The sequence below is a fragment of the Calypte anna genome, chromosome 12 (genome assembly GCF_003957555.1).
Source record: "Calypte anna isolate BGI_N300 chromosome 12, bCalAnn1_v1.p, whole genome shotgun sequence".
NCBI lineage: Eukaryota > Metazoa > Chordata > Aves > Apodiformes > Trochilidae > Calypte > Calypte anna.
In genome coordinates, this window is record NC_044258.1 from 8,344,793 (window position 1) to 8,875,713 (window position 530,921).

Here is a 530,921-nt window from a genome sequence, read left to right on the forward strand (position 1 = left end):
ATGTCAGACTCTTGTCTGTGATGTGGCACAACTAGCTTTTGTATGATGTAAGTGCAACAGCACGGAGTTTAACATACAATGCAATTGTCTGGGAGAAGTTAATTCAGTTCCCCACTGCAAGACATATTGCATGACAACCAAGTCCTGAAAAGTGCTCTAGTCCACCTAAAACAGATCTTGAAAGGGCTTCTCACAAGACAGGATGCACTAGGCAGAAATTTCCAGAAGTAAATGGAAAACCTTTAAACAAACACAAATATTAACCAAACTAGATGCAGAATTACTAGTTTGGGTTGGGCTTCCTCAGAGTAATGAAGCAATTCCCTTAGAATTGCCTCTATATGTTCAGAGACTACACTTAAGGCAGATTAGCCATGTTGTCATCTTATGTCAGTACCAGTCTTTGCTTGGGAAAATGAATTAAGACCACACCAAAATTACTCCAGTGAAGAGTTCTCAACAGCACTTGTAACCTCAGGGATACCGTTAAAACAGCAAAAGGAACCAACAAAATACAGACTGGTTTACCAATTCTGGTTTACTGCAGAGCAGGAACATGGTTTATGAATGCAAAACACACCAAGGAAACACTTTGCTCAGTTCCCAGTGTGGTGGTGCAGTTCCTCAGGAAAAGAAAGTTCTTCTTCATCCTTCCCAACACGGAGCTTAGGAAAATATCACATCTGACATGAGTCATCTTCTCATTCAGACATGAATTCAATTTATCCTTGCTGAAAGGATGATCTAACCCCTACCTTCTCCAGACTTTCTCAACAGGAAATCCAGGCACAGGGGTAGAGAAAAGATCAGTGACAGAGGTGAAAAGAGGAAGGAAAAACATACACAAACATACAGAAAAGTGATAATTCTGAAGCTTTCCTTTAGGAAACCATGTGCCACTGCACAGCAACAAAAAATAACCCAGGGGTTCCCTCTCTTCTCTGGCTCCCTGTGAGAAGCCACTTTAAAGCTTTTAGAACATTTGCAGAGTTTGAGAGAAATGGTTTTTGTTTAACTTCAGCTACTTCAAAAATGCCTAGGGCCTGAAGAAACAAATTTTTGGATTGCCCTGAAAGAACAGGCAGAACTTTGAAGTTTGGGGAATTTTTTTCAGATGAAATGTTAAATTAATAAACATCAACATGACAAATCGGTCTGAGTAGTGTGAAAAAAATTAACAATCACTAAAAAATTCATATTGGATTAATTAATTGTGGCATTTTGTTACTTATTCTAATACACTGATGGGTCTGGTACTTCAAGTCATGTAAACCACACTGAGTAATGTGTTTTATTCCTAACCAAGCACATTTGATATTACTGCCCATTCACCCCCCAAAATAAAAGGCATTATCACCCCCACTGAATAAAGTTCAGTTTGGGTAATGATGAGATCATGAATAAATTGTTTACTTATAGATCATTTACATTTAAGAAATGCACACAGAAATTCAAAGCATCTGGAATCTAAATTACTTCTTTGTCCACAGCTTCTTTATAACAGAAGTTTCATCAGTGCCACTGAATTTACCCTGCACTTTCTCATTAATTGAGTTGCTTGACTAAAGTGTCCCACGTGACTCATTTATTCTTCACTGTATTGCAAGGAATGGTTGGATAAGGAAACCTTGACTCCATGGGAAGTCATGGGTCAGTCGGCTGCAAGCCCCACACAGACTATTAATTACAGCTCCGTGGTTGCAGAACCATCTGCTAACACTGTGCAAACAGGAACAGTATCATGCCAGTATTGCCACATCCACATTTTTATATTCTCGCCTCAATTTTCCTCTCTCCATTTTCAGAAGAAAAAACATGATTCATTCTTAATAGGTGCCCTATTAAGTACTTAAAAAGCAATAATGCAAACCAGCCTTCCTCTACAAACACTGGCAAACAACAGTTTACTCACCACAGTAGTTCCTTACCATCCCAGTGAAGTATGGGGGGAAACTACTCACTACAATCAATACACTTTCCTGTAGATTTCAGTGACATTTTTTTTCAGGAATCTGAGGACTGTAACGCTTCAAGAAATGTACCTACCAAGGACCACTAGAACAAGTTTGCTTCTCACAAGTTAGCTGATTCGTAAAAAAAACCAAAATAACAACAAAAATTTTTTTAAAACTCAAGCAAGCAAAAATAAATTAATAGATAAATTAAAAAACAAACAAACAAACAAACAAAAACCCCCCTTCAGATTCCAGACAGTTCTCATTCATGTCAGCCAAGCTAATTGTACCGTGATATTCCTGTTGTGGTATGGCACTGAAATGGGAGAGTTCCTACTGACTTTATCCCCAGGGGATCCTACACCAGAATCACCTGGTGAAGCCAGGAAGAAGACAGTCCCACAGAGAGACTCAGTGGGCACTGACTGACAGGATGCTTTGAGTAACACCACAAGCTCCTGACCCAGAACATCAGCGCCCTGAGGAGGATTCCAGCAAACATCTGTTACCATTAAAGATTGCTGGTTGAGATCTACACCCAGAGAGGGCCAGGACTGAGGGACTGCATAGTTCCTCTCTGAGGCTTAAACAGCACACAGATTTGAATGCTAGCAGAGCAACCTTTAAGGGAAGCAGCTTCAGAATGGGGAATGAGAAGCCATTCATTTAGAGGTTTCTCTAATGCTTCTCCATTTAGTATTTGCACATTTAATATTTACACATGCAAGTCTAACAAAAATTATGTTATGAGGAACAGCTTCTGTATTTCTCATATTAAACAAATGACCAAAAATACATGGTATATATAGCAGGAGTTTGTAGCCAGGATCCTATATTACTTCTTAGAGCACTTAGATAAGATCTCGTGTCTATAAAAAGCCTCTCTGTTTGCTATTTACACAGGTGTCCTGGAGCATTATATAATCATGTAGCCGATCAACATAGCCTTATGATCTCAAAGGATAATAAAAGTATATCAAGATCATGACATAGAGGTAAAGAGTTGGCTACCATTTGACAATAATCTTTTATTCCTTCCAGTTTCCCAGAGCGTAGATGTCTTCAGTTCTTCATGAGAACAAGGTGAACAAGAAAAGACATCTTTGGTAGCCTTGTTCACCAAGATCGTTTAAATGTAAAGTCAAGCTGGCTCCTCACATAAAGGCTTAAATAGTGCCACTCTTATTCATGTCACATAATTTCACTAAACTTGGCAACAGATCTCTTACAGTAAGGTCCACAAGCCAGGGGTCTTACCTCTCCTTCCAAGAGTCAAGCTTTAAAATGGTAACTTAAAGGATTCAAAACATATGCCACCAAGGAGGACAATAAGACATGAAAGATGACAGAATATGTGCAAGACATAGATGTTGCCACGTATTCTGTAACCACAGAGAGGATCAGAAACTACATTACAAATTAAAGCAGATTCTATGATAAAAATGCCCTCCAAAAAAGGCATATATCATCCCTTAAGAAAGGTGATGTATCATCCACAAAATCCCCCACAGTGACTAATCTATCATTTCAGTCAGCCAAATCTGAAGACAGTTTGAATCTTAATAAGGTAACAGCAAAATCCCCTAGAATGTAAGAACAAGGGACATATTCAGTTCCTGTTACATCTGGCTTCATTAGAGCTTATTCTGCTTTTAATCTGCTATAATAAAGACCTTACGTTTGAGTAAAGATCTTAGAATTCAATGTGTTTGTGTAGAAATATATATTCCATGCAAACAACATGGCTAAAGTCCGCACTGGTACATCAGACCTTGTACTTACTGTGAATGAATTATGTCCTCCGTTCATGAAGTTCTCCTGTCATTCTTTTCCAAAGCATCTGTTCCCCAGGATCTGTACATACTCTCTTATTACAGGAGACATCAGGATGAAGAAACTTCCACCTCATATTCCCTAGGCTGTGTACAGCTTCTGCTTACACCAAGGTGTTGCATCCCCTCCCACAGTTTTTATCATCTGTTTACATTCACAAATATATTAGAAGGCTGCAGGGGGAAAAAAAAAATTATATATATACATATCAAAAATTATTCTATTAATGCAATACAAATCATGATACTTCTAAAAAAGTTTAGAAAAAATAATCTTACCACCTGTTTTCAGGTACAAGCATGTTGTCAAGCATACTGAGAATTGCCAGAGGTCGTAACTCAAAAGCATTCCATATAATACATATAACTACCACGGAATTGCTCCCAGACTGCTATCATTGGCATTTGCCTAGTTGTACATCTATAAATCAAATGCCATTGTGGCTTAAAATGGGCATACTATCTCTGACAGAAGTAACCATTTGCCTGTTAGAGAACTATAGCAACACTAACTCTTTTTTAAAAAGTATCTGTTTGACACATTTTGCACTGTTCATTTTCTTTATAGTGGATTTTTGGAGCTGTTTCTTTGGTTATGGTTTTATTTCTAGTTCATTAAGTCCTCAAACTTGATCTGTTTCCAAGCTCTTTACCCATAGCTATACTATGCTAGATGAAAGTATCATCAAGGGAATACTTCAGTCCAGAAAGCATAAATGCAGAAATACATAGACATTCAGTTTTATGTAAATGTCAATCAACACCAGTAAAAACTGCTAACAAAGTCAACGTACTTGCCCACCATAACTTGGTCTTCTCCCCATTTTCTCGGGATGTCTTCTAGTTCATGTCTTGCTGAGTAACAATTTCCTTTTTTCATGCTTTGATTCCTATCACCCAAAGGAAAGCACAAAACCACAGCTGAACAGTATTTTACAGCAGTAATGACCTCAATCTCCCTCGCCCAAGTAGTGGCCAGTTCAAGTTTGCTCAGGGATTACCCTTTACCCTCCAAGGTTGCTGATTTACCACACAATGAGATACTTGAGAAGTCTTAAAACTATTTGCCTACCAAGCATTAGCTCTTCTGAAATTAATAGTCACAGAGAGTAAATCCAAGCCCATACTTGAGAGAGGCTGTGTAAAGAGGCCATTCTCTAGGGAAAATAACAAGAAAACCTACCAGAAGATGGGCTTGCTTCCCTGATAGAAAGAAGAAGCAGGAAGCAGGAGGCAACTGAAAAATAACTGGGAAGCTGCAGCTGCTGTGCCAGTTCCTGTCAGGGAAGAACCAGGAGGACACGTCCCCTTCCTGAATATCTTCCTTGCAATGTAACCATTCACTGGGGACCTGGGAGTCACCAGAGGAACTGCACCGAGATTATCAGCTTGTATTGCAGGGACTGTTTCCTTTGCTCAGGGTGTGCGGTCCTGAAAAGCACTTTAAAAGAAAATTCTTTTTAAAAATGTAGTTTTGGAATGGGCTGCTATATAAAACCAAACCAAAACCAAAAAAAAAAAAAAAAAGAAAAAGAAAACCAAAACCAAAAAAAAGACCCAGGGAGCAGCACTATGAACTCTACACTACAGTTTGCATTTTTAAAATTCCTGGCAACGGATCTGGAATAAATTAGCAATGGGTCAGGCTGGTTCAGAAAGTGTTTGAATAACTGCCCATGGAGTGTCCAGGGGTTCTCCGTCAGCTGAGTATTTTGACTGCTGGTGTTCGATTATCATTTGAGAAAGCAGGACTGCTGGGAAAGACAACACAACGTAAACCAACACTGGCTATAAAAGCACAGAGTGTACCAACATTCACACTGCACAGCCTGGGTTTCAGAGACCTTACCAAAACCAACTGCTCATCAGGCCCTCAGTGACGCTCCAACCCAGCAGTGTTTGGTACAGACAAAGGTAAGGGGTCTTCAAGAAATCACAAGAGCCTCAAAATGTCTAAGTTTATCTCTACAATAGAAACAGTAATTGACAAATCATTATTTTACATTTACAAAATACGTGACGAGGAACATACCATGCGCATTCTAGACTTTCTGTCTGCACTGGAAATCAACTGGGAAATTAGGAGGTATGGCGTAGAAACATCACTACAAATATACTGTATTACTGCTTTTGCAGCTGCAGTCTCAGAATTTGCTTCACAATAATTCAGTTACCCATGTTTAAATAACCAGCCAGTAGAAGAAAGGCTGATATATTTCATATGCATTCTCTTTGAGCAGGGGGGCCTTCACGTCTGGTCGAAAAATGTCAGGCTCATATGACACCACCAAAGTCAGGAGAGATGCCTAACCATAACTAAAAGCAGAATTTGGCCAACACAATTGGAAAATACCAGCAATGTATATACAAATGCACACACGCAACCTCACATAAGTGTGGAGCATGAGACAGATAGGATTTTTTTAATCACACCTTTTTATAGAACAAAATTTCATGTAAAAAATCTCTCCCTGCACTTCCACATGGTTCATTTATCCCACTGCAACATTAACAGATATATCAGAACCTGTAGTAGGGGAGAAAGTTCTTTTTTCCTCTTTTTTTTTTTTTTTTTCTCCCCAATTGAGGATGAGAAATAGTCTGAAGAGCAAAAGAACAGATCTGGCCTCCTTCCAAAGTGACTACAAGCAATTTGAAGACTACCACATTCAACAAGTACATGCATAAGCTATACATTAATATATTTATCTCTTTTTCAAGAAAGCCTTATTTTTCTCCTTTGTTTTCATAGTTTCCTCTTTCTCCAGAATCCAGAAGAAAAAAACCAAGTGTGTTTCCTGATTCAGCAACACAACCCTTTTACAATTAATATCCCAATGGTTTAGATAGTATTTCTTAAGAATCCTTACCCAAAGCAAACCAGACTTTCTCTCAGCTTCAGTACCAATTTGCAGAAGTTTTCTATCGGCTTCCGAAGTTCATTCTATCAAACACTTCCTTAGGAAAGGAAGGGGTTTAGCTTGTTTTCTGCATGCAGTGCCTGACTCAAAGCCACCATTCACTTCTTCAAGTTTCCCTGGTCCTGGTATGCTCCCTGCAAACACCTGGGGCTTCGATATTTTGCAAAAGCAGCGTGAAAATTGGTATTGGCAAAGCCATAACCAAACACTAAAGTTTGAAGAGATTACTAAAAATATAAGATTCTGACCCAAAGCATTTTTAACAAAATTAAACAGATAAACTTTGTTGCAAATTAAAAACAATTCTCTTGTATCTGAGCCCATAATGACTATTTTGAATATAGATATTTACTGCTGCCAATAAAGAAAATTTTTGTTAACTTTTCTGTTATTGGGAAGAGCTTGAATACAATCCAGTCCAAAAAAATGCTGACTTTCCTAAATAGGGGCTGTGTTTTTGCAATAAAGAATACTGGTCAATATACAAGTGAAGGAAAACTGAACCAGATGTCAGTAACAGGACCACAGAACATTGCATTTGCCCAGAATCGCTATTTTAAACACACGATGTTGGTCTACTGGTTTGTGGGATAATACATTCTTGGCAGCCAGAAGGAGTTTCGATATGTTAGAAGGTTATCCTTCAGAAGAAAAAAAAAAAAAAAGAAAGAAAAGAAAAGAAGCAGAAGAGAGCTAGAGAGAGGCCACTAATTCATCAAGCTCTCAATAGCAGAAAAAAATTGTGACTCACTCAGGAAATCAGTTCAAAGAAAAGCCAGTCCCAAAACAGAAGGCTGGGTTTTCACATTAATTTTCATTACTTTACTTCTCTACTACTAACACTTCACTGTACTTTGTCTTTTTTTTTTTTTTTTTTTAAGGATTCTTCCCTCCACACACACCCAATTTCTGGGCAAGAAGTCGAAGGAGCTTCCACCTCAAAGCCCACGTGCGCTCAGAGTGTGGGGTGGGGGCACCACACCAGTGCCTGCACTCACACCCCAAGCAGCACAAAACCCAGTCCAGAACACTTTCCACACTGGAAACCTTTACTCACACGAGGATTCTGTTGCCATCAATGGGATTACTGGAGAAAACTGTTAAGAGGATCAGGCCCTGCTGTCCCAGAGTGACTACAAGCAGCCTTGGAAGCTGTATGTACACAAATACCATTAACCCAGGTCCACATCCATCATCAGTTAAGTACTTACCCATCTCTAAAATGTCTTCTATTTCACAGTGCCAGGGACTTGAGATGGGGTTTGGGTTTTTTTTCCTTTCTATTTAAGAAATAGTAACATCTGTATGCCTTCTTAATATAGAAAGAAAACTTCAAGATGTACTTTGTATGTTTGGCAAACAATCACTTCCCTGCTTTTACCACGTAGTAAATTTAAAAATCAACTCTGTTCATTGTTTTAACAAACCCTTCTCTGAAAGATAATTAAAACCACTTCCCAATATACAACCAAAGTTTTATTTTTATAGTCTATCTTCCATTATGGCATAATCCTCTTTTTTTTTTAAACCAGTGAAATATACAAATCACACAAGACAGAAATATGTACATTAAATGTACAGAACAGAGGAAAGGACATAGAAGATTTACATATCTGAATGACAAGTAAAATATTTTACATTAAATACTGTTCTAATAGCTAGGATCATGAGATTCAGTTCTGCTCAGACAAGTCACTAAAAAGGAACAAGAGGTGATTTAGCAAATGAAAAAAAAAATTATCATGGTTTTTGCACAATAAAAACCAAAGTGACATACTCAATGAATTAGTGCTTTATTTATTTATCTTACTTTAAAGAGATTCTTTGCAAACATCTGAAGATGAGGGGTAAATATGTCCTTGTACAATAAATTAAGAGCAATAAAGCGCCATTTAAAAAGCTGATAAATGATCAAGATGAACTTAATGATACAGCTTAAAGGCTTGTGAAAAATTAAGGCTTTAGTACAACTAGGATAAAGTGAAAGATTTTCCTCACTTGGTATTTGCAAAACCATTTTCTTCACCTCATTGGATGGGACTGAGTTGGAAAGAGGCATCTGAACCAATAATGAAATCCTGTGTAGATGCACAGCATTGTGGGGGAACACAGTGTTCAACAAATAGCAGTATCCATTTCAAAAACTGAAAAGCAAGGGCTAAATGCAGCACATTTTAGAGTTGGAAGGTGTCTCCTTTCAGTAATAATTAATAATGCCCTTAACGAGAGAGTGGAATAGAAAAGATCTCCAGACAGGTATCAATTCAAGTGCAGGGTGCTTGCCTCTAACAACCTCCCAAGGAAGTCCTGAAGCTGTGTAGAGGCTTACTTCTTTGTAATTATCCTTAAAACTTTTGAATTATAAAAGCTTTAAAAAACAATTTAAAAAGCCCAAACAAACAAAACAAAAAAAAATTAAAAACCAACCAAACAAAAAACCCAAACAAAACACCAGAAAGTTAAAAATCAATCTAAAAACCTGAAGAGATCTGAAAAAGAAACTGGGGGATGAACTGCCCTTGTAATTTAGAACTTTTAATATTTCTTATATCATTAAAATATAAACATACAAAAAGCTCTGAAATACCAGACACCAGCAGACCACAGTTCTCCCATATATATGTAACTGCTCAAGTATATTCTGAACAGTTGTAGTGTATATCTGCAATATATTATCTAAAGCATGTGTATTAAAGACATAGGATGATAAATTTGGTATTGCTGCAACATTTCATTGAACTATAATAGCCAGTTAATGTTATTAAAATATGAAACTATTGTCTCCTTCAGTGAAAATGTTCCCAAAATCTGTGAAAAAAAAATAAAATCAATCATTCCAAGAGTGGATATCTAATGATTTATTTTCTCACATAAAATTAGAGGACTTATTTGTCAAGCTGTGTTTTGAAAGACAGCCAGTGATTACACCATTTTTAAGGCATTTTCAAATTTGGGGAATTGTATTTTTCAGGCTGGGAGGCTGAAGCTGTTTGGAAGCAGGCAGCTCCCCTCAGCACCCCAGGCAATCTGCACCTCGGCCGCTCTCCAGGCTGGGGAGCAGGGAAGTGCTGCTCTGGGAGGGGACACTCCAATGTCACAGTCAGCTTGAAAGGCCGAATTCTGCCTTGAAGTATATACTTATAATTCATCAAGGCAGGGTTTTTCTTTTCTTTGGTCTCATTAGGTTCTGAAAGCAGACATGGTGACTCAGAAATAGCATGGTTGAAGCCTTTAAGGTCCTTTGCTCTTTACCCTCCGATGATATCACGTACTGGAACGGGCACATTCAGATATGCCACTGACACTGCACTTCATGGTGAATATAGCACCCCTTATTTACAGAGCCCTACATGTACTCAACAGCTTTAGATATCCTATTCTGATAACTTAAAGTGTCTGAAACTAAAAGTCATGGACAGGTCTGTGTGTTCCTCACATCCATAAGGGTTGTTCTAACATCCCAAGCACATTACATGGTTGCTCTGCCTACTGCACATGTATTATGTCCCATGGGACTAAATTAGGATATGTTGGATTTTACCCTCGAACTATTCTATTGTTTTCAAGAAAACTCAACTTTTTTCTTTTTACTTTGTAAAATAAATATTTTCAGGTTCTCCCCCATTATTGCCAAAAATATAAGCTGCACACAGTTCTGGGATGGACATAGAGAGGGTGTCCAGGCACTTCTCTTTACAACCTTTATATTTCTTTTCTTTTTTTTTTTTTTTTTTTTCCCCTCCTTTTCCTTTCCCCTGCTCCTCCCCCCCACCCCCTTTTTTTTTTTTTTTCTTTTTGAAGACATCAACTCATTGGACTCTATAAATAAAAAGTGGAGATAGTCCTGTGGAAAGGGAGAGGGGGCCCGCACCACTTTTCTGGCAGGCGGCCGCAGTTCCTCCCCACCTAATCCGTCCACTATTTGCAGACAAACTGGTCCACGATCTCTGTGCACAACTTGCATTTCACGTAGCAGCACCAGTGGAACTTGCAGTGGCAGCGCTCCCGCTGCACCGTCTTGAACTGGTCATACCCCCTCCCGCAGCACATGAGTTCACAGCCGTCCATGCCCTCCGAGGTCTTATTGCAAAGGCGGCCCTGGGTGCCCAGTGAGCCAGTGCTCTCGTTGCGCACGCAGTAGTCGGGGCTGGGGTCGATGTAGACCAGGTCGTGGATGGTGGGTGGGTTGAAGCGGCTGTTCACCTGCACCAGCTTGCCCCTGCTGTTGAGTTTCATGGCGGCAGCGCTATCGTATTTCTCCTTCAGGGCATCGCCTACCTTGCGGAAATCGGCGAGCTGCAGCCAACAGGTCTTCAGGCTACAGGAACCGGAGACGCCGTGGCACTTACAGGCCACGTCAGCCAGGTTGTACACGGTCTGGAGAAGCCAGGGAGAGAAAGCAAAAAAAGGATGATGAAAGATTATCAGGGCTGGGAAAGCGTTTCCTCCCCTCAGTTCCTGCCCTCTGTCACATTCCCACTCACCCCTCCATAATTTTTGCCTTAGCACCCTGTTCCCCCCCTGCAATATGCTGGGAAGGAAGAACAAGCGAGCAGACACATGTGCACCCCCGGGACACCCATTATCTGAAGGAGGAGGGGAGCAGAGCCTCACCCCACCACAGAGACAGCCGCGACGGCTCACACACAGCCCAGACAGAAGCATCAGTCAGGCTGCATTCAAATTTGAGGAATTTGTTCTCACGCCAGCAAAGGATTTTGCTGTTTCATTGAGAAATGTAAAACATCCCTTTATTTTCTATCTGAGTTACTCTCTCTATTGATCTGTGCTTAAGGCTGCAATTAGTGAAAGAGTTAAGATTCCTCTTGCTCCTGGCTCAGCTGCAGCCGATTGTCTGCTCTTGGCTCTGTCTCCTTCTCCTATCCTAAATCCTGCTCTGCAAGAGAGACTTCGTCCAAGAAGAAACCCCCAAACACCTATGGGTGGGAGACAGAGCTACATAGCAATATCCTCTTTACAAAGCTTTGGCAGGGAAATATCAGTCATTTGCCCTGTACAAATAGAAATAAGAGTCACTGTTGACACTGCCCCAAAAATCCTGGGGTCTGACACATTAGATGATACTGTAGACAACTTCCACCTAGCAGTTACAGAAAGTCTTAACGCTGCCAAATGGCACTGCAAAGATGAGGCTGAGGAAGGAAAAAACTGCTCGAATCTCCATAAGCAACTGTGAAAATGTCATTTTTCTTCTTTCTAATAGTAAATTGGCCTGTCCATTGCTTTCAGACACCCTCCTCTCACATTTAAATACTATTAATTTTCAATTATCGTTCAACCTTCTTCACCTTAGAACACAAGTGTAAAGTCTCCAGCCGACTATTTCTGGCACTTCAAGCTCTAGGAAAATAATGATCTTGGCTCTTCATATTCAGACTATTAAAAAAAGAAAAGTTTACACCCATTCATTTAAGGCATTTTCAAGATGAAAGAAACCATAAAGACGTATTTAACCACAGACCATGTTTGCTAATAATACGGGGAAGCTTTTCACATCCTCTTAAAGTAGGGAAAAGAAGAGTCAGAACAATCCAGCAGCACAATTCAAGCCGGGGATGCCCACCACGGCCCTCTGCCCTTCAAAGCACACTGTCTTGGTTGGAAATACAAACTAACAAAATCCAGTCCTACAGAAAAACCCAGAGCAAGCTGGGTACTTTCAAAAAAACAGCACGGGGGTGACGCAACACACTCCAGTCCCAAGTGGGGAAGGTAACAGAGCTGCCAGGAAACCAGCAGCAACACAAAAGCATATGCTCTTCAAACACCTATTGCCCTGTATTTCCCGCTTTCTTGGTTTTGTGTGTTGAAACAGAGGGAAGCCCTGGTGGCCAGTCAAGCCCTGTGAAGGCATCTCTTTCCTCAGAAGGAGGGACAGGGGCAGAGAGAAGGACATGTTGTTTCACAGCCACTTACTCTTCTCCCAGCCTCATTGTTGTGCAGGTTCATCATGATGCGGGCGCTCTCGTAGGAGCCTCTCTGATAAACTCTCTCCCGCTCCCGGGCATCAACAAACTCCTTGGCAAAGCGGTATCCATACTCGATGTTGTCCCCGCAGCCACCCCAAAGCCAGTCCCGGGGTAAGTCCTTGGGCCGTGCTGCTCGGCTGCAGCCACAAGAGGAGAGCTCGCCCTCCCGGCAGGCACGGCTCATGGCGTTGACCACCCCAGCCGCACTCACCGCGTAGGTGAACGCCGTCTCCCGGCTGCCTGCACGGAAAGATGAGTGGGGTTAGGGGAGAGTCCTCACCTGCCTGCCCCTGCCCACCATCAAGCAGGGTGTGGGGCAAAGGCTTGCCAGGAGACACTAAAATTAATTTGCTTACTAAAAGGTAGCACAACTCTGAACCGTGCTTCTTAAAATGTCTTCACCCCAAAAAGCAAACCAACCAAATAACACACAAGAAAACCAATTCTGTTAAGAGCATGCAAGGTGTTACTGAAGAGCAGGAGATGCTTCTCATTCGTGCTGGTGAAAGCTTGGAGGAGAGAGTAGGGAGGAGGTGACTTAGGGTTGAAGCATGATGCCAGCGAGGCTGAAGCAACTGTGCCTGCATGTGAGGGGCAGAAAGGGAAACAGAATCCTTGTCTTTCAGAAAAAAAAAAAAAAAAAAAAAAAAAAAAAGAAAAATAAAAAAAAAGATTGTAAATACAACTTTTTAAAGTCTGGTTCTTAAATTACTACTTCTCAAACATGATTTATGGACTTCACCCACTTGTTCCAATTTATTTAAAGTTATAGCATTTCACAAAGCCTCCTGGTATCAAAAGAAATGTGCAACAGAATTACACGCAACTTTTCACCCTATGCATAAGCCAGGCACAGGAGGCTATTTAAAACTAACAACAACCTGTGCTGTTTAGCATCCACCACTCCAGCTCACGCGAATATTGCAAGTGAGTCCGTGGACAATCTTCTTTACAAATTAAAGGAAAGAAAAAAAACCTGGCACAGGGAGACCTTGAAGGTTTTCTCCTGCATATGGTGTCCTTAAATGGAGACTGAAAACCTCAAGTTTCAAAATTTTTGAAGAAGAAACTCCAGTACCCACAACACAAAATACCATCTGCCTGACAGAATCTTATCCTACCTTTATTTAGATTCTGACTTCCCCTATTGGTTTTCCAAGGATGCTACAAGTTCTAACTACAGCTGGGAAAGCTTTCAAACAAAGAAACAAACAAAATTCCCACAAAACTTGCACCAGAGTGCCTACTTAAGTTCGTTTGTTATCTTAACAGACAGCATCCCACTGGGTCTTTTCCAAGAAAGAATCCTAGAGTTACTGAGAATAGACTATTTCTTTTACTATTATTTCCAGTTTATATGAGTCTGACTTTATTCCTAATCTTTATTCCAACCAATAAGTTAAGTTAGGAAAAGCCCTGGAAATTCGTATAATTAGGGTTTCAAGAGGTTGCGTTTTGGACATGTCATATGTATCCAGGCAGCAACATTTTTGAGGCAGAAACTCTCTGTACAAGACCTACCATAGCAGGTCAAATCTAATAGGAGCTTTTGAGCACTTTTGGAACATAAATAATTTGCAGCCTGGTCCATATTTAACATCAAGGTGACACCATGTTCAGAGTAACTTTGTTAGTATACCAGCTATAACCCACTGGATTAATTTTAGGAATGGATGCTGATTTTCAATAGGAAAATGAAGAAGTCATATGTTAAGAAAGATCAGATTTAAGGAAGACGAGAAGCACTTTGCTCCCTTACTTACAGCACTCTATTCTCACAGACACCTGCTCATGGAATTACTTACATGAATTATGGACATGAAGGGTTACAGGAGTAGCCTTTTCAGTTAAAAAAGATTTGGCTTTATCTGGTGACTTACACCTTGCATTTATTGCAAACTATAGCAGGGGGAACTTCACAGAGATTTTAATGTTCCCATTTGTTCCGTGACACATATTTTTGGATTAATTCTTTAAGCAAAATTTCCACTAGATTGAGAGGAAAGAAACATGGTCTGCTTCAGACCACAGGACTCGCCTCTTCCGTTACATTTTATTCTTTTTTTTTGGTTTAGTTAGCTCATGCTTTCACATGGTTAACTATGTCATTTATTGCAGGATTTAAACTCATAAAGATGACTTTTTTTTGACTGGTTTTCATTCTTGTCCAGAAGTATATTTTAAAGAACTTACTCTAAGTGGGAAAGGAAAGGCTGAGGTACAGAAAGGAGAGCTGCCCCCCAGGTTCCTTCCCTGTTGAACATTTAGACAAATAATAAAATAGCATCAGCTGCTGAAGCTGATTTCAAGCCCTTGCAGGTTGCAAGCCAACACTGCCTCAAGTCATCTGCCCCCAGGAACCCATTAAGAGTGATGGTTCCATATGGATGAGTTACTCTGATTTTTTTTTTTTTAAAGTCTTTAGGCACAACTGTGCTTTCCTTCACTGTCAAACATATCTGTCTTTTCCCACAGTCCAGCCTTTCCCTCTATTGTAGCCATGGCAAGGAAACACACATTCCAAACACGTTTGAGTCCCCTCTCGCCCATACATATAAAATATAGAAATGGAACTGTTCAATATACATACACTGTAGGAAGCCACCCACATAGTAAGGAGCTGAGCTTTATACTCGATATGAAAAAGTTTTCAAGAACAGAACAATTTTTTTTATACCTGACCATAAGACACAAAATGTCCTTTGTCTTGTATTTTAAAAGCATTCACCAGCAGGCATGAATAAACTGGATCTCAACTATACTGAGCTGTTGGGGGAGGATCCAGTAATTTTATTTTATGTTAGCACTTTTTGCTTTGGAAAGCCAAGCCCAGGAAGCCCTGGGCTGGCCACAAAGCCAGGAGATGGCAAAAGGCAGTGGAGGCGTAAGGACCATGGCCTGACCCAGCAACCAGCAGCAATGAATAACAGCAGAGAACAAAAGCCCTAAAATTTTGCAGTTCAATAAGCCACAGAGCAAGTTTCCAAACCCAATGCTAGGTTTATTTGTACAGCTTTAGCTAACTTTGCAGGATAAATCCTGGAAGAAAGAGTGTCCATTTATACACTGGGGTAATTGCTGTGCTGCCAGTCAGCGCGTGGCCTGGGCGCTCCTCTCTGCCCGTCCCTGGATACTTCAGATGACAAAATCCTCCCAAACTAGGAGCACTCAGACCCCGACAGCCATCTTCAAATGTTGGTGAGAGTAAGGAGTACCCAACAGTCCCTGACAAACCAGAGAGCTGAAGTCAAATTGAACCAGGTTCTAAAAGGACCCATCATTCCTTCCACTAAAGGAACTGGTCATTCCCGAAGGTCAGCATGGAATAATAACACAACTGCTACCCAAAGCGCCTTTCTCCCTCTCAGTGAACACACTCTTTAGACTCTTTTACTCTTGAATATGGCTATTAACCTTGCTTCCATTCGCAATTAGAATAAGTGGCTTAATTACATGATGAATTGCTATGTAGACATCAGCTAATACAGTCATATCCAGCAGAAGGGTGTGGCAGAGTTATTTGACTTGAAAGAAACCACCTTTAAATAGATCTGTCATACTTGGGGAGGGCAGAGCCGTCTATTCCAGAGAGAGATACTGCAGTTCAGGGGCCAAATTTTGTGTGTTTCTTCACACCAGCAGTCCTCCTGAGCTAATTTTCACTTGCTTAGGTAATAAATAAGGGTTGGAGGCCCAAATTTTAAAGATTAGTTTTCTGACATTTGTTAGACAGACTAATAATAAACAGAAACATGTACAGAAGAAGTTTTCTTTTATGTTCCATGTGCTTTTAGACTTTTACTCAGGTAGGGTAAAGAAAACCAAACTCTATAGAGGCCAATACTGTTTTTGCAAAAAGCCTAAGGAAGGTTGTTTATCTACAATCAGCTGTTCCAATTGGGCACTTTAATGCAATAGATTTTTTATGTTTGTCTGAGAATCTTATAATAAAAACTTCCTTTATAAAGAATTGATACCAAATGTGAATTAGTGTGCCTTAACTAGAGTTAGCCCATTTACAGATAAACTTAGCTTGAGTCTAATTTTAAATTTTGGGTTGTTTGTTTTTTGTTTGTTTTTTTTTAAAGCAGGGATTCAAGAACTCTTACATAGAAGCTTTACTTTACATCACTAACTAAAAAACACTGCTGAATTTTTTACTGTTCACTGCATAAAAAGATCGCAAATGTCACCCTGAAAAACAAGTTTTCCAGTTGCTTGCACAGATTCAGCAATCTGACCTGGGAAATCCAGGGACCCAGTTAGTTCAGCAGCACTGTGTTTAAAATATGAAAAGGTCCTTAAACAACAGGAAAAATAAGCAGGCAGCACATTTCAAAGCACATAGGGAAAAGGTTGGGTGCCCACCCAGCTGTGGCAGATGTTAAACACGAATCTGTCTCTCTTACCAGTGATGCAATTACATCAAATGCAAGTTATAAGGTCAATCACACATTTTGTCCTGATAGAACTGATTTAATAAAATTTATCCTGCTAACCCACTTTTTATCATAAATCTACCTTTCTCAAAAAGAGAAAATAAGTTACCAAATCTGGAAATAAACGAGAAGGAATCGCTTATAAACACAACTAGACAGAGCAGCAATTTTCAGTTAATCTCCAGATCAAGAGCAATTTATTATGCAGCCGCTAGCTTTGGAACTAGACATGGACATCTTGAATTTTACGAGACACTGTTGGTTTTAGTTCTCTTAGGTCGCCTTCATTTTGTCTAAAAGGGAGATTTCAGGGCTGCACTTTCCTTTTTCCTCTGTTCCCATATGCAAATACATATATATTTTTATTTTGTTTTCCAAGACACATGGCTGGACAGTTGTGGGAAATCACCTCCAGCTAAAAATAATTCATCTCCTTTGCCAACTTTTAAAAACACTTGATTGCATACAGTACTCAGTAAGAACCTGGCAACAGTTTCAAGTGCAGAACAGTATGTGCCATACATATCCTTAGACAAGAGTTTAATCGTAAAGATGTTGCTTCCTACCTATCTGCATGACTCTGCCAAAAACAGAGTTGTTGTCCACAGTGCTGCAGTTCCATCTTCTATGTCTGAACTGATACTGGCACTCCTTAATGCCCGTCTTTGCACCCTCTCCAATGAACTGCATATGGTCCTGATACAATTGGCAAAGTTTCTTCTGTCCTTGGGAAAGCCCTGCTAGCTGGCTACATAGTGGCTGGGCTCCTATTATATACACCTCTGACATCTGAACAGGGTTCATGGGGTTCATTGGGTTCATCCCTAAAGACCTGCATAAAGAAAGATTCAAATTAATGAAGAAAAGATGCAATTAAGAAAAAAAAAAAAAAAAAAAAGAAAAAAAGAAAAAAAAAAAAAAAAAAAAAACAAAAAAGAAAAGTCTGTAAGTTCCAAACAGAACTCTATCTTACACGAGTAATCACAGTTGCTTTGCTAACCAGTGAGGAAAAAAAAAAACACAACACATTTAAATATGAAACTGGTTTTAAAGACAGCACTGAACATTATTAGTTACCATCCATCAGGTTATCACCATACAATAGGGAATGAAGTAAGACACAGACTTGGAGGGCTTGCATCTAGGCAGTCCTTTAACAACTTAAATGGACATAGTAAAAATAACTGAAGCTCCAAACAACTGCAAGGCCAGAAAAATAATGAAAGCAAAACTAGAAAAAAGTCCCCCAAGCCCCTATTTGTTTTAACACACATTTAAATTTAAGTCTGGACTTTTCAACCAGTTCTACCACAAAGAAAAAGGGAAACCCTGAACAACCCAGAAGTTAGCAATTTGCTATAGACTACTTCTAACTTCTTCCAAACACAAAAACATCAAGGCAAGTATATTCATTGTAAACAAAATCAACTTTGTTCTCTTAATTTTTAAAGTGGTCTTCACATGATACATTTCAATTAAAAAATGGCCAGTAATCTGAAGATCACTTGAAACAGAAAAGCAGCACCTATTTCAAGAACTCCTAACATCGTACACCATACAGAAACAGATAATTTGCCAAAGCAGAAACTTAAATGTACTTCTTTGTAACAAAATATATTTATAAACATTTGAGTTACAGAAAAGTTTAAACTTCAAGAAAAGTTTTTACTTGTAAATCAGCCTTCCCTCTTATATATTAAAAATTTCTAAGGGAGTTAAAATGACTGTTAAAAGAGGCAATTCTGGTAGTTTAAAGATGACTAAATCCAGAGAATCGAATTTACAATATTCTAAAAACTGATTTTTAAAACATGGGATGTTGCACTTATTTGAGAGACCCGTTCATTGTACTGCACAACGCATTACAACTAAACCATTACTCCCCTGCTGTCTCGTTCATGCGGTACTCCCTCAGAAACAAAGTACATAAGAAGTACAGAAACATTCAATCAAACAAACCTTGACACCCCCTTTTAAAATCAAGTCGATACAAAATGCTTACCACCACGAGCTGGCTTCTATTACAACCTGGGTAAAAGAGGAGAAAATGGCCAGAGCCACTATGAGGTACTGAGAAGCCATTGTACTGCCAACTGTCCCCAAAGCACCTCCTTGGATTAATACTGCAGTGGATTTCTAGAGGGGGGAGAAAAAGGATCAGATTGTTTATTGCTTCTCAGACCATTTTCGAGCATTCAAGTTTAAACAACGGAAGTACCCGGGCCCCTTTTAACTTGACTCTGACTTGCCTGCCCTTCTCCCCGCCGAGGCTTTGGTGCCAGACGCAGACACGTCGCGGCCACCGCTCCACCGGGCAGAACCCACCCACGCACCCCCCACCCCACCCCCCGCCCGAACACCGCCTTCCCGGGGCGGCCGCAGCACCCACCCGCGCCCGCCAGGCCCGTCTGACCCGGCCCCGACGGGACCAGACCGGACCGCTGCTCCGGACACGGGAGACCCCATCCCGGCATCCCGCCCGGCCACCCCCGCTGCCCCGGGGCTACAGGAGACCCGCGGGCCCCGGGATGGGCATTACCCCATCGCTCCCCACTCCGGAGCCAGCATGGTGGACACAAAATGCTCCCGGTTGCCCAAAGGCAGCTGCAGGTTTGCACAGCGAGCCCGAGCGAGAAGGGGGGAGGCCGGTGCCACGAAGGGGGTCGGTGGCGTTGGGAGGGAGGGGGGGAGAGGGAAAGGGGTTCGGCGGCTCCCACCCGCGGACGACGAAGCCGGTCCTCGCCTCCCTTCTTGGCCGGCCGGGGAAGATGCTCCCCGCTGCCCCCTACACCATCTCCCGCAGCCTTCGTGCCGTGCTGCCGCCCGCTGTCCGCGATCGCCGAGGCAGCCCCGAACTCCGCGCCGGCAACGAGGTGACAGCCCCGACGGCAGCCCTCGGGCCTTGCCGGGTCGGTACTGGCCCGAAGAAGTACCAGGAGTGACAAGGAAAGGTTGGCTCTCTGTCTCGACCCAGCCCCTGAAACAACCAGGCTGACGTCTTGGAAGTCAAACGCTCCCCCCCGACAGGTCCCGCGATCACCGTCTGCGTCCTCACACGGGACTCTTTAACTCGCTAACCAGTGCCATTCACGGTTTTTTATTTCCCCTCCCCTCGGAAGGAAAAAAAAAAAAAAAAAAAAAAAAAAGAAGAAGAAGAAAAAAAAGGACATTTCGACACTTGGGGGCTCCCTATTCATTCTCAAAAAGCCCTTAATGCTGAATTGAAGGTGCTCTTAATTCTAATTTATTTCTGTTTGTGAAGGTTCGGGGGGAAAGGACGGATCGCAGAGAGACGGCGGGAAGTCGGGCTGACACGAAACCTGCCCGGGGACCGCAGAAGAGGGGATGGGTGTGCGGAGGGACGAGCCGCTCCCCGCCAGGGCTGCAGCCTCCCCTCACCGACTCCTGCGGGGTAAATACCCTCTGCCCGCGGGGAGGCTGTTCCTCACTGCTGGGGGTGGGTGAATGGGGGCCGGGCTCCCGCAGCAGTTCATCTCTTTTAAATGGGATAAATCCCGGGAAAGATCCGAAAGCCGTGGGCATATCAAACAAGGGACGAGGCGAAGCAGGGTGTGTGCAAAGAGCTCGCTGCAACAACCAAAAGCCATTGTTGGGGTTATGGGGTTTTTTGTTGCTGTTTTTTGGGGGTTTATCTGCTAGTTCTTAAATTAACAACAGCAATATTATTACTAAACTGTCACGGAACTGCCCGAGCTCTGAAAAGCTTGGAGACGCCGGTGCCCAAGCGGGACCCCAAGAGATGTGCAGCTGCTCGTCGCGGCAGCCAGCCCGCTGCACGCCGACCTTCCCCGATGGAGCAGGCGGCCCGGGGCCACCCCGGGCGCGGGGGGGGGGGGAGGCCCTGGCCGGGGCACCGCGGGCAGGGGGCAACGAGCCGATGCAAGAGCCGTACGGTGTGGCGAAAGCCCTTCTGCCTCGTCCACAGGCCCCAGCAAGCCTGGAGCTCCGGAGCGGCCCCGAGGCGCTCCCCCGACCCGCTCCCGACAGGGGGCGGCCTCGGTCGCCGCAGCGCCGGGAGGCGAAGGGAACGGGCGGCTGCTGCCTCTCCGACGGCACCTCCTGGTCCTCATCATCGCTGCTATCGCCCTCCTCATCCTCCTGACACGACGCTGCGTGGCGAGGCGGGAGGAGACACCTGCGCCCAGGGGCGCAGGCGGGGGCCCGGCCCCTCCATCCCGTCCCTTCTGCACGCAGCAGTTGAAAAGCTGCCATCAAAAACAAAACAAAGGGGAAAAAAAAAAGGAAAAAAGAAAAAAGAGAAAAAAAAAAAAAGAAATAAAAAGAAAACGAGACTCGCCGGCAGCATCAGGAGCGTAAGGCACCATTTTCAACATTGTACGGCTGCGGAGATTGGTTTTTGGTATTTAATGCACCCCATGCGGAGCGCGCGCTCTTTGCTGAGATGAAAAGGGAGTCTTTTACAGATCCTGCAGCCGCGGGATCGCCTCTGATCCTGTTTTACACGGGGTGTCTGGAAAGCGTGCGAAGGCATCTGGTTTTCTGGGAGCACTACCTGCGGGAAGGCGGCATCCAGAGCCCCGGCTCCGGGGGGCTGTAAACCGCGGCGGCCTCCGCGGGAGGCGCAGTGGCTCCGCGGGGAACCCCCCAGCCGCCCCCTGCTCCCCGCTGTGGCTTCACATCCATTTGGACGGACGAGACCAGGTTTCACGTTTGCAAAGAAAGGCTCTCACTGGGTCCCCAGCCCAGCTCCCTCCTACTGTTGGGATGGAGGAGTAGGGGGGGGGGAGCTTTCAGGGGGGTTTCAGGAGCACCTCCGTCCTTCCCTCCGCGCCCGCTCAGGCCAGGGAACAGCCTCGCTGCTCGGCCCAACTGAACTCTCTGTGACCCTCCGAGAGCAACCGATTTAGCATACAATTGACAATTAAAAACAAACAAACAACAAAAAACCGACAGCCTTTCCAACATGGAGTCCTCGCCGCGTCAAGGGGACCCCGAGGAGCCGCGCTCCTCCGCTCTGACCCAGGCGGGACCCTCTGCGGATGCAGAGTGATAATCTCCAGAAACTTAGAATAAAATTAAAAAGGAGGGGCGGGGGGGTGTGGGGGGGCTGACTCCGGGTCCTCCGCTGGCCCCCAGCCAGCTCTCCTTAAAGGTACAGGCCACCATTAGTGCCGACGTAGAGCTCCACCATAGCGATCCTGCTCGGGAAAGTTTGGGAAGTTTGGAAAGATGTCTTTAAACTCGCGTTCAGAGCGGCTGCCAGAAAGATGCACTGGGGACGCGGCGGGCAGAGCGAGCCCAGCAAGTGTCCCCGCGGCGGGCTGCCCCTCTTCGGGGGAGGGGGGGGGGGAATTTAAAAAGAGAAGGAGAAAGAGAAAATAAAGGCTCTTTTTCCAAGCGGGGAGCAGCGCTCTCCGCGGTGAGTTAGAGCGGAGAGGTGGGAGCGCACGGCAGCAGCCCGCGGAAGAAAGGACCGCCCCGCAGCCGGGACCCGCACAAGCGCCGGGCCGCGCCCCGCCAAGGTGCTGCCCCCACTGCGCGCCCGCGGTGGCATCACCCCGCGGCGCAGAGCCCCTCGCGCCCCGCGCCGACTCACCTCCATTGCCGCGGGTTCAGCGAGCGAGAGCAGCCAAGTAATCCAAGCAGAGCAGAAGGGGAAAGGGCGAGGCGAAAGTAAAATCCTGGATCGCAGGAGCCGGGCGGTATCCTCCCAAGCAGCGGACGGCGGCGGCTGCCGGGGGAGCGCGGGGGCCCGCGGAGCTGGCGGGGGGCGGCGGGCGAGCAGCCGCTCTGTCCGGCGCGGGCTGAGTGTGTCCGACTGCGGAGCGGGGCACCAGTGCAGCCTTCTTTCCAAGGTCCATCAGCAATCGCAGTAATTAGGGCTTTCCACCACCAGAAGAAGAAGGAGGAAAAAAAAAAGCCAAAAAAAAAAAAAAAAAAAAAAAAAAAAAAAGCCAACCCAACACACGCACACAGCGCCCGTGGGCGTGATTGTGCGGAAGCAAATAAAAATCTTCACAAGCGGCAGCGAAAGCGCCGCGGGCGACGATCCGTCCCACCAGCCCAGGTGGTGCCGCCGCGGGGCTCCCCGCGCTCCCACCCGGCCCCCGGCAGCGCTCAGGCCGCCGGCGCGGCCCCTCCGCGGCTCGGCGCGGACCGGGCAAGGGGGACAAGTGGAGCCGAGCGGTCGCAGGGCACCCCCCTTCCCGCCCCCCTACACTTGCTTAAAGGCTGGGCGGTGCGGAGCCGGGCGTCCGCGGTTGCAGAGCCATTCTGGGGCTGGCTCCCTCCATTTTACACAGGGAAGAAAAAAGCCAAAAAACCAAAACCAAACAAAAAACTCAAAAAACCAACCCAACAGAAGTAGTTTCTGAACAACCGGGGAAGGGGTAGGGAGGGGGCCTTGTGAGCGCGTGTGTCTGTCTTACGGGGCGACTGATCCTGCAAGGCGAGTAGGGTCAGGGGGAGGGGATAAGTCCGGGATTTCAGGAGCTGCGGTTCCCCCAGTCCATCGCTGCCAAAAGCACTCAGCGCCGGGGCGCAAGTTACGCGCGAGAGGGCAAGCCGGAGCAGACGGCGTCGCGCTGCAACCGACCCTTCCTCCTTGGGGCTCAGCCCCTCCGCCTGCTGAAGCCGGCTCGGCTCGACTCCCCCCGCGTCTCTCACTCGCTCCTCTTCACTTCGCAGCTTAAAACTGTTTAAAAAAAAAAAAAAAAAAAAAAAAAAAGAGAGAAGGAAAAAAAAGGAAAAAAAAAAAGAAAAGGAAAAAAAAAAAGTTGGAGAGCCAACGGCAGCTGAAAAACTTTCTCCGCAGCGCATGCGCCCGGAACCAACCTATTGGAGAGTGGGCTGGATTTTAAAGCTGTACTGCAGCGAGAGTGCAGTCCCAGGACGGGCGGGGGGTTCTGGGGCTTCGCTGCGTGCCCGCCCGAATTCTCCCACCCGCCCGCTCCAGGTAGACCCTTCCTGGTGAAGGCGTGAGACCCGCAAGCAGAAACTCTTCCCGCAAAGCGGTGTCCCCCGCGCCCATATCGTCCGGGGGATGGGTTGGGGGGCGAGCCAGAATGCGCGGTTCGCCCTGTACCCCCAGCCCCGCCGGCTGGTTATACTGGGGGCGAGGGGGGGGGGACACGACACACAATAATCTGCAGGGCGCCGACCCCGCGGGGGCTCCCCCTAGCATACATGCATGTGCGCGCAATGTGCAGCGCACATGGCTGAGCCGGAGGGGGCTGCACCAGCATTCCTGATGAGTGGCTCATTTGACAAGTCTTGTTTATCGCATGCTCCGAGACACGAGAGGCGGCCGCCCGCGCTGCTTGCCAAGAGCTGGGGGACGGAGCGGGCTCGATTGGTTCGGGTTCCTCCTTCAGCGTCTTTTTTCCGCTGTAAATTTGGCAAGTTGTTGACAAAACTGTTTGAGTTAAATCATGTAAGACCCAATGAGAGCTACAGGCGAGCAGGGCTTCGCGGACCCTTTGTACTTCAGAGTGCTTTCCCCGCTCTGTAATACCAAGCCAAAGGTTTTTTTACTGAGCTTCTGATATCTCGCAAGTACCCGAGTGCAGGAAATGGGAGCATTCCCCCAGCCGTGCCATAACTCCGCATTATTTCCCCTGTATTCGCCTGCGACTGCGGGTACACGAGGGGGGGGGTAGGGGGAAAGAGGGGAATAAAGTGAAGGGGGCATATTATCAAAGCAGCCCTGGGAAATCCAAACAGGCTGTGACAGCAGCTCCGCTATCAATAAATGCACTCACTGCTTCAAAGCCATTCCAGTGCAAATAAAATCCCTTCAGGAGCCCAGTGGGGGGAAAGACACATCTCGGCCGGTCTGAGCCCCGCTGCCGCCGCGCACACGCCTGGGGGACCGGGAGCTCTCCCGCCCCGAAGGGCGCTGCCCGACAGGTAAGGGCTGCGCACCCCCGGCATCAGCGCCTGCCGCGCACTCCCGCCCCGCCACTGACCACGCAAATTCCCCTCCTCGGGGCCCCGATCGCTTCGCTCTTCCCTCTGCCCAGACATCCCCCCGGGCCGCCCCCTCTGTCGCTCTGCCCGGGAGGCCGCTTCCCCGCCGAGCCTGGGCCACCCGCCGCCCCCCCTGGGGTGAGACGCGCCGGAGGGGCCGCCGAGAAGGGGGTACCAGGCTCTGGGAGCCGAGGAGGGGGCAGCTCGGGCTGCGGGTGCTGCCAAACGGAGGGGTGGAAAAGGAAAAGCAGTGTAGTGCCCTCTTGGCCCCGGGGAGGGCAGGGACCCCCCCGTACCCCCGCCGGCACCTGCCTGCCCGGGCGGGGCCCGAGGCCGCAACATAGTTCCCGTCTGATTTATTTAGTCCCTCATATCCGAGGAGCCTTTTTTTCCATTCGGTATCGTATCCTCACAGCCCGGGCTGCGGTTCATTCCTCAGGACGGCTGGTGAGGAATTTATAAATTAGGTGTAGCACCGGGTCCAGGGAGGGGGGTAGGAATAAAGGGGGCTGTTCGTTCCTTTTAGGAAGACCAACCTTAGTTTTATGCCTAGTAAATAATATTTTATTGCCTTTGGTTTACTGTGGCATTTCAATTATCCCCTTTAGGAGTCTGCAAACTGCGTGGGTTAAAGGTCATTTCTCAAATCACTAGAATTAGTAAAGAATAGCAGAAAACTGTAAAAAGGGGAGGAGCCGTGCAGTAAAACAAGAAAGATCGCCTGAAATAAACTAATAAAGAGCCCCAAGCTGTTTACCTCTCGCATTTGTATTCCCGAATGATGTTTATCATCATGTAATTGCATAATGTCATCAGGCACAGGAAAACGCCAAGCCCGGACGGTCAGCGCAGGCAGCCGGGGCTGTCAGCAGCAGCTTGGCAATCGGTGAAGCCAACACCAGATCATTTTCGTTGCCATGATTCCTACTCATTCCTAGTCATATATATGTATGTATGTATTTATATATATATATATATATAGCAAGCAAACAAAACAAAAAACAACAAACAAACAAACAAAACGATCAAAAAACCAAACCAAACAAACGATCAAACAAAAAAATGAACAGGGAATTTTTAAATCACACGCAACTTTTCAAGCTATGGCACATAGAAGTGGAAATAAAGGGCAGAAATCCAAACATCCTGCAAGGCTTTAAGAATTTTAATTTCTCCTCGCTATTCAAAACAGCTGGGTGAAACTAGAGGGGGCAGGAGGGAGAAATATTGACAATGTCACAGGCATTTGTGCTGCCCAAGCTTTTGTTTTCTAGGCTTGCTGGCAATGGATCTCTTAAGTCAATCGGATAGTTGATCCCGTATGCTTTACTGCCAACACCCATGTGTTTTCTGGAGAAAAAAAAAGAATGCTCAGAGTAATATAATAGGAAGTGCCAAAATATTGTTGAACGTCAGAATAGAAGAATCCAAAAAAACAACACTACAGGACTGGAGAGGTGAAGGTCTGCTATAGCACTGCAATTCTTTGTAGGTTAGTAATAGATGATCTCTTGTCTACTGGATGTGTTTCTGCCGTTTTTCTGCAGACTGAGGTATTTTAATAAAAGAGTAGTCACATCAAAACATCACATTTTAATGTGTAGTGCTGTGTGATTTATATCTTTACAGCTTGCTAATGGCAAATATGTAGTTAGAGACTGATAGGCATAGTTTTCCATCATGAAGAACATGTTTGGGAAGCAGAACTTTCAAGAGAAGAGAGTATTTTCCTAAATGTCTTTTTAGTTCCTCATGGCATTTTAATGTATAACAGAGGAATTACTAAACCTATATGAAGGCACAGACCATCTGCAGCTGCTTTGGCAGTACTTTGCATAGTGTATCTGCATATGTGCTTTTTTAAGTCAGGGTCATACATAGTACCATAGTCACCTTCTGACAGAGAAAATATGTCATGTTATTTTGAATGTGCCCTCTGCCCATCAGCACTTCTACTCCAGGAATTACTTCCTATTTTTCAGCTCCAAGGAGCTCAGATATAACTGCCTTGAAATCCTGCCTGCATTTTTCTAAGGCTGTTTTCTTTCCTAAAACATACTGTTGCCTTCCTCTACAAACCACTCCATCATCCAAAAGATGGCTAAACTACAAAAGAAATGACAGGGATTATGATTTTATACCAACTATTGCAATAATTGTTATTTTTCTATATCCCTAGCCACTAGAGGCAAGAAATAGCATGGGAAACTCTCTTTTTAAATAATCATATATCTCTAGCATGTCTGACCGCTGAAGAAACTTTGACAAGTATAGAGACTAGAAGACTAAGACAAAAGTATGGATGTCTGTCACATCAGTTCCTCCCCCAAATCCCAAATTCATGATCTTGAAAGAAGCCAGGATATTTTAGAGTAGCATTAGAGTGAAAGAAATAGAGTCTAGATTAGCATTTATCTTTACCAGGTGAAGATGCAAATAAGAGGCAGCAGGCAGCAAAGAAAAGTTTACAGGGTAAACTTTTGAAAAGTGTCACAGATTCTAGTAAATATACCAATCTGCAAACCTGCAAAGTCTGTAGAAAAAAAAATATATACCATTTTACATTTGAATTGATAAATATAACAGTTTGTTATTACTAGTAATTAACACCATGACAAATAGCCCCCTCAAAAACTCAGCAGTTGTCTACATTATCCGCTTGAGAAAGACAGTTGTGGACTCATTTTTCATTTTTAATGTGCAAAACACACGTGGGTCCCTTTCATTCCCCACTACTGAGGCCTACTAAACCTTGCTGCCACTGCAGAAATCACAGCCCAGGTACAACACGTGTTTGTTCCGGGGCATGCAGGAAAATAAAGTTATGAGAAAATTCTTTACAAAAGTGAGAAATAACTCTAAAGGGTATTGAACCAGGATGGCAACCAGTTGCCACATCTGTTGGAGCATGGGGCTTGATTGCTGTGAGCTCAAGCCAGGTGCAAAATGGTCAAAAATTCCCTCTTACAGGAGCAGGGATGTCTGTGTTCTGGTGCCCTGCAGTGATGGTTATTTCACTGTTCTGGGAGGCTGGTGTCACAGAGCTGAGCCCAGCCCTGGCTCTGGCACATTGGGCTCAGTGAGCTGAAGGTGCAGGTGCTGAGGCAAATGCAAGTGTCTCAAGGAGGTATTCAAAGAGGACATAACTCCCCCACAGCCAATAGGATCTGGAAAAGCTGCCTAAACCTCTGTTTTCTATAGTAACAGAGACTGTGAAAAAGGAGCTTCTGGTATTTTTTAGCTTTATCTCTGGAATAGCAAGTTTGTTGTGGGTAATTATCAAAGGGACAACTATGCCTCCAGAAGCATTTGCTGTTTTCTCCTCTGATCTGCCACTTTCTGGGACAGGTGTTCCTCTCTTCCTACCCAGTGCCTTTGCCTCCAAGCTGTGGGGTTTTATCTCGGTGATACCTCTCCAGTCCCCATCTCCGCATCCCCCTGCTGCCACCATATGTCATTGGAATGTTTCAAGTAGTGAGTCTGGTTTACTTAAAGAATAGTGCTTTTAGAGGAATAATACTTTGCTTTGTTTCCATTAGGACCTTAAAAAAAACGTTTATGGGAAGAAAAATAAACAATCCCACCACCACTCCTTAACAACAGAGTACTTTCCCTCTCCTAATGCTACCAGTTCCTTCTTTTACCGAAGCCAAAGGCACCTCCCATAAACTCTGGAGGGCTCTTATATGTTTCTTCTGAGTGGCCTGAACATAACTCTCTCCAATATACACACAGAAAAGCACACAGAGAGTTCATTTTCCAGAGATGACCATGCAGGGAGCTTGTCAAACCAACTGCAGACAGGACAGTCTCCTGGTTCCTCCTTGGAGAGCTGCAGAATAGCTGAGTCACAGAAAGCCACAGCTGCAGAAAAGGTCTGCACAGGAGATAGTGTAGAAGTGGCAGCACAAGGCTCTTTTCCACAGCCCACCTGTATCAATGACCTGTAACAGCCCTTTACAAGCCCCATCCTCACACCCAGGTCTCAGCCTTCTGGCTGTGCTTCAGGTTCCCAGCTGCAGCTGCAAAGAGAGGGCAGAAGCAGCCCAGCATCAGCTGCAGAGGTGGGGGACTGCACTGAGATAATCTCTGCTCATTGACTACCGCTGCTCTCAGTTTTACACTGCTACACCCCAGGAGAGGTGGTTTGGGGCTGTGCATGCAGCACTGGCTGGTACATCCCCACACGTGTTTCAGCATCCTCCTTAGAGCATACAAGACAGTACTGCTGCCTTAGGAAACTTAATCCCATTTTCTGCCTGGCATATTTCCGTGGTGGTGGTGTGGTTGCTGTGCCCTACTCATGATATGACTCACTACTAATTAGGACTCTCATGAGATTTTACTGATGACCATGAATGAGAAGGAAGGGAAAAGAGGAAAGGGCACCACAGACTTCCCGTGAGCATGGACCAGTCTGACACCCACTCACCCACTCCTGATATGGCCACAACCATGAATGGTTGCCTGGGGCCACGTCCACTCCCAAATAGCTCTACTTACCTTACTCTGAGAAGATTAGGAGATTAGGTTCAAGTTTATAACTGTAGCAATATTAGATCCTCAAAATCTGCATAGCTCAAGGAGGAATGTAGGTGGATGCTGGCTGAAGCTCTCACCTGAAATACCACTAAGCATTTCTTTAAAGTATGTACACACACATATCATCAGTAAGGGATGTTTAAGAGTGAGAGGAGGGAGCTTGGTTACCCTTTATATGACACTTATCTTAAAGACGACTTAGCTAATTCATCATTTCCTTAGGACTAGAGATATGTCATAAGAGCTAAGCCAATGTATATTTGTCCATGCCTGCTTAAAGCCAATATAATTCTGAACATAGTTATCTATCTATGCACCATGAGCAACACATCTGATAAATTTAACCCTATCTGTCAAGTTCCACAAGAGCCTGTGAATTGACCTTGATTCTTACCACTTTATTTAGAATACAGCATTGGTTTACAAATCATTTTACAAAGATATCTATGATTTAGATTAACTTTGAACTCTTCATTTTAAGTATTTGATTAGGCAAACCTTGTGACTCATTGCCCTAATCTTATTTTTTTTTTTTTTATGGAACACTGAAGACACTATTTTAGCTCTATATTATTTTCTTCAGTTTAAATGAAAATTGTGAAAACATATGAAAATGCCACTGACAGTGCAAATGTTTTCCCAGAGTGAATAGTACATCAATAGTACAGCCCTGTGATCAAGCTGAGCAGAAGGTATTAAGATGCTACACAAAATAGGTTTAATGGCTACATGTGTAGACCTGGCATGTGCAACAAGTGCCTCAGGTGCTAAAATCACTGTCCCAGCCTTGAAAGGTTGGAAATTCATGGACCTCTTCTCCTTCTCTGCTGTTGTTCAGAGCCTGTAGATGGTCACTTTCTGAGGAGTGATGTGGGAAAAAAAATAAAATTGCTTATAGTATAATCTTGAAAGAAAGAAGAGACCATTCTGGTGGAAAGTGTGTTGTGCTTCCAGGCAGGATCTGGCAATGAAGTGAGTGAGGGCTTCTGCAGCGAGGCCTCTGCTGAGCTCCAGCCTACCTGAATTCTGGCACTGAAGTCCATACCCTGTGTAGGTGACTCCTTGTGTCCTGATTCTTCCTTCCCAGACAGAGAAAAAACATCTGAGCAGCTCACTGTGCTATTGCAGCTGACAGTCCCATTCTGATGGGAGATGATCTTCTCTTCATAATAATACAAAGCACTGTAAACTTTTTTTGTTAAGTAGCTGTATTTTTGCTTCTGGGAGAGCATGACAGGTACTCATTACTGCCTAGTGTGCTGCTTTGAGCAGCTATGGTAATTGCCTGGCCCTGCCTCGTTGGCATCTGTCCTGGTCACAGCATTTCTTCCACCCAAACAGTCAGCAATAACCTGTAATTCAAAGCACAGTGGTGGCTCCATGATATCACTTTTAACAAAGCAGCCAAGCAAAGGAACAGCTACAGAACTCGCCACTTAATTGCTTGATAATAGTCATTGCACATCACTTTATCTAATTGTCTTTATTACGGGTTGCCAATTTAGCAACTTTTCTTTATTTAATCAGCTGTTTTGCTAATATTTTCCTAAAACACTTCCTTGCAGAGCCTCTGAGCTTACAGGGTAACTAACCTACCCAGCACAGAGATGGATGTGCTGCTCTGCTATTGGTTTGCAATAAGCTCCATAGGAAAACAAAATCTCATTCATTTATGTAAGGTTTTCTGCAGAACATTTATTGCATTTTCATGACCAATTACATGTATTTCTATGTAATGATGGACATGCCAGAGGCTAACCCCTTACCTGCTTTTTGAGCAGAAGTGCATTTCCATGAAGTTCCATCATCCATCCTGTGACATTTTTGTGCTTTTCTGACCATATTATAAAGTTATTGTGAGGCCTGCATTATCATAAGTAGGATATCATGAGGATACTCTCTATTTCTATAGAAGCTGGAAATGCTATTTCTTCACTATCCTGCAATACTAGCTGAACTTGTGTTCCTCTGGAAAATACTCCCAAGCTTTTCAGTATTTTTCTTGTAAGTCTCCTCTTTTTCAAAAAGGTGCCTTAGTTGTAAGTCCCAGCTTGGCTCTGTAAAAAAAGGAGTTTAGAATATGCCTTATAAAAGTCACTTCAATAGCTAAATGTGTATCATAGAGGGCTTTTTGCAGCCAAGTAGGCAGGGTGCCCCCCTTCAAAATGCTGGACTTTATACTTGCCTTTTCCATTGGATTAATATTGACAGTCCTGTCCCTGAGACTGGAATACTTTTGGGGAGAGCATTTCTTGTCTGAAATACAATTTGAGTAGTATTTTATTATACTGTGACCCTGTGAGTATACAATCAGGAGGGACTCCTAGGGTTTATTTCAGCTGATTATAGAACACACAGCAGAATACAGCCAGTGACCTCTGTAAATGATCACATATTTGACTTTTGGATAAGAAGTCATCCAGTCATAAATGATTTATCTGAAAGATTCTATCTGATCTGAGACTGAGCTTCACTCAGCTGTGTTAAAAAAGCATGTAGCAATATATAGTCACATACTGTAGTACTTTAGAAAATATATTTACATTTTGAATTCTTTACATATATATGGACTGGATTTTGAAAGCTAATTCAAAGTGAAATCACATTTTTTAACATATTTTTTTTAAAGCCCTTTCTAAAAAATCTGGTACTCATTTTAAGATGATATCCTGTATTTAATATGAATTGTTAATATTGTCTGTGTAGCATAATTACAAAACTTTACTAAGATGTGGCACTCAAAAAGAAGTGTCCTTTTAATCTTCATTCCTGCGGTGCAAGTACAATGTGCATGACATCAAAACTATCTCTTCAATTGCCATTTTGTTTATAACATGGTTTAAGGAAGTGACTTCAAAATGTTTTGAATATGCAAAGAGGAATACATTTAGCTAAATAAAAACATCTTATTTTTTAATTTCATTCATTAATTTCATTTTATTTCATTCGCCTGGTGTCTGCCCTTTTTGAAAGTACTAGGCTATCACACATCAAGGCTCCATTCCTTTCACATGAACTACTCAATTCAAATATCTCATTTAATCATTTTTAGGCTGCAGCTTAATGTCTGTGTTGCTAAGTAATCTAAACTCTTCTCAGAACTTGCTATGGTGTCAAGGTCCCACACATTAGTTGGAGAAAATACCTCTTCAGTGCAATTTCTTGTTAATCACTCGGAGTTTAACAAATGTGCATTTATCACAATTTGTATTAGGAATTTGAAAAGTAAGAGAGAAAAATAATCACTGAGCAAAAGCGACCATGCAAGTAAACTCTGAAAAAAATTATTTTCCAACCTATTTTAATATTTACTGATTAGCCCAATTCTTTGGGACACTAATGATGGCAACCTAATGTATATTAGAAAAAAAATATAAGCTTTTATTTATTTTAGTCTCTATCATTTAAGATGCTGATTATATTCATAGGAAGGAGAGAATTTTCATATTACACAGGGCTGGACACACAGGTAACCCAAGTCTGAAGCATGTGTTTAATTTCCAACAGTCTTACCTTAGGTGCCTCCTGCCTTGTGCAAAATCTTCTGTGCACCCACAGAGAAGAAGCAGCTGAAGAATCAGAGGAGTCCTTCAAAAAGAAGTTTTCAAAGCCTGCATGTGGGAATTAAAAGCCAAAAAATGCACAAAGCACTGCAGAGAGTAAAAAAAAATCATCCCTGCACTCCCCTATGGCTGCAATGGAGAAGAGCAAACAGAATAGCAGAAAAGCATAAACATTCTAACCAAAATCATTCCCTGCAATGTATGTAGAGAACAGATGTGGACAAGGATTGCTATGAAAAGGTTTCAGTATGACTATAAGCCCATTACCCCTAAAGCATTTATAATTGATTTCAGGATTTAAGTCCTGTAAAAATTTGCTCACGTGAGCAGTTATATTTTTCTCTAAGCTATCTGGCCAATTATAGCCAAAAATGTCAAGCACTGGCATCCCTTACTTGAGAAGGACTGAGAGTAATTCATTCTGACCTACTAGTAGCATAACTCATGGAAAAAGGGTGCTATTCCTGCTCTATAATTTTAAATTCTTAATCCATTTCAAAGACACTAATGAATATGATAACAGGTACAGTCAGATGAGTAAACAGCTCTCTGCATTTTTAATTAATTTAATTAATAATACCTACAGAATACTCAAGTCTGAAGACGAGGCTTCCACTGAAATATTCATGTACTTGTAAACAAGGAAAAAAATCCTTATCATCTGAGCTGGACAGGTCTTTTCCTGTAGTTTTCAGACCTTGATATTTTATTGACCAAACTCCTTGCTTTAGACTTGAGCTCATGTTCTCTGAGGAAGTACAAGTGGTAATTATGCAAGTCTTTCCTTCCCTGTCATAGGCAACATTCACAAGGAGAATTTACAACCTTCAGCTTTCAGATATGGAGAGTGGTTGTTTAACTTCAGTGAGAATAACTCTGACTGGGTGAATGGCTCAGAATTGGAACAAATCCTCAAGAAACTGGCTGCCTGGGCAGCCCTGGGAGTGAGTTAGGATGTTTTGGGTTTTTTTGCCTCTTCTTTTTTCTGTAGTATCCCCAACAGAAAGATTGGTCAGAATTTGTTTTAGAAAACAGATTTTTTAAATATAATGTGTTTTACCTTCAGGCAATAGCAAATCTATCTATAGCAATAGCCAACTAACCTATGGACTGAATGATACTTATGTATTCATAACAGTTACTATGGGATAAGTGACCAGAATGTAGAGACACTACAATGAGTGACTGTGTTAAGAATTGGTAGGAGCAGAGTGCTGACCTAGAAACACAGTCAGGACAACCATAAACCAAATACATTGTAAATGAACTTCAGTAATGAAAACTAAGATGTATTTCATTATCACAAAGCATTCAAAAAGCCAGGCAGTTTGTTCATATGAATTCCATTTAGCTCAAATTCTGATACATGGAGGAAATGGTTTGGCCCCACGCTCCTTTAAACATAAGCATTTGCTCCATAAAGAATCAAATGGGGCACATTCAGAAACTTACTTTTAATCAATAATCTTTCAGGTCACTTCAGTAAAGTTTGGATTGGTCCCTTAATGCACCCCCTTGTCATGACTGACAGCAATCCTGCCTTCACAGGTTTGGTTGATCTGAGGCTAGAGAAGGTACAGAGGGCAGGAGAGTTACACACAGGGAACATGGTTGGTCCATTATGATCACATTTCTGTGACCCTCAGTGGATTGTAATAAGGATCTTTTTATTAAAACAAAACAAAACAAAGTAAAACTGTAAGAGCTCCAGGGCAGATCTCTGTTCTCTTTTGGCCTGTGTTAACCTCTAACCAAAATCTGGCCGTTTAAAAAAAAAAAATGTACTTCAGCTGTTTTTCTTTATTTTTGGAAGTTTAAAATGAAATATAAAGCCCATAATAAAATACATATGAGAACACAAATCAATAGACTTGAGAAATATGTTAAGAACTACCCAAGAATATAGGTCTTCATTAACACAGGTTTTCTCCTCATGAAATTCAGAAAATGCTCTTAGTTGCTTGAACGTGTGTTGTTGTTCATGGTATTTTTTGTTTCTATGGTAACCAGAGTGGTAATTACAGCAATATTAGACAACAGTAATCAAGAAAAAAGAATCCAAAAACTTATTGCAAAAGAAGACAACTAAGAGCCAAAACAGAGGTGTTTAGATGATGGTGTAATTTGCTATAATAACTGTTTAGCTGCATATTTGGCAAGCCCTGGATAACTCACTTATGAGTAATGCATTTGTCCAAATTACATTCAAATAAAAACTAGTTACCATGTTACTTATCATGCATTCTGCACAGATATTTCCTCTCTATCGATTTTCCCACGCCAAGAAGACTTCTCACTGAACTCAGGTTAACAGTGGATTGATGCTTATTTCTCTTGTGCAGCCTCTCAAAAGCTGGTTAGGCAATGTGGAGCCACACATCATCAGTCCTTCACTATCTGGAGCTATCTGACTTCCTTGTGCAGCCTCCCACCCTCCTCTCTGCTGCCTGCTCCATCTGGAGGGAGCTGGCTGCTCTCCTCCAGCCCCAGCTCCCGGAGTGCAAGGCAGCCTGCAGCTGCCAGAACATCTGCTGTCTCCTGGCCTCATTGGGGAGAGGACCAAAAGCAGGGCCGGTTTCAAGTTGGACAGTCGCCTCCATTGGAAACTAGAGAAGTTCAAAGTTCTGGGATTTGTCTTGAGACTTGTAGTTATGTGGGAATATATGGGATAAATATCTGTAACACGAAGTCAAGCGCACATTTCAAAGGGACACGTACCTTGTTTTGGGGATCCGCTGGCATTTTGCCCGCTCTTCCCCCGCATTTGTGGTGATCTGGTTTTAGGATAGGTTCATTCTGAAGAAAGAGTAATTTTGAAGAGCAAGGAGTGGAACAAATGTAAAAGTAAACAAAATCAGTCCTTGTTTCTGCCCCCATCAAGTGTGGGCTTCTCAACCGGGCTGCTGCTGCACCAGTGCCATACCAAATCTGTAGGTTACTACAGTGTTGTGGGCTGAATGCAGGAGTTGCCTCTTCTTTGAAAAGGTGAATTTGAAAAAGAGGTGTCTTGTCTGAAAAGTTAGGAGCATGAAATAAAGTTACTCTGATCTCACAGGAGGAAAATCTGTACAGCAGACCCATATCAGCTGTCCTTTTCATGTGTGGGTCAAATCATACCCTGGCGACATGCAGAGCTCTCACTGACTTCATAATGGGAACTGTATTACTTATTTAGGGCTGACTTGGCTTTATTTAGAATGATTTAATAGATTCATTATTAAAAGTTTCATGTTTTGGAGAAGCAATATCAGCAGGTGAAATACAGCCACGGGGTTCTTTGACCCTCCAGTTTGTACTTTGACAGGTTTCTGCAGAGGGCAGGACACAGTGTTGGGTAATTAGTGTGGCTCTTCCAGAATCAAATCCTGGACCCGGAGCCCAGTGTGAACAACCAGGAGATTCAGTAGGTGTTCTGCAATTGATTTGATCCAAGTCATGCTGTTTGGGGCTCTCTGAGTGTGTCTGAACTGACATGTTGGCTTGAAACACAAGCCAACACATGGCTTCATCCCCCAAATGTCCCCCCATTGCTTATACTTGTGCTTGCCCAAACCTCAAGCTACTTTGACTTAAGTCCGGAGTGAAAAAACAGGCTCTCTTGGAAGAAACCTCAAGCTCAGAAGAGGCTGGCTCTTATTCAGGCTCTTTTCTATAGAGCTGGAGAAGCTCTTGACTGTCTGAACTCAAACTTCAACATGAAGGGCTATGTTCCTGGAGCCAGAGCTGCCCCCTGGGGAGCTCCCTCATCCCGAGGCACCTGTCAGACACAGACACACTGATCCCACCCCTTCCCCTGTGGACCTCACAGCCCCTTTCTACGAAGGCAAGAGGGGATTCCACAATTAAAAGAATCTTACAAAAAAAGGGGCTCAAGAGCCTTTTGTAGTTTCCCCAAATCCACTGCCATCCTCCTCTATGTCCTTAGTACAGGGCACTGGCACGTGCTGTCCCCTTCACTGCTCAGGGAGGCAGGAGCTGTGATTCATGCTGAAAATAGAATTAAAAATGTGTTTCCTATGGAGTGGGCTGGAGAATCCCCTAACATGGGTACTGCCTGAATACAGAACAAGATCATACTGAAAAATTGTGCAGGTCTAGGCAGAAGATAGAAGTGACTACTACTCAATTTATAGTACTGCAACCCAAAGCTAAGTAGGCGTAAGTGGAATACACAAAAAATACATATTTAGCTATAGTTAAAAGTGAAACAATATCCTATGTTAGTGCATAGTACTCTTTTACCAAGAGAACTAATTTATAGGCAAAGAAACAGAGCTTAAAACTAAGAGACTGTGTGTTTTTAAATAACCCAAGTAAAATGCATACTTACTTACCTTTATTCTCCTGCTGTGTGTGCCCTGAGCTGGTCCAGGGAGTTCTATGAGGTAAGAAATTCCTGCTCAACAAAAGTTCCTTTTCTAAAAAAAGTGAACATAATGGAAACGGCGAACCACTTACCAGGCAGCTGAAAAAGGAGCTGACTGTGCAGAGAATTTCACACCTTATGGCTTTTGGTCAGTAAAGTACATAAACAAAATGTAATTTTCTATGCAATTACACAGGGTCACACAAGAATATTATGTTTTAGAAACCCACTCCAAAGCATATCGCTCTCAAAGAGCCCAATCCAGAAAATGGTTCCCCACTTTACTAAAGTTGCTTGTAAGCATTTCTGAGAGTGGGGCCTAGGAGACATTTTCTTTTTTATGCTTTCTTAAACAGTTTATGTGATAGTAACAACAGGAAGATAAATTACTTTGAATGGTAGCAATTAGAGAAATAAGGAGTGTGATAGATTTACCATGTGGAAAACATCTCTCACACATTTTTTTTACAGTCATTAAACCCACTTTTAATGACACAATGCTGATTTCAGAAAGAAACAAAGTTTATTTGATGAATATAAACAAGCTGATCAACACTAAATACTTCCCATACACATGATAACAATGTTATGAACTCTAAATACCTTGGTACTTTACACTTCTACTAGACATTAAATTACAATGACTGTCTAATACATGCCCACTGGTAATTTCTAGGAATTCCTTAGTTTCATATCAATGTCCTTAACCACATATCAATATCACAATCCAGAACATGCCACTCACTTGAAAAAATTATTACAAGAAGCACTACCAAATGAGGATCTAAGGTAAATAGGGAATACGGACCCATTGCTGCAGAACATCACATTCAAACATCACCCTACACACACACACAGAAAACATTGCAGATATAGTTTGTGGTCAACATATCTGAGGTCTTTTCATAAACACTGCTTAAAAAGTAAATTGAAACCCACTTTCAAATGAAAGTTAATGTGCAGGTACGTGCATACTGGATACACAAAATTCATTAAATACAAAATTCATACTGTACATTTAAATGAAAGAATGTGCAGTACAAGACTGATCTCACATTAAAATAATAATAATAACAATAACAATAACAACAATAATAATAATAATAATAATCCTAAATGTTAACAAAAAGTTGGTTTGCTTCTTTACACTTACAGGGGGGAAAAAACCTACCAGACATTGCTCAAATAAAATACTTCCCAACATCACAGTGTTTATTGTAAACCCCGAGATTCTTTTTTAGTATATGAAAAGATTTTCTCCAAATATCATAGAGTATCACATGAAATTAAAAGAAAAAAAAATAATAATCAAAGAAAAAAAACAATGTTAGACAAAATTTTCCTCTTTGGGGGCTAACTTGTAGACCCTGATAAAAGTTTAGATCAACACTCTTACCAACATGAGTGGAGCAAAATGCCCCTAAAATAATACCTGTGACAAAATTGGCACATACATATAAATACCTACCTATACAGCTTTGTATCTGTGACCCTATTTCCCCCCCCTAGTTTATTTCCTACTTCAAGTATTCAGTTGCAGAGTTAAGGTAAAGACCTGATTGTAAGAGACACAGACGATTGTCCCCTACTGTGACAACAACTGTGTCACAAGAAACTACTTTTGTTGTCTGAGTTTCCAAGTGCAACATTTGTCATATGTGCTAAATAGACTCCCCAAAGCTTTGCTGTTTCATAAACAAATATCTAAAACACCACTGATAGTTAAAGGACAAACTTTTTAAACATGAATGAAATTGGGATTTCCTATGCTATACTAATTCTATACATTTTACTCTATTTACTGAAGACAGTAGCATCCAGAAGGACTCCTGCTTGAATAAGTTGGTCTTTGATTGCACCAAGAATTACAGTAAAAATAAAGAAAACATCATCTCTAGACACTAATTTTAAAGGGGTTACTACGTATGGCTCATGTAGGATGTTTAGGGTTAATGGCAGCACAGGTTTGAAAAATATTTTTTTTTAATTCAGTGCAGGGCTTTAGGAGTATCCATTTAGATTTTTTTTTTTTTTTTTTTTTTTTTTACAGCAGCAAAGAAAAACTACTAAGGATAAGGCCACCCATGCTTAAATTTATTGTTTGTCCTTTAAAAATACACATATTCTATTCCCACTCCCATCAGTATGGAAGCATTTCTTCCACAGACAAAAAGATGCCTCAATAAAACAGCCAAACATTTGCACATGTTTGCCAGACCGAATGAAAGTGTTCATGGAATTGTAAGGAACCTCTCCTTGAGAAGTGGTAGAGATCTGAGTGTGAGTTATATTCTCTCACCAAGTGTAATGACTTCATAGTTTTAGCTTTTCTTGCATGTGCTTCAAATTTATTTTGCAGATACATTTTGTTGGTACAAAAAGCCTTTAAGTGCTGTTTGTTCATTCGTATTTTCTTTTAACATCTAAGATTCATTGGGATCCGTGTAGGACACAGCTTTTCAATGTAGAAAACAATAACAAACAGTTCCTCATTTACAGGAGACCTAGTGCATATGCTGTATTCACAGTAATCTTATCTTTATTTGTTTTTATTTTTTTAAGACAGTCCCAGTTTTTAATTGTTGAAAATCTGTATGTGTTCGGATGGTAAAAGGTTGATAGATCCTTGTGTATATGTCCATATATACATTGTATTTATATATACCTCAAGCTTTTACCATCCAGGAATGGGTACATTTTCTATATAATCTTATAGTTATGTTCAAATTAGATGTCCTATTCATTGTCAGAGACACACACCATAATTTCATAAAGCTGATCTTTGTCATCAATTATTAGTACCAAAAATTGATTTCATTTCCAACCTGGCCCAGAGCTTAATACCAGTTATACTATCAATGTTTTTTTGTTTCTGTTTTGTGCTTTGAAAATTATTTTATCAGCAGATTTAAGAAAACAGAGGAGGGCAAAGGCTTAGGTTTTATTGTTTGGAAAAGCCCACATCTAGCTGGGGGTAAGATTAATTCCAACACCCTTATATAGCATTTTACTAATACCTCTTTGATAATCTAGTGCAATAGAAGTGATACTTTAGAATAGACTAGGTAAAATCAGCAAATGCAGATACTGCATCTAAGACAATCTGAATTATTTCTTAAAATCAATATAAATTTACCAAAAATTAGTTAAATAACCTGTTTAACTGAACTTCATTAAACAATAGTATTCTGAACTGATGGCTTCTTAGTGAAAATAGAATAACTTACAAGACCCACTGCAGACAGAAATGAAGCTCTTAAAATTTCTGCTAGGCTCCTTCATTGTTTTTCCAAAGTATCTAATTTCATAGTAGACTAGAAGAAATAATGGAGAAAATGCCAATAAATGCAGCATTTCATTAGATGTCGACCTTTGCATTCATTTTCTGCATCTGTGATCTTCTCAGGATATCATGGACATGTTTGGAGATCCAATGCAATAGATTATCATCCTTACCTTCCAGGGCTACATTGTTTTCTTCCTCTTTCACTAGTTCCTCTGACAACTGGAAAAAGGAAACAAAATAATCCAATTAGTAACATGATTGAAGCATTAAAAACTTCCTAGTTCTCATCTAATCAATCTTCTCATAGGCATCAATGGATAAATTGCTTTTCTAGGGACTAAGGATTAAGTAAGGATTTGAATTTGATTTGGAGCCACTTATGTTCATAGAGTGGCAATTGGTTTTACAGCTGATTTGTATGACAAGATTTCCTCTAAATGGGAAAGATTGTAAATTCCAAAGATATGAAATTCTGTTGTGCTTCTGATTGTGGAAATGGTGAGCTTTCTGATCTTATCTATAAGCACAGTCGCCTTGAGGTGGAAATGCTGTTAATAAAACTAAATACGTTTATTTAGAAACCAAAGGAATTCTCCATTTATTTCCACTCAGTTCCATAGCAGGTGAGATTCTGAAGTACCTCTAGTAACTCCTCAAAACTAAAGGTATGGAGAGCATCTTTTTATAGTTATATATTAAGCACTTAAAGTCCACTTTACTTTACAGAACAGTGGAGAAAGGCTTGATGGATACAAAACTTCAGATTGATAAAAGTTCAAATATACAATAACCTGTTATGTTTTTCAGCCATGCAGTCACTAATTAATGACTGTTGCTCTTCATGGCTTGGCTGGCACCATTAAAATCCAGAGAATGACACATGGGAATGGGTATAAGCCTGAGCCAGTAGTGGAGGGGAGGGCATCCTTCCTTCTCTCTTCAGGCTTTGGAGGAGGCTCTGTGTCTGATTGTGAGTGAAGAAAGGGTGAGGCCTGAATGATTTTTATTGTTACAAGTTATGCTGTGAGCAAATGGCATGGTATTCTTGAACAGAGAGCAGTGAATTAATTTCATATACATTATCTGTATATCAGATGGGGGGGAGGAATTAAATGCTTCCTTTATGGGGCAGTTGCTCATTTTTCCACTGACTTTGTTTCTGGAAAAGTGGTAATGTGTTATGTATGGGATTCTCCATTACTGCCCTTGCATTTATATAATCTTAAAAGTTTCATAAACATCCAATTTTTTGAAAAAGAAATTGCCATAGAATGGTTACACTGGTGTATACAGCTGAAAAGTTGTTGTTTTGTAAATTGATCTAGCTGGTCAAAATGCCTCTCCAAATTCTAGGATATATCTAGTATTTATCAGAGCAATTAGTCTGTGAGTAAAGTGAAACACTTTACAGAATAAACATGCAAATGATTTTAAATCCCTATTTTTATGCCTTTATGGCAAGTACATACAATATAATACAAACTTAGATGAATACTTCCACTATTCCAATGGGAAGCTGGTACAATTCTTCTGGTTAAAACACTTAGGGACTAATCCAAAGCCCACTGAAAAGTGGAAAGGTTCCCACTGATTTTAACAGGTTTTGGATCTGGCCTTTGAATGGAGAAAAAATTACTTCTGCAGAGCTGGAAAGCCAGGGAGTTCCTAAAGCAGATCATGTTACTAGTTCTGGCACATAAAATCTTTGCAAACTTTTTATGAAAACTGTAAGTCAGAGCATGCATTACGTTTCATGAACTGTGCATAGCTCCCATTCTTTAGTGTGCCAACTATTCCTTAATCATCATTCGAAGAGATACATGGGCCTAGGAAGCACCCAGACAAATTAACAAGGAGAGGTGTTCCAGAAACCATAGAACAAAAACGTCTATTCTTTTTTAACACATTCACTAAAACATAATCACAGCAAATCTTCAATATACTTCTTATTTTACAAGCTGAAATTCCTTTACAATTGACACTCATTTATGCTCCAAAAATTAGAGCCCAGTATAAAGTGTCCAATCTGAGGAACAGCAAAAACTTACCAGATGCAATCACTGTCAAGCTTACTCCCCAAATTTGCATTGGGGCTTTAATACAGAATGAAACCCCTGACCAAATCTCACCCACTTAATCAACCCACCCATTCATCAGGAAACCATAGATATGTTGGAATCATAACAAAAACTTGTTCGCCACAGGTAGGAAATGCAAAGTATTTTTCCAGTAAGTAAAAAAATAAATATCTATATAAAAGGATATTGCTGTCAAATACCAGCTGAGGTCGGGTAAATTTAATTCACATTTGTTTCTTCAGTGCTGTAGTAGGTATAGGTCATTGAACCTCTAAACCAGAAATAAAACTGGGTAACACAGATTGGGCCTGAGCTTCAGCAGCACTCCAGCTGAAGTGAATGTCTTGTGAGTTTTGCACTCTGACAATCCATTAGATACCACTCAATGAAAACAGCAGAAGGATGTGAAGATATAAAAGTGTAGTAGCCCACAAACATTTCTTCAGATTGTTTTTCCTTTGGATAAAGACACCTGCCTGATTACTACTTTTAGCTCCAATCCTTTCCTCTCAGCAGTGATTTGCAGAAACAAGCTGGAGAGGGTGGGTAAACACAAAGGGGTTAAAGGGGAAACTGTTTAATAACAGTAGTAAAATGCAGGCTATTTTTGACATCTGGGTTAATGTCCATTATGCTCCATATGCTTTCCAAATGTTTGCAACAAGCACCCAGATACAAAAACAGATACCCATTCACATAGGCTTAAATTGCCCTCTCCTAACCTGTTACACATGGTACCTACATAAAAGGCCAACAACTGATACGGTAATTAGTGAGGCAGAAAGAGAGGGAATAGCCACTTTATTGCGAGGAATTGGTATCTGGCTGAATGCTAGAAGAGAAGGATATCATTAATGAGAACCCGTCAGGGCTATTTCTGCTCCTTAATCTACGACAAGGCATCTGCATTATAATGCGACATCTTTTAAAAAGCTGTCAGGATGAATTCCTCAATTTCCTTCTCTAGACTCATTCATCACTACTGCAATCAGAGTACAAAAAAAAAAAAAAAAAAAAAAAAATTAATTTTCTGGAAAAAAGTAACTAGACTGAAAAGTAGTATTTATAAAACAGGGCTATAACTCATCAAGTCTTTGTCAAGTGACCTTCTGGATCTCATCTGTGCCTCTTGCAACAATCAGATCGAAATGACATGAAGAAAAAAAAAATGCAATCTTAATTTTTACTTTTGTCTGTGCAAAACAATGAGAAGAATGACTCAATTAACTAAGGACAAAGTCCTGGCATGGTATTATTCTGAATTCAGTCCCTGCCACTAGCCTATTGTGTGACTAAGGAAAGTCACATAATTTTTCTGTGCCCAGCTTGCTCTTTGCTGTAGCAGGGATAACATCAAGCTCCTCACAGGAACAACCTTAATGTTTGCAATGTGCCTTAACAGTCTTGGATGGGTGCTGTGTTATTATTTTTCAATTCCTGCATTTGATTAAAACTGAAATAACATAGTAAAAATTAAAATAATATGCTAAGTTACAAGTAAAGAGCAAGCACACAGTTCATGGGGCTACTTGTAGCCCTCAGTACTAACATGTATTACAGCCTAGGTGATTCCCAAGGTCTGCAGTGACATGTACCATGCGGGCAGAACTTAGCAACTGCAGAATCCCCCCAGATGTTTGATTCTGCCAAAAATCTGTTTGTGGCTTCTGTGTGAGCCCAGAGCTCAGACTAGTGGGAGCACTGTGGGCTGCTTTTCCTCTGCCCCTGAAGTGGAGTTGCAAATATGATCACAGTCCAGATATTTGCAACTCAGCACAAGAAACAATATTAGGTAGCACAGATCTGCTGGAGTGCTCGCCACTATATAGTTCCCTTAAAACAGGATATGAAAATGGCATGACATGTACTATTTTAACTTCTGTCATTACAGTCCCAACAATAAATCTGTTTTTGCTACTTCCTCCTGGCCTAACTTTCATGGAAAGAATGAAAACCCACCTCTTGCTTTCTAAAGAATACAGTAACCTGTTAAAGCCTGTTATATCAATGTGAAAATCTCTAGTGAGGAGGGGAAAGAAGAGAAATAATTAAGACATGAAGTTCTATCCAACCTACACAGAAAACTTTCAATGCCAAGATGCTAAAGACACCTAAGACACTTGTTGAACTGAGTGAAAAGGTAAAATCTAGTTTAAATTTATAGCATTCCTTCAGTGTCCCTCTAGGAGTTTGGCTTTTTGCCAGTGTTCCTTGTTAAAAATTTGTTAAACGTGTTTGGCATTAATGCAAACACAAAGTGCTCATTTGTTACAAATTCTATTGGAATGCATTCATTTAAGGCAATGAAGTAGTTACCAGAAAAGAAAAAATGTTCATTAAGTACATTTTAAAAATACAATGATGTATGCGGTGCATAACTATGGCGCCCCAGTGGCTATATAAATATCTGACAGAATAACCACAAGTTGTGTTTGGTTTGAAATTGGAATCTTTTAAACATAACTGATAGAACAAAAACTGGTTTTGTTTGTTGTCAAAACTGATGTTAGTCTTTTTTTTGTTTGTTTGTTTAGAACTAGTTAAAATAACCAAGATTTTAGCATACAATTTCTTAGGTCTCAAATCAATAAAGCCCACAGGTTCAAGTAATGCTAAAGGAAGTTTCTTGATTCAAACCGTAAGTGCAGCACTGCACATTATCTAGAGAACACTGAACACAGAAAGCAAACACCCTGCTTGGAGGAGAACAAATTTTAGTCATTCTTAAAAACTCCACTTAAGGAAATGTTACCTGGGAGATCTGCAACTGTCTGACAACAGTCAGGTAGAGCAAGACAAAAGCCTCCTGCTCTCCTCTTAATCCTTACAGAAAATAAATAGCTGAAAACTAGTTTACAAAATCCTAATAATAAATCTTCTTTTTGTAATAATGTGAAATAACCCTGATAATGATAACCCTTCATTTTGGTTAAGCAATTCTGAGGTATATTTCTTCCAGGCTAGAAAATGTATCTTTTTAGATACATTGTAAAAGTAGAACATTTTTTCTTCTAGCTTTTCCTATGGTTTATAATTACAGTGAAGCTTAAGAATGGTAAATATATGAGTAAAATATATTTTAAAAGAAAAACCCAGAAATGATGTGATTTAATTAAATATTGAAACATTTTTTAAAAATCAGTATTAAAAAGTTATTTATAAAGCCAAAATGAACTTTGTTCCAGTTCTGGCAAAGAAATTATTTATTCCATTTGTTGCTATTTATGTTTTAAATTCATTATACAGTAAACTTCAGAAGGATCTGCAGCTGGTAGTAGAATTGCTGCATGAGTGTGATGAACTTTTTATATTGGTACAGCACCATAACTGTTAATCTGAGTTAGGAAAAAAAGCACATACCATTGGGATGAATAAAATCAAATAGATTCAAGCCTTCTAGAGAGTAAGTGTCCTTGAAAACTACTGTACAATTATATGATAAAATTAGATTAAGTTTATGACCCTTGAGACTATTAGGACAAGGATGCCTTCTCCACTGGGAATGTATATAAATCAAAATTAGACTAATAGTACATGAATTGAAAGACAGCCTTTTTTTTTTTTAAGGAAACTTTTTCTTTTCAGAAAATAATTTCAGTCCAAATCAAAGCTCTTCAGAAATATGAGAAAACTCAGCACACATTGTTCAATCTCTCACTTTCACACTGAATTAAAAAGAGGGTTATGGGAAATGCTAAGGATGGCTTCAGACAGGCACTCTTTGGTGGGCTGAGCTGACATATTCAAGATGATGGAAGAATTTCCATCAACCAGAGAACCTGAGAGCAGCTCACAGAGGCAGCAGTGACTCAGCAGCACCAGGCATGGGGCTCTTTGTCAAGACATTTATGACTTCCTTAAGATGCAGCATGTGAGACCTCTATGGATTCTTTATTTGTTGGGGGTTTTTTTTGTGTTGTTTGTTTTTTTCAGTTAAATCAAACAGAAGCAACAAGTTAAGAAGAGTTCTTGGGTAAAGTGGCTCAAACAAGAGTTCCCAATGTGATCCTAAAAGCGTCAATAGCAGAGATTACTTAATGAAATTTGAAGGAGCCTTTTTTCATCCTTGCTGATGTGGAATGCCATTTACTCTCATGCGAGGGACTAATTAGGGGCCTTTTTTGAAGATCAAGGTTTTGCGATCTCTGCTTCTTAATAACATGGTTTGCCTGTCTGCCACCTGGGACAAGGCAAGGCTCTCTCTAACTCCTGAACAGCAGGCACTGCCTTAGGCCATTGCAAGTGCAGGCAGGAAACTGATCCTGCCTTTGCACTCCTTTAACCCATTCACTGCCTGCCCTCCCAAGCCCACTCGAAGTCCTGAATAGGCAGTGACCAACCCAGTGGGAAAGCATTCATTTAATATGATAAAAAAATCGTGTCACTGGAAAACTGGTATTAAGGGCAAAATTATTGCATTATTTGATGATGATGATGGCATCAGAAGCCACGCTGTTCTTACAGACTGGACTCAACACACGTGGCAGTGCCTGCTGCAAATCCACACACGGCTTGCTGTGCTACAAGCAGACAGACAGCTCGTGTTTCTGGGGGCTGGGAAAAGAAGTGGTTAAATAAAAGCTGTGTCAAGCCCCCAGTCTAATAAGTCATCTTATTAGGAAGTTGTGATGCCCTGTTTGCCCTAGCCTGTGGCTTGTCTGCTCCACTGAAAGGTCTCCTGCTGGGACCTTTGTGGCATTATATGAGGTAGAGAAGGCTTCTGCTATATATGAGCCTTGGTTTTGAGCAGCCAAAACAGCAGGAGAACCAAGCTGCAAAGAATTAAACATGTAACAACTTTGTAAAAGCACAGACAGTGATTGAGGTTGGCCCTTTTGCTGTTGACACGTTCTGGCCCCTGTAGGTTGTGGTCACTAAGCCCATTAGAGCTGCAGTGTGGCAACAGCTAGTTCAGCAAGTTCAATGTGTTTCTGTTTTATTTCTAACTACTGGACGTAAGCTGGCAGTGATAGGAGAGCAGAATATGGCACCAGAAATATGTCATAAACACAGTCATCATTGTCAGGGATGTGAAATTACTTTTCAAACTATTTATTTTTGGCATATGGAGGTTGGGTGTATTTTTGCATTTTGTTAACTGAAATTTAATTGCAACTTACTGTACATTTCATTTAATTTGAAAAAAAAAAAAAGAAACCTCAAGATGCTGTTTTCTCTTAAGAGAGAAACTTCTCACTGAAGAATCTTTGTTTCTAGAAAGTCATTGCAAAATGAAAACAGAAAACATAAACCCACTAAAATCTCAGTTGGGATAGGTTTCTCTTATGAGCATCCACTTATTTAAATCAACACTTACCTTTTTTTTTTTTCTTCTTTTTTTTTAAGATAAAACAAATAATTACTTCAGATTTTTAAAACCGGATAGCGAAATGGACAAAAAAAGATTAATGATTACTGAAAGGAGATACTGCTGATATAACTGAGGTGGAGGTTTCAATTATAAACCCAAATATGAGATACAGATCAGAAGACTCCTCCTTCCTGTCTCCCCGAGGACTACACTTTTTTCAGAGAGCATTGCAAGGTTTCTATTACATGTGCATGAGGACCCTTGTGGTCCCAGAGCTCTGAAGTTTCTCTTTCCCTTTCAAAACTGTATTTGTAGCCTCATGTTTTGCAAATCCCTGCAGATTCCTCACTGCCTGCAGTTACCAGTCTGTAGAGACAGAGCAAAGGATGAGGTGTCTGAACACTTGTGTAGCTGCAGCATTTGTCTCCCTCTCAAGCCTGTTACGTGTTGCCACTGCCCTCATTGCCAAATGAGCTACAGTTTACGTAGGAGGGAGAATGATCAGGACAGGTCACAGCTAAAGGAGGGAAGGGATTGGCAATCTTACGTTCTTTCTGTCCACAGGCATTTCCCTGGTGCCCTCCCTTGTTTCTTCATAAGTGAGGTAATAGTTTTCGCTCTGGTGTTGTCACCCTTTGGGAGCACCCAGCTCCCAGCTGCTGGCAGCACTGCCGAGGGCTCAGAGAGCTCTGACTTGCTGATCCCCAGAAATGACTGCTCCTTGTGGAGGGAAAAAAAAAATGTCAAAGGCAAAGCACGATCCTTCTCTGGCCACCAGTGATGAAGAAGTTTTTCTTCCTAGTGCTTAGGTGCTTGCCTGAGCAGAGCAAGGTCATAGCTGTGGATTTTCTCTGGATGAGGGGAATTTCTAAAATTTGTAGGACTTATTTTTCATCTTTTTTAGATTTGCTGATAGTTTGGGACAAGAAGGGAATTCCTAAAATTTCATACATACTTGTCTGGTTGTAGGGACTATGACTTGGTTTTCAGCTCATGCATCCTACCAGAGTTAGTCAATATTTAATAGCTAAAATTGGCTGGCTGTTGTGCTTGGATAACTCTAGTTACTGTGGCTGTCACCACAGTCTGTTGTGAGAAGCATACTGGTTACTACATGTTGTACCAGAGTAAATACTAATAAATTTGGTGGTTGGTGAGGAAGTTTAATCCAAAAGCACTTCAGCCAATGAGCAGGCATACAAGGACTGTACTTCTTTTGAAGTACCCGAAGGCTGGATGGAGCAGGGAGGAAGAGAGGTTGTGAGGGATGAGTGCAGGTTTGAGGTACTTCATGTATGGGCCTATTTCTTCCCTCAGGAAAAGGCTGGATTCTTGGCCAGAGAGGAAGGATAAGACTTCTTGGAAGTGCTGGGCATAACATGGTGTCCTTAGGGCAGATGACTCCAGCAAACTGGCAGAAGTTTGCTGGGATTATCTTTTTCTTAACCAAATAATAATAAGAAAACTAATAAAAATGCATCTAATGGCTTGTGTCTTCTTTTCCAATCACCTTAGTTTCTAGAGTTGAGAATGAAATAATAAGCTTCAGTGTATTGCTCTGTGGATCTGAATATTTGTACAACAGCTGTATATGTTCCTATCTCTACTTCATAATTTAGGTAAACTCTTAACATGCCATTTCATGAGTTAGTTCTGTACTCCTCAAAGTTATCCAGTTAGTTATATTTAAATACTAATTGTGCTGTGGAGGGCATTGTGAGGTACTAATATAAAAGAAATCAATATGCCAAAGGACAATTTTGTTATATACCAAAAGCCTGTTTTACAGTACATGAGAGATACTTCCACCTTCTTCACTTCAAATGATCCTCATATTTTTGTTTGTTTGTTTTAAACCATTCATGATATGAACCCACTTAAAAATGTTACTTGTGATATTTACATTTGCATCTTTTCATGTCAAGAAGAAAGAGATACAACTAAGGAAAGTAGCAGTAGGTTTGGTCTATTTGAAGTAAGACCAATTCTGGATTCACTTAAAACTTGAACTGCTCAAGCATTACAATGACTGTGTGTGGCAGTGTGAACATGACCATACATGCTTGACAGCTACTTATTTTTTAAATACCCATCCAAACAACACGCAGCATTTTGAAATCTAACTTGTGTGGTCTAATTATGCAATAATTTCTATACTTTAGGCCCCAATATTATGAGCTTCTCCACAATTATGGGTCCGCCTACGCATTTCTCAGTGCATGATAGGGAAGACTTAGGGACCAGTTCTGGTAAGCATATTTGTTTTAATTTTAGTCTAAGTGAGACTTAAATGTGCACCTAACGTTAAGACAACACTTAAGATTCTATCCTGAAAAGGAACTTACAGGCTGTCCTTTTACTAAGGGCATGCATATAGTATGCAGTGCAGATCAAAGACCTACTTATCAGCATATCAATAATAATGATTTTTGCATCATAAAAAAAAATTGCAAATAAAATAGCAAGAAACTACTTATCTAAGTGAAATCTTGCTCCCCATAATCTTCAAACACCTTATTTTTAAACATTTATGAACTCAAGAGTATGCATGTATGTAAGAGTTACCCAGATCAGAGGCTTAGATTGCATGATTTCCAAAGAAGACACTCAGGCCTTCCATGCAAGTGTCAAATCACAGGTAAGCATATAAACTATATATATGAGCTTTGTTATGAAATAACATTACAAAATTTTCCACTTGATGCATTTATAAAAAATTGATGCATTGCAACTACACCGTGTTTAGCGATACCAGACAAGTAAATTTATGAGCAAAAATAATCACTACAATCCATCATTAATCACAACTTGCTAAATAGTATTTTTTTCTAGAGAACACCTATTTCCCTGTGCCCATTTTCTTTCCCCTTTCAGTCCAGCTGAAGGAGTAGCAACACAACTGGTACTTAAAAAAATCTTTTCCACTAAGCAACTCAATTACAAGAAAGAAAAGAGAGTTTCAGGACTACTTTCCAGAAATACTGTTCTTACTGGACTCTCTAATTCAAGAAGAGAAAACCAAATTTGACCACACATCCTAATTTTTCAGGCATTATATTCTAACTATAATTTTAAAGCCCATTTAATTCTAATCTTCTGGAATTATTTTGGAATTCTGGAATTATTATATCCTCAGATTTGCATTTCTTGCCTTATTTTCTGATATCTCTCTGATATAATATGGGTCACCACTGCTGCATACACCTCTACATTCACATTTATAGACATTATATGGATTTGAGGCAAAGTGGCCTCTCCTATATAAAGACATGGAAAATTCAGCAAAAAAGCACAGCTGGACCATGATTTCATATTTGGATTCAGCCTACTGTATTATGAGGGCTGGAATATAAGATGTGAGGATTAGGTCAAAGAACATGGTTTCACTGCATTTTTAAAATGAGAAAATACTTGCTTTTACAAACATTTCCATAGATTAAATCAAAAAAACTTTTAATTAATTTTTCTAAGCTACTTTTGCTTGTGGACAAACCATGTGTAGTGTATGCCCTAGCTAATTTATCAAATGTTTGATAATCAAAAACAATTGATGAAGCCAGGAATAGCTTTTAACAGAGCCCATCAACTACCAATCCTGTGAAAACCAACAAAACCCCAATAATTTTTCTCATGCAAGCTATGAGATCACAAGCATAGGACATAAAAAAGGAGGAGGAGGATCATCCGTGTAATACAAACCATTCACAAGCCATTTAGCACTGTTCCAATTTTATTTATACTTGTGGTGTCTGCAGTTGGCACAGCCAGCCTGGGCAACACTTACAGGACATTTGAGTAAGTACTGCTTGTATTATATCTAGAATCCACTGCCTGCTCTTTTCACTAAATGTTCATATTGCAGGAAAATTTATCAATAATTCCATATTCACACCCTTCAGACATGTTTCATATTTCTACGTCTTTTCCAAACTGAAGAATTATAGTATAGAATTCTAGAATAATATCCACTCTTAATGTAGAAACAATTTTAAATCTGTCATCCCCATCATCCTTTTTTCTAGCTTCTCCTGGACTCTCTATTCTCTCTCAAGGGCTTACCAGAAATGTGTAAAATAGCAAAGATCTGGGTAAACCTTGACCATGGGCAGGGGTTAAAAGTAGCTTTAGGAATTCTTGCCTAAGTATTTATAATATTATTTGCCTTTTTGATTACTGCTGCAAATAAAGCTAAGTTTTTGGAGGATTATGCACAAAAATTCCAACTCCATCCTGAAGAGTAACAACTAATTTATACCCTGACATTTGGTATGCAGTGTTAGGGTTGCTTTTCTCCCATATGCTTCATTTGACATTTATCTAATGGAAAATTCATCTGCCCTTTTACTGCCCAGTACCTCAAGGCACTGCAACCTAGATTTTGACTTTTCAGAATCCCTCCAATCCTGCAGAGGAACAAAATAGATTTCAAACCCGTTTCATGGGAAATTCCCATTATATATATCTGGTTTCTCAAAAGAATGAGCTGAAACCTGCAGGACAGCTGGGATTGAGGAAAGGCAACAGATACATTTCTATTCTGTGCATAATTCAACAAAGTGCCAATCCATGCTTGTGGAATCCTTTTCTGTGCTGGTGTTGCTGGCTGACACACTGTCAGCATTTTTCAGGATTATGCCATTATCAGCCTGTACAGGGACCCTTTAAAACAGCTGAAATAAAAGGGCTCTCTCTGCATATTTATGCCATCCTGCTCTGAGCACTTCCTGTTGGCCCCAGTAAATCTCTGCTAAATTTCAATCGACTCTCGTGGTGTTCCAGCTGTTAGATAAACTTCCAAGGATATTTTTGTGACAGGTACAAACCTAGACAGGAAATCTCAAGAAGAAATTCTAAATTAATTATAGGTCAACATTCAAGCCAGCAAGAAGGAGCAATTGTCATAAATTTTTGAAAGCTAGAATCCAATTTTAGTTGTAAGTGCAAAAAAGTTCACTGACTCCTTTGTGAGTCAGTGCCAATAAAATAATGTATTTCACATTCTGTAACAGTTTGCTTTGGCTAAACACAGAAAGGAAGAAGCTTAGTGAACTGTATATTTAAATCACATAAAAAGACTACAGTCACAAACCAGCAACAAATTGTAGATTTGCAACTTATAACTCAGTATTGCCTAATCACATCTCACCTTTTCAAAAGCATATAAAATGCAAATTAGTTTTGTGCCAAATGAAAACATCTTCTCTACCTGAAAAGCTGATAAAGATGCCAACAAAATCTTTTTGCAATGCCACACCAAACCTATCCCAGCTCTCTTCCCCTGGGCACATACACACACTGTGTGTTTTGTTTGCTTTATGAATGCTACTAAAATTGAGTAAGCAAGGGGTTGAGAGGGCAAAGAGTGTTGAAATAGTACTGGCCCACAGAGGCTTGCCCATGTTTCTCTGATTTTAGCATTGCTACAGATTTCTTGACAGCTTTTGCAATTCCTCTGTGACTTCCCTTGCAGAAACTCTGAGGGCAGCATCCAGAACACAGAGGCCTTCTGAGGGCTCTGCAGCCACTGGGCAGGTGGCAGAGATTCCTTAGCCTGTTTCCCCAAAATTCAAAACATTTTCCTGGGAATGCTGTGGAGTGCTCCTGCCCAGCAGAGCTTCTCCAGCAGCAGTGGGCTGTGTCCTCCCTGGCCCATCAGCTGGGCACAGCTGGGAGCAGAGCTCTGATCCAGCCCCAGCTGAGAGCAGCTGACAAAGCTGGGCACTGCCTGTAGAGTCAGGTACCCCAACCACAGCCTTGTGCTCTAACCTGGTAGGGGGCCCTTTCCTGACCTGTCTGCCTGAAAACAAAAGGGAGAGTTTGGAGCTGCCTGTTTCCTCAGTACATGGAAAAATTGATCACAATGGCAGGGAGAGAGGGAGTTGGAGAATATACATTAAGCTCTGCAGGCTGCACTTCTCAGTGCAGCTTTGGGGCATCCGTGGGAGATGCTCGTGGTCCTCATTCTGGCACCAGCTCTGTAACAAACCCTGACAAACAGCAGAGCAGTGCACTGCATAAACCCACTGATAGAGACCTCAGGATGCTGCCTACCTATACAGAGCAAGTGGTGAGAAATTTTACAGGTCACAGCCATTACTCCCACCCATGGCAGAGCTTTGCACCATCAGCCACTGTCTCCATAGCCCAGCAGACATTTCTCATGAAAGAACAGCCCAAGCAAGGAGATGCAGCCACTTTCCTACTGGAGAGGCAAGACAAAGGGAGAAAGCGAGAGACTCTGCTGTACAACAAGAATTTGTAAGGCTCAGAGGGAGAGAAAGAGTGTTCAGACTATTGAAGGAGAGGCTAGAAAGCAGTCATCTTGCACAAGAGGCATGAGGCCATGGCTGAATATCTTGTTCATAAACAATATCCTTTTATAAAATGCAGGTAACATTCCTCCTGCTTTGCTGAGTGCTTTCTCTTCACAGATGAAAGACACTTAAAAGACCCATCCAAAGCCCACAGTAGACAAGTCTTTCAAATTATTTCAGTGGAGCTATGTCAAAAGAGTCCCAGGAAGCAAACAGACCCATCTGCAGGCAAAATTTGGCCCACAGCATAAATACAAATACATCAGAAACCCAGAAAGGCATCAGCAAGAACATACGCACTTAACTGACCAGCTCGATTCTGTGTCTCTGGAATACTGTGGATAAATAACTATTTATGTTACCCCGGGAGAAAAGGAATGTATGATATGGCTATGAAACCACCTGGACTTTTATACATAAAAAGTGTTTTCACTACTTATGGAAAGCCAGACATGTAAATTACACTACCTTTAGCAGGAAAAAAATATGTGCCAAAGACCATGCCTAGGAGCAGAACTCAGGAAGAATGGGGGTATGGTTATGCCAGTTTTGCAGTGTTTTCTTTTACAAGCCTGTTTTACTGCTGAGGTGGGGGAGACCAGTGTTATTGCTTCCTTAGAAAGCTGTTCTCACAGGATTTGACTATTGGTCATGAAAATCTTATAGGGTCAGACAATCCTGTGAAATTTTAATAAATTGAGGGTTTACAGATGTTCCCAAGACTTTTGTTATGTCCATTTCTAAAATGGAAAGTAAGCCCCTTACAAATGTGAAGCCCCTTGGAAATTAGAATTAAACAGATGCAAATCTGGAGGTCTGAATTCAATTCCCTTAAACTTTTACAAAAAAATGTTTATCAAGTTATTGATCCACTTTCATGATTTTCATAGGGACAGATGAAGCTTGCATTATCAGCAAAACTATATCTGCTAAATTAGCATGGAAATAAATAGGCTTAGCCTGCTTTCGTGGTGCTGAAAACTGATCAGTTTGCAAGAACCACACAGCCACAGCACCCTATGCCATTAGGGGTCCCCTCAAGGCTGATAGTTAGCATTAGAACATTAGCAATCTCTGTATTTATCAAAATGTGGACACTAGAGTGGCTTGAAGTAGTTTCACTTCCTCTTAAATGATAATAAATTGGCAGTGTGAGTGTTGACTGCCTGAAATGCAACTTCATTACTTCAGAGGTTAATGGAGCAACCTCTCTCTGTTGATCTTCCTGTCACCATTGGCTACAAAAGACTCTCTGACACAGTGCAGTTTTCAGGAGAGGCACAAGTATAACAGAGATTAACCACATCAAAAAGAATACAGTCCTGCTCCACTATATTCTGCAAAGCTGGTGTGCAGTAAATCACAACGGCCAGCAGTGTGATCTGGCTTGTCTGAAATAAAGTTAGCATAAAAGGAGGTGATGATACTGTATTACTGAAACAAATAACTTTCCAACTTAAGAAAAGGAAAAAAAAGGTTTCTTTTCCTTAAAAAGAAAAAAAAAAAAAAAGGAAAAAAGAAAAAAGAAAAAAGAAAAGGAAAAAGAGAAAAAAAGAAAAAAGAAGAAAAAAGAAAAAAAAAGAGAGAGAAGAGAGGTAAAAGAGAAAAATAAAATGAGAGCAGTGAGGAGATAGGAGTTAGTAAGACACCAGAAATATGGGAATACTTCAATTATGATGTAAAGTATTAGGAGCTACTGAACTTGAGCTATTTTGCACTAATTCCATAGAATCCCTCTTGTATTTCATACAGAAAGCTACACACTGATTCAGCCAAACTTCTGTTCTTTTGAAGGGTGAATTCATGCTTTTGCAGGAGATGAAGACTGACAGGAAAAGAGTAGGAGGTGGCCACTGAGGTTCAAAGATTACATTTTATTCTGTCCTGAAACGCTTGGAAGGTGTGATAACTTCCTATCATTCTAACTCCTGTTGATTACTAACACCACAACAATATATCCCTTATGATTCTGAACAGAGAACATTGCCCAAGGAATCAGAACATTCTGTACATCCTATATACACATATAAGTGGAAGTCACTTACAAGAGGGAATTCACAACAAATACCAGTTAGTTTTCTTTTAGAGAATACGTGGATAAAATATAATTTCTCATTAGAAATGTTTAATTTTGTTCAATCTTTCTGGTTTTTTCCAAGCCAATAAAGAGATGAACACATAACTCAAAGTGCCAGACGCAGGATTACACCACTCTAAATGCCTGCACATATGAAGTAATTCTGTGTGTAGTTGTGCAAACAATTCAGGTGTGTTTCAGGTCACTTGTATCCACTTTCCACTTCCCACCCCTGTTAGTAGTTGGGATGGTGTTTAGCAAGTCTGACAACATGTCTACAGCAAATATATCAAATTCCCTTGTTGAACTCTTATCTTTTGGAAGTTTCAATTAGGAGTTAATTCTTTTGAGCACGAAACACATCAACCTGAATGAAAGCATCCACTTCCTACACTCCGTGTCAGGTACCTGGACTTCTCATTAGAAGGCAACATTGATAATAAGGGTCTGATGATAGCATAAGGGAGGAGGAAGCTACTGGAAATTATAGGAGATAAAGAGGATCAGGATTTCTTGCTGGAGAAGCAAAGCTGGGGTGAAATTCCAGGAAGAAACTCCTCTGATTGCCAGAGCAACTGTCACCTTCCCAGCCTGTGATCTAAGTGTTGTGAACAACAGGACAGGAATTCAGTGTTGAGCTCAATTGTGTTAGTGGCTCCTTTTGAGACCTTGGGCAAGTTGCTTAATCTCTCCATATCAAGATTTTCTCAACTGTAAAACTAAAAAAAGAAGCTGCTAAAGCTGGAGAAGTCCCTTACAACCTACAGATCCAAGTGGGATGTAAATGCTAAGCTTTCTCCTGTACTACTGCAACATTTTCTATTATTTTATGTTCAAAAATGTATAGAGTGTTATCTGAATTCAGGTTGATCAGGCTTACCTTGAACCATAGCTTACCTTTCCCAGGAGTGAACAGTAGTTCTGGATGATAAAATTGAAAAAAAAAAAAAAAAAAGCTTTACTTTCAAAAAGTATTCAGTTTTTCTCTAACTTAGGATCCAAAAGTTCTAGAACTGTGCTTTGCAATAGCTGTTACACTGAAGTAGAAAGATAATGCTTTGGTGAAAGATATAAGAAAATATTGGAAGACTAAACATAGGTAGTTCAATGGTATACTGACCTCAGGAGTGTCAGTGAGTCGGAAATGTCTTTTTCACAAATACATTAAACTCAGAACTGATAATTAAGGTGACAGTGCTTCAGGTTCTAAAAGATACTGCTTATAACATTTCAAAAAGCCATTGCCCCACTGGAAAAAATTGAGAAATTGTAAATTGTACATAAATATGAACATGGGAAGTATAAGACAACATTTAGACATGGAAAAACTCTGTGCACATGAAGTATCAGAATGCAACAAATGTCAACAAAAGTTATATCACTGCAGACAGAATCAGCCACATCTCGCTTTGTAGACTTTCCTTTAAAGAAGGAATTTTATGGGTAAGTGGGTGAGAGCTTTAGCTGCCACTTGTAGCTTCACAAAGTTGTCCTTCCTTGTCTCAGAATGGTTCATTTTTTGCTCCAGTCAGAAATGAACTACAGAGCAGCTGATCTATGGGTTAAGAAAACATTGTTGAATATCACAGAGAATTTCATTCCAGCTTTTCAGCTTCATCTAGAGAAATAATTATTTTTTTTCCATATCTCTAAATGACTAGCTCTGCTGAACTGTTGCTGCTGCAGTGCCAAAGTAATATAGAGCATTCAGAATCACATAATTCCATCCTGCACCATCATGAATTCTAATGTGGATACATCTATGTGAAGGCACTTCACTTGAACAATCCAGAGGGAAAAAAAATAAGTCTACTGTGTACTGCAGAATCTGTCCAGTAACAGCCTCACCAAAGACATGTGACTGCAGGGAATCACCTGGGACAAAGGTAAATTACAGAAGATAAGATATTCTTATGGGAAATCCTAATACAACTGAAGCATTACCATCCTCTTACTGATACCAGGCATCAGATTTTACTCATGCTGATGTGCATATGTGCAGACCCCTTACCACCCAATACTGTAGCACAACCGCAGACTTTTCTCTAAGTATGAGAGTGAGCAGTTCCCATTCTCAGCCTAGCACTGGAATTAAAGCAACATTGTGATTTACAAAAGTAATTGAGCATAGACAGTTTACAAAATAGCTGTTACCTGTATTTTAAGGACAAGCATGGTTCTCAGAAAAGTCTATACTAGGGAAATTAATCCCAAATATTTTTTAAAAATTGACAGTAAGGAAGTATTCTTGATTTTTAAAGCCAAATCTGACTTTGCATCTTGAACTTCTTCATTTTACAAAAAAACCCTTTTTTTCTTAATTAGAACTTTTAAAAATGAAGGGCAGAAATCTTTGAGGGAACCCTGTACCAATGTATTTTTCAATGAGATGCAGACATTAGAAGGATTTTCTTTGTAAAAAGGCAACACTTTTTTGATCTTTATCTCAATTTGCATGGTAGAAGTATTCAAAGGACTGAAGTATTACTGTCATTAGTAAGTAAAAGAGATATCAAGTGTACTTAACTCAAAGCTTATCCAAGAGAAATGAAAGAAAACAAAGACCTTACAAGTATAAGATAGCTCCTTTTTCTGCTGGCTGAAATCTTTCATATGGTATATATTGCTGGCAGAACAGAATTTTTCTATTCACCTTTTTCCCTATTGAAAAGTAATGTTCTCTTTATCTAACCTTTTCTAAACCACCATTGAAAATTTTATTTTCTGATTCAAACAAAACATTGTTTTCCTTTCTGCCTCATATGGCTAATAATAAAGACTTGAGATAAATCTCCCTACAGCTGCTTTCAGTTCATTTTAAGTCAATGAAACCTATATAATCCTGTAATACAGTCAATTGTTTCTTTTCTGCTAGGCCTGAAGGGCTGCAAGCTTAGAAATGGAAGAATTACTGTTTTGCTTTTAAGCACCTATTAATATTTTGCCCCTCCAGCAGTTCTTTTTTTTCCCCCCTTTGAAGCCTTTTCCCCACTAAATTAATGTTTAACAATTAAATCAAGCTGAAGGAGATCTTAAAAGATCTAGACAATTACTGATTGGGTAGAAGAACAGGCCTTTAATTTAAATGGGAAACATCTCTGAAGTGGTGGTATGAGACCCCACAACTAATTACATAATTTTCTGCATCTGAGAAAACATGAGCTGAGAGAATGCAAATAGAGCCACACATGTAATATTAGGAAAAAAAGCTGGAACTTTAACATCTACCTATTATCTTTGAAAATAAAGCAACTTGTAGAAAAACAAGCTTTGTGCTACTAGATAGAGAGTGAAAATAGAACTTCACGAAGAAAGAAGAAAATCCAAGGGATGGCATATCTTTTTCAGGCAAATATTACCAATACACCTAGAATGGCAATACTAATTCTCTATGTAAACATCACCAGCAGGCCTAAGAGCCCTTTGGAAATTGTATATTCTTTGTAGACATAATACACTTTTGTGTACTCGTAGGATACAAGTGTTCTGAGTTTCCTGCTTTCTTCTATAGTAATGTGTATGTTAGCTTAAAAATATATCCACAGCTGAGTAGTAAGGTATGATAATGGAGATTTTCTGCTGGGCTTGATTAAATAAAGGTTGCACTGAACTCAAAAGCTGGTTTGTGGCCACCTCCTTTGCCAGATCCTCTGAGCACCCAGTCAGAGGGTGCCCCCTTGATTCAGACAGTTTCTAGGTACTGAGCCCTGCTCTGCTCCATAGCCTCATGTGTCTCTCCAGAACTCACAAATAGCTTCATGTGTGTTAAGATCTCAAACTCTGTTCTTTCTCCCTCCTACCCAAAGAAAATTTAATCTTCTCCCTGCAGAGTATCTAGTACAGATCCTCTGACTAGCCTTGCTTCTTAAAAAAGGCCAGATAGAACTATGACCAGGTGGTGTTGGGACCTAATGTGCATTACTAGTACTTTATTAATGGAGTCAGTGACTTTATCCTACTTCCAATATAGATGCAGAAGCAGCTAAGGTCACCTACTAGAATGGCCAAGAAAATGATGGATCATACCAGCAGAAACCAAATAGATCCATAGAGTGAAACTTCCAAAACTGGACCTATGCTTTTTAAGTTTGTCCCTCACACAATATTAGGGACAGCTGTTCAATGAACTAGACACCTAATTTCCTGATAGGTCCTCAAAGGAAACTGACTCCCACTGATTCCAAATATATGAGAAAACAGCAGTTTTAGGAGAGATCCTTTAAGTTGCTTCCACTTATATAGCTGAACTCTCAGGGAACCTTTACATTTTTGTTTGGTGTTTCAGTGTTCACCAAACTATAACTGTTTTTCAAACGTATTAGGAGTTGCACATTGTTCTCCTGTGAGATTAGGAGTACTTCATATTTCAAGACAAGCCACAGGTAAATTAATTAAAAGCAAAAAAAAATCCCAACAGATTTTCACAACTGATATACTTGCTTAATATTTTAGATGGGGATTTCTGTAATTGAATAGTTTTACTCATCCCTAGATAGAATCAAAACAATCTGAGGAAAAAGTGTTACTCAGTTTTATGAGTCATCAAATCATTTTGAAATACCAAGCGCGTTTTAGCTCACCATCTGTTATATAACCTCAATGCAAAGTAAAAACTATTATGTCTTTGGCTAGAAATCTGAATTCCATTTTCAGAAAAAGGTTGAGATGACAAACAGACTACTATGAAGAACACATCCAGCGAACCAAAACCACTCTAGCACTTCCAGGAATTAAGCCTCTCATTCCTATAATAACAAAAACATCACTGACATAAAAAGGTCATGTCCCTTCCTGCTTTTGATATTTTTTTTAATATAAATTCTTTATTATCTTTCTATAATTCATTTTAAATGTTTCATTTCACCAAGCCAATTGCATTAACAACACATTTCCCCATACAGACTGTCCTGATTCATGAATGCATGCATGGCTGAGGCATATCCTCTAAAAGAGTTATCCTCAGCCAAAGGCCTTCTTTTTGTTCACAGAAAGAACAACTAGGTAATGATATTTCTGTAATGTACATAATATGTTAAAAATCATCAAAACTAGGAATCCCTTGCATTTTATGTAATCCCCACCCCAGGACATTCTATAGCAGCATTTCAGTTATGCCCCTGGAAGGAACTGACTGTCTCAAAGAAATGTATCTACACTGAGGACCAACATAAGCACCAGCCCCTGCAGACAGCCAAGCACAGGTTTGTTCCACTCTGTCTGTGCTAGAAAACTGTATGTGAGCAGCTGACAACCTCTGGGGCTGTGACTGAGGAGATGCAGCCAGGCAAATGAGATGGGAGCTCGGGGGCTTCCACCACTCTTGGCATCATTTGGGTGCAGAATGTCTTGGTGGAGCTCTTAAATGACAAATCTGAGGTGTGGCTGTAAGTGAGCAAGTCCCTGCTGAACAACCCGCAGTGACTCCAGCACAGACTTACCTGCTGCCACCTTTTTTCCTCTCTGAGTCATTTGAGTGCTGCCAGAAGCAGCTGTCCTGCACATCCATTAAGATGGTAGAGCTCAGCCCAACCCTGAGGTCTCCAACACCTTCTGAAGTTGCCCTAAGCAACCAGGTAGCTCAAGAGCTGCTCCCTCACCTCAGCCCTGCACTCTGGCCAGGGTGCAGAGCGAGGCCTTTCACAGACCTGCAGGAGGCTGCACCCCTGGTGACCCATTAAGGGGTGCACAGGGTGGGTGCCAGTAGGACAGGCAGTGGCAAACTTATGCTGTACCCAAAAGCCTGATCCTGCTCTACCTCCAGACTAGGCATCAGCTCCTGTTACCAGCAGGCTGCAAACCATGTCCTCAATCTTTCCCCTCCATCTCACACGCAGAGTAAAGCTGATGAGGACACTGTCCTCCGACATGTTCTGTTTCAGAGAAACTAAAGAACAAGCAAAGATGTTGCTAATACTTCAAGAATGTGCTGAGCTGGGCAGCAAGTTTGCTAAGGACTGCCTGAGAAGGCAGAACCACCCTCCTGGGGCAATCTGAAGGGAGCACAGTATTAAACATTGTTTTTAAAAGCCATGAAGATAGGGTGGGTCAAGAAGACAGATGAGGCAAATAGTAGGAGAGAGATGAACAAAAGCACAGGCTTTGGGCCAAAGAATAAGCTTTCCTTACTGTATAATGGCAAAGGTGAAGGGGAGTTGACTGGCAGCAAGAAACAGGCTTCAAGTTTCTGAAGAGGGACTGTGTCCCTCTCTAAAATCTCTGTTCCTAACACAGGAAGAAAATGATGCAAGGACATACAGATGTTTCTGTCTTTTGGATTCAGCGTATTTCTTGTAGTGTCAAAAGTTCAAAGTGAAAATTTCCATCTCAGTCTGAAGAAGAACAGTGCAAAGATTTGAGCTTCGGGAAGGCGTGAGGAACTTTCTGGAAATCCTGCATGAACACAGCCTAAACAACAGAGAGCAGGTCTAAAAAAATTAGAGGAGCGTGTCTTGAGAAGGCACCCTGAGCCAAAAGCAATCCTTGGTTCTGCTCAAAGTCAGGAAGATTGAAAGAGCACAGCTCCAGCATTGAGGGACTTAAAGACAGTACTTGGGGAGCATCCAGCCAGGGGAGCCTATCCAGACCCATGACACCTAGTAACAAATAAATAGCAAACAAAGAGATACCGGTGACAACAATCAGCTTTAGAAGTTAACAGGAGAAGCCTGGAACGTGTAAAACGTATTTGTGTTGCTAGGCAAAAGCAGTGAAACTAATTCTAGAGTAAAGCTGTGTCAAGGAGAGTTTTGCACAAAGGGATTCAAAGACCACAAAACAAGGAAGATGAATTGTCATTTAAATTTTCAGATTTGGATCCTTCCCATAAGCATGACAATGAAAAATTTATAATACAGATTAATCTACATTGCAGTAAGACGAAAGAGGCCAAATATTATGTTCTCAACAAACAGTAGCTAACAGGCATGGGAAGGTTTAAATTGTCACCATTCAGAGCAGTGATGATGATAGAAAAGTGACACAGGAAACTTGGGGACTGTTTTTAATCACCCTTGCATAGCTGTTAAAGGCACAATAAAATGGCAACAGGACATTATAAATAGAGCATGTAAAAGAACCTTCTGTGAAAGGGAGAACTGTTACAGACTCCCTTACTAGACAGATTGGCTTAAGCATTCACTCTGTCACCTTCCCAAGTTGCTCAAATGGTCTGTCCCATCTGAAAGATAACTGAGCATGTTCTGTATGGTTTGGCCCATCTCTAGTTTAGTATAAACCAAGTGATTTGTCAGATGCTTAGTTTTAAAAGCAGATCAAACAACAACCCAAATGTTAAAACTTTTCCAGTTTCACAGAAAAGATGCCAACTTTGTTTTTTTAGAAATAAATCTGTTTGTAGAAAAGAAACCTTTCTTTCTACAAAGATGCTGGGAGAGGATGGAGCTTCCTGGCAACTTCCAATTGTGTCCAAACTGAATTTTGCACATCTGTCCACAAATCACTCCACAAACAGCACTGCTCAACACTGTCCTTTGGCCTTATTTTGAAAGATCTTAATACCAATAATTCCTACTTAAATCAGTCTGAACACAGAACTAGAGAAAGGAATATGAACATTTATATCACTTACGAGGAATAAATAAGGATCAGTCAATTTAGTTTTGAAATATAGCATGCAACAAATTGAATTCTAGATGATATTCACAATTTACAGCAACAGTTTCAGCAAAGAGCCTGCAAGCTTAAAAAAAATAAGACAACATGGGTTTTGAATAACTTAGCCTGAATTCCTATTTCACTGAAAGTTGTGAAGTATAATATTGAGCATAAAATGAACTATCATTTAGAGTGAGCACTGAAAAAATAGAGATTTGTTTTCAGCAATTTTTCTTTTTGCTATTACATCACAGATGTGCACACATTTGCTTTACCATGAGTTTTGTGCATTTAAGGCCACAATTAGAAATAAAGAGTACGGGGTTTCCTTTAATGACTCCTCAGTAATACTTACCCTGTGTAATCATACAACAACTTACAGCATGAATCCCATAAAAAGGAATATTGGTGCTCATTTAAATTTCTTATTCATTCTTCCTCTCTCCAAATGTGTACTGCATTCAGCTAATCCCACTTGTCATTCTCAGAAATGTTTAAAATAATGAAAACAAATTCCTTAAAAAGAAAGATGATTTCCCTTAAGGCTAGGCATAACTGAAATATTCCAATGAAATAATATCTGTAGTGCTCAAAGACAAAGGACCGTTCACAAGACCTACAGCTTTGGACAGTCTTATACATATTCTTCTCCCAAAATAGGGAGAATATCAATGATTAAGAACAGTGAATGGTTTTAGGGGGTTACCCAACAGAAGAAAAAAATAATAAATTGAATGACAATGACCACACTTGAGAGAGAAATTAACCAGTAAATAAATACAGAAGTATGATTAGATTTAGGCATGCACCTAATACATGTTTAGAATTCTTCACTCATACCTGACTGCATTATTGCACAGATACCCTTTCCTTTCCCCTTTCCCCTCTGGAAATTTAATTAATGATATTGATGAGAGATGCTCACCAGGCACAATGAGACATGCAAAGGATGTACAGGAGGAATATTCTGAACACTCTTTGTAGTAAATCATCCCAGTTTTTGTAAGCAAATGAGTGTAAAGAAGTTCACATCCAAGTCAACCTCATTGCACTCCTTCAAACAGATCTCCCACGGTAGGCAACTATGGGCAGAGCAGACCAAACCTTCAATACACATCATCTCCTAAGGTGAAAAAGGACCAGGCAGCAGTAAATTTTACTACTACTAGTTTTAGGTTTTAGGTTTATCATTTTTGTTCTAATACAAACTGCCATTCTTATTGCTTAGAGTAGATGCAAACATACTTTAAAATATCCCTGCTTCCATAGCTTTTCCATTTTACTCCATTCAATTGTTTTTAAAGGAAAACTGCTTGAAAGTCTTTTCCCTCAAAAAATATCTCCTTATATAAAGATTGTCTCTGAAATAATTAAGATTGCTCAATGGTAACCTAGAAAAGGATTGCACAACTCTGAAAAATAACCCTCTAGATCTAAGGGCATGGTAAATGACAGGATGTCAAAAGCAAAAGGAGGGAGACACCTGCAAATTAATTCTGTCATCTGCTCACTACTCACCCACTCACATCACATGGGGCTGAAGAATGAGGGACCTCATCTCATTGGGGTGGTGAAAAGATCAAAGAACAAAGCAGCAGCTGATCATAACAGTTGTAATAAAAAATTGGAAGGGATAAGCACAAGGAAAATTGAAAAACTAAGTTTAAATACAGACATGGAGAGAGGCCAAGATAGAGGAGAGATAAAACACCCTGGGCAATTAAAGAGAGAAGACTGCATCAGAAGAAAGACAGGGTTTAACCCAGTGTGTTAAACAAAGGCAGACTGCAGACTTTGTACCTGAGGGCCCCTCTGTGCTGAAGCACGTCGAGGGAACTGATGGATGTCACTGCTGTTTTGAACCAGCTGAGAAACTTCCCTGGTTCTGGAAGAGGAAGAAGGCAGGTACAGGCATGAGTGATATCCACCATCCTTGCTGAACTCCTCGGGAAAGCTGCCAAAAAGTGAATGCAGTTCAGGACTAATTAAAATATGAGCAAACTACGATCACTGAGCAAATCCTTCTATCCTCCCTCTGCATGCGACTGGAGGGAGGAATACTGAAGTGCAGAAGCACCAATCACCCCTGAGGATGGCTTTGTGATCCTGGAGGGAAAAACACAAGGCTGCTGCTGCATTACAGGCACAAACATCAAAAAATGGAGCAGCCTACAAGGGATTTTTCCATATATCATGCAGGCTTTTTTTCTATAGGAGTTAGCAGCTCCTAATGTCAAGATACAGATTCCTGACTTGAAAAGTCTTCAAAATTCACCCAACACCAGGTCTTTAGGCAAATGTTTGTGTGGAGAAGGGCTATGTATGTGGGAATCTACCTTTCTTTAAAAGTATTCATCTCTTTATCAAGGCACTTTTGCCTTCCCTTCTTGGGAGCAGACCCAAGTATGAGTGTAAGATGATAGTGTTATTGTTCAAGCAGTTACATGGTTTTAATAAGTAGCTGCTTAAATGGTCCGGCAATTCCACACATAAATATTTGACCCTAGGGCTACAGCCATTTATGGACCTTCCAATTAATGGAAAGTGCTCTTTTTTCTTTTGCATTACACTTGGACTGTTCCTTTCATTGGTTATTCCATATCCTTTCCCACTGTTGCCCTATAGAGCTTCGGGTGATGTGGTCTAAAGCTTGAGGTTCTATGCAATGTGTACATTTGCCTCTAGTTAAAAGTCAAAAGCCTGGCCTTTTGAATATGTGTCAATAACTACAGTAAATACTTATGAGAGGGAAAATGGAAATTCCCACCTAATTCAAGCCATGACAGAAATATATTTGCACTGTCAAGTGATACAGAAACTGTACCAACAGCCTGATCACATTAACATTTTAATTACAAAGTCCCAGACAATTATGAACAAAGTCTTTGGATGTTTCTTCATTAAGTCCAACTTGAGACACACATTCCAGTACTTAAAACCTCTTAGTGTTTATGGCAGGGAATTCATTAAAGTGTTTTCAAAATATAAATTCTGTATCTTCATATAACGTTTGCAAAATCTGTTCTAAATGTGTGTTTCTCAGTGCTGGCAATATTACAATATAATTGGAAAAGAATGCCAAAATTAATCTCTGTCCAATTAGTAGCAATCTTTTCAACTATCTGGACTAGCTAAAAATAACTGCTTGGATGAGGAAAGATAGCTTTGAGATAAAAATAGCAGAAACAAAGAATATTTAAAACAAAACAAAACAAAATACAAAAACCCCACAAAACTCCAAAAACCCAAACCCAAGCCCAAATAATTCTTAAGAATTTGTGCAGAGCTTTAATATTTATAATCTTCTATCCCAAGCAGAGCTCCAAAACACAACGAGCACGTGAAACTGATAACAAAGAAAAGACGCCAAGAATGTACAAAATAGAAAGTATTTCTGCATTCCTTCAGTGAACGTGGAAGTCCTCCCTCTGAAGCAATTTATCTTGGCTGATGAGGGATAAGTGGGTGTGCACAAGAAAAAACTTGTCAGACAAAGACATGTTTGTTTGGTTTTTATTTATCTTAAAGTCAAAAGCACAATACATTACAGTGCTAATGTGGGCTTTTCCAGATCTGCACTCCTCAGTGGGATGAGAGACAAGAAGCATTTATTCCAATAGGAGGATAAATCTGTAACTACCTATGGTTATCATAAATATGTATAACATGTAGCCTTTGAAATGGCTGGGCAAGAATACTGAAAAACATTCTAAGTAGATAAGACATATTAAGACTGAAAATGGCAGCAGAAAGTGGTGGAGCAGTGTGTTCCACCTCCTACAGTAGCCTAATGGCCCACTCATTGCTAGAATTTTAGACTATAGCCCTCACTCCCAGCAATGACATTCTACCCCAAAGAAATGTAGTCCTTAAATTAACATAAATCATTTGGAATACAATCCAGCTAAAAATTGAGGCCTTACTGGAAGACAAATTTCCTTATTTTCTGTTTTTAATTTCAGTCTTGTATAAACAGAAAATCTGTTTTTGAAGGCTCACTAGAACCCAAAATTAAAGGCTTCAGGATCCTGACAGCAAAGCATGCTTCTTAGAGAGTAATATTGACTGATAGGAAGATGGAATAGGTGAGCTATAATATCTATATTTCTTTTAATTGCTATTGTTCATGGCTCCAAGTGGACAACAATTAACCTCGAAAGCTGCATTCCTAGCAAGATTAAACAGAGTACAATGAACTTGCTGTTTAGAACCAGACTAAAGAGATCTCTGGAAGACACAGTCAATGCTTTACTTCAAAGATAGGTATGAAAATTTATTCTGACAAAACACAACAACTTGTGAAAAGTGAGGAGAAAAAAAGGTCTTGCATCTTTACTAATCAACATTTTTCAAAATCAAAGTCCAGAAATTCAACCACCAGGAATTCTTCATCTAATGGTTAGGTTTTAATGCATTAAATCTGTTGTTTTATAATATTTTTTACTGTAGCTTGTTTTAAAATGCAATGGGCGTAGAACTAATGCAGTGGGCACAGATTCTTCATTCTGTTTTAAACAGTCACAATTTCAAAGGGGAACTTTTGAAATGCTGAATGTTGCTACATCACTCTGGGGTAAGTTCTGCCTTGCATAGTCCTTTGAGTGAATAACAACAAGCATAAAAATGGTATAATGTTAATCTTTTCCCTTGATTAAACTTGATAAATTCTACTTGCATTTATAATTTTATTAATCTCTTGGGATTACTAGTTGTGGGCTAAGCAAGTCAAACTCTGATGCAATCATTGGATGAAAATAAAGGGCTAAGAGATTAGTAGGGAAAATGAGTGTTCAGTACCTCACGGGATGAAGGTCCACCAAGAGTATAGTAAGCATTGGGTTTTTTTGTCCAAATCATAACAGTTACATAATGTTTACTGTTACCCACCCATAGACCAGAAACACATCATGCAGATGGTATTCCTAAATTGAATTTCTCTAATTCTCAGAACAGCCTACAGTGATTTTATTTATTTATAAAAAAAGATACTGAAGAAAGACAAAATCCACTGGACTTGCACAATTCCTGGTCAAGACCTAGGCTCTGCTTTAGGTTGTAAGAATTTTTGACGCTCTACCTCATTTTGGAGTATGCCATATCATAGCAACTCCTGAATTTTAATCATGTTATTATCAGTCCTGGATAGAATTCCATTGTGGTCTTTTTAAAAGAAATCATAAAGAAGGAAAATAGAAAGACCTAGAACTCTGTGGTAATAAATGGCACTTGATAATTTGCCCATGACTTACTTGCCATGGGAAGAACTTGTAGATAGAGTCAGGGTTTGCACATTTCAGCAGCAAGATGCAGGGAGAAGCTTCTGCCTGAATAAGATACTGCAAGGAACGTATCATTTCCTCCTCCATCTCAGTAGTTTTGGAAGAAACAGCAATACTATACTTATCCTTCCTATAATCCCTTTCTTAATCCACTCATCTATCTCTATCTCACATATTTGTTACTCAAATTTACTCAAAGATTCCAGCTACCTAAGATTCATCTAAGAAACATTTCCATTTTCAGAGATAGGTTAACAGCAGAACATTCCATGTGAAATGCTTATTCTCTCATGAAAAAAACATCTCACATTTATATTTTAAGCAGACAGTGACTAGATGGTATAAAATAAATGTAATTAAGAAGCCAAGCCCAGCAACAATGAGGTCAGAATGAAAACTTGAACAGTCTGCTGTGCAGCAAGTTATAATTTTCTAGGGGTTTTAGTCCTAAAGAAGAGAAATCCTGGAAAATGATATCTTTTCACAAGATTTATATAAAATGCAAAACGTTCATAAATATGGTTTTAAGCTCCTTAAAATATAATGCTGTAAATCTTATTACAGACTTCAGATGCAATTGTTCTGCTGTTTGTCTCATAGCGCTGTGCCTCTTAACTTTATATGGTTACAAAGGGGATAAATTTTGCTTTAGTCCTTTGTTTTCTTTTGCTAATAAAGACCAGACTTGGCTTTTTTCATTTTCTTTCAAGTACTTCTGTTTCTTATAGTGTGAGCTCATATAGATGTAATGTAGAAAATCAGTATAAAAATCTAGATGACTCAGGTAAAGTCCAAAAATTGGAACAACTTAGAATAATCAGAAGCTTTTGAGGTCATCCATTCCTCTTTTATTCCCTCTTGTATTTCTTTTCCTCTGTATTTTCTTTTTATTTCCAACTAATAAAACTCCTTGCCCTCCTTTTACGTTCATAAACTTTCATATTCCTCTCAGAATCCATTTTTCCCTTTCCAAAGTATCACCAGCAACTGAGAATACCCGGGAATACTCACTTATCAGTCCATCTTCTTCAAAGGTCATCATGCCAACAAGCTGTACATTTCTAGAAAAGACCATCTGACCACCCTGCCAGCTGAAGGGACTCAAAGCTGTGTTTCTACAGAGCTTTGCTTATATGAACGTGTAGGTGTATGCCAGATTTTCCACACAGCATATCTAGATTGGATCCAATAGTAGTGATTCATTTTAAATACAGCATTGATGCTTAGTAGGGCTCAGAATACAGCTTTATAAGTAATAATGAAAAAAAAAATATTTTGGAAAGTCAAATGGGGTAAAAATGGCATGACATTAAAAAAATCCAGAAACAATAATTCGTGTTGGGATCCCCAAAACAACAGCATCATGAATGAAAAGACAAAAGCAGGTGAAGCATCATTGCCAACAGTGAGAAAAAATAGTCTCATAATTCCTCCTTACAAATGAATGAAATAAACTAAAAACAAATTTTGGTATTCCCTTCTGCTGCAGAAGCCAAAGATCTGCATAAAAAATGTAGGAGCTTTATAGTTTACCTTGACAATATTTCTTTCCATTCACTAATTCTAATTTTATTTAAAAGAAATATTTTTTAAAATAAAATTTTTCATGAAAACAGCTCCTTTCATTGTATTCTTCAGAAGACACAGGGCCCTCTGACCTGCAATTTCCTGGACTACAGTTTACCTACTGTAGACATAATAGCTCTGACTTTACTGGTAAAAATATTCCTAAACTTGGTAGGAGATAAATTCCTAGAATGTAGGTACCAGAAATACCAGAAAGCTTGCTTATAGATTTTTTTTGTTATTTTTTTTACCTATTTTATACAGTTGTCTAAGGCAGAAGGAATAAAGTTCAGGCACTGCTATGCTGTTCAAGTAGACATTCATACAATCTTTCTGACTTCATCTTTCCTTCCCCTCTAAATATACAATAGTCTAACCAGCATACAAATACACTTGTATATGTGCTTGGTACTAATAAGTTTAAAGTAGGAAATGATGGTGATGTGATAGCAAATGAATGTTGGCAAAATGTCAAATGTCCAGTGTGAAATTTTATGAGCATGCACATTCCAACCTAACGTGGACACAAGCCATCCACTGTAGTTCATTTTGGCAGAAATATTGCAAAACTGTAATTTTAGCATATATTACAATTCACTTACGGATGCTTAAAAACACATTCATCAACCTCTCAAGAAAGGTTAAAGAAACACGTGGGTATATTGTATACAAAAGGAACTGGTGTACCAGAAAAGACTGGTTGAAAACTGAGACACAGAGAGATACATCAAAGCTATTGCATAGGGTTCCTTATGCTGACTGGGCAAAGTAAATAGAAGTCTAACAGAAGGGAAAATATCAGCGAGCATGGATAGCCTGATTTTAGTGGAACTATAGCAATTTAATACAAGTGATGATCAGACCACTCATTTGTAAAAACAATTAAAATCTTTCTCACCAAATCTCACACCTGTGCACCCGTGACTGGATTATAGAATGACACTCAAATATGCCTCTAAAATATTTTATAAATACCCTAAAGTCTACTGTGTATAATATAGGCACAATATGGGAGAGACTCCCATCATAGCAGCAGGGAAGCAAGTGTATTGCAGTGTTGAAAATTGTGTTAAATCATTTCAGCTGGTAGGTTTTGAAAATCAGACATCTTTACAATACATGATTTCATACTCCTAAACATGTAGTCATTGAGAATTAGAACTTTTCTGGGTTTATTTAAATATTTGTTATTACCTTCATTCTTTTTTACCCAATCAAGTTCACTAATGGATATACATCTGAGAATAATCCTGTGGTAAGAATTATATCTTCAAGTCCCAGAAAGCACATTCATTTTTTAGTTAGCAAAAAAGGCCTGGTACCTGCAAGAATTGTCCTCATGGGATCTTCACCTCTGTACACTGTTTCAGCACTAATTGTTATAACGTTTGTAAAAAAGGGGAATGTAGTTGAGGCTTTCAGAGTCTCTGCCATAAATTACACACCCACTAACTCTCAGTCAAAACTATCCTTTTAGAAAACATATGACATCCATCAAAGCTGTACCTCTTCCAGACTTATTAGCACTAAATGATAAAAGACATTAACTATGGAGATAATTTTAATGAGCTTGCACAGAGGTCTGTGGAGGTCCATTAGCAGACAGACTCCATCTTGTATTCCTTGGGCTCCTGTCTTACCAAAACAGACATCTTCTGCAGTGTGATTCTTTCTTTGCTTTTTGACAAGTTGCAAGTAAGCAAGTAAACTAAAAACCAAAGAGAATTCTGCTGAATACCAGCTAAAGCCTTAATTATGGCTTCACAAGTCTCTCAAAAAAAACTCCAATTAATCTGTCCCAGATGGCAACTGGTACTGTTGCTTTCACAACAGAACTCATCATACACGCAGAAAGCATACGGTATCTGCTGCTACTGACAGCTTAATACCAAGAAAATCAAATAGCAAACCAAAACATGCTTCACTGAGCTTTGTGTGCCCAATACACAAATGCCAATGTGCTTCCCAGGAGCAGGAACCTTCATCTCACAAGAAATGGCAAAAGCAAAGAACCTTAAGACTTGCTGAGACTGCAGAAGCCACAAGAAGTTAATGACACATTCCACTGGATCATATACCCACAAAATCCCTATCATAATCATTTGCTTGTCCATAGGGTTAGCTTCAGGCAGAAGTTAATGGAGAAGACCTCTATACATGGAGCAGAAATGTTAAAGTAACACTGATTGCCAAAGCTGCCCTGGGAACACTGCCCAAGACACTTAAGAACCACCTCAATGACTTTTTCATTAATCTCCAGAGTTTCCAAAAGTCTAGACTTAATCAGTATCAGACAAATTTATGGTGAGAACCAAAGTTCATGAGATAATGGGGGTGGGGAAGGAGGATGCTGGGGGAAAGAGAGAGGATGAGAAGAGTGAGAGATAGTAAGTCTAGACTTTAATTTGAATATATCTTCTTTTTCATGACAACATCTTAGCTTCTAAGCATCTGGTTGATCTTGAGCTCAGGAGGAAATGAAACCAGTTCATAGACAACGGCATCAGTTAATTTTATTATGATACTAACTAATAAAACCAACAATCTTTGATTTTTCCAATTAGACTGTAAAATGACCAGGGATTCATCATGATGCACATATAGCTAATTCCTAACTCAAAAAAAGGATATCAATTCAAAGATGCAAAGAGACAAAGGGTGTAAGACACGGTCATACAGAAATTAATATGATGATAAAGAGTTCTATTACATGAATCCTTCAGTCAAAGCTTTACACTTGGGACTAGAAGTAAGGCAGGTGGCAGTCCAGTAGGGACTAAAAGTAAGATAACACTCCTCCTTAAAGCTCATTCCATTTTTCAGTCCTTAATTCATCGCTGTGCTGAACTTCAGTTGTACTGTACATGTTGGCAATTAATGCTTAAGAAATTTGTTCATCTCACCTGATGAACAGGCTGACCAGAATGAGCTTCCAAACCTGTCTGATTAAACAAGGGGGAAAGGCAGACCTGAAAACATTAAAGGGCCTAAAAATCCTCTCTGATTGTCATTAACTATCTTCATCTGGAAAAGACATCACAGAGTATAATGTGATAAAACTAAACGGTTAAGATGTTTGCAGAACAAGAATACTTGTTACGCTAAAGACAGGAAATAATGAACTCAGAATAAAGTTTAAAAAGGGCAAAATAAAGCCTAGGCATGTGGAAATTCTCCTCTTTGAGGATATTCTTCTACCAATTACTCTTCAAAGGTACTGCATTAATGTTTTTGGCAAAAGATTACAATTAAATCAGATTAATAGTTTCCAACGTTGTTACATTTAATGTGCTCAAAAATGTTATTTTGCTCATATTATGAATCTGTCATCCTTGTATTTTATTTTGGCAATTCATATAGATACTGATTTCAATTATGTGAAGAATTTAAAAACATCTCAGCCTATTACCCTAGTTTATGACATTACAAATAAGTACTTGGCTTTCATGATTGCTTTTTTGTTTTCCAAGAATATCACACAGGGAGAAAAATCAAAGGGAGAAGTTCCTACTTCTTTCTGCTCTTCTCTCTTACTTCTCTCTTCTTTCCTAAGGGCACCTATTTCCTTTTTTTTTTTTTCTTTTTTTTTTTATGACTAAGCACTGTCTTGAACTATACAGTCTCTTCTAATTTCATTCTGGTTTCACAGCCTTGCTGTGCTTCTGCTATTAGCACAGTCAGTAATGATGCAATATGACACAGCATTTCCTGCTAAATCTCAATGTTGGGCCACAAAGGAGAACACTTGTAGAGCAGTGAGTGCAAGATGGAGAGCTGGAGATGCAAGATGAAGTTGGGCCAGTTGTCAGTGGGATTCATATGTTTAACTTCCCACACGTGTCCTCAAAAATTTAGCCCTGTGTTTCAAAAACAGTGCTGTAATACTTTACTCCCAAATTTTATTACTAGCAATAAGCCATTTTATTTTTTCTGGACACAGAGATTCCTTTTTCTCAGAAAATGTACTTAATCAGGTGATAAAGACAGCCTTGAAAAGATCTGGGAGATGAAACAGACATCAAAGTCACGATCCGCCTGAATGCACTTAAGTAACATGAGCAGGGGCTGAAACCTCCTGTCTTGGGCATTCATTGAAACCTTAGACTCTGGATTCCTCTTTTTCTCACACCTTTCCTTATTCTCCCCATACCATTTCTGTAACTTGGCCCATGCTTGCCATGTGCTGTTCTACATAGGAAACCTCACCTTTGCAGGAGGCAGTAATTCAGCTTTTTTTCTGACCAGTATTTTTGGATTTCTGTGTTTATCCCCAAAAGCATTACCATGCTCCATGGAAGTGGCACCAACTGAGGGGTCTTGTAAGCACTTTTGGGTCACAGAAAGCAATCTAAAGAAGAAGAAGATGATGAATATTTGTTAAAAAAACATTATGTTTTTTTAAAAATAGAAAAGTGACATAGGAGGGACTTGTGTGCAAGAATCTCAGACAAGAGGAAGGTTTGCCATTCTGTGTTTTCAGATAGAGTTATTGTTTAAAAACCTCTGTCAGAAGAGCTGGAGGAAAACATCTTTTGTGTAAGGATGCCAAGTAAGGGACAGGCTGGGCTGGGACACAGCAGCCTCTGGCAATAGGTGTTGATACCTGAATATTAGGTCCCTTAGAGTTTAGCTCAGGAACATGTATCCATTCCAGATTAAAAAGACTTCAAATGAAATAACAGTCTTAAATAAGTTTTGGTTTTGGTTGGTTTTTTTTATTTTTGTTGGGTTGGTGTTTTTTGTGGGTTTGCTTTGTTTTGCTTTTGTTTTTGAAGGAAAGGAAAGGAAGGGAAGGGAATGGAAAGGAAGAAGATAGGTGTACTATGTCAGCTTCTGCAAGAAAGGAAACATACACAACCTCTCTGCTGTGTAGCAGTGTATTCAACTAGGAAAACAAGATGGATTTAAGTGGGAACAACGTAAGTGTTCTACTCAAACACCACCATAAATCTGACTCAAGTACTTTGTTCAGAATTAGGGTAAGAAGCCATTACTGTAATTCTCCTACTCTCTTTTCCCATCACACTTCAGCACTGAAGCTGCATCACTCATTCCTGTGCTTTGAAGTGCATCCTCAGCCAAAGAGATTCACTTCCTACCACACACCCTCCAGTAATTTGATGCCATTCACCTTCTTAGCTACAACAGGATTTTTTTGGAGTGCTTTTTCCAGGCAGCTGAATGATCACATGTATTACTAGCACCAGCAAAGAACATTTTTCAGAGTACCAGGAATATGAAAGGAGATCATGTTTGTGCAGCAGAGTGTGTAAACTTGCTGCCTGCAGTGATGGAGCATTCCAGTCTGCATGTGGAGAATGCAGTAACTACCAGGCAGCCTTTCATGGTGAGATACAAACGTACCAGTAATGGCAGCAGTTAAGAAAATGACAACACAGAGTGCCTTTTATAGCATGGCTACTTCATTGAAGACGACAAAGCACACCAGCATGAAAAAAAAATAAATATATATATATATATATATATAGCACATACTACTAACAATTCCTGTATAAAATATAGCAGTATAATTAAAAAAAAAAGTATTCTAGTTACAAATAGCTGTAGACATTTCAACACTAAGATCTTCCAGTAATATCACTGCTAATTTAGAAGAAGAGATTATTGGGTGAAATGTTCTTAAACCATATCTTCAGTGCCAACTGCTACTCTTCATCCTTTTTGCTATGTAATCTTTTGGACATTTCTATCATTCCTTGGTTTTATCTAAAGCAGAGGAGCCATACACAACCCCTGTTTAATGACAGTGGCACCTGTGTGCTTAATATTAATCTGGAATGACCAGAAGCCAGAGCTGTGAGTCACATTTAGCTCTCAGGATGTGTTTTTTGTAATAGGTGCACACATTTCAAACATAAAAACCTACTTGGATTCTCAGGACACTCAAGAACTTTTTGGTTCTGTCCTATTATACACAGGAGAAGGAAGAAGGGGGGGGGGGAAGTGTGTAGAAACCAGTTTTCTGAAGAGCAGCCTCTCTTCTGCCAGTATAATTTCAAAATACCAGTTGAATTGCAAGCACTATTTCTGTTCCTTGCACCTCTAAGTGGACTTGACTGTGGATACAAAACCAAAAGTACCTGTTTATTCTCTCAGGGAAAAGACTATTTAGAATAAGTGCATGCTTACAATTATAGCAATGCTTAGAAAGCTCAGTTGTGAAAGGTTGATTTTTTTGTTGTTGTTTGGTTGGGGCTTTTTGTTTGAATTTTGTTTTGGTTTTTGTTTGTCTATATAAGTTGTAGTGTAATCTAATAACTTGTATTGAAAGCGTATGATTTCTGCATTTACAGAAGATCAGAATTTTAGGGGTTGGAAGGGACCTCTGGAGATCATCTACTCCAATCCCCAAATGTGATTCACATGATTTCATATGAAACCTTCTCTGTTTGCAAAATCTCATAAATATAACCAAGACAGATCAAGTTTCACAGAGAAAATTAGCCCAAGAGAAAAAAGAATTCCCTTCTACTACCACCTTGTTATCCCCATACATTCACAAGAGAAAAACTGGGGAAATGTCAGTTGTACAGAGAAGGAAATTAGACCCAAATTTGAGACTTCATGCTAGGTGTAGGCTATGTATTTAGAATCAGAGCTTTGCATGTCCTGGTATTTGCCAATAAAAAATGTCTCAATGTAAATTCATAGAAATTGGGAAACACACTGTGTTTTGCCTATATTTTTGTTTATCCTCCTCATTCTGATTTCATATGGGGAAGAATAAAGATTACCTGTCAAAATAAAATGCTGTAAGAATGAAACATACTGCATGTACTGTGGGAAAGTATTTGGTTTACCTACAGATGCAGCAGCTGGTGTGCACTACTGAAAAAGGGCTTAATTTAATCACCAGGAAAAATAAAAGAGTTTCTGGCATATTTCAAGCAAACACATATTGAATTTTTCCCATACTTAGTATTCAGTATTTAGCTTAATATTCATAAGTCTCTACTGAAAATTATCATTTCCTATACGAGGAAAGGTTAATTTTAAACTTTCCCATTCAATGTAACATAGTACTATACAGCAAGGAAATCAAGATGTATTTTAAATCCAGCTTCAAGTATCTGCATATTCCACGTTACACTGCAATGCTTAATTTAATATCTGTACAGCACTGATAAACATTTTAAGCAATAGAATATGTAGCCTACAGAACAAAGCCACAGTATTCAGAAGGTGGTATAATAGGTTTGAAGGATGACCGTACACTTGAGAGGAGGCAGAAAAAACAAAACCAAAGAAATCTTTACCACAGTTGCCAGAAAATAATGCAGTCACTATGTGAGCACACCCTCTGGCACTCTATTCTGTCAGGACAGGAGAGAAGTCTACAGTACTGTCATGGTCCACGGACTACAAATGTTCCCAATGTAGCTTTGTATTCAAAGCTCTTGACAAAAAAGGTCAACAGCTGTGGTTCACTGGAAGTCTGGGGGCAATAATTCTGAGTTTTAATGACATAAATGACAATAGTTTTTCAACAAGACAAAGAACAGAGAGAGATGAGTTGGAATAAAAAGTAAAATATTCTGAATTCCCTCAAGTGCTTGAAATAATTTTTCAAAATGAAAGGAATTAATTACCACCTGCAGCAGTTATATTCATCTAATGCAACAAAATTTCATTTGGCCTGACTTAATCACCTCAAACCTGTTATTGGTCTTGTATTTCAGCAGTGAAGGGAGGGTGTGAATGTTATTATTAAAAGATTGAATCCTGAATTTGCAAACAAAATTCCTCAGGGACCAAGGGAAATAAGATCATTAATCTACTTGTGCATACATTTAAAATTCTGTAGCTAAAAGCTGGCACTGATAGCAAAAAAATTCTACAGCTACTGCACATGACAGTGCAAACTGCATACAGCACTTCCAGGAGTGGTGCAAAAAGCAGTGTCTAGGGAAGACAAAATGTTTTCTAGATGATATTAACATTACCATTTATGATGAGCCAAAAAACGTCCTTCAGCAGGTTCAACTAAACAGCTTGTGAAAATTTAGCATAAAAATATTTACTACATCCAGATGTTAAGAACTTAAATAACAAAAAAACCAACCAAACCCAAAATCCTTCTAATCTTTCCTTCTACGCTTATTCTACTGTTTTTCTACCATTTCATGATGTGCTTGTGATTTTTCACAGGACCTCAAAAGATTCAGCTCAACTAGGGAAGCAATGGAATAACTTTCTGCTCTCTTGTTCTCCATTATCTCCTTTATCCTCCAGAACATTTCTTCCACCACTAACCATGCGTGTTGCCTGCATGATCCTTTTCTCCTTCAGTGACTACCAACAGCCTGAGCACCAAAGTTTTGCCTCCAGTGTGATCCTTAAGAGCTAAATTTTGTAGTCCTTATGCACATTGTCCTCTTCCTGTCCTCACAGTCATAACAAAGCCAATAAGAACAGAGGGGCTGCTCATGAAGTCAGTTCCACACATACTTGTCTTATGGAGGTGAATAATCCTGCTGATTTCAAAAGAATGACAAATGTGCATGAAGTCCAACATAAGGGTAACTGATTGCAGGCTCATGGCCTGGATGCTGATCCCAGGATTTGGCTACAGCAGCACAACCTTGTGCAGCTTGTGCTGATAAGTCTTATTTTAATATTAGCAAAGGGGATATGGCACAGAACGTGTCTGCTAAAAGGTTTAAAATACATGTGTATTTTATTTAAGTAACATTGAATTTCTGGGCAACTTCCCTGAATTCCTTTAGTATGCAGAACAATTAGAATCAGCTTTGGCATTCTTGTGTAATGACACAGCAGAGAATTAAATGACAAACCATATGTATATGATATGTATGTAAATTAATACAAACATGCACTAAAATTAAAGAGAAAATGGAAAGATATATGCTGTTTTGGGCACACAGCATACAACATTGTGGCAGAAAACCTGTCAGTGAATTAATCCTCACTTGATTTCTATATCAGACAAACACATATTTAATTCTTTTCAGAAACATTTATCAAAAGAAAGTGTCCATTGGCTCACCAAATCTGACCATTTATTTCAACAAAAATGTTCCTAATTATCGCCATGTAAAGATAAATTTCAAAAACTCTAAGACACTGAAGTCCAAACTAGTGACGTATACTGAATCCTGAAAAAAAAAACCCAAAACAAAAAAACCCAAACCAGATCTCTCTCACATCTGTGTGCCCAGCCACTTTTCTACAAGGGTTTGAAAGCCACAGACACACACACACACAGGCACTTATATATGCAACTGGGGGGCAGCGCTTAGATACAAGATCTTAGTCATGGTGTTACCCATAAATAACTCTTCACTTCCAGAACATCACAAGTATTTTAACACCCATAGCAAGATGTCAGGCTGCTTACAAAGCAATGTCTCAGAAGTACAGGCAAACCAGATGATTTACTTCCCATCATTTCACCGGGGTTGTTTTCCTGACATTCACGTGGGATACTTGACCTGGGGGCTGGTGTGATCCCAGCAAGAACAGCGTGCCCCACAGACCTGCTCTGCTCACAGGCATTCCCAGCAGGGGAAACGGAACTTGTATTTTCCTGCTTCTGCTTCATGGGCAGAAGGCAGCTGCAGCAACTGTCCTGCTTTTCCTGAAAGCAACAGCCTGAAAAAATCTTAGACTTGCAGTGATGCTGATAATAGAAAGAGAGACAGAAGTGCCACTCACAGCTGAACAAGTGCCCATGGCAGTGACAAGTCCTGCTGGAAGAAGTGGCTGAAGTGGGACAGCTCTGAGCAGGGCACTGCCTTGGCTCCCAGAGACCCGGGGCCAGGAGCAGGAGCTCTGCATTCCTACTCCCCTGGAGGCTGTCATTTGCAAGTCACATTAGAGTTCCTGAAACTGGCATGATGCCATCTTTGGTAAGGGTGAATGTTTTTGGAAATAAGAATGAAACTATTATATTTGCACTCACATATCTTAGTTGTGGGTTATATTTTAAAATAAATAATCAATAAAAGGTTTGCTTTCATGCAAAGTGAATTTCAAAACACACCAGTAGTTCTGTATGGAACTACTATTTAGAAAGTTAACCTGCAGTCAGTGAACCACTATCTGGAAGAAGAAAAGAGCTCAGCAGATTGTCATAACATTTTCCAAAATACTTCAGACCCAAATTTCCACAGACTTTCTGAACCATGATCGTAGCATTTATGCATGCATGATGACTTAATACAGATCTCCATCTAGCCCAAGGCATTTATTTTCTTAATTCGTTACATATCATTACAAGAAGAAAGTTAAAGTAGTTTTTAATGACCACCAATGAAGATTTGTTAAAAATGGATCACATGACAGCAGGGAACGTGAATAAGGTGAGAATCAAAGTGATTCTCTCTCAAAAGGCAATACCCAAAAAAACCTCTCCAAAAGCAACACTGATTTACCATTCAAGAAGAGAAAAATGCTACAGTGAGTCTGCCTCTATGTATCCCTTTGACTTATACATCAATAAAGAAAAGAAAAAAATGTTATTGACCATAATCTAAACACCTGCTAAAAGAAAGTTATGTTAACATTTCTAGAGCAAATTACTGCAGTTGTTACTACATCACAAGTAATTTCCAGTCATCTTTACAACAGGAAAAACTCACAGCAAAAGAACAGTCAGATATTAACATTAGTTGAACCCATTAGAAAAAGCAGTTATCCTTAGTGTGAAGAACTCATCATCACTATGGACAGCCCTAAATAAGTGGAAAGTATTTCCACTGGCTTTCAGTAAGCAGTAACTCAGCTAATTACAAATTAATTTTGTGTTTGCTCTTTGCACACTTTTTTTCCCCATGAAGTGGTCCAAGCTCACATTTGCTACTGCAGTTCCCAATGGGTCTCAAAATCAGAACGGACTTCTGGAATTTACAATTCTCTGCCAGGAAGCTGGACAGCTTCCAGGACACATGACATGAACTTGATCCTCTGATCTATAGGCAAGAACAGTTCAATATTTCTAAAGGAAAGTGCTTTTGGAGTGTTCAGCAGGAACTGAAACCTGCATATACTGCATAAAAACCTTTCTGCCCCCACAACACCCTTACAAATTTCCAAATCTAAAATGTAACAAAATAGCACATGTAGGAAAGAGAATGAGAAAACAGCATGAAGGCAATGTCTAGATAGGCCAAATCCACTCATTCTCAGTTGTACAGAGACTGGGAAAAAGATCTGATATCTGAAAATTATCTGAAATGCACATAACTTTTAATGCGGGACCTGGTTCTTCCTTCAGAGATTTTTAAATTCATTCAAATGATAACTGAATTGAAGAATTAAAAGAAAAGACAGCCCATTCCTATGCAAGTCATATTACTAATTCAGTGTTTTTTCCCTCAGTGATTTAAGAAGTCATATACACAGTGTATATACACAGGTTTTTTTCCAGAAATAAGTTTCTATACTTGTGTATGTGCTTCAAGTCTGTGGATTTGTGATGATAAAAGTAACAGTGGTCACAGATTTTTCTGTAATGCTGCTCAGTTTACAGAAAAAACTAGGGAAAAATAGCAATTTTTCTGGTTGAAAATATTTTTTAACAAACTTCTAAACAAAAATAGAGTCCTTTTTTACTTTCACTAGAATGACAAGTGGCTTTTAAGCATGGAGCTTGATTCAACAGGATGTGCTAGATAAACATGATTACTAAAGAAAAAAAGGGCACGAATGGCAGATCTCTTGCTCACAGACATGGCACTGCAGATTTACCATTTTAATCATGGTATCCAAGAACGTCTATGCAGCTGTTTTTGTTATTAGCTTTGTATCTTGTGGTAGTACAAGTTAAAAGCTTTCAAATGAATGTCATTTAACTATCTGTTTGCTAACTGTTCAGCAGCTTGGATTTACATGGCACAGCAGAGCTATTGCTGCATTTGACAGCATGCTTATTAGAAGTTATACATGACTGAGCTTTGATATTTATGCTATGCACTTTTACCCAGAAAGAAAGAATGCAAACCATGTACCAGTGAATTTCCTGTATTCTATGATGGAGATATTCTTTTAACAGTTTGTTTCATAATATGTAAATAATATTAATCATTACTAATCGATTTATGTTGAACTAAGAAATTACCTTGAACTAAGAAATATCTTCAAGAAACTTAAGGTTTGCCATTAGGTGTTTCCAGATCTTTTGCTTCCAAACTTAGCATACAGCACAGAAATACAGAATACAAATTGAAAACAGATAACAAGTGCTTTTCTTGTGAATGATGAAGAAGTAGGGAAGGAATTAGATGGCTCTGTGATTGGCATTGCTTCGGTGCTTCAGTAACTCATTCCTTCTTTAGTACAACTTTAAAGCTGCCAGTTTGACTTGATTATATATGATGGTTTTAACTATTTCTAAGTCATGTTGTGAATGGGTTTAATAATTAACTAAGGGTAACTAAGTAATTTGTCAGCCTCGGCCAACTTCAGTCTGTATTTTTTTCTTAATGAAAGAAAAAAAAAATTACTATACTCTGTATTACTCCCAAATCTTAAAATACATGTAGGATAAATATAAACTTAACATTAGATACAAATTTAAAGCGTGGCTATTCTGTGTCAACTACATTTACAAATATTCAGTATAAATTATACATGAAGATTTTCGTTGCAGGTAGGGTCTTATTGACTGATGAAACAGTCACTCTGAAGAGCCCTGTAAAATTTATTAATATACTATTAAAACATATGTAATCCCTGGATCCTTGCTACAGGCTCATGTAAAACCTTACATAAAATGGAGGATAAAACCATACAGTAGACCCTCATTTGAGTATCATTAGAATTCTTTTTTTTTATTATTTTATTAGCTACTTCTATTTAAGACATGCAAGTTCGAAGGCTTAGAGATGATGGACAAAACAGTTCTGTGAATAAATACCAATTTCTGATAATTTTGTTAAAAATGACACAATATAAAACAATTATTGAAAAAGAAGAAACTTTTCTGTTCTTACAAACTGGTAGACCTAAAGCACATGTAAACCTTTAGTGCATGTAAGTTCTACTAGCAATATGAGCAGTCAACTTACCATTCTGTCAGCCTTCTCCAGTTCTTCAAAAACTGAAATGATTAGAAGTATAACAGTGGTATACAGAAAATGGGTCCATGACTTTGTGGTTAAAGAATCTGAGTGTCCTGGGCTGCTTGGCTCTTCATATACATGTATGTAATATCATTCCCTGATACATCTTTTCATGTTACTTAGACAATATTATCAAATGAAAATTGAAGCCACCATTTAAACATTGATTTTATAGATAGGTCATGAGAACTAAGCCCTTGTGTAGAAGATGCAAACCTTCACTGATCAGAGAAATTGGGGTGGTGTACATTATAGAAAATGGACTCCTTGAGGTCTGCACAGGAATAAAGGACAAGAGGAGGTGCTGAAGTTCTGCCTTGCATAAATAAGAGAAAGCATGCACAGAAACAGAGAGATAATTTTTTAAAAAGGTAAATACAATCAACACCAGCTAGGAAAAAAAATGAAATTAAATTCCAGGAAATAGGAATATCCTACATAAATCAATATAGGGACAGCTTTGGATTAGGCTTCTAGAAACCATGATTCAATGAATCAACAGCTGTCACCTCAGCAGCAGACATGACAGCTATTTCCTGTCTGGTGCTGTCCATTATAGAAATAAATTTATTAGATTAAACAATCCTTGTGAAAAATGCTGCTAAATAAAAATTCTAGGGACATATTTTTTCCCCTGTATTTATTATTTTTATTTAAAAAATACCCAGAGGGTGTAAACAGGATTGGAACCTAGAAACAAGTTTAGACAGCTTTTTGCAAAGTGTTGTCTAAGCTTGCTTTAAAGGCATGAACACAGAAAATGAACATGTGTGAATATATACACACACACATACAAATACATATCCGTGTCACACATACTAACATACAGATCTTATTTACAGATTCCAACTGACTCTTTTACACTATCAGGATTATAAATAAAGATATGCATATAGTATATAAGGACCTCCTGGTCCATGAGTGAGTTTTCATAAAAAAGCAACCTAGCACACAATCATCAGATCTGCTATTTCTGTAAGCAAGCACACTGCACTTTCAGGAATAGATGCCATGCACATTCTAGCATTGTTAATTTCCACCCCCACTCACCCTTCTCCTTCATTTTACAAATTCATTGTATACAAAGAGAACAGCCACAAGTTGCACTTATTTGTTAATTATGTGATCAGTATTTTGAACTTGAGATAAATTAGAAAACTCTTTTTTTTAACAGTTTCTCATCTTTAACTTACTTTACTTACAGTAAATAACTGACCAAGTCTATGGGATAAAGTAGGATTTTTCCCCTACATTTCATATTAGAAGATGTGGGTTTACACAAGCTCTGTTAACAAGACAAGTAAGACTGCTCTTCAGCTCTGCCCAGAATGACAGAATACTGTGTTATGCTATGGCTGTCAAATTCAAAGATATTCTTAGCCTAGACATACAACTTGGTCTGTAGATCACTTTGCATCTTGTGACAATTTGCTTATCTATGCAATCTGAACAGGAGGGGAGGCAGAAAGATAAATCTATAATAAATCTTAGTTCCATGTTGAGACCTCTCTTAGGTCTTCCTCAGTAATCATCTCTTTAATTGGCATTTTTCTAATATCAGGAAGCGAGCCCTAAGGTTTAAGTGTCTGATGCTGCATCAAAGGGCCACTGATAAAGGCACAGCCCTATTCCAGTAGGACAGCGTGGGCTGTCAATCAAATTATTTCTTGTTTTAAAAACAAAGATGGAGTAATGAAGAACTTACAATATCAGAGATAAAAAAACTTCAGAAAAGAAGAGAAACAGAAAAGGTGTTACAGGATGTTTCTGAAAATATAAATGTTCCCTATCTAAGTGGATGTGGCACAATAAATGTTCCCTATCTAAGTGGATGTGGCACAATAAATGTTCCCTATCTAAGTGGATGTGGCACAATAAATGTTCCCTATCTAAGTGGATGTGGCACAATAAATGTTCCCTATCTAAGTGGATGTAGCACAATCAGAATAGGAAGACAGAAGAATAAAAGAGAATGGTACCACTGGAAAAATATCGGACCCAAATGACTATGAAACATGTTGATGAAAGCAAAGAACAGAACAGCACAAAAACATTTTTCTCCATCTCTCTGTAATTTTCACGTGTATTTTATAAGTAAAGGGCACATATTTAAGAAATTCCCCTGTGCAATCTATGAGGCTAGGATTATAATAGTCACACCACACATGTGGCATTCTTAACTGGCCTGCCGCAAGGGAGCAGATCTGGAGCCAGAATGCATAAATGCAGAAGATACCAAGGAGATTCAAAGCTAGATGTAATGTCATGTATGACATACCAGAAATGTATTCAAGAGGCCAGCTTTACTAGTCAGGCCCTGGAAGCTTTTCATTTCAATGGAGCTGAGGAGAACATGAATGTATAGTGGTGTATAGCTGACAAGAATGATTTGGGTGACATGCCAGCTATTATTCTTCCATAGATTTCTGGACAGAAAATTCCCAGATATTAAGAAATACCTGCACACAGTATTTTTCTGTTTTGAGGTGTATACTGTAAGGTTTTCAGAGATGCAATACTCCTCAGACTTCCATGAGCTTTCTGTAGGGTTTTTGTTTTGGGGTTTCTTGGTTCTACAAGGGCTAGGAAAATAAATGTAAAACACCTTAAGATCTGTTTCCTCCTTTCTGTATCTGGTTCTTCTCAACGTTTTTTTTCTAGTCCTGTAATATTTGTGTTGTGCTGCTTTTTCATCCTGAAGAATCAAATCTACTGAAAGAACTTACTTGCTAACATTCTCGATCATTACTTTTAAAAAGACCTACAGAATTCAAAACAATATGCTTCCACTAAGTACTAATGCATTTATTTATGCATTCCTTCATTCCTTTCAAGCAAAATCTGATTTGGCCCTACATCTGTATGCCTCTTACAGATAAACAGCATTATTATTATTTTTTTAAAAAGTTTTTGTTTAGGCATAAGCCAAATGCAGCTTAATAAATGTGATGACAGTTCTTATTTACACACAGTTAAATCAAAGCTGTATTTGCTCTATACAATTTTAAGAGCGTTCTGACATTATAAGTTAAATTGATGCTGTTTAGGTGAGATGAGAAACAGTCAGCTTTTTTCACTCTATTTTATGGTGAATGACATTAACTTACTGGTTTTGGTTGCTGTACTCTTGGTATTTAAGAAAAACATTCTTAGATATTTTTACTAAAAATGTGTTTACCTATCACATTTTCATTCACCAGTAAAATGGCAGTGATTATAAGGTCATGATGTAGTCAACAGAACTGTTTGTCCAAATCTACAGTTCTGTTTAATAGGGAAAGAGAGAACAAGGGCAGTAAGGATTGTTATCTAGAACTGGGTATATTAAACTAAAAGGTTTTTTAATACTATCTCAGGCTTGGATTGATTTTACATTGAAGTGATTCTGTTCCACATCAAAGATGTCTGTTAAAGAGAAAAAAAGTGACTCCTTTCTAAAAAAAAACCCCAAAACACAATAAAACAAAAAAACCCACTAAAATAACCAAAAGCCACCTCTGTCTGAACAAATAACTTTCAATTTAGGAGCAGGTGATGGTAAGTTATCTCCCAAGGGCAGAGTATTCAGACTTACATGGAACTAAACAGCTCTGTTATGATGAAAGCCGGACATTCCTCAGTGCTGGGATCTAATGAAAACATCAACGCTTCACTAAGTTTCCAAACTGACAATTTAACAGTTTTACAAGAACCATTTAACATTTATCATTGCTTTCTGCAAGTTATATTTAGATAAGGGAAACAGTTACATAAAGCAAACAACTCTTGCGTATATTAAAAAAAATTAAGTGCACAAACTTCTTAAGATTTACATTTAAGGATGCTGCCTCCTTGCAATAAACTGTCAGCAATAATGGGTTCCCATAAATAGGAAATGGTATTAGAAAAAGAGGAACAGATTATTATAATCTCTGATGACAGAAACTACACACTTTCTTTTTCTCTGAATATGCTCAGTGCAAAGTCCATCAGGTTTGAGCACTTACACAAACCAAGGAACAGGAAACAGTAAGGTCAAAACAGAGCACTGAAAAGCACTGTAACACAACTGTTACAAAACTTCTGTGCCACTGGAGAGCAGTAGGAAAAGCTGAAGAGGCAGAAGATAGATGACACAACCTGGAAAAGTGGAAGAAGAGAGTTTGAAGAGCCTGAGGAAAGAAGGGGGAAAAGGATGGATGTAGGCTTAAAAATTAATTAAATTAAACTGAAAACCTGGAAGTAATACTGCAGCTGGAAAAGGCTGTAGAGGGAAAGGAGAGCACAGCAGAAATACCACATAAGAGAATAAAAAGCCACTGAAGGCTACAAGGGAATAGACATTGAAATGCTGGATGAAAAATGGTAAAAGAACAAATGGGCAAAATAAGGATAAAGTGATTTCTTGGATTATGAAGCCAAAGCTGAATATAAGGCATACCCATACAAGTGCTGAGATATTAATAACTGCAATATTGTAATATTTTTCATTTAGATAATTTCTGTTAATGACATGAGGCAAATTGACTGGAGTGGTTGGTGGAGCTCTAGGTGCTCAGGAAGACAGATAGGGGACAAAACTGGGGAGATACCACAGTTCAGGACTTTTGAGATACCAAGACTGTAGAAATTATGAAAGGAACAACAAAAATATATTTTTGTTTTTCCCATAATGCCTAGAACAGAAAACTTCTATGTATTACAAATACAGCTTAACAATCTTGCAGGTACTAAACAACATGAAAAACATTTAAAACAGATCGAAACCAATTTTGGAATACATGCTAACTTTTAAATATGCCTTTAACTGACTATCCAAAGCACTGTTGTAATAGAAATTGAACATGTCTGTTTTTGCCAAACACCCCTACTAGAAGTGAAGCTTGCCTTCACTGAAACACATTTAAATATTTGTGTTCAAACAATGAATTCATTTACTTGTTCTAACATTCTTTATTTTAGATTCAGTATCCATAAGAAAAACAAATTTGCACAGAGGTTTATCACTATACCATTTCATTAGCACTCAGAAAACTGAAACTGTTGGAAATGAGCAACTGTGCCTTATGCAACAAAAGCCTATTTATGAACTATGACTCTATACACAATATGCCTTGAGGATTGTTCCTGTTCTAATAAAATACTTTTGCAAATTTGTTGGCCAGAAACTGATAAAATATTTACCTGCAGCAGTTAGGCAAAGGAACAGTACTGTCAGGTAAAATATATTTTCATATATACTTTGGATGTTTCATTCACTCAGTAGCCAGCTTCCAAAGGTTCCACAAAAAAAAAAAAAAAAAAATTAAATCACATAGCTTAAATATTTGTCCGCAAATAACACTGGTTAAATAACCCTGCAACATCTGGTTTCCTTTTCTGCTTGCTATTTGAGTGCTTTTTCTGAGCATAATTAATCCTTCTAAAATGGGAATAAAGCAAGTTATTGTCTTTTGGGAACTAATGAAGTATGTTACAACTGCAGACAAAGGGACTGTGCTTCATTCTGCACAGCAGAGTTAAGATGCCCACGAAGAGACCAAAAGCATATGTTCATATGAAAATGGTGCTTGCAGCTCAGAGGTCTAGATTAACTTAACAAATTTAGCAAAAGGAAGTACTTAGTGTAACCCTGTAGCTGCAGTGGAAAATTTCAGGAGGAGAACAGTTCAGAGACATGGGAAATAAAAACTCAGGGAGACATGACAGGACATTTTCCTTCTGTCTCGATTTTCCATGTTGAGGGCTCTGTGCCAGAAGAGGATGAATCTGTAGCCCAGTACAGATAACCAGTGGGGAGGAAAAAACTGTGTGAATGATGCTTTTCTGGGGGCTGTGGTAACATACACAATCATTTGCATTTTCATCACAGTACTGATCTAACATCAAACAAAAGTTTTGTTCTCCCTGTATCTGTCAGTGTGCACTGGAGTTCAAAGTCACACTCTGAAGTCAGATTTCTGAATTTAGGATTAATTATTGTAGCACTTCAACCTGAAGAGCTTGAACAGGTAGCTCTACCAAGCCATTTAAGAAAAGCTACATCAAAAAATTTCTCATTATGTATAAATGGAGAGGGCAAAGCTAACATATCAAGTTTTTCTTTTCTAAATCAATCAATAAAGCTTTTGCCACCGATTTCCACAAACACAGTTTTAACATTAAAAAGTCAACAGTGACAACTAAATCTTGTTGAAAATACAGTTCTACCCTGCTCTTCCCCTCAAGTATGGAGATGACACCACTTCATGTTCTCTCAGATCTTTTTTTAATTGATAGAAAGACAAAATAGAAATGAGAAGTAATTCCAAACTTTGCCAAAGCATTCTTTTCCACTGGGCCAGTTCAGGCACTTGGTCCACAAAGATTGATTAAAATAAAGACTGAATTTTTGTCTTCCCTTTGAAATGAATCCTGCAACCTTATCACATTCAACAAATGAGATTCATATTGATCAGTTAATTACATCTCTGTAATGCATAGTAAAATAATGAACTACTTTCCATTTCTGTTTCAAGGTCTGGTCTGATCTTGCCTGGAAACACAAAGTACTGTATTTGTAATGGCCTTTGTTTATTAAAAGACACAACTTATAATCAAAGCTTATTTTATGTTTCAACTATCTATTACCATATATACAACCATAAAAGGATCCAGACTTTACTGAAGGGACTTGTCTGCCCCATCAGCTACCTACACGAAGCTACAGTTTGAACCACAGACTCCAAACCATAACAAAAGGATTGATGTTTTCAAGAAAGCCTCAGCAGAACTTTGTCTCAGGATGTAACCTTCAGTGTCCCTCAGCTTTTCAGACTGCACAATAGATAAGGAAGAACGAGGAATATACACAGGAGAATCACACACTCTTACCATCGGAAAGCAGAAATGACCACTGTCCATTATCAGATTACTAAAACTTTATTTTTACAACTCTCTTAATGGTATCTGAAGAATAGGATTTAATCCTGTTGCATACATGCACATGTATTGAACATCATTACTTATGTGGATCAAATTAAAAAAATTTGCATCACCAGTTTTGACTGGCAATAAAGCAAAAATAATTAAGTACTGTAGGTATGCCACCTTTCCTCTGCTGAAGGAAATCATGCTGGAGAAAATGCCACTTGAGTATTTCTCAATATACCTTTTTTTTCTACATCAATTTGTTAGGGAACTCTTTCAGATTATCCTTGCTTTTGTTTGGTGTTTGTTTTTAAGCAGAGTCATAAATGTATTTCCACTTCATGCTATTCCCAGCTAGGAATAAAATGACGGTACTTCCAAGAAAGAAAATTACCAGGGAATCTGTTCTGCATTTGTAGGCAAAAGTGAGGCACTCTGAATGGAGAAGAATTAAATTAGCCCCAGATACAGGAGCTGAATACTAGCCATGTGTTTTTGAAGTGACTGTCTGCAAGCCCTTTCCTTTAGATACTTTATAGTCTGAAATTTATACATATAAATATAACAATATAGGTCTAATCTGACAAAAAGTTTTCTGCCCTATAGTAAGCACCAGTCCATCCAATTTTTAGGTAAAACACCTTTTTTTTTTTTTTTTTTTTTTTCATTTTCTCTTTCAAAGGGACCAGTGATCTTTGAATAAAATATTTTTACCTACCCCCTCTGCCACCAGTTTAGAATGAAAGCATATTCCATGTTTAAGATTCTATATTTACTTAGTTTAAATATTTATGGGTGAGATGTATATACAATATTGAATAAAACAGAAACCAGATTCATTCCTTAATGAGTGAGAAAGAATAGTCTTCATATGCAGCAAAAAGTAGTGTTAAAAATTGTCACTACTTCTTTAAAGTCAGCAACCACAAGAAATGGTAAGTCTTCTCAACTACTGTACAGAATATCAAAACCAAAAGAAAGTGTTATTAGTTTTTCTTCTCTATTATCATATTTTTATGACAAAGGTTAGAACGTTCAAAAACGTGTTTAAATTTATTCAGCTGTTCTCCTAGTTTCATGTTTCACTGGGCTGCTACACTGCATTATGTTCCCATATGAGTGGATTAAAGCTACCTAACAGGCTGGGTACGTTATTAGTCCAACATCTGAATATTTCTTCAGAACTTTCTTCACTGAGTATTGACAAGCTGCAAAAGGCATATTTAAATATGGTGGGGTTTTTTAAAAACAGGATATTGATGGTGTTGTCAGATCAACACTTCTAAAGACTGCTTTTCCTCCGAAGACACTGATAAACTAAAAATGGTGTTAAATCTAGTTGTATGGGGACTGGACAGCTCAAGGGAGAGGTAATGGGATACAGAGACTTTAACCTTTAGGTCATCAATTCAAATTCAGCTCAAGCTGATCATGAACAGCATTCCCACATGATGAATGTTTGTTAGCCTGTGTAAAGAATTAGACACAATAAATATTGGTGGACACATTACCAAGGTAACTGATCCCTTTTGGTAATCTCAGAAGAATACCTACACACTGACAGGGCACAAAACAATCTTGATTTCTGTAGCTTCATGGAATCCATCACTGACTGCAAATTCCAAAACAACATCCCAACCACAATCAAATTACTTATGACAGATTTTTGATTTTTTTTTTTTTCCCCCAATAGGTGCATATTTCAACTAGCAGTATCCTCAACTGTGATCACGAGTGAGTTCACCTTGTCATAATAAAGTGCAAGGTGCAAAAACTGAGATAGAAAATTATGTTGGAAAATGTCATTAAACTAATTGCTGTTCTAACCTAAATACTACTGGTAGGCAGATTTGGTAGAATTGTTAAAAGTGTGGTTATAGGAAAAACAGAATAAGCTGAGATAGCTGACAGGAATAACCAGAGGCATGGAAAAGACAGCTCTATATGGAGTCTGATATTGAGATTTAGTTTAGAGTCCAGATTAATAAATGTTGCCTGGTATGAATACATGAAATAATGATTATTACAGACATTTCTTCAGAGCCTGGGAGTTATGAATAAAGCCAGGCACAAAGGTTCTTTTCTAGCCTGTAAGAATTCTGGAGATTTCAGAAAGGTCTTGTTACTATTAGGACAAATCCTTTCACAATTTCCACAAAAGCAGAGATACCCAACCTATTACAGACAATAGTCCAGTGGTAATGACAGTTGCCTTGGATGCAGTAGACATTCAACTGGGTTTAAGTCTATTCAATTGGATTCAGAAAAGGAAATTGAACCAAAGTTGCATGTCTTAAGGGATAATGCCCTAACGATTAGACTCTGGGTATTGTAATGCAGATTTTTCTCAAGGTTTCTTGTCGAGTAGTTCCATTTTCAATAAATTAGTTATTTGTTGTTTGAAATCAAAGCTTCCTAAAGAAAGTTTCATTAAACTATCCTTGATATGAGAGAGCTTTTGGGTTTGATAAAGCAACAATTTCTATCAAAAACTGTTAACTTGAAAAATGCTGTGGTAGCTTCTGTATTTCCAACAGCAAATGCAAATAAGTTTCAGACATTTGTGAACAGTCTGGTTTTTTTTTGTAGGACTACTAAAGACAGGACAGTGAGACCAGGCCATGCAAACTTTTGCTATTCAAGATATCAAGTTATTTAAGACTGAGGAATCATTGCTACTAATCATCCACCATCAAACCTCCCATCTAAATTTAAAATAACAAAATACATAATAAAACAAAAACATTTCTCATTTGAAAATGACCAGAGGAAAACACAGCAGCATTCATATGATGTGTTTTTTGCTGGGCAACAAAGCAGTTGACAATTTTTATTATCTGGAAGTATAAGGCCTTTAATCTGAGCTTTAAACAAAATAAGTCATGATCACTGTGATTTCTTTTTACTCTTCCCATCTGTAATCTTGAAAATACACTGTTCTCTAATAAAATATTAAGATTTAGAAATGAAATGCAGACATATGGTTAAAATCATATGAAAATTGTCTTATGTTTGACTATTACCTGACTCAAACAAGACACTTATTGCCCACAATTTTAATTATTATAACTGCTTTATGTAGGGGTTCCCAAAGCATACTGAGGCAAACAAACTAGAATCAGGTAATATAGTTTATCCAAAGCTAAACAAAAATTCTTCATTCTTGAAGACCTCTGCTTACCTTCACATTTTACCAATCTATCAAGTTACAGTTTTAAAAATTTCTCATTTCTGTAGAAATGTTTGTTTTCTCCACTCTCCTACTTAATTTTCCAATTCCATTTTTCTTTCAGTGCCCTCTATCCTTGTCTGTCATTATAGTGTTATTATAGTGTATTTTTAATGATCTATCCTAAATTTGTAACACTGGTATCTGGGCACCCACTGGTTTCCCCGTGTTACATCCTACCACCCACTTCTCTGGAGCAATTATGTCAACACTGCTAAGCACCTCCCTACCCTGGTCAGTCCCCATGTACATAAAATCATGAACATAATGTAAACTTCCAAACTTTATCAATTCATCTTCTGTTCACCATGAGAGACAGTGTCAAATCATGGAAACAGTGGCCTTTCTAAAGACCAATTATGAGACAGTGAAAGTCCTGTGTGGGGAAACATAAGTTCTGCAAACTGAACTTCAGGTAAATGTCCTCGGTCAATGACCAGGATAAGGACTGCACCTTCCTACTCACACCGAGTGCTATCCTGCTTTATGAGAAGCTCCACTACAATTAAAATAGATACTAGCAAGACAGAAAAAGACTTGTCTTCAAAACCAACAGCCTCTCATGAACGTAACTTTCTGGTCCCACCATGACCACTCCCAATTTACCTTATTACAAAGCAGCAATAGTTTACAATGTAATGTGATACATCTACTGCAAGAAAATAAATGTCTGATGAATCACATTATTCCTACAGTGTTCTAAACAGGTAGAAACAATAATAAAAGAACTAAAATAATAAATAGTAATAAATTGGTTTATAAAATAATAAAAGATGTTCTGATTTTATCCTGTCTATAGCTCTTCAGACTAAAAATAATTCACAGATGCTATTTTCAAAATTACCATTTCTATTTAAAAAAAAATCAGACTCATCCTAGTTGATCTTAGATATTGACTTACCTGAATAATTCCATGGAGGCAGATAGATGCATTTGAATTAATAAGGACCTGAACTGTAGAACTTAATAAAAACATATATATTGAGGAGAAAAAAATAGCCTGGGACACAGCCCTACACAGAGATCTCAGGAACTTGATCCAACAGGAGTTATAAAGCCAGCCCAAATAAATACCAACTAGGTGGGTTCCCTGGCAAAATCTTCAGGTGCTATTTATTTCTGAAATGGTACATGAGCAATGGACATTCCTAGCCTACCACTGATTCCAGAAGTAAAATCCCCAGGTCCAGTTCCTTCTTCAGTCTAGGACTCAAGGCAAAGTCTTTTAGCAGAATGGTTTATTCAATAGGCTACAGCCTGCATTAAATGCTGGGATAAGGCTAGGGATATATTAAAGCTCTCCTTTTGAAGCTGTATCATTCTACAGAAAATAATTCAAGATTCAATGGGCCAGAGAAAGAACACAAGAGGGAGCAAGAGTCTGTAGCCTACTGATTTGGGCACTCAGCTGAGAAAACCAGTTCTGGGTTCCTGGTCTTAACTCCATAGAAGGTTCATGCAATTTTCTAACAGCCTTTCCATAATTTAAGTTCTAGATTGAACCTGGCTATGTTTTCCTTCTTGATCAAGTTTATAAAAAAACATATTGTGTAACTGCATTTATTTTGAATTTCACAAACATCAACATGTCTTTCACATGCCTTTAATGCTAAATTGTAAAGAGAGAACATCAATAAAATGGAAATGTCCCAAAACTCTAAAGCTAATTTCATATTAATTTTTCTTTATATGTATTTAAATACAAGAACTTAGTTGAGAGCAGGTTAACAATACAACTAAAATGCAAAGAAAAAACACAGGATGTGGTAAGATTTTTTAAGAAGTTATAACAACAGTAATAGACATCTCTTATCTTAATCCTGCTGTTTCAGTTTCTGATTCTCAGTAGTATTTTCATTTGCTGTTTCTCATTCCTAGCACAACAGAGCAATGTCATGCATGCGACTGTTTAAATGCAAGCAAGTTTACCCTTCCACTTGGGAAATTCCCACTCCAAAAATTTCATGGACATATTTCTGGTTTTGCTAAACATTCTTTTTATAATAGCTTCATTTTGAGCCTAAGCCTATACAACAGGGTCCCTTTAAATAGTATTCCATGCCTTGAAACATATTACAAAAACTGTTATATCAAGGCAAGTTATGCAACAGCTCTCTATGGTTTTAGCATATTTACTCTGTCACGCCATATGTGAGACTGCAGCCTCCAAACAAAACCTTTACACACTGAAGTCATTATCTCTGTGAAGTCTGCAACTGGCATTTAAAACTTATTGATGGCCTGGGTATTGGTGGCTCAGTAGGCAGCACTCTTGCCGGAGGCCCAGAAGGTCAGAGGTTCACATTCTGCTCAAAAAACAAGTTGGACATTTTCCAGGACTGTGTGTGGGCTGTGCTAAACTCCAAAAGGGGCAGTCCTTAGGACAGTGAGTGAAACCTTGTCTGCTTTGTTGATATCAACATCCTCTGGAAATTGGAGGAAGAAGAGTAGGAAGCAAGTTTAACTTCCCTGAAGCCAGTGAATGAAAATGAGGATACTTGTCAGGGACCTGGCAAGTTGGGTGTGCTAAATTTGGAATGGTACAACTACAGTAAACTGAACAGTTTTAAACAAGCCATTTTGGTCTTTGTAATGAGGGTGTGTTCAAGAGACAGGTACTGACAGCCAGGCTTGCTCAGTATTAGCTAACTTCCATAATGGTGGAATCATTCTGGGTTATGTTTCACCCCATGGAACTAAGAAAAATGCAGAAAATGTAGTTTTGGTAAGTAAGGATTCTAAGCAAAGCTGGTTGAACACTGATAAAACTTCAGAGCTTACTATACAAGTACTGAAAAAAATCTTCAACTAAATATCCAAGTTAATACTACCAACACATATGGAGAAGAATATAAATGGAGATTGAACCTGCTCTGGTGTTACACTTTGATACTTGAATATCCCAGATGACTCCCTCCTCCTCTTCTTTATGGACAGGTAAAGATGGATCTCTTGAAGGAACTGGGGATCACACTCTAGGCAAAGGTTGGACAGGTGATCAATGTACAGCAGGAGATTTTGCCGTGGCTATGTGCCTCCAACAGTGACTGGATCATCTGGTTTAGAAAAACAATTCAAAATTGTAATATTTTCTGAATAACTTCTTTAGGGGAAAAGAGCAAAAGGAAAACCAAATTATTTTTACAACATGGAATGTATCACAGAACTTATCATTATATACAGCATTAAAAAAATTCATTTATTTCTTATTTAATACTTCATGAACTATTTAATTCCTTAGAGTCAGCCTTTAGAGGACTATATCCCATTTCAATTGGCAAAATGTGATCAACAGTTAGTGATGAGATACAATTTCTTTTTTTGGTATCCAAGAAAACCATACAAAGAATCAAGGCCATGCCTGGCCCATTATTTAAACAGGTTTTGTAGCAAGCCACTATATATTAGCTAAATGGAATTCTACTCTGTAGTGGACTTCAAGGAGGTATTTACAGAGGCTAAAGTTTGCTAATGAAGATTCATCTCCCAGCACTTCCTCCACTGTGAATAGACTGAAAGAGCATTTTCTAAAGGACCATTCAGAGCACCTAAAGTGAGACTGTTTCTTCTAGTATTTAGGAACATCATCTATTATCTCCTTATCTTGTACATAGTGGGTTTTTTTACCATCACAGAAAAACAAATAATGCCTTCCTTCCCAGAAATATCCATTAGTATAATGGACCTTTAGATTCAAGTTTGCTGAAATCAACCTGTATTTACATATTTAATGTGTAAGCAAGGAGTTTCTTCAGCAAAACAAGTTAATGAGGGCATTATTTCCAGTTTAGAAACAGAGGAACTCATAGCATAATCCCAGTGCACATTTGCAAAGAATTATGAGTTCATTTTGTCACTAAAAAATGAAAAGAAGTTATTTGAAGGAACGAAGGATGTCCTCTTAACCTGTGACAACAAATTTGTTTGTTTTTTTCTCTTCTGAGTAAGAAAGCAATTAGGTTTTTTTCCAATAAAAATATCCTTGTTCATATATAAACACTCCGGGTAATCATGTAATTACCTTACCCAATCAGATTAAATTGCTGTCAGTTGAGTTCCCACTGTTGATTAACTTTCGTGTACTCTAAACCTAAATGAAGTCTTTGGTAAAGTCATTTAGTCATTTACAAAGGTGTCTCTATGATTCCAAAAAGTATAACAGCAACATATTATTTGCTATAATCCTCACATGTCCAAGGTCATGGATAGATCACAGTGGACCCCTTTTTAAAAACCCAAAGAAATACAGAATTAAACTGAGTTGCTTATTTTTGTGTTTCTTGCCATGACTTCTAAATGTAATAGTAACCTTTGACCTCCACACATTAAACACCATAATTATGCAATTAAAACTAATTATGCAATTTAACTTACATATTTTTGTCCTACAACAGGCAGGTCAATTACCTCACTCATTGACCTTGGAAGCTTTCACAGTTTAAACAAAACAATGAGGCTTTCAATTAATTTTAAAGTACAGAGATGAAGCAGTAGAAACAAAAGTCTTCAAGCTAACACTGAAGGGATGGATCACCAAAAAATCTCTTTATTTTGTATTACATAAAGTAAATCCCTTGCTAAAAACCTCAAAACATCTTTCTTTCTTATATGTTTCTAGCATTAGGAATGTTATCACATTTGTGAACAAACCATATACAAATTACATGCCAAGGCTTTTAATACTTCTCTTTGTCCCACTTGTTTTCTCCAGTATGGTTTACTTTGCTTCCTCCTAGATTTCTCTACCTCTCTCCCTGTTCCACCTTCACTTTATGTCTTTTTCTTTCCCCTTTTTTCCTCATAACCTTTTCTGTTCCATTGCTACCTGCATGACATGATAGAGAATTAAATATTATGAAACTGCTCTAGCCACTGTCTTTTCTACTTCCCACTTGCATCCCTTACCCCATTCATGGGATGGTGTTTGTCATCAGATCCTGGCTTCTGATGATGATAATCCCAGCACACTGAGGAACTTTGGATGTCAGAAAGCTACAGATAACAGAAATGTTCTAAATGCTCTAAAAAAACTCCAAATTTTTCAGTGTGGAGAATGTGGTACAAGTGACAGACACTTCATGAAATAAGTGAAATATGTTTCACCTGAATAATGTCTATATTCTCTTCAGACACTTAGGTAATGTACACATACTACACTGAATGCTATAAAATTGTGCAGAAGAGACATGCAAGATTACACGGTGTGCAAGGAATGTCTTTCTTTCCACAGAGAAGAACTATCATCATAATTCAAGCACATTTTTATTTTCCAGTAAATAAATCCCATTCACTAAAGAACAATTCTTAAAGCAAGTACAAGCCTAGGAGCTTGAAATTAAGAAGGATCACATTCTGCTATCCTGTTCCTTCATTTGCAGTCTTAGTCACAATAAGTCCCACCTAAGTTAAAAGGCTTAGCTGTGAAGTGACAACTTATATACTGGTATACCAGTCACTATAGAAACTGTTTTCTCTAAACCTTGTTCTATGTGGGGATCAGGAAATTGCTGCTGGTTAACTGCATTCACACATCTATGCTAACTTCTTGAAAGTAAGACAAAAACATCTACAGCACAATTTGTGTTTTGGTGTCATTTCTAACATCACTTTTTGAGTTTTTTTGGTTCTCTGCTTTAATTAATCCTGACTTGCACAAGCAGTTCAAGAAGATACCAGTAAACCTTTGACATAACAGAAACAGTAAGCACTGAACTCTGAAAGAGGAGTTGCAACAGGAATGAAATAATTTAAGATGGATGCAGGCCTTATTGCAACATGAAACCTCTAGTTGGATCTGATTTCTGTAAAGTAAACCAATATATTGAAATAGTGCCCCAAACTTCTGGACAGTCGTTAGAAGGGAAATAATAGTGTGCATGTGTACAAGTCCTATCCAAGGGAATGAAGGAGCTTATTCCTTATACTCTGATTTACCAAAAAGGTTCCTTCTGTTTTGAACAGAACATTAACATTCTAATTCAGCCCATAGAGCATCCCGACCAGAGCAGCAAAAGAATGTGTGAAGGAGTCCAAATATGGTGTTATTCAAACAGAACGGATTAGAGGAACTGGGACAGAATCCTACAAGTGGCTAAATAGCAGCAGGAGTTCAGCCTCACAAACAGCAGGATGCTGTTCTTTCCAGACATGAGTGACATAATACAGGCAAAACAATCAAGATTGTAGCTGATAAATGTATGCATTAGGAAAAGGCTTTGCTGTGGAACTTTTGTACTCCACAAACTTTTAGGTAAATTCTGGAGACCTAATTTAGACTGGAGAACATTTTGTTTTACAGGAACATGCCATGCTAATCATGTCACACGGAATCCTTTATAACGTCAAGATAATAATTTTTAAGGGACCAAATGCAGAAAACACAAAGGTATTTGCTTAACAATTTAGTGAATGGATAAACCCAAAAGCTTTTATAGTTTGACACAGCTTCAATTCTGTCCTAAGCAATTCTAGTTTACATATATTTAATAAATGTATTTTAAAATATAAATATATATTTATTATAAATATTATTTTATTTTTAAATATACATAAAAATTTTAGCTCCAAATATCTAGGATATCTATAATTAATAAGTAACAAAAGCTATTTAAGCTTATTAATTATTCAGAAATTCCATATTATAGTGGTAGTATAAAAGAAGCTTTAAGATTACCTTATTTGTAAAGAGACATACTGAGATAACAAAATCAGATGCACATAATTAAAAAAAGGATCACTAGATCACTTTTATTTCAAAATTTGCTGGAATTTTATAAAATCACACCTCCATGATAAGTATCTATCCTTCACTGATACTGTGTTAAGAATACTATTTAAAAGTATTCAATGACTTTTCATCTTATGCTATGTGTAACCAGCAAAAAATTTACTCAATTGTTTTTTAGCTAGAAAAGTGCAAAACATTATGTGTAAAATATTCCTCTCTTCCCAGTATTCTTCCCTGTCCTCCACAAAACATTTGTGTACTAAATACAATAAATTACAGTTCTTAGGTGGCAAACAGATCTCAGTTTGGAATAGAGGTCATACTTATCCTGACTCTTAGAATACTGAGAGACAAGAATTTCTGAGTGCTGGGGTAACAGGAGGCCTGGCAGAGACCTAAAGAACATTGGAGCACACCACAGCTCCGTCCACCACAGAACCTTTTCTCCTGTGGAGGCTCCAGGTCTAGCCTTCCAGCTTAAGCAAACTTCACAGTTTTTTGCATTGCAAACAGTCTCTCAGCATTTAATAGCCTCTGATGGATTTTATTTTTACCCTACTCCTCCTTTTAAGGAGGCAGGCCAACCAGAAGCACAAGGGCACAGAGTTCCCCTGCCACAGCTTGGGCAACCACGTAAGAACACCATGAGATTTGTGAAAGAAGACTCTATTTCTTGAGCCTTTTCCTCAGCACATAACCAGAAATTCAGCCATTACCTGATAACAAAACAGACACTTCACATGGCATGGCCAAGGGAGGGAACATCAAAGATGATGTCTTCATTGTGATTATTATATAGATTTATATAATATAAATGATTTTTATTATCATATTATATATGATTTTTATTATCATATAGATTTATGGTCATTTCTTCTGGTGAAAGACCAGATGATAGATCAGGTGAAGTTTTTGCTAGCTGGCTTCAGTCTGTGGATCTTTTCAGCAGCTGGCCATCTGTGACATTACTGTGTATGATTTCTGGAGATCTTTCATACACCTATATGGCCAGGAACTTGCAATGACAGAGACAGCCATAGGATTCAGCAGGTCTGGCTCTAGTACCCTGCTCAGCTGAATAACAACTGCACGCTGCTGGCTTTCTATTACCTGCAGCATTGTGCAGTTACTGAAAGATGCAGTCATCTTGTTCTCATCACCACAGGGAGTGTGACTTATTTACATGTAGGGATGTATTGCACATTTATAGCATGTTTGGTACAGAGCAGAGCAGTTCTGTAAAAGCTGATTAAGACATTATGCTTAAAATTGGACGCTTTGTGAATATCTGTGTTTTGGCCTTTCCCCAAATGTCTTTCCCCCACAAAGTGAGAGAGGACAGCTGGAGTACACTAACTTTCCGTACACAAGAGACAGTTGTGGGTTTTGTTTTTTTTTTTTCCTTTTGAAGGTATTACTTGCATGTTATTGCATTTACATAAAAGGCCTTTATCCTTTCCCATATATAGTAACTTGTTCCCCGTTACGTGAATGTTTCACAGCCATTTCCCCCAGATACAAACTAGAATTATCCTCACTGTCATTCAAGATTTTTTTCCCCATTACAAAGAACTGATGCAAATCTATTTTTGTTTGGTCTGTTTTATGCTGACAGCAATTAATCCTAAAGCCTAGAGCATAAAGACATATGAGTATCACATATGTTTTTAATCTACAAGCAAGTTATCCCATTATTTTAGGTAAACTTTATGATCACAACCATTCTTACCTACTACGATACAATAGGTTATTTTCATCTTAATGGCTTAAGACTCATATATACTGCTATAGGGAATACACTCTTGTTCATTCCTCATGTTTTACCTCCTGATCTTGAAATAATAATATAATCAATGAGCACATTTTGTTTATACTTGTAAATGAAAATACACTAAAAGCATGCTGGGAAATAATATTCCGTGCCTTAGGACTCCAACAAGCACTCTTTATAAATAGAGCTTGTGTAAATCACAGACAAAGTTGACAAATTTCATGGATTAGTCATGGTGAAAAGATCAGATTTCATAGTTTAAAATAGATTAATATGAAAATCATATTAGAATCCCGATTATCAAAATTCTGCATGTTGCTGAAAAATGAAATTTAAAATAATGATAGTTCCAGAGTCTATTCCTTTATTTACACCCACACCAAGTCACATACAGGGCATAATATCTTCCTCATCAATCAACTGCCTTATAAAACCTTTGAAATCTATATTTAGCTATATTGGGCAAGACACTAGAACCAGAACATCAGGACTTAGAGAAAGCATAGTACATTCAAACTATTTCAATGCATTTTTCCATTAAATTAGTCTAGCACAAAAATATTTTATGAACTTATAGAAAAACTTTAACTAAAGGAAGAAACAGACTTTGAAATGAAAGCTGCCATTTTCACAATTATTTCTGGTTTGTGCATTTAATATAAAACTAGGAAAGTAATCTCCTAAGTAAGTTCCATTTTAACAGAATATCTCAGTATTCTGGTGAACACATAAAAATTACACCACTGAAAAGCAAGACTCGGAGTTAAGAGAAACTCAGTTTTCATGTAAAACTTCATGGCTTTTAAGTCTTTCATGATGATGTAATTTAAAGTGAGGCCTTATGTAAAAGAGAGGTTACATATAACCATGTGATTCAAAGAGACTTGTTGACTACATAACTATTTGGCTTGATGCCTACATCTCATCTACTTAGTTGTATAGACCACTTGTCATCTTTGTGTATGAAGACAGCCAATTTGTCAGACATTTGCTTTAATTCTTTTTCTTTGTCTTCTTTACAATATCCTTCATACACATCCTGATCATCAATATCATATATCTGACTGGAGGATGGAAATTCATTTGTGTCTCCATCTTATTTCCTTTGCATGCAATCCTCCTGGGTCTTATAGGATGTACTTAATAAGAACCACATTATTCTGCTAAAGGAAGTCCTTGAGCAGACTTTGAGAAGCAGTATGGCAAATTAGTTTCAGAATGTGGAAGGTCAGGTTGGATATAAAAAGCTGAAGTTATCTGCAGTCTTTTCTGCAGTTCAGAAAGTAAGAAAAAAGCCTAACTTGCAAGAAAGGATTTGTTTGATGTTTTTCCTTTAGAAAGCTAGGCTAATTTATCCACAAATAGGCTGAATATTAGTTGAAACAAATTAAAATTACCCTTTACTTAAATTCACATTGTTAATATATGAGCAATCACTCTTCTTTTCCAAGTGAATTTCAATGCTTTTGTTTCTGCAGACTTAGAAAATAATTTGCAACAAATTCTATACCATTCAAATGTTTAAATTTAAAGGTGTGTTTGAACATAAATAGACTCTTAGTCGTGTGGACATGCCAGGTTTATAGCTGCCCTTGCAGCCTTAATTCTGCCCTCTGTCTATAAATTATGCTTATTTCTAATTAATGGTCACACATTTTTCAGTCTAGGAGCTCAGTATCATTCTGTTCACAGGCTACAGGTTTCTTACAGAGTAAAGTTGCCTTTCAATACTACCACAAGTTTTTAAAATGCTGCCTTTGCTAAGCACCTCCCTGAAACAATATTGCTTATATTACTACATTAATACTTGCTTCCTGGGCTTCTCTGTGCTGCTCCTCACTGTGTCTGTATATATCTAGAACACTAAGCAACTGCTTTCTTTGTTGTCTTTGTGATAGGGAAAGAGCACTATTATCTGCAAGGGGGAAAAGGTGCACAGACACTGGGCACAGTTTCAAAAGTCTTTCTGTGTTGCAGATGACTTAGTGACTTGCTCTTCAGCTTTTATGGTCCTTTAGATTTTTGAAACAGTTGCATAGACTGTTAATATAACATGTTATATTAGATACATCTCTATTAAATAAAAATGCATTTTGTAGGTGGGGGAAAAAAAAAAAAAAAAAAAAAAAAAAAAAGCCTAGAGCTGTTAGAAATGGCCTAAAACTTAGACCCACTCCTGATGCTTCAGTGCTGGTTCTGCTCCTGATGACCAGGTAGTTTTACTGCCATAACAGCAGTGATTTCATTGCTCTGAGGAACTGTGAATGCTTTACACATCTGAACTGGGTCATGACTTTAATAAATAGAAGTTCACACAACACCTACATTTTAGTCTATACAGTTGTTAGCCTGTAAGAAGTCTGTAGCAGGAGGACGGACAGGGCTCAGCTGAGCAATGAGATTACTGTTTTCTTCACTCACTGTCACTGTCCCATTCAACGCACAAATCAAGAACGTATTAAGTATAATAGACAGCAAGCACAGAAAAATTCATCACTTAATCTCTGAACAAAATCTGACTGCTTTCTCTAGAGTGGCCATACACACTACAAAATAGTGAAAACAGGGCTTTTGATTCTTTAAAAATACCATCTTGATTTTCCTCCCTATTTTGAAATGGATCTGATGCAAATATTGGCTGGACTGACAAGGAGCTATTTTATTGATTTCACAGTAAGTGACATATGGTCAGGTTAAAACCTGAAAGCTACTCTTTGTTTTTACCACCTGGTTTTCAATCACATAGACCTCAATGGATTTCTCATTATTTATTCTAACATCAGAAAATTAGAATCAGCTCCAAAATTTAGCTAAACAAATTTCTTCATAGAAGCAATGAATTCATCATTAAGACCAAATAATAATCTCAGTCAAGTCTATCAAAACCCTTCCATTTTCTTGTCAAGTGCATGTTAAAACAGAAATACTATGAAAATGGTATTTCCCTCCATGTAGTAATGAGCTTAATGTGATTTTTTTCTGTATTTCATTCTCCTCAGTAATTAAAAATTATTATAACCAATTCTGTAATTTTACCATTTGGGGTGCAATAACTGCAAAAAACCACGATTTTCTATTGACACTGAAATGAGAAAAAACCCCACAGTATTTCCTTTATAATTATATATTAAAAAAATACAGATTTTTGAACATGTTTGGTCAAAACTTTTGCACAATAACCTCTCCTCCACCTTTTCATATGCTGAAAGACATAAGTAATCCATGTTTGTTAAGTGTTTTAATGACCCTAGATAAAATTACAGAAATGTAAAGCAAGTATAATTGTTGTTATTATGATGAAAATGTCTAGTTCTACTCACTCTGTTGCCTTAAGTAACACAGTGGGCAGCCTGTTATTACTAAAGGAATAAACTTTTTCATCAAACACGCTTTATAAAAATATTTCCCTGGAAATGTAACCCAGCATGTAGCAAGACTACTATAATTTTCCATCAGCTATGTGTACATGCAGCATAGGTACTGTAGTTAGATAATTTTACTTGAGCTTTTTGGCAATAGTTACTCTAAAGGAAACTTACATTAACCTAAAATTTAGAGTCTGCTATCCCCAGGCCAGCTTCATTGGAATTTTTAATATGGCACTGTCTATTCAACAGTTGTGTGTAAAATGCCAATAAACTGCCCAGAAGAGAGCTGAAGGGCTAATTGCCTTTTAACTCCACTGTGATGATAAAGTCGTGTAGAAAGAAAGGAAAAACTCCCACTGCTTTAACAAGTTTATCTGACTGCCACTTTAACATTCTCTGTCTGCATTCACCAATAAAAGGATAAAAGCATTCAAAATCCTATACTCTCAATAACCAAGTAAGTCCAGATTCAAAACGTCTGCTCTGCTGGAATCAGCCCATTAGGTCAACGAGCTTTTTGCATGGTACTTGGTTTCAACTATACAGTATAGAGCAAGAAAATTTTCCTTCTGATGTAAAAGATTATAAATCCTTAGGAAACTGGAGTGAGGGAAGAGAAGGAAGGATAGTAGTTTGAAATAATAAAAACCAGAAACTGCTTCTCACAGATGAAGCAGATGAAGGGTGAAATAGCGTCCACTCAGTGGTGAGATCCCCATTGACTTTAACAGGGTAAGGATTTAATCTGTAAAATGAAATAAAATACAGGAAAATACAGGATCATCTAATTTTAAATGTTAGATAACTATATAATTTCAATTTCCAATTACTGTTTCATCAACACCAATTTATATTTTTCTCTTTTTTGCTTCCCCCTTCAAAAATCCAGTTTTATAAATATATTTTTTTCAACTGATTGTGAATGAGATTTTCTAGTTCCCTCTAGTTTTCTGCACTTTTTTTTCACAACATTATTTCTTATTAACCCATAATTAAAAGTAGGAATCAAATAATATGTAATGGAAGCCAGTATTTATAGACAAAGGCATATTTTCCTTTGCCAGTTCAGAGATACCATTCTTGTCTTTCTTGTTTACACAAAATGAGATGTCTGTTAAAAGACCTTTCACAGAATGATTGAAAGGGAGAAGCTAGTGGTCACTACATTTCTTGCTAGACCTTTCCCTTTGACCAGAGAAGGAACATAACCAGCTCTGATACTGAACTGACCTGTTCCTCTTAACACAGCAATAAAGCCAGTGTGATTACTTGTTTTCTGTAAAAAATCTTTTCCACATTTTTCTTGTTGTAACCTGGAAGAAGTACAAAATCTGAAATCCAAAGATACTGCTAACACCACAAGTTCCTCAAATACTCACAGAAGCTAATCTTATATCATATTGCATTAAAATTTAAAAGCAGAATTTAAAACTAAAAATCAAATGAGCCTTAAAACAGACTTATATGCATCTGAGCCGAGGAATTAATATACTTATTTCCATATGCATTAATGTACTTATTTCCATGCAGTTCTGTGTTTCCCTTTACCATCAGTTTATAATTTGTTCCAGATTTTGTTATTTCTTTCACATTTGAAGGCACATTGTTCCATATATGGGTGATGAAAGGCTGAACTGGATGGAAGTACAGTGAGATGTTATAGAGAGAATTCAAACAAAAATGAAGTTAACTTTTCAATGTATAAACTAGTGACAAAACTGAAAAAAAAAATATATATATAGTGCTCAGGGAGACCCAAAATGTCCATGTTCACAGAACCAAATAAAACAGCTTTGCAATACTTCCAAATTTAAAATGCCAGTACGGAAGGGAAGTAATGAATTTAACCATAACAATACACTAATTTTAGGTTGTCATGAAGTTCAGGGGTATTCTTAAAGTTTAGATCTTTGTTACTAGATTAGAAGGCAGAGTAAACTGAAAGATCAAGCTAATCTAGGATAAACTTCTTTTCCACAGTTCAAAGGCATTGGCCTTTCCTCAGCTTCAATTGCAGGCTTCTTTGAAGATGCACCCTAAAGTTCATTAAAGAAATGTCACTAACTTGAACTGATTTCAGCATTAAAAAGATAATGCAAGAGCTTCATTGCCAGAAAGAGCCTGGCAGACAGACTTTGAAGTATTTTAGATGGAATTAGATATTTCTTTCCTTCCATTAGAATTCTGCTTGATTTAAATGGATTGTAAAGTTTCAAACGTTAAGGAAACTTTAAAAATTAAGTGAAAAAAACCTTGAAAATACACATTGTAAGAAATACATTTTAAAAATCATTACATAATTCTTTTTACAGAATCCAAACTCAGCACCACTGATTTTTTCCCACACATTAAATGTTCTTAACACTATTTCCACGTGGTAGTGCACACAGTGAACTGGCAGATATTGCTTAAGCAGGACCTAATCTGTACATGGAGCTTTGCAAAAAAATTGAATGCCAAGAACACCAGCAGTCTTTAACAATGAAAGATTTAGACAGACTGACATAGCCTCATCTTAATAATAAGTATTCCACAAGACTTTGTCAATAGTAATTTGAAGAGCAAATCACTAAGATTTTCTCAGCCTCTGCTGAAATCAAGACAGACTCATTTGTTCAATATAAGCCCAGAGTTATACTTGGTCCTTAAGAGAAACACTTGTTTTTTATACTAGGCTGAATGCTTATCTCCTTATTCAGGAAAAAAAAATAGTAATTGCTGGTATGACAGACTTAGGAAGGGGATTTTTATTAATAATGCAGCTAAAGGGAAGGCTCTGCCTAGAGAACAGGACTGCAAACATTCAAGATTTGTTATGAAATAGCTTGCCTGAAAAGTAACTGGTAATTATGAAATTAATTTTTTATTACAAAATGCTGCATTGAAGACATGAAAAAAATCACTACCCAGAAAGTTCCCCAAATCAAAGGTAATCATATCAGCATCTGTTTTCAGAATAAGGAGGCAATCCCTAAGTTTCTAGCAACAGACGCCATAGCTCATGGTTACTCTAGACCACTGCACCAGTCTCACAAAATGGTATTATTGAACTTTATTTTATTTCATGTTTTCTCTAAGTACTGACTTACTGACCAGGTTCTGTCAAATAAAAACCCCATCATGGATTCTGACAGCTATTATTTTGTAAACACTCTTGATTCATGGAACTTACTTTCTTGGACAATAAATTCTACATATTGAGGTGAACTTAATACTTGCAATACCTCAAACAATTGCTTACAGGTCTAGTCAAATATTCTGGCCGTACTCTGCTTCACCTTTAAGTTATTCTACATTGAACGTTTATGAGAAAATCCTACACAGAGAACTGTCATATGTGCCAAGGTTCATTTGAAACACATCACCCCTGGCTTTTTGATGTATCCTTTGTTACTCTCTTTTTTCATAAAAGCAAACAGCTGTTTCTTTAAGTCTATTTATTTTATGTACTTTGCTTTTCTGAGTTCAAGATTTTATCTTGTAGATTAAAAAAAAGAAAAAGAAAAAAGACCAAACTACCTGTCAATCTTGACATCTTTAGGCCTTGTAGTAAAAGCAGTCAGTCTATGCAGCTCACTCAAGGAAACCATTTTATTAGAATTATGGAATTGATTTCAAAATAACTTAAAATATTACAAGATGACTTGTACAAGTATACATACTGAAGATAAAACGCTGAAAGTAAATCTCTTGCTGTAGATTCAGCCTCTTGTGATGAAAATGAAAATATTTTACTGATAAAAAAGATGTTGAGAAACTGATCCATCTTTCTATCACCTAGTTTAATGTTAACCACATAATGGCATTAAAGCTTAGACACACACCAATGTTTCTTTTTAGATTTACACAAAGACTTTCTAGAAGTTTGTCTACCTTCAATACAACCCACTTAATGTGTACTACATATGCAGAAAAAAACTTCTGTAACAGCTTAAAAAAATCACACCAGCAAGATACAAAACGTTCAAAAATTGAAATTATCATTCAAATTGAAATTTGCACCTTATTAGATATTAGTTATGATACAGTCATTAATTCTGCATGTTATGATTTTCCCCAGGACTCCTGCCTCAATCAGTACATGGAATGGATGTCAAACACTCGCCCATGACCAACTAGCCAACATTTTTGATATATCTTATCTTCAAGTTTGCTTAGTTGAATGTTATTCAAACACTACTGTCAAAACAAAACTATTAATTTCATTAAGGCTGTTCAAGAACATTATTTATTATGACATTACTGCATTAATTTACTTGCATATCAGCATCCACTAGTCAGTCAACTTACAGTTATTCCCATGTCTCTAGATAACTACAACTCTCTTCTATTACCACCATCTAGAATTTTTCTCAGCCATTTCCAGTTCCCCATCCAACTTCCTTATTCAATCACTTCTCTTTGCATACTCTGACCCCCACCACGTCCTTCAGTCCCCATCTCACAATCCCCTCCCTCAGAGTTAAGCAGTCCTAATTTTCTCCTGGTACCCTGGACAGCCAACCTTTCTTCTCACCTTGTTGCACAGCTACATCAGCTCTGCCTTACCCCTGCAGCTAATTCACACTTTCTTTTCTAGTGAAATATATTCCCAAATTCTTTTTCCCCTTACATCAAGGTTCTTCATCAGTCTCAGCCATCTCTGGATCTCATTCTCCCACCTCAAATCAACTTGTTGAGAAATATCCCAGCTATGGATTGGCAGGTGAGACAGAAGATCAGGACAATCTCTCAGCTTCAGATCTGGACCTGGCACAACAGACACCATCTCAAGCTGAAAATAAGGGAAATCTTCCTGAGCCCAAAAGGTGATCATGAGGATGGAATCCTAGTTACTAAAACCTAATGATGTCATATGGAGAGGGATTCTTCTAAGAACCAATAAATTAAAAAAAAATTAACAAGTATTTACTTGGACAACAAAAAGTACATACATTAAATTAATACCATCCAACTGCTAAAACTCAGGACACCACTTTGAAGCAATGGGAGCAGTGAACTTTTCCAAAGGAGTCTCCACTTGAATTGTTTATAAGTTTGTTGGGGTTTTTCACTGATATCCTCTATCATGGGAACAGCTAAGCCTTTTCAACTAAGCACATGCAACCACTTGTGCAGAGTACAAACTCTTGAGACATATACCTCATATTGCAAATGTCCCAAAGAACCTGAAAGGACACTAGGCAGGTTTGTAAACTGGGAATAAAATAAAACAAGATTTTTTGCTGTCAGAACCAGAAAGTTAATTTTGCTGTAATTATAAACCAAAACCATACAGAAAAAAAATTCTTGATAATTATTTGTTTAAACAGCTGAAAAAATGTATATTGTATAATGATATTTACATATTTCTATTGATAAATATTCACTTATTGACATAAATATTCATATTTATTCCTTCTTGCCAAGGAAGAAGAAACAAAAGTCCAATGTGACAGGAGTAAAGAATTGTTGTATAACTATTCAATAGAAGGAAAAAAGTATAAATAACACTTTTAAGCTACAGTATTACCAGAGGGACTATTGCTACTTAGAGCCAATTAAATATGTTTAAAGTTCTCTCAAAAAATAGAGAATAATTTTTTGCTTTTCAAATTTTGTAAAATATTACTGTTCCAAATGAAGTTGGGTACAATTTCTCACAATCTAGGTCAGTGCAAATAGATAAATACAAAAATATAATAATTGCTACACAAAATACACTATTTTGTGAAGGGGCTGCTTGAACAACACACGTTTCAGCAGCTAAGGCAAAACTCACTTTTATGGTTTGACTTGGTTGACTTTCAACTGACATTGATGGGCTGTAGATTCCACCTTCAAATCTAGCTGGATGAATACCAGTTTTCATAGGTGTGATATCCCTGTCAGCACTGCTACCACAGTAAAATAATAGACCAGTGACATCACACTGAAATTGTAAGATTTTTTTTTTTTTTTTTTGAGTCCACGGACTTCCACATGTTTAATACTACAGTGTCCATAGGGGCCCTTAATGTATTTCCTTTTAATGTTTTTTTTTCTTCTGTTAGCTGGATTATTAAGTGTATTAGCAGCATTGCCTATTCTGCATATAGGGAATACCTGCTAATACCAGTAATAACTTGTCTAATTGTAGAAAAAGCTAAAAGGAAACTATCCACTACCCTGTATGCCATAAATACCTCGAGCTTTTAGGCACATAAAAGTGAGACCTTGCAATCCCTGGTTAGTACCAAAGAGATCTCTGTCAGAGTATTTTGGCCTCTTCTACATGCCTACCACCATTAAATTTCATTTAAATTAATCCTCTTTAAAATTCAAATAATTGTCACCCACTATTACTTATTTTATTGAATGTGTATGCTTACTGTAAAAGGAAAAAAGACAGCTAAGTAGAAGAAATAACAGAAATCATATCCATTTGAAATACATTTTAAACTTAAAAAAAATATAGTTATAAAATTAAAATATAAGATTTTAAAATCAGGTGCATTTGCTGAGAGAAAAAAACCAGTTGTCTTCACAATGTGTTGCATTCAGCAGGTGTACTGCCTTATTTTTTAAGGCAATTACCATTCATAAGAATACAAACATTGGGGTCTTGGGAATGACTGTTCTTTTGCTAAGACACTGAATATTTTATTCTATGGCAATTCTATGAAATTCAGCCTCATTAAATGAATATCTCACATAAAATTCAAAACGTGTTTCCCACAGATGATGGTGTATGGAGGATAACTTCGTTAGCATACTGTGTTTCTCTTAACTTTTAGCCTATTAATTTCTACATCAGAATTGCACTTTTGAACAACTAGCATACACTTAATATATTGGCTTTTTGTTGGGTTTTTTTTAACTGTGAATGAAGAGAAATGATAAAAGGTAAAGAGACCAACCCACATTCATTTACACTGTAAGATCAACACAGTCTGACACGTGAACTAAGTCCTGGATCTACTGTTCCACTGAAATTCTATATTAATTAAATATTTGAAAGGTGCAATTTTATTTCTACAAAGATTACTTTTAACTAACAACTTCAAGAACCCCTCAGCTGTTCATAGTAAGTTATGTTCAGAATTATAAAGAACACTCTCTTTTCCTCTTAGAACATGACAAACTATATACATCTGAAAACAGTTTATTTGTTAAAATTTAGTCAACTCGTTTCTGGGGTTTTTTGTACCACAAACAGATGCAGAAATGTATAACATTCAGTGTAGACATGTCTAAAAATGAAAGGCAACAGACTGTAAGCCAGAGTCAAATTCTTTCTCAGCATTAATTCCACCCTTCTTTCTTCCACCATGCATTCTTGCCCCTTCTACAACAGTCCTTGAAGCTCAGCAGCTTGAAATCATATGTCTGTCAGTTAAGCTGCTAGGTATGTGGAAACAATTTAGGAGACCCATAAAATCAAACAAGATCAGACTGAATTATCTGCTGCTGATCTGCACAGATACATTACTCCTAGTCACTAAGCCTGCCTCTTTAGGTCCTGAAAAAATTCAAGGGGCAACGAACCATGATATGCAACTTCACTGAAACCTAGTTAAGGACATTACCAGACAGAAAAAGTATTTTCGATCCCCCTGGTTGTCACCTTGGAAAACAGAGTGATGATCACCTCTTTAGCACTAGTAGAGACCAAGTGAAGTATTACAGCATGAAAGCTCTCATGACACAGAGAGAGCCCCTTCAGAGACAGAAATTATGCCACACAGCTTTTAGAGAGGCCTACCTGAAGAAAACAAGGCTGCACTTCAATCACTTTGCACTGTCATGCCTGTGCAGATACCTTCTCCTACATGCCAAGTATCTCTGATCAGATCAAATGTGGTTGTTGGGCTTTCACTGTTCCTTCTACTTGTGGAAGACAGCACATCAGATGCTGCTTTATTTACCTCCCACAACAGAGTTGCAAACTGAGCAACTGTTTTCTTCTCACTCCTCTGCTTTTTCTCATCTGCCACACACAGAGTCTGTTTTCCTCTTGGGCTTCTACCTTCAAAGGCAAATAAGGGACTGCAACAATTGTTTATACGATAATGGTCCTAATCTTTTCAGATCACCTGCAAATGCTAAATGAAATTAGAATTAGCCATAATTGTAGAATTAGTCATAACTCCCTTATATTTTCTATTAATATAATATAAAAAGCTATGTAAAAAATAAATGTTGGGAATGCATTTGTGCATGAGCTTTCAGAGGAAAGTCTTGATCTCAGAAGGCAGCGGTGTGCAGGTGGTGAGCAAGTTAAATCTTCCTTAATTTATAATGACATTGCTAGCACTCATCCAGATGGATCCTTTGGTTTGTATAGCTTCCTTTATGCCATGAGAAAACAACTGGTAAAAAGCTGAAGTCCTTCCATGACATTGTGCATAATGTATCTTCAAGTGATTCCTTGAACAAATTCTGAATTCTTTGTTTAGCTGGAACAGTGCTTCTTAAACAAAGGTTTCAGAATTAGAGAATCCACCACATTTTTTTAATGTTTAATTGTCTTCCCTGATACATATATCCCTCTCATCTGACCTATGAATATTTTTGGTGTGCAATACATGCTATATTTAGTTCCATCACAAGTTTCCAGTCACCCTAAGTGGCTATTTGCAATTTTCAGTCCCTGAACGTCATGACAGTGGCTTCTGAGCACTTCATCCCCTGCTTTCCTCTTCAGACATGAAGGGTAGTTTTTTCTGCTATATAATCTTTACTCATCATACTCCTTCTGCATGTCTCTTAGTTATAATTTCCACTTTTCATGTTTCTGCTCTCACTTGGTAAAATATCACTGGAAAAAGCTTGATATCTGTGAAGTTTCTTTTGTTACAATTTTTTTCTTTTCCTCCATTCTTAATAGGTTTACTTTGTTAAAGTCATTCTACTAGCCATGATGCATACCAAATAAATATATCAGGGGTTTTTTCTGTTTCTCAAGTTTTCCTTCTAGCATATTGTCACTGTCTTTGTTCTGAATGGTCTTGACAACTTGTTTTTGGCTTCTCACATATCATCATATGATTTATCTGACAAAATGGAAATACCAAAAGTAAAGATAGAAACAAAATTTATTTTTAAAAAATGTATCCATATGTAGATGTGGGACAAAAGACTTACTCCCTAGTTATATATTGCTTATGATCTGAATTCCAACAGTGTATGGGTTAAAGCCACTTAGTTTTGAATCAGATTCCTAAATATGAATCTTGCAAACCATCATCTCATAATATTGAAATATCCACTCCTGATACTCCATCCTAGCTTCTTTATGGACTCACTGTAATTACCAACATTTGAAAAATATTTAGGCTCTAATAAAATAAAGCTTGTTTATTGTAGTTCCAGCAGATATATCAACCCTGTCCTCAAAGACTCTAAAACCTTTGGCTATGAGAACAAGAATCTTTCAAGCCTTTGATTTCCTGAATACTTATCTGCTCTGAATACATCAAGGAAAACAAGCAAATAAATAACTAAATAAGCCAACTTTGAACTGCTATTACTAAGGCATTTAAGTGGCAAACAAAAATACTTCACTAAGCTTGTTATGATAGGGATCCAAACACCATATATACAGCACCGTTTCATGTGCTTAAAACGTGGAAAATGAGATCTAATGCACACAACAGCATTATGGAATTTAATTCTCTAAAAATATGTGACACCTCTTATAAATCAATATATTCACACCATATCTATAGCTTCATCTTCATTTTTTGTTTGTTTGTTTTTGTTTTTTAGCATTAGCTTGCAATAATTTTTCTCTTGAAGTATAAAGTGAAAAGAAAAGCAACAACCACAGATTGGTTTACAAAACAAATGATCAGGTAAGATCTGTGGAACACTTCCAGGCACTAATCTTCTCAATCACTTGCACTCCTGCCATGCTTCGTTAACTCCCCATATTCTCAGAGCCATTATCATCAATAATGATGTTATGAGGCAGGCAAAGTAAAAGACTGAACCAAAAAAAATCTTTTCCACTCCTAAATTCTGAAACCTTTTCCCACATCAAATACTTCGTGGGAGACATCACTAGAGGTGGCAGAAAATTATCCAGGACTCAGTAACATTCTCAGTAACACAAACTACACAGTAATAGCTCTGCTGAACCTAGACTGTATGTAGTTGCAGTGCATGCAACCAACAAAGCCAAAGAATGCAAGTTGAGTTGTGGATCTCAACTGAGTCCAATCTCTTGTTATGCTGCCCTCGCTGAGAGGAATTATTTACTGCTATTTGTATAAATTACAGCTGTGACTATAGTATTCCTCTGACATTTCAAAAATTAGTACTCCTGCTAAGCTTTATTAGATACAGACTGTCTTATCTTCTGTTAAGAGCAAACATTTAATGAACCTAAAAACTACACATCTCATTATGAACAAGAAAAGCAAAGAAACTATCTTTCAGAGGTGCTCCTTAAGAACACAAATATAGCAATATTTTGATGCATGATGTATTCCTGAAGACTTAAAGACTGTAATTTAGAAATCTAATTAGGTTTAATGTGTTGATAAAAGATACTCATTACACATTTGGTACTAACTTTATCAGAGACGCAGGGCCAAAACTGACAGGCTTAAAGTATAAAAATAGCAACCACTACATAGAGAAACAACTGTAATGCAGATCTTCAGGCATGTCAGCACTAAGTTTTCTAAAGGGTTCAAGTGCTTCCTATGAAAACCTGCCACACAAGTCTACAGAAGGAGCTTGGCAACATATTACCAAAGCTAACATTGTTTTACATTTTAGATGGTGTGCATAGGAAAACTTAGGTACAATCTCCAAAATATGCAAAAACCCCACTGTGTATATTGAAAAAAAAGAGAGATGCTTCAGTAACTGGTGTTTGACTCCCCATACATGATAGAGGAGCAGCAAAAGAACTGACATGAAGGAGAAATTAAAGCACAACTAGAGAAACTCTGAAACTGCAACCTGGACAGCTGCTTGGCCTGAATGCTTCCAAAACCAGGAGAGAACATCACATAAGCATCACACTTCTACTTTATTTCTTTTATTAGAACACAGATAAATGGATCTACAACATACAGTTCACCATCACTTTTCTCTGTTTCTGTAACAAGTGCACTGGGCCTTAAACACTGACAAGTTCATTGTTGCACTTACAGCTTGGTTACTCAGAGCATCTTGCCCTTAGTGGAGATGGAAGAGACACTGATATAAGAAGAAATTAGATCACCCACTAAAGGTTTTAGTAAGAGACTTGAATAGAACAAGAGCAGATGTATGTACTGCTGTGAAAACTTACATGCCCATCTGAGCAACTTTCTTCATATAAAATTATTTTTATTTCAAACAGAATATATTTTATTACAAATTCTTTACCTAGTTTAAATGATGCATTTATTCAATCCTTGTTTTAATTAAAAAGAATAAAGTTACTTAGAACTGAAATTGCTCAGCATTCATTTAAAATTATGCAGTTTGTTTTTGCCTTTCCTTTGTACAAACGCAAATATAAGCTTCCCCAAACACATGCCAATAAACATATCTGCCAAGACTCATGTGCTAAACACAAAATTCATTCTTTTGGCCTTGTCTCATTCTTTCCCGCTGCAAGACCTCATGCATTTACAGCATAGTGCTGCTTCCTCTCTCCAAATCCAGAACCTAATATGCCACATGCAACTGAGAGGCAAATCAACCATGTGTACCCAGTGTGACTTAATGGCAGTGGGGAAGTGACAAGGGCAAGTCATGCAGCTGAAAAAGTGTGCTACAAGGCCTGCATGGGCTGGGCAGTCTCTGTCATGTGAGCAAACACCCATCTCCATCACTTACACAGCTCACACTTTGGGATTCCAATAAACTGAAAAGGCTGGAGTGCATAAGGAGGGATTGACATGTGGAAAATCAAATATAGAAGGGAAATACGTCTTTTATGATGCACAAAACCTGTTGGTGTGGTCAACAGATGGAATGTAGCCAGATGCTCATTACAGCAATGCTATTGACATTTCTACAATTAAGGTAAGACTCACTGTTTCCACTGTAAACTCCTGTTTGCAAGACTTTATAAATTGGCCGTAAAACCTCACTTCAGGCAGAACCTTAGCACACAAGGTCTCAGCATTCAAGTATGTTTCACATATATTAAAAAAATGGTGTGCCTTTCAGATTACATGGTAGCTCAAAACAGGTTTCCCATTCTTATTCTGGTATTCTCTGTACTCCTTGCACTCAGAAAAACCTTTGTGTCTACTGAGCAGAATGATGGAATTTTCCATTCTAATTACAATTTTCCATGGTTGGTAGCAGTTGCCTTTTTTATTTTACTATTGCATTAATAAGCTAAGTTGTTAACTCTGGAAAACTGGTTATCATCTTTTGAAACAGTATTTTGAATTCACAACACCTCTTATATATTGATTTAATGTAATCAAAATACAGATTCATATAATAAAGCACCTTGGTTGAAAAGGATGCATTATAGTTTCCAGCCTATTTTCCTCACATAAACACACCCCCAATGTAAAACAAATTCAGCCAGCTACTACAGTATGTTATCCTTTGTCCCTGAAGTCAGAGGGAAAAAATTCCTTGGATTTCAACAGGAGCAGACCCAAGCTTTCAGAATACAGGGGTGCATAACACTATAATTGCTTCTTATTTATAGAGTGCTGACAGTAGGCTCAGTGCTGTACAAACAAAAGAAGACATGGTCCCTGCCCCTTGTGGCTTACAATCTGAAAACACAACAATCGAGGCACATAAAACATCAAGTGGTGATACAGTCCACAGTGGAACAGTGACATGTTTGTTTTCTCATAAATAAATCACTCACTGTGGACAGAGAGAAAAGGGGTAGATAGTTGTCTTCAATTTGATTTTTAAGAGAAGATCGAAAAGAATTCATATTCCAAGCACCCACTCTTCCACATTCCCCATCAAATATGACTATGACCAAAAAAAGAAATATATGTAAGAACTTAGTAGACAATTATTGCTACAGAAAAAAAAGTTTACATTCCCTTTAGGAGGAGCTGAAATACTACTTATGTCTGTATTCCTCAGCCAGTGAAAAACACACATCATCCTACTTCTCCATAGAATGTAACTGTGTCTCTATTAGATACACAACACTGTGTAAATAACCACAGTTAGGACGGAGATTGTTGAAGTTACATGAGGCAGGACAGGATACAGCATTTTTAGTAGACCCTCTGTGCTTCTCAAACTTGGATTGAAGTATACAAAACCAATGCACCTTCTTCTTAAAGACCAAATGCAGCTGAGTTTTCCAAAGCTGAGGAATGGCATTGGTCTAACTGCTCCAAGACAAGGTACATCTCAGCAGCCCTCCAGGAAAAAGAGAGCATTTAATTCTATTCCCTTCCAGGCACTTTACTGGTTATTTCCCCAGCAGACACCAAGTCAGACAAATCCTTGTACATCAGAGCAAATCCTTGTTTTAGTAGCAGTAGACTTATACTTAATTTAATCACCTTGGCTACAAAGCAAGTGTTAAAGTAAGGCCAGACACTCTTTTCTCCTAATTCCATCTTCTGGTAGCAACAGTTACACAATGTGCCCTGTATGTCCTTTTGCTGCTAAATTAAGTTAGGAAAAATGGTGAAAACAGGAAGACAGTTTGGCACATCCAACACTTAATCCTAACTAAAGCACTAACATTAATGCTTTTGAAGCCCTCCTCATTTGTGCATATGACAAAATCCAGCCAAAACTTTGTAAGAGTGAGATCCTGCAGCCAGTAGGCTCCACAGTGCAAGTGTCTGAGACTACAGCTTTGCATTCTTCACATAAACTTCTTGTGACCTATGGCTTCATGGCTGGATAGTTTTTAAATTAATACAGCCTTGATTATTTATCACAGTGAGTCAGTGATGAGTTTTTTTAAAAAACTATTCCTTAAATAAACATTTACACTGTTAACTTAATAGACTGTAATGTCTTCACAGAATTATAGGGTGGCAGTTTTTTGGTTTTTTTAAAGTGACAGATCAAGACTGGAAGGCCTAAAATTTGACCTGTCCTGATGGTGATTCTTTTTACTTATTTATTTTTCTAACCAGCCTGCAAGTGGTAAAATTAAATTAATGAAAGACAACTGACATTAATACCAAAATAATAAAATTGGTGTAGAGGGCATATGAAATAATATGTAAGAATTAACAATAATATAGTAACATGAAATACTGTGCAAGCTTATTTGTTTACTGCAATGTCCAAGTAATTTCCAAAACAAAGTTATCCAGTCAAGAGAATGTTCTGAAAGCAGAAAGTATAATTCCTTCCCTGGAGGTATCAGGAAGAACACTCCTGCTGTCCACACGGAAGAGAAACTCACCTGTACTGCATGGATACCCACAACCTATCTCAACAGCATCCTGGTAGAAGGAAGAGCTTCTTTCTAGTTTTGACATACACCAGTCTTGACTCTAAGGGTCAGCTTCTAGGACTAAGACATTTTAGTTAGGTACTATTGACAGCCTACTTGAGTTTGGGTCAGCACAACACAGATGCAGAAATTATTATGGCTCCCTGTGTCTGAAGGAAGAATGCTCTAAGAAAACCCAAGTGTCAAGGTATCTGCAGATCTGTTTGGTGTTCTGGCAGTAACTAAACAAATAAATGGACTGCAATATTTTTACCGTAAGCTTTTACCATAATTGTGCAGAGGTTGGAACTGAAAACATTTGAGGTCAGATAATGCCTACACATAAGGAAGCTCTCAGGGGTGAATATAGATTAAGTATGGTACTGTGGAAGGAACACGTGCAGGTGTGCAAAATGGGGCTTGTAAAATGAGCACACTGTAACTGAAGAGAGAGATATTGGTGGAGGGGAGGAAATGTTCCTGTCTATGGCAGGGGGACAATGACAAGGAGAATTTTGAAGGTCCCTTCCAACCCAAACCATTCCATGATTCTATGATAAAGGAACCTGTGACAGACCAACTGAAATCTGCAGTTCTTCTAATGCATCCAATATTGGAATACTGTATCAAATTAACTTCAGTGCAATTACAGTAGGGTTGAATAGCAGATTTGAGAAGAGACAGTGGAAAATGCAGGGAATAAGGAAGAGGCACTTAATTTTTACCATCCAATGTAGAAGTAGAATTACTTGAAGTAGAATTCGTGCTGACAGCACCTTGCAACTAAACACATGAAAGAAAATGCAAGTGAACACCCTCTCTTTGCCCACATTCTAACACGTGATCCTAAGAGTGTTTCCTCCTCTTTTCCTCAATATTATGATTAAAACCACTTATGCTACTTAAGATATCTTTGCACTGTTGCTACATTCAGAGGCCATGAGGAGTGTTATTTACACACTAAGTGAAGGTGAAATTAGATGCATCTAGAAGCATAAACTGGTATAAGGAATTTCTTAAGGGTAAAAAAAAACAGATTTAAGTCAATCCAGATAAGACTCAGTGCAGACCTAACTACAACCATTCAGAAAGAGGTATTTGCGAGATTGGTATAGAGTGATTTTTATCCTGAAAATATTCCTGAATCCTTAAATAGCCTGAAGGCAACAGTGAACAGGCAGCAAAAGAAGAACTGGAAAGTATGTGGTGTGATACAAGATACAGGACATGCTTTGGGCACTGTGAGTGCATTTGACATGGTTGTGCACACACTGCAGCCCACAGTATTCCTTACAATAAATACTCATGTGATCAATCCTCAGCTTTTCTTGCTGGCAGCTGACACCAGCCTAACAGAACCTGACTTCTCATTCTGCTGGCACCAGTGTACTATGGATAAATCCCACTGCTTCTGCTGATCTTTTCTATTTTGATTTCTTCCTTCCCCCCCAAAAAATTTAGTCTCTCTCTCATTATTCATATATGCAATATACATGTATTATCTGAATACAGTCATTGGGTAAAGAATGATTAATAACCAATTAATAACCAAACAATGCCTAATTCAAACCATTAAAAAAAGCCTTCCACTTTTGTCCCTCATCTTGTAAGAATACACAGAATGTTTACAGTTGCAAAATCAATGCCTGCAAACTTGCCAAATACCATGATTTGAGTGTTTGGCTCACTCTTTTGCACTCTAAGCAAAGCAAATTAAATATAATTTTCAATACTATTTATAAGCTTTTAAAATCTGACTAAATTTTATTTGTCATATTAGGGGAGATACATTCAAAATAAGGGAAATTTGTGAAAAATGCATTTTAGTTCTATAGAAGAGCTATAAAATAGAGTGTCAATTGGAATCATCTCAGAAGCCTTTTTCTCTTCTTTTTAGGGGATTGTCATGGCAAGCCAGAGTTTGCTGTAACTCTACTGTTTTTATTGAGCACTGAAGGAACAATACTTTAAAGTGTAGGCCACCTTTTGGAATATAAATTACATCAGAAGAATCGCTGTCATTTATTTATATATTTTTTGTCTGTTTAAGTTTTAAATTTTTTTTTCTACAATTGGTATGGCCTGTTATGTAGAACTAAATATATTTCCATCAACTTTGACTTTCCTCATTTCGTCGTTCAGTATTCCCTGAAAAGGCTGTGAAATTAAGGATTGTCTAGTTGTGAAAAAAATCAGCTTCTCCATTTTCTATGCATTTCGAATAATACCAATCCAATTTAATAAATTAAATATAAAATATTTCATGTATTTCTAGGCAAAGACATTTGTTGCTAGGGGTTAATCTGCGACGGAGCAAAATACTTTATTAATGCCAAATGAAAAACAATGGAGTTAACTACCTGCAACAGGATACAAAACTCCTATTTGCTCCTTGCTGAGGTTGGCTCAGTCACAGGGAAAGGAGGAATCTTATCTTTTCTTTGATAAAAAGCTAATGCAGATATCCTTCTGATATCCAGGAAATATCTTTTCTAATGAATAGTCACTTTGTTACAGAAGTTCAACTTCTGGTTAGAAATAATTTTTCAAGTGCTATATATAAGAAATGACAACTGAAATCTATCCAAAGAAAGAATAGTCTGTATGATTTATAGCCTGCAATGATGGGAAAACTCCAATTTCGTTATGCTGAATCAGTAAAGATATTACAGGGTGAATTTCTATTTGACCTTTAAAGAACTGGAATGTAGGTAAAATGCAAAGTCCTCATGTAAGTGAAGTGTTCATAGGAAAGGAAAAAAAACACATATTGGCTGAACAAATATTACAAATATTACTCCTTGGATTATTGATTTTGTTTGTTTTAGCAGTATATTCCTAAAAAAACCCAAATATGCAGCAGCTATGAGTATTGCAATTGACACCAAGGGATCACTTTACAATTGCCTTCAATTTTGCCTCTCTCCTGGTAGAAGGGACCATCCTGCCTTGGGATGTCCCTTCCCACCCTGCTCCTTCCACTTCCCTGTCCCAGCCATGCAGTCCTCATTGTTGGCCTTTTTTAGCATCACTTTATTACCATTTGCCTGGTGAGCCAGATAAGCTCACTGATTCAACAAAGCAATCATTATTATTTTGTTTTGGTAAGGGTTAGTGTTCAGCCAGCTCTGCAAGCTGAGCATGGTTATTAATAAAGGCAAAAAGACCACGCAGCCTGGAGTCAAGGAAAGGGCAGGAGCATCTTTTTTTGAGCAGCACTAACATACAGAGATCAGCCTTTGTGCACAATATAAAAAAACCTGTTGGATATTTTTCACTCTCCATATACACTGTTCTATTTCTGCTCTTTCAATGCATCATTGCTGTCTTCTGAGACCGAGTTTTTTAGTTGTTTTTATCATATGGCTAGAAAATAATAAAGTAAGATTAGTTAGAATGCCTTGCTCTTATACAAAATATCTTAAACATTGAGCAGTTTTGCAAGCTTATTTGATTTATGAAGCTAGGAAAATGGACAAGCCAGGCTATTGATAAAGGAAGTAAAACTTCTTCTCCTTTAGGCAACAAATTCATGTTAATACTTACTGCCAAATTACTACAATTAAATAGCCTTGTAGCTGGCTAACTTAAATTAGTTACTCCCATATGGATTCCTACAAGACAATTGAAAGTACTGTACAGTTGGCCAGTACAGTGTTATTAATAATCTAAAGGAAGAAAAAAAGGCAAGGAAGACAAGATTCAGGGCTTCCAAATACAGAGAAGAGGTCCATCCACAGGGCTCCACTGACTGCTCTAAAAAATTCATATACCAAATAGTATTGGCACCTATACCAGGAAGGTATATGCTTTGTTCCTTTCACAGCAGTTCAATCTCCTACAGAAAAAGGGTATTTAATGATCTCCAGACATGCGGGTAAGCTTGATTGTCAACTTCTCTGTTCCTGCCTACTGCTGAATTAAAGTCTCCTTGATACAAGTCCCAAGTCCTCCTGCTGAGAGGGATCATTTACAGAGAACTTGTGAAGCAAGCAAAGACCTTTTGTTTCTATCTGGTAGTTTATCACAATTTCTACAACATCCTTGTCTGATCATTGCTTGCATGAAAGCAGACAGACAGGTACATAAATTATTCTTACTTCTGCACTACCTGTTTTATGTTTCTGCATATTTCACTGATCATATACCCTGAGGACTTGGTGAAAAAAAAAAAACCAAACCTAAACAAAACCAAAAACAATAGCCTGAGCAACCTGCCCTAGCTTCAAAGTTAGCACTTCTTCAAGCAAGAATGTCCTCTTAAGTAAAAATCTATTCCTGATACAGCATAATAGGAAATTTAAATAAAATATTAATTTCTCATCTTATGTAATAATTTGATTTAAGCCTGAAACCTTTCAGGATGTGGCCCAGTGTTTTAGTAGTACTGAGCATCCTGACAGGTTTGGCTCAGAAAATATTTATTCACTTTTTTCCATCAGTAAACATGCTTTTAAAAATTATCTGAGCTGACACTTGCTTGTGAAGTGCCCCAGACATGAGGATGGTTTATATACAACTGCCTGTTCTCCGAGAACATAAACCAGCAGTATTTTTTTCACTATTATTTTTCAATATTTTCAATATTTTTGTGTACACATGAACTATTCAAGTACATTATGTACAGATTTCCCCTAGAGCAGGTTACTATACATATGTATGCATTAGATTTTTCCATTAGGTTGAGCTACTAATTTCCTGCAGTACCACCTGAACCATCCCTTTTGAAAATTGTTACTCTCATGTAATATAATCCCAGCTAAAATTCACATGCAAGATGTAATCTCAACAAGCCACTTGGAATAATCTCTAAAATAAGTCAGAGCCTTCATTCTTCCAGGGGAATGAATCACTGTGATAAAAATGTCTCAGATGGATGTTTAATCTCTTCACATGAGAACCTGTCAGTCGAATACTCACTTAAACTGTAAGATTAAACCATCTTCATCATCTGTAATCAGAAGGAAGACTGATTCATTCAATTTCTCAAACTTCTTTTAGACTCCCAATTAAAAACCTTCTTTTATATTTTAATATGTTTGCATGGAAACTCCAGCAACAAAATACATTTTAAAAAGTAAAAAATCTAATTTTGTCCACAAATTCCTGTTTAATTGTGTCATCTAGAAAGGGTATCTATCCACTCTTTAAGTGGGTGGATAGACACTTCAAGCCACACCTCATTTTGAGCAAAATCAACAGTTAAACAGAAGTAGCAGTGTGACTGGAAAGGAGAAAATTGAAACTCTCTAAGTGAGACTGAATACCCAAGTCTGATATGAAACCAGATATGAAGCTAGAGTTCTAAAGACAATCCATAAATTATGATGACCAGTAACATGAGAGCAAGCAACACAAATTTTTTTGTCAGAAGCAGTGTTATCATAGTGATTTCACAATAGATAAAGCAATTCATTGGAATAAAAAGAAGCTGGCTTGAATTCTCCATAGGTAAGACCATGATAGCAGTAACCAGGATGTCTCCCTCAGCTCACGCCTCTTTGATGCTTACTCATGTGTCCTTTAGAGCAGTGTGCAACCTCAGTGTCATTATACCAACACTTATCCTATATAAGCAGCTGCTCTTGACTGGCTAGGAAATGGTAAAGCTGTCTCCTTATCTCTGATTCTTGTAGCCACCACAATGCAAGCACTGTGTCCTCCAGAATGGACTGCTGTAACCTGGAAGGAATTTGGAAATAGTACACTGATTTCCTGTCTCAGACTGAGCTGCTTTAAGCATGGAGATCCATCCTCCCAGACACTATGCCTAAATCTAGCTCAAAATGCTAATCCCAGCTTCAGCTCTGGGCCAAAAGCAAGTAACAGTGCAAGAGCCTGCAGCAGTGCTAAGCTACAGCTGAAAGTTTCACCACCACCACCAGAAGCAGCACAGGTTTTCACTGTACTAAGTGTCCCAGGACAACTTGTTTCTGCAGTGTCATAAATTTTCATCTCCATAATTTATGAAATCCTGCATTAAATTCTGAATAATTCTGTCACTTTTTTTCTTTATATCTTGCAAGAAAGTTATCTAAATCCATGCCATACATCAAGAACAAAAATTAGTACAACAGAACTGATGAACAGTCAAGCATTATCTGCACTACAGAATCACAACTTGTGAGTATTGATATTGAAAATTACAGAAATTCCTGTTCCAATAAAAAGCGAGAAATTGTTAACATGCTGAAAAGAAAGAACTGCTATTACTCATTTCCTTGAGGGTGAACTTTCTGTGGTCATTATTCCAGACAGAATGGCAAAAACATACAGTAAGGTATGGAGCATCCCCTTGCTCCAAGAAACATCCTGAGCTCTGTTTCAAAAATATTGATCTGAGCAGAACAGTTCAGTTACCAATTGCAAAGGCCACCTGGAAAATGGGGGTTCACGTAATACTTAAAGAGGTGTTACTTAAGCCATAAGAAAAGGGAGTAGTTCACAGTCTGCACAGTCAGTGCTGCTCTATGAATTCCTAAAAGTATAAAATACAACAGGATGCTATTTCTAACCTTTAAAATCAACAGTGTCTCACTTTCCTCAAAGGATCCCTGTAATACCTTATCCATGATACATAAGGTTTCGTGTATTCTGACTCACATCTGCTTCCAAGTCTTTTATCAGTCAGTCCTCTGTGCTATGCACTTTGTTAAATCATCAAAAATCCCTGATTTGTATTTCAAAGGAAGCACTCTAGTGGTTAAAAGTTATGCTAAAAGATGAATGCCATAGATGATCCTACTCACTTGAACATATGCCTTTTTGATTCCATTGACTTTTAGCTTCATAGTTTAAGACACAAATATTTCTGGCTGGGGAAAAAGCAAGTAAGGAGAAAGTAAACAAAAGGAAATTCTCAGTGCTACAGAGAATCTTCTTTTTAAAAAGCACCATTAGTATTTACAGCACAAAAATTAAAAGCCAGAGACCAACTTAGGTGTCAGTCTTTGAATCCACAGTAGGGCACAGTGATTAATAAGGTTCAATCCAAACAGGCAGTCGATGAGCTGCACTCATAAATCAGGTGGGCATTTTGTGAGTTATTTACAGAAATCGAGACAGACAACATTCCATGAACTGAAGTCTCCCCAGAAAAGGCTACCCAGCTACAAACACAACCAGGACTTGAAAATAAGCCTTTTAAATATTTGCATCACACCAAGGAACAAAGCAGGAACAGAGATCTAAGCTGGGTAAGAGAATCAAAGTTCAAACACACAAAATTTCAAAATGGAATTTCAACTCTAAGTTCTAGGAGTGGCTCTCTTTTGAAGAACATAAATGAAGTAAATATTTTTTAAAAGAGGATCTGAATGTTAGCAATCAATAACTATGTAAACTGTTTTTAGACTAAAATATACAAACAAAGGTTTTCAATAATATCAATTATGATCATTATGTAATGCAATTAAAAATTTGGGAAAAAGAAGATTTGTCATTGAAGAACATTCAAGCTAGAGATTTTTTGTTTTGTTTAAATAAAAAATGGAGGTTGGGGAAGGAGGGGGCATTTGTCCTATCTTATTCCCCTCCAGTAAATAAATAAATAAGATTTTTGTGTTCGTGGCAAGTTGCCAAAGTTTAAATTGGTCTCCTTGAGAGGCTGATAGAGTTGTTTTAGTCACTACCACTTTGTTTGAAAAACTGAATGAAAACCAGGGAAGCTAAAAATGTCTTGGTTTACATTCACTAATATGCAAGAAAAAAGAAAGAGTGATAACGGATACAGTGACTATAGCTAAACTAAAATACTTCAGAATTTGTCTGCTAACTGACGTTTTATTAAAACTTTGAAGGACTTTAAATAAAGCATGATTTCTTTATGAGCACTAAATTTACTTTAAATTCTTCACTTTCCTAGAACAATCTCACTGCATTTCACCAGGCTCTTCTCAAGATTTTCCCACTAAGGGGACTTTAATTCACTCCCTCTTTTCAATTCTTGTAGAGCCTCTGCATACTATAAGGTTATTTAAAGGCAATACAGTCTGAGACCCTGAAAGGAACAAAAGGAAGAACCTAGATGAGACCACTTTCTTCAGATTCATGAGTTGCTGCAATGGCAGTCACTCGTTTAGCAGCTTGCAAGTCCTTACAATCTGCATGTTCTTTTAAAGTGTTACAATGAGTACATTCTCCAAAAAAGTGCTCTAATATTCTCTTTGTTAAGAACATTAGCATCTTCAGAGAAGAGAAGCTTCTTCTGTAACTAAAATGTTATAAGTAGCAGCAATATTACAATTATTGCACTTGTTGCCATGAGTCATTGTATCTACATCATGCAAAACACCACAAGAGTTCTATTCCATATGGCATTGGCAGAGATAGGAGGAAAAGAGAAAAGGAATTTTCTGTTTATCAGTATTTTCTGGAAGGTGAACTTTTCAGTTTAGTTTTCTGTGCAGTATTTTCTTCCTATTGTGTGGTTAATCAGTACCTTCACACAGGCAGACCCACGTATATTTTCTGCAAACTCTCAGCATTAGTATTTGTTTCATAAGAGTAGTACCAGCAGTTGAACACAGTCCTCTTATGTTTGAGTAAACTTTGGGTGGAACTCTAATTGAATTCACTCCTATTTGTCATTATGAAAGATTTTCTAAATACATTATTTAATATCCATTTGGATCAAAGCCCATGAAGAAGTCCCTATTTAAATTCCTGTTTCTTGAATCATTTCTAATGCCTAAAATGAGCATGCTTTTAAGAAGACAAATTTGCATTCAGTATTATGTAACAGATAAAGTTTATACAAATACTGTTCTCTGAGAAAAGCCTCATGTAAGATATGGTTTGATTTGGGTTGTTATCATCTTGAGAAGAAATGTGCCATGTTTAAAGCTTTAGTCCAGAAAATAATTTATCCCAGACTACAAAAAATGTATAAATTTATGATTCCAAGGGCTAAAAATATCTCTGGGGTAGTGGTCAAAGGTATCTATACATCCACCAAGAGGCAACAGACACTCCACAGTCAACAAAGATTTAGAAAAAGCTTCTACAAATGTGAGAAAATGCTGATTTGAGTGTATTGTAAGCTTAAAACACCAAAGTCATATACTAATAATTTTAAATGCAATAGAAAGATTAGAAATAGAGAAAAGGAGAAAAAATTAACCCTACTGAAAATAAGTTTTATTTTAACTTCTTAAAGTTACGAAGAAGCTGGGAGATTAGTTTCTCATCTCATATATTGTTTGGAAATATAACTTACCAGACCCATTTATTCCAAATGCAATTGAAATGGCATCCAGTGGATTTAAGCAGACACTAGAGCTACTACTCCATTTTTCAAGAATGCCATTCATCACTGTACATAAACAAAAATCAAATGAGGTCAGATGAAACCAAATCTGAGCATTTCTTTAGTCCTACTTAAATTCATAGACTTAAAGAATGTCAGGTTGGAAGGGGCTTCAAGGATCATCTGGTCCAACCTTTCTCCAATACTCTAGTTTATGTGAGATGTTTCAGCACCCTGTCAAGCTGAGACTTAAAACTTGCCAAAGTGGCTGAATATTCCACTTCCCCTGGGAGACCATTCTGATTTCTGACTGTCCTCAAAGTCAAAAATTTTCCTATTGTGTTCAATCGGAATCTTTCCAGGAGCAACTTGTGTCCATTACCCATTGTCTTATTTATATAAGCATTTTTCCTTATAAATGAAGTTATTCATGTAAGTTATTCCTTGTAAAAAGGGAGCCTCCATCTTGTTTGTAGCTGCCCTTTAAGTACTGGAACGCTGCCCTCAGCCTTTTCTCAAGGCTGAACAAACTCAGTTTCTTCAGCCTCTCCCCATATGGCCAATACTCAAGTCCCTCTCCAGCATGTGCATATCTTTTTGTAGAGCAAATTCTGAAATTCTTCCATATCTGCCAGAGCCCTTGGGATCATTTCACCAACAGATTATTTGCCCACTGGACTTCACAGTATTTAAAAAAGAAGGGATAAAATGTTTCATGTAAATTTTCATGTTGCTCATCCTCATAACTGCTTTGTATCAATAAGGCTAAATTTTAATTGTGCAGAATACAGAAGCAGAGTTGCTGTAAGTAATTGTTAATTACAAGTGCCACAAAGTATAAAATGGTGTGTGACCTATTTGGCAGCAACTGTGAAAACCAAACCAAAGTATTTGAGAATTAATCTGCTGCTGAATGTGGCCTTACAAGTGCAGCTTTGGAAACAAAGATAAAAGAAACTACTGCTGTCCAACCACAAATCGCTTCAGATGAAAAAAAAACCCAACAACAAACAAAAAACAAAAACAAACACAAAAACAAACCAAGCAAAAAAACCCTCTAAACACTGATAAGTCATCAAACAGGCAAAGCATAATCATAAGTAGTGACAAGAAAAGATATCCTTCTGAACTACTACCAAAGGTCAGCAATGTCCTCTTATTCTGTGCCTTGTAGTTTACAATTATACAAGTGCATTTTGTCTCAAATGGCAGAGATATAAGGAGGAAAATTTCTTTAGGTAGATTTACACATATCTTGTACAATTATAATTTAACTCAAGTACAAAGCTCAATCTCAGCATTACTTATTACTAGCCATATTACAAAGGCTAGCACATTGGGAGGTAAAGCTGCTTTAGAAGTGATGCTTATCTGACTTCAACACATCTTTCTTCATGTTTCAATCAAAGAACAGCTGGCGTCATCCTACTGAGAAAAAAGTGATAGCAGAACACATAGCAAGCCTTTAAAACTGCTAACAGGAGCTTTATTGTGGAAATAACTCATCTGCAGTTCAACTTCACATACAGGAAAGCTTGTAAACTGAGGTGAAAGGATTGATTTAGCAGTAACATTCTTTGAAAGCCTGGTGCTCCCCTTCCAGGAGGACAGCTGTGAGCCAAAACAATGTCTTGTTTTACAGGTGATGCACAGTGATCTCCTCTAGATAACCACAGAGATGGTCTTTCAATGGCCAGGCTGTCATAACGATCACAAATTACTAAATACAACATTGCCCTATGAAAAACCTTGAAAAGTGTGGTGTGTCTTAACGTTGACAAAAATGTTTACAAAAGTGATTTTAAAAAATAATTTCAGCTACCTTTAAACTGCTATTGGGTGCATGGGTTTTGTTTTGGTTGCTTTGGATATTTTTTGTTGTTGTTGTTGTTTTTATTACAACAACTTTGTTGTTAGATTTTTTGTAACATAAGTTAAAATTCATTTTATCGTGCAATGAATTATTTGGAGGAACATGAGCAAAAGATTTAAAACACAGAGCTTCCAAGTAAAATAATGTTCTAAATCAAATGCAGTAATGAAAAGGCTCAACTACAGGACAGTACATTAAGACACTGCATCCATGAGACACAGAAGAGAACTTCCTGGACCTTCTGTAGCTTTAGAGCAGATGAGAAAAGAGTAAAAGTTATGTAAACATCAACTGATCTAATTCTATTCAGTTATCACATGAATGATATCTATGTACTTTTAAAAAACATACTAATTTATTCACTTGAATACATACACAATATAAAAGTCTTCAAAATTTACATAAATTTACAACTAAGAAATTAACTAATTTTAGGAGGATGAGTACCTTTCTTCTCTAAAAGGAGGACAGGGAAAATCAAAAGTGAAAATCCTTCTAGGATTTCACATCATTCCTATTGCTTCCAGGAAATAGTTGCTAATATCTAAAATCTCTAAAGATTTAAACAACAAACCACAAGGACCAACCTAGTGATCTTTAACCTAAAATAACTTTTACTGTATATTGACCTCACTCAGACAGTTGTTTCTTTGCCCTGATCAATAAAACAGGCTATTAAGTAACCTTCATAATGTAACTTTGTTAAAACACATGAAATTCCCAGGAAGAAATGTGTGTGAAGAATACTTCAGACCTTCACGTGCTTACTTTGCCAGTTGCTAACCACTTTGGTTAAGTAAAACTTCCTGCCAAATATCAACAATTAGATCCTTTGGGAAGGAAAACTGGCATGCTCTACCTCTTCAGGTTGGCTTCTTACCACACAGCAAATACACCAGCACACGTGTCCTGCTTAAACTGTAGGTGAACAGCAAACTGAGGCATTACTCAGGAAATGGCCCTTTGTAACTCTTCTTTCTTTCCCTGACTCATAGAGGATGCTACTGGACACCCTACTCTCACAAAATAAATGCCAAATGGATTTACATTCATGTGGGTTCAGTTCAGGTATGAGTGACTGGAATGAGTGACTCTGAAAGCTCTCAGTCACTCTATGTAAATAGAGACAAATAAAAAACTTTGGCACAACTACTCAATCCCCTGACCCTGGCAGGAAATTCAAGGAAATTGGCCAATGGGCTTTAGATTTAAACTCTGTTGAACATGTCATTATGACAGAAGAGCACATTAAAATAATACTTTTACAAACAAAAAGCCATTTCATTTATTTATTTCAGTCCCAAACTCTTACATATTTATGTTTCAATGCATGTCAAAATTTCAAGAATTCAGAAGCTGAATCAGTTAGGAACTCATTAATCTGAAGAAGACAATAGAGTTACTTTAAAGCCTTGCAGTGTGCTTGCAAACGCAAAAATAAACCAACAAAATGTAGGATGTATGAGAAGGCAGTTAATGATTTTTCTTTGATGCTGTTTTAAATAGGAGTAGCAAATCAAAATATGCCCTTATGGAAAAGGGAAATTATGCCTGAAGCCATCTTGGCATTTTTATAATATTGTTTTAAATAAGCAAATTGACCAGTTGACTGATTTCCAATTATGACTCTGTAATCATCTTGTTTTCTTTGGGATTTTTTTCAGTGCCCATACAGTGATTTTTTGAGTGTGAGATAACCTAATAGATTCCTACCTGGAAACTCAATAGGCAGCACTGTCCTAACCACAAAACCAAAATAGCTGAGCTTGTACTTTTAAGGCTTTTGTGCAACAGGCCTTCTTTTTACTAAGTGGTAAACCCTTGGGAAAGCACAACCAACCTGATCTGGAATCTGGTAGATCTGACTCCTGCCCTGACATAAAGAAAGCTGAAATCTGGTGAATCCAACCCTCTCACATTTTTTTAGTGCTGGGCATTCTTTGATGGTGTACTGGCATTTTGGTCATATTCCTTACCATGAAATGACCCTTACACCACAGTAATGCAAACAGTGTTCAATTCTAAGAAAATTGGAAGAAAAAACACATTTACTGGATTTCAAATGACAAAAAAAAAACAGTTATCAAAAAGGTATATTATTTCTTGGTACCACTAAGCATGTGATTAATGGATTTGTTATCAATAATATTTTGTAAAATAAGATTATAAAGAAAGTAAATGCAGCTGGGTCCTGCATTTCAGTCACAACAATCCCATGCAATGCTACAGGTCTGTGGAAGGGTGGCTAGAAATATGGCTGGCAGAAAAGGACTGGGGAATGCAGGTTGACACAGGACTAAATATTAGCCAGCAGTGTACCTAGGTGGCCAAGAAGGCCAAGAGCATCCTGGCCTGCATCTGGAATAGTGTGGCAAGCAGGAGAAAGGAAGTGACCATGCCCAGGTACTCAGCACTGTTTAGGCAGCACCACAAGTATTGGGTACAGTTTTAGGCTTCTCGCTACAAGGACACTGAAATGGTGATGTGCTGAGAAAAGTAAACAAGATGGTGAAGGGTCTAGAGAAAAGTCCTTCAAGGACAGGCTGAGGGAACTGGGATTGTTTAGCTTGGAGGAGGCTGAGGGGAGACCTTGCTGCTCTGTACAACTACCTGAAAGGAGATTGTAATGAGCTGCGTGCTGGCATCTTCTGCCAAGTAATGATAGAACTAGAGGAAATAGCCTGAAGTTGTGCCAGGGAAGGGTTAGACTAGATATGGGGAAGAAATTTGTTACTGAAGGGGCAGTCGGAGACTGAAAGGGGCTGCCCAGGGAGGTGGCAGAGTCACCATTCCTAGAGTTAATGAAAAAAAGGGTAGATGTGGCACTTCTGGACATGCTTCATTAGACGTGGTGGTTTTCTCTGGTTTGAAGGTTAGACTTGGTGATCTCAGAGGTCTTTTCAAACCCTAACAATTCTGTGATAAATATTAAAATGTTTATAAAATGTACAGCTTCTGTGCTGTGGCCACCTCAGAGCAGCATCTTACAATACTAATGTTTTAACACTTTCTTTTGTTCTGAAAATTTGGACTGTTCTTCAGCTATTGATTACATAAACTATGTCTTCTGTAATAGACTCAACCAGGCAGAGATGTAAGTACATAGTGAAGAATTTTAAGTCTTGAAGGATGTTATTTAAAGACCCAAATTGTTAAACTAATCTTTTTAACACCGAAGTAATATCTCTGTACACTTGGGAGTGGGTTTTCTTTAATCTGCCCACTTGACATCTGATATACCTACATCATCCGTTTTGTCTCCACTCTCATCTGCAGATGACTGAAGATAATGTAACTCACTGGGCCAATTATGACTCTTTCTTTCTAGTGAAATAGTTTTGGTTTTGCTTTGTTATAGTAACATGACTAATAGACATAGTCTAACTCATTGGCAAGACCCCATCAGAAGAACCTTCTGTGGCCTCGCAAGATGATGTGTAAACTACATCTCCATCCATACTAAATTCCAGTCAGTTTATTTTGTGTTAAAATTAACATTCAGTGACTCATCTAGAGAAGCAAATATAATTTACATGTGTTATTTATCACCTTCAGCAATGAATAAAACAATTGTATTCTATTCTGGAAGCCGGTAGCAAATTTCCTAAGGGGGCTTTAACATTCTTGCCAAAACAAACTCCATCCCACCATGGTGCTAAAGCCAGCCAGGTCCTTCTGCTTCTTTCTACTGCCACCTGCATGAAAACATTCACACTGATCAGCAAGTCTGTCTCCTCAATCACATACAACATTCATGGGATCTGAAGTATCTTGCTGTCAACCTGCTGTCTCAGAAAGCCCATTCCCAGTTTCCCAGCCACCCTCTTCCTTCTACTCTCTTGTCACCAACCTGAAACTTTGTTCCCTCATTGACAGAGTAAATGCCTCAAAGCAGAAGCAAAAGACATCACATTATTTGGCCACCATTATTACCTTTTAATCCAAGCACAATGATATACAGTTATTTGATTGATAGATATTTGGAAAAACCAGAAGCAAAAAAAACCATATTTCCCCCCACCTCATCATATTCCATCTCTGTTACTGGGGCTAGCTGCATCTTGGCTGGATAATCATCATTCAAGGATTGCTACCTTACACAGTGTTGTCACAAGCATTGAACCAATTAGTAATTTGACAGAAACCACACCACACAGCTATTCATGCAGTTAGTTATCACTGTTTTAAAAGAAGTAACATCACCTACTACCAGAAGCTACATCTCACCATGTTAGTCAGGTTTGCTCATGTGATTAAATTAGGCAGAAAAATACCACTGAAGGGTATGAAAAAATGAAAAGAATAAAAATGAAATAATTTTTCAAAGGCAGGCTTAATACCATATCTTAATAATTATTTGTACACATCCCACATACAAAAGCACTGCCTTCAATAAGACACTTGGAAACCAAACCTGCCTTTTGCATGATCCATTTCCTCTAAATTATTTAATTTTTTTTTTCTATTTTAATCCACTATTTCAAAACAGCAGCTGGGCAAAATATGCTTTTAATATAGGCCAGTGATTTATTCATTGCTTGCAACAGTAAATGGCAATAAAAATGTGCATCCAACAACTTCAAGCAGAATTGTTGCAAAGACATTCTGAAAGGCAAACACTTGCAAAAGACAATTAGTTGGCTAAGAAAGAAGGCAGGCAGTAACATGCATTTTGAATGACATGTCTGAATTTCAACAGCAGCTTCCAGGAAACATTTAGATTTGAAAAATCCTACTTTGACCTTTTTTTCCTCAGTTTGCTTTGCTGGCAGATAGGATACATGACAAATGAACCTAATTTAAGTGGGCTAAACGCCAGACTGCTGTTAAAAAAGAGCACCTGATTGTACATTAGGTGAGAGGTCAGTGACACTGAACACCAGCAGGTGTAATAACAACCACAGGCTTTCTGTAAAGGAAATGCAAACAAGAATTCACCCCGAGGACATTCAGGATAGTGCCTATCTGCCTAGTGACTGCCAAGTGACTGGCAGTCTGGACTGCACACGAGGATACTTGGTGATGCTCACAAACCACAGAAGTAGTCACTGAAGAAGGAAGTAGCTTTTCTGCTACTAAAAAAAAATCCCAAAATGCACAAAAAGAATCATTCTGCATCTCAGCACTTGTTTTTTCCTTGCCTTTATTCATTTGTCATCATTTTAAAACTCCAGTGTTGGAACTACCTGATCATTAATCTTTGAAACATTTGCCAAGAGAATATTGGATTCTTGAAAACACTGCACACTCTACCCTCCATTTGTGGGAAGAATGCAGTAAAACAAGAAGGAAATAACATTTTAAAACAGTGCTATTCCATCTTATTAAGTAACATTAGTTGGTCAAACACCTCTCCATCAGATTTGATGGTTTTATATTCCAACTACTGCTTTTTCATCTAAGGAAAAGTTACTGCTTGATAAACAATATTTTTCTTAAACAGAACTTGCTAAAATTGCATTTTAATATTAGTACCAAAGCAATCTGCAGCAACCACAGTGCAGCCCTGTAACAGGCAAGTACAAAGACAGTATCAGTACAGCTTTTCTAGATTGGGCATGTGCATGTGCACACACTTTCTAGAACACCAGATGCACACTCTATTTCTGGAATGTTGGCACCTCTTTTGGTAAAGATCTACTTATGTCACATTGGTTTAAAATCTGGCAATGTGTCTTGTCTGTTTCAAAAACTCACTCAAGACAGTAAGAATGTAGAGTTCTTGGGTAACTGGAGAAACACTTCATCCAGTTAATTACTGTTAGCAGGATCCTAGCAAAAACCATATTTGATATATGTATACATATGTTTGATCACACATAATAAAATTATGAAAACCCCAGTCTGCTTAGTAATCATTTCATTTACTTTCCATATTCTGAAATACACTGTTCTGACTGGTGATACATGGCAGATCCTGCTTGGTAAGAGAGATGGCTTGATTATTTTTCATATAAAATATTTGTGCTACAAAGAGTTTTGTATAAAAATTTTCTTAAGACTATGTTCTATCAGGCAACTGAAGTGCAGCTACTTATTAAAAAGAGTCACTGAAGAGGTTTTCTTATGCTGATAGCAAAATATAGCAAAGATGGTTTAGATTTAGATTTCAGTCATTACATATGATTTGTACTGGAAAGCAATTAATACTCATAAAAAGGAGATCATACTCTCCATTTTTAAAGCTCTTGTTTGAAACATTGTCCTCAAAAAAGTCACTGAAACAACAGAGCTTACTGACATTAGTGTATTACTGCTCTGTAAATTCTTCAAGCCAGGGGAGGGTTCACGTGCTATGTCCTTCCTCTTCAACAAACATGCATTTGGCAGGAAATTAACAAAATTAGATGAAACCAGGAGAAAACAAAGACTTCTAAACCCAGCATTATACTTCTAGAAACAAAGCAAAACACCTCTGTCATTACTTGTGAAGTAATAATAGTTTGTGGCTTACAGATCTTCCAGGTGAAGTCTGTTTCTGGACAGCTTTTACACACACAACCGTGCACAACCACACCCTACACTCGTGTTTCACCATGCTCAAACTTTATAGTGCAGTTGGCTATCAACAAATTTCCCTAAATACAGAAAGCACAGACAACTGAAAAATATGCAACAATTTACTAGTGGAGACGGATTGTTTGCTGAAAAGAAAAAAGCAGTCTCATAAAGGTGCTTAGTACTTCTCCCTTTAGAGAAGTCCATATTTTAAGACAATTTAGTAGCAGCTTAGGTGTAACTTCATGAATCTGAATGCACAAACACAGCTTATGAAATATTTCTGACACCAGTTTACTAAGTGAAGTTTTCTTTGTGGGTGCCAAGCAGATAGTTTTGTCCAACCAACCCATTTAGAGGAGAATGTACTTATGTGTTAATCACCTGCTGGGTGGTGGTGGGGAATCTATCCTTTGATCAAAGGGTGACATACTGGTTTTACTTTACATCCTGTCTCTCTAGCTCTCAACTGGCCCATAGCTGGAGGGATTCATTTCAGAATTTTTCTTTATTCCCAGTATACTGTTACTTGCTGCATACCACCACCCAAGACAGCAGGGCTAAAACCAAACACTCTTTGTGGTACACCCATCTGACAGACTTCAAAATGGAAACAATATTTAAGTTAAACTTGTAAGATCAGGTTTGCTGAAATCCTCTAACACATGCAGCTTTTGAACACTTCAGCATCAGATCAAAGTTTACCAGACAGAGTCAAGGAGAGAATTTAGGAAAGAGAGTACATTACTAAAAGTAGCTGAGAGTTCTCATTTTGTTTTGGTACTAAGAGCAGTAAAAATATAGCTAGAGAGCTCATGTTCTTTGTAGATTACCTTTTTTTCTGTAACTAAGGCAGGGTTTTCAGCATGTCTTAAAATACATGCTTAGAATCTACAGTACTTTTAAGAAGTAAAGATATTTTTCTCCTGATTTTTATACTGAAGGGCCATCTCCAGATAAAAATGTCCCAAACTTTCTTCAAGCAATAAGACTATTTGTGGAGGATTCACATGGAACAAGTAAAGGAGACGTAACAACCCCCCCCTCAAAAAAAAAAATTAGACCCCTGAGAAGGAGCCATTCTCCCTCCTGCAATTAATTGCACTGGTTTTTTGGTTGACACGTTCAATTCTAAAACTATTACTACTACAAGAGACTTTTTCAGCATTTATCATTTTTCTTTAAGTTAATGGCAATTCATGTTCCAAATATTTATCCACGTATTAATTACATACTGGAAACACAGTACAAGTCTCAAGGTAACACTGGAACGCTGCAATTGTAAAATTTTTCATTTGAATTATAAAATAGTTAACAGTTTCTTACCAAAATTACTGCCACTGAATTTAGAAATTAAGTGAGTTTACATATTAAGGAAAAGATCTAGAAGACGGATGATTGCAATTGTGTAAAAGACGGGAGGAAAACTGAATCTGGTTTGGTAAAGGAATCTGGAAAAAACCAGCAGAGATTTCATGCAGTTTTAGAGGTTTTTAAAAGGATGACCTATCATTCATAAATATTTTACAAATGAGTGCTGCAGCATCTATGTAAATTTCTCAAAGATTTGGTCACCCTTGTACAGAGTATGGGTGAGGGTAAAGTAAATAGGGTGGATAAGGAGTTAGATTTTCATTAAATCTAACCACAGATTTAAATAATAACAGCACAGAGTTAGAGATGAAAATTCAGAGAGCTGATAAGAAATTCTTTCAGTAGCGTTACATTGAAGTCTGACATTGGATCAGGACCTATCATGAAAACAATTTGCAAAAGGAATAAAGTTTTTCACCTCCATCCTTTCCTCCCTCTCCCCCCAATTAATGCAGGTAGGACACTCAGCTACATTAAAAAAATGGAAGGACAACCTTGGGAGCATTTCCTCCCAAAAGCCTTAAACACGATTCAATCAGAATATTAGGATCTGTTATTATTTACACAGGTATAAATTCCCATAGAGGTATAGAACCAATGTACAGCCTCTAACTGCTGTAATCAGAATCATGTTAGCTAACAGAATTCCTAAATCAATAAAAACTTGCCCAATGTTTACTTTTGACCCTATTCTTTTGACCCATATTCTTAGACCTAAGATGAATCCTCATGAAAAGTTCATATGCAGGAGGCAGGTCAAAACACAACACAGGTATAAAACACTACACAAAGAATGTGACTGCACTGTGTTGCTTTGATGGCTCCAACAAAAACAGATTTAGGCCTCAGCCACATTGGGAAGCAGTCGTTCAACAGCTCCCATATAACTTACATTTGAAATGTGTCACCAAATGACTTTCAAGGTCCTAGAACTGTGTGACAAAATTCATCACATTGTTAACATACTAAATCCAGAAAAGACTTACTGCAAGATTTTTCCAAAGTGGTTTTTGCTTATGGTGGTGGGTTTTGTTGCTGCTCTTTTTAAGAACAATTTTTTTTCTAGAATTTATCACAGATTTAGTATACAAAATTGTAGATCCTACATAAAATAGAAAATATTTTATGTTTATTACTCATCTCCATGCTTGCATCTGGTAAAATATGTCATCTGCCAAATGAGCAAAGAGGTTCTGATTCTGATTAGTTAAACAAGAAAAGTGCATCAGTTAATTAAAATCATTTTAATAACCTGATTACCTAAATTGGTGCAAGAACATTTGAAGAGAGAGTAATTTATAGGGGTCTTTTTGGTTTTAACTTATGGATATAACTCTCTTCCAGATTGAGCTTTTCCACTTGAAGATGTTACCAACACTAGCTGCTCTGCTTGAAACACCAGCTGGATGTTACAACACAGTTACAGTCAGAAATGTCAGGATGTTCTCTAACCCACCCCAGGCAACGATGAACAGGCTTGCCTGATGAATGGATATTCATCACTGTTTTAGCCACTCTGGCTCACTCTTATTGAACTTGATATGGGATTGATGGGAGTGATTTCCTCTGTTGAGAGATCTGGGAGGGTAACTAACAGACAAATAGTAATAAACAGGGTGGGTGGTAATATTATCATCAACTGGCCCAGCACTTCGTATAATGCTCTGCCCATTGCCTAAGGCTGTGGACAGCTCTCCTCATTTACAATCAGATATGCTGTTGAAAGACATTCCAGCTGTTTGTCCCTCGCCCTTCTTAGACAAAAGCTTTTTGAGTGAGTAGCTTGCTCAGTGTTGTCAAGAGATATGGTTTAAAATAAAACTAGTACATGAACCAAGAGATACAGTTTAAAATAAAACCAGTACATGAACCATTTAGCTAGCTTGCCTAGCTAAAAACAATCCCATCCTTCCCAAAGCCTTTTCTTTGCCAGAAAAAGGCAGTGGCTCTGTAGCCATACACCTGCTGAAACAGCCAGATGCCTTCTCTTCTTAACGTCTTTGTTCAACACGTAGCTGGGCTCAGTCTGAGGCTCTGGCCACCACACCCAAAAACAGTGCTTCTATCATTGCATGTGTGTGATCTGAAAGTCTGCATTAGAAACCACTGCCAGAATAAGATGAAACATAAGAGACAGGACAGGGATGTGTCTCAAAATTGGCTCCAGGCCTTGTGGCTGGTAGGACTTGATATCTAAGATAGCAGTCACGCCCTATCAAAGCATTTCTTTGAGGAAATCAAGAGACAACAATGACAACTGGTATTTCATTTATGTTAAGCAGGTCAGCAGAGGGAGGTGGGCTTTTTGGTTTTGGTTTGTTTTTTTTAAAGCAGTATTATAGCATTGCAAATACCTGAGAATAATTATTAAAAATAAACACTAGATAAATTTTTATTAGGTATTATTTTCTGTATTCTGCTGAACATTTCTTGTAATTTTTACAAAATTCCCAGAGCAATTTTATAAATTTCATGTTTATTCAAAACTAACTGGGTTTTTTTTTCATATTTAACATTCTGTGGTAAAATCTTACATTCCAAACTTTAGGTCATACCACCTTTAATCAAGTCTTTAAGTCAGGCAGTACTTGTGCTTCCAAACAAAGAGCAATGCTGTGCTGTGCTGCTCTTCACATACTCTAATAGTCACAAAAAAACTGCTTGAAACTGTTTTCAAGACAAGTATAGTAATTTTGCATGTTCACAGCAATATTTCCAGAAGTGCAATCCAACACAATATAATTCAGAATTGCACTGGTCTCTTCAAAGCAGATTTTGCTACTTTTTTTAAGATGTCAGCTTAGCTTCAGATATTAAACTATATCTAGATTATGAGATTAATTCTTTCAGTGTGAAGTCAGTGATTATCTGCTTCTCTTTCCAGCACCTATAACAATTCAAAACAAAGTTGAAGGGGGCAAATATATGCTGCCTTTTCTCATTTTCTGCAGTGTTAAATATTGCTCTAGTTTGTTATTTACTTTTACTATGGAAGATTATAAAAGAGCATGACTGATGATTGTAAATGTTGTCTTTATGCTGACATCAAAAGCTTTGAAGTTCAGGTCATCAGCTACATTTTCAGCTTGTTTGCACACCTTCTGCACTTGTAGTGAAGAAGCTGAGACCAAAGTTCATGCAGAATGGCCTGAATCACACAGCTAGAACCACAAGTGACAGACAAAACTATTGTATTTATACAATAAAGTTCTATAGCTAGACATGAGGGTGATTGGTGTCTCATAAATACCAAGGATAGGATAAGATAAGATAAATGCCTGTTAAAGGGACATCTAAGTTGTACACATCTCTTTGAGAATACGTAGATGCACAGATTTTTTTCTACTAAGACTGTGAACAAACCAAAAGACTGAAACTGCTCTGATTGAAAACTTAAAAGCACTGAAATAAATAAGAATCTCACTGACTTGAATGGGCCCAGGTTTCCAACTTCTGACTTTAATGTATTTGACCAAAGGAGCATTGTAACAGAAAGTTAAGAATTTTTTTTCAGGAGAACAATGATCTTCCATTGCATAAGAAACAGAAAAAGTTTCACACTTTTCAAGCAATCAATATATTTCCAGTGCATAACCAATAATAATAATAATAAAAAAATACATACAGCTGAACAAATTTCTATGTCCTGTTAACAAAAACCCTGTCTTCAACACTGGGCAGTTACTATCCCAAAATATTAGCAGTTGTAATAGTATCTTTAAGACAAAAAAGAAAGTTAAGTTTTTAACTAATATAAAATTTCTCAATTAAAATAAAAACTATAAACACCTTGCATTATGAATAAAAGAATTTTAACAGGAATGAAGACTAGTCACAAATCTGGCCCCAGTTTGCCAAACATTTCTAGGGAGGTTCCTCCTTTTGTTTAGTAAAAACCAAGTTGCAGTAAAGCAACAGTCATGTCTAAAAATTCACAAATCCAAAATGCCCTGGGGCTCAGTCCATGTAGCAACATCCATTTAGCTAATTAAGCATAGAGCTTGTATTCATACACTCTAGGAGAGAATTAAAATGAACACTGCAAACAGTCATGCTCCTTATTTTTCCATTGCTTTGCATGCTACTGAGACTCATTTCAAAGTTAACATGTTTTTTCCAAAACAGGCTAAACAGAATAACCAAACACACACACACACAGATTATTTACAAAACTATTGACTCAAAATAATGAAAGCAAAAAGAACAATAGCTAATATTTAATGTCTTTAAGCATGTCCGTATATAGCAACATGACCAAATTTTCTTCTTCTCTACTGCTATTAATAAGGACAATTTGAAAGAAAAATGTACACCACATCTGAACAAAGACAAAGCTGGGTACCACATTTGTTTTAAAACAGCCTCCTCATCCCTGAAAACACATTCAAAGAAACATCTAATAGTTAGAAGGGAACTGTGAATTTTGGTCTGAGCAATAATTGAGAAGTTTTATTCCTTTGCCCATTCCACAGACAATTTCTGCTTTAATGCATTGTTTTGAAGAATGACACTGATGACATAGGATGCCTCCACAGTGACTACTTAGGCAAAACTTCTAAATAGCAGACTTTATGTTCAGCTCCTAAATCAAAATTTAGCAGAGTTGATTTACAATATTAATTTCAAAAACAGTAGACATCATCTGGGGGGAGCACAAACCTCAGACCCTCTTTATTTTAGGTGTGCAAGTAATCAAGTTCTAAGGATACAACAGACAATAAACTTGTCCAAACCTTCCTAACCATCTTTTAAAATACCTGATTTACTTCACAAGCGACAAAGAATAAAGCCTATATTACTGTACCAACAAAATACTCTACAAACAGGTTTTTTGTTGTTTTCTGTTACAGACACACATGGACATCTGGTGGCAAAGTCCTAACTGTTTTTCCACTGCCTGGTGCACTTCAGTGGCAGGAATTGAAAAGGAGAAAATGAGGACATATTCTGTGTGCACACCTCAGCTGTGCTACGAATCGTATTTTCTGAGAGCCACATGGCTTCGGTCACCCATGACAGACTGCTATAAAGCTTAATTCTTGAAACTTATCATCACCTCTTGATTTTCACATTTGCTTTTCCCTTTGTAAGGGTGAGGAGAGGGGAAGAGATCCTGTTTCTAACAAGCCCCAACCAGTGCAGTTACACGTGCCACCAAATTTGAGATATCCCTGAACACCTCATCTGTTCCATAATCAGTAACGAGCTCTACATAACCTTACAGCACATTCTTGTCCTGCCACTCAACATTTCTACCATCATTTCATGCCACTCTTCTGTAGTATATGAGTACTGAAGTGGTAAATTTAAAAGGACTTCAGTGATTCTTAAATTAATACTTCTAAAAAGTAATGAGAGAACCAGCCTGCACTATCCTTATTTAGGTAGATTATTACTTCATGGCCTCAGAAAAATTTTTGATTGCCTAATGCCTAAGCAATATTAGTAAGTCTATATAATCAGGATAAAATTAGACTTGAAAAAAAAAATAAGTTCAGAAGCTAAACATTTTGGAATCTCAGGTGCTTTTTGTTTTGCAGGAAAAAATACCTTCTAAAGAGAAATAAACTCCATTTCAAAAGCATATAATCTATTTTTACAATTCTGTAACCAAAAAAAAAATAAATTAAAGATTCCCCTAGGCTCTTGATAGTCAGTTTTCAAAACTGTTGTAGACTTTGAATACAAGTTTTATAAACCAAAACAAATGTGTCTTTGAGACTGTAAATGGAGGTTACCATGCTTTGGTTGATAAACAAAGTTGTGCTGCAACAGAACTGCTGCACCCATAGTTCACATAATTTAAACTGTATGACTAAAAATGATGGCAAATATATGAACCATAAAAAAGTAAAATGAAGGACTTTTTTGCTAGAAATCTACATTCTTGCAGTTCAAATACTTTTAAAATTAAATAATTGCTAAAATTATAAATTCTCTCCAACATAAAACACATCCCTCAAGTTCATTCTCATTGCCTCTATGTTTTCTTATGTTCATGATTAGCTTGTGAAAGAAGTCTGCAGTAAAGGCAGAAAACCTTCAGAACAAGATATCTACCCAATTTAGTTGTATTGTCTGTGTTTTACCATACACTCAGCTGAGAGATTTGATTTCCCTCTGCCATACTGCATGTGATGAGAATCAGGAGAAAATGGGAGAGAGGTGGAATGGTGAAAACATGTATGACCCCATGAATTAAGGGCTGGCTTAATATTCCTTACACTATGATGAGTGAAATCAGCTCCTTCCTACATAGAGATGAAATCTCCATCTCCTTTCTATTCCATTTATTTAGTCTCCAGATCTATTTCAACAGGTTATCAGTTCGACCACTTATCCACTCTAGTACTATCATTCAAAAAATGTTAACCTGTCTAATCTTACAGCCATGGAGATAACATGACTGAACTGGAGTTTTAGCACCTTGCCTTGGTGAGAAGAGTGTCCAGACTCTTCTTACATGCACTGCCAAAACCACAGGAGAGAGCTCCTGGCAGTGAGGAGTTTATGCCTAGAACTTCAAAACTCTGCACAGAAATGTTCTTATTGTAATCATGTGGGTATGCTGCTCATGTTTACGATGCCACTTTTAAAGAGTAATGAAACACTCAAGACAGTTCATTTCACTTTTATTCCTAACCATTGAAGCTGTTAAAGTCAGTCAACATTGAGCCATATTCATCCAAGACAAATCTCACAGATGTTATTTAAAGAACGATAGAAAGTATTAAAATGTTCCAAAACTAAATCACAGGCACTATTCCTTTCAATTCACAACTAGAGCATTGTAAAAGGATTCTAAAAGCAATATCACACAGCAAGTTATATCAGAAGCTATTATAATGTCCAGAATTTTTACAAAGCAAGTAAGTGTGGGAAAACGTATTTTACAAAGACCATGTATACAAGATTCAACTCTATCAACCTTTTGATTGTCAGTAGAAACAGGAAATAACACCATTACCACAGATCTTCATTTCCTTAACAGATCCAGGGCTTTAGTCTATGTGGCAGAAAGTACTATAGAGTTATCCTACAGTCAAGTAATTTTTAAGTCCTGCACTGCTCAAATATCAGAGAATAGAAATAAAATGGAAAGAAGTTTATTCCATAACCTTAGAAATATTCTCAAGAATACTTCTAAGAACACAGTTTCCTCTGATTTAATAAAAAAGCTAAGGACCTCAGTTCTACCTGAGCCAGCCCTACTGCTGAGCTAGGTGAGTGGAGATAGCCAAATCGAGTTATTTCTCAAGTTTGTGCAAAATAGGGAAGTTCATCTATTACTTTTTCTAAGTATGTTTGTAAATATTTATTTTGCAACATATACTTACAGGTCTCAACAGTGAGAATGAAACCTTATGGTAGCTATTCCCACGGCTATTCTACCTGCAAGTACAAGTCTACTTATGAGTTCAGTCTGGAGGAGAGGCTATGCCTGCCACCAGGTATTTGTTATGTTACATTTGCAGTGCTCCCCCTCTCAAAAGAAACAGCAAATAAATTATTGTCAAGGGTCTGGTATATAATGATATCAGCTAAATTAGGCTGGCATTTGAACAGAAGAGTCAGAGAGTAATGTCTGGTTTTAAATTGGAAAATAAACAAAGATCTGCTCTCCATACCCAAAACAGAAGAATGATGCTGACGAACAGCTGAAAACTACATTACTTTTAAATAACATCATAAACTGCTACTAAAATATCATGCAGCTGCTTTTAACAGAACTTGCTAATCAGTTAAAACACAACACTGAAAACCTATATACCATTTGTACATTCATATGTGAAAAAGAATAATTCCAAATTATTTTTCAAGTCTGATTATATTCAGGGACGAGGAAAATGTAGCTAAAAGATTTTAGCATGAGATTCACATCCTTACCTGCTGTTACCATGTGCACATTATGTGTCATTAAACACGGAGTTTATCTATACATCCCAACTGTACAGGCATGACATTTAAAATCAAATCAGAAAGCATGAAACCAAAAAAGGTTCATAACTATCCTCTGATGTACCAAGGTTGCTTTCTTTTAAATGTTAACAGTATTACAGCACCCACTATTTTACATGTGTGTAATCTTTGAGCTTCTCTGTGACAGAAAAGTTCAACAGCTTAATGTTTTAAATAACAAAATACAAATTCACTATTAAGAAGTGCTAATTTTGCATCTCGTAACTATTCTAAAAAGCAAGCATACACAAACGAAAATTATATTGGATATTTTACTCCTGTTAGACAGAACGACTGACTTGTTACATGGCTTAAAACACAGCTTGAAAAAAAAAATCATACAGTCTTCAACTTGGGATGACAGGGGCCAAATTGATACGAAATATCAATTAATAACACATTAATCTTTACTTATGTGAGTAGATTTTGCTACCCTAAGCACTGTAGTAAGTAGAATTGTTCCAGTAAGAAGCAGTGACATAAGTAACAGTTTCTGTACGTGAGCCACCCTGGCCTGATGCTCTTAGCAATGCTGAGACTACAGTGACCATGATCTACAAACCACCTACAGATTCAGGGGCAAGCACCAAAAAAGGTGGATATGCACTGAGCAATAACTGACACACAGTGACAATAGAGTATTTAGCCATAATTAAAAAAGACTTAAACAAAGTAAGCTGCATTTGGTGCTCTTAAATATCATAACCAAATTATTGTATGGATGGTAGCATGGCATGGTAGTCTCATTTTTCCATGCATATTAGAACTTCTAATCTAGTAAAATTGCATGCTTAATCTAAGGGAAAATTAAGTCCCAAACTTTGATACTCATTCTGCTAAGGTTTCTTCAAGGGATTTTCAAAATTAGTTAGCAGATTAATACTAGTTTAAAGAAACCCTTATCTACTGAAAAGAGGATACAAATACACTCCTTTTGAAGTTTTTTACCTTCCTATTCCTTTAGCCATAATAGGATATGAAAAAACTTTAAACCATTAGCCCATTAAACTGACAGCCATGGTTTTGCATTGTTCATTGCATATTATAAACCATTTTTAGAGGGTTCACAAACATACTTGTCAACAAGCACATAGCTCCATGAAGCTAAAAATAAAACAACAAAAAAGAGGCTGCAGCTTGAAAGAGATAGAAAAGAGAGTTTCTCACCTCTCAAAACAAAACTGGAACTTTGGTTTCTAGGAACGGTTATGCCCATATACCCTCCTCATCATCCTGTGTGCCAGACATCAGGAGATGCACAGAGACGATGTCAGCATTGGAATGAAAAAAGAAAAGTTTAGTTACTTTGGTGCATATAAAATACAATCTTCTTGACATGATTATTTTTTTTTAAATGTCAGCCAGCGAAAACAACTGAACAAGTTTGTGTTACATATACAAGAATCTGCATCTATAGCAACCAAAAAAATCAAAACCAGTGACGTTAACTTTTTTCCCACCCAGTTAAATCAGTGCGTAGGAAGTAGATTATAAGATTAAATATTAAAAGATCACCCATTTTTTCACTGTACACAGTTCAAAACAACACTGATAGAAGAAACAGATCAAACCTCATAAGTAAGCAAACTAATGACAATAATCAAATCGTCTTACATTCTGTCAGGTTAAAGGATACAAAAATGCTGCAGAATAAAAAAACTATCATTAAATGAAGTGAATTTTTCTAACGTTATCAAGTTAAATCTATCTTTTAAACAATCATTAAACACTGCACATTGTCAAATACTATTAGATTCTTTTTGTCCATTTTTAATCATTAGGATTACTAATTGATTCAGTTTTAATGATTGAAAACACTAATGGCAAATACAAAAAAACCCATAACAATTTCATGAATTTTTAAACGGGATTATTTTACTGTAGATATGCTGAAAGCAGAAGGTATTTCTTCACATTTATTGGAAACATGAAGTTTAAAAAAACAAAATAAAAACCAGTGACTTAATCAGGAGAGTGAAATGTTTTTTCCTGTATACAAAAGATTACACTACCAAACCTTACATTTTTTGTAGACTCTTTGTTTTGCACACATAGATTTGTATAACCCTATCTATATATAATTCCATCATACCAAATTCTGACGTGATACTCAGCTTTGAGAACACAGAGGCACACAACACAATGTTTTTCATTTAAGTCAGCACTTTGAAACCAAATAAAATCTTTTAATTTAGGTATTATTAGAATCCCTAGCACCCATTACTTTTTCACAAACACTTTAAAATTACATTCTCTAGTTTCAAAACTTTGAAAGTCATGTGATGCAACATGTTGCTGGCAATTAATTAAATCTAAAAATTAAAAAAAAAAAAAAGAGTAATTAATTATTATTGAAATGGACAGGAATTTTAGCCTGAAAATATACACTGTCAGAATCACTACTGTTCTAGTCCGTTCCTTGAATAAAAAAGAGCTCCCAGATGTCAACTGTTATTAAAAACCAGATGTTAAGATAGATGTCTTGCATGCTGCTGAAGTAAGTAAAGAAATCTGACAGTCCACTATAAACTTAGCTATCATTTAACACAGAAGAAATGTGGCTAAATTTTTTACAGTTAACTTGGAACACGTCTTCACTATGAGGTCTGCATAACAACACTACAAAGACACAGTAATGCTTGAATATTATTTTTGAAACAAAGCAACATACCCTGTAAGCCCTACAACGAGCTGGGTTCACATCACTGAAAATACAAGTCCTTCCCCCTGAATTCCATAGGAGCTACTTTTATTCAGAACTGCTAACTCTCAATGAATTGACTTTGAAGTTGACAACTGTTTTGCCAAAGTAAAGGTTGAGGAAAGACTGAAGGGCTACTTTTCCACTGAGTAGTTTGATCCTATTTCACCAACAGAATTCGTTAGGTTAATCTTTGGTGATACCTTTAAAAACACCAAAAAATCAACAAAATGGGCAACTCATCACATTTCTAAATGACTCCTAACTACATACAGATGTTTTGCCATTTATTGTATTGTAGTTCTTCATACAGGCAGATGCTCATTTTTACTCCAGTTATTTGTATGATCTCTTTTTGGCAGAACTATAGAAGAGCTGAAGAATCAAATATCATCAAGTATTTCTAAATAGTATTATCAGAAATTACAGACTATATAGTTTGACACTGATCCTGATATACAATAAGCAATGAATTAAAAGCAAGAGCTCAGTTAACGTCAATCAACATCACTTTATTTAGTACTGGTTCTGTCAAAATAACTTTCTATCTTTTTCAATTACATAGAGTCTCTTTTTGATAAGGTAAGTGCTTTGAAATAATATGCCAAGATTTCTGTTAGGCATTTGATTTCATGCCACAAGACAGAGTGTCAGCAAAATTAGCTTTCTAAAGAATGAACGTTGCTGGAGAGGGAAGGGAACATGCAGATAACTTTTTCTCATTCCAAACTTGTTTCGTATTCCCATGATTTGAAAAAAATTGTTTGAAAAAGTGAATGGATTTGGGATCAGCAAAATAAATGTTACTGGCCACATACTCATATGACTGAAATCATGTATACAGTGCCATCACTTGAAAACATAGAGGAGAATCTTAGCAGACAAAGGACTGCACCTGAAATGGATGACACTAGGCAGAGCTTTACAGATGATGGTGAAAGTGAACATGTGATACATTGTTGAATTTACCAGGAGTAATACAGGCATAGAAATAAAAATCAAAATGTTTGCTCCATCTTTGCAGAATTACACATCTGGCCCTCCTGTCATTCTCTTGTCAATATCTGAACAAGTAACCAGATCAGGGAACACATATATACAACTAACATATACAGAAAGGGTGGCAGCTCTTTTCTCTAGCAGAAAAAACCTGGACAGAAATATATAGGAATTAACTACACTGCAAATATGGTACATAGTTTTCAATACCTCATCAGTTCCAGATGACTTCAATATATCAAGACCTAGACACTTCCTAAAGATATGTCTGATTGTGTTCAAAATAATCACAGATTTAATGAAGAAATTGAGTGGTCAGGTCCAGAGTATCATCTTAGTGCACTTCACCTTCAACGTCTACAATTAATAGAATTCTTTTCCTGCCTTTTTCCCTCACATCTGTTTTAGTGAGAATGTCTGTGCCACAATTTCTAGCTGTACACAGAGAGTTTATAATGCATTTTCCAATTTTAGTGCCTAACAAGATCATTAAATAATTAAACACAGTGATCTGTCTGACAGACAACTGAACAGAAAATTACAAACCCTCACTGGATTTTCAGTATTTAGTACTAAGAGCAACCTCAAAACCAGTCTCAATACACTGTCTCGTTTTAAAACCTTGTATCCATACAGTATTTAGACTTGATTTATACCTACCCCAGATATCTACTCATTTCTCATTTTCATACTTCCAAACACAAATTATTTATAGAATTAATTATAAATAGACTTGCACTAACCTAAGCACAGCTCACCCACTCTTAGCATCTTTATCAAAAAAGCTCAACATTTCATAATTATGTGTTTTCTTACCTAATATGTTCTCTTCTTAGTTAATTGTGTCATAAATTGATACTAGGTAATGAATTGACCTAAAAATGCATGGTACTTGATAGTTGTAGACAAAAGTAAAATTCCTTCAGATATTTAAGAATGTCAACCCTCTTTTTCCTTCATAAAATATGATTAAACCAAAGAACCACAATTTCATGACACATGCTGTCACATTTCAATTTAACAGGAGTCAGAATATATGGATGCAATATCTAAAAGGAATAGAGAAACAACTAATTGATCACTTACTATTCCCATTATGCAGACAAGGTTGTTTTCATGCCTTTATTACCTCCTTTCAGTGCATTGGATCAAAGTTAGGAGATATGACTTAACTCTCCTTGTTATTCTGCTGCCTGTAGTATTTTGAGGAGTGCATATTTGATGGTACAAACCCTAACAGTGTTATAGGCTTTACAGATTTTTCTGTACAGACAGCAACAACTCAAAAGCATTGGGTAAAAAGCACATAAGAATCAGGATTGTATTTATCACTGGTTATGTGAATAAACTATTCTAACAAGGAGCTAAAGTACCTCAATGCAAACAGGTAACTGTAAAAGAATACAGAATTCTTTATTGATGGTCTGAGACAAATGGACCTCATAACCTTTTTCACATTCTTCACACACTGTGAAGCAGAACAAAAGCTGCAGTTACTCCTTATCATTTATTAATATTGGATTAGAAGCTTCCCGAAGTATGCTTACTCCTTCATATCAATGTGTATCCTACAGAGTCATTAATCTACAGGGCTTTCAAACAATAAACTATAATCAAGTAATTTTTGATTAATGTTTGTGTACATTAACTGCTTTTTAAACTTGGATCTTTCATCGGTTTATAGGGTCAAGAATAGCCATTCAATGACAAAAACTGCAAAACAAAATCTCAAAGACAAGCAAAGGGAAAAAAAAATCTGGAAGTAACATTTGAATTGATAAATCAGTATTCATGCCTAATCGTTAAAAATAATTCTAAATTTAAAATATCTAAGATATTGAATGCATTCTAATTTTAGGAGTGACATCCCTGTTTCTGATTTGGACAGATTTAGGCACAGTACAGTGGTATAAACACAAGTATTATGAAAACCTTTGTACATGGCCTATTTATAGATTATTAATTCATTGATTTTATCTCATTCTTTTCTCAGTAAATTCTTTTTTTCTATGCTGCTACTTATCATATTTGCTTAAAAAATTAAAAATAAATATCTGGTTTTACTGCAATTCAGTTTTCAGATCTAATTATCATAATGCCTAATGTTAAAACCTCAAAACTCGCTTCAAAGTAGCTTAAAAAGTAGTGCATGAAAAACACTTCACACAGATAGAGAAAGGTTGTGTAAAGACATCTTCTGGTTTATTACTCAAGTGGATCTTAATACCAATTCTACAGGCACATTTGTCAGCCATCAGTTCTTTAAGGTTCATCAGTTTCAGCAGTAAATTTGAGGCAGTGGCCTCCAGATAAAAGGGGCTACATTACACAGCAGGTTAGAAACAAAGGAAAACTTTAATCATGGTCTACGTGATTAAGTACATCTAAAAAAAAATTAATAATCAGAATTTGTTCTATTTGTATTCTCATTATAGTATACTCTTTGTTACTGGTGAAGATGAAATAACTGGAAGAGGTTATATTTAGCAGTGTGCTGCAACAGCAACAGATCTGTAGCTGGTCCTGAGAATCTTCATCCATACTATACACCTCTGCTGGAAGGGTATTCTGGATTAATTTTGCTATGTCCCCAAGACTGAATTCCCTTTAGCAATTTCACATTGCTGGGGGGCCTTGTGGAATGCATCTTTCAATTAATCAAAAAAGAATTCAGTGTGCCCACTTCAGCACCACTTCTGGATATGAACCATAGTGATTTTAAGTGGGAATGATAGGGAGATTTGACTCAAATCTGCAGTCTTGATCAGAACGAAAACCCTAATGTAGAAGCACTAGAAGAGTGCAAAATTCTGCATTATTATGAGTCCTGCTGGTGTATAAAATGTGGTTACCTGAAGTGAAGACTATTGTGAAACTGACTCAAAAAACTGACAGCAAGTACTTCCACAAAGCTGAAGTACAGCATGCATCCTCGCAGCTTTGTGGCACCCCAGTATTTTTATAAAAAGCACTCTTCAAATAAAAATAAAAAAATAAAAAATCCTAATCTCCTTTTAGACAAAAGCTTTGCAACACAGGCTACATTAAAACCTTGATGAGTTAAGCTTTTCTGGCTCTCTTCCCACATGAGAAGACCCTTCCTGACAAGGCTCATCACATTTCCCTTTCATGTGCCGGCATGCTAAGAATTAATGTCTTAACTTGGGTTAAATAAATCTAGTGATAACCTGCTCATCTCTTGAGCTAACTTTCTGATGACTGATTTATGCTACTCTCCTTATTATCTATGGCTACTAATGGGTCATTAAACATGTAACTACTGGCTCCGGCCTGTGAAACTGTCCTACTTACAGCAAACAATTACATTAACAAATATTAATTTATCCTTGTGACACAAAAATCTACTTGTAAAGTAATAACATTTCTTTCAAATCAAGTACTTAGCCTAAAATCAGACTTTTTCAGAGCTTAGACTTTTATCTGCTACTTCTTTTTTTAGGAGCAAGCATAGCTGAGGACTTTCCTCATGAACTCCCCATACCCAGAACAATGGACTGCATAGGAGTTTTGTGCATGAATGATTCGAAGAACTGAGCCTATATCTGTAAAGGGGAAAGATTAACAGTGAATTCCCTTATGGCTTTGCTGTGTAGAGTTTTAGAAGGTCTTAATTTTATGTTTCATTTGTATATTCAAGAAGTTGAATAAATCTTTAAAAATTGTTTCAGCAATATGGATTTATGTCATAGGTCTGCTTTCAAACCTATCCATAACAGAAGGGGTCACAAGTAACTATACATCATCCAATTATGAAAATGACCATAAACCCCATCTCACCATTTGTTTTATTGCTATATAGTTGGGTTAAAGTCAAACATAAATACGAGTGATGGGGGTAAGCAGAAAGTTCAAGGTTCTTTCTGACCACTTACTTTACGACAGCCGACTAGCATTAACATGAATAAGATGTTTCACCAGATATACTCATGCATTCTGAAGCTTTATCACTAGATGAAGCGGAAACCCAATGCTTCTTACAAGAAGTGGGCCGTGAAATCAGATTTGCAATGCAAAAATTTATGGTCCCCTTTGTAGTGAAAGCCTGTGACATGTTATCTCACTTAAGCAACCAGCGCCAGATATGTAACTTTTGTTATCAAGTTACTGTCTCCCAGAAATGCATTTTTGGCTCTTTCAGTTGGTCTAAAGACCTATTTTAGACTATGATGGTGGCAGCTAATTTTTCTAGTAAGAAATACAAGATAAATGTAAACCTCCTATATAAGCGTTGTATATTCTAACACACACATTCAGGGGAAGTGAGGGGGAGAGGCTTCTATAGTTAAACATGATCTCAAAAAATTCTTCCATATGTGGAAAAGACTGCAAAGCTAACATATAAATATAGATATATATAAATATACACATTGAGCAGTATGTATACATTTTATATCACATTCATTAAACCTCAAAACATAAAATAAATTAATTTCTGTAAGCAAAAGAGAGGTATAACTTTCCAATACATGAAATCTATCTCTTGGAGGTATCATAGACAACAAAACCCATTCTCTGCTGTATAACTCCTAGTAGACCTCAGGTTTACCTGGTCTCTTACTCAAATTACAAATTTAATATAACTAAAACTTATGTGAAAAATTATCTGGCTACAGTATAATTACAATTAAAGAGGTAGCAACAAAAAAAATTTAATAAATAAACAAACTTCTGTTGGCTCTTACTTAAATGAGAAACCTTGAGTAGATCATAATATTTCTAACCTTAGAACAGTAGCATACCAAGAATTGGTGTTTAACCCTGAATGATAAAAATCAAATTTAGTAGACTCTTCCAAATTTCAAGGCTTTTTTTTTTCCCATCCTAGCAACAAAGTAATATACAATTAAATTTAGGTTTGAAACCAGTCACATTATCCTCAAAATCTGAGAAGGAAGGCTGAGATGGGATCTTAATGCCTATAAATATCTGAGGGGTGGGTATCAGGAGGAGAGGGTCAATCCCTTTTTGGTGGTGCCCAGTAATAGGACAATGAATAATTTGGTATAAGCTAAAATAGAGGAAGTTCCACCTCAACGTGAGGAGAAACTTGTTTTACTGTGAGGGTGACAGAAATGGAGCACTGCAGCAGGTTGCCCAGAGAGGTTGTGAAGTCTCCTCTGGAGACTTTCAAAACCTGCCTGGATGCATTCCTGGGTGACCTGCCCTGGGTGACCATGTTTTGCCAAGAGTGTTGGACTAGATGATCTCTATAGGCCCCTCCTAACATTCTATGAGTCTATGAGTCTATGCTTAGAAGTATCACCATCTGGTACCATGTTTATAGTAAGCAATATAGCTATAAATGTATACAATTTAATCCAGAAATTGACTTTTAAATTCTGTTCATGATACAAATAAGATTTTATTGCATTCAGTTCAACGAGTCTCAACAACGCGTGATATGAATCACAAATTCTTTGTTCCATTGGAAGAATATGAGGAACAAAGATGAAAAATCAGAAGAAATACTTAAAATGTGACAGCATTTATATGACTAATTTGCACTGCACTCCTGAGATCTCAAAACACTAATTAATTCAGCACAATACTAGTTATTTACAGTGGATATGCCTGGGATTGTTTATATTGAACGCACCAAAAAGCAAGCCTTGCCCTACCCAAATTCCTAAATTAAATAAATCCATGTGACTCCAATGAGCTTAGTGCAGGCTCAGCACTGCACTAATGCAATTGCGTGCTGCCTTGCAGCTTGAGGCACCAGCAGAACAAGTTCACATACATTTATTGAACAGACAAGAGCAAGCTCACACCTGCCCAAATACAATGTGTAAACACACTGGATAAAGAAACACACAAAAATATTATACAAAATCTGACTGGGAGGGAGCCAATAATTCCAATTTGCTACATTAAGCAGCTATATCATACCACTTCCTTTATACACTAAAATGTCACTGGTGCTTTGGGTTTTTATTTTTGTTTCTTCTCTCCTCTACAACAAAAAGACAGTTTTAATGTTGCAGCAAATTCCCATATACAATATTTATTTCAATTTTCCAGATACTAAACTTCTACTCAGATTGAACTTTCAACTTGTTGACCATATGAAGAATTTTATGCTTTTTTTATATAACCACAGTTATATGAATAAGCTAAAATAATCTGGTTTGGTTTATGTTTGTACTCCTTTTAAGTTGTGTTGTGTTGTTTGGTTTTTGGGGTTTTTTGTTAAAGCCAAATCCCAGTTTCAATATTCCTGAGGCCTATTCAGGAGTTTGAAGTTGGCAATTTTCCTGTATGGGCACAGAATATAAGGCATTGTGCTAAGGCTGCCAAAATACACAAAGTGGCACTCACCCCTCTCAGCACCACACTGAGAGCTATCAGGCAGTTTTTGACAGAAAGCAATCAGCTGGTTTTCTGACTGGAGAGCAGCAGTAGGGAAAGCTTCAGAGATACACAGCGCCCCATCACTGGGCTAATAAGGAAGGAGTTTTCCTTTAGATGAGTGCATAGTTCAGAAACCTAGAACTACCTTTGAGACCTCTTTTTTCAGATTTCAGAGTAATGGAAAACTTGAAGGTGAACTTGTAAAAAAATTACTTCTAGACACCACCCTGTAGAACATCAAAAATGTTTTAAATAGGAAAAAAATCTCTGCATAGCCAGACTAGATTAAAAGATCTAAAAGGAGATGCTACATGCTTCTGACACCAGATGCCATTCTGTCCTCAATTACAGCATCTAATCATTCTTAAGAATACAATCTCTCATCATAAAACAAAATTAAAATATATTTGTAGCCTTGGTGACCATGGGGTAAAGCATTCAACTTTGACTCAACTAGAGCTGGGTAATTCAGGAAAATTAGGAGATGAGAAACAAACCTCCAGTACTATGGGAGGTAAGATGATTTGATAGTTCTTATAATCAACAGGATTGTAAATAACTAAGAAAAAATTTTGGATGCTATACCTTCTGTCTTCCACTGCATGGATGCAGACTCAAGTTCTTCCATATGATCTCTCAAATAGCAAAATTTCCTGTTAAGAATGCCATCAAACTAACTTAAGTATATTCTAGACACATACACATCAGAACTTCTTTTTAAAAAAGTCCCAATTTTACATAGATACACTGTTTTCAATTTAAACAATCAGGTACAGTTTTTATATTTTGTAGACCATAAGGAGTAACTTGAATTTAGGATCTTTTAACCAACCACATAGCAAAGATATCATGACCTTCCAAAAGAAAGTTTGGGTGACAGCAAAATAAAAACAAACATTTGTTGTATGGAGACCATCCTGGAGTTAGAGATCTGTCATATGTGACAATAAATTAAGGACTATTTCAGAGACAGCAAGGAATATAAAATGCCCACAGAAATTACTTGTGAATATGGGTGATCAGAGCCTGGAACTCAGAACAGGATGCAAATACTGAGGGGCAGAAAGGTTTCTGAGAGATATTTCAATTTGATCAGACTTGTGGTTAGGAAGAAAAAACTCTCTGTTGGTTATCAACTTAGAGATCTGTTAGGACACTATAAGGGCAAGAAAAAAAAAATTCAAAAGGACTGCAGTACAGCAGGACATTTGCACCATGAATACAAATGTGGTGATTCCTACCAACTTTCTAAAGCAAGAGCAATCTGCTTCAAGACTACACAGTCACATGTGTAACACAAACAGGTATTCCTCAAAGTATTTTCAATACACGGAAGAAAACTGAAGGATGCTGAAAGCAGCCAAGGCCAAAAGAAAAGCTTTTAAGGAAAACCAGAAGTTGTAAGTATAAATAAGAGGTGATAAATAAGAGAGGAAGGGAGCTGGACAGTCTGCACTATGGGACAAAACAGCTTCTAAATTGGAAAGTTCAAATTTATTTAGTTATGTGTTCTTTTTATTCCTGTTAGATCTTGGATGCAATGATCCTGATTAGATTACTGTAATACATTCTACAAGGAGCTACATGTTACAAGTCCTTAGAAACTGAAGCTCGTACAGAATGCTTATTAAGCTCATTTTCATGCTAGGAGTATTACTCCTGCTCTCCAGGATACACACTTACTGCCAAAATGTTTCCAGGTGGGATTTAAGAAAGATTGCCAACTCCCAAGCCAAAATTGAAAAGGCTAAATTTTTAGTGTGAAGCTGCAGAATTATCTTTTTTCCCAAGTTTTTTAATGACTAGTAAAAGAAGTTATTATTGCAAAGTTATTGACATAGCAGAACTCAGTCCCCAGAAATGTATTTATACCAAATAAAAATCAGATGCACCAAGATAACTTGAGAACACATCATAACTTGCTGTAATGTAACCATGTGCATGGGCAGAAGAGAGATAGATTTTTCCTACTGCTTGTGAAGCTTTCTTACATCTTCCCAAGGGTTTAAGTCCAGATATACAAAGGCCAAAAAGGTTGCCAACTGATGACTCTCCCTAAACAGACAGGGATAAATCCAAGAAGTAGCTGGAAACTTGGCTTTGCTCCCTAGCAGCATCCTGAAGACGTAAGCCATGTCCATTATGTCTGAAAAAAGGCGCCCAACTTGTTTCTTTCAGAATAAGTCAGAGAACTTTTCCTTTACTACATCTAGAAACATGCTGCCACATGCTGCCCATACCATGTTATGATACCGAGGAACATCCATAACAAAAACATGATCATTAAAACAAAATGTCAATACCTGAACCAAACAGCACCACATTAACAGTATGCATATTTCAAGAAAGATGTGTTTGGGTTTTTTAAGAAGCTGGACACCATTCTCTTTAAAGTAGGTGCAATAGTAGCACAAATACAATGTTTTACATCAGTAAGTCAGAAATATCTTCTTCCATACAAATATGAACTCCAGTGCCCATACACATACTTTACATCCATGTATAAAATAGATATATTTCTCTCCATAAAAGTAGCATATAAATTAGAAAGTCCAGTATTATCCATAGAAATAAGAAATTGTATATTTAACTTTCTCTGTTTCTCCAGAACTAGTGAAAGCTTTCAAGAAGTCTCCCTAGCATTCACTAAATGAAATGACATTTATATTACAATATGCATCACTGTCTTAATCTCCTTACAAAATTAAAAATGCCCTTTAATGATTTGCAAGTCTATTATTTTCTCAGTTTATTCTGTGGTTTCAAACCATAGCAGTATGCTGGATTATGGTCATCAAAGATAACTAGAATTTTTTGGGTAATACAGGATTCAATGGGACATACAGGTTTTTATGGCACATGGGAATCACACTGCTGTACAAAATGCTGTACAGAATGGTAAATAACAAAAAGTAAAGAAAATAACAGAAAAAGAAGATAACAGAAGTAAAGAACAAAATAAAATCCACAACCGATAAACATAAGCTAATGACTTAGAGCAATGACTACTTCACTGATGATTATTATTGACTGCACTGTTCTCAAAAACTATTTCAGCAATGATTTTGCTACAGGTCTCTTATTTGCTGGCTTTACAAGTACACATATGCTGAGCTAATCCATTTTTCACAGTGTGGAAATTTAGAAATGGCAGAATTTCAGTACAACACCCACACCAAGCCCAATGCACCAACTCAAGATGAAATAAAGCTATTACCATGTGTACCAGATGTTCATCTAACCAGTTCTTTAAAATTTCCAAGAATGGAGATTCCATTACATCTATATGAAAGAGTGCCCACATTTTCTTTCCACTAGCATATTCATTAGACTCATAGTGAAAAAGTTTCATTTTTTAATAACTAATCTATTTATTCTTGGTAGAAATTAAATTTACCACACTTACTCTTTCTCCAGTGGGCACTGATGAAAGATCATCATCTTCCTTACAACATTTTTATCTGTCAGAAAACTTATGTCTCCCCTGTACTTTCTAGACTAAATAAACCCAATTCTTTAAGCCTTCCTCATAGGTCATGTTCTCTGAAACTCCTGTGATTCTTGTTACTCTGCTTTTGTCCCTTTCTAATTTGCCTATCTTTCTTAGAGCATGGTGAAGTCTCACCAGTGTTGGAAAACAACAGAATAATTGCTTCCTGTTTCTCTTCCAGTACTACATCCATCCCAGAATTAGATCCAATTTCATTTCACTGGTATTCCATCTTTGTCATATATTATTTGCAATCCTGATCCCTTTTTCTTGCCTCATCAATACACGTGACTTCTTCCTTGCAAGCAGACTTGGCTTTACTGAATTTCAGATTCCTTATTCTAGACTTTCTCTCCAGCTTATTGAGACTGAAGTAGTTTGTTGAGCAGCTTCTTTCAGATTCATTCCTTATTAAATAATATTGTTTTTTATATTTCACTATAGAAATATTTCCTAAGAAAACACTCCATAGAAGCAGATAAAGGACAGACCTCTTTAGAACCCTGCTGTGAACATCCCTCCTGCCTGATGAGTACAAGTAAATACAGTAAAATAGTCAGAATTTTATGTGCTCTATTTAAATCATGCATCCATTTCCTTAATTCACGTAATTTTTTTAAGCTCTTGAATATGCTTTGAAGCAGATTTTCATTATGCTTCTTATCCATTCTCTTCCCTAAATAACCTGGTTTTGTGCATTGATCAGCATTGTCTTCACTAAATGTTAGCTCTCTTACACTGTCTTGTCCCCTAATCATACAATCATAGATCCTATGAATGATTGAACCTAGAATCACAGATTCTGTCATAGGGAAATAAAATATGACATCAGACGAGTGTCAAAATGTTAAAATTGTTTCAGGAATGGAAATAAATTGCAGAACTATTAGTTTAAGTTGAAAGAACGCATAACTTGCTTATTATTTCTTTGGAATATTGATTTAATCTTGAAATATAAAAAAGAGGAAAATTAAAAAACTGAAGGTGAAAAAAAGAAGTGACTAACCTGATCCGGAGAGGGTCTGTGGTTGGAGTGTTGTGGCCTCCCAGGAGATCGATGATGGTGGTGGTGGTGATGGTGGTGGTAGTGGTGATGGTCATCATCGTAGTTATCTGCCATCAGTTTCATCCTGTTCTGTGTCTAAGATGCAAAGTGAGAAATTTCTTTTACATGCTGGAATATATTATTTTAACAGTGGTTTAGGATGATGTCAGGTGTCTTCTGTTTCAGTTACTTTTCAAGAGTAGAATTATACACAGAAGTCAGAAAATTATATGATAAAGGATGTTGTGTTTGAAGGCAACAAAGCCACTCCATTTTTCTATAGTTACTGTTTCAGAACAGCTTACTGTTTTTTTCCAATCTGTTTTTATGTTTTGCTAATTAGCTTGTAAACTCTTACTGACAGGCATAAGTATACTTCAAATATTTACAGTAGCTACTTAGGCATGTCAACAACAATCACAAAAAGCTATGCTAAAAGCTCTGTTTGACTTAATATTTTAATTCTACACCAGAATCACTCTGCTAAATAATAAGTTAAAAGAATTTAGAAACTAACTGATACAGACAGAGGAACCTAGAAGAATAAGTGATCATGGGACCTAACACATTACTGAATGAAAGGAAATTTTAGATACAGATCTTTAAGAAAAGATCAACAATTCAGTTACTACCACGTGCAGATAAAATCTGTCACCGTGAGATAACAAGATACATGGATGCTCTTATCACTATTACAGTTATTCCATACCATCAAATAAATAAACTGGAGTAATTCAACCCTTGCTCATAATACCAAGAATATCTTAATACCAATTGCCCTCTACCAGTGGATACAGTACTTACTTTTATGTTGGTGATGGCCTCAGGAAAATTTCTTAACCTGTAATCAAGTTTCACTTTTTTTGCACTAACAAAACCCAGAAGAAAATTCTTTCAACTCTCAAAGAGCTTTTCCAAAAATTAACAGAATCAACAAGAGTCACATAGAATTAATATCATGCAGATGGTGGAAGGAAAGATAGCATTCTAAACACACTTTCCTTTATCCATGTTCCGAGGTAGATTCATTGTAACTCCAGTGCGGATGCTGTCTAACCACATCACCCAGGGACTTTGCTCAAATGAGTATGTTCTAAAGGACCAACTTAAACAGATGAATTTAAATGCAAGTCATTTGTTTGACTCTGTTCCTATATTAACAGGTGATTTGGGTTATAAACAGGCTTCTAATTCAAACTCCCCATGAGATAGGTACTGTCCCATAGCTAGTACATGGTAAATTTACTTCCAGGCCCTATTGTAAATTGATTTTCCTACGAGATCAATACTATATCAAAATCTCTATCAAGAAAACTGAACTGATAAGTACACTTTAATAGAAAATTTAAAGCCTCAAAGAGTGTTCCTCAGTGTTAATGTTTTTTGCTATAGTAGAAAAGAAATTGGAAATAAAAGCAAACTAAATATTCTTGCTACACAACACTTAAGTATAACAAAATCTCATGTGAGGAAAGCTATGACCTACAAGGATCACAGGAAATCCTGATGTGTCCTTTTAACTTTTTTTTTTTTAAATCTCAAAATGGTTCTCAAGCACTTCCTATGATGTCCATTAGGAGGATCATAGAAAACTATTTTCCAGGAGACAACTTGCATTCAGTTCAAGTAAAAACAATCAACCAAACCAAACCCTTAAGTTATCCACTATAATAAGACAGAGGAACAACAACAGATAGGATGTGCACATGCTTTAGCATGCCTCACTGTACCACTAGAAGAGCATTTTTTCACTTTGTGACAGTATAAAAGTCAACAGGTCTGCAGGTCAAGTTGTTGATTCATTTGAACAGAAATTGCACTGGCATTATATGCTATTATTTCATATTTTTAACACCATTTTCTGCACAGCTGAAACGATTTCATTTTCTCCCTCCTGGATAAGATGGAAGCATACAGGTGTATAAATTTCAACTATGAACTTTTACTGGTTTTGCCTGAAGATCAACTCAACCTGAATCATCATCGTTAGTCTTTTTGTCTTCAAAGAGGAAGGCCTTTTGAACAAAAGAGTGGACAAGATGAAGAATTAATAGACAAATAATAACCTGTAAACACTGTAATATCCTGCCTCTTTGGGGAAACTCCTAACATTTTACTAGTTTATTTTTTCATCAATGAACAGCCTTAAATTTCCTACCTTTCAACTGTATTCCATAAAAGAATGCAAAAGTTAAACAAGATGATATATGCAATCCTAAAAGTGTTACACCCCTGTAACGAGGTGTTGGGGATTAGACATGTCATGGGGTAAGAACTGTAAATGAATGATGTCATTTTTCTAATTTGGTGCTGCAATATAAATAAACCACTTCTAATGTTTCTTCCTTTTGGATGCCAGATTGCAGTAAAATGTGCACAAAGAAATGTTAATGCTGTAGTGGGCTTCCTTTAGTGTTCTAGTAACAAAGTACATAAGAAATGTGAAACAAGATTTCTTTTAAACTCAAGTGATCATCAAACCATGCGTGCTCTTATATGACTTGTGATTGTCACTAGCTTCTTAAAATGATGCTAAACATTTTGAAAAATATTATTTTTGGTTTTATTTGTAAGCTCTTCACAATGATAACTAACATGCTTCTGAGGTTCTGTTTGCCTTTTCTTTAGCTAGTCTGAGTCTTGACTGTCTGAGTGTTATACTTCCACACTGAACTGTATTTTCCAGGAATGCTTAGCTTTGTCTAAAGAAGTAGAAAACCTGGTATGATTTCAGACTTTTATAAGCAGGACTTTTGAAGAGGATGAGCAGGAGGATTTCTGCAGAAGGGACAAAAGTAAAGCCATCCAGAGGAATAATACCATCCTTTTCAGGTCCTTCTAAACAAAAATCTCTGACGTTATTTCTGTTTACTTCCCTTGCTATCTTTTGATCTTTACTAGGCTTTGAAATGTCAGGTATATTTTCATTGGAGTAAGCAATTAGTTAACCACACTGGAACTAATTCAGGATCCCAGGGTTTCACACTGCTACACTTCCATACAAACACACAAACATACAGAAAGGTCTATACAATTTAGGATGCCAGTTTAGCAGACACACAGCAAATCCCTGTGTTCTGGGTCCCATATCAACACATTAGACACTGCTTCTGTACTGACTGCAAGGGAAAACTATCACCTACTGACTTGCCAATGCCATCATTTCCTGCAACATCTTTAGCATACCTGAAAATTTCCTGTTCAAAAGCATTCAAGACCTTTTCTTATATTAGCTTTGAAAGCACAATATATTATCCAATTACTTTTCTGGATGATTGGGAAATTTGGTCTTGAAATGTACAATTCGTGAAAATTAGAGTAATGTTTTTACATGCACTGAAGCTGTGCTAGATCTGATTTCCATCATCATTTACTCTTCACAAGTTATTTCCTATCTGAAGTACTTGGATTATATAGTTTGAAATATTTTCACATTTTCCAATCAATACTACTATTATTGACACAGCATGCCTGAGCACAGGGTATCTCAAAATTTACATACCACAGCCCTGACAACAAAATTATCATACCAAGAGTTCTTCTTGAAATTGCCTGGCAAATATCAGGCCCACATCCAAAAAGGAGACATTTTAAATTAGGATTTACGTTAGGAAAGAAACAAGTATTAATTTGTAAAATGTTACTATTAATTAATGCATCTCCTATGGAACATGTATAGCCTGGTTAGTTTTAGGTTAAACTGTTTCCTCAGATTTTTTTGCTTTAAATTATTGGCTACAGTCAATAAATACTGCGTCCATTATGTAATAAAGGAATGGAAGAGGAATCAAAAGCAGATTAAATCTTCATGCACAGGTATATTAACCCTTAGGGATTGAAACAGTTGTCTTTGATCATTCAATATCACTATTTGCTAAGCTGTTAAGGTCATGAATGGTATGTGTTATTGAATTTTTAAACCACTTAACAAAGAATTTATGATCTAGCACTGTAAGAAAACTGTCAGATATTTCTTGTCTTCCTAAAATTCTGCTGAGTTTAACTAAGGATCTACTGAAGTGAAATGAAAGTCTTTGATTGACTGGTAACAGACTAAATAGCTTAACAGCAATCTGTAACTGTAAAACTATAATATTAAAACTGTCTTTTAAAAAATATTTTAGCAAGGTGGCAGTCAGGAACTATGCTTTGATCTGTCATCTGGATCACGTTATCAACAAAACTCTCATGAATGAGGTTCAAATGAGGAAAAAGAGTATGATTTGTCACTCTGGGACATAAGCATAACAACATTCAATAGCTATTACTTTCCTTTGGATTTTCTTAGTCTCTGTCCTCTAAATGAAATTTGAAACAATTCTAGAATTTGCACATTCAAGAGAGTAGGATTTTTTTCCCTTATGTAATATGGGAGGGAGACAGATATAAGGCCTATAAGCAGTCCTGGAGATACCCTGTGGTCTAATTACTAAAGCATGGATTTTAAAACCTAGAGACCTGCATTCCAGCTTTGATTCTACAATGGCCTCTTGTCTTTAATGACGTAGAACCTCTATTTCTTGCAATACCACTACTTGAAAATAAGTATGCTAACATTTCCACAAAGTTGCTTTTTATTTTTGTCTAGCAGATGTTTAGTACCAGTCTTCCTAATATATTATTTGAGCTTTTCTTTCCTATGTCTACAATTATAGAAAACACAAATGAAGTCTTTTATAAACTTTGAGATCCAGAAGGTGAGGATCTAAACAAGTGTGTGCTTAAGATCATATAGTTCACCAAGTTTATCCAGAGGCTGCATAATCTTAATGGAATTAAGCTGGATTTAATGAAATCATGTGCAACTGCAGTTGATTTCCATTATGAATCCAGTGCTTCAGGACTGAATTCCATTACCTGAAGGTTAACAGTGCTTGCTCACTAAGGCAGCTCTGTACTTTCTCAAAATAAAATCAGGTTTCATGTCATGACATTATTCTTACACATTCTTTGTAATCTGTTATCATCTGAAAACAAGAATTTGTCATCATTTCCACTGCTGCACAACACAAAAGTTGCTAACTGACATTGAATGCAATTTATAGCTGATTTGTTACTTGGTAAATTACAGCTAATTAAATATTACTGTATTTGGCCATAAAAGTCCTTAAAGTTCACCAAATTACATTTATCACTTGCAGTCTGTTAAAGGATTATAACAGTTTGCATGAAATGAAAACCTCACAATAATGGCATATTTTGCTTCATTTAAAAATTACAAAATATACAATAAATATATACAGAATATATATATATTTTGTATACAAAATTACAAAATATTTAAAATATACAAAATCTATATAATGTAGCCTGTCCCACTTGTATGGCAGAGACAGAAAGTCTTGAAAGTAGCCACAGGGAATGCTGTGTTTCTAAGTAACACTTATCATGACTTCTAAGACTAAAGAATTCATCACAGGCTAAAATGAAAATTAAAATTAAATGCCATGTAAAGTCCATGGGGTATTTTTTTGTTCTGTTTTTTTTTAAATTCTTCAGCAAGTTTGCATTTATTTCAGTTCTGTTGTCTGATCATCATCAAATACTTTCCAAAGATTAAAAAATAACAAGTTCAAGTTCCAGCTCTGGAGTCTCTAAAAAATTTGTTCACTGTCATTTAGTTCCACCCTCCCAGAGCATCTCAAGCTTACTGGAGATCCATGCATCCTGCCTAGGTGCTTTGATAATAATCTGAAGAGTTAGATTAAGCTGCCATCTATAAAGGAGATTCAGGAAAGATTTCATTGCAAATTTTCAGTTGATACTTCTTTTGCTTCAACTTACTGCTATACTTTGAGATTTTTGAGCACTGGTTCACTAATTAACTAGCTGAAGCAAAAGAGATCATTCCAGGGCTATTATTGTTAAAAAGTCTAATCATGAGACTGATCTCAAGATTTTAAATGGAATCACAGTTCTTTAATGAACACATCTTGTGGCAGAATGTGTGCCTGCCAATGGCAGAGGGGCTGGAACTTCAAGGTCTCTTCTAACCCAAGCAATTCTATGATTAAATGAGACAAATTATATCCACCAACAATGGTTTGGCCAGAAGTATTTGTGTCATTTTTTCATAAGCCAAAGAATCTGATAATTGTCTATTGTTTAACAGGACCTTTTGCCAATACCAGAGCTGCATGGAAAAAGTGGATTTCAGTTTTCTTCTAAATACTTTAATCTACTTCAAAGTATTCCAGAGCTTGTGTTACCTATGCCAGTTAATAATTACTTTATTTCTTTAGGCTACTTTTAACAGCACAATACTGGGAATATAACGTTAATGATTTTCAAAAGAAACTATAGTCTTGCCTTCAATTGTTAAAAATATCTGATAATATTCAATTCAGGGGTTTTTGTTGCTTATCCAGTGAGGTTTTAGACATCAAGAAAATTACAATAGGAAAAAAACCTCTAAATTATGAAGACTAAAGCTTTGTAAGTGTTACCCAACAACCAGAAGATAAGAAAACATTGCAGCATGGTAACTAACCAGGATCTCCAGATACTCAGTATCTATCATAATCATAACCCTGTGGGTGTTGGAATGCATCACTATGGAGGAGAGTTATGTTTTACTGAGTGCTTTAATTAGGCTTTTTCTTTTTATAACATTTCTGTAATTTAATCTATTCTTACATTCTCACTCTTAAATGTATTTTAACATGGGGTTTGCTGCTTTGTTTCCCATCCCCCCAAAGAAGACAATAATTGTCCCTGTTAAAATTCCAAGTGAGCTAATAAGCAAGTTTTTCTTTCCTGTTACAGAGTAAGACTTGCCTTGGAAAGTCTGAGAGATAGATGTATGCAGGCTAAAAGTGTACATGATAGCTTACTGAAGGACAGTTTGACTACTCATCATTTAACTTTTTTACCTCATTAAGGATACAACTATTGTATATGAAGTAAAAAACAGTAAAGTTTTAAGCTAGAAACCACAACATTTTTTCTTTTTCCCATCTATATCTAGGTATATATATTAGTCTTAATTCATGTGATGTTTTACATTAAAACCTTACAATTCTTAGAATTTGCAATATGCATGTAAACCAGAACACTTGTTCTTAAGGCCCTCTCTGCCCTCCCCTGTTTCACAGGACAGAGAACAGGGACTAGAAATAGTACTGAGTATTTTCCACGTTTCCACGCAATCCAACCTTCCTCCCAGCTGAAATACAAAAGCAATTTCTGGTCAGATTAGATACTACTCCTATGCAGCAATGAAAAGCAGCTTCTGGTGTAGATCTCCTCAGACACCTGGACCTGATAATTTAGTGTTGAAGATGAGCATGCAAGATTTTTCAAATACTTCAGTTTTTTCTTAATTTGAATACCACTTACCTGGTACTAACAACCAGTACACCTGCTGCTTTGCAAGTTTACAAAGTATGACTGATTTATACTGAAAGAAGTAAGAGCTCACAGTAAGTCTCCCTCTTTGGGACCAGAAGGATGAGAGTCTTAAACACACACCAGCTGGGATGTTTGACACTTGGCAGACTGAGACAGGCAGCATTTCCAAGTGCCAAACAGACACTTATCTGAAGTACTAAGGCCAAATTTCAACTTCCTTGACACTTGTGATTGAGCAAAGTTATCTTGATTTGAACGTGGTCTATCTGACTTTTTAGTTGTGGTTTCTGCATTTAAAGTCTGTGGTTTTGAAGTTTTTTTTTTAAGTTCTGTGAATTAAAAGTATGGCTTGAAGCACAGGAAATATCTTGTAACAATGCAGGGTACTCAGTAATGTATAGGCTAAAGTCATGTTAAAATTATTTGAGTCTTGCTACAAAACTTCATAATTACATAGAAATATGTAAGAGCACAGACACAAAGAAATGAGTTAAAAAGCATAATCAAAGCTCTGAAACAGTAGCTGCCTGAGGACATCTCAGGCCAGGTCCTCGTAAATGCAGACAAGCATGGAAAGCAGGTAAGCTTTCTGGGCTTTTCCTTTTTGATTTTTGTTTCTTTTTTTTTTTTCCTTACAACAGGAAATAACTCATTAAAAAGATATTTCTCCATAAGTATTTAAACCAGACATGAATGAGAAGCTTTGGTCAGATGGACAAGATATTTGAAACTAAAAATCTGTAATTAGTAGCACTGATTGTCTTTCAGCATCTTTACTATCTGAATAGTTACTTTCAGCTGAAATTTCTGCAATTTCATTACCAAGCCTAGCTCTCTCATTTGTATCATGTACAAAATATACCCTAGATTGAAATTACTACATTTTTTTTACTGGATGCATGTTAAAAATTAATAAGAGTTTCAACACACGGATGGCACATCGGAAGATGGACAAAAAGGGAGAGAACATCACAACACTGTCCTGATGTGCTTGATTGAGATACCTTACCTATAAATATGTTTTTGTTTGGCATTATATTGTAGATATGCTTTTATTGACTATGACAACAGCAGAAAAAATTCACACAAAAATGTTGCAATTTTTAAAAATAATTGGCTTCTTAGCACTGTACTTAAGATCAAGTATAAACTATATTTAGATTTATTATCATAGGGTACTTTGTAATAGAACTTACAGACTTATTTGAAAAATGCCCTATAGAGAAAAAAACCTAAACAGCTTTTAGGCTCAGGAGTTCACTCATTTATACAACGGAGATATTAATATTTATAAATTAGAAATTTATAAATGTGTTTTAATATATATTATTTATAAAGTTATAAAAATTATTAATTAGTATTTATATTAATGGAGATATTACTCTTACCTGCAACACCTAATACCCATTTCCATCTATTGAGCCAGACAGATCAAAAATGACAAAAGTTCCACTGTTACTATATTCATTATTTTATATCTGCATTACTTATTTTTTAATTTTCCAGGTTTAGTGGAGTTCAAATGTTTTTCTGAACTGTGCATTACAACAGCTGAATCTACTGAGAGGTTCTAATATAAGTTCACAATGTGAAAAGCATGCCATCAGACATACTGTTAAAAAGGGTGACATCAGACATGGCCATGCTTAAGATATGATAGAAGTTATTCAAGAATGAAAAACTCTGAACAGGGAAGAAGCAGAAACAGATTCTAAAGCAGATCACCAACTACAAACAGCTACAAAGTAGGTAAGGACTTATGGACCAGGTCTTTTTGGCTTCAGTATCTGACTGCTGTAGGCTACAAAGAAAAAATTCCCTCCTCATTGGAAAATGTAAAAATACCATCTGAAAGAACTTGGATTCCTGAGAGCATAAGAAGGATGTCACACCCAGCTATGACTTGGGTCCTTCAACTTTTGTAAAATAAATTTTCAAATCTTAGTGACAATATGTAAAAACCATTGTGTGAGCACTGCCAACATTTCCAGTATTTTTCCAAGAAAGACCATTTTTTCTGAATTAATTAATTTGATCAGGCAAAGACTATTATCTACACTCAAATTTCTCTTTCTTCCCTTGTGCTATTTGAAGCCTGCTGCATTAAGCTATAGGGAGAAGTTCCCACTCTGCCGTTTCACCCCTACATTGAATTTACTGCACTGAATTCACACCTAAACTTCTTGTACTTGGCAAAATTAAGAATTACAGATTAAGATTCAAAAATACAGACTCAATATTCAGATTACAAATTAAGAGAATAAAGCTCAGTGTTAAGACATGCAGAAATATTGCCTTGGGATGTTTCTTCTTGTTAGAAATGTATACATGACAGGGCTTTTTAAGTGAGTAAATTTAAGGCCATTGTACCCATGTGCTGCTTGTGTTAACATCAATGAGATCTGAACAGACACTTAACATCAGACACTAATAGCCCTTTTGCTGCACTTCATGAGAATTTCTAAGGAAAAAAACAACAACTGGATTTTAGTCGTTTGAGGTCAATATATGAAGCATTTATAACATTTATTCTTACCTGTCCAAAATAAAGAGCTTGTGTAGCATAACTGTAAAAAAACAAAGCAAACTCCTAAAACATAAGGGTCTCAAATGATTTCTTTGCTGAAAGTTAGGTGCTTAAAGTTTGAGCAAGACCAATACTATGAGGAAGAGTAAATGTTATAAATAGAAGAGGAAGAAAAATACCAGAGTGGTGAAATTTGTCTGTTTCATGTGAATGGCTTCAGAACATGGATTCGATTTACTGTGCAGTAACATTTAGACTCAACAGTCCCATAAATTTATCTCTGAAGCAGATCTGTTTAAATACTACTAACATCAGCAATAATAACTGTATTCTATGCTCCTATAATATTGCTACCTGTGAAATTCAAGGTAATACAAGACAGTAACATAGTCTGGCAACATTAGAAAGAGAAGCACCAGTGATCAGGAAGAAAACAACACCAAAACACTGCTACTGAGGACAAGTGACAAGTCTACAGGCAGAGTAAGAAAGCAGTGCAAGGCTTTTTTGTTCCCAAGTATGTTAAACATTAGAGGGTTTAAACGCAATAATGCAGAGATGCACAGTGCTGCAATAAAATGTTTTGGGCTGCCAGAATAATCCAATCACAACTTCTAATCCTATTCTTTTTCTCATACAGTAAATGTAAACATTTTCAGTATCATAAAATACACAATACAATACAGCTGAATTAATTAGCAGGGAAAACAGAATTTTAATTTTAATTTCGTTTTGTTATTCTTGTTATATTCTATTTGTTATTATTGTTATATTCTATTTTTTATTCGGTCACCACCTTAATATCTCATTAGCAATATTTCTGATGTACTTAACTAGAACAGTATATGAAATGCAACACAGTGCTTTCAATTCCATTTTATTCCTTTGCTGGTGAAAGAGCTATGTGAAATATTTTCATGTTAATTACTTAAAGTACTTCTATGTATTGCATGCAGGAGAAAACACTGCTAATGATTATTTTGCTGAGAAACTGTGGTTACTTAGATTTTTAAATTCCTTGATTGCTTCACACTCGTTTTGTTTCATTAGCAGTATGTTTATGTGATGAAATATAGAGTAGTGAACTACTAGACTAGAGAAGACTGCCAAACACCAGCTTTGCCTCTGGCCAGAGTGTTCTGTACACCTGCAGTCTTGAAAACACTGGAAAGGTTTCTAATTTCATGTTTTGAGAAGAAAAATAAAATGGTCTCAAGGAGTCAGGAGTCCTTGCATTTAGGCCAACTCCACTTACATTTTTGGCTCTATATCCCAAGCGTGAAAAGAGGCAACTGGGAAATTTTCTAGTAGTATCCAAGTTCAGAATGAATCAGTAACATAGCAGCGTCCTCTGCTCTCACTAGAATCTCTTGAGATGTGCTAAAAAAAGGACTTCAAGCTAATTATTTCATGGATTGCATCCCTACACAATTTTCTCTAAAAATAGCTGTCTCAGAATTCTCAAAAGGAATCTTGGCCAGGGTGACTATAAATATTATGTAATCCTTCAGTAAAGCTCTTGTGGTGATCTAGGATAAAACTCTATTTCTGAAAGGTTTTTTAACCCCTTTACAAAGTTTTATGGTTCTCAAAATATAACATTTGTGTATGAATCAATACAATTTCAGTGGTTCTATTTTTCTGGGAGTGTATTGCTATGCTTCTTATTTATTTAAACCATAAATATTTAACTGACAGATTGCAGCATCAAAATTGCATTTAAATCATTACAACTAAATATGCTCGTGCCTTATGGGAAGGTGTTTGCAACACAAAGGTCATTATTACTACCACTAATTTTACAGGTGGGTGCACTGTGATACAAATAACTTTCCTAGATTATGAAAATACATGCTCAAACTGTAAAAATAAGCCAGCACTTGAGATAAACCCAACCCTTTTTTTCCAGCTTAGAAATAACAGGAATTTTACATAATATCACACAGTCACAATCCATAAAAAGACTGCTTGACTCATTCATATAAATAATATTTTGGTCCTTAATAAATGTACAGCTGTAGCTTCATATTTTAAATAAATCACATATGTTCCCATTGCCTTACAAAGGCAGTATATTTAATTTCTTTAAGACACTTCTTTTGCAGAATGAAGAACTGTGATGGTCTTGGTAGTTTATGATCTGTTTCATGTTCAAAAAGGCCAGAAAAATTAGAACAGGAAAACTGGAGAAAGGCATTCAACTGCAAACTTGGCATAGGAGAATTATTTAATTCATTAAGTCTTTAAACGAGAAAATCCCTGAAATTTGCAATTGAAATGTTTTAAACTTTGTTTTATTCTGTTTTAGTTTAGATTGCTATTGGGACATTCTTTGTCAGTCTGCAGCCACTCTTGAGCAATGGAAACGAGTACATTTGTCAGTGTGCAAAACAGTTATTAAAATAATTGAATAGTTAATGAGAAAAGCATGCAGGTGTCATTTTGATGGTGGGGGTGGGGGAGAGGAAGCTGCATTTGTGAAGTAAATACTTTGCCTCCAAACTGAACAATAACTGACATCACTGTTGTAAGACAAACCACATGAAAAACAAAAGACATTAAATAAGTTTATTATATGGATACACTATTTATGTCTAAGGAGGCAGGATACCCTATTTGTTTAATCTTTGCCAGAATGGCGCCTGTGAGATAATAGCCTGTTACTCCTACATATTGAAAAGATCTTAATTTTCTTTTCATGGTATTTTACATGCTCATTCCCTGTGGCACAATGTTAATATTCTTCTTAAGCAACCCCGAGGAAGTTTACGGGGTGCCAAGAAGCTTCCAGTTGAAATACAAAATAAATCGGGATGCTTCGGGAATCCAGCAGAGTGATTAGAAAAGTTTTTCACAGAGTAAGTCTGTGGTAAAAGCAGCTGCATTTGCATTCAGGCAATTCCATTTCAATGCAAGTCTGCAATACATTACAGCCCAGTGATAGAATCTATTATTCTGGCCTTACTCCAATAACAATAATATTCTATGAGTAAGCTCAATACTTCAGGTTACTCCACGGAGTTTAATAGAACTGACCTCCTGAGCCTTTAAGACATCTACATGCTGTACCCTATCTCTTTAAATATGAAGCAAGCTTTTGATGCCCACAATGACCCATCATGACAGGAGCCACCAAAGCTCTTGTACAGCACTCTGAACAGAAGCAGACAAATTTGCAACCATTTTGATGATTCCATCTAGGTAATTGCCTATAAATGTTACGAAGTATATCCATTAAAACTCCATAAGCCCTTCCCTTAAATGGTGACCCTCAGTGGCCTCATCAGAATTGGCTGAAAAAGCAAGAGTTGGCTCTCTCCTGCTCAAGGAAACATGAAGGAAAAGTATTCACATTTTTTGTGTGAAAAAAATAATTCTGACTCCAGGAAATATACTTTCATCAATATAGTTTTCCAGAGGCAGACAATAAGTAGATATTTCATTAATTCACACACATACCTCTACTCTCTCTCAAGAAACAGCCTTTGTAGCTCTCTCTCAAAAAAAAAAAAAGCCCTTTCTACCTACTTTTTCCTATCAGCAGAGGACATTCTAAGCTACAGTAATTCCACCTAGGACACTGAAGCCATCACTTCAATAGCATTAGCAAACCAGCAAGCATCCTAGGCTTGGAATAAAATGTGCTTTTTTTCCAGGTATTATCCATTGCAATGATCCACAGTACAACAGGATTTGAAATTGCTACAAAGGCAGAGTTGGAGTTTATCAACCACATAGTCTAGAATAACAGTGAAAGAGAAAGCAGCAGACAGAGACAGAAGCAGAAAGAGAGCCTTGGAAGGTTCTGAGATAGAAACTCCCCAGACTGCAAAGAAAAGAAAAAAACAAATCAGACTGTCAGATACATGATGCAACACAAGTGTTGAAGTTTCAAACCAGCTTATTTAGGCCATAGTGATCCACCTGTATGTAAAAGTCGTACAATAGAACTTAATTGAAATACTACTTTCTTCTTCAGACAGTAAAGCTCATGCCCAGTAAAGGTTAATTTCAAATTGCTTCTTGACTAAAATGACAAGTCTTAGAAAAACAAGATGTTATTGGAAGACATACAGGATATAAGGGATATCAGGAGATCAGATGCAGTAAGAAGCTCAACTGCAGCATCACCACATGAATTCTGGATTATCTCAGGAAACTCTAAGGGGCTGTTTCTATGTGAGCTTTGCTGACATCTACAACAGGACATGTAGATTTCCAGGCAAGGTGAAATTATGTTCATGCAAATTTCTAACTTCAGATACAGCTCTGAAACAATGACAAACAATTTTCCTATAGTTTTCTACATGATTTAAGACATAAGCTGTATTAACTGCTGCTTTAAATTACAACTGTCCGTTTTCCAGGTCTAACACAATGGCAAAATAAAAGTCTGGTTCCAAGAACACTTTGCAGAAAAAAATTGGACAACACTGGAAGTAGAGCAGGAATTATTAAAGGAAAACAGAAAAATAAGTGAAGTAAACCACTTCTGAAATGCAGTAGAAAATATTTTTACATTTAATGAAGAAATGTAAAATTGAGGTACCTGTAATAGGAGGGATTTTGTAACAACATAGGACAGACATAACCATATTTTTCATTTTCAGGAGATGCAATATTTGATGTACAAATTAAGAAGGGCATTTCCTCTATGATGTAAATATATCAGAATAAATGAACTGCAGATGCTGAAGGAGAAAAGAGGAGTTTGTTTCCAGCACATTTACTCCTATCATCTGAGGCCTTTTTGTGGAATATGGAAAGCTTATTCTTACTCATGCTCTGCTAATAAGATTTCCAGCTCCAGTGCTTCAGATGCAGCTTTCCCATCACTCACAGAGAGAGCCTTTGTGAGGAGCAACATGGAAAAAAGTAACATAAAAAGAAACTCCTGGGATTCTTTAAGGTCTGCATTTCTCATCCTTTGCTCTGCTGCCTTGATATTTTCTCAGCCTCCTGTAGCCATGAACAGAATGCTTCTTACTTGATTGGATAGGTAGATGCATCCAAAAGCCATTTGGTATTGTGGATACACATGAAGGGAATACAGATTTTTGTCATTGCCCACCATGTTATTTTGCCTGTCCAAGCAAAAATTTATCCTACAGAATATTGAACAGAAGTGAATCTGGGGGCCTAATGCTTAGCTTTATCTAGCAAGACATCTTCTAATACCCATCAATATCTCTCCTTTCATGATCACATTAAGTTGGAGAAGCTGGGCTTTTCTCTTCTCTTTACTTACAGCAGTGTGGCAGCTACGCAAAGGGGGATGGGACAAAGAAAGGCATTTGGGAAAAAATTGATAATGAATCTGATTTTTCACTAGATTTTAATGAATCAGAAATAGGTTGGGAGAGAGCATCTCTCAGAGAAACTAAGGAAGAGGGTGGATATATCACACAGTGTGGAATCAGTCACTTCCCCTCTGCTGCCCAGCACAGGCATAGCAGGGAAGAGTAACACCAACAACTCTTGTGTTGGATCAACATGGGAAAACTTTGGGGTCAACAGTGGCTCTCCCAAAGACACTGAAGAAGTAAGAATGACCTCTACAACCTCTATCAAAAGACAATTCTTAAGTGTAATAAAGAGGTGACCTAGTTAAACCACATTCCTGTTCTTGGTGTCTTTCTTTGTGGTGCCTGAGATAACACAGATTATTTTGGCATCAATTTAATCCTGTTCAATAGCTTTTCTGAAGATCTTTATCACTATAAATAATGGAGGTATTTGAAGTATTTGGTTAAATTTATGAGTTATCCAAACCAATGCCTTTCTAACAGTCCTATTTTGCTGTTCCTTCACTCATTCTGAAGAAAGGTATGAATGTTTTAAACACTTTTCAACGATAGTGAAAAGGAAAAAAAAACCCAACAAAAAAGCCCAAAAAACACCAAAAAAACAAAGCCATGGTTAAAAGAACCCACGCCTCTAATCAACATTTCATAAAAATATCTGTGACGGGTATTATGGAAGATGGCAAAGTAGTATATTCATTTAATCTTCAGTAATAAAAAATAGAGGTGAAAAAAGAAGATAGCTCAAAGAGAAAATAACTGTCTTCTCTTTTCCAAAGAAAATCAGAACAAAATTTCCTGAAATTATTTGGGATGTAACATTGTCTGCTCTGATGTAGCACGAGGGATGAAATACTAAAAAGCATAAAGCACATCTGCCTATTTAGCACATAAAATTTAGATGAAATGTCTCCTGGCCAGCTGACTGACCTGAGACATGAGTGCATCATGGCTAGCACACAGGCATTTGGCTGGAATGTCTGTAATGAGGTCAGCATCTCATGTGGATGGTGCTCAGGTGCTGTTTCCTATTTTTAGAGATCTGTGGGAAAAAGCTAACATTATTAGATGCTTGGGGTCTATTGGAAACTTAGCATAGCAGTAAGGTTTTCCTTAACTTTCTGTTTCTGATTGCATGGAATTCTACAGAATGTAAAGCAGATTCTAAATAAGGACTTAAAACACTGACCATGCAATCTGTCCTAAATTCTATCAACCTGACATTCTCATTCATAAAAGTGGCACAATGCCTAAAAGCAGAGTGGTTACTTTGACCAAGCTATGAAGACCAGAATGATTTTGCTGATGGTATTCTTCTCCAGCAAAAAATCATGGGATTCAGTAATGTCACAGAAAGGAAAACATCAGTAACAGTACCTGCAGATGTGGTCTGAAAACATCTTTCCCAATTTTTTTTTCTATTCTGGAAGAGGGAAGGTGTTTAATTACATGCTACACAGCACAGGTCTTCAGAACCTAGGTTATTTGAACATCCTTTGTCCTCTTTCTAGTGTATCTCTTCTGGTTATGGCCATCACTATCTTTTAAAAATCAGGGGGAGCAACTCCTCCACATTATGCAGATTTTTAAACATTTTAATTAGACAGACAAGAGACCTACATGCTGTTTCTGGTACGTGTGCACTGTGTCTAGTACTGTTATTTTCCTCATTAATAAAGAAGAATGTAAATTTGCTTGTAATAAAATCTTGTTCTAGAATTTGTAGCTACATATTTTTTGTTAAAACCTCAAATGACACATAGTGTTGAAGACAGGATGATTTTCCTTCATTTGAGAATGGATTTTAAGGTTCATCATGATTTCCAGATAACCTGTCAGAAAACCTGAAACCTTCTGAAAACTCATTTCTTTTACAACAGATAAGCTGAAAATAACTGAAATAAATAACTGAACAGGAGAACAATATAACTGAATAACAAATAACTGAACAGGAGAAGGTTAGAAAGATGGCAAGCAGCATCTACTCTCCTCTGTCTGAAATAATGAAGAAGGTTGGGAGCTGCATGAGGTAGGAAAACAGAAAGTGTATTGGCTGCATATAACATGAGCCAAGCAAACATGCAGCTAAATACTTAAACACAGAAAACCAATGCAGAAGCCCTGAATGTCTCCTACCTCTTGTAACTGCTGTCACATCAGACCTGGCTTGAAGGCTTTTAAAATGAGGTTACAATACAACACCACAAATGACTAAAATTGCCATGAAAGTATGAAAATGAATGTCTCCCCACCTGCTGCTTTAACTGATGTACTAATCTGTCCTTTTCTCTTTTAAGAGCCATTACTTCCTCTTGAGTCTTCTTTTTCTTTGAAGCAGACAGTTCAAGCAAGGCAATGTTTGCATCTTTTTCACTAATGGCAGCAAGCAAAGCTTCCTGTCTGAAAAAAATTAAAACAAAAATTGTGATGTATTCATTGAAACAGATCATATATTACTATTCATACTACATGAGATGTTTCATTTAACCACTGGGAGAACAAGCAACTACCTTCTGAACAGTCTTTCAATAGTAAACACCTTCAAGTCTAATCAAATTATGAAATAAACTGATTAGCCAAAATGTGCATTATAGACTTTTCATTATTTAACTATTTTCTGAAACATTTACCTCAATTTATTTTACTACAATCTAAAATATTTCTGTTAAATGTTTTGCTTTCCAAAATATTTTGTATTTATGTTTTTAAATTCACGTTTTCAAATTCTAGAATATCTTACATTAAACTGTTGTGAATTATTCAAATCATACAGACTGAATAATAAAAAGAAAAATGGTACAAGATAAAGCATTTTTGCATTAACTTGGTATCCTATATGCCTTAGAAATTGCTGGACATTGTCTTCACATTTACTTCAATGCTTTCCTACAGATTTATTATTATTCACTGTGTCACCACAAAACTGCAATTCCAGAAGGAAAATATATCATCAAGAAAAGAAGTTCCTTGATCTAATTGTTCATGAGGAATCTTTTCCTTTGGCAACTTGACCCCTCACTGAACATGAGCAAAGGGAAATTTACAGCACAGAGAAACACACAGTATTACAAGAAAGCTAGCATGGGCACATTGTAAATAGTTTGTGAGGACATACAACAAAGGGAATTTTATGAATTCTGATACTTTAAAATGCTCACGTTGGCAAGTCCGTGATCTGCCTTTTATTTTCCTAAAGAAAATAAATATATTCATCTTATGCAAGGCATTCAATGACACACTATGACTTATGAGCCAAGAAAAATGTTAAATATTAATATTTAATAGCTTTTAGAACAGAACACGTTGTAGCCTATGCTTATTTTTCCAGAACAATATAAGACCAATCACTAAAAGTAAATCACTAAGTAATAAATTAACCTTAGATGCCAATTGCTAATAAATGTAAGAATATGAGAACATCATGAGCTTCATACAGTCAAAGTGAGCTAGAAGTTTGGAATTCTCATAGTCCTTTGCCCTGCCAGCAAAAATGTTGAGAAAGCTATTTCATTTTTATTTCAAAGTTCCTAATGTATTAAGGTAAATATTTAAAGGACAATATTTCTGATTGAGTCAAAGAAAAACAACTCATTCATTTCACTCTCAAAGTTATGAGATGGATCAATTTTAGATAAACAATCGTATTTTATTCATACACTTAAGCAGTCTCATTTCTTATTCTGTCTTCTTCATTCTAATCACAGTTAAATGATGTTTAAAAGAGGATGTCATAAGTCTCACAGTCTCAATGTACATGAAAGCTATAAGTTAAAAATAACTGCTGTTTAAAAAAACCAAAACATATCCAGTGGCTGCACATCCAAAATGCTAACCTGAAATGAGATACAGGTATAAACTGTTTTTTATAACACAATGCATAAAGCTTGCTGTGGGGTAATCTTTAAAAGGCTGTGTTGTAGTCAAACACAATATCAATTCCTTAACATTCTCATTCAGATCTTAACGTTTTAATGTACTGAAATAGAAGAAAGCTGATTTGCTATTGTATTCAACAATTCCTTCACCTTGCACAAAGAAGAGAACTTATGCACCATGAAAATCTAAATATGTATTCTTTTGAGTATCTGGCTAAAAGGGAAATTAAAAATTAACACAATTTCCGATTTTTCTCCACAGTACCTTTGACATAAAGTCTTTACTTTTCTGTTTTAGAAATGTGTCCTGACCCTAGATGGGGGCGTTTTTTCAGTCATGACAACATAAGCTTTTAGACTGAAGCACTAGCTACTGGTATTCTCAAAGTTTAAAGCTGAAGAAACAACATATTGCATTAGTACAAAATAGACTCTTCTAAATTAAGTATGATTAGATTAGTTCCACTGCTTATTTGATAACAGACTCTATTAAATTTACAAACTAAATCAGAAGCTTCAGCAATGTTCTAGTGCTTTGCAACAAGGAATACTTTCCAATTTTTAATTTGCATCATGCAACTGTTTTGTTGCTGTTTTGAACATCATAAAAAAAAAAAAAAAAAAAAAAAAAAAAAAAAAAGGTTTCACAATGTTTCTCTGGTTTTCAGAATATGTAAGACAAAGGTTTGCCCTGTCTGCAATTAACACCAGTGGGATTAAATCCTAACCTTTAATTCATAAGAACCATTGAAATCCTAATCTTTAATTCATAGTAATAATTGCTATGCAATAAACTGCACTCTGGAAAGCCAAAACCCACAAGATTTTGCAGACCCTAGCATGCTTTTTCTCATCTGACAGTGTTGAAGGATTATGAGAGCCAACAAGAAGTTATGAGACCATTTTTGCAAGGGAAAGCTAACAAAATCTTTGTTTTCTATTGTCTTGTGGCTCACAGGATTCAGTATATCACTTCTACTATCTTGGGAAAATACTTGGGAAAATCCGTAACCAAACACTTAATTCAGGAAATATTGATTCATAACAAACACTTCCAGGTACATAGTCATGTGAAATAGCTGCTGTCATAAAACTCTGGAAGTTCTCCACTGAGACACTTTAAGAGTTGAATGAAACTCGCAGTGTGCACACAAGTTTGAACGGGCCCCTCGGAATGATTGTCAGTATTTTTTTTTTTTTAATTTTATCTTTATAGTGAACGTAAGTGGCGTTGGGAGGCATTAAATCTACAAATACTAAGAGATAACTGCACAAGGATATAAGAATGGGGGTTTCTACTGAAGCATTTCCACAGCAATGTGGAATGATGAACACACCTACACAGATGGGCAGCTGAATTCAAGCGCAGACTGCCAGTACTCTTGAAGCCACCTGAATGGGAGTCAGCTTCAGGTTAAAAAGCTGTGAAGCCTCATTTATCTGAGAGACAAGGTGTTGGAGCTTGGGCATAGTGCCACACAACAGCTGATGGCTTCCCAACTGGAACTGGCTCAAATACAGCTTCCTTAAGTGTGGGCAGAGCAAGCTGTCTGCACAGACACAGTGCTGGAGTGTGTCAGCATATTATCTGTGTCTGTTATCATGGATAATCTGAACAGTTATAACCTCAAACATATAATCCAGTGGCATTTAAGCAGGCATCTGGGTTAACAAGATGTATATTCTAACAAATGATATGTGTTGGTTGCTTAGATCCTTAGTAAATAGAGGGAAGACAGAGAGAGCCAGCAGTGTTAGTATTATTTTACAGAGTACAAAATAAAGGTGAAGATTTGAGAGAGTATCTAAAGAAACTGAAGTGACCTCCTTTGCTTCTGCATGACCTAGCATACTTCCAGAGTTGTAATTCCTCCACTAATTCCCTAGGATACAGAGGTGGGAAAATACCTTGCCTGTGCTGGTGAGGCATCAGAAGAGATCCAAACCTTTACAAAGGAGCTTGTGGTGACAGAGCCCTACACGATCACAGAACATTTGCTACATACCACACACAGGTTTATCCACATCTGTGCAAGGTGCTCTGCTACACTGCCACTATACTTCAGGTTTCCTATGAAAGAACCAAATCTGTCTAACAGAAGCTATTTATTTCAGTTACCTAGTGACCATTTTTGCAGGAAACATTAGAAATCAGACTGATCACTGGGGAAAAGGTTCACATGACAGCAAACCAGCTGGCAATACCCATTTCCTCACCTACAAACATGAAGCAAACTTTATTTAAAAATGTTAAACAGGTGGCAAGGCCTCTGTCTAAATCTCTCAGGTGAGGGATACTCTGCCACTGAAGCTGGAAACTGAAATTCATCACACATTTCTGTCCAAGGATTTTTGAAAATCTAGACCTGAACTCACACCAAGAATAACACACTATCTGATATATTCTCCAGCTAACATGCTTAAGAGTGTAAGTGTAATTTATAATTCCTAACTATCTACTCTGTCAGGAAAAAAAAAGGGCTATCCAAATACAGTTCTATAGAGATGTTATCACTATCTGCAGCCAAAATGTCTCCTTATTGTTTAATAAATGATGGTAATAAAATACATTTTAAAATTATTTATTAGAGCACTGAAATAAATGACATTCTTTAGCAGTAATATTTATAAAAAGTAATCCCTTTTGCTATTAGTAGTTTTTCCTCTCTTTTTTGGCAAACTAATCTGTTATACAAATAACAGGGTGGTATTTTTAACACCAAGAAAAAAATCACTCAAACTGTACACAGTAAAACCAGATAAACTCACATATTAATAAAATACATTTTAAATCTAACAGCATCTGTTCCATGTTGGTAATTGTTCTGCACATTTTCCTTTGAAATACATAGAGTAATTCCTAGGATTTCCAGTCTGTATATCTTCCACATAATGTTGCTCATTAAAAGGAGAAGAGGGAGAACTTCCCCCTGGAAAAGCAAAACTCATGAAATAGAATTTCTCCCCTGGCAAAGCCTGACTGCATTCTACTACACCACAAAAACAGTGAATGTAACAGTTTCTTGATGAGCATACTTGCAGCTGAGAGATCAGGTCTTAAGGTACTTATGATTCAAGTGAGAACTACCAAGAAACTTGCACAAATAACTTATTATACTTGAAATCACTTTATACTAAAATACAAAAGAAAAGATGAAAGGAACAGCCCCTTCCTAATGGACAGGAATTAATTTATTTACCTAAGTGGTATTCCACCCAAAAATATTCAGGATTCCACTCTTCTTAATGTTTTCTTTAACTACATGGATGATGGACTAGAGAATCTACTTCTCTCATTTCAATTAGACTTGAGACTCTGAGGCTCTTCAAGTGCCATGAAGACAGAAAGAAAAATGTCTTGACAAACCAAAGATGCTGTCTAGAAACCTAAGAAGAACTCCACATTAATGATCTGTTGTGAACAAGGCAAACATCGTACTGTGAAGTATAAACAGAAATAGGCTGCAAGACAGAAGTGATTCTTTTGATCTATGTGACTTCAGGAATATCTCATCTGAAATCCAGTTTGGACAGGACTGTCCACTATGAATGTGGAGACTGCTGAGAGCACAGCAAAAAAGGTGGCCAAAGAAATGACTGATCATAGAAACATAGAATGGTAAGTGCTGGAAGCTGATTTATTCTGTCTCGTTTAAGATTGTAGTCCCTGGAGTTCCTGTCATGATTTATCTACTTCCATCAAATGCCTGCAAGCCTTCCTATGACTGGAAGAAAGGACCTTTTAAGTTTCTACTCCTATAGTAAGAAAGTACACTACAGAACTTGAGAATGGCCAAACTTCTGTGAAAATTTCTATGGCAGCAATAACAGATAAGAATGACTTTATATTGCAAAAGCCATTTCTCCATGATGGTGAAATAGGAAGATGTCTTTCCTTGGGAGGATCTATCAACTTATAATCAGATAATAGACACAGTTTGAGACAAACAAGAAATATAAAATCATAAAACTTTCAGTAAAGTCACTGAAGGTAGTGTTAAAGAAAAAACTGAATTAAAGAAAATATACATAGAATTATGTATGAAAAGAATCATTATGATAAAGATGATACCAAAGCAACTCAATTATAATTATCTAGCATCTGAAAAAATGCAGTCTAACAGATATCTAGCAATACAGACACAGAACATGCATTTGTGAAAGTGTCTTGGATGGAACAAAATTATTCAATATAAAAAGGAAGCCTTAGTATATGAGGAAGAAGATAAGAAAATGTAACAAGAAATAAATCCATGAAAGACTCTGCTGAATGCCAAACTGAAAAAGTATATTGTATACAGTATTCTATCAAACTGCAGCCTAAACAAATGTCAGACAGAATAATTTCTTTAACAAATATGGGCAACAACTGAGAAAAAAGGGTTGTTCACAAGCATATATTTAGTCAAGATTAACTATGGATAAAAAAATGTACTAAGAACAGATTTAATAACCTTAAACTGTCATTCAGCTTGTAGGAGGTATTCAAGATACAGCTAATAAAACACAAAAAATGGTTCTAACCACCCACAAGAAGTTCTCAGCAATATAAAACACTGAAGGATGACCACTAAGATGAATGCTTTCTTTTGAGAGCTGCCTTGCAGTTAACCTTCTTAAAGAGTCTCCCAGAAACCCCTAATCATAATACATTGCATTGCCACTTATCACAGTCAATTTAGAAGTGAACTCTGTAAACACTCCTGCTTTACTCCCCACCTCTGTTAGTCTAAGAATAATTTTCTGAGCTTTAATAAAAGAACTCATGACAACTTTTGGGGAGGTGGGGTGAGTTCTTAGAAGCAGTCCAATCGTAATCCAACTGAATAACAGAATTCCAAGATCAAGATTTATAGAAAAAAGATCTTCTAACAAGAAATTTTACTGCCCTTACTACTTAAGCTGTACTCCACAAAATATAGAAATGCAACTTTAAAAGTCACCATTAAAATTAAATCAAGTTAGAAATGTTTGAACTAGTGATGTACAGCACTCAGCCAGCTTCTCACATTCTAATAGTACTGAAGGAGAAAAAAAAAAAAAAAAAACAAAAACCAGCTCAATCAACTTTTTCCCTTTAATTATTGTTTTCTTTCCCTCATGACCCCCAGTACTCAACCTTAAGTTCAGTAGGAGGTGACTAGAGATAGACAGTGATGAGAGATCCTGTTTGAAACAGCTTCTCTCTGTCACTCCCAAAGCAAATAAATGGTTTGTTAAAACATGCTGTTAATCCATTATGGATGTGCAAGCATCTTAAAAAATAAACTTTAGAATATTATTTGTATTTTAATGCTTTTTCCTTAAAAATAAGACATACTGGTCACAAGCATGAAATTTAAAATCTGTATATTCAACAAAAGCATTGTAAGTCCAAGCTACCTGTGTGACACAGACATGCAAATTCAGTCACTTTTGATTTCAGACAATTATCCTTAAATTGTAAACCTTAGGCTGACAGAAAATTTACATGTCCAAATACATTATCAAATATGTTCTGCAAAAGCCTATAGCTTACTTATTTTAAATGAACAATCATTTTGCACTGTTTTCAAAGAACTTTCAGATACTTTTCAAACACTTTCAGAAGGAAGAAAAAAAAATAAAAAGAAAGCATGAAATAGCACTTTGGGTTGGCCTGGTGCCATTACAGCAAGCACTGAGAACTACTCACACTCCAGAGTCAAAACATCCCAAGAAGCAGAGAGGACTTCTCCATCAGCTGCAGGACGGAGAGGGGGGCACACTATCACACACCCCACCAAGCACTTTTCCTTATATTATGTATCAAATCTCAAATTTCCCATCTTATCAAGACTTCTGACTGAAGCAGCTGTGAGGAGGAGATAGCAAAGCTCCCACTGTGTGAGACAGCAAATTGTCTCTGTATTGCACCTGTAGTAGGTATCTATTTTCATTAGGCTAGAATCAAGGAGAAACAGGAAGAAGCAGCTGTCCCTAATGTGAAATTTCAGACTAAATTTAAAGAAGTAAAATTGAGGACAGGCTTTTTCTATTCCCCCAGTTTCCTTCCCCAGGGTCTTAGTTTGGTGCTTCTTTCCTATGTTTCATTATTCCCACAACCACACCTGTCCTTTCATCCTCCATAACCATATTGTCATTAGATTGACAATTTTAAATTATTCCTGTTAAATTATTTTTCACTTTAATAGCAAATCAGAATGTGCATATAGGTCTTTTGTTAAGCCTCCAGTGTAAAGGTACAACAAGTTCAGAGAGAAATTTTGAAAGGCAAAGAAGGAACTTCATGCACATCTTTTGGGGTTAATATGCAAGAAAGAAGTATTCAAGTACCCTTTGAACTTCTTCTAGCCCTATAACATTGCACTTCGGACGTTCAGATGATTTATGTTTCAGAAATGACAGCTAAGTAAAACAGACCCCCTAAAAAAAGACAGATCCATCTGTGAAATCAATTCCATCATAGTTTCATAGGTCATGCTTCAATAACCACAGCATTATCATTTCATTCAAATGGGCAGCACTGCTCACACATGACTAGATATAATAAGCTTCAGAGAGTGTGAGAAACATAGAGGGGAAAAAAAAAATTCCCAGTGCTGCAAAACACAGATGAAGAACTTAGAAGATGACAGTTATCTCTGGGTTTTGCAGCTTTTTACCAGAATTGATTCCCATTGTTCATTTGACTTTTCATGATTCTCTACAGGAACAAAAGCAAGACGTGGTTAAAGTCTCTTTGGCTGTTTTATGCCATCCCACAGCAAAGGGATGGGGACTGCTGAGAACAAGAACAACGGCACCCAAATGCATGGGATTGTGTTACAGCAGAACACAGCACTGCACAGGGTCCACCTAAGTTAAACAGGAAAACAAAACTATAGGTAATCTGTCATTGTCAGGCTCCTTATCCTTCAACACCGCTTCTTGTGTTTATAGAAGACAAAGATAAAAGTACTTTGCAGGATGAATGGCTTGATCTCTAGAATATAGATCTTGGTAACATTTTTGAACTGCTAAACAAATGTTTAAGCTTGGAAAAAAAGTTACTCTTAAGAGTTAATACCATTTTAATGAATTTGTAGGGAATTCTAAGTATATGAGTCAAAACTGAGATACAAAGACAGAATATTAAAAAGAAATAAAATAAAAAAACCCCACATATCTCGCAACGTTTGTTAAGTGTATGGTGTTCTTCGTTTGAATTTACAACGTATTCCAAATGGCCATTTGTTACAAAGTAGATGGTTATACTGAGAATGAGTGGGGCTCTCTTTCCATGTCTAAGAAACTGTCATGAATAAAATAATCCTTCTGGCAAATAGATAACATAAATAAAAATGAACTAAAATCTATTTTCTTCCTGTCCATTGAAAATTCTAGTAAAACACTGATCTGATTTTGAAAGAACTGAAGGTCCTCTCTCTAATTTTCACGTAGCTGCAATCAGCTGCCCTCTGAAAAACACAAAATAAAGCTCATAAAACCCATGTAGACCACATTGAACTTTAAAGCATTACAACGGGAATAATCAGTTCTATTTTGCAAAAACATGTAGAAATCAATAGTAATATGTATTAGAATTTAAGCCTTGAGCTTTAGAGTATATTAAAAGGCAATTTTAAGAAATAAAATTGAATACTTATGATTAAAAAAACCCACTCTTGTGTGACCACTTGCTAAATAGGGTGTCCGCCAGAAATAAAGTAAACCAGTGTCAGATAATTTCCACTAGCTCCAAATATAGGTTAGAGCCCCCAAATATAAGTCAGAGTACAATTCTGCATGTTAACCTTAAATTGAGAAACCTTGTGGAATTCTGAACACAGACAAACACTCCAAATAGGCTGGTTTAAATTTTTAATTATTCTAGTTTAGATCTGTGAAGTCAGAATCATCATTAACATTACTAACATGATGACATCCATTAATTATTGCTATATTTATGAGTATGTTACAATTTTTACTTAGCTTAATTTGACAGAAACAGGAAATTCTACAAATTCTTACATGTCAAGATTTTTCATTATTTAAAAATATAATGTTTTGTTAAATTTCTTTGGTTTAGAAAGTATTTCTAGGTAGAGAAGAAAGTTAAACATATTGCTACAGACACACAGTTTCTACAGGGGAACTACTGGACATGTATTTATGACCAAATCACAGAAAACTAATCAATAAAACTACTAATTATTGGTGGTAACAGAGAAAAAAGAAAAAAATAGAGCAGAAATGCAGACAGGGCACAGGATGGATTGAGAATAGCGTTAAGGAAAAGGCCGTGGAGATGTCAGTTGATGAGAAGCTCAACATGAGCCAGGAACAAGCACCTACAGCCTAGAAAGCCAACTATGTCCTGGGTAAAGAAAATTAAGATATTTATTCTCAAATGAACATTCTTTTAGGTGTGGGATGTCTCAAGACCTAAATGTCTACAGGCATCTTGTCAGAGAATATTTATCCAAACCCTGCCTCCATCATTTAAATTAACAAAAAACCCACCTTCATTTTTATTAAAATACTGCATGCCCAAAAATACAGCATATGAAAATAATAACTACTAAATAGAAAAGTACCAGTAAGGACAACGAAAGCCTGGAGCAGATACAAGATATTTTAGAAGAGAGAGGGAATTACAAGACAGCACACAAATATTTCTCTAATTAGTATCTTAAAAGATTGACAATGAGAGAGATAGGATACCACATGATGTTCTTTAATTAACTTTAGCTTCCCTGCGAATGAAGCTATTTACAGGCATTGCCAGAAGCCTGAAGACCATTGTATGATTCAACTTCTTTATAAAAAGTTTGCTCATTGATCTTCTTTGGTGGGTTAATTGTTTCAAAATTTGCTTCAGACTAAGGAAACATTATTTAAAAAGGCATATGAACAGTCTCAGAGCTCTTAGATAACACACATTGGCTCACAGTGAGAACAGTTCATACTGACATTTGGCAAAGAAGAAAAGGAAGAAGTTCTCTGAACTGCATTAGAGAGAAGGCATAATGCCCAGCAAGATGGGTGTTTGGGTAGCTATAAGGAATGATCACAATAGAAATAACAGTAGTTGAATATGAAAAGATAGTTCCACAACAAATTGTAGTGTGTTTAGTCTTGATTAACAATTAACTTTGTACAGATCATACTAGACTAACAGGACTAAAACATTAAGTTCTCTATCGATTTGAATATCTCTAACATTCTTTAAGAGAACTTCTAAAACTAGAAGACTTTTACTGAGGGCAGAGATTCTTTGTCAGTTCAAATTTCACTACAAAACTGGATGATAAAATTACGTAATGTACAGGAGCACATGGCATACTGAAAAGTTGTTTGATACTTTTGAAAATATCACTGAATTATCAGTGAAATAGAAATAAAAAAACCTATATGGCACTTACTACTAGTTGGGTACGTCAACCAAACTGCTTCTCCTTCCTTGTTATAACTATCAGCTCTTTCCACAGTTAGTTCACTCCTTCCTACAGATATGAGCTGGGGGTGTGTGAGAAGGTAACTGATATAGCTGGGTAATAGCAGGTAAATGTTAACTGTCTGAGGTGAAACTTCTTGGGGAAAGGACATATTAAGATATTTTCTGAAGAAGCTACAGTGCCTGCAAAGCAAAGCACAGAGAGGTACCACAAAAAGGAGCTGGGCCCAGCAGCCTGCATGCACACACAGACTACAGGCAGGGGTGGCAGGGGACAGATAGATCTGAGGAACCACTGGGAACTGGGTAGAGAACACATCTGCAGGAAGAGGGAGTTCTATAGAGACTTTTTAATATCTGTTGAGACATTCCTAGCCTTTCCCTCATCTTTGAGGAACACTTAGGGGAAAAAAAGAAAAAGAAAAGAAGAAAAAAAAATCCATATCAAAACTATGACCAAGCTGTAGCCCTGTCACAGGTCTGACATTAGACTTCCAGACACTTAGATGTGTAGTCATTCAGTCATGGCTCCATCAACCATAGGATCTGAGATCCATCCAGATGGCACACAGCTGAGTTTACTCAGCTCTTAGACATATGTATGTTGGCAATGAATGAACTCTTGTAATCTTCAAAGTGACAGTGGAGTAACAGGACTGTGTATAATGGTCTTGTATATATTTTCAAACCTTTTCTTCCTAATGAAGAATACAGAATTTTTCTACTCACTGTTTATGCTTCTATCTTATGGAACAATGCAGCAGTTACCAATATTTCCCTTCCACTTCATTGTATCTGCAAGGTTTGCAGGGTCTGAGCTCCCTTCCTCTTTGCAGTCATTAATTGGGAGGATCCAAGTAACTTTTCAGAAACTAATTTCAAAAATAGAAGTTCAAAATAATATCCAGATGTTATTTTTTAACTTTCTATGGCTATATCTTAGAAAAACATACAGATCTGGTGCAGAACACTGGGTAAAGTGATGTTTATGGTCTTACTAAAATTTAAGAACTCTTTAAGAAGTCAATAAAGACTACAGAAGGCTTTAGTATTTCGCAGCCATTCTGCTTAAAACTATATTAGACATTACAAGAGCAACACAAAAGCAGAGACTGAGCTATTCAATCAAAGAAAGAAAATTAGAAGGGATTAAAAGAATCAAAATCAAAAGGGTTTATCATTGGAAATCCTGATGGTTAAGTTAGGAGAAATGACACTTTGTGGCAAACAGGATCTTAAGATAGAGTAACTTTGAAATTTGAATACATTCTGGTGGAAAAATAAAAGTACAGCACAGAAGCACCATGCAGAATGCAAATGATATCAATTTTCAGTTTTCTTTTCAAATCTGGCATTCAACAGTGATGACAAACTTTATCACTCCAAATTTAAAAAAAAACAAACCAAAATCAATCAGGTTTCAGCAATGAATACTGAACATACTCAGAGAGTTCAGACAGTAAATTCATACAACCAGGTTTCCCCAGGGATAGGCCTACAAGATGTATGCCTGCAAGACCATTTGAACTATCAAACGTTGATAACTTTCTGAAGTTGCTGTGGTACAGTCAAAACTATAAATTACAACCAAAACCTAATCAAGAATGCATTTTGAAACAGTAATGACCAATTACAAAAAAAAAAAAAAAGCTTGCTTAAGATTAAGTAGATGACACTTTCTGGGGCCTCTGCATGTCCATGGTTGATTGTCCCAAACCAGGGCATTTTTTTTAAGTAAAAAATTACTATAACCTTGGATGAGCCCTAGAATCCAAGACAACAGAAAAATAAGATGTTTCTTAGCAGGATTTTTAACATTACCTGAAACAACAGCACATCTGGAAAGAATCGTGACAGAAAGAGACTAAGTAGTTGCTATGGAAAAAGCACTCTTAAATTGCTATCCGGGTGGCCTTGTGACTCATACAAATAATAAGATCCATTTTAAGATGAGCTGCCACTAAAATGAGGAATGCTAATAGAAATAAGTGCCATTGCTCTGAGAAATGAAAAGACAGATGTTCATTTGTGCAAGCTAGAGATTCTGTACAGGTAATAGTACATCAGGAGCTCAAAGAAGCCAGAACCAAACCAAAGCTTAGATACAGATGTAGCATTTTTTTACCCATTGCATAGAAGGCAACAAGTTTCTTACTATAATTCAACTCTGCAGACAACAGAGTTGTTGAATGCACTGCCCAAGACACACTTTCAAAATGCTACAAGGGTTTTCAGAATTCCAGAAATTATTTTTAAACATATGGGAACCATGTTAGCTGGCTAGAAAAATATTTCCCCATATTATAAAATAATATGAAACTTGCCAAAAAGATGCTGAAAGCAAGCAAGCAAGCAATGTTGTCCTTTCTGGAACAGATTGATTAAACAAAACCAAAAATTCAGGTCAGTATCAGGTTCTAAGAGAGTTTATCAATGTCTGTCTTAATTCTTCAAAAACAGATAAGTATATTTATATATGTTTGGCTATTATTTTATAAATTGCAAAAACCTTTGATTTAACAGTAGAAGCCAATGCTTTGGATAAAAAAGAACTGATGCATTTTTACAAGTAGGAAACACTATATAAAAATCTAATAAATACAATATTTAAAACATTAAAAACTCCACTTAAGTATTAAAAACCAGGCAAAGACATAATTGATTTAGCCTTTCTGCTTATTTTAAAACTATAGTATGTGAATATGGCTCATGATTCCATAGCTAGGGTTTGACTTAAGCCTACCCTTAAGGCAGAGAGTCCTATTATTTAAGTACAAAAGAACAAAGTATATTTCTCCCCAAATTACTTCCATGCTTCTGAACATTAGTGGAAGTTACTTTGTAATGAACAATTACTAACAGCTACAATTGTTTGGGAGGAACAGAGTGCATATGATGTTTATAAAGGCTGACATATTCAGTTCACATTTACAGGAAGCAGAGTAGCTTGAAGCAAGAGAGCTGAAGAAAACAGAACTTACCAGATCAGTGCTGACTACCTAAGTGACAAGTAAGTCAGTATAGTGTATGGGAAATGTAATTTCATGTATGTTGACAATACCTCCAAATTAATTTGTTTTCTAAGAAGTCACTGTCCCAGCCACTCATAATAGAGAAGATTATTTGCTCTACTCTGGAATAAATACAGTGTGCAAGACACATGTGAATTATAATAAAAGGAGGAACTGCTAATAGATATTTCCTCAGGTTTTTCACCAGTTTTTTACTGGTGATAAAATCCTACACTGCTAGCCAGTGAATTTTTTGGGGGCCTGGAATGCTGAATGAATAGTATTTTTTTAAGTTGTTCTACTTGAATGTGAACTACATGGCTAGTTGCCAACCTTTTTGCAGATGAAAATCTCACGAGGAATAATGCCTCACTGAGTGATGCACCCCAATATTCCTTCCTTTCACAACCCTAGGCTATTGCCACCTGCCTTCTTTCTTAGCAAGTACTGCTAATGCTGCCACAAAGCTGGCCAGCAACCCACACCTCCAGTTCCAGCCTGGTGGTACACTAAAAAAACCCAAAACAAACCAAAAAACCCAAAACAAATCAAAAAACCCCACCAAGATGGAAAAGCTGGGCAAGCCTAAAACATACCTGGAGAGTTTACCTGGGCAGCTTATTCCTACAGTGCCTCATCATTAGGTCTATGTCATTATCAAGGTGTTATACATCAGGTAGTCATAGTACAGTCAACTGAATAAATCAGAGCACCATCAATATCAGCTGAGAACAGTTCCCAAAGTTCAATGCTGTATGTAAAAATGACCAATTCTCTAGGTGGACTGATGGATCTCCTTTGAGGAAATGGCTTAAGTTCTTCAAAAGACCTGGCCATATGTTTGTACTGTTGAGATAGGCCTTAGTTTTTCAAGTAAGAGAATAGAGTCTCAGCAACTTTGAATTTTTCCAAGTCAGCAAAGAAATTATTAGTAACAATGACTACTGCATTTCACTGAGGATTTGTTAAAGATGTTAATAAAAATTTCTAGTTTAAAAGCTGTGGCCTTCATTTTCTAAAGATGAAACACTAATCACCTTAAAATATTTTATTCCAGCAATGAACCTTCAGCTGCTACAGGAGTGGAGAGCAGCAGATGTATGTTAGCAATCAAAAGAGCAAATAGCATTTCCCACTATTATACCAACTCATAAACCAATTTTTTAATTATCTTCTTGAAGGAGACCTATTCTTTAGCATACAAATACAAACCCACCAAATTACAAATTATTTCACAGTGTACCTGGGACAACAGTATGTTCCTAAATGCATAACTATAGTCCAAAATAATGAAGATAAACACCTCTCAAGAGTCAGACAAGGTCAACATCACCTGAATGCCCATAATAATATAGGAGACCAAAGAACTTACTGGCAGGCTTTAGAGCAACCAGGTAACATTTACACAGGAGAAAGAGAAGTCCTTTGGTCCTTGCTTGATGTACTACTGGCCCATAGTCTTGAGATAACACTCAACACTAGTTAACCACAGTAATATATGGTCTAGTCTAGTACAGCAGAGTTTGAGGTAAGGATTAAATTTCATATTGCTCCTGCCAGAAATCTTTTGAGTATAATAAAAGATATGGAGAATTTCAGGCCTGATCTTTTCCTGTTCAATATAGATGAGCAATAGTATAGCTCAGTAAACCACAGCAACCCTCTGGTGTAAACAAAATCCAGCAGCTAGATTGGGTCTAGGTCTAATTCCAAAAACGAACCCTGAGGATTCTAGTCCACATAAGGTCACAAGGTGTTATTAATTGGACTAACATGCCTTTCTAAGCACCATTTTTTGTCAAAGATCCTTGGTTCCCAATGCTAAATCTAGACTGCACAGCTGGCTCACATTATTCTCCAGCTCTTCCAGATTGAAGTCCTGGTTTTTACAAGGTCAGAGGATCAGATGAAGCTCTCTAATATATTCTAGAGTTTTCTTCCTGTGGAAGTTAAGCATAAAAGTGAGATGATGGGATTATACAGAGATCTCGTTCTGCCATAGCTCAGAGGTATTCTTGGTTCTCATACTCTCAACACTTTCCATCAACATGAACCTCCATTTCAGAAGTGCTAAACTGGTTTTTATTTTTATTTTGAGATGTCAAATGAGACACCTCGTGTCCAATTCATCCAGGTTCTAGCTTTGTCCTTCCCCTGCAGACCCTCCATACAAGGTATAGCTCATACAAAGCACAGCTTGGCAGGCTATGTGTCCAACAACAGATGCTCTCCTACAGAGACCACCTTGCTCTAGACACAGTCAGTTTAAATGAAAAACCTATCCTGTCAAAGGCATCTGACAACATAAATCCTAAGTATTGTGGCAATGGAACAGGATGGATGTCAGTGGCAGAGCTTAGGAGTGAAGCAATGCAGCCCTTAGGAAAGAAGTCAAGCAGCTGGGGCATTAGCTTATTCTAGAGCCCTTTCCCATTTTCTTTTGCATGGTGGGATAATATGGGCTTAAATTACACCAGAATTTCTCTATTACAGTTATCAGGAAGAAGTGAACTCTATGGATAAAGGAAGACATCACTGTTCCAGCTATAAATTAAAGCATCTCTTGACAAATGTTATTACATGTATAACTATTTTTTTGAGCCCAACTTAGAATACTTTTACTTTCTCAATCAACAAAGACAATACAATCAGAGATTACCAAGAATTTTTCAAACATGGCTTCTGTTCTCTCACAGCCTAGATTTGGCCTATTTTTTTACATATATGATGTTATCAGTTTTGTTCCTTCTTACTTTTAAAAACATCTAAAATCTGTGAAAAAATAAGCCAGAATATTTATAGGCATTCAGAAAATGCACAAATAGCACATGAGGAAAAAATAATTCTGAAAATATGAAGGATCTGATGACAACTATATTGAAAAAGTTAATTACATCCCAAACCAAGGACTTCTGTAAGCTGCAAATTTGCAGGTTTTACTAACTGGAAATGATGAGACTCACAACTGCAGTAGTGAAAATATTATTGCTTCTGTAAACTCCAAGCTCAAGTATAAAGTAGATACGTAATCTTCAACTCCCTAAACACTCCAATTTGGCCACTAAAGATGCTGTTTTACATTTCCAAACATTTTCCCCTGTCACTACTTTTTATACTTCAGTTCTCAGGTTGTAAGTATTTGTTACTTGCAAAGCAACTCCTTTTGAACACAGAATCATGGGAGGCATTTGTTACTAACTGCTAATGCAGCCTGCCAAACAAAAACTCCCTGCTGGTGACATGACCACCTAGTGACCTCTAAAAATGTTTTAACAATGTGAAAAATATCTCCCTCTTGTAGGAAACAGCAATTTTTTAAATTAAATGTACATCGAATGTTCGCTTACATACAGATAAATGGTATTCAGAGTCACCTTCTCTGTTTCCAATTTCAATCTTTTGAAACCCAGCCCAAACCTAAATAAATAAACGTTGATACTAAGAGGAAACTAAGAGCTCAAGAGCCTTGTGATTTCACAAACAGCTTTTTTCCATTTTCTAAAATCTAAACTTTGAGTCAGACATAGAACAGGTAATGAAAAGAAACAAGTTTGGCAGCCCCTATGTGGGGCTAAGCTGAAAAAATGTCAGGCAAAAATAAGTGGCTATAATTTGGCAGATTTAAAGTCTTTAAAAGTTTGCAGCTTACTAGACTGGTTTTTTCTTTATATATATGTAAAAATTGCATATTGAAATGCTTTAACTCTTCTGAAAAGTGACTGCTACATTATGATGCCATAATCAAGCTTTTAAAAATCATTTTATCCTTATCTATCCCTTGTGCAACAGCATCAGAAAGTTAAAAATTACTTACAGTATCTAATTATTTGACAATGAACACCTAATGCCTAATTATGCTACATTTATCTAATACTCACTGAGATTTCTTTTTTTGAAGAACATTGACAGCATTTAAGTAAATAGCTTTTAGATATTTATATCTTTTTCCTTGTTTGAAAGATACCAGATTGAAAAACGTAATAATAAAAAAATTTAACAAAACGTCACCCTTTTTGGAACATTAACCCAAAATTACTTAAGATCATTCATAAAATACATGATGTCATTCCACCAATTTTTTACAATTTTTACAAAGAATAATATGAAGAATAATAGCAAAGGTACAAGTCTTGAATCTCTATCCTACCCAGAACTACTTGGTCCTCTGCTACAGTAGTATATCAGGTTTAAACAGGCTTAGCAGGCTACTGCCACAACACTGACAGAAGTCCTGGCTCCTTCCACGTCACAGACATGGATAAACATAACTTCAAGCCTGCCATATAAATTAAAGAGCTTTATTCCCATTAAAACGACGTTATAACTTTTTCCCATATTTGGACAAATTCAGAAAAGTTATTAGAGCTGAGCAGCTGAAATACTGATACCACATATAATCCAAACTAACTACCCAGGGATTCTGAACACATTAGGTCCATGTTACATCAACAAGATGCACAAGAGCATATATTTACTAAGATAGAAGTAGGGCCTTCAAAAACTTTCTACTGATCTAATTAGCAGTCATATTCACTGTAAAGCATGGATGATTTTAATAGAGTCAGGAAGAACACTCAAGTACTATAATAAGAACAGAACTTTTTATCCAGATAAAACTCTGTTGCAGCATAGACCATAATCAGCAACATATGCAGGTTTTATATGTAGGTAGTTTCTGTAGAGCTTTTAGGTGAAGCACGGGAGTTCCAAAAACTTCTTCTTTTAAGCCTTATTCATAAGCACCAGTGTATGTCTGCTTTACCCTTCCTTTGGTTCAAAGCAAGAAGAATTATTTAGACGTCTATAGTTGCAGCAACTGCCAAAAAGTAGAAGTACATAATCTAAATGCTGAGTAACAGAACAGAATACCCTTCACAAGAATAAGACCCAAGGTACTGAATTATTTCTCATCTTTGACCCTGACCAAGTGCTACTGGGCAGCCTTAGGCTGGTTCCCACATCCGTCTGGAAGCAATCTGGAACAAGGTGTTCTCCATTCTGAGGCACTCTCTTGGACAATATTCAATATCCAAATATCCATCATCTCCTTTAGATTTGATGCAAGACAGACTTGTGAAAAAAAAAACCCATCAAATGATTAAAAAAAAGGAAAAGAATCTCTGTACTGCAATACTTCTGCAACAAAGCAGAACCTGCGTACTTGGGTGAAGTGATGCCCTTTGATACATGAACCTATTCCCAGGGCCAGTTCTCAGCAGCAATTTAAGAGAGCTTTATAGGTGAGGCAGAGATGTTTACGTAGGCTCCTTGCATCAGATCTCCAGCTGGTAAACATTTTGTAAATTCCACTAAAATCACAGGGACTGTCCTAGTTCAAACTTAATGGTCTGATATATAAACCTTGTACTGAGCTAAACTACCTTACATTAAAAGTTGTAAAGATGTTATTATGATTGCTGGCCTTGTATTTTTGGTCCAAACCAATATAGTTTTAAAATAAGCACATTTTAATGTTTTATTTATTTATTTAAATTAATATATTTTCTGATTACTTTTTTTTCTCTACACTTTTTCTTCAGTGCTTTGATAACAAACTGAGGTAAGATATCTCAAATTCCACCTCCAATAAAAGTATTACTGACTCTCTGCCCAATATAGTATTAGGTTTTATTCATTCTTCTAGGACTACTGCACAGGAAGAACTACTCAAAGTTTCAAAGTTTTCTTTTTTATTTATTTATTTTTTTTTTATTTCTTTCTCTCAGCAGTGGGAGACATGCCAGATGGGACATTTTAAGTCTCTTTCATTAAATGAGGTTAAGGTCAAAATAAGTATGACAAACATGGTAGTTCATCTTCTCAAAACTCAAGATAAAAGACTAAACAGAAGAGAATATTTTAACCCCCCTAACTGTAATTTCTTTTTTTTTTTTTTTCTCAGTGCATAATTAGAAGCAAAAAAGACTTGGGAAAAATGTTTTTACTATAGATTTTTTGTCTTAGATGTACTCAGTATAATGTAACAACTATATTAGAAGTTTATTATATGTTTCCAATTATCTAAATGTCTGACACTTTCAAGTTTTATGGAGGATTATGAAAAGTAACACACTTAAAGAGAAAAGAAATATGTTTTCCCATTGTAACAACAAAAAAGTTTAAAAGAGAACTCACATTGTGCTTTGGTTAAATGAGCTGTCCTTTGTCTAAAATTTCTAAATGCTATGACTCAGTTCCTTGCCTGTAGGAATATATTAAAATACTGTAAATGCCTCCACTTTGGTTTCTCATACTAAAATACTTTGCTACAAGAACACTGAAATATGTTTTCATTCACTTTTTTTTAAGAAAAAACAGCTCAAAGGTTATCAGACAAATGGGGACAATAGATTAACTCCAAAGAACTACATTCTTTTTCTTGTAAAAGAAAAGTAAATTTATAGCACATCAAACTTTTGTTCCCAAGTGAATATAATAACTGGAATGCAGAAGTCTAAAACTGGCAACAAGTAAAGCTGGTCAAGGCATGTGCAATGAAACTTGAAACTAGGCAAAGAGATTTGAGAGGTTAAAGGGAGATAGGGTGGGAAGCTAGCAAGGCAGACCTGTTCGCCCTCAAAATTGCAAGAAAAATCTTCACTGCAGTGAAAATAGCCTGGGTTGCATAAATCTGAAGTGACAGAGTCTTCTGGGCTACAGTATTATTTAACATGATAGGATACTTTGGGGGATGGCAAAGACCCATGGGGCACTATGTGGGAACAGCTTTCTGCCCAGTCTTATGGGTTAAAGAGAAGGGAGAAATATCAAGTGGTCCATATTAAATTAACATTACCTCAAGGACTGGTGCAATGAATTAGCTATGGAGAGATAAGGAGAACAAAAGGCTCAACTAGTTACTTTCCAAAAATACTCTGCCACAAAACCCTTCTGTTTACCCAATGAAATACTTTGTTATTTTTTTTAGAAGTCCTTTAAATCTTGAAGTAGAAACTGAAATCATGGAAGTTTTAATAGAGTTAGTATTTATTCTTAATGGAGAACATAAGTCATGTAGCATCAGTGAGTAAAATGTCCACAAACAGCTGACATAAAATTTATTAAAGGAACAGAGGAAGGCTTCTAGTCAGTGTAGTTATGGAGCAAAATGGTGTCAAGTGTCAACAACTAATAGCATAACTCTGTTCTGATTTACATGCCATTTACACTGGGATGACTGGCAATGATGAGGGTGTAAAATTAGGTAGGAATTTAGTCTAAAGCACCCTCTTGGGCAAATTACTGCGATGTGCTCAACAAAAGGCAACTCAAGTACTGATGCAAGAGGAAATCTGACCAAATGCAAAGGGCAGCAATCTATTTACTACGTTGTGTTTTAGACAGAGATCTTAACACCAGCACTCCATGCTCTGTGATGGCTGTCTGCCAGCTTCTGGATGGAAGTGTTAGTTTTCACCTACAAAGTCTTGAAATGGCTTGGCACCTGCTTAGTTGAAAGATTCCCTCTTACTCTTCCTTTGAGCTGGGCAGCATAAGAGACCCAGGGCAAGAGTCTTCCTATGGAAGTGTGAGTCCTTGGAGGCAAGGGTCAGGAGAGAAGAACAGGGATGAGGACAGAAGAGAAAGCATTTAGTATTCTCACTTGTGAAAAAAAACTGCACTTCTTGGTTTGAGAGGTTTTGCTATAAGTACCATCATTTTACCTGAGTGCCCAAAGAAGGTATGATTTCCTATTTATGACCATTTGATGAACCCATAAACTGTTCTGACAAAAATTCAGTCTTTGACTTCATGAATGGTGAAGTTATTCTGAGGTGTTCCTTATTCCTTGGTTTAAGTTATGGAGCTTCCTTAAAGAATGATAAAAAAGTATTTGGAGTGGTATATGATTCTTTTAAAGCCATCACTACATAGCTAAATAGTGGAAATAAAATGATAAAAAGGCTTTATATTTTCACATTATGTCCTAAATCTGCAGCAAAAGTCAAACGGATGCTATTAAACAGACATTTTTATCAGTGCTTAAAGTACACCTTACTCCCAGTTGATTAAAGTCTCCGCACTCAGTGGTGCTGCTGTGAATTTACTGCTGTGTTTTAAGGTTGAAGCACTGCTCTTATTGTAAAGACCAACGTTAAGATATAAAATAAATTACAGAGCAACAATATCCAGAGAAAGTTTGGGTCCACAACAGAAATAAAGAAGATTTAAGGATTTTGCAAGGGAATGTTTGGAATGAGTTGAACATTGATTTTATGACTGTTTAAAAGACACTTTCACCAGATATCACATCATGCTTTTGTACACTTGGCAACCAGCTTTTACTTTAGAATAGAAGCAGTTAAAAGGTACTGAATCGGGATAAGGAAAAGTAGCTACAGAACTCAGCTGGTATTCAATATATTATTGCACTATTTTCACAAATACCCTTGAGAAAATGAGGGCAGAAACATGCTGCACCATTAATATACAGTTCAGCTATGAGATTACTTTATTCAAGCAGTAGATAAAGTCTGGGAGACATCCCATAGGCCATCCCTATTAAATACTCATCTGTGATTTAATCTAGTTAGCCACAGGGTGTCAACACTGGTCCATACAGAGACAGGCTCACTGAATTTGTATTTGCCAGCTTAAAAATAAATCTTAAATAACACAATCTAGAAATAACAGTTTGAACAATCTGACACATACAATAAACATATGCAATGACTTACAAGGGAAGGAGACTGAAGCACAGAGCAAAAGTGAGTTCAGGGGATACTCAGTCTTGTTGCTCAGGCAAGTAGTAAAATTCAATTAAATCCTTTTTGGTTAGAGCCAATGGGATTGGGTACATGGCTGAGACAAAACAGGGTACAGGTAACAGAGCAAATCCAAGATTAGAATAAATGAAAAGAACATCAGGCAGTTTCTTCATCCAGCTATGTTGCTGTTCTTCAAATTCTTTCCCTAAAAACAGCACGAACCAAACTTAATTTTTCAAAGCTGATCATGCTGTATAGTAAAACCAGAATTGCACAGCATGCGTTCTGATCATTAATCTGCAATGCAAAATCATCCAAAATGACAGTTCCATCTTACTGATCTCATACATGTAAGATGGTAGTGCTGTGTTTGCCTTAACCCAGTATTGAGCAAAATAGATGAATGAGCTAAAAACGTCAGTTTAGCTCCAAAGCTTACTAAATCTCCAGGTTTGCTTCACTTAGAGTGCTTCCTTTCAAATCTATTGATTCTGTAATATGAGCTAAATATGTTCAATGCAGAAATAAAGCATGTCTTTGCAAAATCTATTTTAACAATAGAGAACAGACAGCAAAAAAGGAGACAAAAATGGTAGATAAAATGCAATCTCCATTATCAAAGTTAGACTAATGCCAGATTTACTTCAAATGAGCATTTTAAAGCCATTAATTCTAGCAGAAAGAAATAAAAAACAACTGAGCTGCCACTATTTCTTCAGTCATTTTGTGATCCTGGTGATTCAGAAACTGCTTCATATCAGATAAAAGCCTAGTACTATATTTATGCTGACATTTTTAAATAAGTGGGAATTTCAGAATGATAACCAAAATATTTTTCTTTATGTGCAAGCATTCAAAGAAAGATGAGGTAAAACAGAGTCCTGAAAATATTCTCTAAATCATCACTCAGCTCTTCCTTTTACAAGGAAGAAGAAAAATAGGAATAAAGGATAAAACTTATTTTTCTAAAATCATTAAAAATCAGCAAAAGCTAAATCAGGACATTAAGGTTTTATGCTTCCTGAGTACAACTTTATTCACTACCCTCACTGTTTCAAGATTAGATATGGATTTTTGTGTAAACTAACAAGTTTTGCTATTCTACTGCAAGCTATTCCTATGTACAGAAATTCACCTACTGAAATTCACTGCAGGGGAAGGACTGCTAAGGAGAACTGCAGATAAAAAGGGATGGATTTTAGCTCCCCAAACTCACTTAGACTAACAGCTCCACCACTAGTGTCACTTTCTGAAAACTGTTATTTACTTCAGATTCATCAAGTAAAAAGTAGATTAAAAAAATCAATATATCAATATATAAAAGTATGCTGCAGATACCATGAGAAACTGCACATTAAAATAATGCTTGCACATTATAAAGAATAACTTGCCCGTTGTGTCATGGAGTCACAGAATAATACAAGGAAGAGATCTATCTAAAACCTGAGAATTATAAAATATATACAGAATTTCCATCACTTCCCTATTCCAGAAATTCTGAAAGGGCATTATTTCATTATGTAATATATTTGAAATACACTGATCAAATAAAGTTCTCTGTTCATCCCAGATATGGTGTTCTCCCTTGTAAGGACATTTCCTTTCTTAAAAAACAAACAAACAAGAAAAACCACAACAAACCAAATATAGTTTTGCCATATAGTGACAATCAGCAAAAAAAAAAATAAAATAAAATTTCTATCTGTTCATTTTTTCAAATGACTGAAGACTCAATTTACAAGATAAGTGAGAAATACCATGGAAGTGGTACATATATGTATAAGTCGTAACAGAAACAGGAGGCTATAGGGGCTCTTTGACTCAAGGGCATAGAAAAACCTGATCAAAAACCTGCAATCACTGTTATACTGCAAGTCCACAGAATCCCTTTAGGATTATTTTCCTTAACTAATAGTGTCAAGTCCTAAAAGCCAGAGTGTCTGCTCCTCTCCACTAAGCTCTAAATTTCACAGAACTACCCCCATGCTTACAGCTAAGCATGTGCTTAAGTGCTTTGCTGGTCAGACACAGTGAGATTCTTAGCTGTAAAACCCTCATATATTTGTGGTTACAGGAGTTGCTAAAGGGTATTCTGTAACATTCTTTATGTGCCTCAAAATCCTATTTAATCTGCAGGTAAGAGCAACCATCAATCTTTTTAGCATTCTCATATCTCTATTCTGCTCCTTGACTAAGAAGTACATTACCTCTTTGTCTTCTACCTCATTAATACAAAACAAGTCTTTTAAAGTTTTAAAGAGAACCATTGGAAAGGACATATATCTGTCTGAATCCACCTGGAGCTGTGGGCAACTTTTTCTTTCTTTTTTATCTTTTCTCTTTCTTTTTCTTTTTTTTTTATTCTTCTTCTTTTTTTTTCCACACCAGAAATACAATACTAATAACATTTAAAAAGAACAAACCCAAAATTATCTAGACTACAAAAATAGAAAAGATGAGTGGCAGAACAATAAAAGCAGCCAGAAGAGAAGCGGAGACAGATTTCATAAATGAAAGACATGGGACATCAGGATAAATATTTTTAATTCAGAAGAGGAATAATACAATTAAAATATCTCCAGGGCATTCTTAGTCTTCCTGCGCATTGCTTTCAGCATGAGAACAGAGTCCCTTTGATAAGGTTTCCTCAAAAAGGAGGCTTTTAAACATAACAGACCTCAAAATTGGAGTGATGTAGCATGGTAAGTAAAGGATACTTTAGAAATTTAAATCACTTGTAATCCTTCATACTTGCAGTGGCAAATCTCAACATCAGTGAGCATTGAACGTCTGCCTTTTCCACAACAGATTTTAATTTATACCCACATAAAAATGCATCCATCAGAGCCACTCATCTGTGCTGTCTACAGGTGGGAGGCCCACTACCGGTTTCAGAAATGTGGGGAGACACAAACTGCAGTATTGTTTCAAACCAAAGTCATGGTAGTAATAATTTGTAAGAGGTGACACATTTGCCAGTCATGATGCTTGACTACTCTAAACATTAATGCACCTAAAGCAAAGCAATTTGATATTAAATATAAATGGTAACTTGTGATGTTGTACACAAAAGCTGAGTTCAAGGAGTTTGGGATTTATTGCTACCTTAGATCAATTATACTGCACTAATTCTCACCTGGACTTCACTTTATGTACTACTTTAAAGCAGAACATAAATCTATAATAATAGCAAACTTATAATTTTGTTTAGATTACAGTAATTTCATAGCTGATAATTTAAAGTGTCATCTTTCTATATTCCTTAAGTAAATGCACTTTATGCAAAACCTTCCTGCAAGCAAGATCATCCACTCTATATGCCAGAAATCATTATTTGTCTGCAGAGAGAATTTACAGAGAAGCAGTGAATCAATTTTAAGATCTTCTGCTAACATACAGTGCTCTGCTTGACCTTGCTCTTTGCTCTATCATGTTTACATTTTCTGCTACAGTATGTCTCTAATCCACAAAGTGTCCCTAAGGGAACTTTACTGTTTCTTAAGTCATGCTCAACTGCTGAACTTTGCTAGACACAGCCAGAGAAAAAAGAAATATGTGAATCAACAGAAAAAACATTTTCTATCTTAATTTTCTCCCAATTAAATATTAGGAGGGGGTTTGTTTCTTAACTTAAAAGATCTACAATTATGATAGCCATCTATTCTGTATTTTCTCTCATGAAAAGCTTTCCAAAAATTCATTCTCTCATTATTATTTATTTACAAATTACTCCCTGCTACACCAAGTAGTAAAGAATTGTGGCATAAAGTTAAGAGATAATTTTAGTTCACAGAAGTAACATCCAATAATCATCTGCAGCTCACAGCTTTTGGAATTTTCCAAACTGTGGCTGACAGGCTAGCTGGGTACTTAGAATTTCAATAAACTCCTGGAAGATACCCACATAATTGACTTATCTCCATTAACATGCAGCTATCTTGTACATATATAATGTATGAACATTACTGTATAAACTAAGTGCAGTTTTCTTATTAGTATCTTACTATACCACCAGAAAATCTTGCACCACTGAATATTAGAAAAACCAGTATACACTCTCTCCATGTAGCAATCACATAATTACTTCCACAGAGGATTTATCACATCTCTCATCTGTGATATTTCTGCATAAGAATATTCCACATTGTATAGTAACATACAGTTTTATATTTCTTCTGTGCTCTTATATCCTTGCTTACATATGCAAAAGAAATCTAGACTATCAAGGAAACACTTCTTGTCAACAGGCAATGCATTAAGCACATTTGAAGGTCGATGATGAAAACAGGAAGATAACTCAGCACGCCTTACAGGGCAGACATGGTACGCCAGAGTTGAGGTAATGAATCTTTGTTAACTGCAAGCAGGGCAGGGCTTTCAGAGAAAGATGAACTGTTAACATAACATGGGCAGTAAAAGAGAGCCATTACATGCCTGTGGATACAGCATCTGAAAATTGTCATACATCTTTGATCTTCTTACCTGCTCTCACCCTTCTTAGAAATTTCTCCAGAAGACAGTTTCAAATTCTCAAATCTAGTACTAACAAGTCGGGTATGAACATGCCCTGTACTACCTGCCTAGCACAGTTAGAACATGGGGCATGAAGCAATGATGTGCCTCTGGCCTCTCTCCTAGGTTCTACAAATTACTTTGGAGAAATTCTTAAAGGTAAACTAGGAAAAGACTGTTTAAGAGTTTCATATCCTTAAGAGGAGTTCTAAATACCCTTTAAGATACAGAGAGAAATTCAATGGACTTTGTGAAGAAAATAAACTGGGAAGTCCTAATCAGACTGTGAAAAACAGCATATATTGGGCTGTTCACCACGGGGGTGCTGGAAACTCATGTGCTTTTAACACAGTGATACACCTTGTTTTCAGCTTTTCTATCAAACATTCCCAAGTAAATATATTATTCACCTTAAACTAATAATTTATTTAGCTAATTATATACACCTTTACTACTCTTCCTAAGTCTGAAGTATCCCAAGTAAAAATGTGTACAAGAAGACTGAATAAACTTTAGAATTTTAATAGCATTTTTCATGTTTCTATGTGATACCATGATTTGGAGACCTGAAGCTCTTATCTGTTATCTTTCCATTAGTAGTCAAACATTTGCTCCTCATATAGCAAGATCAGAAATCATAGACCTTAACACAACATGTTATGCAACTACAAAAGATTTAACTTGCTCAAAGAAAGTAGGGAATCTGGCTTTTAGAAATGCTTAAACAGTAGGAGTGCAATTGCAATTTAAGGGATTCAGTTTTCAATGTTCCTCCTGGTTTAGAGCTCTAGTTTAAACATTTTATTTTTTACAACTGGCATACACAGAATGAGCAATGTTATGTTAACTTTTGTCAAAAGGCATGAAAAATCAGTGTATATATACCTAGATACACAACACTTGGCTATACTCTGATACAAGAGAAGGTGATGGGTTTGAGAGTTACAGCTGAGGAATGGGTGTTTTTCTAAGGAATAAATTAATCCCTAGTGCCATTCTACCAAACTATGAGGAAAAGAAACAGGGATTAATCTGGCCCAGGACACCAACTGCAATAGTAAAATTATTTTGTGGCTGCTTTTCTATGTGGATTTATTATTCCTTACCATGCAGACTTATATTGTCAATAAATATTATCTTTGTTCACCTAGAAAAAGGCATTTATTCCTAAAAAGCTATACATATTAAAGCTGTGTATTAGGACTTCCAACTTTTATAACATCATCTTCAACAGAAGAGCTAGCTTTTCAGATAAACCTCTATTATGTTTTTCTTCTGCAAATCATATTAAGCACCATCAGATGTAATAATAATGATGCTTACATCTCTTTTTTGGAAGCCTACACAAGCTTTGAATTTGCAGGTGGTTATGTATGTACAGGAGTGGATTATTGTTTTATTCCATTGGAAGATAAAAAGATAAATAAAAGATAAAAAAGATAAATATTTCTTCCGCAAGTGTAAAATTAAATCCATAAAAAGCATTCAATAATATAAAAAAAAAAAAATGGGGGGGGAAAAAGTTGATTTAGACCAATGATCTTTTTTTAAATTTTTACTAGAAGGTCATCACTTTATGAAACAAACCTTTTCAAGGAGGGTTTTTATTTTCATTGCAGTTTATCAAGCTTGCCTTTTCAGTCATCAATATACAATATGTTAAAAAAGGATATATTGCCCAGCTCCTAAGCAAGGAATAATCATGTTACATTGCCTGGAACATCCCCCTCAGCTTGGTCCTGAAATCTCTGCATAGGAAGATAAATGACTCTTCTATTGCAAAGTATTACTGAAAGTAGTTCAGTGTTTTAATAACTTGTTCTCCAGATATGCTTTTCCCTATCCTTTCAAAAACTATGTCAGAAAAGATGACAAAACATAGCAATACAAAGGTGAAATTAACTTTGTAAACCAAGATCTATAGGTAAGTCAGATGAAAAATTAGGCATAGGTAAGAATGGCTGTGAAGTCTACCTTGCTTACCATGATTTTTGCTAGCCAGAAGGCTTCCATGCAGCCATGACCTAAAATATATTAAGTAACATCAAAATGGGAGGACTGTGGCTACATCAGCTCAGTGCTGCATCCCAGCTAACAAGCCCTGACAAGGTTAACTGTTTCAGATAATGATGTGTTGCTGCAGTTAAACTGCTCCCAGAATTCTAACTTGCATTGCTCTATGGAACAGGAAGATCACCCTCAGTTAATAAGTGTTTCTGTCACTGCGTTCTTGCTAACCTCCCTAACAACTTTCAATTACTATTGAACCAGCATTTGTAAAAATCACTTGAGTCCATCTGCTATACCAGTATGCAGATACCAAAGTTTTACAGAAGATTGGTCTAAATTATTCATTATCAAGCCATCCATCTTCACAGAGTAAAAAAACAAAACAAAAAAAAAAAAACCCTACAGAACCAATGGCTCATTTTTTCTTGTTGCTATCAGACATTTCTACCCTACTGCAGAAAGCCTATTCTGTACAAAATGAACTTAATTCTATGGAATAAAGTATTTTTTTAATAAATTCTACATAGCATTTCTCTTGACCTACCAATTTATCTAAAAGGCATAGTAATGTTTTCAGGTTCTGTCTTTTGATGCCCAAGAATGCTATGTGAATGAACCATTTTATACAACCAGACACCTCCAGTCAGATCTTCCACAAATCTGGGATTTTCTTTCTTTTTTTTTAGTCCTCTATCATATTTGACAAAACAGCAAGGATTGCCATGTCACCTCACTTGAAACTTTATTAAAGATAGAGGACTACACTTCTTCCACTAGAAGTCCAAATTTTAATTTTTTTAAAATCTTCTTATATAGATATCCAAGAATGCAACAATTAGCTTCAGTAGTGCACTGAAACAGGAGGGGCTCTTCTGTCATCAGTTTGCCCTTGACTTCCTTTATAAAGCATAAAGTAAAAGGAAGCTAAATGTAGAAATGTTAAAAGAGAGACCGAATGTAGAAGTCAAAACAAATTTATAGACCCAGCTGATTAGTTTAGCTTTAATTGTTATCCAACTTCACATGCTGCACAGACTTGTGCACTAATCTCATTTCTAATAGTAGAAACACAAAGTGAGGTGTAGCATAGGATGCCAATCAGCAGTACACTTTGTAAATTGATTTTTTGCCTGGAACATGATAGCTGCATGTCAGCAGGATATGGTGATAGAATATTTATTTATTTAAAAAATGTTTTGGACTTCCCCAGTAAAATACAATCAAAGCATACTAAGATAACTTCATTTTCTGCTTCTTACCACATATTAGGGTTTCCAGACCAGCTAAGGAGAAGACACTAGAAAAAAACATGTATTTTCTTGGGTTTTCTATGCTACAACCACTATTATTAGAAATTATAGTGCTGCACTTTCTCTCAAGACCCTCACCCACGATTGTGTATCTTATGTATCCATGCACATGGAAGACATAAAAAATATGTCAAACAAAATAAAGCAAGTTATTAAGTCAAAATAGACCCTAAATCTTAGTGGAAGTCAACAGATAAACATACTATAGGTCTAGTATAGCCTAAGTACACAATGCATAATTCAGAGCTGAACTCAGTTTATAACTTATTGCAATATTTCTTACTCAGAGAGAGGTCTGGTATATTAAAGCATTGTTCAGTCACTAATTCAGCAAAACTCATGAGAACCCTGTTATACTTTTTTTTTTTTTTATCTCTCCCATGATAAGCATGCCTGGGAAGAAAAAAATCTGGTCTGAATCTGTCTATAATTAAACACAGAAATTTATTGCTAAATTATTTCTACTTAGTGCTCTCTTTGCCACACTCATACATATATAGCTTTATGTAATTCCACTATGACTATTAGCAAAGCTTTTTTTTCTTACCATTTGCTTTACAAGACATCCATCCTTCTGGACACTGTAATATAAATTGTGCTTGCCAGTAGTGTAGGAATGCTTAAAATATTTTGCAAAGTAGTTGAAAATATCATGCTAAGTTTAAAGCATAGTATAGATTTAGCATTTATCATCACCTTAAAAAATTTAATAATATTAATGACAATTTCACTCCAATATATTGAAATAAAGATATAATAATAAATATTAATATCTATTATCTGATTCATAATGTTCAAATCCAAGCACCAAACCTAACCATTCTATGCTCTAGCACCCATCACGCTGCAGTGCTGAGAAGCAAGACAAGTCCAATTTGAGGGCAGAACATAAAAAAATCCCTTTGCTCCCAGGTAAAAAGAAGCCTCCTTATAACTAATGACATGTTCATCTTCCAAAGGTACAATACAAATCACTTGAACAGAGTGAAGAGATTACAGAGATGTTAGGAGAAAGTGATGGAACAGTAAAAGAGAGAAGGGCAGATGGGGTGGAAAAAACTGTATTTTCTACTTCACACCCATCTGCTGATTCTAAGCTAGGGACTACCAGTTCTGAACAGTTCAATGTTCCATTGTCCAGCCAACACTCATGGTTCAGTTTAGTTCAGGAACTTGCAGAATAAATGCCTTCTCTATTTGGATTTGGCACTGGTGATGACAATGTGACAGTCTTCATGGAAAGTCATAGGCCACATACCAAAGATTTAAATGAAAATCAAATGACAACTTCTTCTGATAAAAACAGGATCACATAAGAAACAGTGACTTCACAGATGGTTCTTCATTGGTGACAAAAAGCCTAAGAACTACGCTGAGACCTCGTACTGACACAACTCAAATATATACTTACTTAGCTGATAAAATGCCACTGCAACAGTCCCAAGTATTTATTATACTCTAGTGAATGATGGGAAAATGTGGTTGCTATAATCTACACATAAAGTACCATTGCTGTGAGCAAAATTGGTGTAAAGACACTTTACATTAAAACAAGCACCTAGACAGAAACAGTGCTGCTGTTCAGTACTGTATCCCCTGATTCTTTCCCAGCACCATAGTACCAACCTTCTTTTCTCTCCAGTATTGACTCTGTGGTTCATTTATATAATTGGTATTTCAACTTTCCATACAAACCTCTGATTTTTTCCAACACTTACTCCACTTCCTAAATAAACTTTAATTATATCTAGTAATAATACCTACAAACCTTTATTCAGTGATCACTGTTACATGATCATTACCTCCTCTTATTTTGTGACAATACTATTTCAGTATGTTCCTACCACTGCTTCTGGCCTGCTTTCCTGAGCATTGCCATGAGCACAGTAGTTGATTAGGATGATAAAGGCATGGTGAAAATTTTCTTTTTTCATCCAAATTGCAGGATTCATGTTTTAAAAAATAATTTGAATATAATTTTCCATTTTTGACATCTGAGACTTGAGAAATAGGACAGTTCCTGATCAAATATCTTGCAGGACATCCCTTATTCATGAAATCTTAATATCCTAAAATTCAGCTACAAGAATTTAAATTGAAAGAATAGAACTACTAATCTTCCTTCTCTTAAGTGTCAAATTTCTTATTAAAAATACCATGCTAAAAGAAAAAAAAAAAAAAAAAGCTGAATAAATGCACCACTCACAAGGCAAAACCAGGATATGACAAATTATGGGACAATACTTAATTCCATGCCAGTGCCCAAATAGCATATTTTCAGTGACAGGCTTGTCATCATTATTAAGAACTTCCCCTGTCTCCCAGCGATGAAGAAACACATTACAGACAAACACATTAATCTTTCCACACAGTACAATGTAAAACCTTAATTACAACCTCATGCTTTCCCCCATAAACACACAACACACCACAGACCTAAACCATACATATGTCAACCCTCAATATCTGTTGATGTTCTTAAGACTGCAGTTAAGACTTTGTGTTGAACCATGAGGGAGATCACTGTTGCATACACTATGGTTTTTTCTCAATCAAAAGTTTAGAAAAGAAGCCAAGAAATCCAATCTGTTCTCATGGATTTGAGGCTGCAGGTTTGTACACGTACACAGACACCTAATACAGAGAGGTTCCAGCAATGGGACTAAATTCTCTTTTTTAGTTAGGGACAGAACTCAAATACAGAGGTGCAGTTCAGTGACAAAACTGCTAAATTCCAGAACCAACACACTCAAATGCCATCTGGGTGCTGGTCCCAGGCAACACTGGCTACGTGAAACAGAACCTGGTGTCTCAGTATTCCTGTTTTCCCAGTACCTAAATCCAATAGAAGCCTGGACAAAAACTGATCGAGACTAAATTAAGATAAAACATACTAAATATTTTCCAGGAAGGTAAATTATTAGAGTAAGTCAATGATTATTGTTAAATGTTTTTTGATTAGTTGGTTTCTGGTTTTGGGTTGTTTTTTTTTAACAGTCAAAAGAATTGGAACTCAGTTTTCTATTTTCTACAGGTTTTCTATAAACATTGGATGGCATTTAATTTTTAATTCCAGAACATTATTTCAGTAGCTCTAGGAGGAGACACTGACTGCTAACCAACAGATTACAGCACTTTCCTGGAAGGTGAAGGATGTGGTTCAACCACAACAATTAAAATTAATCCAGTACCCTCTCTTCTCTGATACTGTGAGAACATAAGCACTACATTTCTTCCTACTGGATTGAGTGAAAAAAAAAAATTCTTGCTTTTTTTTTAAGAAGAAAGAAACCCTTTCCTCCCATCACTGGACAAATTTAAAAATAATTACATAGTTACAAATGTGGAAGCTTACTTGATTAGTAAAATGTGGTAACACACTGAAGTTTCTACAAAAATAGTTTTGATTCATGGCTGTTGCTGAATTTGCTTGCACTTTACAATTCATTTTCCATTAGAGCAAACCTGCACTGGCCCTCTGCTGCTGAAAAATTAGAGGTCATCACTCCATTTGACCCCCATCCTGTATTACTGCAATGCTACGATTAAGGATTACCCTTGAGATCACTAAGACATGTCAGTCAAAATACTTCAGCATTGGAAGCAAGGATTCCCATGGTTTTGTTGACAAAAGTACAACTTAATAAATGAGACAATAGGCAAGGACTGGATAACAAAATTTGTCTGCACTATGTTCAATAGATGTAATGGGATACACCATCCACACACAGAACTGTAACAGTCCTCGGGAGTATTACTTCATCTCTGCTTGAGTGGAATACACATAGCCTGGCTTTTTCTGCCTATAATCTGCAGTTCTAATATAACTAACAAGACATGCTGCAAACAATAAAGCTTATAAAGTCACATAGGGAATGCCCAAATAGAAAAATATTTTGATTCTTTAATACATGCAAACACAGTCTTTTCTACTACTTAACACAGATTTTAATGAAAAGCTGCCTATAGTGCAACAGTAAAGCCTACTGCTTCTGGTTTATGGACGTCTAATAGAGGCAAATTGCTTATTTACTTTCTAAATATTAAAAAAAACCTGTCTGTCTGCAGTGATATGCTGAAATTTCATGGTTCATCAACATTTTCAAGTGAATAAACTGATTTTCACAACTACCTTAGAAGAAATATATTTCCATAAAGCAATTCAGTAAACCTATTGAAAAACTGTTGAAAAACATTGAAAACATTGAAAAACAAAGTAAAAATGGGTTTCTGTGGAATACTCAGAACTTGCAACTGTGCCTGTCAGCAAAAACATGAAGTTCAGCATCCTACAGGACATGGTCAGCAGATCAGCCTCTATGAGATGAGACAATGCTATCAGGTTCTGGTCATTTTTACAGGGCTTTAGTAAGACAAAGATCAAAAGAAATGTTTGTCTCTTGTCCTCTGTAGATTTACATCAGTTCAACTGCCAATATTTCTTAATTCACAATGACACTGTGCAGGGCACCCTTCATAAATATTTATTCAAAAAGTTAGACAACTGAACTTTAGTAGTGTGCACCAAGCTATATATTTGTTCTCCCAGGGAACAGATGTCAAGGTATCCAACTTTAGCTTCACGTAGCAAATCTACAGGCATATCAGTTCCTTTTTTTTTTTTTTTTCTATCATTAATACACTTAATAATTATTATTTAGACTACTGAATATGTTGGTATTCAGAATGTGCAGTAGACCCACTATTTGTATTGTTATAGGATAGACCTTAATCTATTCTTGAACATGAAAATTACATGTAATGAGTAATTTCCTGAATGGAAGATTGCTTTATAGAGCTATTTATCCATTATAGTAAGTTATTTTTAGTGATTACCTAAGGTGAAATATAATTCCAAAAGAAATAAGAACTGTGCATATTCTGCAATAGCTTATTTACTTAAATATTATGTAATCAGCATGCATTCAATAAAGCCTATGTTATTATCATCATCTACTTTGTGTCATGTGAAATATCTAATCTTTGGTTCTCAGCTTATACTAAGCTCAAAGGTGAGTAATTCCACCTTAAGAAAAATGTCACTAATAGACCCTGTAGATGTGTAAAGGGTATTAAAAAGGTCAAAGAGACCAAAGTCTGGCTTTCATGAGGTCTCACAGCTACAAGGCGTTTGTCTTTGTTGTTGGTGCCAGTTAAGGCATGTCTGGCTTATTTGATCCCCCAGATTAATACAGAGAAGATATCTGAACTGTGAAAAAAAAATACACAACAGGAAGCTTAAATGCAGCCATATGGACCATCTGATTCTTTCAACCTCTTCACAGATGAGGGTTGAAATAACTTCCTTTGCTTATTAGCTAATTAAATCGTCCTAATAGTGTATAAAATGACTATAATAAAACTGAGTTTAACCATAACCTCTAGCTATGTTCCATTAAGTCTCACATTCTAGGTCATCTAACCATACAATCCATAGTACATTGCTAACTGAGGTATAAAGATATTTTTTCTCAAGTTAAAAAAATTAATCTCACTTTATAACTAATACAGCTCACAAAAAGACAAGAAAATGTAAAAAGTACTTTAAAATATGCACTAATACATACTTTGGGTTTTTTACCAAGACTAAACAATTACCTTCCCATGGCATTAATGCTGTCACTCATGCCTTACCCCCTATTCAAATTTCTAGTCATGTTTCCATGACAGTACCCATACTATCTAAACCAGCTTTCTTCTGCTGTTGATTTTTAACACATGGAATAACTTGGCATCAGTCATAAGAGAACTGAAATCTCTCTTTTATAATAATAATTCTGTGCTTTAATATTGTGCATTACACACATGAAGATACATGCTCTCCCTCAACCAATAGCTGCTTGAACACTTGCTTTACTATTATGAAGTCTACAGCATCTTATGATGCACAGCCAAACAAAAACATAAAATTGCACACATATCAGCAGGACAACAGTTCCTTTTTTAGTTCTTCCTTTGCCTCGTCCAGATGAATTATAATTAATGAAGCTGGAAGGTCTCTGCTCTCTGAACTAGAGCACAGCACATGACTCCTTCTAGAATGATTGAAAGCTCCTTTATATCCTGTTATCTCCAAATGATAACTGTACCTTTCAATGTATATTTATTTCTCCTAGATAGGAATAACTATAGTATGTTTGCACAACATATGACTTCCATTAGAAGATGTGATGAATGACCCCCTCTCAACAGCTGAAGGAAGAGCTCATCTATGCACACTGAAGTAACATGGCTACAATTAAATTTTTCCTTACATGTTACCATATTTTATCAAATTGACATGCACAGTAACTTTGCTAGGAGATACCATACTGCCTCAACAGAAATAAAAATAATTTCTAATCTGCATTTTCAAGGATGGTATTTTATTTTTTTTTTGTTACTTTGAAACCACTCTACCTTAAAATATGAATGACTTATAACTCACACAATAATGCTGCCAAAAATTGTTAGTGATACCTTGTTTTCTTTAATCAAAGCCAAAATTGCCACTGACTTCATGATATCTGGCTTTTGCACTCTCATTTTAAAAGCAGTGAGTGTGAGAAAAATGCAGCATTTAGTGGCCTGTGAAAAAGGATATATTTGAATGGAGAAAATTGTCCTTGTAATTGAATATAGTTTCTACATAATTTTACCTCAGCTACAAAATTGATATTCACTGAGGCATAAAGAATCAATGCAAAGAACCCTGGCTTGCACTCACTTGCTTGGACAAAGTTGCCAATAAGAAGCTAGAGGGAGGTGCTTCCACATTTATTGCATGTTAGTGAGTCAGGAGAATGTGAATGGACTAAGAAAGTGCTATTTGAAAACAAGCAGATTTTTTGTTATGATGCCAAAAGGAACAAGAAGGAAACTGGGTTACAGTACATGAGGAAGTTGTACCCCGTTGATCTGGGAATACTACTTATTCCCTTGTAAACTAGTTTTCTGTGAGCTTAACATGATAAAAACTGAGTATCACTCACAAAGAAAATAGCTCTCTGGAGTTCATTACTCCAATGACAAAATACATTCAGCTCTAAGGGTCTGAGTGACAGATGAAGCAATATTAATGGATTCACAAAGATTTTGTACTGGAGGAGGGTTTAATGCCACACTGGTCATCACTTATTTTCACTTTATGAATTATGAATTTCCAAATTTCTCAAATACAACCAACAGTGAAAACACTGCCTTCTTACAAGACATAGCATATTGGGAAAACAGCAAATTTATATTTGTTATTTTAGCATAAATAAGTCGTGTTTTTTCCAATTACTGCGAGGTGACATTTTTTTTACCACTCTTTATCCAAACTGAAAGTCAGCTGAAAACAGCAGATTGCAAATGTTTAAGCATATATTGGCAGATATTAGCTATTAAAAATATCCTAGTTTTCTGTCTAATTTATTTTTTATAAAGAAACAGATTAAAGGAAATCAGTTTGAATAGTGAAGAGCAGTGAAGAAGCAGAGTGTTTTAAAAAGAAAACTTGTTTTGCTTGCTTCAGTTGTGCTGGTAGACACAAACCATGTCACAAACATGTCATATGAAGCATAACAAGTCATGTCAGAACAGCATCAGTTTTCTAATGTGCTACAAATTAGGCATGAGCATGTATGTGACAAATAAAAAAAAGTCAAAGCTCTTTGTGAAGAGTAGGTCCTACCCCTGCAGGCTTGTTACTCCATCAAAAGCCTAGGAAACCATGCAGGAACAATTTACTGTAGTAGTCCTCCAGCTGCTGCTTTTCTGAACCCCAATACTGTGTCCAAGGAACTCCTACTTCCTATTAATACCTATAAAAGATTTGACTTCATCCTCTCCAAACTCCTCATCCTAGTTTATAAGCACTGTAAGACTCAGCAGTGTAGCTCTCTAGCTCCTGGCTTCTCCAACTTTAACCTTCCCAGCTACCTAAAGTACACTGCAAACATGGCTTTCAGTATACAGACTATAACATTCACTTTGGCTCAAAGCATACCTCCAAATAAATTATGTCCTAAAAATTTAACAACTACCTCTGCCCCTTTGTAATGTGTGCATCCTTCCTCCCGCCAATTTATCCAAAACCTTAACCATCTTCTAATACCCTCTTGCTGTTCAAAGGACGAAAAGATCTGTACTGCTGATGTTTGCTCTCATTTTATATTGGTGGAATATCTGGTGCTGAGCAAATAAAATTAATTTTCAGCTCGTGGTTTTCTGAATCTAATCACAAACTTAATATCAAACATTCACAGAAGTACAATCAGACACGTATTAAAACATCTCTTCTCTCTGATGACCTTCACCATCGGCCTGACACTTTGACCAACACTGAAGATCCTGCAAAAACTGAGCTAACTTCCATTTTAAAGAGCTATTTTATTATATTAGGAATTGCAAATAACTTTTAGAATTTTGACAGAACTAAGGCAGAAAGTAAATACAATTACAAAGAGATTAAAGGAGATCAGTAACCTCTAGCAGAGTAGAAACATGCAGTGTTGAACCAGAGGAGGTAACTTCATAACCAGACTGGGGGACAATAGTCATAAACAATGTCTGATGTGGAACAGGGTCTGCTGAGGAAATATGCTTGCAAGAGAAACCACAGCAAAACAAACAACCTATAGGGGCAACTTGGTACAGTATTCATAACATTATAGATCTGTTAATAACTACCCTAAAACTGTGTTTACTGTCCCCTGAAACAAATAGCGAAGTCTGATAAAAAGCTGCAAAAGACGGGGTCATGCTGCTTCCACATAAAATGTCCTCAAATTTCTGCTCAGAACTGGAATTATGCACTTCTCACAATTTATTTTTTTCCTGGCAGAATTTCCTAAGGATGGTAACTCTAAAACTCAACAGTACATACAATTACAGGTACTTCATTGTCTCTATGCATCCATCCTCCTTTAGGAACTTTACCTTACATTTCCAAAATACTTAACTCATCTTCAGGGTTCAGCTCTTTTACTGTTACAGATTCATTGGACATACTTGCAAACTTTTCACACTGTAGCACTGCTTACAGCATTGCTATGTTGAACACCCCACTAACCAGCTCCTAAGCTGTACCACACTCTTAAACTTAACGATGTGTACAGTGACATCATTTATACCTTTTCAGGTATAAAGTCCAACCCAGCCTTCCCTTTTGCTCTTCTCCTTGCCTCCTCCTTGTGTCTTTGTGTCACCATCTGGTTGGTTCTTTCCAGTCATGAATCAGAAAATGAACTAACATGTTGACAGGCTAGACAAGAATTAACGTTTTGAGTATAGGACAAATTATTAAGATGACAAACCTAAACAAATAAGATTAGAACCTTTAAAATTCTCTACTGATCTGATGCTATCATATTTTTTGACTACGCAACTCCACCCACAGCTGCATGTTATCAGAAGATGATAATATTTTTCTATAAGAAACCTAAGGTTGAAAAATTATTATACTGTGACTTCAAAATCTTGAGAAAGCTGTAGAAAAACATAGAACTAAAATATCTTAAACTTTATTCCAGTATCATGAATACAGCATAGAGTTTTTTCTGTGTTTTTTCACTCATTAACCTTGGTCCTACTTGTACCATGGGATACTGAATTTAGATATTGAATTTAGAATGCAGTATGTGCTAGTTAGAAATTCTGGGCCCTGGCTAGTGTATATAACACCTAACTTTCCAAACTAAGCATTTTGTTATTTAATGTTTATTACACTCTGGTTACCATTTCCAGCTATTTCTAAATACAATTTCTATTGAGTTGTATTGGAAAATAGAGAGGTAGGGGGAAAAAATCTACATAGAAAAGCTATATTCAATGCTTACTTGAAATGTTAAATACATACTACATCATAGCTATATACATTGACAAAATTCACACACACTATGAAACAAAATAATTTAAGAATAGATCTTCAGATTTAAAAGTTATAAAGGAGCAGAAAGAGCACAAGTATATACTCAGATCTGCTAAATCACAAGTATTTCAATTACAGATGGGCATTAGATTTCAGCATACTATATTTTTCTCACTTTAACTTTGTTTTCCATGTTGATTCAAATTTTTTTTTTATTTGCTCAGTATATTGAACCCTGGCTTGGAATAAATGGATTCAAATAAACACAGTCCAGTGCCAGAATTGCCACAGGCACATATTTTTCTTTCAGTGGTCCTGGGAAGTGGTTTGTTAAGCTATTGTTCTCAATTAAAAACTCATGTGTTTGTTCAGTACAATATGGGTCGCTGCTTTGAGTGAAAGATTCCCTTGACATGGCAAAACCTCTAATTGTAACAAGTCTATGCCAAGTATGTTTAACCAGATGCAGCCCCGGGTTTGATTAGCAGCCACTGGATTCCATGTACAATCAGATAATGATGGTTTTGCTTCTCTGCTGAACAAACATCCTCAGCTTTTAATCAAGTATGTATGTGTATCTATACATGAATGTAGGTATATGTGTATATATCTAAAAACCCCTATACACATAATTATGAGCAGCACAACTATTTTTAAACTATAGTTCATCTCAACTTATTTGACCTTTGACTGTTTAATCTTAGGAGGACCTGTGCAATACCAACTAAAAATAAATGGAATAAAATATTTATTTTGGCAGATACGATATAGATATAGTAAAGAGACATGTGGTGCATGGAAATTTTTTACCACACATGCAGAGAGCAGCAAAGGCTCTGGAATACATTTTTGTTTTCCCACTTGTGGGATAGCATCTATTGGATAATGATGATATTAGAACTGCAAAGACACGTGCCATTTTGGAACAACATTCCAATACTTAACTGTGCCTGAGGGAAGGTGGTGAAGGTTGGTGTTTATTTTATATAAGAATGGATATTATCTAAGTTTGCTAACATGGCTTGAAGAATATTTTCAGCTTCTGGTATTTGCATTTATTTTTGTCTGATTTGCATGTATTCGAAAACAGCTATTAGCAGAAGTTAAGAAAAAAAAATTCTATCCCTTTTTTTTAAGCCTAGACGTCTTTTATTTCAGAAATAAGTACAATATCATATTAAATAGTGCAAAAAAAAGTCAACATAACCTCTCATATAAAGTAAATATAAATGTTCTCCTTCTGCACACTATATACATAAACACACTTAATTTTATGCTGTTCGGCTCTGGTTTCCTTTGTTCTAAAGCACAGGATTGAGTTCCAAAGAACAAGGTGAAAAAGAATTTAAAATAATGTGCAGAGAAGTTCAGTCTAGAATAAATGTAAACAAATCTTAAGCACTCTAAATTCAGGCTACTCTGAAGAGTGTTAGGGACTAATTCTCCTGTGTATTTTATTCCTTTATCTTCCACAAACAGCAACAAAACATATTCTGCAGTATTGCCAACAGCATATTTCCCTTTACACTGACATATGAAATTATTCTACATAAATTAGCATTACTCCTTCATGTGTGTAAAATTAGCTTCATTAAGTTCATAAAAAAGAAAAAATACTTACAAAACCCCTACATTACTAGTTGACAATATTACTATTTTTTAACATGCTTGCCAAAACTCTTAGAAGTCAATTTAATCATCACTTCAAGGATGCCATATGTAAACACACTGGTGTCCTGGCTTCTATCATTCCCATTCATCAGCAGGTGAGAAAGATTTGGGAAAGTTACCTCCATGTAACTTGCATTAATTTCTGTTAGTCTCTAGACTCTATGGTTCTAACACATAGTGTCAATTTCTCTAGTCACATAGTGAAAATAGAATGAATCAAGAGCACCATACAGATTAAGTACTGGGCTACTAGAAATACTTCCCTCTAACAACAAACAAAAAATAACACAGAAAAGATTTCTAATTTTCTTCACTTTAGTTTTTCCTTTTACATTTTCACTGTGAAAGCTAATGCAGTGCATTATACCAGACTGTAGCTAAACTTTTAAGTTTTACAGATATTTTAAAAGCAGCAGCATCCCTTTATCACATTGTGCACAGTGAATTTTCATCATGTAGACAGGCAGCTAAAACATAGTTGAAAAGCAATAAAAAGACAATACAGAAGTCTATCTTCTTTAGCTAAACATGTTACTTTGCAAATAGATTTGGGGGCAGGAAGAAGGAACTCAACTGCTTTGCATCTCCATTGAAGTACTAGTACTGTTTTACACTTCTGTGTCATGCTGCATCATAACTCCACAGATACCTATTACTGTTTCCCCCCCAGTTCTGTTCTTGATTTGCATATCTGTGTTGAATATTATTTCCACTGTGTGGTCCTAATTTCCTAACATGCTATAAACAAAACATGTTGTGAAATAAGTCATGTTATATTTAATTTAGTAGCTCATAAATTGAAATATGTGTAGCAGTGCCAAATAAATGATAAAAATTGCAGATTTCACCTGATGCTAAAAGAAACACTCAACTAGAAAAAAAGATTATTAGTCTTCAGAGGTAACTTGTGAGCACAAAATTTCTCCTACACTACCTCCATGAGACATGATACCAGGCCACAGATACAAGCTAAGTTATACCATTTCTTTGCCACTCCAACCTGACCACTTGTAGTAGCTTGGTTATTTTTTACAGTAAGTTCCTAAACTGGTTTGTTGGGTTTTTTTTCAATACAGGCTTATTTCATAACTGTGATAAAGCTGGGGAAAAAAGCATTGCAGAATTATAGCTGCAAAACAAAAATTAAGGTTTTTCATTATCCAGAGATTAATAAAGAAGCACCCTAGGAAACTGAGCAGTTGAACACAAATTCTAGGATGCAGAACAGAAGAGCACAAATACTCTGATTTCCTAGTCCCCAGCTGTGTGCACCTCTCTGTAGACCTGAGATAACATGCAAAACCAAAGAATTCCCACAGAAGAATAAGAGCTGTTTCTAACACTGCTCCCTCAAGGGCTCTGCTAGCTGTAGACTGCTGGTGGGGAACACTAATTGCCACAGCAGAGCAGGTCATCCTCTGGCATCACTTGCTGTAGCCCTCAAGGACAGCTCTTGTAATCCAGTACTGGATGCCATTGGAACCATCAGCAAATGCTCCTGCCTGGGAAAGGAAATAGCCTTACACTGTACCCTGAGGATAAAGAAACTTTGGCTTTGTTAAACCATGTATGTGTCTGTGTAAGAGAATTCCACAGTCAACAGACCTCCACTGAGAAAGTCCTGCCACCAGATGTTTAAATCAAGGGATTGTTAGTGCACCAGCTGATCTCAATTGCTGGTGGTGGTAGGGGAGGCACTTTTGGCTCTCTTTAAATTGGGCTGTTGTCTCCCTAGGTGGGGCTGTCATTTTAATAATAGATCATTGTATTTCTCAGCAAGAGGCCCACTGTCATGGTGCAGAGGAGGATGGGGAGAATTAAGCTCCTGTTTAATATTTTGTCGTTATGTCATATCTCACAAATAGCACTGGTTTAGTCTATTGTCCATGGAGATATCTTGTGCCTAGGACTTATTTGGAAGAAACAGAATTTTCAGATTTGCTTCAAAAGAAGAGTTCACTTGTAAGCCCATGCACACAAAACATACAGAATTTAGGAGCTCTGCCAGAGATCTGACATATTACTGAAAAAAATCAATGTATGTGTGGTCTACTGAATTGAATGGGGGTCTGGTAGGCAGGAACAATTCAATTCCTCCCCATTAGCTGCACTATGTGTGCCTAAATACATTACAGTTACCAAAGCAGTTCTAACACAAGCATCACAAGCACTGTATATGAATTTCATGGATTTAAAAAAAAAAAAAAAAATCTCATTTATCTAAATAAATGCCAATGTGATAAACAGACATGCATAGCTGCATTCTCAAACTCCAGGTGCATTCCTGGGGAAATCCACAGCCAACAAAGTAGGAAACACACAGCCTGAAGCAGTGCAAAAGTAATCTGTGGTTTCATTCTTATGCTGAAAAAAGCTTGAGTAAATGTTTCATTTACAAAAATAGAGGTAGCTCTATACCTATGTTTATCTGTGGAGCAAAAAACTGCAGAAGCACTACTTCTCTATCACATTAGAATGCTTAAAAAATGTGTCCATTATTGCTCATTTAAGATTTATAAAAAATACTACACTATTAATAGATAGGTGATGTCTCAGATTCAATGTTGTTTGGTTTCCACAAATTATTGCTTTCAAATATGACCTTAGTTGCAAAATATTACTTTTTTCAGTCATTTATAACATTAAATACAATTTCAGTTCAGATATTTTGCCTCTAAGCTGTCTACATATATTTACAACTCAAATGTTTTATTGCAGTTTTCAGAGAGATTGTTTATCACATGTTCCATTATGTTTATCACATACTACATAGTTCTTCTACACTCGGAGTACACTGCTACTACATATTGAAAAAGAAATCATGACAGGCATCAGGAACGGAGTTAAATTCTAATGTGATATAATCAAAACTAACTTTTCACAGCCAAATGTTTTCAAATATTTGACAGTAACTAAAGAAGAACACAATACTTTTTCTTCTATTAAATATTTATGATCTCACTGTCTTCATAGATAAAAAATGTTTTGTTCCATTATTTGTTAAATATTCCTTAGATATCTGTTTTTTCAGCATACAAGTCAAATGTCAATAGAATAAAATGAACTAATGTATTATTTACAAAACTTAGCAAACACTGTTCATGGATTAAAATAAAGTTTAACTTGTCCAAGTGGACACTAATCCATTAAAGACATAGGAAACCAGCTTAATTTGTCAGAATGGCAGCCATTAACTCTGCAAGGTTATGCAAATACAGCACATGAATGAGAAAGTGCAGGCCATCCCCACTGTGTCAAACATAAATAAACTCTGCATGAAACTGGCAGAAAACGAATTTGTTGTGTAGAGAGACAGGTAAGGAAACACAACTATATTTATCCCTTAAGTAGGAACAATTTAAATAATTATGCAAATGTTAATAATGTAATTGTATAATATTGCAAACTTTTGTCCTAAATAGATAATGCCTTTCTTGGTCTCTGAGGTTCCCTAGAGGGAGGAAAGCTTCAGAATGTGTGTGGAATTGACATGTCAAGTGGTAATTACAGACCTATAGGAAGTACTTAAACATAGTCTAAGTATAAATTTAGACAAATGAATAATTTTGCTAATGAATGATATTCCTGACATGGAAAACCTTTGATTTTCAAAGTATGTGATTTTCCTGACTCCATGAGGTCAATAACTGTTTTTAAAAGCAGTCATTCCAGAACTTATTAGACAGCAAAAAGGGTTTAAAGAATCTTTCACAGCACTGACAAATACAAAAGCTGTGTGTGTGTGCAACTGTGTTTTATAGATGCAGACAGACACAAGACAAAGATCTTGCAAAACTTAATGAACAAAATTCTGCAGTGAATCATACAGGTTTACAAGTTAGCACACCATTGTAATAACTTCTCTATTGCTATTGTTACCTGGGTCTTTCAGGTAGGGAGACCCTTTCTTTTAACATGAGTGTCGATAAATACTTAGTCAAAGAACTTGTGAAGGGGCAGAGTCTATCACCTTGGGAAAGAAACTTGAATGCCTTTGTAAGGGTTGCTGATAAGCAGAAATTGGGTCACTAAAACAAACAGGGGCACATGTAACTCTGTGTGGTTACTATTTGATGGAAAAGAGGAAAAGGAGAGCAAGAAGCACCCAAATCAAATTGAGCAATTATACATTATATATGACTGAGGTCATCATGATCCATTATATAGCATCAGAGAAAGAACTGGGCATAATTTTCATCACACTAAACATGTACAAGCTGCCATACGCTTCTGCTTTTTGGTTGTTTTGCCTAGAACAATTTATTCCAATTTCTATTATTTTATTCCAATATATAATTAGCAACATGATCCCAAAAATGCTTACAAATACCTTTAAGGTGATTTCTATATATTAGGTAGTATATGCAAGCAGAAGGTAAAAGAGAAGATAAATTATGAGTGCTTGAAGCAAGCTCCAAGCTTTCACTGGGCTATTTCAGAAGACAGGGGGAACACAGTTGTTTACACAATCTTTTTGTGCAGTGCTAGGTTGCTGAACTCTTTATCTAAGTTTAACAGTCGGGTTATCATAGAATCATAGAATGAGTAGGGTCATTACAAGTGAAGAACCTCTAGTGTGCCTCTTTACCAGTGACCTCTTCTTTCCAGGTGTTCATCTCACTTTTAACAGTATCTTCCAAAACTATTTGAAACAGAACCTTTCTATGGCTGATTCTCTTTTCCCCAGCTTGCTCTACCCTTCTGTGCTATTTTTAGCTTCTGAAAAGGACATCATCTCCCACCCCAAATTTGTAGCGTTGTTTATCCTTCAACACTACACACAACTTGCAGTCCATGATTTTCCTGTACTGTAAGGAAAATCTGCCCTGGGATCTCTTTCCCTTAGGTTGGGCCTGTTTGTGCAAACCAGGAAAATTTGCTACCAAATCCCTAATAACTAAGAATGAATAGAATATCACAGACAATCTACTGCCACTGCAGGTCTTGATGCAATACAACATGAACAAAAATATAAACCATACAAGATAGTTCTTCACTACTATATAAAAAACACTTATCAAACACTTTAATATGTTTTTCACTACTAAAACACACAAATAAACTGTTAGTCAAAGTAATCCAAGATAAAATTGTGGGTTTATAGATTTATTCCACTACTTCCTCTCCACCCCAGCCCCCACCCTGAGAACTCACTAAATCTACACATTCCTGCTAACAACTTTTCTTAAAAGGTAGAAAAAGATACGGAGCCATAGGAAATGCTTCTCTGAAGTTTCACTAATGAGGAAGCAGATCTTAAGGCTCTTGCTGCTATTGGGCTCATTTGTATTTTTTATGAGCTGATGTACTAGTGGGTAGAAAAGAGACAGACTCTCTACTGGCAGATTAACCAGGCCTTTAAGCATGCCTGGTATTAATTTTGGTTATTCATCTACACATCTGTCTCTGCCCAACTGTATCATGACTATTCCTTGTTCAGCTCACTTCATTTAACCAGTTTTTCACCACTGAAACCTGTCAGCTTGTTTTACTCTCTTAGAAGATCTAAACTCCAGTCATAATCCAGTTTAAGATAAGATCTTTTATTTCCACTATTGGGAATAAAATTCTCTCTTATATTATAAATTTTAACATAATAGTTATTGATGACATGTTTATTCACCATGTTATTGACATGATGGTTCCTGACAAATGGTACCTCTATTGTTATTTTCCTCAAGAAAACATGCTTTGCTAATCCCAGTCTTTCCTAGGTGTGACTGTAAGAAATCTGGTCATACTGTCAAAACCTCTATATGGAATACCCCTTAAACCCTTCTTTGCCTTACTTTTTCAAAGATAATTCACCCATCTTCCAACAGAAGACAGACTAGCTTGCACCAGCCTTCAGGCAATAGCTGCTGTTATCAACTGGAGAACATTTCCCTCTGTTTTGCCAAAGCCTGTCCCTGTTACACATCTTAATTCTAAAGGAACAAAGCATAGGGTCTGTTTCCTTAGTATCTTCATTTTCTAGATTCTGACTGTAATAATTGAATTGTTACTACCACTTGCTCCATTCCCACTACTTCTTCATTCACTGAGGAAACCATAGGAGTTCTCTAAAGCATTCCATAGACCTGGCAAGTAGAAGCCTGGAATCTGCTGGGTTTAAATTTGAGCCACTATAAACTCTTGCCTATACAAACACAAGGCTGCTAATACACTGATTATTAGGCATGCCTGCTCTTTATGAGAACATGACATGACTGCTTTGTGGTTCACCTGCTTTAGAAACAAGTGATGCAGCAGAGTTGGGATTAGATCCCATCAAATATTCTATTTTCATTTACATTTTCTTTCATAGGAATTCTATGTTAGAAGTACTTATGGTCTTTCTCATCTAAAAACATGCTCCAGCCAAAACAGACAGTGTCAAAAGAACCACTTGGTACAGAAATCAGTTCTTCCCTGAGTGAGGCAGGATGTCTGCTCTCAGTGCAAATCTTTTATCTGGTGTTCATTTATTTTGTCACTGTTCTGACCAGTCTGAGGGTTAACCACCTGAAGGAATATAACTGAAGATTTTCTTCCTCTCACAGTTTTGCCAGATTTACAACTGTACAGATTTCCCCAAATCAGTATAAATTCTTTATGCTGCTTAAAAAAAAAACAGCAACCTTGCTTGCTTTGCAATACCTAAATAAGACAAAACCCCACAACCACTGCAAGATTTTTTTCTGTGGACTACTATTTACCTATCCCTTCAATAATATTTTCAATTTCTTTTCAGTAATACTTAATATTTTGCCAAATTTTGTTATTAATACAAAAAGTTTAGCATTTAGTTTCATCTATCCTAGATGGAAGCAGGCACCCTTTCAAAGCTCTAACTATTGGCAGTTTCTCACAAAGCTTACCACACCATGTCTCTGATGTGCCAACAGCAAATGGAGCCACTTTCTAATGAATAATTAAACAGTAAAACTGTTGGTCTGCCTGGAAGCATTAGATCTGTCATAGGGCTGACTTGCACAGGACCAAAGAAAATAAAATGCTGTTGATACACTATGACTACCTCAAAACCCAGATACTTTTTAAGAATGCAGGGTACAAAAGTAGGCTTCTGTACCCCTATGTCTGGGATTTTTACATGCCTTTACACAGACTGGGGTAGAGAGCATTTAAAATCAAATTTCAGCCAAGGATGCACACATATGATCACTGTTATTTGAAACACCCTAAAAATTCAGTGGCTTTGTGAACATTTCTACAAGCAAATTCTTTTCCTACACTATTTAGAGAAGACAAAACCAAAAATAACTGAAGATCAGCTGAGAAAATTTTGTATTGTTTTAGTGAATATTAGTAATTTTTTGAGGTCTGAAAGATTCCTTTTAACAGAATGCTAATATAAATTCCCAGTGGCTGAACTTGCTTTGACAGTAATTATTATGGACTGTGAGATAACATTTTCCCAAAGATGAAGAAACCAAAATAACTTAATTCATGATTTCTCTATCTTTCTACCTCCTAGACAGGTTACTGTATGAAACTTCATTGTTTAGATGAACCCCCCTTATGTATCTGTATTCCATGAAAAATATTAGAAGGTGGCTGAAGGTCAAGATTTGCTCTATCTGGGACGTATGTAGCCTTTGCATTGAGAATTAATACCAATAAAGATACCCCACAAAACAGTTTTTATTCACAAAATTCTTGCAATTTTTAAAACAGGAAAAAAAAAAAGATTAAAAAATCTTAATGTTTAGAAAAATCCCTGAAAAAGGAGTCAGGCCAGAACAAACTTCTGATATTTACTGTCAAGCATCCTAGTAAATACCATTTAGAACTGCAAACACTTCATTATGTTTATAGTAACTTTGAGACACCAAATTACAAGAACCCTCCCCAGTTAGAAGACCCGTGCATTCCAGGACATACACAAAATAACAAATAAAAAGACACAGCAGTCTTAAAGCCATATTCCTCTTGGCGTATCAGTATAAGCATTAAGGCAAAATTCCAAAGTCTAGGTGTCTCTGAAAATAGAACATTTTTATGTTTTACAAGATGTTGCTTGCTTACCAAGAAGAGAATAAGTAGGAAAAAAAACTCCAAAACCCCCAAAAAAACCCAAAGAAGCAGTGAAACAGAAGAGAAAATATCAAGAGACTGGGAGACTGGCTACCATCTTTATTTTTAAGAAAACATAATATCCAGGGGGAAATGGGCAGGAATAGAAATATGAATTCAAAGAGATGCCCTGAATCACCAACTCTGGTTTCCAGATAAAATAAGAATAAAAAAAAGATTAGTTCTTAGGTATAAAATGAACTAAGGTCAATCCCTTATATGCCAAAAAAATAGTGATTTAATGTGGAAGTTTTTCAGATCATCCTAATTTCTTCTTGACAGAAGGCCCAGAAACCAAACATGGATCCTTCCTTTTGAAGAGGTATCTGAATCCTCTGCCTCACACAGAGACTGCATGGAAAGTGGTACCAGAAGGAGAAAATTCACATATATGAAGATGCTGGACTAATCTTTCTGCTTGATGTTCTCATTAGTGAGTTTTACAAATTCAATTAGTGACATTATGTCTTTCTTGGGGTATTGCTTTGACATGGGATGATAACAGACCATCTACTGCATATTCAGAAACCAAAAATAACAAAAGTGATGGGGTTAATTTTCTGACCAAACAAAAGCAATTCTGATATATATGTGACGGACATAAACTGACATTCTATGTTTTCATATGTGTGAAGAACTTCTTAGAAAGAAGATTGAAAGATTAAAGCAGTGTCTGTTAAAACAGGTTGCTTTCACAAACCAAAACTGGCTACATCAAGCTAGTGCAAAGTTAAAAGAAGACAAGTATTTATATGAAGTGAAAACCCAGTAATACTGGTGCAACTGGACATTTAGAACTTATACTCAAATAATCTAATTTTACTGAAAAAATATATAGTCCAAACAGCAACAAGATTTTAGAGTTCACAGTTTCTTACGTTCTACAATACGATATTAAATAAAAATAATTTTAGCATTTATAATGTTATATAAAGCTTGTTATTTTCTAAAAATACAAAGCCTTTCAGCTTTAAAATATTCATAATTCAAAATCTCATTTCAAAGAAGTATTCAAAAATACTTCCCCTGTCACAGCAGGAGTAATTTTATTTTTTTCCTCATAGGCTTGTTATCAAAACACATGATCCACATGTATTCTCACAACTCATTTTATGTTGGGTTTCTTAGATGCCCACATCATGGTTATGATAAGAGAGTCAGTATGCAAAACATGCCAAAATGTTGAATGTGCTCCAAACAACCCACAAATAGCTCAAAAAATATTCTTAAATTGCTATCCTTAAGCCTTCCTTCCCCAAAGAAGCACTGTGAAAAAAAACCCTATAGTTCTGTTTATGTTAAAAAACAGAAACAACGAAACAACACAAAAACAAACAAAAACACCACCAAAAGCCACACATTTCCCTGGGGCTTTAGTTCTGCAGCAGTGGGGCTCAGCACGCATCACTTTCCAGCAGTCTGCTCTGCACGCTTAGCTCTTTAGTATATAAAGTCATTTCATCAACCCAATCATTTTTCTTTTTTTTTTTTCCTGTTTTTTCCCTCAAAGTAACTCTAAACTACTTTAAAACACTTTCATTACAGAAATGATTCAACCAGCACTGCTGCAAACCATGGAAATGTAAAAGCTGTTAAAAATGTATTAAATGCTGTCCATGCCACAAGGGTACTAGTGTAAAATGACCTTAAGTTTAAAGGCTCCCTATGAAGGCAGAACAGTAATCTGCTCTGCTTCTCCTAATGAATAACAAATGGGCCTTCACAATTCATTTAGTTCAGTACAAGCTGCCATTACAACCCATTTTGTTTTTTTAACTTTGTGGTAATGTATCATCTTGCCTAACTCTATGTCATCTTCTTGAAGGTCACCAAAGGTATGTAACTCCACTCTTAATAATGAAAAAAAGGAGGAAGGAAAAAGAGATATGACAAATTTTGATGGAGCACCAACCAGTCCATTCTGATATTCTGTATCACACGGTGAGGCTTATACTTCCTACATAAAAATGCCTCCTGTATTGTAAAGTCAGAAATATCACTGAAGCCTACAAAATAATTCTGCCTTTTAATTAATAACTAAAACAAAACAACATCTGGGAAAGGATGATGTGTGTTTCTATTTATTTAGTCCTGATTTTTGTTATGTCCTAAAATATAACCTAAACCTGAGCCTTTTAAAAGGAATTAAAAGACCACGAATATTTATCTTTATTTCACAGGTATTTAGAAATATGTATTATGCTGCTATGGACAATTAGCCTTTTATCCAATTTTAGCTGGTAGTTTAACTCACCCAGCCTAAGGTTTTAATTATCCCCTCAGTCTGCATGCTTAGCTCTCAATTCATGCAGCTGGAAAGCTGCCTCAGTGATGTTATAACCTTGTTAATGTAACAAAAGAGGAGTTTACTTAAAACTGTACTGACTGTGGACTTAAGCCAAATTTACTTGAAAGAGGAAAGAGACTGTCAAAAATCCTACAATAAACACAGAAATGCAGTTCTTTCATAACCTTCACCTTAATTCATATAGACAAGCAATTTACATGTAAGTGGATTCATATGGCCTGTGAGGGGCCTCCTCTCTGGAGCTGGACTATTCTTGTACCCTACCCCCACCTTTAACAAAAAAAAAAAAAAAGCTCCAACAGCTCACTTTACAGAAATGGCAGAGTATCTGCAATCTTTTTTAATCACAATAAAACATAATTAAGATAAACATTTATAAAGCTAGTCAGTATCAATAAAGGCAGGATAATTTCACAAAGCAAATTTCAAGTAAGTTCAGCTAGTCCTTTGTCAAATACATACTTTAAATTCAATAAGGGTTTTATTTGAAGAGTTTAAAGTTGCATTTCTAATGAGGTAATAGTTACATTAGCCTTAAGTGGAAGTTGCTTGTCATATACTGATATGACCCATTCATTGAGTTGCCAAATTACAGTAGGGATTTCCTAAGTTCATCTGTTAATTAGATTCATTTTTAGGCTAGATACTAACAAAAACCTACATTAGACTAAACAAAACATCATAGCATTGAAGTGTTGAAGGGAGATCTTTCTAAGAGAGAAAAAAATATAAATTACATCTCTTAACACAACTGTGAAAATACTGTAGGCAATTTTCATCCTGATTGAATCCCAGTACTATTTTTTTTAAGGGGGGATCTGATGGTAGGGGCAGTAGTGGGTAGCTGGGTGGTACACTTGTATTCATAGCTACAAAAAAAACATTAAAGCATTTTCATTTCATCAGTTTTCTTTCTGTTGTTGAAAAAATAATGCAGGTGAGTGAGGAGGGTAACTGGCACCCAAAACAAAGCTGGAAAGCAGTCAAGTTCCTTTCATGCATGCTAGAAGTTTAAATATTTTAAAATAAGTAAAAATCTTTTCTTTAAGCTCACAACATCAGAGTACTTTTCACTCTGTTAAGAGGGTATCAGATGATGATCTACCACTCTTTGGGGGTTCCTATTCCTTAGCTGTTGTGTAATAAGGTCTACTTTTTTGCTACTGAAGTTCACACTGGTCGCAACACCATCTCCTGCTCTAAGCCCCACAGGCATGACAGGCATGAACCACTTCCCTTTCATTTACAGACCACACAGAAAACTGAGTTTGTCAAGATAGTCATACCAGACCTAGATGAGGTTGTCCAGCTCACAAAAATACTTGCAAGTTATCAAACACAGTAAATCCCCTAAATAGTGAAGAGAAAATCCCGTATTTTGCAGCTTTTAGAGTGAGGGGGTTTAAAAGTTCAGATCACTCTTTCTATTAACTGCATCCCTCCCTCCTAACCTCTCTCTGAGACATAGTTTGCCATAACATGCAGGCAGTTGAATAGAACTACTATAAAGTCCTTCACTACTGCTTGTTCACAGATGCATTAAGGTCCTATGCTGACACTTGAATGCATTTTATCCAAAACTCTTCCAGCCTAAAGTGATAAGGCAGGATATAAGATTAGAGATGTAACTTTAAGTAGAATTAGCATTTTATTTAATAACTTATATTCAAAATCCACATAATGTAAGGATTTGAAACTATCCAGGCCAGCTTTGATTCTGTGTTGCATGCAGAGGTGACCTGTAAACAAGAGGTTATTGTAGAAAACCTACCTTCAGCATTTTCTACTCAGTACCTATCTCTGTCTCCTAAACATAAAGAAGGCTCAGGTTGGTTGAAAAACAAAAGAACAAAGTGGTGTATTTAATAATGGTCTCTGTTAGACTAAACTACATTTTTCCTCCCACCTAGATGATAAGAACCATGTAAGTAGTGTTAAAAGAATGCAAGATTAATTTTGGGGGGGAAGCAAAAAAGAAGAGTCCCTGGTAATTAGAATGATTTTAGCAATATGGTGATCCTCAGAGGTCTGTGTGGCCTAATTTTGGTCAGAGTCAAATGCAACAAAGATAAACTACATGTTTGAGGTAGAAGTGGTTAGAAAACTGGAAAGAGCTTAACCACGAAAAAGTGTTTTTAAATTTCTGATCTAAGCCAGTAAATCACAGCTCCCCCCCTTACTATCGACATATTTACAAAATTGGGTTATGAGAAATTCACTATTAGATATGAGTAAAAATACACCAAGTTTTTCATGTGTCCCCCAGTATACTTATAAAGAATAAAACACAACATAATAAGCATAGTACTCCTATTAAGATTAAACAAACTCCTCTACAAATGCAACATTTCTACTTACGGACAGTTTTAAAAAAAATTCCACTAACAATATGCTGCCTGTGTTTGTGGTGTCACCAAGTTTTGTTGTGCTTCAAAAAGTTTATCTATTCAGTTGAAACCACTTTATCCTAAGGAACCAAGCCCAGGTGTCCTTTTAAGGTGATGTTTATTCTAAACACAACAGATTGACTGTAAGACATAGCACAGACTTATATCATGTACTTTCCTAAATGGGGTTTTTCTTTGCTAAGACACTCTGGGGTACACTACAGTGCATAACACTGGATACAGCCAAGTTTGTTCACAATCAGAGAAAACTCAAGTGAGCTCATCCTCATTTGAGTGTGTTTCCCTCCCCAAAGAGAGAAACTGAACCAATTCAAGATAGAGGCACAGACCTCTATGACACTAAATTCGTACAGGTGTCTTTGCATCAGGTAGATAAGAGTAACTCCTACTTATATCTTTACAGGCAGGAAGGCTGCCCCATGAGCTCACACATGAGAGAATGCACATTAGAGAGCACTACTGAATACTCTCAGACAGGAGAGCAAAGCTTCAAGAACATCTTGCACCTTATCAGGCACAAGAACCCAATCAGAGAAAACAGAGCAAGAGGAACATAGATTTATTCTTCCACAGCACAGAGAAGTACTTGTTTTGCTGTGGGCATTGGGGGTGGGGAGGAAGGAGGAAGCACAGGAAGGAGGCAGCAGTGGATTTACTTCAGAGCACCTAAGGAGTAATGGGAAGTCAGAGAAAGCTACCCAAACCTTCTCCTGCTCCCACTAAGAAAGTTGTTCCTGTTTGATTGCCTCTGATTCCATTCTCTCATGACTTTCTAAAACCTTTCCTTGTAATAGAAAACAGCATCATATACATTTCTGAGCACACTTTATATTTTTACACAATAATCTAGTAACTTAGCTTAAATGATCCAAACCCTTAAATTTCTTTGGTTCTCCACTTTCAAAGGTCTGAGATAACAGTAAGTTCAGCACTATCCCACTGGGGAGACCCTCAACTCATAATTCCTACCACTGAAGTGCATGTCCTGGGTCTCAACTATGCAAGATTTGCCACTGGAAAATTGAAAAAAACCCTGTCCCATCATATTTTGAAGTCTAAAATGCAGAAACATCTGCTAGAATCATATTCTGTCAGCTGAGGTTAAGAACATGGGAGTCTGCAGTTGATCAGCCCTGCCCTAGGTGTCACGAAGGCCAATGGGAATTACACTGAGAGGGTTTCAGTAGACAAGGGCGTAATTCAGTCAGCTTAAAAAAAAAAATCATGAAACAGAAGCCTAAATTTTTCTTTCTTCTTTTACTTTCAGCCTCCTACTCATTCCTTTGTGTCTTTTGAGCCACTTGTTCTTTTGAGTATATTATCAGAGGTGGAGGCCTTCACATTCCCATTCTGACTAAATTTCAAAACCAATGCCATCCTATTTAATAATTTTTATCATTACTAGAATTTTACTAATAAAAGCACTTTTAAGGTAGTTTGAAAACAAATCATATACAGCTTTGTTCAGATTAATACTTACAGAGTATGTTTTTAATACTATTGTTCTTCCAGAAAATACCTTTTTTGCTTTTATTTTCTTAATTTAAAAAAAAAAAAAAGTTGTGCATAGAAACCAGACAAAAAAATTGTTAATACTTAGTAGATGACATAAAAACTTCTTTATCTAAAACACTGAGATTGTTGAACTCCCCATTAACTTTACTAACAGTACATTTCCTTAGAAAGATAATAGAAGCACATTTCAAACTTCACCTTTCCTTTGGAAGAGTCCAGATCTGGATTTCCATTCTTCCAGCTTGTACAGTTCTCTTCCTTTTACAGCTGTCCATGTTTCACTGAATAATAACACATAGTCCCTTCTCACTTTTATATACTACCCTTCTCATCACAGTCCCTTTATGAATATTGTTCCACCTCATTGCCATATGAATTTAGAATGCTATGAATACATCATAGATTAAACTGGTTTATTTTAAACCCTTACACATTTATAAAGTAAAAAAAACCCCAAAAAACACAAAAACAGCACTTTAGTTTAAAGAGGTTGATTTTTTTTAAAAAAGGAAAAAGAGGAAAAGCAAATGTATGGATTTTCAATTGCAACTGTTTCTTCACACTTTCATTTGCATTATAAGACTAGAATACTCTGCATCTCAAAATCCTTCAAGAAGCTTGAGACACCTGTAAACCTGAAACACTTAGTTTTGTGTCTTCTACATTATTCAATCACATGAGAATGTCATGTAATTGTCATAACCCACCCCTTTAACCTGCACTTTTAATCATCTGCACTTGTATCATCTTGTAAATCCACCTGCACACTATGGGGTCACAGAAGATTCAGAAGGCTCCTTAGAGTGTGGCCTTTAATCTTTCCAGAGTGTGTTAGTTGACATAACATATCTTGTTCTCAAAAAAGAAGGAAAAAAAAAGTGTAATAGTTCTAAACATAATCTGATCAATAACTATGTGTTCTTCAGTGTAAGGGAGCACAGTGGGAGGAAAGAGCTAGTACTTCAGGGAGAAAATAAATTTTAAGAACACTGTTCAAGTACAACAGCCAAAGAGTATAAAGAAGTTGTTATTTGTTGACCTCTTCTCCATTACTTTGTCTAATGCCTTCCTGAACCAGCTGATGCCACCCTGCCTTCTGTGTAACCAACCAACCAACCAATCACTCCATAAAGCAACACTTCTTTCTCTTCCAGTCTGATCACTGATTAACTTTAGCAAGTGCTTGATATTCCTCATGATGGGGGATCTGACAAACAACAGTTCTGCCTTCAGTTTATGCCTTCCTTTGAGATTCTGCAAACTTCAAACATATCCTCTTCCTGATATCCCCTACCCAGAGTGAAAAGTCTTTAAAGCAGCTGCAGTATTCCCTTGATCTCTCTACCATTTAGGTTCTAGGGAAAGCACTTAAGGAATAAAAGCCCTAAGAAGTGTTGTAGAATTTCCAATATAAAATGTTTGCTAGAGCATCAACTGTTATTTTTCTACTGAGGCAAGGTACTTGAGTGGGCACAGAATAAAGGCAACAAAATCTGAAAAAAAATTATACTACTAGGATGCAAAGTGGCAACTACTGCCAAAGACACTTTCTGCCTGGCAGATGCATCAAACAATATGGGTCATAGGAAACTGGAAGGCCATTTTTACAATTGGAGAGTTGTAGCTTAAATTCCTATGGTTTCTTGAGTGCATTACTTGTGGAAGCACATGATAATTAAGCAGAAGATTTATGAAATGAAGAAAATAAGTTGGTCAATATCCAAACCCATTTTTAAATTTTAAAATGTGCCTATTTATTATATAAGTAATTATTATTATAACAGAGAGGAAAACATTAACTTCTTGGGAGGGAAACACTTTGTAAACACTGTTACTGTACTATCCCACTGTCTGAAGGGGACAGGAAACAGGAGAGAAGATGTTAAAGCAGGCAAAATACAGCCTCTTATACCTCACTTCATAGAAATCCTAAACTGATCATACTAACCTTCAACAACAGGTGACAATCTACTCTGAAAGTAAATAATGACCTTAAAAAGAACAAAATGATGAAAGGAAATGGCACACTTTCTTTCCAAGATGATGAATTTTCAAACATTACAAGTTTTATAAAATAAAATCAAAGTATACTATAATTTAATCTGAACATGTAAGACTCTCAAATGAACAGGAACTGGATGACACTCCTATGTCTTTAAAGAAGAGAAGCGCTTAGCCAAGTAAAGAGTTCACTGATTCTGTTCTGAGAGGGAGAAACATTTTATTGCTTTGTGCCCCTTCATTGTTTACAAAAGAAAAACATCTCTTCATTTTAGTCAAAAAAGCTGCTGTTCCAGAGAACAAAGCCTTCATTTGGATTTCTCTAATCTTTATGGTGTTTGCAACTTGGTGTCAAAAATGTTAGTCAAGGCATGCTGTGTTACAGGTCTGTGGGGCAAAAGCAGTCACAAGAGACTTTCCACCCAAGTTAGAAGGAGACCACATTACCATTCTAACTACTTCCTATGGAAGTCACAGTTGTATCAACATCCTGCTGTTTTGTTTGTATTTAACTTGGGATATGACTCTCTACACTCTCAGCATGAATCCTACAATTAAACAGAAGCAGTCCACAGGTTACTAAAAAACAGTCTAGTGTTCTACTTTTGAAATGGTACAATTTTTGACACAATCAACTTGCTATCTGTTCACTGAACATGTTTACAGTATACATTACCACAGCTGAAAGAAGTAAAAATAATCCTGCTAATACAATTACAAGAAATAGTAAACTGCTTTCTGAATTTTTCTCACACTTCATACACTACTCTGTTATCTAACCTATTAAGTAAAGATATGTTAAAGAATTCATGTTACAGAAAGTATCATAGTTATCTTTCCCAAAATGTAGACCATATCAGAGCTGTCAAAGTAGAAAAAATATTTTTAAATTAACCTACTTCCAAAATAATATTTTATTTATAATCTAAGAAATTTGACCCTGGTGTACTTGCTTAAACCTCGACTATCCTTTAATGCCACCTATATAGTAGCACTTGCTTAGCCTAGCACTATTCCCAAGGCAGGTGACAGCTCTTTTTATAATATACTAAGATTTTCTAAAAAGAAGAAATAAGCTAAGTATCTCTGGACTCAGTTTCCAGTGTAGGCAAGAGAAAACATTTGTCTACCCTCTTGTTTTCCTTTCTGAAAAGAAGGAGGTGTGGGGAGAGCACTGCCTAACTATAACACAGAAAGCAGACTTTGTCTATAGGGAAGCTATCATTTTAAAGTGTTTTTAAAATGTGAGTTCCAAGCAGTTTAAAAGAGTATTTTCCAACCTCAAATCACCCTGCCAATTTCTACTACCTTGCTATATTGCTTTTCTCATCCTTGTTGCTGAACGGAAGAACCCAAAAAAAAAGGAAATTAACTTCATGACTATGTCCGAGTCCCTACAATTTCATCAGGGATTTTCCTGTCATTGACTGTCATGCTTCTGGCCTGTGTATGCACTGAGCAGGTGAACTGCATACACAATTACTCTGAAATGTTCCAGATGCACTGGATTTACTGCTCACACAGAGATTTCAAAAGCTCTTTCGACCACAGCAGTACCCATAGTGGTGAGGAAGAAACCCCTATCCTGTGGGTGACAGACCCTCTTGGGGTGGAGTAATTTGGACATAAATAAAGAAAAACATGCTGAGTTCCGTTTCCTTTCCCTCCCAAAGTGCCAGTTTGTGAAGGTGATGGATGTAAATAGTAATAGGAGATTGTAAGGCAGGGACATGAGCCGATTTGTCCAGGTGCTGGAAACATGTCTAGATTCTCTGGAAATCCAGCAGTCCTTGACAGAGATGCAGCTCTTGCTGAGCTGCTACACAGATGTGAAATCCCCAACTTCTACTCCAGTAAAATTTATAGATGGAAAAAATTGGTATGTCTCCAGAAAACCAGATGAATGGTAAACTTCCTTGTACTTCTGCCACTAGTACTTCATAAAGCATTTTGAATTCCCTGCAAACTCTGGCTGTGACTCTCTAGTTTTACATCTTCCACAGTTATCCCCTTAGGCTGTGATCCCTGACTTCTAGAATCCCTTCAAAGAGCCTCTTTCACCCCTGCAACATCTCCAGAAGTCCATTTGAAGACATTTGTATACTTGTCCATGCTTTGATTTCCTGTACTGAAAGAAAGGAGGGAACCAGGTGACAAACAAATGGACAAGACCCATTCTCTTCCCTGCTTCAAGACAAGCTTCCTGCTTACTCTGTGAAGTGGCTCATTCTGCTCCTTGAACCAAGCAGATCCAGATCACAGTCCTGCACCCGAGACTGGCATCTAGTGGTAAATACACGTGTCCTCTCCTTGTCTGCCAGAGCAGCTGAACCACTAACCCAGCAGGTAACAGCAGGTAACAAGAGTGCAGAATGTGCTCAGCACTTCTGCAAAGCGTGGCAGCTGGTAAGACTGAATAGTTGCTGGAAAAAAAACATTTCATCGCCTGCTTCCCACAATTATTTCATCCTTGACTATTCACAGGTGCTGTTAGATGAGTAAAGTAAACATATTGAAAAAAAGATATAAGCAGGATTCATTTATTATTTTCAATGGGAAAAAAAAATTGGTTAACATCCTTAAACAGAGGAAGGGATGTTTAACTTTATACTGTCACCATAAGAAAATTTACTGCAAAATCTAATTTAAAAACACTTTTTTTCTTGACAGTACAGCGATGATCTATTTTGCTTATTGAACGAAAGGACTAGTAGCACATACTTTATTAAGGGGTCTTTAATGCCTCATAACTGAAATAACTTGACTTATTCCACATTAGGGAAGATACATATTCTTTTGGAAAGTTGTACTGAATTTCAGGACAAAGTCACTTTCAACAGAAGTGATTTAGCAATACCCATAGGTGATGGCATGAACTCTACCAAGTAAGAAAATAGCCTTTCCAACTCTTGTCAGCAATTTAACTCGGGATATTCTGAAAGCTTCAAAGTGCTCACTGTAGTGACCTGACTGATAAAGTAAGCAGTAGCTAACAGCTGAATCTCAAAAATTAAGAATTCACAGATCTTCAAGTGAAACCATGATGTTCAGCCTTTTAGGGCTGAACGTCCCTTATTAGGGATTAACTCCATGGTCGCTCACCACTAAGTTCAGCATTTGTCACATGAAACTACATCACTGAAAGATCATCAATGCAAACCCACAATGAAATTATTTTCTTTTTTTTGTTTGTTTTTCATCTTGCATTTAAACATATTCCTAAGTAAAGGTAACTTAAGCAAAAAAGACCAGAGTTTTGATAATGGTTTTGGGGGTCAGGAAAGCTGGTGATTTTTTTGTTCTGTTTTTAACTTAATTGGTTGTAGCTAGAAGATTATGGTATATAATTTAAAAGTTGAGCTAACAAGAAAGGTGATAATAACCTATATCTTTTCCCTCAAATGCCATTAGACTTTCTTTTATGACTATTGACTCTCCAGGTCAGACTTTATATCTTTCAAAGAGAAAATAAATCTATTTCTAAAAAGACAATTTATTCCCCATAAAGTAAAATTCACTTTCTGTAAGGACAGGTATTAATTTCACATGCATACATAACACAGTTATAATACTACATATATACTCATTTATCTCTAATTTTGTTACAAGCAGGTTTATGTGCCTTGGAAAGAACAACCATTCAGGAAAAGACATCTGCACAATAGCACTGTGGATGCCCTGTAGTCATACAAGTATGCTCCACAAATAGGGCATTTCTGAAACATCTTTAAAATCCTCCACCACAGCACAAAAACTTCTCCTTCCCACAAGATCTTCATATTCTGAAATGAGTAAGCTTCTCTAGGCAAGCCTTGTGAAGTTCTCAGGAGGCTGTGCTGATTCTTGCAGACTTTCAGACAATAAATACAGTGTCTGGAAAAAGTACTCTTTCTAACCACCAATTTTTAAGTTCTGGCCAATTGAAACATATCTATTGATGCTAAATAAAATTTTTAAAAACCCACACTAATATGCCTTTTGTGACACTATGCAATAAAAGGGGTTTTTTTTAAACTATCATTTATTAAAAAATTTAAAGTGCACTGCTTATTTTTTTTTTTTATGTTAGGAGACAGAAAAAGCACAAAGCACTGAGACAATTAGGCAAAATGATGGATCTGAACACATGCTGCATTTCACTGTTAACATGTATGCATAACTTCCATTAATGTCAGGATGAGTTATGTGTGCACTGCTAAAATAATATGACCAGAACAAAAACATTTTCTCCAGAACTAATACAGTAATATTTTTAATAGACATTTGGAAAAAAGATTCACCTATTTAGAAGGTAACATGCAAATGCAAATTCTTCTCCAAACTTAAAACTTTGGAATTCTCTAAAATCTTTTTTTTCACATGTAGGCATCATGTTAAGAATAACTTGGAGTTTATCTCCTTCCAAACTACTTTTCATTTAATGAGTACTTATCTAGCTTCCAGTTCAAAAAAACCAACCTGATAATGAACAAGATTAAGCTGCTATCCATTTTTATTCTAAACTTCCCTAAGTAACTGAAGGTATACAGGAACATGCCATGACAACCAATTGTTGCCAATTAAGATGGATAAATCCATCCAGTAAATTAAGATGGATCTTGGCAATGTCAGCCAGATGGGACTAGCACGCAGAGTTATGGTTGGAACTTGAACATAATATAAGCATAGGAAATTATAATGAATGTTCTTAAACACACAGTTCATGCCTATTCAACTGGAAACTAGCAGCCAAAAATTGTAATAACTCAATTTAAAAAAAATATAAATAGAAGTTAAGGTCACTGCTTCCAATTAATAAATTATCTTAAAATATCACAGAGAAGACACACTATTTTAATATATTACTACAACACTGAATTATCACTATTCTGTCAGTGGATATTTAGGACTTAGCTAGCTTCTACAAGCTGTTTCTGAGAATACCATACTCATTTTAAAAATGTTACGTGTTTTGTTTTGTCCATTAACTCTATTTCCTACCTTCCAGACCCTCGAAAGCAGCCTAACCTGTGATAGGCTTATTCATTTCTTTCCATCTCACCACAAGCAATAAAAGTTCTGTCTGATTCCACCTCTAATATAAATTCAGCCTCATAACATATTTCATAGAAACTAAAGTTAGGATAGCATTAAAGACCTAAAATAACATAGGGGTTTTTTAATGAAAGCAAGTTCTGATTCTAAGTGATCAGATGAATCATAGATTTGTATATGAATTAGAGCATTGGACTCTTAAGGTAATGGCACAGGGCTAGGTAGCTGGAGAAACTACCCAGGAGAGGATCAGGTAGCCCTCTGTGGCCTAACTAGCAAAAAGCATGTGTTACAATTAATTGTGTTGTATTTTTACACATTAGTAGCCTTTTACTATTAACTTTAATTTTTCATTTCAAGTTAATTTTAGGTTCATTCATTAAAAATGAAAACGATAAGTGAACAAATGCTTCTCTTGAAGACAGAAAAAAGGTAGTGGCAGCTTACACAACTAACAAAGTAGGAATTAAGAAATCGAAGGCCAATGAAAAGTTAATTTTACAGAAGAAGCATACTAATGACTAATCAAATTAAAAAAAACAATCCAGAAAAAAAAAATGCAACAAAATAAAATAAAAAACCCACACACTTAAGTAGATTTTTTTTCTAATTTACTCTTAGATTATTTTTAAATTTTCCTATCGTGGAATTTGCTACTGAGTCTTTCACTACAACCACCATCCACTCCATCCTTTATTCATAAGAAAAAACAGCCTTTATCAAAAGAAAAAACTTCACCAAAACTTCACCAGTTTGCCAACGTCACTTCCCAGACAGAAGATATGTTCCTTACACAATCCTTCTGTAAAGTTCTGTGTACCCAAACAAAAGTCAACAACTCCTGTGTTGCTCAATAATTGATGACTACGATAAAAAGAAAGAATCATAGAATCATAGAATCATAGAATCATAGAATCATAGGGGTTAGAAGGGACCTCGAAAGATCATCTAGTCCAACCCCCCCTGCCAGAGCAGGACCACCTAGAGTACATCGTGCAGGAACGTGTCCAAGCGGGTTTTGAATGTCTCCAGTGAAGGAGACTCCACAACCTCCCTGGGCAGCCTGTTCCAGGGCTCTGTCACCCTTACAGTAAAAAAATTTTTTCGAATATTCAACTTGAACCTCCTGTGCTCCAATTTACACCCATTACCCCTTGTCCTATCACTGGTCATCACTGAGAAAAGCCTAACTCCATCTCCCTGACACTCACTCCTTACATATTTGAAAACATTGATGAGGTCCCCCCTCAGTCTCCTTTTCTCCAAACTAAAGAGACCCAGCTCCCTCAGCCTTTCCTCATAAGGGAGATGTTCCACTCCCTTAATCATCTTAGTAGCTCTGCGCTGGACTCTTTCAAGCACTTCCCTGTCCTTCTTGAACTGAGGGGCCCAGAACTGGACACAATATTCCAGGTGCGGCCTCACCAATGCAGAATAGAGGGGGAGGAGAACCTCTCTTGACCTACTAATCACACCCTTTCTAATGCACCCCAGGATGCCATTGGCCTTCTTGGCCACAAGGGCACATTGCTGGCTCATGGTCATCCTCTTGTCTACCAGGACCCCCAGGTCTCTTTCACCTACACTGCTCTCCAGCAGGTCAGCCCCCAACCTATACTGGGACATCGGGTTGTTCTTCCCCAAATGCAAAACTCTACACTTCCCCTTGTTGAACTTCATCATGTTTCTCTCTGCCCAACTCTCCAGCCTGTCTAAGTCTCTCTGAATGGCAGCACGGCCTTCCGGTGTGTCAGCCACTCCTCCCAGCTTAGTGTCATCAGCAAACTTGCTGAGGGTACACTCTATACCCTCATCCAAGTCGTTGATGAAGATATTGAACAACACCGGTCCCAGTACCGACCCCTGAGGGACTCCACTAGTCACACACCTCCAACCAGATTCAGCCCCATTGACTACAACTCTCTGACTCCTTCCTTTCAACCAGTTCCTGATCCACCTCACTACCTGATCACCAAACCCATACTTGGTCAACTTATCTACAAGGATGCTGTGAGAGACGGTGTCAAATGCTTTACTGAAATCAAGATAAACCACATCTACCGCTCTACCATCATCTATCCACCTAGTAATTTCCTCATAGAAGGCTATGAGGTTAGTCAAACATGATTTACCCTTGATAAAACCATGCTGACTGCTCTTGATGACCCCCATGTCCTTGATATGCCTGGAGATAGTGACAAGAACAAGTTGTTCCATCACCTTTCCAGGGATGGAGGTGAGGCTGACCGGTCTATAGTTACCCGGGTCCTCCTTCTTGCCCTTCTTGTAGACTGGGGTGACATTTGCTATTCTCCAGTCCTCAGGCACCTCTCCTGTTACCCATGACTTACTGAAGATGATGGAGAGTGGCCTAGCAATGACCTCCGCCAGCTCCCTCAGCACCCTTGGATGCATTCCATCTGGACCCATCGACTTATGGATGTCCAGATTACTCAGCTGATCCCTAACCCAATCCTCATCTACTACGTCAAATTCCTTATCTATCTTGACTACTTCTGGGGCTAAATGAATCTGGGGCTCATGTGGAAACCCTGCAGGAGTAAAGACAGAGGCAAAGAAGGCGTTCAGCACCTCTGCCTTCTTTATATCCTCTGTCACCAGGGCTCCCATCTCATCCCTTAGTGGGCCAATATTGCCTCTAGCGTTAGTTTTACTAGCTATGTATTTGAAAAAGCCCTTTCTATTATCCTTAACCTGACTTGCAAGGTTAAGTTCCAAGGAGGCCTTAGCTTTCCTAATTGCCTCCCTACATCCTCTGACGACAGTCCTGTATTCCTCCCAAGTGACCAGCCCCCCCTTCCATGATCTGTAGATTTTCCTTTTCCACTTAAATTTTCCCAGTAGTTCCTTTTTTAACCATGCTGGTCTCCTAGCTCCCTTACTAGATTTCCTAACCATAGGGATGCTCTGATCCTGTGCTTGCAAATAGTGGTCCTTGAATATTGACCAGCTATCTTGAGCCCCTTTATCTTCTAACACCCTGTCCCATGGGATTTCTCTTAACAGTTGATTGAGGAGGCCAAAGTTTGCCCTGTGGAAGTCCAGGGTTTTGGTCCTACTGGGTATTCTGTTCCTTCCACACAGGATCCTGAACTCTACCATCTCGTGATCACTGCAGCCAAGGCTGCCATTGACCACCACTTCTTCGACAAGGCCCTCCTTGTTGGTTAGTATAAGATCCAGCAGCGCTCCTCTTCTAGTCGGCTTGTCCACCATCTGCATTAAGAAGTTATCATCAATGCACTGGAGGAACCTCCTAGACTGTGAAAGGCTGGCTGTGTGAGTCAACCAGCAGATATCAGGGTAGTTAAAATCCCCCATGAGGACTAGGGACTGAAGTTGTGAGGCTGCTTTCAGCTGCCTGTAGAAGGCCTCATCAACCTCTAACTACCAAGTGTGCACTCAGAGAAACACACCAAAGCACTACACAGAAAATTGATGACTACATGAAATAACCTGGCATTGAGTATCTGAGTGAATTAAAATATACACATAAAAGAAAGTCATAAAACTAAAAATACGTCTGTTATAGAATATATCACACAAAGGCAGTTCTTTTAATTTCACTGGAAACATTAATGCATACATAATGCTTACATTTCTGCACCTATATTACATGGAAGCCATTTTTAAAATCTACTTTTACAAAACTCTAGTAGTCGTGTCTCCATTCCTACTTTGTCTTCTTTACAACAACATTACTAAAACCATTTTTTCTTATTGTTTCTCTTTCTTTAAAATGTAAGGGTATATGCAACAGTGCTGAAGTTATATATGCCTTTAGTGTTTTGGGGCTTTTTTTCCTCCCTTAATAAAACAAGTTTTGGAATTATAAATGTTAATTCCTTTGCTGAATGTTAACTACAGACTTAGCAGCCTAGACAAGCCATAATATGTTAACTATTCTTTGCTAATGTTCAAAGACTATGTTAGAACTTTAACATGCCATCATTGTGGATATTTACCTTAATTGTTGGTAGGAAATTAGATTAAATTATAGATCTATCCTCTTTGTTAGTTTTCTACACATAAGTGCAGCGACAATGTGTCTGCAAGTAAAGTTCTTGTTGTTTTGGATTTGTGGGGTTTTTAAACCAATTAAATGGAATAACATTGCACCATCCATATAAAGTTAATAGAAGCTCTTCCTTCAATTTGACAGTAAAAGAAATTCCATCATACAATTGTAAAGAATTTCCACTGAAAGACAGGGGTTTAGACCTTCAGCTTCTCACGGAAGCTGTGCTGTGCTTTGTTGATTTGCCTGTAACAAAGAACAACTTTCAAAAATTCTTTTCATGTCAACTGTTGAGTGCGAGTATTTCTAAAAGGAAGAATTTTGCTCTTCTTTATTTTAAAAAAGAATTTAACAGTCATACAAATTATAAGTCCTTGGATTCAGACAAATATAAGCATCAAAAAAATATTTAGAGTAAAAACCTTTTCCCTATTGCAAGAAAGTAGTAATGTTAATTCTTCTAGAACATAGGGAAATCAATGCACTTACTTCATTTCTAGAATTTCTTCAAGCTGTTTTCTACGCTCTACTCTCAGGTTGGCCAGGTGTGCTTCTTTTTCAGCCAAAGACTGCTGTGTTGAGGCAAGACGGGCTTTGGTAGAATCTAATTCTTGTCTAGTCTTTTCCAGGGCATTCATCAGCTCTTCTACCTAAGAGAGAGAAAATTTTAAGCTCCATATTCTTTATGGAGAATAAAGAAACCTATATAAATACAGAAAATAAATGCAAAACAAAATAATTATTTTAAGTTAGCATCTGTTCAAATCTACTTCTATCTTAACAGTTTTTAAAACTAACAAAAGTAGTCTTTACATACCAAAAGAATCCATTGAGTAATACGCAACATACAAAACAGAACATAGGTAGCCAGAAACCTACTTAATTTGGGCCACTGCCACATACAAAAACAATTTATAAATATTTTCTGCAGCACTTATATTATTTAAATTCTGAGTGGTGGTAATTCATCATAACAGTAATTTCAGAATATTTAGATGCATATATAGGCATCTATATTTTAATGTAAAACTGTTCATGACAAGCCAAGTATTTTTCATATAATAATGCACACCCTCCTGTGTAGAACAGGTTGCCCATGGAAGCTGTAGGCTCTCCTGTCCTTCAGTATTTCAAGATGAAGCCTGGATAATCTGATCCAATTTATCCAAGTTATGCCTGCTTTCAGCAGGATTTTAGCCTGCATTGCCTCTAGTGGTTCCTTCTAACCTGAACTGTTCTATGATTCAGAACTTCTAATGTCTGTTACTGATCTAATAATAGAGTTATTTTCCTCATGACAAATGTGAGACTTTCTGAAGTATGAAATGTATGAACATTAGCGTGATCCTACTCTTTCTTCAGCATTGGTTCATGCCACCTGGATGCAGGATAAATTGCTTATTGCAGGAATTCAGAAAACCTTCATCTTTTCAGAAAACAGAAAAAAAAAATATCACAAGCTCTTAACCCTGTCTCTCATTTTATTTAAAGTACATGCTAAAGAATGGAGAATACAGATAGCAGTAGTCTGGCAGCAGAAAATTTACTTGTGGGGTCAGTCATTATATTCACAGAACCAGAGGGTCTCAAATAGTCTCGGGTAACCAGGACACCTGTATGATTTCTCCCTGTTCAAATGATACCGTTTATATTAAAAGCTGCAAGTAACTAATGGATTTGTTTTTAGGAGATGTAATGATTCCAGTAATGAATGTCCTGTTTCCTGAATTCTCTTTCTCACCTCCTTTGTCCAAATACTAACATTTTATATATTAAAGAAAACTTTAGGAAGAATATCTAAATGTAATTAAATGGGAGAGAGAATATGTTCCAGTTAACCATGTTATGCAAGTCATTCAGAAGTGCTCACTCGTGCTGGTGGAAATTCTGACAGTGTTCCACTGTAGCCAAACAATTGATGTGGCTACAGAGAAAATAAGATCCTTTCTCCCAAGTTCATGCTTAATTCTTGCTTGTTGTTATCTAAATCCTACTAGCATGCAATCAGTGTTTATAAACCAAATATTTTTGTTTCAGTTTGAACACACATTGCCTTCTAAATTACGCGTTCAATAAAACAAAATTAATAACACAGTCTTCATCAAGTTATAATGAGGAGTCACACCCTGTTTGAAAATGATACACTGATTACTTAAACATTCTACACCAGCTGCATCTGCATCTTTGTGAATACTTTAATAAGATCACTGGAATACTGTAACAGGTCTGATACCCTTCAATGTTTAAGAAGTTATATTTCAATAACGCAGAATCAGAATGATCAATAACACTGAAGCTACTGATGTTCAACCTTCTATTCAGAAGGCAAAACCAGTGTAATATTGAGAATAGCATGGAGTGCAAATTGTGCAGCAGGGTCTGGGTGGGTACAAGATTCCACTAATACAAACCACAAAGAAAGACAAAGGCTTTAGATTTCCTTGTAAAATAACTATTTAGTGAACTCTCATAGAAGAGGTAGCAAAGAGAAAATACACTTGAGGTAAAGAAAAGAAAATTAAAATATCTATATTTGCACTTAGATTCCAGGAATAAAATACATTTTTCAAAAATGCAAAATATACAAAATTCATACAGCCGATTGCTTTGAGACGGCATCTTTAAACACCCTGTAGCTCCACACTTGCAGTTTTGTTTGGCAGATGAGAATAAATAAAACAATTCGGAATGGTGGCACTTCCTTATCTCCAGCAGCACTGCACTCATTTTCCTCCAGCTTCTGCTGAATTTAGTACCCAACCTGACGACTGACTGAAAGCTCACCTAAGTTCTGATATATCACACCAGTTACAGTTCAAAACATTTAGTGGAATCAAAGACTTGTAGAAAACAAAGCTGTGGATTTGTTAATGTATATTGATAATATACTCTTATATTACCAGACAAATGAGACCAAAGTTTAAAACAGAGTGGAAAAAAACCTTTAAAAATTTAAATATGAAAACTTTTTCAAACCACAAATCATTAACACGTGTAGACTTGAAAGCTATACTTTCATTTACACTTTCAACACAATATTTGCCAGCTAGTTCTCCCTTCACTTTTTGAATATGATCCAAGTTCAGAGTTGCAAGTTTTCCCACTGAACTGTCTCACCAACACCAGAATTCAACAGACAGGCATGTGCAGAAAAAGTTGGTTTTTAAATTTTTTTTTTTAAACCAACTGCTATCAAATGTAACTATATGAATGGTCAAGTTATACACACAATCATCTTAGCATGTTTATTATATAGCTTAGCAGACATATTACAACAGAAATTTAACTTTACACACTGAAGGCAGTATTATTTGGACATAAAAGTCTAAGGGGAATAAAATCATTATAAAATATAAACCAAACTCTTAATGTAGAGACATGCTCTCTTCTTTGATATTAGAAGTAGAATGGTAACAGAAAAAAAATAAGGATTCATGTTGATTTACTACCTCTTTCTTAGTCCTAGTGTAAAAAATGGAAACAAATCAGCATTACTATTAAAAAAAAAATAGTATTGCTGCATTTTTGGGGACTTCATCTAAAGAACACTGTGTTGGTGAGCCAGTCCTTTGCTCGCCAAAGGATCAGCATGACTCCAGTTTCTTTCTAGTTTTCCCACTGTCCAGATCTTGAACAGAGTCCCCTATGGAAGTACCAGCCCAACACTGACCAAGTAACACCTTGACATTCTCGTTGTACAAAGGATCAAAACGAAACCTGAATTCACGGCCATACTTGTTACCTGTCACATCTCATCCAGCATTTTCCTGCCAAACCAACGCACCTATTCTACTGTAATCACATACTCCTCCTGAAGACCGTTATTTACACTGAAATACAGAAAAGTCTCTCAGAGGAGTTGTTCACAGCTGCAGAGCATTTTCCCGCCCAAACTCCCTGAGGCGCGGGGCTGCAACCCCCGGGGCTGCAGCGCCCCCTCCCGGGAAGGCGGCAGCCAACAGCCTGGGGCAGCTCTGACCCCGGCCCGCAGGGGCCTCCTCACTGGTGCCACACCAGATCCCTCGCTCTGACAACTTCTGACAATAAAGTCTGATGTGTTAGGTACCAGGTAACATATCAATAACTCACGTTTTGAGAGGGCTTCCTCATTGAACACGAAGTTCTTTGCTAATAAGTCCTCTGTGCCGTGAATCCTTTACTACCTGAGTTTTCTTCCCCTTCAGAGACAACCTCATTCTATCCTTTGCATTTTCTAATAGAAGTCTTTTATATATACATATATGTTCAGAAAGCCTAAATTACCTCAGCACTTCAAGGATTTTATTAAAATCAGTACTAGAATTAAGTTCACTCTTCAGAGTAGCAGAAAACCAGCAAACTAAACTATTATAATGCGTTCTTAGTTTGGAATCTATTTTAAATTAACACTTTCTGCTTCAGCAGCTTCACGTTTTCAAGTCAAATCAGCTGAGTTTCAAACCAAGATAAGAAAAGAAAAAGAAACGAATGAGGCTGAAGTACAAATGTGCATTGCCAGATTCTGCAAATTAAAGAAGGTTAGAGTTCAAATGAATGACAGTTTATTAAAAATGCCCTGGAGCATTCTTAATTCCAGATTGGATTCGGCTCAGCACAGCTCCTGCTAACATAATACTGTTCCAGTTTGTGGGAATAAGGAGGGGGATGGACACTTGCATGGTTTCTCAGTTCAAGTGTAATATATTTCTGCAGGATGATGATGAGCTGGCAACTTTCCAACAATCCAGATTATTATTACTACTATTATTATTATTACTACTACTACTACCACTACCTTTAAAGTGTTGGCACTTTATTTTAGCAACAATTAGAGGTAAACACAAGAGGTTTGGATTTCCCTAACCAACTTTTTCAAGTATTAGGAGCTATAAAAGAACTCCATACCGACTTTAATTTAAAACCCAATCATGTGTTAGTACACGCAGATCATTTATCAATCTTACATTGTAAAAGAAAATAAATCCTACTCTTACATATTCTTCACTTTTCTTTAATACAAGAATATTAACCATTAGAGGTAACAACAATAACAACAATAGCAAACTATTTTAACAAGCTACTACATTCATCTAGTATGGTTTTATGTGAGCTGCATTTTCATAATAAGAAGTCAGTGTAAAAATCCATCCAGTTGTTTTCAGAGATGTTTTGTTTTGAGGGGGTTTTTTGTATCTATTTTGTGGGTTGTTTTTTTTTTCTTTTAAAATTTTTTTGGCAAGTTATATAGCATATAAATTTTAGTTATCACTAGATTAATTAATAAAAATATGTAAATGTCTTTTTCCTCCATTATTAAGCATGTGATTGCAAGATAGGAAAGACTAAATTCCTTAAAGTTTATCTTTGTGGCTTTCCTACAAATTTATTCTGTCACTGCCTAAAAGAGCGTAAATAACACATCCACAGAAATGATGGAAAACAGATAAAAACCTGGATAAAACAAATATCCAGATAGCAGCTCTTCTGACTCACATGCTGGAGACTTCAGCTCTTTATGCTAATGGATTGCCTGCACTTTGCATAGCAGAGGATGAGCGCCAGGCATCCCAGGATGCCACACCAGAGGCTGCTGCCCATGCAGAGAACCACTCTGTCTCATGACTAATTCAATTACACACCTACAGGAGGTCCAACACAAGCCATGTGGACCTACTGCTCTCAAATTTGCTAACATTGTCCTGCAATATGGTTTGTAAATACCTTGTTCCTTTCTGCTTCTAATGGGAATTTCTCCAGTGCTCAACTGCCCACACAGCTTCATTACAAAGGTGTTTTTCACAAGAAGCAAACGGACATAGCAGGGGTCATACTAAGCTTTGCAAGACATGGAAATAAACTCTGTCACCCTCCCCCCTCCACTCTCTACCCATCCTGTTTGTCATCCATTCCTCAACTCACTTCCATCACAGCTTTTCAATCCAGGAAACAGATTTAACAAAAGCAATATGGTTATGCAGGCTGACACTTCCAAACCTTTCCAAATGGAGAAATTAGACATATATTGTCTCTTACAGTTTTGCATATTGTCAAACAAGAAAAAAAGTATCTGTACTTTATCATGTATATAAACTTTATTAGAAACATTGTAGCTGAAGGATTCACTACATTTCTGAAGGGGAAAACTAAGTAGAACATCTATAAAAACCAGAATAATAATTCATTTTCAACTTTTGGTGTTTTTTTTTTTATTGTTGTTTATTTGTTGTGTAATTTGGTTTTGTTTTTTTTTTCTTTTCAAAAACCATAATAGGGTAGGCAAATAGGACCCCCAGTCAGGAAGAGAAGGTTCCACTTCCTTACTTTCCTTGCTAGCTGTCCCATGGTGGCTACCTGTCATGTAAATTTATACTAGCATGGTATTATGGAGAGACATAAACATATTCTAGAATTTAGAAGATTCTCATAGATTATAAGAAATATATATCCAAACTGATAGGATTAATAATGTAGCAATCTTTATCAAGTTAAGATTTTCGAGGCAGATCTAGGAACTGCATTAAAATGGAAAACATTCTTGATAATATTAGAACACCAATTACTTTTTATTCTAAACCTCAATAATTCAATAAAATATAAGATCGCAACAATATAGTTCTTGGATTAATTATCTGGTGTTTTAGACTTCACTTATAACTGGGAAACATAATTAATTAATTTTGGAGAATATTGGTAATAATCAGATAGATAGAATTAATAATCATTTTTTAAAAGCCACACCAAAAGCAACAAAAAAATTTAATTAAGCTCTATACCTACAGTTTCTATTACATTAAACAAATATTATGTTCTAAATAATGTTAACCTTTGTGCTCTGGGATTAAGTTTTTAGACAGATGAAAATGGAAACTATTCTCAAGTTCAAACAAAAGTGATGATTCCACCACAGTCTCAAGAATATTGTCATCTATTTAAATACTTCATCTTGTGAAACACAACTGGCCTCCAGCTGTAGTATTCTCAATTAGTTTCAACTAGAAAATATCGTATGAAAATCCAGTGTCAAAATGTGAATGGGACACACTGTAAAACTGAAAAGGATGAGCAAAGTGGTGGAATACTCCAAGTGGAGCTGGAATGTTTCACCCCAAATGAAAACTCGTTCATTAGCAGAAAAATAGTTATATGATGGAGTAATTAATATCACATTCTGATTTTTTCCCAAGGTAAACTCTTTGTTGACAAGGCCTAACTCACTATCAGCCTCATTCAACTCTAGAAGTCATCCAGACATGTACTGTAACAGAAACAAGACCAAGTACATCAGCAATTGTCCAGTTCCTCTTTTTACATAACAAGTAAGATCTTCTTATTTTTGTCATGCAGTTTGAAAACTAATTATTTTGTTGACAGATGATTAGTTTGATCTTTTCCACTGAGCTTCATCTGAGCAAGTCTGTGAATATTTCAAATGGCTCGTGGCCTCAGTTCTTGTTTGATACTGTGCAAACCTAATTACAAAAGAAGCATTAAATGTGTTCTATAGTTGTGCAAATGAAAGCAGGTTTAGATGTATTAAATTGATAAATCACAGAGCTCAACCTAATGATTTCAGAAGTATAAAAAAAATATGTAATCAAATTAGCTATTAAACATATGCTGATTTCAGTAGGACTGTCAATTGTCCCACAGGATATTGTATCTGGATGAGAACTCTTATAGACTGAAAACAATTACGCTGTGTGATTTCAGTGTTGAGTCCTTTCAGATAAACCATGCAAGTAGAGCAGAGCAACTCTTTAGCTGGTGTTTAAGTACAGCGCTGTCAGGCTGGCCTCTCTGGTTAATGTCAATAGCACTGCGTATAAAAGGTGACTAAAGTGTGTACAAATGTTGATCTTTGGAGAAGGCATGCCTAGAATCATACACACATCTACTATTTCATCCACCAGGTCAGCTTCAGGGAGAGAGGGCAAACTGGGAGTTTTCTTGCCAGAATTTGATTCTTAGCACGCTTGTTAGGTTACACTGCACAAAGCTACTTTCCCACTGCTTTTAATCCATAATCCCAATATATTATTAAATTAGAAATGCTTCTACTTTCAAATACTTCCAGAGATCCACGTGATATGTGTAAAACCTTACTGCAAACAGGTATTTTATGTACATCAGACTTTCTCCGTGCACTAGCGTATGACTATATATTGTGACATAGCAATTAAGATTTATTAATGTTATTGCACAAAAATACTTAGTTTTAAGTGAGAAAGCTTAGAAACAAAAAGTTTTCTAGCCAGTTTTGAACAAGCTAAAAGGTATTATTAAGCAAGATAAATAAAGATTCATGCAATTGGTAACAAGGTATAGCTTCTGCACTGAAGAAATTTCATTCCATGTTCAGTACTGTGACTTATAACATAGTGTTCATGTGACCACCTAATGCCCAAGGAAGCCGTATCTGTGCTCTTCTGTTAATGCAGATAATCTTTCCCTGTTTAGTTAATTCTATGGCATTTTTACAATAAAATTATTTATGCAATATTTTATTGGCTTGGCACACCTACAACAGTGACAGTGGCATGGATGTCCTACATGCTTTAAAAAATTACACTAATCCCTGCTGTATATAATGCAACATCAGCTATATAAATAACATTAAGAAAATTCATTTTATGTATGCACATTAAAGAGCCAAGTTCTAGCTATGGGACACCCACTTGCAGATCATTCTTATCAAGAAAAAAAATATGTCTGGTATATATTTGGTATAGCAATTGGCAGTTATATTTCCTACTCAAATTTGTCCAGAGCCATGAGTGAAGTAAATACAGGAAGGACTGAAAAGAGCTGACCAAGTAAATTGTTTCAGACATGGTACAAACATAAGCAACAAAAGTTTAACAGTGTAAGCTCTGTCTTTATAGGTCAAATAAGCTGCACTCAAGCCCTAATATAAAGTTTGTACATTTTGTTCTGTTTCGGGTACAGTTCTGGGAAGAAAAAACCTTCTCAGAAGGAAATCTTTATTTAAAAAAAAAAGATAAGTACATAATTAAAAACTTCTTTGGAGGGTCACTTCAGGAAGAAAACAGTCAATAGGAATAGAACTGAAGTGCTTTTGAGTCTGTCCAGGATAGGACAGCCCATAGGACAGTCAGGGGAGGCCTGCAGGGGACAACAAAATGTCTGACAACTGGACTCCATTATTAACACATGATAAGCTAGGAATGATCACACGATGGAGCAAAAATATCAACCCAGAATTTGTCACCATGAATTCCACCATGATGCAGTTTACAATCAGCATGTCAAATTTTCACAGCACTACACAGAAATCTTGCTCAAATAGTAGCTCCCTGTTCATGAAACTATCCCCACACCTACCACAGCTCCAGTAATTAGCTGACTGAGTAAATCAGTAACAGACCAAAATGCCTCCCTTCAACACACTAAAGAGAAATTCCCTGTAGGAGGAAGAAGCAGTTCTTGAGAAGCAGGATGCTAAACTGAATAAGTCTCAGGAAATACTATTTGTGCAAAAAGGGAGACAGATGTGAGGGTGGTTTGCACAGACTGTGGCCCCTGCCAGAGTTTAGCAGAAACTGAGAAGGTAGCAACAAAGCCTAGAGATGCCTCCACAATGCTACAGGCACACTGGCTGAGAAGGAAACTATGCAGCAACTAAACAGATCCTTATGCATAATTGCACAGACAGCATGAAATGCTGCAGAGCAAAATTGCAAAATGACAGAACGTGCAGAATGACAAAAATAAAACATGCAGAAATGGCACTGTGTAGGCTTGGTATGATTAGAGAGAGGGGAGAAGAAAATCAGGCAAGAGGCAAGGGCAAGGAGATGGCCCAAGCAATTCTGTCTTTCTGAACCTACAAAATTTTCCTCAGTCACTATCTGAAGGAAGGAAAAGAACTACAGAGATTTTGAAAGAATGTTCTTACTCCAGCTTAGATCCTGAAAAATTCATCTCCACCTCTTTGTGAAACACAGCAGCAGTTAGTAAAGAATAAATACATTACTGGCAAAAAAAAAAAGATACTGAATTACAGAACTTGGTCTTCTCCAAGCCAGAAAATCACATTGTCTATCACTGAACAAAAACAAGGTTTAGTGAGGATGACCAGATGAAGACAGAGATGTCACTTAAACTATTGCATCACCTAAAGCAGAACCAAATATTTCAGTTCTGTCACATCAGTCTGTGAGATTTTGGCCCAAGTATTAAAATGCAAATAGTGTAACTCAAAGTTCCAGCACCTAGACTTTGTTTGTTCCTCCTCATGTAGCTAATGAGATACCATACCATCCAAATATGCATTTGGCAAAGCATTTCTACTGAGGTAGAATTTATTTCACCAGACTGAAAAAAAGGTAGAGGACAACTATAATATTTACACCCCTATTCAACTTATTACTATGCTGTTCCAGAGCACTTATATTATCCCAACATCTACGAGGTACAAGAACACACAGAACAGAAGGCAGTAGAGAATGGTGCCTTGCTGTCTGTTCTGTTGCTGCTTCCCTGTCATAATGCCCATGAGTCCTCCCCCTCCCACAATGTTCTGAAATTCAGTTTCCTACATCCATTCTAATCCCTTTTGCCCTCTCATGGAATAAATACCACAGAGCTGCCATAGAACATTTCTCCATATGCTTCAGTTCCAAGTTCTGCTCAGTAGAATACTGAGCTAAATGTTTTGCCTTTCTATCTTCTCAGTCCAAAGACTGGGATGGTTGAAATAATCTAACATGTCTTCCCTACAGAAGTTAATTATTTCCTAACTATTACCAAGTAGTTACTGCTTGGCTTTCTGTGGGTTATATACTAAAAAACTGAGGTAAGGCAGCTTTTCTCATTTAATTATTATAAGCAGTTTTTGCCATCTGCTAGAATAAATATTGAAGAACAGCAGCTGTCAACATTTAGATAGAGGTTTCATGCATCCTAAACTGCACTTCACATTACATTGCAACAGGGTTCCCTTCAAAAGGCAGCCTCATTAGATGCAGGAATTCTATTTACAGATTGTATGAAGAAAGCTGTACAGATAAAGTAATAAGTTTATAATGAGAAAACTGAGAGAAACTGCACTATAAAGCCTTGGTCTGAACTGGGCAACCATAACTGCTCTCAGGAATTTACTGAAAATTTTACTATTGTAACTGTTCTATGAATATTATTTAGATACCAAAGCCATGGGAACTTATATAAAAGACCAAGTTTTATACAGCTATAAATACTTTTTTTAGGCAAAATATATTAGGCAAAGTTTGATGAGAACAATAATATTTCTCACCAGATGAAAAAAAAAGAAAAGCAGTAACAGAATCTTTAACTAACATCAGCTGCCTTTTATTCCTCAGTGAAAAGTTTGTTTTTCTTCTTAGCTTCCCAAGCCACTTCCCACATGAGGAGAGTATGAGTAGAAGACATTCAGGTTTACAAGCTGATATTATTCACTTCAGTTTAAACTAAAATATATAAGCATTAAGACAACAAGATACTTGACAAGACTTTTAAAATTAACATCTGGGAGGCTTAAAGTCGCTTTGATGAGAACTGCATTTAGATCTTTTTGACCTTGCATGTAAACTAACACTTGTCACTGTTCATATTCTCTGTAATAATTTCATCAGGACAAATCTTTTATTATTTTTAAGTCCATCTCATCCAGGGACAGGTTTGGTTTCAGAGGATATAAATGACTATGTCCACATCAAGTTGTACATTTGAGGTATTTTTAAGATATAATGAACACACAAGTGAGGATGTATCAAAACTATACCAGAGTGCTTTTACATACATGCAGAGTTACACAGCCTGTTATAAATTCAGCCTTGCTTTGTTTCTCAACTTCATCGAGGTTTTTGTCCCACAGACAAACTTTACTACAGAAGCCTCTGCTATACACAGCAGTTAAGTCCTGTAAAGAATCAAATACCTACTTCACTCATGCAGGTAAAGCTTATGAAACAAACACATCCTTAGATCACTTTATAATGCATTAAGGAAGCAGGTATGTACTAGGAATTAAGCAGGCAGTTTAAGGCAGAAGAGCCTTTCAGATACAGTGTTTCACATGGGTTATTCAGTCTTTCAAATTAGCTCCAGTACATGACACAGTATATGAAATATGTTTAGCACCTGATCTATATTATGAGCAAAATCCTCAACATTATATTCATGTTTTAAGAGACCTCACCTCCCAAATGTTCAGCAAAGAAAAACTTTCATCCACAGCCTATTGTAAATATCAACAACATATCCAGGTGCTCAAAACATACAATTTCATAGTCAAAAAACTGCCTACAATGGCTGAACTCCTGTGTTAGGCACACAGGACTCTAAGAAGCAGGTTAAATAGTTATTTAATTAGTTAATTCTTTGTATTTCCAGTCAGATGCAAATATTTTTTTAAATGTTTGGGAATAAGGATAGTCTAAATATAGTATCTTTCTAGTGGAAATGACATTTGTTCTATTTAGACCTCAAGCAATGCTGATGGCAGAACAAGACTGGAATGTGCAGATAATTATCTTTGAGGCTAGTCAACAGCTAGAAGTCCCTTATAATATCACCTTTAAGATCAAGCCAAGACATTCCAGTCTGAATCAAGGTTTATTTATTAAAGGGTTTAGCACTTTTAGATTCAATATTGCCTGGAAGACCACCAATTTCCACTCCCAAATATCTAATTTCTCCAGTTTCTTGGTGCATACATAAGACTCTTCAGTGAGCATCCATATTTGCACGAAAATGACATCTAAATTCCTTCCCCATTTTATCATGAATTCCACAGTAAAAAAAAAAAACAAACAACCCTACACAAAGCAAAATGTCCACAGAGTATAAGAGATCTCGATAAGTCTTATTCATTTAGGCACAACAGCTTAGATACGTGCAAGCATTTATTAAAAGTTGGATTTTTCCAGACCTGGGGATGCAAAGAATACTGTTTCAAGGCTAATAAAAATAAATAAAATAAAAATAAATTTAATAAAATTAAATTATAGGTATATGATATATCTGTCCACTTTTCTTGGTCTAACAAAGACAAAAGATACAAAAATTAGACAACAGGTCAAAACAAATACATATAAGACATGCTCTGAATATTTTCTTACCTAGGAAGAGAGCTGAACACCTAAAAACTAAGACTTTCCTTTTTCTTTTTTCCATTTAAAAAAAAAACTATTAACAAAGTTTATTAGCAGTAAAACCATTATTCAAAATTAGAGCTCAGCAATTCTCTTCTCTAAGTCATCTTCCTCGGTCTGGCAACTTTTTGTGCTTGTGCCATTTATCAAAAAACTACTGTTTATGACAAGATCAAAAGTAACAGTTTCTAGCACAACATCTGTCCAGTAAATTAATGTGATAACATAATATTAAAATGTCTTTCTATAAATGAACAAAAAGAAACATAGATTTTATACATTTAATGTTTTAGGGCATTGAAAGCCATCAATACTCACAGTATGATCCTGGATGTGGAAACTTCCCTGCTGGACAGATCTTCCTGTCTGACAGTGACTGCTCATCAGGCAAACCCCAAGTCCCCCAGACAAATTTAGTGTCATACAACTTGTTTGAATGACTGTTATCCTACTGTATGCATTATGAAGATAGATTAATCTGAGATGTGTTTCATGGTACTTCATGTAATGTTTTGCAATATTCTACCTTAAGAGGAGGGAAAATGAACCATTACAAAAAAGCATCCCTCATTGCTATAAATGCACAGTAACGTATGATAATAAAAATGACAACTACTAATGTCCTACACTGTTGCAATACTGCAAAAGCTCCAAGTATTTCATATTCAAAAGACAAGCATTGCTGGTAAAGAATGTCTAATGAAAAAAAAAAAAAAAAAGAAAAGATAAAAGATGAACATTCACTTTTCCAAGACAGAATCTGAAGCATCTGCCGCTCCCTTAGCTGAGTTTGTAGTTAGGCTGCCAAAAAAGAGGCCCAAAAGATAAAAGATTTCCCAAACTAAATGACATGAGTTTCCTGAACACAGGAAAGAAGATTCAAACTTCTTATCTTAAAGGACAGCAAACCTTCCTCCCTCCTGCCACCTGCCACCTCCCCAACTCTCCAAATAGGCTTTCAAAGACAAAAAAGAAAAGACAATTAAACCCTTGACAGAGGCTATATTCTGATCCCACATACTGCTTTTGGCTTCAGCAGGGTAGAAGCAGCATAGTTAATACAGATAGCAATCTATTATTATTTTTACTCAGAGCTGCATTTATAAACTAAAACTATTTTAATATTCCCAGCACAGGCATATGGGTGAAAGCCCACATGGTCCCATATACTCTCTAATATCTAAAATGAGAGTTTTGAAAAAACAAAGAACTGAACCAAACCTAAGAGCACTGCTGTCTTTACCAGAGAAGTCAACTCAGAAATAAACACAAACGTTCATGGGAAAGATATTAGAAGCAGTAAATTTTCTAGTGATGAGTGTTTTTAGGTGCATAATTTATGTGTGCAAACACTCACTGGTGGTATGACCAGAAATACAGATATCATGGAATGAAAAGGAGAAAAAAAAAAGGGGGGGAAAGTAGAAGATGTGGATAAATGCTCTACTAGACTGATAAATAAAACTAGCAAAATTATATGAAAGACTAGATTGTGACATATTTTCAGAAAAACAAAAACATATGCTGTTGACTCAAGAATGAACATTGGCAGGAAGCTGCCATTAGGTCTTCTATAGTTTACACTATATTTTTTTCTTCCAGACACTGCCAGTGGGAGGTTTTATAGGATAATGATATACTGAGAAACTTATGACAAGCATGTCCAAACAAAGTAAAACATATTTTTCACAAAACAGTAAACTCTGATAGCTTTAAATCCATGGAGCCAGAGGTAGCTTGAAGACTAATTATAGCAGAATTGTTAACTTGTAAAACCTGTTTACAGTATTTAAGTTTTCTTGATTTTTTTTCCAGAAAATACTGTTATAGCAGGAAGTTACTTCTAAAAAACAGAGTTGAAATAGGAAAGGCATTATTCATACAAAAATGCTGAATAGTAGTATGTTTAACAGCTTGATGACAGCAAAAATAGAAAGATATAGTAACTGGCATTAATTAAAAATATATCTGGCCTAATAAACAAAATTTTAAAGGACTGAGTAGGCATAAATTTATTCTTAGAAGCTGTCTTTTCAAAGTCATACTCAGAGTTTTTAGAAAATAGTACATGAGAGTGTACCTAAGTTTGAGTATATTTAAATCTGTTGTGCAAATGGAGATCATGCTGGTCACCCATGCAGTGTAATTTTTATTATACAAACACAAGACTAATTAGAGTGAAGTACTGAAACCCCTTAAGAACACTTAAACCCATTTCACATATTAAAAGAACTTTACCTAAGTCTATATAGGATAAAAGGTTGGCTGTGGAAGAATCAAAAGCATGTTAAAAATAATATGGGTGTAAAGGATAAAATTTTAAGTTATTGCTAACTCAAGTTTTTCTAATCCTCTTCTTCCTGTTAAAACATAATCTTGACCCAAGAAAAACTTCTCATCTGGGTTAGATAAAAAGTCTGAATCAATATCTTATGATTTTTCTGACACTTTCAAATAGAGATGAAGTGTGTGACACTTCCCTGGAGATAGAATTCAATACCAAATCTATGTTATGGAACGAGTATTAACCACCAGCTGAGCATTAGCATGTGACACAGAGTGCTGAGGATGTGCATTATCATGATTTTCTTCCTTTCCTCTGAATATAAGGAATTAATGAATCTTTACTTCTAAAAATCCTTAAGAAGGGATTAGATGGGGCATAGGTACCAAGATGTGTCTCACACAATAAAGAGATGCAACTGAATTCTCAGCAGCTTCTTGGGAGAACAAAGATGAACACCTAGAACATTTACATGGCACATCAAGTCCAAAGCAGAGATTTATTTATTCATCTTTCATGATTCCAACAAAGGAAACAACTGATCCAGTCAGTCTTCTATCTGGTGCATAATTAATCTCAGAAATTAAAAGGCTAACAAGCAGTTAGGGTATGGGACAGACTAATAACCTAACCATGTCACATGTAAAAGAGTACCACGATCATATTATATATCAAATTATATAATATAGTTAATATAAAATAGTTATAATATAACTGTATTTTTCAGCTATTCCTTTCACACATAGTCCTAACTGTACTGATGGCATAGCACTTGCATTCCATGTTATCATTCAGTGTAGTCTGTAAATTTTCTAGTCATTTTTCTGTTGTTTCTCAAGTGCTTCTTTAAATACATGTTGACTAATCTATGGTTTCATACATCAAGTAGACTATTTTTCATATACAGACTTAAATCTGGCTTTAAAAACTGTACGATGAATTGTGAAAACAGTTTAAAGTTATGATTGGCTGATAAAGTGAAACTCTACTCCATTTCACTTGGATTAGTGTGCAGCTGCAAGATATAAATTCTGTGTGAGAAACAGTACATTTTTAAGTGCTCTTTGAATCATCATGTTTTTGCAAAATGAAAGACAACTGGTTTCATATGCAGGTAAGAAATATTGGCATAAGGAATGTTATTTGATTTTAACTGAGTCATGTTGCCAGAATGCATGAAACAGCTGCATGTGCTGAGGATCTGCCTGAGGCTACAACTATATTTCCCTCATCTTTTACCACCTGTCTATGATAGAGTTACTGGATGCTCGTAGATACCAAACCCCAGTGGGATCTTTAATTATCATAATTACAAAATGTATTCTCTACTATCCTATTAACTTCTAATGTTCAAGCATTTTATGCTATATGAGACAGCATTATCACGTTCATTTGCAAACTTTCAAAAGAATGGCATAAGCTCCCATACAAGCAAAATTACTAAAGCTATACTAAAAGATTTCAGCTTAAGTCTATTCAGCTTATTCTCTCTGGCACTTCTGCAAATTTCTCAAATTATTATGCCAAGACCACCAAAAGGCTGATGGTCCTTTACATCACTTTTAACCTGCATCACTGATCGAATAGTGAGTACAATAAGCAAGCACTAAGGGAGAGGGGGTGGGGAGAAAAATCTGGGGAAAAAAACAACAGGTAACAGAATACTGGTAATTTTTAATATTAGATAGATACAGTGAATTCCATCCCAAGAATAAAAATGGCTGCTAGAATCTCAGAGCTGAAGAAGTATTTTTAAGAACTCCCAGGGAACAGTTGCAATATCAAAAAAAAAAATAAAATAAGGAATGAAAAACATAGTTTTGATCTTATGAGAAAAAAGGAAGACTGAATAATTAAAGATAAGTCAGTTTCGATTCTGAGACTTAATAAAACACATAATCTGCTTCACATTGTTTGTAAACACCTAGAAGAGTAAATATGGACTTCCCAAGAAGTTACGAAAAATGACTCATTTTTTTATATGGCAGAGCAATTGGCTTTGTTGAAAGACAAAAGCAGTAGCCATTTGGTAGCAAATCTCAAGATACACACAAAGCAAGCTGTGGAAAAATATGATTCAAATCAAAGTAACATAACACAGATGCAAAACTAGCTGGAAACTGTAACAAGCCACCAACAGTTCACTTTTAAACTAGGACACTAAAAATGGGATTTTTCTGGGCTATATGATATTCAGTTCTTTTATTAATAGCACCAAATACTAAGAACACAAAATTTCAAATGGCATTAGTATGAAAAACAAAAATGTAACTTTAAGACATCCTGCCAAACCTGAACACTGAACTGGAAAAAAAAAAAAATGTAATGTGGAGAAAAGCAAGGTCATTTCACTTCAGGAAAACTAATCAACACCACAAATCTAGGAAGCCAAGTAACTTATTAAGAACTTGTCTTTTTCTACTAAAGAAAAAGATCAAGACACTAAGATGACAAGTCAACAGTGTTATGTTGTTGTGAAAAACACACTATGCAAAGATTATATATATAGTAATCCTTCTGCTTTCTTTGGCACTGGCAAGATCTCAGCAGGAGAACCGTATCAAATTTTGTCCACTCAAATATGTGAACAAACTGGAAAATCTACAACGAAAATCCAAACAGGCAATAAAAAAACCCTAGAAAACATAACCTCTGCAGTAAGACTGAAAGAATAAGAGTCTATCAACTTCAAGAGAAAACTAAGGAAAAGGATAAGGACTATTTTCAGATACAGGCCATCACAAAGGAGGAGGGAAAAAAAAATTCACTGTGTTCAGAATGAATAAGGCAAGAAATAACTGCCTGAAATTACAGAAAAAGATACTAGGCTAAGATATATGAGAAATCTTTTAATATCTGTAGACAATGAAAAGTTACTACAAAGGTCACTAATAAAAAGCTAGACAAACATCTCTCAGAACTAACTTGTGATTCCATCTTTGAAAAAGACTGCTGTCACCAACTCATTCTCAATTCCTTGGTAAGGCATAACTATTATAGTAACACCCTCTGAGGGTAACTGTGATGCAGAATTACAGAACTAATTGTCAAGCTGCAGAGACCAAGCACAAAAACTGCAGGCAGGTTAATTAAAACTACTGCTGTGCATGGCTTGCAGCCTAAAATTCATTCTGGGGAAATATCTCAAAACCACTCAGGTATGTCACACAGGTTACACTAATCCAACCTCAGATCATTATTAATTTAATGTATAATCTTATATGAAATAAGATTTTAAAAACAGAAAAATCTCTGGGTGAAAATCACAGAAAACACAGAGCAATTCATATCTGGAAGAAAATTCTCATGTCATGTAAAGTCATGTAAAGTCAAATTCCTGTCTCTACTTTAAATCAAGAAACTCTTTCAAAGGGTTAATGATGTAAATAAAATAAACAATATTAAAAGTACTTCTCTGTTTTATACAAATAAAATAAGTACTTAGGAAAGGACAAAATATATTATAAACTGAAAAGGACTCAAGTATTACAGAGACTAAAAATGGTTAGTACTGCACACCAAAAAGCCTAACAGGACCCAGAAGTTTGTGATCTCCCCTCTAAAATGAAGAAGAATGCCATGTCTCCTACTCTTGAGGAAAACTATACTTCTCAGTGGTCAACTCTGTCTATAAATAAAGTTATTTATAGCATTGTGTATTAGTTGCTTAAATACAGCTGGGAGTAGATAGATAATAGCCAAAAGATACCCCTGGTCCTCTGGTATACAGTAATGTGGACAGAAATGCCCTACTGTAAATCTAAATCTGTTATACTAATGTATGTGCATTTTCCCTTGACAAACCTGGAATTTAAAATGTATATCTACCGTATAATTACATTCACAATTACTTATTAATCATATGAATATCTCAGGAAGCCATATGTCACCAAACACAGTGCACCACATTTCAGATAGCTGATGAAACACTGTCATTTGAGCTGCCATTGTGGATTCTTTTCTTGGAAAACAAGACACTGTCTGGATAGATTATGGGCCTTCATGCCTAGAGTTTATTCTGGAGAAGCAATCAGTGACTTAAATAATGAAATTTGTTTTCATATTTATGATATGCTATTTTGCCATGGGGGCCGGGAGGGGGGGCAGAAACAGAGAAAAGCAAACAAAACCCATAAGTTTAAGGCTTTTGTTCAGATTTAAAAGTCTTTATGGACTCTTTCAAAGAGCATAATACTGTTTTGTTTTTTTCTGCAGTCTCAGATATACTAAAATATTTGCACATACATTTCCATAGTGTTGTAGAAACTTCCTTTCTAGATAGTAATATATATTAATACATTTTAATATATATTACTATATATTATTGTTTCCATTCAGCATAACTGAAACCAGTGAGCTGTTCTTTTTTAATGGCATTTTTCCTTTGTTTGAGTTGGGTTTATTTACTGTCTTTAAACAGATACTTGTGAAGACTTATACCTGCTTATCTTTTTTATCCTAAGCCACATTTTGGCTCTATGTGAAATGAGCCTCCAGACTGAGACTCTTGAGTCACGACCAGTGGATAGGTCAAATAAAGTTTCTGTGACAGGGTTTCATTAATTTTTAGATAAACAGCTGACAGTTCAGCAGAGGATATTAAGTTATTCCAGTCTAAAAGCCACCATAAAAAATAAAAAAATGAGAAAACTGCATATATAGTTGTGATACTGTCAGGACTGCAACAATTCTTTCCTGATAACTTCTTCACAATACATACAAATAAAATTTTGAAAAACTAAGTTTCAAAAATGTGCCTTAAACTCAGATCTTTTGAGCTGTAATATTTGCCCAAGGTTATATGTGAAGTTTTCAGAACTCTGTAATTCAAAATTTGGTCAATCTCCTTCAAACTTCACACACCCTCTTCTTTTTTCCCCCTTTTTTAATATTTGTTTAATTTAAATTTAAATGACAACCTGTGTGTAACCAGGAAAAATTTTTAGGCCCAAGGAAAGCTTAAAAAGTGATCGGTTTTGCAACCTTATAAATGGGGCCACAAACATAATCCCTTAAATAATGTGAGGAATAATACGTTTTTTATTTGACCATACAATGTAAGAAAAAATAATGGGAGAGGAATTTGATAGTCTTAACTTCACAAGTCCCATATGGTATGTTTATCATTTACCATATGTAGTGTCTGATGTGCATACAAAGACCATGGAACTGAAATGCTTTCTCAGACCAGCACCTTGAACATATCCTATCCCACAGCTTCGTGAGATGCAAACGAGATGCAGAACATGCACCATTTACTGTACATGGCTCTCTTCATGGAAAGTGATATTTACATTACCAGAGACACTTGTTAGTAAGCAGTAGAAAGCAGCCAAACTATATCCCTTTCTTGAACTGTTCAATGCTTTAGATGTCTTATGTATGTAATTTCATAGTCTGAAAAACACAACAAAGCCCAAGCTTTTATCACTTTCACCAAAAAAGATAAAAAAAAATTTCCAAAATGGAAATGAAGGCACCTCATCATTTCAGATGGTGTCTACCACCTTTTCTTTCAAATTCTGCTGTGATACAAAAAGGGGAGACAAAATATCTGAGCTCTCATTTTTCATCTCCTTATGCATTTACTATACAAAGACTGTCACTGGATATAAAGACTCCTATCCATTGAGATTCAGAAATGGCATCATACAGAAACAGCTCTGGAAAAAAGTGCAAAGAAAGAAAGGGGAAAACCATTATGATAATTAGAGCTGTGTGAAACTTGGCTGTTATGGTATGTAAAATTCATCCAAACCTTTGCTTTGGCTTTGGATCATATCCCAAACGTTACTTTGACTTCTGGGCTTAAAGGAAGCCAAAAACTCCAAGTGAAATGTTGCCAAATCCAACATATTTTTGCAGGTTTGGGGTCAAAACCACGCAAACCCACCAAGTTCCTCCTACCACCATAAATCAGACGGAGCTTGCCAAAATGTTCTTTTCTGTTCTCAATAAGCTTTTTCACTACACTCTTCCTTGTTACATTTAAGCTTTTTGCCATCAGTACTGCATTTAGTAACATGATTACATAGCTTTATGTCTTAATGGTTTTCTTCCTGTATGACAGTAATTTTTTTTAATTACTCTTATGGGTTTTATATTTAAATACTATCTAGTTTCCTATGATTTTGTAGGGCACTATCATAGAAGCAATCACTGGTGTTGGAGTGAATGGCAATGAATTTCAATGAACTATTCACTTTTTTTTCCAGGTCTTTTCAAACCACACCAAACAGACACAACACAGATTCATATGGGACTTCTGGAATGATATCATGAGTTGTGAATTCATGAGGAATTACTTAATTTAGAAAAGGCACTTGTCTTGCCACATGCTCACTAATCCTATTTTTTATTTATTTTTTTTTTAAATGAGTTTATCTTGATTTGTCCAATACAGATGTCATATGTAGAGGTAGTTTTCCAAGACTTACCTGGAACCCATTTTAGAAACAGATGTCTCACTAGACATCTTTCAGTCCACTGGTAAAAAGGAAATTTTAAGCAAGTTACACACTGGAGTTATAAATTCATATATTTCACTCTAATTTCCGAGCACACTAGAATGAAAACTACTTGGTTCTAACAGTGACTTGGCCTGACCAGAAGCTCACCCTGCTTTGAACAACAGGCTGAACTTTCAACCTGAATTGTCCCCTGATCCACTGATCCTATCATGATGACATTATTAATTTTGGGAACTGTTGTGTAATCTCTTCTACTGTCATCTCACTCTGAGATAAGTCTTCCAATACTTTGCCCACAAAAAGGGATCCCAGAAGCAGAAACTACCAAAGCTCCTCTTCTGTCAACAAAGAAGAAAGAAATTTCTTTCATTTTTTTGACCTCATGACCTTATTTTCAAAAAGCACTCTTTATAGGTCTTGATTATCTTTGGCTCCATAGATTCTCTGGCAGGCTTCTGCCTTCTGACACACTGGACAATTACTTGTGTTAATGCATTTCATTGTTTACTCCTTATTTTGTTTCATGCAAATTTTGCTTTCATGATCTGCCTATTTGTGCTTTTTACATTTTACTTGACAGACTCTATGAATTTATTTCTCTCAGCTGGACAAATATCAGTTTTTTAAAAGGTATGTTTTCACTTTTGATAGTTTCCTTCATCCTGCTGTTTAACTATGCTGGGTTTTGTTTGATATTCTAAAAGTAGTTTTTGATAGGTGATATCCACAACCTCTGAGACTTTATAGTTTTCTTTAAATAGCATTCCTGATGCCCGTAAAGCTTTTACTCCTTTGCTTGTTCTCTTTAATTTATTTTTGCCCAAATTCCTTATTTCTGTGCAAGTTTTTGTTGGTTTGGTTTTGTTGGTGTTGTTTTGTCCCCCTGCCCAGCCCCAAGCTCTTTTAGGATTTCCCTGTCTGGGGGGAATGGGTTGGCAGCCCCTCACTGGCAGCCTGAAACACCAACTCCAGGCCCCTCAGCCTCCTCCCTGCTGCCCCAGAAGGGGCTCTGTGCCACCTCCCTGTCCCCCAAAAGAGCCCAATGAGACCCCCAGCAAACACTCCACAGCAGTGCTCTCAGAGCCCAGACCTCAAGAGGAAGGACAGGGAAGGGAAGGGATGTTTGTTAGGATTTGGCAGTGGAATGTTCTTATAAAAGAACACCCAGACAGAACAGCCTGTCTTGAATAACCTTACAGCTGACTGCATTGAGGTCTTTCTCACAAATTACAACTCCCATCAACAGATCAGATGTAAATGATGAATGACGATGTACTGTTTCCATTTGCACTCCAGATCTCCTTTCTCAATGACCCTTTCAAGTTTATTTTTTGTCTTTATAGGCTTGTTGTTTTTTCAATAATTTTTTGCTTCATGCAAAAAACATTTGTCTGACAAGGCAGTGGCAAAATTCCCATAAACTTTACTGGAGCCAGGAATTTACCCCTATGCAGAAAAACACAAAATTCTTTCTTCAAAATGAAGGGACTATAGCACTCATGTGACACATGTGACACACTGTTCACATTGTTATGATGACCCTTTGAAGTCTAAAAAAGGAGGAGAGATCACATACACCTGGCTTTTATCTTTGTCATACCCTCTAGATGGATAAATTATGGTAGTTCTCAACATGACAAAGATATGTGACAGCTAAGGAGTAGGTGTAAAATGCTTCTTTCATGATGCCAATATGCTGCTGTGAAAAGAAATATGACTGGCCAATACCAAATAACATTGCTTAAAAAAACTACCCCCCCAAAGAAAAATACATTTGTAAAAGCATTTCTAATTCATATCCCTAAAAAATCCACAAATATAGAAAGAATAACTCAAAAAAATTTTTTAGAAGGCAATATTAAAATATTGTGCCTTCTGTGCCTCTTTCTCCATGTTAGTGCTAGGGAAAGAGTCTCTCACAGATACAGAAAGGTGAACACACTGTTTCCAAAAGAAAAGGAGAAATGGAAAAATACAGACAGAAGTAGAGGATCAAAGAAGTGGTTGTTAAGGCAGTAAGGACCCTAAGCTGTAACTTGAAAGAACAGATAAACATCAGGCTTTTATAAAATTTAATGTAGTGCACTCCAGTACTATGTGCTGTTGAATTATCTGATTATCTTGATAATCCAGGTTAAAAAAAGAGCTGAAGCCATTATAAAAGAAATCTAAACCACGAATGTTTGTACTCTTTTTCTTCATATGCAGTTATTGTCTACTAGAGACCATCCACAGAGAAGTGAGAGACTGGTAAAATGGCCCAGTTACTGCAAAATAGTTAACGTGATGTGTAGTCTTGCTTGTCTTTTACATACTTAAGACCAACGTTCCGATCACTCACTGGACTAAAAACTATATTGAATTCACCTGCACTAGCTCAAGCAGTAACAATTCATTAGCAAACATTTTTAGTATCACAATGAACACACCATTTCAAAATCTTATCAGTTAACAGTTCAGACCAGTAAATGGAATACTGGATAGACTTCAACCAGGACTACGCTCTTTAATGGTGCCAACAGCCACCTGAGATACCTTGCACATGAGCTTTATTCCTTTTACCTCACTTTGTTTCAATCTTTGTTGTACCTCCATATTCTTTATAATACTTTGAGACCTATTAATAAAGCATGCTGTGTCAAATATGGGATTCCTTAACTGAATACTACAAGCTTTACCTTTACCTATAGTCAGAAATTAGAATTTTCTAGTAGCCTGTGCACAGTTTTAACTTGCATGTATTGCAAAACATCTAGGAATCAGAAATGTTACCAATTTATTCTCATACTTCCATGGCTGAAAACTCAGTATCTGAATATGTCTTTCCTTGAAGTGACTACAGATTTCAGTAGATGACCAATACTTGTTTCTTTCTAAGCAAGCTTTATCTGACCACCTTACACTTGTTTAAATTATAAGTTAAATATATTTTCTTTAAATCCATGATCTGATGGTTCAGCTTGAGAAGTGAAAATCACCTCCTTTTTCTCTGACTTATCTATTCTACCATCACTAATTTTGCTGATTAAATTCTGCCCAATTTAAACCAAACAATACAAGAAAAGGGATTGGCAAAGTACAACAGTGAAATTTAGTCCCAGAAACTTTTAGTCAAAGCTATATGTGAAAGTTCCTCAAAGCTAAGATGCATTGAGAACAAATAATTTTAAGAAAATTTTTCAAGGTAGGGGTGTTCTAGACTAGATTACGTAAAGAAAAGCCTTCACCTCCCTTGTCTTTCTAGTTTTCAGAGCAAAGTAGTCTGTAAGTAGTAGTGTATAAAGCTATTACAGAGCACTTGCAATGAGAGATAAGTGATACAAATCTGACTTAGCAGTAACCAACAAAAATAATTCTCCTTAGGCTTACTTCATGCAGAACTTTGGTCACTAACCAGATATAGCTGTAACAGATTTGCATGCTATTCAAAATGATTTACAGAGGGTGAAAATCAGCAACAACAGCAATGACTGGTTACAAACATGTAAATACAACACAACCAAATTATGAAACTAGCCAGAAATTTGAGCTTGATGCAGACCACAAGGAAGTTTTTGAAAACCTTTCAACAAAAACATTACAGACCATGGATAAGCTGCAACTATAACCCAGTGTGTAAAGGTATGGCTTGCACAGAATTTAGCTAATCAGTTGTATTGCAGAATACGATTGCTTCTGCTAGCTTGTATGTAGGAAAAACAGCTTTCATTTTCGAAAACTGAAAATTAAAAAAGTGTAGGTAACATCTTTAAGCAATGCCTATACTTGAAAATCTATGCTAATACAAATTTCCATGATACTGTTTTTATATTACAGGGTTAGACCTCTTATATTAATCTTATATTGAAGACAGCTACACAAATAAGGTCGGACATTTTATTGCAATTTCACTTTGCAGAATTTCAATCTAAATCATTGTTTTTGTCATTTATAATAATTTATGTAATATAGAGTGTTTAAATACATAAGTTAGTAAAATATTAGACAAGCAATAAGTCAGTCTAAAAGTTAAAAATGAACTATACACGGAAAGCTATATTGGACAGTCATGTGCTGAAATACCAACATCTATTATAATGAGGTTATTGATGTAGAGTTGACATATGACTTGATTTGCAGATGCCCTACTGACTAACCTTTTGCAACTATATCTCAGTGTAAACCTGTGGTAATTATTGCCGGGTAGGGAGAGTTGGTTTAACTGAACTATTCCTTTTGATGCGTGTTGAATGTGATTGTCCCCTGGAGACTACAGGAGTCCCACATGTGTGAGTTATTACACAAATATTGAGGGGGAGAATAAAAGGTGTATCACATGAAAATTTTCCTATTTCCTATTGTTGTAGTTTTATTTTTTCCGACGTAATCTTTTTCTTCCAGTTCCTTGCTGTATATTCCCTTTTCACCAAACAAAGCACTTATTAAAGCATATAGTAGAATTATCTTATTTAATCTAAAACTAAAATACTTGTCAAGAATTGCAGCTCACATATTTCTAAATATTGCAGGAGAATACACAAATTTAACTTTGTTTGCAAATCAGGATGTCCAGGTTTTATTCTTGGGTACTGAAGTGAGTGAATTAACATTACTTAGGAAATGCTAAAACAAAAATTATGTTCCTGACTCAACTGTAGAAACTGAGAAAGACAAGAAAGTCAATACCCGGCCTTCCTGATATGGGATGCTCTAGAAGTCCTTGTAATAGTGCAAAGGTAGCATTTTTAAATATATATATGATCTATAATACTGTGTTGTTGCTTAACAATTGGAAATGAATACATCAAGACAGTTCTAAGAATATTAATTTTATATATATACTCATAGAATGTAATACTCTGCACAAAAGGAAAAGGACATGACAACTGCATACAACAGTTGTACTGTTCATCTTTACCCACTAAACTTTTTTTTATTATTATAGCTGGTTAAAACAACATAGCTCAGAACACTGAGTCACTTCTGTCAGCCTACCAATTATGAAAAAGGAAAAAAGATTTAAGAGTCTGTGAGTCTAGTAGAAACTGATCTTCAAGTGAGATTTTCACAGATTGTCTATAGGGACATTTTATAACAAGAGTAGTTTTGGCTTCTGGGGATTACACTGCACAATGAAAACAAATGTCAAAGTAAATCCCCAAAGAAAGAAAACACTTCTGGTATTGATCCTCAGACCCACCAATCAACCTTCCTGCCCTCTGTAGACTCTCGAATACTTTTCTTCATCTGAAACCTTTTAGAAATATTTTCTTCAACATAATCTTAAACTACTGGCTGAAGTTCAACACACGTTTCAGCAACACATATGGAATTTATCCACAATTTACAAAATTTCCACAGACCAAGCAAGGAAAACTCCTAAATGTCCATCCATGTATACAATCTGAATTTACATTTATATTAAGTTAGAAATCTGAAGATGGCTGTGTCTTCAATAGTCTTAGATATGTTTGAATAGATTAGTCTAATGTTTGTAACTATGTACTTTTAGTATGGTAATTTTTAAATATATTGCACTACATCATCATATGCTTCTTTTTTTTTTTTTCTTCTACTACCCACTGCCTGAGTCTCCAAAGACATTTTTATAGATTGGTTATCAATGCATCACAGAAAAGATAGTTTTGTTAAGTGCTACTTTGTCAAAATGTCTACTAAAAATTTATGTTTAGCTACATTAAAAATGACTGCTTTAGGAAAATGCTGTTCCTGCCTTTCTCCTAGATATTCACAAAAAAGGAAAAGTTCCCCCTGAACTGAGTAAAACTTACAATAAGCTATAAATTTTTCAAAGATTGGACATTTCTGAGGTTGCAGTTATTACCCACAGGAAGTACCTATGATCGTATGGCTAATGCACACAGTTGTGTAAACTATGGTGCTAGGTTCTCTTCCTTTGCTGGTATAGAACACTTCAGCTTAACCACTCAAAGACAAAACTTCATAGTCTCCAAGAACCTACAGATTGAAAACAGGAGCACTCATGAACATATTGGAGTTTTCAAGGGACAAACTGAAGACCATTCTGCAGAGGTGGTACCAAAAAATAGTATAAAATATTGACTTTTACATTTTTTTTTAATATGTTATTTCATTGAAGTAATATATTATATATGGAGAATGTAGCAAAAAAATCCTCACTTGTACTTGGAGTCAACTCACTTGTTTAGAAGTATTTACAACAGTTTGAACAAATGTATCCAGTCAAAGCAATCACAATTTAGCATGAAACTGGAAATAAGCTTGTTAAAAATATTTCTGCATGGGTTACATATTAAATAAGACATCTACTACACAAAGCCATCATGACCTTTGGCACATGTCAGGTGCATCATTAAGCTTCTGCTTCATCTGAAGAAAAGTTCTGGTAAAATAAGTTTCTAATCCACTAAAACCACAATAAAAATAATTTTCCACAAACAAGTCCCTGGAGGCTTTAGAGGGAGAATTTCAGTCTAGCTGTAACTTACCCTATCTCCTGCATTTGTCACTGAACTGATTCCAAAACCTTACGATTATTTCTTGACTTACACAGAGATGAAAAGATCAAAAGACTTTCTGCAGCTGACACACATACTTGCAAAGAACTCACCTTTTTTTTTTTTTTTTTCAAAATAGTTGAATCTGATAGCAGAAATCTTAGCAAGAGGTATGATCTTCACAAGCACTGCAGGATATATATTATCCTTTCTCTTCCCTTTGTACATATTTCCAAAAGTCCATCTCCCACATATCTGTATGTCCTAATTGCTCAGAATATTGAGGGAGGAAAATCTCCTTATGCTCTGTTCACAGCTGAATGAGCAATTCTGCTCATCAGAGCTAGACCACAAAGTCCATATCACACATTCATGTTGTGAAAATCAGAGGAATAGTGCCCAAGAAAAAATATCTCAATCTCATCTCTATGTTCTTTCACAAAATGCCCAGATTTCTGCAGATGGAAACAGAGAAACTCCTAAACACTCAGAATTATCAAAGCCTTCCAGAGATGCACATTACACCTTCATATGCATCCTTAAACTAGAATTCACTGTTAATACAATAACTAGTTATTTTAACCTCTTAAAAGGTTGAGTTTTCTCACTGCATATATATTTCAGCACTAATAAATATAAATCTGTGTGTTTATGCAATGAATTCTCTCCTGCCTTATGTCAGCCACATACACTAATGCCTGTCTGCATAACAGTCAGGACTGTTTCCTTCATCTGAACTGATTACACTGCTCTGCTCATTTTTACTTGCAAGACTTCATCTCATTTCTTAGCTTCCTCTTTTTATTCATATTATTGTTTCAAAGTTTTTGAGACAATGCAATAGAATATATACTACATTAAGAGAAAAATCATAAAAAATTACTGTCAGGTATACCCCTCATTTAGGCCATGTTTCTATTTCATTTTAAAAGACACAGAGGTGAGATGCAGAGTGCTGTCTTCATTATATTTTGTATTTCTAGAATTATTGTGGAGATGACAATTATATGCTGATGCAGAGAGATATTCACATGGCAAGAACCAGACAGCAGTAATATTAACTACCCATTTTTTGTCTTTCAATAGGAATCTCTCCTCATCTTGTTTTAGTCACTACCTAAAACTAAACTTCCAGCCAATACAAAACTATTGAAAATCTGGAATTCTTGCCTTGCCTCAGTTTGTCCAGTCACAAACCAAGGCTGACAAGGTGGACTCCATTTACAAAGTGAGATATTTACACCTGGAAATTTATGTGTGTACACAGTCTGTTTAACAGCACTTAAGACTTCGAATATTGCTCAAGGTGCCTGTATATGACATTTGAAATCAACAAGAATTACACAATTTTCTCACTCAAAAATACCTTTTTTAGTGAATTATTTTTTTCACCATGTGGATTTCTGCCCAAAGAAAATTCACACTACCTTAAAGAGAATTCTGACCATCAATTGAAGCACTTAAAATATTAAGAAAGTCAAAGATTTTCCAGCAGGTAAACCAGAAGACAAACACCCAGAAGCTGTGTAGGTTAGAGCAGCACTGGGTATTTAACTTTTTAACTTTCTTTTCAGGCTCCTGCCTGCACCCCTCTTGTGACACATCTGCATCAGACTGCATAGAGCTTCCACAGAGAAATGGTTCTGGACCAAGTACACTTATGATTCCATAAAGTCCAATTCAGTTATTAAATTGATACTTTCCATTTATATAAATTGTAATCAGACAAAGCTATACGATTAATTTCCTTTGAGGCTATGTGATGAGATGTGGGACTATTATTACATTCTTATACTTGATTGTTTACAGAAAAGAAAGGGATCTGTGGCTGTTATTACAGCAGGTTTAAAAATCAGAATCAAAACCAAACCCACTGGAGTCCTCAGTGTTATGCAAATGTTTTTCCCACTTCTACTGAGGTAACAGTCTTACTGGAACAAACATGTTCTGTACAAGAACAAAGAAAAGTGCATCACAAGTAAACATCCCAGATCCATAACATTTCAATATCCTGCTAAGAGATTTGAGGAATTATACATAATTTTATGACATGATCCTTGTCATACCTGATATTCCTTAGCTCAGAATTTCTCAAAAAGGCTTATCTTTTCAGACAGACATAAAGGAGAGAAATGAAGGCATGTTAGATACACCATTCCCAAATAATTTCATGATAAAGTGTTCAAGGCCCATCTCTCCTGCTGCATTGCTTTATGTAATATATGACCATCACATTTGGCAAGATTTGCACAGGTCTGCCCTTGATTTGTGGAAGGAAAAAGCAGAAACCCTCAAACTATTCTTCATTCCCAAGTATTAATCTGGAGTCTGGCTCCCTGATGTTTCCAATTTTCCAGCGATCCAAATAACCCCTTAAAACCACACCTGAAGCATCACTCACAATTACTGCTGATAGCTAAGGGAGACCAAAGTGAATTCCCTCCTCAGGCATCCCAGGGCACTCTCCATCGTAGCAGTGGCCCTGGAGTGCTGTGAGATGGAGCCATCAGTGTCTCAAACTTGACCTGCAAGCACAGATGCTAGGATAGGAACCAAATTTGAGAGGTATCACTGAAAAGATAGTGAAGTGTCACAAACATAATGATGGCACATGGTGGGCAGAGCTTCAGATTCTACCTGAGCTGTACAAAATGGATGGCACTTCAATTGATACTTCAGTTTGCTCTGGATGACACCTTGAATATTCCATACACAACCATACTATGCTTTTTTATTACTTCTCTTCCAGTATTTGTGCAAAAGGGATTCAGACTTGGCTGTAGTGACTGGAATTTGACAAGTCTAATTGCTCTTCAGTTCTCAGCTGAGCTTACCACACCGAGCCAACAGCCAGCTTATCACAGCCAGCCAACAAATACAATCATTGCAGCAGGCCAGAGAATTTTGGGACAGCTTCATACATAATTTACAAATGTAACAAGTATTCCATAGACACAAGCACTATGTGTTAGGAATGCCTATAAACACAGGATATTTCTACTAAAAATAGTAGAAGGTATAAACAGTACCAAGAAAAGGTAGTCAGATCCTTTTGGTTTACTAAGATGTTAATTTGATATTTATTGAAATGCCTATTAATTTTATTTTTAATCAGCAGATGCATAGTACTCCCAGAGACTTGTTTTACCCAATATACCATATATCTCAGATCATATGCCTCTCCACAAATCCTGCCTCACATAAATCCTTAGATCACTGCTGTTACACTTTATTAACCCTATATACTATTTATAAACTAAAATCTGGTACCGTGATCAAGTATTCCACTCTTTTAGATTATTCATTTTGTGAGCTCTTCTATACCAATTTGAATTCTATATACATTCACATCACTAGAATTATATTCTGCTTCCTAGGGAGTCTATTTTATCCTTGGGCTGGTAGGAAAGAAGAGAAATTTATCTGTTACATATTGCATTATGTGTATCCTATAGAACACATACAAAAATCACTTCAGATATAGAACATTCACAAATGTAGCTGCATACTCAGATCTGTGGAAATCAGGTGGACTTCATTGCTGCACCCAGGCCTTTGTGACTAAATGGTATTGGAGTAAACATCTACCTTATGGCAAATACATTAAATAGTTTTATGTGACAAGGTAAAAAGCATCAAGTTAGTCACTGTGAAATAAAAAGGCATACACATGAATAAAAATTGTAACTGCATCCACTAGTACTTTTGATCCATTTTTTAAAAGAAAAATCTTGCATTTAAAAAGATAATTGCACTCCAAAGAATTCCACAGAGGAAGGTTTGGGTTTGTTTTTTTAAAAAATTGAAAAAATGATGAAAAAATTTCCTATGTATACCACAGCTCTAGAGTTTGTTTGGCTTTTTAACAAGTCAATCCCAGGCTCATCAGATTCATGTCAGAACATGACTTGATGTTCATATCTAATATTTGTATCTGCACATATAAAAACAATAACCCATAGGAGAGAAAAGCTTAAAATCAAAATTTCTTCTATCAGCAGAAAACATGTACATCAGAGAAATGGTGTCTCCACTACTGTGTTCTGAATAGCACAGAAATAGAATGCAGAAAAGATCATTATCCCTTTGTCTATCATTCTCCTCAAAAGAAGCTAGGAAGACTTCCTTGCTTTTAAATAAGCAAAATACAGTCTTTGTGAGGAGAAGGCTCCAAAATCTTTCAGGTTTTTTCTCACTCTATATATTAAATATTCCACATATGCAACTGAAATCAGTAGTGCATCCTCTGCTAGGACAGGAGAGGCATCAGCTTTTTGTGGGAAGAGATTCATTATGTACCCTGAAACACACACAGTGAAACAGAAGTGGACTTTGGAGGTTTTAAAACACAGGTGAAAAACAAACTCACTTGTAAATGCTGAGAGTTGTCAGTCATGTTGTCCTCTCGCCTACGAACTTCTTCCAACAACTGTGCATTCTTCTTTTTTTCCATTTGCTGATTGTGTTTCAGATTGGCAACCTTCTTGTTTTGGTCCTTCATATGTCTAAGAATTGCACATAGATATGCATTAGTATTAGTGACTGCAATCATTGCTTTTTCTCTATAAATTAACTTGTGATTATGATACAAGTTATCCGTGCTTGAAGTATTCCAAATATCACATGTAAACAAAATTTCACCTTGTTTTCCAGATGATGTGTCTAAACAGCTTTAATACCATTAGATTATACAATGGTTTAACACTTCTTATCACCTCCAAGATTGTGTCGTATTTGTCATTTGCTCACAATTACACACGTTCTAAGAGCTATGCAGGAAAACTCTTGTTACAGAGGGACAACAATTTTAATGGGTGCTTTAAGTAGCATTAATTTCAAAGGAAGCTGGAGGTGAAGGTGATGACTAATGAATGTTGTGGAAATTCTGTTTTTGAAAACCTGGACTATAAATACCACATTTCTGGGGATTAAAGTGTGATGGGGTAGAAGGTCAGGTCATCAATATGCCATGAAGAATAAAGGATGCCTTTACAAATAGCTTTGTACATAACAAAACATTACATTTCCATCTTTTTAAATAATATTACCTGTTTTTACAAAAATTAAAAAAAATAGATTTATGAGTAATGTTTACTACCATTATGTATTCTCTTCTGTTAAGATGATACTCAAGTTAAACAAAAAATAAACTCAGTGTTTCATTATCTTTTGCTGTGGAACTTCATTAGTAAGTTACCAGAAGCTTTTCTGACCCTGAAGCTTAGCATAACATCCTTTTAAGAAAGAAGGCAAGCTAATTTTCCCTGGCAGGCATGGAAGAAATATCCTGGAAGTAATGCTTTCTACCTGCTTGGATTCTTAGTTATTATTTTCCCAACTTTCTTTGACTTTGAGGAATTTTCTCCCTTTTATCTATATAAAAATAAAGTCATGTGCAAATTCCTAATGAGATCTCCTCACTAATCCTATTCTGGCAAATGAGGAGAACATTATTTGTGCCCAAAAGGATCACTGAAAATGTCTTCATTGATTCCACATTAGAACTTTCAGTGAGGGGAAAAAAAAGTTAAATAACATATTTCTTGTATCAGTATTTATTAAGTTAAGGAAAGCTGGTCATTTCATATTTACTTCTGTCACTGATTTCTTTCTACTTCCACTGTTTCCTTCAGTATTTATACCGAAAAATTAACAATGAACCTATAAAAAAATATGTGCTATGGTAAGAAGTCTTAGAAGGCACTCTCTGTGTTTGAAGGCACAGTACAGAACAGAAAAGTTTATCCATTATTACTAAAAAAAAGTAACTTCAACTTGCCTAGAAAAAGTGGGTAGAAATAATTCAAATAAAAATCTTTGCTTTTTAAAGGATTGACAGTCACCTCACAGGCAATTTTTTAATAAGACAAGTACTTGCAAAGAAGATTTACACTTCAGTTGTGTTCAACAGTTTGCATCAGCCTGTTAAGGCACAAAAAGATAGATTAGTCTAACTGATCATCTGTTTACCACATTTTCCTTTCTTTTTTCTTACTCAAGTTTGCTTCAGAACAAGAAGTACACTATGTGGTGGTCAGAAGAAACCTGCCTACATGAGACCTACCTAAGCAAGCATGGGAGTATAGCATAAATCACCAGTATTTTATCATAGAGTTTTAAGAGATGTTAAATGTCTGAAAAATATTACATGCTGCCTCATCGAACCAACAATAATCAAACAAGGTGACAGTGCCAGAAACAGAAGGGACATTTCTGTCGGTTATAGATTAATAAAAAAAACAACCAGAAATGCTATGTTCCACTGTAAACAGAAGGATAGGGCTGAAAGAATACAATGGTTTTAATGTTTAGTAGTTTAATTTTTACTACAGTTCCTCAAGAACTTGAGAGTGATGCCTTTGTCTTTCTAAACCAAGTGTTCAAATATAAGCTGGATGTGCTGTGCAACTCCTAGTGAAAATCAGCTCTTTCATGCGTCCAAGCCACAAAATTGTAAGCACAGACCTAAAGAGCATAAAACCAAATTGAACATTAGAAAAAATTACTTTCAGAATTTCATTTAAAAAATGTGGTGTTTGGCAGAAATTTTGGTGCTATAATATGACTTTTTATCGTTAAAAATGTAACAGGGTTTTAATCTAATGCTAAGCAAATGATAAACTAATTTACATTTAATCTCCATAAGAGGTTCACTTTTATGCTAACTGCTTCTTTCATCACCCTTCCCCCTCAAATTCCCGTTTCAGTTTCTGTCTAATGCCACACAGAAAAGTAGAACATGGCAAAGCTGCAAAGGAAAACATCTGGTGTCTGATATGCAAAATCTTCAAGAGAAGGAAATAAAAGAAAGCTGTGTCATAGCCTCTTGTTCTTCCACAGCTGACTGTATGCCTATGACAATGAAAAGAACATGCAGCAGTTATAAGCCTGGCTCTGTAGTTGCTGCATGAAAGGTATGAGAGAAGTCCAACAAAGTAAATAAAAGCAAGAACATATTCCTCACTTTTTAAAATTTTATTTGTCAAACAGAAAATATATCAAATATAATCCTTGATTCAGTGCATTAAAAAAATGTAGACATGTAAAATATTCCCAAGAGCAAAATGTGTAATATTTTCTAGAGGAATAAGTTTTTAATTTTAATCACATTAAACAGCATTACAATGGGATCAGCTGTTGCTGATGTTGCCCAGTGTTCTAGGAACCTGTACTCCCCAGTGAACATTAAAAAAAAAAATAAAAATAAATACAGAGGGTGCGATAAACTTACCAAAGAATATTTTCAGGGAAAAAAATCTTATTAAATAAAACAATCTAGTCAAAACAAGTAATTTCTGTAAAATAAGAAAGTCTAAAAGAAAATGTAAACTTTAATCCAGTATACATATTGAAATAACCAAACAACTTTGTCTGTTTTTCTAGACATGCACCAGGCAGATTACCAACATCACTATTTGACTGGGGTTTTTTAACTAGATCACCTTTCTCCCTTATATAGAGTCCACATGAATGTCCATTCGGAACCACATTCCTGCTGGATGACGCAGTAGAAATATTTCCAACAGTCATTCTTACTGTCTTAAAAATTATAGCACATATGGGTTCCCATTTGATTTACTGAGCCAAGACTGAAACAGAAGAATAAAGGTAATTCTTTAAAATTCAGATCCTTGGCTTAAATCACTAAGCTAGAATTTCCATTGAGATATAATCAAAGTTAGGTATTATTTCTGGCATTTTTCATGAATACAAATGTATTTGCTTCTGCCTATCTACTGACCTGAAAACCCAAGTTGGGTTAGACTCCAGCAAACTGGAAACATCACAAGAGACACCAAGAGGGTCACTGACAGACACATTCCATACACAAATAAGCAAGGACACTGTTTATTCACTTACAACCCATAGATGGATTTGTTTTGGGAAAACAAGTATTACCATGATAAGAAAACCTAAACCCATGACAAGCTGAAGTTTTGACATGGCAAAGAAACCATAACATACCTGCACTAAACATCATTTGTCTAAAGATAGTCCTTTTGCTTGACTGCTAAATTTATTAAGTTAGACACTAGGTATCCTAAGATTTACAGTATGCTAATAAAAACCTAAATAGATCTTCCTGGGCTGTCATTTGCATCTACAAAAACTTCCAGGTTGTTGATTTTTTGTTTGGTTTGTAGTTTGGTTATTTTTTTAAAATCCATATTCTACAATCTAAAGAATTATTAGTACACTACTGTCATTTGAAATTTAAAGGGGGTTCTTAGTCTTTCTTTCTTTTTATAACTAATGCAATTATCATGATGGTAAACAAATTTAAATACCTTAAATGCAAAACCCAAATCAATCATCCCAATCATTAAAAAGTTAAATTACCATGACACAGCCACCATGTCCATAAGTGTTGAGATCCAAAATGAGTGGCTAAAATTTTATTGGGACTGATCCTCTTTTTAATGATGTAGAAGATGCTAAAGAGCAAGACTGCTTGTACATTTCAGGCCAAATCATTCATCTAGTTTTATGTCCCACTATAAAATGGCAGAGAGTAATGATTATGAACACGGGAAGAAAACAGATTAAAATTTATTAACATGTAAAATAATAACATTTTATTTAATAAGCATTTTGCCTTTTTCCTTGTAAAATGAAATTTACTGACTGCAAACCTGCAAAGCCCGCTCACCACTGTACACACTGATTTTTCCCATGTGAGACCAGTGACCAGCAGACAGGTCACTTTACAGCAACACAGAACACAACTGCTTCTTCCTACTGCATTTGTTAAAAGTGAGGAATGAATTAGGATGTCAAAAGATGCAAGGAAGAAGAGCATTTCTCATTGAAGTAAGGCATGTCACAACTGCAGTATCAAAAGCAGAAATAAGGGAAAGCACAGGTACAAAGCAGCTGTCTGGCTCTCCAAGCAGGGAATCTTCAAAGCACAGAAAACCCCCATATATTATTAGAAAGAATTTCTTTACGGAGAGAGTGATCAGGCATTGGAATGGGCTGCCCAGGGAAGTAGTGGATTCTCTGTCCCTGGAGATATTTAAAAAGAGACTGGATGTGGCACTCAGTGCCATGGTCTAGCAACCGCAACGGTGGTTCAAGGGTTGGACTCGATGATCTCTGAGGTCCCTTCCAACCCAGCCAATTCTATGATTCTATGATATGTTGCAGGGTAAACGCATCAGTGGGAAGTGATTCAGAGACATCCCACTAAAACTGATCCATAACCCACTCATATTAACCACTGATACAATACATTCCACCCACAGAACAAGTAACATGTGTAGAATGGAGCCTAAGAATGTTTCAAAGCTATAATTAAGCAATTTTCCACTACTACTATGTTACCCCCCCAGAGTAATTATTTCATTTGATAACACCCAATACACCCCAATTCTCAGAATGGAGGTGGCCAGATAATCATCTGCTTTGAAGAGGACATGGCTCATACAGATTCAGCTGGATCTAAGGTGTTCCATTGGCATAAACCAGCTCCATTGTCTATTTCAAAGGTATTACATAATTTTTAAAAATAGTATTTCTTGTACTTCTTTTGAATTTGTGTATCATTCTGGTTTTAATGTGAAAATTCGACAGACCAATATAAAAAGCTGAAAGACTAATACAGCCCTCTATAGAGGCATATGATTGAAATGTTCTGAATGTAGACTTTCTCAGAAAAAAAAAAATCTTCTCCCAGTTTTTGTTATAATGATGTAATGCCCAGAGTGATGTGAAGATAAATGAATTTTGATACATCCAATGTTTTCATTACACTCTGAGCTCTTGTTACCAAAGCTTCACATAAGTATTTCAGTTTCACTCAAAGAAAAAACCTCGCAGCTCACACTGATGATCAAAAAAACCCTCACAAAACTACTCTTTTAATACTATTAAAAACAAAAACAAAACAAAAAAAACACACCACACCACAAATTCAGATAATCCTTTTTTTCTTATTACCTTTTTTTCTCCCTTTAAATCTCAGTATTTCAAATTCTGAAACGTGGCTTACTATTCAGACTATGACAGTACTTCAAGGTGACAACTGTTTTGCTTCCAAATGCACCAAAACACGACGCTGTTGCCTTGAGAGAACCAACAACTCTGCCTAGTAGAAATAAAGCCAGCATCACAAAAGTCACTGAAACATTTTTCACCTCAAAGACAAAATCATGGGAGGAAAGGTTTACTTAACACACAATCTGGGAAGTTTTCCAAAATCTTTGTTTAAGAAGTGTTTAGTCTGACACAGTTCCCTCCAAAGCTCTAGAGAGATGCTGGAAATATCCACATGAGAATAATGCATGAATGAAAAAGACCTCCTAAAACTCTGTTCCAAACTATGGTTCGTCTCACTTTGTTTCAACATGTATCGACACTGCAACCTCTGCAGCTCCAAGACACTTCATCTCTCCACTGTCTTTCTCAGCACATTCCTACTGGATGACACTGCACATGAACATGTGTGAAATCTGTACCAAAAGATTCATCTGTCACACATCTCTCTTGCACACCAAAGATCATTCTGCATTTTCTTCCCATGTTCTTTTCTTTAAAAAAAAACAACAAAAACACCACATATATACTGCTGATGACAGGGTATTAGATGAGAAGGATATTTGATCTCATACAATAGGCAATTGCTTGCTCAGCTATTTTATTAATTGATACCATTAGCTATAACTGTACGCAGTAACTGGAAAAACTCTGTTGCCAGTTATTTGCAAACAAAGAGCTGCAGTCCTGCTGCTGCTTCATCAGGTCATTTCCAGTTGTTGTCCAGGTAAGCTTTTTTCTATGTTTTTTTTGTCCTTAAAAAAAAAACAAACAACCCCACCAACTCCTCTATCTGTTCAGTTTTTCTCTGCATCCAATGGCTCCGTAGCATGCCCAGCTCAGCCTGACAGCCTCAGGACCAAACCTCTTCTTCTGCACTTAACATTTCATTGCATTTTCTTTTGAATCAAACTTCTGACTGCAACTCCTGGCTCAACCTAGCACTTCTCAGGATCGATCCAGCCACTATCATTCAATACATACATTAAACTTTCTATGCTTTTGCAGTAAACTCTTCAGACACTCCCATAAACCAGGTATACTTTGTACGATTTCTTGTTTTGACATAATTGACTTATTATAAATTCAGACCAGAGCACTTCCACCCAGTCACAATCCAGGCATGTTGCTCCTGCATTATGGAAGCAAACAATGCAAGTGGAAGATGTGGTTCCACCCAACATCCGAATTCCTAAATTTAGTTCCCCTGTCTCTTTTCAGTCACAGCTTTTTGAGGGTAAGCTGTGCTATCTCACAGTGATTCTTCACACACACACACCCCCTCCCACTCTATGCAAGGAGTCCTCACAGCTTTGTACCCAGGAGTCACTGAGCTCCCCAGAGGAGCACTCTCTGGCTGCTTTATTCACACATTCAAGAGGTAAAGAAATACCCTCTCTGGATCTCCCCCCTGGGGAAAACCAGTGGAAGCAGCAGATCTAGCAAATCATAAGAAATAATGCTGTGTTTTGAAAACAGTAACCATGAAACAGAAGGAGTAACAGCTCCCTAAGTTCTCTCTCCCCAGCACAGACTCACAGTGGAGAACTTTCCTTCAGAGGTACTGAGCTCCTTTCTCTCCACACCCAGTCTATGCTGCATTGCCATTTACTTCCACTGAGTACTTACACTCCAAATAAAACCAACCAAACAAACAAAAACCACATGACTGAGAAATGACAAAATATCTTCCTTTAGCTAAACAATTCACTTCTAGTTTTCTCAAAAAGTATTATTTTAACTTACTCATGCCTTTAAGCAAACTGAAGGGCAAAGTATGGAACTGAGCAGATAGGTTCAGCAGTGAGCGGGTTAAAAAGAACACTGAAGTATTATCCTCTCCCAGGGGCCCATTAGTATCTTCTCATTGTTTATCACTATAATTTCTACATTTTTTTAATATACTATTATTTTACTTTTTTTCAAGGTGGAATCCCAAGGAAATAAACTTTTTACTTTATACATATAAATTTACTCAAAATTCAATACCACATGCAATGACATAAATCTAAAGAAGAGCTTCTCAAATCTTCATCTCTTTTGAAACTTTAAATGATAAAATTCTCACAATGTTAAAATGTTGGTTCAGAGTATGCAGCAAAGAGATTAAAACAGAAAGACATTACAACAATCTGCCCGTTGTCCACTGAGACAACTCTGTTTCTCACTCAGAATAACCACTCTCTCAGAAGACTAATGTATATCACAGATTCTCTCAGTTTTCATTACTACGTTATCTCAATTTCTCCAGGGAAGTTATCTTTGAACAACATATCACTCTGCCCTTGGAACCATCAAACTGACATTTGACAAAACTGTGGAAGGGTCCAAAGTTAAATTTATAACTCCGTTAAACCTTGCCTTATACATCTCAGCGAGCTCTACCCCCCCACGGAAACAATTAGGAAGGTCAACATCAGAGGCTGGTGGGAAAATTTCTAGCACTGGTCAGTATATTGTACATGGGAAAAACATTCATCTCTTTATCTGCAGGCAGAAAAGTTCAGAGGGTATATAACCTGCTGTAACCTACATGAAAAAAAAAAGTTACTGTACTGATTCTTGTGCTAGAAAAATGTGTATCATATACGCAGATGCACATTATGGTGGGGTTATGCCAATGTATTATAATCCAAACCCATATAAATAAAGATGAATAAAATGACAGCTAAGAACATACTGATTAGTAGAAATTAAAGAAATTGATTTATCTGTTTCTTAAGTTTTGACCTTAATGATGATTCAAGCTGTGAAAACTTAACACTTCACTGGAATCCCACAATAAACTCTAATCATATGCAACAACTTATCTAGGACTCTAGGGATGAAAGTTGGCAGGGTTATGAGGACAGTTTGCTTCAGCAAGGTCGGCTGGTTTTTTAGGTCAATAAAACATAACTGAAATTGCACCTCCAACCACTGAACAAATGTTTCTGCATACCAATCATTGAATTCCAGTGAAATCAACCATAATGACAGCCACACAGAATAATAGCTTTCTATAAGCTCTCTATGGCTAGAGAGATTTTCAATCAATGTTGATTATGTTCTGATAAAAATGTCAGAGTGGTCATATTCAGACGATAGTTTACTGAGAAACAACTTCAGAGTAGATGCATTTAATTAATTTCTGGAAGAAAGAACGATTCTAAAAAGAAAATATGTATTTTTATAATTCAGAGGAAATAACTATTTATTCTAGCACATTAAAATGTGCTTGTAGTAGACAGACAATGAGTGCTCATCTGATTCATTACTGCAATTAGTAAGCCTCAAATTTCAAAAAATATTTCCAGTTGGAAAGTAACTTGTGAGTCTTGCTAAAGCACATCAGGAAAAAAAACCTCTTGTTTTGTCAATCTTCCCATAAAGAGCAATCTTTGGCAGTAGGGATTGAAAGCATCCCTGCCAGAAACTACTTGGACACATCTGAACCATGATATGTGAACTGTGCTTGGTTTTGAGACTAAGATGACAAAATTCTCCAAAACTGGCAAGCTCTTTTTCTAAATGAATAGAGAACAATGATGTACAAAAAGTATACAGGGACATAAAAATCCTGAAACCTTCAGATCTGAACACATTATAAAGAGAGAGAGGGTGTTTGCAGAACATGAGTCCTATGTGCTTCATGACAACCTCATCCTCATACATGGAAACAAATATGCAGATACACAACTTCAGTTTCTGAAATTCACCTGGAAAGCCTTTGTAGTATATATCTTTTTGTAGTATATATCTTTATGTAGTATATATCTTTATGGTACAGAACAACTGATCTTTGAAAAAGTAACGATTGAAACCCAGCTCTGCTCCTGCCTAAGGCAAAGCTCCTTCAGTACAGGAAACAAAACTTTGTGCAAGTTTCAGTCACCAACTTCAAAAACTGAAAAATAAATGAGGAGCTTAAGAATACAGAACTGAAGATGAACGTGTAATCTAAGCCATATAAAGCTGTTGGTTTCAAATACCAAGTAGGTGTTTTAGGGTATCATTAGTAAACATTTTACCGTCATTAGTAAGCATGAAAATGAAGAATTAGCATCAAAGCCTAATAAGAGAAAATCATGCTCACTACATCAATTTTTCCTTTCAACAAGCATCACCAGGCACAGAAATACTTCATAAGATTACTGAAAAATACTGCAGAAGCACAAGCTCTAGCTAAAACCTCTGAGAAAGAAAACCATGAATCTGACTAGATAAACAACCACAGCATATAAAACACACACATATCCCTTGCATTGTTGGTGTTGGTTCAGAATCTGGCCAGTGCCAACAGCTGAAAGAAGCTGAACTACTCCAGCTCTTTAAACTTAAGTTGAGCAATAAGAATAAAATCAGTGATGGTAAAGTCTGATATTAAGTGCAGTTCTCTCTGTATACTATTGACATTATTTAATCCATTACCTATTGGGTTGCATTGTCTCCAAAGAAGTTATTCCCACTGATAAAATCCCTCAACAAAGATAATAAAAGTAATACTGAAATAAGAAAAAAATCTTTACACAAAACAACATAAGAATTGATATGTTGTTAATAAACATTTTTTTCTTAATGACTTTTGACAAAAGTATTCATTTACTATGAAGTTTCTGATCCCAAAATGGAACGACCAGAAACTTCAGAAGAGGGACAAGCAGAATAAAACCAAAAGCAACTAAACAAAAATAGACAAATAGAAGTTCAGAAGTTATTAGTATGGAATCAAGATGACCAAATAAATAAAGCATCAATGAAAACCTTCATTGAGGAAGGAGCAATTAAATAGGAGAGCAGAAAGTACTGACCTGGAAGTCAAGCTGGTTGGAGTAGGGATGAAAGCAGCAGTTTGGAGAAAAACATATAGGGAGGGAGACAGCAAAAGAGAATAAGGGGAGGAAAACATTAGTTCTTTAAAAATATAACAAGCAGATGTTATATCAGCAGTTTTTATTAAAAATAAATAAATAAAAAGAAAAGAGAAGGGGAAGCAAGGGAAAGTAAAATAATATGTCCTTTCAAAATGTCTTTTCTGTGCACTGTATGAAACAGAAATTTCAAAGCAAAATGTCACCTTGTCATTTGCAGGCTGTGAAAAACCATTTGTATTTATAACCTTCCAAATGCGTACACACACCTAATGGAACAAATAAAACAGGTGGATGTTGTGTTTGCTGCCACACAAATGCCTCCTTATACACCAAAAAGGGGGCTTTTTTGAACCTACATAGGTTTGATGATCCACATTCATGATGATGTCTTCCCATGAACTCACACAAGACTGTGAGGACTGAACTTGTGCATACACTGCATGCAGCCACGTGTCATATATAGTTGATAAACTTATCAAGTTCCATCTAAAAACCCGTTAGGCTTCTTGTTCTCTTTGCTTTTTTGAAACCTGTTCCAGAGCCTGCACTCCTCTGAAAATCAGAAAGCTTTTTCTTCCTTTCTTTCTCTCTTCACCCTATATGTATTAACGGACAAGGCATATCCAAAATATTATTTGCCAACAATCTTTTACTTAAATTACATTTCTTTCACTGTGGTGCTTACCCCTTCACATAGTTATAGAAAACAAGCATCCCTACAGAGCCTTTGTTTTGCCAGAGATACAAAACTCTGACAGGAACACTCCATTTTCTCCATTATCCTACCAGCCCTCTCTGCACTTGTTTCCAGTTTTAATTCAAACCTTACAAATAGGACAGATAAGAATGACACAGCAATGTTCCACACGGAGTCTTGCTAGTGCTTGATGACATTAATACCTTCCTATCTTTACAGCAAATATTTTTCCAAGACACCAGGATTCACACCACATTATTTACATGTCTGCTTCATTGCTTAGATGGCTCACAATGACACTGCCATAAGCAAATTCACCCAATCTTCCTCTTCCTAAACTGAATTAAGGATTAGCCAGCCTCATCTTACAGCAGGCACTCGTACTGCTCCTATGTTCACAGTCGTGCATTTTGTACTATTGTATTTCACTTAATTTCCTGAGTCAAACTCCCTTGCATATTTCACAAATACACTTTTCATTCTAACACCATTAATAAAAGCATTAAACAATGTACTCCTTCCAGCCTGACAGTTCCTTCTCAGCTGCAGTTACCTCACTTTGGCTAGGCCCTTCACAACTGATCACTACCTTATCCAGCTTCATTTACATTATTAAAATAAAAATTTTTAAAAACACAACCAAAGAAACAAAGCCAGAGCCCAAAAAACCACACTGCATTTCCTTTACCAAGTAAACAGAAAAAGAGAGGCTGGCTTCCCAAAAGTAGTTTATGATGGGATATATTGCATTTAGTTTTAATCTGTTCTCATAAACAAATAAATCATGTAAAAAAAAGCTATCAAACAGCTTTAGTATAGAAGAAGTTGCTTCTCCTGTGTAGGAATAAGAGGTTAAAAACTACAAAATTAATATCTGTCGAATAATACAAGAAACAGACCAGCATGTTTACACATATGAGGAATGGCATTTACTTTTCAAAACAATTTATTCAACTACACCTCATTATGCTAACAAATTTACATGTGAATTTAGTAAGTATTGAAGATACCACAGCTTACAATAATCTAGGTTATATGTTTTTCAGAAATTGATGTTTATAAATTTTGACAACTTCTGTCATTTCAATTTTTCTGCAAAAAAGATGTTATCATAGCAGTGAACATGGATCCTAGCAAGCTATTTACCAACAAATACATTTCAACCGTTCATTTGTTCCCCTACAGAACCCCAGAAAAGCCCCTCCAGCTGAAGTCAGGGGAAGTGTTGAAGGTACACTGTTTCAGAGTAAGAAAAGAAAAAAAAGGAGAAAAGAAATAAGGAGAGAAAATAGCAATCTAGAGCACATTATATGAATTACAAAACAGCAGGATAAGAAGGAAAGAACATTTTCAAATAAGCTTCTGTTCAAGTTTCAGCATTTTCACAACGCTTTATTCCTATAAAGTAGGTAAACTGAGCTTTGGCTCCACCTCTTCTCTTCAGTAATGAACCAATCAAGTAGACATTACAAGCAGAAAAAGCAGTAGCACTTCATAAAATGTTACAGCAATTTACACTCCACCTAACCCCCTAGAAAGGGGGATTTCAACATCAAAGTTCCCTCTCTGGGGACACGAACAGGTGGCACAGTTAGATACAGATTTAGATCTTGAGGCCAATGTTTTTAGAAAATAAGGAAGAGGGGGAGTAAATAGATTAAATTTTAGTGAAACCTGAAGTGAGCCTGATTAGTGAGAAGTGTTAGATACCCACTTTAAAAATATTTCCCCATTACATCTTTATATGGCCAACAGATTGCCAGTGAGGGATTGCATTAAAGTGATTATAATTCACAAACAACTCTTACAACATGATGCTTCCCAACAACACAAATTCTTAATTGGTAATGCCACACTTGTATGTTATTGTGAGCATTACAGAAGGACTTCAAGGTTCTTAGGAAAGCTTTACTACTTCATGACATTCGAAGTACAGTATATCCTGTTTAAAATGTCTGTGCTTACTTATTTGTTACTGAACTACTCTCTGAGAATTTAGTTCAAGATCAACACCCTCATCAAAACTAACAGACTAGAAAATAAGTGTCCCAAAACTTCACTAATAGGAGTGCACTGAATTAATAATAATAATAATAATAATAATAGCAGCTGATCTTGTCAATTACATAACCCATTGAAATGTTCCCAGACCTGATCTTCTCAGAAGTTGCACACTGAAAAGGCTGTGGCAATCTGTTTGCATCCCTTGGTTCCTTGTTTCTTTGTAACCACTGATATTTATTCAATAATTGTCTAATTCAAATAAAAATACAGATCTATAACAATTTATCTCTTTTTTATATAATATTTAAATAAATATTAAAAATTTTAGAGCACAAGCATCATTATTTCATCATGTTTATAATTTAATCTTGTCATTTTAATATACAGCCATTCAACGCATACCTGGGTGCTACTTAAGGAATCACTGAACAAAACTTTTGTTAAAAGTTGAGCATGCCTCCTATTCCTTGCCTACCTAGTGCCTATTTATTGCCTACCTCCACCCCAAACCATTCTGTGATTCCAGGAAATTCCCTGGGCACTGGTGCTTCTAGTGCCACACAATAATTCAGCAGGTTTCATAGCCCAATGAGGATATCAGTTACTGCTTCTGTAAAAACTACACAGCTGGCTTCCACCAGCTTTGTCTAATCTGGAGTCACTGTATTACAAGCCTAGATCTGTAATTGCCCCTACAGTACATGCACCCACTGGGTACAATAGGCAGCACTTCCTTGATCACACAAACTGATTAATCCTGTTATCTTCTTTACAATATGATGCTTTAGGATGTTGGACAGTTTAGGCAGAACTCGTAGCCATGATGCACAGTGTGACACTGCTGTGCTTCCTTCTTCATTACTAGCTTCCTCTGGTATATACTTTAAGATCAATGCAAACACCAGAGTATTTTAAATTCCTAATGTTGTGAGGGAACTGCTAATTAAAGATGTTCTCAAGCAAAGCACTCATTTCAATTTCAAATAGAAATCATCTTTGTTCATCATCAACCCTTTTGAAGGCTGTTAAGTCGTCATTTGTAAAAGATGCTCTACACATCTTTCTTTCTTAACTGGTGATTTTCCTCCTAAGGTAACCAACTTCTGCAGAAGATCTTCCCCTCTTCCATGGTAATTCTCCCTAATGAATAATAGTTCTTTGTCTTAACTGGACATCAGTATAATAATTGGACATCAAATTAACTGGACATCAAATAATGACAACAATGAGGTTCTTTAAACTTCTATTTTAGAACCATGATGTGCTTTACTTCTGAGTTGATCATGAGAAATAAAATTATATAAGTATTTGAAAACATAAAATTCCTTCTTTCATTTGTGTAAGAATGGCTAAATACAGGTAGGGAACAAAGACTTCAGATCCACATTGCTTATCAGTCAAACAAATGGCAGCATAGCCTAGGGGAAAAGGTTCCAAGAATCACTTAATTACAAAGTGGGTGAGAAAAATAGATCCCCAAATCCTCCTGTCTCCATTAGGGAACAACTGTACAACCTCCCCAGAAACATGACAAACATTGACTGGTCACCATCAGACAACATTAATTTGAAGTAGACAAAAAGTACAGAACCACTGAGAAAGAGTTAGAACTATTATTAAATAGTCATGAGACTGGTTAGAAATAATGACAGTGGCAAATGAATAATGAGACTTAGAAATATTAGAAATATTTACCAATACATTTCAGGACCTCTGAGAAGTAGCAATGCTGCTCACACCCAAGAAACATGTCAGGACTGTTTTAATTTACCAATTACTAGAAAGACAGGGTTGCTTCCCAACAAGGTTTTTCAGAGGAGTCATTTTCACTATAAATTGCATAGGGTTTTCACTATATCTGTTCCTTTTATAAAGACTACTAAAAAAATGGAAACCTTAAATTGTTCCATATTCAAGCTTGGAGGAGATACAGTTCTCAGGTAGCCATTTTTTTCCATTTCTGATCCAGATGTAATAAATATGTTAATAAAACATATTCTACTCAACTTCTCTGCTCTGCAATAAAGATCGAGTAAATAAAAATGCCAAAGACAAACAATACAAGAATTACCTTTCTAACTCAGCAATTTTCTTATCTTTGTCATTCTTCTCATTCTCTACTTCCTTGAGTATTTCTAGAAGTCTGTCAACCTCAGCCTGAGCTTTGCCACACTCTTCTCTATAGTACGATGCCTCTTTGTCAAGCTGTTTCATTCTGTCTGCAAATTCTGGATTCATCCGTGCCTCCTCTTCAGCTTCATGAGCCTTCAGGATCAATATTTTAAAAAAACATAAGCACGACAATAATTTCTACTGCTTTGAAAGCTTTATATTTCAGTCTCAGTGTTAAAATTTTCGTTAAAAAGGATTATGGGTATTTCTGTCTGATCACAGCATTTCCTACAGATGCATTGTAAATAAAAATGAAAACATCCTCTTAATCTAGAATTATATCATTCTGAAGGAAGGGGGGTTTTATGAATGGTTTTCACATATTAAAGTGAATTTACTTTAAGGGCATTTTTAAAAAAATATATTTTTAATAATTTAATTCACATTAAGCTTTTAGAGTTTAAAGAGATAAAAATATTCTTAATAAATCATATTCTCTCTTCATATATATATATGTAATTTTTCCAGTTATATATATACACAGACAGATACATATATCCATATTGTAATCTGTATCACCAGATGTTTCAAATGCAGTTTGATATAAATAAAGGAATAAATTGTTCTTACGCAGTGCTGTTTTTAAGAGAAAACAATGAACTGCTTTCAGCAGATGTTTTACCCAATAATCCTTTTTCTGTTGTCATTAATACTTAACCTGAAACATCAGAAGAACAAGCCCATTGGTGAAAATAGCACAAACCTGGCAAACACATGCATGGATGGGTGGCAGTTTCACAGACAAGAAGGAACGCAATGAATACAACAACAACACCACTGCAGAGCCCAATCTTACTCCCATCAAACCTAATGGCAAAAACCCCATTAACTTCAATGGGAGCATGATCTGGCATCAAGTGCTTTAAACTTTTGGCTCGAATAATCACAGACAGATGGAAAAAAAAAAAATGCACTGCAATGCTTAGCCTACCCCTTGCTTCCCATTACTCCTAATTGGCATCTTGAAAGAGCAGGCAAGGAAAAAACAAGGAGTGTAAGGCAGCGCACATTAAACATAGAAAATTCAGATAACATTCTCTTAAGACACAGGAATTTCACAGAAGTTCATTATATTTGGAACTGCAGGTTCCTCCAACTATCTTGTTATGCAGAGAAGACATGGACCTGTTTATCCTCTGAATTTCAGGGAACAGACGACGCAAGAAAGCAATGAAAGAAATGCAGATCAAGATGAAACGTGTGTCTTGGAAAGAATTAATAGAAACTACAGATACTAGGAGGTTCATACTCTTTGCAATGGTTAAAATTTTCTGGATAAACAAAGAAGAGGTCTGGGTGTAGTATAAATACAATAAGAAAAAAATGAAATCAGCAGGGAAAAAGCTTAGGGTATGGGGTAGCATGTAACATATCATTTAAGCATGAGGATAATAAGAAAAAAGATAGTAGGTTTTAAACATTGTTTATCCTACTGGGAGGTTTTTCTTCAGAAGAAATATTTGGTTACCAAAATAAACCAGGGGAATGACATGAGAAGCCTACTGAGCTTACTGGCCTTGCTCTCCTTGTTTTCTATATAGAATAATAATACATGCTCCAACCCTGAATTCTATGCAGATACAGAACTTTTGTAATCCAGGACTCATTTCAAGCTAACACCCAGAGTATCTTGATTTTAGTGTTTGAATGAAATGCTATCAACAGATAATTCCTCTTCATTCTTGTAAATATCCCTGCTTTAATAGTAAACTTTGAATTTTACTTTCAGTTAACTGTAAGTTTTGAACTAAATGCAATACTCCAGTCAGGGAAAATTATGTGAAAGACTGCAAACTAGTTTCCAGTTGTAAACCACGTCAATTTTCCATCAACTTTAAGAAATTGGACAATGTATTATCTCTCCAAAATGAACAAAATGAAGTGTTCTTTCACAAAACATAAAAAAAATTCCTCATGATGCTAAAGGTAGACTCATTCTAGAAGAAAACATCAAATTAAATACAAGCTAACTCTTGCCTTCAAGGAAAAAACCCATTGCTTTTCAGATTTCTCCTCTTCTCCTAAGGGTAAATTCAGGAAGTCTCCATTCCCCTCTGGATACTCTCACTCTTTCATATTCCTCCCTGCCACCTTTCTTTCCCTTCTGTTTATTTTAGTGTATAATTTACTTTTCTATCAACCTTGCTTCTGTAATTTCATGAACAGGCAAAACATCTTCCTGCTTCTGAAGTCTCTTCTTCACTTTAGCATTCAAAGACTCAGTTTCAGCCTGAACTTTTTTTCTGCCATGCAGCCCTACCCTGGTTTTAATCCAGGACAAGAAACAATGCAGAAGAGACAGAGTAGCCTGGGGGTTTCTTTGTTTATTTGTTTGTTTTCCTTTTCATTGACACACTGGACTTTCTATGATAAAAAGACCAAACTGGGCAGGAAGATGATAGTGCTGCCAGTGCAGAGGTGCCAAATGTTCCGCTGCCATAGGGGGGTTGGACTACATGATTTTTCAAGGTCCCTCTTCAAACCCTTAACATTCTGTGACTCTGTGTTATTTACACAATAAGTTAACTACAGCACAGCTCATAACTAAAACTTCACCTGAAATAATAGATGTAAGTTATGTTCTTCAGTTTAGCCCTATAATCCTTGCCTAACAGCACGCTAAGGAAATGAAGTTGCAAAAGTCTTTTCAGTTCTTGTGCTTTCCATGGTAGTCACGCCATTCCGTATCTGTGGGGAATGGAATTCTTGGAAAATTCAGTAGCACAAACTTGGTCATTTTATTTCCCTGTGGTTTTCACTATTAAACAGAACCTATAAGATATGATTGAACCTAAAATGATTAAGTTTCCAACCTACATGGGATTTTGAGGTACAGCACAGTTATCCATAATATCACATGCAAATCAATACAAACATTCAGTTCAGAGACACGTATAAGATTATTCTCATCTTTAAAACAATGAGAGCAAGAACATAAAAGTTTTTTTTAAAAGAGCTTTTTGCAGGTGGTACTTTAGCTTATAATGAGTCCCTTGAAGGGAATCCTCATGTTGTAAATAAAGCTGATGACATTACAAGAGAGCAAAACACAATCCACCCGACATTCCTAGGACAGAGGCATGGAATACTTGTGATTGCCCTATTATATTTTATGAATCCAAAGGTATGGGTTCGAACTAGGCTCTTTTTTTTTTTTTTTTTACTGTTATATACAGATCAAGGGCAATTTGTTGACAGATGGAACTTGACTTTTGAGGTCACACAGTAGGCCCAAAGGAGATGAGAGCAGCTCAGCTGATATTGACCCTCCTCCCACCTGGGAAGGGCAGAATTCCTTGGCTTATTTTTGCAGGCTGTAGGAGAGAAAGTCTTGCAACTCTTCTAATCAGAAGCCATATGACTATTACATGAATCAAAGCCTCTTTTTTTTTTCTTCTGTTCCCCCTTTCTCTCCCAAAAATCTGTTTTCTTGGAAAGAATACATTTTCCATTTTTATGGGGCTTTTACAGCTAGGAGGGGTTCATGCATACCTTTCAGCAGGACAGTAATTGCTCTCTTAGTCTCTATCTGTAAATGATAATACTTGTGTGTGCAGATTAGGCTAGTTTCTAACTAGCACATTTGGTTTATGATATTTTGCCATTCAATGTTGTGACTATGTTGTTTTATGTTATTTTTATCACTCAGGAAAGATAGCATACCACTCAAGTATTAGAATCTCACTAATCCTTACAGTAAATATGTATCTGTTCTGATTTTTCCTTACAAGTATCACAAATACTTTAGAATTAGAGTAGCATTTCCTTATATAAACCACAAATTTCCTATAGAATGATCATACTAGTGTGGTACAGACATGCAACATAAATTATTCAGTCTATTAAAATGTTAGGGTACAGTCATGCATGCATTATTCTGCATAACAGAAATGGATGGATAGATACAATATTTGATTTTTAAAGCTTCAGACAAACATACACAGGAATCAGTGGAGTACTTTAAAAAAAGGAACATCAGAATTTACATGCAAGAAATTACTTTGTAAGATCCTTCAAATTTTATTACTTTCAATAATAAACTAAAAATTGCTGTCACCTTAATATTTTTGTTGTCTCTTAAAATCCATGGGGATTTTTATTTAATTCAGGAACTGCTCTAAGCAATACAGACTGAATTCTGCAAGTACTTTCAATTTTAATCTGTTACTCTGATGGAGCATTTGAAAAATTAAGCCTTTGCTATTCAGAAAAAGGTTCACCAGAACTCCAACCTTAGTACCTCAATATATTCTTTCATTACAGGACAAAAACAATCATGTAACTTCTTATTTTTTAATTTTGCACTTGAATTCATGGGGTATTTCAACAAGTTCACCTTTCAAAAACAAACATGAAGAAAAGTGCACCTAGTTCTGTTCAAATCTTATTCACACAGGTAAATACAGTGTGAAATCATTCACTCTGCAGGATTTGCACCCTCTTCCATATCCTCTCAACTGCACATAATACTCTTCTATCCATTGTTCTATTGTAAAAACATTCCATTCAGCAACAAATTAAAGTCATGCAGCTGATCCCTGTGTGACAGTGGAAAAAACATATTCCAGCACAAAAAATCCACAAACTTTATAATTGCATGGTCTAAAAAATGTCTACTTGGGTCTGACTGGTATTCTCTGACATGTACACAGAATAGCATTAAAATTTCAGTACTTTTAAATCAGATTGCTGGTTTGGGTTGGGTTTTTGTTTTGTTTTTTTATGATGCTACTATTTTCAAACAAACACCTAAGGAAACATTTTATTAAATAAATCATCATAATGATTTGCAGTACAAAAATGTTCCAGGTAACTGCTCATACACCACCTCAAAGAACAAAGGTAAAACCTTGGCCATGTGGAAATCAAAGAATATGTTGCAATTGACTTAAATCACAATTTCATTTCAAAACCTTGGATGGCTTGGGGGAAGAAGAGGATCATTCCTGCTTATGTTGTTAAAAGTTGTCTGATCCATATATCAGTTGGAGAAGAGCAATGACAAGGAAGAAAAGTTTATTTTAGAAAACCTGTCTCATAGATGTATCATGACTGCTGCCTGGTGCCAAAGGAAAAGGATTTTCCATCTGTTATTTTGGAACTGCTGAGAAGCTGTCCTGTTGAAAATTAAGCACTTCAAAGAAAAAAGAAAAAAAAATTAAGGACTAACTTACTTTGGAATGCTACACACAGACTACGTACTAACAAACAGATTCCATGCAAAAGAATAATTGATCTTGTAATATTGACTTGAAAGCTTTTATGAAAATTAAGAAAAAAACTAATACAAAAAGACTGCAGTCTGAAAAGAGGCACAGCAAGAGTGCAAATGATATGAATAGAAACACAATTACCACAAAGGTGATCCATTATGATACAGAAAAAAGGGAAAAAGCTCTCTGACCAGCAGGGTGCTGGATGGTCAAGATGACAGCATCACCTCTGCTGCTTACAATCCATTTATGATTGGATTCTTAAAACAGAAAATATATGTAAATGCAGTAAAAACTTAAAATGAACTCCAAAGCTGAAACCCTGCTCCACTGACAGTAATGCTAAAATTCTCATTGATTTCAGTGAAGGCAATACCTTCCCTAATGTACAATATTACAGTAGTTAGCTGCAAAGCTACTTCTTCTGTATACACTATCCCAACTACATGGTAATTTAAACTATGATTACTATGTAAAACCACAGCTTGTAAATTGCTATTACAGTTACATCATTTTTTCTGTCCTGTGATGTTTTTAAATATAACAGTCTCAACCAAAAAATGAAAGCTTTTCTCTGCAGAGAGAATGCTTGTTATAGTTCTTCCTCAATGCCAAATTGGAACACACTTAAGTAAAAGGGGTAGACATTGTGCAGTTAAAATAGATGTTAGCAATAACAATAATGCTAAACAAGCCAAAGTAATACTGTTTGGCTTTTTCTTCATTTGATTCATCATGTCATATTTCAGAACTTTATTTAATTAACTACAATGTTAACTACAATATTCTTAATTTATATGCTGGATTCACACAAGTCTTTGAGAAGAACTGAACTATTTTTTCACATGGACTTTTGATAACAGTACTGTCACTTCCTAGATAATATTATTCACATATTCAACTCAATCACTTCAGATTAACTGAATGAATTGGACATAATTGATGTTTGAAGGATCAAATAAAGTACTGCAGAAGAAGGAATTGAAATGGAAAGCAAAGTGGGAAAAAAAAAATCATCTGCATGCTTTCTCTAATGGAGAAGTTGAGGACCCAAAGGCTAGGATATTGGTTTTATCAAAAATACTGTATGTACCTATTTAATACATTTCATATTCTAAAAATGGCCTTGAAGTCCACAAAATTCATTTATTGGGATACAATGATAAAGCATAGTGAGCACCAGAGGTATTCAGCAAAGCTCCACAGAGGAAGAGCACAACACAGTAAGGTGATGGATCCTCATGCTTTCATATGTTACAGCGGGCATTTAAAAAAGAACTTACTGGATTGTACATCTGATTGAACAACTGTTCAGCTTGCTACATTGCAAAGTTGGAAGGGAGTGAAGCACAGACAGGAAAAGAAGGAAAGATCCAGGAAAACAGCATTAGCTCAACAAAACCAGAGCATTTGCACAGAAGAACTTGTCATAAGAAAGTAGAAATTTAAGATTCTAAACATTCCTCGGTGAAAGTGAGAGGCACTGGGGAAACACAAATGTTGACTTTGGCTCCTAAAAAAGAATAGCTGGAGTAAGAAATTTAAGGTTTGTGTTACTTTCCTTTTCTCAAGTTAAATAACCCATGAAATAAAGAAAGGTGTCCACTTTTGATGATACATTAAGTGCTGGTCTCAAGCAATGAATCACGAGAAGTGCTTTTGGCTGAGGCTGCAATTTATCACCAAAGCTTCAAAGATGGTAATAATGAAAGATTAATTAAATTGTATCATTAAATTTATTACTTTCCTTTTGTCTAACACAAGACTGAATTTTCTATGTGGAATGACTTTTGAAAAGTACAGCTTGGCAAAAAGTACTTTAGCAACTGCAAATATGTCAGAAAGCAAGTAAATTTAAGATAATGAAAAACAACAAAAGGAAGAAATTCTAGAGTGGATAATAGGATTATATATATACACACACATATATATATATATTTAAAACACTCAGCTACCTATTAGGTAATTCCTGCACTTTTTCCACTAGTCAGGATACAAAGTGAGTGAAGAAAAAGTCTGAAATTTTGTCAAAAAAGCCTTTGAGCATTCTTCTGGGCTATACAATTTTATGAATTTCAATCCATAATCTTTGTCATGAAAAGCTTAATAATCATGTTTGTCCTTCTAAACATTATTTTGTGTCCCAAAATATATCACAGTCACCTAGATAATTATGCCTTACAAATATCCTATTTATTACTTTTAGAAACACATCTACTCTGTAAAACTAAAACAGTGGGTTTAGAATGAGCATGTTTTCTCCTGATGAAATGTCAAAAATCCAGTTAACCTATACTCAAAAATATTTTTAACTAATCAGACCCAATTAAAAATATTTATTATCAATACATGGATTTTATTCTCTCCAAAAACAGGAAGAAGAGAGAAACTTCAAAATATTTCTTAAAATAAATTAATTTCAGATTTTGTGTGAACTTTCCCATTGTACAATTTTTCTTTCAGGCACAGCTCTTATTACCATTAAGGGCCAAGGAAAAGCAGCTGCTATTCTGTGCACAGAATACTGTCTTCATATTTTTTAGTATAATTTGGTAAAATACCAACATTAAACAATGATGATTGCACCACAGTATAATAAAAGTTCCTACATTGTTTTTAGAGCAGAATAATGTGTAAGCTGCATTCCAATTTCTCAAAATGACAGACAGTCCTTCGGAGTCATTTTTGCAAAAGGCATAAACTCTGCTCATTCCTTCTTGCTCCTGCAGTGCTCAGTGTGCAGACACAATCACACTGCTGGGACCTGCAGGTTAATTTACTCCAAACTATGCTGATGTTCCCCTCCTAGTCTACCTTCAGACACATGCAAGAATTCCCCAGATTCCTGTTTAAGGCAGTTTCCTAAGCAGGGGAAACACTGGGAAGGTATATTTCTGGGGATCGACTACTTTTAACACAGTTTTACAAGTTTGAACATAAAGTATTTTATTAGAGAAAATGTGAATTGAAAAATCCTGTTTGGAGTCTCCTATCATTGACAGCCACTGTTTCTGTTCAACTCAACATGCCCACAAAGATGCCTGTAACTATGGTTAATGGTGGAAACACCGCGTCTCCTGCAAATGCTGGGTGAATTTCCACTGGGGCTTTAGGATGTATTTTATATAATAAAACTATTATGTTTTCAACTTTCATGTAATAATCCTTTGTATTTATACACAGGGAAAATACTCTTTTCTTATATGAAAGACACCACAGTCACCCTCTGACTTTTATAAGTACTGATTTTTACACTCACAAAAGATCATCTTAGGATTTCAAGTACTTCAAAGAGGATTTTTTTCAAGTCATCTGTGCTTCTAGAGCTTTGTAAACTAATTTTTTTAAAAGAAGAAAATAAGATATTTCAGGTTGTCATGAACCACATTTTGTAGTGAAGAACAAAGCAAACACATTTTCTAACAAAACAAAACTTTGTCAAACAGCTTCCTCCCATATTTTGGTTCTGACATAAGAGCACTTCTACACTATCAAACCTTTACAGTAGTTGTGTTTCCATTTAAAGGTTTCATGTATGTTGACTGAAAAAAAAATCCCTTCCTTTCCCTCCACAACCAAGCATTATAACATGGACACTTAATTGCTCATAGTTGTTTTGAATTTCAAAATATTATAAATATATGGTTTACAATCTGGTGTTCTTTACACTGCAATGCCTTCTTCACAGATAAGGCTACTGAAATACTGCTTAAACACAGAGCAGGATACTACTCAACCTGGGTAAAGAGAGTGGCAGAATATTATCCTAATGGTAGTGACATTCATAGAACAGATAAATACTATTTTCTATAAAATCACACATTAGATACCAATATTAAAAAAAATCATGCTTGACATACACTTAGTTGTGAACTGCAGAAGGCAAACATAATGCCTAAACCCATCAAGTACATCATGAGATTGGTGTTCAAACAATGAGAGCAGACATTACCAAATGACACAGAAAAGGGTCAAAGAAACAACATATGAGTGAAAAGCATCAACAAACTTGCAAATCACTTCAGCAAAACTATTTTAATGCACCCATTTAAATAAAACAATATTATAAAATAAATAATTTAGATGTTTTCTTTCAAATGCTTGCTGAATAGATTTAAATACTGGCTGAACAGAAACACCAAATTGCGAGCTAAAATAAACTAGGCAACATTTTGCTTAATTATCACAGATGTGCTTACCAACAAATCCCAAAAAAAACCAATGCCAGAGTAAAACCTAGCTGGAGTTTGCATTTTGAAAGTAGAATTTTTTTTCTATTGGGAATACAGTATTTCTTAGAAAATCCTTTAATTTTTTCCCATGCTACAAGCATTTCAGCCTACTGAAGCCAGTAGGAATACATAAACATAAAAACTGCTGGTGTGATGAGTTCTTTCTGCCCTTCTACTTTCCTTCCAATCTCCTGCTCCCAGTTTATTTATTTGTAGCAGCTTCTCAGAATTCCCTCATAGATATTAAAGATAATTTCTGAGGTTCACCATTGTCTTTGGCACAAGCCTCTTAAGGAAATGGTAGTAGGATTTGATGCAAGCATCAGCAAACAGCATAAGATGGGTAGATTTTAGATTTACTCCAGAAGAGTAAATAAGCTCATCTTTTCAAAATGAGGGTATGGGATGTTTTTCTGATTGTTGTTGTTTGTTTTAAGATGGAACTTACCTTTTTCAACTGTGCTTCCAACTTACTACACTCTTCTTTCTTTTGTTCTATGGCTATTTCTAAAGACTTAAGTTTGGAGTCTCTTTTCAGCCCTGCTGATGCCAAGGAAGATGCATGTTCTTTGAGATCGATTAAACTAGACTGAAAAATGACCAAGAGTAAAAAGTTAATTCCTAGGCACCAGGACACTAACTTGTTGCCAACTTAGTAACTACTTGGATCCTGTTCCCCCACCCCCTTCCCCAGAGAGGTAACACAAAAATACATGTGGATAGCAAAAGACACCATTTTGAGAATACAACCAACTGGAACCACAGGAAACAGAGAAACGTTCATAATAGAGACAAGTTGACATTATATTCTGGAGGTACAGTTACTTTGAAGTCCATTGTTCTAACTTACAAATGAAGACAGGACCAATAGTGGAATATTTGAGCCTACTGGAGGCTTATGCAAAGCAAAAACAGAGATAATGACACACAACTATGCAAAAAAATGAAGCAATATCTTATGTACAAAAGTGAGGACTAAGAAGAATGCTTAAGAAAATAGCAGTTCAGAAGTTGACCACTGAAGTGGCAGAATTTCAGTACTTAAAATGATTCAGGAGTAATCCTAATGCACTTTCTTTCATCATAATGACATAGATAAAAGGACTGATTTTACTGGAAAGACTGACCTCTTTTTCTGTCAGTTCAGCTTGTAAAGCATTCACTTTCTCCTTAAGGTCTTTGTTTTCTTTTTTATAAGATTCAATTTCTTCAATTCTCTCTCTGTCATCTCGCTCCCTCTGCTCCTTCAAGCGCTCTATAATTCTTTCCTACCAAGAAAAAGAATTGCAAAATGAAAAAGTTGGGAATCATTTTAAGAAAAGACAGAGTGAAATTTCCTTATATTAAGTAGCACTCAGAAAACAAATCAACCTTCAGAAGCAGAGTATGACTGAGTTAATGGTGTGAAAGCCAATGCAAGTTTTACCCTGAATTTAAAAGCATCCAATCAAGATTTTAAATACTTGATAAAGATGATTGAAATCTTGAATACAAGTTCAACACACACACACAAAGTTTAACTCTGTCCATACCAATATACTCTCAGCTGTGGTTATCATATCTCAACAAATGTTACAATGTAAGCAACATTTAAGCAGCTGTACAACCCATGATTCATAATAAACCTAGTAATTGTAATGAAAGTAAGAAGTTAACTCATTATCCAAGTCAGCTCAAGTACTTGCAGTACTTTTTAAAAGCGTGTATTTTTCAGGCAATCCTGGTGATGCTTTCATTTTCTCCATACTCTAGGTATGATGTTCCTTCAAAGCCCTAGAGGATCTCTGAGGAACGATTCTGTGCTTTTTAAAGCTCAAGGCAAACGTGGGAAGAAGTCAACTGTTAACACCTACATGCATTAAAAAGAGCCTTAAACTCGAGGCTGATTTTCATCCTAGCAGTCTCCAGCCTTGGAGATACTCAAAACCCAGATGGACAAGATGCTGAGCATATTGCTGTAGTTGACTCTGCTTTGAGCATCTGGAATGGACTAGATAATTTCCAGGTCTTTGCCAAACTCATTGCTTCTGTGGAACAGGCAGACACATTTTCTAGATTCTGCACCTCAAACGCTGGCTGTTCCTCTTCTGTTCAGCCTCTCAATTCATCACACTCAATTCATCAGCAACTCTGCTGACAACTGTGCATTGCCTCTGTTTGTTTTCTGTTGGATACTGCACAGCAAAGGAACCAGTTTGTAGGAAACAAAAGACTGGGAAGTTTTCCATAAGCTTCCCTTTGTATTTTCAGTTTCTATATATCTGCCTTTCACTAAATATTTCTTGAAGATCTCCCGTTTATTCACTCTCTTAACATTTAAATACCTTATTATCTGCATACAGAGTTAAAAACTGATAATAACTTGTGTGAACTGAATAAATATTTTATTTTAAATTACTGATTTAAAACTTGGCTACCCTTAAGTGACTGACTTCAGTGCTTATGCAGTCTCCCTTTGACTCTCATCTGGCAGAGTCACAGGTAGAAATGTGTTCATACAGAATGAAGGTCCTTCAGCAGCAGCACTATTGAGTACTACACAAATGACAAACCAAGAAATAGTAACAGCTCCTTTAAATAGCTAGCACATTAGCTGGCTTTTTTCATATAGGTCCTGCAAGAAAGAGATAAGGGACAATAAACAACTTCAAGTTTATTCCTAGTCACAGATAATATCAATTCTTTATTTCTTGAATATTAATGGTAAAATGCCAATCTTCACTAACTAGAATAGCTTAATAAACACCTGGAATCCACCTGGTTATATGCAGGCTTAGTTTTAGATCAATTTTTTCTTGAAGATTTATTTACCCTAATGATTTTTTTCCTTCTATAATAAAATAAACATAGCAGTCTATCATCTTATTAATGACTTATAAATTTTTTCTCAGTCAATCACAAAAGAAGACTAATTTATCTGTCAGCTGCATAAAGCTAAAAGTCAAAAACGTGTTAAAAGGCCCTAATATACCATGTTTTACTTGATTAACAGTTAACTTGCAGAAATCCCAACAATGTGTTCTTGTTAGAGTCTTATTTGCATTGGCAAGCTTTCCTTATGCACTAATCTAGGACCTCACAGGTCTAATCTATTTGCACTTTATCACAGCAGCAGGAACTGAATTGCCACAGCATATAGCTCCATTATCAGCCATACTCAGTTGCTTATCTGCTGTATGCTGCTACAGTAGGCCCAACTTTATATATATCAGCTGCATGAAAGTGACCTCTTGAGCTGCTTTGGGCCAGCCCAAGAGCTGAGATACTCTCTGAAAAGTTTCTTGTTAAAACATCAAGGAAGCTGATAGCAGTTTTGCATGTTCTGTTTTTTCAAACTTTTTTTTTTAATAGGAATAAATTTATTTTTCGTTTCTTTCAATGTAACCTTTACTGTTGTTAAGGATTTGCAATGCTTAGGAGAGGCTCCAAGCTTTGGGGTGAAGCACCTAAAACAGCCTCAAGAGTGACTATGGATGAGCTGATTCATTTCTGACTCCTGACATGAGAAGAAATTTTAGCAGCAATAATGCTGGAAAAATACAATTACAAGGAGTCCACTTCAGGAAATTTTTATGCTGTTATATGATGTTTATGCTCTCATTTTGTGTTACCAACCTACTTCTTCACTAAATATGAAAGAAAATCTGAGATAGACATATGGAAAAACTGTGAAGAATAAGGAGCCATCTTTCCTAATCCAGAGCCAAGGTGTCAGTTTGAATATTTAACCAGAACAATGGAGGAAAAACACAAAACTATTGAAAACGAAACTGGGATAAATAAATTTAATTTCTATTTTAAAATAGTTTCCTATGATGCTTTTGAAGTATTTTCCTCACTATTTTTAATTAAAATTCTAAAACCTATTCAATTAACAAAAGGTAAAGCCAAAAATTGAGCCTAATCCCAGAGCACACAACTAGATGATATAGCTGCAGACCAAGCCTGATGTAATTTCTAAGGGAAAAAAAAAAAACACAGAAAAAACCCAAGCAAACAAACAAAAAAAAAAAAAATAGAAAAAGCAAAAGCAACCCCAGAAAACAAAAAAGCCTTCAAAGAATCAATGTCTTTTCATGGAAAGCAGGTATCTTGACTGAAAGCAGCATCTTTACTTGACAGTTTTACAAATTTCTACATACAAAATGTAATTATATTGATGCACTTTTTGATAAGAAAGTATCATTGAGGGTTCTTCTTTTGTCCCATTTGGAGAAATCTCTGTTCTGTGTTTCTACCAGTCTTTGCAGTGGAAGAAGTTAGTAACTATTGTTAAAGTCTGTAGGCCTTAAAAATGCCACTGCAGACAGAAACAGGGACACTGAATAGGTTACAGGTGGAGAGCAGCCAGGATGAACTGGGAAGCTGGGCACCAGCAGGGAGAGGCAGATGTGAACTGTCCTGGTGTCACAGCTGCCAGCAGGCAGGAGACAGAAAGGCACAATACTTCTTTATGAACTACTGGAAGATGCCTGCTTATTTCCTTCAATGTACAAGTACATCCCAAAGAAACTTACCCTTGAAACCATGGCCTCCAAGAAACTTTCAATGGAAAGAAATTGTGCATGATTTCTCTGTAAAGCAGTCAATCATACAGAGACACGCTTGGGAGCTTCCTTCTTATTGTGTCTTATGCTCTGAGATCAAGCACCATGTTTCTCAAAAGCTCATATTAATTCTACTTTGTAGTGCTGCTTTTCTCTTTTTTTTTCTTTAAATTTTTCTGGCTTCTCCCCAACTGTAAAAAATTCCCACTACCCCGCAGTGACTGCTCAAACACATTGAAAAAAATACACCTGAATTATCATAAACTTGAACTTTTAAAAATGATTCTTATAAGCAAATATAGCCAATTAAATCAAATGGCATGATGATGTGTTAAGTCATTTAGAACTGGTATGCCATTCTCTAGATTTTTAAGTTTATCATCCATATTGCTACCTAAACTGCCAGACACTTTAAATCATTCAGTAACTGTGTAGGGGCTATAATCCCATGTATCTGTTCAGAAAATAGATAAATGATTTAATAATTAATTAAGCTTACAAATTTTTCTTTATGCTTACAGAGCTAAAAAAAAAAAAAAGAAAAAATAAGAAGAAAATAATATAAGTAATATAAAAGCTCATCTGTAGAAAAAGGCTATTATTTAATAAGTTTGTGTATCTTAGGTTAAAAGTAGTATTTCTGAAGTAACAGAATGATAAGCATATCACTTACACATGGTGTTCCCCCCTTCATACACAGCCACCTAACTTTTATAAGTAACAATTTCTCCATAAGTGATGGAAACAGTCACCAGACACCACAGCACAACTCAGCTTATGTCACTCAAAAGCATTGCCTTACAGCAGACCATTGCCTTCATCAGCTGCAAAAAGACTGAAATCTCTGTGGCAGAAGAAAACATCCCACAGTATTCACTGTAAATGTGTCTTATAGTCACCTGCAAACCCTGCAGGAGAGATGCCATTCTCAGCTGACTGCACCTAAGTGACCACTTTGTACAGAATTCAACCTTAGGGACCCCATGTGAGTTCTAATCACTTCCACTTGGAAAAGCCACTAATCACACTGATCCTTTACAACATGTCTGCTCAAATACATCCATGCAATCCCGAATGATGCAGACATGAATTGCAAACATACATTGCAGAGGAGGATCTAAATTTTTTCCAAAACATTAAAATCAGCATCATTTATATCAGACTTTGAACCTTTATTACAGCAATCAAATTTAGCTTGACACAAAATTTCCATATCCTCAGGGTCTCTAGTCTTGTCACATTTTAAAGAAATTCTATAGCACAAACTCTGGGACAAATCCTTACTACAATATTACAAAAATAATGCATCTTCAGTTTAGTAAAATGTCACCAATAGTGCATTTGAGAATAACAGAATATTTTCTTTTATAGATACTCACAAAACTTCTTCAAAATTCTAAAACCCCTTACATCTATTTATTAGTTCACATTTATTTCAACAGATTTTTCACAGTATTAGACAAAAAGACTTGAAAACATCTGCCACTCATTAACTGGGGTTAGGTATTATCCCAATACTTCCTAACCTTCTATACTTCTTATAAGACAACTATACATGTTCTGTTCAACACATCTGCACTTACTGCTTCTACTGTGAACCCTGGAAAACTGTCATTAATTCCATGTTTTCAACAGGAAAATGCATTACCACTGAAGACAGACTGCAACTTAGCAAATTACTCAGCTAAGAAGTACTGCAGAGCATTTCCTCTGAAGTGCTGAACACACAGGTGAGGTAGAAAAATGGGATACAAGCTTGCTTTGGCTTTTGACTGACTACTTCATGATCAGTTGCAGAGAACTGGCAGGTTGGCATTGTGACTCTCACCTGGCTTTCTACACTGACAAGAGTAGAAGGATGTGTTGAAGGACTGTTTTAAACTCCCAGCTGATCCTATGGGCATTTTGGCAAAGTGGCAACGCAGACTAATCCAGTTTACAAGGAGAAAAAGCAAATTTAAAAGTACTTCATGTATGTATGATGGAAGACTGGTGAGCTCTGTGACCAGATCAGCAGTGAAAAATTAAAATGCATGCACTTTATTGCATAAATGCTGTGAGCTTATCCCTATGAAGCCACAGATGTAATAATAATGCAAACTTTTTTCATCACTGTTGACCAAGCAAATGTTAGTAAGGGGATTAAGCACACAAATAAATCAGAAATTAGAAATCCAACATCAACATTTTAGATGTTAGTGCCAAAAACCACTGTGGCATTTTAAAGTCATATACAGCAATAAATGCCTTCCTAGGATTACACACTGCAGAATGGCATATAACAGTTGAATTGGTTGCACTCACCTGTGCACATTGAAATGTGAAATTTTAAGATCTGTGAGATACAAAAAGTGAATACTTGCACTACTTTTTTTGTCATGAATTCTCGTATTCAAAGTTAAAAGCCTCATCTCACTAAAGGTGGTAGGAATCACAGTCTAGGTTTCTCTCTTCTGCTAGGTATTCTCAAATTAAAGGCAAATATGTTTTAAAGAAAAAAGAGCCATTATCTTTTTTGTTTGGTTGGTTTTTTGGGGTTTTTTGTTTGTTTGTTTATGAAATACAGTTTCTCTTATAAATTAACTGCAGGAAGAAACCAATGGTGCTAACAGCAAGCCAAGGTAACAGTACAGCCACTTGCTGTTGGCTCTTCATTTATGTTGTCCTTAACACGAGAGAGGATAATGAAATCCCAAAGTCATAAAAAATATCCAAAACTCTGCCTTCTTCAAGTCAGGCATCCATGACACTCAGAATGGAAAAATCTTCCCATGTCCAGCACTATTTACCCCATCCCCATTTACCTCAGAGTCTTGTTTCAGTTCATCAGCCTGGAATCACTCCTTGCTCATCCTACCAGAACAGAACCTATAGGCTTTACCACACATACCAGATCAGCTTAAAATGACATTTTCTGGACCTGATTCAGCCACCAGATCAGCTCAAAATGCTGAGAACATAATGAGAAAACATTACCTTTTCTGATAGAGCTTCTTCTAAGGTTGCTAGTGCTGTGTCTGTGTTACTAGAATCTGTCTGCAATGACTTCACTCTGTCTTTTAGATTAGTGAGTTGTTTGTCTTTGTCTCTAAGTTGTTCCTGTAGATTTTCAATCTGAAAATAAAACCAGATCATAGTATTCATCAACCTTGTCTTAATATTCATAGAGAAAGTTTGGTGCTAGCATCAACTGAATGTATTTATACCACACAAGATACATATCCCTCTGTATACTGCCAAGTTTTTACATGGTGTCATATCAACAGGTTTTTTTACTTCTGAACTTTCTATTTTGTTTTCCTTTGCTAAGAGGTATAATTTCCTAATAAATTACTGAAAAAATCTCAGCACAGTTGTATATTATTATTTAAATATTTTCTGATATTAATCACTTTAGTTTTAGGTACTGCATTATCTCAGTAATTCAAAGTATGTGTGGAATTACCCCTTAAGATTATTAGAGTTGCAGTAAGAAAGACAAAGAAAAGGAGTAGCAAAGTGAGTTCAGGAAGCCTTAATCTGAGGAAGAAGATGATAACCTACCTAGCTAAATACCTTCCATGGTGCCATGCTGTAAAGGAAACTCACCTTGACAGAGATCAGGATGTTTATATTTCAAAAAGCCAAACTCAGAAACAAAAAAACCCAAACAATCCAAATGCCACAATTTCCATTCACTTTCTTGCTGTCCATGAGGTTTTAAGGTACATCACCCTATTTTGGATATTCCAACTACATTAAAGAGGTCCACTTCTTCCTCTAGCAAGTATTTAAACATACTAAGGTACCTATAGAAAACCAGTTTTTTTTAAACAGGTCATGATTTATAATGGTTAAATCAGAAAGTTTTGTACAAACATTCATTCACAGGACCATATGGACTTTGGAAGCAAATCTGAACAACAGCACTCAGGTTCTGATTGCCATGGCAATCAGCTCCTAACAGTTGTAAGGCTCTATGGCCTTGTGGGCATAATGCAAGGAGCACGTGGGGAATGTCACATGTGTAAAACCTTATTAATTGTCTGTCAGAAGAATCAACCTCCCTGCACCCTGTGCTATCAGTGCCATTCACTATTGTGCCATTGGCATAAAACCACTGGTTTTTTTCCATAATACTTAGCACAAATAAACAGTAATAAGAAAATCAACTAGACTAATTTTTTAGTATGCCACTTATATATTACAACAAAATATGCTTAAATACCTGTGGTATCATTTCATAGAATCATAAAATTGGCTGGGTTGGAAGAGACCTCAGAGATCATCGAGTCCAACCCTTGAACCACCGTTGTGGTTGCTAGACCATGAGTGCCACATCCAGTCTCTTTTTAAATACCTCCAGGAATGGAGAATCCACTACTTCCCTGGGCAGCCCATTCCAATGCTTGATCACTCTCTCCGTAAAGAAATTCTTTCTAATATCTAACCTAAACTTCCCCTGGCACAACTTAAGACCATGCCCTCTTGTCTTGTTGAAAGTCATTTGGCAAAAGAGCCCAACCCCCACCTGGCTACACCCTCCTTTCAGGGAGTTGTAGAGAGTGATGAGGTCTCCTCTGAGCTGCCTCTTCTTTAGGCTGAACAACCCCAGCTCCCTTTTTCAAAACTAGTTTTAAATATGCTGTTAAATTAGACAAATTATTGCTGTCAACGAGACTGAAATTCTTACTTGCACCAGTTATTTTATGCTATGGATCACATTCTGACATGAATGCAGTTTTGCTTTTTGTTTCATAAAGAAATTTTTCTCATGGAATGTAAATTCCATTTAAAGAATTTCAGATTTTTAACAGAAGCAGGACCCTTCTTAATTACTGATAAACTGTATTTAAAAATTGTTTTACAAATATGAAGCTGAATTCAATGAATGTGCAGCATGTGGAAGTCAACAGTAATGTCAGTATAAAGTTGGTTTCCAGATCAAAAAATGTATCACCATAATCAAACATACTTTAAACTAGGGCATACTCAGCTAAAAGTTGTCCATCTCCTACATTATACTGTCTGTAGGAGAGAAAGCCTGAAGTTTTGACGTCATATATCTTTATAACTAGCAAATCATAAAATCCACAGTACAGCTGTGTGCACTGTATAAATATTGTTGAACTAAATTGAAATTTTAGGGAAACATTAGTAAAAATTAAAAGTAAAATAAAACATGAAAGTAACTTAGGAAGAGCACATTCTCATCAGAAACTCTTATAACACCATGGCAAAAATAAGTATTGTATCTTTTTGGGTTTTAGCTATGTATTTTACATGGGCCAAAGATTGCACTTCCTCTGTAAACTATAAAATATTAAGATATATATAGAAAGGGGTTTTTTCAGAAGAGATGACAGAATAGCTCACTCTTGTAAATGATCTCTCATAATATTTTTTTTGTGAGTATAGTTTATACAGATACAGAAATAAGATACAGGTGTTAATGAGTTAAGAACTTTTTCTTTTATGGCATGTGTATTAGTCACATCTAAAATTACATTAACTGGCATTGAGAGGACTGTACACTGTTTCTTTCTTTACTTACATCCAAGTATTTATGATTTCAACAACTGCCTCATGACACCCTGTGGAATACTTAAGCAATTGCACATTTCAGTTTCACCAAAATAAATTCTCAAGCAAAAATGAAACAAAACAGAAGGGAGAATATTGATTATATGTTCTTTGAAACAAAGTTAAGATCTGGTCTTTTATTATCCTCAGCTTGAACTACCTAATCTAGGCACCCTAAACTGAAGTACTACTTTCCTATGCACAGTGCTTATCTGAATTCCACAGCATTTACACTATTTTCTTTCTCTTAAAACTACTTTAAAATATGATCCAATCCTTAACTAAGAAAACACCTTATAAAATTATTCAGCATTTACAAAATTCTTTCCTCAGAGGTAAAGAGAACAGGCAGCAAATTAACAACATCCCCACTGAATCACAACTGCTTTAATCATTCAATGCATAGTCCATAGATACAATAAGACTAAAGGATCTGTTTATTCTTCTATTTGTGCTACATAAATTTGAAAGAAATACTTTGGATAGGGACAGGACCACACTGGGGTATTGTAAAAGTAGAATCAGCACAGCAGAGTATTTGTTTGTTTGTTGGGATGGGCACAGGATTAGTGAAGATCTGCTACTGCAGACAAATTTTTATGACCAGTTAATCACAAAGAGTTCTCTCAAGATTACAGGAGGCAAAGAGATTGAGCAGTCTCATGCTAGGATCCTGGAATACAATATATGATTTAGTTCTTCCTGGGTTTTTTTAAAACCAGAAAGAACAACAAACCCTCTGGTAACCTCTGTCATTCTCCAACATATATTTGGATACAGACATGTATGTAAGGATACAATTTTATTGCTGAATAATTTGAGCATGCCTGAATTCAATTTACGACAGGGACTATTAGGAATTTCTTAATCCTCAAACTCTTATAATTTTATCTGATAGTACATCAGTCACAGTGCAGTTTTGCCAACATACAATTCTTTCCTCTGGAAACTGCTCTGTCCCTGTGCCATGAGCTGGACAAAAAAACCCACCCTATTCCATTCTTTCTGTATTTCACAAGATATCTAAATTCCCACATCTTAAGACATATTTCATTCCTCTTTAAAAATAATACCCTTACAGATAAATGTCTTTCCTATGAGGCATCCTGTCAATAAAGTGCAAGTGCTAATCTTGCCACTTTCTGGCGACAGTCTCAGGAATGCTTCTTAAATACTCAGGGGATTAAATTAAATCTCACCCGCAGACAGGCTTTAAAATATGGTAACCCAAGTTCTCAAAAGAAAATTACTTTCATTATCAAAATTAAGGTACTCTAGAATTTGAAAGAACATTCTATAATCAAAGAAAACATTTCACACCATAACAATTTGCCTTTAGATGTGCGGAATAAAGTATGAGGACAAAAGAGTGTAAGAGGCAATTTATCAGGGAGTTTCTAGGCCTAGCTACTGAAACTGTAGTCACACACCTAAAATTAGTTCCATACATTTTCCACTGTGCTCTGTATTTGAGTTTTAAATAATTCAGATAACAAGCATTTTGTAACACTGGCTTTTTTAATGTTAAATTCATTTTGCTCTATTCTAAATTTCTCTAGGCAGAACTATTTGAGATTTGTTTCATAGTAAAACACAGTTCATGCCTATTCCAATGAAGTAGATTAATAGCAAGATTAGTTTAACTTAAATGTAAAATTGAAGCACAGGTGAGGAAACAGAACTTGTGTACATGTAATTTTCATTATTTGCTGAGAAAAACTCTAATATTTTAGGAAAATAAAAACTACTGAGCAATTTCCCAAATACTGTTACATTGTACTTTAAACAGCTAATGGATTTTTTTATTTAAAAAGATTTAATAATGACAGCATTCATCCAACAAGCATTAGTAGTAAGATACATGATAAACATTCCCTTTCTTAGGGTTCATTTCAGGCTCATCTCAGTACATCCCAGAGCTTTGGCAGTGTCTCAGTAGAAGAGATGCATGGACAGAAGTCCTAATGTGTATGTCTGTGTGCATGCATGCATCATCTGTAATGAAACACCCATCCTTAGTCAGAACAACCAGTTTGAAAAAAAACCTGAAAGACAGAAGTTTTTTGAAAACACTGCAGATTTTTAGCAAGGAATTTTTAATTAATGATCCACAGCTACTAAACATCATGTCAAAGTACTTATCAATTGCCTGAACAAGCCTTACAGCAGCCACTTGAAGTTTGATATAATATTCATGATATATTCATGATATAGTTTTTATCTTAAGATTTTGGTTAAGAAAACTAGTTAATTGAAGGGCAGCTTCTGCTTCAGTAGTTTGAAACAGCAGAACTGTCTGATGTTTAGACATAGACTAGCCCCAAAAGTGCTCCATCACTCAGTACCACTACCTTTCCCTTTGGTTTTCTTGCTTTTAAGTAGGTACACAGGCAAGCAGTATTAGAAATAGTTTTTCAAAACTTAAAAATACTCTATGTTCAGATGCTAAAAATTAAACTTACTTATATTGAAAAAATATAAATATAAAATATTTATATTGAAATAATATAAAAGGGAGGTTCTATGCTTGCAATTAAATATATTTATTAAAGTGTAAGATTTGCACTCATCTTTGGCTTTACTAAGGTAATTTGAAAACACACTTGTTCATCTTACCATGACATGATAAAAAACCTATTAGATCTCATGAACAGTTCTAACAGTTACCAAAAAGCCTGATTATTTCTCAATAGAATAAAGCTTCTTAGCTATAGTTGCCTATTGCACAACATGTTCTCAGTTTAAAACACTTCCAAAAAGTCTTCCAAATACTGCTTTCCAAAACTGTATTTGCCAATTGGAGTAATACATCAGCCCTGTATTTCAGATTACAATATAATTCATGGTTCAATAGTTTTTTAGGTTTATATTCTTTCATTATTCTCCCCCACAAGTTTTCCTTAAACATCAGATTTTAGATGGTCCAAAGCTTACAACCAGCTCAGTCCTACACTGTTAATATTTCCAACCCTGGATATGGATATGGTACATGCCCAAGGAGAAAGCAGTCTCCAAATCATTGGATCCATATGATTTCCACAAGACAGAATTGATCTGTATGATTGGGTTTTTTTACCTCGAACTTCCTTCAGGACTACAGTTCAAAGTAGCAAAATGCAGCTTCAAAATTACTGTCCCAAGGGCAATAGAGAAGTGGCATGAGGTAGTAATGACCCCATTGCTACCTTCCCAACTCACATAAGCCAAGCAGGAAAGAAGAGAATCCTTCAAAATTTTGGTCTACTTGACAATCTTAGAAAATAGAAAAATACATAAGATGATAATAAGGAACAACCCAAAAAAAAAAAGGTAAACAAAATCCTTTTCCTGAGCTACACTTGCATTTCTTCTTTAAGCTCATCAAGTAACACATAACACTGTAGTATGAAAACTTGTCTTTGATAGTATAATAATAATGAAAACCCATAAAAGTTTGAGGTAGCCAATACTTTTCCATTATTAAGAAGCACCTGGCTTTGTCCATTGTATCCAGTATAAGCCTTTCACTTGATTTGAAGTTGCTGATCTTTATGTGTGACCTTGTCTCTAAGTAGCAAGTGCATTGGGACAGAAGGATTTAGTTTACACAGGTTTTTTCTTCAGTGAAGTAAGTTCAGCTCTGTTTTCCATCACAGTTTGTTGAGTAATGTTGTTGCACTATTTATTGCATTAATGTATATAATGCCATTGAAAAACAATTCTGTATAAAACAGTTCAAATAAAACAGCACATACCTCTAACTTAGGTAAGACATCTCTTTTTCTATACTTAAAAAATTCTCCCATTATCCAGTGTCAACACTGCCAACCAATAACTTATGGGGAAATTATACTTCATGGATTTATGCTGTCCCTTGTAATATGTGCTGACAGGTTAAGTGAGCCAAGTGTACCATTTCATAAAGAACAAATGTCAAGACTTGGGATGACACAGTAAGTACAAATAGTTTTGTTTAGGCAAGGCTCCCTGCAAAGACATCTGTGAAAGACTTGTGTGAGAATTTGATCTCTGCCTTGCTCAGTGGCTGGTATAAATTGTCTTCAAAAAATGAGTGCTGCAAATTCAATTGAAATAGAAAAGAGTGCTTGCTTTGTGTTTGGCACCACTTGAATTCCAGGACAGTCCATGATTTGAAGAAAGCTATCCACTCATGCATTCATCCCAAATTTTTTGTTCAGCTGCAAAAACTGTCACTAATGTATTAAATGAAACATTAAAATGCCCAATACAAATTAACCTTCATAAAAAGTTAAAGGAAAAAATTACATTCTGGAGTATATATGTATACATATATACACACTCCCTATATACATATAGATATGTACATATGTACACATTTATGTATAATACATTATACATTTGCACCTGGTATGAAATCACACAGAAAAGAAAAAGCAACCAATGTTTGTGTATTTGTAAACAAGAACTCATGAAGCTGAATGTGTAAAATTACAGTAGTATGAACAGGACATGAAACAGAGATAAGCAATTGCATATAATCTTTAAAAGAAACAAGGTATGCAATGTATATAGGTAGCCCTTTATGCAACTGAATAAGAAATTATGGTCTTACTACTGAACACGAAAGCTGTAGTACAACCAAACAAAGTAAACACTAGACAAGAAATAAGAGTTTACACATATGCCAACACCTGGAGATCAGGATTTTCAAGGACTAAACTAAAAAACAACAGGAGACAGGAAGGAAGATATGAAGAAATACATAATAAACATTGGCAGCAGCTTCAAGCACAAGAAAAAAAAAAAGTAAAGGGCAGTTATAATTTGATTTGATCAGAAGGATTAACATTACATACTTAATTATATCAGGTCAAAAACCAGGCCTAAGAAAAATATGAGAAATTGAGTATTCAAGCTCTCTTGAGATTAAATTTAGTTCTAATTTAGATAAGAAGATATACACTTTTTGTTACCCAGTAATTAAACTTTCCTAAAGGAGGCTGAGGAAAGAAGACAGTGGCAGAATCAAGACATCTCACATAACATGCAAATATTTCATGTCATTACACGTTCTCCTTGATTCAGTTTGTTGAATGCATGGACCATCAACTGGGTATTACTAAAATCTAAAGGAAAACTGAACAGAAGCATAAAGTATCATTGCAGTAGCTTTAAAAAAAACCAAGAGGAATGAAAGTTTACCTAAAGCAAAAAATCCGTGTTTCTTAATTTGAGACAGTAAAAATAGTATCAAGAAGAAAAAGAATCCATCAACTTTTAAATACAAAGAGAAAATGTGTATCACTTACTGGGAATATGCAGCCACATTCACTGGTCAGTACCTGCAATAAGGGGCTGTTACATGTGATGAGAAAAAAAACATTGTTACCCTAAAATTGGGTACTATCTACAATTGGGTACAGCCTACTATCTCATGGGCATGTAGAAACTCTTGCATCAACAATGAGAAGTAAATGCTACTAAAAATGGGGATCAAAAAATGGTAAATAGCTTTTCTTTTACTCCTTCCAATACAACCATGTTTGTTTTATTGTGCAATCACTGCAGGAAATATTTCACTCATTTTCACTTAGTGTGAGACTCTAGATTTCCTCCATAATAAAGGATTCAAATAAATGGTAACAGGAAGGATTCAAAGGAATCAACAAGCATTAAGAAAGAAGACATGTGCTGAGTTACCATACAGAGAGGAGAACAGAACTCCCCTAGGGCTGCTTAGGGAAGGGATCTGCCCTCAAGTCAGCTGATACTTTTACAGGGCTATAAAAGCAGGTCAGTGGGCAAACTGAGCCAAGAGAGAAGGCAGCCACAGAGAAAGCAGCTCCTGGACTGAAAGTTTGGCTCCTGTTGCCAGACTCCAGCTGAGAAAGAGCTGGAACTTAATGCTTAAATTAACCTTCACCAGGAAGCTAGCCAAAAGAAGCCTGGGCTGATAATATCCACTTGTGTATCTGGAAATACTCAGTCTCTGTCTCCTTCTCATCAGGGGCCAATAAAATCTCAGAACAAAACAGCTTCACTCTTGGACTCTTCTAAGCAGGACTCACAGCCTTGTCAGATATCCACTTAAAAGTTTTTGCCTCATTATAACTATTTGTTGTGATATAATTCAAAATCCAGTAGGTATTTTTCCATATAGTAAATTCAATAATACAAAGTGGACTAACACATAATTCCAGTTATGACACACAGAGGTGGACATTAATTTTTAAAAAAGCAATGCTCCTTATAACAACCATCTATATGTATATATCTAGGGCCTGATTTTCCAGCAGGCTGCTTAAGTATGAATTCCTGTATCTCATAACATTTTACACATTACAGGTTAAGGACTGGGACTGACTGCTGAACTTTTTTGGGAGTTTTTTTGTTTTGTTTTTTTTTTAAGTCTAGTCCAATTACACATGGAGAGCATCTGAAAATATGACCTGTATTACTTCTCCAAGCTAACCATGAAAAATCATACCTTTCTGCTAAGTCCTACATTTCAGCTATCTGAAGTCATCTGAAAATTTCTTACTTATGACCTGTTTTGTATTATTTGATATAGGATACATTCGCTTTCACAAGTATTTTTCAAGAAGATTTTGCATGAAAAACTGTTGCACTGTACAGTATGCAAGCCAGACAAGTCCATATACACTGATGTAAACTCACATGAAGATAAAAGCTTCTTTGGCACATTTATACCTTTATAACAAATTAGTTCAGATAAACAGTGATACACTTTTTAGTTTGTATCTTGTCATTCCTATAATGTGTCTATCAATTGGGAAGACTTGGGGGTATTCTGCCTAGATTAATGTAAACATTACAAGTCTCATAAAAAAGCTAACAGATGTTTGGAATAGAGAGGCATCAGATAAGTTTCACAGACAAGTGTTAGGCAACAGAGAATACTAAAAAGGGAAGCTATAAGGGAAAGGAATGGAAGAATAGGAGTGGCAGAAAGAAAGCAAGAACCATTTCAACAGAGGTATGGAAAATCTTCCAGAGCTAAAAAAAAAAAAAAAAAAAAAAAAAAAAAAAAAAAAAAAATCCCCAACAAGCTGAGTAATATGAATGGGAAGTAACACAAGAAATAGGAAAAAAAAAGCAAAAAGAAACAACAAACAAACCAAACCACCAAAACAAAACCCTGTAACAGATATGTATGTTGTGTGCACTATTTTAAAATACACAAATGTATACAGGGGAAAATACATACAAAAAAAGAAGAATAGTATAAGCTTTAAAATAGATGGCCAACCTGTTCTGCAAGCAGATGTAGGCTTTGGTATCTTAAGTATGACAAGAAAGAAGCTATAAGGCATATTACCTCATTTTTAATTAAAACTTTTTACCTTCACAGTGTCTTATCAAAGTAAATGTAGTTTTTAAAGAGCAATATAGTCCAGATAAATTAATAAGTAATGTTCATCAGTGAAAACAAGGCAGTAAAACAGAATGAGTCTCCATCAATAAAAGACTAAAAAGAGTTCTGAGGAATAATAGGAATTATTTACCATAACTTATCCCAAGTTATGATGTTACACACCTAAGAAAATTATAAAGATAGGAAAACAAACACCTCCAGAAAACAGATTTCTTTTTAAGTACAGAAAAGTGCCATCATCTGTGTTCTCAATAACGGGCAGAAAGGTTACAAACTGTACTTCATTTCAAAGTGAGAAGGTTGAGCAGGTTGCGGTGAAGAGAAGCTGGAAGTCTGGCTTAATCCCTAGAGAAAATGCAATGGTTTCATTCACTGTAAGAATCTCCTTCGAATCCTGCTTGTGGGCAGTGAAACAGACTATGATACTCCAAGATCCTTTCCAGGACTGTGTTCTCTGTTACACCCAGCACTGAAAAAGCTATGGTAATTGAATTTCCTTTCCCATTTGAAGGCTCTCCAATCACTTAACAGATCTCCTTGTCAATCTGATTTCATGCTACTCAGTTTCAAAGATTTACACTGTCCAAAACGATTTCTCCTCTTTTGTGGTATTTATAACTTCAGAATATTAGAATGAAAAGCTCCTTTAGGTTTAGCCAGATTTCTGTTCCTGTCAGGTCTCTAACTATTCCTGTTGTGAGCTCTCCCACATTTACATCATTGTTCTGACAATCAGACATCTGAAACCAAGCATGGTTTGTCAGGTGGAATGATACAAAAGCACCTTGAAAGAGGTTATCTTTTGTTCTGCAACCCAGTATTTCTACAAACAGAAATACTGACAATATTTAGTACCAAATCCCATTGCAAATACTCTTCCAAGCTGATACTACTCAATCCTTCAGCCTCCTGGTATTAACACTCTTAGTTTTCTTTTTCCCCCATCTGCTTTTAACCTATTCTTTGTAAATTTTGATGGTCATATCTGAAAAAAAATCTGCCTTCTTATTCCAAGGTGGCCACATCCTAACCATAGCTGCCCACTCATCCTTTTTCATAATTCTTCAGTAAAGAGTGATCTTCAATCTCTGCTGGGAATTATTAACTGAAGGAATTTTTTGCTTTTATTCTTGCTATCTTATACCTATTCTTTCTATAGTCACTATAGAAATGTGGTTTATAATAAAATATTTCTAGCCTAGAAAGTCCCTGTTCCACTCAGATACCATATACATCTATGTGGACGGTCCAGTAAAAGAATTAATACTAAACTTAAACTCTACCCTAATGTGCAGTCTCCCAGTTTTCCTTGCCTACACTTTCATATATCCTTCATATGCATTTTAATACTTTCAGAATATGTTTTGGTTTTACTAGCAGTACTATATATTTCTATTGGCAGTGTAAGGTTACATTTAAATAACCAGCTTTACTGAAAGAAAAGAATACCTTTATTTCCTTTCCTGAAATGTTTGAAGCAAAGTTGAACATGCTTTGTAAGATTCCAATTTGAAAACTCCTATAGTTTTGATTCCAATGGAAAGCTATAAATGATTCAAGAGTCTAGACAAAAGCAAAATAAATGCCTGTTTATGCACCACATTTTTCTACAGGACAGTTCAACAATTAGAAGTGTAACAACTACCTGCAGCATGCTGCAGGAAACCTGTTAGGAGATTCTAGCTATAAATTACACTTTAAGAGTACTTATATTAATAGTTTCTCAACAGGACTTTTACATAGAACTGTATATCGGTATGAAACATATTTGGTATAAAGACTTTTAAAATACAGAGAGAGAATAAATACAGAGAGAATAAATATAAAAATACAGAGAGAAAAAAAGTGTACAAATGGTGCTTTAGAACTGCTGTCATCTTTAACCCTTAATCACACACCTCTTCCTAAAGTCTTATGGACTTACTTCAAATATTCTATAATTTCCAGTTTTCCTGTAAATATTCTAAATAATGATATAATAATTCATCAAAATAGAGGAAAAAAATACTAAAATTTACAATTCCTCACTCTGAGAGAGTAAGGATTAGTGGGTCAGACAAGTTGAAGTGGGAGCACTAAAAATGGAAAATAATTTTAAATTGAAGGAAAAAAGATTTTAAAAAAAATTAACATGAGCAAAAACTTTCAATATAAAAGTAAAAATAACATGTCTGCCCCCTAGCTACCATAAAACAGGATGGCTATATGAATTCTATACAGCTATGTTGATTTGTACTAGGAGAACATCCTGCCCTGAGAACTTGGAATCAAGAATTTGTAACATTTTCACATGGTATTATTTTATGAGTTTTTTGAAATGCCAGTGGTAAAAAAAGTAGGAAAAAAACAACCGCTAGGCAGGGATTAATTAGAAATAATAATACTCTTTATATTGGAAAGTTTCCTCTTTGGAAAACAGTTTTCCCTGGTTACAGAAGGCATCTGTATTCATGTATTAGGGACTGTGTAAAGACCTTAGAGAAAAGAAAAGTTTTGCAGAAGGATAAAGTATCTCCTTGCTCCTTCTCCTAAAGATGTCTTTTCTTAATCATTCTAAATTAACACATGTCAAATGTACATAGGCTTACATCAGTTAAGAGCTGTGTTCAAAGTGCTGTTGATCACAGAACTAGGATTCTCGTTACTATGAGATGTAATTTAAGATTTGCACCATGGCTGCACAGAAGACAATGCACATATTAAGTTTCACCATTTGTTACTGAAGGCCAGACACTGCCTTTTTACATATAAACTATCAAAGCAACACTAAACTTAAACTGAAACATTAAACACAGCAACTTGGATGTCTTTAATCAACATCTGCTCAACAGTTGACGTCTTCCAAAGCAGCAAAGGTAACACAGCAACTCTTTCAAATAAAGGTCTGAATGGGAAGTAGAAATTATCTGAAATTTTCTCTTATTTCTATTTCTCTGGTTTTTATGCCAGGTATTCCAAAGTTTATTTTAGAAAGTTACACAGGATGGCGAGAAGTTTCAGCAGCTGTCAGATGGAGTTGTTTCTTCCATAGTGTTAAGCCCTCACAGTTCCAAGATCACTTCATTCACCACCTGAACACGAAGTGGCCCTCGCATGGCTTCCTTCAACAGACACTACACAAAACCCCCTGAAGAGTTTTGAGTTAGATGGTTTTAGTTAATAACACTTCAAAGTCGCTTGGAGATAGTGACTATATAAAAATACATTACATTCTCTCTGTAGTTCTGCAAGCATCACTACAGAAATCAATTTCTGTTAGGCTCTCTCCTCAACAACATGTGCTTAATTTCAACTGTAAAATTACTCTTAAAAACTCGAGCATTGCTTATGAATGACACTAGAACAGTCTGACAACACTTCCTTTTTCAGAAGATGGTAGATACTACTAAATGGCTGGACTCTTTAAATGATGGCCAGCTCAATGCTATAAAAACTGTAAGACACAAAGAGCTTATTCCTCAGTTAGGCATAACCTAGAGATTATTTTCTACTGCTCTACTCAGAGAATTCTTGTTTTAGCATTAGCACAAAAGGTTCTATGAAAGTTCATCAGGTATCCTGTAAAAAGTAAATTAAAAGTTAAGCAACCAAACTAATCTTCCATTTCTGCTCCATTTGTGGGTTTGGTTTTTTTAACAGGCTTAACAGGTAATTACATTACATTTCATAAAGTGACACTATATAAAAATTAGTAACAATTAGAGTGTTAACAGTGAAAATTGCTAAATACGCAAAATTCAATACAGAAATCATGTTTTGTAAATCTAACAAACTCCTGTTTTCTATTACCTTCCTACATAGTTTAGATTCTATACTTTGAAGTACTCTGAATTTGTTCAGCAGTTTATTATCACACATCCACCTCCTGGCATGCAAAAAAATCTGAATCTCTCAAAAGTCATTGATATCTTTTTTTCAAATAAATATTCAAATAAAGCTACCTGTGGCTCCCATGACAGCCACAACAAAAATCCAGTCTTAACCATAGATTAAGATTTTGGGATAGGTCACAGCAGGAATTTCACTTAAATTTCAAATGTGCTTTTACATACTCCCAATCCTGTCTATCAACAAGCAGCTGCTTCAAGACAAATAGTTTACCAATTCATGGTGACCTCACTCAAGATCAGCAGTAGGCACGACAGAGAGCAATGTATAGCAGTTCCCATGGTGCACAGTCACTTTGGCACGGGGTTAAACACAAAGCAATAAAGGACTCTGCCTGTCTGGGGATGTAAATGGAGATTTCTGCTCTCAAATCAAGGCATTTCTTAGGCAATAAATACAGAGGGCCTGATATTTCTCCCAAGTAAGGATTTCACTGACATCATTACCTTTAGTAAATTCATGGCAGATTTATAGCTAATTGAATGGCAAATAAGCCAGATATTCCTTAAATTATGCAACATTATGCTGTATTTCTTTTTGCTTTCCAAGAACTGTTTTGCTCCATTCTCCTTATTTCACTTTGATCTTAGCACCGTGCCTGTCTAGGTGTTAAAAATCAAAGTCAGGTGTGCTAGAAGGAAGTGAATTAGATTCAGATTCCATTCTAAAGTTGGATTTATTCTACTCAAATTCAAACATAACACTGCTGATTCTACCACCAAGAAACCCATACTACTTGGCAACAAGAAACTTATCAAAGCAATCTGACCAAACTGGCACCACTACCTCTGGCTACATCTGGTAACAATAATATGAAGGAAGAAGAATGAAGATAACAATTCCCATTAAATTTATTTGCATGCTTACTCTTAAGTCTTTGAACTTCATGGCTTTCATAAAGCAAATAAGAGCTCCACTCAAAGGTGAGTAATGCTTTTTCAAAAGTGATAAAATACCCAATTTACTAAGTATTAGAGTCTAGTCACAGACTGCTCACTCAGATGGACAACAGCAGGACAATACCACCAGGAAAGCATGACTGCCAACATCAAGGAGGATTAGCAATGCACACATTAAGATATTTTATCCTTTGCCAACTAAAAAAGATACTTTATGTACTACAAAATTGGTAAAAAACAACTGCTAATGCATAAGTCTACTTTTTATATTTATTAAGAAGTGTCTCTCTTAATTTCCAGATATAACAGACTTGGATAGACATTAAGTCAAGCTGATGATCAACTCCAACTATGAACAAGGGCAGCAGGATCTAGTTTCTTGTTTCAGGATAAAGCCAGGATGGTTTATTACATGAGCAAGTTATTAAACCACTACATTGCTAAATATTTCATGCATCAGATTATGGCTAAAACTTTAGTCTCTCAGTAAAAATAGGCTCAAAATCATACATAAAATGTACAATTTCTGAATCACCTTAGATTTAAAATTGTCTTCTAGTGGCTCTTACTGCACGTAATTAACAAGCTGATGAACCTGATTTTCTAGGAAGCATTTCCTAAAACTACAATTTGCAATTTTCTAGCAATTTTTTGCTAAAATGTGCTCAAAAGGAATAAGGATCATTAATAAATCCTGATAGCAACATGTTTAAAACAGTGTATTACAAGAATGATACCAAACCACGTGAAACATCTGTTTAGATTGAAAATTTATCATTATACTTTGCACTTGGGAAAACTTTGAGCTGTTCCTGAGACTTAGTCTTACTATATCAAATTCCACTGAGTTGTACATTGGTTCAAATGAAAACAAATAAATCATACTCAAATACATTGCTCCATTTTGTAAATAACATCCTCACTTCACTTCTGCAGAAAGTAATCACAGCTTGAAAATACTTCTAGCTTTAACACAAATGTCCCCAAAGTAGCAGCATCAACAGTTGCTCCCTCCATGCATGTAACAGTAAGCATATATAACATCACTCAGTATAGCAGCCAGACAGGATGCACAAAGGATTACCCCTCACCCCTCCCACTTTCACAAAGGATTACATTGAAGGTGACAACTTATTTATGCCAGAGGACAAAGATGTGTTAAACTTCTCCACCAATACTGGTGTAATCACAGTTATGCTGTGTAACAAAATATGACAAACAGAATAAAACAACTGTTGCTTTTATAAAAGTAATACCATCTTCATAAAACACATTCTTGTCAGATGACAATCTGAAGCTAGAGCTATGCTTTTAAGATACCTGAACTTATTCTGCAGCAGAATGTGTAAACCAGTAATCTACTCCAATAAATCTAAATTTTGAAGCCCGTAACAGAATATTTACACTGCTACAACACAGAGAGAGTAAAGGCTGATGCTCGGAGGTGCAGCTGCAGAATGCTCCTTTGAATCCCCCCCTTTTTCAGTGTGTGTGAACACATCCAACACCTCCTTCCCCCCTGCCACAAACCCCTCATCTCAGCACGGAGATGGAAAAAGATTTCAAGAAGATTAACCTGTAAATAAAATACACAGGCCTTCTGGCTTTGTGCAAAACTTAGATCCATGGATTATTTTTTTGAAGGATCTGGTTTTGTATCATTTAAATATGATTTCAAGGATTCAATACCCGTATAAGGCTGGCAGGTATAAAACCAGATGAACCTGTCAAGTGGAGACAGCTAGGAAGAGGTCAGGCTGCCACTCAAAGATGCATTTCCAAGAGCAGTGAATCCCATGAACACACATTCTCTTCTCTATTGTAAAATGATTCTCAATTACACTTACAACATCTTCCTTAGTGATTTTAATTCCAATCAGTAGATTTCTACAACATTTCTTGAAAGACTATTTCACAGAAAAATATATTTCTTCTCTTAAGCAATTTTGAATCTCCTGCATTCTTTTTTGGATGTTTAAACAGCCGTCCATTTCCCTCACCCTCACCCTTTGAGTTCTTCTGCACCTTTCTACCTTTCTAATAGGACAACTTCTACTTTATTTTTGTCCAGTCACACTAGACATAATTTAGCTCTTTCACACTTCAAAAGAAATTTCCTCCAACTCCACTGAAAAGAAAATATTACTCTTCACACAGTTTAAAATTCCCAGCATGTGAGCTGGCTGTTTCCTCAGCATGACTAAAACTTAGGATCTTATTTAGAGACAACTTTGTTAATTAGTATTGACATTTCAGAGCTGAATGGCAGCTTCCTTCCTTACCAACAGCCCTGGTGTCACACAAGCAGTATGAGATCCTTATGTAAGTATCTCATTAAGCTCAGTTCCACTCTGCAAATGGCATAATGCTTTTGCAAACACTTCTATATATTATGTATAACCCCAGCCTTCAACTATTCAATTCTCTTCATCTAAGTTGCATGCAAAGAGCCATCTTAAAACTTCCTACCATAACTTGATCCAGAATATCTTAGGTTATTTACACTTCAGAATTTATCTTTCAAATTCTAAATAGATGTGATCTACACATACACATACTCATTTATAACTTCCTAAAAAGATTTTTTTTCTCCTCTCATTAAAATATTGCACTACATCTTATTCAAAATCTTACAACCGATTGCCTCTTTTCTGTATAACTACATTTAGATTGTTAATACTGGGCTAGTTCATAACATATGTATATGTTAAAATATATATATACATTAAAATATAATATATACTATATATTAGTATATTTTTAATAATATATATAGCACTAAAAACTACACAAGCATAAATACACAAGCATTTCTTCCAAGCATTTATTTCAGTCTGTTTCTTCAAGTAACTAGCACTTTGTTTCACTAACAGTATCTCCCTATGCTTTCCAAATGAATTAAATCCTTTTTATTTTCCATAAGCGGAATACAAAAGCAGCAAAATTATTAGGTTTTTTTCTTTTAGGGTTTAAGAATACAATTAGGATTTTCAAACATGGAAACAAACAGGATCCTTTGTAACCTCTCCAGAGATGTATATTACCAGTACATGAACCAGATATGTTTGACCAATTGCAGTTTCATGTTATTTCTTTAAAAAACAGGTCAAACGATCTCACATCATCCTGGTGCATTCTGGACTCAGAAGTTTCAGTTTCAGTGGTGTTCTCAGCCAGAATTCCTGCATCAAGCAATAATACTGATGGAAATTTCTTTGTACAAGAGTTTATGCTACTATACTAATCTCACTGTATGGAAATTTCTTGGACTTTAGAAGACAACTAAAAGTAACATATACAATTAATTGTACAAAACATTTTAATTTAATATGAAGTGGCAATATTGACTAGTATGTACAGTCCAGCCACTCCAAGTACAGATTTCAATTATTACATGAGAGCTAAGACTTTATGACATTTCCTACAAATGCTAATTAGCTGGTAGGTTAGGGCCCTCAGTCATGTAGCACTTCATCAATCACAAAGCTTAACTATTAAAGATGAAAACTGTAACATTTTACATGAACAGTTATGTTGCAAGTCAAAGTAGAATATTATATTAGCCCCCTTTACATGGTGTTCTTTTATAAGTCCCCACAAAAGAATTTCCACAAGCTGTTGTCCTAATATGATCCAGGTCTGCATCCTCTACACTGTTCTTGTCTCCACAACTACTGTTTTCAGCACTGAGGCTCATACTTCAGAGTACACAGTTGTTTTTTAAAATACCTACAGATTCCCAGAGATGAACACCAGGCATAGCCACTGGATGAAGGGGAAAATCTGGGAACAAAAAGGGATGTGCAAGTACCATCACTCAGTTCAGCACTTCTGCCCTTCATCCTGCAGCTTGGCCATACTCATAGAATTTGTATGTTCTGGTAAGAAATACATAAAGACTTCTGAGGTCTGCCCCTCTGCATGCTAAACTGACAGATATGAGGTGTAAGACTAGCTTTGCCAGGTTAAACAAGGCTATTAAAACAGCATACCCAACTTTACTGGCACTAAAATGGAACAGTGGTGCCAAAGATTCTAAAAGAAAGAAATATTAAGTAATATTGCACCTCTGACATTGACATAAGTTTATTATTACTCCATGCCAATCTACCTTGATCCAAATCCTCTAAATGCATACTGTTCCAGTGCTGGGCCTCCCTTAAGCCTACAAATTACAGTGAATAGTGTAGCAGTTTTTCAGTTTAGTCAAAAACTACACCAAAACCACTGCATGGAAGGTCAATTCATCATTAGCTCACTATCTAGCCCATAATTTTTTCTGCAGCATTCCCTGATGTGTGATCCTATGCCATCCTGTGGGGTTCACCACAGCTGTTTTGTTGTTTCTTCCAGAACTTTGGTAGGGAGCCCTCTGCAGCACTTGTCCTGTCCTTTCAAACAGCTATCCAAAAAGGAGAAGAAAGAACTCCAACTTTGACAGGGAGCTTTTCTGGGTTTAGTTTTGTCTCCATTGTATTTTTTACATGACAGATAACAAGAACAATGTACCCAAGAGAAAGAATAGAGAGTTAGAAATTCCTTATCTCCAATTTAAATATTCCTTCCTACTCAGTTTCAGGTTATTACTAACAAATATTTTTAAGCACTATATACAAATGTTTTTTTCTTCAATTACTTGAATACAACCATTAAAACAAATGTTATTTTAGGTTGATTGAAGAACTTCAGACTGAGTGGAGAGAGATTTAACCATTTATCTTTCATCAGCAAATGAAGGCACTAAAATAACTGCTTATTCACAAGACCCTAGATCAGAAGCACATAAAAATACAGATATAAAATGTGACACTGTATAGAAAAAATAAGATGGAAACAAGCATTAAAATATTATAGTCAGAAGAAACTAATGACCAGAGAGAACTTAGGAAGAAGAATTAGAAGCTGTTTCTTTACTTTCAGAAGTGTGTTCATGACAGAAAGACAGCAAGCAGGGCAATGTCATGGTTAAGAGTCAAGTCAGGATGGATCCACCAGAGTGCCCAGTAATTGTTTCATCACCATTCTAACTCATTTTGCACCTAGCAGTTATCAGGATTTATTTATCACATTATACAACAGAGTTCAAGAGCATAATCTGTTAACTCTATGATTTAGAGAAGAGGGATAGTGCAGTTTGAGAATAATTATTTTCATTAAGAAGCAGTTGCAAAAGAGGTAAGACAATCTGCAAAATATAATAAAATAGCCATGATGTATTTTACCCCTAAAAAAGCATTTTGTTGCTTATTTCTGAGTACATGGCCATGATGGATATTGCTGACAGCTTCATGATAAGTTGTATTAATCACAATTTTGATCACTGAATTCACAGTCTGACCTTCTCCCTCAAAACTGAAATACAAGACCAATTGAAAATTGTTCAGGGGGAGGATGTAGAATACAAACCATAAGAAAATGTGGGGTTTGATTCAGAATTCTCAAATGATGTCCAAAAGTAATTAGCATTCGTAAAGAATAAAAGGCTTGAAGTTTGTTATCTTTACATCATTAGCATTGCTAACACGACAAATATTCAGAAATAAGATTGAGTGTATGAGTACCTATATTGTACTTCTGATAGACCTTACATTCTGGGCCTGAAAAGCTATCTTACCACTTTCTGGAAAATAAGGACTTGGCTTTCTAAAGACTGTATTCAACCAATTGCAGACACAAGCAACAAACATTCTTTGAGTGTCTCTAGAAGAAGAGGAGAGATAATAATAAAATGCATTTAATGCCAGGAAATTTTCTTCATTTACCTGTGTGCTCAAAAGTGCATACATATATATATATATATACACATATGTATATACACTCATGACAAAGAATGATAGACACGACCCACATAGAACCTGTCTTGCTAGCATATTTTTCTGTAAGTGTGAGAAAAAAGATAAGGTAAATAAACATTCCACTACTGTAGGCAGAACCCCATACAGAGCTGTCATTCCAGCAACTTCCCTCCCTACTCCCCAAAGTGGAAACTAAAAACATTAAATCCAACTTCCCAAAGACATAAATGCACTTAGCTAGATTTGTAGCTCATGTAGAGGGATAAGAAGTTTTGTCAGAAATTTAAGGACTTTCATTTAACACAAATAATTTTGTGGAAACTTCACCTAATATTTTTGTGATAATGAAATTAAGTGATTATACCATAGAAATGATCCAGTTGAAAACAGCAATATGTATTTTATAGTAGAGAAATGGTTGACTATTAGAGACTTGCTCCTTGCATTTTTTTAATATATTAAATGTGCTAGAAGAATATATTTATTTCCTTTAAACATGCCTCCTAACTTTAAGAACATATCCTTTCATTGTGATCTTACCTTTTTTTGAAGGACATTAATTTTTCTTTCTTTTACTTCCAACATGTCTTTCATATCTCTAATCTCCCCAGCCAAGGTTCCTTTCTCTTCTGTGAGGTCTTGAAGTTGTTTTGTTTTTTTATTCAGAAAGGTTTCTTTTTCTTCTAATCGTAATCGCAAGGCATCAACCTGCAGTAGGCAAATCAAACATATTTAGGTTTCAGTAAAAATCATTAGCATAATTCACTGATTGTCATAATTCTCTTTTTTGTCACTTTTTCTTTCTTCTCTATGTAGATTTTCCAGCTTCATCTCAGAAAGAGATTACTGAAATGAAAAAACAAAAACAAACAAAAAACCAAAACACTTTTAGCACCGAAGGATGAATAGAAAAAGTAATCAAAATATGAAACAGCATTAAAAGAGTCCTGACTGATTTGACAAAAGCATGAAGGATTTGGAAAAAAAGACAAAACAAAGGTGACTCATTGAAAATAGTGTTCTGTACCCTGTGTTTAATTTTCCCATTAAAGCCACAAAATGAGTAATTAGATATTGGTTACAACACAGGTCTGGGCACAGACTGATAATCTAGTAACAGAATTCTTTAACAAAGACCTGGCAAATAGGGGAATGATAAGGTTACTAACTTTTCTCCAGTGTATATCACGTAAGTTTCTTAACAAATGGGCTTTACTGTACTTTTCTGTAATACACACAAATCCCTGTCAACCAAATTAAGAGATATTCCAAGGATTTTTCTAAGCAATGCCTTAATGAAGAATTTCACCAAACTGCTCTGCACTAAAGAAATGGGTTTTTTCTTCTAGAAACCCTAAAAGAAACAAAACAAGAAAATCAGCAGCATTCTAACAAGCCAGAAGATACACACGTACCCTTGATTTTCTCATCTCTTGCTGGATAAATGCTCATGCATGCAATTTTATTATTCTCTTAACACAGTTCAAATACTTTTCAAACAGAATACTTGCTTATGGTTTGGAAAAAATCTGTAGATCTCTTGATACTGGTTACTATTTGTATCCAGTTGTTTCTATAAACAGCTCTACTGGTAATTGCAATTAAATGCTTGGGTACTCATAAAAGCATTTGAAAATAGGAGGAAAAGTAGCTCGTCCCTTCCTCCACTGCAAGAGGAGAGGGGGTAAAAAAATAAAAAAGCAGCAGCCATCTTCAAGGTCTGCAGCATAAAGAGTATCGTGAAAAGACAGAAAAACATTTGGTGAAACAAGTAAAATAGTTGCAAGAAAAAGAAAAACCTAAATAACAGGGTTTAACCACCAGTACTGCCAGAGCTGCACTTCACATGCATTGCTCCCTTTCAGTGAACACTTCTACCAAATCATCCCCTCTCCTCATGCTGCTACAAATGAATCACTGAGCAGCTCACAGGGAACCAGTAGCAAATACTGGGTGGGATATTTTGGGGTAAAAATCAGATTTCACCATATATAAAGTCTATAAAGAACAAAAGACATGTTTGTTTGGGGGTTAATGTAATCCTCAATTGTTATTTTGTAAATAAAATAATAAAAGAAAACACAGTATACCCATAAAATATCATCATAAAATATACAAAAAAAACCCAAAAAACCAAAACAATCAAACAAAAGAACACCAAAAAACCCCAAAAGCACACAAAAAACCCCCACTGTTAGCGGTATGGATTTGATTTTGCATTCCTTGTACAGTCTCAAACTCCCAAATCCAAGCCTGGGGTATAGAAATAAAGCAGTTTATTCTTAGTGAAATGTTTCCGTTTTCCAGAAGGCTGCTTAATATACTGAAACTTGGATTCCAAAAGTGGAGATACTAAAAATACTGCTATAAACCTACTCTACATTTGCCCTTCCACTCCACCCAGAGAAAGATGCAACGTAGCACAGAAAGCTCACACAAGTGGCAGCATGGCATGGAGAATGTTTGCAAGGTCTTCAAGCCATGAAAATGATATTATAATATCATGCAAAGTAGAGAACTAAAATAGAGTGCAATCATTTGGTATAACAAAGACAGGTTTCCTTAAATACAGGCCATTTTTTGACACTGTTTTCTTCTGAAACTCTGAAATGCTCACATAAGGTGGGCCCAGAAAGACTTATTTTAGCTGCATTGTACACCACTGAGAAGACAATATATAAATAAAAATATATGATGTGTCTATCTAGAACAACTCTCCCCTCCCCAAGCAGACTGTAGGAAATCAGGCAAGTGAGAAATAGAATCGCTAATCCAAATTTCAAACACAAATGTCAGCAAATAAAGAACAAGGGTTTAAAGTTTATACTACCTAAAAATTCATAAAGCTTATTCATAATAAAAGGCTAAATTAAAGTAACTTAAAGTGCATGAATATAAGTTTAGCATTATACAATTGGAATAGTCAGAAAGGGTCATTTGTATTAAAAACTTTTGTAGTTAATCTGACTATTATTAAAGTACATAACAATCAGCAAAGCTAATTTATTTATATTCTGAGTTTTGTAATGCTAAATTTATTCAAAGCAATTCTTTGCAATGCCATTTTTAAACTTGGTTTGGGACCAATTTAGATGATCTATTCGATCTTGAAATGCATGTTCTTTCTCCTCTTAAAATGGCTCATTGCTTTTCTATTCACTGGAAAAAAAGATTTATACTCTACTGGATTTACTTTATTTTTAAGACTTTTTTACAATATTACAGTAATAGGATCTTGCCATTTGTAAGCAGCATATGAGATTCAAAGAGTACTTTTTAAGTGAGAGAACAAGAAATAGTAGTAGCAGAATACTTTCAGACCTCTTAATAAACATAAAAGACCTCATCTGAAACTCATTACCACATCTTCTTTAAACTTAATCACTTATTTGCTTCATGTCTGAAAGCAATCCCTCAAGCCAAATCACAAAACTCTCTGCTGGGCTTTTAAACTGCAGCTGAGAAGGTCTTCATAACACTGCAGGGAAAGCTCCAAAAGGGAGCTTCCAACTCCTTCCAAAAGGGAGTCCCTTTAGTCAGGCACTGAAAGTCTCATTTGCCACCAGGCAGAAGCTTAATGCTAAAATTCAAAGGCAGTTGCAGGTGATCAGACCCACTGATAAACAAAGCCCTGATGCCATTCCCTAGAGACAAGGATAACACAGCAGCTTGCACATGCTGATACAGTTCTCTTCTCCTTGGCAGAACCAGGCAGTTTCTGAGTCAATGCTCTTTTCCTCTCTACTCACTACCCCAAGGCTCAAACAGACAATTCTCACTCTTCTTCACAAATTTCTTCCCACACACCCTATCATCACTAGATTCCACTTGGGAATAAGCATTTTGGGCATTAAAACTTGAGAGCACAATAAGGAGAGTGGAGAGGATGAGTACATGGCTCTGAAGAGCAAGTCTGTGAGTGACAACCTGGGTGGGAAAGGAGAGCTGAACCTTGTCCACTCTGACTTTTTCCGATACCAATCCCACTCTCTCACAGCCATTACCAGAAGAGCACCAAATGACAACTTTTCTGTGTTGCCTTTCACCACGAACCAGCTCATAACACAACCAATGTTACTGCTATTCCCTAAACAAAGACAGTTTCAACCTGGAGGGACAAGAGAAGGTGCACAGTGCTTTTCTTCCATACCACAAGGAAACAAATTAACTCTGCAGAGAGCCACAAACTCCGTCTTTCCTTTCCTGCTTAATGTGCAAGCAGTTCACACAAAAACCTTTAAGTTAGCATAAGGGTTATGACCATTACTGTGCCACAGCACCTAGTATTTCAGAGTTGTCTGACTTGATTCTAAATGTAGAACCAGATTGTTTTCTTGCTTGTGCCACAAACAGACTACTCCACATATCTTCAGATTACTCCACACACCTTCATATAAACAGCTGAAATGTTTGATCAGTTCTTTCACCATCATGGTATCACAAATACTTACATGTTTGAGGTGAACTGCAATCTTACATAAAAAGGTACACGTGGACTTAAGATTTGAATTTATTTAGAGGTAAGCAATGTAACTTCTGCCTAGAACCCCAGCTGCTACAAAAGGTTGTTCTTATTGTGAGACTAACCCAGCTTTCACTTCAGAATCCATTTCAAACTTTGGTAGCTTCAAATAAAAGCTTAAAAGCATGACTGAAGAGCAGCTTCAATTGCACAAAGTTCTGAAAGATTTGAAACAGTTAAAATTCTCAGTCTCAGCAACCTCACCTCACACCGTGACAGTGTTAGCCTTGGGAAGGGAGGAGTAAGGCACGTTCAGCCACAGCCTTAGGTGGCAGATCCTCTGTTCCAGTTTCAGTGGTTCCCACCCTAACTCCTGCCCTCTGGCAGGTGAGTAGCTCTAGCTGCTCCAGAGCCAAAAAGGCCAGTTTCATTGCTAATACAGAGAACTAAATAAAAAGGCTTACAGCACACATTCTCTGTCAGGGACTCAGGCACTTCCAAACAAGTCAACCAGTCCATGGCATCTCCAAGCCACAACAACTTGAACTATCTTATTTCCAAGCCCCTTCCCAATGAACCATAGGTCAGCAAATGCTCTAAAATTATATCTAGAATTTGACTTCCACAGAATTACAATTAAATTCTTAAAAGAACTTCACCTTCCTGACAAAACAGAAATCTTTCTTAAATACAGTGAGGTGATAGTGACCTGAGCTACTGACAACGCATTTCCCATATTTCAATCTGGATCACAGAGATTCCAACTAACCCTCTGAAAACCACACCTTTTCTTACTCTTACTTCCTACTGTCACATGACAATACCTTATATGATGTTCCTGTTGTGTAGAAATACTTTAAGCATTATATAATATGATTAAAATCAAGTCCGTGTGAGAGGTCAGATTAAAATCTTAAGATCAGAAAAAGGTATTACTAATAATGCAGCATGGTTTTTGTTGTGTATTCTTTTTCTCCCTGCAAGTACAAGAAACAGAGCTATCTTTAGATATCTAACAAAGCTATCTCTTCCTCCCAAGAAGCTATTTTTTGTGGAGCTCAAATTAGAGTGTGTCCTGACACCAATGTTGGGAAGAAAAAAAAAAGAAAAAAAATCTGCCAAATATGTCTCTATTTTCTTACATGTCCTCAAGCAGTGGTCAGATATCTTGAGACTGACATAGCAGAGCACTTTAACTCAAAAATGTGTGTACACAATGAAGCCCAGGTGTTTTGATAGAATAGATATATCACCCCCAAAACTAACATACACAGCTGCTCTGAAATCAGTGCTCTACATAAGTTTTCAAAGAGGCAGAACTCTGAGCCAGTGCCAGTCTAAGAGTGCAAAGGCAACTCATACTGTGTGTGGTCTTAAATACACAGATTTATTTTCTGTTCACAGGAATGCAGTGGGGAGGTTTACAAGAACATTGGTTATGTCAGTCATTTTCTCCTTCCCTAAATTCTTCTTTCTGCCTACAGTAATCACGAGCCAAGATTTTTACATTTCTCATAATGTGAAGTAAAACTGCTTCAGCCTGAACTGCAAGTGACCTTTTACTATGTGGTAACTGTTTGGTGCTAAGCATGTATGACATCATTCATAAGTCAAATATGAACCTCCAGATGGTGTAAAACCAAAAAGCTGTTCAATCAGCTCCTCAACAAGACAAGAAGCAAGATATACTACTTCATTTATAGCCAGGATGAATTTGCCAATATTAGAAATTATGTCTTCCTTGAAAATGGCAATGTGAAATCACATCTCCCCAAAATAATGAAACACTGAAGCATTCTAAATGCAGCATGCCAATACCCTGTGAGAAATGCCTGCCATTTTCTTACTCCTCTTTTTATATCTATGGCATTTTAAATATAATTCAAAAGGAAATTAAATATGGGTCATTTTACAACTCAGTTATATATTTTTATATTTGAAAGGATAAGGATTTCTAGTATACAAACCCCCTCTCTTTGGCTTTTCACTCAACACTATGTAATTTCAAGAGTCCTTGACTTATTTTTCCCAAGCTTTGGCAGTACATTTACTACTAAAACTTGGCAATCTGAAAAACACCATTTTCCAGAAAAATAAAGCAGAACCAGATCTGATAGCTAACACATAAAGCATATCAAAGACCTCTATCCAACTGAATTGCCTTTTAATTTTGTCTAACTTCTTTTTCCTCAGCAACTTATTTCAACTGTTTAATACAATAAACTCTGTCACTTACTCTGGAAATATACAACACACAGCAAAAAACGTCAGAATTGGGCTATACTTTAGAAAGAAAATAAAAGTTCATGTAAGTGGCAAAAATTGCCATATTCAAAGTGGGACTTGATTAATCTTCATGTCATCACCCGCCACTCATGACCTGCTCCAGTAGTGACATCTATTTCTTGAAGTTCCTTACTGTTAACTGTTTAACTTATAAACCATATTATATATATATATAATTCATGAAAGTGTTTTTAGTGTTATGGAGCTCCATGAGGAAGTAAAACATGAAGCAGCACTACTGTGTTCCACTGTTAAGAATTATTTATTTTACCAAGACAAATAAATATATTTTAAGCAAAGGTTTGGCTGTACTTTTCTGAACTAATTCTGAATTCACAAGTTAAGCACTAATGGTACTGCAATACCTGGGGTAACAGAGAAGGCAAACTGTAACCCACTGTCCATCTCTCTTCTAACTCCAGTACACATTGCAGTCAATATTTACCACTGTGATCAAGAGTCAATATTCTGTCCTTCTGTAATATCATTCTCTTTCTTCCTGGTGACCACTGCAGGCTGCTCAGGACTTTGGGCAATTTTATGTGCTACTATTTATTCTATATTATTTATGTGCTACTATGTATTATGCAGCCACCTTTTGAGGAACCACTTCAATTAAGCAAAAAAAACCAACATGTATGAAAGATCTCACTGCCTGTATTTATACACCCATATGTACCTGGGGAAATATATTATTATTAAAATCAGTTTAAGCCATGAAAAAAGAGATTTCATTTTCCATACAGAAGTACTGAGTACAGAAAACATCTCCTCACAGTGACCCTTTAGCAAATACAACAATTGAGAGTCCTAACTGTACTCACTACTCTCACTTAAAAAAACCTGAAAAAAACCAAAAAAACCAAAACACACAAACAAAAAAATATTCTGAAATACAATAAAATAAAATCTATCCCCTTGTCTTATTTGTTCCCCTTTTTTAATATGATGAACAGTATTTTATTTCAAAGGAAAGGAAGTAGCTTGTAATCCACAGTATATGGTAATTTCTTTCTAAAACACCTGATCTACGCAAAATTTAAGGCAGAAAAGGAAGAACATAGCCACATTTTGAAGATGCAGACACTTGAATTTTGTATCATTAATATGTTTTGCAATCTTGTTCCAAATTGAAACTTTGATCATTTTGGTTTTTCCCTTTATAGAGGAATGATTTCAAGAATGATTTCAGCCTTTATTCCCAACCCTACCCTGTTACTCTGAGCATTATGCTTGCTCTAGTTAACATTTTGATTCATCAAATTATGTTATAATCTTCAAAGTACAATCTGTCCTCCTTCTGCTACTTCAGTATGCAAGAACTGGCAAAAGAAGAGGGGTTTAAAGCATTGATTACATTCAAGGAAAGGGGAACAGATAGTGAGCAACATTAGAAGATGGTTTATAAACACAGGACAGCGTTGGCTGTTCAAGTCAGGAAACCAAACTCATACCATTTCCCTCACAGAATCACTGCCACAAGATGTTGCAGACCTTCTGTACAAGGATGGGAGAAGCAGGTGCTGGTGTAATGCATCAAATGCTCTATTACCTGCTCCTTGGAAGATGGCACCTACATATTGCATACAGTCTTGTCCTCCCCCCTCAACAGCTGCCTCAGCCATCACCTCTACTAATCAATCTTGATTTTTTTTCTTTTTTTGTTTTTTCCAATCCTCCAAATTATGCTGTTCTTTAAAAGAGAAAATTAGTCCTGGCTGGTCAAACTACACTAGAAAATGCTTTAGCTGAACAAGAGGCTGTAGCCAAGGCTTAATCTCATCCTTGTGGAACTATATATGCCACAAGGAATTCTGATCATGTGTAGTTTATCAAGGCAGCCAACTGCCTAAAAGTTAATTCAAATTTATACTTTGCCACCTCCTACCACAAAAATTAGGTACTTGAAAGCAACCAGTCCAAAGTTCAGCCTTTAATATTCGATTCAGTTCCAGCAAATTTTGGAAAGCACGTGGGAATTGTAACTCATGTGATAATAATTACAGTTTTTGTTAATAAAACTTCCAACACAAACCTTACCTCATTGAACTTACCTCACAGTTTTTTATGCTCGCTATAAAGCTATAGCTGTCACAATATTTTTGAATTATTGCTAAAGGAAGTCAGTCACTCCAGAGTCAATGTTATTTAGCAACATAATAATGGTTATAAATTCAAAATACTTAAAACCATTTTACAAAAGCATCAATCTTGGAAGCTTTGAACTTTTGAAGCTTCTGTCTGCAATAACATTCCAAATTATTATATATTATATATTAATTATATTAATATATTTTATATTAATAAAAAGTGAATAGAAAGGCCACAATGTTCTTTTTCTAGTCAAGCCAACGCATTTAACTGCTTCATGAAATAAACATGCAGAACTCAACAACAGTATAAGAAAAATCAATAAATATCTCTCAGCTTTATGTATAATAAAAATAGAATTTCTACATGAACTGGTTTTCTCAGCTTTATTCTATTCTAATAGTAGGAGTCAGCTATAACAAACAGTTGGCATGGCAGTGAAGGTGTGATTTTCAAGAAGCCCATTTAAGTCCCTAACCTACTCAAACCATTCAAAGGAGGAGCCTGCAGGTAAACCTCTCCCCAGCTGAGCCAGAAACCCTGTGTTATTCACGCCAGGGTGGGTGAACTGCACCCCTGACCTCTCTTGGTTTCACATTTTGAGTGAGACACATCTTATGATTTATCCTTTTCTGAGACTAGAACACCTGCTCATGTCACACACTTTTTATCAGACATTCCTACATCAGGAGGTCCAGCTTGGCTACCTGCTTATCTTCCAGGATCTATGGCCAGCTCATGAACAGTGATATCAAACAGCTTGGCCAATATTTTTCTTTTATTTATAAGAACACAGTGAACAGAGAGGAAGGTTAAAAAATTAAGCTAAGCATATAGTGTTTACTTTAAATAGAACAGTGTTTTCTTCAAGAAATATATAATTTTGGATTTTCTATCTCTCCTACCCACACTTTTCCAGAGACAAAGTTGTAGCCTTTTTTCTGCAAGTTACTGTGTTTTTCTTGAGAGTGAATATGCTGCTAAATACTTTTGACCTCTCAGATTCAAAATTCACCTAAAATTTTCCAAACATAAAAGCTGAGAGTGAAATCCTCTCTCCCAACAAGGTAGGCTCCATAATCTCCCACACAGCAATAAATATCAGCTGGTTTGATGCCAGCCTTGACTACCAGCACATATTACAGCTCTGCTTAGCTCCATCACTTGCCTTCGATCCAAAGCTTTCATTCTCTAGACTCTTCTAGAACTCAGAATATTTTCATTAGCTCTGGCTTTTGAGGCACATAAGACAAGACAACCTCCTTGCTTACTCCCCCCTTGCATATGTGAGGGAAGAAGGTACCTGCCTGGTGTCAGAACAGAGTGCAGTTTTACTACATAAGATGCTCAAAAGATGGTGTAGAATATCTGGCATTCCAGTAGTAATGTTCTTAAAAGAAAAGTTGTCACATAAGTTACAAGGTCCACAGAAACCCCTCACCTTTCCAACTCAGTAGGTTAAAAAGCATGTTAATGAACTGCTAGTATTTCTGTGTTACCAGACAGAAATGTTCCTAGTGCTTTGCCCTATATAATCCCATGTAGTGACAGTAGTGACATCCATTTCAAACACTCCAACTAAACTGCAAAATGCACAAGCATTTTGGAGCTTAAAATGATGCTTCAGATAATTTAAATTCCAAGTACTTCTTGAGTAAACAAGTTGTTTTTTTTTAAATAGAGCAGCTACTAGTTAGAGAATAAAATCAACCATGTTGATTAAATATAGATGTACCTGTTTTACAAAAGCAAATCTGTGGATACATAGGTGTAGTAGTCTCTTTGATTTCCATCTCACTTTACAAAAAAACAGGGATTTTTATTTTTTTTTTTTAGGCCTATCATCCCTGAAAATTAGATTTAGGACATGAAAGTCAGCCTTTGTTCTTCCTGCATATATTATACCCCAGTAATACCTCTGCAGTCTCCCTGTAAACTTGTGCAGATGCAATTAAGTGCCTCTGTAACTGAAACTTTCGAAACCCTTCTATTATTTATGCAAGAAGAAATATAACCCTCTGCACTCCTTCATCTCTGTACTGAATTGCAAGACCTATCAGAGGAATAAAGAAAATTATAACTTTAGTTGATGAATGACATATATAGATGTTCTTTTTTAAATTAAGAAAGAACTGAGGAGCAAAAGCAGTCTTCTCATAGTAGTAAAATAAGACAGCCCACATACTTACTGGTAGTTTCTTTCTATATGGGTTTGTGTTTTAAACAGGCATTCAGACATTGAAACTGTACCAGTAACTATGCCCTTAACTGGTTATTTTTCCATTTAAACCATCTTATTTCCAAGAATCTGCCTAATGACAAGCTGGCATCATTATCCTCAGAACATGTAAGAGTACATTAACCTATGGAATAATACAAGGTTTTTTCCTCAATGTAGGCATCTTGTATCAAAACACATAAAAGTCTACAAAAGAATGATTTCAGGTATTCTCATTCTTTAATATAATCTATTGCTTGGCATAATAATAATGTTTCTTATTCAGAACAATTGCTGGTTACAATCAATGACAGTAAACGATGCAAATTTTATATATATATAATATATATATAATATATATCAACTATATATTATATATATATATATATCCTTTTTTCCCCTGTGAATTAAATAATATTACGCTTTCAAGGGTCACGTGCTATATAAATCATTGAGCCACTTACAAAATAGAAACCTTTGAAACAAAAACAGGAATCTGTGTTTGCAAGGAGTACAGTCCTACAAAACAGAAATTAAGATGGCAAATGAACAGATATCAAAACTGAAGAAACAGAACATAGCCTTTAAATCATATTAGTGGGATTTCCCCAAACAAGTTTTCAACATGGGTCCCAATCTTCAACACTGCTCTAAAATTTTCTCATCTTATTTTGAAATAAATTAGTTTTTACATAACTTCAGGCCCTTTCAACCATGCCACTGGTTGAAAAAGCAAGTGAGAAAATTGTGCATCACACCAGCAGTTCTAGTCCTTCTCTTTTAGCTTTTTACAGCAGATGTCTGATTATGCCACTCCAACAAACACCTTTGAACAGTTTAACTTACTAACACAGTTAAAAGGAAAAAAAAAAAAAAAAAAAAAAAAAAAAGAGAAAATCCTAAATATGTAATTCATAAAGCAGCATATTTTCCTTAATTAATTTTCTCAAAGTTTACAATATCTGTACTAATTCTCTGTAACTAGATACGTTCTGGATCCATTCTCAGAGAATCTGTATAGAATAAACATTTGAAACATCTTAAGGACTAACTAAAACCATCTTTCTACTACACTGCAAGGCAAATGATTTTTGGATGTTTTGCATTTTTATGCTAAATAGTGCAGCTGCAATTGATAAAAAGCAATCAAGCTAATTTAGGTCAATCATGTCCAGGAGGTTCTCATCACTTGTATGAAAACGCTCTCACACTCATTTTAAGACTTGACTTCAGCAAGCAGCTTTCTCCCTCCCCCCTACTAAATTTTGGTACCTTAAGGTTCCCTGTGCATCTTAAGCAACACAGAAAAGAAAATATTATTCTTATTGAGTAAGAACATTAATATTTTTACACTATAAATCAAACTTGTATGTCTCATTTGAATAAAAACTTAGGTTGACATTACCATTTGAGCACAAACATGATTTATCACAACACAGCAGCAGTGTACTTTTAATGCACGTTGAGACATCAGGTCAAAGGCAAAGTAAACTTCTAGCACTCAAAATGCAGAACCATTGCCCTCTAGAGCATAACCTGGATTACATTACTGAGATCATATGTTTTGAATTTATGATTTTGATTTATCAATAGGGCACATCACAGCTGCCATCCTGAGTTCACTCTCAGCTGCTGAATTTGACATTTTAAAAGGTTGTTTATATTTTGAAATTTTGCATTAACTATTGCCACTGCATTTTAGACCTATAACACTATTATAGCCATGCAAGGACTTTTTCCTAGATGACAAAATCCAACACAGTGGATCTGAATCCTGTTATGATTCTTACCCATGTGTCCCAGTTCCCACCTGCATTTTTTCAGCTAGCTCAAAAATACCAACAGGAATAAAGAGAGGCCCTGAACTTCAAAGTATGCCATGCCTTTATTCCTGTTCTGAGATGCTTATGGGGTTCAACACAGTAGCTGGAGATGGGTGCAGGGAACCACATAACCATGCCCTGGATTTCTTTCTCCTTCCTGAAAAGATGAAGCCAGGTGACAGCGGGTGCAACCCAATTGACTGAAACCGATGTCACGGCTTCTTTTCATGTTCAGTTTGTGCAGCTGCTCATCAAAACCTATTGCTCACTGTTTCCACAGAAGGGTGAGGAGGTTAGCACAAAAATGTAGCAAGACAAACCTCTTTTAGGGCACAGTACTTCAGGGTCCAACCAGGCGTTCCAGCAGAAACTCATGAATAGTGCTCTGAGCCTATAGCCCTCAGGGTTGACCAGCCTGGATCAGTGCTGTTGCTCTGAAAGCAGCCAACCTCTCTGCTGGCTTGCTCAGGACTCAGCTGAGCCTCTGCTTCGAGCCTCACCTTTTATTGGCCCCCTAATCCTGCTCATGCTCAGTGGGGGCCCCACCCTAATCAGGCACAGGTGGGCTTAACACAAGCTCATGCCCATTACCTGGCAATTAGTGGCACCTGGTTGCCTCATTTCACTACACAAAAACTTACCAGTAATACCAAAAAAATACCAGCAATTCTGCAACTGACCAAGGCAAGGTTTGGAAAAAAACAAACAAACAAACAAGCAAATAAACTAGCCTTCAAATCATAAAAATTGCATCTGTCTCAGTGGAGGAAAATAACATATAATCACTGAAATAATTTGCCTAATGATTTTTGGTCTACGATTGACATAATTTTTTTGTTGGAGAGGAAAGGTGGTCTTTTTATTGACGGACTACTCCGTTTTTTTAAAAATACACTGACCTGTTAAATAACAAAACAAATATAATATAAGCTTTTCACCAAACTGTTTCTTTTAGAACTGCAATTGGATAATAATTCTTGGACTTACATATATGGCTAAGAATATTTTGGGGGAATTATTAGCACATTGCAACTCCAATCTCACATTCTAGAAATCATTCTTGGGATTATGCATCAGAACACAAGGTTCCTCACAACAATAGCTAAACAAGCAGGAAAAAAGCCAACAAACTGGAGAAACAGGCAGCACCTGTCTTGGAGGTGTGGAACCTGTCTCTGGAACTTCTAGAATCATACTTGGAGCTCTGTACCCAGTTTGGACTTGTCCAGTATTGATCTGGCATGACACAATACTGGCACGTGTCCTACATGAGACTCACCTAGAAAGAAGGTGGCACAAAACTTACCAGGAGAGGTAGAGCCCCAGGTTTGTGCACGCCAAAGAAAAAGCCCCTGGAATCTCTCACTGCTGACTTCAATCACTTAGTGGGAGGGTGTGAGAAGATAAAGCCAAACTCCTCCCACAGATGCACTGGGAAGCAATGAGACACAGCTGGAACATTCACCCTGACATAAAACCCCCACGTTTTTTACCTCAAGCTTGGTCAGCTACTGGAACAGACGCTATAGAGGTTATGGAATCTCCATATCTCTGATATATCCAAAACTTGACTGGACACAGACATGATCAACCTACCCTAATTAAGAGCTGCTTTGAGATGAAGCTTGGCCTAGATGACCTCTACAGCCTCCTCCCAAGCTTCCTGATTCTAGGATTCATCTGAACTTAAACCTCAATTTGTCAGTCTCATAAATCTCCTGCACTAAAACCACAAACAACAGATGCCCTTGCACTAAGTCTGGCCCCCTACCACAGGGGGAAGTACCCACACTAAAAGAGGAAACACCTGCAAACCAACCCTCCCTGAGGACTTCCCTGGAGTTGGAGAGGGGCATGGCAGCAACTGGGCTGCATAGGCTGAGTAAATGCACTGCACAAAAGAAAAAAGGTCCCAAAATTCCAACTATACTATGATTTTTTTTCATGAGGCAAGTGGTGAGAATTTATCATCATTTCCACTACAAAGTTGAACAAAGATTATCTTTCAAGGTTTCTACTTGCCTAGAAACCATGAGAACCACAACAGACATGAACTATTTAAGGAGAGAGTTTGCCAAAAACTGCAAAAGAGAAATACTCTAATAAAAATGCTTAAGAATTATCCAGCCCAACATAAGCAAAGGATAGTGTTAGATTTCAAATCAAACTATCAGCATTCCAACAAAAAAACAGCCTTTCCTGGGGACAATCCACCCATAAAAATTGCAAAAGTTTAAATAAAACACAAGGCAGAGTTTACTTATACACACATCCAGAACACTACTTATTTTTTCACAAAATTTTATCTTACACTCAGTGATAGTAAAACCAACAAGAAAAATCATTATATTCCCAGGTGACATGCCTAAAAGTTCTAGGGAAAAAAACCCAAACCTGCCAATAACAACATATTTTGAGAATGTCAGACACTTTGAGACATACATATGCAATTATTAAGCTAGGGAAATGCATAAATCACAGATCTGTACATGTGGAAAATCAGGCTCATCTTGTCCTTTATTGTGGCATCCTGCTATATTCAAAGTCATATTTAGCCATTGCTATTCATGTGCTTTGTTAGCTAGCTATAAGCACTTACCTTTTTGTTAGTATATTTTATCTTAACCAAAATTCTAATATTTTCAGGAAAGAATTGATAGAATAATAAAATGATAGAGTAATTGTAATCTACTTTTTTAATAACTACAAACTATATTATGCCACTGCAAACAGAACTAAAGACCAGCCTCTTGCCTTCACATCCTTATTAATAAGGTAAAGTATATTTTAAAGATGAGGTGGCTTGCAAATGGAGTTAGTCTAGCTAAAATAAAAGAGAGGAAGAAAAAAGTAATACACTGGCATAAATTAGAATATACACTTACACAAGGCTATCAGTGAGCCCAAATATTCCCTTGTCTTTTGCTGCTGATACGCCTCTAGAAACCCTTCTTGTTGCTCTTCATATCTCTTGCTATATGTCCTGATTTGGACCGGATAAAACTAATTTTATTTCTTGTAATTTTACTTTCAGCTAAGTTTCTTCTAGGTAGCTGAATTTGCTGAAATTAATGGCATGTTTTCTTCTAGTACCGATAATGCTTGATGTTTATAATTACAGATAGAGAACAGTATCCAGAACCAAGGCCACTGCAAGGTACTGAGAAGCATCTTATGCTCCAGAAAGAGAAAGGAAGTAAAGGGGTAACACCTGCATCCTTCCTTCAGGGAGGAGCAGTCCAGACAGGTGACCAAAATTGACCAAATGGAGTATTCCACTCCATACATTCCATATACAGTATAAGTCTGAGGGATCACAAGGGTCAAGTTCTTCTTTGCCCATTTCTGGCATCCTGGGAGGATTCCATCCATTCATCTGCCTTTGGCCCTGATCCCTGCCTCCTGAATCCATGTATCCCTGCCTCCAGCTCCCATCTGCTGCTGACTTTGGGAACTCAGCCTGGGACATTTCTTAACCCTAGACCTGCATGCTCAAATGTTCTCCCTATTGACCCCAGGACACCTGTGACCACTCCCACCCTCTGTATAATTACTTTTTTTTTTTCTAATTAAAAGTGGAGGAATAACTGCTGATTTCAGTTATACAAAAATCATAATTTATAAAAACACATGGTGCCATAACATTCTCACCTATTTAACAGTTCCTGAAAGCATTCCTTCTTGAGAAAAAACATCATTTAAGCTTACCCTCTTACTAGGTATGTGACAGACTGCTTCAGAATTTAGGATAGAAGATGACACAGAGCAAACTAGACACTACCAGACCACTGGTACACAGAATCATGCTAGAGGAGAAAAAGATAACAGAGGCAACTGGCACTTCAATGCAGATAGCCCTGAACTTTTGCATAGCTGATAAACTAACACAGCTGCAGTCTGGCAAAGATATCCTGCCTGATTTAAGCTTAGTTGATTTGGTTCAACAGCACTTTTTCTAGAAGCAGAGGGCAGGTTGACCACACGTGTCTGTCTTTATTTGTGGCCTGACACTTGGCAGGATAAACTTCATTATGCTTATGGTGCTTAGGAAAACTGCTCTCAATTGTTTCCAGTCTGTTGCAAACATAAACCTAAAAGATGTATTAAATATATACTATTGTGTTCACCACCACTCTATGAAATCATGCATAAAATCCTAAAATGGGATGAAATGAAGGCAACTTATCTTCCCCCCCCCAGCTCACCTCAATGTCTGGAAAAATTTCAAAATAAATAAGAAAGCCAATTAATCCTTATATTGAAAGGTCAGCCAGAACTTTATTTACAGGGAAGATGAAACTGGCCTAAAAACAAATGAATAAAATTATTCAATAAGAGAAAAGTAATTTCCCCTTATATCACCTATTTAGAATGATGAAACATCTCCACAATTAAACATCTGGTAATTATCTGTGCTTTTTAATGAAGAAAGCAGAACTTCTGTAGCCAAAAGAGTAAATGAAACTTAAATTTACCTCAAAAATGAAATAAATTAATAACAAGGGAAAAGATTGCTTTATTTGAAACTCAAATAGTGTGCCTCTGACTAGATATTGCATAAAATTAAGTTTTCAGTCTTTATAATTTTAGGAACTTTATTGTTCCTTACAGAAAGCAGAGAAACCTAGGCATAAATAGCCAAAGACAGAAAAGCATGTGGAACTACACCAAGACACAAAATACATGTTCTATTTGAAATTCAACGTAGCACAAGTTCCATTAAAAAAATGTGCACTGTGTTATGTGTTAGAGTTCCAAAACATGTAAAGGATGGATGAAGCATAACCTGGAGCTCAATGATACCTGAGCACCTTTTCCTCTGTATTTCCCTTCATTGACTTGTAAGACTTCTGCTTATTTTTACATTATTTTGCTGTGTATGTTATTTTAAAGATGAAAGATGTACCTCTAGTACAAACCTTGACAGTAGTAGCAGTGTTCCATGCCAGCCACTGACCAAAGAATCATTTCTGTGAGACTGGATAAGGCAAACAGGCACCGTGAGCAGGTTTTGCAGATACACAGAGAAAAAGAATCTTAATAACTCTGGTTCCTACTGGTAGTAATTTCTTACAGAAATTGTCTTATTTCTTTATTATTTATCTTAAGTTTTAAAGCAACATCAGTGCACTCAGTGAAGAATACTTCAACTGCAATTATTCAAAATTTACTACTGAAAAATGCTGGAAAATCTTTTCCAATAGGGAGGTAACTTTTCCTGATCTTGCTACAAAAATCTTATGAATGCATCCACAAATGGTGCAGGTACTTGGAAAAAAGAAAAAGATTATTTGTGCAAAAGATTGCTATATACAGAAATAGCAAATTAATAATAGCAGATAATTATTTTCATTTCTATTAGGTACTAAAGGAAGCCAGCTACAGTATTTATGACAGTAGTTTTTATGAATACTACTGTCTACTGCCCTATGCAATTTAGTGCTGCTGTAACAGTGTTCAGAACAATGATTAAACGATATGGTGCAAAAATAATAAAACTAATATAAAGTATTTTAAGTATTTTCTAGGAACATCAACAGTTTGCACAGGTTAAAGGGGAAAATAAGCATACAGTGAACATAATCCAGAACAGTTTTTATTTACAAGCCCCTCAGTCTCTCCCAGTCCATCCTGATCTCAACATGTAGGGCAGCTGGAAGAAAATGGTCTCTAAAGATAAGAAGCAGCTGTTGTACTTGTTTAACCTGAGGAAGAAATTGGAAGACAAAAGCAAAAGGAAATTAAAGTCTTCATTAAGGCTGCATTTGCAGGATTCTTTTAGCCTATTTCTAGCCAACTGTTAACAGTGTGATGTGCACCTTACATCAAGCTCAGTTCCACTGAAAGAAAGCAGAAGAAGGGAACCTAGCACGGGCAATGGTGATTTGCAAGCACAATATGAGTTATCTACAAAACCTATTTTAAAGGAATACTGTTAGTGAACTTGGAAAAATTGACCACACATTACAAAAATAAAAGAACTGAAGTTTGCCTCTGCAAGTTCAGGTTGACCCCTTAGGTTAAAATAGGCAGCCAAAGCATGCCTACAGATTGCTTACATTTAAGTTATATGCCATACATTGAAATAAAATGTCATGTATTAAAATAATCACAGGAAAAGAATCAAACAAACGGAGAACTGCACCCCAGTCAACTAACTGAAGAGTTTACTAACATCATTAACCACTTACACAACAAAAGATCTAAAAAGCACATTTTTCAAAGGAGACAGATGATTTCAGAACTTTGTTACAAGCAGTTTTAACCTAGTCAAGTACAAATTTTAATTAGCATCCTGCCTTCGACAACATTTTGTATTTTAATTAAATTCACAGCCTTCTCATTAACTACATATCTTAAAAAATTTTTGCTCTAAGGACATTAATATCCTTATTTAACTAGGTGCTATCATGCACAGTAGTTGTTTAGGCCAGATTCTTTTTAAGTGTCAGACCACTGTTTTCATGGCTCGCTGTGCACAACTGCAATTCCTCCCTGCAACAACTGGAAACTAAGATGATTGTTCCCATATGTGTGTGCCAGCCAACAGTCCCAAGGATTTTTATTTACTAAAGCCTTAAGGCTATAAAACTTCACAGCTCTACCATGGGAAGTCATGGCAGTTAAGTACCAAATCTGCTTCAGAAAGGCAGCTTTTGCCACACATATACTGTCCTTCGTTTGTCTAAATGAAATAGTACATTTGTGTCCGAGTTTCTATTCAGTCCAATTTAGAAAAATGAAAAAGAAGCTTTTGTTTTATGAGAAAAGGAAAATTAAAGCCACAAAACTGGAACTCGGTTAAGTGTGCCACACCAGCTAGCTGAAAATATACCAAATAATGACAGACTCGGGAGAAAACTCAGGAGAAAATACAGCTGCTGCTTCTTTTGCAGGAGATTGTATATAAATATGTTTTACCTATAACAGTCTTTCAAAAATTCTCACCTACATTATTTGATGATTTTAAGTCTGATGAGTACTAGAGAAATGTAAAGGAATACCTAATAATATGTTATCAATTATGACATGAAGTGTATAAATGCTGTTTGCCTAAGCTGATCTTATTGAGAGGTTTCCTTAAATATTAGGGAAATATTAGCAGGTCACCTATGAAACAATTGATATCTCAAAAGTTTTCACAAGAGGCTTGATTTCATATTGCCCTATGATACCAAAACCTACAGATTTCTTTCCTTCTAAAAGTTAAATAAGGAAGGGAGAAGGAAGTAAAAAGGCCTCTAGCACCACATAGCTATAAGGAAAATAATATTCAGAATCCTATCAATAAAATAATTAAAAGTTCATCCAAGCTGTTGCTGAAACACAGCACTTTGTCAGTTTAAGGTTTTTTTCAGTTTAACCCTGAATTTACAGCCCTGTCAGTATGTTCCCCTCTCATTCCAAATTGTCAAAAAGGCACCCAACAAAATGTGAAAACTGTGTAAAGAAGCGAGATGACAGGCAAATTCCACCTGAGTTAAAGCTGTCTGAAATATGCAACACATTGTCAAGAAAGCTGTAAAAAGCTGCAGAGTGACAGAGAGAGTAAATGGTACACAAGCCTCCAGAATAGTGTTTTTTAAAGGGGGTGATCCTTCCTTTGCATGCACAGGAGATCCACCAGAACAATACACTAGCAGCAGAGACCACGCTGAAATGACCCATCCTGATCTGAAAGAAGTCACAAAACAGTAGAGAAATGCAATTTCCAAGTTAAAACTCTAACTTAGAAAAGTAAAAAATTGAGTGAAATAACTATAGTTACATTATTGAAAAATTAAAAGCAGATTTACATTTCAAGCAATATCAAGCATCAACAATGCAACAGAAGGAAAAATAAAGTGTTTGTAATTTTGTTCCAAGTATTTATTGATATTTGCTTTTATTTGCTCTTTGTGCCAACTAAGGACAGCTAAGAAGTCAGTCATTTCACAACTCTTCTCTATAGACAGATTTCTTTAAAAGAAAAACCAGATTGCAATAAATACCTGCTGTAGTCAGCTTTCCTCTTAATTTTTATCAGGTTCTCTATATTAATACATGTACACTGAATACATCAGCATTCAGTTACAGCACAGACTTCTGATCCGTTTCCTCCACTGACAGAACTATGCTTACAATTTACAAAATTTCTTTGTAGACATTTACTTATTTCACAGTTCATTAACCTTCAAAGCAGAACACCTGCCAGTCTGCAGGTGTGTTATCCAAAAGCAATGATGCACTAAGTGCTAAGTATGGTTTTGTCACAATTAATGTTTTCTCCACGGAGCTACACAACAGAAATTAATGTTTTGGCATCAATATACATAAGTTTTTTTCCTGTTGTTAAAAGCAGTACTTAAGTGCCTGTCACTGCAAAGATGATTATGTCACAGGATTATATCTTTTGTTTCAGCTGTCAATAAAAACTTCAAATGATAGCTGTTTAAGTCGAACAAAACGATTTTTAAAAAACCCAAATAATGTCATCACTGAGACAACAGAAAGCCCATGCAAAAAGCACACTGTGTTTAGATCTAGACTTATTTACTATTGCTTTTAATTTTTCTCACATCACATGGCAAAGTACCTGAAATGTGATCCAGTTACCACTGCTTGAATACTCATATGAAAAAATATCCTCTTCTACTATTATTTCTGATTATCTGCTACAATACATGTAAATCAACTGTCTGAATAAGCAGCTTCACTAGACATGCCTCTTTATAGTAGTCAACATTCTGCAGAAACTAAGAATCATTGTAACTCTGCTTACACTTAATTTCTGACTACTGAAACAGTGTAAGAAAGAGCTCAAAATTAAACTATACTTGATGTCAGTAATATTTTCCAAGCTGATTTTCCTGACGTCATGAAGATTCTATACTTGAAATGATACAAAAAAATAATATTCTACTCAAAATAAAACTAATTAACTTCCAGGGATACTTGAACTTCAAGAAACTTTAATTAATATCATAGAATCATAGAATAGGCTGGGTTGGAAGGGACCTCAGAGATCATCGAGTCCAACCCTTGATCAGCTACCGCCACAGTCACTAGACTATGGCACTGAGTGCCATATCGAGTCGCTTTTTAAATGTCTCCAGGGACGAAGAGTCCACCACCTCCCCAGGCAGCCCGTTCCAATGTCTGATCACCCTTTCCGTGAAAAAATTCTTTCTAATATCCAATCTGAACTTCCCCCGGCACAACTTAAGACCATGCCCTCTTGTCTTGCTGAGAGTTGCCTGGGAAAAGAGACCAACCCCCGCCTGGCTCCATCCTCCTTTCAGGTAGTTGTAGAGAGCAATGAGGTCTCCCCTGAGCCTCCTCTTCTCCAGGCTGAACAGCCCCAGCTCCCTCAGCCTCTCCTCATAGGATCTGTGTTCGAGTCCCTTCACCAGCTTGGTTGCCCTCCTTTGGACCTGTTTGAGGACCTCAATATCCTTCTTGAACTGAGGGGCCCAGAACTGGACACAGTACTCAAGGTGTGGCCTTACCAGGGCTGAGTATAGGGGCAGAATCACCTCCTTGGACCTGCTGGTGACGCTGTTTCTGATACATGCCAGGATGCCATTGGCCTTCTTGGCCACCTGGGCACACTGCTGGCTCATGTTCAGCTTCCTGTCAATCCAGACTCCCAGGTCCCTTTCTGCCTGGCTGCTCTCCAGCCACTCTGTCCCCAGCCTGTAGCGCTGCATGGGGTTGTTGTGGCCAAAGTGCAGGACCCGGCACTTGGCCTTGTTGAAGCTCATCCCATTGGAGTCAGCCCATCTCTCCAGTCTGTCCAGGTCCCTCTGGGACATATCAACAGATTACTTCTGAAGCCCATGCCCTCTTAGACCCGGCTTGTGAGACTCATGGAGGGAAGGAGAGGAGGATCAAGTAGAATCAGGTAACTCAGGTAGAACTAATACTGGCCCCTCTTCTTCCCTCAAGGGGTCAATATGGCATCTTCATTATTGATCTGGATGATGGAACAGAGTGTAGCCTCAGCAAGTTTGCTGATGGTGCAAAACTGGGCTGAGCAGCTGATACAGAGTGATGCTGCCATTCAAAGAGACCTAGACAGGCTGGAGAAATGGGCTTACAGAACTCCGTGTAGTTCAGGGAAAGGAAATACTAAGTCCTGGACTGGGGGAGGAACAACTCCATGCATCTACCTGTATATGCTGGGGCCCACCCAGCTGAAAAGCAGCTTTGCAGGAAAGGACCTCATCATCCTGGTGGACACCATTTGCCCTTGCAGCTAAAAAGGCAAATAGTATGCTGGGCTGCTTTAGTAATGGCATTGCCTAGAAGTTGAGGGAAATGATCCTTCCCCTATATTTGTAGTGAAATGAGGCAACCAGGTGCCACTAATTGCCAGGGAGTGAGCATCAGCTTGTGTCAAGCCCACCTGTGCCTAATAAGGGTGGGCCCCCACTGCGCATGAGCAGGACCAGGGGGCCAATAAAAGGTGAGGCTCATGCGCAGTGGGGGCCCACCCTAATTAGGCACAGGTGGGCTTGACACAAGCTCATGCCCATTACCTGGCAATTAGTGGCACCTGGTAGCCTCATTTCACTACATATATTTGTCACTGATATTCACCATAGGAGAATGGTGAAACATAGGAGGCTCCCCCTGAACACCAGGGAACATTACTGATAATGTTGCCCAGAGAGGTTGTGGAGTCTCCATTCCTGGATGTATTCAAAAGCCATCAGGAACTGGTCCTGGACAACCAGTTCTAAGTGACCCTGCTTGAGCAGGAATAACTGACTGCAAGAGCCCCCTACCAACCCCAGCCATAACATCATTCTAAGAACCACATTCTGATGCATCATATGCTGCTGCTCTCTCCAAAACCTGAAGATAACCTAGAGAGTGACATTAATTCAATAATAATAAAAGGCTTGTTATGAAGTAACTGAGATCCTGTTGAAGATTTCTTTTATTACAGGACTTACTAAGCTGATTTAATCACAACAAGATGATTACAAAGTAATCCTGTTTAATCAGGAAGCTGACACTGCAACTACCAACAGCTTAATTCAGCTCTGAATTAGAGCTAGAAAGCAATGGTTACTTTCATCTCTAGAAAGCCCTTCAAGGCAGGTTATGAGCATGTTTTAGGGCAGCATAAAATTCCACAATGATAACTAGCAAAAACTATCTATTCTACAAAGAGGAAGAAAGGAGTGTGGCTTAACACAGGCTAAAATGTTATTAACTTTACTCATCTGGGAACAACAATAGTTTGTACAGTAAAAAATTCCTTCCATAATGATTTCCACCTGCTGGAGGGCTGCCATTTGCCCTGCACCTCCCTGCAGCTGCTCTCCCATCTGCTGCTGGAAGCTGTTGCCCTCCCTTTAGACAAGACCTGAGGCCTGGAGATAGCTGCTCTAAGCAAACAACATCTTTTCCAAATTCCTGGTTGCAGACAACTCAACTGCTTCCTCTAGCATCACTGATGGATTGATACCACAGCATACTTGAGGTCTCAGTCAGCTTAAGTCCCAGGTCATAGAGACAGCCCAGCTGACAAAGCAATATTTTTATTCCTCATTCATCTACCCTGGCAGCCAGCAGGTTTGATCACTACAGAAATGATGTGCTCATTCTCAGGTCTCCAGTAAGAAGGCTCCTGGGTTTAACACACAGAAAACCCCTCTGTCCTATCATAGGTCTCTTGTTGCAGGGGTTGTATTTCCTGGAGGAAATGTATGAGCTTCATTAGAGGAGCTTTTGATTTGGTATTTTGTTACTTAATTTAACACAGTTTAACATATACATAACAGAAAAAAAATATGAACGGCCTCTGCTGATACTTAAAATTAGTTCACATTTTGTCTTTTATGACTACATAACAAATGTAACATAAACAAATATAACATTTTCAGCAAGATTCATATGAGATATAAGCATTTCCTCCACTCCCCCGGAGTTCTCCAAGCTCAAGATTAAATAGAAATTTAAAAGATCCTTTTGAAAGACAGGATATTTCTGAGTACTGAAGAGAGATATTGTTGAGCTATATGAAGTTGGTATCTACAAAGTAATTACCAAAAAAGTAGGTATAAAGGAAGTTCAGGAAAACTTTAAGGTATTGTTTTCAATGTTTCTGTCTTGCTGCATCATATTTAGTTTATACAGGATGTAGTAACAGAATGCAGACCGAAGGTATGAATTTGTTAATTAAAATGTACAATGAAGCATACAACCAAACATAGGAAGTACTCCATTCCTACTGCTCACGTGTTTGCCCACTGGTCACTCAAAATATATGAAGGGCAAATAAGCAGGCAAAAGAAGTAAGAGAAAAAGGGAGGCACACCCTGAATAAAAAAATGCAAGAAGCTCAAACAGCCTTTCAACCACTTCATAACACTGGGATGAAGATCAGCTCAACAGCCCCCCAAACTTATTGTATCCAATGAGTGTTTTACAGTCTTAGTAATTATTTTGTATTAACCTTTTTGTCACTTGCATTAAGGATATGTCCTGTTTTGTTTAAATTTTGATAAGAAATAAGGACTTTAGCCTACAAAGGAGAAGAGACAGCAATTTACAAATTCAGCTGCTGTCCAGCTTTTCTGTTTCTCAGAGCTCCAGCAGATTTATCCAGAATGCCCACAGTTTAAGTGACTCCGATAAACTGCTATTCCATCTGGAAGTTGTAACAAAATAGTTTGTGAAGAAGAGACATTCTGGCAGTCATTTTTAACCCGAGAAAGTCCCTCACATACAGCAGGGTGGTAAAGAATGAGCTGAAATTCTGAGGGTCTTAAAAATCTGTAACAATAGAACATAATTAGAACATGCACGTCAGCCTTGAGGAATCTAATTTTCTGCTCTGTGAAATTGCTTGGACACAGAGCTCTGCCACTTGTTTTCATGATTGTTAGAGAAAGCAAAACACTCTCAGGCAGTTACATGGCAATTTATGACAAACCCTGTGTTTGGTTATAAGTGTATTTCTTATGGCTAGCTGGAAGCTGCTCTAAGACTTTATCCCAAGAAACAGGACTGGGTAAATCAGTAGTTTTAAGAAGCTCTAGATTCAAAGTCTATCCAAAAGAGGCAGAAACTATGTTCAAACTAATCACAAAACTTCTGTGAGCCTCAGTATCATTTCACTTCAGAAAGCAGTCTTTATTTCCAACCCCTGAATATCTACAATCTTCCTGATGGAAAGCTGTACAGCCTGTGGCATGCCTGCAACAAGACTGGGGCTTTAAAATTAAAAACCAAAGAATTGTTCTTTCCTGATAAGTCCTGGCTTGATAAACTAAGGGGTACACAATGTTTTATTTCCACCTACATAACACATAAGTAATGATCTTTTTCAGCAGAGATGCACTGCATCTCTACCATACAGTACATCCAGTGCCTCTAAAATGGAGTAAAGTGAGCTGTAATTAATATTGCCCAAAGTATGCAAGTTATTCAAGTATTATGAGATCAAGTAAGTTGCTGTTATAATTTAAAGTTTAATGTAGGTTATTTAAAGTCTCTGCCTCATAGGTAACTGGTGCATATAAGACAACCTATAATTATGTCTTTTCAAAAAGAAGTAGAAGAAATTTTGAGGCAAATTAAGTTATTCTCCCATTTTAAATCTGCTATTAAATCAAAATTTGGTAAACAAATTCAAGTAGTGGCTGCATCAATAGATGTGTATAACTGGAGATAGAACTTTTTTTCTTTATTTTGCTTCTACTCCACCTCGAGATGTAGAATTTCACAAAATGAAGCCTGGTATTAACCCAGTACTTAGAGGCCTTCATTTTCACATGATCTCCCAGAAAAAAAAAGTTACATTAATGTGACCCTTCTGCCAAAAGCCTCCTGTATATGAACAGACAATTAGAGAATATTTTATGTAAAATTACTTCCCAGAAGAGGTGGACATAATTTATCAACTTTCCTCAAATCCCTTTATAAGCACATCTTAAAAGGAGAAAAAAACCTCAAGAAACTGTTGTCTGATGAACCCTTAACTACACACACTCCTCAATGCAGAAAATGGAAATCACCTATGGGGAATATAAAACACCTTGCAGTGTTTCAGAGCTTCATCAAATCATGAGGTATTTTAATTACTGAAGGCTGAGAAGAATGCATATGAAATAAACCCCCAAAATTCTGGAAAAATAAAGCTGGAAGAATCTCATATTAGTTGTATGAGATATTACAGCCACTTATGTCCCAAATAAAATTATATTAGACCAAATGAAAAGGATTCATTCTATGCTATTACAGAACATCCCTTCTATCAAGTTAGCTGTCTGATCATTTTAACATCAATTTTTCATTTGGTTTCCCTTTGAGGCTAACAATAAGCAGACACAATACAATCATTACCTGCACATCAACAGGCAGTTACAGCTAATTTCAACTTAAACTGCTTCACATAAAAGTTCAAGCTCAACAGCTTTATGTAAAAGAGAAACCAACTGGCTCTCCACCAGGACTGCACAATTCCAGCAGCCCTTCATCAAAAGCATTGTAGATTCATTTTTTTTTAGCACTGCCCATCTGCCACCCATAAGACTGTAATGCCTTGAATACCTAACAGTCTGATGAAAAATTAGGAAATCAAATTAGTGGAGAGCAAATGGAATTCATCAGTATCCTCAGCAGCATGACAGGGAATAAAAATCTTGCAAAACAGATCTGCACAGCCCAAGATTTAAGATACGTAACCCTTACTACTCAAAAGCTACACTGAGATCTGCTGAAATTGCTGATATTTTTACCTGTGAACTATCAACTACTTTGTTCTATCAACCATGTGCAGAAATTTGAAACTTTCTGTAAGATTCCTGTATACCTTAAACAATACACGTCTTTGCAGGGGCACTATTTGCACTGTAGGACTGAATTTCACAGGTATTTCTGTGTTTTATAAGGAGTACACACATTACATACGAAAGGAAAAAAATTACAACAGGAGTCAATCTAACCAATATTGTGTGCTCCAAGTCTATGGGGTTTTTTCAAACCACAGGAAATGAAGTGGCAGCATTTCTAACACTGCATTTACACATTCCATCAAATGTGACAGCCATCAGCTTTGTATTCCACTACCTGTATATAACCTGACTTTGCAGATGCATACACAGCTAATGCACTGACTTGTTTAAAAGACTGAAATTACTCATATTTTGTAATAAATGTTGGTTGTACTTGAAATAACCACAGATTAGTATAATGCACTGTTCAAGAGATCACTTCAAATTACATCAGTGCCTTAACTCTTCAGTACAGAAATACACAGTAAATACACTGTAAAAAAGAAGCATCAAGCCATAGCAACTGAAAGGAAGACTCAGTCAACCAACAGATGAAGAAACAAGGAATCACACCACAACAACCAAGCCATTAAAGGCCCAGTTTCCCCACAGAAGAATGAGAATTAGGCAATTAGGCACTAATGTTTTTTTTTAAATGCAATGTGGGATGCTTCTAAAAAATCCTAAAATGAGAGCAGACATACTACAAAATAATCTATTTAACAAATATTTTGTCATTTAAAGGATTTTAAATTATTTCACTGTTCTTTAACAAATTGCCTTCTACATAGACAGGCTGCAAAAACATCACCACCTTGACAAATGCTATTAACTATTTCTCTTGCATGTTATGATTAGAAGATTCAGTACCTCTGTCTGAAGTATGGCAGCTCTCTGTTCTTTGGCAGTAAGGGACTCTTTAAGCACTTCAATGTGTTGCTTGCAATCTGAATTCTGATTGCTAAGGGTTTCAAGCTTAGTTTGTAAGGCAAGAAGTTCTGATTCTTTCTTTGAGAGTTCCTGTTTCAGTTGGTCAATCTGCAACATGGAAAAAAAAAAAAAAAAAAAAGAAAAAAAAAAAAAAGATTAGATCATTAATTTCATTAATTTAATTTCCACTTCGTAGCTGAAAGATGTAAGTGACCATGACACAATACAACTCAGACACCTGTGAGTTCTGGAAGAGAATTAAGTTTGGATTCTTTACACTCACAACTTCAATTGAGTTTCTTGTAATTTAACATTCTCTGTTTATGAATGATTATCCCGTTCTTGCAGCAATTAAAAGGAAAACTCTTTAAGGTTACCCATGATGATGTGGCCTATAAATTCACCATGAACCTCACTTAAGTTCAAAGGAATTTATCCTGTGTGAGAAAAGGAAAAATGATTAGGGAAAATTACTGATAACAGTATAAATTCAAACCAATAGCCCATTCCTTCCAAAAGTATGATTCTTGTGACTTATCACTGACCAGAGTGAACCAAGGCTTTTTAGGAGCCTGATAAGCAAAAGCATATTAATTGGGAAAGCAAAACAGAGAAGTGGAATTTCAACCGTGCTCATATTACAAATGTGTTGTGCCCACCATCCTCACCTCTTTTTTTGCTCTTTGGCATTTCATATGGAATTCTCAGGTATTAGAAAAGCCAAGCCAAAGCAATTAACTTAAAAGAAGTCTGGTTAAAATATAATAAAAAATTCCACAGAGTGAAAGCTCTGTAAGATTGTAAAAGCATATCCTAGGGGAAAACAGCAGAAACCCATTCACTAAAAAGAGCTTCTGAATTTAAGTGAATTTAAATGTAATGTAATTGTGATTATTCCCTTTCCACAATGGTAACTGGGAGAGGTACCCACAGAACTCAAAACTGTGGTGGATTTAGAGTAATGAATCTAAAGAAAGCACTGGACAATACACAGAATGATTCTGAAGGATGGTGAATTAGGTGACATACAACTACTTGTCCTAAAGTTCTGTGAAATAACACTGGTCACCAGATGACTTCAGATATATCATCTCATGAGGATTGTTTGAAACAAAATGCCTTCCTGCACCTCAGTAACTCAGAGAAACCACATTTCCTTTTTATTTCAAAATTTTTTTGATGACTGTATGGCTGAGAAATTTTTCTTTAACATTCAAGTTTCAATTCTGCAACAACCAGAGCAGTGCTAGAAGAACTCTTTCCCATCAGTTACATCCCAACAGACATTTGGGATGCAATAAATCTGGAAATCTTAGATGGAAGGTGATTCAAAAGTCCCCAGGAAAAGAAGAATATGTATCCACAGGCTGACTATGCTCAACCACATCCTAAAGACATACATACTGTAATATTTCACAGGCTGGATATTATATGGCACAGTCACTGGAAATACTTAATGCTGATCAAAATATTTCTATTTTGGTTTATGTTGCAGGTGTATCATTAAAAATTAAACATAAAAAATTGCTTCTATGAACTACAGACCATGTGCACATCTTAATATATTTATTCCATATTTATCTTTATAAACTTCAATATATCTGCCTAACAGGTTAAGATACTTGGCTAGTCACTCCTGAGCTACTACATCATATCAAGAATCCACACTGGCACTAAAAGCAATTGCCTTCACAGTTAGAAAATATCAAAACAAAAGTAAAGGAGAATACAAAAAACAGATGTCAAGAAAATGCAGAATGCAGTTAAGAAACTGCAAGAGAAAAAAAATCTCTTGAAAGCAAACCAACTTTCTCCATCCATTGCCAGAACACACAGGCAAGTATGGCAACTGAGACCAAAATGTATACAAAGTCATCTATGGGAAAATCTGTCTACAAGATATAAAGACAAAATGTAGATCTGCAGCCAACCTGAATTACATCACATCTTTCACATGAGACCCATGTGCACATCACAGATGCTTCATCCCTCCTAGAAACTCTTCCCACTTTTTTCCCCAGACAAAGCACACACTCTGAGGAAGAATCACCAAAACAAAAGCTTCGTTTTCATCACAGGTAAGGTCTTTGGGTTCCAGAAACAGAATTTGCTTAGTGCAAAGTTCTGGCTACACAACCTGAGAAACTGCCAAGAACATTAATTTGTGTTAGAGCTCTGCCATAAAAAAAAATTTAAACAAACAAAAAACAACACGGCAAAAAAACCAACTGGAAACACCCAAAGCTGTGTTGAATAATTACGCCTTTGGCTGGTGCCTTTTCATAACACAGTATAGAGACGAAAATGTACTTGAACTTCCATTAAAAAAAAAAAAGTCAAATATACCAAAGGCATAGTAAGAAACCACATAAACTTTTAAAAGGAATCTTTAAAAAAGCAAATATACCCAGATGTAAAGTTCTGCAATATCTATTAGTGTGTAAAAGAATTAAACATGGCAGGAAATAAATCTCTGTCTCCAGCAGATTTCCAAGCATTTTCATTTTTCTACATTTTAAGTATTGCTGAAAGCCAACAGCCAGAAGTCAAGATCTCCTGATCTCCTGATACAAGGGGGGAAAAACAAAACAAAACAAATAAAACAAACAAACAAAAAACCCAAAAAACCACAAAAAAAACCAAAAAAACCCCCAAAAAAACCACAAAAAAAACAAACAAAAAAAAAAAAAACAAAAACAAAAAACAAAAAAACCCAGACCTGAAAATCATGTAAAACATTCTCCAGAAGGTTTCACAGTTTCATTTTCTGACCACAGACAAGCTGCATACTTCCTCTGAATCTTAGCTTGCCCAAATCTGAAAGGTTGGTAATGGTATTTCTCCACTTGATATTGCAAACTTAAACAGCAACATCACTACATATTTTTAGCATCAACAGAGAGTGGTAGGCACTTTAAGCCAATTAACTCCTGCTTTTTTGGTTTACATGGCCTCTAGAGAGAGCAGGTTTTTTTCAGATCTCCTTCAGTGTAGTGTTTCAGAAAAACTGAATCAAGCCATCTCAATTCTCTAGAATTTCACATATCCAGTTTTCACATACACAAAACCCCCTAAATACTATATGGAACAAGAGCACAAATAACTAGGATGGAATGACTTCTAAAATAAAGGAAGACTTCGTCATAGTCATGACTACAAGAGCTGTTTGCCTAGATTTTATTCTGGCATTGTGATCAAACTTTTAACACACTGTAAGAGATGAGATGGCTGGATTTCCCTTTCAGTATTTCTACTTCAGGATGCTGTGACTTGCTTTAACCCATCTTAATTTAGCCTATAATTAATATATTTTCAATGACATTGCCAAAACCTCAATGTCTATGAAAATGGAACCACCAGCTTCCGTGTCCATAATTTACAGCATTTTTTTTAATTTTTATGCAGTACTTCAGTATTTCATTACTTCATAATCAAAACACATTCAAGGTAGAAAGCTGGGAATAAATCACCACAAAATGTAACATTAGACATCTTTATTACAATTTTAAGGCAATTATAAACAGTGCAGAAAGGAAATATTACAACTCACAAGAAAGAGTATTTGGAGTGCTCATCTTTACCTGGACAGCAGCTGAGCAAATAAAATAAAAGGAGATAAAAAGACTGTCTGGGACAATCAAGCTTTAAATCTGATGTGATTTAAAATAATGAAAGGAATACTGTTTTGTGAGCTTGGTAGCAGGAAATGTGTTACATTATCACATAGGCACTATCAGCTTGTGGTCAACACATAATTATCTATGTACAATAAACTGAAATGAAAGGTACTCTGCAGGAACAAAAACATCAAATTGCAAGTTCTTCAAAATTACAATTTGGCATAATTTATGGAACAGTAATCACTACTGCAAAACTACAGTCAAACCCAGAAAAAAATGCACAACTGAAGATGTATCAAAATGGTGCAAGTCAACATTCTGAACTAATTAAAAAATACTCAGGATTGTAGTACCCTCTGCAGAAGGGGTGAAATGGGCTGATTACCTCGTCCTAAATCAAAATATAAATATTTTTCCAAAATGCTTAACTTTACCATAGGTACTGAGTATTGCATAGTAGAGATTTACCTAAAAAGACATGCAGAGAGCTGCTTGTGTTGAAGAGGGTCAAGTTAAAACTTTTATTTCCATTGCTTAAACAGCATTAAGCTACTTTAGAAGACCTTACCTTATTTTTCATGAACTTTGAGTGACTCTTGTAAACTTCTATTTGTTTGATTTCTTCTTCTCGATCCTCAGTATTCAAAACTCCATTTGTCTTTAACATCTGTATTTCATCTTCAAGATCTCTTATATTGCGCTCAAGTGAAGCTATTTTTGTATCCTGAGTTATGAAAAAAGACACTGATATGAAACTTGTCCATTCAAGTGTAACAAAATTATAGCTGTACTTACAGAAACATTGAAGTAATAAGATAGGAAAGATAGATGGTACAAATATATATTGCACACGGCACAAACCAAGAGTAATTCTACTGATTTGGGCTTAAAGAAATGCAGAAGGTAGACCTCTTCCACACCCACAAAGAGATGTGCAATGCTGTTCTCTGTTAGAGGATAAGTCCTGGTAAAAATTCCTCCTTCATTCCTACACAGGGATCAAAGGGGAATGGAAGATCTCCTATTTCTGATGTGTACATAACAACATACCTTGTTTGCTTTGGCAACCATCTAGGCCAGGTTATTTTTCCAAGCTCTAACACACAAAGCTTAGCCTAGCAAGGCTGCTCCATCCTCACTGCAGGCCACTTCATTATGGGATTCAGCCTGAGGCTGAGTTTCACAATTCCCACAGAGTTCTGCTTATTGTCAGGAGGAAGACAGGTTGTCTCATCACATACTTTTCTTCTACTGATTCAGTCACATCACTAAGATGGGATTTAGTGCTTTTTATTAACAGTCTAAAACAATAAAGGAAACCATAACCACTCGATTCCTACATCACAGACAATGGCTGATATGTGTGCCAGCACAGCCTTGGAAACACCCAGTGATATTTTTTTTTTTCTGTTGCAAGTCATTTGGAAAGTGACTAAATGTCTTCAGTGAAAATCAGAAAAAATTTAAAAAGTGTTTCACAAACTTCTGTTCTTTCAAAGAGCACTGCAAAACACCATCATGTAATCTGCTTTAGGCCCTCTTGGCAAGCATTTATCAAGAAACTGAAAACATTGTAATTCAGATGATGGAACAATCAGCTCAAGAATGTGAAGGAGCAACAATCCAACAAAAATGAGAGATCTGGGTGCAGTTCTTCTTCCACTGAGGTCAATGAAAACAAAACCAAACCACAATCAAAACTGATTTAGTAAGATCAGGATGTTAACCTAAAATGCTAATATGGGAAAAAAAGAGCAATTGAATTGATCCTTTAACCAATACAAGCTAAGCTTGAATCACACTGCTTAACTACAGCTTTGTCTCTTTTTTCAAAATAACCTTTTTTTCTTTTTTCCTCAGTTCTAAGAGTACTCCAGTGTTTGCTCTAGGCTACCTAAAAGAAAGCAAAACCACAACTCCTGTGATACTGTCTTTCACAATACATGCAGGCAACTTTAGCAATTTAGGATAAAACCAGGCAAACAACAAAACAAATCACAAATAAACCCACAAAAAACCCCAACTCTATTCTAGAGACTTCTAATCAGCTTCTAGGTTATATAACTGCAGCTAATATAATTATGGGGCTTTTTTTTTTTTTTTTTTTAATAACAGCTTTTCGGGTTAAAATGCAACAAATTAGCATGGTAAGCTAATGTTAACATGATGGATTTCCAATAGTAGAATACTAAAAATGTTATTAACATTTGTCCATGGTATCAGATTTACTCATATCATAGAGCAAAATGTGTATGAATGACCTAAAAAAAACCCTATAATTATATTAAATAACTAGCCCTTCCCATGACAGAAAATAAACATTTTTAGGATGTTAACGCTTCTGTTCACAAAACGTTTCCCTATACATTTTTTACTTAAAGGTGATTCCATTCAGATGGAATGAAAAAAAGAAAGGAGAAGAATTCTCATTAAACCCTATCATTTGCTGAAACTGCATTAAAATAAAAATATTGAAAGAGAAAAAAAATAATTTAAAAGCTATTAAGGCTTATGCATGATAAATTACCGTAGCTCTCACAGATGCTACAGCCAAATCAGCTTGCTCAGAGTTCATTTTAGATATTTTAAACAAAAGGAAAACCTAAGCTTCGCTGCACTTGAGAATTTTGCACTGAAATGTATTAATATTTACATGACCTGTTATGACATCTGATCTGAGAGGAGTCCTCATCAAATCCCTCCAGCTAAGTCTTTATGAGTCTGGGTTTTTGCACTACACTTTTATTTTACATGTTTGCAAATATAAAATAGCAGAAATAATTTATAACACTCCTTGTTACAGTCTGTAGAAAGTTTATAAACCACAGAGATGTATTTAAGCTTTATCAGAAATAACTAACAACTTTTGGAAGCATTTCCTGTTCTACTTTATAAAAGCAAATTTGAACTCACCAAGGAAAAGGTTATTTTCACTCAGACTCTGCACAGTGTGGTTACAGATGTGTAAGAAGTCGTTTTCCTGCCTCTAGAAAAAATGGTGACTCTCAATTTTGTATTAATTTTTATTGGAATAGAAGCCAGAAATCTCACAAATTTTGAAGACTAAAATCTGCTTCAGAGTAATTTATCACAAACATCAGTGATGAGAAGACAGAAGATAAGCAGACACCTTTCACAGACTGTTCAAGGAGTCAAAGGTCCTGTTCCCTTAATGTATGAACACTACAGCATTGGCAATTCTGCAAACACACGAGACAGGCTGCTGGCTGGGTCAGGAAAACTGAGTGTTCTTGTCTGGACAGTAGTTACAGGGTGAGGAGCTTGTAGGTCAAATACAATGCAGACAGCCTGGAGCTCCCAATGGGTGCTGCCACAAGGGGGTTGGGCTGAGTTACAAGATGGATGGAAGGTCCTTAGCTTTGCTTTCACTAAAAGTTTCAATAGAATAGACCCATCCCAAATAAAATCTTCCAACTCAGCTGAATCAGCATTTTCCCACAGAGAACTTCAACTGGAAAATTTTAAACCAGCTCTTGTTGTGGCATAGGGTCTGGCAATATTTCAGAAGCTGAAATAGGAACAGATGAGGATTTCCTTCGAACCTCTAAGACTTACCCACATTAGCAGCATTCCAATAAACTACATGGGTCTGTGTTGAATCACAAAGATTCCTTTGCATCTTAGTATTAACTGGTACTAATAAACATCATCCAAGTTCTACAGTAATCTAACATTTGTGCAGATTTTTCCAGTCAGTCCCTCTAAATCTCTAAGAAGACAAGAGATTATATAGCAGGATTTGTGATATAGATCAGAGTACTCGCTCTAATCCATCCCCCCCTTCCAACATTATCCAAATACTTCTTCCTCATCTCCATTACCAGAATAGCACAGTAAATATTCTGTGAGACAGGTTAGGGCTATTTCTATGCTGAATCTAGCAGAAATCAATCTCTTCTGGAACATGAAACAATTAGTGTGTGTCCTGATGCCGAGGAAAATCTTCCATGGTGGAAAAGAGACTAAGTCTACAAATGACTTTCCACAATAAAGTGTCATGAATATTGTATATCCAGTCCTTACAACAGGAATGCTATAGCACATTTCCTGAATAGTCATAGAGTATTCCAGTCTGTCTTACTCTGAAATGAAAAGTACCAAAATGCTGCTTTTCGTGCTTTCAACTACCTGATAAATTTAAACTATGTGAAAATTTTGCTTGTAGGGCAACAAGCAACCACAAGCAAATACTTGAAACTTCACGTTTAATAAAATATATTCACACATGCTATCAACAGTCCATACAGGAATACTCTAACTATATACTTTCTTGATTTTGTCCATTTAATAGAGTATTTCAGGTTTATCTTTGAAGACCAGGGAAAGTGAAAGTGCATGCAATCTTAGCAGTAAGAGTATGTTGCACTGCAAACACACAGACACACATTTTCAGAACCAAACCCATACCTGAAATATCAAAGCTGAATCAATACATAAAGATGGCTCTTTCTGAAAGCAAGGTAAACCACAAATACTTTAATTTATTTTACAGTTTACCATTTTAATGACTTTTACATTCATGTTTACTATGTATATATACTATGTATATATACTATGTATATATTTACTATGTATATATATGCATATATATATATATATATATATATGCAATATACTATGTATATTGCAGAATAGTCAATACCCTACACTTGGAATTAGTGTTATGCCATACCTGTAGGCAACTCATTTCTGGTTTAATCTTGAAGATCTCTCAGCAATATTTTAGAATCATTGAATAGTTTAAAGGAAGTGACCTTTAAAGATCATCTAGTTTCACCCCTCTGCCACGAGCAGGGGCACCTTGCACTACACCAGGTTGCTGAAAGCCCGGTTCAACCTGATGCTGAAAACTTCCAGGGAATGGGGATCCACAGCTTCTCTGAGCCTCCTGTTTCAGTGTCTCATTGTAACAAATTTCTCCCTTATGCCCAATCTAAATCTATCCCCTTTCAGCTTGAAACTGCAGCTCCTCGTATTCCAACCACAGGCCCTAGTAAAAAGTATTTCTCTGTCGTTCTTCTAAGCCACCATAATATACTGAAAGGTTAAAATAGTTCAAGTCAAAATTACATGAATGCTGTTAAATATACACACCAGGTTTTAGTGAGCATTTGCAACCTGTAGTTACCAAACACTGTAATTGGAAATAGATTTCTTACATTTTCTTTAGTTACTGAAGAGGACTTTTTTTGCTCTCTTTTTTTTTTTTCTTTGCTGCTTTTTTTAATTAAGATATCCCAGGTAGACACCTACAGACTGTAATCTCTTTGCTCTGTCATTTCCTATTTGTCTATTTGTTAAACTACAAAAAATTAAGCTCCTAAAATCATTTATTTTTTGGTAATATTTTAACACACTCTGGTGGCTTTTCTCTGAATACCATGAGCTCCATATTGCTCCATATTGTACCTCAGTTTTTGGGAGACAAGCACTTCAAAACTTTTCCACCTTTACTAAACAGAGGATACAGACAGCATGTCTTGTGTGCCCCAGTGTCTCAAGAATGACTCTCAGAAACCATTGTGGAGGGCTGGGGGAACAACACAAAATGACAAATTTGAAAGCAACATCTGCAAAGCAATAAAACAGGTTTTCAAAAAGCAGGAAGTTGGGGGAATAACTGGAGGATGTGGGAAAAAGAAGTATCCCACCCTCCTCCTCTCTTGTGACTCTGCTTTCCAGGAGAAAAAAGGGCTGCTGGAGAAAAAGTTCTGCTGCAGACAAGGGAACAGAGAGTAAAGACCATAAGGTGAGAAAATAAGAAAAGACCCAGGACATCTGGAAGCCAACATGTCTAGGAAGCAAAACTAGAAAGTTAGGAAAGAAACACCTGTGCAATGCATCTGGAAAGACAACTGATATCTGAAAAGGATTAAAGAAAGCAATAGAAACTCAAGATATAGGATGCTAATTTTCCATCTTTTTGTTTTCCTTTTTTTTTTTCTTCATAAGTATACAGAAGATAGAGATGAGTCAAGGAGTGAACAGATGCAGAAGAGAATTTTTCTACAATAGAAGACAATACTTGCAAAGTTTTAAGAAAGAAGAAAGAGCATGTCATTACAGGAAAGGTAGGGCAGAGGAAAAGCTGTTTAGAACAAGAAAGCCCACATATGAAATGATAGGTAGGAGAAATGGGTATACTTCATAGGATGAAAGGAAAAGATAACTGAAAAAGGGCAGAAAGCATTCAGCAGTGGCAGAGGAGAGAAGAAAAACACAGGAAAGAATAGAGGGATTTACAAAGGAGGGAAAGCTGCCTCCTGGCAGAGCCTGGGAGAGCCAGGGAGAGAACTCAGACAAAAGATAGTGTGGCAAGAGGGGTTGGGTGCAGTAAAGAGAAACGTATATTGCTTGAAAACTCAGCATGGGGGAGTATATGGCCTCAGATTGCCATACTGGAGTGTAATCTGCTCCCTTTTCTAACCCTCAACACTGTAGGGAAATTACTGCTTCAGTGCTTGATCATTCAAAACAAATGTTCCATATTTGTTTCAAAACAAATGCTGTCTGGATTAAGACAATTTAAATTTACTTGAAAACATTCCAAAGATGTAACTTGGAACAAAAACTGCTGTTTAACCATGTGGATTTCAACATCTTACATTTACTCCTTTTTCTTTTCAATATTAGGGTGATTTGAGACAGCACAGCCCCAAAGGAGCAAGTATTCATAGGAGAAGAAAGAACTGTCTGCCTCAGAACCAAAAGGCAGCTTCACATCAGGATGCTCCAGCAGTAGGATCACAGCCTTACCCGAGACAAATGAAAAGCCTCATTGCAGATTGCTAAGAAGTGGAAGACTGCACCACTTCCAGCTCTCTTAGGAGGCAAACAGAAAAGAGTTTACTGTCTTCAGGGACTGACACTGTCAGAATAACTGCAACTACAGTCATCATGTCAGTCATGATCCCCCCGTTTTTTAAAAGCTTTTGGTACAGAAAGAGAAATTGCATATTATTTTGTAACATAAGCCTTGCAGGGTTAATAACCCACATGGTAGATGATAAATCATTCTAACACACTATCTGTATGCCAAAGCTCTCAAATTCATAATTTTAAATATTAATACAAAGAAACAAGTTTCTCAGCCAATATTCTGGTTCTTATACTTAGTGTAACAACTTAACTGCAAAAATACAAGTTTTCCATTTCATAGAATAAAGTAAAAAAAAAACCAAAACACAGGGAAGGTCTCAGGCAAATAAAATGCAGAAAACAGAATATCTTCATTACTTGTGCAATTCAACCTAATTATTATCTATTAAAAGGCTGATACTGTATTTATGAAGTCCTGCTGTTGGTTTAAATGTGTATTTACCACAATGCTCAGACATGCTGAACTCATTTGCTCATAACAAAAGTCATTGAGCAAAATGAGGTCTTTAATTTGCACTTCCTTTTCAGACTGAAATGAAAGACCATCATTAATGTATTTCAGGCAGCACTGCCAACTCACCAATTATCTCAAGTCTCATGGTATTCTTCTGGAAGATGTATATTCCAGACTCACAGAATTATGTGAAAATATCAGTTTTCACTTTTTAAATTATTATTTTTATCTTTAGTTATTGTAGGGGGAAAAGCCAAAACACTTTAGTAGTAATATATTATTATTCAAAAAGAGGAAACAGCATTCAGGACTAAGACAAGAGTTCCATCACTGTCGTATCACTGCAACAAATGATGCTTTGAATATTTTCCTTAGCTTAGATGTACAATGATGATCAAAAAAACCACAAGAACTATTGTTTTTCAAGAGCAAGACAAAAAACATTTTATAACAGCTTTGGAGAATGTGTGTTTGCTTCTGTTTGTTACTCCTTCTCATCTACACTGGCCCACCTGAAACTTTCTTTTCCCAAAAGAATCTTTCTTAAGTAATATGTTATTATTGAGGAATGATGCACTTTATTTTTAAAATCAAGTCTTGGGAAGAAAATTGAGAAAAACAATTAATTATTCCTAGCTTCACAGCAGAATAAGTTGAGAAATAAAAGGAAGCATTTAAAAATTTCATAGTAAAATTTATAAATCAAGATGTTGTTGGTTAAGGCTGGAAGGCCAAGTGTCACACAGCTGCTCATTCACTCCCCCTCAGTGGGAATAGAGGGGGGAGAACTGGAAGTAAAAAAGTGAGAATACTCATGGATTGAGATAAATCCAGTTTAATAGGTAAATGCAAAGCCACAATGGAAAGCAAAGCAAATTACAGAATTCATTCACCACTTCCCATCGGGAGGCAGATGTCTGGCTACTGTCTGCTGGGCAGTTCAGACCAGCTGACCCAGCTGCATTCTCTCCCAGCCTCTTGGCCACCTGCAGCCTACTTGCTGCAGGGGGAGCAGAGTGAAATTCCAAGAGAGCTTTGGCTCTGTGGAAGCACCGTTCAGCAACAGCTGAAACATCAGTGAGTTATCAGCTCTGCTTTAGTCCCACACTGAAAACACAGCACCATGCAGGGAAATTAACTCAATCTCAGCCAGATCCTGTACACGAGTTCTTGACAGCAAAATAACATATGGGAAAACATGCAAAGCCCATACCTTCATCTCAATAACTGTCTGAAGAGCCTTCGTCTTGGCTGGCTCAGGCTGAAGTTGGGTTCTTCTATGTAATTCCTGTGGAGGGACACGATAGAAACAAGCGTGACGATTCATCTTTTATTATCTTAATCACTCCTATGAAGTGATTACATCAAATTAAAAGTCTGATTATTAAAAACATGTAACTCCAAATGCAACAGGTGCTGCCCTCTCAACAATCCCTCTGGCATCACTGCAGTCCCTATCTTATGTTACAGTCAGCTCTGAGAGCACATGAGCTATTCCTGAAACCCCTATTAATAATTAATGTCACCGGTGACAAAGCCAGCAAGGAATTAGTTGTCCAAATACAATGCTGCTGTTTCTGCCTAGACAGCAAAACTTAATTGATTCAGTTCTGCTACTAATCCAAGCACAGTTAATGAATTCAAAATCTTTTATTGTCACATCTTCTTAGTTATTTCTCTAGTATCTGAAATTAGCAATTTAAAGACATGATATTTAAATTTGACATTTTGAGGATAATAATTATATAGTGGGTTGACACAGCACCCTCTACAGTACTGAATTTCAGTTCAGTTTTCACATTTTGCACACTATCTTTATGCATCTTAATCCACAGGTAAAAGAAAAACAGATTTCATTAGCTAAGTGGTCTTCAAAACAAAAAAAATAAAGGAAATAACAAAGATAGTAGCAGCACTTCATCACAACCATGAAAATATGTTTATGCCTGGTAGGATGAGAAGCTGAGTTCATACACTACAAAGACATAAACTGACTCTAGAACCTGAGCTACTGTCTTCCAAATTATGCCTCGCCCATCTTATCCTCATAAATCTGAGAGCATTAAAAAAACCATAGTGTCCTAATGATCTTTATTAACATCTCTTAAATCCCCTTTTCTTCAGTGAAGCAAACAATGTACAACTTGACAATCAAACTGATAGACGAACAGTCAAAAAGAAAATCAACCACGGATTGTGCACATTTATTATTCTGCTGCACTCAGCCTTTCCCACTGTTTCCATAGGAGAGCTGCACAACAAAATAATGGTTAGATAAACTTTTCAATTAGATTCTGACCTAAATATTCATATCCTGGATATCTCTGACCCTATTCATGTCCTGATAATCCACACTGCTGCCTGCAATAGTCAGAATTCAAATTTGTATTTTGAATGCATATATAAAGTAGGTTAGTATGCTTTTTTATTCTATTATGTAACAGATATATGTATGTGTATTCAAACCACCCCTAAAATACGACAACAGTGAATTTCTGATTTTGCACTGCACGTTTATTAAAAATATATCTAAAATATATCTAATATATCTAAATTCTCCACATTATGAGATAAGAGAAACTTTTGCGAATCACCTATACAGGAATCTCTCAATCACCACCAGTTGTTTGTATCAGAGGAAACAAGTACCTTCACTACACAATGTTTTAAATAATGAGTATGCCACAGATTTGTCATCTAGTTCTCTTATGAAAGTCATGGAAAAAGAGTTTGCCACTATCGTGGCCAGATAGTCTTACCACTATCTGATCAGCAAAAATTACAGCTAATTCTAAGACCAGACTTTACTCCCCAAGGCCACATAAACTGAGTTGGAGTATAAACAGAATTCCACACATTACCCAGGGAGACAAACCAGAGTTTCTACCCCCTTAGCCAGAGATGAATAGCCTGCCAAAGATGAGTATTCCTCGATGTCTATCATAGCATGAAGCCTTGCCTCATAATACTTTTCCTGTTTGCTTTATGAATCAATCAGATGATGCCTGACTTAAAAGCTTTTCTTTTCTATCCCTGATGGAAAAATGAAGCAGACTTCAGGATGCTGGAGAAGATCAGAAAATGACTCCCACTTTATTATTTTATAAAGGTTTTCTTCCAATCAGATCCAAATGTTTGGAGACTCCCACAGGGCCCAGGTCTTGAATTTATATTGTTCCACATATACATTTTTTCTTTTGGGATACCTGACTCAGGGGTATACTTTTGGGGTACTGATTCAAAGATGCTACCAGTTTCTGTGCATGATAACTTAGACAGATTGTTTTACTACCTGAAATCATTTGGAGAGTTTCAAATTTGCCTGAACAGCTAACCAAGAGATATTCTGAACACTGCATGAGGTCCTTAAATCTTAAGGAAACCACTTTTATCTATTACATCATTTTTGGAACAACGTTGCTTTATTTTTTTACTTTCTTTTAACAAAAAGCCTAGAAAGCCTAATAAACATCCAAAAAAATCTCAAATTAGGGAGTTTAGATCATATAATGGTGGAAGATGAGTCCTGGTCTCTTGTTCAAAACTCAGTAAAAAGACCCTACAAGATTTTATCTTTATTTATCAGTACTGAAAGTCTGCACAACATAGCACAGCCTGAACCTAGTGCTAATTAAAACCCAAACCAAACTGCATTTGGATATCAGCTTTATTATAATACACTTCATCACTCATCTGCAGGAAAGCCAGGGTGCTACAAACCAATCCTTCTTTTATTCTGATTCTGATATAATTTAGTAAGGTTCCCAAGACATCAGTGACAATGTGTTGTTCTGACTAGATGAGTTTCAGCTTAAACTCTTAAATAAAAGACTACACCGATGTTGATAATGCAGTACAAGGTTTTACCTTCTATTTATATAAACCTGCCTAAAATAGCATGACACGTGGTGGTAGAAAGAAAAGGACTTTCAGAAAAATGAACAATTCAGAAATTATATAAAACTGTCAGTGACTGCCTGCATTTGAACTAGTAAACTTGTACTGATTAAAGAACAGAGGGAAAACAGAGTAATAAACCAGAACATTTTTTAAAAGTAACACAAAATTCAAGATTTACAAACAATAAAGACATAATAGGAACAAAGACACCAGAGTCCCATAGCCACTGGAAAAAGAAAGATGGATGATCAAAAATGGCAGAAATCATTGTGACAGTAAATCTAGCTTCTTGGGTTCCTACGTTCAATGTACAGATCTGTAAATCACAGCAAGCAATACTATAGGAGCTGTTATTTCTCTCAAACACCTCAAAGCAGACTGCTTCCATTCTCCTGGAAAAGAAAGCATTAGTATTGCTTCTACATGATCAGCTTGTCTGAACTTTAAATCTGCAGTGTATTCAGAATTCAATCAATAATTTAAGTAAAAGCACAGACACTCACCTAAATTGTCTAAACAGCAGTGCTACTTCAGCCAAAAATACCATTAGAAAAACCAAATTCTGTTTAACTAGAATATTACAAAATTGTAACATATAGGGATTTATTAACATATAAAAGCTTATCTTTTCCTTCTTTCCAACCCTTCACATTGACACCCCAGACAAAATGGTATCAGAGAAGAAATGAAAGTATATTTGAGAAATCCTGATCAAACTCTTTATCTTCCTGGAAACCATAAACTGACAACACTGAGAATTTCCATGTCTGGCTTCAGTGTGCAGGGAAAAAAACCCTATTATTAGGAAGGATTCCAAAAATCATATTGCCATTGGCTGTTTGAAAAAAACACTACCACAGGTATTTGAACTCTATGAGAACCTGTTGAAGAAATTTTGTCAAATCCCAACAAATTTTATCATTTCAAGAAATGAAAATGTGGCTACAAGCATCTGAAAAGAAATATTATAGGAAGCTATAGATTTGATAGCTATACAAGTTCTGTACTAGAGAAAGTTTCTTTGTAAATTAGGTGTACTTAAATTTAATAAATTCTCACAGTAAAGCCAAATACTCAGATGCATGTCTAATTCTCAAACCATTCACCATTTTCAAATAAAAAGGCAAATACAAGTTTTCATGAATACAGAATATAGGAATAAATTGCATTAATAAAGCAACATAAAAAACTCTTAAGAAAAAAAAAAACAAGAATCTGGTACCATAGACAAGTCCAGCAATAACGTCAGTGGCCTCAGTATTACACTTCAGTAATGATTCTGACACAATTTCTGTCCTACATTAGGAAACTGCATGTGTAAAGAAGGATTGGAATTTTTATACCAGGATGAAATTTCTGTATCAACTCTCTAGCCAAAGTATTTTCTTACAATGAACACACCTCCATCTATTCCTGAATTCATGCACGAAAGAAGGACTTACAAGTTTTACCAATATGCCTAAAGACAAACTCTAAGGAAAAATAATCTGAGCATTAAAGAACTCAGCATCTCTTTGACTTTTATGTCAAAAACACCTTAACCAGCCATTTATGCTGTCTTACTGAAAGTGTCCTCTGGCAAGAGACCACATATAAGAGGTTGGAAGTGAAAAGGCAATTTGTGTATGGATTTTGAAATCCATGTGGGACAATTTACTTTCTAATTGAAAGCACATAGAATGTTTCCTGAAAAAAGCTACTGAAACTCTACCTTCACCAGAATACTTGAAAATTTATTTCTTCATAGGAGAAACAAAATGCCTAGAGGAGCATTTCTCCTTTTTTTTTTTTTTTTTTTTTTTTTTCCCATTATCATTCATCTTTTTTCCTCTTACCGAAAGTTAACAGGACAATGTTACTGCTTCACACATCTTCACAGAGAAAGAAACCTGACAATAGTTTTCTCTTTTCAGAAAGTTAAGTTCCAATTGCAGCTCACAGTTCTGCAAAGCATGAACATCCCTGGAAACATCCTGGCTAAAAAAGTTGCTCTTTGCAGTGCATATGAAGTATGCTGATTATTTAAAACCAAATGTTTCAGACAGGTATTAATTTATAACTAAAAGGAGTCAACATATAAACCAAGATGTTTATGCAATTGTATTGAGTGTGGGTTGTTTTCTTTGGTGGGGTTTTTTTTTTGGAAGACTTTTTTTAAAATCACATCTTTAAATTTGTATACTGGAGAATCCACATCATAGCAAATCCTTCATGCAATTCATACTGTTTAGAAAATCCTTATTGAACAAACCCATGCCTTTAAAGACTTGTTTCTACCCTCCAAAACTGTGCACTCCTTCCTTCCTCTTCCAAAGTTTAAATACACAAAGAAGCTTTCTAATAAGCTTGAAAAAGAAAGAAATATCACATCAGATTTACAATAAATGAAACTTTATACTAACCATGGTACAATAAGGGAATTCCATCTTGGGGCATAACTAAGAGTAGACTTCCCCAGCTCCTGCCCTCAGAAGCACACAGGCAAAGCTTAAAAGGGTAAAGTCCCAGCAAATGCCATTATTAAGTGCCACCCTAAGGTGCAGAACACACTACAGTGACACTGCTGGGTGCCAATTCTACTCTTCATTACAAAAAAATAAGTGACATAGGAGGTTACATGCAGTGCCAACATACAGTGCTTGAGGTATTTTTATGGATCAGTCCATAGAAGTAGAGGAAAACAGGTTTCCAATAATTCTTCTCATCTTTAAATAATTAACATTCTGCTAGTTTCCTTAAAAAACCTGACCTGTAGGAGTTCTATTCTAGAAAAGCAAAAAGACAAAGTGCAGCTTCCAACCCATGCACACACTCAATGACTGTTTGATTTCTATTTTGCATCTCTACTCCTCTTCAGCCTGAATGAAGGCAAAAAGCCCAATATAACTGTTACTACAATATAATAATAATACAATATAATAACAATACAATAATAATACTGCCAAAATCAGAGCCAAACTTGACTTCTTGGAGACAGAAGTACTTCACGTATTTCACACACTTGCTGGGCAGATCTCCTGAACTTACTGAAGAATTATTAGCTGGTGTTAATATACACTGAATTTCAAACAAACTTTTCCCTCTGTTTGTGGAAATCACTTTTATAAACTCAGCAATTGATACATCAATTCTTGATTAGAGTATCACTGCACACAGCTTGAGACAACCTAAGAAAGTGTTGGCATACCCTACATGAGGTACAACCCCATGTTGCACTAATACTTCAAACTGATTAGCATGGGACCTTTTTAATTTTTTAAAGCATATTTTGATAGCTGTATCTACAAATATCTACCCTTTTTATGCATCAATATACTGTTTTGTTATTTTGTTTCTAACCTATCTTTTAGTGTGTTCCTGTCTCTCTTCATGTTGATTTAGCTGATAGCTAAAATAATTTATGGTTTTGATTTTTAGTTCCCTAATCCGCCAGGAAGTACTTTGCTAAATATGGGTGGGTTTTACTTAGATGCATTTAAAGTTACTGCTGGTTTAGGCTATTTAGTATTTGAACATCAGGCCTCAACCAGCAAAGCCAACAAACATCAGAGCTTGTAAGATTTCAAATGTGTAAGTTCCTTGGCTCTTTGGCATAGCAATTTTTTTTTTTAAATGCTAACAATGTGTTGAGGTGATATTTTTTGTGTCCTTCAGGGGTTGGTAGTGGAACCTCTACTATTTAGCATCTTGACCAACAAGAGACAGCAGTATTGGGTGCACTTTCAGCAAGCTTGTTGGTCACCAAGTTCAGTGGTGCAGTTGATGCACTTTAGGGAACCCTGTGCCATTCAGGGGACATCACAGCCTGGAGGAGCCCATCAGAACCTCCTGTGTTCAACAAGGCCAAGTGCACCTGGGTCAAGGAAATCACAAGTATCACTGCAGGCTGTGTGACAGATGAAGGGATCAAAAGGGAGGACTTGGAGATACTGGTAGAAGGCAGATTTTATTTTATTTTATTTCATAACATAAAGATTAGCAGTCATCACACTGCCATGTAGCAGAATCCCAAAGCTCTCAGCTAATGAAAATATTTCCCCTAGATACTAAGACAAATTTCATCTCTGCATTCCTCACTAGTTAATACATATGGAACAAAAGTGAGAGAGTTGGATTGCTGGATCTAATTAACACACAGAAGATTGCCTAAGCACTAGAGTCTACATCCATAGGAGTTGTCTTTTCTAACAATATACCATATAAACAGTGATGTTCTTTAACTAGCTTTTTCCATTACATAAAATTTCAGTGTGCAATATATCGTTTTGAAATAAATAATTGCATATATTTGTATGGATGACATAGTAGTAAAAAAGGATCACCAATTATCAGAAGTTCTATATAACTGTTAGGTTATGCCAGCACGTGACAGAGAGCGACATGAGAGCAGTAACCTAATTCTGGAAAAGAGACATTTTTTCATACAATATGAGTGCTGGGGGCTTTTGGGGGGGGAGATGTGTTTGTTTTTTCAAGAAAAAAGCTTGTAAGCAACATTGAAAGAAACATTTCCATTTTTGTTAAGCTTATCTTTGTTAAACTAAATTTAAAAGTTTTTAAACTATCTTTAAAAAGTAATATTTTTTTTTCAGAGTGTAAATGTTTGAGAAAAATATTTGGAGTAGCTTTTATTTTTCATTGCTTTTCATCTTTCCCAAAATAAAAATGTTAAATGCAGCTCTTACATTTAAAGAAAGGATCAGGCTTTTTAACCTAAAACTAAATTTTACACTTGCAAAAAAGTCACCACACCATGCCCCCCACAGAAATAATAATAATAAAAAATTTAGAAAAAAATAATAATAAAAAAAAGATAAATTATTTTTCACGGAGCTTTAAAAAAAAAAAAAAAAATCTCATTTTTGGATCTGCCAGAAACCAAACCAAACACAACCCAGTGCAGGTGTACCTGACAGCTGAGATACACCAATCTAGTCAGTCTCTCAGCAGGCAAGAGGTAGAGGGTAACATCTCAACATCTGAGCACACAGAACATTATCTCACTCTGACACATCTTCTGCAGAAGAGCCTGAATGCCTCATTACAGGAATACATTTAAATCATAATATTGTAAAATAGAGTTGATTGTAGAAGAACATTGGACTGAAGCAAGCACACCACCAGTGTCATCCACAAAACCCAAACCCCAGAACCAGCTGTGATGTGCTGCTTGCCACGTACATTATACAGCACCACAACAGCAGAAGAGAACCATCCCAGTCACACAACAGATAACTTGCACAAATAGTTATAATCCAGCTGAATATTTATAAATCTATGAAGTCCGTCACAAGTCCCACACATCAGCTCATGATAGCTAAAAAAATTAAAAATAAAAATCCACTTAGCACCTGCTCCAATTTTTTTTTTCCATTGCCTGGGAAATGAAGTGTTGCTTGATAACTTGAGTCCAGCTATTCAAGTTTCCTTTTCAAGTCTTCCCTTTTATCATAACAAAAAGCACCTCTTAAGTGAAAATATGATCAAGAAAAAAATATTTTCTCACTGTATAAAAGATGCTACAAATCCTTATCTGCATTAAAATTATGTCAGAGTTAAAACTATCTCTTCAAAACAATGCTACTTAATCTCCCTGATTATGACTTTGTTTTCTCTGAAGATGTAAATCAAAATAACCTCCACTGAAACTACTGGCATTAACTGTTCTGATTAAAATCAGACCTAAAAGAAAAATTTTCAGAACTTGGGGAATCTGTGTGATGAATTAAACAGGGTAAGACTGGAAACAAACAAATGGAAAAAACATACATGATGATGCAGGATACCAAATTCTGTACAGAACACACTACAAAATGCAATTTAAAAAAAAATGTTAAAAAACCAACCAACCAACCAAAAAAAAAACCCAACAGCACTGCCTGTAAAACAGAAGAAAACAAAAGTGGTGGCAATGACAAACCAGTTATCTAAGACTTTCCAGTTTTCACATTTTTAAACACTAAACTTACCTCAGTAGAATATGGGCTTTCGTTTGTTTTGGAGCCAGATATACTCCAGAAGGGCTGATGTATAGTTTCAAGAAATAAAACCGCTTTAACCTAACAAAGATTTCTGCATCTCTGTTTTCAGATTCAAAAACTTAGAATTACTGCTACTTTAAAAATTTTGTATCATCTTCATTTCAAAATAATGGCAGAGTCAGCTCAAGGCTTCTCAGAGCAGCACTTGTTTCAAGAGATCTTTATGGAGTTTAAAGGAATTTGAAGAGAGTAAGGGGCAAAGGCAGAGGTTTAATGATGTCTCCTGCTATTCCCCAGGCCATCCTGCTTCAGATGAGCTCAGCTATTTATTCATCAAAAAGTCAACTCACAGACAGCCCATTAGGGGCAGCTTAAAGGTCAGCAGTAATTAGGATCCGCAGTTTTTAGAATCCAGAGTGCTGGGTTCCTGAGGAAAGCTCTTGATTTCCATTTTCTCCACCTTCAGAGCCTGTGAGCCCACTCAGTGCTGAGCCCACTCCGTGCTGAGCCCACTCCGTGCTGAGCCCACTCCGTGCTGAGCCCACTGTGGAGCTGCTCCCACAGGAGGCTGAGCTGTGCCACCCTGACCACTCTGCAACATCTCTCCTGCTCCACAGCTTGCTCTGACCCCTGGCCACAGGGAGCACCAGGAACCTCCTCTAAAGGTCTCTAAGACATTGAAAAGGATGTTTAGATGGCTTCCCCTTATCACAAAACCGAAAGAAATTCTAAACTGAGAAAGTCAATGAGTCATTTTAGGATTACTGGCCTATATCAAATCTAACAACCACAGAATCATGACATTAATGGCAATATACATTCTAGTTATTTGCCTACAGAAGTTAAATAAACATTTCTAACTCATTATTTATGGAATTATTTCTAAGCCAAAGCAATTATTTTTGACATTTTTATTCAATTTGCTAGTAATTCCCATGAAAGATAAAAGCTTATTAGTGAACAGAGATTTGTAGAATCTCTCAACACAGTAAAAGAACCATGTTAAAGTTGTCTCAGTCAATAAGCTGACTGATTTTCCCAAATACATTTTTCTTAAACTAAACATGTTCTACATGGTTTAACTAGTAGCTAAAATTACCCTTCAAATAAGTTTTTAGCCCACACAAATGAGCCAAGCACATAAAATATCTTCAGAGTAAATCAGAAAGGGTATACAATACACACTACCATAGGCAAAATGGCCAATAAAATTGTTGATTTTATTTCTGCATTCTAACAACATGACAAAGACTTTATTTATTGAACTGTGAAGCTACCTTCAGTTTGAAAACTGAATTTGCAAGAGCACAGGTTAGCAGAAGAATCTACAGTGTTACCAAGGAGATTTGCATTTGACTTAAAAGGAGCAATTATTTTGGAAAAAACAATCTGTTTCTTAGAATCCCTGGCCACAACAAGATCAGTAGATCTTTAAAAATCCTGATACCTATTGCATTCATAGAACCATGGAATCACAGACTGGTTTCTATTGGAAGGGACCTTAAAGATCATCTGGTTCCAACCCCTGCATGGGCAGAAACATCTCCCACTTAGACACCAATGCTCCAAGTCTCATCCAACCTGGCTTTAAACACTTCCAGGGAGGGGGCATCCACAGCTGCTCTGAGCAACCTGTTCCAGTGTCTCAGCACCCTCACAGGAAAGAATTTCTTCATAATATCTAATCTAAATTTCCACCCTTTTTCAGTTTTATAACTGAAACCTTTGGTACCATCACTACTCACCCTTGTAAAAAGTCCCTCTCCAGCTTTCTTGTAAAGGCCCCCTTCAGGTACTGGATTATAACTATTGCATAATAAATGCACTGGCACAGAGTCTATACTGCTGATACTTACTGATAATTACAATAATACCATTTGTTGTCAAGCACATATCAAGTGAATTCTTTTTGTAACATTCTATGACATAAAATTCAGAACAGAAAGCAGAGCAAACCTTAGCCTTTGTGTGGATGCATAAACTATAATATCTATGATAATGAAAGAGAACCAACCACTCTTTCTTCCATTTATTTACAAATAAGATTCGAAATAAAATAATCTGACACACTAATAATGTATTTATAGAACTCTTTGATTTAGTTGAGCAAAAGGTGCTAAGTGAGTGAGTACTACAAGAAGAATGGAATAAAATTTCACTCACCAGTAGTACTGCATTATTGCCAAGCCTCTACTGTATATTTTAGGGGATAAAATAACACCATATTTTATCAGATAGTGTTAAGCCCAGTTATTAGAACATAAACATTAACATTATTAACTCATTGATTATCATGTTAACAGAGGTTTCCTAATCTCTAATGCTGCAACAGTGTTACCACCCCTTACTTGAAATTATTTATGCTTTATCCATCCCTCAAATTCATCCATTATTCTTCTGATATTCCAGAGTTCTGCATCTGGTAATGCTGACACTTCTTCTTACAGATTCCATACTTAAAAAGATTCTTATATTTTTCATACTACACTAACACTCCAGAGTAAACACTGCAACCTGATTTAGTTCAGTCAGGTTCATTTCCTACAGCTCTTCTTAATGCTGCCTGAGATTTTGCATTTCACATTTCTTTCATATCTATTACAGAAGTTTTTATGGGCTCAGACAAGGTCAGCACTAACAATCCTTTCAAACATGGTAGTTTACTTTCTATGCCTTCCCAAGCCTCCCAGTGGGGAACTTGGTATGAGCCTTCTGTATGTCACTAGGGAGCCTGAATCCTTGATTTCTGACACCAATTTAAGTGCATATTACTGAGTGACCATGCCAAATCTTCAGTCTAGGTATAAATGCCATTTGCATGGGTTCTGTATTTTTAATTAGCTACTTGCTGTGCATTTAGAAGCAATCAGTTAACACAGAATGTACTTACCTAGCAACTCTGAGTTGACAGGTTTTAATTTAAAAATAGCAGCATACTGTTCACAACTTTTACCCAAGCTCTGCTGACATCATGTAACAAAGCTTGTACATAAAGACATTTTGCCACAAGATAACTAAAATCAAAGATTTTAAGAGTTAAAAACTGCAAGATGAAAACTAACTGTAGAAAGGAGAGAAACTGTGTAGTGTAAGAACCAAAATCTAGAGTATAAAAAGTTACCTGGTGGAAACTTGCCAACTGCATAACTCTGTTGACATATTATAGAACCAATTTATTTAATAGTTTACTTACTCCATTGCTTCTTAGTTAAATACTATCCAGTTATTTACAGCTCTCTATGGACTCTAGCAGTTTTTCTAGGCCCCTATGTCTTACCACATAAACTTCCATTTCCAAAATCACTTCTTCACATATCCTGCCAATTGATGGACTTATCCCACAAATGTCAAAATTTTTTGGCATCAACTCCTACCTAACAGAAATCTCTTCAGTAACAGGTCCATGGTCAGCTACTCAGCATGCTAAAAGCTCCCTTCACGAGTATTATTCATTTTCTATTTGGATATTGCTGTGAGCCATTATTCAGAAGACTGAATTTCAAGGCTGAATTTCACCAGCTGCATGTCTCTCTGAACCAATGGTTAGACTGTGATCTTCTTTACATCAGCATAAGTCAAGTGTGAGACTAATCAATGACATCACTCTGCAGAAAAGTCATTGCAAATGAAATCCTGCCTATGTCTGCTATGCATAACATAATCAAAAGAGATACTAAAAGATATCTTACATTAGCTTCACTTTATTTGAAGGAAATAAAAAGGAAATGGATAGAATATTTTCATTTAGTAGCAAACCTATCAGCAACAAAATATGTTTATAAATTAGATCCCATACTTGCACTTGTCTCTTTCATTGATCAAGCCCTCCATACCATACCTGTAAGCACGATTTTGGAAGCATTTCATTTTATGTAAAACTTAATGCCAAAGTTCCTTTGCATTTGTAATAAAAACATACTTAAAAATAACCATGTTTTATATACTTTTATTGTAAACTCTTCATCTCATTGCAATTTTGGATGATAGCATTTTCTTTAAAATAGTTTACAACATGAGGAAATATTTCTAAAGAGATAAAAAAAAAAGAGAGAGCAACATAATCCTTTTCTTTGCAGGCTTCTTCTGTTCCTCCTATCATTGTCCATGTTTTCTAGAAGGAAAATAGTGGTACACTGGATGATCTCATCACAGGGGTGATCTAAGAAAAAGAATGGTACAATGGTGCTTTAATTTTTTTTTTTTCAAAGAAATTAGGTAAAATGAATGTGACTCTGTAGTTGGCTTCATTAATATATATCATGCAACATTCTAAAACACAGCTACTATGTAGTGCTCCTATCATTTGGGAATAATTACAAGCCAAGGAACTGCAATATTACCTGCCTCAAATTAGTCTTTCAAGCTGGGATCATCAATTTCTTTTTCTGACCCTTCTCTTACGCAATGCATTTCCTACTGGATAAGTATCTGCAAGACAGGAAAAGGAAAAAAGAATCCTAAACTGAGTTGTAGCTTATAGCATTATCCAACCCTTAAAATAAAAGATAAACAGAGAAATTAAAATATAATGATAAAGTAAATGTAACTGAAAAAAATAGGGAAAAAACTATTCCAAGATACATGCACAAAGTGTAATTGACAAATAATTCATTCACCATAGGAAACTTACCACAGAAAGGCTTGTAGGACTTCTGTGGTGCAGCCATGACCAGTACCCTGCGTTCACTGGAAGAAGTGGGGCACCCTGAAGGCCCCCCTTTAGTTCTTCTGCTACACCCTGATGTTCTCCCCATCTGCAGATGTATGCATACAGAACAATCCCTATGCAGAGAATCAGTACCAATTTATGGGGTTCTTTTTCATTAATCAATGACTGTTTCACAAAATGAGAAATGATCAGGTTGGTGGTGCTGGGTTTTTTGTTAAGAAAATAGAACTGAACATGGTCCAAGATTTCACTCAACATGTTGGTTCCCTTTCCTATCTACAGGAATGAGTCCTGAATCTCAGTATCTTTCTCTCTCACTTTTTGAGCAACAAAAAATTTCTTTTTACAACAAAACAGCTTTCAAAATCAGTTCTTGATAATTCTCTCAATTACCATAAACTTATTTGATAGTTAACAAATGGCTTGTAATAACTAATTCACAATAAGCAATACTTTAAAATTTGGAATTTATGCAACATGCTGAGCATATTGCACTCAGTTGAAAGCTCTTATTTGAGCAGAAATAAATCCAGGTTCACTGAAGCACACAGAAGACAAACAAGGCACTGCAGCTATCAAGGTGACAACTTCAGCCCTTGCTCCAAAGCTGCTTAATACATCATCTTCACTGCCAATAACACTCCTCTGCATTTTAGAAGAAATTGCAAATGCTGTTTGTCTTTTGAAGCCTGCATGTACCTGTTTACCAGAGAGTCATCAAAATTACAAAGTGGAAAATGACTCAGGTGTGGATAGGGGGCAGGCAGTCACTTTAATTTTAATCATGAATGAAAAAAGTGCCTTCCTATACAAATATTACTCACATTTTCTTCAGGACTGATTTTATTATAGCAGTAGGAAAACACTGGCACATAAAATTCCTGTTAGATTACTGTTAATCCAACCTTCAAAGACTGTTCTGGGAATATGACACTCCCATGAATGCACAACTTTCCTGTTAGAAATCCAGTAAGGTTTCACTCTGGCAACTATGGAAAATCTTGAGCTGCTCTGTAACAAGCATTTATCATTTTAGTAGCACTTCGAGGACTAAAAATCTAGTGGTATACTGAGTAGTCAAACACAACACCTGGTTCAGGTTTCTGCAGATGGTAGAAAATTTGCACATTGCCTTGACATAAATGATCTATTATCATATGAATACATGCAAAGCTCACCAGGCTCTGAAAGTCCAGGCCCTGAACACATCTTGTGCTGTCTTTAGTTTCTAAAATTAATTTCTCACATTTCACTCAGAGTCCTGCAAGACTAAATGTAAAGAATTTAAATATCAGATCCTATATAAAGTTCAAATATCCTGAAATACCAGCACAGCCTATTCAAAGACACCAAGCAAGATCTCTTCTGCATCTCAGACCACTGCACTGGTAATATTACATGAAAAAAGTCTTGAATATTCTAGATTATTAAATGAAAGTTTTTCAAGACTTTTTACAGTAAAATCTACAGGAATAGCATCATTCAAAGGGCTTTCCCTCATCAGAAAGCACTGCTGCATTTTTAATGCAAATAATTTCCAACAGAAAAGATTTAACAGAAAGCAGTCTAAGCAGTCCTCAGATTACAAGTGAATGTATTTTATACTTGAGCTTTTGCATTACTGTAACACTACATTATCTCATCTAATTAGATTTTTCCAAAACCTCTGGAAAAGGAACTTTCCACATGTTCTGGATGTTTGTGTATTGACTAAACATGGCATGAATGAACTAAACAATCTATTGTGGTAGTAGTAAAAATTCTGAAAAGCAACACTACAGCCTAATGGACTACAGAGACAGTTCTGTAAAATGACCACATTATCACAATACTTGATTTAAATACGTTAAAGACTGTAAAAACTTCTACAGTTTTGATCTTTATACTTCTCTCTTAAAATTAAAAAAAGCTCCTTATTTAATCAACATGCCCTTAAAAGTTTTGCAATAGTTGTAATACAAAGAGTAAATTACTATTACATCTTCAATTTTTTTCAGAAAAGTTTTATTTATATTTATATTATTTTATTATTATTATACATTATATTATATTTATATATATTATATATTTATATTTTAAATATTTATTCTCCCTTATTTATGTTGCTATATCAGCAGAAACACTTCCCCAAATATTCTAATGGTGTTTTAATTTCACAGACCTGACTTAACAGCATTCTCATCTATGAGCTCCTCAGTATCTGTCTCACCATACTGATATGCCCCAGTCACTAGATGACTGATTTTTTCTTTCCCCAAGTAGGTTTTCTGAGACTTCCAATGATGTAATTTGCAATTCTAAGAACTTAGCATTTATAGAATTTAAGGGTCAGAAGGATGATAGGCCAGAAACTCATAAGCAGACATTTGCAAAAGCTCTGCCTCTATCTGGGCCACCAGTAACAAACAACACAGTGGCAAAGCCAGCAAAAAAACATAAAGTCACATATAACCCCTTAAATGTATTATACCACTATTTCTTTTCTTATCCCTCTTCATTTAATACACATTCCTCCACTTTCTAGAGCACAAATTACACTTTGTACCACAAAAAAAAACCCCAGCACTGACTGACTACACAACTCCAATATAAAGCAACTGAGAACTGCCCATTTCTAACATCAAGAATTTTGTCTTGTGGAAACACAGTCTGTTTTCTTTAAATATGGAGAAATCAGAAATTCTACAAAAAACCACAAATTTTATGCTTCATAATTTCTGAGTACCTGGTTATGATAGTATTTTAATAATATGGAAAAAAGCCTTAAAATAATTTGGGGTTTCTTTGTTGCTGTTGTTTGGGGTCTTTTTTATCTGGCTTTGCGTGGAAAGACAACAGAGAGAAGAAGAGGAGAAAACAGCTTTTAACAAAACAAAAGAAAAAAAAAAAATCTATGATACCAAAGGGGTTTCTACAATGAAACAAAGATTTAAGACCCATTTAACTGAAGTCATGACAAAGCATGAAGCTGCATCAGGGCAAGCTCAGACTGGACATTAGGAAAAGGTTCTTCACCAAGAGGGTGGCAGTTCACTGAAACGAGGAGGAAGTTAAGAGGCTTGGTGCTGCAGCTGAGTTCAAGAAGCATCTGGACAGCATCCATAGCAACATGGCTCAGTGCTAGGTATTCTTGCAAAGGGCAGGGAGTTTGATTCTATGAACCTCACACGCCCCTTCCAACTCAAGATATTTTATGATTACCTGATTACGTGAGAATTTCCATGGTTAAATTACAAATATAGCTGAAAATTCTTTGCAAGATTTTAGAACAATTTTCACGTTCAGTGAGCACCTTCACTTCCAAGTTCTTGTCAAATTGTATTTCCTTCAGCACCTAGCACACTGTAAACATTTCAGCAAAAGCACAAAAGCAACTTTTCTATCAAGTGGATAAAAAGAGCAGAGACCAAAGGAAAAAAAAGAAAAAGTAAAAAAAAAAGTAGGGGTAGGGTGGGAGTGGTCCCACTGGCTTTTAAAGAGTACATTTTGAGTGTCCCCATCTTAACTGTCTTGAGTATAACCCCACAACAGTAGGACTTATTTCTCAGTGCATTAAATAAGACAAGATTAACCAGTTCATATACAAGCACACTGATTTCTTGCTTGCTTGCTCCCATATAATGGCATCTAAAAGAGCTTTTGAAGCTCTTTTGAAGACAAAACAATATATTGCTTCCAGTTATCACCTATAGTGTTGGCAATTAGAAAAAAAATCAATGACACCTCATTATTTTCACTCCTTGCCCATGGTCATTCATTAACTCAATTTCTTTTCAAGAGATTCTAAGCCAGTCCCTGAAAATGCCAAAGAGCTTTGCCTTTTACAGGTCTATTTCCTCTTTTTTTAATCGTGCTGTTTTCCAGGCTAGGTGAGAGTCTGGCCCTGAGTGTGACAAGCTCTAATATTTTATGTGTTTCAGGAACTTGCTAGCAAAATGAAATACAAAATGTCTCCTAATAATACTTTGCAATTCTGTCATCACATTGAAACAATTCCACTACAGATTACTTTGTTCAGTGTATAATTCCTTTGTTTTACTACCACTGATTTAATAATCTGAGAACATAATGAAAACTTTTGAAGATATTTCCTTTTCCTTACAAGGTTTTATAGATTGTTCACTCAAGAAAGAGTTATAAAAAATATTTTCTTAATTGTATCTCCACAGCTGCAAGGCATTCTATAACAGAATATGCAGTTGCAACATGCTAAATATGCACACTATGTTCACAGCAAGTGTCAATTTTTTCATTTATTGTTATTTTACACCAATAAATCAGGCCGTGTCGTGCTTGAAGGGCAGAAGAAACACTACAGACATCTAGAGCTCTGAAGATGTGAAAAAAGCAAAATCAGTACAAAATATAGAGGATCTTCAATTTTACTTCTGAATACAAAGTAGGTCCCCTATAGAGAAAAAAATCCTCATTCCTACATTCAAAGAAACAAACAAAAAAACCCCTTTCTTCATTTTGCCATTAATGTAAATTTTGCTGGGTCACTAAAGAAAATCTAATATTGCACTTGGAAACAAATGTAGAAAGGCACATGACTGCAGCACAAATATTGTAATTTTCTCAGAATTCTTAGAAAGAAACATTAAGGGTAGGGGAAATCAGAGTTTGAATTTATATTGCAGAAAAAATATTTTATATTTTTCCAAGACATATTTAAAAGGACACTTGGCTAGCTTCATATCCCATTTCACATAGCATTTCTATAATGCAGAAGTAATTATATAAATCCTCAAGCAAAACATTTATGATCCATTATACCAGAAATACATAACATAAAAAGCTGCATGTTATATTATTTACATTTAAAGACATTAGTTAGTATCTAACAAAAATACCTTTTCAGTTGCAAAGCTACTGTGCACTTTACTGTGAGTATGAACAATATTTTACTGTCTAGAAAATATTTTTGTATTGGAAAATCCTCTGACACAAAAAGGATATCAATTTTTTAGCCATAATTGCATTTACTTCAATAGTGGCTGTTCCATGGAAATTAAAGCTGACCTTTTATTTTTCAGTTTAATTGATTAAATAAACAGCAAGTATGTTCCTTATGCAAGCTGCTGTGCAGATATTCTACCAAAATTAATTTTTCCTGCTATTTTAAAATATCTAAATTTCAAAGCACTTCAGAACCACCACAATCATACCACCTTGAAAAACAAATTACTCATTCTTAGAAAATTGAAGCAGTTGCACATCCTAATATAATAGAACTTGACAGATAAAATTTACTTATCCCCTACTGTAGAGGAAAAGTATGAGAGAACCCTAATGCTGCCCTGGACTGGATTATCTCAATATCCACACAAATATACTTCTGACAGACTAGAAGTTAATATAGATAGACATGCACAAAGTCTTATTGGTGGTTCTGAAACTAAATTTAAATGAGCATATATGAAAATATCCAGACTTCTACACCTATGTTCCATGTAACAAGTGAGTTAAAACTCTGCAGTTAATACACACAATGACTGGAACCAGTGTAGTACCAGACTTCCCACTGCACTTAAGAATTACATTTCTGAAGCTTGAATCAATATTCTTCCCCTATGGAGGAAGTCTTCAAAATAAGCCAAAACCATCCAGACCTCCACAGAAAGCAGTCTTCTTATGTTAGAAAAGGTTTGTTTAAGAGAGACTTGTGAAATAACTTCTCTCTGTCAGTATTTAAATTATTTATGAAAATATTTCTCACCTAAAGCCTAATATCTCTCATAAGCTTTACCCTACTAGGTCGTGCTGAGTTCCAGTTTAAAGAGAACACAAACCTTTGCAATTGTGAAGTGTTCAGAAAAACAACCATGCAAAGTACCATGCAGAGCAAATAGCAACCCAGAGGAGAGACAAGCTGCTAAACCTCCCTTTCCTCAGTTGCTCAGTGTCTCCCTGTAACTAAATACCAAAGTGCCCATAACACTTTCAGAAAGAGAAGTTCTAAATGTGCCCAGAGCCAGACAATTTATAGCAAAGCCTAATGTGGTCAAACTTTTAACTCTCCCAAAAGGACTTACAGTTTTGGGAAGGAGGGCTTCAACCATCAAATAAGAGAGTTTTTCTGATATTTAATAAGTGATATATATCTTCATTACCTTCATTATTTGAATGTTTCTCAGAAGGAATACAGGTTAGTATATAATCTGATTAAACAGAGGGTTCTGAAAGTATTTTGGACAAGGATTTTGAGCACAGATTCACCAAGATGTCCTCATGATGAAATACAGTAGAGTACCAAAGTGGGGAAAAAGTGTCTCACAGAAAAATCTGTCGTGTCACCTCAATACTGGTTGATCCTGTCATTGCTAAAGTAATTCCACCTTAAAAGTCAAGTGGTAAAGGCATGGGAGAAAAAGGACTTCAATACACTGGAGCTGGAATATTAAACTGAGATCAGCAAAAGGAGGGGAGGGTGTTCTTGTGGAAAAAGAATTCTTGATGCTCTTTCATAAATCCATTACTCACTGCAACCGTAATGACTGCCAAGTTTACAATAAATTTCTACCTGAAGACAGGGAATACACTCAAATAAATTTAGTTGTCACAATGAAAATGCATGTACAAATGATGTACAAAACCTTTTCCAACCTGACAGAATAAGCTTCCTTTGCAAATTCCTTTGTGCTCTTTCAATTGTCTAAATTTGACTTTTCTATAGTAAATATCTCTCCAAAAAGCACACTATTAAACATGAGGAGAGAAGACAGATGTCAAACGGAATTCTCCTGCAGAGACAAGAAATCTGATTTAAGAGATTACTGAATATGGCCTCTACAGCCAGCTGAAACAGCCATGGAGATCCTAAGGATACATCAATGCAGGAGATGGTGGCTGAGCTGCTGCTTCAGTCACAGTCACTGCAACGATTGGAATGCAGGTGTTAAGTGAACCCAACCACTGACTCAGAAAACCATCCCTTAGAGATCTCCTACCAGCCATAGGCTCAAGAACTTTTTGATATCCTTGTTTGCAATGAATGCACAGGTAGAGAACACCCTCACCTGGTCAACTAAACACATCAAGTTAGTTCTTTCACTTCTGTTCTCTGGACTGTCAGCATGCTCTAAATGACTGGTTAGCATTTCAGTATCACAACATGATGAGGTGCATATGAGTTACAAACCTCACTGGCTAGCATTTGTAATTACACAGCCTACACTCTTATTTACATAGTTTATCACTGTCAAACTGCCCAATGATTCTAATAGGAAGAGACTGAAGGAAATACTCAAATACATTTTATGTAAGTTAAACCTCTTCAGTGTGAAATTGAATCAAAGATTCCTGTGAAGCTCAACCACCATATATGACCAGGAAAACCCACTTTACTTTATACTGCATTCATAATAGCCATTCCAACATTAAAAAAGGTTAGTTCTTATGCAAGTTTCTCTGTTTTTTTCACCAGACAAAAAATACCCAGGTTTTCTGGAGACTGAAACCAGTATTTTTACTTTGCTGGAATGCAAACAGTGCAGAAAAAAAATGGGTAATATATTGAAGAACAAATTTGCATGTGGCACCAGGCTTCCAGCTATGTGTGACAGAAACAAGAAACCTCTCCTGCTGAAGGGCTCAGAAGAAACAAATGATCAAAGCACCCCATTTGGACTCCTTCCAGAAGCTCTGTCTTGCCATCCCGATAACCACAATTGTTTTGATGAACTTTAGCATCGGAGTTGGTGTTAAAATGAACTTTTTTTTTTTTTTTTTTAGGTAAGAAAAACAGGAAGTATGTTTATCTTTTCTCAATCTGTTGGTAAGATTTCCCTTTTTCTGGCCAATCATCCTGTGAGCTAATGATGCAGATGGGTTGTAAGCACTGCCAAGAACTCAGTAAACACAATACTGTTGAGAAGCTAAAGGGTAACATTATATTGATAATGGTTTCTGAGATTTGTTATTAGCAGAAATACTTTTGTTTGCCAGATGTACTCACATGTGAAAATCTGCCTTTTTCAAGTTGAGAGCTGAAAATTACTCTCTCCAAGCAAGTCAGGAATAATTGAGAACAAACTGATTGCTCTGATTCTGAATCATGCAGGTGTTCAGGCCATCAATGCTCTGAAACAGATCAACTTTTTTTGTTGGGAATAACATTGCATCTGCAATAAAAATGCTTCCTCCTGTGTGACACTGGTACACCTGTAAACAACACCCAGACTCTACTTCCTTATGTAAAAGCTCTCTAAGACAGCTCAACAAGGGGTAAAAGCAGTTTGTGGCAAGTCTGTGTACCTGTATAAAAACAAATCAATAAATCTCCAGAACAACTTTGTTCACCATCCTGCTTTTTGCTGTTTAAGCTATGAAAATTTTCACAGGCATCGTTTACGTGAGGGGAAAAAAGGCTGAATTACTCATATCTAGGGCAGATAAATCCACTAGGAATATAGATTTAAGATGTAGAAGAGTAATGAGTTTTCTCACTAAAAACATTTCTCTTTTGGATGGTAGGTTCTTCACCATAATTTTGAAACAAGAAATGCTGGAGCATCCTGGATGCCTCAAGCTGCAAGATGAAGTAGCTTTGTTCTTTGCTGCATGAACTCAAGACCTTGCTAAAAACTTGCCAGCAATTGAAATAACCATAAGTGGTCCCCTAATATGCTACCATAGTTTATCTGTACATTTGACCAGCTCACAATTAAACTGTATTTTACTATAAAAGATTATTAAATTATAACTGACAAACATTAATATTAAAACCTATCTTTCAAAAAGATGCAATTTTGCCACTAGTCATCTCTTCAATAGTGCTGTAACTGTTGCTTTATTAAATTGATCAACACAGACTCAAAAGAAAAAAAAAATCTGAGGCAGTATCTATTCCTATTGTTCCAGTGTTCTGTGTCTACTGATATAAGAAGCAATATATTATATTCACAGATAAAACTTTGTCACAGAATTCAAAATTAATTTGTTAGGGTTTTTTAATGTTATTTGCTTTCCTCATTTTTAAATAATGCTGAGTTTTAACCATGTTACAGAATAAAGCCTTCCTGTACTACATAAGTCAAGCAATGAAAAAGTTAAAGGCATGTGTTTAGAAATATCTCTTTTTTTCTTTATGTGTAGCAGTTAAGTGAAAAAAATCTTGGCAGTGCAATCATAAAGGCAAAATTCTGATCCATTTGCCTTTTTTCTCCTCTGTTCATTGCTGTGCCCCCAGTGGTCACTGGCTCCTCAGCATATTCTGTCTCTCATTACAGGATCTGCTTCTGAAATTCTTTTCATATCTTGAATATATTCCATACTATTATTTTCCTATTTAAGAGTCCTATGCATGTTGAGTAATTAAAAATGTTAAAACTAAAAATATAAAGAAGGCTTGTGTGATCAATAAGAGAGCCTTCATTTGAACTTTCTTTACATTTTTAATAGAAACAATGCATCTTTTTTGCTGTTTTGAATAAGTTCCTGCTATTTCTTCTCAAGGAACTCAATAATGTAAACATTATTTAGTACACAAAGATAATTAAGGAATAATGAATTGCAGATGTTTTCAATAGAAAATTAAGATTTACAGTTTCTATCAGAGTTACATTTTTTAAAACATTGCTATCTTTTTTTATCTTTGAAATTGTCTTTCCATCGATACAAAGTTAGGGCAATTCTCCTGTTAACGGAATCAGTGTGAAATGAGGGATGAAAGGTAACGCATAGGGCAGGGGATCTGTGAAATCCAATCCTCATTCAAGAGTGCCATCTAGTGACCACAGAAACCCCACAGCCTTTACATGAAGGATGTCATAGTACATACCGGCTGATTTTAAAATTTATTTAGGTGTTCTTCCCCCATTTTCGGTGGTGCTTTTTTTTTGTTTGTTTGTTTGTTTGGGGGTTTTGGGTGTTTTGGTTTTTTGTGGGTTTTTTGTTGTGATTTTTTGGTTTGTTTTTTTGTTTTTGTTGGTTGGTTTTTTTGTTTTAGTTTTTTTTTTTTGTTTTTCCAGTGGGTTTTTTTGGTTTTAAGATTAAATATTATATTTGAAACTGGAGAACAACAAAACCTCTCATGTTTCCTCTTGCTGAAGATTACAGTACCTCAGCTTAAGGCCACAACTATAGGATGTCCCTAAATGATAATTATAATTTCAATGTCTACGACCTCCAATACCGACTGAATTTCATATACCTGGAAGTTTGTATCTTGTTAAACCTCAAAGTACATTCCCATAAAGATATATATCCTGAAGACTTACTGTTCCAGAGGAAGCAGAGCAAGGTGTATGGAAATGGCTAAGTGGTGTCTGGGAGCAGTGCTGCATTAAAGAAATACACAGCATTTAGCATCAAGTACACCACGATCTCTTCTCAATTCTTGTTACAAATCTCTGTGTGGATTGGTTTGTAATATAAGGAGAGGAGAAATTAAATCTTGGATTAATACTGCTCTGTATGCTATGCAATTCTATATGGTGTTCACTATTCACAGAATGTACACAGCTGTACTGAGGTTTTATCAGGATCATGGCATTAGAACAATGCAGGTTCTTCTTCACATCTTATTTTTTTAAGCACACTATCAAGCTAGATTCTGATCAGCAGTTTACACAAGCACGTTCAAAGAAAAGTGTGAATGCAGAACCAGAAGTTTAGAGAAGTGAACTGTAAAGTGCTTCCTAATTAGCAGGTTATAGGACAGGAGATTATAAAACAATTGCTAACTTAAAAAGGTAAGAACCTCCACAAAGCAGGTTAATCAACCACAAATAGTACTACTCTTGATACATCATGTGGCTTATTGGGATTTGTTCTTTTAAAATCTCCACTCCTTGACAGGACAATATATGAAAAAAGAAGACACTAAGGCTCACCATTGCTCCATTTTTATAGCACAGCTCCTCCAGGAAGCCATGAAAAGTTTCATGCAACACTTCTATTAATTGTGGATAATGTTTAGAAAGAACAGCACAATCGTATTAGTTCTAAAGTAATTTCTAATAGAAGCTTTGTTCTGCTTATATAATAAATAATTGGTAATTTGTTCATTTAACAATGTAAATTAATGTAGTAATTAACAATGTAGTAATTAATAAAATTACTAAAATCTCTTCTAGATTAGCCAGAATTACAAACTTACAAAACTTTCAGTCTTTGGAAGTATGGCAGAAAACAAGGCATATTTCTTTTTTGTTGGCATAAATATACTTCTTTTTTGAAGTATGGCACTTCAGCTCCTCTAAGTGGGATGTGTTGGACTGATGAAGAGGCAACAAGTACACATTAAATACAGCCACAACAAACCATTGGGATTATATTTTGCTTACACTGCATATAACTATCTCAGAAATGCATTATGCCATTTCTAAACAATTGGGGTTTTTTGTCAAAGGAGGTCACACAAAACACATTAATTCTTATGAATTATACACAGCTGCAATTAAGCATTTTCACTTGAGGAAGAGAAACCTAAACTCAACTAAGTTTAATATTAAAATGTCATCTGAATATTATCTATAGTCACAAAAAGTGGGCACAAGTTAATAACATCTTTTCACTCCCTAATACTTTCAGATAAATGCTTCCAAAAAAAATTCAGCTGACAATGAAAAAGTAGAAACTTAATAAACCCAGTATTTGCAGGAACTTGCTGGAACAATAGCACAAACTGAGAAATTACATAGAGTTCCCCCTCTACTGATCACATGCTAAGAAAATACTTTTTTCAAACATTGACTTTTTAGTTAAACAACGAGCCAAAGAAAAAACCCCACAACACACAGCTTAAATTCATTTCTATAAACCTAAAACGTAGGATCCACCTATTTTTGTAGATAAATTTATATTCAGGGAAATAAAACATGTGGAAAGACAAAGCCAATTAAAGCAGCATGAATAAAGATATTCATATCTAGCTGTTAATTATGTGTTAACTGATTAAAATAATGCATTCTAGAAATGTAGATTTTACAGAGAACAATGTATGGAGCACATTCCCTTCAGTAAGATGTCCCTTTACTAACATCATTTGTAACACACTTTCACAAGAAATGATTGCTTGGAGTGAATAAGGAATCAGGTTAAAATCAGAATAAAAGTTGTTTACTTAAAAGAAAATTCAAGTACACTGTGCAAAAAGCAGAGCAATAAAGAACATACTTGGTGTGCCCCTTACACCTTCTGAGTCTACAGAGTGGGAAACACCAGTTTTGTCTTTCTACAGCACCAAAAAAAATGGTAATTTATTGCAGTCTGTAAGAGGGATATTGCATGTGCACTCCTCTTAAAATAATTAGGGAAACATCTGATTCACACTTCCCTGTATCACATACCATTTTTATTTATCACTTAAATTTCCTTCAACAAGAACTAAGAAGTATTCTTGAAAGACTAGAAGGAATGTAACTTTTGGATGAAAAGTGGAAGGAACAGGCAAGGGCCAAACTCTACAGAGTCATAATATTAAGGAGTTACCTGAGTTCATATAACTGCTTATATAAAAACTGTCCTTAATCATGGAAGCAACAGTCATAAGATGACACAGAACAAGTCACTACTCTAAATTTATTCGTTACACATAAATGGTTCCAAAAAGGCTGGGTAGGTTTGCTTGGTTTTTAAAGCTTTATTTTTCAGGAAGAAGAAAAAAACAACCTGAATCATTAACCACTTCATTACTGATTTTCTGAGAAGACCCAGGCAGTTTGCTGACTTACCTTTTGCTTCCTTTCTGTCATCTATAAAAGGGAAATATCACACTATGAAAGAAGCTAAGAGAGAGTTTGTTAAACTAAACCGTGAAGCACAGAAACATTACTGGCAAAACAGATCAGTTGACAGATCAGTATTTTTGTTATATTTAGAGTGCTGAAGTTATGGAAGACACATTCACTCTTCTGTAAAGTACTTCCTTAATTTCGAGTTGACTGATCCCAGGTGAGCTGCAAGAGGTAATCATTATTGATGATGATATACATATCATATACAATCTTAAATAACTTGGTGCTTTGTTTTGGTTTCTGTATTTTTTTCTTCTTTTCAGAGATGTTTCTTTTTCCTTTTTTATTTTCATTACATATTAAGAACAACAAAGCACCATTCATTTCACCTTCCTCCTTTTGTTTCTGATTTTTTTTTTAAATGCTGAGAAGGTAGAAATATGACTTCTCCCTGAATAGATCAAGTGTTTAGGAAGCACAGCCTCTATTAGATAGCTGTTTCTACGTGTTACATTTTGCAGAGCAACTAAGCAGATGCAGAATCATTCTCAGTCTAGATCTGTTCCAGTAGGGGCAGCACATTTCCACATTCTGGCACATTGGGGTTCTTTTTCTAATGACTATTCCAAGAAAAGTCTTAGTTATGGATTATCTAATAGGAACAGAATTAATAAATGAAAGTAATTCTAAAGTAATCATTGAAGATAGCACATCATACAACGAAAATGACTTTCAAATGCACTTCTGTGCATAATAAAATTGATCGTTTTTCTGTTTCATGACTGACTCTCTCTAATGTGCTTTACACATAGCCTGAAAGTTTTAAATGTATGAAGTGAGCAAATAGTCCTGTAAAGACAGTATTTCTACATCTGGGGACAATACTAGTTTTACAGCAATTCAAGACAGTCCCCAGAGTACTCCTAAAATATGCACTTTCTAGAAATGCTGCACTTATCACCTCCACCTCTATGCCTATTTAACAGCAAAGAAACCTGAGCTTATTAATGAAACTCTTATTTTTCTTCTTTCTACAGTAATTTGTTTAGTTGCTGCTCTGAGACATACAAATTTGAAAGTGACAGTTCTCTCATATTTTGGATTCCAAACTACTGGTGATGTCATGGAGAACAAACCTGTCTGAAAAAAAACCTAATACTGAATGAACGAAGCTTTCTCATCCTTCAGGTGGACCTGTAAAAGCTACTGAAGCCACACACTCCAGCAAGAATATCATGGGGCAAGGAAAGACCTGAATGGACTGAGTAAGAAGCTGTAGTTGTTCTCTAGAGTGTAATCTGGTTCTGTCTACTGTCTCATGTCTGGAATGCCTGCCAACATTGCCCTGTATACTTAAGGTGTCACCTTAAAAACACATATTTGTATTGATATTTTGATAGAAAGCAATTGTCTTTATAGCAACTGATTAGATTAATATTTTGAGCTAAGCCAGGAGAAATAAAAGCAAGGAGGCACTAATGAACCTAATAAAGAGTTTCAGTCTAGAACAGTTGTTAGTCTATACAACTAACTTCAAGGAAGAAACTTTTGGTGTCAATAAAGCATTTTCTTAGTAAATTACTACCGGCTCCAATATAAGACATTTACAGTAAACACCAAAAGTCTGGAAGGCATCTGTTCCATTCACAGTGGAAGAAGGAACTGTGCTCCATTAATAACTTTAAAACATGCAGTAACTAACCCATTATGGCAGTACAAATCCTATCAGCAGCGTCCATTATTTCCCCAAGCTGAGTTCAAAGACTGTCCAAGTTTTTTAAAAATCCTTGAAGGTTTAAAAGTACACTTGAAATCATAATAAAGAAGCTATATTATTGTTCTTTCTCCTAAACATAAAAATACTGTTGCTTTAAACCACGCACAAGATTATTTTAAGAATACATGGAAGATAAGATTTAAAATGTATATATAAAATCCTGCATCATCTCAGATTCTGGTTTAGTGAAATTGTGTTATATTGAAAGAGCATGTGTAAAATACATGTATGTATATATAATAAAATACTTGCTGGAATTTTAGCATTTGACTTTATTAGAGATTTAGCAGGACTTTGCCTAAGGCAAGTTTTTAATAGCAATAATAAAAAAATACTTAATGGTACTTAGGGTAAATAATGTGTGGTCACTGTGTTTAAAAAAAAAGTAATACCAAACATATGTGCTATATTTCCACATTATAAAATCTTCATAGTACCTACAGCTCTTCCAAAGTTATGTAGAGAAAAAAAAAGGTCTTTAATAATGTAAGAGACATGTGATAACCAATTTAAGAACTTTAAATCATCAATCTTGCATTCTCTGACAGGGATGTATATTTAGTGAACTTCATAGTATTTAATTCTGAACATTAAGAATGCAATGGTATGACATTATGGCTTCAAGATTTTCAACTATTAACATACTTACAGGAAGAATGCCGGGCCCAAGAATGTCCTTTTTCTTAGTCTATTTGCAAAACTGCTTTGTTCCATACAGGATACAGTATTTCATTATGAAAGCAAAGGATATATCATTTTGTCTCAAAAAGTATCAATAAAATTCAGCTACCTTTTAAAAACATCAACAAAAGCATTTGAGTGTAGTCAGTGACATAAACATTTGTGTCAGACCATCAAATTCAGCAATGGAAACTGAGTGGAAACTGGACAGAAGTTCTCACAAACCATGGGAAAGGGCTCAGTGTTCTCTTCTGGATAGGCTGCATCTCCAAACTGAAGCAACTAAAGCAATCTTAACACCCTACACATCATACTTTCAAGCACCCTACTACAAGGTTCAAATCTGCAGAAAAATAAAAACCAGTTAAAAAAATCAAAATCCATAAATAACATGTGCAACAGAAAGACAACTGGAGTCACAGAAGAATTCACCCAAAGGCTTGAATTATTATTTTTTTTAAATCTATGGAATTGTTAGCCATACTCTCCTAATCACTAGATAGCTCCTGCCAATCTGACACAGACAGATTCCAGACAGAAAACACAGTAAATTGTTAAACCTTGAGAAGTTCCCAAGACACCTCAGCATGCCACAGCAGTAACTCCAGTAAAACCAGTTCAATACTTGCAGTACTCCAAGGGAAAGGCAATCTCTATACAAACTGAAAACCAATTTTTTTCCTGGTCCCTGAGAGCAAGCCTAGGGGAGCTCTGAAGCATAAACTAAGTCAATATAAATATAGGAGAAACATGCACAGCCCACAAGTAGCAATTTGATGTGCTTTCAGCATTCCATGGACTAATCAATAAATCGGATTCTCTAGGACTTAACTTGGAAGCTTACGTTTTATCTACTGTTCAAGCACTACTTAATGCTTCTCTCAGTACTCTCAACAACTGTGCTAATTAGAAGCCTTCTTAAAATTACCACTGTGCATTTTTTCATGTCCAATACATACCCAAATTAGAATTCACAAATGTGATACTGGTGCAACAGGTGAAATACAATCATGTAATAAAGGAAATAATAAATAGCAAATCATCCACCCTTGAAATAGACTGTATGTAGTACCCTTAGAATAGCAGATCTCAAACTTGTCTGGTAGGTTATAGACCTTTTCCCACAATCCTCCCTCAGCCTTGCCTAATTGAAAGGCATCCCTGCCCATGGCAGGGAGGTTGGAGTAGATGATCTCTAAGGTTCCTTCCAACCTAAGCCATTCTATGATACTATGATCTCAAACTCAGTATAATTAATTCCTTATGCAACTCCTTTCAGACTTCACTAATGGGTGGCATCAGTTTCTAACAAAAATTCTGTAAAAAGATTCAAGATCCACACCTTCACAAGACAACTTCACTGAAATGTACCACTATGTCTTTCAAGTTTTCCATTTTCCAAGCTTCAGGTGGGCCCCAGACACCACTGAATCATCAAAACATATTCTAGGCCAAAGAAGACACACAGACACACAAAAAAAGGGGGAGGGGGAGGAAGGGGACACCATTCTGTAGATGTAAATAGCTGGTTTTAATCTCTAGCATGCATATATTTAGTGAAATACAGAACCACATAATCTTTTCCTGTACTCCTGCACTAATTTTATTCATGATTTGATCTCTCTCAAATAAGTGTTTTTACTAGGCTAGAAGTTCAATCAGACTACACTGCTGGAGGCTTTCTAAGGAAACAGACCTGGCTGTCCTGATTCCCCTAAATGTGGGTAACTTGTACTCAATGTCACTGAAATTTTCACCCTTAGTAGGAAGCAACATGGTCCTTCTGAGGAAGACTCTCACTGTCTTCCTTGCCTCACCCTAATCACAGGATAATGCTGATGGGCTGCTGGGATGCAGCAAGGCAGATGGGCTTGACACTAGACCAGATTTTCTTGAAATTGTACTAATTCAACCATCCCACATTCACTCCCAAAAACGCATTCACAAGTGATGTGGGTGGGTAGCAGGTGTAGGCGAGCTTGGCATCAAATTTAGGACTTCTCAAAGAACAGTGCAGCCATCACCCCAGTGTTTTTATGTGGCAACATTGTGTGGTCTATCTACCTAAAAAGCTAGGGTATTACACATGAAAATACATTAAAAATGCACACAGGCAGAAGCCTTTTTCATATGGAAGGCAAAACATTATAAAACACTAATTTCAAACACAAGGGGTATCAAATCAAATACAAAGCAGTATGCACTCATGACTGTTTCATTTATAGCAGCAGCAGGTGTTACTTTCTCTCTAGTCCTTTTAGCCTCCATTTTCCAAACACCAGAACAAAGAAAATACACAAAGCAATGTCAGAAACATTAAGCCCCAAATATAAATTCTTCAGTAAATTCTTATGCTGGCTTTCAAATTTCCTATAGTCCTATTGTGTATTTACTACAGATTTAAAACAAATCTTTTCTAATGGTAAAAATGAGGGCAGAAAAAGAAAACACTTAGATACTCTATTTCTGTAACTGCAGCAAGTACTTTGACAATATCTTTTAAACAAATAAATGAGTTTTTCATTACCTCTCTAAGATGCATGTTTTCCTTCTCCTTCTGATCTAAAATAACTTCTAAATGATTAACCTGAGATTCAGCCTCTGCCATCCTTCGAGTTCTCTCATTTTCATCTTCCATTCCTTTAGATGGCAAACCTTTACTTTGCAACATTTCCAGAAGCTTTTTTATTGATTCATCTCGTGCATTTAGCGTTTGCTTTTGAGTTTCAATCCTAAGCTCCATCTCTTCTAGTGTTTTTCTCAATAGGAAGAGCTCTTTAGCTTGTCTATCATGTTCTGCTTGAAGTCTTCGGAAATTCTCCTCTGTGAGCTCAATGGTAAAATGCTCAGCACCCCGGTTCCCACTTTCTTGCTGGAGAAGGTGGTTAAGGTCTCTCTGGGTTCTAAGCTCATCTTGAAGTGCCTGGATTGTCATTTGCAGGTGCTGCAATAAAGAAAAGAAAAGGGAAAAAAATTAATTTAGGATCTGAATGTAGAATTAGTCTTTGATTAAACCTTAAGTCATTTGCTGTTATAAAAACTCATTGCAAACATTGATGAATGACCTTTATAAAACAGCAAACGCATGTGACAATATTTGTAATGATATATTTCAAGTGCTTCTAGAAAAAAAAAAAAAAAAGATAACAGGCACACACACAAAATAGTGTCAGCTACAAATAAAATAAACAGCAAAGAAAGGTGAACCAACAAACTCAAACACTAGGCAGTCACACATCCAATAGTACAGTCAACATGTACCTATAAAGCTGAAAGACTCAGTATTCCATGTTTTCTAAATTACTTCATAGACCAGAACCTTCATGGTGCTCAACGGTACTGTTGTTTATAAAGTCAATCAAAGCAGTCACTAAAATTGAAGAGGGCTTTGGGGGGGAGCTGAATTGGGGCTGGTTGGTTTTGTCCTCTTTTTGGCAACTAAAGCTATGAACATGTTTAGTAAACAGGATTACTGCATCTCTAACAAGCAAACAAACACATTAAGCAATAGTGAATTTTGAAAAATAAATTGACTGCAAATAGGGGACAAACCTTTGTTCTCCTGGCATCCAAAAACTGAACAGCATGGTAAATGAAAAAATGAAGCAAAATCAACATAAATAAAGGTCAGATGCAAGCAAAGGAGATTCAACAGAAAGAACTGAATTCAACAAAAAGTACCTTCAACAGAAAAAAATAATTTGGGTTATACAGAAAGGCACCAACAATTTCACAGTACTCAAATATTTAAAACATTGACAGACTTTGATCAAGAGATGCCACAGAGAAAAATGTATTAGAAATAATCAATCCCACAGTGAATAATAATCCTATCTTACTGGGTTTTTTTATACTTTAAGATTTTCCTAAACACAGTAACTTGACCTAAACTATTTGTACTACACAGGGGTTTTTCCCCTGTTCAAGAGGTTAATCTCACACTCCTTATGCAACACAAAATCAAAAGGGATTTTGCACATGTTAAGTTGGAAACATAGTTAATTTTTCTATATTACTATGGATTTTGTTGATTTCATGTTATATTTTTATCTATTTTTCTTCTGATTTTTTTCGCTTTCTTCACTGCCTATGAAGAATACAGACTTTATAGAAATATGATTTCCTGAACAGTCACACAGTCTGTAGAAGACATTTAATTGCAGGTATTAGGAGACTTAAATGCATAGCACCAGACTTTCTTGTAGCTATGTTTATTCTGCAACACCACACTCTAAAACAAAATGAAACAAAACAACAACAACAACAAAAAAACACCACAGAAAACCACAACACCAAGCACCTAACAAAATATAATTTCATTGGATATTGCCTTTTTGTTTGCACAATACAAGCTGCCAATTTGTAACAATAATTTAGACTAAACAAGATACTAGAAACCACCTTCAAACTGTGTGTATTCTTCAGTATATGACTATTGGGATGGAAAAGACAAAGGAAGAGCTAAACGTATGGTTCCATATTTTTAAAAAAGAAAATTCTCTGAGAAAAAAAATGGCAGATACTTTAAAGAATACATCTCATATTCATACACTCTTCAGTAGAATGCCTAGCTGTATTAACATGCATATAAAATTTACTTTGCATAAGCACAGTAAACTAAATCCTCTGCATTCCCAAATTATTTCACTACTACACAACAGCATCATTCAGCAGCTATCAGTTGCTAGTCTAGAAACAGTCAAAAGAAATTCTTTTCTCCAATCTGAGTAATGATTTAATATACATAATGTTAAAGTAGGCAATATTTATTACTTGATGCTAAAATGATTTACAAATAAACGTGTTCCCAAAGCCAAGCCATGTCTGTACACCAAATGTCTATATGTCTATAAGACTTTAGCTAAGAAAAGGGATAATAATTTATAAAATATTTAAAATCTAAGTCAAAAGTAAAAGCAAATTTAACGTACCCTCTGCTAACACAACCCTTCTGAATGCAAGCTGTAAAAGCCAAAATGGTTGGATCAACACACAAATAATTAGAAATCAGAAGTCAGCAATGTCAGTTCAGTTAAAGCAGAGAAGTTCCTTTTCTGTTCCACAGAAACCTTCATACATGCTTCTTAGCTCCTACCTGGAACTATGTTTGCACAAAGCACACCAGTAGCTCAACTGTGTTAAAACCAACAGCCTCAACTCTGACAGACTACTGCTACTTTGACATAAGAGAATCCTTTTTTGTATACTTTTACGACTTAAAACTCTGGATACCATGGACCATATTTAGACATGTGCTGGCACAGATTTCTATCTGCAGCCAGCTAAAATCAGGAAAGAACAGATGTTGTGAGGGTGGAAAAAAATTGTATAATTAATTGCAGTGGGAGAGTGTCCTGGTTTTCAGTAGGAGTACTGTGAATATCTGTCACACTGCTGCTGTTACACAGAGAATTTTCATTTTTTAGGGAAAAAAAAACCACCAAGCAAGACCTACCATATTTTTCGTAAATTTCTATTCAAAACAGACCAGTTGATCAGAAGCATTTCCACTCCAAGATACATAGATAAACACATAGATCTTTCTCTCCTAACATTTTCCTTCCTTCTCTACAGCCCAATTGCAAGAGGGGATCCATGGAATGGCACAGGAGGTTCTATTAATCTTTCTTTGAATTGAGCTTAGTGCATGTTTGCAAAATTTGCCCCCTTCAATTGAAAGAAAACTGTGAAAGGAAGATGAACTAATGGCCCTTCCCGGATTCCTATTGCCCTTCGACACAAGGAAGTTCCTCTAATTTGCACCAACTTGCTATTCCCAATGGAACTACCTACAAAGAACTGTCCTGCAGCAGCATCCCTCGGACCAGAGCATATAAACACTTCCAGAGCATTCCAGTGCCCAAGATACATGGTGAAAAGTGAAGGCCAAGGAAATCTGCAGCTAACTTCTCAAGGGAATGGGATATCATAATATGCAGCTTTGCACAGTCAGTGTCTCTGTGTTAAATGCATTGAAAGGAACTAAAATGCCCTGCATCTTGGGAAATAAAAGTAGAATTTTCAGGGCTGGATCAGTTGGTATTTCCTTGTCTTTTGACAGTGGCAGATATGAAAATACAGAAGACTGCAGGGGGGGGGAAGTCCTACTGTGTAACTGCATATAGTAGCAAGCTACAACTATAACAGAATACATCTGAACAAGTGCCCCAACATTATACTATTAAATATACTCATTTTCTTAAAAGAAAGAAAGAAAAAAAATAATGCAGTTCTCATGAACTGTATCCCAACTCTAAACCAATTTCTATCTTAACTTTAGTTGTAATACTGAAACAAGCATGAGCGTTTGACTTTCAAATATATATAACTAAACACTGTTAGGGACCAACACGAAAATCTTTGTTTCTGCAAGAGAAAACCAAAAAGGGAACTGGAGATATTTTCTTCATCAGCATAAATTTAGAAGTGGATTCTCCCATGCATCTGCTCACCTGTCTAATGTAATGTAAAAGTCTGGTGTCTAAACAACAACACTGAGGATCAGTTGACAAGAATTTTGGTTGAGTAAGACAGGCCTGACAGAAAGGGATGGCAGGAGAGGACAGATGTAATTATGGGAGCAATCACAGGAGAGTCAGACCACACGTGTACAATGCATCTTCAGCATTAAAAATTCTGGAGGTTCAACAGATGTGAGACAACTTCTGATTAACACAATTTGCTGGTAGAGCAATGTATGCTAAAGGAGAGAATTCTTGTTTACCGGGTTTCCTTAATGTTTCTTTTCTTATGGTTTCCAATTGTGTGACTTGTCAAATTCTATAAAGCTGTGATCCTGTGATTTCCAAGTTAAATAATGTCATCTACATTTAAATCTCCATTTCTTAATAAAGACATACTTAATATGAGCAATCAGACTTCATTACTATTCAGTCATCTTCCCCGGGTCATTTCACAGAAATATTCTGGTGAAAACAGTAAGGTTGCAAAGACAAAGTATTGCCTAAAAAATTGATGTCATTGTAGAAAAATGCATCTACATTTATTACTGAGGAGTAAGCAAAAACATCTTAGCATTGCAAGCTTCAGAGTACTTCTGAGCCTAAATTTAAAGACACCACCTTTAAATATATTTCTGTCCCAGTGCTCTGCTTTGCTGTGGTCTGAGAGATATCATTTTTCATTTATTTCCTCTGCTTTGCTATTTACCATACCCAGAGCAAACTAGTAATCACATGGCATTTAGCCAATATACTAAATTTTACCATATTCTTATTATGAAAAGTGCATATGGGCTCCTTAATGATTATAAGCAGTCAGATTCTCTGCTTAAGAGTCAAAATAAACCAATTTATTTTTCTACCAGAAACATACAAGTGTGGCCTTAATGCTTTTAATTTTGCCTGGTATTTTTCACATGTCTTATTCATGGAAGTGACTTAATTAGTGTTTTATCCTTCAAGGTAAGTTATCTCTAGCGTTTCCACAATAACATTTTCACATAAGAAAACAAGCAGTACACTTGTGAGGTATTTTGCCACCTTGAAGTGTTGGGCATTTACCAGCTCTTATCTGCATGCCTTTGAATAAGCCCAGTGCATGCAGTCCCTCTCAAAAAGGCCTTGACCTGTTGCTTAGAAAGAAAATTTAATTTATGTCAGACACTAAATGCTTTATATTTTTCTCAATCACAACTGCTTCCATTAAATTATTTCCTAAAGGAAAATGTTGAGTAACTTCCAACAATTTAAGAGAAAATAGCCAAGTCTTCGAAGGTACTTTTTTTGCAATATACTCACTGTACATTAAAGAGGCAAAAAGACAATAGTACACTACTATTCCATCACAGAAACGTCAAAGGAAGATATTGAAAACATGAATGAAAATCCAGAATATTGTTGAATTAAAATTGTGTCTATTGAGCACTTTCATGATAGAATTCCTATTTAAGGCTTCTGTAATGTTAACAGCCAAATAAGAGAGATAAAGTGAACAAACATTCACAGAACTTTAAAGGACATTGGTATGCAGATATTTCTAACTATTTACAAGAATGATCTAACATGTTTCATGGATGTCATTAAAAATTTTAATCCTCAGAGCTTTAAACCGAAGTTTTCTTCCCTTCCTTTGAGTAGCACTCTTCTATTTCTTCAGTTGTCCCTGATGCTGGGGTGTAAGTTCCAGGCAGTATTATGCCCTGAGCATATTGAGGTTTTGAGTATTTCTGCAATAGCTCAGAGCAGGGGTTGTTCTGAACCATTGCAACTGTACCCTCCAATAAAGGGCAGAAAGGCCACAAGCCCTCAGCTATGGATGACCAACATATGTTTAAGAAAGGCCATGAAACTCAATACTTCAGAATTTCCATGAGCATTTCCTATACTAAATATTATGAAATTCTAGTAATTCAGCAATGCCCTAGAAACATAGGTGTGTAATTTACACATGAAATGTGTGCCGCTATAAAGGAAATCTTCTTTGAAATAATACAGAAGTGCCATGGAACCCCAAAGGCATAGGGGATCTTAACATTTTGCACCTCTCCATCATTTGATTTTGAAATGTTCTAACATGTTCTTTTAATGAAGCCACAAGAAAAGTCATGTGAATGTAAGTTATTGACATGACAATTTCAAGCACAGCCAAAAATAAAGAAGTACTAAATCAGATTCCAATTTAAAACTCTCCCTGCCATATTTTAATCAGGCAAAATACAGAAAAGAACACTATTTGACTTCAGTTTTTTTCTCTGCTAGGAATAGTACTGAGTTGATTAACCATAATACATAATCATTTTTCATTGAAACAATTTGAAAGAAGCTTTAGATCTATGTGCTTTGCTACAGTTAAGGAAAAAAACAAAAAAAAAAAAAAAAGATATTTCAGTAGCTCAAATCAAAGTAGTGTTCACTTAGATCCAGAGAAAAATTAGACATCACAAAGCAAGACGACCATCTGGGAAGATATTTCATCCAGAGTTACTGAATAAGTGCAGATCAGCAGGAAAAAAGTAACTAAGATAATATTTTGGGCTCATATGGTCTAAGCATTTTGCAAAAATATGCTTTCATAAGTTAGAAGACTGGTTTCACAATAAATTTCGCTAAATCTGTATTTATTCCTGTTGGGTTTAATAGGAGTATATTCTTATTTGTGGTCCAAAGCCATTACATTCAGCAATTAAAAAAAAAATCTGCAGTTACTAAGTTTTGCCACAGGATGGCACTAAATCCATATCCTGAAGAAAATAATTCAAAATCCTAAAAACACAAAGGAAAAACTATGGTGATATTCCTAAAATAAACAAAAAAAAATAAACTTCATATAAGAACTTATAAGTAAGGAAAATAAAATTACCAGCTTAAAATTAACAGCTTTATTATTATTAATAAAATAACAGCTTTAAATTTTATTCCCTTAAAAGAGAAGGCATTCTTTCCCCTCATAATTCAAGAGCTGAAGGGTAGGTGGGGTCAATATGAGCACTCAGACACACTCCATATATTCTTATACATACTTACATACACTTAATACACACTTTACATATGTGTCTGTGCATATATAAAACTAAATCAAATCCAAATATTTATTCATCAGTGCACAACACAATTATCTATAAAAACTGAAAATCCAGCCCTGAGTCTGACAGTGGAATGCCTGGCGAGTTCATGAAAAGACTAACGTGAGACACAACTGACCTTAAAATCCCATAGCAAAACACAGCCTAATCTGGAGCCCCCCAAAGTTCACAGCCACGTATCCTCTCCAGAAGTTATTAAATGAAGACAAATGGGACCCCTAAACTCTCAAAACTGTTCCAAGCTGAAATCAAAGCATTACTAGTCTGGAATTTTACTGTAATTTGTAAGTTTAACACCTTAAGTCACAGGCTAACGTATCATCACCAATCAAAATAGCTGCTATTCTTTCCCCAAAACTATATAAAAGGCTACAGGGGGTTAAGGAGGAAAGTGATGTGTTGCTATTTTCTCTCCCCATGGAACTTTTCCAAAACTTACTAACCACTGATCTACAGTTAGCACTTAACAACTAAACAAACCTGTGCCAACCACATGATTTCTAAACCAGCAGGCACTGTTTCATTTCCCTGCTTATCCTGACCCTGGTCAGTAAATGCCAAACCTAAACACACAATATGCCCTGTAAACACTGCCAGTCAGATCCAATGCTTTGTATTTGCATGCTGAGATATGGGAAAGCCTTCATTCCTAAGAACCAATTACAAATACAGCACAGCTATATACAAAGAATGATGAAATCCCTGGTATCTTCCTAATCACCATTCAGCACTCAGTACTGCAGAAAACACTTAACTGACTTTTAATTAGGCAGTCAGTATTTAGGAATTTAAGTACTATTGACTTTATATTCTTTAAATCATGACTATAAAACCTGTTGAATCTTTTACTAGGAAAAAAATATTATCGATATTTTGAAAACTAATCCCAAATAAGCAAGAATTATTCAGCTAGGACTACAGATCCCCTATTAAACCACTACAAGGGAGCAACTAAATACAGTAAATACTTAATTTGAAACTATGTGAAGTTTTATGGATTCTTTTTTTACAGTTTTGATCCTCCCCCTCCTTCCTTCCATTTATGCTGGTAGATTCTTTTTTCCCCAGGTACACAGAATAATCTTAATTACTGCAGTGCTGAAATCATAGCCATATGCCAAGTCTACTATTTAGTAGTGGATCTAACTCCTAAAGTGCCCAGAAGCCTCCAGGGAGTCTCTCATTGCCAATGCCAACTGCAATTAAATAAACAGGTACTAAGGGTCATTTGAGGCCAAATGCATTCCTCAGTGCTGAATTTCTAAATTTTTCTGCCTACAATCCATCTACTGTCCTCTACTTTTCCCTTGTATCTCAAACTGATCTCAAGTAAGCATGCTGTAAGACCATACTATTTGTACAACTATTAAGAAAAAAAGTTATTAAAGCTCTGCAACCACTCTTCTACAAGACACAAAATAATAATTAAGACAACAAAACTTAAACCTGTCTCAGGGTCTGGGCTGTGCTCCAAGCCTTATGTTCATGAAAAGCAATGCAAGCTCCACAAGCACATCACTACCACCACCCCACGTTGTAGGGAGGCATTTTAGAGCCACCTTAGAGTGCAAAAGGCTTATTTAGTTTTAACTGTCCTGGTTATTTTTTCCCCCAAATCATACTCACCTATCTTACATATCTGTTTGCTATATAATGCAAACTCATTGCAATTTAAGTGCAGATTTGTGATGGAAACTATAGAGTATCCCCTTCAACACATCCTCCCCTGGTCCCCCGTTTTTGCAGTGTATGACCAGAGAGGATTTGTTCTCTAAAAGGAGGTGAAAGTATAAAATCAAATCTCATGTTTTCAAGCAAAACACTCCATGCATCCTGCTCAGCTAATGTCAAGCTTCTATCAATAATTTAATAAAATGCATGGGCTCTTTCAACTTTTAAGGAATTATGTAACACTCTATCTTTCTACTTTTCAATTCATGCTCAGATGCATCTCTATAATGGGATCATTTTATCTAACCCTTATGCAGTACACAAGAGATGGAGCATCCTAACTCTATGAACTGGCTTTACAGCTTCCTACCTTGCTTGAATCCACCTCTGATTATTCCCTTCTCTTGCATACATGTTCACCTTTTCTCTGCACTTTCCTACACACTTGCAACAAGTTCTCACTCTTATCTGGTTTATTGTGCTCAATCCAATTGTGGCCCTCCTTTAAGCCTAAAATTTCCCAGACAATATATAGCAAAAATCTGAACAAGATCACCTGTGTTATTATGGGTAAGGGAGCTGTTACTTCCCCAAGGACTGACAGACACGGTGACTGTCACAGCTTGGGTGGACCAGGGAAATTTTTGGTAGAGAGCAGGGCTTCCAGTGTCCCTGACTTCTACAGAGTATGGGTAGGAAATGGGAGGGAACACTGACCCTTCTGGGTAATGCCCCCCTCAGATGCCTCAAAGGAGGGTCCTAAAGACCCCTTCTCTTTAGGTACTGGTACCAAAAATTATCCTGGTCCACTCACACTACGACAACTACTAATAAAGATAAACAGAAAATCAAATTAAAATGAGCAGAATAAACTATTTACCAACATGATGCAATGATTTTAAAAAAAACCTATAACCACAACTGAAGCAATTTAAATGTACAATAAATGTTAGCAAAACATACTGCACCATGTACACCAGTCTGCACAGAGGGTCTTCCACAGTCTGATGGGCAACACAATGTTTTCAGCATTTAAAGAAATATATAATAAAAAAAAATAATAAAAAATAATTCAGCATTTATAGAAATATCACTAAATCCACTTCACAAAAGCCCAAAGCGTTGCCATTGCTTTGCTGTTCAACATCATACTCATGTAAAAATATCCCCGTCTGGGAAATGAAAACCATGCCTTTTTCAGAGTATAACCTTCAGAGAGAGAAACTCCACTGAGATCATTAGGTTGAAAGCAAAACATCAAGTAACAATTATAAACATCAGAGAAACACCATCTTCTTTGCTGTGCTAAGCATGCTTTTAACTTCCCTGCCACGATTAAATAACGATATAAAAGCGAAATAAATTTCATGACTGAATGTAGCTCATCTAGGAACTTTCATCAGAAGAACACTTGATTTAAGCAGAATGATTCATGATCATTTATTATGTTTGCTATTTGGTGTTGCAAAGATTCTCACATTTTAACATTTCTGCAACATCTTCTATAGAACTGTGTATATATATATATATATACACATCTGACTGCACTGGCAAGCACTGCTGGGTGAGAAGTGTGCCCATAGAAAATCTTTCTCAAAGAACACAAATATTTTTCTTCTTCCAAAGAACTGCAACGTTCTCCGAGTTCTGTTTCACAACAGAGATCACAATTTCTATTCTTTCATAAAAGTCTGAAAACAAACAAGCAGACTTGTAACTCATATATTGCTGCACTTCATCTCTTAGAAACCAGACTACCCAGGTTCAGTACTGCACTTCACCTGTGGTTTTATATTCCTTGATTATTGTAAGATATATTAATGTCAGACAACATCCAGACTCCATACTTTTCTCAGCACAAATTACTTAGGTAACAATCTGGTAAGCAGAAGACAGTGTTCAAAACACAAATAGTCAAAAGTAAAATTCTATATAAAGGTTATGGGATATATAATTTTGCATAAAGGCTATGGGAGATAAAGATTCATTCAATTCCTGCTCTGGTTGCTGTTTGTTGATCTTTAAGTTCAAAGTGGTAGGAAATCAGATGAAATCCCAAGTGCTGCCCACCCCATGGCCTATCAGGCAATAAAATAAAATAAAAAATACAATACAATAAAATAAAATAAAATTCAAAAAGCAAGCTCTACCACAGAAGGCAGAATGTAACAAGCAATATGATGCATTAGTCTTTTTCCCATATGCTAAAACCAGTATCAGCAGTCCCTCCTGTTCTTGCACCAAATTCAGAAAAGCCATTTCCAAACACTCCATTTTGCCAATCTACAAGGTAATAGTTTCACACTGCCATTGCTGATAAGAGCAACAGTGTGCTCCACTATTCCTGAACAGTTTTATATGCACTGATTGCACAGGAAAATTAATATTTCTTGTATTTCAATTGGCTGTACTACTACTGGAAGTATTAAAATGCTGAATTAATGGTTTTCTAATTTAGGGATATCTAACCAAAGTAAGAACTGGAAGAGGTCGTGCTCTGATATATTCTAATGCTGTAGAAATATCATTAGTAGCAGCAAAGGATTAACCACAGGGGAATTGTTCTCCACTATGCCACAAGCTACTGTAATTTCTAATATGCCTTCTCACAATTTGTAAAGAAGTAAATGCTTTTATATCATCTTCTAGGAAGCATACAATACTCCAAAGGTTCCTTCAGGTGTAAAATCTGCACCAGAATTCTCTCTATTAAATCTTTATGTTATTCAAAAAGCCTTATCCAAAGGATATTATTTTATAGGACAAATCTACCACAAGTGAGAACTTTTATCAGTCACTATAATAAAAAACCTCTGCATCTCAAGCCACTTAATGTATTACAATTAATACTACTGAAGAAAATTGCAATTGTTTTTTCAAGGGAAAAACAGAAAAAGACAACAGTTGCAGAATTAAACCAACTCTCCTTACACTCAGAATTCTTTTAGTCCAAGAAGGTGAGCTTGTACACATGCCTTCATTTAACACAAGGACAACAAAAGAGTTGGTTAATCAAACAGTGTGATTCCAATCAGCTGATGCTTTTTAAGAAATGCACAGAGAAACCAAAATTAAATACAACTCTATTCTTTGCTTCAGATTAGACACTTTTAATTGCAGCCTGTACATCAAGTTGCTGTTGAAACCAGGAAATTTAGTGATGAACACAGGCCAATTTTTATTTCCAGTTTACACAGAAAAAGGAAGACAGAGTTGCTAGAAATCAGAAGAAACCATCCTATGCACATGCATTAGAAGTTATTTCTACACAAGAGAAAAATCAATGAGGAGCTTTCCTTCAGGAATGGTGCCACTCCAGGTAACAGAACTGTTGGCCAATGTAGCAGAGGTACAAAAAGCAGAACAGCTGGACAGGGTGTTCACATACAGGAAAAGGCCTGGACATCAAAGAGCATGATCACAAAGGTCAGGAAAGAGATTAAAAATCCTAGAAGTGAGAATAAAATGGAGCTTAAAAGGTGCTACACTGCCTTTCATCTCTAATAGGAACCCTCGCCAGAAGGCTGGCAGTGAAACCTGCAATTCCAGGCTTCATTTTTTTCATATGATCAATTTCTGTATCTGATACAGAGACATTTAACCATCACAGAACTAAACAGATGAGGTCAGTGGAACACTCTCCTTTTGTCAAATCTTAAGTCATTGTCTCAGGCAAAACAGGATATATTTATATAATGCTTTTTTCCCTTCTCTTCCTGCTTCAATTACCTTGTTCTATAGGAAAGAAAAAAAAACACTCCAGAATGACAAGAAATATTACATTTTTTTATATTTTCCTTACAAGCAAGTTCCTTACTGACTGACCTCTTTGACATCTACAGTAGCAAACTGAAGAGCTGCATCTCAAGGTCTGTTTTATACAATTTTTGTTATAACTTTACTCCCAGGTCAAAAGTCAGTGGAATAATGATCCACTTGCTATCATTTCTACAAAAACCACCAGCACACTGAATTCTTCTTAATAAACTCACCATGCCACAGGTATTCTTTGGGATTTTTTTTCCTCTCCAAGCTATGTTCCTACTGAAACCAGCTTCCATGATCCATCTGTTGCAGGGACCTTTAATATTCCCAGTTGTATGGGCAACACAAGTTCAGTCCCAGATATCAAACTCTGTCTACTAAGAGAAATATTCTAGATCTCCTTTACTCTGAAACTTGAAGATGATAAAAGCCTTTATAGAGAAGTGTACCTTAAAATAACACTCTGCCACTTGTACAGTCAAAAACCTTATTAAAACATATTTATCAGACAGGATTTTTTTTCTTCTTTTGGAAAACAGAGACTTATGAAATCCTGAGTTAAGTGCTATCCATATTCAGTATGAACCAAAAACGTTAAATTTGCATAGTTCTAAACTCTAATTAGTCAATAACACTTTTCTTGCTTTAAGAGCTTTGCTTCTTTTTCCTCCAGTACCACAGGAGGTTTAATCAAGCTGGGCCACAGAAAATAAATTCCAGGATTAATGAAATGCAAAATATCCTGACCTCCTTGGAGAGCAATACCAATTGTTTACCTGCCAAGTGAAAAGTCAGCCAGCTGGATCTTTTAATTTTAACTATTCATAAATAGAATCAAGAAGAAAAGTGCTCCAGACCTTTCAGGAAACAAAGAAAAATTATACATTTAATTACTTTTGTAACCAAACAGACCTCACATTAATAATTTGTTCTGTAGAATCTTTTATCACCTTTTTTTCCTCATAATACCTATGCAGAAAACAAAACAGTAAGTTCAGGGCAACAAGGTGATAACTTCTCACTTGGGTATTTAACACATGAATAGACCATAACAATTAATACTCAGAATTATTGGGCAACTTCATTTGTGTATTCTTATAACTAAATCCATTTTTTAAAGTTTGTTCAAAATGAAACTGTGCTGAAAGCTATCCTCATGTCAAAAGTTTGATGATTCTGCATCCACCTATAAAGGAAAGCCTGCCTCTATTTTTAATTGTATTAAAATCCAATTGTATAAGACAAAATACCAGAAGGCTATATTATTACTGATGCACAGGTGCACCTTTTCTGGTCCTGAATCCTGAATGATCAGAAATACCTGACAAAATTAATCAATAAATAGATCAATGCACTGTAGCTAGTTACAAATATTACCCAAACTTAGTGCACTTTCACCAGATGGTATTAAAAAAATTTCTGCAGAAATGATATGAATATTTGCAATAGTGTAGACCAGACTGTTCAGAGAAATTATGGTTTTGTTGCCTCTTACTCCTCACAAAAGAGGAGTATTACAAGACATAAGAAAGAAATAACAAAATGAGCTTATTTAAAAGTTACAAAGGAAGCCTTTTCAGTAATTTGATTTTCAACTACTCGACAGCCTTCTTCTCTGAATAGGACATTACTTTTTTAATTCAAGCTCACATTAAATCTGAATGACTTCTGATACATTATTATCTGGTTCCTTGAATTTAGTGCTTTCCAAGATAACTGGTACCCACTTAAAGGAAACTGTGTTTATAAAGGTCAGAATAACCCCGATCAGAGAGTATATCTCTACATATTTACTTTCCCTAATAAAATGTAACCTTATTAAACTCAAATGTGTTGCTTAAATTCAAATTCTTGTTTAGATACTGAAGTTTATTAGTTTTTAAACAGCTTTTAAGAGGAGAGTTGACTTGATCTGCCCCTGAACAAGAAGATCTGCTACGTGTTTGCCAATGATTAATTTAGTTTCATGTGAGCACAACTCCAGAGATGCCCTTTCTGGCACATTTTCTCTTGCTTTGGAGACAGAATCCCCAGATGAGAAAACTAGGATGAAAGAACGTCTGGAACACAGACTGAGGTAAATGCCCAGAAATGTGACCATTCATTGATGACCCTGTTTTATTTATTACTATGATAACTCTGTCCAGCAAGATGTTTGAAATACAGTCCACACAGGGGATTTATCTTTAAACCACAGTTTAAACACAACTTTGTACTTTTGTATGATATAGTGAGAAAATTTATTATTTATCCCCCTGAAAAACAAAACTAAACAAAACAAAAAAATGCACAAAAAAAAAACCTACACCACAAAACCAAACAAACAAAAAGGAATCTTTGAACCATCTTTTGAACAAGGACAAGAAATGGTGAGGCTCTTAAGGCAGACAGTATAGGATGTTTTTAGACTGGATTCACCAATCAGCCCATATTAGATGCCTATGGAGGAGCAGATAAGATAGAGAGGGATGCAGTTTCCAGTTGTCTTCAGCTCAAGGAGTTCTAGGTCAAGATTGGGGATCTATGTGCTCAGCAGTCCTTGGAAGGCTGCTAGACATGTATCCAATGACTTTCTGGATTTGTTGAACACAAGTCCTGCATCAAAGAGCCATCAGCTTAACTCTACACTTTTTACTTAAAGGTTTTTTGGTTTGGGTTTTTTTTTGCTAACTCTGACCCTGCTACCTTCATCTGCCACTTCCCAATTCACGAGTAATATCAGTTATTTCTCTATTTTTCACACTCCTCAAACTTCTGCAGATTTCTATTATACACCACTCCAGTCATCAAAACAATTTTTACAATTGCTCATCCACCTTTTTTAAAATAAAAAGTGTGAAATAGAATGTGAAGAGATGTGAAATAGAAATTTGTGATTTCTGCCTAAACATGGAAGTTTTGGGTGGTCTGCGTTATTAATTACAAATTTCTTCTAGCAGTTAATTGAATAATAAACTACAACTACAATCTCATCAAAACCAACTGAAAGGGGACCGACCCTAAAAAAAAACAAAAAACCAAAAACAAACAAAAACCACAATTGTACTGGAGCCTTGCTCTTCTCCTTACTGCTCTGCAAATCTGGAGTAGCATCATTGAAGCCTAAAGAATGACAAAATAAAGAAACACAACAGAGAAGAGGATAAAATCCTGACATGTAATTCAGTATTCCCTTTACAAACCTAAAACTTACAATTCCCAAGGCTCCACAAAAATTAAAACCAAATGAGCTTTATTAAACACATCATAGAGCTGAGCTTCATTTCATGTATACACTGTGAACCAGTAAGGCTTATGTATTATTTGGATAGAGAAAACAGAGAAATGTATAGAACTGATCTTATATTCAGCGTTCAACACAATATCATCTTTCCCACCAAGGAAAACAACCCATGTTATTACTCTCCAGTGGGTCAGATTGCATGAAGTACTAAAAAAAAAAATATGTTTTTTCATGTCTAGGCAGGAGGTAAGAAAATATTTTTTAAATAAATATACTCTATAACCCATGTAACTCCCATAAGTAAAACTGAAGGATAATGTTCATACCCATTATCTGTGCCATGCTATGGCAAAATGATTGGAAACAACAGGGATTTCTTGGTAAATGTATCCACTTTGCAGTGCATAATAGCTATGTAGGCCTTCTAACACCCATCATCTCCACAGTAATACCCATATGGTCTGGGATACATGTACATTTGGTCTCAAATTCTGCACCTAGGAATATGTCCTTTCTTGTTCAAATAATATTTATTACAGCTCTTGAGGCCCATTTGAAACCTTTCCCAACTGCCAACAAGTACACAGACACAAAAAAAGTGAAACAAACAAACAAAACCAAACTTCAGCAGCAGCAGAGTAGTAAACACTAAATTCCAGCACAGTAACTCTGAATAAATCTGAAACACAAATTTGTGCTTCCCCCAAAGAAAGAAAATTTATTTTTTTAATGAATAATACATGAATTCTTGCATGCCCCTTGGTTTTAGTATAGAAAAAAGTGCACAGCACCATATGGTACATCTGTTTCATATTTTCCCTTTCTGCTGTCACACTGTTTCTCTCAACATTCAGTAACATACTTCTGTTGCTCATAATTATTTTCAAGCTCCATATGAAACACAGCCTACCTCTACCATCATTCCAAGAACATTATATTCCTCCCTCCCTCTGTCTCAATAGCATAATATTAAGTCCTATCAAATACTTTACACCCCTTCACTTCCAGCAGCTTGTTTTTGCAAGCATTCCCACTCTATAATTCACAGGGACAGTGATGGCAACACAAAGAAGACACCAAGAGAAGCAGCTGTATTCATGTAAGGAAATGAACATTCCCCAGCTGTGCAGGCAACCTCAGGCACAAAAAGTGCACTGAAACTTCTGTGGGGCAAAAAACATGACGAGGAAACTGAAAGAAAGGACTGAGGAAAGAACTGCAAGGAACTGAGGTGGGAAAAATAAATAAATAATAAAAGATTTTACCTTTAGGACCAGCTTATAGATACAAGCAACATGAATACCCAACACAGAAATGCATATAGAAAGTGTTCACTGAGAAATAATCAGCCCGGGGGGGGAACAGTGTGGCAGGTGTGGAAAAGAGTTTGACCTAAAAAGTGGCATAAAAAGACACAAGAGGGGAAGCAAGATGGGAGCTGACCCGAGCAGTGAATACACAAATAGTCAAGAAAGAAACCTTTGAGTACAAGCAAAATGGAGGGACAATTTTTTTTATGCCTGCATTCAAACAGAACAGCCCAGGCAAAAGAGAAAATACAGGGAGAAACCAACCTGTAACACTCTTTTGTAAATCTGACATTGGAAGTTGGTGATGATGTCAGATCAAAAATACAGCAATAAATGTAACCAAAATATATTGATTTTGCCAAAAATATTTTTCTCTGATCTGTCCAATAAAATCTAGCTACTTCTTAGCATCTCCCTTTTCCTACAGCCATTAAATCACATTATACAATGGGCCACTGATTGGCAAACTTGACTACCACTCTGTTAAATCAATAAACATTCAATAAAAACAATACAGTACTATAGCTGACTTGCCAATTTTAATTGCAAGACTTCAACCCTTTTCATTTCTTATGAAACAGATGGTAGTTTTACTGGAAAGCAAAGGACTGAAGGTAGGTAGATTTGCCACATTGAAAATTGGCACTGAAAGCTGAAAACGTTCCATTTCAATTTTCTCACAAAGAAAGAAAAATGCACCACAAATCAGACCATTAGCTATGAAGTCAAAACTAAAGGAGAATAACTCTCCAGTCTCTTCACCACTATAGAGACCAAATTGCTTTGTCTTGGGCCAATATACCATTAAATCTGTTTTACAGCATGCTGTAAGCACCATGAATTAATATACAACCCATTTTTCCAATTTCTCACTCTTTACCATTTCTTCCTTGTTCTTGCTCCATAACCAGCAAAACAACTGCACTTCAATAAAATGTAAACAGGAGTATATTAAAAAAATGTTCTCATCAGTGAAGGGTTCCTAGGTACTTGTTCTGAGAATATAGTGTTATTTACAGAAGGAAAAGGTTTTAAGACATTCATTGAGTCAATTGCTATAACACTGATGTGATATTATATTTCATACTTCATATTTTGATAGAACTAAACCATATGGTTTTCAGTAGACTATTTTATGAATTGAACTGCTGACAAAGAGTAAGCTTTCCAGATATGCTATGGGCACTATATGAAACTGAAATATTGAAGCAATTTACCATATATTAAAATATAAAAATATCAATAAGATTTCTTGCTGTATGTGAGGTCCTTTATGTAAAAAGAAACAGAGCGTGTATATTTTTCTCTTTAAAAATTAAACACAAAGTCCTAAAATATTGATTGTATGGAATGATTGAGGACACGAATATAAAGGATAACAGTAAAAACGTTTTTCAAGACAGATCTATATACAAAAAACTCCAATATTTGGTGGCTGTACAGATTATTTTCAAGAAGATTTTAACTTCTATAGATAAAAGGAGATTTGGGTCATACTTTCTCAGTATAATATTAACAGAAAGTGAACAAGCTACTACTAACATATTACATGCCATCAATGAACAACTTTATTCCTCCTGGTTACCTCAGTGATACATTTTGATGACTGAAAAATTAAGTGGTATAGAGGAGATATTGCATCATTTTTTCAAAAGTTACGTTTTACTTCAGGATGGCATTTTGCAAAACCTTAAAATAGTTTCATGGCACAAATTCAACAGCTAAAGTCAGTGAGATCTGCTCCCAATTTCCCTACACAATTCTCACAAAGCATTAAGGACCAGCTTGCACAAACTGATTTTAAAATTTACATTCCTTTCTATCTCAAGAAAAGATCTGTATAAAGCAAATTGCTTATGCCAACAGGACTGAGCATCGTATGAGTAGCACTCACTCCAGTTCAGGGAAATGAAAAGCCAGGGCCTCCATACACCCCTGCTTCCTTATCATATTTACTGTGTAGATTATGTTCACATCCCAGATGTACTCAGAAGTTACCCTCCTAGCTGCTATTAGGGTTTTTTTCCTTTACCAAGGTACGAGCAGCAGTTAAAAATATGCTTAGAAATTAACAAACAATCATCTCCACCATTTTTCAACTCACTCCCACTTTTATTAGAACATATTTATAGTTTCCTTAGTATTTTTAGGCTATAGCCCTCATTCCCCAACATTGATTCATTCTGTAATGACACAGACATGGGGGTTTTTTTCCTCAACCATATATGCTTTTATGTTACCAACTTGAGAGCACAGTAAGAACGATGTAAGTGGTCTCAGTGCACAGCAAATTCAGTTCTAGGCGTGCATCTAAAACATAGCAGAGTATTTGTAATAAAACAAGTTCATTGCTTAAATATTTCTTTTTAGAAATATTTCCACACCCACTTTATAAACAGTTTCAAAGTAAGGTAACTGCTCGAAATCACCAGAGTATTTTGGGTTTCACATGGGTCATCTACTGCCCATTTTTGTAGCAAGATATTGCCTCCTTTTTGCCATGCCCCCACAACATCCAGAATATCTCGAAATGAGGCAGGCAAAATCCACTCCTTCCACTGAAACCACCTTCACAAATGACACAAACCCTCAGCTGACATTCAGATGCTGGCAAAAGGCCAGGCTGGACACACTCCAGTAACACAGCAATGTCAGCAGCTCTAAGCTCTGGGCTCCTACCCACCACCACCCACTGTGCCTTTTGCCCGAGAGCAGAGATAGCAGGAAAAGCAGCCCAGTGTGCATGTGCTGCAGCAGCACACCAAAGCTGGCAGCTGAAAGGTGACAAAAGTTTAAGTGATAAAATTTCCTGGTGGTAGACGTGACCTCACCCAATAGAAACTATCTGGGACTGTGGGATCACATCCATCAATAACATACCTCTTTCCCCACCTACTGAAATGTCAAAATGAACATTCCAATTTTAGTCTAATATGTTGGAATAAGTCAGATTTGTATTTTTAAAAACTAAATCAAATTGCACTAATCTCTTGTAAAAAAAAAAAAAGTTAAATTATTATGTGAGATATAAAGCTAAATTTGCAGAAACATTTCCTTCTTCATATTATAGAGGAAATTACTCTAGGGATTAATTTATGTTCATATTCACAACCATTTCCCTAATACCTTCATTAAATTCTGTTTCATGAAACACTGTTTTCATCTGGGCTAGAGCAATTAAGTGCTCAAGACAGAACAGTAGGTACCTGGTGCTAATTAATATTCCCCTCAGGTGAGCCCAGAGTTTGCTTGTGTCTTCAGTACACCTGAGGCTTGCATTAATCAAGGTAACTGCTTTCTTGGCATATGTCTGAAAATCCCAAGTAGGCATTTAGGATCAACTTTTCATACGTGTGCCCTCACCAGCTTTCCCTGCACTAGTACTTACTTGTAACCAGCATTTCATCTATCTGCTGTGCTTCCCACCTAATCCAAAACATTAAAAAGGTATTAACAACATGATTTTAACAATTTGAGTTAATCTTCTCAGGAATCTGACTACTTAAATGATTTGCCAAAAGACAGATTTGGTAAAATTTGATATTGTAAGAAAGAAATAGCCCATAGTTATGGTTCAGCCTAGTGCTGAAGAAAACCCCTTGAGTTTGCACCAAATCCTGAAAAGGTTGTTCTGGTTGTTCCTGTGTACCTTCCACTGTGTACCAGCTACATTTTCCTCCCTTAAAATGCTTTATCATACCAATGCTCCCATGATAAATCACTAACAGTTGTTTGTTTATTCGGTTTTTTAAATATGGATTGTTAAATACTGTACTACTTCAGCCTCTGCTGAAAACTTAAGGAAGACACCACCCACCCAGACAGCTAGTTTCCCCAATAAAGGAAGGAGTAGTCAGTCTTCAAACTACTGTTGTGTGATAAGATTATTTTTAGTCTCACAAAGAAGGATCCTGGAATTGCCAAAGGCTGCCAACTATCTAATGGAAGCAAAGAGCATTATAGATATGTAAGAGTAATAACAGCCAATGTAAAACTGGATTTCAGCAGGCATCTGAAAAGTGTTTCCCTACTTCTGTGATATTCTGAGAAATGTCAGAAGACATTAGTTTGGTTCATTTCATTGCAAATAATGATGTCACTCACACTTTATTAACATATTCCTGTTTCACCCTACAAAAGATAGTGGCTCACCATAAATGGGAACAGATATGCTGTAAGAGATGTGGAAAGGTATCCAAAATTCTAAATCAGCAGCTATTCCAGATCTTTTGTGTAATTATTTCTTGGTATTGATGGATTTCTATTATCAATGGGAAAGCTAGTTATGCTTGGGCACAACTGAAAAGTTGGTCAAACCAAAAGAGCCTTTATATGACTAAGATTGAAAACCACAAGGAAAACATCCTCTGTGCATCCCATTCCCTATAAGAAAAATGGCTGGACTTTGTCTCAGCTCCATTTTTCCCCTACCAGATGGCACCAGTGGCCACCACCATTCCTTCATTTTATTACATGCTCAGTAATAAATTACTATTACATCTAATTAAAGATCACTTTTAAAAAAATAACACAACCAAAATACCTGAAAAAAGTGCACAGAATTAGGAACTCAAACTGTGGAAGGGGGGCCTAAAAGTGCATACTGGCACAATTTCACTGTGAAGGTACTTAAATAGTCTAACAGAATGATTCCAGCTCATCAGCTACAACTGAAAAATTGGAAATTAGTTTAACAGTAAGGAACCATATATGCCAAGAAGAGTATTTCTTGTATTCCTTTTGGTACAATCACTATTCTTGTGTTCAACTGATATGAGCCCTCCTGGTTTTTATTTTGCAAGCAATGAATTTTAAATTTTGAACTTTTAAATACGGGATAATATTAGTAAAAGATTAATAGTAATATTTATTTAGTAATAGGTATACTACTCTTAAAGGTCAGATTTGGGTTCAGTTTTGCTGATATTTAATCATGAAATCCCTTACAGCACAGTAAATGTTCCCACAAAAATAGTGGGAATTTTACTCTGAGCTGATGTAAAGCAGATTGTTATTTCACACTATAAAAATCAAAGTCTCAGTCACTAAAATATAAAAATAATTTTCTGTGATTGATGAAGCCAAATTAAGTGTTTTGATGGCAGAGATCCATACTCAGAAGCTACACTGGAATGAAATTCATATGCTTAGAAGCTACAAAGTCTTCGGCAATAGGGCTTCTGAACATCAAGATTTACACTACACCCAACAGGCTAAGACCAAAAAAAGATCACATTTATTCAGTCAGTATTTCCAGCTGCCCCACAGAGCATGAACTTTGTTTCTGGATCTAAGTTATCACAATTCTTAGAAATACAAATATCTAAAATTTTTGTTTCTTATATATGTACCACAGCACTGCTAAATTATTTTAAAGATTTCCAACCAAAAAGTGAAACCCTCCACTTTCAATGGAAAACATTACTAAGGCCTTTTAGTTTGCTACATCATTCAGAAATGCAAAGGAAATCAATAGCTTATTTGAAATAAAAGTTTTTTCCACATTTCAGCAGGATGTAAAGAGAGAAATTCTACACACGATAGGTCTTCTTTCAAAATGCCATATATATACATACATAAAGCTGAGTTTCACAAATTTTCAATTATCTAGCAGCCACAGGAGGGCTGAAAAAGTAACTGTGAAATAAATAATGCCAGCTGGACATGACTGGCAAATACATGTAGCAAACAGCTGATTAGTGCGGGGAGAAAAGCAGAGAACACACATCCACACAGAAAAATAATACAAGTTGTGATCAATCTGGTGTAAAGTAAAGGTGGCTTCTTATTCTCAAACTACTTCTCTACTGCAGGTGGTTGGGTTTGTTGTTGTTTTTTTAAATTTGGGTTAATATATCTGAAATATAACACAGCACACTTAACAGTACAGAGGTAAACTGCTCACACAATTTGCCATAAGATAATAAATATGGCACCAGGTATTTTACACATTTTATCCCCAAGTTAGTTTAGGAATATCAAGTAAAGAATAGATGCTGCCTCATATATTTAAAAACCAAATGACTCAACTGGACACATCTGGAAGTAAACACCTAGAAAAGATTTCAGAGCCACAAATTCTCACAGTTTCTAAGTGGATCAAGACACCACTTTCTTCTGAAGCCATTATGACATGAAAGAAAAGATACTTTCTAGCTGAAACAAGGATGGAAAAATATATTCCTAAAGAAAATCTTGTTTTCTTGTAAATTTGCAAACCTTCCTTATGATATTCCATTCTGTGCTTAGCCATTGATGGCACCACTTCTCTAGACAGTGAAGTACTGCTTTATATATGATCCCAGTTCTGAAAAGGATAATGCCCTCCTTATTTAATACAGAATCCTTATTACAGGTGGCTTCAATTCATGTTCTATGGTTATACCTATGCACTTACTTGAAAACAAGCTCTTTTCTAAAGCATCATTTAGAAATATTTTTTTCTTAAACTTTGTCAAGACCGGCACTGCTTGTTCATTTTGCAGTCCCAAAGTCAGGATAACACAGTGTATTCAGGTGGAAACGCCTATCACAAGTAGTCTTGTCTAATTTTTTGAATTCTCATTCTGACAGCTCTCCCTCTTCAGGGGATGAACTGCCTGAACAGGATGAAGAATGCCTGATTTTGCTTGCTTAAGCAACATTTCTGCTTTCTACTCTATACTTCCCTCCTCCCTTCCTTAAACCCACTAGGGAATCTGAAGACACAAATCTCTTCCTAATGTAAGGAAAGCAGTATCTAATTCATACACAGCTCTGCAATTATGCAGCTCATTCATTTCCACATTTCAACCAAGCTAAGATTACACGAGTCACAAGCATATGTTGTAAATAGAACAATGACCATACTAAAATAAAAAATTTAATGCTAAGAGGACTATTCTTTCAGACTTTCTGCCTACAAATTGAAAGAGCTATAAAATATCAGTTTACACATAAATTTAAACAAAATGGATAGGAAATAACTATCAAAACAACTCCCTGCCTCTGTGTTTTTCTTTAAATTCAAACATGGATCCTGCAGTAAAGAACTGTGCATTGTACAATTAATATTGTAGTCAATTAACTAAAAAAGTTGAGACTGTGCAAAAAGCAGACCTTGTTTCTGGTCTTGCTGCTTCTCTGAAGCTGCATCCCAATGTGTGCTACTCTTTTTCTCTAGTTTCTGCTGATTGTAGCTAGCTCTTCCACAGAAATTTCATGCGGTAAAGACCTCACATTCTCATTCAATTATAGACAGAACTGGAATAGGGATTATTTTACCTTAAAAGACCTCAGTTTTTTCCTGAAATACTTCCACTTATTTGATTCAGGATTTTTCCTTCGGCAAAACCATCATTTTTTCTTTTCCCTTCAAGGTTCAAAAAGCACTTCACATGAAATCTACTGCCCTCTTTTCACATGTGTTTTGCTAGCTTTGCATATCATCATCAAACACCAAGAGTAAAAGTAATAACTATATTGTAGCAGGTGCTTTAGGAAATGCAAAAAGTAAGCACAGGTTCCCCATCCCACAGTCCAAATTTTCTAAAATCACTGAATTCAAAACTGAATTATTTGTTCCTGTTACAGACAATCCAATCTGAACCAAAGTTAACCTCTATGAAATATACCACAAGGTTCCAAGTGGTAGTTTATTTGCTAAAGCAACTGACATATTCTAGCAAGAAATTCAAGCAGCAAATCGTACCTTGCAGCTGACAGCTTTTACAACTCACCCTCTGATACCTGGGAAATACACAGTTCTATAGTCAGGAATGCCAAACCCCTGGGACAGAGCAAATAAGTCAGAATCTGACCCTGCATGACATTACCAAGCCATAACTCCCAGACATGCAAAAATTCAGAAGAAAATTGAATCAGTGACCATCATGACATCCCCATCCCAACACAAAAATCTGAAATTAATCTTAGGAACTTAGGTAATGATTTTTTGTTTAGTTGCCTTTTGTTGTGGGTTTTGTTTTCAGAAATAGCCTAGAGGGTGGGGTTCCTGACTGCAGGCTTGCAGGCTAATGGAATCTGGCATTCTGACTGCATAGTAGATAAACTGGGGACAACTGAGAAAAGTAAAATGAAAGGGCCAAAATGAGGGAAAATGTCTGAAACAGTAAAGAATAAAGATGTACAATGAGGAAGGAATGCCTTTTTCTCAGTATTTCGTCTCCTTTCCCTCCCCCTTTCACATGATGTATAATTCTGAAGCATCATCTCCAGCATTTTTTTCAGATTAACTTTAAGGCCTCAACAAAGTTTAAAGACAGCTTCTGCAAAATGGTTTCCTTCTTAACAGAGAAATAAAAGTATTAAAAAAAAAAAAAAAAAAAAAAAAACAAGAATCATAAACTGCAGGCTCTACTACAACCAGTGGTAAGAAATTCATCAAGCATCATCTTTGATGTATTATCTGTGACTATCATTCATGAGATTAAATTCTCTGTCAATTTCCTCAGGAGACTTGAATAATGCATTCTACGTCTTGCTTTCAAAATAAGCTCCTGCCTCATCAAATAGTTCACTATTTATGTGATGTATCTAATAACTCCCACTTCTAATAAAATGAAAAATGGTTTATATACAAGTTACCTCTCTCCACTTCTCCTTTATATCATCCTGGCAGCATAAAAGTACCTTAATAGAATGTCTACTCTGGAGTGATCCCTAATTTAAGGCAGGAGATGGCAAAAAGCAGCAGATGCCATGGTTGAGGTAAGGCTTACGAGTATGTAATGACAGAATACCTTCAAGCAGTGCTACAAGCCAAAAGCAAGGATGAAGGTAGATTTATCCTAATCTATTTCCTGCTAGATCTAAATTTTTTGATGTAGTCATCTCTGAGACCCTCTCAGAACCTTGCAAAGGCTTTTATCCAAAAAACAACACAATCATCACTGTTGAACAGCTTCAAAATACACCAGGACAGGGAAAAGAGAATACACTATCAATCTGAAGTTGCAAGTGATATTAACTAACAGGATGAAAATACTAAATTCAGCTGACATATCAACAGGTAAACAGAGAGCCTTTCAAATTTCTCCTCGTGCAATACTTCAGTTTTAAGTTTTATGCAACAGATGATTATCACCATACTACAGAACAAACCACAACAGAAGCAACAGCATTTTTTGTAGTAACTCAGGGATGTATCACCAGATGTTAGCTAAGGATATGGATATGGCCAGTGCTGAGGAGGTCCCAGTTCTGGGTCATACAGCATTACCCAGTTCCAAACACCTTTGACTGGAACCCTTAAAACATGACTGGTCTGGTTTATGCTTCTATAAAGAATACTCATGAGGCTCATTATTTGAAACTCTAATACTTCAAGATAAAAGAAAAAATTATTTCAGTTGTAGGTTGCTTTTTTGTTGTTGTTGTTTTTTTAAATGCAAGCACTTTGGCAGCAGCACAATTGAGAATTACTTACATCCTGCATCTAGAAACATAAGTCACCCAAAAAGTGACATAATTGAAGTATATGTTTTGTTCATATTATTTTAAGCTTAAATCACTTGTTATAACTTAGTTTTTCACACAATGAATAAAGTACCTTTTGCTTGAAATATAACAACAGTGCTCCTTCAGCTGACAGTTACACACAGTGCATCCTAGAGACTACAATTCATGCTCCTTTTTCGAATACTGTGGTGAACAGAACATAAAATCAATGTTTACTTTCCTCAGATCTTTTTATATCTCAGAAATGCTCAAAATGATATAACTTATTGCTGTCCTTTCCAACTGACTTTTAACATATGATACAATTTTCACACTGCTTAAATTACTAGTTTTTCCTATATAATGTATATATATAGATATATATTACTATCTAGACAAAAATACCAACAAAAAGCTTCAGTCAGGACTAAACAAGTACTTGCACACTTACAGAAGCAAATCCCCCTTATTCCTTTTGTAGCTCAGTACTTACCAAGCTTTTTCAGATTTAAAAATCCGATGGTATTAAAAAAAAAAAAAAAAAGTAATTATATTCCCCATTTGCTTTATTGGCTCCTCAAAATTTCCTTGGATATATACAGTATGATGACCACTTCCCACTCCCCACCACAGAGCTAACAGCCTTTCCTCAGCAGAAGCAGCAGGATCAGCCCAAGAGCCACAGACACCTTGGCATGCTTTATTCACTCTGTTTCACATCACCTATGTATCACTATTCCTTAGCAGAAGTCCTGCTGCTTTAGCCTCTCCCCATTTCTGTCAGATGTTTTTATTTTCAAAACATTTTTATTTTCACATTAGGGAAAATAAAAAACACCAAACAAAAAAATCTCCAATTACTTTTGTTTCCTTATACTTTCATCTCCAGATAAAGTTCTGCTCAAGAATGAAAATTTGATCTATTCCACATATTTAAATGCTTAAGTACTCTGTATGTTTTTAAAAAGTAAAGAAATATTTTGAACTTACCAACATTTCCATCCATACAGATGACTTTAAATTAAGAAAACGGTGAAAACATCCAAAATAAAGTTAAAAACAAGTATGCATGCAGCTCTTAAGATGGAAGTATTAAAAATAAAAGCTGAAGAAAACAGAAACAACAATACAGTGAAAAACAGAAAATAAGGTGAAAGAATGTGCTGAACCTACTGGCTTTAAAATACCTTTAAAAGAGACTTTCACTGGTGCCAAATACTATATTACAAATTTGAAATGAATGAATTGATCAGTTTTTCTTGAAAGGAGATATATTTAGGAAAAAATTAGGTAAATTTTTTTGTTACTAGTTTATTAATATGATAACATATCTTAGGAAACACAGTAAAACATGAACAGAACATTTCAAATTCTCAAGTTACTAGCCTTACCTTTTGTGTGTAACCTTGAACCTCACAAATATTCACAGTAAGCTTCAAACTCTGTATTCTCATGCACATAAGCACAGAGACACTGAGACAGGCTGAAGGGTATTTACACACAAACACACTCCTCAGACCATCCCTGGTATTTTGAAACAATGAGAGGCCACCTTTCCAACCAGCAATCAAGTTTATTCTTCGATGTAAATTTAGAAATCTATCTCGGAACTCAAACTGCAGACTGGATTGCTGGCAACTCCCTGCATATTCCACTGCAACCAAACACTCAGAATTTCAATGAGCATAAAAAAATATCTCAAAAAGAGATGAATAGCCACAGAAATGGACAGAGTGAGGAGATGCCAGATCTTCAACTTCCTTTGACTTGCATTTAAAGGATGACAGCAGGGTATAAGCAATGGACTCTGCAGTTTGGAAGCAGGCAGGGTGGTCCCAGCAATTTATGCCAGTTAAGAATGGGTGCGGTTTAAAGAAGGTTGCCACTCTTCTTAACATTAATTAATAAATAGTAATAACAATAAAAATAATGAATATATGACTACAGAAATACACATTTTTCAACAACATATAGTTTACACATATATAAATAATTTTTGGTTTCTTTTTTAACTCGTTCCCAGATAAGGCAGCAAAGTTACAGCAAATTAAATTATAGCCCTTGATGTCTGACTTTTCTTTTACAAATCAGAAAGAGCACTAAACCAGAGTTCTTTATGATGTGCAAAGCATCAGAAAGAAAACTAAGATTATGGTACGTTTGGTTTGGGGCTTTGGGAATTTCGTTAGGTTTTGTTGGGGTTTTATGAACGTACACATTTGCCTAATGAAGGTTTTACTTGGAATACAGTTTAATTAATACTAAGAAGGGTAACATCATTACAACATGTTTCCTAGTGTACTTTCTTCTACTTAGACACTTGTCATGAATCGAAGCAAAAGTTTAGAGCATGTCAAATAACATCAAGTAAGTGCACACATGAATACTGGCTTCAAGAATATGCATACCCTTAACTACTGATTATTTTATGAGCTCCATTCTGTTAATTGCAGCTTTGAGACATTCATATTGCTACAGATACATACAAATTATTCCAAGGAGTAATTTTGTATTCAAAAATATAAGCCTCTTAGACAAAATGTTCCCGATCTTTTTTATCCTTTCACTTCATCTCAGTAATTAGAAGCAAGCTCCTGTGGCATCAGGACAGGAGCTAAACTTCAAAAGAAGATCAAAATTTATAATGTGTTTTCAAATAACACATTGAGCAAATTAAAATTACCTGATTTTCTGTAAGAAAAAAAAAAAAGGATCAAACTCACCATCTCTGTCCAACAACAACATTCAACTGTATCATGAATGAAAAAGAGCAACTGCTGATAGCACAGAGTGCTTCATTTTGTATCAATTAGATAGGCTTATCAGTAGGGGAAAGGGATGATATTGATTTTAAAATGTCACAATAAATCTAATCCAGTTATTGCGATGTCATAAAAGCAGCACATCAACTAATAAACTTTAATAGGTTGCCTTAGAACCAGCTAATCCAAATGGATAAGCTAGTTGTCCCTCCTTTTTTGACAGACATGCAACATATGTGGGAATGAATATTGCTGAATTATTTCTTGGGTCCTCCCAGCATTTTCCACCTCAGAGCCTTCTGCTCACCTTTGAAACCTGCATTAACTATTCCATAGCAGACATCCAAGTAAGTCAGAGAGAATAACTACATACCTATTTAGAGTACTTCATGCCTTCTTATATAATCAATTCATAATAATACAAATCGTGTTGCCAAAAATACATCACAAAGAAGGAAGAAGAACAGAAAAGATCACTAACTTTGACTTGTAATATCAAAGAACAGGTGTTCATAGCCTAAGTTTTCAAAAATTAGACAATCTTCAAACGAAGACTGGGACAATCCAACATAATGTCCATTCAGTTCTTCATGGGTCTTTGTTTTCAAAATGTTTAACTTTTATCATTCTGTTGAAACACATAGTAGTTTTTCAGATTATTTCTTCAATTTGCCAAATTAGTTTTCATTTGTAATCCTGTTTTCCAGCATGTTTTTAACTCTTCCCAGCTTGACATTATCTAGCTGTGTAATACATAATCCATCACTCAGAACACTGATGAAAGCTTCAAACACGACACATCCCTGCCAGATCCCAGTAGACAGCTTTCCAATTTCACCATGAATCACCAATAATTAGACTTTGACAGTGTTCTAACCAGACAGGCATCCATATAATAGCAATTTCATCTCATATGCTTCCTACCAGCTTGCTAATGAAAATCTTCTGAGACAATGCAAAATTTCCCTTGTCATTACTAATATTCTTCCCTTATTCATAGCCTGTTTTCCTGTGATTCGAGAAAACCAAACTTGCCACCTCCTAAAAATCCATATTGTTACTCATTTTCATCCTAGATTCCTCTACATTTTAGAACTAGCTAATTATTTTTAATACAATTATTAATGCAGTTTACAAATAATTTTACTCTGACAATTCTTACAGTATTTTTCCAGAATTTGCAACAAAAATATTAAAACTCACTCCAATCTTTCCTTCATTTACCTCCTTTTTTTCTTTGGCCAGGAACCACATTTGCCCATCTTCAGTCTCCCAGGAGTTCTCAAAATTGGCTGTGAGACTAAGTGCCCATATTCAGGTTCAATTTTGTCATGCACAGCCAATCTGAAAACTGTTTTTAGTGTTTTTGGTAAGAAACATCTGTTTTAACAAAGGATGTTTCATAAGGAAGAAACCCTCAGACACACAAGGATAGATCTATCAAGTCTTAGTATAAGTGTAATAGACGGCACCATTTTTTTGTCTTTAAAATCATAGGCTTATTGGATTTTAATTTAAATCAATTGTTTGAAAGAATCAAGAATCATGTGGTTAAGTTAGACTAAAAAAAAATAGCTAAGACAGTCAGCTTGGACTTCCAAGGTCATCCCTTCACAAAAGCTCCTTTCCAAATGCTCGCAAGAAAACTACACAGCAATTAGATAAGAGGGATGGTCCTTTCATACATAAATATTTGATTGCAAGAGAGGAAATAGCAGAAGCACATGGTCAAGTCATAAAATCAACAAAAGGCCCCTATGCAGTTTTGCTGGAACCTGTGGCTGGGCTTTGTGCTGTCTGAAATATCCTAAGCACTCCAGAAAACCAGGTGAATAAAATTACTGATTTTCCTCGTGGTATAAGGTTGTTAGAGCAGTAGAGACAAAACCAAATGCAAAGAAGCATTTTATATTACAACATATATGACAAGATGAGTAAATAGCTTCAGTAAAAAGAAAAGGAAAAAAAAAAAAAAAGAGAGAGAAAAAACCCACAAACACACACATAACTACTTTGGCAGCTGGCAAAGTCTCTAATTACCAGATTCAGACAAGACATCAACATGACATTCCCATAAGGAGGCTATCACAACAGAGTGTATTACAATATTCCCCCTACTATGATGGAGACACCAACTATCAAGACTAGGATGTCCAAGCAATAAGGCTTCTGAACAGCAGAACCTCCAGTATACATATTTTTCTTATAAATAAATATTAAGTAACTATTATTGTCAGCCTGGGTAGACATTATACATGAAAATAATAAATTAATTCACTACACTAAATTCCTGGTCAAGACCCAGTCAATTTCCCACTCTAGTAACTGGCTTGTTAGTTCCAGAGACTGTTAGGTTCATGACATGTTTAAGGGGTGAAAAGCTTGGTGAGAATCACTGATAATCACAGACTTGGAAGTAAATAAAAAACTTCAGCAGTTCCTGCCTGCCAACAAACAAGTTTAGAGTGTTTCTCTCACTTCCAGATTCCCGCAGGGTTGTGTTTTTATCTGGGTAAACAGATGGTTTTTAAAAGGAGCTGCTTTAAAATAAAAACAGAAGCCAAAAAGTATGCAGAGAAAGCAATATGAGAATTCTTTTTATATGTGCCACTGTTCTGTATAGTTCTGTGAAATACCAGAGTCTCAAAGCCTGACCTAGTTTTATTCATCCAGATTAAAGTACTTCCACATTTTTTAACTCTGTGAAAACAATGTTATGTTGTAAATAGAAGTATCTAAAATACATATTTACAAGATGCTCTTTTCTAATACACAGGTCTCTGAGAGGCTGCTAAAAATGCAACTCCATTCTGTAGTACAGAATTACATAAGATTGCATATGGGAACTTAATACCCCATCTTCTTTTAACTTTAAAAAAAATGGGCACCTAAATGGCTATAAAGATCATACAAACTATGCCTCTGGATGCTTGTGCATAATTTTACAGAAGTGGTTTATTTACCTCTTCAGAAAAAGATTGCTAAGAACAATGTAAAGTTGCTGCAAAAAAGGCACTAGAGAAAGTATCAAAAATAAGAAAATGGGTAGTTTTCTAGGCAGTCATTCCCTTTAGCTATAATGTGAAATAATGCTGCATGAAGGAAATTATAACCTGCATTCAGATACTTATTAATGTGCTTTCCTACTGGTTTGCAGCCAGAGGCAGATAGATCAAGACACAGAATTCTTCCAGTACATGTCAAGCCTGCTCCAGGATAAGATACAGTACTGTAAGCAAAACACAAAGTACGTAGTTGTACATCAACAGAAAGATCTTTTAGAATTACTTACCTGATTTTCTTCATGGGAAACTCTCATCTGTTCTTTAAGAACTGACATTCTGGCAGCTTCTTCTTTCCTCAAAACTCTTTCTTTCTTTAGCTCAGGACTCCAGAAAGTTTTGATGCTATTCATGGAAGAGCCTAGCTTGCTGTCCTTAATGTCTAGTTCCTTTCTGAGAAGATCATTCTCCCTCTGCAGATCCTTAAGCTGAGCCTGCAGGTCTAACATGGTACTATCTCTAACCTGTCTCAGCATAGAAGGAACCTGATGGTGGTGATGGTGTGAAGATGTGGTCAGACCTCCATGCTGATCAGTGTAAGAAAGGACATCAGTGTGCGAAAGTCCAGCTGAAGCAATGTTGGGACTGCTCCCCATAGCTGTGACTCGACCACCATACACAGCTCGATTGGTAGCCCTTCCAAGAGTCATTGTGCCCTTTGGGAAAGTAGTAGAAGCTACACCTTCATGGTCACTCAGATACATTGGTCCAGATGTTGCATAGGCTGCATTAAGGGACTGGATGTTCTCCATTGACAACGTCTTACCTGTTCCTCCTCCTCCTCCACTACTTGTTCGCCTGTGGCCCAGGCGAGGAGATCTTGGCAAACGAGGAGACCTGGAGGGGCTTCCTTCTAAGTTGCTGATTGTTCTTGCACTTCCATACATTTTTGCTTCTATTTTGAGGTACTATTTAATAAGAAATTGGTAACACTAAAGTTGAATATTAAATTTACAATTCCAGCTAGAAATATTGGCAGTTTGACTGCATTCTTCCAGTAGGCAAAAAAAAAAATAAATATATCTACTGTTCCTCCAAAGTCAGACACCTGAAAAAAAAAAAAAAGAAAAAAAATTAAGTACATTTTAACATCCAAAATTAAGTTTACAAGTAATCAGCTTATGTGAGAAGATAAAGTAACCCACTTCCTAGCATAATTCTTTAAAAACTGCTACACGTTTTGTATTTAGGATAAGTAGTTAAAAATGCATTTTCAAATTTTATTCATAAGAAAAAGCTGCTCATTTCTCTCCTAGAAAATATCTTGACATTTTGACTTGATTTAACAAGATTTATGTTGCAATAAACACCATGGGGCCCCCAAAATATCATATTTGATGTGTTAATGGACTTAAATAACTTACAGTGTCAAAAACAGGAAAAAATACAGCTGTTGTTGACAGCAAGGACTAGCCAAAGAAATATACTGTATTTTCAAAGCCAGTATATAGAAATAGCAATTCAGCAGTTTTGTATATTCTCTGGTGATCTCAGATTAATTAAGACAGAACAAGGAAATCAGCAAGAGTGTTAATTTTTATTTCAATTAACATAGAAGGTTTTGGATAAGAAAAAGGGTGAAGGAAACAATGTTTCTTACTATTTCAGCTGCAACCAGTAAAGCCATGTTTTAATAAGAAAAATTAACAACCAAACTAAGCTAATCCGAGTTATTATTTCCTTCTAAACAATTATAATGTAAACAAATACAGTACTACTTGTTTAATGAAGTACTAGCTTGCTAGTATTTGTTGCTAGTAAGCTTACAGGAAAAGGTAGCATGATAATAATCTAGGCTTTCCTTTAGAAAAGGTGTGCTTGTGAAATAAAATTCTTTTTTTTCTATAGATATCATATTAATTTGATAGAACTACCCTTGTAATTTATTTAGCCAAACAAAAAATAGATGTGGGCCAAATTCTTCAATACCATCACCATACATTTGCAATTTGAAGTAATTTAATTAATTTTTCATAGCATAAATATAAACATAAAATAGGCCTCCAGTATTAGGTAAATACACTTTTTTTTTTTTTAATAATTCTGACCATTTCATTAAATTTGTGGAACTAATTAAATTGGCAGTCATTTACCAGATCTAGCACAAATCACCATTTATTTCAAAGGCAACTTGAGGAAGAACAAAAGTTGGATTCAGTAAAATACAGTAATCTTTAATCATACTCCCAAGGTATTCTCATTATCTCCAGATATATTATTTCCCAGTATTTTAAAACATATGTTCTACATTTGCTGTGAAAAAAAAGTGTGGATGCAGGGGCAGGCAGAGGGATGATTTGATGTCACATTTATTAATAAGTTCTACTACATTAAATCCTCACCAACAATATTAGCATAAAACATTAGGGATACAAATTATGTCATCAAACAAGATCCCCCACAAATATAATTCATATAACGCAGGCTATATGAATTCTAAGAATTGCTCAGTATATGCTATGTTTTCATCAAGCTTTACAGCCAGCACATAGTCTAAAGCATTTTTTTCATCTGAATTAGCAAAGACATTTCTACTTGTTCAACTACCATTATACAACCATTCTTGTGAATTTTCCTCTCTCTTCCAACAGGTCACAAGAGTCCTGTGCCTGGTCACAGGATTTGGAGGTACGAGGCACCCCACTACACTGAAAAGTTGACAATGCCACTAGGGGAGCTGGGCAAAAATTATTTGTGTTATTTATTCATCATTGATAATCTGGAATCACTGAACTCTTTACATTGCACCCAAGCCCATCAATAGTCATTCATCTCAATGCAAACATTGCCCTGCCCTTGGAAAACGGATCCAACAAGCTAAATTAACACTGTTCCATCCAAACTGTATTAACAAGATCAGTAATTCTGTCATAAAACCTTCCCACTTTTTCCACATACAAACAGCTCAGCTATAAACACTGGCACTTTTTTGCCATGTACAAGCAACTCAGCTGAGCATAAAGCACAGATGGATTACCTAGTTCAATGAGAAAATGTAGGTTGTAACTGTTTAGGAAGACAGATACAAAATTAAATTCTAGCATCTCTTTTCCACTTCAGGATCATGTAACTCATGAAATATCATCAATAGTTTCAATTCTAGAGACAAAAGCATGAAACAACTTTGAGTTATGAAGACATACAGATTTAAAGGAACCAGATGTAAGTTGCTGATCTGCATTTTCAAATTTCGACATTTTACCACGAGTATCCAAACCTTCCTCCCCTTTCAGCTGTGATCCAGCATTCCAGAGATCATCCACAGCTTGTTCCACAAAAGAACTGGTGCAGCTTTTCTGTCATCTCAACTTCAGTGCATTGATCAACAAAAATTCTATCTCACAGTGACTCAGGGCAAAGTATTTGTCTATCCTAATTTTCAAGTGGCTGCATCCTCTGGACAAGTAATATCTGTACACTGAGGAATCCATCCTGGTATATTTCTATATTTTTAGTTTCCTGGAAAAGTTCTGTAGCTCCTTTGAAGAGGATCTCACATGAGATCAGAGCTGAAGATCATTTTCTTTCCACTAGCTCATGACAGATCTTGAGCAAAAGCAACTGTGTTCTACACTGATGTAATTCTCCCCCTCCAAAAAATCTGTCATGGTGAAAAACTAAGATTCTTACCATCTGAGTAAGATACAAGAGTGAAAAACTCCAACGCTCACCATCAAGCCCTAGAGGAAAAGGAATATGTTTTAGGACTAGACTTGGTGGAGTTAGGTTAATGGACTTGCTGATCTCAAAGGTCTTCTCCAACCAGATTGATTCTCTGATTCCTGTTCTCTAATATAGGAAGTGGAAGCACACTGATAATATGTTTGGTTTTCTTCTTCTCATGGGCTACTAAGGACAACCCACAGACTAAAACCTGGATCTTGATTTAAAGAATTTCTTATCTTTATCTCCATTTTAATTTGCCATTAATTACCTACTACAACCTGAATTATTCAAGCTGGTTTCTTCACCAGAAGAAACACCTTGGAAAAAGGAAAGCCTGTATATGTGCTTTCTGGAAGTGAATCTACCTTAAGGATAAAACCATAAATCCCTTATGGCTGTGAAAAGTGTCAGACACAGCAGAAGCCATATATCATTGCTTTATGGAGGAATGGAGGAAAGTACCTACATCATTTTCTGCTTTTTAGTACTTATACACAGAGCCTTCCTAGCTTCAGGAGATTTACTGTGTGTCTCAACACATCAGGAACTGGAGGCATGAAGAAGCATTAGCAGCCTCAGGGCCTCAACAATTTCCACACAGATCATCATATACTGCCTGGAGGAAAGGAGGAGGAAAGGAAATCCCTTCTTTCATCTTCCCATAGAACCTGCTGACACAGAATCAAATGGAAACATAAGAATCCCATGTATAATGGGGAAGAGTTCTACAGACAAAAATACGATACCCCAGAATAGAGAGATCAACCCTCCTCTTGATAGAAGCCCAGATGTTACAGTAGCAGGCACATAAGAGCTCAACTCAAGGCTGTAATGCCCTAAAAACCTCTGAGACAAAAAGTCACTCAAACTCAATTCAGTCTGGTCTGGAACAGACTGTGTAGACCCATCGCATGCATTTTCCCACTTAAAATTATTTTTCCAAGTTAGCTTAACAGTACAAGAAAAAACAAATGCTTAGTTACTTAACTCAGTATTTTCTAACTGTAAAAAAAATACTTTTCAATGTACATAATGTATGACTTATAAACCACCCAATATAATTGTGACTTTAATATTTTATATTAAACACGAAACCACAAAAAAGGATTCAGAAAGTTAAAAATGCATTCTCAGAGGTGGGAGGAAGCAGACACTTCCCTACACCATGCTGTCATAAGTTTTGAAAATTCCAACAAATAAGAGTGTCAGGCAAAAATACCTCCTAGTGGCTGTTCTAACTTCGCCTTAGCTTATTTCTGCATTTCTGCATCATCTTATCATATGCACTCTGAAGACAATAACATCACAGGTTCACATTATCCACATCTCCTAAACTTTTGATATTGCATTTTTTTGGTCATTTTACTATCTCTTTTTATAGAGACTTAAAACGTATGATTCTAAGGTGACTCTAATGGAAGGTCTGTCTCATGGAATTTATTTCCAAACTCCTTAGTTTGACACTTTATATAATTACAGCATTTCCTTGAAATACTGTCTTCACAAACCCTGTAATTTCTGGATTTCACTAGTTCCAGTCTTACCCCATCCTTCTCCCCAGAAAAACCCAATCAATTTTGTTAAGCTACTTAAACAAATCAGTGTCACCCAGTTCAAAGCAAGTGAGAATCTGCTGCATTGTGCCTGTCTAACCTTTTATAAGTCCAGTATAACTGTGTAAAGGCACCATAGCTTACCCTCAGAACAGACTGGGAGCTATTTTGCCTGTGTCATGAGCTCTAGGAATACTGATGGTTCAGAGAAAAATAGAAACTAGAACTTGCAAGACAAAAGCCTCTGATGTCAGAATAAGGTTTAAGGAAATTATTAAATTACTCCTTCATTACAATTGAGAACAAACACAATGTGTGTTACATTCCATGTCTCTCCTGTAAAATGTTCGAGCCCGAGTACCCCAGCAATCTCAGATCAGACACTGCAAACTACCAAAAAAGGCACCAGTTTGAGCTTTGGTACCACATCTGCGTTTACCCTCAGTGCACACAGAGTTCTCACCAGATTCCCGTTAGAGGTTTCACTAAGAAGCAGGTGTCAGACAGCCCACAGCCTGGCTAATTCCACAGCAGATTTAACAACTTCATTGAAATAAAGTATCAGATTATATTGTACTGGAAAACACCAAGAAATGTAAACAAAATTCAGTAACTAGATACAGGGCCAGAGACAACAAAATGTTGCAAACCTTTCCTCATGAGACATTCCAGAAAACAGATGAGCAAATATTCAGACTGTACTCAGAAAGTGCATTGACTACCAAATCAAAATTATCATCTTAATCATACAGAAATCATTCTTCATACTACTAAGGGCAGCCAAGCATTTTAGTGAAGGATGGAGACTTGATTTCCCTCTAATTTTTGAGGGGGGTTGTTTGGTTTTTCTCTCAAACTGGGAAAAGCTTCATTAGGGTCAGTGTTACAGTTTCTTTATCAACTGATAACAAGTATTTGACTATGGAACCACTTTCTTCCCAAGTATCTCACAAGCTGACCCTGTACATCATCTTCAGCAGCAGACATATTGGGGTCAGAACAGCCACCAAAACACAGATTGGCAGGATGAGAAGAAAAAAATACCCTGAGAGTTATGCTTAGAAAGCTCAGGGCCAATCCAGAGTTTCTGTGCAGTTAAGTTTGGATATTTGCCAAATTCTTAGTAGTTTTGCACATCTATCTGCCAGTATTAACATTTAGCCAAGAGCTCGAACATTTGTAATACTACAAAAAGCTTTAAGGGAATTCCTTCCTTCCCATTCGCTGTCACTATGTTGCTTGGGAAGGTTAAGTGCAGAAATTATCAATCTGATTTTTAAAATATTCAGTGCCTTCCAAACCATTTAAAACTGTTTAGTTCTACACAGCTCCCCAAATAAAAACAAACAAAAAAAGAAAAAAAAAAGTGAGAAGATGCAGAAGATAACGCTCCTATATTCTCCATCACAAATTGCTCTCCTTGTATTTTGAGACAACACAAAATAAAGGAGATGAACAGAAAAAAATTCTGTTCCATGAACTTGCCATATCATGGCAAGTACAGATTTTTTTAAACTAAAGGAATCAAATATTTCTGGCACATTTTGGTTTACCTTGGGCTTTGACTGCTTTGACAGAGGCTCAACACATCCTCATGTGTCTAGCAACCCTAGAGACCCACTCTGCATTTTACATTTTTTTTTATTCAAAAGTAGTAATATATGTACTCAAATTATAAAACAAAAAGTATACATTTGTGCCTTCAGCATGCTTCAAAGCCACCATAATTCAAAAACCTGATTAATATCTCTTGTTTCCGTTCTCTTCATTAGGATTCAAGGGCATTCACATGGTTTGGGATCATGCCACAAAAAGAATCTGGCTGTGCCTCAGCCACATTAGACTGAAGTTCCCCAAGGAACTCAGAAGGTCCCTAAGTGATGCAAGTGATTCAACAGATTGCCTTTCAACTCAGCATAAAATCATAAAATCAGTGCCCCTGGAACCATAAGGGGGCACTCAACTTCTGAAATTATCTTTGTATTCCTTTATTCACAGAAAAGGTTGAGGAGAGTTCCCCAAACACTTGGTTGGTTGTTATTAGCAACTTCATAGCACAACCCCCTCTTTCACCTTTGTGCTGACCCCGAGCATAATCATGCCAATTCACAAGTGCAATTTCAAAGTCCCTACAGGCATCTGAGGTGAACATTTGAGATTGATGATGGATGTTACTGTAACTGCTTTCCTTCAGGAGAAAAAAAATTGATCAGATTTTAAGTGAGGTCTGTGAAAAAAATACATAAATGAAAACCAAGATCCATCAGGACCACCAATCTTTAGCCATCAAAAATAAACATCCTCTATACTGCACACTGTGTTCCAGAGAAGCACTTGGATTCCTATTCCTTGCACTAATATTTTATATTAGTCAACAAACAGCTATGCTTTACCATGTCGTATTTGTCCACTAAACTGAGTTTTCAAAGAACATAAGTGTCAAGAACTGTGTTTCAGCAAAATATATATTTGGAGAAAAATAATGCATTAAAGAAAAATGCTTAAGTCCAATTCTACAGCACCACAGAAATAACACAAACCTATGCTGTTTAATAGTCATTATTCAGACATTTTACATACCACAGACATATTGAAATATTTACCATAGAATGGCTTCAGTTTAAAGCAACCTTAAAGATCATCTAGTTCCAATCCCCCTTCATGGGCAGGCACACCTCCCACGAGACCAGGTTGCTCCATGCCCCATCCAGCCTGGCCCTGAACACTTCCAGGGATGAGGCATCCACAGTCTCCCTGGGCAACACGTGCCAGAGTCTCATCACCCTCACAGTAAAAAATTTCTTCCTAATGTTTCATGTAAATCTTCCAGCTTAAAACCATTACCCCTTGTCCTATCATTATGTGCCCTTGTAAAAAGTCACTCCCTAGCCCCAGCTTCCCTGTAGGCCACCTTCAGGTATTGGAAGGACTCTGCAAGGTCTCCTCTTAGCAAATCACCAGTGAATTAATTTTATTAACTGTGAACAGTACTCTGATAATGGCAGTAAAAATTGAAGAAGCATTAGAACAATCTTCAACAAGATTCAACTCCTATTTGACTAAGAGAAATCAGCTCCTGATAATTCAAGTACTGTGGCAATCCAAATGCATGCAAAATAGCATAGCCATAAGTACAGATGCAGTAAACCTCCTAAGGAATTAGAATTTTGTCACCAAAGTGTGTCCTGTAGCCTCTCCAAGTCAGCAGAACAGTATGGTCAATAAGTCAGCAGTCATCCCAAGTGAGCTGAGCTGCTTACTTGGAGGAAAACTGTGCCACACATTGCCAATGCTCTGTGCAGCATGGGATCTGCAGGGCTAAATTCAGGAATGGCACAGAGTTTTGTTACACCTCTTTCAGTTCCTGAGAAATAAACTGCTCATTATATCCAACCAAGCAAACATTACTGCTTTCTTTAGTGACTTCCCACCTCAGCTTAGTTAAGCCAGTAGCTCCAGCACATCACTTTCACACATACTTATACCATTGATCCTTTGCTGATCTTTTCACTCCTTTCACTCTACATGGTATTTCCCACACAATCTGAGACACTTGAAGTGATTTCACTCTAAAATAAAACTCTCATAATTTTAATTTCAGTAAAAGTTAGCTGCTAGATTCTACATCTGCACTGTGACTTTAGTTTGAGGGATATGGTAATAAGCACGACAAGCAGCAAGAAGCTCTAAAAAAAGTACATTTGTTGAAAATTGGATACTTTAAATGAATAAAAAGTACAGTGTTCATTAAAGAAGACACATATAAACTAGTATGAAGCAGTTCCAGTGAATGCCAGTCTGCTAGATAAGTTTCTAAGATAGTCTAAACATCCGATGTTGCCTTTCAAAAAAGTAACAGAAATGCTTAAGCTTTGCTAAACACCAAAAAAATGTCAAAAGCTTCTCACACATCCAATCACAACTTGAAACTCTAAGATATACCTCAAATTCTTAGACCCATTCTATCTACCATCCTAAAAAAATATAAATTCTTAAACTACTATTCTCCCTCATTTCTCTCATTACAAATAAGATATAACAGTGACATACTACTTTCCAAACAGGTAAACTGTCCACCTCAAAGTCTACACTTCGAACATCACAATGGAAAGAAGGAATTCCAGATTTCTGAGAATAAAAATGGTGTGACAGTAATGAAGCCTTATCCAGAGAAGTCCTAAAACATCTTTGCTACTATTCTGTCCTTTGCCAGAGCTCACCACCTGACAGACCACCTCTGAAAGGACATGAGGTTGGTGTTCCTAACTGTTGTAACTAGTCCAAAACAAAATTATGCTATTTAATATATTCCAAAACCAGGCATTTCAAAAGCTATTAATAAATGTAGCATAAGAACTACCTGAGATCAACAATGAAGAAAGCAACTACACAAATATTACACTACCAATGTTATTGCATCAGAGCTACTGCACTTGCTTATGAAAACCAACTCTAGATATCTATGTTTATGAACTTTCTTGGACTACACAAAGAGTCCACAACAATGTTCCAAGGAATTAAGGAATTTTTTTTGTAACATCTTGCATACAAGCAGTAACAAACTAATATGAAGCCACATCACTTCATCTCAGAAATACAATTGCTTTATAAAATTTATTACCTAACAGAAAACTGGCCAATTAAAAATTAACTGCTCCAGAAAAAAAGATTTAACTGAGGTTTCTACTGATGTGCCTTTGGATTTTCTTCTAAGTGTCACCCAGAAGAAGCAAACTTTGCAGTTAATTTAGAGAACTTAATTTCTGAGCTTTTCTCTGATCAAAAATGATCCTCAAAAAGAAATTATAGCATCATTATGCTTTGAAGTCACATTGTGCTTTAAAATAACTCTTGTTCTTTTGCCAGAACTTTGTGGAAAATATAAGCTAATATTAAAGCTGCAAAATAAATACATTGAAGCTACTTTGGCATTGCTAACTACACATAAGATCACATAAAGACTAAAACATACACTGCAAAAATATTTTAACAATATCCTATAGGTAAAGAAAACAAATATAATACAAATAAAAGAGCAGTCTCATTACAAAAGAAAATCAGCATCACAGTAATAGTTCCCAGACAGATCTGACTAACCATCTCCATATGTATGCCAGGCATCTTACTAACTAAATCAAACTGAGAAGATAACAAATGTATCAGAGTGGATAAAAATATAATAAACACCATAAGAGTTACAGGTGGGGGAACATATGTTGTCTTTGAAAGTGATACACAGGCTGGTTGCTTCACCCTCTTTGAGGGGTGAGCAACCCACTCTTATGTTAGTCATCCTTCAAAGGTCTGCCATGAATAATTTTTCTAAAGCAAGAAAATCACCTTGAGTATTCTTTTGCTAAAACACACATGCAGAATATCTTTGAAATTCTAAGATGGCTGAATGTGCTCAGTATATATTTGGCTGCTAAGAATATGGGCCACCCCTTGCCCAGACAACTTTCTACAGCCTTCAGAGAACATAAGACACAGAAAGGGCAACTGGCACGGATAATTATATATTATACTACCATTCTTTAGAATGTGACCCAGAATTTAACTACCAGAAGGTTAGAGGGAGTTGAACCACCCATAGAACACAAGAGGTGGTGAGATGGGTCTCCTCTAAATGCAGCTTAACACGAGAGAGAATCATAATAAGTATCAGGCATTCAAACACAAATAAAAGATACAAGGAGATCAATGCTCAGGAAAACCAACAGCACACAGTTTCTAAGGCAAAGCACCCCAATTTACATAGCAGCATGGGAAAGAACAAAATATCCCTCTGCATGCCAACTTTCTCCTTCGTGCTTGGGAAGGAAGGAAACCATTTTAGTAACCTTATCTTCTACCTGCTAGAGAAAGGGGTGCATCTTAGTTTAATTACTTTGTATTCATACGTTCATCTTCATGGTATTGAACTACTCTTAAGAATTATTTACTCCAGCTGTTTTCTGGAGTCAGCATTTTTACCATCACTTCTCCCAAGTAAACAACTTCCCCACCCATTCACCCTAGAAGTTGAACTGCTAACTCACCTTTATGCCTTTGAAAACTATTTTACAAGAGAGCTCTCAAAGAAAAAGAACAGGAATTAAAAGTTTTCCTTTAGAGCACTGATAAGATGTGGAAAGAGTTATTTTCACACCCGACCCTTAACACAGTCACCCAGGGAGCCAAGACGCGAGCTGTCATTTTTTTACATCAAGAATCTGTGTAACAGCTTTCCCCCAGAATCATATTCCTTAAGAGAACTCGACAAACTTACCATTACACTCTCCCTGCGTGGAAAAACACTCCCTAAAAAGGGATCTTTTCTCCTTCGTTTCCAGGGAAAGGAGGAAACCGGGAAAAGGACTCCTCAAGTGGGCGAGACCGTGAAGGGACGAGGGGCTACAAGAGCCTTGGCTCTCCCACTGAACAGGTAAGAAAACAGCAGCCAGGACTAGCAGCGAAGTCAGATGGCAAAGTGCCCGACTCCGTGAAGCAACCACGAGGCACCGAGGGGAAGCGGGCGGCGGAGCCACCGCGCCCTGGAGCGCCCGAGCGGGCTCCTGAGGAGAGGAGGACGACGGCCATTGGGCTCCGCGAGCGGCGGAACGCACGCGCCCGCGCCCGCCCTCCCGTAGCTGAGGCGTTCCCGCCCCGCCCGCCAGGGAGGGAGAGAGGGAGGGAGAGGTGGGGGCGGTGCCGGAGACACCCGAGCCTGCCCGCCCGCTCGCCATCCTCCTCCTCTTCACCATCGGCTGCTGCGGCCGTGGGGGTCGGCGCCCATCGAGGTAGATAGAGGGTGCCGTGTGTGTGTGTGTGTGTGTGTGTGTGTAAGTAATTCAAGTAAATCCCCCCTCCAGCAGAGGGATTGCTCTTAGGGGTCCCTGTAGAGGCGCAGGTGGGGTGTGGACGCGCGGTTGTGACAGAGCTATCTGCCGGGAAGGTGGTCAGGACACCTTACTTCTCGCTGAGAAGAAACGAGGCTGTGAGGGACAGACCCAAGAGCCCCCTGACCCCTGGGGGCTGGAAAATGAGCGGCGGCGGGGGGTGTGTGAGTGTGAGTAACGTGAGTGTGAGTGAGGTGAGTGAGTGTGAGGTGCGAGAGTGTGAGTGTGTGTGTCCCCGCACCCTGGAAAGAGCTGAATCAACGCGGGAGGAGTTTCACCGTTTCCTGAGGTGGGAGAAGGGCGGTAACCGATCCCCACAGCATCTTCCCTTGGAAGGTAGCAGGGGTGGGGGCAGGCATGAGACCGAGGACCTTTCCTCTCTTCGACTTCGCCACAGGGAGAGAAAGTGCCAGTGCTGAAGCCACTCATTGTAAGGGGGGGTCCTGCCCCTCTTCCCCGCCCTTCGAAGGAGGGGGGGAGCCGGAGGACGGCCTGCTCCCGGTGGAGCTGCCGGGAAGGGTCTGCGTACGGGGTGTCCGCCCTGGACACGCACATGGGGGGAAGGAGGCACGGGAATAGGAAATAAAAACAAATCACAAACAAACAAACAAACAGTTAAGTGAAACCACTGATCCAAAAAGCCAACCAGAAAACTAACGCTGACAAGTAGGATTTGCCCTCCCCTTGACTGCACTTATTGGCCGTGCTTATTAGCAACGAGCTTGTATCTGGCAATGCCAGTGGTCGGCTGCTCTGTCCATCAAAAGGGAAATATAAATTCGCTGCTAAGGGAGTAGATTCCCATCCATCCATCACAAGGCTTAGCAGGTAGACGCCTAGAAATCAATCACACACTAATACAAATAAAAAAAATGTTCCTGCTTCATCATGTTATTACTCCAGTGCTCAAAGGAAAGTATGTATGTCTCTGATTAATATATGCATGATTTTTTTTTATCATATGCATTGCTCTTGTCCAACCTAAAATGATCTTTTAAAAAAAATATTTTTTTAAAAAATCACACAGCATCATAAATGAGGAACCCCAGTAAGTGGTAATTAATTGTATAACTGCAAAATAATATTGTGCTAGTTTCTGGTTCTCATTTACCAGCCAACAGAAGGGAACAGAAATCTCACCTTTTTCCTGACACAATTTTTAAAACGCCAAACATTATCCAGTATTTAAATATAAAGCCAGGAATATCCAAAGCTCATCAATTCTCTTATAGACAACTTTAATAACTACAAGCTATTTTTAAACAGTGGACACAAAAAATACCCTGACACTTATGGCTGCTTTTAGGAGAAACTGCAAAGAGAGGCTTCTGGCTGATGATTCTGTAGGGAGAGGCACTGATACCAGAATAAGATGTGCACTTGGTCCCATTTATTACAATGTATTTCTAAAGCAATATTAAAAGCCTGTTCTGCTAATTCATTTCCAGTTTCAGCTACCAGGCACTTGTAAAAAGCAATATATAGCGATTTCCTTAATCACAACAAATTTTACAGTAACGTATTAGAGCCATATTCTTGTTTAAGCTTCTCACCTTTCAAATCATTGCATCTGTCTTGCGTCCTCACATGGATTTTACAACATCACGTTTAGCTGACATCTCATTTGCGCGGAGAAAGGAGGCAGCGGGGAGATCCGGAGCCACCGAGCACCTGCGAGGGCAGGAAGAGGGAGAACCTGCTGCAGTCGGGGGAGGCTTCTGGGCTCCTGTCCCTCGTCTTTCTGTCCCTCAGCGAGTCTCCCTCAGTCAGCTGCAAGCCTGGCCGTCTGGCTTGCCAGTCCCTGACTCAACATTCCCAGCATTCCCGAGGAGCTGGGGCTTCACCAGCGCCGGGCGGCCTGCCGCCGGGGGCAGCAGCAAGCAGGGAGCATCGGCTGCAGCAGCAGTAGCAGCAGCAGCAGCAGCAGCAGCACACGTACTGCAAGCCCAAGGATTTCTCGGAGCATTTGTCTCTCTCCATTCATTGCAAACCCAGGGGTTCCGGTCTCTACCCTCTAAGCGTCTGAAAGGAAAGTGTGTTACTCATTGTTACATAGCCTAAAAATACACCTCTGTCTGCGTAAAACTGCAGAGGAAAAATTGCTTTCTTGTCCCTGTTCACCAAAGGCAAAAAATTATCAAGGCCAGGTGCTTAAGAACATGGTATCTAAAATTCGCAACTATACGTGAATACATGCCCAGAAAAACATTAATCTGCATTTTGTCGTAAGTGTAAAGGTAATTAAAACAACATCCACCCTTATATTACTTTTATTTTAATATTATTCAGGGGGGGAAAGCAGGTGATTAACTGCTATGTGAAGTCTGAATGCCCTTTTCATCAGAAAACTGTGAACTGCATTAAAAATTACTCCTGAGATTTTATTTATTTAGTTTACATTAAGGGGATTGAGGGAAACTTCTATAAATATCACTGACTTCTCATTCCAAGAAATGAGGGGTTTTTCATCTATTTTTTCTTCAATTTTTTTTACTTTTTCATTGCTCTTGATACAATCATAACTGATCACTCTCATTCTTTAGCTTCAATGCAACTTCATGCCTAATCCTACACAGAATTTCACAAATGTATTTTGTCAGCCTCTTTGTAACCTCTACTGTAAAAATGTTTTTAAGCAGCACCTCATCTTTGCAGTTGTTTTACTGTAATCTGTATTCCTTTCTTGCCCACATAGGCACCTATACATGCCTCTATTGAGCACTTGCAAACTATAATAACAGGTTTTATGAAAACACTACTACAAAGCATGACAAATGAAATATATTTCAAAAAATCATTTAAAAAACTAACAATCTCCTCAATGCTGTATTTCAGTTATCCAAAGCGGGTTGAAATAATTTGCTGTTGTGAATATTTTAGAAATGCAAATATTCAAAACAATGCTAGAATGCATGTTGCAATAACAGTTTAACTTCTGCCTCTCCCCCCAAGGGATGTACTCTTACATTTGTCTACCTTGGCTATAATTACAATATGGGGCAAATGTGGTAGGTTTTTTGTTTTGTTTTGTTTTTTGGAGTTCAAAGTCACAAGATAAACAACGATTAAAATGCAAACTTGAGTTGCTTTTCAAGCCTGCATATTTACTGAAAGACTGTTCTGTTAAAATAGTTACAAAATCTTGGAAATTATGGACAGAGAAAATCTGTTCCTGGTGAAATGGACAAGAAGGGACATGGGTTTGTATACAAAGAGTTTCACTTGATCTAAAACGTGAACAGAGAGAGTGTTCTTCAGGAGCAAGTCTGCATCTGTAGGGAAATGGATAAACACTATAAAATGGGGGTCAATAAACTGAATGTGTCAAAGCACAAGAAATGTTCATTTTCAAGAGTTTAGTGCTTAATTTGGATTCAGTGTGCAATAGGAATATCTTCCAGACCTGTCTCACTATTGCTAATACCGGTTCTGTCTCCATACTGTTAATGATGACAAGACTTCTTTTCAAAGTGGTGTCAGCTGCTGACAGTTTTGGGTTTTTTTTAACAATGTGTCAGCCATCCCTATCTGTATGAAAAGACAGGAACATCAGGTGCTGCTTTATCTTCTTTGTGACTCATTCTCTGGCGAGGGTCATGAGCCTTGTGGTAGCCTGCAACAGCCAGGATCATTCTGACAGAAGACCACTAGCCTAAAAATCTTCTTTCCAAGCAGTAATCCTTTCAGGAATACAACAAAGTCACCATAAGGTTGCAACAATGTTGAAAGCAATTGAGATTGCTGTCATTCAATAAAGTTTGTAGCAGAATTAATCATAAACAATCTTGGAGCTGTAGACCATCTGCAGGGGGACTGTCAGTATTACCAGTGCCAAAGAACAGAATATACCCACAATGGACAGGACCATTTGGTGTAGAGCTTTGCAGATAAAAAAATATTTTGCCAAATTGTATTCCAAAAGAGTTGTTAGAAAAATGTGCAGTAAAAGTAAAGGGGAAAAAATAATCAGAATTTTACAGCTAATCTACTTAGTGTATTAGAGGAAACAGCATCCATGCAAACCACCTCAGGGTCACATAATCCAAGCCCTTCAATAATACATTCCTTACTTTTAAGACAATGCTGGAATCCAAATCCAAAGGGTAGGATAATAACAATAGTAAGTACTCAAGACTGACTTTGCAGCTGATGAAAGTTCTCATTTCAGTCTAATCACAGGAACATCTGTGTTGTCTTTGCTGTCATTATGCAGGTGGGTGTCATTAAGCATAAAAAGATGGAAAAAGAAGAAAGCCAGATCATGTGAGTAAAGAGCACCTTTTTTTTTAAGTGGTTCTCATGCATTGACTACTAGATATATCTTTCAGCCAGCTGCTAGAGGACAGCAGTCTGCTGTAAATCTTAAACCAGTATTTACAAGTGTCATATGATGCTATATCTAAGGTTTTCACTTTTCAAGACTTTGTACCATCAGATACAATTTTTGGCAAGCATACTTGTGCTTATTTTCTGAAAGTGTTTGTTTGCTTTCAGAAAAGCTTTCTACTCAAAAAATGCAGCATATTTATAGTTGTTTCTGCTTATATTCATACACTGGGAGCTGTGAAAACCTCACTGAAATGAATGACAATTTTTTTTTTATTTAAATGAGAGTAACTTAGGCCCTAGAAAAAGAAAGTGTATATGAGATACAGATTTTAAAGGTTTTCTCAGTTTATGCTATACTGGTTTTTGAAACAAGGAAGTGTAAAACATTAATTTTTCTGTTATTCTAAGTATAAATAATTCAAAATAACATTAGTAACATATAATGTTACTGATTGTGTCTTCAGTTCCCATGCCTCCCTTTAGCCTTCCCAGTTCCCTCTTCTCTTCTTACCTGTGGTAAGAACAGGAGCAAGATCCCTTTCATATTTTGGTGAAGATGCATTCTGTTTAGCACTTCATTTTTTAAAAAATGAAATACACATAGAAATGGCCCTCTGTCACCGGTGTTGCATAATTGAAAGCAAATAACTGCAGGTGTGTGCTTTAAAAAAACTGAGGAAAATGCATTTCAGCTTTATTCTCTTGAATCTGACCCTCATGTATTCATCTGTGCTTCCCTGGTGGTAGGGTTGCTTTCAGCTATTTCTATTACAAAGTAAAGTCAAAACCATGATATAACAGTCTACTTTTTAACTAAAAATTAATTCTGGTAGTATATTAATATACGACAATCTGAATTACTTTCTCAAAAAAAGCAGCACAAATGGAAAAATACGAAGATAGAAAAATTCCTAGAAACATGAGAGCTTCTAAAGCAGAAATAAGAGATGATCATGCAGGTCAGCCCCTGTGTTTTGATGGTAAACCCAGAGATAATGCAAGATTAGATTAACCTAAAAAAATTGAATCAATATTTCTGTTTAACCTATGTTCATGTTCTTTATTCATATTAATACCTGATTCCCAGCAAAGATCAAATCATAAAAACACTTGCATAGTGAGAGTTCTTCCTCACTGGTAAGGTCCAAAAATACCAAATTTAATTGAATAATGCAAGATAAGTACTTCCACACAGAGTACAATTATGTCTCTGGAAGAAAAAGAAAAAAAAACCAAACACAAATCCAGATGCTGTACAATATACACTGAAGGTTACCTTGATGTGGTGATCAGACTTGGGATGAACATTTGACCCAAAACAAACCAACAAAAAGCTCCAAGCAAATAAAACAACTGAAACAAAATTGGTTTTCTGTTCATTTCAGAATGAGTCCATGGAACTGTTACACCTGCCAGTCAATTATTTATAGGACTGCTCTGTTGCCACTTTATCAGTTCAGATACACATCTATAATATCCATGAAATTCAATCACAACATTATTTCCACCATATGTTAATTTCTTTCTTTACTTTCCTCATGACAGATCACCAAAGTCTACTGTCCTGGTTTTCAAAATCATTGGTATAATTTTTATATTTGTAGTTTAACAGTGACACATGGTGTACAGAGTATGGAGAGATGTTATTGCATGTTATACATGAACTTACAATATGCTATTGCAGAATTCAATATAACGTGTTATGCAAAAGCAAAAAACAAACCCAAAACCAAATTAAGTATACTCTTTGTTTTATCTGCATAATTTAAGGAATTTATTATATATTGCACTACTAATCTATTCAGGATGGAAATAAAGCTACTCTGGCCCATGCTGTTGATTTGCAAACACAGCAGAAGTAGCAGAATTATTTAATAATTAAAATACCTACCTCACAGAAGTTCTTCAGCTGCCACATCTCAAAATCGGCTTTTACATCAATTGTACAACATATTGCAGAGACCTACAATATTAAAAACACTCAAACAGCCTCTAACAGTATCTAATAAGTCTAGCTTACAACATCTTGAATTAGGTTTGATCTTTTAAGACCTAAAATGTTATCAATAGTCCTTTACTTACCTATTTGGATCAATTTTCTAGAAATAAAGCATTACAGCTACCACTATTGTACTTAGGACTATACTCAGTGATGATACTAAGGCTGCTGCTAAATGAGCTCTGATACCAAGTTTAAAATCAGTTTAGACACTCCAGAGATGAAGTCCCACTGACTTCTCAGTGAACCCAAAGCTTTTAAATTCCTATCTTTTTCCTGAAAAATAAATCCAGACATTAAAACTTAAACACATCAACATGAGGCACTATCTGAGGGTAACTGATGTTCTCCTCTCAATTCTCCAACTGAAGGAGGCTGAGATTTTCTTCCCTACTTACGTTCTCCACCACTACACTAAAGTCAGGAGGTACAAAAAAAAGTAATCAGGATTGTAGGTCTGTTTCCCCACAGTACATCATCTTTTCTCAGCAGAGCTACAGGGCAGCTGGTCAATAAGGGAACCTTTTATTGTCATGACAATCTCCTCCAATTTTAAACAGGTGGGTAGTGAAGCCTTAGTCACAGCCTTTATAACGTTCACATGGTGAAAGGACTTTCACTTTGGGAATTAAAGTACCTAAGCCTGGTGAAGCTAGAAATTTGATCCACAAGAGCAGTCCCAAAATGGAATCAAATTTTCTAATTTAATTAAATTTGCCCAGCACCACTTTCTGGTATAAAGAAGAAATGTCATAGCCTTAGCTGGATTCATGCCTCTAGATTCTCTCAGCTCCCAAAACAGGATATTCCCATGTAGATTTCCTACTGGGAACATATTCAAACTTAGGCCAGCTTTCAAAACATGCCTGACAACTGGGAGAGAGGGAATTTGTCTAGTCTAAAACACAATAGTCACTACTGTTCTAGCAGTTTAACAGTGAAGTTCCAGTGCCAAGCAGTGCTGGGTGCACCTGTTTTCTGGCATAAATGTAACTGTAGGTGAAATTCTTTATAACCACCCAGGTGATCCTGAGGATATTCTTTTCCTCTGTCTACAGAAGCATCCAATGAGCAAGTTCTCCTCAGAACTTGAAATGTGAATTTAAAAAAAGCCTTCTTCAGAATTAGTGATGATAGATGAAGTGGCTGCCATAGTGAGGAGCATTCAGATCCAGGCATCAGCTCAGTAATGGCTTTTCTTTTGTTTTTCATTCCTCCCCTAGAGGGAGTTTCTACTTTCTTCATTGCTCCAATACAGCTTTTGCATCCTATTCCACCAGCAAAGTTTGTTGATTATCTTTCTAATTAAAAGCAATTTGTGACTTTATTAATAGAAACACAACCACATATTGTAACAGAAGAATTTATTTGTAACAATAATAGGAGTTTACATTAAGTAGAACTGTTTTATTCCTTTATTAAGCTACATAGAAGAAAAAATGGAGGGGGGTCGCAGGTTAAAATAGTGAGAAATGCTTTGTAGCTGTCTGCTTGACATTAATAATATTTCCCTACAAAAAGGTAAAAAATGGTTGCTAAGTACAGGAGTTCAGGAGTTCCTCTTTATCAGTCTGGCACATCTGTTTCTAGTGGACTGCAAATTCCAGCAAATGCAATTTGCAAGCATGAATATGCCTGAGGTGTGACTGTGCAATGAGGGAGAAGGTGGCTCTCACAACACAGTTCTTTCAAATTCAAGGAACTATCTTTCTTCTGCAATCACTTGGCAAAGTACTGTTTAGGAGGAAAAAATCCGTATATACTGTGCCTAATATCCTTTGTCCATTCTTGGGTTTTGTTTTGTTTTTTTTTTAGTTGACTTTATTTGGTAGTTAAAAATCACTAAAAAAACCAAATCAAACCAACCAACCAAAGAGAAAAAGAAAAAATATCAAACTCTAAAGCTTACTAGAAATAACTACTAACTTTTGTTTCCAATCAATTCTGGTTATGGATCAACTATAGCCTAGTAACTTCCACTTACTTTTCCTTCTTTACCATTTAAATGTACTCTTAGGAAGAAAACTTATTTGAAGCTGATGAAAAATGAGAGAAACTTCAAATCATAGGACGAAAAACTGAAGCCTAGAAAACAGCAGTTGCTCTATCCTTCCCTAACCTTTTAGAATGAAGAAACATGTATATTCCTGTCAATCCATTAGCACTGAGCATCACAGTATTCTTTATGCAGATGTGAAGGAAAAAAAAAAAAAAAAAAAGCAGATGAAAACCATCATCTATGCTGAAACCATACAGAAATGTTGGGGAGTGATGCAGAACTCCCAGAAAAATCAGGTGATAGAAATACAGATAAATACTGGTAAAAGTCATTACTGAAAATACTAGCTAGAGGATGAAGCATCTGGGCAAAATTTCTATAAATGTTTCAGTTGTAGGAAGGTAAGAGAACAAAATACCTCACAAATACAGCTTAATTCCATTGTACTAAAAGCATTTCTTGCTCCTTCAGGATGTAAAACACTTCTACACAAGTGAACATAAACAATGAATCAGGAGATTCTTCATGCTGGAATAAAGGAGTATTTGGCCATGCAGTACTGAATTTATTCTGAAATCTTCAAGACAATTGGAAAGTAAGTGTGTAGCAAAAGGCAGACAGGCAAACCGTGTGAAAGGAGGATAAAATATTTTTAATAAAAACTATGAAAGATCAGACTATAATACAGAGCATGATTTCTTGATCCCTGAGGAGACTATGCTGCTGATGTTGCATCAGAACTCTTTTTGACCCTTTTTAATATGAATGGAGGAACCATGGAGATACTGGAATAAAAAAAGAGGTGGTAATCACAACAGCATATTTTTTAACACAATTTATCTGTTTCTTACGTATATGCACTGTCATGTCTCAGCTCCTTACTCAAATGTATTTTGGGCTTTCCAAAATACATTTTTACTTCCTGCATGCCTTTTTTTTTTTTCTTTTTTTTTTTTTAATACTTTTCCCTGTAAAGGGAAGAACATCTGGAAAATTCGTAGAATTATTTTGCAGCTCCAGCAGTTGATCTAAGAAAACATTTTACCTCTCTTCACAAACCTTGGCTCACTGGCAATATTTTGTCTGCTTCTTTTATGTAGTTAATGAGATTCATAGTTTTGGTGTTAAGGTACAGTTGCAGTTTTAGGATCCTAAACAGTACAACTGTTCTTGACAGACAGTAGGGTTAATTTAGAAATTAAATGGAATCTGAGCAAAATTATTTTGCTGTCTTTAAGGGAAAAAATAAAATAAAAAAATTGAAACACAGAAGCATAACTAGAGAAAAAGTATTTCAGAAGCTGAAATTTTTTTCATTTATAATAGTTTGCAATTATATCAGTTGAGTTAAATGACTCTCTACTGTGTTCTTGTTACAGAGCAGAGATTATGGTGATCCACAATGTATTATAAGGAATAGAAGTGAAGAAAGAAGATCAGGCTTAAAAAGGATTTAGTTTGGCATAGCAGCAGGTACTCAGGAATGTAAGGTGAGTTCAGGTTGTTTGCACATAAACCCACTACATCTTCAAGACCTCTAATAATGGCTGTTCAGCACACTCATTATTGAACTTCTATATCATATGCCTAACAATACAAAGGTAAGGAAAAATGCCTAAGAGCACATATTCTGGTTATGCTTTTTCTTTGAGCTTTCCAAAGGTTATGAAACTTTGTTTCACATCCTCAAACACTGCTCCCATCTTGTTACACAGACAAACCACTGGTTGCACTATACTGGAGGTTTTATTCGGGGTTTTTGGTAAGCCACATTTTTTGCTCTAGACATTTATTCTTTTTTTGAGAACCTGCAGGTTGCTGATTTTTCATAGTCCTCTTCTTCCTCCCAATTTGTTGGTAAACACAATGCAGCAGCAAAGGCAGCCATGGAATTAAATAATGCTATTTGTCAGTTGCCTCCTGGAGCGATGAGGCCAGCAGGAGTATGAAAGCAAAAAAAATGCCTTTTTAAGAAGAGTAATTTTCTTAAATATAGCACAGTGATTCTCTTAAGATGATACTTGCAATCTGCACCCAGCATGTACAGCAGCCACATTCTGGAAGACAAAATTGGCTGCTTCAGAGAGCTCAGCATAAAGCAGACGGTTGGGGTACTGTAGCTCTCCTACACTAAGTTATTAAAAGACAAATCCTGCATGCTACTGAAGCTCAAATTGAGGTGTACAAAAAAATCACACAGTTCTTATATATAACACAAAATAGTTAGGAGCTGCATGTTGCTATTTGAAACTTAAGCTGTGGTGACCAAACCATCCATATCAATTACCATGTATCTTAGGGATGCTTTTTTGCAGATCAGCTTGGAATGTAGAACACTTTCAGAGGCATAGAAATGACTAAGACTGATGCAAGTAGAACAGAATAAACTAAGAAAGAAATAAAAAAGAGAGTATAAAGTACTGCAAGAGTTAGATTTTTTTATTTGTAAAAGAAAAAAAAAAAAGAGTTGCAATGGAATTATGAAGTAGACTGGAAGAACAAGTGAAAGTGCTGAGTTACTAATGAAGTATTCCATTATTTCAATTCCAGCAATGGTCAGCACTTCAAGTACAGAGATTATGCCTATACCAATCCCCTCTGGCACTCAGTTTTTAATGGAATTTAGGGTACAGTATTATTCCTGAGATTGCTATTTACTTTTCTTAGTGGAACCCAGTGTGGACCCAAGGCTGCACATTTCCTGTCTTAAAAAACTAGATTACCTGTTTCTAGCTATTCTAGCACAACCACTGCTATTAGTTGTTACAGAAACATAAATTGAAGAGTCATTCATTTAAAATTCTGAATCTCTCAACATTTTGTCCCCATTTTAATAGATGAGATTATTTTTATGCTCTGATTTTGAAAGGAAGCTATCAAAATTTTTAAACTGCCTGAAATATTATCTCCATTTTTATATGTTGTTGTACAGCATATAGTAAAATACAGCATTTAGTTGTAAAAAAGACTAAGTGAATCTCAATCATTTTTTTATCAAAAGCTGTTACTTTGGAGGAAGTGCTGTGATGAATGCAGATTGTTAGAGGGGAATAAATGTGCCTCACATGCAAACCACTGGAAATTAACTTTACATGGCGCCAAGATTAGATTAATAGCGTGTCTGAAGATTGCTTATTTTTTCATGATAAAATTAATAAAGATCTTTAAATTAATTGATTAGGCTCTAAAATTAATGACAGTTTATGATTGCTCAAATGAAGTGAGAAACACATTGACACTTCATTTACTATGCAAAAATTGCCTATTTTTTATAAGTAGAGCTCTCTTAGGGATGTAATAAAATTCCTCATGCCAGTGAACAGAAACAATTTCATTTATTCCTAAATAAATCAACTGTATCTACTGTTTTCCTGAAGTTCTAGTCTGTTTTCCAGTGGACTTTTATTCATACCATATTCTTCTGTCTTCTGAACACGATCAGCAAGGAAATATCTACTTCTTTGAGGAACTGCTTCTTCATATAAGGTGCAGTGATGCTGCAGATTGCATTTTGATGCAGTCTGTTGGTCTCCCAGCACTTGCATTACCTCTTTTTTGCTCTGCCTGGTCCCTATTTTAAGTCTTGCTCTATGGGACACTTCCAGAGTTCACCTTACCACAGTTATCAGGAAAAAAAACCTTATCTCTACCATAATGACAGAAAAGAGGGCATAATCTGGTATGTATTACTCTCAGAGCAATGCCACGCTTAGCATTCCTTGCTCTCTGTCTACTCAATAATCTACCAGTGCTGCACAAGAATTTTTTCCATTATGCTATCATAGCTATTTGTATGGTTATACAGTAACAATCAAGGAAGTGATCCACTGAAAATTACTCCCCCATTTTTCCTCCCTTTTTTTCCCTACATGAAATTTTTAGTTAAATCAGTTCCGAGTCCAGCTCCACACATGGCATCATGAAACACTTAAACTGGCACACAGAAATTAACAGCAGTGAATAAAGTGTAAGATCTCCACTGATTCTTTTAACATAGCTAGGGAACTTCTTTCTTTAACCATAGTGAAAAATTCTGGCTTAATTGTACTAGGAAGCTTCTTATGTCTAATAGTATCAGGCTACAGTCTCTCTAGTTGAAAGTTCATATACTAGAAACCAGAACTTATACAAATTTGTGCTATTCAGAGTGAAGATTAATGTGAAAAACAAGTTATCGTGCCCTCTGCTGCTCTGCTGATATAATCACTCATTTTATACAGTAAGTATACTTTGGAGATATTTTTAAATTTCCTTAATTATTTATTTACATTTCCAACCTGTTTATGAGTCATAATTTGACTCACTGTTTATTTTAAAAATCTGTTTATTTTAAATACGTATCTTCTAGGAAAAAGGAACAATTCTTATCTGTCATTCATTTAACAGTATACTACAGAATAAACGTTTGCATAATTTCAATAAAAATGTGGACGAGCCTCTCTCAGAGAAGGAAAACCATAGTTCTTATCTGACCCTTGTGATAATATTCAGGATGTTACTGAAAAAAAAAATTTGAACTGGGAGTTGAGAAATAATCTTTCCTTTTCTCCCCTTCTGTACATTTCAGTTTGTAAGATACTAAAGACTCAGCAAAGACTATAGAGCTTATATATACAGTAACAATTAGACTTTTGTCTTCATCATCTGACCTAAAAAAAATCCATTTACTGATTAGGCTGAATCCTGTATTTTAGGCAGCATTATCATTCAATTCATTCAAATGCCAGTTGTTTCCAGCCATCCTTTGGATGATCCATTATTATTCAGAAGTGGCATCTCTTAAGGACAGCAGAGAGCAACCATGGGTTTTTCCTTAGCTGTAATGTGATCCACATTAGATGTCAGAATATAGCAGCTCTGGGAACAGGAGTGGCCTCTTACTTGTAGCAGGGGTCTTATTGCCAAGTGCTTGTATCAGTAGGTCATACTGGTTGTGTGGTTTGTAAACACAAACACTGCCATAAATCCTAAACATTTTCAGTCTAAACAAGGATAAAGTGTGACAGATGGATGTAGAACACAGATGGAAGGGGGAGTAGAAAGTCTTCATTGCCACGACTAATATCATACTTCTTACAAAGAAAAGAAAAGTTCAATTTTTGAAGCACCCATACAGTATTTTCTGAGCTTGGAATTCTCATGCCAGTTGCTGAGAAATTGCCATTTAGACAGACTGTCCTGATTTTTCTCCTTTTGTTTTAATATTTAAATCAGTTCTATGTGACACAGACATCATCTTCTTTTCATTCACCAAACCAGGTTTCAAATATGCAAGCATTCTACCATCTCCATAACATTTCAAGTGGATTAAAAATATAATAAAATAAAATAAAAAATAAAATAATATAAATAAAAATAAAAATAAAATAAAATAAAAAATTCCATGGTACTATTTGGTTTATTACAAATTTGCAATACAAAGGTCATTCAATAAGATCTTAGGTTTTCTAAGTTGTTCATTTTCTTAACATGAAAAATGAATCACAACTAAATAACTATTCTTTTAGGGAAGAAAAAATAGAAGAACAAACAGATGGACCAGCAGTGTCAGCCCCTTCTCTACAGTACTATTATGTGTGGTGTGTTCAGGGATGTTTGGTAAGGAACCCCTTTCAAATAGCTGTTGTGCAAAGCTTGAGTACTCCAAATCCTAGTTAGTTAAAGCATTTATGAAATATTATGTTTTATATACATAAAGTAGCCTTTCTGATACTATTGGGTTTGGTATTTTGCTTCCCCCTGAAACGGGACACAAAAGGGTTTATCTACCTTAATTTAAAAACAAAACAAAACAAAAACCAAACCAAAACAAAAAAAAAACCAACCACAAAACAAAAAACAAAACACAAAAACCAAGACACAAAAAACAAGACAAAACAAAAAAAAACAGGCACTCATTTTCCAAAACTCATGTTGCATAACATCATGTAGCTATAGAAATGAAAATGCATTTGAAAATACATTTTTCTGTGTTACTGGAAACAAGAGTAATGTACTGCTATGCAAGTGAGATGCCACTTAGACCATAATTTAACAAATTTTAAGAAAAGTCCTGTTTAACAGCTTAATAATACTGACCTATTTTGCAAATGGAAAAGCAAAGTATGGAAGCAAAAGGCTATTCCAGAATAGCAATCAATGTGTTTCAGCTCTTGGCCATGTGCCTGTTTGACCCGCTACCTTTGGATAATTTTTGGGGGATGTTTGACAAAATAGTAGTAGCATACTATCTACATAGTTTTATATTTTATTGCCCTAAATACAAGTAAAAAAGCACACACACATATACACAGCTAAGACTAATCATTAAAAAATTCAGGGAAAATATTTTTAACCACTGTTAGAAACAGAAACAGTTATTACCATGTTGTTCTTGCAGCCTGTTACTTAGCATCTTTACTAATACCCCTTAGAAACTTCCAAAAGTCTGACAATAAACTCATTAAAACCAAGTTATTTTCTTTTTAGTGTGCACAAAAGTGACAGAATTTTGTTCATTCTGACTACTATGATCCAATAATGTGTATTTCTGAATTATCACATATTGTAAAAATATAATCAATTTAAAACTTCAGGTATGATATAACATCATAGAAAATCCTTTCATGAACTCTCATTTTTTAAATAACCTTTAAAGATTTGCACAAATATGAAGCAATTTCTTGATACTGAAATAAATGCTGACAGATTTTATTTGTTCCAGAATATAACATGGTAATACCATCAGTAGTACAGTTGTGTTGCAGTAGTGTAAAAAAAATCACTGTAAAAAGACCAGACTGACTTGAGCTACAGTAAGCAAAATGATTATTTGTTGTCATGGTTGTCATCACAAGTTCAGTCTCATCTTGTAGTAGGAAGATAAGGGTATTTTTCTTTGAAGCAAAGAACAATTTTGAAAGCTGCAGCACATTTTTATCTCCTTTTCTTAAGAAAGCTCCTTTTCCTGTTCAAAAGCTCTGTCCTGAATTACTAGTGTCCCCATATGTTTCTATTCAGGCTTACTTAATTCAACAGTATAGAGCTTTCAGAACAAACATAAAGGAAATATAATATATATTTCTATGCATTTCTGTGTATGTATACTTACCAGAACATCCCCATATATGAAGTTTAATATATGCACGTGTGTAAACACAAACCCATATATGTATAAAGCTTTCATGGTAGAAACAAAACAGTTGGCAGAACTTAATCATGAAGTGGGATTTAATCATAAACCATTCAAGAGATTCAGGCTGTTTTCCCAATTTTCTGCAAAACAATTATTGCCAGATACAATGTACATTCTCTTCAAAGACTGAAGATTACATGTAAATGACTTTAAATCTTCAGAAATTCTAAAGTGCACAGGAAAATTAAGATATTCAGCAAGTAACATTTGGTAAGATTTAATAGAAATATTTTCAAATACATCCAAGCCCACTTTGGTTTAAGAAGCAAGTTATGATTAAAGAGCTCTGCTCAGAAAACTTGAAAAAAAAGGGGATATTCATGCAAAAGATGAGAGAAGGCATCACATCACCATAGGTTTTCCTTTTTTGTTAAACCTCTGTCCATTTCACTGCATTTTCTGTTTCAGCTATACAGAAGGGTTGGACTGGTTTAAAACATTTCATTAGGATAAAAGCAAAGCATTTTTAAATCTAAAAGCCTTTTTTCTTGCTCAGCTTTTTGTTGTTGGTTTGGTTTTTGGGGTTTTTTTTTGGGGGGGGGAGGAGTGGGAGGAATTAGTGTAGCTAAGGTTTCTTAAGCAAACTCAGTTTCTGTAACTATTTAATGGGAGCAGAATCTGCTATTACTGCTTTGGTTAACTTATAATGGGCCATTTAATCAGTCAAAGACTTAAAAAGTAATGCCCAAAATTTGAAGGAAATCTTAAAGTTACTGGAAGTAAAACTGTTAGAACAGAGTTCATAAAACTACAGAAATGAATGAAGTTTCACCTGCTGCCAAACTCTGAAGAAGGGAAAGCAAAATAATATAAATAAATAATAAAACCAACTGGGTGCAGTTATGATACTATACTAATTGAGGGAGTGATACATCATCAGGTTACAGGATCTTTGGAAAGATCCTGTACAAACAGAATCCCAACAGAATTCTTCACACAGTTACATAAAAATGGCAAGGAAAAGGACAAACTTTTTTTTTTTCCTTTTAAGGAAATGATAAATCATGGGATCTAATAGAAAATCATGCTCACTAGACATCTAAATTTTCCCTTCATATTCTTCTTATGAATCCATTCATATGTACAGTTCAAGGGTGAAGAAAAACTGAATGTGCTGAAACTTTGAGTATAAAACAGATACTGCTGAAAAAAAAGGGTGACAGAAATGCCAAGGAACATGACTGTTTACAGCACTGAAAGGAAGGGGCAGATGAGGAAATTTATCCCTCAACACAAAAACCTCTCTATTCACTCTGTTGATATTCTACTCAGATTTTTCCTAATCAGATTAGCAAAAATACAAAAGCATCTTGAACATGGTTTTAGAGATGTCTGCTTGTTTATATCTGCCTGTGGATGTGCTCCTCTTCCCTTGTCACACAGCACAGTGCTGTGATCAAGATTGATCATCTTAATAAAGCATCTGAATATGCAAAATCATCACATATTGCCTAAATAACACAGTAGCATATTCACTATTTCATCCCAAGTCATGTTACAGCAAAGCATAGTATTTCTATCAGCTATGCCCTCACTGACTATATTAAGATATGTAACATTTCTACAGTTCCATCCCCAATCCAGAACTTCTGAATATACAGCACATTAATAGTTTTGAAAATAAAGGATTTTTTAGAGTACTCTCATCCTGTAATAACATCATGTCAAAAAAGAAGGAGCAGTCTCCTTTAGTAAGACTTCCCAGTTTAAAATAGATATATAGGATATCTATTTAAATAAATGAAGATCTTTATTTTAAAGCAAGATAAATGACAATAACCTCCTCTCCTATTTATACTTCAGTTTCATTTGAAGATAAAAATAAGCTGATTTCTTTATGCCACACATTTCTAATTAATGCTGCTATTCAGAATATATGTTTATTAGTTTTATGTATGGGGTTTCGTTGACACTACAGAGCTCCATTTATTTCCTGCAAAGGAGCATCTTACACTTTCCCTCACTTCCCAAGTTAAGGCAGCTATGCAAGTCAGGTTACTCTGAAGTCCCTGAAAATTTGGTTTTAGAAACTGAACACAAGAAGCCTCAGAGCATAACATTCACTTTTCAGATAAGATCCATTACAACACAAACATTTGCTTTTTCTTTCCCTCAGTTCTTTTGACGAGTCCCTTTGCCTAAGTTCTAGAAATCACAATGGTTCAGATTCTGAATACATTCAATCTTATCCCAAGAAGACAAACAATATAATACAAATGTAATTACTAGCATTCATTTGCTAAAGCTATTATTTTCTTTTACATTTCTGCAGCTGGTTTGATTGCTTTGGTGCTTTCTCCTAGCATATCCTCTACATGATGATTTGCCCAGGCTCTGATGGACATTCCCTATTTAATAGATGTAGTTGTTTTTATCTTTTAACAATTTATGGATATTTTTTTACGGCAAATTACACTTTATATATAGAAGAATAAAGAAGGAGAGAAGGTATCCGTGCAAAAGCAAATCAATTGCTTGCTCAGAAAAATTCAGTGTCTTCATCCATTTTTGGTATGCAGAGGACTTCACTTTTTTCCCTTTCTCTCCGCTCTTTTGGCCTCGTAATTTGAAGTAACATTTTGAATTTTTGAAGTATTATACAGTTTTACATTATTAGTGCTTGGTTTGCTACACTTGGATCATTCATCTTTAATAGCATGCACACATAATTACTGTTTCAATTATTTGACTATTATTTTCTGCTACTTCTTGTCAGTGTTGTCAATTTAGCTTTTATCAGTGTACCTTCAAATCCATACTGACTGATTTCTTTTGAGGAGTTTCTAACATCCTCACATTAGATGTTTATACCTGATATTTATCTCTGATGCAAGATACTGGTTTTACAACATTACACGCTTCTCCTATGGAGTAGAATCCAGTCAGTTCACACAGGAGAGTTATTATGCATCAAGCTGAAGAAAGCATCCTTGCCAATATGATATCTCTATCCAAAAGAATGCTTCTTCAGGAAAATAAAAGATTTGACAGCCTGTTGGATTTTTACAAAGGGGAAAAATAGAATAGAGAGGAAAAAAATCAGGCTTACTAACCTGAAAACCTGGAGCAAAAACCCTACACTGTGAAAGCATAATCCTGAGATGCTTGTCATGTCTTAGTTAAACACAACATGGACTGATAAAATGCAGAAAACCTACCTAAACTCCCTGCTGTACAGTGAATTTCTGCCTAGACATTGAAGACTGTTTCAAATGCTCTATAACTTGCAAATGTACCCAACAGTTGTCAGATTTCTGCATAATGTGTTTAGTCAAGACTTGAGAAGAGGCTCATTTGTAAGCATTTTGCAGGAGATGTTTTCCTGACAAGAATGAAATGTTAAGTGGTAAACTTAAGTAATTCCATAAAAAAGTAAGTAATTTCATAAAAAACACCCAAAAAAACCATAAAAAACAAAACACCAAAAGCCAAACTTCATGCTACATGTTAATGTAATATATTTAACATTCTTACCTCATTGATAGAAAATAGTTATTTTTATGCAAGTTTTATTCTTCCCCATCATAGGATGGGTGGAACATGGGTAAGAAACACGACTCTTTTCTGTTTCAACAGTCACTGTGTGTTACAGTCTAGAACCATAAGGTTTTGTTTCTTTGTTAGTAGCAACACAAGAAATAAAACTTGATCAAAATCTGCAGCTTAGATCACAATCCATTCTTTGCTTGATAACATTTTGCCTTGCTATGCAGCATGTTCTATTCCTACTTTCATTACCAATTCTATGATCAGTATAACACTACACAAATCTGGGTTTAGTCACATAAACCTTGAAATAGGTTTTGGGATAGATTTGAGTATTTTTTTCATTTGAGACTGCCATGTGAAAAAGCAGGACAGGAAATTACTCTTGTAAGAACCTTGTATATAGCTATATGCCATGTGCCATATAGAGCAAAGCACATTTACCCATTTGAAGCAAGGCTTACTTCAAAAAATGTTTCTTTCTTCCAAAAGAGCCTACTGGAATATTTATTTTATAAAGTAAATAGCTATTCTTGATCAAAGCAATCATGAAAACAAGTTTTAAATCCTTTAATTTATGTTCCCTAAAATGTATTGAAAGCAGGGCCAAAACTCTAGGTTCCCATTTAAGTTCTGAAGACCTGAAAAAATAAGTATGAATTTTAACTCATCTGGTAGCACGTAAGACACCTTCATGTTTCCAAGGCTGATGTTCTTCAGCAGGGATCTTTGTTTCAATGCTCACCTATGGAGCACTTGACAGGAATTTGCTGTTTGCTCACCTTTGCACACAACTTCTCTGTTAGTTCAAACTATAATATTTCATTTGGAGAAATTAAATACATCTTAAGGACACAGCTGATTTACTCTGAAATGGCTGTATATTCCAAAGAAACTACATACTAATATTAAGAGGAAGGATGTTAAATTCTGTCACTGTAGGGTAAAAGTGTTGACTTTCTAGGAATGTTATATTATTCTGAACAGTTCTGGGAATCCCTTCCCACAAAATTAAGATTAAAAAGCAGAGGTTAATGGACTCAAATCACACTTACAGTGTATTCAGCTATTTAAAAAAATGCTCCCCCATGCAGCAATGCCAGATATCTATCTGGCTACATTCCATATGCAAATCCCAAGGAAATGCATTCTTGGGGCACCCTTTCAGTTTCATTTGTAATATACAAATACTGTATTTGTAAATACAGTTACAAACCCAATCTCAGGCCCAAACCCCCTTGTTCCAGCTACCAGAAGCTATCAGTAACAATGTTGGATTTAATCATCATTGCAATCCATTTGTATCCTTAGAAAACAAGCATAACAATTGAAAGGGGGGAGTTTCATTAGTGTGTGATTGAAAAATCAATGGGACTTGTTCTCTTAAATCACTTAAGAAGAGATATTAATGGTATTTGTGTGTGGGGGGATCAAGACAGACACCTGATGAGACTTTCATAACTCCTACCTCCCACTGAAATCTCATCCTCTTACCTTGCTAATATAGGCTATTAGAAAGTTTAATTAATGAGTGATTGAAGTGGTTTGTACAGTGTTTAATGATCCTTAGGAAAGATGCATGTAGCCTGAAAGCATTTTTATTCACTCATCTGGAATGATAAGCCAATGACTTAGGAGTGCTAATAATTAATTTCTCAGCGAATTAAATATAGTGGTAACTCTTCCTGAAAGCTTTCCAACAATCCTTGCATTAAAGAAACAAGTATGATCTCTTCTATTCTCCTTCCTAGAAGCATAAGCACTTTATATAAAGATTTTTGGCCAAGCAGGAATAGGAAACATAATCTTTGGGTTTCTTCCAGTATTTCCACATGAACTCCTTATGCATTGGATTCTGAGAGTCACATGAAATTCTGCAGATAAGAATCAGTAAGGAAAACTACTGAAGGTAATTATAATGGGGAAGCATAGCAATTTCGTATGAAGCCCATACAATGAGATATCATGTCATGAAGACATGTATTATCCACAGAGAATTTAGAATTTTTATCTCATGGTGCACATATATGCATTTACTTCAGAATGAAATGTGCATCCCTGGGCAGAAAAATAAATCTAAGCTTCTAAAGGGTATGATTTCTTTAAATCAACAGGATATTTGATATATTCCTTTGCCCCACAACAGGATAAAATACCTGGTAATTTTCTTTCTGAACAAGTAAATGAATGACTAATTTTTTTCATTTAGACACACCAAGTCTTACCCTTTTCAATCTCAAGCTTCTGAGTAGTGACGTAGTAGTACAGTTGTATTACAGTTGTATTACAGACTTCCTGCCATCTCCTGTAATGCCTCACTTCTCTGTAACATTTCATGTGTAATAATTTCCAGGCAATATTAAAAACAGAATTTAATACACAATATAGGGACATGTTGATTATCTTACTTTGAAAGCATTATCCTTCCCCCATAATGCTACAACCAACAACCTGATTTTATGTCTCTCAGCCCTGCCCCATTCTGGATCCTCCAGTTCCATATTTGTAGAAGTTCTCTAGATGGTGTTAAGTTGTAGACAAAGAATACAATAGCCCTTTTTTTTTTTCCAAGTCTCAAAACAACATTGATCTGCATTAAAAAGGCTATTTAATCTTAATTCTGATATAATCCTGGACACCTCAGGAAAGGTATCAACAAAAAACCCCAGCTGTCATAATTTCTGTGGACATCTTGAGTAGATCTGCAGAGTAGATTGGCACATACATAATCTAAAAATTATGTTTTTAAAATTTCAGAGAGATGCTTGAAACTATATTGCCACCTGCTGTCTCAAACACAAATCAGGAGACAGCCCTTGGCTGTATTATTTAAAATTGTTCAAGTATAAAAGAAAAGCATTGTGAACCAGGGGATGAGATACACATTTCAAGATTGTGAACAATGACTCGTCCACTCTCCCTTTCTTTTGCTTGGCCATAATTGGTCCAGAAAAAAACATGAAATGAGATGAATAAATGAGACAAAAATTGCCAGTGAAGATTGTATAATGTCATGCACTGCTCATCATAAACCACAGTCTTGCAGCTCTTATCACATAGTGACCAGATACATCCAGCTGGGATAAAATCAGGGATATGAGATCTCATGAAAGTGAAAAGCCACTTATTATAGTCACGATGCTTTGAAGGAGATGGTGGATAATGCAAGCTGACAATGAATAGGAAAACATCTTTCTATCTCCTCTTATCAAAGAACTGATTATCTACAAGAACATAGGATTTATCCTTTCTATAGTAATGTCACATTTCAATGAATTAAACTTTGGGAGAAACAGAATGGTGAAAAAAATGAAGGTTTTTAACACTTTACTTTGAATGTTTTGAGGGAATTAAGCAAAACCTAAGTTAACTGGTATATAAACACATTAATTATAAGTGATTATGAATATCAACAGACACCCCACAAAGGAAGAAGTAAAAAACCCACAAAACTCTGAAATGTTAGAAATATGAATACCAACTAACTCCTATAACCTGGAAAAGACACACCCAGAACACTCATACTTCACACTCACACACCTAAATACTGCCAACTTTTTTCTTTTCTTAAGCCCTTCTAATCATGTTTGTATAAATTAAAGCAGCAGTTATGGGACCAGGTGTAGTAATAAAAGTTGCTCTGTATGGAACTGTATGGAACATGCTATTTTTGTACAGTATATACAGACACATGGGGTGTCTGGAATTTTTTTCAACCAAACAGATTAAGCCCTTCCTGATCTATGAAAACCTGTATGAGAACCTGATTTCAATGCTGTTGTGAGAAAGCACTGTTCAGCAGTTTGATAAGCATGCCTTCTTTGGTCTCACTCTTATTGAATTTTATTCCTTGATTTAATAATGATTCTACAATGTGTCAGCTAGACAAATCAATGTTCAGAGGTTATCCTAATGACATCCTACAGCGATTCAGAGTAAGAGTCTTAGAGACACTGATGTAAGGCAGCAAAAAAAGGCAACAGTTACCAATAACAATATGGTCAGTGCTTCAGAGGACTTCATATGTTGTGAATTACAAAGAAAAAATCCAGGTTTTCTTTTCCTCCCTTGTCCTGGTCTCCAAATTGAAGATTCAAAAACTTGTAAACTGATGTATTAATCAATAAATAACTTATAAAAAGCTGAAAATCAATATTTGAGAGAAAGAAAGGAAAAAACCTACCACATAATTTTGTTTGGTGGCTGACATTGATTTTATATAAAGACAAAGCAGTTCGGATAGCATGGCAGAGAGCAAACTATGAGCATCAATTAAACTCACCTTCATTTTCTGTTTCTCTGTGTTTTCTCATTTCTTTTGTACTCTTAAAAGGGCAGAACTCTGATTACTGACAGCTGGAGTAAGCACTACAGGATCCACCCCCATACGCTATCTACGACCAGGTGAAATTAATTTAATCTAGAAGCAACACTACTGAAGAGAAACCTTAAGGTCTTAACGGCCCCGTGAAATGAGAGATTTCAGTCAACATTTGGTTTTAAGTCTAAGCCTAAATGCCATCTTGAATAGTAAAAGACCTAAACAGGCACCGAAGCTTTATATTGACTGACTACACTGCTTAACACACCAATCCTCCTTACGTAAGTCGAGGATGTTTTTCCTATAAATGATAAAAACTGCGGATTCATTTACTTTGGATGTTAACACATCCCGCTATTCAGGAGGCAATACCTACAAAACAAAGACTGGGCGGTATTGAAAATTCAGCTCCTAAAATGCTTCTCGAGAGCCTCTATGAACCACGGATACCCACACCCACTTGGAGCCCGGTTCGGGAAACCCAACAAATACGCTGGCGATCGCAAAGCTCAACGGGACTGACCCGCAGAAACCACTGAAGCAGCCCGAAGTAAAGCAAGACCCGAAGAGTCCCCCGAACCGAACTCCCCGTTAAAGACAGCAGAAGTTCGGGATGAAAATCGCCCCACGAGCAGCCGCCCCTTCTCCCCACCGCCGCCCCGCGAAATGGACACCCGAAACGGGTCTGGGCCAGGGACTGCCCCGCACTCGGGCACCGGAGAGCTGCGGACCGGCAGTCTGACCCGGCCCGTGTGCCCCTCCTGTGCCACTCTCCTCTCCCTCTCGCCTCTCCCGAGGGGGCTCGGGACCCGCCGCGGGGCAGCCCCTGGCCGGCTCCAGCAGAGCGCCTGCCGCCCACAGCCACTGCCCCTCCTCCCTACCTTGCAGGCTTTGTTAAAACCGTATCAGAAAACATAATGAAACGAAAGAAAAATAACAAAACGTAAAGAAAAGGGGTAGGGAAGCAAGCGAGGAGCAGCAGCAGCAGCCACCCCCCCAGCTGCGGATGCTGCTCGGAGGCAGCGGGCGGTTTAATCGCCGCAGAGCCCTTCCCCCACCCGCTGCAGCGCACCCATCTTCCCTCTCTCCCTCCCCACCCGCCCGTTCTATCCCCTCCTCCCCGCACAGCCGCTTCAGGGCCGGGGATAATCCCGGGGGATAATCAAGTGTCCGCACCCCGGGAGCAGCTCCCGGGCTTGGACCATGGACTCCACCCCCCACAAGCCTGCGCTGCCGCCCACTCCGCAGTGCGCGAGGAGCCCATTGGCCCAGTCCCGCTCGGCGAGCAGCCAATCGCCTGCTGGCTCCTTGTGCGGGGCAGGCAACTGCTGTACACACAGCGCGAGCAGGAGATGCGCGCCCGTCCCGCCCGGCGCCTCCGCCTCAGCCTCAACCTTCGCCTCAGCCTCCGCCGCGCCCCCGGCAGCCGGCAGCGCCATGAACCTGGGGTAAGAGGGGTTGGAAGACGGAGGAACTGGCGAGACTGGCACTGAAAGTCTCCCGTACCGGCTGGGACACGGCCCCGTCCGGGTAGGGACGGCCCGGGAATACCCCCGGCCTTGCCCCGCGGCTCTGAGAGGAATCCCGCGGCTGAGCGCCCTGCGGCCGAGGCGCGGGTAACGGGAGCGATCTGCGTGAGAAAGCGCAGAGGTTAATAGATCCCTCTGTGGATCGCTGTGAGGGATCGCCCGTAGCATCCGCACCATTCCACGGGGCGGGAGAGGCGTGCGGCTCGGGGCGTGCGGCTTGCGGACCCAGGCGCTCGCCTTCCCCCCGGGCAGGGGCGGCAGGAACGGTGTCCGTGTCCCCGGAGCCCTCCCGCGGCCCCATCGCCGAGGAGGAAGAATGGGCGCTGGGTTCGGCCGCGCTGCCGTCTGGTACTCGAACGTCTGAAGTTACAGCGTGGGGCACTCTGTGCTGCCGTGTTAATTACAGAGTTGCAGGCTAGCTTCAGCGTGTTACATTTTTAAATAAAAGGCAGTTATTATATGTTATATATATGAACGTTATTTTTAATATTAACCTTCGTATTAATCTTCTCTAATGCATGGAAGAAAGAAAACCGTTTGAGTTCTACACTTGAACATCTAAAGACTGCCAACTTGTCTTCTGTAAAACTCTTACAATAACGTTTGTTCCACTTTCAAAGGTGGACTGTTTTCAGAACACAGTCCCTCTTTGTGATCAGCGCTGGCATTCAGGACTTGCTGAGCATGTTTTGTAGCACAGAGTTTATATTGTTGGATTATAAAGTTCTCGAGGGATGCTGTGTTAACACTGTAGGGTGGCATCATCATGTGAATATTTAACATTAAACCCAAATTTTTCATTATCAATAGTGAAAATGTATCTTCTTCCTGACCAGCAGTAAATAGAGTTATAATTAAGTTCAGTTGTCTTTGTTATGAATGTAAAAATCTATCATCAGATTACTTAATATTTCAGATTCCACTCTTTCTTTCTCATTTTGCAGAGATGGACTGAAGCTTGAAACTGAAGTGTTGGATGGAAAGCCCAGGCTAATTTTAGCTGCTTCTGGTATTTTTTTATCTTAATCCTTAAAGCTTCTTGAAGCTGAATTTAGGATTTAATATGAAGCACAGCTTTATTGAAGTATTTCTCAAATTAGGAATATTTGTGCATTGCTATTTACACATCCTCTTACCCACCAGCTTGTCACTGGTCTTAAACTGATACTGAACTTCTGAGTAGTCTGTCCACTGGTGAACAGCAGGCAAATAGTTTGGGCTCTTTACAGCTTGTCCATCCATTAATTTTAAAAGTTAAGTATTATATTTTGGCTGGCATCACTTGAGAATTTCTGTAACTCTATAGAACCTTAATTACCAAGAGACCTAATAAGTCTCTACTTAGTTTACACAGTTACATCATTGCAGTCACATTTCTGGCTTTAAAGCAGCTTTGGTACTTGGCAGTTGAAGTTGGTAATTTTCAGTAAGCAGTTTATTTTGGCCAGATCTTATTACTGTCTCAGGTCAACTTCTCCAGTATATGCTTGTAATTAAGCTTTAATAAATTCTGTTTTTAGGATTTGTCAGATATGTTTCCACATAAGCACAAATCCACTTTCCTTAACTGTTCTTCATAGGAGTCAGGATTCAGAAATTCTGTATTTAGTGCCTTCTAAATTCTTTCATTTTCTGCATCTACCAGACGGCTGTCTAATGAGGCATTATGGGGTACTTAAAATAAGGAATACCAGTCTACTGGAAACAAAACATTGTACCATCTCTCAAACAGCAGTGTTACAGCTTTCACTTCCAGCTAGATAGTAGCACTATACATTCCAGAGTGCTGGAAGATAAAGCTTTGACTTTGAACTGGCCTTAAACAAGCAGTTTTCTTCAAGAATTAACAAGTTTATACAGCTGACAGAAACAGCACTTATATGTTTATTAATTTGTGTCAAAAGTTGCACCAAATTATATTCCTTATGAATTGCATTTTTCTGCATTATCACACACTGCTCACAGTCTCAGGGTCTGAAGTAGGATTATTGTGTAGTAGCTTAAGATGCTACTTGAGATAGTTGTCTTTTGCACAGAAAACCCATAAGCAGAACTTTGGAGCTCCCCATTAGGTATTTCCCCATTGTGATGGCAAAGCCCCTTTTCTATTTTCAACAGAAAAGTTGGGTTTGCACAGTATGCAGAATCCTACTTTAATTTTGGCTAGCCAGAGAGAAGATAAAGTTACTTTTACCTATGTGAGTGTTGAATGCCTGAGAACCCAGTAACAGAACTGGCCACAGAACACCCTTATTACTGAAACATAAAGATGGTTCAGGATTCAATGCCTGTCTCTACAAAAGAACAATTTAACATACTCTCAAGTTTGAAAATATTCAGCTAGGTTGGAAACATGTGCAGGATTTATTGTGTGGAGTATCATAATCCCTCTTACTACTGTAATATTGTAAGTACTATATTAAACACAGTACTTAATATTATTTTTGAGACCACTACACCTCTGTGTGCCTTTTAGAACCTTTAAAAGACTGAAGAGTATTTCATGGCATAGGTAAGGGGCACAATAATGGTTAGTATGAAAATACTATTTCTTTAGCCCACCTGAACAAAAGTCAGATGAATTCACAGTTTCATTTCTTGAGATTGTTTTTCAGGAGGAAATTGTTACTAAATTTTTCTCTCATATTTTTGCATCTGTTTCCCAAAAGATGTGTCAAAGTCTGCAATGAAGGTAAGTGAAAAAACTACTTTTGTTAGTGCACACAAATTAACTAGTTTATTTGTTAGCTCAAATGAGTTCTCAAATGTCTGCCCTAAGTTCTTGTAATCAATGACATTTTTGCAAAATATGTATTTCTGAGGTTCATAGTGGCTGTTAAAAAAGAATGAATTAAAAGTTGCATGACTACTTCTACCTTTGTAACATGCTTTAGTTTACTTTGTGTAGAAGCCCAGGGAATCATCTAAATCAGACCCTTCAGAAACATGACACAGATTCTGGTAAAACAGGGATCTAAGTGTGTTTAAGTTCCACATTAGCCATAGAAGTTGTCTCTGTCCAAGTAAGCTGGAATGCAGAGGGCTGGGGAAGGAAAGAAGGCAGGAAAAGGTCTCAGTGTATAGCACATAAGTACAAGTGTACATCAAGGATCTTTAAAAGGATAAAACTTCAGTACAGAATGGAAAAAAAAAATCAAGATTGAAATAATACTGGTGGGTATGATGAAAAAATACCTGTTTGAAACCAGGCTTCAGAAACACTAAAGTAAAGCACAATATTTATAACATCATGTAATGTAAAATAATTTATTTTTCATAGTGTTGTATTTAAATATACAGATTTAGGTGCTGTGTTCTCTTCCAAGATATTCCTAAGTACTCATGAGGATATTTGATTTGTTCATACTGCATTTGTTTCTGTTGATGTAACAAAGAGGAAAAGTGACACTTATTTTACTTGTTGCTTTAATCTTGTTTTGATTTGTTACCTATACAAATTTAATTTCCTTGTTTAATTTATGGTAAACTCTTATTGCTTTAATAGATGGGTATTAAAGCCAGAGCACCTAAACAGGCATTGAGAATAAGACATTCTGGGCATATTCTGAGGTCAGCACAAAATGCTTGTATCAAGCAGGAAAACTTAAAACCAAGGAGTGAATCAAGCTTATCAATGACAAAATGTGAAAAACTGCAAGTTATTAAACACTCCTCACATGAAGCCACAACTAAAGATCACTCTTTGATTATCAAAAGAGATGGCACAAGCAGATATCCTGATTCAGAGAATCCTAATGTTTTTAAAATAAGGACACAGAAACCTCAGAGCACATGTGTATCAGCTGAAGACCTGAGAAGTTTGGCGTGTTTAACACAAGAACAGCTTCAACAAATTTTGATGGCTGTAAAAGGAACTAGAAGCATCTCTGAGACTCATCATGAGAAGCAAGAGGAAACGGGTAAGATACCCACAGTGTGGAAACAGAACAAAATGTGAAAGCTTAGCTTTGAGTTGGTAATTCAAGTTTATTTGCAGGTTGCAGAGGTGTTCCTTTTATGCATAACAGTCTCACAAAATACTATTTGCTATTATGTATGTGCAATTGCCTTGTTCCTGTTAGGAATCAAGCATTTTAAAACTTTAACTGCATTCCAGTACTTAGAAGAGAAAAGCTGTGACCAATTCTGTCATGCAGAAAAGGAAACAATTTCACACTGGGGAAAAAAACTGTAGTAGAACTGCAGTTCTACTCCATTACTACTACTACATTTCTACTCCATTACTACTAGGAGTATGAAAAAAACCTAGTACCTCAAAGGGACCTTTCTGGTTTTGTGAAGAGTTCAGCTCTTGCTACATGTCTCAAGAACAGCAGTGCCATTTTCCTCTGGCCCAAAGATGTACATTTTGTTTTTTTGCCTAACTGTAATATTACTACTGAACAGTATTTTTTCTGAATAAAAGCATAAGAGCTATTGCATATCTTCTTGTATTGCATCCTTACTCCTATTTGTGGGCCTACAGAAGTGGTCAGCTCTTTGCCACCAAGAACAGGGCACACTGCTAAGTAATTTCAGGCCTGAAGTCCAAGCTCTTACCCAAGAGTAGTGGTTACTGGAAGTCTAGCATTCTAAAAATACCCTTTGATGTTGTAGCTTAAGTGACTTAACCATATAGCTAGGGCTGAAAACAGTTCTGTTAAATAGAGGGAGATTAGCAGTTTCTTCAGTTCTTAAAGTATTTACTCATTGCTGAAGAAACTTTACTTGTTGTATATATATATTTATAATAATTTTTATATATATTCTACCACAGTTACTAATGAGGCATCAGAGGACAACACAGTGCTGCTCCAAAAACCTTGTGCAGTTTCATGTGTTACAGATGAACCTAACTCTGATTCAAGCAGGAAACAAGAAGCATATCTGCAGCCAGGACAGCAAGTCACGTATGTAGACCTGTGTTTGTGTCTACAAAAATTCTATCTCCAATAAGCATTAATATTTTAATTCTTGATAATAATCTTAATAAATATTATAAAAAAATCTTTAACTGAATAGCCTTTTAAATTAATTGTTTCCCCTCTTTATTTTCTCTAGAAAGGATTCATGGAAACCTGCTGACATGTTTAGTACCTTGGGTGAAAGAGAAGGGGAGAAAGCCTTGTTAGAATTTAGAAGGACCCAGTGGAAGAAGGAATTAGGTACTCATGATATACAAAATGTATTTTTGATACATTTATCACACTCGTGATACCAAGAAAATTTGTGTTCCTTATGCTCTTTTAAATGCCCTTGTATCAGTGCATTTTCTACAATTTGGAAAGTATGTAGTTTTATTAGTCTCCAATGTAGGTTAAGATTCTTTCTGAATTTTATGCAAATATTATCTGTAACTTCTTGCAAAAATGCTTTTTAACCAAATAAATGTTACCACAAATACATTCCATTACAGTTCATATTTTAGGAGGTTTTTGTCACATTCTCCCAGTAGTTGATAGCCATTATCATTAACACATTTTTAATTTTTTGTTAATGGAAAAAGCATCACCCTAATATACAAGCATGACTGGATATATAAAATTGCAACTTAAATTTGAAACAGTTTGCAGTCCTGCCCCATCAGCAGCCACAGAGAGTCTGTATAGAAAAATAAAAATGTCTAATGCAATAATAAATTCTCTCTGACAAATTAAGCTTTTAATGATTCACTTGCAGGAGCACTGTGTTCTGTTTTCAACTTGGGTGTAGAAAGTGGTTTCCAGGTTTGATGCTGCATGATCATGAGCTTTCCTGTATAGCTTCATTGGTTTTAATAATACTGCATGAGTTCAAGACTAGTATCATAAAATGAAGAGGATTTATATACTTGATTATTTCTGCTAGTTTTCTCTCTTTCCCTGGGGTATTGTTATGTCTTTAGTATTTTGTAGTGGTCTCAGAGATTCCCCAGTTACTTCCACATCTCTGGGCAGACACTCAGCTGTATCCACTTAAAAGCAAAGTCATGTTTAGACTGACTGGTTAAACAATCATGACTTACTCTTTTAGTCCATTTTACAATCAAAATAACAGGGTAGACATGCATTGCTTAAAAAAAAAAAATAACCAGTCAACCTGCTACATGTCTGGTATTGTAAAGTCTTACTGGAGTTTGTTTTTTTGAAGATGAACAGGTAGCACTGAAAAAGAAGCTGAAAGAAACTTTGGAGGGAGAGGTGGATTATTTCTGGTCAAAACCTGGCAATAGTAAAGCCCATAAAGACAAAGTGGAAAGAGCTAACCTGGATAAGGTAAGGCTATCAATAAACACAAAAGAGCACATTTTCCACCACACTATTCCAGAACTGTTCAACCTTTAATTCATACCAAATTTCATTTTCTGTACAAGTCCAGTAGAATCCAATTGCAGTGGTCACTGTAAGCTCTTTTGTGGCATAAATTGCTGCAACTCCCTTGTATTTATCTGTGACTCCATTTTTTAGCTTTCCAAATTAAGATCTTTGTAGCATGAAAAAACTATTCCTGTCTTTCCATGTTGATTCCTAACTAAAAGGTCTAAATCTTTTCCAGTTGTAATGTAATGTAATTCCTGGTTATAATAATTTATAGTGTTCAGTAGCTCTCACATATATTTGATTGCTCAGATAATAAGGACAGTAATTTGACTTTATTGTAACCTGCCTTTTAAAAAGTCAGCTGTCACATTGAAAATGCTGTGTCAGAGACAAGACAGGTTCTCCAGTGAAATTAATTGCTGTTAAATAGAAGCTAGGGTTGTAAATTGCTTTTTTTGGGGCATACTCAGCATTCCTAGAGAAGTTATCATTCTGTCCCATAAGAATTTGTTGCAATCTACATAATTAAAGAACTAGGGGATACGAGATACTTAGTTACAAGTTTTGCCTGAAGTTTTAAGGAATAGCAGGTTTTAGAATTACAATTTACTTGGTTATTTTATATTCAAGGATATTGAATTCAAACAAAACAGGGGAACTAAATAAATCAAGTCTTGAACAAGTGTTAATTTTATTTGCAGAGAATGCTTCCAGCTGATCCAGTTATTACCAGTGAGGAGAGCTGTGACTGTGCAACAGAGTCTAATAAAGTTTTACTGAATATTTCAAATGTTCCAGCTGGGCAGACTTCTGATTTCAGTTCTTCTGACTTAACAACTTCCAGTTGTGCAGCATTTGTTTTAGGGGTAAGATTTTAAATAGTATGTGGGGCTCTTCTGCTTATTTATTGAGAACAGGTGTATATTCTAGCAGCTCTTTTCAGGCAGAAGAATTCAATAGACCTCTTCACTCTGTCTACAAAATAAATACCAAAATATTCATGCTTTGAAGGCTGATGTGAGGAATAGTAATAGAGGTGTGAGCTGAGTGTTGTGTAGCTCTTAAGTATGCCTCAAAGAAATAGAAAAGCAGGAACTTATCAGAAGACTTAAAAACCTACTTGAGCCTTCTGCCACCTTTCTGTACATTTTTTGAGTTATTGCTAGCAGGCAGTGACTGAAGAGGCAAGATCTCAGTGCCACTGGAGTTAATAATACATAGAACCATTAAGAAGCAGGGACAGAAGATGTTATCTAGAATTTACTTGAGACAGATCACAGTGCTGAATCTACCTGGAACACAGACTGAGCAGTGAACCAAGGAAAGGATTTTTATTAATGATACATATAAGTAAGGCTTTTTTGCATGAGAAGCTGATGATTCAAGTTAGAATAGTATTCAAATAGTGGCTTATTTATCATCTTAACAACTTCATTACCTTAATGGAGCAGTCAGGCACTTGCTACAGTTACAAACTTACTGTATTTTTTTTGTGTGTGCAAAAGAGCAGCTTAGTTACTTCCAGCAACTGAAGGCAAAGTTCTCTGCCAGTCATGTGGCAGAGTTCACTGTATCATGTGGCTAGACAAGGTTTTTATACAAAGAAGAGACTAGCACTTATTTTATTTCAGGAAACTGTGCCACAGGAACATAGTGCTTTGAAGCATGAGCAACAAAAGAAGTGGCTTGAAGAGCTGGACAGACAGAAGGAAGAAGCTAAGCTACGAAAACTAGAAGAAAAACTTGAATTATCAAAGGTACCTGTGGTTTAGCAGGGCTTTGGGGAATAAGAAAAGTTTTCCTCTCCATTCTTATTCTAAGACATTAAGGGTTAAATCCTAGACCTAATGAAGTAGCAGGTTTTCACCCTAAGTCCACAGGATGGTCTAATTGAACTTTCAGCCAGTAGTTGTTCTAGTATTTTGGTAGCACAGAGCAGACTATTTAATACTATTTAATGCATATATATATATATGCAGGCAAATACAGTTAAAAAAATTCTTTAAACATTCATTCATGAAGTATTGAGGAAAACAGCCTTACCCTTTTTACCCTTTGGTTTTTAAGGGATGTTGACTGTAGGTCTCACACTGGATCTAGAAGGAAAAGTGTGGTCAATATAATTGCTTGGCAGGTACAATACCTGAAGAGATTGTTTATGCTGTCACTGCTGGCCATTTTGGTCAATATATCTTCAATCCCTGGAGCTTCTTCATCTAGAAGCTGACTTCTTTCCTTTGCATGTTACTGTATCTATTGGTAGTCATAAGGTCAGTAGAATATTCTGAATTCTTGTGCAGCCTGATCATGACACAATCTTTCACAGACTGTTTCTTTGTTTTTTGAAGAAATGTGCAATCAGCTTGCACTGTTGCCAGAACTCAGATTTCAAAATTACAGTGTCCTTTAAGCCCAGGATTGTATCTTTCACCATGCATAAGATGTATTCACATCATGAGATGTTCTCTATTATTTGTGAGCAAGAATCTCTGTTACCAAAATTTGATTGATACAAGTGTTCACAATCTGGTCTCCTGGATTCAAAGGCTACAGTTTTTACTCTTAACTGAAATATTTACAGCAATTACACAATTCCTGGACAGAAATTCTTCATTTTAATTCCACAGTTTGTAGTACTAAAATGAAGGATTTACTAAAAAAGAGCCTCTTCTACTCGTTCCCTCCCCCCCAGACCCCTTGCTGCCAGGGTTGGTTACATACCTACACACAGCACAAGTCTTCATTTCCTGAGCTGCTGAAGGAATCAGGTTTCCTTTGCAAATTGAGCTTTATAGCTGTGAAGGGAACACAGCTGTGAGTGGTTCCTTCATTAGCTGCCTTGATTTTTAATTGACAGCTGTGCTGTGGAAGATGGTTGCAGAAACCAGTGAGTAACCTAGCAGTAATCTCACTTCCAGCCTGTTTTTGCAAGGTAGTTAATGTGCACTTAATCTCGTTTTCTTCAACATCTTTTTTTTCAGGTCTTCTGTAATACCCTCAACCCTTCTGCATATTGCACCACAGACTTGCATAAGAATAAAGTAGATTTTCCAACTACTCTGATCTGCTTCTACGTCACAGAGTATTCAAAGGGAACAAAACTCAGGGAACAGGAGGAAATTTGGAGTCTTCTTATTTGGACTATGATTTTCTTGCTTCTTTTAAAATAGGTGTGAAACATTTCTGACACAAGGGACTTTTTTTTTTTTTTTTTTCTTTTTTTTTTAAGGAAATTACTCCCAGAAAATTTTTATATTAGGTTAGATTGGCTTATGTTAGGTTTTTTCCAGCAGAATGCAAGTTTTGAGACAGCCATTCTCTAGTCCCTCTGGAGAAACAGTTTTCAGTCAGAAGAGAAAACCTTTTCAAAATGTTTCAAAGGCCCCTTAGGTAAAATTTTTTTTTTAGTGATATATTGGAATGTCCCAACTGCCAACAGAGCCAAAAAAGATAAGGTACAGAAGAGACTTCAACTTAGTATGTCACCTCTACAAAAGTTTTAGGTACTTTTTTTTTGCTAGGACAGCAGTAGTGGATGATGTGGGTGGAAGAGGTTTTTGAAAGGTTTATTTTATAATGGGCCTGTCTAGCTGAAAGTAGGAAGACAGAGATTAATTAATATCTCTGCCCAAAGCACATTAATTCTGCTACCATCCAGAATGAAAATGAGGGGGGCAAATGCCAGACAGTGTCAAAGATGCCACTTCTTCATGTTACTGGGGATACAATATCTACACATACAGGAGGAGAGTATGGCAGTGGACAGTGTACTGACCTCCCAATCCATTCCCAGAACAATTAGAAAAATTATGGAATAGACTGGTAGTATAAATGGAAAAAGCAGTACCAGAAAGCCTGAATCCATGTCAACTTTTTTATTTTTCACTTCCTAATTTTTGAGGGTTTTTTTTTCCCAAAAAACATCATAGCAATATGCTTTTGCTGACCCAGTATAGGGATCAGCAGCATAAATTCTCATCTTATTTGCATTTTAAGAAATGCAGGCTTCTGTTTTCCCACTTAGTGTCTGTCTGCATTGCAGCTTCCTATCAGAGTTTTTCAAACGTTCCTGTTTTACAACATGTGTACTGTCTGTTTTAACAGGACTTTACAGAAACTGTAATTGAGCACCTTTCCATTTTTTTGTTGCTTCATGTTTATTTAGGCTGAAGAGCATGACAGATGGGCAATGCATTTTGATTCTTTAAAGAACCACCCTAATGCTAATGCACAACACCCCTTAAATGGAATGTACAAAAAGCAGCCTGAAAGTCTTTGCCTGTCACCTGACCCTAAGGAGCTGACTGCTTTTATTCACCCTTTCTCACCTGCAGTGATAGGCAGCCACATGCCCTCAAAGGTGGGAAATGCAGAAAAAGCTGCTAAAAACAGTGCTTTGGAACACAGTCAGAAAGTCAGGTGAGTGAGCTTTGTGAGGGTAATGATCTTCCCAGCCAGTGCATGTCTGATGCAAATACAGTTGTGATGCAAAAAATTCTGAAACAAAAAAAAAAATAACATTTAGTAAGATTATTTAAATTTGATCATTGGATCTTACTCTGTTCACTTGTGTTTTGTTTCAGAAATACCTGTTGTTTCACTATTGAAAGACCAAAGTGCTTCCATTGTTCATTAATAAAATTTACTGCAAGCAACTTTACTTCGCTCCTTAGTAATATGAATTTCATAACTGTAAATGAATACAATGGGATAACCTCAGTATGAAAACATTACTTGAAATCTAACTTTCTTAAAATAAATGCTTTAGCATTATTTTCTTATGATTAAAAAGACTTACATGTTTCTGTGTTCAGTTTCCTCCGTTCAATGACAGCTCTCCTGGACCCTGCACAGATTGAAGAGAGAGACAGGCGGCGCCAGAAGCAGTTAGAACATCAGGTAGAGTTGTCACACTGCCACTATTTTAATGAGAAGAAAGGATGAAAGGTAGTGTTGTTACATGAACAAAGTGTGAGATTTAACACCAGGATCCAGTGAGATACTTGACTTCTGTGCTTCATATTACATTTACAGTGCTTAATGGTATTTCATTAGACTCTACTGTTTTATTTTAGTATTTACATTTCTGTGACTGCATTCCTGCCTCAAAAAACTCTAGTAGATTTGTGTCCATTTTTCTTTAGTCTCTGCTGTCATCAAGAGGACTGATATTTACAGGTATCCACTCCATGAGTCTAAATTTTTTCTGCTGTGATTTACATTACTTCAGGGACACTCTTAATGGAATGTGTATCTACATCATGATATCTCTAGCACACTGTAAAGTTTTAGTGGATATGTAATGAGTCTGTTCTGGTCAAACTGTTTCTCTTCTGGAAAAAAATACTGGTTTACAGTATATAAGGTAAAAATCAGACCACCATTTCTTGACAAGAAAAATAAGAGCATTTTTGAAATCACTAAAAGCTACTTCTCTTTGTCTCTGAGTATTTCAAACTGCTTTATTGGGATGGTGCCCCCAAAAAATCCAATTCCAAATCCAATTACTATACATGCATACCATATGGGAGTATATGAATAAATAGCTTACAATGCCTGTAATGTTACAGCTTTTAATTTTCTTTTAATATATATTTCCAGAAAGCAATAATGGCTCAGGTAGAAGAAAAACGGAAGAAGAAACAACTGGAGGAAGAGCAGAGAAAATGGGAAGAACAAGAAGAAGAACAGCGCCTTGCACGAGAGAAAGAGCAAATGCAGAAACAGTTTGAAGAGGATATGATGAAACAAAAGCAAAAGGAGGTGGAGTTTTGCATTTTCTTTACTGCAGATGGTCTTCAGTAATATTCAATTTGAGGAAAATAGTTCTTGTTCTTCACCATCAAAATGGTGTCATCACTTTGAAAATGAAAACTATTTGAAATTCAGACATTTGAAACCAAAATATATTTACTCAATTTGTAAACTTACAACACCATAAGACTTTAAGGCAGTTTTGTTTTTTTTTTAACAAAGGTTATTTCAGGAAGAAAAATTATAAATGGAATCTATGGAATGGAACGGAAATGGAATTGTTGTTTTAAGTAATGCAGAAATATGCATTTTAAGTGCAAATTATAGATAAAAAAAATACCTCGAAGATATCTGATCCAATTATTGTTGGTAACTTGATGCATTTAAGATGGTTCAGTACCATGGGCTTTAACTGATGAGATGCACTTTCATTCTGGATTAAAGACTTTTCAGAATATATTATAGAAAAGTAATTTTAAAAGTCATTCCTGTTCTAGAGCTTTCTCATCTGTAACTATGACTGAGCTGTACATGCTCCTTTCATGTAAAAGTTAAGCCAAAACTAATATTGTGACCTTTGGTAAGTACAAATTCTGCATTTCTCTAGATTGTTTTATGTTGCAGATGAGTCTATAGAAGGTTAAAAGCCTATTCATTTTATTCTCAATTTATCACAGTATGTACTTTTTTTTTTTTTTAAAGGAACTCCTGACTCTTAAAACGAATGAGCTTTATCAGACGATGCAGAAAGCTCAAGAATTAGCACAGAGATTTAAACAAGAACAGCGCATTCAAGACTTGGTTCAGAAGGGCCATGACATTTCACAACTTCAGAAGAATCTTATCAGTGGTAAGTACAACTCTTTTCATACTCAGTTTGCATATTCCTTTGGTGTTTGCATGCAAGTTGCAGCACACAATGTTTTTGGTTTGTTGGGTATTTTCCCCACTTCCACATTTAGTTCAGGAATTGCTCCTTTTCTTCACAAACCAAATTTCATTCCAGCTATTTATTTAAAGAGCCTCCCAAAAAAAGGCAGTGTTAACTAATACAGAGAAAGTTTAGTAGGTTTCAAGTACTCTGTTACATAAAGGAAGAAATGTAAAGATACTATCAGGAATGCATAGGGAATATTTAGACTTATGTGCTGTCCTGTTAGGTTTCCAGTGAAAAAGAGAGAGTATTTGGATCTGCAGCATGATTCTCAGTCTTGTTTTGAACGAACTCTAGAACACAGCACTCCCAGTGGTTTAAATGGAATGTACATAACTAAACTGAACAATTTTACTTCTTAGGTGATACAGAAGTTGAAAATGGTAGTACTGACATTTCACATCAAAGTCATCATTTTTCTGATGACATTAAGAGGCACATTGGTCAGCAGACTTTTCCTCGGAAGGACACTGCTGTGCAGACAGGTAGGCAGCCCTGAAATTCTATTGCTCTGATGTACCTTAAGATCAATATACAATAGAAGAGTGTATTTGTGAAGAGCCATAGGCCAAATCACTGACATTGAGAATGGAAAAAAAAAAACCTAGAAAGAAATACTCAGTCACAGGACTGTTGGAATATTAATAAATGATTCATCTATATAGGTGTTACCAGTTACAGATTCAGATCACCCAGCTTGAAGTACAGTGTTGATTTAAAGGCATGTTCACAAGCCATGCAGGACTAAATTTACTGGGGCATTAAAACTTGTATTTGTAGAAGTCGTCAGTGTGAATGTTCTAAGGCTTTCGTAATGTGGCTTGGTATCAAGCAGGGCTGGGTTCCTAATAAATCCTTAAAAATATTGGCAGAAACCTTGTCAGTGACTCTGAAATTGGAAAACTAGACCCATCAGATTATTAGAGCTTACATTCAAATGTTTAGAAAAGCTTTCTACAGTTCTTGCTAAACACCCAGATAGGGAAGTTATTCCTAGAAGCACTGTGAATATGACCAAACCCATTGGCATGCTGAAACACTGAACAGAAGCCATGTTTTGCTCTTTACCTTGGGAAGGCCTTGACAGAAACAGAATTCTACTGTGACTTGATTTCATTCTCCTATCTTGTTTTTCCCCTCTCCTTACTTTCCACATCAGAAAGAATAAATAAATTTAAAAAACCTGTTACAACTGATTTTTTAATAAAATCACTAATGGTAGATTGATACATATACAAAAGTCAAACAAGTAATTTGAATAGCTCAGACTTGGTGTTAAAATAAAATTATTTTCTTTTAGATTATGTTAATACTTCAGTATACACTGAGTCAGCTGAGGGAAGAACTGTGTATTGCGGATCACCTGATATTTCCATAGAATATAAAGAACCATCTAACAGCAAAACATACCAGAAAGAAATGCAATGTATTCATAAAAATAGATCCTCGGGAAAAGAGACTGGTGGCATTTATAGTGATGTATATGAACAGTATGCACGAAGAGAAAAACAAATTAAACCTTCAGAAAAGTACAGCAAAAGACCTGACTGGAACATAAACAAGCCTGGGAAAAGATACATTCCAGCATCAGAAAGATACCCTAAACAGCTACAGAAACAAAGAGAAGAAAACAAATTAAGAAGACAAATGGAGCTGCTTCAGCTGGTGGAAAGAAATACACCTGGGAATCTCTGCTCAAAAAAGGGTGGTTATTCAGACAGGTCTCCTTCACCTCATGAAGAAATAAATATGAAGAACAAGGGATACAGAGTCAGTAAGGTAAATATTTGGTCTTGAACAACAATGATGTGTATTTTTAGCTCTCATTTCACACTGTTTTGCCTGGATGGGAATTTAGTTCTGTAACTAAAGCACAGTGAATGTTCCTACCACTCCCTTTTGTATAAAAAGGGTGTTACAGTGCTGGTTCATTCCTCATGATCTGCATGAATACATTCAGATTTTGACTATTTTTTACTATTATTTCAGTCTTCCAAAGTGTTTATTCTCTTTCATTTATTCATTGTCATAGATTCATTATGTACACAGGGAACTTGATTCCTGCAGGATGCAGGACAGAATGACATCACTGGTTTGTTCTTCTTTCTCTGGTCATCATGTTGTGATGATGGCTGAGGATCAAGAAACAGCTTTTCATTTCTGCAAAGAACACGGATGTATTGTCATAGAAATGCATCCTTCTTTGTGGAGCAATTTCTTCTCCATTTGTAGTGACCATGTATCAGTACAGCTTGTAGCTGGGGGAAAAAATTGATTTTCATTTAAAGAAAATGCTATCCAATATATTCAAGCCTTGTCTCTCTTGCTTGTTCTCTCTGTATGTATGCATATAGAAATGTATGCATAAACATCTCATTTTCTCACACCTTCCAATATTAAAAATCTGGTGTAGAAAAGGTGGTCACTTCATTTCTGTGTAGCCTATCAAGCCACAGTAACCAAATGGTGTATTTTAGAAACTTTGGGTATTAAAAAAGTATTTTAAAATACTTAACTGTTCAGGTGTCTTTAAAGACTTCTTAATTTGTTAAACTGAATTTGTTGGTTTATCTGAATTAATGTTAAATCTAAATTCTTTGCTTGCATTATTGGAAATGATTACATTATTATATATGTGCATTACATTATTTACTGCTTTTTACATTACTGAAAGGTAAATGCTCAAGAATTTTGTACCTGAGAAATGGGGCAGTGAATTTTTAACATAAGTGGGCATTTTCTGGTACCATAGGAAGCATGGGATACATTCATATTTTTCATTTAATTAGAAAACTCCTGACTGTATCTCGAAACATCACCTGTCCTATAATTAATAATCATTGTCTTGGGCTGAACCTTTCAGGTTTATAAATGCAATTGATTTTCAAGGTCATTGGAAAATAGATGCAGTATTTTTGACAGTGCTTAGAGCTGCCAAAGACTGTAATTTGTTTTGTTTAGTTCATAGACTCTACAAGTCTCTTTAATACAGGATAAACACCTTTATCCTGAACTCAGGTCAAAGAGTCCTTAGGGAATTTCAGAACAAACATGTCTTGAGAAAAATGAAAGCTTTTAGCATGGAGCTTTTTATTTTACTTTTGACTTTCCTGGTTTTCTTGTAGGATGAAAAATCACGTAAGAATTATTTGGATGAAGAAAGGTATGTCAGTGCTCTGCATACATGAAATGTATGAATATACTATTAGTGGAATATGCATGCTTTCCATTCCTGATGATTTTTTTTTAATATATATATATTTCAATGCATCTAATTTTGTACAATTAAAAATCACAAGACCAGACAAACTATAAAAGCAGAATAAATGAGCAAACATCCAGTTTTCTGGGGATACTGTCTCTCTGCTCTTTGATATAATTGATCACATTACTTAAGTATTGTGGGTTTCTAAACTGAAATTGTTTCATACAGATCTGAATCACCACCTGTTCCAGCGGTTAGGAACAGATTACACCAAGTACAACAAAAGCAGATACATACTTCTGATTTCCTGGTGCATAACAGCAATGGCAGAAGAGAAAAAAATACCAAGACAGATGCACAGCAGAGGGGCTCCCCTGCTCCCGTTACAGAAGCTGAGAGACCTCCCTCTTCACACTTCATTCCCTATGTTAGAACACATGAAGTGTATTACCTCGATCCCGATGCCCCCGTCACGAGACCTTCAACACACGACCCCCAGTATCAGCAGTTTCATGGTACTGAAATGTTCTGTCAATTGATTCGTGTAGAGGAGATGTTTCAGTGATTTAAGTCAAAATGCTACAACTTAGTTTGTTATTTGCTTTTTACTGGAATTGGCAGTAACTCACCCGTGTCACAGCACTCTACGGATTTTTTTTGCCTGTGCTAAAAAAATGATACTCTGTATTTAAAAAAACAAACCACAGAAAAAAGTGGGGTTTTTAACTAATCAAAAAAGTTAACAAATTTTCTTATTCTTTTATCTTTTTTTTTTTACCTTCAGTGAAGTATGGTTTAACTTCTCTGCTATTGTATATAGCTTTGGGTTTAGGAATCTATAGCTGTTGTTTGACTCAAAAATAGTGATCATAATGTAACAGCAATCAAAACCTCATTTCCACAAATTGAAAAAACAAGACTGATGAAGAATATTGTTAACTGATTTGATATACATTTACTTTTAGATGCTTATCAAACGCCACGACAGATTTTCAGCTCTGATCATGTTAGAGATCCTCTTCTAAATCCTGATGTAGTTAAAATCAGAGAGAGACAACAAGCAATTCTCAAAGGATTGTCAGAATTACGCCAGGTAAGCAAAAAGTTATTGGATAAACATCTATCTATGTATGTACAACAATCAAAATTAACATTGCAAACTTTAAATCATTTTTTCCATCATTAACTACAAGTTTTGGGCCCTGTACTCTACTTTTGCTACCTCTTACTAATTTTGCTTTTCATGCAATACTTCCTTTGAAACACTGGAGTACCCGAGAAAACTTGAAACCAAGAGGAATGGCTTTATTTGGTCTCTGGGTTTATTAGTGAGGGTTACTTGTAGTAGGACTGTTTGAATTCAAGGGGAGAAAGAATGGCATTTTAGCAGAACACTAGAACCTGTGTTAATGAAATTTCACTTCTGCATTTCATGGGTAAGCCAGTCATGGCAGAGCAGGGGGGTTGGACAGAGGAGTTAGTGGGGTGGTAGTCGTGTCAGTCCTGGAAAAATACTGTAATTTGCAAACTTGAAGTGTGAACACTTAAAACATCTTTCCAATCTTTTGTTAACATGTCAGGATTTGTCAATCAGCAGATTCAGTGAGTGAATATAAAATGAAACTTGTTTAATATTACACAGAAGAGCTTCTAAGATAAAAGCCCATGAGTGTTTGCATATGGTGTTCTATTTGTAGTAAGTAACTGGTAGTTATTAGATCTACAGAGTTGCCAGAAGGATTTTGGATATGGGGAGACTGTCTTAAGGATCTACACTGCAGTAAATTAAAGCAGCATTGATTATAGATGGTAACTGTGTAATCCTAATTGTAGTCAGAATACAAGGAAAATACAGTCAGACATCTGGATATTAAAACTTGAGTGAATTTGATGCTTTACCTGTTGCCAACAAGGTGCAGCTGACAGCAGATTCAAACCACAGCTCTCATCAGTCACACAAACCAAATGTTTCCTTTTGTGCTTCATACTGCCTGACAGGGGGCTGCAAGATAAAAATAAAAGTATTTGCTTTTTGGTTTGCATGTTGTTCTTGAAGAACACTAAAGATAAACATCTGTCAATATCTTTTTAATGGCTCCATACAAAAAGGATGTTATTGCTAGCAGCATTATTTATTTTTTTGCCTTAAGGTATAAAAATTGTGTAACTGATCAAAATAAGGGCAGAAAACCTGTCAGACTGAAAGTTTCTTTGTTTCTCATTACTTCCAAATTGTTTTGACTGGATCTGATATTCCATGATGCTTATTAGTATTTTTGTTAAATATCTACAACTCCTAAGTCTTTGTGTTAAGGCTTCATTTGCCAGTGCTGTTTTGGTTAAGAATGAAGCCAGCTCAAAGCAGAACTTGATCCTTGTGTTTGCTGAGGTGAACAGGAGCCAGAGATATTTAAAGAGGTTTAAGTTTTTAGTATCCATGTTGATAAATTTTGAGACAAGATCTTAGGCACCTTTTTGAAGCATAGTAAATATTCAGGCGTTAACAGTGGCTAATGTTAAGGTTCGGGGCTCCCAGTGGACCTTGGTTCTGGAAGAGAGTGAAAATCAGTATAGAACTTTTCTCAATATCCTACCAGCTGCAGAATGCACTTAGGACAGATAACCTCACTGCTTGACCCTGTGTAGATGTTTCACATTACTTTTCTCTAAGCCCTTTTTATAACCTTGGCAAACCATGTGATAGACTTCCAGTTTTCAGTGTTACTTACTTTTTTCTTATCTCAGTGCTGGGTTGATTTAAGGCATTTTATTGCAGGACTTTGTTCTGTAACATGCTATGGAATGCAAAAAACACTCCAGAATAAAAGTTATTATTGACAAGTCCAATAGCTCTCCTAACAGAAACAGCAGATACTGTTGATTAGTTAAAAAAGAAATTCATCAAGTGATTGAATGTGACTCAAAGTTGCTGCTGCTGCTTTTGGAAGGATGCTGTGAAGGCTTCTTTGCTAACTGAAGCCAGTTCTTCACGAGCTCTCCCCCACCTTCTGTGCCAGCAGGAACATCACAGCTCCTGTAACCTCATCTGTGAGAAAGGTCCTGTGGAGGAGAAATGACATTGTGACTTTTTTTTTGACAGTTAAGAAAAAAAACAATTTCAAATTTATTAATGCAGCTGACACAGTTCTGTCATGTGTTACTTACCACTCAGCTAAGGATACACTTCCAAGAACTTCTATTTCAGGTTCTCTCCATTGTCCAGTACATGAGAGCCATTAGCAAAGCAGGAACCTGTTACCTTTTGAGAGTGAGGTCCTCAAGCATCTGACATGGTTCATGGTTATATTAAGAGTAATATAGAATTAAAAGCTGGTAGCTGTCAAGGTTTTGGGTTCAACTTCATGCAATATGTTAGAATACCACAGATGTAGAAATGCAGAGGAGTGAGCAGGTTAAATTTAGTGCAGGGGAAAAGTCTCTGCACAGTCATGCCTGGAAACTGGGCTGGCTTCCACTTGAGTCACACTTCAAGTCTTTTGCAAAAAGACAAAATCTTGAGTTTCTGCTCTATTTAATGTATTATGTTGCTATTTTGAAGTTGTCTCTGTAAAAAGCATTGAGCCTCAACAAGTAAATTGTTTTAAAATATGAACACTACATGTTATCAGTTCAGGCTGCATAAGGAATAACATTTGATATTTATATTCCCTTTATTTCAGGGCCTGCTACAGAAACAAAAGGAGTTGGAGACTGCTCTGATTCCTTCAATAGCTCAAGAAGAGAACTTTCTTTCACCATTCTGAGGTACAATAAATGTTCTGAATTCTTAAACTGTAAAGGCACAGCACTTTGCTACTCTAACGACTTAAGAAAATTCTTTTTTATGACATTTAAATTATGTGAAATTTGATTACAGGGTCATGTTGCTTCTCACATTGAAGACATACTAAACTAATGATGTTGTCTGTTGAGAATGGTTTTAATGCTACCTGAATTTAATATAAAGCACCAAAACACTGTATAAAACTCTTAGATGGGGGTTTGTGGAACTTGGTGTTTTGATAAATAAAAAGATGAAGATGTATTCTGAATGGCTTGCATAGACTTTGTTGGTATTTTCAGTTGCCTGAAACTTGACTATTCAGACAGCTTTTACGTTTATTGAAATCTGTAATACAAGACTTTAAGACCACAGAAACAGGATTGCAGCACTAAACATTGTAGCGGGCTGGGCCCAAGGCAGCAGAACTGTTTAAGAAAGTTTTCTGATTGACAAGAGCTGAACAGATCAATATTTAATGCTTCCAGTCAGACTGAAATGTTTACCTTAGGTTAATCTGCTTATAGTCTCCAAAACACAGAATAATCTGGAGTAAAACTGTTTCCCTTCTATATCCCTGCAGAAGATGCACAACCTCCATTCCTGTTAGTTGATCTCTGTGGTATCACACAGTAACCACTGAAATCCAGACTGGGATTCCTCCCAGGAGGAACTCTTCTTTGTCAGGACCTTACTCTGAAGGTCTCTTGCAGCAGTAGCAAAGGCAATACAGGTGTGCTCCTTCCTTGCCTCTGCGTGGCAACTCCTGCAAGCAGGTGCAGCTACCACCTTTGATGGTGGTAGAACAATTCTTCACACAAAATTCATTAGGATTGATACAAAGAATTCATTAAAAAAAAAAAAAAATGTATTTGCTATGTTTGGTCAGGGAGTAACAACTGACACAGTGCTCTAGATCCAATCTGTTCTTAATTTAAACAAATAAATGTTTGTAGGAGGAAAGACATTAAACTTTAGGCAGAAGTCTACAGTTTTGTTTGTTTTTTAACCACTAATATTGTACCAGCTGATTTTCTGAGTTTAGTCACACAGTTTCAGATGCTGTCATCTCACACTAAAGCACACACCCTACATAAAAACACTAAAATAAAATTGCAAACATCAAGAAAACCAAACATGACTTGGGACAGCCTGAAGAGCAGTAAACATGGGTCAAAAGTATTGGTGTGTGCAAGGCCAGCAATGTAATAACCAGGGCAGCCTGGAGAATCCACAGGTGTTGGCCACCAGGTGCTGCTTTCCAGGAGCCAACCAGAAAATCAGGTACAGAATGAGCCAATTTAGAGAAAAGCAGTGGGGAAAGAGGAAGTTTGTAACAGCACGTGTGAAATCACAGATTGAACTCCATCCTTATACCTTAAGCAAATGCTCTTTAATAAAAACAAACAAAACACAAAACAGTAATTATTAGAGAATTTATGTTTATCTAATGCAGACTGTACTACCACAGTTACTAAAAGCAGGTTTATCCTTCTTTCATTAACAGTAATTAAAATAGCAAGATAGAAGTTTTAACATCATTTGATGCTATAGTAAGCATGATGTATCAAAATTAGATTCAAAGATAATTGCTACTGATGAAATAAATTCTGGGTCCATCTGCTTTACTCTGAAAACAATATAAAAACCACAGACAATGCAATGTTTTAGGAAGTAAGTCCCTTGTGCATTGAGTTTATTTTATTTTCTTAATGGAACTGCACCATCGGTTACTCTAATTGAGGTATTCAGCCAAAATCCAGTATATAGTCATTAAAATAACGACACTGTCTTAGAGCCACGTAAAAACATTTGTACAAAAGTTGTGTCAAATGTCAAATAAATACATACATTTTGATATTTATGTAAAGTAAAGTGATTTTGGATACTCTTCAACAGTTTAAAAAAAAAACAAACCACGAACCCTTGTAATTTCACAGATTGGAGGCAAACATTCAGTTTTACATAAAAACAGACTTCAAACTGAAGCCCAGGTACAGGTCAAATACAAATGTAGAAACTTAAAAGTGCCAACAAGCAAGATAATTCAAGTACAGTAAATGTTAAAAAATATATATATTTATTTAAATTTTCAGATGCTTCAACAGGTACAGGCCCTCAGGATTTAAATAAGACAAGAAAACATTTGAGATAAAGAACAAGAAACATTTTCGTCCAGAATAAAATAGAAACTGTTAATCCACCATTTTAGAAACAAAAGTCCACAGCAACTTATAAAAAGAGACTTAAAAGTTTATTTATGTTTTGAATATGGCCTGGAAGAATCACAATTTATATCCCAACCACCAGGTGATGATGACTTTTCTGTATCTGTGCTCTGACTGTAAGCAGATACAAAATAATTGCCCCCTTCTTGGTTTTGAGTTGCAGAAGAAACTGAGTATGTTGTTCCCAGAAAAGTCTGATGAGTGAGTACATTAAAGTGACTGAACTGATGGGACATGTTTAATTGTCTGCTATAAACTTGGAAGTTATTGAAAGGTGCTTGTTGAACTGAATTGTGTTTTTCTCCTTCAGCAGAGCATGTTGTAGAAACTGAAGTAACTGGTTGTATCTCTTCTAAGTCAGTTTTAGAAGTCTTTTCCATCAAGCCAATTTGTGCTTCAGGAGGTAACTCTTTAACTAATAAGCAGCTTTCTTGTGCATCTACTCCACGTGAGCCCTTGGCCTCTGTCTGCAAAGCTTCCAAATGACTATCATACCTAGAGGCATCATTGCAGATTTCTATTTGTGCTGTTTCATCCCCTGAATCCAGAGACATGTCCTCCTCATCCTTCTCATCGTTTTCTACAAGAACTACATTAAAAAAAGAGAGAAAGTCCTATTCTATTGAAATACAAACTTTTATTAGAAAATCTATACACTACTCACAGAATGTTATGCTTCAGGTCTGTAAGTCCAATATCATTTTAAGTCTTGGTCTTCTGCCACTCTTGTTCACACTCAAAACACACTTAACCCTCTGTGTGAGTGTCCAGTTACTCCGATGCTAAAAGCTTCTGCGCATTGTGTTCATGTTTAGTGCTGGGAAATCCCAGCTCCCAGCTCCAAAGGGTTTAATGTCAAAACAGCATCTAAAGTTACACAGTAGGTGAGTATTTGATCAAACAATTAAAGGAGTACATTTGCTGACATCTCAGTCCTTTTGTTTCTAAAAGCTATCATTAAGTCTGTCTTTCTCCTGGAAATAGTTACACTGCTCTGGCCCGTGTCTGACCAACACCACCTTAGCCTACAGTTCTGCATCTGCATCCTTGGTGCTCCATCCCAGCTGTTTTTCCCCATCATTTAAAACAGAAAAAGAGTAGCCTGAGAGTTGGGTTTTCCTTGCCTTCTTGTAGTGTTCATTTGCAAGAGTAAGGACACAATTACAAGGACCTCCACCCCACACATCTAATTAGCTACAGAAATTAGCTGAAGTGTACTTAACGTTACCTGATTGTCCTTTGTGCTCATCAGAGGGAGGGAGGCTGTTTTCTTCTGTAACTGAGTTGTGATACCCAACGAGACTCTTAAAATTTTGCATGAAGTCATCAACAGTAGCAACAACTATTCCATTATCAATGTAATTTGCAAGTGTTTTCAGATTCTTTTCTAAATACATAAAAGGAGATTTTGTAGTAATAGTGACCACCTGTTACCAAAAGTGGGAGAGACGTATTCATAAATTTTATTTTACCTGTTACAAAGACAACGTGTCTCTGCTGGATGTTTTGAGCCTGGAGCCTGATGAGACAGTCTAATTCTGGAGCATTTCGAGTCTGAGAATCACAATCATGGTAAGACAGAATCTCAGCCAAGTGCTTCTTTTGATAGCTGTTCAGAAGGGTCAGCAGGCCCAGGGCATTAGGATTTATTCTATAATTGTAAAAAAAATGCACTATTAGAATGTTACTTGATAGGGTCAAAAGAGCAACAATTTTAAGTTTTACTTAACTGGGTTTTGGAAATTATAATAAATAAATAATAAATCTGAAACATTTCAACAACTGCTAACTGGAACACACTACTTACCTTCCCAGCTCTTTAAGTTTTTTCAGTATTTTGCAGTGGACCTTCCACTGCCATTTTCCATCCGGGGTATTGAGATCTTCCAGAAACTTTAGGAACTGTTTTAGTTTATCTGTTTTGGAGATAATGAAGAGAGGATAAGTTTTGAGGGATGCAAACTGATGAAACTGTTTCAATGTATGAATATGTAATGAATGAAAATTCCATTTCCTTTGAAGCAGTGACACAACTATCAACATTAATAAGTACTTGAAGTTTTCTTCCTAACAGATCAGACAACACCAACATTCCAAAAAGTGAGCTCTTGTCAGTCAGATGCTCACCAGTGGTATCTGCTTACATAAAAGCTGAATTCAGTCATATGTCATCTGCTTAACTAAAATATCAGTTAAAAAACCTGGTAACTTACTGCTGAGTTGCAAATAAAGAAGTGAAAGAATATACTTTTTCAGGATATTTTTTTCCTAGCATATTTGTGGATCACGTATTGAGTCATATCCATGTACATAACTACACAATCTAACAAACTGAAGAAGACAAGGTCAGCTCTCCAGGTCCACATATTCCCCAGAAACAGAGTCTCCAAAAAGGCTGTTGAGGTAAGTAAGAAGCTGAACTAAAAAGTTCATTGAAAAAACCTCACAAAAACAAGAAGATTCAGTTCTTCATGGCAATGAGTATGGCATCTCTCACGTGCTAAAATCCCAGACTTTTTTTGGTCTGTTTTAAAGCTTCAGAAAAGCACAACACTTACCTGCAGTGATGGTTTCTGGATTAAGGACAGATTCATCTGACACAACAAAACCACCCGACACAAACAGTTCATTGTAAGTGTGATTTTTCACATCATCCAAACTATCAACGCCGGCAAAGCTGACACAAGAAAGCCTCTTCAAAGTTACTAAGCCAGGTATCTGTTTAAAAGTATTAAAAATCAGAGAGGTCTATCACAGATCATACAACAAAAAAGCAACTACAGAACTTTTCTCCTTACTAATACCAAATGTCATACTTAAAAACACATTTTAGAAGAATTACTTCTATTTTTTCTAGTATTACTTCTATCTTGCCTGAGGAGAGGCTCTCCCAGAAACATTACAGGACTAAGACAATGGAACTTGAACACTTAAAATAATGTCAGTTTCTGTCCAGCACAGGTTCATAAACCACAGCTGTTGGGAACAACATCATCTGGCAGCTGCCTTCACCTGCCATGAGAGCATCACAGAATGAGCAACAGAACTATCCAACTGAAGCCTCTATCCAACTTTACAAATCACTGAGAATAAACATGCATGAGCATGTATCTGGAGGTGAGAGAAGTTATGGGTGCATGATGCAACAAAATTAGGTATTTACCACAATAATTTTGTTTCTTCAAACAGCAGCTAAACACAGGACATGGTTTAAATGCTATGTTGCTGTGAGAAAGTAACGTTACTCCAAATGAGCTTTTCTCACTGTGTTTTAACTGTACATTGACGTAGGTGAAATACCTTGTGGATGCGGTTGGCGATGTCTTCATTTTGAATAATTATCAGAAGTTTATCTAAAGCAGCTCTTCTTAGAAGGAACTGTTCTGGATGGCACTCTGTATTACCTAACTTCGTAAGATATTCCTGACACCACAGAAAGAGAAGATGGTGAGGAAAGTATGAATAGGTAGTTTGGCCAAAACAATCCCCACACCATGACCACATCAACTTAGTTTACCACTCCAACGAATCTCCCAGGGAAGTCTCCTTGTCCTCCCAACCCATGACTTGGGAGGCTCTCAGCACAGACCCAGGCTGTTCCAGCAACTCACTTGTTCTCACAGAATCACACATAAATGGCAACTGTCATTCCATCAGAACTGAAGGGAGTTTCCAGGCTAAGCCAGAAGTTGTTCTGCTTTCCCTGTCAACTTGCATCTTACAAATGCAAATACAGAAGAACAGTGATCTCATAAAATTACCTGTACTACTAAGTGGAAGGGAAAAAGAAAACCTGAACCACACGTCAGCTTTTTATACATTCTTCCTCAAATAGTATGCTTCCATGTTTGCCTTTGTTACTTCTTCTCCATAAGGCCACCTCTGACATTACCTTCAGAAGGAACCAAACAACAGCCTGTCCTGCTTCCCAACTAAGTAAAAGACTTGGGTAAAAGTTAATATAAGATAGACTACCTCAGAACCTCCAACAAAGAATGGGACAGGACAGCCTCCTCTCTCAAATGTTTTTATAAGCAAATTTTAGACTACTTTATGTTTGCAAGTCCAGCTTTATACATTTTGGTTTGAAAGGCACTCTATTCTAACACTAATGAAAGGACGAAATGGAACATACATACCTTGATTTCTTTGCCAAGAATGCTCTCCTCCTCTTCATGGATATAAAATTTCACAGTGTTTTTCTGTACATCTTTAATAATTTTGACCAAACTGTTAAACACTTCAGGTTTCAACTGGCTTATAAAATCAGAAAGGGCTGGTTGGGTTGAAATGTTTAAGTTCTCCAGGGATTTCTGTGTCTTTTCAGGTGGTTCCATCAGATCACCAATGCAGGAGGTCTGATCAGATGTCAACGTGTTCTCTGTTTTAGCATTCCCACGATCTAATTCCTCCTTCACTAAGGATGAACTTGACAGTTGTTGCTCATTAGGATCTGGATCTTCCACCACGTTATTACACAGTGGCTCTAATAACAATGCTGTGTCAGCATCTCTGCAAGCAGGTAACGTGTCAGGTGCAGGATTCAGTGCAGTGTTACCAACCACTTCTGCAGATTCAGGACTACCATAAATTGGTGGAGTATTCTTAATGCATGAGGAGGACACAATAACACTATTCAACTTTTCACTCAGTGTTTCTATATATTCTTGGACAGAAACCTCTGACGCCTGTAAACATATGTATTCAGAAAGTCTCATTATCCTCTCTCGGGCAGAAAACACTGGTGTGGACATACCACTAACATAAGCAATATTCTTTTGCTGCAAAATTTCCTGAATCTTTCTTGCAAAGAGATTATATTCTTCTATTAGTGTAGTCTCTATTATGGCACTAATGGAATGCTTAGTTGCAAAAGGGTGATCTGCTAGCCCACACTCATCTTCAAGTTTCTCCACTTGTCTTGTATAAAGTCCATCTTCTGCTGTCCCCTTTTGGGTGTCTGAAAATGGAGAGTATGGAAACTGATCATCAGAACTTCTCTGTCTACTTATTACCCGGGGGTCATTAGGAAGGGCATCCTTTGGTGGTAAATACACCAGCGGTTCTTCTGGTGATTTCAGACCTATACAGGGAGAGTTCATCATCATCATCTCATGTTTACAAGCCATACACAACTGATACACTAAAGCCTACAAAACAGTTTTTCAACAGTATTAGCTTGTGCCTCCCCCACAAATCAACTTAAAGACTCAAGTGTTGCTGTCTGCTGAGGCACAGAGAACTGAACAGCTCCTAAGATGGTAGAACAATATAGTGAATTATAGAGTAACCCCCCCCCTCAAATCAGAAATCAAGCAGGGTGACAAATTATTCAAATACCTACACTAGGTTATAATCCTCAGACTCAAAAGTTTTATTTGGCTTAAAAAGGTAGGACGTAAGTCTTATGGTATGCTTTACCCTTATGCTGCATGGAGTGCTGAAAGCCTCTCCTAATCCAAACCTAAGATAATTTCCACAGCAATCAGTTTCTTCACCATCCACAGACAAAACTATGGTTTTGTTTGGTTTTAATCCAAATTTAAACATTTGTTTCAATTCATGGTGTATATAAGCAGTTATTTCAGATGCATACAACTACATACAGGTACTTCATAAGATATGTATGATTAAGAACTGATTAGGTAATTCTTTCAAGCTATTATTTAAAGTTTTTGAGTAAGAAAAACTTTGGTTAGGAAAAAGCTAAACCCTTTCTTTTTGCCAAAGTTTTAATTGAAAACATTAATCAGAATGTAAAGGGAAACATACTGCTGGATATGAAATGCAGAGTATTTTCTAACGTGAAAACCAGGATTTTTTTTTTAAAAAGGATGATTTAAACTAAAGTTACCCTTATTTAAATAGGATTCTCTGAAGCTGACATCTTTCATAGACCTACACCTTTGGGTAGCGAGTCTTAATAAAAAGCAAATGCACTAGCAAGGAGCAAAACCCCATTTAAAAACTTAAAACACGTCCAACTGTTAAAATGTGATTTATGATTTCAATCATGCTCTTTTGGTGGTAATATCTTGGAAGTGGATATGTCAAAAAAAATCAGAGAACTTCCTGAAAACAATCATAAAAAGAACACCTGCTTAAGAGCTCCTGAAACAGTGAAGAATTTGTCTCTTAAACTGCAAGGATATTCTTCACTTGAGAGATCCTGATACTGTGACTCCAGAAAGAGGATTCCTGGATAAATTTTGAAATTGGAAACTCAAACACCCCCTGTCAAAGACAGCCTAGAACACTATATCGTCATAGCCAAGATAAATGTAAACAAAAGTCATCACTTTTAAGGAGGAATAAACAAGAATTATTGTTGCACTTACTGTCTAAAGCCAAGAGTCTCCATTTCAAACCAAAACTGAATTCAGATGGGCTTGTTAAAAAACATGTGCCCAAGTATCCCTTGGTATCAAAAGTAAAACCTATTTTTTTCTAGTAAGACATGAGTGGCTGTGCAATGTATCAGCCAACTGATGAACTCTTGCATGAACTTGCACATCCATCATCTATGATGCACTGCAGTTTTCAGATGCTTCATTTACTTGGCTAGTTACCTCAGCAACTATATCCTCACCTATATGCAGTGGCCATTTCCTCCAGGCACTAAAGAATGTCCTATCCAAATAGCTACAGTCTCCATACTCCCTGGAGAATACTGAAACAGATTTTACATGTTCTTCCCTTAAAGGGAGTGCAGAAAACAACCAGAAGAGATGCTGAACATCCAAAAAGAGCTGCTGAACTTACACAACTGGATGGATATCAGAAGTGTCCAAGAGACAGATTCCAGCATTGCTGGAACACAACCAGAAATTTCACTGAGAGAATGCAGTTAACAAATTCCATCTGGATTTAGCCGTAAGACAAACTGATTTGTAGCTTTGAATTTAGAGCTCTTGATGGCTATTCCTACAGCTGTTCCACATCCTGCAAATCTATGCCTTTATGCTTCTCTTGAAACTTGACACTGTTGACTCATAAAGAAGTAGAACAAGAAGCTGCTTCTTTAAGATTTAAATGTGTAGGTACATACAAAGACTCTGAAGCACTTCCAGTGGATGAGATTGATTCAATAAGTACACTGCTTTCTAGAAGGTGAACACATTTTTTACCACTTTCCTGGATTACTAGTTGCAATTATCCACCTGTCCAATCTTTCAGCAAAACCTAGCAAGTCCAAACACTGACTTCAAAAGAGTTACCTCACCAGATAAATGCTCAATCAAGCCAACTTTTACATTATGTCAGTGTGTACACAAAGCAATATTCTTCACCAGTATGTTTTCATGCAGCAGGTTCTGTATTTAAATCCCAGAAACAACTGCACAAGTTATATATATATATATACACACACGCATATATATGTTTGTGTACCAACATGTGACTCAAGAATGGGATCTATGAAAGATATAAACTTCAAGAACATGCTCCCATTCATTATTTGTAGCAACACAGGACTTAAACCCATCTTACCTGTAATTGGAATAAGTTTCCAATGCAGTCCAGCTTCCCCAGTATTATTTGAGGTGGAATGTTGCCTGCGATGAGCATGCTCTACAGGAGTACTGGGACAGAGACTGTAGTCTTCAAAACTACTCACACTTCCAGTGCTTGCTTCCTAGACACCAATAAAAATTCTCAACTTCAAACTTTTTGTTGTGGCAGCCATTAAGCATTTACATTCTGTACAAAACTGCCAGTGAGAACGCAGCGAGGTACTGTCACCTAGATAAGGTCCCTTACTCACACACTGGAACAGTCAGCTGAGACGAACTGTTGCCATTAAAACAACAGGCTGAAAAAAAGTCTTGAAATTATACAGCCTACAAATGATACATTTATAATTGGTTTGCATTTGGGAGGAGAGAAGAGATAAGAATTAAAAGTGTATAAGCTTTGAAAAGAGACTGTCTCAACTTGTACCTGGAAGAGGCCTCATCAAAAATGGCTCATTTCTGTGTCAGAGATGAAATTTAATAATCATGACAAGTTGTCATACCCAAACAACCTATCAGGTCTATAAAAACTCAACAGCACAAAATGATTAATGGTCTGCCCTGCAGCCAGTGCTGTGAGAGTCATACGGGACAGCAACTATTGCCTTACAATCTAGTTTCAGGAAGAGTAACAGATAAGGCAAAAATTATGGTGGGGAACTCTCAAATCATTCCTTGCTGTGTTTCAGATTCAGCAAACCCCAATACCCTAGGCCAGACCAAGAACCACAACCAGAGGAGGTATGCAAGCTCTTGAAGCTAATGCTATATTTACTCTGTGCAACAACTTCAGATTGCTAGAAAAACCCACCACCATCAGCAAGGTGAGAGACAGATAGAGGATCTTTCTTCTACCAGAGACAGGAGGAAACTGAAAGGCTTTCAGTGGTCTCAGTGCTCACTTGAAAACACCCTCATATTCAGCACTCAGCAACAGAATGACAGAAGTCTGCCATAGCAGCTGCATATGATACTTGCTTCAAAACCAGTGAGAAACACTGACCATGGTTGGTTTCCATCTTTCAGGTGTTCTTAATTATAATTGTGTTACAAAAAGGAGTAGACACGAAGAAAAGAGGAACACACATCTTAGAGTTAATGACATTTCCATATATGCTCCTACCATACAAAAGCTTTGCAAAAGTTAGTGCATATTAAAAACCCAGAATGCTTTTTTCAGTCTCACTTATGAAAACAGCACATGCATTAGCAGCATCTACCTACATGGCAGTTTCACTTACTTTTAAATGGAGTGTGTGGTCAAGTCCTGCTTCGTTAGCTGAAAGCCGTGGATCAACACCAGCAGGATAGGGTAAGCATCCTGCATCTGTTTCCAGGATCACCGGGCTCTGCGGGTCCTTGAAGTTCACACTTTCAGTCTGAGCAGTATTGTGAAACTCATTACTGTCCTGTGCTGGAATGGATTCGTATTCATACTCATATTCTTGTCTCATATTCTCTTCAACCTCATCAGTGCTTAATCCTAAAGCTTGATGTACAGATCGTGCCAACGATGAGTCCAAGTGTCCTGCACTAGCCAGTGTTTCAAAAAGCAGTTTGAGGAGGCCATGTGTGTCAGTAACAGCAGGGTCAGATACATCTTGCTGCCTGAAGTCACTATTGGGTCCACCAAGACCAGTATTAACTGAGAAAACAGAGTGTGACGAATCCGAGGTTCTGACTCCTTAGTGTAGGGGGAGGGAAGGGAAAAATAATCAATTACTAAGTTTTAAAATAAAATCAAAGTAATACACACACACAAACACCTTCCACATACCTACTCTCACTATTTAGCATCAATTCATACAATACACATAGTTTATTTTCTTAACAAACAATTATAAACAGGGAGATGCAAATTTGTAAAGCTTATCATCTACCCCTGATAAATGTGTTTTTTTCACACTATTTTATGCCTTAATAGAAGTCCCATACTGTGATTTATGCATTTGATGGATACCCTGTCTCTCTATCCCTTGTTGAGACAAAAAGGTTAGTTTGAGCAAAATACATACTTCTCTCCATCCTGTTGTTCCAGAAACTTGTATCTTAATGCTTAACTCATAAAGTGTAATTCTAAAACTTTACCATGCCTACTTTCACTAGAACTAGTTTTGAAACAGGGTTATTAGTCTTCTACTCATTCCCTTAGATAAATAAATAAATACCATAGGGATTTTTTTCTTCTTGGGAAGAGATGGGCCAAGGAATTATTTTAAATATCTGATGAACTCCTTTATCAGATATAGAAACATGGAGTTAAGTGTTGTTTGACTAATAAAAATCTAGACATGTTTATATACTTAAGCTCACAATATTTTAGGCAAGATTTTTTTGGAAAACAAATTACTTTCAGACTTATATAAAAACATGGAATTCACACCATAGATAGATGTTGCTGTTTTAGTATCCTTGAAAGAATTAAACCAAAATTTAGTTTTAACAAATATTGTTCGGATTACAGCCAGGCAGAAGTGCATTTTTACATTATTTTACATTAATAATCAATGTAAAAGGACCCTAAAGGTTCACAGCAGGAATCTCAGGATCTTGCATGTAGTTAACCCTCCATCTCCATCTATACATGTCAGTAATTTTTGTCCCTCTCAAAAGCTAAACTTATGCCTAAAATCAGCCACTTCATCTCCCAATGTATTTCATGTACACATGAGAATGAGTGATGCTCAATGTAAATTCCCTCTCTTCTTTGTGCTATCCTTACCCCCATTTTCCTCCTCTTGAAGGAGCACTATATCACTGCCTTCAGAAAAAGGTCAGAGGTTTAGAAATCAAAGGGTTTTTTTTTTTGGCAGATCTGAAGTATAAGGTACTATCTCTGATAATTATCTAGGGTTTGGATGTAGATAATTTCATGTACAGAACAATTCAGTCTCTATACTATTAGTTTCCTTTGTCCCACCAAACACATTACTGGCTACTGCAAACTTAACTATGCTCATGCTATTAAGTTTAATTTTCCCCTTCAGTCTAAATTTATTAGGTATTATATAGGGTATTGGAGACAGAGAACTACAGCAGTGCATAAAGTCAAACTCTGCAAAAGACATTATGATATTAAGTCTGCTTAGTACTCTGTAGTGTCATGTCTTTGGACAACAGCTCCACAGCAAAGCAGACTCTTGGGAAGTTTTCCTGCTTTCTCTAGAGGCAGAACAAAAGCAGCTGCCATGACAAATCCTGTATCTTGTCTCCTAGGAAGAGGCAACCTACAAAAAAATGAACTTCATCTCTACTGACAGATCTCAGACTGATGTTTAAATGAACCACCATGAACTAGATTACCCCCAGCATGCAAAGATACCCCATCTCTAAAGCTTAAATGTTAAGTATACTTTACACTGCAATGTTTACAGAGGAAATGTAAAATGTAAAACCTTTCTTACCTTCATAATGACAGATATTGTCCAAAGATTCACTTGTTCTTAAGTATTTCCGCAAATTCTCAGACTGTTTTTCCAGCTTCCTTTTCAGACCGCTTTTATTTCTAGGGTCTTCAAAATCAGAATCTCCAACTACATTTTTTTTCCTACATTGGATTAAGTTAATAAGTTCTTTGAGTCTATCTGTATCATAATCTCCAGAATGATGCAGTTTTCGCTTGCCAACAGTGCCTTCACATTTTGCATTAATTCTTTTTCCACTTTTTGCATTGGTAAAATCAGAGTCTTCTTCTGGGGCTTCATAATCTGAGATGGGACTGAACTGTTGAAGTTTCCGATTTCCCTCCATCAGTTCCTTAGCTCTAGAAACAGGTAGTTGATATGCCTCACAACCAAAAATATAGTTTTGCAAGGAGCTGTCAATATGAGATTTATTTTTTGGAGCAGGGTAAAGAAATGTTTTGTCATCCAACCGTGATTCATACCGATACAAAACAAATTCTCTATATTTTCCAGAGCCACTACAGCATCTTTTCAAATACTCATTTATATACTTTTCCACAATAACATTGAAATCTGCAGTAGTGTCTTTACGAGACTGGATTAAAGCAAAATGTAGCGACTGAATAAACTTTGTGAATTCTGGAATGATTTCCCGATTTTCGTGCAACACCATGGGAGTTGAATTTTTCTGTGTTCCAAATAGAACACTTTTTTGTGCTGCCATAGGAGAAAAGGGAATTCACAATTAAAATCAAACCATAAAGCTGTAAATAAATGACGACTACTTAGCAATATTCTGTATTATACATATTTGGTGAAACACAGTTTGGAATGGCTAAGGAAAAATAACCCAAAAGCCAGGAAAGGAATTTTTTTGTTCAGTAACCAGCTTTAAAGCCCACTTAGTAGTCACCTTACTCATAGTCATGATGAAGGGTTCATTCTCATAATGTTGTGGTAATCTGTATTCTAGGTACACAAAGTATTTCCAATTTAAATCACTCTCCTGACCCTTCTAGAAGGCAGCCACTCCAAAGGCTCACGCATTACTCCTTTCAATGCAAACCCAACACATTCATTGAGCTACTTCAAAACTCACTGGACCCTTGGAAAATTATTCATCTTAGTAACTCAGAAGAAACCCAGTTTTGTTCATTCTTTGCAAAGCAATACAATTCACTAAACTGAAGAGATGAAGCAGGAATGTGCACCAAGAGCAGGATCCACCTCTCCTAGAAAGCTGTTAGAGCCTTTCACCACATCGCTGAAACAGCAGCTCAAGGAAGCCCTAAGATATATCCTTCTTTTATTAATTTATTCACATTCTTTTCCTCCCCCCAAATTATAGACTGAAACTTTTCTCCAATCAACCATTCAAGCACCTCTGAAGACTCAACTCAGTAAATAACCTTGTGTTTGATAGAAATTAGAGCTCACAAGTCTTTGAAATCTCACAGAAGCAAGACCAGGGTACTTTTAACAACTGGCATGCATACACATTAAATGTCATCTCTTACCCAACCTAAAACTGAATTTTCACAATTGTTACTTAAATAAGAAAAACCTAAGTGGTGTATTAAAATAAGAAATATCAAGATAAGAACCTAGGAAGGTGAAGTGAAGTGAAGTGAAATGTAAAAGTGAAATGCCTAGAAAGGGCTATGTTTTGACAGAATCACTCTTAACTCACAGGAGTTGCATTCTGCTGCTAGTACTAATTGCATATTTCAGCAATAAACTTAAAAGTCTCATTCATCCCAAAGCATTAAACGTTCTACTAAAGCCAAGTCCTTTCAGTCATCTTTTAATACCTGGGTGTATCAGTCTTTTCTCATTTACTCAGTTTTTGGTGCATATCCCAGTGCAAACAAACAAAAAAATATTACAGGTACATTAAAGACTTTCAGATGTTTTGCCCTTAATGTTTTGATGGTTACAGAAAACCCTTAAAACCTCTGCTACTGCTATACTCCTGGAATACTGACGCTCAGCTCTACTAGTATATAGAATCAGGAAACTGGAACAAAATTCTACTTTTTAAACCACAAACAAATTAATCTAAAACATGTCAGCAATTACTTCTGTGAGTAAATACCTTTTTGAACACTTTTAGCATAACCAATGCAAACTGTTAGTCCTATTTAACACTGACATGCTGTAACACTATAAAGTTTTCAACAGCATAAAAGCTACATTTAAATAGGCATGAACAGAACACAACAGTGAACAAGCTTACCTGAGCTCATTACACCTCTAGATTCAGGAAACAGAAACAATGCATTAAGCAGGCGTGGCCTTCCAGCTTGGTGGTCTAGAAAACAAGAAAGTAACATGATTTGAGAAAGAGAAGACCACTATGACCCCAACCCCTTTAACAAACAAAAATACCCTCCAAAACCAACTCAAAACAAAACAAAACAAACAGAATATGCATACCATAAGGGGACATCATTTGCGAGGGAGAAAGAAGAAAAAGAAATCCTCTGTCCAGAAGTGGTTTCACAAGAACCTATTTTCAAGAAAGAAGTATGCAATTTCAAACAACAACATTTGCTCACACTGGGTATCCCTAATGTCTGTAAGCTAAATTCCATCATGGGTACAGAAGTAAAACATGTAAGCTAAGGAATGTAAGCATAATTAAAAACATGTAAGCTAAGGAATTCCAGTGTGATCACAGATCTTGTAGTACAACTCAATAACCAGTTAGTAAAATTATTTTTCAAAATAGGAATAATTGACAATGTTGTACTTACAAGTTTTTCTTTCTCTAATTTATGAAGTAAACCCTCTAAGTGGCTACCAGAACGGGTCTTCTCCACAACTTCATAAAGGCTACAGTACATGCCATTCTTCAACACTGACACGATACAAGGGCAGAAACAGAAGGTAAGAAAACCAGAAACGAAACTGTAATTCAGAAAACTTTTTCAAAATCTGAATTTATAAATATTAAGCTAGAAATATTTACCTTCTTTTGCTCCTACATAAGTTTCTTTATAGAACAACGCTGGTGCAAACTTTTTCTTCAGTTGGTCAATGCTCACAACTTTTTCAATCTCAAGTTTCTCAGGACTGGAGAAAAAGGGTGTGAGCAGGGACAGAGAAAAAGAAATAAAGAACTCTATTTCCCCCCCACCCAGTAGTCCTACCCTCACTGACCAGATGAGAACTATCAAATACCTGCCCTTAAGAATCAGTTTCTTGGCCTATTTAATGAGCTAGTGGTGTTTACTGCTGCAGAGGAGTGTGTGTCACATCAAAGGGAAAAAAAAAAAACCACACACAAAAAAAGCCATGCTGACAAAGTTGTGAACATGAACTAAAAGCAGCTCTGGCCACTCAAGACTTAAGAAGAGTCTAGTCTGACACATTTAAAGCATCTAGTCAAAGTGTGTTTTAGGTTCTCATCTCAATATATCCAAAAATCACCAGCCTCTACTAGAAAGAATTTTAACACAGAAGTATTTAAAACTTACTCTTTAAATGGCAATACTCACAGCTTGCATGGAAGGAAAGGGCGTGCTGCTGATTTCAAAGAAACATGGCACAGAAGTTTGCCTTTATTCCAAAGCTGTCCCCTCCACAATGTACAGCTGGATTGATCTAAATTAAAAAAAGACTAAGTGAAACCACTTGCTAGGCAGGACTGAAAGGAAACAGCAGCGAAGAGGCTGCTGAATCTTCAAAAGCAGTTTAGGGAACATTTCATATTAATACCAACCCAGACAACAGTATGCTAAAGAGTAAGCTAATAAACAGGGTGTTTACAGGCTATCTTCTTTAGACTTACTCCCAGCAGGGTAAAGGAGGTTGGTATGTTATCTGTACTTGTCTATACAAGCATGCCCTTTATGCCAGCATCTATAAAATATTATCCTCGTTCCCCTGCCTTAAAGGTCAATCACTTTTATACATATTAATATTTTGCTTGAATGAGATTCAAAAGAAAAACAGTAGAGGATATTATTTGAAATGCCAATGAACAGCAGATTCATGAACAGAAGGTAAGCTCTTACTACACTACAAGTAGAAAATGAAGGGGAAAAATTATTTTCTTCTCAGTTCTGGTTTGTTCTGCTAAAAGAAGATACACATTAAGGTGTCTGTTTGACCATCCAGTGATAGTACTTGCAATAAGCATGACAAAACTCAGTTATGCAGTTGCGTAACTAATAATTCAAATTAAAACCAAATAAAACTACACAGAGAAAAAAACCTCAAAAAACCTTTCATGTGTCTATCATAAAAAGTAATAAATTTCAAATCATCTTACCTGTGCTTCTGTCTGTGTTGTAGCTGTTTACTCTAACAAAAAAAAAGACAGAATGACGAGGTTGAGATGGAAAAGTTCTGGCCAGTAAATTTTACATGAAGGATACTTTAGTAGTCCAACAGAATAGCATTACTAACAATTCACTCTAACCTCGAGTTATCACTGCTGCAGCATCTTGTGCTATTTTAGATATCTTGTCAACTGTTTTTGGAACTACACAGTACAAGTCCCTACCTCTGGATTTATTCCAATTAGCATAGGCATCATACTGTATCCCTAATGAATGACCCGTTGAAATAATCTCTTCCCAAGCAATCACACCAGTAAAAACTTCAGTAGCACAGTATAGAGAACACTATTTTACAGAATATTATACAGAACACCAAGCAAGACAATGCTGTCAGTGTTTTTTGTATCTGTGAATTTCCTCAGTTAAGCAAAGAAACCACTTTATGCATGGGTTTCCTCTTGGCATGAATCAGTGAAAAGAGCAGCAGAACTGCTTCCTAGAGGAGCCCATGCTCCATAAAATCTCTTTTGTCACCTTTTGCTTTGAATTAGAAGTATTTATTATACTAAGTCCCTGTGATATGTCCATCGATTTCACCACGGTTCATCTACACCCACTCAAAGCTACTGCCAAGAGCTACAAACTCTTAATGCTGGAGGAAGTCTTTCTGAAACAAGTCCCAGCTTACCTTGATGGAGGGAAGAATTTTGGTGCATGTGCCATTTCATCTTTGTAAGTAAATGAAACCACAGCATAAGGACAAACATGTCTTGGTCGTCGCCTTATCTCATCAAAGCCATATTCATAAAAATAGTACTAAAAAAAGAAGTGAATACAATGTTTTGTATTAATAATCAGAAGTCTGGTAAACTCCATTTTGCAAATACATCAGCAATCCATGACTTTTTTCTCTTAAAGATGTGCCCTGTTTCACAGGAATAGCTTACAAAATATGCCTCATGTTTAATTATTTAAATAAACAGTAAAGAGTTTGTTTGTTTGAAACTGATTATGCACAACATTGACTGGTATTATGTTAATATATTATATTATAATTATGTTAATATAATAATGTTAATATAATAAATCATGCTTAGGCTCCTTTTTACCAGCAGTTTAATTCTTAAAAAGTTCATACTTTAAATAAGGAAGGTTTAAAATTACATTCTTATAAGTACTATATGATACAATCAATTAGGTAATTTTTTCACCTTCACTCCTTTATCAAATACTGAGAGGATGGACACTACTTCAGGAGCTAATAAAAAATGAGAAAGTAATTTTGCAACATTTTTTAAAATTATCTAGGCCACTGCTAAACATACATCAGCCTGCAGCTTTACAGGACAGACTCAGTATTCGTTGGACCTGCAGTGAGTTATCTCCATCATTTCTTAAGTTCTTATATAAGAACTTAGAAGTTCACACATCTGTGAGTTTACCTGAGTAAGCTCATAGGCTCGATAAGCCAGCAAGGAGGTTACTTTATGTGCATTCTTTGAAACGTGACACTCATGCTTTGGTGTTGGGTCTAACACACTCTTCACTGCTGAATCCATTGATTTCTTACCGATGTGGTCATTTATGCTTTTCATTTTTCCCTGTAATAAAGCAGAAGAATTCTAAGGATAAGATTTTTTCTGAAAACTCACAAAATGCTTCAAGAATCAAAAGCAAGACTGGGGAAATAAAAGCTGGCTACTAAAAAAGCCATTTATAAAAGTACACTATTTTCAAAGAAAAACCGATATATTTGCCTTTTATAAAAATTTACCATGCTTTTTTTCAGCTCAGGGTAAACATCAGTTTTTAAACCTGGCAAAGTTCTAATTTCTCTATAAGCAAACAAATGTGTAAATGGATGTTCAGTAAACTGGGTTAAAGCCACCTTTATTTTATCAGTAATCAATATAATCCTGTGAGAATAAGTAACATCAATTTACCTTTATTACTTTAAACACAATCACATCTCCAGTTGCTCCAGCTTCTAGAGGATTAGGCTGCAATAAATCAGCATACTTGGAGATATATACACCTGAGAGGAGTATAAAGAAAAACCTCACATGATACTGAATGTTAAAATGTTATTAGAAGTTTAAGAAATATTGCATGGGGTTAAAGTTCAATGTATTTTGAACAATAAGGACACAACAATCTTTTTGGAATATTATCAGAGAAATGCACATGGTTGTGTCCATCCACAATTTGCAACTTTGAGACAGCAGAATATTTACTTGCACCAATTGCAGTATGAGAACCCACAGCACAGTATGAACACAAGTTCACTTTGAAAGAAGCACGCCCACATTACTGAAAACACTGTGACCAAGAGGACAAGCCCTTTCCAAAGACTGTACAGATAATGCTTTCAGGTGTTTGGGTTTTTTAATTAAACAGCTGAGGTTCTTCTGTATGACATCCTGCTGCATGGTGTGGAAATAAGCAATGAAGGTACAATTGAGAAATAACACCAGAAAGTAACTGGCACCTTCAGTCATCTTTCATCTTACACTTGTTGACAAATACAGATTTTTTTGGAATTGTGAACTGACACTCAAATGGAAAGTTAAAATAGTTTCTTGTTTTCAACACTTCAGCCTTTATTTCATATCTTGTAAGGCCTCAAAAACATACTGTCATTTGTTGGTCTTGCTGACTATCTCAGATCAAATAACTGTAATTGAACTCAGGTGCTCATAAAAGCAACTGGTTTGCTTAGGTTCCTCTCATTCCAAGTGTGTATTTAACTGCTTAGACAAGTTGCTCCACAACCTTTACCCACTGTAAGAGTAAGTGAATAAACAAAACACTCATACCTTTGCTCTCCCTTCCCTTGCATATATTTGGCTTTCAACATTCATATCATCACCTCTGTATTGTTACTTTTGCAGAGAAGGACAGAATTATTTCTTAATTTTCTATTTTAAAAGCTTTGAAAAAGGAACTTTCCATCTTTCACTTTCAGTTCTCTTAACGTCTCATGACTCTTCCAAGTCTCCAATTTATCTTCTTGGCTTTGTAGATTCAAGAACTTTAGTTTTCTCTAAATCAATACTAAGCTGAGCCACCACTTCCCTTAAGTATATGTATGCATGTACAAACACAGCTATGCACATGGGCATTAGTTCCTTGGCCTCTGAATTCTACTGGGAAGACGTAATATATTGGTTTGACTTGAGCCAAAATGAGAATCAGGTCTTTCCTTTGGGAAAAGAATTTAAATTAACAAGCCAAAAGAACAGTTATGAAATAAGGCTCTGATGTCAATCTGTGTTGCTAAAATTACCTGGCTATGATACTCCTGCAGTGACAGAAAAAGGACTGAAAGTTTACACAACTGCATCACATTATCTGCCAACTCAACAGTGAATAATACCAGCACATATAATCAAAGGATATTTACCCATAGAAGGGCTGCCGAGAATTGTTATTTTGGAGTGGCCCACGTGCAGCCCCTTTTCACATATGCTTTGGATCTGAAAAGACATTTTTTTAACCAACTCTATCAGGAAAGCCAGAATATGAACAGAACAAACAGTCAGAAACAACAATTAGTTAATTTTGATTAAGCTTAAAAACAAAATAACAAAAACAACCCTTCAAAAAAATGTTCGAAACAAAACCACCCAGAGGTAAGACTTGACTGAGCTGCTATATGAACTGTTAAACTATGCAAGTTAAATGCTCACAATGAAGAAGCTACCCAGACTCATCCAAATCTTAAAAAAAAAAAAATCTTCAATTAAAAAAAAAAAAAAAACCCCAAGCAACACTAAAGTTTCACACAGCATCCAGAAAATCTATCCTTTTATTTCTAAAAAGGAACCTAAAACACAGAATATAAGCACATGTAAATGGAGCACCTTAAAGAGAGACTAAAAGATGTCAAAGGTGACAGTTACATAACTTTCCCATCCTCCTACACTACCCAAGGCTGAATCTTAAGATAAATAAGTGTGTTCATAAAAACATTCAGTTTAAAAACCCAAAACCTCTGAATTGAAAAAGTAGTATTTTGTATGCAGTTTTGTTTTCTCACCTGAGGTCGATCAGCCATCAGAAATGCATAGGTTTCAGAAAGCTCTTTTTCTAGGCGACCGTCAGATTTCAGCTCTCTGCGTTTTTCTGTGAACTGTTATTACAGAAAGTTCTTAATAGACCTGGACAGAGTAGTGCTGCCACACTAAAGTGTCAAGATCTTAAGTCCCCATCTATGTTAGTAAATCCAAGAGTAAAAAGTAATCACAAGTTAACTGGAATGAGACTATGCTAAAATTATATTTCACAAGCATTATACCTAGAGGGAATTCCATACTGCTCCTAGTCTCAGAAAAAAACCCCATTACATTTCATTTGACTTCTACTTTATTCATAGCATGAGCCATCAATATACTTACTTCCTTTTCCAACAGTTCACTATGAACTAAGCTGGCTCTCCTGTAATTAAAATTGGACTTTGAACTGGGCTCCAAGTAAGAGGAATGCAGAATCTTCACAACATCCTCAAATTCTCTAGAGCCCACAGCTACTGGCTGAAAGAGTGCTATAAAAGAGAAGAAATAAAGCAGTATGTCACAACACACATTCAACTGTTCAATTACAGTTTATGCAAAAATACAAGTGGCTCATTATTCAATTTAGAATACAAAACACCCAAAATACTCGAAAAACATGGAATTTAGGCTACAACATTTAAATTAATGTTGCCTAGTATTACAGCATCTTTTTAAAAAATCAGGTTTGTGTTTAATATTACTTTTGACCAGCTAGTTCTCTTAAGTTAGTAAGGGAGGTACATCAGCTCTGAATTTACTCTTCTAAAAATGCCTGATATGTCTTGAAAACACTGTAATTAAACCTCTAGAATGTCAATTAAATTAATTAGTTCTTTTAATTAAGAATCAGGAACAAATTGTTTTAATAAAAACCTCAACAAAAGTTTCATGGCTAAGCCTCTCTTCAGAACTGCTATGGGGTTTCCTATTTGTTTCCTTATGGTAATTAGGTTAAAGATGAATAAATTAAACAGTCTTCAGGAGTCTACTAAGCTCCTATTATTAAAAACCACACTGCCTCTGTTCCTGCTTTATCTTATTCCTTATGATAACTGGTTTGAAAGGAAAGGTCTTCATCTGTTCTTGTACAAGTTCACCTCCTGGTCAAACCTTTGCCTGACTTAGCAAACACTGCAGTGTTGTTCTCCCCAAGCTGCTCTATGCCCACTGAGGACAACCTGATCAGAGGAGCAACCCCAAAGTGGGCCAGAAGAGAACCTAAGTGCAGATTTTGAGGTCTCGGTCTTGGAAAGTACTCCTGGGGTAAATGAACTAGTTCAAGCATGGGAAGTATTCTCCTCCCTGGAGCAACTTCCAAAATACTCATAAAAAGTACAGTATTTTTGTAGTATTTGCAGACTTCAAACAGAAACTATTCCCAAATTTCTGAGACTCCTTTTGCTTTTTGTAGGAAGGACTCTTTTCCTCTATCAAAATAAACCCCCAAACCACCATGGACTAAAATCACTGGAAGTTAGAATAGTTAGGAATGCACTACAGCAGCACTAGCCTCATATAAAAGACAATCTACCATTATTCAAACAGCAAATTTAATTACGTCTTCAGAGTTTATCTCCAACTCCATTAACTAATGCAACAGTAGATCTTGTAATCTTGTCCTCATTTGCAGGAAATATTTACAGCATTAGCCCTCAAGTGAAACAAATGTTCTAAATGACAAGATTTATCTTTGGTTTGTGTTATCTAATACAAGCTGCAGTTACACACTATGATGCAATACCACATCTGCAAACTGAAGTAAAGCCATTCCAACACCAGCAACAGTAAGTGATTTTTTTAAGAGTGGAAGTAATAAAAGTGATTAAGAAACCATTCTTATGTAACATCCTTTTTTGTAACAATATCTTCATTCTTGAAAGACTGAAAGAAATAAGGGAGGAAAGATAATTGGAAGTGAATTCTCAACTCAGTATCACCAAGATCCAATGCAACTGTGTGAAGACAGAAAAGTTCATTAATAAAATATAAAACAAGCCTATACAGATACACAGTCACTGAGAACAGCAGTTCCTGTCCCACCCCATCCCCAAAAACCTCTTAATCTTTCTGACAAGAAGATATTAAAACCTTACTAGTGCATGACTTTCACATATTGCCTGCTCCTCTTCTGCCTAAAAGGACTAAGTAAGGTTACCAATGCCAGCTGCTTGTCCGAATTTCCTGTTTCCTTAAGTAATTGCTGTTCCCTACCTCTTTTCCTTCCTTCTCCCTAGAAATGCATGTTCAGACCCAGCATAATTTTTTCTGAAAAAGGGCAAGTAGAAAACCCATTAGGAGAAGCTAGGAAGAGTCATAGTATCTTGCCTACTTCCCAGATGCAAATGTAGGAAGAAGCATGTTACTGCATCATTAAGATCCTGTTATCATTCAAATATTGTCAATTATGTTCCCATTTGTGTTTAAACATTTTCTGCTTTGTGAAAGCTGTCACAAGCAAGCTGAGACAGAGCTGCCCAGGAACAGCAAGTCCCCCTGTTCTTCAGCTAAGAACCTACATAAACTACTAGACAATTAGCTCTCAACAGATTTATGGAAGAGCTCTGCCTTAAATGAAGGTTGTTGTTACCTGATATAATTTAAGTACTTGGGCACAGAAGCTACTTTGGATTCCCATTTTTCTACGAGAGAACATTAAGGACATGAAATCAAGACTGATTTCACCTAACTGATTGCATCAGTCCAACAATAAGACCTTACATCCAACTTTCAGTAGGAAAATGCTTGAGCAGCCAAAAACTTCACGGTAAAGAAAATCTTACTCCTTTGATGTGTACTGCCCACTCAATACAAAATGAACAAGAACAGCAACTACACCCTATCATCTCGCCTCAATCTACCTCATGAATAAACTGATTTATGCTGTGGATTTATGATTTAGATTCACGATCAGATGTTGACTGTGAAAAAAAAGGGACAAGAATGAAATCTGTTGTATTACAGACACACTACTTACATTCTGAGGAGTACTTATGAAGACCAGATTTTATGCTGTCTGCATGACACTTTTTCACATATACCAGTGACAGACAATTGGCCCTTGAACAAGGGGGCAGGCTGCTAACTGTATTCTGAGTTGCCAAATGACAGACATAGCAAGGAAAATCTAATAAACTGACATCAGGACGGCATTGTAATCATGAAGTGAAAAAAATTAAATCACTTAGCTTTGAATTTCAGATCAATTACCAGATGCAAGTGAAAAAAATGAGGAGTGGATGGCATAAATGCCATGGGGTTTTTTGTTTTTTTTTTTTTAGTACAACTTTTCAAAACACACCAATCAAATGCCTCACGACAGGTTCAAATCCACTTTTGCAGTTTCTTCAGAACTTGAGGCACTGCAGGCTTCAGATTCTTACTAAAACCTGAATTACCTACTGGTGGTAATTGGCAAGGCAATACTTTACAGACTGTCATCTAGGCACTGGTGCCAAAGGGCAGCTCTTTTCCAGAAGGCTGAGATCTGTACCTCACTTAACAGGTCATTCAGAAGCAAGAAAAAAATCTGCATAGTACTAAACTTCTATAGCAGTCACCAAATCAGATGCAAAGGCTAAAATTAAGCTTATTTCCAGTCTTGCACCACATCAAAGACCAGTAGTGTGGGCACATACATTTTTCAGGCTCACTATACAAACCCAGTGATGGATTGAACTTGTGTAAATTAAAACTTGACACATAAGAACTTCCAGCATCCCTGTAACACATACAAGCCAATTACTGTAGTTTTCACTGGCTTGTTCTGCAGAAGCAAAAATCCGTAAGTAAATACTGGGTTTGTTTAGTTTCTACCCAGTGTACTGGAACTACAGCAACTAGTCTAGGGCCAGATGTTAGACTGAATGTTCAGATTCATGTAATTCCTTAGTGGATTTCAGTTTTTCTTTAACAGCTAATACTTCAACCTGAGACTACTAATTTTGAACTTAGTGGGTTTGTGTTGACTTGTTTTTCTTTTGTTTTTAATTCAGGATGTGAAAAACAGGAAGACAGACACATTCTCTTTAAGGAACCCTGAGCCAACTAATTTGCAAGCGAAGGTAAGTAAACAACTATTTTATTATGAAGTAAGTTGGCAGAATGTTAGCTTTCTTGAAAAACAAGTGCTCTTGCTACAAAAATTCCACTGAGAATCACGGTTTTCTTTTAGTCTTCATTTTTTAAGACTAAGACTAAAAATCCACGGTGCCCATAAATCATAATGTTGTTACTGGTGTCATTTTTTTCAGCTTAGAATGTCTTTTGCTCTCAAAAAGCCTAAGCAGTTATCAAGTTCAAGAAATGCTTGATGAAATCCCTGTGTAGAAACAGAAAGCAGAGAACAGCAGATGAGCATCTCTACCAAAGATGTGGAAAATTTTAACTGTGAAGAAGGTGAAATCAAACATCCATTTCTTTTAAGTAGGAAAGGGACAACCCAGACCTCCAAGCAAGACTTTTTTCCTCTGCTCAGCCCGAGAAAAAGCACTTGTTTGTTAACTTGGTACACTATGGAAACAGATGTTCAGCCTTTACCAACAAGCAACCTGCAAGTCACTGGTTGCCTCCTGAGAATGTTTTTCAAAACTGCCTTTTGGTATGAGGAGCACTCAAGAGTTCTGTAGGTCAAAAATGCTCTTCCAGTGCTTTATCTTGAAAACTGGTTTTCCTCATCCTCTTAAACAATGAAGTTTCATGGAGAGCTGAGCAGGATTGATCAAATCAGAAGAGGCCATAACAACTGTCTGCAGGACCAAGACTTACAAAAAATGTAAGAGGTAAACCACTCAAGAGAGAATAGCACCACTGGTAAACTGTATGTACCAATAACAGAAGATTCAAAAGTTTTAAGTAGGAAAACATATCCAGGCATACATAAAAAAAAATAAAATAAAAATCTCACAGCCAACGACTTTTATAGCTTGCTTTCCCAAATTTTCCAAATTCTTCTACTAGGAAAAAAATCCACTGGGTGGGGTGGGGGAAGGGAAAGGAAGGCAAAAGAAAAGACTTTTTGTGACAACTAACCACTCTTAGTTTTTTAAAAAACATGTTTCTTCCAAATGCATTCCTCCACATTAACAAGATTCTTTCTGTTGATGGTATGTCCCTCATAAGTCTCCAAAGAGAGGTCAGATGAATTCCAGAAAGGCTAAATAAGAAGCTAAATACTAAGTTTTCTACAATTTTCCCATTACAGTTTTGTTTTGCAGATTCAATTTTTAAGTGCTTCACATCAAAAATTGTTCTGTTCCCAAAACACACTTCAGTACATAAAAAAAGAAGCACCAAAAAAAACCCACCCCAAATAAGGAAGTCAACCTGTACAGATTATATAATTTGCACACAACAGATTAGTCTTCATAATACAGCAGATTATCTCTTAGGATGATATGTCCAGGAAAATCATGGAACTTTAAAGAGCAAAACAAGGACATCCCATAGAAGGATGGAGGAACCTTCCATGAGTGCTGTTATACGCTGGAATTTAGGATCTAGCCAAGACAGCTCTTTTGAGAAAATGATATTCTGATTATTTTGAAATTTAACAAGATACACTTAACTGGAATTAAGCACACTGTATGTGTATGCCACTACAGTGTCAGACAATCACTGCACAGATCTTTAGTTCCACAGCTTATTTAATTGCATCATTCCTCAAAAACCAGTACTAATTTGGTTGTCCTCAAAGATCATGTTGCCAGATTTTATGATAGCCCACTTTTGCTACCCTTGCCTATGGCATGCTCTTATTACATGGAGTAAGACCAATGATGAGCAACCATAAGCAGCTATTTAACCACAGGCACCATGGAAAAAATGGAGGTGTGGTTCATGGATTTTGTAAACTGGGTTGCCAGTATGATGAAAATGTTCAGAACCATTCTGCAAGCTGAAAGGGAAGGAAAAATGGACAAGTACACTGAAAAGTAAGCCCTTAGGAAGTGATCAAATGACCCTGTCACTGGCAAGAGAAGTTTAGAAGTAGGCTAAGAACGGCTTCCCCTTCTATGCCAAAAGCTGCATAAGCCTGATGTTTGAACTGCATATTCTAAAACTGTCAGAGAGGGTTCTGCATATGCATGTTATGAATTAATGACCCAAAAAGGTATTTTGCAGATTTTCATTCACACTGGAACCAAATAGTAGCGAGGAACTTCAACTGCCTGTGATGAGGTACTGAACATTTCTGAGATATATTTAAAGGCACTCAAATGTAACCACACTTGGGTCTGACATATGGAAGCACAAACCGTCCCATGTTCTATCCAGACATCTTTCAGTCAGATGAAGAGACTGTTTTTTCCTCGAAATCAACCCAGTCCTTTTTACACTGAATCTCTGCCAGACTTGTTTCCCCCCTTCAGGAGGTGGCAATGGGAAAGAATGGGAAGGAAAAATGAGACATTACTGCCAATGGAAAGAGGGAAAGACTGGATAATGAAATAAACCTACCTTCATCTCTTCCTTACAGAAGAAATAATTTTAAGAAGTTAGATGTTAGACTCTTCTCTGAAGAAGCCTACTGAAAAACTAGAAACCTATGCAAACAGGTATTTTTGTGATACATCCTAAGTGACTGACCCCATGCTGCAAAAAGGTCAAGAACTGGTATTAAGTTTCAGGGAAGGAATAAGACATGACTTCAACACCACTCAGCAAAACCAAAGATAAGAAGAAGCCAATGGAGTCTCAGGAAAAGCAAGCACAACCACAGGCTTTCAGAAGAGTTAACTCGAAAACAAAAAAACCCAAACTCCTGTTTGCTTGTGAGAAGAATGCTTCCAAGCAGAGGCACGTGAGCGGGGGATGCTCACTTCCTCCCTGCAAAGGAACTTCCAGTAGATTAAGAACAGTCTTCTTTGTATCATCAGTGAAGGACAGACCTGTTTAGTGTATGCTTCTCTACCCTAAACAGGATTATACCCCTCCCCTGCAGAGAGGTGAGGGTAAAGAGAAAAGCGAATCATCATGTTCGTGTCCCACAGAACCATCTTCTCTGCATGCGACTGTATCTCCAGAAGCAGAGCCACGTCCAAAACTCAAGCCCACCCTGACCACATCCAGCTTTTTCATCCTTTTAAAAGCACCGGTCTGAAATTCTAGCCGAGCTTCGTTTTTTGTTGTGGGTTGTTGTTTTTTTTCCTCCTCCTTGTGACATAATAAAAAAACGAGAAAGAAAAGAGGGCGGATAGGGAGAGGAAAGAATGTAAAAGCCTGACACTAAAAATCTTATCCCCAGCAGCCTTGCTAGTCCGAGCCATGCCACAGCCTCCTCCACACCCGCAGGATTTTGCATGCAGCTGTGTGAGGTGCATAAAGTGCCTGCCTAATGAATCAGATGAAGAAAGGAGTGAGGGAAAGAAGGAAGGGAAAGGGAAGGAACAACCTTTCTTTTCTCTGCTCTTCCTGGGGATCTGAAAGTTCCTCCTAACAGGCAGGTCTTCTGGGGGCTTAGGGAGAGGGGGAGGCCCCCCCAACACGCCGCTGGGCGGCTGCTGCTGCTGTTGTTGATCATTTGCCGGTGGGATGCTGCTCCTGCGCTGGCTGCTGCTGGTGATGCTGAGGTTTGAAGGGACCTTGTCCTCTGCAGCAGCAGCAGCCACCACCAGCGCCTCCCCAGTGCTACAGCCCTCAGAGCGTCCGCCATTTTGTGTGGTGTCCTCAGCGGCTCCTGCTCTATTACTCTCCACCCCGAGGAGGCCCGCGCTGATCTTCTCCGTCCGCTGATGCTGCTCCGGCTCCATCTCGCCACCACCGGGGATCACAGCATCCGCTATTCACTTCTACCGCCGAGAAGCGAGCACGATAGCCCGCACCTTCTCTTCTTCCCCCACCGAACTACCCCTTGCCCAGCGCCATGCACAGCCCGCTGCCGTTACTGCTCCCCCTCCGTCCGCTCGCTTTATGGCAGCCCCTCCGCCCCCTCCCCGATCCCTAACATGGCGGCAGCGCACACAGAAAGGGGGCGGGGCCACAGCATGCCCGTCTGAGCCAATCGCTTCGCGGCATAGGTTATATAAGGAGGAGTGTTGGCAGCTACATGGCGGTCCGGGTTGTGGGCACTGCTACAACGTGTCTGCGGCTTGAGGGGGAGGTCCGGCTGCCGGGACCTGTCCAAAACGGTGGCCTCGGGCTGTGGGCGACGCCTGAGAAAGGTCCCTGCGCCCAGCTGGGGGAGGAAGAGACGGCTCACTCATTTCCCGCTTCCCTCCTATCAGCGGTGTGGGCGAGGACAACCGGCACCTCCTTCCTGAGGCTCTGGCGAAAGGCCCAAGGCGAGGTCCCGCCGTCGCCGAAGGGATCGGTCCCTGGGCGGGGCAGGTTCCGTTAACCGCTACCGGGCCCACGTCCCCGCTCAGGCACTGGTACCGCCGGCAGTGCCGATGGGGAAGAGGAGTCAGAGTACTTGACTGGAAGATAAGGCCACACGCTTCAGTCTCCAGCCATCAGACCGCACGTCTTCCGTGAGCTGCAGCAATGGCCACGCTGCTTTGGAACAGTCTCCCTGGGACTGTGCTTAGGGAACACAGGAACTGTGCTTATCGTGTGCAGGAACCTCACGATAGCATTCGGGTCCAGTAAGGTTTTGCCATCTGCTTCTTGCAGGAGGCTGACACGGTGGATGAAGATGCAGCTGCACGGGGCAGGCTCTTTTCCCTGGGGCTGGGGAGGAATCTCAGCCAGCTCCTAGGAACAGAAAGTAGCACTGCACCAGGAGCGCCAGATCCTATTCCTCAAAGTTTTTTTTCAAGACAAAGTGGCCAAAATGACAAACTACCACTTTTGAAGGATAAATTATTAACCATGGAGGACAGGCAAAACCATCAATGTAATTAATAGAATCCTTGGGTAGTCTCATGATGAATTAGAACAGCACCAAAAAGCCTTTCGTTCCCCTAAGACCACCTTAACATCTTTCCCCCTTCAGTCAAGGGGGAGGTACAAACAACACTTTCTGTCCTTGGGGGAGGTACAAACACAACACTTTCTGTCCTTGGAGTAACATATCTTCAGTGTAAGCAGTAACTAAAATTAAAACTAACGACAGCTTTGTGCAAAGACAATGTAAGACATACAGTTCTTACTGAGTCAGTTAAAATACAAACAATATAGTTTGTTACACTTTTTGTTGTGGAGACAAACTGCAAAGGAAATGTTCATTACTGTAAAGACTTATGTGTTGCATTGTGTAACTTCACTAATTTAATCCTCCTTCATATGTTTAATCAAGGGCATGTAGGATCATGACAAAAGAGAGGTTCTATAGCAACAGTTCTTAAGTGACAATAACTATTTGTGTTCCATGGCTTGTAGAAACCAAGCAAGCTTCAGCAAGAAAAACTGCATGTACAAATAACTATTTCACCTTTTTCAAAAATAAAACTAGAAAGTCTCATTAATAGGATAAAGAATTGCAGATCAACTAAAGGCAACAATCAGAATTCAGAAATCAAAGAATTACAATTTTGCAAATGCAGTGAGACCAAGTGCTATACATATGTTTTGTGCTATTGAAGCTAAGTCAGAAAGTCTTTTTACAGATTTGCTAAGGAACCTAGTGATGTAGTAATGCCAGATGATTATCGTGTGCAATACATTTTTTTCCTTTCATTGTCAGAGCCAAATAACAATGTGAAGTTTTTACAAGTTCTGTTAGCCTAACAAAGAAAATACAATGCTTTGTTCATGGACCTATGTGTGATATAGCAAAACATGGAAAAGCACCGACTTAAATTACTTGTCTGTTACAAGATCATCCTGTTGTTTCTGCATTCTGTAACTAAAAGAATAGTGCATTTAATTCTTGTGATCGTGAATGTAAATCAGCTTTTAAGGAAAATCAAGGCTTTAGATGCAAATAACTGCTATTTCAAAACAGTAAGGAATGAAATTTCATCACAGCAACAACAGACATAGTTGTTAGGATTCTGCGATTCACAGGTGAGCTTTGCTGGATTTTGCTGCAGTACTTTATGGCATTGCTACCTCATGTTGTCCCTCCTACACACAAATCAGAGGCCAGTGTGATATCAGAAGGTATCATAAGATATCAGAATATTTATCCCCCTCTGCCTCAGAGATAGAACTTTTCTGGTGAAAGAAAGGGTGTAAATATGCAAAAGCCAAAGCTAAGACCTTTCTTTGGCACCTCTGAGAAATTCACCAAATTGAAAAGTGCCTGCTGAAAATAACCCATTGTTGCAGTGCCTAGGAAATAGAAATACTGGATATTAGTTTCACAAGTAACTAGCAAAACCTTAAGAGCCCACAATTTGCTTTCTTCATTAAAAATATCCTAGTGCTGTATTTGTTGAATAAATGCATGTATTCATTAGTTACTTATACCAGTTACCTTAAATCTTGGTAACTGCAGCTATTTTGGTCTGTCAAAAGCAGCTACCAAGCTTAAATGCAAAGGAACTAATTTAACTAATTCTTACCTAGTTTCCTTATTTTATTAATCTCTTCTTAGATTATCTGTAAATCACAAAGTATAAGTAACCTACCGACTCACAAATGGTCTGGTCTATGCACCACAAATGGTAGCCTCCAGGGTGTTAAAAGAAGATAAGCTAATAATTATTAGTTTCTTCTTAGAAGTCTTTGGGGAGTCAGCCAAGTTTAAATAGGGTAATTAGTATCTATAACTATAATTTACATAAATTACAGAAACATAACACCAAAAATTTATCTAATTGCAGAAACCTGGTGTTCAGTCATCCAGAGGCAATAAAACTCACAAATGCAGTGTTTGACCTATGATTAAACTGCCTCCCTGAGAATTTGATGTCCTGCCTCTGTGAGGATTCAGTGGTGGTCAAGAGAATATTACAGATGAATCGATACATTATCAGAATAATTTTGCTGTGTTCTACCTCATTCAAGTAGAAAAGTAAAAAACTGAAGTACCAATTAGTGTTATGTAAGTCTGTGTTATTATACATGTCCAAACATGTCAACTTGTTTTATGAAGTCTGAATTGGCCAAGCTGTTAAAATAATTTCCAAGCTGTGTATATCTTCAAGGTACAACTAGTTCAGTTGATCAGTGTTTGGATTTAGTTATGTCTGGCTTGCTAGCATTCACAAATGAGCAGTAATACTACAGAGGTAAGCTGGTGTCCTTACTCTTCTTTTATACAGACACTGCTGTAACTTCTGACAACATATCTAATGCTTCTTTTGTATTACATGATTCTATATGCTTGTATGAAAAATTGGAAGAATGGTGGTGCTTTTTCTAGAAGGGAGAGCATAAGTAATAGCAGTTATCAAATACAGAAAATGTTGCTGCAGAGGAGAAAATATTCTCTATATCCCTAGTGACTGGCATGAGGTGTAAATTTTATCAAATAAATATTAGGTTAAATATTAGCAAAAACTGTCCAGCAATAAAAATTACATACAGGAAGAAATCTTGTGGGGACACTGTTAGATTTCTTAGGTGTTTTGAAGTTAAGTGAGGCATACTTCTTCCAGGAATGGATATAGGCCCTTCCAATAATATTGTCTATTATCATTCCAAAAGATTTACTGAAATATATATGTATGCTTTGGGAAGGGTGAAAGAATTTTCAAAATAAAGAGAGGTCTCCCAGTAGCCATTAAGTTAATAAGTATAGCTGTAGTAACTATACAGCCCTTTTTTCATTGTGAAAATATAATTTTACCATGTGTATCCATACACATGCTTGTCTGAATTATCATAGCCATACTGACATACTGGTCACATCAGATAAAAACCTATCCACTATCCACAGTGAATAACCATATGAAAGTTAAGATTTTAAAGACTTCAGGAGAAACATTGAGTCTAAATTGCATATCTTCACTGTATTCCAGAAATTCTGGAATAGAGCCACTTCTTATGGATCAGCTACAGAGCTGTTCCAATAAATTCACCAGCACTTCAGAAACAAAAGGCAATATGGGAAACCACTGTCTTCTAAAATTCTCTGTGAGATGTATGCTTACTATCACTTGCACAGCAAACACTGGAAAATATGCTAAGGCATATGTTTACAATATGTTTAGATGCATTTGATAACATGAAATATAAACATGGTAACTTGTGTATCATAACAAATCCAAACAACTTACGAAGTTTTGCTTATCTACCAAACAACATACAAAGAGTTTTTCCTCATTTACCACTTGCTTTAAAAAGATACTTCTTTGCAGTAGTATAAAATTACCTATTAATTAATATAAGCCTGGAAGAGACCATCACAAAAATTACTACTTACTACTTCTGGATCTCTATCAATCACTATCAATCTTAAATCCTTATAGTTACAAAATGGGTAGCACTAATCCCCGTTCACAAAGCAAAGGTTCAGTGAAAAATCACAATGCTTAGGTGAATACTCTGAAGTAAAAAAAGGGTTGTAAAATCTGTCACCTTACTGTCTTTCTAGTTTCTGTTTTCTGTGGTATCAGATATTTGCCAAGTGTTCAACCACGACTCCCTGGCTTGCACAAGTGGTTCCCCACCCAAGTACAAAGCAGCTGCAGATCCTTTTGATTCTGAAATCAGATTATATGTAATACATTAGTAATACAGATTTTCATCAGATTAATAGCCAAAAAAAAAAAAAAAAGATATTTTATAAGGCAGGGTTGCATAAAGTTCCAAGTTCAAGGAACAAACTTGGGTGCTTGGCTCCAGACATCACCTCAGTATTTTTTATCAAAGAAAATTTAGAAATGCAAAATATTATCTAGTCTGAGCATACTATTACAGTTTAATTTTACTATCCAGAAATTACTGTTTTACTTTCTAGAAATTGCTCTAGTAATACAGAACACATCCTGTTTCTTAAAATATTTCAGTGCTGATTTTGTGCTCACTAAATTTTCACTGCCAGGGCATCAGATAAAAGAACTGTATCATTACACTTTCTTCATAGACCATGCAAAGAGATGCACCTTCAGAAAACGCAGACAAAATCCAATTTACACATTTGGAAAGAGATGTAGTATATTTTACAAGCCATAAAGAAAATACGCTTATAAGAGTAAAAGGCGAGACAAACTGGGGAAATAGTCTCAGCTCTGTAAAGCCAGCAGAAATTCATGTTGTCCTTCTTTCTAACAAATTTGCAATCCTCTGATAAAACTGTCAAATTATCTACTTGTACATTAAAAAATTACTTTTTTTTTAGTAGTAATATATTTAATATCTTAAAATATATTTAATGCACTAAAATGAAATCTAAAAATATGCAGGTATTTCCAGTAGATGGCAGCATCAACCTGTAGAATATATTACAGTATTTTAAAAATCAGTATTCATGAGTAAACATTAAATATGGAAGAACCGTCCATTCTGAAACTGGAACCCCCAGTTCAAAAGAAGCAAGTCATCTTCCATATACTTATTACTCAGTTTCTGTGTCTCTTAGATCCTGGAAATCAAGACTGTTAATTGCCAGACAGTGTCACCATAACACATCAGCTTTTTCAAAAAGAGCAACCACATTAAACTCGTATCTAAAAGTTCTGGTGCGTTTTTCAAGCTCTAGAAGTTTCTGTGAAGCAATAAGAAAACTGGTTCCCGTTATTGCAGAATGACTCCTAAGTTCAGGTGGGTCATGCTGAATAGGAGTCATCACTGAAAAATACTCTTCACTACCTGGAGTTCAACTGCAGGCCTAATCCTTTACTCAGGTTCTGCCAATTGATTCCCTGGTACTGAGCTTCAGCGACTTCAAACTTAGTGCTTGTGGTGTCTCATAGAAGACTTTTGTGTTCCAAAAGGTCTTCATCCTTGCAATGTTCTTTTCAGTGCTCCAGACCAAATCTAGGAAACCAAAGACCACAGACAGTTAAATGTTATTTTCTAGTCTCAGAGGACCTCCGGAGTTCAAAGACTTCCAAGGGCATTCTTTTACTGAGTTCACTGTTAAAACTTTTCAGACTCCATTCTGCTGATATCAGCAATACAAACCATAATGATCACTTTGACATACTTACTTGTATTACTTTTTTTCTTTACTTTGGATTCATCATTTTACCTGTCTTTTCTGGCACATGTCACTCTCCATGCCCACCACTGTCACCTGCTGCAATAAGAAGTCATCTTTCAAAATCAGGGGCATTTCAAGAATGCTAGAACCAAAATAAGCTAACCAAATCCAGAATGATATTAGTATTCTTAAATTGGGAGGCTTATTCCTTAAGATAATTTGAAAAAAACAAAAAAACAACCCCACATGACTAAGCTTTATTAGATCAAATCAGTAGGTAAGTGCATGTCAACTGCAAAGCAAAACTGAAACACTTCAGCATGTTGAACACAATGCTAAGTGGGTTGCCAAATGAGAGTAAACAAAATATACATTAATTTTCTGAGAGTCCTTGGCTGGTTGCTGGCTTTTTACATTCTCCAGAATCATAGTCTCAATGCTTGGGAATAATATGTAGTTAGTAAAGATGTGCCCATCTATCCAGAAGGAATCAAGAAAGAGAAACTGACAACAGGATACTGATTTTTTCTTTCCACCTACTTCAATTGGTTATATAACAAAACTTCAGTAAATGTGCTGAATTAAGTGTAGTGACTTGTATCTGCATTATTATTTTACATCTAGCAAATCAGAACCTAATATGTATCATTTCCATGAGAACCAAAATGTAACTGTTGGTCACATGTTAAGCCTCACTGTGTGCACTGTTTAAATCTTTTTGTAGTCTTTTTGCACAAACAACCAAACCAAATAAAAATCAAAACGGTTTAATGTAATTTATTTGAAATGCTTCCAAAAAAGTTTAAGGCTATTACTAAAAAGTCAATACGCAGATTCATTCTCTCTTCTCTGTTTGAACCCTTTACATGTTTTGGTCTTTTTAAATACTTTACTGAACAGTTTTTAGGAAAATGGTTCAACATCTACTATGCTTTCCTGTGCCTTTTCTTCTGCAAATTTTTCCTTTCATCTTCACTGGCATAATCATCCAGGTCTAAGAATGAAGCAGTTGAAATAAATTACAAAGCCTGAAACAGGAAAAAAAATTGACTTTTTAAAGAACTATAAATACAGAAATATGATCCTGTAGGATAAAAATGACATTTTAAAAAAAATAAAAATACCTTGGTTTATATTGTTTATCATCTTGTCACACTGATTTCTGTAATGTACATCAGTGTATAAATGTATGTAAGAAATTTAACGTAAGTAACTTTTTGTAAACTTGTAGAACGTAAGAGAAATGGTTTTGGCAATAACTTAGCAGTTTTTTTCTACTTCTGTTGGTATGAGTACTTTGCACAGATTATCTTGTGTAATATTATGGATAATTTGAATTTATTAATATATAATTTTCATAGCTTGCCATAGTACTGGAATTATTTCTTATACCCAGGGATTACTGAAAAATAACAGGATGTTTAACTCAGTGTTTTAGACTGCATTTCAGGGACTCATCTGCTTCTCATCATAATGAGTAGATTAAATCAGCCACCAGAAAATACAGTAACATTTCCAATTACAGCATGACATTAAAAACAACAAAAACCTTTAAAACAAAACTTGAGAAAAACATAAAGGATGTAATACATCCTAAAGGAAACACAATTCCCTTTTTGTTTAAACTCTCTCTACATAATCCCATAGGGTACTTGTAGAACACCATTTATATAAAATGATCACTTACTTTAAAAACTAACTATATGTAATTGTAAACAACCATTTACAAAAATTTGAATGTTTTAATATTAGTTTAATGGTGTTTAAAACCAACAGTGGAGGTCAGTGGAGTGCAAAATGCTGAAGAGGGCCTATTCACAAGCAAAAGCTTTTTTCCATTCTTATCCTGCTTAGGATAAAATACATACATACACACACACATATATATATATAAGCTTATATATATATATATGGCACTGAAAGCAAACTACCTGCTTATTTACAAAT

General features: G+C 36.5%; 4 protein-coding genes across 6 annotated transcripts; 1 reads left to right on the forward strand and 3 right to left on the reverse strand.

The window, feature by feature from the left end:
- Window positions 1–10,490: 10,490 nt before the first annotated feature.
- Window positions 10,491–23,023, reverse strand: WNT5A (Wnt family member 5A). The gene is made up of 5 exons (XM_030458658.1): window positions 22,716–23,023; window positions 19,140–19,273; window positions 17,704–17,969; window positions 12,646–12,938; window positions 10,491–11,085 (listed from the first exon to the last, which is right to left on the reverse strand). The coding sequence occupies exons 1-5, from the start codon at window positions 22,719–22,721 to the stop codon at window positions 10,627–10,629; spliced, it is 1,158 nt and encodes a 385-aa protein (XP_030314518.1). The 5' UTR covers window positions 22,722–23,023; the 3' UTR covers window positions 10,491–10,626.
- A 17,893-nt stretch (window positions 23,024–40,916) lies between these two features.
- On the reverse strand, window positions 40,917–450,498 carry ERC2 (ELKS/RAB6-interacting/CAST family member 2). The gene is made up of 21 exons (XM_030458648.1): window positions 450,262–450,498; window positions 436,842–437,659; window positions 405,389–405,412; window positions 404,364–404,780; window positions 373,362–373,436; window positions 369,223–369,264; window positions 365,363–365,518; window positions 361,115–361,282; window positions 333,134–333,301; window positions 312,069–312,206; window positions 305,673–305,813; window positions 304,994–305,134; window positions 301,597–301,632; window positions 296,032–296,061; window positions 295,000–295,193; window positions 290,165–290,176; window positions 279,709–279,844; window positions 247,481–247,641; window positions 179,516–179,663; window positions 162,045–162,179; window positions 40,917–41,063 (listed from the first exon to the last, which is right to left on the reverse strand). The coding sequence occupies exons 2-21, from the start codon at window positions 437,496–437,498 to the stop codon at window positions 40,917–40,919; spliced, it is 3,126 nt and encodes a 1,041-aa protein (XP_030314508.1). The 5' UTR covers window positions 437,499–437,659; window positions 450,262–450,498.
- A 22,880-nt stretch (window positions 450,499–473,378) lies between these two features.
- Window positions 473,379–493,736, forward strand: CCDC66 (coiled-coil domain containing 66). The gene is made up of 19 exons (XM_030458403.1): window positions 473,379–473,464; window positions 474,490–474,554; window positions 476,215–476,237; window positions 477,051–477,465; window positions 478,323–478,455; window positions 478,607–478,710; window positions 479,675–479,799; window positions 480,546–480,710; window positions 481,476–481,601; window positions 484,010–484,263; window positions 484,659–484,743; window positions 485,446–485,607; window positions 486,301–486,448; window positions 486,895–487,017; window positions 487,833–488,311; window positions 489,658–489,695; window positions 489,966–490,252; window positions 490,703–490,830; window positions 493,418–493,736. Exons 1-19 carry the CDS (start codon window positions 473,454–473,456, stop codon window positions 493,499–493,501), a joined length of 2,955 nt encoding a protein of 984 aa, XP_030314263.1. The 5' UTR covers window positions 473,379–473,453; the 3' UTR covers window positions 493,502–493,736.
- A 1,447-nt stretch (window positions 493,737–495,183) lies between these two features.
- On the reverse strand, window positions 495,184–522,900 carry TASOR (transcription activation suppressor). 3 transcript variants are annotated; one of them, XR_003988074.1, is made up of 24 exons: window positions 522,393–522,885; window positions 515,345–515,490; window positions 514,987–515,079; window positions 514,351–514,423; window positions 512,891–512,982; window positions 512,390–512,548; window positions 511,636–511,763; window positions 510,938–510,969; window positions 510,162–510,267; window positions 509,633–509,736; window positions 509,418–509,521; window positions 509,098–509,170; window positions 508,898–508,972; window positions 506,662–507,378; window positions 504,499–504,941; window positions 503,235–503,379; window positions 499,886–500,829; window positions 499,047–499,169; window positions 498,305–498,464; window positions 497,554–497,662; window positions 497,219–497,397; window positions 496,975–497,133; window positions 496,411–496,613; window positions 496,270–496,335 (listed from the first exon to the last, which is right to left on the reverse strand). XR_003988074.1 is itself a non-coding variant. In XM_030458540.1 (23 exons), the coding sequence occupies exons 1-23, from the start codon at window positions 522,748–522,750 to the stop codon at window positions 495,773–495,775; spliced, it is 5,085 nt and encodes a 1,694-aa protein (XP_030314400.1). In that variant the 5' UTR covers window positions 522,751–522,900; the 3' UTR covers window positions 495,184–495,772. The 3 variants fall into 3 exon arrangements, 2 of the variants coding, with proteins under 2 accessions (XP_030314400.1, XP_030314401.1); XM_030458540.1 differs by lacking the exon at window positions 496,411–496,613 and having other exon boundaries at window positions 495,184–496,335; window positions 522,393–522,900; XM_030458541.1 differs by lacking the exon at window positions 496,270–496,335 and having other exon boundaries at window positions 496,358–496,613.
- Window positions 522,901–530,921: the final 8,021 nt, after the last annotated feature.

Excerpts from the sequence above, each read along its gene's own strand:
- ERC2 (XM_030458648.1), bottom strand. The coding sequence starts at position 437,498 with ATGTATGGAAGTGCAAGAACAATCAGCAACTTAGAAGGAAGCCCCTCC. Across the intron at positions 405,413-436,841 it reads TTTCCCATGAAGAAAATCAG|TTTTTGGATGCCAGGAGAAC; the intron begins GTAAGTAATTCT and ends CATGCTGTTCAG. Across the intron at positions 162,180-179,515 it reads TACATCAGTTAAAGCAGCAG|ACACAGAACAGGATGAAACT; the intron begins GTGGGGAGACAT and ends TTTGCATCTTAG.
- CCDC66 (XM_030458403.1), top strand. Across the intron at positions 474,555-476,214 it reads GCTAATTTTAGCTGCTTCTG|ATGTGTCAAAGTCTGCAATG; the intron begins GTATTTTTTTAT and ends GTTTCCCAAAAG. Across the intron at positions 489,696-489,965 it reads AATTATTTGGATGAAGAAAG|ATCTGAATCACCACCTGTTC; the intron begins GTATGTCAGTGC and ends TGTTTCATACAG.
- WNT5A (XM_030458658.1), bottom strand. Across the intron at positions 17,970-19,139 it reads ATAGAAGCCAGCTCGTGGTG|GTCTTTAGGGATGAACCCAA; the intron begins GTAAGCATTTTG and ends TTCTTTATGCAG. Across the intron at positions 12,939-17,703 it reads TGGCAGAGTCATGCAGATAG|GCAGCCGGGAGACGGCGTTC; the intron begins GTAGGAAGCAAC and ends CTTTCCGTGCAG.
- TASOR (XM_030458540.1), bottom strand. The coding sequence starts at position 522,750 with ATGGAGCCGGAGCAGCATCAGCGGACGGAGAAGATCAGCGCGGGCCTC. Across the intron at positions 504,942-506,661 it reads CAATATCTGTCATTATGAAG|GAGTCAGAACCTCGGATTCG; the intron begins GTAAGAAAGGTT and ends CCCTACACTAAG. Across the intron at positions 497,398-497,553 it reads AAACTTAAAGAGCTGGGAAG|AATAAATCCTAATGCCCTGG; the intron begins GTAAGTAGTGTG and ends TTACAATTATAG.